Source organism: Cavia porcellus, unplaced genomic scaffold, assembly GCF_034190915.1.
Source record: "Cavia porcellus strain 051 isolate PalLab524CR breed Dunkin Hartley unplaced genomic scaffold, mCavPor4.1 scaffold_15, whole genome shotgun sequence".
In the NCBI taxonomy this organism is placed as follows: Eukaryota; Metazoa; Chordata; class Mammalia; order Rodentia; family Caviidae; genus Cavia; species Cavia porcellus.
This window is the reverse complement of record NW_026947498.1, coordinates 5724721-6281934: the sequence shown is the minus strand read 5'-3', so window position 1 is coordinate 6281934 and position 557214 is coordinate 5724721. Positions and strand designations below refer to the sequence as shown.

The 557214-nt window shown below is 46.1% G+C and overlaps 1 protein-coding gene and 1 non-coding gene across 2 annotated transcripts; both read left to right on the top strand.

Annotated features, from left to right (window-relative positions):
• Positions 1-216314: 216314 nt before the first annotated feature.
• LOC111755245 (U6 spliceosomal RNA) lies at positions 216315-216421 on the top strand. The gene has a single exon (XR_002789820.1). It is a non-coding gene; the product is annotated as a U6 spliceosomal RNA (small nuclear RNA).
• Positions 216422-297428: 81007 nt separating this feature from the next.
• Positions 297429-537464, top strand: Kcnj6 (potassium inwardly rectifying channel subfamily J member 6). Its single transcript, XM_003463932.5, has 4 exons — positions 297429-298013; positions 368449-368500; positions 472029-472949; positions 522241-537464. The coding sequence occupies exons 2-4, from the start codon at positions 368476-368478 to the stop codon at positions 522564-522566; spliced, it is 1272 nt and encodes a 423-aa protein (XP_003463980.4). The 5' UTR covers positions 297429-298013; positions 368449-368475; the 3' UTR covers positions 522567-537464.
• Positions 537465-557214: the final 19750 nt, after the last annotated feature.

Below are 557214 nucleotides of genomic sequence, written 5' to 3'. Positions count from 1 at the left end.
AGAAACATCTAAAAAAAGACTGCGTACCAAGACCAACTGGATAGCCTATGAATTTAAGGCTATTTAATATCCAAGAAAGGAATGAATTGATACCCAACATGGACAGACTGAAGAACAAAGGACTTGGGTTAGCTCAGGAGAGCAGCAAAGGCATGTGAAAAATCTAAAACCCACTCATGGTTACAAATAGTAAAGCAGGAGTAGAAGGAACCTTCTCTGACCTGATAAATGGCGTCAACCAAAGCTGGACCAAAATACAGTCAGCCAATGCAACACTGAGTGGTGAAAAGTGACACACTTTTCCCTGGATCAGCACCACGTGTACCTGCCCGTGTTTACCATTCCCACTTAATGTTACACTGCAAGTCCTCAGCTGGGAAATCTGGCGAGCCAGAGAAACTACTTTAAAACTACTGATTGGAAAGAAAAGGTCAATTCAATGTATTTACATATAATAGGATCTTAGATGAGAAAATCTCAAAGAACCTACTGAAAATTATCAAAATAAATGAATTTATCAATGGTGTGGGTACAAGATCAATATAAAAATGTTAATTGTGTTGCCATAGGCTACCAAAGACAAACTGAAAATGAAGTTAAGAGGCCAGCACTCAGGAGGCTGAGGCAGGAGGATCGCCGTGGGTTTGAGGCCAGCATGAGCTATTCGGTGAGCTCAAGGCCAGCTTGAATTACATAGCGAGGCCCTGTCTCAAAAAAGCAACATAAATTTTAAAAATTAAATTACATTCAAGATAAAATAAAATTAAGAAAACCATATCACTGACAATAGCATCCAAAAAGAGTGAAACATTTGAGGATAAATTTAACACAAAAAAGTGTAAGACTTTTACACTGAATTCTCCGTACTATCGGTCTACTAACAAAATATTGCTGGCAGGAATTAAAAGAGAGCGAGACAGATGGAGAGGCAGCCGTCCGTGCTCGCACAACTGAGGACGTGATATTGTCACAGTGGCAATCTTTCTTAATTTGTCTCTGGGCTCAGGACACCACCTACCAAAATACCAGCCAGAAACTGACAAGGGGATTCCACCGTTTATAAGAGAATTCAAAGGAACCAGAATAGCCAAGACAGTATTGAAAAAGAACAAGATTGAAGAGGTCATGCTTTCTGATTTCAAAAATTTTATAAAACTACAATAATCAAGACAGGAAGGACCTGGCATAAAGAGAAGCATATACAGAGTCCACCCAGGGGGGGAATGGATACACACTTCAGGAGAAGGAAACTGTGTATAAATAATTTAATACTAAATTTACCGGAACATCGTGCAATTCATCCAAGTTACCTTTGGCCTCCACAATTGCAAAAGTAGCTCACAGCGGTGCCCACTAGCTTCCAGACATTTATTAGCACGGACAGCTGCTGCCGGTAGCCTTGGTCACCACAATCACTGCACACACATTTTCAATCTCTGCCCTAAAGGCCTGCAGCAGAGGGGGCTTCCTGTGCCATACGACACCCCTACAGTTCCCCCTGTGGGGGCAGCAGCATCTGTACCTCAGGCTATTTTCTTTTCCTGAACTGTGCACACATTTTTTTCGGTGAACTCTAGTTCAAGAGGTTAAAATTGAGAGTGTAAAATTAATCCTTTACCTTCAGAGCCAGTTGCTTTCAACCAGTTCCTCAAGAGCTTGGTATAAATCCAAGATCCCTAAACATCAGAAGTCAGACTATGAAACTCCTGAGAGGAAGTGTGAAGGAGGTACCGTGGCCTGGAGTTGGCTACAGTCATAGACACACTGTTGGGAAACTGTAGGTGGCAAAAGAAAAAAAATGTAGATTAAGTTGGATGTTAGCAAAATTAAAAATTTGTGTGCTACAAGCAATATAATTTAGGGGTTAAAAATCCTCCCAGAAGGAGAGGAAATATTGGCAAATCATACACTTGATGAGGGAGTTTTACTCCTTAGATGAGTACAGTAGATAGTTTTTAACAGCCCAGTAATAAAACTAGGAAGAATTGAGTTGAAGTAGATAATAGACCTGCGTAGATATTGCCAAGCTGATCAATAAAATATAAGACGATGTTCGATATCATTAGCCATCGGGAAATGCTAATCAGACCCACAAGAAGCTGTTGGTGCAAAGCCACTGTCACAGTTACACTGAGGGAGCCGTGGAGACGGTACCACCTGCACGCGTTGCTGGCGGCGGTGTGAAGCGGAGGAGCCAGGGAGACTGCAGGTTTGAGCCTTGTGGTGTTTAGCAAGACCCTGCCTAAACAAACCAACTCCAAACCCAAGCAAACAAAAACCAAATTCCTATAAGTTAGTTGTGTAATCTGAATTATTAGGTTTCCTCTTATTTTTAAGAGATTACTCTAATATAGCAGTATTTATCAGTATCATCCCTGTAGATATTCTGAGCCAAATTATTAAATGTTGAGAAGCAGGGAATCCGTTCCATGTATTTTAGGGTGTTTAGCTGCATGCGTGATCTCCACCAACCAGATTCCAAATGGATTCTCCTTATTACAACCCATACCATCAGTGAGAAGTCTCAGCGTGTGACAACAGTGGTGGGACCACATTTGAGGTTTCTAGAAGCTTAGACGTTTGCTCTTATTTCTTAACAGTAAAGCTACAGGTGGACTGTCACTGCCTGCAGGCTGTGTCCTGAGGCTCGAGTGAAACCCAGTTAGGAGAGTGGTCTGGGGGAAGTTACACCCCGCATAGACTGCAGTCTCTTTTGTGAATGTCTAATAAAGAGTCTGTATCCCTGAGTTTCAGCTCCAAAGATTCAACCAGCTGTGTCTGGAACTATATTTTTAAAGCAGCATCTGACCTGAATATGCAGTGTCCTATTAGTTTCCTCTAAATCACACCAGATAACAACAACCTAAACAGCACTGACATTGTGTCAGGTAATACAAATCATCCAGGGTGACTGACAGTGTCCTGGAGAATATGTGTAGGTTCTACATAAACACAGCGCTGTTTTATAACAGAACTTGGGCATTTGCAGATTTTGGTGTCCAAAGGGAAGGGATGTTACATCAGTCCTCCGGAGACACCAAGGACAGCTACACTCACCACACACACGTAGCAGAGTCCATGTAAAGAGAAAAGATTTAGAGAACAAAATGCATTTATCTATTATGAATGTTGTTATGGTTTTAAAATGAATAACGCTAATGCCTAGGCCATTAAAAAAAAAAACCCAAACTAGATTTCATGAAAATTTAAACAAAAATGCTTCATGTGAATTTAGTTGTTTTTGGTAACTCAGCATTCAACATTTTCAATCCACACTCAAGATTAGCAAGAAGATCTCCTCCATTCACGGCAAGACCCAAAGGTTGATGGCCAGGGAAAACAAGGGGCCGTGATTATTCCACTGCTCTTTACCACAAAGGTCACCAAGAAACAGATGACAACAATTAACCACGGTGAGACCGCAGGGGAAGCCAGCACCAGGGTGGCGGGATGACTGAGTCAAGTGGCTGGGGAGGAAATGTTTCACTTTTCTTTTCAGATAATTGCAGCCACTGAGGAAAAAAGTGAAGGGGCAATGACCCAACCCCACAGGGAAACCCAGCGGCTGGCAGCGACACTCACAAACGGGTGCACAGGTCTGCTGTGGCTCCTTCCACTCTGTGGGTGCCACACGGGTGAACCTGCCCTCGGGCATCCTGCAGTCTTTCTGTGACAGAGCTTACACACCCACCCCACGTGCCAGGGTCCCCAGTAACATCTCTAGCGCTCACGGTGGGACACGCTTGGTGGTCTTGGAGTTTGCACCCTGCTTTTCCATGCTCAGCCTGCAGTTTTGAGTTCCGATGTATTCCATGTGCTTTCTGGTTGGTTTCTCTTCTCCAAACCCCAGACACGCGGAGATGCACCCCGTCGAAGTCATCACACCCTGTCTGAATCCTGTCCGTCACTTTCGGGTTTCTCTGCTGGTGCCTGGGTCCCATGTGGGCGCTACAGTTCAGATCCACAATGCCCCCCATCTCAGGTATTGAAGCGGGGAGACTTGCTGGAAGAGAAGTTTACTGGGACAAAACCTAGACAAGTGTGTACTTCTGCCCATGGCTCCTCCTTTCCCTGCTTCTTTTTTCTTGAATATCTGAATAGATTTAAAATTTTTTTAAAATCTGGTTAGTCCATGTTTGCAGACGAAATGCTTGCACTCACCATGGGAGCTGCCGTAAGTACCCCGCACAGCTTCGCTCCTCCCACTTCCCCTTCCGCTCTTTCCTGTCTCCCTCCAGCTCCTGGTGCCTGCTTCCTGCCTGCCCTGAGGTGAGCAGCTTTCTTCCTCCACGCCTCCCCTCCGTGCCGTTTCTGCCTGGAAGCCAGCCAGCCACGCACAGAATCCTCCAAGAACCGTGACCCAAAATGCACCGCTCCTCCTGTGAGTGGGGGTGTCCGGGGCAGGAAAACTGTTCCTGGTGGTGCATTCCCATCTTGAAGTTCTGCCTTTCTCTCACCTGGAGTTTCCAGCTCCAAAGTCTAACCCAGGTGACCTTGGCCACGTGAGAAGCGCAGGGGCCCCTAGCTGAGCGCTATCCATCGTGGAAAACCATTCTGGGCCCTTAGGTGCTCACATAGGTCGGTGCTGACTTCCTCTGGGAATCCTTGGAAGCCAGAGCTGAGGACAAGGCAGGGGGAGGAGGCTCCAGGGAGAGCCTGTGGGCGCCCAAGTGTTCTGCTGGGCCTGTGTGTCTCCATGTTGCTGTTTGCACAGCGTGAACCAGCATGAGAACCTTGACTCACCCAAGTTAGTGCTAGATTGTGGGGTTCCTTGTCTCACCAGAGATTCCTGTGAGTCCTGGGAAGCAACAGAAACCGGATGCTCTGTCTTGTCACAACCTAGAGTGCAGAGAGCTCAAAAGAGGGATTCTCCCTCCCTCAGAGTAGAGGCTACTGCTTAAGAACCGAAGCTCTTTCTATACAGAAAAGATACCAGGTAACTCCATGCAGTAGCAAAGCCAACTGCGTAAGGTTGTATTCTGTGTTTGTGTTTTCTTTTTTGAGAAATGTCATTTTTATTTTTCGAGACCAGGTCTCACTATGTAGTCCAGGCTGGCTTTGAACTCACAGCCATCCTCCTGACTCGGCCTCATGAGTGCTGGGATTGCAGGCATGCACCACCATGCCCAGCAAGCAGTGCCATTTTTCTATTACTGAGTAGTTCATTGTCATCCAGGAAAGATCACCTGATGAGAATGTTCCAGAACATGCTGACTTTTGGAAGTTCCTTCTCTTTGGAAGCTTTTGTCCTGCTGCTCTATCATTCTGAGAACTGCCTTATGCTTTTTTCTTTTAGGAAACTAAACAAAAATAGAGTTGTGTTAGCAGAAGGCATTTAGTGTTTTGGAGACAAATTTGACACAGCTCTAGAACGGAGCTCTCCTTTTAGTGACAGAGGACATGGTGACTGGTTCCCGCTGCGCCATCTACTGGTTATTTCTGGAACTACCTACATTCGCCTTGTAAGAGGCTTCTGCAGGAGAAAAAGAAAATTTCTTCCTCTAAGAAAGAAAAATTTCTTCTTCCAAGAAAACAAAACCCGGCGTGTTACCTGATGAACTGAAGAAACACAAACATAGAACTCACCGTTTAGAACACCTGACACGCTTAGCTTATGTTTTTGAAGTGCTATATTCTATATTTTAGCCTTCTTCTCTTCCTGCTAAGTGGAAGGGAACATTCATTGAGATTGCCTTCCATACCACCCTAGGTCAGGTGATAAACACACTGACCCTGACATATCAGAGCTTTTGCCCAGCATCTTGGCAGCTGGATAACCGGTAAAAGCCTCCTGCTGCAGATAGTTAGAAAGGTTGCATGGTACTTTTAAAAAGAAAATGCAGTGTGACCTAGCACTGAGGCAGGTGGCGGTGGGGTGCACTTTGGTTTTGACAGTTTAGGAGCCCAGCTTGCATGGTCCGCTCAGGGACACGTGTTGAGGTCTTGGGTTACAAAAGGCAAGAACAGGGACTGAGAGTCTCAGGTCTGAATGGAACTCTGAGCTCCGGACCTGGGAGGACACCACCTGTGCCTGATTACTACAGCAAAGCTGACCCCTGCCTGATTTCAGGGCTGAATGGCCATCTTCTTCAGCTTCTCTAAAAGGGAGATTAGAGTGCAAGCTTGTGCTCCCTACTTTGCCCAGGAATTCCCTAGCTGAGAAACCAGCACACCATTGTTCCAGACCAATGAGCTCCTTTAGTAACTTAGCAGGAGCAAGAAGTAGATAAAATTTCTCTTTGAGACCACATGGGTCAAAAGTGAAACCCAATATTAAAAATTAAAATATATCAAGACATAAAACACTCCACTCAACATGCATGAAATGAATAGCAGAATTTAGATCACTGTAGTCCAGGATGGTGAGACGGTCTGGAAGAAGTATAAAGTCAGTGTGTTTACAACAAATAAAGATCAAGGTAAAAAGGCATACTGGTATGAAGAAATTAATAGATGTCAAAAGGGCAAGCAAGATCTTTGAGAAGTAAACTACAGTCTTTGGAATTAATTACAAAGTGATTACTGTTGCAATTGGCAGATTAATAAAGAAGTGTTAAGGCTGGACAAAAGATTACTGAATTGGAAAATAGATACAAGGCATTGACCAGGAATGAAGCAAAGAGAGGGATAGAGAATATGAGAAGATAAATAACTTTAATATACATTTTATAGCTATTCCACAAAGAAAATAGGAAATAGGGAAAAGGTAGAATTCAAGGAAGCAATCACTGAGAATTTTCTAGGGTAGGACCTCATATCCAAGGGATGTCCTCCATCCTGGACAGGAAAATGCAGGTGTTTAAATCCGTACTTGGCACAGGTAACAAGTCCACAGACAAAGCGTTAGACACTTGCAAGGAAAAAAGCGGATAAACACAAAGAAAGGACAGTGTTTTACATTTTATATTTTAGCCTTGACCCTTAAAAATTTCATTACAGACTCGTCTCGATTTTGAACTTTAAAAAAATTTTTTTAAAGAAATGGTTGCATTGCTGTCCAGAAGCCTCCAACCTGACTTAAATAGATGAGAGCCCTTTGCTACCGTTGGCACGCATGGCTGAGACGCTTCCCGTGGAAGCACCAGGAGTCTGAGAAGCAGGAGGAAACCATTTGGCTCAACACCAGGGTGTCAGGAAAGCACTTCTGAGTGGACCCCGCTCTGCCCTCTGCCTGTCTGACACCTCTCACGGCCCCTGTAGCCCTGATAGCTAAGTGGCGCCTCTTTCTGGAGCTGCCAGTCTCCCAGGTTCATTTTGTAATATTTATAGTTTGCTAAAAATAAACTCATAAAACCCAGCATAGTATGAAGAGCGTTCAGCACACCACATCCTCATAGCGAGTAAGTGCGAGGCACATACCAAGCCCTCGCTTCGGAGCACCCTCAGGTGGGGTGCAGGGGGAGGGCTGACTGGTGTGACCCCTTACTCACTGGGAGCTGCTTTCCCAGTCAGGGCCCTCCTCTGTGCAGGCGAAATGACAGGATGGTCCTCGTGACTCACAGCTGAGAGGGGACGCAGAAGCATCAACTTCTCCTCACTTACAAATTAGTTACAGGTCTCACGTCTGTGGATGTAGTGGTATCAGTAACAGCACCAGGAAATGCAGAGTAAAACAGTACTGAAGAGAATAACCGCTGTTCTCATGCAGCAGTGTGTACTGGGAATCATGCCACACTACTCCTGTATGCTGTAGTTTGAATGACTTTTCCCCCAAAAGTAATGTGTTAAAGGCTTGGTCCTCTGTGCTCTGTATGTTAGGTGACAGGGACTTATGGGAGATCCTCAGCTTGAAACTGTACTTTTCCAGATGAGATCCAAAGCAATGAAGCCAGCAGATCTAGCACAGGAACTTTCAGAATTGTGAACCAAAATTTTCTCTGGTTAAGTAAATTGCCTTTGGTATTTTATTATAGAAACATGAAACTGACTAATACATCATGTACTAGCAAATTCACTCATTCATCCTCCAAAGAACCACTTTGCATAATTATTGCTCTCACTCCCATTTTGTAGATGGAGGAATGTGGGCATGAAAGGTTAAATTAGGGGCTGGCAAAATATAACCTCCTGGCCAAGTCAGTCCATGCCCACTTGCGTATACACCACCTGCTTCATGGAGCAGTAACAGAGTTCAGAATTGTGGCAGAGGTCTATGGGGAGCACAAAGCCAAAAGTGCCTACTTCCTGGTTGACTCCTTGGGAAAAACATGCAACTCCTGAGCTAGATAACTGTCCATCACCTCTTAGAGCTAACGATCAGTTTAAAATTGAGAGGCATCCTTCTGGGTCATGCTTTAATAGTTTTATCACACAGATGTGGTATCAGATTTTTCAGTGCTGTCTGCCTTGTGTGTTTCAGGTAGATGTTGCTGGCCTCTCTAACATGTAAGGCTAAGCCTCTCATGGCTTAGCACACTGAGTTTATGTCACAGTCTCTGGACAGGAGTGAACATGCAGCTGGAAGCACTCAGTTCTTTGCAGTCACTCTAGGACTGCGGCTGACAAAGATTAAAAGTCCCCTAAAGGTTAATCCCTATGACACTGCGGGTAGATAGAGGGTAGCATAGGAATATGTAGATGGAGTTCATTTCTTGCCTGTGGAATGTTCCATTGTACAGTATTATCATACTCAATTTGTTCCTTCTATGCCTCTGGATTATTACCAGCTTGGGGTTAATGCAAATACCCCGCAAAGAACACACTGTTGAACTGGTCTCCTTAGACCAATCGAAGGTCTCCGTGTTGGAAATACTGAGACTTGTGGGGCACCATGGTTCATTCATCTGTAGCTGATTGGATATTGCCAAATTGCTCTCCAAGGTACATGGATCAATTCACATGTTTAACAGAAGAGTTCAGAATTAGCCATTTCCCCTGCAGCAATTTTGCCCTTCTAAGGGTAAAGGAAACATTGTGGGTTTTTTTCTTTTTTCTGTTAAAGAGGATAAAACCAGTGAAATAAGACAGAATAAAACCAGTCAAAACAAACCAGTGTAAATGATACAGGACTTCAAAACAAGATAATAGGAAATCAACAGTGATTACCGTAATGCCACTTGCTTCTTCAAAATAGCTGCCCATAACTTCAGACATAAGAAAATGAGAAAAAAAAAACCCAACAGAACAGATCAGAGCCAATAAAAGCAAAACAGTGAACCCAATGGAAGACTTCAAAACAAGAGAATAGTAAATCCAAAATGGGTACCATAACATATCTTATCTTTGAAACAGCTGCCCATGCCATTGGATATAATAAAATCAAACAAGACATAACAGAATAAAACCCAACCTGACAAAACGATGAAAATGATACAGGACTTCAAAACAAGACAATAGGGGATTAACAGTGGCTACCACCCTCAGCAGGAGATTCCCCCATAGATGCTACAGTGAGTATTGTTATCCTCTGAACAGATGATCAGACTACTGGCTTTAGACCTGCAAAGCCAGTGAAACATTAAACACTACAAGCATTAAGTTGTATTTTACCTCATGTTATGGTTGATACACTGTGTCCACTTGAGAAGTTTAGGAGGTTTAACTAAGAGACTCAACAGGGAGCCAGGATTCTTACTTCATAAATATCCTCATCCTGTGCAAGAGGAGGGCACAGAGATTTTGTGGGTGCTACACTCACCCTGGAGGAGAGGTGGGCTGAGGGCAATATAAGGGAGGAGAAGAGGCTTATTTTCTCTCTTCTGCTCTGGTGCTACCTAGAAGTGTTGCCCCTGTCATGCCACTCTGCTTTGAAGCCAGCTGATTAAGGACTGAAACCTCCACAAACTGCAAGCTAAATAAACATTTCCTTTCTTCATTTTGGATGTCAGGTGTTTTGCCCCAGCAATGAGAGAAAAGTAACCAGGACACCTCAATAGCTATCAGCACATCCTGCATTTCTCGGGATCAGGTGGTTGTTCACAGTAGGGGAAGACAGAGGAGAGTGTTGGCTCCCAGCCCATGTTCTGGAAGGGGCTGGCATCTGGTTCTCCCTACTGCGGCCTGTGCATGGTGCAGATTCACAGGGAGGGCTTGCTTCTTGTTGACTGCTTGTTCTCTTCCCCCTCAGTCCACAAATGGCAGGATTATGATTTCAGTGGTTTTAGTAAATTTCAAAACAGTATAGTTGTATACAGATATATAAGTTATATAAGGATATATAAGTTAATAACTAACAACATAATATAATTTAAGTAATGGAGAAAATTTTGAATTGTTATTTCTCCTAAGAAGACCTATAAATGGACAGCAAACATATACAAGTCATTAGCTTTTAGGAAATTGCAAATCAAAACCCTAGTAGATACCACTTACCCTCCAAGACAACTACTATCAAAGGCAGATAGTGACAGTTGGTGGTGGAAGTCTGGGGAAACTTGAACTTTCATATATTTCAAATAGGAACATGAAATGTTGAATCTACCTTGGTAAGTTCTCAAAACATTATACTCAAAACATAGTATAACCAATTCTAGGTATAAACTCTAAGAAATAAAACATGGCTCATTGCAAAAATGTGTACATAGATGCTAACAGAAGAGTCATTCCCAACAATCAGCAACTAATTGGTGACTGAAAAAGTGTCATATGTATGCAGTGAAATATTACTCAGCCATCAAAAGGGATGAAGAACTGGTAAATGGCACAAAGCACACGAGCCTTGAAAACATCCTATGTGACAGAAGCCAGTCAAGAAAGGTCACATGTGCATGATTCCATTTTTATGCAATGTAAGAATAGGAAAAGTTTATAGAAACAGCAAGTAGACTAGGGCTTCTCAGGGGTGGGAGGGTGGAAGGAATGGATATGCAGATTATTGGAATGGTGACAATATTCTTAAGTAAATAAAATAATAGGTGATGTTTGCAGAACTCTGTGAATTTACCAAGTTGAATATTTTTAAAAAGTAAATTTTAAGGTAGGCAAATAAAATTCAATAAAGCTATTATTTGAAAAATCTAGAAGAGTGGGTAATATTTTCCTATTTGTCCTTAACTACTCTTTGACAGAGTTATTTGTCTGTTGATTGTGGCAGTTGGTGATACATTCGCGTTTCAGTCATTTCTCTATTGCTTGTTGCAAATCTTTCTTGTCAATAGTTTGGTCTTTTGATTTTTTTTTTTTTTTTTTTTTTTTTTTTTGTCTTTTTCCTTCTTATCGGTACCAGGGATCGAACTCACGACTGCCTGCTTGCAAGGAAGGCGCTTATGCCGCTGAGCTAAATCTCCAGCCCCAGTCTTTTGATTTTTATGGACTTGTGTCTTAGAAGCTTGTTCCATTTGTGTGTATGTTCACTCACATTTTTCTCACGATTCATAGGTTTTATTCTTGTCTTAAATTCATTTCTACCCTAATAACTTATAAATTATTCTGCATGTTCTTCCAAGGGTTCCAAATTTTCTTTTATATACTTAAGCCTTTAATCCATCTGGAATATATTTTTGTGTGGGGTATATGGCAGGAATTACATTTTAATTTTTTTCCATATGGAACCTAAATGTGTTAATACCACTTATTGAATAGTTTACCCTTTTCCTACTGACTTAGAACACTGCTACCTTTGTGGATTATCAAACTTGCAAATGCATACAGATTTCTGGGCTCTCCATCCTGCTTATCCTCATTGATTTAATCAGCCCTACAGAAGTACCACACTTTCCACACTGACGCAGCTTTGGGGTAGGTCTTAACACACAGTACGGGGAATACAATCCCTTCTTCTTCCTGTGTGACCTCTTCCACTTCTCCTTCTTCCTCTTTGAATTGTCTTGATTACTCCTAAACTTTTCTAATTCATGTAAAGATCAGTGCCTCATTTCCCACCAGAGAGTCACAGTAGGATTTTGCTTACAATTACAATAAATCCACATATAATCCAAGTTCCACCTTGAACTAGTGAAGTCCTATTCGTGAACATGACATATGTTTATCTAAGAATCCTTAGGGATGTCATTTGGTAAAGGTTGTTTGTTTGTTGCTGTTGTTACTTTTCCTATAAACACTTGTATACTGCAGCGTGTTTATCATGCACATATGTAATAGCAGATGTAGCTATGCTTGCATACATGATCTATCTTCATCAGATCTATCCTCACAGATTCTGTGCTTACCAATTTGTTTTGTGAAATTCATGAAAATTGGATGCACACATTTTCACAGTGGCTGGCAGACGCTGCATTGCGGGAAGGGGGCCTCCACCCGTGCCTTGCATCTTTGTGGGCTTTCTGTTTTCCAGAGGTTTAGTTTGAAATGTTGTCCTCCATCCATTGTAGCACAATGTGGCACAGAGGTGCTGGCCGACGCCCCCAGGGGAGGAGAGCTTGCTGTGTCTAACAGAGACGACGTGGGTATGAGGCTTACCCAGGTGTGACCTTTGCCACTGCGGGCTGGGCATTCAGAGTTGTGAAATTCTCTACATAAAACAAATACAAATAATATGTATCTAAAGAAAACTGGATGCAAAACAATACCCATGTGCCACGAAAATGTTAAATTGGCAGCTTGCAAGAATATAACCCTGTGCGTCCTGCAGGATAATGACCCTGTATCCAGTAATTAAGAGGCGAGCAGTGACATTACAGCACAGAACTCCTGCGAGCAGCTAGAATCAACAGTGTACGTACTGACAATCATTTATCTGTGTAATTATCTATTTAAATGTAATGAAAAGCATTTATATAGTTCTGAAGTCTTAGTATTGTGCAAAGGGGTTTTTTTTCAATTTTTAAAATTTTAAATGGGATTTTATTTGTTAGGATTGTTTGATTCACAGAGAGGAAGGCAATTGGCTTTCCTGGAGCAGTCTTCTTCCAGGTAATTTTGCTTAAAGCTTTGTTTTCTCTAAAATCTCCAGTGCAGTAATCAACAGGATGGGAGGGAAGCGCTCTCTGCTGTAGGGATGCTTAGGAACGGCTACTTTTCAGTACTGCACCTGCCTGAGGTCAGTATCAGATGCTGCTACATGCCTGGCACTCTTTCACCTTTGCTAAAATATTTTTCTTGAGTCGATTCTAGATTTTGGGTTAATTTGCTACATATATTATGGTGATCGAACAGGGTTAATGGGAAAATATGGCATATATTTAAGTCTTTAAAAATGTATTACAGTAAAAGACACACAGCCATTCATCCCCTCAAAATTCACCCCCTCACTTCACAGACTCTTTCTTGGCTTTCTGAAGCAGCCCCGAAGCTCTCTTTGCTAAGTGATGCTGCTGGGTGCCGTCCAGTGGGAAAGTGGGCTCCTTAAACATCATGGTGTGTCCGGTCCACCTTCCTCACCTGACCTGCAAAATCACCGTGAGAGGCGGGCATCTGAGTCAGCTTAGGACCTCAAGGCAGTCAGGGAGCACCCTGCAGATGCCCATGAAAGAGGGCTTGCAGAGCTGCTTCAGAAAGTGGGGTGAATGATGGGATGAGTGTGCTTGAAGCTGGGGGAGGGCTTTGAGAGGAATTAAGGGCAATGTGTCTTTTATGTCATAATCTTTAAAAATTTAAACATTCATTATGTTATGTGATTGTAGCATGTATATTTTCTCTCTTTCTGCCATTGCTCATGTAAGAAGTCACATAGTCAATTTTCAAATGTTAAACCATTGATTTATTCCTGTGATAAATCCTGCTTCTTCCTGGTAATAGCCATGTCAGGACGATTCAGTTTGCTAATGTTTTGTTTAGGATTTCACATCTGTGGATTTATAATCTTTGCTTCTCTGGTTGTACAATCAAGCTGGCCCCAGTCTTATACAGTAAACCATCCTGTAGTCTCTGTCCATTACTGTTCTGGAAAATGCTATGAAATAGATACATGTGTCTTGTGAAAATCTGGTAAAACCTTAGGTGGACCCATCTAATAATAAGCCTTTCTTTCATGTGGAGATAACTGAACTACTGATTGCATTTCGTTAGTTACTCCGGATTTATTTAAGTTTTTCTCTCCTTGTTGGAGTCAATTCTAACAATTTATTTGCAAAAATATTTGGAGTGTAACTTATAAGGACAAGTCCATAAAAACCTGGTGGCCTGTTCCTTAGTCAGTCTTGATCACATGTTCTGGGAGAGCCACTTGCCATGTTGTGGAGATGCTCCCACAGCCACAGAGAGAGTACTGTGTGGTGAGGACTGAAGCCTCCTGCCCACAGCCACATGAGCAGCCATCTTGAATGCCCCTCTTGGCCAAAGTCCCTTCTACAGATGGCCTCAGTCCCGACACTTCCTGAAACACCTGAGACACAGCAACCCACGTGCACTGCTCCTGAACCTCTCTGCCCCACATGGCTAAACAAAACGTATTTATAATTTCAAATCATTGTATTTTAACTTGTTTTGCAGCTAAAACAATTCCCCATAAAATAATCCTCATAGATAATAATATAATCAAAACCAAAAAATTTTAATGAGCCAAACAATTGTAACATGTTTGTAAAAAGAAACAAATACTTATTTCTTTTTCCAGGAATGGGCATTTCACATAAAGAGAGTTCTCTGAGAGAGAAGGCATCACCTGTCCGTTTGTTCCCTTGGGTATGTATCTGGTCCACAAGTCTGGGTAAACTTATGGTGACGTACTAGATTGTTCTGCCCTCTGTTTCTTAGCATCTTGTCACTCCAACTTGTTTTAGCAATGCTCTAGGTCAGAGAGACATTGAGAGGTGGCCCCACAATGTCCAAGGAGTTCTGTGATGCCATCAGTGCAGATATGGACTGGAATGAGTCCATGGCTTGGTACCTGGTTTCCTCTGGGGGAAGCTTTGAATGGAGGGCATTCTGTATCCTCAGACACAAAAGTAGCCATTCAGGAAGTAGATCGCCTCCTACTGAAGGCTAACGGTCAATGCCATTTTCATTTTCCTCAGACACTGCAAGTAGATAATTCTTTATTTTTTCAAAAACAAATAATTTTTAAATCATGGCTAAGAATGAGTGTGGTTATGACCACTAGCAGTATTCTGATAAGTGAAGACAGTTCTATGGGATGTGAACTCCGATCATTCAGTGTTTGAATTTTAACCGTTTGTTGAGCAACAAGGTCCAAAAGTATCTCTAGAGACATGGACATAATTTATTTTTAAGATCAGGTACAATCATGCAAATTTCTAAATAACATTAATAAAAGCCACATTAAGGAGAGATTTGATTCTCCAAAGCTACCTAGCATTTGCTGGTCAATGTCCTAGCTCATTGTGCACGTCTGAGTTGACCTTGAACTTCTTAATAACCCGCCCTTCCTAGATGCCCATAGGTCACTGAGGAGGTGCTAGGACCCCTCAAAAGGCTGGTGACGGGGGACTGACGAGAAGTCCTTGCTTGGCTTCTTAGAATGAAGTGGAGCAAGAGGTCCAGAACCAAGAGCATCAAGTCAGAGTGACCCAGCTGTGACAGATTCGGGGGAGGAGGGAGGTGGAGACGACAGGGGCTGAACTGTGTCCTCCAGCAGATGTAGAAGTCCTGACTCTCAGTAATGAGTGAGGTCTTACTGGGAACGGACTAGAAATGACCAAACTGAAATGAGGTCGTGAGAGCAGACCCTCATCCAGTATGGGCAGGCCCTGCGAGGAGGAGACGCCACAAGGTGAAGACATACAGACAGGACCAGTGGCAAGCCAGAGAGCATCCGGGATGACCAAGGACTGAGACAGAGGCTTGGAATAGCTTATTGCTGCGTCTCCCAGAGCCAGTCCTGCTGGCCCCTTGAACTCAGAGCCCTCCCACCACCCCACTTCCATAAAACTGTGACAAAGGTCTGTTGCTAGAGCCCCAGCATGGGGTGCTGTGTCACAGGAGGCAGGCACTCTCACCACTGTGACTCTGGGGCCTAGGAGGGGGACACCTGCTACCCTCTCTCTCTAGGGAAGCAGCTGAGCCAGGGCTGCTGTACTGGGGCTGGTGCGGGGGGAGAGAGGTTGACCCCGTAAACCCCTTCCTGGGGGGACCTCTTAGTAGTGTATTTAAGCAAAGTGCTTCATTATGACACGTGCTGTCTCCAAGAAAAATCAAATCGGCCACTGCTCCAGGAAGGACAGGATTTTCCATGCCCATGGAGTCCTGCAGTGATAGTTCCCAGAGTAGCTCAAGAGAAGTAGGCTTCTCCTCCATTCTTGTGGGCAGGTTCCTGTTTTACAGCAATCTCTTGGAACTGTTGTCAAAATGAAGACTGTAGGGGGCCTCAGGGGACATACAGAATCAAGGTTTCTGGAGGTGGGAATCTGGAAGCCTCCAACTCCACCTGTTTCTCCTCATGAGCACCCCAGGCTGCTATGACCGACAGCTCGGCCAGCCCTCTCGGTCAAGAGACAGCGGCCAACGGCTAATTACAAAGCCTCAAACATGAATAATTCTGTGTTCTCTGTGTTTGGGGAGAAAGGCAGTCTCTGGAGGCTAAAGTAAAGGAATGCAGATCTAAGCAGGGAACATGGGACTCTGTTGGATTAGGTGGTGTTGACACGGCCTACCCTGGCTGCTCATGCCTCCAGGAAGGACTCACAGATCTGAGGCTTGGCTCCCCCTTCTTCCAACCTTTGCTCTCTCTCATGCCCCAGGGCAGGGCATGATCCCCTGCAGTGGTGACCTTTGGGCCCCAGCATAAGGAGGAGCTGTGACACTCGGTGAAGTGTATCCTAAAATGTTGGTGTATTTAATTTCATCTAGAAAGCCATGTCAGGAGAAAGCCAGGAGAAAGCCCCGTGAGAAACCAGCTCCAGTGCCCATTTCTGAGCAGCTCTGTGGCTTGTCTGTGGACACACAGTGACTGGTGTTGTCACAGGCCACAAAGATGCCTCCCCTGGGCATGAAATTTAAGGGAGGCTGCTTTAAAAAATTGTGACCTGTGGGCTTTATTTTATCTTTCACCAATGGATAATTAGCAGTGAAGGGATGCCTTAGAGTGACTCCAGGCTTGGAAGGAAGATCGCTTTCCTGGTGTAAATCCACTTCCTTCAAGCCATGAAATTGTGCCCAAGGAGATCCTCCATTGACGCCATCCTCCGTGTGGGTGTCTAGCAAATCACCATGGAGATTTTCCCAGTCATAGCGAGTGTTTGGAGGGTGCTGTTTCAAATCGGGCAAGGAAATTCTTAGGCATGTGGTAAGAAGAAAGGTTTAAGTCGCATCAAAGTAAAATTCCAAAGAGGGCATGGCAATAGCAAATTTCATGTATGAGGAGCAAAGTGTATTTTATTAATTTTATTTTAATGTGTCATGCATATTAATTTTAAATTTCACATTTTATATTTGTGTGCATTGTATCTATATACCTATAATACCTTTTATATTTTTATGCTACAGTCTTATATTAAGACATATGACTGTGTTTGGGATAGATGGCAAAATTCAACGATCTGTTTTTATTGTTTTATTGTCGTTTCCAGTGCTTGCCATGGAACTGAGGGCCTTGTCTGTGTAGGCAAGTGCTCTGTCGCTGTGCCACTCCCCTAGCCAAAGTGTAAAATTCAAATGCATGTTCTAGATTCAAAGAAATGTTCCACTTGCAGCGGGTGCCCATTGGCTATATGTACACTTAAACCTAGATGCGTGATTGCAGACAGCACAAGACAGCTCGGCATAGGAAGTAAACACAGTTTTACAGAAAAAAATATATATCAGAGAAATCAGAGCTATGCAACCAAAGATATTTTCTTTGGTGATTTTTATTTTTTTCTGCATGCCATTTTTATTTTTCAAATTTTCCACAATGACCATGTGTATTACTTAGGTAATAAGAAAAAATCTAACTCTGAAAATTATTCCATGTGCTTTTAAAATTTACTTTGTTTAATTATATTTGTATAGTTTTCTACGTGATGGCAGAAGCTCCTGGTAAAACCATAAGCAGAGATTTTTGGGATCAGTGTTGCAAAGGAAAAACTGTTTCTTCTCATCAGGTGAGCTGCTGTGCTTTTGCTTAGGGTCCCAGGGTCACATTCTGTGTCACTGCCAGCAAATGCTCCTCTGGCCAGAAGAATAATCAAGGATGCATGGCTGTTTCATGGGTTAATGCTAATTCCAGGCATTTTGAGACAGTCTTGAAAATATTGGCTCTGTGTTTGGAAATAACAAAATAAGAGTGTTTGACATGTTTTTGGCCATCTGCATTGCAGGACAGGACTGCGGAGTTGGTCTCTCTTGGCAAAGTGTGACGTGTAAGTTCGCCCAAAGGGTCACGAGCACCCAGTGAAATGCAGCGCTAAGGTCCTGCCTCCCATGGGTCCTGCCAGGAGCAGGGTCTCCCACCCCTGCACCTAGAGAACTTTCTAGAACCAGTGGCAATGGTGATATTTGCCTTGACTACTGCAAGGAAGTTGCCTAGAGGCAGGCCCTCTATTTTAGGAAAGATCATTTAGAGAAATTGGAAAAGCAAATTCCTGCTTCCCTCCTCTCGGGACCTTCATTAGGTGTGTTTATTCCAGGATGAAGTGGGTTAGAGAGAAGGCTTTTCAGATGTTGGTTCATGGCCAGATGAGAGGCTGGTGGCCGGATCGTGATAAAACAGCTGTAAAATGTGCCCTTCACTCAGAGTTCTTTGGCTCCCTCGCTGAGGCGCTGGATAACTGAAAACAGACTTCTTTATCGATATTTTCCTGAGTACTGCTTTGGTAGCCTTTTCTTGGCATGTTTTGGGATTCTCTAGGGCGATTATTTTCAACAGACCTTTCCAGTGGGGACCTGGGAGAGCTGACGGGACTCCTCATTGGGGAGCGTAAATCAGGCCCCAAGAGGCAGCGCTGACAGCAGTGTGGCTGGTCTAACAGAGTACACTCAAGCTCTTGCCTTCCAGACAGCCAGCTCGGGGGCCATACTACCTTTGTTCCTGGCCTTGATCCTTTTCCAAAACCAGTGCCCCAAGAAAGTGGGCAGAGGGAGCCAGCTGCGCCTGAATCTTGAGAGACCCCTCCCAAGGGGCACCCAATACATTCAGCTCTTCAACTCTGCACCTTGACTTTGAGTGCTGTCACTGGTGAGTAAACTGAGGCTCAGAGAGGTGGAGGGAGGTACCCAGAGTCAGGATGCTGTTAGGTGGCAGGAGTGAAATCAACCTAGGCCTTACCCTATTCTGGCTTCAGGACTATTTTCTATGTACTATATTATGTTTTGTGGTACTGGGAATTGACCTCAGGTTCTTTGCACTAACCTTTGTCTACAGTGGGTTTGTTGCTGTTGTTCATTAGGTGGTTTTTTCTTTTTCTTTCTTTTTGGACAGGCTCTGGTCAAGTTGCCAAATTGCCCAAACTGAACCAGAACTGGCTGTCCCACTGCCTCAGCCTCCCAGAGTGGTGAGATTATCCGTGCTCCCTACCACACCCGTCTACAACCTCGGTGTTCACGGTTTCCCTTGTAGACAGAAACGGAAGGACATGAAGAGGGAAGAGGAGCACGATGGAGCTTTGCTGCTGTTTCCTGACATCCTGGGGTTTTCTTTCTGCCTTTTCAAACATGCAAATCTGTCTTGCCCAGACAATACACATGGGTGAGTCCAGCACGCACCATAACAGTGGGGTTTATTTCTGCATCCGTGCTGGGGGACACGGACTGACTTCCCAGCCTGTGCCTCATGGGTTATAGACCTCTTTGGAGACTGAGCACAGAACAGAGGTTTGTCCATTACCAAGAACCAAAGTTATTATTAATCATCATTATTGCTTTTATAAAGTCTGGGCTTTGCAGAGGTACAAGGAGAAAGCCAGCCAGAATTTCCTAGCAACTTGAAAGCCAAGGAAACCATTAATTTGGTTCTTTTAGACAAGGAGTCCTCATTGATCAGGACTCAAAATATACAGTCTGGATTTTTTCAGTTGATAAAATATGCAAGTAATTAGCTTGTCTTTCTCTTAGTGCCAAAATAACTGGAATGAAGTTAAACAGGAAAATTCAGTGGTTCTGAGCTACGTGACAAGCCGTAGTCCTCTTGGAGGACTGGGGAACCTGTGAGTAGACACCAGGACTGACCCTTCCTGACCTTAGCCTCGGCAAGCAGAGCCACACAGTGTGGCCCTTGGTCGGGGTCCTGTGTGGAAGCCACATCCGGGGCACACACTGCCTTTAACGTGCGTGGGTCCAGGGAGCAGGAATGGGCATGGAAGGAGAGTGCCTGCCTCCGTGGGATGTGGTATAAGGAAAAATGAAGTCCACAAGAGACAGAGGGAAGGGAAATGTAAGAGGTGCGTGGAGAGGAAAAGCCCTGTGCAGAGGTCAGAGGTGGACTCTGAGGGAGAGACCAGGCTAAGTTGGAGTTTTCCTGTCACCCAGGCCGCCTGTGGAGCTCGAAGCATTAGGGCTCATTTCCCCCTCTCCCCTGGAAGTGCATGCCCACCTGGACCTGGAGAATAAGACCTATTTGGAACTAGAACTTTGAGGGTGTATTTAGATAAGGTTCTAGATGAGATCACACTGGATTAGGACTGGCTCTCTATCTGATGACTGGTACCCGTAAGGGGAGAAAGCACAACAGAGAAAAGACACCATATGAAGATGGAGGCAGAGAGTGGAGGGATGAGGCCTGAAGCCAAGGAATGTGAGGATGCTCTAGAGCCTTTGGAAAGAGCATGGCTCTGCCCACACCTTTATTTTGCACTCTTGGCCCAGAGAACTATAAAAGAGTAAATGCCTGGTGTGTTAAAGTATCAAATGTACAGTATTATAGAGACAAAGCATTCCACAGAGGCTAGCAGGGGCCCAGGGTCAGAAGTTACTCAGGCTCTGAAACCATGCAGACATTATACCAGCCAGCAAGAAGCCGGAAGAGGGGTCAGGAAGACAAATTTAACTGGAGATGGATGTGCATGCCCTGGGTCAGTAGAGCGTGCTCCATAGTACCTGGCAGGCTGTGGAGAAACCATTCAGACAACAGGAGGTCCACTGCAGATTTAAACCTGAATAGGGTATCACTAAGATTTTACCTGCTGTGGTTTCTACCCAAGAATAGTACTGGCCAGTAAACGGGGAGACCTACTATGATCCATAGATTGGTTGTAACAGCAGACAGGGATTGTGCGTGAGGAATTTTTGGTAAATTTATTTTGACTCAAGTTGAAACCATTAAGTCCCCCTTACCTTTAAGTAGGTCAGTACTTTCTGGCCATAGCATGATTCCCAAAATTCAAACTTCACATTGACACAACACTCACTTGATCATCTATATTCAGATTTGGTCCAATTTTCCAGAGAGTTCCATCTATTCCATGACTTTTCCCAGGTCCAGGCTGTAAGCCAAAATCACTCGTGACATTTGGTTATCGCATCTCCTGATTCTTCTTTATCCAGAAGCAATTCTTCCATCTTTCCTGGTTGTCCTTGACCTTCAAAATTTGGAAAATTTTGGGGAAATTGGTTTGTAGTATGTGCTTTAATTCAGGTCTGTCTGCTCTTTCTTCAGGCCTGCATCCAGGCTACGTGTATTGACAAAATGCGATAGAAATAATGTTATATTCCTTTCAGTTTGTTGTATCTGGAGACCTGTGAGACTGGCCTGCCCCACTATTTTTTGTTTTAACTTTTATCATTGATTTTTCATTGATTAAGACAGTATCCACTATTTACGCCTTCATTAAATTGCTACATATCTCTTTGCTTAGAAATTGGGAAGAAACTTCACAATGGGTACAAACATGAACTGCACACCCCAGACTCCCAGCTCCCACAAGAAGACACCAGTGATGAGGAAGCTGTCTGCACCTGTGACACTTGAGGGGAAAGGCAACAAGATCAATAAGAAAAAGAAATACCAGCGACGTGCATCCCTGATTTCCCTGCCCTCAGTGGACAGCTGCCCCTGCTGAACTCACAGGATACTGAGTCCTAGAGGTATCAGGAGTGCCCCGCTCCACCAGCCCTCAGGAGGGCAGATGTTCACTCTAGGAGATCGGTGATCCTTCAGGTTTGGCTCACTTTCCCAACCCAGTTTTATCTTTCTTCGCTTTAAAAATACTTTGGATTTACTACATGAAGGCACACATTGCCATGAATCCTCTTAAGAGCCTCGCACACACTTACCTCGTCAGTCTCATCGCTTTCTGAAACGGCTCTGGAGAGGCTCTTTTTGGGTATCTTTGCAAGATGTGATCAAGAATACAATGAATTCTGCTGCCATCTAACAGAAAGGCAGGCTCCTGAAAACATCACAGTGTGTCCCGATTCACAGGTCTGGCGTCATGTGACTTCTGGCTCTTCCCCAAAGCCAAAACGACCTGGAAAGGGCAATATTTTGAATTGATTCAGGTCATGAGGTAACCAGAACAGAGCAACTAACTAGAGACCCTCAGGAAAGAGAACTCCAGGGCTGCTGCAGGAAGTGGCCAGCATGATGGGATGAGCGTGTGTGAAGCGAGGGGACGATTTTGATGGGGATTCATAGCCCTGTTTCTTTCACCCTAATAAATTTTTGAAATTTAAATATTAAGTCTTCTAACCCACCTTCATAAATGAGGCTGCAACTATTCTCTGACCAGTTTGGTAATGTAACCTCTGACATACCATTGTTGAAATGTATTATCTGTTTAATACAGGTTTTATAAAGCATTAAGTGAACAGATGGAATCAAATCCATAAGTATTGTATTTTCATTTAAATAGTCCATTATTACTGAAAACGCCATCAGTGTTTGACACAAATAGAAATACATCAAACAACAGACTTCATTTCTCTAAGCCATTAGCTCTCATTCAAAATCTATTTGTCATTTAGTATTTGGTAAGTCAGTTAGTATTTAGCTGAAATCAAGTCACTTAGTGTTTAGCTGAATTATTTTTTAAGTTTTTTAAATACAAAAGATCTCCGTTGAACAACAGCGTAGCATGCCATTAAAATTTCATAGTATGTTTGCTAGATAAATTTTATGTTTATGATTAATTTATAGGAGTTGAATATTTCACAACTATTTGTTTTCATTCTGAGATTTTTTTTAGCCTTTGTTCTTTTGTTAAGATACTGTTTTTCTTCAAGCATTTCTAAATTTTAGCAATCACTGTAAGTTTTCCTTTGATGGCAAAGACACCCACACAAACACACTTGCACACTTTCTCACATGCACACACATGCACAAACACACACTGGACTGGCTCAGGAGTGACCCGAAGTGAGCCAGGAAGCTTAGCTGTGTGCAGGAAGAGGACTCCGTCCGCTGAATAAGCAGAGGAAATGAGACCCGTCACTGGGTGAGCTAGAGGGCAGAGACTGCAGCCAGTACCCCGGTGTCTGTGTTTGGAGAGGAAGAAACAGGAAGGGGCAGGTCACAACAGGGGACAAAGGGAGACAGGTGGACAGGGAGAACCCTGCGCTGGTTGGTGTATTCTTTCAGAACTTGGGTGGGATCCCCTCTGAGCCATGAGTCAGTGTCTTGTTATTTCACCAGAACATTCCCTGGATGGCTTGTGGCTCCGTATCTGTAATGCTGTCACTTTTAGGGATGGTTTGGGATTCTGGAATTTGTTGCCATTTCTTCACTTCGCTTTGATGCTTTGATCTTTTCACCAGTGACAGCAACAGCAGCATCTACCATCCCTGGCAGTTGCAGAGTTGGGTCCAGCTGCCCCAAGAAGGATCTGACAGCTCTGAGAGGTCTGCTGCCCTGGCGCCCTCCCTCTATCCCACAGGGGTCTTGAGACTTGGTCCTCAGGACCATCATCGGATAGCTGTCTCCTTTCCCTCTCAAAGAGCATCTGGGATTGGTATCTCCTGGAAGAGTCCCAGGGCACATGGAGAAGGCGCTGAGCCAGAGGCTGCTGTACAGATACCAGGACAGCGGAGTGTGGCTGTGAAAGCAAAGGTAGCACATTAAACCAAAGGAGGGCCCAGCTGCCCACCAATGCCCACCTCAAGATGACCCAGGGGACTGGAGCCAGAGCCTCTTGGGAGTTGTGAGCTGGGGAAAGCAGGGCCACATAAAGGAAGGAAGCTGGGTCAGAATGTCGCCACCAGCTTGGTCATCCTCCTCCAGGAACACACAGATAGGTGGGACAAAGTCGCTCCACAGAAAGTCCATGAGCCTTTAGACTCACCAGTGTTGCTAGTGTCCAGTGAGCTCTTACAATTAAAACTACAGGTCACTTAGCTAATACCTCTGGGAAGAAATTCAGTCTGCCTGTTTGTTGACAGAGACAAAATAAGGCAGAGGATTCTAGGAGGAAGAGGGCCATACCCATACCCTCTGTGAGCAGGACCAAGCTTCCTGGGGAAGAAGGACATACGAAATCAGGAGATGAATATCAGCACACGTTACGTTTCCCTCTGAAATGTCCCCCAAAGCCTCGTGTATCCAGAAGTGCGGCTCATGAGAGGTGGTAAGGTCATGAGATCACAAACCAATGGACAGTAATGAGTTCATAGCTAAATCTGCTTTGAGGAGGCGAGGTCCAGTTGGAGGAGGCAGACCAGCGGGAATGTGACCTGGAAGGCTACTCGCCCTTTGCAGATCATCCTTGTTCTTCCTTCTACCTGGCCACCATGAGGTGAGCAGTGTTCTCTCACCAGATCCTTCCACCACCCTTCCTTCCTCGGAGCCTGCTGACTATGGACTGAATCCTCCAAAAACCTGAGCCAAAATAAACGTGGTCTACTTTAAACTGTGGGTCTACTAAGGCAGGAGGAATGTCACAGCAGAAGGAATAAGTACGTCCTGGCTGCTGGAGCTCAAGTTCCAGCCTTTTCTGTGGCCTTCTGTTCTTGCTACTCCTTGTGGGGCTCCCAGAGAACTGGAAGGACCCAGAGATTCCCTGGGTTATCAGGCCCCCAGGCAGAGGAAGGGGCTCAGAAATCCATCCCGGTCACCCGCACGTTCCACTCAACCTTCACAGCAGGCCCCGAAAACCACAAACCACAGCGGGACTCAATCTGGCGACCCATTAAAGTAGTGATTTACCTCTTTCAGTTTAGCTGCTCTTACTGAACTGTTGCCGTAATTCTCATATTTTAAAATGGAGCTTCATTAAGTTAATTCTACTGAATGGATTTCCCCAACGCTGGATACTTTATTTTACATTTTGGTGTAAATGGTATCTTCACTATCACTTATCATCTAAATTTGAGACCAACAGAAATGTGTTTCTGCATGCTGAAGCCAGTTTTACCAATCTACAGAACTAATGTTGATCGGGGTAATTGTAATTATATTTTAAAACAATGTTTAAAAAAGCTTAAACAAACATGTGTCATTAAACCTACATGATACATTCATGTAGTTTAGTCCTGAATTTATAGTTAATTTTAGAATGTTTGTTGAATAATTTGTTTTTCATTTTAAATTTTTTCTTAATTCTTGTTTTGTTTCTCTTAACTCTTATTTTGTTATTAACTCTTGAGTTAATATTTTTGTTTAAATATTTCTAAGTTTGATGAGGTCACAAAGAAATTTTCCTTGGATTGCAAATTGTCGATACATATAAGTATACACACACATAACCACAATATAAATATATGGCTGTTTTTGCTAAGCCATTATCTCCATTCATTGAAAAAGAAGTGTTGAAATTGTTGAAAAATTAAGTAAACGAATGAAAAGAAAAAATCATGTGCAGAACTTAAATATATAGTGTAAAACATGATCAAAATACACAATGAATGTTTACATTTTTTAAAAGACTCATTGCCAGGGATCCCTCAGAATCCCCTCACTTTGAGCATGTTTGTTCGTGCCATTGTGCTTGGCACTTTCTGAGGCCATTCTGGGAATGTTTGTTTTGTTTTGTTTTAAAGAGATTAAGACAAAAGAGGACAGAACAATGTAAGCATCACAGTATTTCACCACCAGACAACCCGATATTAACAGTAGCTACCATAATGTCTCTTTCTTTGAAATAGTTGAGCATAACTTCATACACAATAGTATCAAACATAACAAAATAGTATAAACCATTCAAGAGAATGAAAGTATTATAGGACATTCAGAACCAAATAATTGAAAATTAACAATGGCTACTATTACACTAGCCACACATAATAAAATCCAATAAAATACCACATGATAGAACCAATGGAAACAAAAGAACAAAAGCATGGTAGGACTTCAAAGCAAGATGATATTAAATCAGCACTAGCTATTACAAAGTCTTGCTTTCTTGAAAATAGCTGTTCATACCATCACAGATAATAAAATCAAACAACCCAGGATAAAACCAACTAATGAATGAAAACATTATAAGGCTTTAAAGCAATGAGGAATCATGATTACCATAAAATCTTATGTATTCTTACCATTTCTTATGCGAGGGAGACTATACAGTATTTATCCATGTGAGTTTGATTTATTTGGCTATGTGTATGGTCTCAAATTGTGTCCATTTACTTATAAATCATTCTTGGAATCTTTGTGAGCGTCCTCACACGATGTGAACAAACACACAATGAATTCAGCTGCCAAGTGCTATCTGACAGAAAGGCAAGCTTGTAAAAACGTTAGTGGGTCCTTGCCCACCTTATTTCCTGGGTCTGACGTGTGTGACCTCTGGATTTTCTCCAAGTCAAGATGACCATGAAGGGAAAACATTGGGAGTTGACTCAGGACCTCAGAGCAGCCACGACTGCACAACTAAAGACTCTCAAGAAAGGGGACTTAGATGCTTGGGCAAGTGGAAAAATTGGTGGACCAAGTGAGAGGTTGCATTTGAGGGTGATCAAAGGCAATGAGTCATTTACTGTAGCAATTTTAAAAATTTTAAATGTTCACCTTGTTTTATGTCTGCACCTTCTATTCATTCACCAGGAGGGCAGGAACCACAGGATCTCAGCAGGAAAACTCCATCGCGGAAGGTGCAGGTGCAGAGATAATGGTGAGTACAGTTCCCGAGCTGCCCAGACAGCAGCCATGGGAGAAGCTGCTCACACTCTTTGGACCCCAGGCAGGAGCAGGAAGTGGTATCCTCTAGGTCCAGTGAGAGGCTGCCAGGTAACAACGAGAGCTGCCCTGTACTCCATCCTCCCATTCCTCCTGCCACCAGCCAAAGGACTGGACAGTACTGACCAGAGCAGTCAGCCTCCTGGCACAAGCTATCCTACAAAGGGTGTGGAAGGAACCTGGAGAATGCCCAGCGAGTTGGGCTCATGTGACTGAGTGCATTTTCTTGTCTGCATGTTAGTAAATGCCCACTGAGCTTTCTTCATGCCTTGGGTACTGCAGGCTTGGGAGGCAGAGATAGTTAAAACAGCCCAAGGAAGCCTAAGGACATCTAAAGCTCATGTTCTGTTAGGACAAAGCCAAGTAGTAAAGGGCAAATAAGAAAATGGTGGTCGTAGATGCTCTGCAGACATTTCTAACAGGGTGATGGGATGAGGATGGGGAACGAACAAGGACCAACAAACCTAGGTAAGAAGCAGGCAGCCTGGCCAGGCAGAGGACAGGATATTACAGGTACAAAACCCTGAGAAACTGGCTTCCAGAGGCGGGGGAATTGGGAGGGGGGATGGTAGAGTGAGCCAAGCCCAGTGCATAGATGTGACCCAGAGTTCAGTGTGACCACCACAGGAGGGACACGAAGAGCTGTGTGTTGTCCACAGGTCTTTACAGCTGCGGGAAGAATGGAATGTGGAGTAAGGAAGGGGGTAAGATTTTGGTGAGGGGTCTTATGGGGCCAGACCATGGTGGGCATGATGAAAATGGAAAATCAAGGGCATGCTGGGGCTGTGTTGGGATGCTTGTGGGGGAGAGAGCTGAGCTAAGTTGTAGATACTGTTGTCACCTAGACACCCCCAAACAAGCAATCCCCTTTATCTTCCCCCTCACTGCTCCATGGTTCCACCAAGTATCACCCTCACAGGCTGTCATTTGGGCTTGTTCCCCTGGGGCTCTGTCCCTCAGCACACACTACAAGGGCCCACAGGCCCACTAAGGCATGTATTCCCTCTCCAAAGGCAAGAAGCCTGGGGATTCTATGCCCTCATTAGCTTCCCTCCCCGAGTTGCCTGAAGAACATTGCTGGTTCTCTGGCGAGGGATGAAGGAGCTCCCCAAGGGATGTCTTTGGGAATTCCAGAAATGTTTAGGAAAGTATCCAGGGCACCAATAGATTCCAGGATTCTGCCCTGATGATGTCGGGTAGAGGAATGATCCACAGGCCCAGTGACATCAGGGTCTACCTATCTCTGTTGGTCACTTGTCCACTCCAAGAGCAGGAACAGGGCCTGGTACATTTTGAATCCTTCCCAGAACCATACAGCCATTGCAGAACAGAGAGGACTTGGACTCCTGGGTCAGGGGTGGAGGCTCACAAGTGAGTGGGGTCCTCGGGGCTGCTTTGGCCCTGTCTGTCCCTGTGTGGGGACAGTGGAGTCCGCAGAGAAGCAAACCATGTCATCATCAAGCCTGCCCTCTGCTGTCCTGGCTCGGACCCCTGCTCCCTGCCTGCCCTTCAGAGATAAGCAAGAGTCACAAAGCACTTTAGTGTCAGGCAACCTCCACCCCATGGGCAGAAGCAGGTTCCTTCTTTAAACATTTTTATTTTTGTTGGTACATGTTTGCAGTACGCGACGACTGCATTCCTTGTGGGCCATCGGTGCATGCACATAACACAGCTTAATTCTTTTTACTGCCCTTCCTTTTTCCTCTCTCTCCCTTCCCTCATCTTCCCTTTTGCAAAACATCCATCTTCATTCTAATTTTCTGTCTTGTATTTTGGTCTTTATATTTTGGGTTCAGTCATATAAGAGAAGCCATGCATATTCAAGCTGGCATGTCTGATTTATTTTACTTAACATTATGGTCTCAAGGTGCATCCATTTTCCTAAGATGCTGAGTTTGTCCTTCTTTACAGCCAAGTAGTGCCTCACTGCATCTTCTGATAAGCACAGTCCTAAGGGGCCTTTGTGTGCAGACCTGATCCCTCTCAATGTTCAGGGCACAGCTGGTGTCCGCTCCCTGCAGGAACCCATGGGAGCTCCCACAAGCTCACAGGAAAGGCACTCAGCCTGACATAGGCCAGGGGACCCCATGTCTGCCATCCACCACCCATGGGAGGTGGGCTAAGTCATGATCCCTGAGCAAATAACATGTTGTCACTGAGACCAGAGACAGAGTTGTAATCTCACCAGCTGCCGCCACCTGGAATAAGGTGAGGCCATTTTTGCATCAGGCATAGTCACCAAAGGATGCTGGGAAGGGACTTGTCAGTCGCAGCTTTAAGCCACGGGAGAGAGGACCCTGGGGAGGGGTAGCAGGGATGGGCTGCGGGTGGGGATCATTTGTGGGTTTCTCTCCCACCCCATTAAGGACAGTGCCACCAGGGAAATGAGAATCCGAGTCCTTGTTTCTGGGACAGGGGTAGGGAAACAAGGGCAGAAATTCTGGGCTCTTCTATAACTTGGGACCCACTCTGCCTGCCAAAGCGGAGGACACATAGGGAATGAGGTGAGGAGACAGGGGCCCCTGTACGTACCGAGGGACCGGCCAACACACTGTGTCGAAGCTCCAGGGAAGGAGATGCAGGGCCCGGGATGGCTTCTTGGGTCCTCCCAGGGCCATCCCACAGGTCTCTGGTGCTGCGGCCCATCGGTGGTGGCCCTTGTGTCATCTGAGCCCGGAGGACTTCTGACCTCAGAGGGCAAAGCAATTGAAGATTGAGAGCAGCGTCCAGTAGCATCACACAAGACTTGGCTAAGACGCTGGACAGCTTCCATCCTCCAAGCCCAGGTGAGCAGCAGCAGCCCATGGTGACAGGGGACATCGGCCCCACACCACCTGCGTGTTCATTCACAACACCCCACTCCTCACCCCAGCCACGCTTGCTCTGTGCCCACAAGCCCGGGTGACAGTGCTCATGAGCATCCTCACTCCCATGCTCGGAGGTCCCCACGTGGTCCTCAGGCCACAGCTGAGAGACGAGAGAGTCTCCGAGCTGGGACAGGGCGTGGACCCAGGAGTGTGCAGAGCCGAGTCCATGGAACCTCTCTTCTCTAGTCTGTCAGTGTCCAGCCTCGGTCACAGTTCACCTCCCTCCTCCCAGTCTCCCTCCTGCTGGTCTCCATCTGTCCCCCTCCCTTGGACCTTTATTCCTCCTTTCTCTTCTGCTTTCTTCTTCTCAAACTGACCCCACTCTTCTGCCCATCATCCAACACTGTCGGGCACAGGCTGAACCCTTTGCTGATCCTGGGAATAGTGATGCCCAGCCCATGCCATAACCTGGATCTGGGAGGTTCTCTGTCTGTCTGTCTGTCTCTCTCTCTCTCTCTCTCTCTCTCTCTCTCTCTCTCTCTCCCTCACTAAGGTCCCAGAGAAAGGCTCCTGTGCCCCACTCTTCTCCAGAGATCCAGGCGGGGACCACTGTCTGCTCGTCTCCCTTGGGCTGGGTTGACCTCTGCGTAGTGCTCAGGGAGTTATTTCACGGGAACCCAGCTAATGCCCACCTCAGGGAGGAGCTTCCAAGGGAACAGGGGGTGGCAGAGGATTTGCAAGGGAGGCAGAGACAGGAAGGGGAGTGGGGGGAAGAAAGTTCAGCATTCCTCAGTTGGCCAAAGCCTTTCTTGGGGATTCCTATAATCTCTTAAGAAAGTAGAACCTTCTTCAGGGAGAACTCTATCCCAAAGTTTGGGGCCTATTTTGGGTTTCAAACTCCACATGTCACTATATATTTTTTCAGTTTCCGTAACCTTTAACTGTGAACTATGATTTTGCAGCTTAAAGAATGACGAGAGGGGATACCCCATGGTGGGTCAAGTTTCCCCCCATCAGCTTGGGAAGCAAGACCTCAGGGAAAGAGTGAAATAGCCCCTTTCTCACCAACCAGAAGTGAATGTACATAAGACATCGCACTTCCTTTTCACTGTTTGAAAACTTCTGATGACATCCTTGAAAAACATTTTGTCCAAAATCGGTTATCTAAAGGTAAACCAAGTCTTCATAATGTGATCACAGATAATAAAATTTGAGAACTCTTGTAAGGACTGCTGGGAGAAACCAAACCCTCCCAGTGCGGCAGCTGCAGACTTTACTTCTTGCAGGGGACCCTCTCCTCTACGGTGTGGCCTCCAGCTCCCTCAGTAGTGCTCGGGCGTCCGCTTAGGCCACCGTCCTCCCGTGGTCCTTAGGGACACACTGTGCCATGCTGGCGCCCGTCCCCTTTGGGCCATCCTGAGAGTTGAGCTCTCTAAGCAGAGTGGTCAGGAGACTCCCAGCCCAGTTCCCTAGATTTAGACTCTAGCTCTGCTTTTGTCCTGGGAGAATTTATCCACTCTGCAAGCCTCATTTTTCTTTCATTTGTTAAGCAGGGGAATTATTAATACCTACTTCTAGTGTTCCTATGCAAATTCACCATGTAATCCTTGTAAAATCGTAAAACAGTGCCCAGTATATAGAAAGTGCTTGAAAATACTGTCTCATTATTTGTTCAGCTCCGTGTGTGTGTGTGTGTGTGTGTGTGTGTGTGTGTGTGTGTGTGTAACTTTCAAGAAGAAAAAGCAAAATGGAACAGCACCAACACAAGATGCATAAAATAGAACTGGGGGCCCATGTTGGGGTCACTGTGGGGCATGCTCACAAGTACGCTGACCTTTGAACTGGGCACCAGGCAGCCCCCACCCCCAGGAAGGTGAGCTTTGACAAGGCCCAGCCAGTTTCCTGGAACACTCCCACTGAAGGGAGCAAAGGACCCTCCCTCCACACCTCACAGAGTCCCAGATGGCTCCAGGCCCTGTCCTGCATTCAGCTCATGATGCTTTTACTAGCTTTTACTAGCATAAAGCATACTGCTTCACTAAAATAAAAAAAAGTGACTTGTAAACACCTCACTGTTTTACGTTTGAAACGCAGTCTTCGTCATCTGCCTTCTCTGAGCACACCCAGGATGCTTCAGTTTGTGTCTCTCCCCATTGTCACGGCATTTGCTGTGCTTTTGACAGTGTCCTTCAGCCTCCCGTGTGACAACACACCTGGGAAAGTCAAGTGCCTATTTTGGCTCATGGCTTCAGAGGTTCCGTCTATGGTAGATTGGTGAAGAATGTGTGGAGAGCAGAACTGCTCACTTCATGGTGGCAGGGAGGCAAAAAGAGAATGGAGACAAGGGTCCAGGGCCCCCGCTTCCCTCAGGAGCACCCCCAGTGACACACCTTCCTTTCACTGGGCCCTGGCTCCCAAACTCAGTCACCAGCCAGCAAGTAACACCGGAGGCTGGCAGCAGCACCCTCCACGCAGGACTTTAGGGGACACTAAAGATCCAAACTATCACAACCAGGCCAGTTTTACTTTATTCCTGATGACACATCAAAAAGCCCTTGCCCTTTGGAACACCCCGGAACTGGAATGTTTCAAGTGCTTCTTCAAGATCATCTGCTATCCAACAGATCTTAGAAGGAGGTGACAGACTGTTCAGGGAACAGTGGTGAGGTGCGGCAGGTCATTCCCTCTTCTGAATCTACACCAATGAAGTGGTCCTATGCCAGCTGCTAGGGACCTCGCACCATCCCCAACTGAAGGCTTGAAGGACTTGATGTTCCCCACTTTGCACCCATTTGATATTATATGACCAAGGCTGTGTCAGGGGACACTTGACCTGGGAACTGGGGAGCTGTCCACAAAGGCAGAACCTAACAGGAGGCTGCCTCTTGCAGCTGGCCCTTGGCTGGGTTGAGTCCCTTTGCAGGTCGTGGGTGGGACAGGATGAGAAGGTTGCTTTCTTCATGAGCTTTGCTTGTTTTCTTCTTCAGTGCAGCAACTTTTCCAGGGGAGCTGGAGCCCTTCACCATCTCCAACTGTCTATGCCCAGGGTCCCTTTGAAAGTCTGGACTGATATTCCTTAAATAAGGCATCTTTTAAAAAAACATCTGGCTTGCTGCTTGGGGGATTTTCAAGGAGCACAGACAAGAGTGAGCATTTTCTGGCTGCACAGAAAACAATTTGGGTCACAGACACAGCATAACCATTTCTGTAGCTGTGATATGGAGATTAACCACGATCTGAGCAAGTTTTAATTGGAAAGCAGGGAGAAACAGAAATGAAGCAAACAGCCACCTTTTACTATTGCCCAGGGACGGTGCTAGAGCTGACCACACTCATATTCTTTGAGGTCAGGCAAAGGAGACCTATTGCAGTGGGTGAGGGTTCCTGTTCTCTAAGTTCCAGCAGGGAAGCATCACCAGCTATGAGCACCCAGAGCAACTTTGAGGATGTAAACTGGCCAACTCTACCACCTACCCTATCCTGCCTAGGCCCATATCACCTACAAGGAGACTATGCCCAGGTGAATGAAGTGGCCTGTCCACTGAGCGGCACCATGTCCTGAGCAAAATCCAGCAGCCTGGAAGCTCTCCGTGTCCATTGCTCCTCATGTGTCCTCTGAGTCTGAGTCTTGGCCAGCACTAACATTTAAGTCTCTTGGGAGGGGTCCCCACCATTTTTGACCCCCAAAGCAGATTACAGAAGCCTACAGATTCTGTCATGGGCTGAATTTATCCCCACAATATTCATACTGAAAGGTACTGATGTCCTAACCCCAGTAACTTAGAATGTGACTGTGTTTGGAGATATGATCTGAAAGATGACAGGATGTCATATGGGCGACCTCTAAACTGGTATGACTGGTGCCTTTACAAGAGGAGAAAACCTAGGCACAGAAACACAGGGTGGGATGAACAAGTAAAGGGACAGGCACAAGAAAGTGTCCTCAGGCTAAAGACAGAGGCCTCAAGAAATCAGCCCTGCTGGCACCTTGACCTTGGGCACAACACATAATAAGATCAGGTGGAAGGCCTCAACTATCATGCCCGCAAAGTTCAGATAGTGGTAAAATGTACATCTGTGATTTCCATCAGCCATACAGTATGTCACAGTTCCTGCTGATGCTGCCGTCATCTGTCACCTCCATTCAATAACCAAAGAAATTGCTTGATATCAGTTGGAAGTTAGGGAAATGCAAGCATTTTTTCTCTAGCAGTGTTCTGCCATGGGTTCTGCCATCATTTGAATGAAAAATAGCTCCCCAAAGAGCCACCAGAAGTAGGGCCTTTGGAAGGTGACTGACTCATTGGAGCCCCGGAGCTGAATTTGCTGTGGACGTGGGCTTTGGATGGAGGAGATGGTCACTGGGGGCACCACCTGCAGGGAGATATTTTTGTCTCCAGCCCCTTCCTTTCTCTCTGGCTCTTTCCAATCCTCTCTACTTCCTGGCTGTTGTGAGGTGAGCCTCATGGGAGCCAAACTTTTCTACCGTGATGCTTTTGCCCTAGAACCCACTCAACAAAGACTGAAACTCCAGAAGCCATGAACCATAATACACTTTCCCTCTTTTAAGTTGTGTGTGAGAAGCATTTTCCCCAGCAGCACAAAATCTGACAAATACAGACCTGGAACGATGTTTTCTGGTTAACACTCAGCTTGATGCAGAAGAATTCAGGGGATTGGGAAGAGCATGCACCTCGTTCTCTGTTGCAAACCACACGAGAGGCTTCAGCTGTCACAGGACAGTTTTAGGTTCCTCCTTACCATTCTTCTAAAAAGCAGGTGTTAAGTGACAAGCTTTTCAGAGTGGGTGATTTTCTTCCCAGAACTCTCTTTCTTTACCCAAATGCTAAGTTCAGAGATCACCTAATCTCTCCAAGGAAGCTGAGAAAGAACACTTTCTTTCGGAGAATATTTTTAAATCCCAGGTTCACACTGGACCTGCAGGCGCACCCTGGAGGAAGCTCTGTGTCCCTCATTCACAGGACTCACCAGCCCTCTGTTGCCTTTATTTGAGGAGCATCTGCAGTGGTTAAAGCTGTATGACTATCAGTACGGAGGGGTCATTGAAGACCTGGTGTCTTCCTGCTATCAAACTGATTCCCCTCCAGCCTATGCCAACCACTAGTGCCAGGCTCACTTCAGGTACCCACATTGCACATCCCTCTAGAAGCCTGATGTGGGTCACCTGCAGCTCAGCCCCCTTCTCTTGCCTCCTAGGACCCACCGTCTTCAACCTGGGACCCCTCTCCAAGCCCACAGGACAGGGATATCGTGCAACCCCAGCTGGGCCAGGCTCTCCTTCTGCGGTCATGGGCACCAAGAACTATTTTCCAAAGTGACTGCACTATTTTATATTCCCTTTCATAATAAACAAAAATTCAGATTTCACCATATCCTTAGCAACAATTGATATTGTTAAGCGAACCTAGTGGGTATGAAGTAGTATCTCACTGTGATTTGGATGTGTACTGTCTGAGATAATAAGGGCATTGCATATCTTTTTAGGTATTGATTGATCACCTTTGTATTTTTTTTGCAGAAATGTCTATTTAGATATTTCATCTGTTTTTAACTGGGATGTGTTTCTATAGCTGAGGTATGAGTGGTTTTCTGTATGTATTCTGGATACAAGTCCCTTCCATTATCAGATATATGATTTTCAAAAATTCCTTTCCATCCAGTGGGTGGTCTTTTTATTTTGTTAATAACAACTTTTTTTGGTTTTGAGGCACAAAAGTTATTAATCTTGATGAAGTCCAATTCATCTATTTTTCCTATTACCAATTGTAATTTTTGACATTATAGCTAAAAATCTGTATTACTTCCTCAAATTCACAAAGATACACTCCTGTATTTTCTTCTACGAGCTCTGTAAGTTTAACCCTTCCTTTTAGATCTAGAATATATTTTGAGTTCATTTTGAGATCTATAAAAACATAGGCTCACCTTCACTCTTTTGCTTGCAGGCACACCCGCTTGTTCCAGTACCGTTTGTCAAAGTAATGCATCATCTAATCAAAAGAAGTCTTCCAAACATATATAAGTGAGTGTCCTTCAAACTTCAGAAGATTGTAGACCATCACCAGCGGAATGCTTCTCACAGGCAGCTCTTCATGCACGCTTTTACACAGCAAGGCATTGCCCCGGGGCCGGTCTGCACCGTCTGACCCCACCCGTGCTCCCGCTCCCAGCACCAGCCAGGAAGGGTGCAGCTGCCTTTCCTCCACTGCAACGATCAGAGCGTCCTTCTCTTGCTATATTTCACTGAAAGACCGAAACTCAAAAAACAAAACAAAACTGGTGGATGTGGTGAGCTGTGTTGTTGAGAGCTCCATTTAAGAAATGAATCTCTGTTGAAGACAAGAGGAGCGGGAGAACCCTGGAGTCAGTGCACGAGGGACTCTAATGTCTTCAGAGCCTCCCTCGGTGCAGGGCCCGGAGACCCAGCGCTGAGTGGCAGCCGCACCCCTGCAGCAGGGCCACGTTAGTGGAGGCTTCCAGACCGGGGTGGTGGGCACCATGCTCGGTTCTGCTCCCTTTAAGTGAGGTCCGGTGGGGCCAAGAGCAGCACCCACCAGGCACAGCCAGGGTCTGGGGTGCAGATGAGATTCTGCCCAGCGGACACCACACGGGGCTAGCAGGGCTCAGCACCGAGAGGCCTGGAGGGCTTTGCCAGACAGGGGTCTGCAGCGGTTCTGCAAGTTTCTAAACTCTCGTGCCCTGGGCCTTGATGAAGTGCTGTGAACTTTGCAGTTGCATCACTTCAATCACTTTTCTTTTGTCTTTCAATTTTTATGATTTTATTTAGTGCTGCCTACTTAAAGTGTAGAAGGATTACTTTCCTCGTGGTGAGTTAGCGCGAACACAGAATACATGGAAATTCGTTTTTTAAATTCCCTGCCTCTCTCTCATTTTCCTTCAAATCAACCGGAAGGATGCTTTTTTTCCTGCTATGAACCTCAACAAACACAACCACAAATCTAACCAACAAAGGACCATCAGCAATTTTTCTGTAGGTCTTTGTCAATTCTAGGTAAATATTTGTTTTTATGAAGAGTACATCTAAAAGGAAAAAAATCAATATTATGCTGGTTGGAAGAAAAGTTCCCAAAAATTGAAAGAAAAAGTATCTCCAAAGATTCAGAGGAACATGAGGAGCTTTTTGAAAATGATTTACTAGAGAAACCAGAAATGAATTACTTTGGAAACAGTTTCCTGTTTTTACCAGAATACAAGAAGGTGACTCAGGCAAAGTCAGAAAACTAAAATCTGCCTATCTCTGTCGCTGCCTCTGTTTCTGTCTCTGTGTGTCTGTGTGTCTGTGTGTCTGTGTGTCTGTCTGTGTGTCTGTCTGTCTGTCTGTCTGTCTGCCCCTCTCTCTCTCTCTCTCTCTCTCTGTCTCTCTGTCTCTCTGTCTCTCTCTCTTTCCTCAGTGGACTGAACTGGCCAAACACTCTACAACTGAGCTACACGAAGATATTTAAAATTTTTTCTTTTGGGACATGGTCTCACTAAATTTCTCAGGCTGGCCCCAAACTTGTGAATTTCTAGATACCCAAAGAGCTAGGATTACAACAAGTGCCACTGCATTCAATGACTTTCACTTTTTAAATATTTACTCTAACCCATGTTATGGCCTTCCTTGTGTGATTAGATTTATATTTATAATTTTTTCATTTTTTGTCTCATCTATTTATTATTCTGGGCAGGGGGTTTAGCTCAGTGGCACAAGTGCCTGCTGGCAAGCGTGAGGTCACAAATTCAATCCTCAGTACCAAAAAAAAATTGTTATAATATTTATTATTCTATCTTCAATCTAATCTTAAGGTAAATTAATTTTTCTTCTCAGATAGTTTTAAAATTCTTTAGTTGTAGTTTTTTTCTTTACATGTGGGTTAGAAATCCATATGTAAAAACCATATATAAATATATAAAGTTTCTCTGTATGTATTTACCATGTATGATTTCCTTTTCTCCTACCAAGATTCAGAATTGACTCTCTCATTGTGACCATCTTTTCCTTTAATTCTTCGTACACAATTGTCATAGGCAATTTACATATCAGAGTTCCGCTCTGAACACCATTTCAATCACCTTGGAATTGGCTTCTAATATTGCTTTTTTGTTTATTATGAGCTCTAATTTCCCATTTCTACCAATGTCTTCTCTGATCACGGACTCTGAGGATGTTGTAGAGATGAGGTCAGCTGACCCTGGAGTGCGCCCTCTGCTGGCCCTCGGGGGTCCCGCTCTTGATGTTCCCTCCATCCTCCGCTGCCTCCACTGGCTTCCCAGATTCCCTGGGGGTTTCCACACAAAGCCAGCCCAGCGTCAGGGCAGAGTTTGCACATAAACTCAGTGCTTCTCCCTCCTGGACTTGCCCCTTCTTGGCCTCCCCATTCTCTTTCTCCAGCAATTTTCCAGCTATGCACTGTGTCCTATGACATCCCAATCAAGTAAGATGAGACTCCCGCTTGAGCTCTGGAGTCTCCTCTTGGGCAGACTGGAGAGTAGAGCCCATAAAACCCACTCACATCTGGCATAGCTCCCTTTATTGAGGACAAATCCACTGCAATTCTGTCTGCCTTGCTTCCATCTTTAGTGCATTGAAATAATATTTAAATTTTGTTTATAGTTTACAATTATTCCTCATAAGCATATGATGCTTCTTGATTGTATCCAGAACTAGGGCAAAACCGAAGTGACAGACAGCCGGGTTACACCACTGCATCCGGTCAGTGTGGAGTGGCCACATCTGAATTAGCCGTGTTACCCTCACTGCCACGCAGCTCCCAGCATCTCTGCTTAGGACCAGAGTTCCCCTGATCCTTGGGAATTCCCCAAACTGGTTTCTTTTCTGTGATCTACACTGTGAAAGATGAAAACAAGATGTATCGCTGTGCTCCCTGTACTCACACAGTTCCATCAGTATTTTTCCAAAGGAAGTTAGAATAAATGGCTTGACCATGTTGGGTCTTTTGGTGACACTGGAAATTAATTTCAGGCTGCATCCATAAACTAGAGAAGAAGCCAGACCAGCTATCATGGTCCACCTGACCGCAGAGAGCAGAGCAGAGTCAAAAGAACCCTGAGTCAGGAGCCCAAATTTTCGGCTCCACCTTTCACGTCCTGTTCAGCCTCCCTGGGCCCTTTTTCTCAGCTGTAAAACTGATTCACTCAACAAACGGCATCGCGGCCACACTGACTTCAGTAAGTCTTTAAGTAGACAGTTAAGTTACAGCAGTGCTTAACACAGAGTAAGAACTCCATAAATGCTTCTCCCTTTCTCAGTATCTCTCTCTCTCTCTGTCTCCATGTCTGTCTGTCTATGTCTCTCTCTGCCTCTCTCCCTGCTGGGAATTGAACCCAGCACCTCTCACTGAGCGCCATCACCAGCCCTATCTAGACTCTTTAGAAAGTTTTGAGATAGTCTTGCTCCCTTGCCCAGGCTGGCTTGGGACGAGTGCTCCTCCTGTCTCAGCCTCACAAACAGTTGAGACTGTACCAGCTTCAGCGACACCCAACCAGTTGGTTTTGTTATTGTTACAAATGCCACCTAGGTGAAGCATTGTGGTTCCCCACTTTCCCTGAGCCCAGGCTATTGTTCTATTTGTATTCCTGGAGGCTACTGACTATTGCTAGATCCCATGGCTCTTTTCTCTGCTCACAAGAAGGAAACACAGACCACTCTGATATTAATGCCCGGTGGACAGAATAAAACTTATAAGCCAACCAGCATTGGAATACCGTGTGTGACTCTGTTGACTTTGATTGTTTGTTTTTGTTGTCATGGTTTGTTTTGTTTTTCTACTTTGCTTTCTCTCTGTAAAATGGAGTGAGGAGTACACCTCGCCAGGATTTGGGGAGAATTAAATGAGATGAAATGAGTAAGTCCAAAATGCACGGATTTCCCAGCCCTTGGAACAAAGTCCTGGCATGAACCAAGAACTGGAGTCCTTGCCTGCGGGCTGGATGGCAGAACATCACTCATCACTGAAGCTCAGGGGCGCCTGCTTGACATGCGTCCCTTAGAAGCCACTAAAATTGGCAAGATCCTGGCCTCAGCTAATTAGGCCCTGAGGCTTCCTAGGCGGAACTCCTGGCTTCTGAGGACGTTGGTGATCTTTCCTGAGACATGGCGTTTTCTTTCCATTCATTCTTCTCTCTGGAAGGGAGCCTAGTTAGGGCTGCTGAAGCCGATGGATTGTGTGTTCTGGTCAGGTTACCCAGCGTCTGCTCCTGCCACCTGCCTGCTCCCCTGTCCCCCCCCCCCATCTCTGCTCCCCACAGTTCAGCCCAGGCCCAAATCATCACCCACTTGCACAACTGCCACAGCCTCTTCGGTGGCAGCCCCTGCCCAGCTCCTGGACCTTGGTTACGCTGCTTCCAGGGCACCCTTTCAGAGGCACATGGTTGGGACAGCCCTGGTGGCATCTCCCTGCAGGAAGACACAGCTGCCCCTTCCTGTCACTGGGTTTGTAAATGGCACTAATAATCCAAGGGAGAGGACTGGACAGCTGTGTCAAGAGCTCCCTTTTCCGGTCTTTCCCTATTTAATTTTCTTGGTATGCCCTTCACCGGGTGACCTGGCTTCTGCTGATTCTGCAACCCCAAGCTGTCCCACTCTCAAGTGCAATTCCACACTCCTGCGACCTTCAGTCACATGGGCCCTCTGAATCCACTCCGCTGTTTTCTGATTCTCAGTCTGCTGCCTGGTTCTCGGGTACCTGGCTTGCCCTTGCCTCTGGTCTTTATCGTGTAAGACTCACACATCCAACAGGCTCAGGACGTGGTGCCGTTTTCCTAAATGTCCCTCCCATGTTCTCATGCTGGCCCCTGCTTACCAGCCTACATTTTAGCTCCCCACCTTCCTGCGGGGCTGTAAACCTCCTGAGTGTCACAATGCACACGAGCCTTAGCCTTAGCGTAGGCCTCTGCTGGAGGCTGCTCTACTCAAGTCTGTGTGGGTCCCATGGCTGAGCCTCAGCCTTAGCACAGGAATTACCCAGGCAGAACAGAGATGTACTCAGGTACGGCTGGGCCCCAATCACCCCTCGATATGGAGTGAGTCCAGAGGCAGCAGCAGTAGGGATCCAGAATTTCCTGGAAGAGAACTCAAACCTCAGGACAGTCACTCGCTGGGAGAACTTCTTTACCTGTTGTGGTTGAACAAGTGGCCTGGTGTGAGAGAAGCAAGCGCATCTGCACTGGGGACAGCAGGGAGTGAAAAAGTACCCAGGATCTCTGGGGATGCAGGTTTTCCTGCTGAGTCAGGCTGTCTTTGCCACACCACACACAAACACACAGGCATGCACACACAGGCATGTACCATACACACGTGTGCACACATGCACATGCACGTACACTCATGCACACTCAGTATGCTCCCAGGCAGGCTCCCAGCCTCTGCATGCCCTGTTGTCTTCACTTGGAGTGACCAGCAAGGAGCCTGGCACACAGCCGCCATGAATGGCACGGCTGTTTTTATTATTACTGTGACCTCGCTTTGAGGAGCCGGAAACCCCAGTGCTCAATGGAGGGGAGAGCAGTGTGCAGCAAGGAAGGCAGGCGGCTCACAGAAGACACAGGTCCCCCTTCGTGCGGCTACCCAGCAGGCACCCCCGAGAGGGCACCAAGGGATGGACTGTGCCAGGCATGTGCCGCAGAGCAGCGCTGTTCTCCCTCCCTGGCTGGTGCTGCAGTGATGAAGGGTCTTCTTATTCAGATCAGCAGCAAACCTGTCCCCATCAATCTCTTGGTGACAGCCTGAAGAGGAAACCAGCGGTGGCTGTTATGGGAGGACAGGACTCTCCATCCTGGTCGTTTGGGATTACAAATAGAGCTCTCAGTCTGAGGGGCAGTCTTTGTGTCTCTCTGCAGCTAACAGTCGGTGAATGCTGAGGACAAGACAGCTATGGGAAAATGACAACGATGGCACTCTCCTGCCCACTCAAAGCCCCTGCTGGGCTTTGCAGTCACCAATTAGGAGGCGATTCTTGGCTGAAGGCTCAGTTCCTGTCATCACTTTTCAAACTGTAATCTGTTTTGCAGAAAGTCATCTTTAAAGTACCTTGAGGAATTTCATTATAAGAAATAAAAAAATTAAACTGCTTCAGGTGAAAATAACCTTATATACCCTTCAAACAATGTGAAGGAAGCCATGGCCTGCATCTCATTTTCTGATGGCATTTTGCTTTGTTATTTTATGATTGTTTGGGTCAGGAAAACTGTTCTTAAAATTTCAGGTGTGTTCTCTATTCATTCAGAAATACAGGGATGGATTTAGAACAAATTACTACCATTTCCCATGTGGTTACTTGAGGGTTCATTTGGTTCAACCATCAAATGGTCAAAAGGATTACAGTTTTTAATTATAGGGTCATATAGTTACATTAAAGTTTCATTTTGCTCAGGTTAACTTAAAAGCTATGAAAAACTGATGAATCTTTTTGCTGATTTATTAATGATATGCTAAATGATTATATTTCTGAAAAAATATTACATTATTTAAATGAATTCCTATCAATAATCTTTAAATAAAATTGAATGAAATCTTAAAAGTACATATCAGCTGAGCTCCTTTGAGAGAAAAAGCAATATTAATAGTTAATGTTTAAAGAACACTTCCTACTTCTGCATGGTGCCACATACTTTAGGTATATTTGCTTTTAATTTTTATCTCATAACCTTATCAGAAAGTCACATTTTATCATTATTACTGGTAAGAATAGCAAGGCATCAAAAGTTTAAGGAACTCCCTGAAAATAACAGATAGAAAACGAAGTATACCAGTGCTAATGTAACATGGTAGACGTGGTGTTAAACATTTAAACCTCTTTTGCCTACCCTGCTAGCTCTTCTGTCCCTCTTTCTTTCACCCGGTCTCCCTTCTTCCCTCCTTTCTCCTTCTCTCCTTCCTTCCTTTTCTTCCTTCCAACAAATGTCCATCTTGTAACTGCTATGTACCATGGAAATTTTCAGGCACTGAGCGTTAAAGCAGTGAATGAGAGAGACAAGGTCCCATGTATGACATTTGTCGTCTTACTCAGGGAATCAGCTATGTATCTCATTGAATGAATATGATCTAAGAAGATATGAATGAATGCTTGGAATCAGCGGTATAACAGCATCTTTGGGTGAACACTTCATGGTAACTGGTCAAGTCTTGTCTGCCTGCAGGAGTGACGTTAGAATGACAGGAAAAAACCAACGTGGGCTGGTCAAGGAACAAGAAATTTCAGGTGGGTGGAACCACTTTTATCCTTCTTGATAACTCTGAGATAAGAGTGATTATTTTCATCATGACAATAAACAGATGTCCAAACACTTTAAATTCTCGATGTCACAATCATGGAATCAGTGAGGTGCATTGTTGGTATCTATCTCAGGTATGACACATGTTAAAGTTTTGTCCTAATGTAAAGCTGCTGACCATTGAGTTGATTTGAAAGTTACACTGTTATGGTTTATATCTCGGTGTCCCTCTACAGCCTCATGCAATCACAGGCAGCATCTTTGGAAAACAAGTAGATTACAGGGGCTTATAACTGATTTGCTGTTAGGAGGCAGGGTCTGCTGAGAAGAGGTAATACTCAGAAAGTTCTGTCTCCCTTCCCTTTGCTCTCTGCTTCCTGTCCTCTATGCCTTGAGCAGATCTCCTCCTCCTCCAGACCCCGCTGCCATGTCATTCTGCCTTGGACCCAACTGACTATGGACTGAATCTCCCACAAACTGTGAGCCAAAATAAACTTCTCTGTTAAAATTGTGGATGTTGAGTATTGTGTTTCAGTGATGGGAAAACATCTAAGACACACGCTCAACACCAAAAAGCACACACCTGCACACCCCCCGTATGTATGACATGTTCAGGGAGAAGTGAGATAGATACATGAATGATTTCACATGAGTGTGTGTTTTCCAATTAATTTGTAGCTGATTTGGGCTTGTGACATCATTATAAGATTTATCACAGTTTTAAACATTTCCTTGAAAAAAATTATATCTGAATGCTTGACTGTCTTGTCCTCTGAAATCTGCCTCTTGGGAAAATATCCTGTATAGATTTAGCTTAAAATGCCAACATGGCTAGAGCTATAATAAAAAAGAACTATAGTACAAAGCACCAGCAGGATATCAATAAAAATAATTTCTTTGCAAATATTTAGCATGGCTTTCTTTAAATAATAACCATTTTATGTGACAAGCAAAAAATACTGCAGTGCTATATTATTTGCTTAAATAATCCTTTTCGCTGAGAAGAAAACGCTTAAAACATTACTGAGGAAGAAGTTCACTTTTCTCTGAGCACAAGATCACATGAGGTTCCTAGATGGTCACCCCAGTGTGAAAGCCTGGTTCTAGAGACTAGGCTGTGCAACAGGCCAACAGGAACACTCTGGAGAACCACTCTGGGATGGAGCCATCACAAAGATATTAGCCATCGTATTGGATGAGCACCATTATTCTGGTTGTATTTGTGAACTTCCATTGGAAGATGCTGGCCACCATGGACTCTACCTATGACTGCTTTGTCTAGCAAGATCTTTCCCATCCTTCCATTTCCCTTTTGGCTTATGCTAAAAATTGTAAGAAGGGACAGGACCCAAGACATCTGAGTTCTCCTTTCTGAAGTATTTTTTTTAATACTAAAAAACAAAAATGTTTTCCAAAAAAATTTCTGCTGAAATCTAACCAAGGCCAAGACCGAATTATCTGCTGTGAATATTTTTGCACATTTGATCTTTAGGAGGTCCAGCCGGGAGCTTATAGAGAGGAGGAAATAAGCCCTGTGGCCATAGCCACTTGTTTTAAAGTTCAGCTTCTTAATTATCAGGCATGGAGAGTGCAGCAGCCTGGAGACAATGGCCATTAGGAAGAGTCTGTTACTCCCAGTCCCCAAAATGGGGAATTTTCCGTGCCCTGGGGGCTACACGGGAAGGCGGCAGAGGGAGCCAGCGAAAGCAGAGACAGGAGGAAGGAAGGAGTGAGGCAGTGAACGGGCTGGACAGCTTTAGGACCCACTGTCTGGAATATCTTCAGGGGCCTCTGGGGCATGGGGATGCTGCCATTGTCTGGTACCTGGCCCTGGGCTCTGGCTTGGCTGGTTTGCAGGGACCTGGTGTGCTCCAGGGAACTCCTTTACTGCCTTGGAAACTGCTCCCCCACCCACCCAGAGAAGTCTCTCACCAGTCCGCAAGATCCAGATACCAGAGCAACAGGAACACAGATGAAGTTTAAAAGGGGCTGGGGATGTAGCTCAGTGCAAAGGCTTTGAGTTCAGTCCCCAGCATCCACTCCCCCAAATACAGACAGACAGTAAGAAAACACAGTGACCACAGTTCGGCCACAGTTCGGCGGTGGAGTAAAGTGAAGGCACGTTTGTTTTCCGTTGCCGCACCATTGATTGCCTTAGGCAAGAGGCTTAACATCAGCTGGTGACCTCAGCACGGCCCTGGGCAGGCGTCTGTGTACTGCAGAGCCTGGCACTGTGCCGCCTGCCTTCTCAGGGTTAACGGAGCCTGTGGGCCAGGCCTGTGACACCACTTGAGGCTCAGATGCCCTTCAACTCACAGGTTCCTGGCAGGATTCAGTGCCTTGTGGTTGTAGGACTGAGGTCCCGCTGGCTGCTGGGTTGAGGTTGCTCTCAACTCTCGGGCAACCCTGAGTTCCCGCTGCACAGCCTCTCTCTGGACTGCGCACACTTGACTACCTGCTTCTTTGAAGCCAGCAGGAGCATGTCTCTCTGACTCCAAGACAGGAAGCACTCATCTGGTCAGAACAACCCTCCGCCCCACCCTCCTACAATCTCCCTTTGCCTTAGTTCAACAATATAGGGACCTTTTTTGCATCTGTGTTTGCCTCACTCTAGGTCATGGCACAAGCATTGAAGTGCAATGACTTCCACAGTCATTGCCCACGCTAACCAGGAAAGACTTGTCCAAGGGCATGGCTCACACTGGAACTCTGCCTAACATGCAATTAAAAACAAGCTGTGTAAGTTTCTCCTTTCCATCTGGAATGTTTTCCATATTAAAATGTATTTGTCTATTGAAAATTAGCATCCAGTGACATATGATCTCCCAGCAGGGGTGGCTGGATGGTCCCTCTGAGAGTTGACAAACTCCCATGACTCCTCCTGGGGTCTTAGAACTACCAGTAAAGCAAATATGTAAGAGGGTTTGTGAGCCCTGCTGGAAAGTCTACTCAATGGCATTGGTGCTTCTGGGCACTGGTACTGTGAGTAACAGAAGAAATGTCCTCCTATGGGGGAGGGAAGCACATGAAAGATAAGGCCCTTTTCCCCTCTCTCCATGGCTCCCAGACATCATCCCTACATTGTGTGAATTATCCAAAGTTGGGGTCTTTCTGAATCAATCATCTTATGCTACAATACTTTAAAGAAAATATGGAGGGGATGAGGAGGTGTCCAGCTCCTACCTGCATTTATTGGGAAGAGGAGTTGAGGTTTTAATCTTTCTCAGCCTTGGGGTCTGGGGCCTCCCTGTTAACTAAGTGTGTGTGAGTGGTATGTCCTATAAAGATCCTTGAGTGAGAAACACTAAGGTTGCTTATGGGATGTGCCTGGGCTACCCTTCTCGAAGGGCATGGTCCTCTTCACGCCACCCATGAGCCAGTCTGGGAGGCCATTTTTTCCAAGACAGATCTCAAATAATCTGGGAAACTTAGGTCAATGCTAGGTTCGTTCCGGAGGCTGCACATCTTGTATAAAAGTGTTGAATTTAATTCCAACAGTTTTTATTGGTATAGGCAATTAGTTTATAAGAGTAAACCAGCCATTTTCAACAAGCAGTCCCTATCTAGGGACTTTTTTTTAGTTTCATAACAAGGGAGTTGCTGTTGGCATCTAACGGTGGAGGTCAGGGATGCTTCTACCATCCTGTGGTGCAGGCGTGGCCCCCACAACAACCCAGAAGGAGTCCTCCTCAAAGTCAACAGTGCTGAGATTGAGAAATCTTGGACTAAATCTTGATCTGGCCACTAAAGGCAAGGCTGGTCCCATGGTGGTGAGACAAAGGACAGCCTGAGTTCCCAGAGCCTCGGGCACTACTGCCCCTTCTTCTGCCTCTTCTCCAGACAGGATGAGTACTCCTGCTGCCCCTGGAGCTCAGCCCTATAGAAAACTCAGAGCTGGAGGTGTAGGAGCTCAGGCTCCCTCAGAAGTGGGTGCAAACAAGACTAAGAAGGGCCTTCTGGCCATTGCCGTCCTTCACCTGGGGGCTGCTAAGCTCTGGAGAGTGGAGAGTGGCCCAGGAGTTCCCACTAATCACCTTGCTCCCCCTTAGAGGCAAATCCCCATAAATCACGGTGTATGCCCCTGCTATCCACTTTCAGGACGAAAAGGCAAAGTTCAGTCCAAGGCACTGATATAAGGAGTTCAATAAAAAAGGGTGACTATACAGTTCTTAGTGGTTGCATGAAAGCCATTTAAACATGCTCTAACTGTGAATCCCCTGTGCCTGGGATCAGAGCAACCATATTTTGTGTATTTATGTTAAGTTCTAGAAAAAAGAGAAATGAAGAGACAATATTTTACTTTTTTTGGAAGACAAAGGACGGGAGGAAGTTGTGAACTGTGAACCAAGCACCTGCAGTGTTTTGGTCATTCACATTTCTGAGTGAGGGACACTGGCCCTGTTCTGCACCATAGGTGTGGCTTCCGGAGGCAGAGAGACTGGGTCTGATGACTTTGCAGCTGTGTGTCCTTGAGTGGGTCACCTAACTTCTGGCTTAGTTTTCTTATCTGTCCAGTGGAGATAACAATGGTGCCTGTGGATAGGATTGTTGTGAGAACCAAAGGAGCCAACACCCATAAGATGTGGAGTGATATTCAGGAGTGTGACCTCCCAGTGTGTGTGGCCTTCAGGTAAGGTTTCAGAGGAATCTGTGGATTTGTTCTAAGGTCTTTCTTTATCTGTGATCCAAGAGTCTCCTTCTGTTGCAAGTTACAATATTAAGTAATAAGATTTCAGACCCCAAATCTGAAAATGCTCATTAATTCAAGGAAAGTAGCACACAATTTTGCAGAATTTTCATCAACAAGGGCAAAACAGAGAGTTCTTTGATTAAGGTGAGTGTTAGAATATTCTGGCGCAATAGAGAAGCAAAAAGTACAAAATGAACAGGTTTACTGAGTTGAGGACGTGGAAAGGAGCACACAACCCATGGCGGCTGGGCCGTCTCCTTCCACCAGATGCAGAGAGGCAGCGGTTACATGACCTGTGATCGGAAGTGACGAATGGGGCAGATATTGATGATGTGTGAAGAACCGATTGGAATTCTCTGTGCATGCAAACAGGAAGGGAAGTTGCAATTAGGGCTGAAGAAGAAGCAGGGAGTGGTAGGCATTCCGCTTTGGCCTTCCGCCACGTTAGAGCAGCGCCATATCTGTACAGTAATTTATACTAGGGCAAGAGCCTTTCAGTAAGTTTTCCCAGAAATTCTATTTACCAGGCTATTTTACTATCATCACTTGGGTGAAACTGAGATTCTCCTCTAGGGCTCTTCCTGTTCCCACTAGGTGACTTGTCAGTTTCTCCCACTGTGTGTCTGATTTTCCCTGTTTTTCCTGGGTGCAGAGCCATGCTTTTGTTTGGTTTTGGGGCAGAAGGCCGGAGCTAAAGAAGGTTCTAGAATGAACATGAAGTCAATGAAATCCAATAGTCTTATTTAACCCCAGGGGACAGACTCAGGAAGGAAATGAGATATGAGAGCCAGTCAGCCTGGAGAGGTACAAGCGGGTCCCCTCACACCCCAAAACATTAAACCTCGACTGCACAGAAATGACAGACTGGGGATCAGGAGTCAGGGTCCTGCCACCCTCCAGGGCAACACTGGGAAGAAAGTGCTTCTTCCCATCTCCCATTGTGCTGGGCCAGGGGACAGGCTGCTGGCACTGGGGTTGCCCTGCCTGGGGCACCCCTCCTGACCACACAAAGTCTGTATCCAATCTGGCTCCCTCAGAAACACTCAGGGCTGGGCCACCTTTCCACTCTTCTGGCCCCACAGATTCCTCTGCTGGTGGGAGGGCACAGGAGTTGGTCAAATAGGAGGAGGAGGAGGCAGCCCAGTGCCACTTGTTACCCTGACAAAACCCTTAATCATGTTAAGAGTGCTCACACTCATCCATCCCTTTCCTGACTTTGAAGGTGACCTCTTGCACCAAGAATGGGCATGTGCAGGCAGGGCTGAGGCTTGGGCCAATAGTCTTATTTACCCACGTCAGCTGGCAGATCTGGGACCTACTCGGAGGACCCTGGTCAAGCCTGGTGTGGTGAGCACAGAGCTTGACACCCGCACCTTCCTTTCTCTGCCCAGAGCTGGGCTGCAATGTAGCTAAAGTGGGGCACACACAGTAGGTACAGTGGGTATCCCAGGAACTGGCAGTGTGGTGAGAGGTGGCAGGGGCAAACCAGCCCCAGGAACTGGAACCGAATGTCTTCCTCCATAGATAGGTATAATGACCCTCTGGCCTCAATTTTGTGGGTATATTTACTAAAGCCTGACCCCCACTATCCACAACCAGACCCCAGCTCCGAGGAAAAGGATGGCTGTCTCTTCACCTGCACCAGGCACAGGTGCTGCTACCAGGAAGATCCTGATGGGATCTGGCAACGGCCAGCAGGCCCTGCATGGTGCTGAGTAGCAGCACCTCTTTACCCAGTGCCCTTGGCGTGGGCATGACCTCCAGTAAGAAGGGCAGCAGTCAAGAAAAGAATCCAGAGGACCAGAGCCCTGGGTGAGCCCAAGCCAAGGGACTGGGTGGGCACGGTGAGTTACACTGGGCTGATGTCATGAATTATGTCTGAATGTCCCCCCAAAGTCTTATATAGTCATATAAGCAGGCTTGTAGAACTTGTTTGATTCATGGTCCTAATGCTGAGATTACGGGTGTGCGTGCTACACCTACCCGGGCATAGTAGTCTACATACATTACAAGTCTTCTCTCTGTGCTCCTCCCTTTTTTTTGCTCTTACTGTTTTTGCTGTCTTCCACCTCCATGAACTGTTACCCTCTGTCATGTGCTACCCTGCCTTGGAGCCAGCTGAGTATGGACTAAAACCTCCACAAACTGTGAGCTAAATAAACCTTTCTTCCTTAATTTTAAGTGTGAAATATCTTGACCTAGCAACAAGAGAAAAGTAACCAAGACAGGTGAAGAGGCTGGGGAGACTGCCAGGCAGCTGCAGGCCTGTGTGGGCTTCAGTAGGAGATGCCCTCTTGGGAATCATCATGTCTTTGTGGAACCAGGCTGTCCATACCAGGTGCAAGTGGTGCCAGAAGTGGAAGAAATCAGAAGGGGTGAAGTTTTCTCTAGTCATCAAGATGTGTGTCAATCTAATATGTGGTGTGTATTCCTGGAGCGTATAAAGGGAGAGTCTAGTACTATACAGCGAGTTATATCTGTGTTCAAGTAATATGTTACTATTGTGACATATTATTAATGTACCATATAATCATATAATTATGATAATATGCAATGATTATATGTAATATATGCAATGTATTAATGATACAATATGAAGGGTATTAATATAATATATCGTGTGTATCATTTTCAGATATGGTACATCAGCGCAATATTTAATGCATTATTAATGCAATATATTTGCCGATATATAACACATTATCAATATAATGTGCTATTAATGTAACATATAATGTGCATGAATGTGATAAGTAATGTGTTGATATACTATGGAAGCTTTTAATAGTATAGTACACAATGTATATCACTTGGATATATTGTGTGTATTATTAACGTATGTAATGTGTTATAGTAACACTTACTAAAATAATGTGTAATGTGTTGCCAATGTAGTATATACAGTAATGCATATTAATGCATATTAATGCAGTGTATAACATATGAACAGCAGAACACACAGTGGTGTTAATATAGCACCCAGGGGTGGAGACATAGTGGCGTGTGATATCTGCACAGTACAATGAGGGTGAGGGTGGCTTCCAGGCAGGGGCCTTGGCAGAGGCCTTTGCGCAGCAGAGGGGGGCGGCTATCGTGATCCAGGTCCAGGCTCCAAGGCTGTAGGGAGATAAAATCCACAGGCACAAGGTCTTAGGGAAAGACCTGGGCTTTCCACAGTCTGAGGGGAAACCCACAGGAACTGGGAAGCGAGCCTACCACCCCCATGTGCACGCACACACACACACACACACACACACACACACACACACACGCACACGCGCGCGCACACACACACACACCCCATGATGCATTTTTGAGGGGCAATGACATGTAACTCGTTTTGCTCTGTACCTCTTTTAAAAAGTGGTTTTTAAAAGTTTTTCAAGTGAGTGAATACTTTAAAATTCCTTTCTAAAGACTAGATATTCTGGCTCTTCTGGGAAGAGAGGGAAGTCGTTGCTGGGCAGACAATGATAGATTTGCGGTTAGGATCGATCGATTACGTGCGCACGTGTGTTTCATGTCTTCTCGCTCCCAGGATCTTCCCAGCTCAGCACTGTTGACATTTGTGTTCTGGGACGGACCAGAATGAGGGGCTGGGCTGACCTTGGCGGTGTTTAAACAGCATCTCTGGTCCTAACTGCTGGACACCAGACACACCTCTTTAACTGTGACAATCAAAACACAAGCTGTGACAGCGCAGCGCGAAGGGGTCCCCACCAGGGCCAAATCACCCACGGGGGAAAAACTGCCCTCTGTGCTCGGGGTACACAGCAGCACACCCACCCTGAGCTCCAGAGTCTGCTTCATATCTGACCTCTGACCTGATGGTGTCCTTATCTGTGAAGTGGGGGTGACAGTTACCGATCCAAGGACCAGAGTGGAAGAAGTGTGGAGGTTCCCTCTTGTTACCCGGCACCATGAAGTCCCAGACCGGAGGAAAGAGCGCTCCACACAAACACCCGAGAGGAAGGAAGATGAGAGGCAGCCACCAGGCAGCGCTGTCCTAGCCGCAGGGAGCATTCCAGGCTGCAGCGCGGCAGCCTGGGAAGGTCACACAGCACGCGGTGAATTACCGCTGGGCTCCCAAGATCACCAGGCATCCCTCGCAAAGGGGCGCTCCTCAGAGGACACATGGGCCGCGCTTGGCAGCTGGGCAAACAGCTCACTTAGTCTACAGCAACCTTTTCGGATTACTTTTGTTTTTGTATGCTGAGAACAGAACCCAGGGCCCTCACACTGAGCTATACTGCGCCGTTTTTGTTTGTTGGTTGGTTGGTTTTTAAATTTCAAGCAAATTCATCCTAAATTGCCCTGGTTGGTTTTGAACTTGGGGTCCCCCTGCATCAGCCTCCCAGAGTGCTGGGATTACAAGTATGCACCATCACTCTCGGCTCTTTTGACGGCATTCTATAATTAGTAAATGAGATTTACTCTAGATTCTCCCTTTGTGCAGAGCTTGCTTTCTTGCCACCTGGCCCTACTCCAGCCCCTGCTGGTGACTGTTAACAGAGTGGACAGGCCAGAGGCGCTGCCCTTTCATTTTCACTGGACAAATGGAAAACGCTGATACAGTCAGATGCGGGTTCAGGGGTTCAGAATCTCGGCAGCCTGCTATGGATCACTGTACCCTTACAGCTTTAGTGTACTTCCGAATTAGGGGTCCTGTTCAGGTTCCTGATGTCCTTAACAAAGAACCAAGCAGGACACCCAAGCAAGGGCCGCGGGGTGATTTATTTGGAAGAGGAGAGACAGGACCCACTTCCTCAGGGCAGGGCCGGGCATTGGGAGGAGCTCACGGCCCTGCAGGGGGTTGGTGTGGAGGGTTTTAAGCTTTGGAGTTCGGGGCAGGATTCCAGGGTTGGTCTGAGGTGAGAGTCCTGCAATGTGCAGCCTGACTCAGCTCCTCTGTGGGGCAGTGGCGTTTTGACCTAGTGTGGCCGTTGGAGGAGCTGCCATGGTATCTGCAGCCCACAGAGCTCAACCTTGCAGAGTCAGTGATGTGGTGATTAGGGCTGGGATCTGCCTGGATTGTAGACCATGGTGCACATGAGCGCAGACCTGATGTGTGTGAACTACCTGATTACCTGGTTACCTGGTTACCTGGTTACCTCTTCCCAGTCTGTTCAGACCTGGCCGTTCTGGGCCTGAGCTCATGTTTATTTTGGAAGGTGGTTCTAGTCCTGGAAAGTACCTCAAAGGCAACTCTTCCTTTTCTCCTGTTTCCTTGGTTACCATACACCTCAGAGCCAGTGCAGAAAGAATGCTCTAGGACAGGCCAACCCTCCTTTCTTTGTCTAGCCTTTGCCTATGCTACTTCCTGTCTCTAGAGGACAGCAGTATTTGGACAGGTCTGAGGAGCAAGGCATGGGTCCAGAAGCCAGCGAGGGTGACTGGAGAGCCCTGGGACAGGGACCTCAGCCAGGGGCTCCAAAGGTGCCCTGAGCGCTGGTACAGGTGAACCCGCCCAGACCCAGCCTTGTGGAGAAGGGGATGAGAGGTATCAGCCAAAAATCTCATCACTGTAATAAGAAAAAGCAGGGTGCTACAGGCTTGGTGGTGCGTGGGTATGCTGTGGTCCCTGTGTGTGTGCATGTTTATATTTAAAACAAAATTCACATTCCCAAGTCAAACCCAGAGGTCTGACTTTTCCTCGAATATACAGTTCCTGGGGAGAATTGGGAGCTTGGGCAAGGTCACTGTCACCATCTGGCAATTGGAGCACAAGGACATTGGTCTTTCTGACAGCTCATCCCCCCAGCATGCAAATAAAAAAATTAAAAGGAATCAAGTTGTATAAGTGTGTGGACGATCAGCGCGGGGACCTTCGCGGCTCCTTTCTCCCCATTTGTCACTATTTGTCATGTTCTGTGCCCAGGCTGGTGGAGTGAGGACCAGCTGGAAGGCAGGCTGGTGCTGTCTGGCAGGTGGGGAACAGATGGCCAGGGAAGAGAGAGCCTGGAAGGCCAGCGGGTGGTCGAGGAGTCTGAGCCTAAGGACCAGCCTGCTCATTCCAGGTGCCAGGACTCAGGCCAACCTCTGGGGAATGTCCCAAGGCCACAGAGCTTGAGCTTGTCCTCTGTGTCATCACTGGGCTCAGGGCACATGTTGCTTCTGGTTATCTGCTGGGCAATGTCCGACAGAGGGATGGTGAAGGGGCTGAGAAAGAGGCTGGGCCTTCTCATTCCAACGTGGGCTTGTGGGTGACAGGTGAGTAAAGACAGACCTGCCTGTCCTCAGATTGTAACCAGCGGCAGGAAGCCCTCCCCAGACTCTCATTTGCATTTATGATGTCCTCTCTCGCCTGCATTTTGCCACCTGCAGTCCGTTGGGGATCGATTTAGGAGCATATGCACCCCCATCACAAGGCCAAAGCTGAGTCTCAATTCACTGTCCAGTACCATCTGCTAATCCTGAGAGCGCTGGGATGGACGCCCAGTGCCCCAATGTCCTGCACTCTCTGGGGTTCCAAAGAAATCTACATTTTACGGTGCTGCTTCCTGACCACCCATCAGGAAGGGCTGCTTCTGCTAAAAAGCAGATGGGGGTTTTGTCTCTAAAGAAAATCAGAATGGAAATCCAGCTCTTCCCACGCAGCTCCTCCCTTCTTTATGAGGGCCCCACCCCTCCACCATGCTGTGGAGGCAGCAGCTCAGAGATGGTCGCGTCTGGCTTCCTTCATGGGAGGAGGAGGGGTTTTCCCTCAACAGGGATGCGACAAAAAGCAACAGAAGAAAAGATCACAACCCGAAAGGGAAGGGGGAAGTGGGGACAGTAGAAGCTGCTGTGAGCAGAATGGGGCTGTTCCTAAGCCTGTCCCTGTGTGCGGAACTGCCTCGGTGTCTGAAACCTGTCCAGGACCATCTCTGTGATCTCTGGTTATTTTTTTTTTTTTAATAGGGAATCAAACTCAGGACCTTGCTCTTGGCGAGTAGGCACCATGCTGATGAGCTAAACCCTCAGGCCACAGGCTTCTCCTTCTCTTCTTCTTCTTCCTCCTCCTTCTCCTCTTCCTCCTCCTCCTCTTCCTCCTCCTCCTCTTCTTCCTTCTCCTCCTCCTCTCCCTCCTTCTCCTTCTCTTCCTCCTCCTGCTCTTCCTCCTCCTCTTCTTCTTCCTCCTTCTCCTCTTCCTCCTCCTCCTTCTTTGTGACCTCTTGATTATGGGATCTTCGCTGAGTTAATCTCCCTAAGCTTTCCTGTTTGGCACATACACGAGGAGGAGGGTGTGTCTGAGGGTCCCAAGAATGTGTTGGCCAATAGCTTAATTCCAACTTTGCCATCGGCAGCCAGCATAGTGACCACATGGTGCTAGGAGATGCTACCAGCTGTCATTACTGCCATGTTCCAAACTGGTCCCATCCCAGGAAAGAAAGAACAAAATGTTAAAACTTAACATTGGCTAATATACTTTCTGGCATTGTACATTGATATATTGTAACTATGAACTGCCTTAGTTCCAGCAAGAGTAACTCAAGAAATACATATTTTGTTTTATTAAACTGTATATATCATAGAGCTCAAGAACAAGGTACAGTTTACTTAATTTAATTTTGCATTGACTTACTTGTTCCTGGGCCTCAGGAATCTTTACAGCCAACCTCCTGTAACAATTCTGCTTTTCAAAGGGGAGAACTTGGGCTAGGAAAGTATTTTTACTTGCCTAGGATGACAGTTATTAAGTGGGAGATCATAATCTGAGCCAGGTCTGCCTGATTTTAAGTCCAGAGCTCTTTATGTGTGACCACACAGTTATTCTACTAAGGTTTAAACATAATTTGTGGAGTGCAGTGCACAAGGAAATGCAGAACTCAAGGGCAAACAATATTAAGAATTTCAAAATAGAGACAGCAGAACGTTACACCAAATACAGAGTTCTCCTGAGGGTGGGGTCTGTGTGCAGTTGCACAGGTTGTGCACTGATAAAGATTACCCTGAATACTACTAATAAATACACGGAAAATGGGTTCATTCCTTAGTGAATGTGGGAATTACCTGTAAGAAAATTAATCAGGGCGTGTTCAGAAGACAGGCTCTCTAGTGATCATTCCCAACTTTGTCACATCTATGATTTCTTCTCAATAAGAACTAAATTGGCGTACTAGAAGGACAAGGTAAAAGAAATTTCCTCAAGGACCTAAGACAGCTCTCCAGTACGCCTGTTCTCAGGATGGTTTGCTATTCTGTTTTTGCCATGTAGGGGGTCTGGCTGGTGAGGTACCCCGGCTGCTTTCCTGCCTGGAAATCAGAATATGAGGCCAACAGCAGATGAGTAAAGCCCAAGGTTCATGTAAAGTGGTTTTCCAGAAGCAGAAGCGGACGCAGGATGTTTGGAATCAGATTTCCTCTGCAGCGCCTGCTCCTGACCCATTTCCCCCGGCCGGCCGACACTGGGAAGGCCTTGTCTCAGGGCTGGGCTCCCCCTGAGCTCCGTGGGGCTTCCTGGGGAGGCTGTGCACAGTAGAAGCAGTGTCAGCTGCACAAACAGTGGTGTCCTGCGTGCCCCTGGGCCTGTCACTGGCTGCTGCAAGAAGGTCTCACGGTGCCCTCTGCCACAGCTCCCTCCTGCCCGCTCTGCCCCTGCACCACCCTCTCAGTCCCAGTGCTTGCTTCTTGCTGAAAAAGCCATCATAGCCACAGCTTCTCCCCGCCAACCTACAGCTCTGAGCCACTCTGTTTGCAAACCAGGGGATGACAGATTCCCGTGTCAGACACAGAAAATGTCTGGAAGAAGGGTTCTGGGCTCTTGGGGCTTTTTTGTGTGGTTGGATTTTTCACAGCAATAACACTTTCAAAGATTGCTCTAGCAAGTAGTAACTTAGTGTGAAGGGACCCACACTTCAGGTGTCAGGACACGTCCACTTACCCTCCAGGGCAATGGTTATTAAAATGTTAAGGAGTGTGAAATCTCACAGCAGTCTCAGCCAAGGCCTGGACCACAGGGCTGGGATAATGTGCCTGGCCATTGTGACCCAGGGGACACCAGGTACATCATCCCTGGAGGGCTCACTGGTGTCTAATGAAGCCCACAGACTCCAGGACACACCACCATGCACAAGCGTACAATTTTCCTCTCTGTAGAGAAGCTTCACAACCACATTCTGTGTTCTAGGCAAAGCAAGTAAATCCCCACAGCTGGGCTGCTCTGCAGTCCTCTCCTACCCACCACAGAGTCTGGGATACCCAGGGGTCCACGCTTCCCAGGGCCTGGGGATCTTCAATGCAGCAATAGCTTAACTCCAACAAGCAGACACCCAGACCCTGGAAGTCTTAGCCCGTGACTCTCCTTGTGTCTGCATATGAGCCAGGTGGAAAAGGCGCCAGATGGGTATGAGCTGACTTGGCCAGTTTGGCTTAAAACAATCAGAACCATTGTACAGTTAGGATCCTTCTTCCTTCCACGCATCTCCTCCTGCCACTGAGAATTTCATTTTCTGGAAGTTAGAGTATAAATGGAGGAGAAAGAGGATTCAAAGTACAAGTACAAGTCGCTCACCATATACGGCGACTGTTTAACTTTTTAAAAATGTATCGCAGTATAAGACACCTGGCCGTTAGTCCCTCTCAGGGTCCTCCCCCTCACTTTACACACTTCTCCTGTGGTTCTTGCTACTTTCTGAAGCAGCTCTGGGAGTCCGCTTCCGTGAGGATCTTTAGCTGCCCTGCGTTTGCTGCCCCGATGTCCTGAAATGACGCAAAGCATTTCCCATTCATGGTCATTTTGGAGAGCCAGAAGGCACTCGGGGCCAGGTGCAGTGGAAGAGGACACAGGATCGTTTTTATTTCACAGAAATTGCAGTGAGAGTGATCAGCTGGAGCAATCATACAATAGACGAACGTTGAAATCAACAAATATATTACAATAAAAGACACACTCATTTATCCTGCTCAAAACACTTTCCCTCAGTTCAGACACATGCATCCTATTGTTCTTGGCAAGGTGCATTTTACTATAACAAAGTTTTAAAAATGTAAGTACCAGAGTGTTCAATCACCTCTTGTAAAGGGGGCTGAGATAAAGAGAAGCAAAAAGTGTGAGTGTAAAATAGCTGAGTCTCAGAGAGGGACCTGAAAAGGCTTCCTCAGGGACATGAACCTAGGATGCTCACCCCTGCAGACACAGCGGCGTCCACCTTCCCATCCCACACCAGGGAGCCAATCACTGATTTGATTTCCTCTGCAGGGGAACAGGCTGAGGCTGTCCAGTCACTCCTTTCTCTTCCGTGGAACTGGTGCCCCCTCGTGGCCGAGACGACTTTCCCTCACCTGGTCTCTAAGGGGATCCAAGCACTTTTGACTTTGCATTACCATTTCCCAGCTGCACCCCTAACGCATGTGAGAAAGGGGTCCTGATACCCAAGATTGGGAGTGGGAACGTCTCAGGGATGTGTGGTCATACTGTGTGCTAAGCACTTCCTGTGGGCTGTCTTATTAAATCCTTTGAAGGCTGCAAGACTTACCATTAGTACCCCACCGCACTATCTAGGACCTAAGTACACTAAGCTGAGTTACTTGCCCTAGTGATACAGGGACTGATTATAGAGAGCTCCACTGGTGATCGGCAAATCCAGCCTTCAGCAGGGTGACCTGCTCCGGAAGTCCACGCCCTCCCGGCATGCTGTGAAAGCCATGTGAAGGGATGGAGCCTGTCCCGTCCCCCTCTGTGGGCCTCTTTGCCAAGCCAGACTGGCTGTGGGGTGTTTCCCCTTGTCCAGCCTCTCTTGCTATGAGCTTTAGGTTGTATCGGAGCTCCGTGCCCAGGACAGAGGCTCTTGGCAGCTCACTTCTCAGCACCTGCTGGGTTGACTTAATCAGAATTGCTTTCTCCCTTTCCAAAACGTAACAGAAGTTCCAGCCAACAGAGGTTTCTTGTCACACTTTGCTTGTCACTGTGATCCCATTCCCCACTCTTCCTGTTGGCCCTTGACAGCCTCTGTCTGTGTGGAAATTGGTTTTTCACTCTGAAATGTGCTCCTCACCCTCCCTGTGGCGGCAGAGGCTGCCCTTGCTCTCAGAGCCAAAGGTGGGTTTATAATTCTGGCACCCTGGAAGTCACAAACAGACCACTGGGCTCAGATGAAAACTGGGACACTTTATCCAATAATACACAGTCCGAGGAAGCTGAGTCTGGGGGCTGAAACGGCAAGAACTAAACCCAGCAGATAGGCAGGTGGCCAAGGGTCTTACTAAATCTACTTCCAGGTGAAAAGCCAAGGAATCCACAGCCACGGGATGGAAAGCCCCACGTGAGGGGCCGGGGACAAATCACTCAGGCCTTGAGCCGCACCGGGCACAGCGGTGGGCAGAGCCAGGCACATGTAGAGGGGCACGGAGCCCCCGCAACCCAGAGCAATCTGCTTGGAAAGCCACACACTGGCCTCGGGGGAGGCTGGCACCAACTACAGGTTTAATTTTTAGGGGATGGCAAGAGCACAGGTGCGGTCCACTCCGTGTTTCAGAGCAGGCCAGTGGCTGCCAGGGCATTTGGAAGCAGCAGACCTCAAGCTGAACAGCACACATGGGACGAGGCCAGGAAGGGACGGGGTGACAGCTGGAAGCGGACACACAAGCCACGCTAGGAACACTGAACTGGAAGACTTCACTGACTGGACCAAGTGCCAAACCAGACAGCACGGAAGTGCATACTATTGAACCGCGAAAGAATCACTCTCAAAAAGCAATGTATCAACTAAACTCACCGCAGCTACTTGTACAATCACTAGGGAGGTGCTAAATTCAGACTCGGTATTTTCCGTACCACTAGGCACAGAATAACCCAGCCACACCGGCGCACTCCTAGCAGTGAGTGAAGGCCGAGACAGGTGACCTGCAGGTCTCGCTGCAGACCTCAAGCTCAGTCCCGCAGTGACGGCATGAGAGTGCAGGTCATCGGCCTCCTGCACTGCAGCGGCCTGCCCTCCCGTGACTTCCACCATCGCCCTTCCAGGACTCTGATCCCTAGGGTTTAAGGGCTTCCGGGTGCAATGCTTTCCACAGGAGTTGTGCATGTGACTTTTCTACAGGGCACCATCCTGCCGTCCTCTGAAGCAATTTTCATACATCCCTCCCCCCAGCCTGAACTGTAATTCTCTACATTTCCCAGCCCTAAACCATGCCTCCCAAATTTCAGATCCAAAAAAGCACCCGTCCCTGAGGAACCAATAGCATCAGGATTGTTTTGTGGTGCAAAATGACAGAGTGGGGCAGTCACCCTCCTCTGCTTCACACCGAGTAAGACAAGGACGCGCATGGAATACCTCCTCCTGGAACCCTTGGCCATGCAGAATGCCGGCCTTTCTCCGGAGCCATTGCTGGTCCCTAACGCCCCGGGCTGAGAACCCATCTATCCCAGATGTGCTCCCCGTACCCGGGAACGGGCTGATGAGCTAGGAACAAGAGTCTCCGGGGTTTCCCGGAGTGGCAGGATACAAACCTGCAGCCGAAGGGTCCCGTACCACACTGGTGAGGACTCCCCAGAAACATGGTCACTGTGGACAGTCCTGGTGGACGTGCTTCAGCCACTCCTTTAAGCAGACCTCAGGCCTTGGCTTCAATGTTCTTAATCCCAGAAGCATGTTCCAGTCAGTCACTGTCTCTCCCCTCCGTGTCTGTTTTTGGGAAAGCACATAGAGTAGAACTGTCTCTCTGGAAACCCAGAAGAAATCAATTGTTACCACATAGCTGCAAAGATGATCATAATCTGAGAAAGTGTGTTTGGCAGGCAGGATGACCAGAGCTCCCTTTATTTAAATTTAATGATGCAAATCAGATCCAGAATCGTTAAGCTTTTCCAGCACTATTTATTAAAGAGATTATCTTTCTTCTGGTAAACATGTTTGGCCCCTTTGTCAAAGATAAAGTGGTTGAATGTGTTTGTATTTGTGTCTGCATCTTCTAATCTGTCCCACTGATCTTCAGATCTGAGTTGGTTTTTTTTTTTTTGTTTTGTTTTGTTTGCCAGTACCATGCTGATTTTATCTAGTAACTTTGTAGTATAATTTCAAGTCAAGGACTGTAATGCCATCAGCCTTGCCTTTGTTTCTAGGACTGCCTTTACTATACTTGGCCTCTTCTGTTTCCAAATGAATTTTAGGAATGTTTTCTCTAGATCTATGAGGTAAGCTAATGGTATTTTGATTGAGATTGCATTAAATCTGTATCATAGTTTTGGGAGCATGGCCATTTTCACAATGTTGGTTTTTCCTATCTAAGAGCCAGGGATATCTTTCCATTTTCTTATGTGCTCTTCAATCTTCTTTTTCAGAGTACTGTAATTTTCAATACACAGATCTGTTACTTCCTTTATTAGACTGACTCTGAAGTATTTCATTTTTGGGGGTGCTATTGTGAAGGGTGTGGTTTCTCTTATTTCTCACTCAGTTTTTGATTGTATACAGGAATGCTACTGATTTTTGAGTGCTGAATTTCTATCCAACAATGCTGTTGAATTTACTTATTAATTCTAGTTGTCTTTTGGTGGAGTTTTGGGGGTTTTCTATGTAGAGTATCAGGTCAAATAATGCAAATAATGATAATTAAACTTCTTCTTTTCCTGTGTCTTTATTCTCTCTCTCTCTCTCTCTCTCTCTCTCTCTCTCTCTCTCTTTCTTGTCTTATTGCTTTGGCTAATATTTCCAGAATTATATCAAGTAACAGTGGTGATGGTAAATATCCTTGCCTTATTCCTGATTTTAGAGTGAACGTTTTCTGGTTTTGTTCATTTAGTATGATATTAGTTGTTGTTTGTCATAGATGGCTTTTATCAGATTGAGCTAGAGACTATCCAGATTTTTTGTCAGTTTGTTTTTCAATCATGAATGAGTGTTGGACTTTATAAAAAGCTTTTTCTGAATCTGTTGAAAAGATCTTATGATTTTTGTCTTTGCCTCTGTTGACGTAGTGTATTACATTTATTGATTTGCATATGTTGAACCATCCTTGAATTTTTGGGATGAATCTCACTTGGTCACAGTATATAGTCTTGATGATTTGCTGCATTCTGTTTGCTGATATTTTATCGCTAGTTATTGCTAGAACTTTTTCTGGAAACTCAGACTGTTATCACATAGCTGTAAAGATGATTGTAACTTGTCAAAGTGTGTCTTGGTAGTATGTTATTGAGAATTTTTGAATCTATATTCATTAGGGAGCTTGGTCTTTCCACATGCTAAAGACTAACACTAGATTGTGTCTATCACCATGCACTAAACTAAAGTCAAGTGGATCACAGATCAAAATATTAAAACAGAAACACTGAATCTGCTGTGCTGCCACCCTCTCCCCCGTCCAGCCACATCAATGTTCTGAACACATATCCCAAGTTAATTTCCACCTCTCTGTGTTTAATATTCCCTGTGCCTGGATTGCCTTTCCTCCATGTATTTCTCTGCACCCCAACCTTCATTTGGGAGTCAAAAATCTCCTCCAGAGATAACACTTTCAGCCCAGCACACTGAAAATTATTCCTTATGCCATTCCCACCCTGATCTTGTATCCCATTCTATTTTTCACCGTGATGCATATCACCATTTTAAACCTTATTACTTTTTATTTTAAAATGTTTTACTGTTTTAATATAAAATTCTAAGAATAAATATTTCTACATGTAAATTAATTTTTTCTAAAGAGCAAAGCCAGAGACATCACAATTCTGATTTCAAGTTCTGTTACAAAGCTACAGTAATAAAACAGCATGGTAGGGGCCCCAAATCAGACATGTAGATTAACAGGCACAGAAAAGAGGACAAAGAAACACCGCTGGGCATGTTCCAATCTTTGACAAAGATGACAAGCTGGAGGACAGATAGTCTCTTCAGCAAGTGGTGCTGGGAAAACTGCTATCCACAGACAAAAAATTGAAGCTTGACCTGCATCTCCCACCATGCACTAAACTGAAATCAGAATGGACCAAAGATCTAAATATTGAAACAGAACTATTTATCCCAACTTTGTGAACAGAACCCCGGTTACACATGCAGTTTTACTGCTGCCTGTGCAGCCTTGGGTTTGAGCCCTACCACAGGAAAAAGGCATCATGATCTATTAAATTTCTTTGAACTGCTCTCTGTTGCTGCTGGACCTGCTCAGCTGCTTCCTTCCCACTGAGCCCTGGGCCTGGAAACCACATGCCTCTAGCCTGTGGCTGACATTTGGCATAAAGAATGGTTCCCTGGTTTTCCCAGGGTATCCCCTCCCTCACCTATGAGATCCTGGAGAAATCCGAAAGAAAACTGGAGATTCCTTCAGGGATACCCATCAAGGATCTGGGCTGGCACTGACATCTCCAAAAATAGGACATGGCTGCCTGTTGCCCAGGTCAGTAACGGTACACCAGGTACTATGGAACCAAAGAAGAACCAAAACCCAGATTGGCCTTTTTCAAAGTGGTTTACTTGGGATTTTTGAAAGGTCAAGATAATTTTCAAGGCAGAGATGCCTCAGAATCGAAGCTGCATTCAGGTTGATGGGAATCTGAGGGACAAGGTGACTGCCGAGGGTACCTGTTCAAAAGGGAAATAAAATATCCGACAGCTTGGCTGGTTTATTCTTCTACAGGTAACCTGTAAGAGGGGCTGCTCCAAGCTAAGCTGGAGTTACACCGCACACATGGCTGAGTGGGAAAGTCCTGGAAAGGTCAATTGCTGGCCGAAGGCTTTCTGAATCATTCCCTCTCTCGCTGGCTTTCCCCTCTCAGCACGTACTCACCCTTCCTCCGTATTTCCCTTACTCATGAGCTCACTTCCTTTTCACTGGTTTCTTCCTTAGTCACTGACTTGCCTCCTTACACCTCCTCAGTTCCGGAACTCTGTTCCACATGCTGCCTCTGCGGTGTCATTTAATCCCCTCGTAAACCTTCGAGGCAGAGTCTCCCTTTTCCACAAGGCCACCCTGACCCCAGAGTGTCATCAGCTGTCGCCACACACAAGTGCCTTTTGCTCCTTCCCGCTCTGTGTCTCTCTTTGAGTCATCTTGTTCTGTTCACTCCTTTGTACTGATGGTCACTTCTTTCTTCTCCTCGAAGCCTTCTGTCAGCGACAACAAAATCAGAGTTGCAAAGCTTCAGATTCTCACCCACACAGGGCCCTAGAAACAGGGGCAGGGTGATGCCTTCATTTTCCAGTTGGAGGACAGGGATCTGGAGCTAGCAATTGCTTGTCCATGGGCAACGCAGGTAGGACCAAACTGGAACTCTGGGCTCAGTTTTCTTTTTTCTTATGATAATTATTGATTCGAGTACTGTCTTAATTACTTTTTACTCACTGCTGAGACAAAATACCTGAAGCCCAAAGTTGGGAAAGGAAAGATTTATTTCTTACAGTTTTTGGAGTTTTCAATCCATACTCACTTGGCTCCAAGGCAGGGTGGCATGGCTGGGCCGCAGTTCATGGCAGCTGCAAACAGCAAGGAGGAAATAGGCAAAAGAGAACAGAGACACACCTTCTTCCTGCCATTACATTACATCCTGGCTCCGCCCCTAGGCTGGTGTAGCACTCACACCCCCAATCCAAGTGGTAGACAATTAACCAATCACAAATGCACAATGCAAATGCATGAGGCCTGGGGGCTACCACATAAACCATGACAAGTACTTTTCCTTCAGTTAGGTGACTTCATAGTACATGCATATAAGAAATTATCTAGAATGGGAAATTAAGTTCTATTCCAAAGTCGAACTGACACATATAAAGGCTTTCCTCCTGCTCCTACCCATGATTACCCACACTTCAGCCATAGCTACTTGATCCTCTTTCATGGGCTCAAGAGACTGTATCAGGGAGCTGATAGGCATCAAGAACTGAGGCCCAGAATTCCATTAAGGGCTTCCCACTGAATTGCCTGGGCTTTCCCACATTCGTAGATGACAACAATGGAACGGCTCTGTCTCTTTCCCACAACTCACCTTTTCATCTGTGTTTTATGTCATTTGGTTTGAGACAGATCTGAATTATAGTAATGTGTATTGCGAAAATCATTGAGTCAGAACACATATGAATACATATGTGTACACATAGATATGTTTGTTGTAAAGAAGATATCTAAAGTAAATCTTAAGACTCCACTGACCTTTTTAAGTTATAATTATCTCAAAAGTTGAGATAATTATCTCAGTTATCACTACCAAGATATAAATTTATCTAATGGTATAATAAATGCTATATAAAGGCATAATAATAATTTACTAATAAGACTTCATCGCTGGAATTATTTAAAAAGGTTTCTAGAAAACTTTCCTAGAAAAATCGAGAAAGATTTCTCCAAGATCTACATTCCAAAGATAATAAGTCATGCTTCACTATGCTCTGGAGCTCACCATCAGTTTCAGCACAGGGAACACACAAACCACTCACCTACAGTGTACCTAAACTCTTCAGAGACATTCAGCTAAATTTGTTTTTTAAAAAAGAGAGAATTTAAACATCCCTAAGAAGCACTCTTCTCTGTGTCTAAGTTTTCAATTGTTATTTGTAATTCTCATCATGTGTCCCTCTGTAACATTCTTAAATTTATAGACACGACGCACCTATGTACCCAACAGTTTGGCCACTGAGAAGTGAAGACCGATGTCACCACTCCAGGTGAAGGGACTGGGCAATGGGAGGCCGGTGAAGAGCAGAAAGCCATGGAAATTCACAAGATGAGAAACACAGCGATCTGAAAGCCTGGGCAGCTTATTGACTGCCAATTTTCTGCCTTGCTCAAATTAATTCTGAAAAGCCAAAATCAGCAGGGCAGGTTTGAAAGGCATTGAGAAAGAAGTTTAGAAAGTAATGTACAAGGTGTGACCTCCAAGAACGAGTACCTACTGCTATATTTGCAATCGCCACTCTGAAAGGTGACTTGTTTTCACGGGAAGGCTCCTTAATAGCAGCTAAGATGCAAAACTTTGTCTGCTTGGCCCTGAAGATCTTCTAGTGTGGTGCTGTAACAGTCAGAGGAGTGGATCCGTGTTACTTCTCCAAGCGAGGTAGAGGAGGCGCCTGCTGGCAGAAACATCCACTCAGGGTTGGCAGAAGTCCTTTGCTATGAGCAAAAACCAAGGTGAAGTTGGCTGCGTGCTACATAATGTTTATAATGCTAATAACAAAAACTATTGAAGCGGTTAATTCTGTTCGCTAAGCATTTCACTGCTCGCCCTTCTTGGCATACAGTAAACTGTTTTCCTCTTTTCCCTAAGGCATCCAGCCACTTGACTCTTTCCAGCCAAGCTCTGCACAGAAGTGAGATGCACTCCTGATGTCTGACCAGGTTAATCCCGAGACAAGGGCTTACTGAGTACCAGACACTTCGGGAGCCACTTTGCTTGTGTCCTCTCAGTTCTCAGCAATCATCCGAGAAAGTAGGTATTATTATTATTATTATTGCCAACTTACAGATGAGGAAACTGAGGCCTATAACAACTGAATAGCTCACTTAGGTTCCCAAACCTAAGTGGGGTTTGAACCCGGGAAGCAGGATGTCTCGCTCCAACACCTGGGGTCTCAGTCACTCCAAAAATGAGAAGTGATTGCACCTGAGCAAGAAATCAGGATGTGGTCGCCCATTTGAGGCAAAATATGCTCACTCATGATGGCTAGGAGTCCCTGGCCACCTTTTACTTAAGAGTTGATAGGGACTTGATTATAATTGTTTCATTTCACTGCATGGAATTATGTGAGCTTTCTCAGAGAAATAAAACAAATTGTATGTGTGCTGGGGGAGCTTACTGAGTGCAGTCACATCTCACAGTGAGGAAGTTTGGCAAGTCTGAATCTGTGCTGTGTGACACAGCAGGTTGGAGCAGACAGTGCGGTTCCAGTCCAAAGCCTGGCGAGGCCAGAGACCCAGGATGGCTGATAGTACATAGGAAATCTGAAAAACAGTCAGCTAGAGGATTCCTTCTTGTATGGGGAGTGTGCTAGCTTTTTGTCACTATGATGTGACAAAAATACCTGAAAAATTCAGCTATAAGGAAGAACGATTTGGTTTGGCTCAGTGCTTCAGAGGTGTCAGCCCATCTATGGTGGGTGGCTCCTCTGCTGTGGGCCTGTGATGAGCTGGAACATCATGGGGAGGGGAGGACGTAACAGAGAAAAGCTTCATACAGTATGGTGGCAGAGAGAGAGAGAGAGAGAGAGAGAGAGAGAGAGAGAGAGAGGCAGAAACACAGAGACACAGAGAGGCTGAGAGACAGAGACTGGGAAAGGGAGAGAGAATGTTCCGGCAGGATTCTTCCATGCTCCACTTTGGTTCCATCCGGGCCTCTCTCTTACTGGATGAGGCCACCCTTGTGCAGGGCAGATCTTCCTCTTCAGCTTGCTGACCCACGTGACAGTCATCTCTGGAAAAATCTGCACAGACAAACTCCCAAGTGTGCTTCACTAATTTCCCACGTGTGTCCCAATCTGCTCAAACTGACCATCGAGATTAACTCGTCAGCTTCAAGCGCACACCCCACTTTTACCCACTCACCCCCACTCCCAAATGACTCTACCACCTCCCAATAGTGTCACACGATAGAGACCAAAGCTTTTCACACATGGCCCTTGGGGGACAACCAAGGTCCAAACTACAGCATCCCCCGTGGCTTGGAGGACAATGTGCTGTACTTGGTCTATGAACCTAAACATTAATCCCATCCAAGAGCCTTCAAGTTGACACACACAGTCAACCCCAGAACAGACGTGTAGTTTGAGGCATAGTTTGAGGTAACATGACAATGCCTTCAGCAGAGGTCAGATCTCTTGACCCCCAGTCAGCGCGACCAGGACACAGCTCCACGAAGCCACAGAAAAGCATCCGCCCCTCCAAAGATGGCTGTGAGGCTAAAACCAAGTCGGCTGTGCCAGCACCGCTCCAACACCTGGCAAGAGCACAAAGGGAGTTCAGTTCCTTTCTGTCAATTCTTTTGTAAGGTGCAGCTTCAAATAAAAATTTTTATAAATAGACATATTCTCTTATTTACTGTAGGGGAGGCTGGTAGCACAGGAAGCATGAAACTATCTGAAATTAGCTGAAAGATGTGATTTTCCCAAATGAGATCATTTTCATTTATGAAAACTAGAGTTTGACCCCTTCAATTAGAAAGGCTGGATCTAGCTCATGATAAACAGCAGGCAACAGGCTCCATTAGAGCTCATCCGAGGACTGCATTCTAATTGCTGCTTTTATCTCAGGACTCCTGGACTCCTTCCTGAATGATTCCTCTGGTCCTCCCTGTCACCTGCTACACTTCCTGACATGCAAGGCAGGTGATGCTGTGCGTGGTGTTTACTGAGAATGAAGTAATATGCTCAGAAATCTACCATGGTGGCCAAGCTCAAAGGCATAGTTTGGACAGGCAGGTCCTCAGGGCACAGATTTAATCTGGGCCACATCAGCAGAGCCAGGAATTGTGAGACCTGAGAAGCTCGAGAAGTTTACCCAGAGTGAACCAGCTTTCCTGTAGGAGTTCCCACCTTTTATACCGCATGCACACCAATGATTCCTATTTGGGTACCTGGTATGTGCAAGACATTGCTGTATACTTCCCAACCATCAGCTACCTTTCAAATGATGTACCACAGAGGTCAATATGAATATGTCAGGTTTGTAGATGTCACAGCCAAGGAGCAAACAGACTCAGTGACTGGCACAGAGTCACCTGCCTACAGAGTGCTGGAGCCAGAATATGACCCTCGCATTGCATCGCCTCGTCAACAGCAGGGGTTAGCCAGTGCTTCCTGCAGATAGGAAATATTTAAGATGATAAATACAATCCGCGTCACAATTAACCAACCCTGGTGCTGCTGAACAAAGTAAGCACAGAAAATATGTTTCCAAAGTCCACGTGTTAAAGACCTGGTCACCAGCCTGTGGCGCCACTGGGAGGCGGTTGAAACTTTAAACAGCAGGGCCTGGATGGTAGAAGTAGGCCAGAGAAGTGTGTCCCTGAGAGGGATACTGGCACCCTGGTCAGTCTCTCTCTGTCCCTGTCTCTGTCTCGTTCTCTCAGTTTGCTTCTTGGCTGCCTTGTGTTGAACAGCTTTTGCTCTACCCATGATTCCCCCTCCCCTGCCATGTCCAGTCTCACCACAGGCCCAGAAGCAACAGAGCCTAGTGGCCCTGGAGCAACACCTCTGAAACTATGAGCCAGAAGAACTCTTTCCTCCTTACTTTCTCAGATACATTGTCATGGCAGCGCAAAGCTGACTACTCGCTGTACGCAAACAAATGAACACGGCTGGGTTTCAATAAAGATTTATTGGGCGCTGGCAGGTCACACGGAGCCAACAGCTGACCACATCTGACCCACAGGCTTTAAGCAGCAAATGTTGATCCAGATCTTAAAAACTGTGGCTTGAGAAAGGACCGTAGCGTGACTCTAAGACTCAGCAGTGAAACTCACTTTCGCTCACGCACGACTCCTGCCCCCTTTCAGAGAGCTCCCATTAGCAGCTGAAGACTGAAAACAAAGATCATTTCTCCTGCAATGAATTTAAACATCAGGGAACAGGTGGCCAGATGGTGGAACACATGCGTGGAACAAAGTGACCCTTACCTCAGCCCTGAAGATCTATTCAAGGATATTTTCATGGGAATTAAAGGCAGAGCAGCAGAGAAGGTGACGGCACCACTGAGAACGCACACGTGGAGAGATGCCAAGGAAGAGCGAGTGTTCTGTCTTCCTTTCCTTTCTCTGTCCTGGCATTACACCGGGTTGTCCTTTCCTTTTCTTAAGAGAGTAAAATAGCTTTAAGACACTGGCAGGGCTCCCACAGAGTGTAGCTGCCTTTGAGTGGCGGGTGGGCCCTAGGCTTTGGTGGGGGGAGACCCCTCAGACTGGCTGAGTTTGGGGTTCTGGATCCTGGGTAGCAGGGAGGCGTCCACCTGAGAAGAAGGGTGAAGACAGACCTGTTGCCTCAGTAGCTGAGCCTCTGGGTCAGATCATGATGTCACCTTCAGTGAGCTGAATTCCAAGTGAGCATCATTGTCCAGCTTACACAAAGACAAGGGCTGGACAGAGGCCAGGGTCAACAAGCTGGAGGGGCAAGAGCCCAGCCCAAGCCATGTGGCGGTCAACACAGCCCGAGGCTGGCTCTCCCTAAACCCTGCTGGTTATCCGTGGGCCTGCTGGGACCACATCAGCCTTTCCAGCTTGTGGACCATTTGAGGAGGAGAGCATGCAAAGACGGAGAAAATTCTGTGATGGCCGTTAAAGGGTGGACTCATTTACAGCTGGAGACAAGTGAAAGAAATGAGCCATGTTTGTGCCCAAGTTTTCGTTTTTGACCTTCTTCAGTGTTTGTGAGGACTTAACAAGGTTGATCACAGGGCCTGAAATGTCCCAGAGACTGAAAACTGTTTTTCTCCAGTCTCCTCTCACCTCCTCCTACCTATCGAGCATTCTCCTGTCCCTGGAGAGCCAGAGGATCCTCCAGCTGGCTGATGGAGGCTTGGTTACTGCGAGCCTCTGGTCTGCCCCCTACTGTTAGGCCATTTGCAGCTGCAGATCTGACCGGGCTGATCACAAGTCCTCCCACCACTGCTCCTCTCTCCACAGCCATTTCTGAGCGTTCACCCTCCACATCCCTTCTCAGAATACTGAGCTCTTCCTCCTCCAACTCAGAGACCGAGCAGAAATAAGTCCGAAGTTGGAAGTCCAGCTTGAGATACACCCGAGGTCAGGTAGGTTGCGCGAGGACACTAGCAAGATGAGACCGTGTGTGGGGCCGCAGGAACCAAGCCCCCAGTGTGAGCACGGGAGAGGAAACTCCAGGCAGCCTCCTCTGGGCTCTCATTCGTGTGTTTGTTGCTCTAGGAAGAAGGGACTGGAATGGGATTCTCACTAGTCAGATTCTGCTTACTGGCGTTAGAAACTAACAAAATGAAGAAGGAAAAAAATCAAAGTAATATACATTTGAAACTGTTACACGTTGCTTATCTCTGCTTATCTCTGTCCAACAGCCAGGGAGCAAACTCATGACGACTTACAGTCAAGGAGTGTCATACTTACTTTCTGCTTCGAGCGGCATGTATTTGGCTCTGATGGATGGGCTGTCTCCCCCAGCAGTGCATGGGACTCTGCACCATCTCCTGGTGATCTTTCTTCAAGAACATTTCATCTCCGTTAGTGAGGAAGGCTCCGAGATGGCTCAGGGTAGCCCAGGTCTCCCAGGTCACTGTATTAGGCACGGTTTTTATGTCTAACACTTTAATGTCTGAAGCCTTGCTAACCTTCAAGGGACTGATTCTCCTGGAATCACCGACTTGCAGAGATAATAAATTACCAACCTCTAAGGGTGCCTTCCATGGACACAAACCCACTAATCCTGAAGCCAGGTCTCCAAGGGCCACTTTCTCCATCTTTCCTAATCACCCCAGCACTAAGAATTAGAGACAATCCCAACACCCCAGAGCCCACAGGTAGTATTCAAAGCAGCAAAGGCTAAATCTGCTTGCATCCCTCTCCTGTTCCTTCCCACAGAAACCATGATAAGGGCTCTTCCTCTCCTTTCTACTCCTTTTGCCTCCCAATCAACCCTGGTGCTTCTCGGTGCAGGCCCTGTGGCCTACCGTGCCCCTTCCTCCTGGGACAATGCGTAACCAGCCACCTTCCCCTGGCCACCATCCTTGGAGTTGGTGAACTCCAGATGCCCGGGCAATAATGAAAGCTGCCGTTTAAAGCAGTCCTGCCCTGAGGTATGCTGGTCTTCACACTCACGGGAGGGCTGAGAATATTGCACACCTGGGTGTGTTAGAGATTTTCTAGCACAGATGTGCAATGAAGTGAAACGGAAGGGGGGACCGTGGCATCTGTTTGCCTTAGTACTTGAAGCAGTGGTTCCCAAACTTGAGAGCTAGAGCACCCTAGGACACCTCTGTAGAACTCAGTTTGAGAATAATGCATTAAAATTTAAACCCTGCCCTCTGAGGTAATGGCTTTGTGCTGGCAGAATCTTAAACTCGGGCATAAAGTGGAGTCTTGAAATACCATGGTAATGAAAGAACTGTGGCCCAAATGATCCATAATACAGAATATAAAGATACATCATAGTAATCCATATTAGAATCTGGATTACATATATGTGTATAATCTAAATGAAGCCACAAAAGAAAAACCTTCTGGAGCATTACACTCCCAAGGAGTGTAATCATACAGCAACTTTTGTCATTGGTAGACTCCAAAAATGTAGGATTGCCTGCCTCTCCCAAGACTTTTCTCTTCTCAATCCACAGTTTTTGTTAAAGGTAGCTTTCTGGCTAAGGAGTTTATCTGGCCCCATATTGTGAACCTCCAGTCTCTGGCACAACAAGGAAGTCAATAGTGATATTGGATGTGCTTGGTTCCTCACTGAAGCCCCTGGGGCTCACTCTGTTTCGATTCTTTACCACTGCTTCCTTGAAAACCTTCATTTTTTAAAACTAGGTGCTGTGTGTTTTGTACTGAGCCCCCGATTTATGCATCCAGTCCTGGAGGCCCCTATTACTGCCAGTGGCTACGTGGTGTGAGCCAGGCCAGCGCCAGGCCAAGCAAGCTGCCTGGAGTACTGTTCAATGCCCTCTTGGCACCCTGGTCAGAGGCTGGCCATGCAGAGAACCATGTTCTGACAGAAACACAGCAAGCAAATTAAAACGCTTAAAAATTCAGCTTGATTTAGGTTAGAAAGTAGGAATCATCCTAATTCAGCTGGACATACAAGAACAAAAGGAAAATGGAAGGCTTGCATTTTCCCCCGAACCCTAATAACTGTTTTCTCTCTCTTGTTGGCCTTGGCATCCCATTCTTTGGTAGCAAATTAATCTAGGTAGTGATCCCCCTCACAAGTCCTTCTGAGTGGTTTAAAGAGCTGATTTCATTACAGGAAGCAAATTCTTTGATGCCCAGTGCCAGCTGGGTGGAGCTGGAGTGGACAGATAGCAGTGTCGCCACCCTGCATGGGTCAGTGGTCCAGAGACGCTAATGCCTGTATCCCAATAAATGATATAGGCCAGTCCCCGTCCAGAGCATCCCTCCTCTTTGGCACTGGGAAGTGCGGACTCCGTCACTCTGGCAATCATCCATCTGGCTAGGAATGGATACAGAAAGGAACAGTGTCCTCGGGCTGTTCATCCTTTCTATCAGGATCTTGCTTTCTTATAGTGAGTGGCCTATAATCCTCAATTCCCCCTCTGCTCAGGTAACACTTCCTCCCACTGTGCGAAGCCACCCTGCTTCCAACCCGCTGCTTGCCTGACACCATATCCTGTCACCTTAGGGCACTAATCAGACCGCTTGTCCCTGGGAAATATTTAGGCCAATCATACTGCTGAGGCTATCACTTTTGTATGCAAGGAGTGTTTGCATTTTATAAAACAAGTGATCCTTAGTGATGTGACACCCTACTCCGCAGGGAATGCTCCAGCACACAGACCTTTAGAAAACCGAAAAGTAACGAGGATGTGATTTGGGAGTAAGACCATAGGGGTGGGCTGGAAAAAATGTTTTTGGTTATATATTGCTTGGGAAACTTATTTAAGAAAAGGAGATGGGTTTCACAGCTGGAAGCTGCCCCACACATTTACTTGCAAGCATTTTGCTCAAAAAATTGAGGGAGATCCTCACATGAGCCAGAAGCCATCCACCCAGGTCACTCTCCATGTTTATTTTGTGGTTCATTATCTTGGAGTTCTTTTAAAATTCCACAACTTAGAGAGCACTGACTGTCATACAATTGAGCCTTATCCCCCAAATCTCAAGTAAGTTGTACCTAGGAGCAGTGCATTTGATTATTGCCGTAGGGTATCAATTCATTTTGCTTTTATTTGAGAATTTATTTCAGGATTTCTGCTTTCCTCTGTGTGTACTGGATTTCTCTTTGAATTAATTATAAGATCTTAGTAGTTTCATTAATTAATGAATAAAATAATGAGTGTATTTGCTTTAAAATTATATGAGACATTACTTCATCTTTTTAAAAACTTATCTTAACAAGATCCCTGCTCAGTTATCTGAGGTGACTGTGGCGGAAGCTCAGGATCCCCCAGGCTGGTACTGAACCACTGTTGCTCACTGGAGATTTTATATGTAAAGATCAAAGTCTCACCAAGGCGCAGGGCTCCCTGTAGTTTATTAGCTGACACGAACCCTGCCACTACTCAGCTCTAGCCAAACAGTGAGAATCGATGGCAGTTTTGGAGGTGCTTATTTATTTTCTGTTTGTCTTTGTGTTTTACTTTGCCACGCATCATTTATCAGAAGAAAAAGTTTCCATCTGCTTTTAGTTTAATTCCAGTTACATAAAGACTGAGTGAGGAATTTTCCTGCCTGGCTGGCAGTTTTGAAGTTATCCCTTCTCGTTTCTGCATTGCTCTGGTGACGCAGGGAATTGCATTAGTGGGTTTGTCTGAGACTGAAGCAGGGCTCCATTCCTGAATCATGCTATGTTTGATTTCTTAATATTCAATTTACTGATATATTATTTATAATTTTTCCTCTATGTTCATAAAGAGAGTCTGAACATCTTTGTTCTTGTCATTTCATCAGGCTTCCATATCTAGAATTATATTACAAAATGAGTTGAAGACTCTACAATTTTTGACTTAGAATGAATTTATATATATTTTAATAGCTAAGTTTTTTCACGCTGTTTTTTCTCGTGAGTTAGTTTTGTGAAATCGTAATCTGGAAAATTGTCTAAGATGGAATTTTATTGGAATCAGATTCTACAGTGATTCTGAAAGTCTTCACTACATCTTGTAGTTAGGTATCATTTTTCATTCTTCACGTTGCTTCTTTATGTTCTCTCAGTTTTTTTCTAAGATAATCTCACTGAAGGTTTGCACATTTTATTAACCTTAAAAAAAACTTTCACTTTTCCTGATGTTTTTGTCCTGTTTATTTTTCTTTATTTTCTTGCATTTATCTGAGTTTGTCTTTCATATCTCTTTCATGATTAGACTATAAGAAGAACTCTCTGTGCTTCTTAAAATATAATCCACTCAAACTTTATTATCCAAATATGACACGAACCCAAGGTCAACAAATATTTAGACGAGGATTCCTTTCATTTTGATTAATACTAAAGTACAGTTTGATGAAAATTACACATTTACCAACTGACGCTTTCAATAGGGCATGGATTGCATTGGAAATGTCATTGCACAAGATAAATAATAGAAGTAGGAGAATATTACATAAAACTCTGAACACATATTTGTCTTAATAATCTAAATATCCATTTCTTAACTCATGTTTTCAGCATTCATCCTGAAAGCTTTATCAGTGTACCAGAGATCCACTGGTAAACAAGATCAGAATTCTCTCCCCTCTTCAAATCTGCACTTCAGTAATGGTAATAGATAATAAATAACAAATGAAAAATATATAATTTCAGATAGCAATAGCCTGTTGAAGAAGATACACCAGGTCAAATATAGGGGATCAGTTGTTTTAGAGTCTCCTCTTATGTTGATGGAAATCTGGTAATAAATGTATTTTTACATGTTTTGTGGAATTTTCAAAGCATGCCTTGACAGGGTCAATCAATATAGTACAATATTAAAAGAGTATTGGGCTAACAATAAAATTTTATGCGTGTTTGCACACTTAGTTATCTACACAAGACTGGTACACTTCTCCATTTAATTCTAAGACAAGAAAACAAAGTACACATATTTATTAAACAGCAGCCTGCTTTATCTATTCTTCTGATTACTTTTCTCTTGTTGCTGGGACAAAATACTTGACACCCATAATGACGGAAGGAAAGTTTATTTAGCTCACAGTTTGTGGAGGTTTCAGTCCATAATCAGCTGGCTCCAAGGCAGGGTGGCAAACCACAGGGGCAACACTTCAAGGCAGCAAAAGCAGTCAGAGCAAAAGATGGGGCAGAGCGAGCCTTTTTTCCTCCCTTAAATTGGATGCAGGCTACCTACCCTCATCATCTCTGTGCCCTCCTCTCCCACAGGCTTGGCATGTTTACCAAGTGAGGATCCTGGCCCTCTGCTGAATCACTGATTTTAGCTTCTAACCTTCTCACTTCTCAAGTATCAACCATAATACCTACTTTGTGCAATATGTTAGGAGTTGCTGTTTAATACCTGAAGGCATTATGAGCCAAAAAGAAAACTGTGGAATTATAATTACCATGGAAATGTTGGCCATGTAATATTCTCATTTTGCTGCACCTGTGGAAAATTGCTTGCATTTCTCTCTCCCTTCCCCTGCAAGGAGCACGTTCTCCAAGGGGCTCATCCTGTCTTCCCAGCCACACTGTCCCAGAGACTGTCACTTCCCCATTTTACAAGAGGAAGCACAGAAACCGAGTGTGTGTGTGTGTGTGTGTGTGTGAGAGAGAGAGAGAGAGAGAGAGAGAGAGAAAGAGAGAGAGAGAGAGAGACAGAGAGAGAGAGTGTGTGTGTGTGTGTGAGAGAGAGAGAGAGAGAGAGAGAGAGAGAGAGAGCAGAGCCTCAGGCAGGGTTAGCAGCTAGCAGGTGGGGACAGGATCTGAGTCTACCCCAGCAGACTGACGCCAGCCTTCCAATTCCTATTATAATCCTGCACTTCCTCCATATTCTCTCCATTTCCACTTTACAAAAATAAAAAATCTGTTTTGGTGGAATTTCTTCCTGGCAATTTGCCTCAGGTATGAGCAGCAGCAGGAGAGCCTCTGAAGGTTTGCCAAGGACAGATGAAAAATTCTGGGAGATCTTGCCTGCCAGGAGCGCTGCAGATTGAGTAATGTTTAATTGCTCTGTTTACATGTTTGCGAGCGCTGGCTCAGGGTGCACTGCTTCTGCTCCCCTTAGTCCAAGAGGGCCCACTCCACGCTGATTAGAGAGCCCGCATGTACTCACCTGCCCTTCTCCTCCCCACCCTTGCAACCAGCTCTCCCTTTCTCTCTTGTGATTTTATTAAGATATTTTAAGGCAGTGGTTGGGATCTGTGCAGATGTTCATTAAAAAAATAAAAGACACAAAAAATCTACTCTCCTACTTTTAGTTTGGTCCTTTAAAAATCTTTCCACCTGAATTCTCCATGTGCTACACAATGATATTAAGCCAAATCTCAACTGATAAAACACAGCTGGAAATGTAAGCTATTACTGGTTATTTGATTAAGTAAATGAAACCAACCTTTCCAAAATTGTGTAATTGAAGAAAAGTCCTCCCCTGTTGTGACCCAATTATTCACTTATTTGCCTCAATTATTTTGCAAATTTTGATTGCAAAGGCCAGTCCCTGATGAGCTGTGTTTATCTCTTTGTGATCTCTACTCAAACTTAGAAGCAGGAAAGCCAAACTGAAATCCATATTAGACTTAAAAACAAGACATGTTTTCAGAAATCACACATTTTTACTAGAGTTGCCAAATTACCAACTACCCTCAGCTCAAAGCACAATAGTAATTTCTCCTTGCTAGCAGCTGATGGTAAAACATTCTTTTGTCTTCCACAAGTATTTAACCTCCTAGCTCACAGTGCTTGTTAAAAGAAGGGACACAGTAAATATTTACTACGTGAATTAGTAGATGAAAGGTTGTATCTGTATGGGGAAGGGAGGAAGGGAGGAAAAAAGGAACAGAGGAATGAAGGGAAGGAGGGAGGGAGAGAGAAGGAAGAAAGACAGGAAGAGGAAGGAAGGAGGGAAGGAGAGATGGCAGAATGGGTGGATGAGTGGATGAAAGCATAGATAGATGAACTAAAAACAAATAAACAGATAAACCTAATCACTTAGAATGAATGATTTAGATTTTTCAGGTTTTCTCAGTCCCCTATACCTATAAAATTCTGAATATTTTTTCTGCGTATCTACCTGAACCATGACTATGAACTTTAAGAAAAAGATATTATATTCTCTACCACCAGGAGTGGATAGTCTAAGAAGAGTCAAGTTAATTACATAAGCAAAATCACAAAAATGAGAATAAAATGCCAAACTGCTAGGAAATATATTTTGAATGATGTAGGCACCAAAGAAAGTAAATTCTGACCTCTCATTCAACACACTCGCCATTTCATCCATGATGTAGGAGAAAAAGGGGAGAGGGAACGAGATCAGAACCAGAGTGAGTGGCCTTGACCTCAAAACAGAAAGCAAGCCAATATTAGAATGGGCTTGGTGAGTATCTTAGTTAGTGTTCTTGTTACTGGGACAAAATACCCAATACCTGAAGTTAGAAGAGGAAAGGCTTATTTTAGCTCTCTGTTTGCAGAAGTTTCAGTCGTAATTGGTTGGCTCCAAAGCAGGCCAGGATAGCAGAGGGGCATGGGCTAGGACAGTGATGGTCAACCTTTTTGAGCTTTCAGTGATACACACAGCCAGCTACACCATGCATGCCATGGATTCACCTAAGGAATGCTGTCCAGGGCGGGGCAGGCAGGAAGCAGCAACACCAAACCTTCCTTTCCCTCTTATCCCATCCAGGCTATAAGCCTATTGGACGGTGCTGTCCACACCCAGGGCAACCCCTCCCATTAACCACATCCAGAGATATGCTAAACCAGTCTGTGGGCTAATTTAGTTATTACACACCCTTAATCCATATTCACACACCCTAAATCCAGCTACCTCCAAAAAACCCCATTTATGGGTGCGTGAGGTTTCTAGGGAACATCTAGACAAAAGCCATACACTGAAGTTCAAGATTTTGGATCTTCCTGGGTGTCATCAGACTAGGAATGCATTACTCCTCAGTGAAATTTGACAAACATTCAAGCTTGGTGTCTGTGATGTTAGTTTTACATGTCAGCTTGGCCAGGTGACAGCATCCAGTTACAGAATGAAACACTAACCTAGCTATTGCTATGACAAGTATTTTTTAAACAATCTTTAAAGGAGTTCACCCTTAGTGATAGAATAGTGTGTGTCTCATTCAGTCACTAAGAAACTTAAAGAACCAAACCTGAGGTTTCCTGAAGAAGAAATTCTGCTTTGAGACCTCAGCATTAACTCCCATCGGAGTTTCCTGCCTGCAGACCTGGTTTAGGGATGTTGGACTTGCTACATTCCACAATCAAAAGAGCCAATTCCACAAAATAAGTATCTCAGCAAATCTTAAATAAAATTTAAAGTATGCATCCATCATCTTTCTGTCTATATGAGCATATTGATTCCATTTTTCTGGCTGTCACAGGGTCTTATTTCAATATGAAAGCATTCCCCACAGGTGTGAGATCCAGGCCCCGCCCCCCGCCCCAGGTGTCTGTGGTGGCTGAATTTTTAGGCACATTTTTAGGAGGAGGTGGGAGGCTTTGTGATTATCTGCCTGAGCTCTGAAGTGAGGCTGAGCAGGTAAAATGACTGGAAGGGAGCCTGCCTGCATTTGCCCCGCGGCTTTTTTCCAGCCACTCACGAACAGGACATTGGCAAACATAACTGCACCGAGCTGCCGAGGCTTCCCTCGTGATTATGGGAGATATCGAGGTGCAGGCCCCTCCAGCTCTCCCCATGCTGCTCTTCCCACGCCGTAATTAATGCCTTCCAATATCAGGAATAAATATTTGGAGGATTTTCTTCAGAAAAAGCAAGGCTTGTAAAGCAGCTCAATTTTAATTAAAAGGTGGACCTCCTTACAAAGGTGAATGGGCTACAGTGCTGATAATTATCAATTCAGAACCACACACACAAAAAAGGTGATTTCTGTTTAGGAAAGATGTCTCTCCCCCACCACTCCTGCCACTGCCTTATTTAATCCATCAAATTTTAATTTCCTTCTTATTTCTGTAATTCAGGAAGAGCTACCAGGTTGGAGAATAGAGAACCACATCCTTCTGCTTTGAAGGAAGGGACCTCTGTTCTGTCACATAAGCAATTAAATCTCCTGCACTGGGCTCTCTCAGATAGAATGTGCTACTCACTGCTTACTCACTCTGCCAAAAATAAGGTTTGTTAACCTCACACAGCTCCTCACAGAGAAGGAGGCAACGTGTCCCTTCAGGTCTTGTGAACAGAGGACTGCTTTCCTAAGGGAAGCTGCCTTCCAGAAGCCATGGAATCCAATGCCATCGACTGTTTTCCACTTTATCATCCCTTGTGGCTCAGTTTCCCCCGCAGGGGAGGGGTGCTTAGAGATGCAGTGTAGAGCATCCCTAAAGCATGTTCTCTGCACAGCAAAGCAGTCTTGCCAAATTGTGGGACAACTTTTGGGTTCATTTGTCTGTGGTTTGGTATAAGAGGCATCAAGATTTCTTCCTGGAGTGGAATAGGAGGGCCCAGAAGGGGAGCAGTTGTGACATCAACTCATGTCTGCCTGATTTATTATACTGATGCACAAGAGAATTACCCTGAAGCATCATTTTCCTCGCATTCCATAATGTTTGATAGCTGCGTTTCTGACGTTGGCATTTGCTTCTCAGCTACTGAAATAATTAATGATAGCTCGCTGAAGGGCAACCAAGCTCTGAAGGCGTTTAAAATAAAGACAATGTTTTCTTGCTCTCCTCCTCTTTCCTCCCCCGTCCCTCCACTTCCAGATGGTAGTATCCTTCAGGGGAACATCTGCCCACCTTTGAAGGATTGTTAGTCGGCTATCAGTCTTGGCAAAATGTCAGATCATGAAGTATAAAATGTCAAACGACCTGCCACAGAATTCTCATGTCACAGATCACACTTACACTGGACACAGCTTCTCGGTGCTGCACTAATAAGGATGAGAAATTCTTCCGAGATAAATGTTCAGGTCAGGACATTTTGGCTCATCTGCACAAAGCCAGGCTCCAAGGTTATCAGAGGCTATCATCAGCGGGAGCTCTTTCGTTTCATTAAAGTGAGGCCTTGTGATCTCAGCACTCTGACACCTTGGGTTAGATTACTCTCTGCTGCGGGAGACTGTCCTGGGGGTTGTACAGTCCTGACGCCAGCCTTGCCTGTATCCATGTATGACAATCCCAAACTGTCCAAAGACATTGCCAAATGTCCCCTGGAGATATTGGTACATATAAAGTCATTCCTGTATTAGAATCACTGCTTTAAAATAATATGGTCTCAAATCAAATGCATGTCAAAGGCTAAAACCAGAGATCACATGTGGATTTTAAATACAACATGCAGTAGAAGTTGGACATACACTATTCAAATCTTCAAATGTTCCTTTGGGGCTCCATTTAAAAATATTGGCAATCAACATACACATCTGTATCATAAAAGTCATTCTGAAATGGTAATATTAACAGTATTTATTGCTGGAACGAAGATATAATGTTTCCGTGTCTTTTGTAAAGGTGAGTCTGTCCACATGTGGTTCTTAGGTAAGAAGGAATTAACCCCAGTAAAATGGGTATAAAATAAAATTGTTCTGCCATAAGAAGAAATGAACTATGTCATGTTGTCTGTTTTCTACATGATTAAACCTAGAGTTATGCATGATTGCCAATTAATGATTCCTCTTTAAATGTAAAATCTACATTGTTCTTCTCCTGATATTTTCTTGGCTGTACTATTTTATCCATTCTGCAAGATGTTGCTACCTATAGACAAAATAGAGAATTCTCTTCTCTCCTTGTCTGAGTAGCTTTCTCTGGACCCTACAGTTGGTTGTTGTTATTTTAATGAAATTCAACAAAGGGAGATGTGATACCCAGCAGAGAAACATACTCATTTCCCAAATTATCCCAAACCATCGACATCCAGCTATATGTAGTTATACTGCAAAATTCTTAAAAACGTTCTGCTAATGTGAAAAGTTCAGTTGTCCCTACCTGTGATCTGCAGAGCTTGAGGACTGGGAACCTGCACATTGTAGCCATCAGTAGCACTCTACTGGAGGGAGGACCAGTCAAATAAGAGAACGCAAAACACAGCTTCCAGTCTACTCTGCATTTCCAAACCAGCCTGCCTTTAGCACGTGCATGCACACACGCGCGCGCGCACACACACACACACACACACACACACACACACACTCACACACTTCACCGATTTTCTGAAAACCACTCTTCTTATTACCACCATTCAGAATATCATTTCCTTGACCCCCATAGACCACAGCTCCTGTGTGAATACGATGTTGCCCAAAATCTTTTTGGGCACATGTGAGACAGTATATCTGACCTGCAGAGGGCTGGCATCTCCCAACACGTATCCTAGACAGAGTGTTGGGAAGACACCTGAACCACACAGAGTCACCACCAGCATCACACCTGGCCTTCTCTCCTGTGAGGAACACCAAGGTCATGAGTGCAGCTCACCCATCTGGGGAACCTGGCAAGGTGAAGCTTGCTGGGACCCAAGGTGGCTGGAAATTGGGCCAGAGAAACACCACATCCTCTCTCCCTGGAATGGTTCTGGGCCAGGGATCTGTGCCTTTGCGAAGAGACCTGGAAGAATGAACACTAACAAATTCTTCATGTCAAAGGGAGAAAACTGAGCATGGAAGAGCTCGGGGATTTCAGCAGCATTCTGGAATGAATGGATCCTGGGCAGATACTTGCATCAACAGCCAAGACATCTGAGTTTATTGGCCATCTTCTGTGCTCACATTCTTAGACCTATTAGGGCATACAAAGAAATATAAATTATGGGCTCTGGCTAGGGAGCGTACTACAATAGCAAACACAAAAAATAAATAACAAGGCAGGAAATATGAAAACAGACCAAGACACAGTTAGAGGGATGATTCAAGAAGTGCTCAATTCGTGACAAATTAACTTTTGTGTGTAAGTTAATTTTCATATATTTGTATCTGTATGTGAGATCATTGTTTTGTTCAGTGGAGCTATTTCAGATCATTTGAGACCGAGATGGTTAGAGAATTTCACTTAGGGAAAATGAGATACAAACTGGAATTAAAGCATGAACAACTTTTGACCAACTACAGAGGGGAAGAGAAATTCAAAGAGGTAAACAGTAAGGCAGAGCCAGAAAAAAATAAGTAACCAAATTGGCTGATGTGGAAGTATGTGCTTGTCATCCTTATCTGTTCTGTGCTGCTATAAGAAAATGCCTGAGACTGCACAATTTACAAAGGACAAAGATTCATTTATTATAGCCCTGGAGGCTGGGAAGACCAAGGTCCAGAGATCTTCGTCTTGCTGCCTCTTAACATGACAAAAGTCATCACTTGGTGATAAAGAACAAGAGGGACCAACTCGGTTTTGCAACCAGCCCACTTCCTAGATAACAACAGTGAGCAGAACCCTCACAGCCTAGGCAGCTCTGAAAAGACCCACCTCTCCACACCTGTTGCATTAGAGACTGAGTTTCCTACACACGGACTTTAGGGGATGCGTTCAGGCACAGGGTGCTAAGAAAGAATCCTTGCCATGAAGCAGAAAGTCGTGTGAGTGAACTCCACCCCTGGGCTTTGTCTACTCATGGTTTCCTAAACAAGAGCCTCAACCCGAAATAGCCCCAGCTTCCTGACTGTAAGTGCAAGCAGTGACCCCAGTCCTGTGCAATAGAGAGGATTTGATGAGACGGGTCACATTGCCCAGAAGGCAACAGCAGTGTCTCTGTCCTTTGAGTCCTTCATTTCACATTGCAGGAAAAGTCAGCAGACTGCCACAATGTCCCGCAAGTGTCCAGGGGTGTAAATGTTCAGGGTCACTTCCCAGGTCAGCATCTCTCTCAGTTCTTGCTCTCCCTTCAGTCTCTGCTCCCATGCTTGAGTGCTCTTCCCTCTGTGCTGGGCTGGCCCCAGATGAAATCTTCAGCCTGCCATAGAGACCACCGATGGGGGACATGGATTGTCTGGATGCAAGGGGATTGATTTCAGAGTTATTGCTGTGACTGGCTAGATGAGCTCTCTCGGCAGCTTTCACAAATCACAGCACGTGTGGAGATTTGAAATGAGAGAAATTCAGTGTCATTAAACTCTGGATGTCTTCAGTCCTAAGTGAAGGTGGCCCCAGGGTTAGTTAGTTCATCTCGGAGGCTCTGAGGGAGAATCTGGTCCGTGTCTCTTTCTGTTTCTAGTGCTTGCTGGGAATAGCTGTCATTTCTTGTCTTAGAGAAGAATGTCTCCAATCTCCAGTTTAACTGCTGCATGACATTCTGCCTGTGTCTGTATCTCCAAATCTCTCTCTTCTTATACAGATGCCAGCCATCACAGCACGAGGGCCCCAGCAGTGTCTGCAAAGACTGAGTCTTAACTTGATTGCTTCTACAGAAATACTACCTCTAAATAATATCCCACTCACAACCAGAGAGGTTTGACTGGCACATACAGCTTTGGTAGCAGGGACAGGAAAATGATGACTGTAGGTTTTGAGGTTTGTTGCATTTACAGGGGGGAAAAATCCTGCATATTTCTTGGCACTTGCTCTTCCATCAGGTGCTAGACCAGAGCATTAATCATTTGCCAACTGCTCCATCCCAATATCCTAACAATGTGAATTGAGTTTCAACATGAATTCTGGACAGGACTCACACAAACCACAGCACCCCGTTGTCTTAGATATTTTTTTATTTGTCACTGAGACAAAATAACGATGACCAAAGTTGAGAAAAGAAATGTTTATTTTTTATAGTTTTTGGAGGTTTTAGTCTATACTTAGTTGGCTCTAAGGCAGGATGGCATGGCGGGGCCACAGCTCATGGCCACTGCAAATGGCAAGCCGAACGGACAAGAGAGTAAGACATGCCTTTTTTCTGCCATTGCATCACATCCTGGCTCCACCCCTATGTGGGTGTAGCACTGACACCATCAATCGAAGCACTAGACAGTAAACCAATCACAGATGCATAATACAAATGCATAAGGCCTGCAGGCCACAGACATAAACCGTGCCACCTGTCCTATTGGTTCTGTTTCTCCTGAAAATACTAACACAAAAGGGGAAAGCACTTTTGGAGAAAATGGAGAGGTTAGTGTCCATGATACATTATATATATGCTTGATTCTTGGAAATAATGTTTCTGGGCATCAGGCAGACATAGGTTTTGCAATCTGAATATAAATAAATGATATAAATAATCATACAGCTCAGAAACGGAGGCAGGAAGGTAGCACTGGGCTAGAAAATCACGTTGTCTCCCTTACTGCCTTGACCCCCTGAAAAGGAAGACTAAAATGAGCTCTCAGCACATAAAGATTCCCAGCACATTCCCACCTTAAAACCTCTCCGTCTGCTGTCTAGGGACACTGCTGACAGCTCAGGTAAGACGAACTTGAGCTGCAGGACGCAGCACCCTGGAGACTCCTTGCTCTAGAGAGACTGGCTTCTGCAGACTGCCTCCCCAGACCTGAGACCTAATAAGATCTCTGTGAGTTATTTATGTTTTATTGCCTCAGATGAAGTCAGACTGCAAATACAGAGATAGCAGATTTTAATTTTGACTAATTACATTCAGATTCATAAAACAGCAAAGCAACAAATTAGGGGGAGGTGGAGCCACATTTTGCAAAAGCAAATTTAACCACATTCACACTTTGTGTCTGCATATTACCTGATAGAGACAGAGGTGCATGTGCATGTGTTTGCACATGTGTGTGCATGCGTGTCAGGAGTCACAGCCTACTCTGCCAAAGGAGGAGAGAGTAGGCTCCTCTTCCAGCTCCTGAAGTGTTGCAAGGCAGCCAGACTTCACCTCACTCATTTTTCTTTGGAGAGATGGCGGGAAACAAAAGGGTAGACTTCGCAGAGAGAGGGACCCGGAGAACAGGAGGGAGGAGGGACAGGAAGGGGTAAAGGGATCAAAACTGATCAAGTTATGATATATGCATAAACTCATCCCCCTACACAAATGTACCTGTTATGTATTTCAAACCTGCAAAAACCATTTTTTAAAATAGCTAACTGAAGCAATGAGACCAGAGAGTTTATGTGCTGTGCTCACTTAGGAGATGCCAAAGTACGGGGCCACCACTCCCATTCACAAAGGAATCTTAGGTCAGGAGTGGGCACTTTGGATGATCTATTCTACAGTCATGCTAGAGAGCTGGAGTCACCAGTGTTCCTGGGAGCTGTCACTCTTCAAGAAAGTAGAAGAAATTACAGAGGCTTGGTCCGGTTTTTCCATATACAATGTACATATAACATTTCTGGTTTCCTCCTGGGGCAAGTCCATTCCTCAGAATAGCTGGGGCTCAGGTAGGAGCATGTCTTTGATGTGCAAATCAACTAATCCAGAATCACCTCCTCTATCTGGTCTCACACCCCAGGGGACATTGCAGTCAGCCTTCCATATCCGTGAGTGCACATGCAAGCATTCAACCAACCATAGATTGAAAATTTTTAATTGCACCTGTACTGAACATGTACAGAATTTTTTCTTGTCATAATGCCCTAAACCATATAGCGTGAAATCCTATTTGCATAGCATTTACATTGCGTTTGGTATCATAAGCAAACTAGAGGTGATTTAAAGTATGTGCAAAGATGTGCATAGGTTATATGCAAATGCTATGCCATTTTCTACAAAGCTTTGAGCATCTGTGGGGTTTGGTATCCATGGAGTCCTACAACCAGTCCCTCATGGATTGACTGGTGACTGTGTTTAACTGTATTAACCATCTCAGCTCAGGTACAATGAGGACCACTTCCATGGCGCAGAAGCCACCAGTGATTCAAACTGACTGGTCCCACGACATCCTCAGAAGCCCTGGTAGAGGTTCTGGCTGGATCCTTCCCGCCTGCTCCTATCCAGAGCTGGTGTTTGCCCATGTTGTCCTGCACAGCGTGGGGCACCTCTGGTTCTCCGTTCTGCTTTCCTGCTCCTGCTCCACCTCGTCTTAACCACCACACAGAGGACCGCAGAGCAGCCAGGTTCACTGATGCAGGGCAAATAAAGCAAGTGCCTTTTGAAGGTTTCTGTGCAAAATTCTGTGGGTAACGGTGTGTAATTAAATATTCATGAAATCTTTCCTCAAAAACTCAGTCTGGTAAAAATAAATATAGACACAAATAACACCATGCAAAGAGTTAAGCACCACAGATAAGTGCTTATATCCAGCAGAGTCTCAGCCAGAAACAGAAGGCGGCCTCCAGCCAGGTACCTGAGCATCGATGAACAAGGCTGAGTCACAGCTGCGTGGGCAGGGCTTCAGGAATGGGCTTCCCACAGTGGCCACTAGAGAGCCACTCCTCCCCCCAGGACTGCAGGGACTGTTGGAGGAGGGACAAGGGAGATCCAGAGAACCATTGAGAGCATGGTGGCCTTTACACAGGAGGTCATCCAGTACCCACACATGCTCAAGAGGGGCTAGCAATGCTTCAGCCTTGGTGAAGCCTCCCAAGCTCCTTCCGTGCTCCAATGGGCCAAATCCCCCGGGAGGGAGAAGGAGCCCAAGAGAGTGCTGGTCAGAGATGTGAGCATCCAGGGCTCAGAAGACCAAAGGGAGAGGGTGGTGGGACTGGAGGGGCCCGACATACTGTACTGTGCTTTTTATCCAGTGTATCCAACCTGGAATCATTTGTGCATTAAATTTTAAAATGCATTTTACAAAAGAAAAGCCTCTACATTATTTGACTGATTTGATTCTGTGATTGCTAATTTTATGTGTCACTTCAATGGGTCACAGGATGCTCCTGAGAGATAAGATGGGGGTTCTGGGAAGCGATCTGGCTGTGTTTCTGGGAAGGGTTAGCATGTGGATCAGCAGGCTGAGTAGGGGAAACCTACCTTGGCCAGAGTGGTAGGCGTCATTCAGTCCATTCTGGGTGGTCTAGAACAAAAAGGCAATGAAGGAAGGATTTTCTCTTGGCTGGCGGAGCTGGGACACTGACCTGCCCTCAGTTCCTCTGGTTCTCAGGCTTTTAGACCCTGATGAATGGTCACTGGGATGTTCAGTCTGTTCCCCGGGTCTCAGGCCTTGGGACAACACCACCAGCCGCCCTGGTCTCCCATCGTGGGACTTCTTCTCAGCGCCCGTAATCACATGGGCCAATCTCTCGTCATAAATGCCCTGATCAGCTCCGGTCCTCCGGAGAAAGCTGACTAATGCAGCATCAGTGCAGTCACCCTGGAGAAATCCATTAAGCATGAAAAGAGAGAACTGAGTTACTTGGAAGAATCACGGTACATTTGCCCATCATGTATCATAAAGGACAAAATACTCTCAATGGTTTATGAGTAAGAACTCTACAAAGAAAATGACAGAAACTATTTCATGGAAATTTTATTGCCATGTTATTTTTAAATTTCACCATCTTTGTGTTGGGCATTCACCATTGGGAGTTTTGTGGGTGTGTAGAATTCCCTGTCGGCAGCAAAACTCCTGTCTGGGAGAATGTATTAGCCAGCCAGTACTTTTTACAACGTCTCTTCATGTTCCCTCTCTCTTATCCTAACTCTATCTTCTCCCTTCCCTAGGTTATCGGTGCCAAGAGCAGCCTCTGATAAATCTCTGCCTGAGCGTAGGCTTCCAGGGAACCCAGCCTGCAACAACCCTGAGGTCATTAGCTTAATTTTGTTAACTGGTCTTTAATCCTATGTATCCATGTGCATTAAAATCATCAGGCTCTGGTATGTACTTACCTAACCAAATATTCATCTAGGTATTGCTTAGCACAGGCGTTAGATGACGTTAACATCTACAAGCAGGTAACTTTACATGATGTGATTATTCTTTTTTTTTTTTTTTTTTACCTTAAAGGGAGGGGAGAAGACACAGATAAGAAAAACAAAAAGCAAAAGAGACAAACAACAACAAAAAACCCCTACAAAACAATAACAATATAGGCTCTCAAAACAAGATGATAAGAATTTAACAATGATTGTTATATTGCATATTGTTATCTTGCAAAGAGTTGTTTAGATGACCAGATATAAACATGCAAAATTGACCTAACCTTATAACAAAATTGACGTAATCATGTAACTAACTGTTCTTCACTTGAAGAGGTGATTATTCTTGAGATGAGGTTTAGGGTCCTCCAAAAGGGTGAAGGCCTTCAGAGCCAAATCTGAGGTTTCCCGGGAAAAAAGAATCTGCCTAAAGCCTGCAGCAATGTTTGCTGCCTGAGTTTCTGCTTGCCTGTTTTCCAGGCCTCCGTGTGGCTTTCCAATCCCAGGATCAGGTGAGCCAATTCCTCAGAATACACAGAGAGAAACAGGAAAGGGAGAAGGAAGGAAAGAACATATTCATTTTTTTCTCTCGTGTCTAGAGAATCTTGACTTAGGTTAGGCACTCCCTGACTACTGTCATGTATTTCTTTCTCTTTTTAGATCTGTGAGTTTTTATTTTACCTGTTTGGACACTGTAGTACTGGGTGTCAACATTTTAATTTATTCTTAAAATTAAAATTTGTGTTATTCTGAAATCTACTTAGTCTGGATATGCAATTTTTGGTTCAGATATTTTTTCCTATCCTTTATTAACAACTTTTAGTACATTTAAGTTGTATTTCTTTTAAGGAATATGTTTAGCTTGGCCTCAGAATCTTTAGCTAGTCTCATAGTCTTTGTTTTCAAATGGAATATCTAGTCTATTTACACTTACTATAATTTTGGTTTAAATCTATTTTATTGTTTCTTATTTGGACTACCCTATGATTTTTTTGCTGTCCTTTCTTTGAATGTTTTTTTGGATTTATTTTAGTATTTTTAATTATATTTTTCTGGTGTTGGCTTGTTAGATACTTTTTCAAAACATCATGTGTTTTTTAATGATTATGCCATGAATTCTTAACCATGAAGTATTAATAGGGTCATGTATTTTTAAGTACACTGTTGTTATTATTTATGAGTAATATTGTAGATTTACCATCTGCACATTCCTTTGATTGCTCTTCATTATTTTCTGAAAGTTCACTCTTTGCTCTGCAATTTTCTGTGCTTAATGTGTAACATGTATTGCCTGAGTGTGGTGATTAGAGTGCAGTGTCAGCTGGATTCCCTGTGAGATGCACCTGGGAGGTTGGTGGTGGTTGGGCGGGTCACGGAGGCATGAGCGTAGGGTCTCTGTTTGCTCCTTGGCTTCTTCCTCTCTGATGTTGTTCCCTTTCTCGGTTTCCCAGCAGCCACGGATTGAAGAGCTTTGCTCTGCGGCACCCTTCCATCCTGAAGCTTTGCCTTAGAGCCAACCAATGGACTCACCCCCCTGAAATTGTAAGCCTAACAAACCTTTCTGGCTTTAGGTCAGGGATGTGTCTCAGAAGAAAAAAAGCTGACTGATGCCCTGCATCTCTCAAGATAAACTCGCAATGCATTCTCACTTACAGACAGGGAAACCACAGCTCAAAAACGTATCATGAAATACAAGACAGCCTGATAGCTAAAAGTATCAACTCTGGAATCCAGCACATTGGACCGCTTAGGGGTTGAGGAACTTATTTAGTACTATAATCTTCTCTTTATCTATAAAATGCTGAAGAAGATGCTTATTTCACTCTGGCGGAGACTTTAACGAATGAAGCAATGTGAAATGTGTAACACGGTGTCTGGGCCACTGTTAGAGCAGCACAAAGGCTCTCCCCAGATATTGGGATGCTTGGAATTGCTGTAGCACAGGTGCTGCCTGCTAATGTGCCTGGTCCACTCTGCTCATCTAAAGAAAACCCTGCCTTCAAAAACCGTGTTGCCGCCCTGAGCGATCCCAGAGTGAGGCCTGGGCCAGGTTTTGACCCAAGTAACGTCTGTCCCTGGGGAGCCTGCTTGTCAGATGCCCAGTTACCTTCTAAGCAGCCTGGTCTTCCCACCAAGTATCTGTTCAAAAGGGACTTTGGTGATTATCGTAAGACCATCAGACTCTCTCCCAGTAGGATCTGAACAGAAAAAAACAGAGAATGTGCCAGTCGGGGAGCTTCAGGAGAAACCAGAAGCTCTATTGAAAGGAAGAGAACAGTGATTTTAGGGCAGGGACAAGGTCTCCATCCTGGGTGAGTCCAGGAGCATTAGAAGGAGACCAGGTGACCTCATGGGACCAACCTCTGCAGTGCATCCAAGATCACACAGTCAAATCAAATCTTGACAGCTGGACGAGACTGCAAAGCCCCAAGGCTTTGCCCCAATTGTGGTGCCGGTGCCGCCCAGCCTTTCCATAACTTGCTATGCTTTTCGGGGCGTAGATTACGTATAAGGTGGGTCTGTGTGGCCTGAATGAACACATAAGACCGAACCCTCATGGGGGAAGGGACACAGTGGAGCAAGCAGTATGAAATGAAAGGTCAGAGTGTAGATGTTCAGGAAAAACTACTGAATGGAAGCCACGTCATGAGTCATGATTTGTTGTCTTTGGCTGTAATTTTTAGGCATTAATCACTAATATGCTTCTCGAAATATAGATGAAGCCACGTGAAGTAAAATTCAATTAACTATTTTATGTATGGTTGCAGCTTCTTAGAAACTAGGGGGAATGTTGTCCCCTTAGTCCTATGAATAAGAAACAGTAAAACCTCAGAGAAAATAAATGATGGTTCATGAAGGAGCACAGTATTCCTTCTCTGTAAAATGGGGATCCTTACATTTACTCGGACATCCCACTCCTGTCCAGTGTAAAACTCACATCCTCCTGAGTACTAAGGCCACTGTATTAAAGACACTAAACTCTTGTTGGATTACAGGTGGAGAAATGCAACCAATGACTTCGGGCATCAGTCCACCATGAAGTAGGGCTCAATTAACCGAAGTCGAATTCCAGGAAGAAATCATACAAGGAGCTCTCCAGGGGGTGACTCTTGTGACACAAGAGGGTTTCTAATCCTATCCCAATTCAAGGTAGGAACTGGGCACATAATCACCGAGCAGCAAGGAGAAATGAAAGGAGGCTGCCATCTGAAATGTGAAGGGCTTTCTTCATGCAGTCATGTCAATTTTGAGATGTGACTATTTTGCATTGCTTTTATTCCTACAGAGCCATTTTTTGTGAGATACACAAATATTCTGTTGCTTATTCCTCTAAGCTTTTCATGGTGACCCATTTTTAACACTCAAATTTTTAATCCACCTGGCAGTTATTTGGAGTAATGTGTCAGAAAGTATATCAATGTTCATTTTATTATTTTAATGTATTCATCCTCTTTCCAGAATTTCTATTTTCTTTCCTTATTCCAATAATCTATTCTAGTGTTAGACAACCTGCTTTGATTGTATTAACATTGAATTACACTGCTACAGTTAATAAGGCAGACTTCACTCATTTAGCCCTTTAATTTTTTCAGCTTAGCTATTCTCAGCCTAAAGAATGTATTCTTCTGGATAAGTTTTAGTCTTACTTGAAGACTTTCAAAATAAATCCACTGAGAATTTATATGCGACTATGTTAATCCTAAAAATGAGTTTTGAAAAAAATGGACACTTTTAGAATGCAAAAATAAATTTTTTTGTTTAATAATTCTCCCTTTTAAAGAAGCTATTTTTAATTATTTTCATATTGTTTGCAAAATTCTTCATAAACTGTTTAATACTCAATATTTTTGTTATCATTATAAAGGGAGCATTGTTTATTTAAATATTATGGTTAGCTTTATCCTGAGTTTTAGAACAACCATTTTATATATTCTTTAGTCACAATTTTTAAATGGGGGAGTGGTTTGCTAAACAGTGAACCTTTCATATAATCCAAACTTTGAAAGGTAAAGTTCTCTCTTTCACAGTGTTACAAATCTTAATGTGTTCCCTAAAACTTCTAGAATTTTAAGTGACAATGGCATAAGCAAAATTTTTATTTTTGGGCTTGGTTCTAGTGTGAAAATGCCAGTATTTCATTGCCAGGTATGACATCAGCTATTAATGGAGTTGCCTGTTAATTTAATGTAGTTTCTATTTTAGGTTGAGAAATGATTTCACATTCTTGGCTGTGCTGCCTGCTTCTTCTACTTTTTTCCCCTCTAATAATGACCAAGATGGCAGTAATAGCAATGGCAGTTAGTAATTATTGAACACTAATCAATACTTTTGATATTAAGCATCATCATCAGGATATCTCTGATTTCAGTAGGACTGCTATAGACAGAAAGAAACAGACTGAAAGACGCTAGCTAACCATAACTTGGTCATACAGCAGCTGTGTTTTGGAGCTCAGTTGGAACCTTAGCCTGTACTAGTTATTACACGCTGCTTTGCTGTGACCCACAGAGCCTGGAGTCGTTCCTCTGTGAACCTTCCCATGTATCTCTGCTCTGCCCTGTGCTCCAGGAAGGCATTCTGCAGACTTCAGTCCCCGGGCTCCCTTGTTGGCTGCCTTCGATTGGAGCTGACCAGCTGTGGTCACTGACTACGTCTGAGGATGAGGAGGAGATAAGGGTCTCTCTTTCTTGGTTCTTTCCCTATCTAGACAGAAAAACTTCCTGACTCCTGCCTTAAGTGTTAAGTGGTAGATTTTTTTCTCTGCGTGGTAGAAAAGCAAGAGCAAAGAAAGGAAAAAGGACTTTGTTGCGGGCGCAGGAGAGCTGCAGTAGAGTCCAAGACTGCCTTGGGACAAGCAAACAATCCTTCAGCTTTTATTCCGTTTGACAGAGGGTGGAGCTTGAAGGGGCGGGCATAGTGACGTTTTGACGTCTGATTGGAGGAGTGTTGGCACATGCGCAAAAGCCGGAAGTTCAATTTTCAAATTTGCAAGAAGATGGAAGTCAGTTGGGCAGGCGCCACGCTGAGCCTGGCAGCGCTTCACACAAGTGGAACCCATTGTTAAGTTCTAGCAGTCATCTCTCACCTTTCACCTGCCAGCCCAGGGAGTGGCAATGGCTTGGCACAGTCGCTAGCCTCCAAGTGCCCCACCACTCCCTGCACGGTTCTTTAAGCTTCCAAGCCTCTTATGAGTGATTCCTTCATTAAAACTTCTATTTAAATAATCTAATGGAGACTAAGACTCATTTTAACCCATATTTTAAAATTAAAAATATATCTTCTAAGACTCCAAGAAGATAACAGGAAAACATCTAGGTGATTGTGGGTTTACCAATACCTCTTTAGATCCCTAAAAGAAAATAAAATTAATAAGTTGAATTTATAAACTTGAGCTATGAAAATGGCATTGTAAAGAGCATGAAAAAATAGCAAACTCAGAAAGCTTTTTCAGAACACACATATCAGATAAAGAATTGGTATCCAACTTCATAAAGAACTCTAAAGTTCAACAAGAAAACAAACAACTCAACTTAAAAACAGGCAAACCATCTGAGCAGATACCTCACAAAGAAGATGCATAGATGGAGAATACACACACGAAAAGATGCTCAATGTCATATCATTAAGGAATTGCAAATTACAAAATCAGGTGCTGCAAACTATTAGAGTGACCAAAATTCAAAATACTGACACAAGAAAATGCTGGCAAAGATGTGGATCAGTAGAAACACTTGCTCATTGATGATGGGGAGCCAAGAGAGTACAGCTGCTTCAGAGGTAAGTTTTGTGGTTTCTTACAAAACTAAACATACTCTCACAGTAATACTCTCCTTGGTATTTCCACAAAGCAGTTGAAGACTTGCATTCACACAAAACCCTGCACACGGATGATTTCAGCATCTTTATGCATCATTATCAAAACGTCAACGACCCATCTGTCTTTCAGTTGGTGAATGCGTACTGTTCACAGCTGTATGATAGATACCATTCACTGACAGAAAGAAATGAGTCATTGCACCGTGGAGAGACAAGGAGTCACCTTCAGTTCCTACTGCTAATGAAAGAAGACAATCTGAAAGACTAAACGGTATGTGAATCCTACTGCAGAACATTCTGGAAAAGGTGAGATGGTGGAGACATTAGAGACAGCAGACAGGAGGGAGAGGGAACGCTAAGCACAACTTTAGGGTGGCAGAACTACTGCGGTGCAACGGACTGTAGAGATGGACACTTGTCATCACATCTGTCAGAAGTCACAGAATGTTCTCATTGAGTAAATTGTGATGTAAACTATGGATTTTAGATGATAATAATGTATCAATATTGGCTCAGCAATTTTAACGTATGTGTCACAGCACTGCAAGATGGTACTAATGGAGGATCAACAGAAGAGATGGTACATAAGAGCTCTGTCTTTTCCACTGAAGTCTTCTGTAAATCCAAAGCTACTTTAAAAATAAGAGTGTATTATTTTTTAATGTATCTTAATTTTAGTGTGTTTTTCACCTGCGTGGCAATCATTGTATAGGTTTTCCTTTGAATAGCAGCTATACCCATTAAATTGATATATTTCCTAGTTCAAAAAATGATTCTTGGAGAACTAGTAGTGTCTCCTGAGATCCATGCCATGTTGGAACTTAGGACTCTGGGAAACCAAGCCAGCACCTCCCCTCCCTGGTAAGCGGCGGTAGTGTGGCCCACTACAGCCCTTCCAGGGGGAGAACTAGCAGTGTCTCCTGAGATCCACGCCATGTTGGAACTGAGGACGTTGTGAAAACAAATGACTATTCTGCCTCCCTGCTTAGCAATAGTGAACCTACTGCTACATGGCCTAGAGTCAAATGTCCCACTTCCCCTATCCTCCTTCTCCCCCCCCCCCGCCCATTAGCAAATGGGAACCAGAAATCTGAGCATCACCTGGGAGGTTGACCATGGCAAATTAGGGGGACTTCCTTCTACCATTTCTTTGAAGGCAAATATTTTTATTACTGTTTTGCTCTTTTCTGATTAATGGTACTGCTCTATTCAATATTCTGTATTGATAAGTTCTATAGTGTTCTATATTTCATCTCATTTTGATATATGTGATTGAAAGAACAACCATTATAAAGATAACAAAATATACTGTGATACCTATTACTGTTATCCAGGTAACCTGCTGTGAAGTTCTGTACCAATTTCACTGTACGATCTTAGTTGGCTTTATTCTGACTTGTTCTGTTGTATACTTTCAAAATAAAATTTTTTTTTTAATTTTATTTAAGGAAAAAAGAAAAAAAAGCAGGGAAAGGGTACAAGTTATACAGATTTACAGAAAAAAAATGAACAGTAGGAAATCACTAGTTAATGGATTACATATTGTCATCTTAGAAATAATTGTTCAAGTCTCAAAATTAAAGCTTGTAAAGTGGACATTCCATCAATGATACTGCAAACAGTTCTGTTCATTGATCCAATAAAACTCTGTGATATCATTTTCTATCTTATACACTTAAATATACATGCAGTTATATAGTTTGGAGCACTTTCTTTTCCTCTCTTTTGTACCATGACTATTACACATTTTGGGTTTCATTGCTCCCACGGTTCTTATTACTTTTTTGGAAGAGAGTAAAACCAAATGTGACATAACAGAACAGAATCGGTCAAGTCAAAAGGGTGGACATAATAGATAATGTAAAAACATAATACAAGGTGATCAACAATGGTTACCATAATGCCTCCCGCTATCTCTAATAGAATTGCCTATATCGTTAGTTATAATACAATTGAACAAAACAGTAAAGAATAAAACCGACAAAACCAAAACATTGGAGACATTGTAGGTCTTCAAAAGTAGATAAAAGTCAACAAGAATGGGCGTCATAATGAATCTCATTATCTTCACAGCTGATGCCTAAACTTTCGAACCTGATACTATTCAGCAAAACAGAATAGGGGAACATCAGTTAAAAACCAGATGGTGAGAGTAATACAGGGCTTTAAATCAAGGTAATGAAAAGTCAAAGTGGGTTACTATAATATATCCTGCTACTTTTTCTCCTTTAATTAAAAGGATAAAGATAAAAAAGTAAATAATGGAGTGGAGATTGAGATAAAAGAGGGCATAACAACGAAACAGCACAGATCAAAACATAACCATTTAAGCAGAATAGTGTTTCACCACCAGATAATCCTAACCTAAAAGTAGTTACCATATTGTCTCTTTCTTTGAAATCCTTGAGTACAACTTCGTATACTGTAGCATTAAGTATATCAAAACAATGTAAAACCGTTTAAGAGAATGACAGCATTACAGAGTATTTAGAATCGACTAACAGAAAATGAACAATGGTTTCTGTATAATCTCCTTGTCTTTAAAAGGTTTTTGCTTATACTATCGTACATAATAAAATTCAATAAGATACAGCCTATTTAGACCATTGGAGACAGAAGGACAAAAGCTAGATGAGACTTCAAAACAAGATGATACTAAATCAGTATTACCTATTAAGATGTCATTTTCTCCAAAATAGCTGTTCCTATCATCCAATCTTCTCTGCCTCATTTCTGTTGAGCTCTTTTTCTGTCAGTAGCTGTCAGTTTGTCTTCTTCATTTTGTTCTCTGCTCCATTCGTTGTGGCCTCTCTGCCATTATTTCTGGATTCTTTGTATTTTTCTTTTTTTAGAATATTCTGCAATACTCTCTGTAGAGTTGAATTGGTGGTTGCAAATTCCCCCAGTTCCTCTTTATCCTGGAAGCACCTTGTTTTTCCATCAATTTCCAGGGACAGTTGTGCAGGATATCTCTATCTTGGCTGGAGATTATTATCTTTCAAAGCTTGAATTATTTCCCCCCACGCTCTTCGTGATTTGATGGTTTGTGCCGAGAAATCTGCTGTAATTCTGATGGGTGTTCCCTTGTAAGTGGTCTGTTTCTTGTCTCTTACAGCTTTTAATATTCTGTTCTTGTATTGAATTTCTGGAATTTTTATTATTATATGCCTGGGTGTTGCTCTGTTTGGATTGTAGGTAGCTGGGGTCCTGTATGCCTCATACATCTGAGTATCTTTACCTTTTGCTAAATTAGGAAAATTCTCCTGGATTATTTCTGTGAGTAGCTTTTGTAGTTCACTTGTTTGTGTCCCTACTTCTTCTTTTATGTTCTTAATCCTTAAGTTATGGATCCTCTTATCATCTTCTTGTCTTTGTATTATTGCTGTTTGTTCCTTTGTTATTTTTAAGAAGTTTTTCATTTCATTCTCCCATATTACAAGTCTGCCCTCCAGTTCAGATAGTCTGTCCTTAGTTTCTTTCAAGCTGTTATGCCAGTCTTCTATAGACTTCTTAGTATCTTGGTAGTCCCTTTGAACCTGCTTCACGTATTCTATGCTTTCTCTGTTTTCTCCATCAAACAATTCTCCCCTTTTTTTCTGTTCTTCCATTCCACCGCCTGTTTTTTCTTGGGTGGTACTTAGCATTTCTCTAACTATTCTGCATACTTCTAGCTTCAGGTCGTTGATAACTTCATTCCTGAATTGGTCTATGAGGCTCTCTATATGGTGCCTTATGTGTATTGGTGCGGTGTCTGCTATTGCCTGTTTCTCAGAATTGGGGTCCGAGGAGCCTTTCTTGTTGCTGCCTCTTCCCATGCTGCCTCTTCTTCTCTGTTCCTTATATATGCAAGCTTATATAAGAGGCCCAGCTTCTCTCCCAGTCAGCCACAGCCTGATCGAATTGCGCCAGTTAGGTGTTCCCGCTCACCGCTGCGCACCAGGGAGTTACGGACCAGGCAGCCTACGCGTCTCCCCTCCCGGCCACCGTCAGGCTCTGGGATCTGGGTTGGGACAGCCTACCAAGTCCGCCTGCAGCGTCTCGCAGGCCAGGCACTTTTCACCAATCCCGCCCGAGAGGGGGATGTGTGGCTGGAGTCGCCACCGCGCCCTGCTCCCGCAGGACTGCTCGGGCCCAGAAAGTCCTCCACTGGAGTCAAACTGTGGTAGAGTGTCAGTTTCTCTCACTCACCTCACCACAAGTCAGTGCACGTCTCCCTGCCGTTCGCAGATTGCCGTTCTCAGAGCTTCTGCTCATCTCTCTCCTTGCCGAGCCACTGTAGATGCAGCCAGCCGCCGCGCGGCGGGAAACCCAAATCACGGCTTACAATGGTGCGGGGTCCAGCCTCCACACCGAGGCTTTTCTGTTCCTGTTTTAGCACCAGGAATGCATTCCAAGTTGGTTTCTCTCAGCCCAGTTCGTTCCTGAGTCAGCAGAGCATATCTCCACCTGCTTATGTCTCCTTAGTCCGCACCATTCCTGGCTTCTGAGCCAAGTCTTTCAGAGAGCCTCCGGTAGTTGCTGTTATCTGTCCGCCATGTTCTCCCAAAAGTCAAAATAAAAATTTTTAAAAAAATGATTCTCTTATTCCTGGAATAATTCCACTGGGCATGGTCTGTTCTTATTTTTATTGAGCATCAAAATTGATTTGTTAGAATTTCACTTAGAAATTTTGCACCTATATTTGTAGTGCGAATTCTCGTAAGCTATTTTTACTTTTTTGGTTGCATGGTTTTGGTGCTCTCTCAAGCATTGATATCAAGATAATCTAGCTACATAAAAATACATTGAGATTTAAAATGTAAGTGCTTATCATGCATATGTGCTGTATTACATAAGGCGGAATGTAATTTTATATAAAACCATCTAAATTTGAAAAGTTTGGGAGAGAAATTTCAAGTGTTCTGAATAATCTTTTCAGTAATCTGTATGGAAATTGGCCTCTTCAAGTTTTTCACTTGTTTTAAATGAGGTTTTATAATTTATACTTTGCTAGAAAATACCCTTTTGATAAAAATAAAAATTTGATTACATTATGTGTATTTTAATTGTTCTTATTTTCCTAGTTTCCTCTGAAACTGACATTCATCATATTTTCAACCCTGTATTTGTGTATTTTATTTGAATAACATTTATTTAATTAAAATAATAAGCATTGAAGTGAATGACAATCTTTTTAAGATTTTATTTCTTAAATGATGAGATTTCAGATATATTAATCTGTTTATTGATTCAATTGTTTTTACCTCTGATAATTTAAATTTGGCTCTTATCTTTGATCTATCCATTCTCTTGGGAATTTTAGGTCTGGGCACTATTTTCCTAATTTCTTATAACAAATAAACAGTTTAAAATATTTTATATGTGTTGTTAAAATATATGAATTTCCTTCAGAGAAGAAATTCTAATATCATCTCCTAACTTGTAGCAGTTTAAAGTATCTTTATGTAATTTTCTTTTTTTCCCCTCTTCCTTTTATTTTTCTTCTCTTTGCTCTTTTCTCTTTATTTTTCTTTTTTTTATTTAAGGAGAAAAAGAAAAAAACAGAAAAAGGGTACAAGTAATCAAAATTTTAAAAATAAACAGTAAGAAATCACTAGTTAATAGATTACATATTCTCATCTTAAAAATAGTTGTTCAAGTTACAAAACTGAAGCATATAAAGTGGACCTTCAAACAAAGAGAGTGCAAACAGTTTTATTCAGTGATCCAAAAAAACTCAGTAATATGGTTATCTGTCTTATACACTTAAACATGTATGCAATTATAACCTTTAGAGCACTGTCTTTCCTTTTCTTTTGTACAATGACAACTACACATTTTGGGTTTTATTACTCCCACAGTTCTTATTACTTAAATGCAACATATCAGAACAGAGTCAGTCAAATCAAAAGGATAGACATAATAGATAATGTAAAAACAAAATATAAGGTGATCAACAATGGTTACCATACTGCCTCTTGCTATTTTAAGAAGAATTGGCAGTTATAATAAAATTGAACTAAACAGTAAAGAATAAAACCAAAGCATTGGAGACATTACAGGATTTAAAAGAAAATAATAGTCAACTGGAATGGGCGTCATAATGATTCTTATTGTCTTCACAGTTATGCCTATACTTTCAAACTTGGTACTATCAAGCAAAGCAGAATAGAGGAAAATCAGTCAAAACAAGATGGTGAGGGCAATACAGGATTTCAAATCAAGTTAATAGGAAATCAAAGTAGGTTACTATAATGTATCCTGATATTTTTTATTTATTTTTCCCTTAAAAAAAGAAAAAGAAAAAAGTAAATTAAAAAGGGGGGTTGAGATAAAAGAGGGAATAATAGAAGAACAGCGCAGGTCAAAACATAACCATTTAAGGAAAATAGTGTTTCACCACAAGATATCCTGACATAGAAATAGTTACCATAGTGTCTCTTTTCTTGAAATCTTTGAGTATAACTTCTTATACTGTAGCATCAAACATATCAAGACACTATAAAACCATTCAAGAGAATGACATTATTACAGGGTATTTAGAACCAATTAACAGAAAATGAACAATGATTTCTATATAAACTCCTTGTCTATAAAAATTTTTGCTTATATTATCATATATAATAAAATCCAATAAGATACAACCTTTTAAGACCAATGGAGACAGAAGAATACAAGTTTGAGGGGACTTCAAAACAAGAGGATACTAAATCAGCACTAGCTATTATGCTGTCTTGTTTTCTCCAAAATAGCTGTTCCTACCATCCAATCTTCTCTGCCTCATTTCTGTTGAGATCTTTTTCTGTCGTTTGTTGTCTGTTTGTCTTCTTCATTTCGTTTTCTGCTCCATTCATTGTGGCCTCTCTGCCACTATTTCTGAAATCTTGGTATTTTCCTTTTTTTAGACTATCCTGCAGTATTCTCTGTAGAGTTGAATTAGTGGTTGTAAATTCCTCTTTATCCTGGAAGCACCTTGTTTTTCCATCAATTTCTAGGGACAGTTGTGCAGGATATATCAATCTTGGCTGGAGGTTATTATCTTTCAAAACTTGAATTATTTCCCCCCAAGGTCTTCGTAATTTGATGGTTTGTACAGAGAAGTCTGCTGTAATTCTGATGGGTGTTCCCTTGTAAGTGATCTGTTTCTTGTCTCTGACAGCTTTTAATATTTTGTTCTTATATTGGGATTTCTGGAATTTTGATTATTATATGCCTGGGTGTAGCTCTGTTTGGGTTGTAGGTGACTGCAGTCCTGTATGTCTCATATATCTGAGTATCTTTACCATTTGCTAAATTAGGGAAATTCTCTTGGATTATTTCTGTGAATAGCTTTTGTAGTCCATTTGTTTGTGTCTCCACTTCTTCTCTTATATTTGTAATTCTTAAGTTATAGATCCTCTTATCATCTTCTAGCTTTTGTATTGTTGCTGGGGTTTTTTTTTTTTTGTTATTTTTAAGAAGTTTTTCATTTCATGTTCCCATATTACAAATCTGCCCTCCAGTTCAGATAATCTGTCCTTAGTTTCTTTCAAGCTGTTATGCCAGTTTTGATAGAGTTTTTAGTTTCCTGGTAATCTCTTTGAACCTGCTTTAAGTATTCTATGTTTTCTCTATCTTCTCCATCAAACAATTCTCCCCTTTTTTTCTGTTCTTCCATTCCACCATCTGTTTTTTCTTGGGTGGTGCTTAGCGTTTCTCTAACTATTCTGCTTATGTCTTGTTTCAGGTCATTAATAACTTCATTCCTGAACTCGTCTATGAGGCTCTGGAGATAGTGCATTATGTCCATTAGTGCCGTGTCTGCACAAACTTGGATTATTTCTGTGAATAGCTTTTGTAGTCCATTTGTTTGTGTCCCCACTTGTGTCCCCTGTTTCTCAAGATTGGGGGCCGAGGACCCTTTCTTGTTACTCCCTCTTCCCATATTCTTTGTTCCTTATATTTAAGTGTTTATAGGAGGCCCAGCTTCCTTCACTGTCAGCCACAGTCTGTTTGAGTTGCACTGGCTAGGTGTTCCCACCCACTGCAATGCACCAGGGAGACACAGACCTGGGCAGTCTATGCCAGGCCACCCCTCCAGGTCAACCTACCAAAGGCTTCGCTGCTAGGGTGCACTTCCAGGCGCTGGGACCTGAGTTGGGCTAGCCTATTGGGTCTCAGCCATTGGCGTCTCCCACAGGCCAGGCACTCCCCACCAATCCCGCTTGAGAGGGGGATATGTGACTGAAGTCACTGCAGCATCTTGTTCTGGGAAGTCTGCCCAGTCCGAGTATGTCCTCCGCTGAATCCTCCTTCTCTATGGAAGGATCCTGATTTGCTCATTCACCGCAGGTTGATGCAGGGTACCCGGCCAGTCCAGCTCCCAACTCCTTCCAATGATTCCCACTCTCCGAGCTTTCTCGCCTCTCTCTCCACTGTGCCGATAGGGATGCAACAGCGGCTGCAGGTAATTCAAATCGCAGTTTCCAGTAGCGCAGGGTCTAGCTTTCGTGCTGAGACCTTATCTGTTCCTGCTGTATCACCGGAATTGCATTTCCAGTTGGTTTCTCTTAATTTAGTTCATTCCTGAGTCGGCAAAGAATATCCCCCCTTGCCTAGGACTTCCTGCCCGGGACCATTCCTAGATTTCAAGTGCGGTTTCTCAGAGAGCCTCCGAGGCTGCTGCTATCTATCCGCCATGTTCTTCCAGACTCCTATTTTTTTTTAATCCTTTGGATTTACTGAAATACTTGAGATTTCCTAGATCTGTGGATTCATGTATTGCATCCATTCTGGCAAATCCTTGGCCATTGGGCTTTCAGTCTGGTCCTGGTCCATTATCTCTGGGGAAGCTCTCCCTGCCTCCTTTCCTCCCTCCCTCCCTCCCTCCTGCTCTCCTCCCTGTCTCCTAACTGTACACTTGCGTTTCTGATCAGACTCTCTCCCCTGAGGTGCCGTCCTGTTTCTCAGGATCTGGGTTGAGTGGTCATCTTCTTACTGTCTCCTCACCATGGAAGACTGGACAAATCCACTCTTACCTCTGAAAAATCCAGCTGGGTTTTAAGTAATTTTAAAATGTTACAAAATTCTTGAGGGGTCAGTGGACAGGCCCTGCCCCTTGGAGGAAACAAAATCTCCCAAATCTACCTCTGAGATGGAAGTAGTTTTTACAGTGTCATTTAGGGACCATAGGCAGCTCTTCATCCTCCCTGTTCAGGAGTAGAACCCGCCCAGGGGAGCGCTTGTGGAAACACTAGCCATGGTTGATGTTTCTCACATGATACAGTCTCTCATGCCAGCATCAGCCCTGGATGACAATGACATTTCTCTGGCTTCTCTACCCCCACTGTGCTATGTCCAGTCATTCATGCTCACTGAGAATTAGCAAGAGCCCTGCCCTTAAATCCTCCACCTATGAAATTCCATGTCATCTCATTTTTGCATGGCTCTACATAGCCTTAAAACATACTTTTTATCAAGCTTCCTTTTTTTCTAGTCATTAAGCTGGAAATATTGGGCCATTACAACACGCATATCACTGTAGGAAGTGGAGTCAGAGATCAAGTCTGTTTTTAGCAGATTTATTGTGATAGAATTCACATGTCATATAACTACCCTTTGAAATGGAGGATTCCTTGTCTTTTGTTATAGTCACAGAACTGTGCAATCACCACCACAATCTATTTTAAATATTTCCTTCACCACAGAGAAATCTACACAGCCCTTTGCCACCAATCACAATCACTCCATCTCCTGTAGTTGTAAATGAACTTTAATCTGTTTTGTTGTCTATATATTTCCCTATTTGAGATGTTTTATAGATACCAAATCACACAATATGTGACCCCTTTTGCTGTACTCTTTCATTTATCATTATGTTTTTACAGTTATTCCAAGTTGTACCATACACTGGCACCTGATTCTTTTCATGGCTGAGTAGTATTCTATCAACATTTCATTTGTCCACTCATCAGTTCATAACCATTTGATACCCTCCACTTTTTGCCATTATAAATAATTCTCCTAGGACCACTTATCTACAAGTTTCTGTGTAGATGTGGGCTTCCATTTCTTTTGGGTTGGACACCGAGGAGTGAAATTGCTGGGCCATGTGACAACTCTACACTAAGACACTTTAGTGAGAGCTGGAAGGCATTTTCCAAAGTTGCTGACCCATTGCACTTTCTGTTCAACAGCAGTGGAGGGCAGAGTCCTGGTCAGCACTTGCAAGACCTTGCCAACTTCTTGTTTGCCCTATGTTCACTATGGCCATCCCAGTGGGTGTAAGGTGGTAGCTCATGGAGATCTGACTTGCGTTTCCTTCCTGACTAGCCATGTTCAGTACTGTTCAGTAGGCTTTCCAGCCAGCTGTGTACACTCTTCCAGAGACCTGGCCACTGAGATCTTTGTCAGCTTCTAAAAGTGATTAATGAGTTGCAATAGTTCTTTATGGATTCTAGATAAAAGATCCTGGTAGGATACATGATTTAAAAAAATTTTCTCCTATTCTGTGTCTTCTTTTCACTTCTTTGATGATGTTCTTTAAGCCACACAACGTTTTTAATTTTGGTGATGTCTAGTTTTATTGGTTTCTTGATTTCCTTTTGGGTTCTTTGTGTTTTTTTCTTAATCTAAGATCACAGAACATTATACTTTTCTTCTAAGGGTTCTGTTGTTTTTGATCTTCCATTTTGGACTTATTGCAACTACCTTGGATGTGGTACACGATGGGCGTCCGGTTCATTCTTCTGTGTGTAGATTTCCAGTCATTCATTGGTAAACAGTGTACCATTTGTCTTCGATTTATTTGTTTAGTTAGTGTTTAAGGGGTTTGCTTTTTCTTCTCAGTTGAATATATTTCCGAAATGTTTACTGTCATACATGTTCATTTTTTTTACATTGCGATAATAGTGTCACATAAAAACAAAATATTTCTAAAATACATGTTATGTAATAGATAGGTTTTGTTAATGATCTTCAGAAAAATAAGTGTTTGTAGTATCTAATATCTCCTAATTAAATCTTATAATTATATTATTAAAATTTTCCACAACTTTGTTATCTAGAACTTTACGTATTTTTAGTTTTGATTTATAAATGTTGAGAATAAAGAATCCAAAAACAATTTTTGAGATAGGGTTTCTCTACAAACTCCAGGTCAACCCCAAACTCACTTTGTTGGCCAGGTTGGACTCAAATTCATGACAATCCCCTTGACTCAGCCTCCCAAATTCTAGGGTTAAAGGCATGTACCACCACACCTGGCATATTTCTTTGTTAATCTTACATTTTCAAAGATTTTAATTTGTTTAAAGGTATGCTTTTCAAGGCATTCAATTTCATGACAATTTTATTTCCACTGTGCTTTTTATTTGTTGACATAAGGTCCAAATTTTCTTTCTGTTTTGAATTCAACATTATTATATTTACTTTTGGTCTGTATTTGTTTGATGTATCTCTTCACAGACCTTAATTTTTAATTATTTTGGTTATTTTCATTAATCTTTTCCTTTTCCTTTTCCTTTTCATTAATCTTTTCTTAAGTAAGTTTAAAGTTTTTAACTGAAATTTCTATTATTTAAATATATTTTCATAACTGATTTTACTATCATACTTTATTGTACAAGCAATAAGCATCATTTGAGTTTTGATTTTACGTGAAACACTGCTAAATAATTTTTGAGGATTACATTATTATCCTAAAAATTCAGTGTGTGGGTTAGATTTATTTATAACTCACATTTTATAGATGAGGAAATAGCATTTATGGGGAGTTGATATTTTATATTTTTATTTTCCTGCCTGCCTGTGTTTTCTATTCTTTTTTTTTTTCATTTTTGTAAAATAATCATTTGCATTATTTTTTTGCCTCTCATAATTAGAAAGGAGTATCTTTTGGTTTCCAATGTCTGGTAATTTTCTTTATAGCTTAAAACACACATTTGAACCAGTATTTATGGAATTATAATTGACAAGATACGATAGGTTTTATTGTTTATTTACATAAAACTAGGAAATCAGAATCTTTTATTTTCCTGCCACTTTCCTCCATCCAACTTTTAACTTTGGCTACATGAGCTGGGATTTTAAATGTGTGTGAAAGCTTAACTACACATAAGTGAGAGGAAGTGTCAGACAGAGTGAAATAATAGAGACTGTTTTCACTTTCAGGCACTCTGAAAAATTTGGAGGTGTGATAAAAAAAAATAGGGACCAATGTGAATCTATAGACTTTATTACAGTAAAAGACACCTGGCCTCAAAATCCTCCCCCTCATTCTGAACTCACTCATCCCAGCGTCCTGGCCACTCCTGCAGCAGCTCTGGAGTCCTCTCTCCTGAGGGTCTTTCGTGGCACTGTCCTGACTGCCTCCAAGTCCTGAATGGATTCAAAACCCTGGCTTTGCATGGTCATTGTGACTTGGGGAGAAGCTGTAACTCTCAAGGTACCAGATCTGGGTGGATGAGGATGCACTGTAGTATTTTTTTTTTGACAGAAATTGCTGCAAATGGCTGATCAAGAAGGGGTCATCATAAAGTAGGGAAAGTGTTTAAACTTAAAATTTTTTATCAGGTAAAAAACATATGGCTACTAATCCCCCTCAAAGTATCTCACCCAATACATTTACCCCGTTGTTCTCAACAATGGTTCCTTATTATAATAAGTCTTTTAAAAACATTTACTTATCTTTTGGCCAAACCTTACATATGCCCTATAGTTTCAAATTATTTTCAGTAATTGTTATAACTTTAAAAAATGTATCTGAGTGTTTACTACCTTTTGGCAGTTTCCACACTTACTTTGATTTAGTGCAATTTATATTCAGCTTTTTGGCCTTTTTTCCTTCTGCAATGGAATGGAAGCAAACTGTTTTCTAAAGCCTTAGCTATTTACTTTTACCTTTTTAAGTGAGCAAGAATTTGCTTAGTCTAGACTCCTGGGTTACAACCTTTCCTCTTAAATCTCTGTAAATGCTACTTTGATTTATCTGATGTGCAGTCTTGTGGCAAAGTATGAGGAGAATATTATTTTTCTCAAGTTGTAGGTACATTGAAATTTCTGACTTAATATCTGGGGAGTGCACCTTTGTCTTGAGGTTTATAAATTTTACAAGGTCGTGTCTCAGTATTGATCTATGTTCTCACTTGCTTACAATAGGGAAAGATTTTAGTTTAAATTCTTCAGGCAAAAAAGTGTTCTTTTATTTTAGTTTGCTTGTTGTTCTGTTCTGTTTGCTATAATAAATCACATGTGCATGGAGAAATTTATCAAGACTTTGTTTTTGTTGTCTCTGGTTTAGATTTCTGTCCTGCTTTCAGAGGTTTTGCATATTTACATGGTTTCATTTTTAAAATTTCTATATTGCATTTTTTAGAGATTTCTCATGTACATAATTTGAAACACAGATCCAGTTACAACTCTGTGCTACTGAATCCAATTTTTTCCAACCTAATTTACAAGAAAGGCCATAATTTCCTTAATGATTAGTGAAACTTCATGGTTCCTGTAACAATTTTCCAAAGTTCATCAGCTTCTGAATGAATGTGTGTAACAAAAGATGCACACACAAACTTCCCATGCATCTGGGTCTATTTCAGATTTGTTACATCCTTAGATCTACTTTCTATTAAATCCCATTGGTTTGTCTAAACATGGAGCATTTCTATCCTGGTCTAATTTCAGAAACTTGAGAGTATATTTTAATACATAATAAATGGGGCCCACTACCCCTCATATGTGTTCCTCTTCAGAGTTTTCTAAGCTATTATTCCATACTTATATTCTATGTAAATCTTTTGAATGAAATGGTAGTGTTTTTGTTGTGATTATATTAAGCTGGTTTACTAAGTAAAAATGACACGTTTTCAATATTAAATTGTTCTATCCTTGATCATGGTTATTATTTTACATTCAAGTTTTTCACATCTTTCACGACTATTATTGGTTTTTGCCAATTCATTATAACACTGATTGTGATAGTTAACTGTTGTGTCAACTCAGGTGAGAAAAACCCCAACTGATTGGATTAACACAATTCTGTTTTACTGAAAACAGAAAACCCTGGGAGTGGGTGGCAACAACCAATAGGCTTGCAGCTGAATGGAATAAAAAGGGAAAGGAGCAGGAAGTCTGGCTTCAGTTTCCTCCAAGGAGCTGTAGCTTCTGCCATCATCTGCATTGAGCTCTAAGTCTTCTGCCTCTGACTGGATTGTGTAGCTCTCAGCACACTCTTCCACACTTGAGTGTGCAGGCAGTCACCGTAAGCCTACCTTGTAAGTCATATTCATAAAAATGTATTAACACTAAAAGACCCCTGCCTCAAAACACTCTCCCCAACACACTTTGTACATGCTTACCCTATTGCCCTTGCTGTTTTCTGAAGCAGTTCTGTAAGTCTTCTTTTGTGAGTGTCTTCACATGATGTGATTTACAAAATACGGTGAATGCTACTGCCAGGTACCATCTGGTGCAAAGGCAGGGTGCAAAACCATTACAGTGTGTTTTTGTCCACTGGATCAGGCACTGTGTGACTTCTGGCTCCTCCCCAAAGTCAAAACGATTAAGAAAGGTAAACAATTTGAATTGATACCAAGGATATCAATGCATACATGACTCGGGAAAAGGACTTCTAAAACCTGGCCTTGCAGAAAGTGGCAAGAATGATGGATTGAGGGTGTTTAAAGTAAGGAGGGAGGACCAATGGCAGTGTGCCTTTTACAGTTTTGAACACCTAAACAGCCACCGTAATTCTAGATCACACTGTGAATGTTTCTGCTGTCTTCTGATGTGAGGAGACCGCATGTCTTGTGACCCCCAGGGTTTTCCCTCTGCAACTGTGGCTGCTGTCGCTCCCTCTCCTGAGCCCCCTCGGTGTCCACTCTCCAAGGTGCCCACCCCTCCCAGGAGTCCTCAGCCACTGGCCCCACAGAACACAGAGCCCCTTCCCTTCAGTTCCGCTTAAGTACCCAGGCCCTCAGGACAGGCCCCTCTTCTGCTGGGTGGTGAGGACGCTTCCTCCTCCAAACCCACTGCAGTCTTCTCTCTTCTGGTCTCCCTCATCCCTCTCTGCAGCCTGGGCTCTGAATTCAGCTTTGCTGGTTTGGGATGTTTCCCCATGGCACATTTGACATTGTTCCTTACCCTGCTTTTGTTGTAGGTGAAGAAATAGGCAAGATTCTCTGCTATCCCCAAAAGTCTCTGTGCTTTTTGCAAGAGACAAGGAGAGATTTAGATTTAGATTATTGCTGTTGGAGTCAGATAGTGTTACCCTCTGTTTTGCAGTGGAAACAAACAAATCAGGGTATTTCATCTGCTTCCTGTTGGCAAGGTTTAGTAAGTGCTGTGGCAGCAGTGTAGCAGGAGGGACCAACATATCTTGAGTAATTTGGCCCACAACTAGGTTATAAATTAGAAATTCACTTTTCACAGATTTTTTAAAATTTAAATTCTCAACACGAGCTCAGATCTGGAGAAGGGAGAGGGGTACCTCCCAGAACCCTGGGGTTTTATCCATCCAAGAAACCTCAAAACTGATTGATATAAGTTTTGTGCTACCACTGAAGATCGACTAAGGAAAAAATTGCTAAGCCTCGGAATACATTTGTGAGTTAACTCACTGGGACAACTTTCACTGAGTTTTGTATGGTGCCTCGGTTGATCATCATCAGACTGTCATCTCAGCTGTGAGGACTGCGAAGACACCAAGTGACAGCTGTATGTATACAGGACAAAATTAATTATGCATCTAATGCTGTTGTAGTCAGGAGTTGTGCAGAGAACAATTAGAATCAGGACATGGAGTTTATAATACGATTTTATGAGGGTCACCCAGAGTTAACACAAGAAAATGCAGGAAATCTATCTGAAAAACCAAAGACATAGAATATTTAGTCAAGGGCCTAAATCCCACAGCAATGTCCCCCTTGAGTCCAGATGAAGACCCAGAGCTCACGACAATGTCATGAGGAGTCCAACTGGAGGTCCAGAGCCCACAAGAAGGACTCACACCAGTTTCTTTTATGGATCCATGCCGGAAAGGCCCAAAGGTCAGCAGTGGGAGTCAGAAAGTCTATGCTAGAGTGAAGGAGCTGTGCTGGTGGGATGAGAGTTCTATGCTGGAGCCAAGAAGTCACACTCACGACAAAGACCAGGGCTGTCCTGAAAAGCACCACAGCCATCCTCAGTGACACGGAGGCCCTGAGCTCCTCTGACAACAAGCACAGTTGGGTACGTGCCAGGAAGCAGCATGACGAGTTCATCCTGGAAACCAAGCAGCACGTGTCTTCCCCTCCGGAGCCCAATATGAGGACCAGAGCTTCTCCAGGAGAACCATCGGCTCAAACAGCAACACGTAGGAGAACCCACAACGCCTCAACACTTCAACGCCTCAACACCTCAACACAACCCCACGTGAATGCCTTCTGTCTCCTTCTCCACCTCTCTATTTATGCTGGCAACTTTCCTCAGGTGGAGCATCTATGTTCAGTGCCATGCTGATGTAATCCATCTGGCATTAATTGGACCACCAGTTCTTAATCATAACAAATGCCTTTCCCTAAATATATTGGAAATCAAGAAAGATTCTTTCCAGAGCTTTCTTTTCTATTTGCTCATGAAAGAGGTAAGTCACTTTTGAAAACTATAAGATGGGGGAATCTGATTTTAAAATTAGATGACTGGCAGAGGCCACAGAAGCAAACATAAAGAAGGGGGACCCTGTTAAACTAAAAAAGCAAAAGCACAGCAAAGTGAAAGTGAAAAAAATCAACAAGGTGAGAAGGCAGCCTGGGACTGGAGAGCAAATGTGTGTGAATCACCCACTCGGCAAGACCAAAGGATATAATGAAATACAACACAGGTGCAAAAAATGTGAGTAATAGTCTGAATAAATGTGGGACACATGACCTAAAGAGACATTTTGTTTTTAATAAAGACATACAAACTTTCAACAGAGTTGGGAAAGGGTACTTAGCATCCCTGATTATTGGGGCGATGCCAACCCTAATCACAATGATACATGGCCTTGCACTTGTTAGAAGGGTCTCATCAAAAACACAAGAGAAAAAATGTCTGCAAGTGTGTGTGGGAAAGAGCCCTCGCCGTCAGAGAAGGAACTATAAATTGGAGCAGCCTTATGGAAAGCGGTATGGAGCTTCCTCAGATAAATTAAAGTGGGATGAGCATATGGTCCATCAGCCTCTCTGTTGGGTGCATCCTCATGGGAAATGAGATTGGTCCCTCATGGAGTCACCTGGACACCTGGGGCCACAGCAGTATTATTCACAGTAGCCAAGATGGGAAGGTTAGCTAAGTCCCCACAAGAAAGCCACGGAAAGGGAAACTGTGGGGCAGGATGCTGTTCAGCTTTGAGCAACAGACCATGAACTTGCAATTCCTCCAGGCTTTTTTTTTTTTTTAGAGAAAGAGCCTGGCATTTGCAATGGATGAACCCAGAGGACACAGTGCTGAAAGAAATAAGCCCAGCACCAAAATAAAAATGCTACATGATCTTTCTTAGGCATGGAGTCCAAAATCAAAAGTCTGAGACTCAGGAACAGAGAACAAAAAGAACAGTGGTCAGCAGAGGGGCAGGGAGGGGCTGGGAGGAAAGGGAATGGAGTGGAGAGAGGTGGTCACAGGGACAGAGTCACAGTCAACTAGCACGGCTACCCCAGGGGGCTAACACAATGCCTGAGGACGCCAGCTAATGCTATCGCACTGCCCTAGCAACCTTCTAAGAGAAATATTTTAGGTACTTTTTCCCAAAAAAAAGCATCTCTACAAGATGATGGATAACTTAAATTGCTTGTCCATAGCAATTATTTTAGAATGTGTATCAAAACACCATGCTGCACACCTTAAACTTATATAAGGAAAACAATAAAGCATCTCGGTGGAATTCAGCTCGGTTTTGGTATAGTGTTCCTGCAGTATTCTCAAATGCTCCATTAGTAAAGCCAATAAATCAGTAAAATAAGACTGCTTTTTCTTTGTTCAATCAAAGATGAGTTTAGGAGAGTAAATGGGAGTCCATGAAGAAGTTTCCATGGCGATAGATTTTACAGGTGAATGGAACCTGTTTCCTCTCAGAGAGTAATTACTGTCTTCAGTCACATAATCATTATTTTCCTCAAATAGCACTTTTGAGGTTCACTTTGTGATAAATAATATCTTAAATTTGAATCATCATTAGGAAATCATCCCTCACACCACACTTATCTACTTAAGCAAAGAGACTCAACGTTTTTGTTTTAAAAATCACCAGACAGAAAGATTCAGAGCAAGCTGCCTTCATCCACCTCTGCGTTCCTTTGACTGATGCCGTCCTTTTGTCAAGCAACCTTCCTGGCTTCTTCTTGGTGCACATCAGTGTGTGATCTCTCGGCTGTGATCTGTGTTTGCATTCTGTACCTGCACACGCAGAGCCTGGGTGCTGCGATCGGAATGCACCCACGGGCTCTTCCTTCTGCTTTCCCTACTGCCACCGAGCCGGGAGCTCTCTTGCTGTCTCTGCTGCTCCCTACCTCATGGCCCCCGCTGGAGGAAGCCAGGAGCCTCTGTTCTGCTTCTCAGCACCATCTCCTCCTGGACCCTCGGCCCAGGCCTCCTCCCCACCTACCTCCTCTTGTTACCGTCTTGCTGCTTCACTGAAGCCAGAAGTCAGATGAGGTTTGAGCTAGCACCTGCCACAAATCCTTACCGGTACAAATAGTGACTCACACCGTTTACTCTCTCCAACTTTTCTAATTCAAGCTCCAGTGACTCTGAAAAAAAAGAGAGAACAGTCAGATAACTAATTTCAATCTCCTGCCACTCCTTAGGGAAATGCTTCCTGTCATGCTTAGGGCAATATGCTCTAGACATGCCATGGTTTCTCCTTTTGGACAGTGTTGCTTCCCATGGTTTTACTTACTCTCCCTCAACTGAAATTCATTTCAATTGGGCAATTTCAGAAATAAGCAATCCATAAGTTTTAAACTGCACACCATTCTGAGGAGCATGATAGCATCTTGTATTCTCCGGTCCTTCCAGCTCAGCCTGTGATTGTTTCCTGTGTCCAGTGTATCCATTCTGTATATGCTACTTAGTTTTCACATATGCTTCGTGATATCACAATGCTTCAAGTAGTCCTTAATTTATTTCATAGTAATCCCAAGTCACAGGAGCCATGACAGTGGCAATTCAGACCTGCCAATAAGAAGCTCTAAAATCATTTCACAAGAAGAATGGTAAGGTCAACACCATAAAACATTCTGAGAGAGAAACCACATTGACACAATTTTTATTACATGTATATTTATCATTGTTCTATTTGATTAGTTACTGTTGTCGCGCTCTTAATGTATCTCATTTATAAATTAAATTGTATCAGGTATGGGAATTATGGTTTGAGCCTAAAATGTACCCAAAAGTCATGTACTGGGCACTTGAGTCCTGGCTGATGAGCTTCTGGGAGGTGATGGATTCATAATATGCTGGCAGGATTGAGAAGGGACGGGAACTTTGGAAGTGGCGCCTAGATGAAGGGAGTAGATCATAAAGACATAAACTTGGACACCATGTCTTGTCTCTAACCCCCCATCTCTCTGTCTCTGTGTCTCTCCCCACCATGAAGTAAGCAGCTTTCATTCTGCCTCACCACAGGCTCAGAAGAGACCATGGACTGAAACTTTTGAAGCCATGAGCCCATGTAAATCTTTTCTTCTTTAAATTGTGATTCTTGGATATTTTGCACCTGCGCTGAGAAGGTGACTAACATAATTGGGGAGGGACATAATATTATATGGTGTGCACTATCTGGGGCTTTACAAATCCACTAGGACTCCCACCCAGTGGCCGGGAACAAGGACTGCTCTATACAGAACTGTGTATCTTCCTAGTTGGAACTGGAAATTCTCCCTTTAAAGTAATTCGCCATTTTTTCCAATTAGCATTCACTTATCACACTAAATGAGAAAGGGATGCTTAATCTCCACAAATTGAGGCAGATTCCAGCTCCAGGTTTCCTCAGGGACCTGTATTCATTCACTCCTTGGCTAGAAATCAAGACACTTCTAGCTACTCTGTTCCAAACTTCTTTCACCTCAGCTTTATTTATAGACAATTTACGAAACTCCTTAAATCACCAAGGCTAGTCATTTTAGTTCACTTTTTTTCAGAGTCATGAAAATAAATGAGTAGACTGTCAAATTTTATCCACGATTTCCTCACAGGAAAACTATATCCAACTAGTACAAAAATTTATACTTCAGTTAACCACGCACTTTCCAAGTATATTTATTGCACATAATAATTAAGAGCAATTCGTGGCTTTAAATGCGTAGCATTCAGTGCAGTAATGGAAGGAAGTTGCTAAGAACTAAAGTTCGGGAGCACAGTGAATCAATGGGCTGATTCCGGGGGCCCCGTGAGGTATGAGGGTGCAGCAGAGGCCAGCTGCTCTGAGAGCTCTGAGGACTCCAGGGCAGCGTGAGGAATGTAAGCCAGACAGACGGACTGTAAGCTCTCTTCCTCCTCCGACAGCTAAAACCTCACGGTGACCTGACCGAGTACACGATGAAGGCTGTGTAACTCTTCAGACAAGCAAAGCAGAGGCATCACTTTGAAGGGGTCGTCGGTGAGTCACAGGGAGGGAAGGGAGTCCCGCGTCCATGTGCTCTGGCTGCTCTCCGTTTGCTGCCCTGCCTGCCCCTCCGCTCTTGCTGTGTGTCTCAGCCAAGTCCTCGCACGGCTTAGACCTGGGAAGGAGGAGAGCACAAGGCCGCCCGGCTGCGCTTCCTAATGCTGTCTCGGTGGAGCACAAGCCTGCGAGGGTGACGGCAGATTTACTGCACACACGCTTTTATGATGTGCTCACAAAACGCCTCTGTGACGAGGTGGAAAGAAGCAAAGGTTGCCTGCTTTGTTTTTTCCTCATTTTTACTGTTGCTATGTTTTTCTCTGTTTTCCTTCTTTTTAGATGCTTTTCTCCTTTGCGTTAAGTAATAACATAAAGGAGAAATTTTCACCCTTTTTAAGAATTAGCTTACTAAGGAGGAAAAACCGAAAACGTGTGTGTGTGTGTGTGTGTGTGTGTGTGTGTGTGTGTGTGTGTGTGTTGGAAGAAATCTTAAGCTCCCGCTGGTAAAAAGAACACAAATACAAAAAAAAAAAAAAATCAATATAGAAGCAAACGGTGCTTTGCTCAAAATGTAGATGCTCCCCACCTGGTCCAGAACTAACCATGTGGCTTCAAAATGGTCCCCCTGGGGTTCACATTCCACATCTCTGAAAGGCCCTGAAAATCTCCCAGTTCCAGCATTCCATGATTCTGTAATTTTATGGGGTCTCAGGATTTTGTGGCTAGGAAGTATCACATGTTCAGAGGTTACCCAGTCTCTGGGGGTCATTCTTCAACATGCAATGTCTTTGACGGCTTGGGTCACACGGTCCCAGGCTGCAAGAAGTGATATCCCACCTCCGGGGCCAGAGCCGGAGCTCTCCTGCACTTTCCCCATGGCCTCCTTTCTCTTCGGCGCACGGCAGCAGTAGAAGACAGTGCCCTGGCGTCTCCTGCCTTTTCACTGAGGAGATGGTTTTAACCACCACCTGCAAGCAGGTGACAGGTGATTTGCAGGTTTTGCCTTTTTTTTTTCTCAGAACACAGTGGAAAGCCTTAGAAAAATGGAGTGATCTGGGACTTCTGCTCTCAGACCTGACTTGGGGAGCATTTGGACCTCAGCATTCCATCTAGGCAGCAAGAAAAGGCTGGACTTTCTTGAAAAATCACTGGCATTTGGTGGGTCCATATGAAAAGTGAGGTTTCCAGACAAATTGCTATCCCCAAATCTGGAGAGGCTCATCTGAGATCTGCTTATCTGAATCCATACACAGGTGGGGTCGCTCAAATGGGGCACATGGTCAACAGCCAGGGTAAGATACTGCCGGGGGCCACAGTGGGCTGTGTCACTGGCTTTGCCTCCAGAAACCTACAGGTCTCCAAAGGGAGGACTGATAGATCCCTCACGGCTTGGGGCAGAGGAGGGAGGAGAAATCCCTATTAAATGTAATAATGTCCACCCTGCACCGAAAGCCTCTGGTCCATGAGAAAGGTCTTCCAGAGCCTCATCTCAGTGGGGGAAAGACCTGTCTAAACTTACTGTCTGCTTGAATCAGGGCCAGAAGTCCACCCATGCTGAAGAATATGAGTCTAAGATAATAGGCCGAAAGGCTGCAGCCAGGGAAGCGGGAGGTGGGATGCTGGGGGTACCAGTGGGACACACCGAGGAGTCACAGCCCCCAAAGAGAGATCCACTAAAGGACTGAGACCTGTGCATGAGCTTATGGAGGACTTCACCTCCCATGCACTTCACTGCCAGCTCAGCAGGGACATGTCACAAGGCAGGAGAGGACAGCCGAACGGGCTGACCCAGGGGCTCTCTGAGGAGAAGTGAGGTGAAAGAAATTGAGACATCAGGGGAATCTGAACTCTGTGACACCTACGCTAGAGACGACTCCTACCCAGCTAGCTGAGTGTCAGTTCTCGCACAGAGGACTCCCTGCCTTCGGTCTCATTACTGAAAACAAGTCTGATTTTCCACAAAAATAACAGCACACACCGAAAGACAAGAGGAAAGACTAGTCTGAAAAAACAGAACAGGCGAGGGACATAGACTCAGACATGAGAGGCACACTGGATTGTTTGGGTAATTTAAAATACCCGTGATTACTGAGGAGGGAAACCAACAGGGAAATCAGACAGCGTGAAAGAGCAGAGGAGTGAGGTCCACAGGGACACAGAGACCCTAAGAAACAAATGAGAGGCGAGGCTAGAAATCAACACAGCAGACGCCTCCCACACCCAGAGAAAGTCATCCCTTAGAAGGCGGTGACAGAAAAGTTTTTAACCTAAAATGCAAACATAAGAGAAAATGATCAAAGTGCAACAGCACATGCAAATCTGTGGGATGATTTCAAAAGCTATAAAATAGCATAATACTGCCTGGAGAAGGGAAAGAATGGAGCAGAAGAAATACCTGGAGTCTGAGGACTGATTGAAGCAGTCCAAAGGTAACGAAAGGCAAGACACAGACCCAAGAAGCTCAGAGAACGTACAGCAGTGTGGGGCACAAATGAACAGCATTAGATTCAAACTTAATGATACCAAACACAAAGAAAACATCTTGAATAAAAAAGACAGGTTTAGCCTGATGTGGTAGTGCACACCTGTAATCCCAGCAGCTGGGAGGCTGAGGCAGGATTGAAGATTAGAGGCCAGCCTGGGCAACTTAATGGCTTAGTGAAACCCTGTCTCAGAACTAAAAACAAAATAAAACAGAGCTGAGGATGTAGCTCACTGCAAAAGACCCTGATTCAATTGCCAGTTCAGAAAAAAGAAAGAAAGAAAGAAAAGAAAAGAAGGAAGGAAAGAAAGAAAACAGGTAGATGTAGACTTTGGCTTGGCAGCCAAGAAATTAGAAAATATTAGGCTTTATTTCAAATAAACACTAATTGCTTTTTCTCATTGTACATAGGAGATGAATGATAGGTGTAAAAACCCTTTATTAGATGTATTAATTTCTGTACATAAATGGAGGGTGCATGGGGAAGCCCTTTCTAAAGAGTCACAATCACTGGAAACTGTGACTGCATCCCAGTCCTCGCTGGGGCCTGGGCAGCAGCTCGGGTGTTTGCTCTCAGGAATTTCCTAATGGATATAAAATGGGGTACTGCTTTTGGCTTGTATGAAAGTGGGCCTGGTGTTTCAAAGGCAAGGTTAGAGCAAAGGATGAAGACAGAGGAGACTGAGATGCAAACGCTGCTGAAATAAATGGTGGCGGGGTGGGAGTGAACCTGAGTTACTTTGCAGCCAGGCACCCAGTGCAGAGCCACGCGGAACAGGAGCTAACAGCCCCAGACAGCTACGCAAAGCCAGAATTTTTTCACTGACTGGACCAACAGTGTATTAGGTGTCAATAAGTTAAGAGATTTTCCAACTTTGCTTGACATTAGTTATGGCTGAATAATTAATTTCTCTGCTTCTGCCTTTTCAACTGTGAACCAGATAGCTCATGAAAATAGTTTTCTATAAGAACCGAAGCTAGTGGTAACAAGCAGAGAAAACTTCAAAATAGAGATATGTAAAATTTCAAGATCGTAGCCTGGAGAGTTCTTTTTATGGAATGGTTTTTAAAATGCTTTAGAATGATGGTGCTACTTTTGTCTTTATCCTTTAAATTTGCAGGGTAGTTGGGGGATTGTACTTTAGGGTTGGGGGCCAGAACAGCCCTGCAAACTGCAGGATCCACTGTCCCTCAGCTCCTGAGTGCCAGGGCCAGAACTCAGGCTGACTCAGAGCGCTAACTCCCTGCTGGTCTTAGTCATCTTGGGTTGTTGTAAGGCAGCACCACAGACGTGGAGGCCAAGAAGCAGCAAAATGTGTTTCTTACTGTGTTGAGGAGCAGCAAGATCCAAGTGTTGTAGCCTCTGGCTCTGGTTTCCACGCCTGTCGGCTTTGTAGACAGCAATCTTCTCACTGTATCCCCGCTGGTGGAAAGAGGCTGGGAGAACTCTGGGTGCCCTCTTTATAAATGTCTTCATGCCATTCATGAGGACCCCCTTTACGTCCTAGTCATTTCCTGAATACCCCTCTGATACCATCACATTGGTGTTGATTTCAACATTGGAATTGGGAGGGGCAGGAAAACATTCACCCCATTTCACAACCTCTTATTTTTGTTTCACTTTACTTGTTTTTATGTTTTTCCCTTTTTATAAAACCCTAAACCGGGGAGCTTTGCCTCTGCCACCACCACCACTGCCAGAGGAGGGGGCTGTGCTGTGGGGGTCGCACTGGTGACCTTCTCTCAGTCCAGGGACTTTCTACCCAAGGAGGTGGATTTCTGTGCACCATCCGAGCCCCGGGAGAGTTTGAGATCCTTGCTCTGGGTGATCGGGGACCTCACCACTTGCAGCCATGCTGGACTGGGCTTGGCAGGTTTCGGGCCTGCCTGGACTGTGCCTGGGGGTCTTCTTTTGGTCCAGGGAGCTTCGCTGGTGGAGGGGGGAGCTGTGTTGCGGAGGAGGCTTTGGGCCTGTCTGGGCCTTGCCTAGTGACCTTCTTTTAATCTAGGGGCTTCACTACCCAAGGAGGGAAGAGTGCTGCCAGAGGAGTCCCAGGAGCCCAGAACATAGGAGACCTTTTCAAACATGCCCAAGGGAAGCTTTGAAACAACACTTGAAACACAGAAATACAGGAAAATGACAAAATGAAAGAACAAAATGCAATCTCAAATATCCAGCCCATCACAAGAAAGCCTAGGAGCCAGGTACATAGAAGAAAATATATACCATACACCTAAAATACCTGGGATAATAGTATCTGAAATAAAGAAGCAACTCCAGGAAGCTTTAAAGGGATTCAAACTAGAAATTATCTCCCAGGTAAAAGAAGAAATGATAAAAGTAATGAAAGATATGCTGAACACATCTAAAGAAGACACAGTTAAAAAATTAGAGAAACAAAAAGATAGAATCCCTAGATGAACAATATAAGAAACAAACAGAATACATAAAGCAGATTCAAAGAGATATACAGAAAATCAAAAATTCCATTGAAAGTTGACAAAAACCGCCTCAACAAAAGTGAAGATAGAATTTCAGATCTCGAAGACAAGATTGCAGCTAGTGAACAGGAAAGGAAAGATCTCTTAAAAATAAAAAGGAATCAGGAAATAATTCAACAGCTGCAAGATGATTCAAAGAAAAACAACATAAGATGGGTAGGGATAAATGAAAAAGAAGGGGACAACACAAATGATATCAAGAGACTATTTACGGAAGTAATAGCTGAAAATTTCCCAAACACAAGAATGGAAACTGCCATTAGGATTAGTGAAGCATATAGAACTCCAAATAGCCATAACCAAAATAAAACTACACCCAGACATGTAATAATCATCATCAGTTTAGATACACATAGGAAAAAACCACTAAGCAAGGCACACAATTAAACAGAATGGAAAGATAAAGATGCAACAGCAGAAGGATAAGATGTCAACAATAAACCAATATATAACAGTAATAACCATTAGTGTAAATGGTCTCAATTCACCAATTAAAAGAAACAGGCTGGCAGAATGGATCAAGAAACAATATTCAACCATATGCTGTCTACAAGAAACCCATCTAACCCAAAAGGCAACTAACTGACTGAAACTTAAAGGATGGAAACAATACTACATGCAACAGGAACCCAAAAAAGCAGGGGTAGCTATTCTGTTGGCAGACAAGGTGAACTTCAAACCAAGAATGATCCTGACAGATAAAGAAGGTCACTACATACTTGTTAGGGGAAAACTTCAAGAGGAAGAGATAATAATCTTAAATGTATATGCACCAAATTTCAGAGCACCCAGTTATACAAAGAAAGTATTAATAGACATGAAAAATCAAATTAGCAATAACACAATAACAGGACACTTTAACAGACCATTGACACCAAGGGACAGATTATCTAGACAGAAAATCAGCAAAGAAATAACAGAACTGAATCACACCTGTGAACAAATGGACTTGATAGACATATACAGAGTGTTCCATCCAACAACATCAGAATATACATTCTTCTCAGCAGTACATGGGACATTTTGTAAAACAGACCATATACTAACCCACATAACATATGTAAATAAATGCAAAAGAGTTGAAATAGCCCCATGCATGTTATCAGATCATAGCACCATGAAACTAGAAATTAATAATAAAAGAAACTGCAAAATCCTCACAAACACATGGAAATTGAATAATACACTCTTGAGCAATCAGTGGGTCACAGGGAAAACTAAAGAAGAAATTAAACAATACCTACAAGCAAACAAAAATACAAATACAACTTGTGTGATGCAATTGAAAGCAGTCCTTAGAGGAAAATTTATTGCACTGAGTTCCCACATCAGGAAAACAGAACTAATACAAACAAACAACTGATGCTACACCTCAAACATCTAGAAAAAGAAGAGCAAGTCAAGCCCAAAGCCAAAAGAAGGGAGGAAATTATAAAAATCAGAGCAGAAATTAATGCAATAGAGACTAAGAAAACAATCCAAAGAATCAATGAATCAAAGAGTTGGTTCTTTGAAAGAATAAATAAAATTGATAAGGCCTTAGTCAACCTAATTTTAAAAAGGAAAGAAAAAGCTCAAATTCATGCAATAAGGAATGAAAAGGCAAAATCACTACAGACTCTGTGGATATATAGAAGATCATCTACACCTATTTCAAAAACCTGTACTGTCATAGGTTCAATAACACAGAAGAAATGGACAGATTCCTAGAAACATACGAAGTACCAAAGCTGGGTCAATAAGGTGTAAAACTGCTGAATAACCCAATTTCTATTAATTAAATTAAAAGTGTAATTATGCCCTTACCTACAAAGAAGAGCCTAGGCCCAGACAGATTCACTGCAGAATTCTACAAGAAATACAAAGAAGGTTTAATGCTGGCACTCCTCAAACTCTTCAGTGAAATCAAAAGGGAAGCAATTCTTTCTAAGTCATTCCTGGAAGCAAATATTACTCTAGTACCAAAACCTGAGAAAGACCCAACTAAAAAATAGAACTACAGGCCAATCTCCCTGATGAACACAGATGCAAAAATCCTCAATAAAATATTGGCAAACATCATCAAGAAGATTATATACCACAACCAAGTGGGATTCATCCCAGGCATGCAGGGACAGTTCAACATATGTAAATCAATAAATGTAATCCACCGTATCAACAAAGCCAAAAGTAAGAATCACATGATCATTTCTATAGATGCAGAAAAAGCTTTTGACAAGGTCCAACAATCATTCATGATAAGAACCTTACAGAAAATTGGAATAGATGGTATTCACCTCAATATGATAAAGGCCATCTATGACAAACCAACAGTCAGTATCATATTAAATGGCCAAAAACTGAAGGCTTTACCTTAAAATCAGGCACAAGAAAAGGATGTCCCTTATCACCACTCCTATTCAATATAGTACTGGAAATACTAGCCACAGCAATTAGACAAGAGAGAGAAATAAAAGGGGAAAAGATGGGAAAAGAGGAAGGTAAATTATCATTATTTGCAGATGACATGATGCTCTACACAGAAGACCCCCAAAACTCCATCCAAAGAGTCCTAGATATAATAAATAAATTCAGCAATGTAGCTGGATACAAAATCATTACTGAAAAATCAATAGCATTCCTCTACCCTAACAAGAAAATCACACAGAGAGAAATAAGAGAAGGCACACCCTTCACACTAGCATCCAAAAAAATGAAATACTTAGGAATTAATCTCATGAAAGAAGTAAAAGATCTATGCAGGGAAAATTATAATACCCTGAAAAAAACGCAAGATGATCTCAGAAAATAGAAAGATATCCCTTGCTCATGGATAGGAAGAATAAATATTGTGAAAATGACCGTTCTCCCAAAACTATTATACAGATTCAATGCAATCCCAATGAAAATACCATCAACATTCCTCATAGATCTAGAGAAATCACTCCTAAAATTCATCTCGAACCAGAAGAGACCTAGAGTAGCAAAGACAGTTCTAAGCAGCAAAGGCAAGTCAGGAGGCATCACAATTCCTGACTTGAAGTTATAATACAAAGCAACTGTAGTAAAATCAACATGGTACTGGAATCAAAACAGATCTGAAGATCAATGGAGTAGATTAGAAGATACAACCACAACTACAAACACACTCAACCACCTTACCATTGATAAAAGGGCCAAACATGTTTATTAGAAGAATGACAGTCTCTTTAATAAATGGTGCTGGAAAAACTGGTTATCTATATGCCAAAAACTAAAACTAGACCCATGCCTATCATCATATACTAAACTAAAATCTAAATGGATCAAAGATCTGAATATTAAAACAGAAACACTAAATCTGTTGGAAGACAAAGTAGGTAAAAATCTTGAAGACATAGAGGTAGATAAGGAATTCATGAACAGGAATCAAACCACATGGGAACTACTTCCCAGAATTAATAGCTGGGATCATGTCTTATTAAAAAGTTTCTGCATGTCAAAAGAAATCTCCAGCATAGTGAAAAGAAAGCCCACAAACTGGGAAAAAATCTTAGTGAACTGTCCCTCAGACAAAGGACTTCTGTCTAAAACATATAAAGAATTAAAATAATCAGACCCCCGAAATTCAAGGACCCAATCCAAAAATGGGCATCTGAGATGAATACACAGTTCTCAGATGAAGAAATACAAATGGCAAATAAATACATGGAAAAACGTTCATCATCATTAGTCATTAGAGAAATGCAAATTAAAACAACACTGAGATTCCATCTCACTCCAGAAAGAATGGCCAGGATCAAGAAAACCATCAACAACAAATGCTGGAGAGGCTGTGGGGAAAAAGGAACTCTCCTGCATTGTTGGTGGGAGTGTAGACTGGTGCAACCATTGTGGAGGTCAGTCTGGAAATTCTTTAAAAAGCTGGGATTGGAAGTCCCATTTGACCCAGCTATTTTACTTCTAGAAATATTCCCAGGAAAAATGAAAGCATCATACCACAGTGAGATATGTGCACCCATATTTATAGTAGCACAATTTGTAATAGCCAGATCTTGGAAATAACCTAAGTGTCCATCAACTGAGGAATGGATTAAAAAGTTGTGGTATTTTTATACAATGCAGTACTACTCAGCTATAAAGAATGATCACACTGAGATATTTATAAATAAATTGGTGCAACTTGAGACTTTACTCATAAGCAAAATAAATCAAACTCACATGTATAAATACCATTTAGTCTCCCTACTATAAGAAATGGTAAGAGTACATAAGAGTTTATGGTAATCATGATTCCCCATTACATTTCTTTGAAGCCTTATAATGATTGCATTCACTAGTTGGAATGGGTTTATCCTGGTTTGTTTGATTTTATTATCTGTGATGGTATGAACAGCTATTTTGAAGAAAACAAGTCATTATAATAGCCAGTGCTGATTTAATATCATCTTACTCTGAAGTCCTACCATGATTTTGCTCTTCTGTTTCCTTTGGTTCTATCATGTTTTATCTTACTCAATTGTATTATATGGGATACTATAAACAATTTTTCTATGGAAAATGAGATAATATAGTTGCCATTGTTCATTTTCTGTTGTTTGGTTCTGAATGCCCTGTAATACTTTCATTCTCTTTAATGGTTTTATACTATTTTGTTATGTTTGATACTATTATATATGAAGTTATGCTCAACTATTTCAAAGAAAGAATTATTATATTAGTCACTGTTAACTATGAGTTGTCTTGTGGTGAAATACTGTGTTGCTTACATTGTTCTATTCTGATCTGCTTTGTTATGTCCTGTTTTGTCTTAATCTCTTCAAAAGGAAAAAAAACGTACAGAAAACTGGAATAGATAGTCTTTATGGCCATCTGATAAAAACCATTTGACAAACCAACAGCTAACATCATAGTAAATGGTTAAAAACTGAAAACTTTCATTCTAAAATCAGGAACAAGATAAGGATGTCCACTACCACCACTCCTATTCAATGTAGTTCTAGAAATGTTACCCAGAATAATTAGACAAGAGAGGAATAAGGATAGGACAGGAAGAAGTGAATTATCGTTATTTGCAGATGATATGATATTCCACAAAGAAGACCCTCAAAATAGTCCCCAAAGACCTGTAGACTTAATAATCATATTCAGAAGTGTAGCTGGATACAAAATCAATACTCAAATATTGATAATATTCTATACACAAGCAACAAACTCACTGAGAGAGAAATTATGGAAATAACACCTTTCACAATAGCACCACCCCTAAAATACTTAGGAACCATTCTAACAAAAGAAGTAGACCTATACGTTGAAAATTACAGTACTCTGAAAAAAGAGCTCAAAGAGACTATCAGAAAATGGAAAGATATCCCCTGTTCATGGAAGGAAGAACCAACATAGTGAAAAGGATCGTGCTACCAAAACTGTTATACAAATTTAATGCAATTCCAATCAAAATACCATTAACATACCTCATAGAGCTAGAGAAAGCAATCCTAAAATTCAATTGGAAACAAGAAGAGACCTAGAATAGCAAAGGCCATACTGGGTAACAAAGGCAAAATCCTGATTTGAAATTATACTATACTACAAAGCTAATGTGATAAAAAGCAGTATGGTACTGGCATAAAACAGATCGGAGGATCAATAGAACAGATTAAATGATGTAGACACAACTACAAACACACTCAGCCACTTTATCTTTGATAAAGGGGCCAAACATGTTCATTGAAAAAAAGATAGCTATAAATGGTGCTGGGAAACTGGCTTACCACATGCTGAAGACTAAAACTAGACTCATGTCTATTGCCAGGCACTAAACTAAAATCAAAATGCATAAAGATGTAAATATTAAAATGGAAACACTAAATCTACTGGAAGAGAAAATAGGTAGAAATCTTTAAGACATAGATGTAGGCAGAGAGTTCATGAACAAAACCCAAATTACACAGGAAATACTACAAAGAATCAGTAAGTGGGATCTCAATTTATTAAAAAACCTTTTGTACAACAAAAGAAATCAACAGAATAGACAACCCACAGGATGGGTTCTCCTAATTGTTCTCCAGACAAAAGACTTATATCTAGAACATATAATGAATAGAAAAAAAATCCAACATCCCAAATTCAAAGACCCAAGATGAATACACACTTCTCAGATGAAGTAATATGAATGGCAAATAAGTAAATGAAAAATGTTCAACATCATTGGTCATTCGAGAGATGCAAGTTAAAACAACACTAAAATTCCATTCAGTAAAAAAAGAAAACCAGTAACAAATTCTGGAAGGGCTGTAGGGAAAAAGGAACCCTTCTGCACTGTTGGTGTGTGTGTAGGCTGGTTGAAACCATTGTGGAAATCAGTATGGAATTTCTCAAAAATCTAGGATTAAAGGTCCCATTCAACCCAGCTATTCCTCTTCTAAGTATCTTCCTGGAACAGTTAAAGACATCACACCACAGTGATACATGCATGCCCAAGTTTATAATTACACAATTTATAATAGCTAAACCTAGGAGCTGTGGTTTGTCTAAATGTCCCCACCAAACTTGGTGCCATGGTGACGAGGTGGACCTAACATTTGTGACTGGTTTGTTGAGTAGCACTGGGATTGGCAGTGTGAGTGCTGCACCTGCCCAGGGGTGGAGCCAGCCTACAGTACAGGGGAGAGAAGGAGCTGTGCTTCCTCTTTTGCCCTTTTGCCCTTGTCACTCTTAGTATCTGTCACAGCCATCATGTTGCCCCTCAGCCACACCACCCTGACTTGGAGTCAGCTGAGTATGGACTGGAACCTCTGCGAACTGTGAGCTAAATAAACTGTCATGGTTTATGTCAGTGGCCCCCAGGCCTCATGTCTTTGCATTATGCATTTATGACTGGTTCATTGTCTAGTGCTTGGACTGTGGTGTGAGTACTACACCCGGCCTAAGGGTGGAGCCAGGATGTGATGTAATGGCAGGAAGAAAGTGTGTCTCTCTCTCTTGCCAGTTTCCACCTTGCTGTTTGCAGCCACCATGAACTGTGGCCCCGCCATGCCAGCCTGCCTTGGAGCCAACTGAGATGGACTGAAACCTCCAAAAACTGTAAGAAATAAACCTTCCCTTTCCCAACTTTGGGCATCAGGTATTTTGTCTCAGCGACAAGTAAGAAGTAACTAAGACATAAACCTTTCCTTTCTTCCTTTTGGGGACAAGTATTTTGCCTCAGCAATGAGAGAAAAGTAATCAAGACACTTGAAAACAACCCAAGTGCCCATCAATAAGGCAATGGATTAAAATGCTATGGTGTCTTTATACAATGGAGTACCCCTTATCCATAAGGAAGCATAAACTTGAGAGATTTATAGGTACATGGGTGCAATTTGAGACCATATTTATAAGTGAAATAAATCAGACTCACATGTGTAACATTGTATTATCTCTCTGGTTTGAGGAACTAAACGAGTAAATAAGAACCAAAATGTACAAAAGGGACTGTAAAATGGGAAGTAATTGTTCAGAAGGAAAGAGGAAAAAGGGTGGGGGAGAAGGAAAAGAAGAAAGGAAGAAGGAAAAACCCAAGATAGTTATGCTACTAGTTTCTCCCACATCAGTGATAACAAAGGTTTGTACTAATATCACTTGGAGAGATTTTTATTTCCATATCTTTTACTCTGAGTAACTACGTTATCTTTGGTAAAGACAGCAACACACCATTATTGGAACTATTGATATTTTCCTATTATATTGTTATAAAATTTTGCCTTATTTTTCCATAAAGTAAAAATAATAAAAGCATCTCTTCCTTGATCTTCACAACAGAAAGGTGGTCATTTTACCATCATTCTTGCAATGTAATGTTTTAATTTCATCTGATCATTTGAATTCACTAATGACGTCCACTTTTTCCTTATGAGAGAAATTGTTTTAGTTTTAGTTTTTTTTTTCCCATCACATTCCTAAAAACTGCCCTTTAAAAAGTCTTCAATAATGGTAGGCACCTAATTTGCTTAAAGCTAACCCATCCCTGGGAACTTTGGACACCGTGAGCAGAGAGTGCTTTCTGAATCCTCGTCTTGGAAATCTAACTGCAATGAACCCTTCTCCATGCAGCTCCAGAACCTGCTGTCAATTTGGTTGCTCAAAACTTCATTGTTGAATCCAATCAGATTTTGTTTCTGGGCTATGATTCTGTACCCGTCCTTTTGAAACCAGTGACAAAAGTGACAGCTAATGTCACGTGCGCGTATGGAATTTGCTGGTCCTTTCTAGTTTTAAAGTGTGCTGGACAAACCCTCACAGATCACTGGTCAGGTCCCCTGGCTGGGGGTACACAGGCCTGCTCCCCAGCCACTCACCACAGGGACACCATCATGGCATCCTGGTCGCAGCGCTGGAGCTACGAGACCCCATAGGAACCCTTCGTTACCTGATTCCTATCACGGAGAGCAGGAAGACGAGGGATGGATTAGGGTGAAGGTGAAGACAGACAGAAAGGGGTACGGACAGCTCAGAAGGAACATGGGGACATGGACAGAGAGGCCAAGGGAGTGGGGATGAAGATTAAAGGAAGCCATCAGAAAAGAAACGGAAAGACAGACAGACGGACAGGGTCCCACTGCAGCTAAGTCAGCGTCATTTAAGACACACAGAGAAGCTGGGTGTTGTTTCTAACTGACAGCGTCACTCCATCATGTTCCCTATTCCACCTCGGCATCGGTCACCAGTCAGGTCAACGCAGCCTCAGGGGACGTCCTACCCAGCCCCAAACTAGGAGGAAGCCGCCTGCAGGCACTCATAGCAGACTGGAGTCGGCTAATTTTGTGTGCTAGCTTATCGGCAAACTATCAGTGAATCATAGTGTCAACAAGCATTCAGGATGTCTCAGGTGTTTTCAACAAGGAGGGAAAGGACAGATCAACATCCACCTGACAGTAGGTTGTGCTGTCCTGTCTCATTTCTTAAATGATTACTGAACACTTGATGAGCACTTCGGAGTTGGCAGGCTCCTTGTTTAGGCTATTTGCCTTTATTCCCCTAGCATTATGGTGAAGTGGACAGTGGGCCAAGCTCACTTCTGCAATGCTCGTGGGTGTATTCTGTGTTCCATTTCACTGTCTTCCACCTGTTGGGCTGTGCTCACCATCAGTCCTTGGGAGCTGTCATGGTTTATGTCTGTGGCCCTCAGGCCTCATGAGTTTGCATTGTGCATTTGTGATTGGTTCATTGTCTAGTGCTTGGATTGATGGTGTCAGTGCTCCACCCACAAAGGGGTGGAGCCAGGATGTGATGTGATGGCAGGAAGAAGTGTGTCTTGCTCTTTGCTGGTTCCTGCTTGCTGTTTGCAGCCACCATGAACTGCGGCCCAGCCATGCCCACCTGCCTTGGAGCCAACTGAGTTGGGATTGAAACCTCCAAAAACTGTAAGAAATAAACCTTTCCTTTCCCAACTTTGGATTTCAGGTATTTTGTTTCAGCAACGAGTGAAAAGTAACTAAGACAGGAGTTAAGAGCACACTGGAGAAACCCTGGAAAACCGTGGGCTCATTCCCTGAGAAGCTCACATGTGCAATCCCCCTTTTACATGTGAGTTCGGGGAATGCGGACTCCTGCAAATCCATCCTGGCTTCATTAGGACACAGCACAAACCCTGAGCTGTAGCTCAGTCCACTTCCTCACTTCCAAGCCCCAGACCCACACCTCCAGCCAGCTACCAAGCTGGTTCTTCTGACAAACTGAACAAATCGTCTTCGCCTGGCCCCTTGCTCCTCTTCCTCTTCCTCCTTTTCCTCTTTCTTTTCTCTCCCTTCCCCTTTCCCTTCCCCCTCACTCCTCCTCCTCCTTCTTTTCTCTTTTGATGGCTTCTTTTCTTCCGTATCCCAATTCTTTGTCTTCACATCAACCTTGAGCTATCCCTTAATCTCCCAGCCTGTCTCCACCTTTAACTCACTCTAACCCTGTCTCCTCCAGCCCACCATTGCAGTCTCTCCAAGACACGAATGGTGTGGTGACAGCCCCCAAACCCGTGCACTAGGAACTGTGTCAGATGCTTCACACAGAGGCCAGCCTGCCCTTTCAGCCTCACGTTTCCTAGTTACCTTCCTCCTCCCTCTCACGCCCTCCCTCCCTCCATCTCTCTCCTGCTCCCTCCCTCCTGTCCTTCCTTTGTTCCTTCTCATGCATGTAGCTTGGGTCCCAGTCGCAAAAAAGAAGTCTCTGCACTTCCTGTGTGAAGTGAGCCATTCTTTGCACCTTACAACATTCTTTGCACCTCACCAAGAGTGCTCTGTGGGTCTCGGTTCTCACTTCTCCGCACATTGAGCTCCTACCCATTCTTCCAGCCCCAATTCAAATGCCTCCTATTCTGTGTACCCTTTGCATCTCCTCCAGACAGACAGAGTGACTCCCTCTCCTGTGTTCCCATGGAATAAGCACAGGCATTGATCTTGGCACGGGGTGACCCTGGTTATTCATGTTGAGATTTCACCATCACAATCTGAGGTCCTCAAGGAGCTGGGGCAGGCATCCTCTCATCTGGTTTTTATTCCCGTACTCTCTACTTTCCTCAAAGGAAACTTCCAACACCAGGAGTACAGAGGAGCTTCAGACACCCCGGAGAGCTTGTGTGGTTGAACCCCCCAAGGAGCTGGGAACCAGGGAACTGATTCAGCCTTTCCATCTTACTTTGTGTCTTCTCTTGTCCCATCCTTCAGTGTCACAGACTCATTACTTTCAAGCCAGGGGTAGAGATGAAATCAAAGGAGCTCACTTCAACAGTGAGTTGTACTCAGTCCTTTACTGAAGCTCCGATTTCATTATCCTGAACACCTACATCCACAGCCTGTTCCCACACATGTAGAAATGCTATAAAGAGAAATCATAATGTCCCCCAAATCTATAGAGGAAATGAGAAACCTGATTTACTGCTCCAAGTTATCCAAGCAAGCCTAGTTGACGTGTCTGTTTGCCGGGTAATTTTCTTTTCTGTCTTTTTGCCTATACAGATGTAGCTGGTACATAAAATGTAGTCCTTGGGACATCTCCCTCCCAAGGGAGCATGGCACCTCAACACAGATGAGTAAATATGATACAAATTAAAGGTAAAAACATGATTAGTTTGCATGGCTTTCTTGTCTTCTAAGTGAATTGTATTTTCATACACAACAAAAAATTAATAAAGTGGCTCATGAATAGATTTGAAAAAGGAATATTAAAAGAAGTACAAACAGGGGCTGGGGATTTAGCTCAGCGGCATAAGCGCCTGCCTTGCAAGCAGGTAGTCATGAGTTCGATTCCTGGTACCGATAAAAAGGAAAAAGTCCAAAAAAAAAACCGTGTTTATGGAAAAGGTGGATTTTTAACTCAACATTCTGATCTCTCATCATCACATCTTTTTTTAAAAATTAACATGCAGTATCATTTGGAGTTTGTTAGCAAACAAGTATGGAAAAGAGAAAGACAGCAGGCCAGTGAGCTCACGGATGAACGAACAAGGGAGGTGGGTACATCGGATCAGCTTGCTCTTCCAAATCAGCCTGCAAATTCTGACCTTAAAATCTCTCGCCTCCTGGGAAGAATTTACAACTCTTCACGCTGACCAGGGAAGATTTCATCTCCACCCACCAAATATATAAATATGGGTAAAGCACCGCCCACCTTGTTTTGAACACATTTGGAAGCAGAAAGAATGACAAGATGCAAATAAATATGTATTTGGAAGTGCGCATGCGTGCGCACACTCGCTTCAGCTGTTCTGTTCAAGCTGGGCAGAGTGACAAAAATAAGCAATCGATCCTCTAGGCACATTTAATTTAGGTCCTTCCACTCTGAAAACTGCCTTCATGTTTCACATCGCATTTAGCAGGCAATCAGCTATCACCCAATAACACGGGTTCATTTTATAATTAGCCATAAAAGAGATCTATTTGCCAAGCCCAGAAATGAAGCTGGAGCTTCCGCGGTGTGCAGCATATGAACAGCCAGAAACGGCCTTTCCTTGGTGGCTCACAGTGTGCATTTTCTGTCGCCTTGACAACGGACTGGCTGGGGCTCCCTGGCTTAGACAATGAGGCTGCCTTTGCCTGACACAACCCCTCCGTGATGATACCAACGCGGAACAAACCGAGGCCCACAGCGGGAGCCGGGTCCCTGGATGTCAGAACCACCAAGGCACATCTGCCAGCCAGCCAGCAGGGAGGGCAGGAGGAGGGACAGAGGAAGGAAAGGCTCGACTGTAGTGAAAAATAAACAAACAGGGGCACAGGGCCGCCCTCTGCCCCCTGGGAGACAAGGGCTGATGAGGAGACTCGCTCAGCCTCCTGACAGCTTGGTCCAAATGTAATCAGCACATGTGGCTGCGATGCTTCACAGGACCAAAGCCAGGACACCGTACGAGAAAATAAGAAATGTCCCGTTGTGTATGGCCACACACATCCTTGGTTCAGCCTGTAACTGTTATTTAGGTTCCTCCCCATGCCTGTCCTCCAGCAGTGAACCTTTGTCGTTTCTGGCTGACTCCACGCCATCTGGCAGCTTGGGCCTGCTTCCACTGGAGCATCGTGACCATGATTTCATGCCGAGCTCACAGCACAGACCAGGCCGTGCACCTCTGAGGCGCTTCTGATGGCCTCGGGAATCACCATGCAGCTTTGGGTTTCCTTGACTTCTCACTGGAAGAACCTACCTGTTTATAGCCACAAGCACATCTAGATTTTAAAGTTCACCAACTTTCTTTGAATTTTAATTTAAAGTGCATGATGCCAAACCTATACATGTAGAATATTTGCCAGAGTTTGGATCTGGGATGTCCCCCAAAGACTTGTACATAAAAGCTTGGTCCCAGCTCCTGCTGCTTCTGGGACACAGTGGGACTTGTAGGAAGTGCAGTTGAGTGCAGGTTCTTTAGGTCGTTGGGAGCCCATCCTTGAAGGGATGGTGAGGTCTCAGGCACTCATCTTCTTCTTCACATCCTGGCCATAAGGTACCCAGCCATGCCCAACCAATGGGACCAATTGGCCCTGGGCTAGAATCTCCAAAATGGTTGCACAAATAAGCACTTTTTCTCTACAAGTTCACTTCTCTCAAGCATTTACCACAGTAACGACACTGAGTAACAATAACTTGTCAGAAAACACAGTCATTTTGCTCCACAATCCTTTCATAAATGGCATAACCAAAGCCGATTGCTCCTGCACCCTCATTTTAGAGGAATGAAAGGGATGCTGATCAGTACTTGGAGCTCTGTGAGCATCTGTTGGACTAACTTTCCCGCCCATGAAAAGGTTTCTTTCTGGGGACCCTCTGACCAGTGGAACTACCTCCTTAGGGTTATGTAGATGACAGGATGGCACTGTGAATTTAATGGGTCAGTTTGACCAGCCACAGCATCCAGATAGTTGATCAACCACCAGACTAAATGTTGCTGTAGAGGAGATGAACATTTAAACCAGTGGACTTTCCGTAAAGGAGATTAACTACCACAAAAGAGTTGGGCATTATCCAATCAGCTGGAGGTCTTAAATTAAAAAAAAAAAATGACAAACGTTTTAACAGGAAGAGGGAATCTTCCAGATCCCATCAGATTTGAGATGCAACCCTTGCTCTTCCTTAGGTCTCCAGCCTGCCCTACAGATTTTAGACTTACCAGGATCTATAATCATGAAAGCCACATTCTCTCAAGTTCTCTCTCTCTCTCTCTCTCTCTCTCTCTCTCTCTCTCTCTCTCTCTCTCACACACACACACACACACACACACACACGCACGCATGCACGCACATGCACACCTACTGGCTCTGTCCATCTGGAGACCCTGAGTTATCCAGCAGACTTGCTGCACCTACACACTTTGATCTGAAGAGAGCGAGCTGGCTCAGGCTAGCTCACAGCCTGTCATGGTGTCCTCACCGTCTGAATCTCAGGAAGGAGAGCTGAGGATAAAGGGCTGAGCGGGGAGTGCAGCAGCAGTAGCAGAAAGCCTGCAAACTGCCACCGCTGAGGTGCCAGGACTGTGCTGCCCTTTTGTTCTCCAACATGGTATATTTAAAGTTCTCTTCTTGACTAGACTCTCCAGAACCTTCCACCCAAAATTAGAAGCCCACAGTCTCGGGCTTTGTTCTCCCTCTGTTGCTTAAAGTTAGCCAGAGTTGCTTTCCCTGGTTTGCAGCCAGAGGAGCCCTGCTTCACCAGCCAGCATGCCTTAGTCTTCCATGATGCTGGGTTCTCCTCACCTCTGAGTTCCTTGGAGAAAGATTGTCTCTCTCATCTCTGTGTCTTCACCAAGAAATAGAAATCTTCACCACACATAGAAATCTTCAACAATATGTTTGCTCAGTGTAAGCCTTAGTTTTTCTTGCTGCTGTAATAAATCAGCACAGATTGAGCTGCTGAAAACAGCCTCCATATATCCTCTGGCTGTTCTGCTGACCGGAAGCCAGGGCACAGCAAAGCTCAGCTGGCTCTCTGCTCGCTCTGGATATCATGAGCCAAAGTCAAGGCAGCAGCATAGCTGTGCTCCTTTCTGGAGATTTGGGGGATACATCTGCTTCCAAACTCACTGAGGCTTCAGCAGGATCCAGTTCTGTGTGGTTGCAGGACTAAGGTCCCTGGTTCTCTGCCCACTGAGTATCACTCTCAACTAAATGTTAGAGGCCACTCACATTCGTTAGCTTGTGGCCCCTTCCTCCGTCTTCTGAAACCAGCGATACCAAATCACGTCCTTCTCATGCTGTTAATCTCAGCATCCCTCCAACTTCCTCTTTTGCTCTTTCAGGATGCTCTGATGATATGGGACGCACCTGTACAATCCAAGATAGTGACTATATTTCAAGGTTTTCTGATCAGTCTCCTCAGCTCCCTTTGCAAAGTCCATCTGCAGCAGCACCCGATGGATGTTTGATCAAACCCGGGAAACAGCATGTTAGGGAGATGAGATGGTAGGTGCATCCTGCCTACCATGGTCAAAGGATGAGGCCAGTTGAGGCCACAATTTTCCACATGTGCCCAGGCCAGACAAGAAAGGGAGGTAGCAGCCTCACTTCACTTCCACTGACCAAGGACTCAGTTTTCTGCTCCGTGTGGCTCCCAGGGAGGAGACAGTATGTGTGCAGAGTGCTCTGGCTCTTGTCTTGGTTTGTACTGGAATATGGAGACTCATCTCCCATGGTGAATCGATGCTACCAACTTATTTTTTACCAAAGTATTCAAAATAGGGAACATCATGTATGGCCAAGTGGGCTTTATTCTGATTTAAAATTAAAAACAAATTTACAGTGGCATCCAAAGTAAAACACTCAGATATATCTAAAAATATATGTAGGATCCATATGATGATAGCTATAAAACTATGATAAAAATGTAAAGTAATGTGAAGACATGTGCCACATGTAAGGATTAGGAAACTTAGTATTGTTAAGATATCAATTCCACTCAATCTGAGCTATATACTGAATACAGTCCCAGTCAAAATCCAAGAAGGCTTATTTGGTAATCTGATAACAAACTAACAAAGGAACTAGAACAGATTAAAAAAATGGAAAAGAGAAACAAAGTTGGAGGACTTGTACCACCTGACTTAAAACTTATTATGAACTACAATAGTATAATAATGACAAAAATCAAGACACACAGGTCAGTGAAATACATCTGAGAGCCCAGAAATAGATCCATGCAACAATCAATTGGTTTTAGACAAATGTGCAAAAGCAAATCAAAGAATGGTCTCCTTAACCAAGAGCACTGAAATTGCAGGGCATTCATATGAAAAAAAATGAAGAAAATATTGAACTATATCTGATAATTTTTATAAAAACCACTCACTGAAAGTGTATCATGGATTCATTTAAATTATAAAACTATATAACTTCTAAAGGAAAACGTAAGAGCCAATCTCATTGACCCTCAGCTAGGCATAATCCATAAAAAATGATAAATTGTAATTCCTCAAAGTTAAAAACTTTACTCAGAAATACAGAAAAATGCTAATTATAAACTGGGAGGAAAATATTTGCAAGTAACATTTCTAACAAAGAATCTGTATCTCAAACACTAAAGAACTATCAAAAATCAGAGAATGGAGCCAGGCGTGGTGGCTCACACCTATAATCCCAGCACTCAGGAGGCTGAGGCAGGAGGATTGTTGCAAGTTCGAGACCAGCCTGGGCTACAAAGTGAGCTCAAGGCCAGCCTGAACTGCATAGCGAGACCCTGTCTCAAAAAAAAAAAAAAAAAATCAGAGAATGACAGGCTGATATTTTGCATGGGTAGATGCTGGAAGCAGGCATATAATCAAAGACAGCAGGGATATATAGAAATGGTTATCACCACCATTCCTTAGGGAAGTCTAGGTAACACCTCTCTCAATCCCAACACCTGTTCCTAGAGAGTTAACCCCAAATACCAAGGACGTATTGTACATAGTGCTCTGGAATTCTCACACATTGTTAGTTTTCAGAGAAAAAGATGCAAAAGTGTTGGGAGCCGCAGCCCCGAGCCCGGTCGCCTCACTTGGCGGACGTGAGGCCTGTAGTAAAGAGTAAAGCCTGAGGTAGATTACCCCTCCCATCGAGCACGTTAGTTTCCTGCTTACCGCGTAAGCAACCCGCTCAACAATATAGTCTGCCTGGCAACTGATGATGTTAGCCAATCAGCTTGCCTTGCTTACTTTAACATGATTGGACACTGTATCCGTATATATATACTGGTGCCACCCCTGGGGGGGAAGAAGAAGCCCGGAAGTAGAAGCCCAGAAGGAGCCGCGGGGAGCGGACCAAAGGAGGCTTCGGCTGGGAGCGATCCCAGGGCAGGCTGTACGGAGAAGGAAAATAAAAGAAAAGGTTGTCCACTGCCAGACTTTGTCGTGTGTCCTTCCTGCCGGCCGGAAGCGACATCGACATTTGGGGGCCCGCACGGGGACTGATCACCCCCGAGACGTGACAGTGGACAACGCTCCAGTACAGAGCTGCGAGACAGGTGAGTTGGGGATAAGCCTGGGCTCTGGGTGGCGCGCACCTACAGGGCTTTTAGACTCCCCTCAGGCTCACGCGTAAGTGGCGGATTCCTTGGGCCTCACGCGGTGAGTAACATATTAAAAGAAGGGAAACATGCTAGGTAGCAACACTAAGAGCGAGGGTGGTTGTGGAGAAAGCTCTCAAGAGCTTACAAAAGTACGCCGGGTATTTGAGCAGGCCCAGTCAGGGAGCTCCCGAGAGGGGCCCGTCAAGGGGAACAAAGATGCTAAGGAGAAGGACGGGGCTCTAGCCTCGGAGTCGTCTGACTCCGAGGACGAGGGAAAGTTGAATGGCAAGGAGGCCAAAGAGACCAGCTGTCAGGAGCCTAAGTCGCTCGATAAGGAGTCGCAGGGTTCTTTCCCAGCGTTGCGCCGCGAATTGCGCTCCGCTCAACTTGGTCTGCGGAGGAGTAGAGAGCTCCTGAGCGCTCCCCGGCGCGAGAGGGAGGCGAAGCCTTCCGCCCCACCTTGGGGGCTGTTCCCGGAGGCGATCCCTCGCCACGGGGCGGCCGCCCGGGAGCTCCCTTCCCCTTCGCCAGAACAGGAAGTGATGCAAGGGCCCCCATTTTCCGCCCAATCATGGCCGCCGTCTTATGCTCCGCCGCCGGTGGGTCGGTATTTTTACAGGCGGCTTTGGCAGGGGGGACGTTTGTCTCATGAGGTACATCCACCACCTGGGATAGATAGTGGCCCCTACGGGATATTTCCTGTACAAGTAGCTATGGGCCAGGGACGTAATGCATGGGAGCCTTTTGAGATAAAGCAGATTAGAGAACTTAAAAATGCAGTTACAACCTTTGGGCCGACTGCGCCTTACACCATTGCCATGCTGGAGAACCTGTCTTCTGGGCCCCTCACCCCCGCGGACTGGATTCAGCTGGCAAAGGCGTGTCTGCCCTCGGGTAGTTACCTGGATTGGCGAGCCTGGTACGCAGAGTTCTCTGCAGAGCAGGCTGAGAGAAACGCCAGTCGGGGAAACCGGGGGTGGAACAAGGAAATGCTTATGGGAGAAGGTCGGCACGCTGATGATCAGACTCAGTTCCCCGGCGCTGTCTATGAACAAATCAATGCCATAGGGCTCCGCGCCTGGAAGCAGGTAAGTGGTGCCGGAACAGCCTCCTTGTGTCTTTCAAAAATAATTCAGGGTACCACAGAGCCATTTGTTGACTTTGTGGCCCGAATGCAAGATGCTGCCGATAAGATATTTTCTGATCCGGGAGTGGCTCGACCGCTGGTAAGGCAGCTGATTTTCGAGCAATGTACAAAGGAGTGCAAGGCAGCGATAGCTCCTCATAAGAACAAGGACCTCAACGCCTGGATTAGGATATGCAGAGAGATAGGGGGGCCGCTCTCCAACTCGGGAGTGGCTGCTCTCCTGGCCGCGGCTGTACAGCAGAGGGGACCTCGCGGGTTAGAAGGGGAATGTAAGGCTAAAGGGTGTTTTGCCTGCGGGGAGCCAGGACACATTAAACGTCATTGCCCAAACAATACAGATGCTAGGCCTCGCCCTAGGAATGAAGAACCATATGTTTGTGGGCGATGCAAGAGGGGATCACACAAAGCTGAGGAGTGTAGGTCGGTCTTTGATGCTCAGGGCAACCGTATTTGTGGACGAGATGCTAGAGGGCCAAAAAACGGCCAGAGGGGGCCCCCTTCACAGGCGGGCCCCCGCCCCAGAGACAGGACAGCTCAGGATGGCAGCCTTCAACAAGGGCCACCCCTGGGTCAGCAGGTGTGGACCTCAGTGTCGCCTCCAGACTTATATTAGTGCCTGATATGGGTGTTCGAGTGGTTGAAACCACCTTTAAGGGACCGTTACCTGAAAATTCCGTGGGTCTGGTGATCGGGAGATCCTCCACGGCCCTTCGGGGTCTCATAGTAGTCCCGGGGGTCATAGATTCAGACTACACAGGACACATTAAAATTATGGTTCAATCTCTTGTGGGTACTATGGTAATCAATAAAGGAGACAAGATAGCGCAGCTCTTGCTGCTCCCCAGTCTCCACAAGAGATTCCCCTCAAAGCAGAAAATTAGAGAAAGTCAAGGTTTCGGTTCCTCAGGGGAAGTCTTCGAGGGACTCCATATAATACTTGATAAAAGGCCCATGCTCTCACTTAAGGTCAATGGCAAGAATATAACAGGGCTCCTAGACACAGGAGCTGACCGTTCCATTATCTCTAGAAAGGATTGGCCCTCCAACTGGCCCACCAACACTGCAGATAACACACTGCAGGGCCTGGGGATGGTGTCAGCTCCTCAGGTTAGTGCTTCAACCCTGCTCTGGTGTGATGAGGAGGGTCATCAGGGCCATTTCCAACCATTTGTGTTGCAGTTGCCAGTGTCTCTATGGGGAAGGGACATCCTCACTCAGATGGATGTCACGCTTACGTCAAACTGCTCCCCCCAGGCTAAGGATATACTCAGGAACCAGGGATATACCCCCGGCAAAGGCTTGGGCAATGCCCTACAGGGTCGGACATCCCCAATACCAGTAGAGAACAAAAAAGGTAGGCAAGGGCTGGGTTTTTCTTAGGGGCCGCTGAAGAAGCTCTCCTACCCACTTCGATCAAAATCACCTGGAGGTCAAATGATCCGGTTTGGGTACCTCAGTGGCCCCTGCCTAAGGAGAAGCTATTAGCCTTCTCAGAAATAGTCAGTACACAACTTAGATTAGGACACATTAAGCCGTCAACCTCCCCATGGAACACCCCCATTTTTATAATTAAGAAAAAGTCTGGCAAATGGAGGCTGCTCCATGATCTAAGGGCGGTCAACGCGCAGATGCAGTCCCTGGGGGCGGTCCAGAGGGGGCTGCCAGCTCTCTCAGCCATCCCTCAGTCCTGGCCAGTTTATGTTATAGATCTTAGAGACTGTTTCTTCTCAATCCCCCTGCATCCAGAGGACACTCATAGGTTCGCCTTTACTTTACCCACCATTAACCAAGAAAGCCCTGATCTCAGATATGAGTGGATAACGCTGCCCCAAGGTATGGCCAACAGTCCCACTATGTGTCAGATTTACCTTGATTCCCTACTGGCCCCCCTACGGAAATCCTTTCCCAAGATAAGATGTGTGCATTACATGGACGACCTTTTACTCAGCGGCAGGGACCCAGACATGCTAAATAATATGCTCGGCCAGTTGGTCGAGGCCCTGAGACAAGCTAATCTGCATGTTGCCCCCGACAAGATTCAGGGAGGAGAAATGGTGACCTACTTAGGCGCGAGAATCTCCCCTATGCTAGTCTCTCCGCAAAAGGTCACCATTAGGACGGATGGCGTTAGGACCCTAAATGACATGCAAAAGCTATTGGGAGACATTAATTGGATTAGGCCATATTTACATATACCAAATTCAGATCTCAAACCCCTGTTCGACCTTCTGAAGGGAGACCCAGATATAGCCTCCCACAGGAGGCTCACTCCTGAGGCAAGAGCTGCCTTACAGAGAGTGGAAAAAGCCTTAGGTGGGGCTACCTTACACAGAATTGAACCAGGGCGACCCTTTGATGTCTGTTTGCTACAGACTAGTCTACAGCCCACAGCGGTGATTTGGCAGAAAGGACCATTACTGTGGATACACCCTAAGGTCTCACCTGCAAAAGTCATAGAGCATTACCCGGAGGCAGTCGCTTCATTGGCCCTTGAAGCGCATGATAGAGCTGTCCAACATTTTGGCTCAGGACCACAAGCCATCCGAGTACCCTATACCGCCAGCCAGATCAAGACCCTGGCTGCCTGCATAGATACGTGGGCCATTCTGAGATGTGTTTTCCATGGGGATATAAACAATCAATACCCTAAAGACCCTATCTTGTCATCTGTCACTCAGCACCCTATAATTTTTCCAAAGGTTACTGCCTCTGAGCCATTAGTCCCAGCAACTACAATATACACAGATGGCTCCAAGACGGGGATAGGCGCCTATGTGATCCTAGGCAAGCCCCCGGTTACCATACAATTTGAACCTGATCAGCCTCAGGTGGTGGAACTGCAGATCGTTAAAATGATTTTTGAACGGTTCTCAGAAGCCATTAATATTGTCTCCGATTCTAGGTATGTGGTCAATGCTATGCAAGTGCTTGAGACTGCCGGTTTAATTAGATCCACTTCCACAGTGGCTGGGCTGTTCCTGTCTATCCAGACATTGCTTCAGAACAGACACCATAAGGTCTTCACCACCCACATAAGAGCACATACATCCCTGCCAGGGCCCATGGCACAGGGGAATGCGGCTGCTGATACTGCCACTCGCCCGTTATGGATTTTTACCTTACTAACACCAATCGAGCGAGCCCGTGCCTTCCATGATAAGTTTCATGTCAATGCCAGGACACTAGCAAACCATTTCCATGTTTCCAGAGCAGATGCACGAGATATCGTGCGACTATGTGACTCCTGTGCCACATACAAACCTGCCATACCGATGGGAGTAAACCCTCGAGGTTTGATCCCTGGTGATGTTTGGCAGATGGACATCACACATATACAGGAGTTTGGGACTCTTAAATATGTTCATGTTTCCACAGACACCTGTTCTCACGTCATATTCGCAACAGCAGAAACAGGTGAAAAAGTGTCTAATGTGATCAATCATTGCCTGGCGGCTTGGGCCGCATGGGGCAAACCAAAAATATTAAAAACTGATAATGGACCAGCCTATATAGGCAAAGCCTTCAATGAGTTCTGCAAAATGATGGAGGTTCAATTACAACATGGTATCCCATACAATCCCCAAGGTCAAGGAATCATTGAGAGGGCTCATAGAAGCCTCAAAGAAATTTTACAAAAACAAAAAGGGGGAGTAGGCCAAGGCCTGGCCCCAAAGGCACGATTATCCATGGCACTATTCACACACAATTTTTTAAATTTAAATAATGATAATTGCTCCCCAGCCGTGGAGCACTGCAACCCTTCCCCCAACCATAAAGGGTGGGTGAAGTGGAAAGATGTCCTGACAGGACAATGGATGGGCCCGGATCCAGTGGTCAGCTGGAACCGAGGCGCGGTTTGTGTTTTCCCACAGGAATCGGGACGAGAACCACTGTGGGTACCGGAGAGACTGACACGGGCGACAAAGCCCTCGACTGAAGATCAGACCTGCCCTACCGGAGATCCATCACAGACCAACCAACAAGATGAATAGAGATAGCGGTAGCCCGAAATGGACAAGAAGATCCTCAGGCATATGCATGGCTCGCTCGCCTAGCCTACGACCGAGTCTAGGGACGGTGAGCTTCCCACACTCCTCCTCTAAAAAATTATGACATAGCTGGGTAGGAGAGTCAATGACGGGTAAGAGCGTACTCCCCCGGTGCGACTCAACCTAAGCCAGGCCCTACCCCATTCTGCACGTAAGCCGCTGGACTGTTAGACGCTGCCCAGGTCTAAATTTCTCTCCGAGGGGATTTCTTTACGGAGAGGAAATGAGTGCAAGCTTGTGTGCATCCAGGTTCCGTCCAGTTTGTGCCTGGCCCTAGAAAAAGGACGAGGGCCTCAGGGCCTTGGCGGACCATGGGACGGCCGACCAGGGTCTAAGCCAAGGACCTACGGTGGGCCTACACATAGGGCATAAGCCTCTGCACCCAGTCCAGGAAGGGCTACGATGCACACATTCATAAAAAATAAAAAAGGGGGAGATGTTGGGAGCCACAGCCCCGAGCCCGGTCGCCTCACTTGGCGGACGTGAGGCCTATAGTAAAGAGTAAAGCCTGAGGTAGATTACCCCTCCCATCGAGCACGTTAGTTTCCTGCTTACCGCGTAAGCAACCCGCTCAACAATATAGTCTGCCTGGCAACTGATGATGTTAGCCAATCAGCTTGCCTTGCTTACTTTAACATGATTGGACACTGTATCCGTATATATACTGGTGCCACCCCTGGGGGGGAAGAAGAAGCCCGGAAGTAGAAGCCCAGAAGGAGCCGCGGGGAGCGGACCAGAGGAGGCTTCGGCTGGGAGCGATCCCAGGGCAGGCTGTACGGAGAAGGAAAATAAAAGAAAAGGTTGTCCACTGCCAGACTTTGTCGTGTGTCCTTCCTGCCGGCCGGAAGCGACATCGACACAAAAGTAACCTGCCTGGCTAAGTATCTAGCATTTTCTTAGAGGAACTAATCCCTACTGTGTAACTCAGCAGCCCCACTTTTAACAACCCAAGAACTTATGTTCACATAAAGACATACAAGTGAATTTTCACAGAATTTCATTTGTAATTTCTAAACACTCAGAGAAACTCATGTGCCTTTCAAAGAAGAATACATGATGCATACAATGGAATATGACTCTGGAATAAATAGGAACCATATTGATTTGTACCATATGGATGAATCCTAAATGCATTTTGTGATACGAAAGAAGTCCAGCCCCAAAGGTGACATATTGTATGCTTCTCTATGCATGAACTTCTACAAGTGGCCAGGCCACAAAAGTGAAAGGAAATCTTGAATTTTTAGGACTCAGATGATGTTGCTAAGGGCTGATTACAGACAAAGATCCTGGGGAACAGCAATGGAATTATTCTCTGGGGAGTGACGGCGGTGAAGTTACCATTGGCCAAAATCCATGGAACTGTATGTCGCAAGGAGTGAGTTTGCTGTTTGTAAATTGAATTTTTAAAGTCTCCTCTCACGCTGGGTAGATGGAAGAGGACACAAGAGGAAATGCAGCCTTTGAGACATGAGCCTAACTGCTGAAATATGTTACCTAAGTTCACAGACAGGTTTTAAAAATAGTGGGAGGAGACAGTGGACCTACATAGCTTTGGAAGTACTAGGTAACAAAAGACTAAACTCAGTAAAAGCTATTTTAAAACATACTGTAACTTATATGGTAAATTTGCTGAGGGGTTCCACCCCCCGCCCCCGGGATATAGTTAGCAATTTTGAGTCCACCATGGCTAATTAAATAACAAATTTGTTTTAGATCATGAGAGTCAAGCTTTTCACAGTCAGAGAAATAAATTACAAATAAAGAGATAAAAAGGCTAGAGCCAGCCATGGGTTTTGGACCAGACTTGGAATTATCAGCATGGACTGAGGGTATAAACCAGATTGATGACTGCATAAATACCTATGGGTGTGTGCATGTGCATGGGTGGGTTAGTGTGATATACCCATTTCCCAGTTCCATCTATGAAGGGACTGTGCTATTCCAGCAGCCGCTATTGTCTCAGGTACCCGGATGTTGGTTTCTAAGTTCTGTTCTGCAATAAGGCAAACTAGAGGTTTAGAGTAGCGGTCGAGTCCAAGGCTGTGGTAAAGAGCGTACAAGATGCGTATGGAGGATTTTTGGTGCTAGAAAATAAAGAGGTGCCCTGGGAAAAGGAGGCAGTCACGTGGCAGGGTAGGGAGCTGACCCGAAGGAGCGTCCAGCAGCCAAAGCTCAAACAGTGTGAGCAGGAAAATGAGCCAGGGTACTGAACTCTTGTACTGTCACCCAAAGAGTAGGATGAGCAACTGGGTTTGTACTGGTGCAACTACATAACTGGATCAAGAAATACTAGGAGTAACCCTTCATCTTGGAGAAATTTCAAATGAAAATGGAGAAAGAATGAGGGAAATACAAAAGCACCCTTAGGATCCCAGAGGAACAGAAGTTTCTCCAGTCAAGAACCGCTGATGAATGCTAAAACGGGTAGGCAAAAAATCCTAAGAAATAGGCTTCAAAGCCCCGAAATCCACCTTAAACTATGCGTCTGCTCTTAGGTGGGGAATTCCAGCGAGCACCACGGTAGCCTACTGATCAAGTCAGCATCACCATCATAAAATACACAGGCCACACCTACCACACCCCGCCCCACCTAACCCCTGAGAAGGACCCATCGCCACTGTAGTGTCCAAGGCCCGGATGGCCCTGCTCCATTTAATCATGAGAAATAGCAAACCCAAACTGAGGTTCATCCCCCTAAATCACTCACTGCTGCTCTCCAAAGTGTCAGGGTCAAGACGAGGAAAGACAGAGGCATTGGGGTGAAACCTAAGTGACATGACAATACATGCAAGGCGGTTCCCCGGGTCTGATGTAAACCAGAGAAAAGCCAAGGGTGGGAAATCTGGGGGAATCTGCGGGCAGTGTCCAGCTAAGGTAACGGGCCCACACCGCTCTTGTCTCGGTTGGGAACTTGGTTTGTGCTGTGCACGTGGTAGCTGTTCATGTTAGGAGATGCTGAATTTGAGGACTGTGCAAACGCTATTATTTTTGCAACTCCTCTGCAAATCTAAAAGTACCTCAAAGTGAAAAAGGTTCTTTTTTTAAAAAAGGAAATAAGTTAATATTTCCTACATACGTCCTAATATTTGCAAGCAACTAATTTCTCCCCAGAAGCAGCTTTGGATTTTCCCCTGGCAGCCGGTAGCTCCCGACAGTGCCCCAGGCCAGCGCTGCCCACCCTGCCTCAGATCTGCTGCTCCCCAGCTCTGCCCACGCGGCTCCTGCTCATTACTGCAGGAGCGAGCACACGAAGCCTGCAGTCCGGCCGGGCTCCTATTTATAGCCCTCGCGCTTCAGACCGAGGAGCTGTTGATCCAATCCGTGTGATTACATCTCACAAAGGCAGACAGCTAGTTCAGGAGTCACATAATGAAAACTTTCAGATAAAATTACAATTCTATCGGTCGAGGAGGTTTGGAACCTGAGAGCGAAAGATCCACACAGAGTCTGGTTGTTTTCCTGATGGCTGAGGGTTAGGGGTCTGGAGCCTCATCCTCTGTGAGTGTAACCCAAGTGGGGTGACGCAGGCGTCGGCCAGCAGGGCCACGTCACTGGGAGTGAGTTCTGCAGCGGGCGGTGCTGCAGCCTGGCTGGCAGCACAGAACCTTGCCCTGCCCCTGCTCACAGCCCCGCATCTGCTCTTGGACCCTTGCAACACAATGTCATGTGGGGTTGGGTCAGGATTTCAGGATCTGGCCAGTCCCCTCCCCTTCGGATGGCCTCTACTTTGTCCTCGCTGACCTGGCTGGTCACCATCTTTCATCCATGTCTGTGGTGGGTTTCTAGGCAGAGTAAAGGACTAAACATTAGGAAATGAGAGAAGATGGAAATCTCTCAATAATTTAAGTTTACAAATAAGGGATGAAGAAGCCGTTACTGGATTTCCTCATTAGCACCAAGTTCAGACATTGAGACAAATCTGGGCAGCTGGACACTGGTGTTTGTGCTGAGACAGAGGGTCCAGCTGTCCCTCTAGGTCTTGGCCCTTGACACTGGGCTAGACTGGAGACAGGCGCCAGGGCCATGTGTGTGTGTCCATGGATTCTAACTGGAGGCACTGGAATATGTGCTAATCCATGGAGTTCTGCCTGTCCCGTGCCCTCTCATGCAGACCATGGAAGGATTCTCTGGCATCCTCCTTGCCCCTGTGCTGGTATTCACTGTGGTTCCAGCTAAGCTGCAGAACCTGAGAGAGCAGAGGGAACTGGAGGGGAAGGGGAACAGTGACACTTGGAGAGATGCCATTGGGTTGGAGTAAAATCTGACCGCGAAGAGAAACCAAGAGTCTGAAGTCCCTCCAGGGGCGACCGTGTTTCACTGTAGTTTGGTGCACTGCTCTTGCTGTTAAAAGATGGCTAGAAGCCCGCAAACAGTTACATGACTCATTTTGTTTTGCTTCTCCTTTTGTCCTGGCACACATCCACTCGGCACTCCGACCAAGAGATCACCTGGTCTGATGTCACCTGGGCTGCAGGAAGGCAGCACGTAGACCTCTCACTGTGAGATCGGAGGCTTCCTGAGACAGACTGTCTTCATTCTCTGCCAATTACTTAAAATTAAACTTATCTTCCAAGCTCTTCGAGGCCCGTCACCTTCCCAACAGCACTCCAAGGAGCAATGTCTGGCCCTTGGACACAGTGCTGGCCCGCCACAGCTCGGTGTGGAAGTGACACAATGTGTTTCCACAGGGACCTCAACTTCACTCAGGACCAGGGACCCCAGGTCTGAACAAATTAACAACAGTTGCGTGTGTTGGGGGCAGGGGGTTTGGTCCTGCTAGAGCCACAGTCCCAATCTTTTGGGCACCAGCAACCAGTTTCATGGAAGACAATTTTTCCACGGGCCCAGGATAGGGGTGGTTTGGAGATGACTGAGTACATTATATTTCTCGTGTACTTCATTTCTGTTATTTTTATACTGTGCGCTTTTTGTTGGTATGATGTTAGATTCTCACAAGGCACACATAAACTGCATCCTTCACTTGCTCAGTTCACGCCCAGCAAGGTTCGAACTCCTATGGGAATCCAGTCTCTGTCCTGATGGGAGACTGAGCTCAGGTGATCACGGAAGCCGTGGGGAGTGGCTCACCCCTGCTGGGCCCCTCATTTCTGACAAGCTATGTACCAGGATCACTGTGGGACTTCTATGCTAGAGGACAAGTGCAAAAGAAAAATCAAGCTCAAAGTTGTTTAAATGTTAAATGCCTGAAATAAAAACATGCAAATTTATCTCCTGGCTACACAGCACAATGATATCTGATATCTCCTGTTTGCCCACCCCCTCCCCGTATCTGTTACACACACACACACACACACACACACACACACACACAGAGTCTGTAGTGCATATCTCACTGGCAGTTTTGCACATTTTTATAGAACCAGAGTAAATAGCCTCCCCAGTCTTCTTGTCTCTTGGATAAGATGCCACATCTTCTTGCAAATGCCTGGCCAGAAAATCTACCGGAAGCTGATCCCCTGGGTCCATGGAGGGACTCTGAGAACAGGAAAGACTACATATGCAAGGCAGAATCAGCAGCACCAGAGCTGAACACACAAAGGGTGTAAAGCACTAATCTGGGTCCCCCCTGACACAAAGGCTTCTGTCCCTGAATGTGACTGTCTAACACAGAGTAGAGAGCACGCATGCAAACGTGCATGCGGTGTAAGTCCAGACACAGTTAGAAACCAAGGGCCACACAGTGAGAGCTTCCAGTAAGCTTTTCACTCCTTCTCGTTGGCAAGGAAGGACGCAGTGACTGGTGCAGGGCAGGCATGGTGAGGAGAGAGCCCCTGATTTGGTGTTTGAGAAATGAACACAGTTTCTGTAGATGAGAAGGCAAAGACATTCCTTCTCAGCAAGGAAGCGCAGGGAGGTCAGCCATCACTGACAGGGTGGCACCGCTGGTGCCCAGGACAAGGGTGCTGTGAGAAACGCGGCTCATAGGATGCCTGCGTCTCCGTGACCATAGCCTCTTCCTCTCTCCGTCACCCCTTAGCGTGGTTCCGGGGCCCTCAGACCCCATGGCTTGGTTAACAATGAGGGCGGCTGTGCACAGTGTCTCTCTGCTTCACACCCGTGCTGTAGGCTGTGGTCCCTTCAGTGGCCACTTCTACAGAATCATGCTGCCATGGACATAAATAAGAACGACTGTCATTGTCACCCACCACAGCTAAAGCTGCGGAACACGGCCCTTACGCCAAGAGTACTTTTTTCCAAACTTTAAATTAAATGTTCTCTAGATACTTCTATCTAAATTCAGATGCAAATCTTTGAGCATCTAAAGATATTAAATAAGATACAGCAATCTCTGACTTACATTTTTTACCACTGCTGTTCTCTTGGTTGAAGGAGACACGAGTGAAATGCTGCTGGGTTCCAACATGTGTGGGGCACTCGGATGGTTGCTTTTATCAGTGTTGGCTCTCTTATCTAGTTTCAGGGTTGAACCAAAATAATAACACATTCAGAGGACGCAACTGTTTTAAAAATGACATCGCTAGAGCACAGAGAAGTCACAGGAGGAAAGGGACAGGAATGTAACGCTTGGGTAGCACTATTGAGCTGTTTCCACTCTTGAGATTAAAAAGACAGTAGGCGTACAGCAGAACACTTTCTTCTGTTTTCATTAAAATTAGAGCTCTCTTAAAAATACTGGGGAGTCAAAAGGCTCGGATTGGAAGTCCCATTTGATCCAGCTATTCTGCTTCTAAACATATTCCCAAAAGAACTGAAAACAACATACCACAGTGATATATGTGAACCCGTTTACAGCAGCACAATTTTTAATAGCCAGATCTTGGAAATAACCTAAGTGTCCATCAACTGAGGAATGGATAAAAAAAATGTGGTGCTATTATACAATGGAGTACTACTCAGCTATAAAGAATGATCACATTGAGATATTTATAAATAAATGGATGCAACTTGAGAAATAAATCAAACTCAAATGTATAAATCAAACTAAATCAAACTCACATGTATAAATACCATATAGTCTCCCTAGTATAAGAAATGGTAAGGGTACGTGAAAGTTTATGGCAATCATGATTCCCTGTTACACTGCTTTGAAGCCTTATAATGTTTCTATTCATTAGTTGGAGTGGTTTTATCCTGGGTTGTTTGATTTTTATATCTGTGATGGTATGAACAGCTATTTTGAAGAAAACAAGACATTAGAATAGCTAGTGCTGATTTAATATCATCTTGTTTTGAAGTCTTACCATACTCTTATTCTCTGTTTCCATTAGTTCTATCATATAGTATCTTATTGGACTTTATCACATGTGGTAGTATAAACAAATTTTTTATGGACAATGGGATAATATAGTAACCATTGTTTATTCTCTGTTATTTGGGTTCTGAATGCCCTGTAATACTTTCACTCTCTTTAATGGTTTTATACTATTTTGTTATGTTTGATACTATTGTATATGAAGTTATGCTAAACTATTTCAAGGAAAGAGACATTATGGGAGCTACTGTTATATCAGGTTGTCTTGTGGTGAAATACTGTGTTGCTTAAATTGTTCTGTTCTGGTCTGCTTTGTTATGTCCTCTTTTATCTTAATCTCTTTAAACTAAAACAATTAAAAAATACTGGAGAGTTATGGATTCTTTGGACATTCAGTGCTGAAACCCTAAAAGTATTTCCCGGGAGAATGCCATAGAACTCTTACAACTCTCTGATGCATCTCTGTCTCTGTCTCTCTCTGTCTCTGAACAGAAGCCCCAGATCTTCCCTTCCTCAGTTTTTCTCTCTGTCACTCTGACTTGATGCTCTTATTGGCTTCTTGTTCTCAGCTCTGTCCCTACCACCTTGAGGTAAGCACATGTCATTGAAGTTCATAGGTGTTGGAGGAAGAGAAGGGGGAATACAGAAAAGTAACATTAAAAGCCAACTTTAAATCAAATGGCACATACAGCAGCTTTAAGACAGCCCTTTGTCCTGGGGAGACAGGGTTTCTGTCTGTGCCCTTGAGGGTGGACAACTGTGACTGCTTTGACACACAGAATATGGTGGAGGAGCTGCTGTGCCAGAGGCCAGGGCTGGTAGCTTCCTCTTGGTCATTTAAGATACTGGAATAATTTGCCTGAAAGACTCAAGACCCATGGGAGGGACAAAGGCTAAAATGTACCCAGTCTCCAACAGTTGAGTAAAACCTTCTGCCACCTTTGCAAGTTAACCTTCACTGTGAGAGACTCCTAGCGGGGCAATTGGGTCATGGGGTACTATGCTTACCCATAGGTTAATCCATTGATATTTATAGTTGAATGTGTTATTGGATCACTGGTGCTGCATCTTTGCAGGATATACCTCTCTTCCCCTATGCTCCCCATCCACCATGAAGCAATCAGCTTTGCCCTGCCAGGCCTTTCTGCCATGATGCTCCTGCCTTAGAGTCAGCTAGCCATGGACTGTACCTCTGAAATCGTGAGTCAAATAATACATTTCCTCCTCTAATTTATGTATGTTAGGCATTTTGCCCCACCACTCAGAAAACTGACTTCATTCTGGCCTCCAGCTCAGCCCAGTGACAGTGGACACTACAAGTGACCTAGCCAGTGCCACACAGGAGAACCTGCTAGTTTACAAATTGTGAACACAATAACACACTTGCTAATTTAAGCTACTGAGTTTGGGCTTTGTTAACCCAACAAGAGACAGTCGGCTTAGCAGGAGCCCTGGGACTTTCTTGTGGCCAGTTCTTACTCTCTTCATCTAGATTCAGCTTGTCTTTCAAGTGTCTGGCCCATCATGAAAAAATGCAAAATAGCTGCTGTTTCATTTACCTGTAATTGTCCTTGTTGGTACAAGGACCCAATTTTGCAAAAATACAAAGCTCCAATGGGAGTCTCCTAACACTGATGCTTATTAGGCTTGTGCTTCTAGAAGCTAAGAAATGGAAGTACTTCTTTATAATGTGTTTGTTATGGATTCAAAACTGGTGGTCAACTTAACACCAGCTGAATTAAATCAGCAGAGTGCTGAGCATGCATGCTCCACCTGAGGAAAGTTGCCAGCATAAACAGAGATGTGGAGGAGAAGCCAGGCATTAGATGCGTTGAGGCATTGAGATATTGTGGGTTCTCCTATGTGTTGCTGTTTGAGCTGTTGGTTCTCCTGGAGACACTCTGGTCCTCACATCGAGCATTGCTTCCTGGCTCCTGAGAGGAAGACATGTGCTGCTTGGTCTCCAAGATGAACTCACCACATTGGCTTCCTGGCATATACTCAATTGTGCTTATTGCTGGAGGAGCTCTGGGCCTCTGTGTCACTGAGGATGGCTGTGATGCTTTTCAGAACAGCCCTGGTCTTTGTTGTAAGTGTGACTTCTGGGCTCTAGCGTAGAACCTTCAACCTACCAGCCCAGCTCCTTCACCCCGCTGGCATAGACTTTCTGGCTTCCACTGCTAACCTTTGGGCCTTCCCAGCACGGATCTGTAGAAGAGACTGGTGTGAATCCTTCTTGTGGGCTCTAGACCTCCAGCTGAATTTGAGGGAGGCATTGTCATGAGCTCTGGGTCTTCATCTGGACACTCACATGGGACATTGCTGTGGGATTCAGGCCTTTGGCTAAATATTCTATGTCTTTAATGTTGTGGACATATTTCTTGCATTTTTGTGTTAACTCTCGGTGACCATCATAAAACAATATTATAAATTCCATATCCTCATTCTAATTGTTTTCCTCACAACCCCTGACTACAACAGTGTTCCATATCAAAGTCTCTAGAACAGATTATTTTTTCTAGCTCCTCAAATAAACATACAATCTGAGTAAACCCAGTATGCTTATTGTACAAATATGCTGCTATGGTTTATAACCAGTTGTTCCCCTAAAGCCTCATGCAATCACAGGTGGGACCTTTGGAAGGTGATTGGATTACAGAAGCTTAGAGCTGATTTGTTGTTAGGAGGTAGGACATGGTTGGAAGATGCAGGTTACTGCAGGAACATCCTGGAAGGATATATTTCCCTCACTCCTCTCTCTCTCTCTCTGTCTCTCTCTCTCTCTCTCTCTCTCTCTCTCTCTCTCTCTGTCTGTCTCTCTCTCTCTCTCTCTCTCTCTCTCTCTCTCTCTTTCTCTCTCTTTCTCTCTCTCCTCTCTCACTTTCTCTACTTTTCTCCACCAGGCTGTCCTGACTTGGAGCCAGCCAACTATGAACTGAAACATGAGCTTAAATAAACTTCCCCTTCTTTAAGTTTTGGGTACTGGGTATTTTGTCCCAGCAATGAGGAAATAACTAAGACATATAGGGTAAAGATAATTTCCCTAGAGAAACACAGCATGGTTGACTAGAGGAGATGTTGCAATAGAAATACTCAGAAAACAGTCATTGAGAGCACAGGTACTCTGAAACACAGAAGGTAATCACACCCAGATGTGGAAAATCAACCTCAAAGAGAACCCATATAGATCAAACTGAATATAAAAAGGGAATCAGTGCCCCATAGCTGGTCTGCACCACCCTAGCTGCTGCCCTCTGGGAGCAGCTGTTCTGGGGAGACCATAACAGCCTGAGGTGATGAGCTAGAGCCACACAGGCCAAACTCCTGGGATAGACTACACCAACCCTCTCCCCACCGTTCCTCCAAACATTAAGGAGCGCTGTGTCCCAACACCACCCTCTGCAGAGCTCACTGCAGACAAGGGAAGCCCCTAGGCAGACAGAGGCTAAACATGGCCCACAGCAGGATGGCACTGAGATCCCCAGCAAGAACACACATCCCTGGAGACACAGAGGGGGCAGCGAGACTGGATGGTCAACAGTTGGTCCAGAGGGAACTCTTCCTTGACATTTCCACAAAGACTGGAAAAATCCACATTAGCAGGGACTCTTGAGCAGTGATCACCAGCCCACGAGGAAAATAAGAATCCCTGAACTAAGCTCAGGGACCACAAGCGACTCCACTGGCTGGAAAGGGGAGCACTGGAGATAGAGCCATTTGGGGATCTGACCCCAAAGGAAAAGACAAGATAGGTTAGACTTGTGGTAACAAACTAGGCAGAAAAATCTCTGAAGTGAGAAGGCGGGGGTTCACACAGAAGCAAGGAGAGCAGGAGTCAGAGGATGAAGGCAGAAGATGAAGGGGAGTTCAGTGTCGGGAAAATTGCTGCATGTCCTCCTCTTGTCAAGTCCACTGTGGTGGCCGTATCATGGGCCAGAGATAGAAGACCGAGGTTAACCAGGCCCCAAGTACAACTTGTATTAAAGAGGTGGACACAAGAAAACTGTCACCCCGCTCCACTCCTAGGCAGACTGGCTAACAGCCCATGGCTCCCTGAAAACAGAGGCGACCAAAGCACACCAAGGCTGAATTTGTGGACACGTGGGTGCTGTGACAGAGTGGCCACACAGGCATTGTTGTTTGCTGTGTGTCTGCCCTGAATGTGCCTCGCTGGGTTTGTTTTTTGTTTCTTTGATTGTTGTTCTCTCTCTCTCTCTCTCTCTCTCTCTCTCTCTCTCTCTCTCTCTCTCTCTCTCTGTCTTTGTCTCTCTTATTCTTCAATTCTTGTCTCTGCATCAGTGTTTTCTCTACTTTTAACTGCTTCCTTCGTGAGTTTTCTCATGTATTCTTCTCTCTTGAGCTTTCTTCTCTTTTTCCATATTAACATCTGTGCTGCCTGTTCTATTCTCTTTGTCTTCCATATTTTATCTATTGCACATTTTTCTCCACCTTTTATGTAACATACAATGTTTCCCCCAAAGTAAGACCTAACCAGAAAAGAAATACAAGCACTGAGTAGGCTCCCTTTGTTTTTCCCGAGCAAGAGCACAGTGAGGTATAATTTCCTGCAGGATGTTGGCCATCACTATGGCAATGGTCAGCTAGGGCTGGTCCTGGTTGGGTCATTCCAGTAAGGCATCATTTTGGGGAAAAACACTGTGTATATAGCAAGCACCAGTATTTCTAAAAAAAAGAGGAGAGGAGCAGACTAGTGCTTTAACTTGAATAGTACCTTTCATGATCAGCTTGGGGTAAAACTCTAAAAGATCTGTGCATAGGAGATGCAAAAAAAGTTATTCACAAAGATATGAAAAGATTCAGACAAGCTCACTGCATTCTTCAACCCCTAATTACACCACTGGCCCAACAAATATCTTCCTAAAACCTCTCAATAGTAACCCTTCACCCCAACTATACAAGACCTCCAATGGAGTTGACCATGCTTTTCCAGCTGTGATTACTTTTCCTCCTCCTGACATATCTTCTTCTTTCTCCCTTACCTCCTCTCTCCCCTTCCCTTTCCTTCTTCCACATCATGGACTAAGTGCTAATGACAATACAATGTAAACTCTAATGGGTACTGAAGGAGATTGAAAGTATAAAAACCAGGTTTCATACATAGAAGTGACAGGTCTTGCTGTAACTGATAGCGACTGTCTCCTGGTGACAAAATAAAAAGGTTCAAGTTGAATGGCTGAAGGTTGAATACTGTATCTGACAAATGAAGCTGTGAACACATCACTGAAAAACAGAATCTAACTAAACAAATCCTCATATCAAAAATCCTCATAATGGAGCTACCATATAAATTCACCAATACAGAAATGGGAGACACAAATAAGGAATTGGAGGAGCTCAGCAAAATGGTGCAAAACATGAATGACAAATCTATCAAAGATATAGACTCCATAGCACTGTGTCAGAAGGAAATAGCAGGATGCAAGCAACTGTATACAATTCGCAAATTCCAGAAATAGCCAATGTGAAAACAGCTTTTGAAAACAAGAGCTAAATGGTAAATAACAATGGGTTACTCAAAGAAGCCCTACAAATGATAAGAGAGCACAAAAAAATTCATCCAAGAAGTACTAGACGTTGCTAAGAAAATTAACCTAAAGCAAATTTGAGTTACAAATTGGAAGACAATACATCTTGACAATGTAGAAAATTTCCCAAGGACGAGGAGGAAATATTCCAACATAAGTCAGCTAGTTGAAAAGACAAGTACTTTATGACCTACCTTAATCAAAATCCCAGGTGTCCAAAACAAAGACAATCTTTAAGTCTATCCGGCAAAAGCAAAAGCTGTGACATATAAAGGTAGACCTGCCAGGATCATAGCAGAGTTCTCAATGCAAACTCTAAAGGAGAACTTGGAATGAAGTGGTTTGAGCCCTACTGGCAAACATCTTCCAACCCATAGTAATAACATCCTGCAAAATTTTCCTTCAAAATTAATGGGGAAATAAGGACAGTCCACGACAAAGAACATTTTAAGAGATATGTGAACACTAAGCCAGCACTCAAAAATACTCAAGAATATCCTAAAAGACAACAAAACCACAAATCCAGATGGAATGGCTGCATCAAGCAAGACAAATATTTAAACAGAAGAGGGAAAAAGAAGGATTCAATAGAAAAAGAATGCAATGACAGGAATGAATTGATACTTTCAGAAATAACTCAACATATATGGCTTCACATTCCCTGTAAGAGGTACACATTGGCAGACTGGGTTCAAACAATCTGCTTCATTTAAGAAGCTTATCGAGTCAAAAAGAAATCCATAGAATAAAAAGCCAAATAATGCAAAACAGCATTTCATGCACTGATGGCAAGTAGAAGTATCAATGTTATTCTCAGACAAAGCCGACTTTAAACTAAAACTGATCGGAAGAGACAGAGAAGGTCACTACATATCAGTTAAGGGAACAACAATCCAACAGAAAGAAATGACCATTGTAAACACATCTACACCAAATACTGAAACATGTAATTTCCTAGAACAAATACTGCTGGACATAAAAGAGCAAATAAGCACTAACACATTCATAGAGAGTGATCTTAAGACCCCACATTTACAAAGAGATAGATCAACTAAACAAAATTCAAGAAAGAAATGTCAGAACTGAACCACAAAAGGACTTAATTGGTATCTACAGAGTATTCTACCCTACTCCAATAGAGTACACAATCTTATCAGCAGCACATGGAACTTTTTCCAAAATAGAACACATACTAGTCTACAAAGCCTACTTAAATAAACACAAAAAATCAAAATTTCCCCTTGTGTACTATCATAGCATTGTGTATTGAAACTGGAAATAAATCACAAAAGACATAACAGAAACTTAATAACACACTCCTGAACACTCAGTAGGACACAAAAGAAATCAAGGAAGAAGTTAAGCAACTTCTGGAATCAAATAAGTCCAGTACAGCACATCAGAACTTAAGAGACACAATGAAAACAGTCCTAAGAGGAAAGCTTCTTGTTAGTTGATGCTCACATTAATTAGAAAACAGACCAAGCTCAATATATAAGCCAGTGATGAACCTCAAGATACTTAAAAAGCAACAACAGTCCAAACTCAAACCTGGCTCAAGAAGGGAAACCATGATCGGAGTAGAAATTAATAAAATTGATACAAAATGGACCAGAGATATAGCTCAGTGGCACAGTGCCTGTTTGGCAAGCACAAGGTCCTGATTTCAACTCCTGGTACCAAAAATAAATACACAAAGAATCAACAAATCAAAGAGTTGGTTCTATGAAAGAATAAACAAACTAGATTAGTCAAATTAACCAAAAGAAAGAGAGGAAAGACTTCCATCAATGCAATTAGAAATGAAAAGGCAAAGTCACAATGAACACTGTCAAAATCCAGAACATCATTAGTAATGACTGTGAAAAACTGTACTCTGACACATTAGAAAACCCTGAAGAAAAGGAAGACTCCTAGCCACATGTGAATTGCCAAAAACAAACCAAAAAGGCATAAAAATACTGAGCAATCCAATAACAAGCAAAGAAATTAAGGAAAAACAAAACAAACAAAAAACTGTCAACTAAGAAAAGCCCTGGGACCTGATGGATTCATTGCTGAATTCTATGAGACCTTTAAGGAGGTTGTTATATTACTGTTTCTCAAATTCTAATGAAACTGAAAAGGAAGGAAAACTCCCCAACTGTCTCACCATGTACTAAACTAAAATCAAAGTCAAATTAAAAACCTTAATACTAAAACAGAAACACCCTGCTCCAGACAAAATAACTAATACTGTGGAAGTCAGAGCATAGGCCAGGACTTTCAGAACAGAACTCCAATTGCACAAGAAATAAGCTGTCAACACCTAGAATAATAGGAAACTTAAAAGTTTCCATGCAGCAAAGAATACAGGCAAGGAACAGACACCCTCCAGAATGGAGGAAAAAATTGCCAGCCACACCTAGGACAGAGGATTAATATCTACAATATACAAAACACAAAATATTAGGCCCCCCAAAAGACCAAATTAAAAATGGACATCTGAAATGAACAGACACTTCTCAAAAGGAGAAATACAAATGGCCAATAAATGGTGTACAGGAAAGATGTTTAACAGCACTGGGCATGAGAGAAATGCAAGTTAAAACAACACTGAGATTGTTGCTATAGTCATAGTTCACAAAGGAACTGCTTTGTGAACTACTTCAAAAAGGAAAGCAATCATGAAGAAATCAAATAACAACAAATTCCAGCTGAGGTGAGAATATTAACTAGAAGAACAGTTATGGAAATCAGTGGGAAGATTCCTCAAAAAACTCAAACTAGCAATTCTGTTTGACCCAGCTATTGCCCTGTGAGGCATCTTCCCGAAAGAGTTAAAGCTATTATATTACAGCAATGCATGCACACCAATATTTACTACAGCATAAAAACAGGAAAAATCAAGGTATGTGAAACACATATAAATAAATTTAAAAACTAAAAGACCAAGGCAGGAGCATTGGGAGTGGTGGCATACACTTGAGAAACTGAAGCAGAGTATCGAGTTGGAGGCCAGCCTGAGCCAGCCAGGGGAGGGAATGGCCCTCCCTGAGACCCCCGTCCTTTGCATCCCCCCAGAAGAGACGAGTCCCTTCTCCCTGTGGGGCCCCCAGTGTGCCCCAGTCCTCCAGCACCTGGCCTCTGATGGTGTATGAGGTGGGTGTCTCCAGTTTCCGGGGGAGGTCCTCACGATCCAAAGCCACCAGGAAATTCTCTTGGGGTACAGGGGAGTGCATTTGTTCATGCAGAGTTTCTGGAATGAAAAACTATACCTAAACCCTGCTTCAAAAAACTAAATAAATACCTGAGGCTCCCCCTTTCTAGGAAAAGCAGGCCTATCTCGGCTGCCAGTTCTGGAGGCACCGGTGAAGGGGCTTCATCCAGGGACTGTCTTCTTCCCAGAAGATTCCCGAAGTACCCCCAAGGGTCAGGCAACAGGCGATGAGGGTGGGTGCATGTGCCTCTTCTGTACTCTCTTCCTCTCCTTCTAAAAGCCACCAGGACTCAGTCACGAGGCTCCTTCCTGGTGACCTTATCTAAAGATCCCCCTGGTCCACTCCAGAGTTGGGGTAAATTTCCACCCTCTGAGTTTTAACTTGACCTCACAGTATGGATTACATCCTAACCCCCACACCCTTGGGAGACTCATATGGTACCCAGACAGTAGCCGAGCTGATTTATGTGGCCATAAATCGCATGCATGCATTATTGTGTTAATATTTTGTGTATGCTATAAAAGACTGCAGTTTTGAAAGAGTGAGGGGAAGGCAATAAGCATAAAAATCCTGGCATTTGCTTACTCCTTGTGGACTCCTAAAGATCAGCACAGTATCTCCAGATAGTGCCACCGACCCATCCCAGGGAAAGAGACAGCTCTCGGCATCTGAGCCAGGTCCGACTACAAGCACACTTGAAAGACGAGGGTTTTGACACCTTCAATGGCCTGCTCCCCGGACACCAGGTCCCTGGTCAGACTGGGACACAGGGTGACAAAAGGACCAGAGGGAGGCCAGGCCTGGGGAATAAGAGAAGCCAGCTGGGCGATCCCTGCTGCCAGTAAATACGTCAGTATCCTTTCCCAGTGCATCATTTTGCTCAGTGTTCTAGACGTCCTGCCTACGGATGTCAAGAGCGTATTTAGAACAATCATAAAAATGCCATTTAAATCAAAGCGATGCAAAATCTTTCTACATCAGGATTTTTAAACTATGACTCCCAAGGCGTTAGAAAGACCCAGCGACGGTGGAAAGGCCAGGCTGGCGTGCAGCCAGGGACATTTGTCCTCCCTCCTCCTCCCACCCACAAGTCTACAGGCCTGCGGCAACCCCATTTGCTCCCTGCTTTGCCTCACTCCGTGAAAGCCGAGCACAGACTCCTCCGCCACTCCTAGGCACTGCCTCCTAACCACCTGCCTACCACAGCTGCCCTCTGTGCCTGTGGGCTCCGTGTCTACAGTTCGGCTTCTGAGGCCCCCACCAGCTGAGATCAAAAGTATGTGAAGGTCACATCACTTCTGCTCAGAACAGGAGCACAGGTCTTCTCTTGTGAGTCCCTAAACAATGCAGTACTGTGACCACTGCTGTGTAGTTACTTTGTCTAGGGTTAGAAATCATCTAAAAATGATCTCAACTGCATGAGGGGATACAAAGAGATGCCACGCAAACACTGTTCCATCCTCTGTAAGGAACTTGCACCCAGGATTTTGGGATCCACAGGAGTCTTGGAAACAGCCCCCATGGGTACCAAAGGATGACTGCCCCCCGACCTGTCTCTCTCTCTCCCTACTAGATCACTTTCCTTCCTCACTAGATCATTCTCAACGCTGCATCTTGAGTCATCTCTGAAAGACACCTCAAGGGCACCTCCTTCCCCGCACCGGCTCTGCTCTCATGGCCAAGGCTGGTTACCTGAGTTCAGTCACCTTGCCCCGCCTCTTTGTCCTACTGCTATCTGGCATCCAGCCTCGCCATGCTGCCTGGGCTCACTAAGGATCTGGGCCACGTTGCCAAGTACAGTGACACCTTTCTGTCACCTCTCATTCAGCTCCCAACTCCTCCAGCTCAACGCACCCCCTGACCTTGCAAGACTTCCTTTCGGGGCCTCTCTGAACCTGCTTCCCTGAGTCCTCCTCCATCTTTTGTTTTGTTTTGTTTTGTTTTCCTAATGCATTTTGGATTCTTTTTTATTTTAAAAAGCAAAACAGAAAAAAAGAATAGAAATGATACAGAATTTTGAAAAAGAAAAAAGTAGGGAACAAACACCAGTTAATATATTGCACCTTGTTATCTGAGAACTATTCAGGTAACAAAATCTAGACACAAAAGTGATCAATCAAACCATGCCAGCACAAACTGTTCTTTCTGATGAGCTAAGAGAGCTCAGCAGTCTTACTGGGCTGTTTCTCCACCACGTTTGCCGTCTCCTCTTCTGCTCTCCCCGGCGTCTGAGTATCCTAGTGCCTGGGAGCTGGGCTCAGTCATGCTTCCCACAATACTCTTTCCATAGGCCTGATCCGCCCCATCCCTGTAAGTGTCACCTGTCTTCTTTCTAACCCTAAAGTTTATCACCAGTCCAGGCTCCTCCTGGGAATCCCAGACTCACAGCCAATCACCTGCTTGCACTTCCACCGAAATACCTGAAGGGCACTTCAAATTTAACACAGCAAATACTTCGTCCTCCACCATCTGTTCCTCCTGACTTTTCTGCTTCTTGGTAGATGTCATGATTGCTCGCTGTGGATCTAAAAGTCTTCCCTGTGGTCCTCACACCCTCCACGTCTAATCAACCCTCAGCCTTCACACAACCATTTCCTATGCTACTGCAACAAACTCCCACAAACTTGCTGCTTATGCAACACAAATTCTTTTTCCTCCTGCCGTGACTTGGTCAGGCAGGGAGAGACCGTTTCCTTGTGATCCACTTCTTCTTCCACCCATTTTTGGACAGAGCACCCCCTTCTCTGGCCTCACTGATTCGGTCGGTGGCTGTAATTTATTGCTCTTGCTTACATACTTCTCCGTCTCTATCTTCTGATGGTAAATAGAACACCGTACGTTGTATGTCTAACAAACAGCCCGGTGCCAAATCAGAGCTGGCACAATAATTATTTGTTGAGTTAAGTAATTGAATAAACATTTATTTTGCTCCAAACACCTCAACAAGTCTTGGCTCAGTCTAATTTTGTGACTGAAACATCAACCACTCTGGCTTCAAATCCGGTTTGCCACAATCCTTTTTTGTATCATGTGAAAGTTTTTCACTAGGGCTGGTGGAAATTTAAAAATAAGCAAGACATCAATAGCCCTTCTCCATGGAAATAAAAAGTTGTGCTAAAAAAAATCTATGTAAGCCAATTTTCTTCTTAAATTATGTTTTTTCTTCCAATTACATAGTTCATTTGAAGCCAATACCATAGATCTTTTAGAATTTTCTAACCATCAGGTAATTTGCAGTTTCCTACTCATTAATGCAAATCATTATTAGTTTTATAATCTACACATGAATTATGACCACTCATCAAAAGCATCCAGGGCTGTTAATGCTAATCTTGTGTATAAGCATGAAAGAGGACTCTGATTATTTATTCAAGTATTCTTTTATGTAGACATTTTGGTTAGTAATATCTGTATGTTACTCTATCAAAATGTAACTGATGCCTCAAATATGCAAAAGCTATCAACCTCCACTGTAAAGTATCTTATGCAGTAATGAGCATAACACCCCGTCAAGGGAGACTGATAAGCAGGTAGACAGTACGGTTTAAAGGGTGCAGCAGGAGGATAGATTAGTCAGTCTTCTTGGATCACAAACAAATGAGCCTAGGTCTGAAGTATAAACAAGGTAGATTCATCTGGAAAATGATGAGAGCTTCTGGTACCAGTGGAGGAGATCGAACCCTTGGGCTTGGAAATAGCTGGAAGGGTGGGCAGCTCTGGGAGATGGGAAGTGATGTCCAGCAGCAGGAAGGGGCAATCAGGGAGCCTCTGCCACTGGGAAACAAGTTCAACTCTTTCTGTGCCCTTTTCTCTGTTTTAAGATACATTACCAGAGATGATAAGTCCAAGTGGCCGGGGTGGTCCCCCCACACCAGCCTCTTGTATAGAGGGGAGCAATGCAAGGGGCTGCTTCTTAATGTAGCTCTGCATGGCAGAGGAAGTGTCTCTCTCTGTCTTCTGCTCCTTACATGGGCACTCACCCTACCACGAGAACATCACCTTCATGATCTCATTTAACCCTAGCTACTTCCCAAACTCTTCTCCAGACACTATCTCCCTTGAGGGCCAGGCTTCAAACAAACATTCAGCCCGCGGCATGGTTTCCCCTGGTCATAGGGAACTACTCACATCCAGAGGCAGTGGATGACCACACACAACCAACTCAGACAGAGCGTCAACTGAGGTCCACAGTCATGATGGAGACACCAAAGACCATGAAACACTGACACACTGAATCAAATTAAGTACAGGGACTCAGTGAAACTGGGAAATTTTAAATCAAACAAAACCACATTTATAAATAAACAAGCCTCTAAGAAGTGCAAGTTGTTGGTGTGAATATTATCATTTCCCTCTCCCTGAAAATTCTTCAGGTTTTTCCCCTTTTGTTTAATAATTCCCTAATAGAGAAAGAAGCAACAACCAAGCACCAAAACTAAAGAAAAATAAATGGGGCAGAGGAGTGAGCTGAATCTGAGGAAGTTTTACATTGAAAGTTGATGGGTTTGAGGATCTGCTGGAAACACAGTACAGGATTCCTTTCAGCAGCAGAAGGCCCGGGCTCTGAGCAAGCACAGTGGGAGCCAGGTAGTGAATGCTTCAGGCCGCCACTCTTGCAAGGTTTTGCAGGTATGAACCCACAGCAAGCGCTGAGGCTGAGTGCTGCTGATAGTACAGTAACACCTTGGTTCATAAATGCTGCTGCTCCCCAGCAATTTGGTTGGTGACCAGAATCAGGGAATGTTTTACGTCTGTGAACCAAGGCACCACTGTACCATTTTACAATTGCCTTTTCCCTGAAGCATCGGATGGTTCCCTCTAGAGAAGGCCACAGCATAGTAACAAGCCAGTGTATACTGAGGGTGAGATGCAAGGGGTGGCCCAGGACCATGTCATGTATGAGAGACATGGCAGTAAACAAACAGGACCCCCTGTCACATTGGAGCAGAATTTCTAGAGAGGGGGGCACATATAATCAGCAAGATTCATGGGAAGATGTAAGCGCATGTGAAAGAAATCACATCGAGGAAGAAGTCAACACGGAAGGGTCTGGAGACTCTGGGGGTGTGCAAAGGTGGAACACTGAGACAAGAAGGGGGATGTTAACATTGCTGTTGAGAAGTGGCTGTCATTATTCTACCAGGGCAGAAAAGGACCCAGGCAACCAGCTCCCACAAGGCTGTGGGCATGGACCTGGGGTTCCCTTGGGAAACAGCCTGGTGAGGGACATAACAAAGTCAGACCACATCTGTCACCTCCAAACCCCTGCTGCCACGCAGGACTTGGATCAGTAACTGACCCCTCATCCTGCTGGTCGTGGTTGCTTGATGACTTCCCTGCATGCAGAGAGGTCCCACTGTTCAGGCAGCACTCACACACCCAACTCAAGCTCCGGTTCCACCAACAGATCCCTGCCCAGGGGCTCCCGCGTGGCCGGCCACCTGAACTTCTGCTCCAGCATCTTTGCAGCAACCTCAGTGTCACAGCAGGGTGGAGACCAGGTGCTGGCACGCTGGCTGTATGTGAGGCAATCCCGGATCCTTTCTGCGCCTCTTCTCCCCCATCTCAGCCACTTCACCTATTTAAAAAGCTTTCTTGTCCAGTTGGTTTCCTTCCATGCTTAACTCCACCACCCCCCACTCTGTACCACCCCCAAGCCCCTCCCAGAGGACACCTCTAAAGTGTCACTCTCTTTTACCTCTAGAGCTCCCCAAAGGCTACTGTTCACAAGTAAATTACACAGCAAAATGATGGTGCTGCAAAGCAAGCTGGACAGCTCCCAGAGCTATCAAAGTAGAAGAGCTTTGTCCTCCAAAGTCCAGTCCCCTGCCGGGAGAACATGGCGGACAGATAACAGCAACTACCGGAGGCTCTCTGAAAGACTCGGCTCAGAAGCCAGGAATGGTGCGGACTAAGGAGACATAAGCAGGTGGAGATATGCTCTGCTGACTCAGGAACGAACTGGGCTGAGAGAAACCAACTTGGAATGCAGTCCTGGTGCTAAAACAGGAACAGAAAAGCCTCGGTGTGGAGCTGGACCCCGCGCCATTGTAAGCCGCGATTTGGGTTTCCCGCCGCGCGGCGGCTGGCTGCCTCTACAGTGGCTCATCAAGGAGAGAGACACGCAGAAGCTCTGAGAACAGCAATCTGCGAACGGCAGGGAGGCGTGCACTGACTTGTGGTGAGGTGAGTGAGAGAAACTGACACTCTACCACAGTTTGACTCCAGCGGAGGACTTTCTGGGCCCGAGCAGTCCTGCGGGAGCAGGGCGCGGTGGCGACTCCAGCCACACATCCCCCTCTTGGGCGGGATTGGTGAAAAGTGCCTGGCCTGCGTGACGCTGCCGGCGGACCTGGTAGGCTGTCCCAACCCAGATCCCAGAGCCTGACGGTGGCCCAGAGGGGCGACTCCTGCGTAGGCTGCCTGGTCCGTAACTCCCTGGTGCGCAGCGGTGAGCGGGAACACCTAACTGGCGCAATTCGATCAGGCTGTGGCTGACTGGGAGAGAAGCTGGGCCTCTTATATAAGCTTGCATATATAAGGAACAGAGAAGAAGAGGCAGCATGGGAAGAGGCAGCAACAAGAAAGGCTCCTCGGCCCCCAATTCTGAGAAACAGGCAATAGCAGACACCGCACCAATATACATAAGGCACCATATAGAGAGCCTCATAGACCAATTCAGGAATGAAGTTATCAACGACCTGAAGCTAGAAGTATGCAGAATAGTTAGAGAAATGCTAAGTACCACCCAAGAAAAAACAGGCGGTGGAATGGAAGAACAGAAAAAAAGGGGAGAATTGTTTGATGGAGAAAACAGAGAAACCATAGAATATGTGAAGCAGGTTCAAAGGGACTACCAAGATACCAAGAAGTCTATAGAAGACTGGCATAACAGCTTGAAAGAAACTAAGGACAGACTATCTGAACTGGAGGGCAGACTTGTAATATGGGAGAATGAAATGAAAAACTTCTTAAAAATAACAAAGAAACAAACAGCAATAATACAAAGACAAGAAGATGATAAGAGGATCCATAACTTAAGGATTAAGAACATAAAAGAAGAAGTAGGGACACAAACAAGTGAACTACAAAAGCTACTCACAGAAATAATCCAGGAGAATTTTCCTAATTTAGCAAAAGGTAAAGATACTCAGATGTATGAGGCATACAGGACCCCAGCTACCTACAACCCAAACAGACCAACACCCAGGCATATAATAATAAAAATTCCAGAAATTCAATACAAGAACAGAATATTAAAAGCTGTCAGAGACAAGAAACAGACCACTTACAAGGGAACACCCATCAGAATTACAGCAGATTTCTCGGCACAAACCATCAAATCACGAAGAGCATGGGGGGAAATAATTCAAGCTTTGAAAGATAATAATCTCCAGCCAAGATTGAGATATCCTGCACAACTGTCCCTGGAAATTGATGGAAAAACAAGGTGCTTCCAGGATAAAGAGGAACTGGGGGAATTTGCAACCACCAATTCAACTCTACAGAGAGTATTGCAGGATATTCTAAAAAAAGAAAAATACAAAGAATCCAGAAATAATGGCAGGGAGGCCACAACGAATGGAGCAGAGAACAAAATGAAGAAGACAAACTGACAGCTACTGACAGAAAAAGAGCTCAACAGAAATGAGGCAGAGAAGATTGGATGATAGGAATAGCTATTTTGGAGAAAATGACATCTTAATAGGTAATACTGATTTAGTATCATCTTGTTTTGAAGTCTCATCTAGCTTTTGTCCTTCTGTCTCCAATGGTCTAAATAGGTTGTATCTTACTGGATTTTATTATGTACGATAGTATAAGCAAAAACCTTGTAAAGACAAGGAGATTATACAGAAACCATTGTTCATTTTCTGTTAGTCGATTCTAAATACTCTGTAATGCTGTCATTCTCTTAAATGGTTTTACATTGTTTTGATATACTTAATGCTGCAGTATACGAAGTTGTACTCAAGGATTTCAAAGAAAGACAATATAGTAACTACTTTTAGGTTAGAATTATCTGGTGGTGAAACACTATTCTGCTTAAATAGTTATGTTTTGATCTGAGCTGTTTCGTTGTTATGCCCTCTTTTATCTCAATCTCCACTCCATTATTTACTTTTTTATCTTTATCCTTTTAATTAAAGGAAAAAAATAGCAGGATATATTATAGTAACCCACTTTGACTTTTCATTACTTTGATTTAAAGCCCTGTATTACTCTCACCATCTGGTTTTTAACTGATGTTCCCCTATTCTGTTTTGCTGGATAGTATCAGGTTCGAAAGTTTAGGCATCAGCTGTGAAGATAATGAGATTCATTATGACGCCCATTCTTGTTGACTTTTATCTACTTTTGAAGACCTACAATGTCTCCAATGTTTTGGTTTTGTTGGTTTTATTCTTTACTGTTTTGTTCAATTGTATTATAACTAACGATATAGGCAATTCTATTAGAGATAGCGGGAGGCATTATAGTAACCATTGTTGATCACCTTGTATTATGTTTTTACATTATCTATTATGTCCACCCTTTTGACTTGACCGATTCTGTTTTGTTATGTCACATTTGGTTTTACTCTCTTCCAAAAAAGTAATAAGAACCGTGGGAGCAATGAAACCCAAAATGTGTAATAGTCATGGTACAAAAGAGAGGAAAAGAAAGTGCTCCAAACTATATAACTGCATGTATATTTAAGTGTATAAGATAGAAAATGATATCACAGAGTTTTATTGGATCAATGAATAGAACTGTTTGCAGTATCGTTGATGGAATGTCCACTTTACAAGCTTTAATTTTGTGACTTGAACAATTATTTCTAAGATGACAATGTGTAATCCATTAACTAGTGATTTCCTACTGTTCATTTTTTTTCTGTAAATCTGTATAACTTGTACCCTTTCCCTGCTTTTTTTTTTCCTTTTCTCCTTAAATAAAATTAAAAAAAAAAAAAAAAAAAAACAAAGTCCAGTCCCCTGAGGACTCCTGACACTCAGATGCCCAGGGAATGTATTGCTCCCGGTTCCTGGTGCTGCCAAGAACCAGGAAGCAAATGCACAAGGCTAAGAAAGGCTGCTGGCTCCAACATCATGCTGCATGGGTACGGGACCACCCTGAGCACAAAGGAAAGGTGGACTCATTTAGCTGTCAGAGGGAAAATCAGGCACACAGGAAGAAGCGGTAGAAAGATCATGGAGAAAAAGGGAGAGAAGACAAACTCACTGTTGAAAATCAGGAAGCAGCCTGGGCACCATGCAATTGGCAACTTGACCCAGCAATGAAATTGCCAGCCAGAGACTGAATGGAGAGGGGCTGTAGGGAAAAGAATTCTGTGGTGTGCAAAGTGGCTCCTGTATTCGGTTAGGGGCTGATGGGGGTTGGACTTCTTTTTCTTTTTCTTTTTTTTTATCAGTACCAGGAATGGAACTCAGGACCACACACTTGCAAGGCAGGAGCAAGGGGGTTGGACTTCTTCACCCCAAAAATACATTCAAGTCCTGAGCTCTGATAGCTATGGATATGGCCATATTTGAAGTAGGGTGTTGATGGATGTCATCCAGGCGAGGTCAGACTGGGTCAGCATGAGTCCTCAGTCATGAGCAAGGGAGGTGTGGAGACACACAGGTGTTGAGAGTGAAGGGTCACATGACAGTGGAGACTGCAGTGACCATGCCCCAAGCCGGGAACACCAGGGATGGGTGACAACATCAGAGCCTGGGAAAGAGAAGGAAGGCTTCAGAGAAGGCGCATTCAGGAAGAGCATGTCCTCGGGTATTCTGATTTTGGACTTCTGGCTTCCAAAACTGTGCGAATACTTTTCTGTTTTATTAAGACACCCGGTGAGGTTAGTTTGTCACAGTGCTCCTGCGAATTTAGCATAGATACCTACCTGATACCTGAATGCAGTTGTCTGGTGTCTGATTGAAGGTGGTGTATTAGAGCTTACTAGAGAAACAGATTTAAAGCCAGATATACAAACGCATAAAAATTTATAAGATAGGCTGATGGTGGTCACCCACAGAGCCAGATGCAGAAGAATGCAAAAGGTCTGTCTGCAAACCAGAGAGCCACGGGGTCCAGGTGGAGGCCTGGCATCCACTGTAGTGTCCAGCCATGTGAGTCTGTATCAGGAGTCTGAAGGGTCTGTGATAGAAGCCGGGAGCTCATCTTCAAGGTAAAGGTGAAGGCTGGGGCTCCTCCAAAGAAAACAAAAGCAAATCTTCCCTTCTTCACTGGCTTCTTACACCTTCTGAGGACACTCCTCCCTGGGCTGGGTCTTCCACACCTAGAACTAGGCTGAGCTGATTGAGTTGTATGTTTCTTACTCAGCTTGTCACAAGCAGTTAACTGTCACCGCAGGGTTCACCTGCCACATGCAGAGTTAACACGGTGGGTTTTACTTTAAACCTTTCTTACCTTAAGTTCCTGCCTTTGCTAGAATCAACCTACAGAGTATGACTCCAGGCAGGCATTAAAGAACATACCGTGCCAGCAAGGCATTCTGTAGGAGCTTTAATATCAAAATGTAACATAACATGATAGAAATCGGGACTCCAAATTTCAGTGAAGCATGAGGCAAACCCAGAAGAGATTATAGCCTGGGGTCACATCTGCCAATCTGTCGTTCCCCTTAGAACAAGGTTTCATCTACTGTGGTGCTATTGACGTTTGGCTGGGGTGATTCTCTGTGGTGGGGAACATTGTGGGCATCGCAGGATGCTGAGCAGTAGCCCTGGCCTCTGCCCACTGGAGACCAGAGTGCCGTGCTCACTAGTCATGACTATCAAAAGTGTCTCCAGCACTGGGCAGCGTCCCCTGAGGAGAAGAACAAAGCCAAGCACAGTCATGCTGTTCGCTGACCTTGTGCAAATTAATGCAGAGAAAACATCCTCCTAGAGCTGGTGGAAAGAAAGAATCTGAAGGATGGGAAGGAAAGCAGACGCAGGCTGCTTTGCTGATGCAGATCAGGGAAGCAGATGTGAATGGCTCCGATAAATCAAAGGAAGCTTTGCTAACTGGAAGATGGGGGAGGTAAGGAGAGCATTTAATGAGAGACGGGCTCCAGGCTTGGCCCTAGCAGTGAGCACAAAGGCTCGGGCATGACCTTGACCAAGTGGCTCTTGCTTGCCCAATTCTGGCTAGATGAGGAGAAAATAATCAAAAACTAACATTAAGAGATCGTTGTGAAACCAAGTGCCATGAGCGTGTCTACCCGGCTGGAGTCTCAGACCTTCTAGAGGTAAGTGGAACGGAGCTGCCTTAAACTATATCAAAGATGTGACAGCACAAAGATGTGCACAGCAACTGTGGTAAGACATTAAGAAACGTAAGATTAAACTGTGGCTGACATCACTGGCTTTAAAGAAAAGAACACGGTTCTAGCAAAAACAAAATAAAATCGGAGTGCATCGTGGCGTTTAATGTTCTCGGGAATAAGAAGTTTATTTTGCAGCTGTCTGGCTCATTTTGTTACCCAGAGTCACTTACTTTCAGAAGACACCACAAATAGCTACATTCCACACCAAGTATCTAACAAATCCTCCCTCATAAACTATATTTCGAGATCAGTAAATGTCATAGCCTCTGAAGCCATAGAAAGAATATCAAAATACTTCTGTGGTCTAGTAGTGGCTTACATAATTCAGTCCAAACTCTGCCGTAGTCAAAAGTGACCCAAATTCTTCCTAGATCAGAGGCAGATGTGCGGTTAGAGCACAGGTAAATGACTAGGCGGCCTTATGAAAGAGCTGCTTCATCAAACTATTACCTGTCTCTGCATGGAGGATAGGTGGTTTCCTCTACTGTAAAACCCATGCCTGAGAGGTCCTAACTACAAATTTGAGAAAAACAGAGGCCTCACTGAGTCAAAGGTATCCCTCATTCGAAACCATAAGGACTGGCTCTTATGCCACCAGGTGCGTCTCCCTGCTTCCCTCCCCAAGGATCAGAGCACTCTCATTGGCCAACAGCTGTCATCTGATTATACCATGGTCAGAGCTCTTGGCCTCAGAGTGGGGATTTTAGACATGACTTTTTCCCAGAAGCTATTAAAAGGGACCTTAGCCAAGTATACTTTATCAAGTTTGTGTACTCCACATTCAGAGGAGCCTGAGGGCGATGTGCTCATGAACTTGCCCCAAAGCCTGTTCCAAAGCTTTGTCCCCCAGCTGCCAGCAGCCTTCCTTGGCTGGGTCCCCGTGTCACTTTGTCCCTGGTTCTGTCTCGGGACAGTAGGACAAACACTGTCTTTCTGAGGAAGTGGGTGTAGAGGTACATGAAGCCCGGGTAGGGGGACAGGAGGCAGGGAGATTGGAAGGTGCTTCCCAGGGATAAGGCTGTCCCTCTAAGTGGCAGCATTGGGCTCTATACAACGAGATGGAAACAAGGCAGGGGCCCCAGCGGAGTGAGGGGTTGGAATCCAGAGCTGAGAGAAGGATGCTTCTTAGGTGCCCAGAGTGGTCATGGGTGATGTGATGGGTTGTACCATGCTCCTCTTCTGTCAAAGTCCTAACCCTCAGGACCTCAGAAAGTAACCTCACATGGACATAGGAGTTATTAATTTAGATCAAAAATAATCCCAAAAGACTCGTGTGTTTAGAGGTTGGACTTTCAGCTTCCTCATTCCTTTTCTGTCTCTTAAAGATAAGGTCTCACTATGTAGCTCAGGCTGGTCTTGAATTTACAGATCCTCCTGCCTCGCAACCAGAGCGCTAGGATTACAGGCATGCACCATCATGCCTGGCTAACAGTTGGGCTTTTGGAATGTGATTGGATCGTGGATGAATAGCTGAGGGTGCTGTTAGCAGGTGGCGCCAGGTCAGAAGAGGCGGCCACCAGGCCCCTGACCAGGAAGGGGCCATCTCCCTTCTGTTCCTCCCTTCTCTCTCTGTCCCCTGGTTACCAGCATCTGAGCAAGCTTTTCTCTGCCGAACCCTCCACCCATTCCCCTCCTGCCGTGGAGACAGGTAACTATGGACTGAATTCTTTAAACCTCTGAATCAAAATTTAGCCTCTCTTCTTTTAAGCTGTAGGCACCAGTTTTTGTGCTCCAGTAGCAAGACGGTGCCTAAAACAAGAGTAATAGCAGATGTAGGTAGTTAAGGTGAGGCTGTGTTGGAGAAGGTTTGGCCTCTAGTCCTATAGGACTGGTGTGATGAATGTAAGAAAAGTGTGGGTACAGGCTGCCAAACAACCAGAGAGCACTAAACAACAGCAGAAGCTGAGACTGGAGCCAGATCGAACCCCCAGAGGTGGGGAGAAGCCTTCGAATGGGTCATTGTGATGATCAACTTGATTGGATCGAGAAACTCGTAGGAAGTCAGTAAAGCACGCTTCTGGGCGTTTTCAGAGATGATTAACATATGAGACAGCCAATGAAAGGGGTGGCACTAACCACTAAGGGTAAGGACCACAGGGTGGAAGCAGAAGGAAGAGGAAGCCGGTCTGCACACGCCTGCTCCCTCTGCTCTCTCTGCTCCCTGGCTGCCCTGAGGGAAGCAGGTTTCTCCATCCCCTTCTGCATCTTGCTTCTGCCTCAACAAAGGCAATGGACCCAGCTGGCCAAGGGCAGAAACTGCTAAAATCGTGAGTCAAAATAAACCTTTCCTAATTTCAGACAGGTTATCACAGGGATGAAAAGCTGAATAACCCGGAAATTCTCCTTCACAGCCTCAAAAAGAATCGGCCCCACGCACCCCTTGATCTCAGCCATCCTCCTTGCAATGTGTGAGATGCTAGATGCCCAGGCATGGGACTTGGTTAAAATGGATGTGAAACACTGACCCTGGAAGCTGCAGCCCTATGGTGGGTATCACCACTGCGTGCCTTTCGTGCCTTTCTGTGTGAGCAATGTCTCCTTGTGACCTTTGTCTTTCCTGGGACATCACCAAAAACAGGGCTTATCTAATTCCCAAAGAGAATCTTACTACTGTCAAGATGCCACTGAGCTAAATCTCCAGCCCCTTTTGCTTTGATTTTAAAAATTAAACTTTCAAACTCATTGTATGCAGTAGCTTAAAGAGCATGGCAGTAAATTCACATGTAAATTTTTTAAAGATTTTTTTTAAAGAATAAGGTTGTACAGCAAGAAATTAATTGTCCTGTTTTCACCTTTGAAATCAGCTTGAAAGATCACATTGGGACCACTCTTCATTCTACAAGTTTTTTTCCAATCTCTTTTAGGCCCAAACCAGTAGGACTTGACCTGAAAGGACCCAGTTATCTCTATGAGATAGGAAACTGGTTCTGCCTGACCTTCTGCCCTTTGATAGATTAACAGCGTGCGTCAGAACAAAACACTAAACAAAGCAACACCTGGCCAAGAACTTGAAGAAATTCGGATGGACTAAATTAAAGTACAATTTCCCTCACTGAAAGAGCTTACCCTGACAAGGCACATCATTTTAAAACTACGGCCTGTAAAGAACTAAATTTGTATTTCAAATAATGGCCCAAAAGCAAGGCCCGAGTGTATAGACGTTTCCAATTCACCACGTGAAGCCAATAATAATCATCTCTGGCTGCTCTTATTTAGGCCCTGAAATATATACATTTGGGTGGCAAAATGTCATTCTCTCGAGATGCTAATTATATGATGCTCCCACGGCCAGGCCTGTAAACCGTTATCTGGCAAGCGCCTCTCAGCTTCCCGTGTTGCCTGTAGAAGCTCAGACTTCCGGGTGGGACACACGCAGCGGCTCCCAGCTCCAACCCGAGCTGTTGGTCTCCCACATTTCCTAGTCCCCCCGTACTCGGAGCTTCCATTACCATCGATGGTACCCAACTAGCTTCATTTGTCCTGGAGTTGTTTATAATCCTTCTGATGACAGCTCAGAGGGTAAGTCACTTTCCCAGCGACAGTATAATTATATCCATTCAGAGCTAAGGGGTACTGCAGTTGTCTAACCTTATAGAGCATGAGGATAATGAGGAATTAAGAAGACTGAAAATGTATTTTTTAAAAGGTAGGTGGAGCTACAAAGATATATGCCCATAAATTGCTCTGACTTTTGTCTGTCACTGTTGGTTCCAAGAGTTTTTAGCAAAACCACAAATAAGTACACATGGCCATTAAATCCAGCTATGCAAATAACATTGTGCAAAGGCCCAAGCCTGGATCTACAGCTGTCTTCTTCACATGTTCATGCCTTCCCAATAGCTCTGTTTCTATTTACACACACCCGTCTTTCAGGCTTCATCTAACTCTCACACCTCTAAGTATCACACTTCACACTTGGGAGCTCCCAGCCAAGTGAGAAGCCAGAAACCAACCCCAGAGAACCACCATGAACCACAGCCTCAGGATGGACAGGAGCCCATGGGCCCACAGACCTGAGATGCCCTCATCCAGGTGGGGAGGCTGGCATGGACTCCTGTGGTCTCCCCCGCCTTCGGCTCGTGCCTCTCACTACTGACCAGAGATGTGGCACTTTATCTCCTAGGAATGCTTCGGGAGACACGCTTGGGTCTCAGTCCGTAGGAGAAGGCAGCTCCACTAGTGGATGCCCTTTAATCGCTCCTCCTCGTAGGTTGAAAAGTGAGTTCCATAAGAAATTAAGAAAGGCAATTCACAGAGAGGGTTTGCTTGTACTAGAACAATAGTGCCAGGAAAGGAGAGTTATTTTCAGTCTGGCTCATGATTGGCAATTCCAGGCACTCAGTAACTGCCTGTTAGGGGAGGAAGGAAGGAAGGAAGGGAGGGAGGGAGGGAGGAAGGGAGGGAGAAGAAAGGAGAGAGAAGAGAGAGGGAAGGGAAGGAAGTGCAGAGGAGGAGAGGGAGAAAGGGAAAATAAGTAAGTCTTTCTCCTCTCCCCCACGGCTAGTGTGAGTCTGTGATCCTGGCCATGCAGATCTATTTGGGAGACACAAACGAGGCCCAGAATGGCTATGCCAAAGGCTGGCAGCTGGGAAGGCTTGAGCTGAGGCGAGGCAGCGCATGCGCCAGCCCATGCACTATGCGTATCAATACATGGAGGCAGGGTAAGGTGTAGCGAGAATGGAGACAAATGATCTTCCTTCAAGCAGAGCCATCCCAGTGGTCCTTCACACACTACCGTTCTGTGCTCACTACCACCATCCCCACCATCTCTGCCACCGGCACATTCACTGCCTTTATCAGCACATCAGCACTGCCTCTTACCACTACCTCGGTCACCACCACCATCAGCATCGGCATTGCCACCACCTCCTCTAGCACTACCATTCCCATCACCATCCACCGCTCCCCCCCACTGAACCATCACCCTCTCCACCACTGTCACTGTCACCTGTCTGTCATCCCTCCACTATCACCATCATTATCAGCATCATCATTACTATTACCATCACTGCCATCATCAGCACCACCATCACTGCTACCATTTGAAAGGGTTGTTGACCCAGACCGGACACTGTAGCCAGAAAAAGCCTCAGCCAGAGTTAGGGAGCTCCTGTCTCCCCCACCCTTAGAGATTTACTTGTAACCCTATATCCCCCACCTGGGTTACAGGTAAATCTCTAGGGGTGGGGGAGACAGGAGCTCCCTAATTCTGGCTGAGGCTTTTTCTGGCTACAGAGTCTGGTCTGGGTCAACAACCCTTTCATATCCCGTCTTATGATTATTAGGAAAAGGGGCAAAGATTTTTCTCTTTAACTACTTCCTGCTGGCAGGGGGTGCTGTACTGGAGCCTAGGGGAGTCGACTGGATGACGGTTGATGCCCAGGTAGATGCTGACGCCAGGTGTTTTAGCCAGGACAAATTCACTGGTGAATGTACGTGTGTCAGACTAGAAAAACAAAGAGACATGATGTTATTAGGAGACATGGCATTGTCATATTTAAGGACCCAATGAGGTAGAGAGGAAGGTGCCTTTGATTTAGACATGGTATTTTATCAGGGTGACGTTGAGGTAGGATCATTATCATGGTGAGGTAGAATTCTGAAAAATAAGTATGAGGTTAGAAGGAGTGAAATTATGAGAGGTGATTACTCCCCTATCTGAAGGCATAAAAGTTAGGAGGGTAGGTGTGTAAAACTTGTCTCCGGTCCAGGAGTTGAGCTGGAAAAAATAGGGGGAGTAGGGGAGATGGTGGCTGTACCAATATAGGGAAGGTAAGGGCTTAGGCTTTCAGGGATGTCACGTTTAACCAGACAGCTGAGGGTAGAAAGAACCGTGACAGTTATCACATAGAACATTATAAAGATGATCTTACGCATGATGTGAGAGTCTCTAGGAAAGACTGTCAAGAGTCCTACTGTAAAAATGATCATTAATAGAGTGTAAGAGATTAGGAACCAAATTGTATAACAAAACATGACTTAGCCTGTTAACTGCGGCTGTGAGGCCTTCATGAAATGGAGACAGTGGGTGACAGGAGATGAGATGACCACTCAGAATGATCAGATTTAGGGCTGGGAGGGCACCTCTTAGCCTGAGTGATGTGAAACCAGGATGGGAGTCCAGCAACTTTGACCACTGTAGGGGTAGCCAAGTAGACCAGGTAAGGGCCACTCCACCTTGGTTGTAGTCCTGTGGATTTAGAACATTTGAGATAAATTAGATCTCCTGGGGATATGGGAGGATCTGGTTTGGCCTCTCCAGAGTGTTGTGGAAGGCAGAGATCAGCATGTTGTCGCAACAGGTGTCGGAGGAAGGAAGGAGAGGACTGGGACATAGTCAGCCAGGGGAGGGAGATTTTGGGGAGCAGGAAGATTGTGGAGTAAGAATGGCCTGCCATATATAATTTCAAAAGGACTTAGGAAAGTAAGAGCCCGGAAATGCCCTGAGCTTGGCTAAGGCTAAGGGCAAAAGTTGAGGCCAAGGTTGGTGTAGTTCTAAAGTGAGTTTTGTAAGGTGTGTCTTTATGAGGCCATTTGCCTTTTCCACTTTTCCTGAGGATTGTGGGTGGTATGGGATGTGTAGGTGCCAGGTGATGTGTAAGCTCGAGGATACCTGTTGAGTGATCTGAGAAATAAAGGTGGGACCATTATCTGACTGAATACTCTGAGGTAGACCAAACCTGAGTTATTTATATTTTATACTTCTTATCTTTTCAGCTGCCGCCGGTCCTTCTCCCCCCCCCCCCCCCCCCCACAGTTCTATCACCATTGTCATCCTCATCACTATGGTCACCAACTCCATCATCAGCACATTACCATTACTATCATGACTACCATCACCACTACCAACACAACTGCCGTTTCCAACATCACCTGCACCACCACCATCACCACCATGTTTATTTACCCGCCATCCCTACCACCAAGATTACTGTCACCCCATAACTACCATCCTGACAGCAGTGCAGAGTCCATCCTAACCCCTGTCACCAACTACATCACCGCCACTACTTCATCATCATTACCATCTCATTGCCAATTGGAAGTCTGAAGTCTAAAGTTCTTCTATAAATGCTAATCCTGAATTTAGATTAAGACTCAGACTAGATTTATTCATAGACATAGGATAGATCCAACGCATCAGATAAACAGAAATAAAGCCAGATTATTTTATAGCTAAACACAGACAACGAAAGTATATTTCATGTTACTATGAAAGGACGAACTATAGAAGAGTCTTATAAATAAGAAGAAGTCAGGCTGGTGAAACTGGAGGGCAGGACAATGGTTTCCCTGGGAAGAGAGCTCTGCCTTTCCAAAGAGAACAGGGCATAGAAAGAGTGAGCTGGGCAGATGTGAGCAGAGGACGGAACAGATGGCCAGAGAAAGGCGTTCAAGGTCCATCCATTCCAAGGAGGTCAATTCCAAGGAGGCCGTTTCTGAGCTTCCTGCTGGGCGTCAGGTAAGCCTGATGCTGCTGGTTTGTGCTGGTGCAAGACATTGAAAAGCAAACCAGGGCAGTGCACATCTGAAAGCCCAGGACGCTGGGAGGCTGAGGCAGAATCACAAGTTTGCATCCAACCTGGAAACGACTTGGCAAGACCCTGTGTCAAAATCAAATACAGACTTAAAGGGCTAGGATGTAGCTCAGTGTAAAGACCCTGAGTTTAGTTCCCAGTGCTGAAACAGAAAAGAAAAGCCAATCAGAAAAGAAAAGTTCTCAGAAGCACACCCAACTGTCAGAAACGCCACTGTGTTCCTGAAAGAAGCAGAGTCAGGGAGGGTGTTGACCCACAGAGGCAGCTTTTACTACTGAAAAGCAGACAAATAAACTCGAGGCAGACAGAAGTACTCCTAAAGGCTGGGGCACCAGAAGCCAGGAGAAGATGACACCCTTAGGTTCCTGTCCTCTTCACAGGAGGAGGCCCTGGGAACAGAGGTCTCTGCCTGTGGCACACTGGCGTCCTCAGGAGAGATTTAGGCCCAACACCAGGCCCCTGTGCAGAATGTGCTCCCTTAGCCACTCGGGCCCTCCACACTGGTTTAATCCCAAGGGTAAGAGGCAAAAGAACAAAGAGCTAGCGGGTCTCTGAGCACCCCCAGTCTTCTGTCTGGACACTAAGGAAATGCTGAGCCACTCTTGATCTCTGGTTCCCACCTTGCTGGCCCTGCACCGTGGAGGATCCATGTCCCCGCGGGTGGTGACTGCCCTTGTTTGTGTTCCATGATTGACTGTAAGTAGCCAGAATTAGATTTCGTTTCTTTCCCCTCCATTCAGGACCAGTGGGATGCAGTGCTCTTGGGTCACAATCCCAACTCCACTCTCACTGACTGTCTCAAATACCAAGAGGGTGAAGGGACAGGCAAGTGGTGACAATGCATAGGCCACGTCCCGTGACCTTGCTTTGATGTCTCCATCTACCTGGGCCTGTTATCTGATCCTCAGTGGGTTTGCAGCTCCTGGGGAAAGAGGAGTGTTATTTCCAGACCCTAAAATTTCCATCGAAATACCTCCCACGGAGTGGCCAAGTGCACCCATGTGAAAGTCCAGGTGCATGATGTAGCAGCTTAGCCCAACCTGTGCCTGGAGCATGGTCAGGTGGCTCCTGCGGGTTTCAGCTGCTCACTGACACAGAGAGAGCCCAAGGCAAAAGAGACAGTCGGGAATGTGCATGTCCACGTATGTGTGAGCATTGTGTATCTCTCTCTCTCTCTCTCTCTCTCTCTCTCTCTCTCTCTCTCTCTCACTCTCTCTCTCTCTCTCTCTCACTCTCTCTCTCTGTCTCTCTCTCTCTCTCTCTCTCTCTCTCTGTGTGTGTGTGTGTGTGTGTGTGTGTGTGTGTGTGTGTGTGTGTGTTTGGGGTGGGAGGTTGCTGCTAATCTGTGGAGACCCAGAAAATTGAAAAACAATTTTTTTGGTGTAAAAGAGACAGTAGAGAGAGAAAAAAAGCAAGTAACACTCAATCATTACAAACCAGGAGCAGAAACTGTGGAGAGGAAACCTCAGAGACATTGTATAAGCATCTTTTCTCAAGGAAATGCCTGTCATCTAACTTTTTTCTTGTAATATTTTTAAGGGAATTTACAAAGTGTTTGGCAATGTATTTAAATTTTTATATAGAATCCAGATGTGGGGGTATGCACATAATCCCAGTACTGTGGGAGTGTTATGGTTTGTATCAGGCGTCCCTCAAAGCCTTCCATAATTTGGAAGGTGCCTAGATTATGGATGGGAGCTGGCTGGTGTTAGGAGGTGCAGGCTGGTTGAAGAGACAGGTCACTTGGGGTGTGGCCTGCAGGAGTGCATCTCCTCCCTCGGCTCCATCCTTCTCTCTGCTTCTTGACCGCCATGACAGGAGCAGCTTTCTTATCCTCAGGTCTTTCCTCTATGCTGCCAACCATGCAAGAACTAAACGTTCTGAATCATGAGCCAAAATAAACATCTCTTCCATTAAGTAGCAGGTGTCGGGTATTTTGTCCAAAAGATGAAGAAAGTGACTAAGACAGGGAGGCTGGGGCAAGAGGACTAAAAGCTTGAGATGCAATTTAGCAAGAATCCATCTCAAAATAAAAAGTTAAAATTAAAAAAGTATAGCTTAGTGCAAAGCTGGATTAAAGGTCAAGTACTGCAGAAACAAATAAAAATTAGTGTGAAAGTTCATGAAGCCCTCAAGTGTCTCAGCCAGCCTTTTTCACTCTCACTGCTAACCCCCACTGGGGACTTTTTATTGCACATTCCTCTGGTCTAACTGAAGCAAGAAAGAACACAGAGAGAGAGAGAGAGAGAGAGACAAGGGAGGAAGGAACGGCCCTTCCTGCCTGCTTCTCCATCATGGGCCGCTTTGCCTGGAAAGAGAATGAGGGTCTGCAGAGCATAGGACAGAGTGGTTGTGGTCCTCAGCTAGGGCTCATGCCACTGCCACTTGCCACCCCAGCATTCTCCATGGGTCCCCAGCTGGGCAGCCCAGCCTGTAGCCTGCGAATGGTGACCAGGTGCAGAGGAATCCAGGAGCATATGAGGACACATCCTTTCCCTCAGAAGGTAGGAGACTGTTTCTCAAGGTCGGGCATCAAACAAAGAGAAAAAATGAGCCAGGACACTCATTTTTCACATAAATATTATCCTTTAAAAGCATTTCAGTCCTTTCTTTTATCTAACTACATAGGCAAGTATGAGAGGACTGCACAAGTTGCATGATGGAGGAGAGAATGAAGCCCCCAGTGAATGAGCCTGGGTCCCCCCTGGAGTGGCCAGCTCACCACGGTCTGCTCCACCATGGTCTGCTCCATGGTCTACCCTAGCACTGAACATCCTGCATCTCAGGGAACACTACAGTTCACGGCAAACCAAGATGATTGGCTGCCTTTTTTGCAGACCCTACAAAAGAGGAAGCCTCTGCTCCAGGGTGTTCAGCAAGAGAGGAGCTGCGACCTTTTGTTGGCTGAGGACAGAAAGAGAGAAGCCCTGTTAGGTGCCATGGATCAAATCTAAAAAGTCCCATAAAGTTCTCATTGGGGGGGGGGGGTTGCACCAAAGAGACATTTAGAACAAATGACCCAGAGACACCAAGAGACATCCAAGGACCATCTCAGTTGACTACACTAAGGCTGTTGCAATGAGTGGCGGGTGGGAAGTAGCCCTTTACATGTGGCTAAAAGAACAACTGGACCCCAAGATTCAAGGGTCATTTCAATGCACAGCAATTTCAACTATTTCAGGTAGGCACTGGATAGAAACATACATAACAGGCATAAGTTTGTCTTCTGCCTTCAAAACTCAATTTATTGTCACCATGGCAACTATATAATAGGCAATATCTTTAATAGCTAGTGAAAAATGACAAAGGTCTTTTTGAAGGTCAACTTGAAGTGTAGGGAGTGGCTCAGAATGGCTGCCGCTGTCCTGCCCCTCCCACCTGAGGGCATTTTGTGTGTCAGCCTACATTTCCCATGATCCTCCCCTTGCCTACAATGCACATGAGGTAAGCACCTTCCCACTTCAGCCTACGTCTCCCATGATCCCCTCTTGTTGATATCACTTCCGCTTACCTATGTGCCTATGTATGACTTTCTGCTAGTCTGATAGGCCCACGGCATATGAGGAGATCCAAGCTGGCCCATCCTGTAAAGCTACATCCCCTTTGACTCTATATAAGCCATGTACACTTCCTGAATAAACGGGACTTTATTGGAATTGGTCATCTTGTCCTCATCTCTCTTTTCTCTTGCCCAGCCCTCCATCCCTGTCCCCTCTCCAGGAGAGGCCTACGGACTGATCCACGGGCGAATCATTGAAGGACAAATGTATTCATCAGGCTTTACTAAAGAGACAGTCAAGAATACTTTGTGTCCTGACATCTGATCTACTTTTTCAACTGGAAGAAGTAATTCGTGCTTGTTGGAGCAAGTGAAATATTACACAGACGTCCAAAATGGAAACTGACTGTTCTCCCCCAGACTGCTACACCTAACGGCTCATATTTCTTTTACTGCCATCTTTCCTGTTCCCCTAAGTCATTTATAAGTATTTATTCACTTTGTTATGACTTTTGATTGTTTTTCCTAGTGTTTTATTTTCAGATAATATCACAAAAATCTCCCAATAACTAAGCAGATACCACTCTGTGTTTAACCCCCTTTATGACTCTGTGTGCACACAGGTAATGACTCCTGAAGGTAATCACACCACACATGCTTAACATTTTCTGTGGCTTCCTGTCAGTTCTTTGTTTACTCTCCTGCCCCATCACATCTCCTTCTGTGCTTATATTAACGTTCATTTGATCATGTGCAAATCTGCACACTGCTGTTCTGTGCTCTATGCTATAAATGCAATCATACTGTGTCCATACCCACACACTCTGCTTTCCTCATGCAGCAATGCTAGCTGGAGTTAGCCCTCTGCAAAGCAACTGCCCTGCTGGGATTTTTAGAACGAAAATGAAGCAACTCGGATTTCCACTAGCTAGATTAAGGGGATCTCTCTCCTCCACAGTATAAGGGCTTTTGTTTTCTAATGTTATTCATTTTAAAGTTGCATCTCATTGTTATTTTAATTGCTGGTGAATTAGAATGTCTTCCTCCTTATATCTGGTGTCCTTCGAACTGCCTGTATTGTGCGTTACCCATTCATATTAATTGTCTGGTTTTCCGCAAAACCATTCGTCTTTTCTTATTAAAATATATATATATATATATATTATATATATATATAAAATATTTTATATTTTTTCTAAATCTGTATTTTCTTAAAATGTTGCCTATGTGTGAGGCCTTCTAGATCCAGCCATCCCTATTCTAGCCACGTGAATGACTTCAGAGCCACCAGCTGACTATGAAGACAAACATGTACTTCACTGACTCCATTTGGAACCAAGAGAGCTATTTTAGGCTAAATCAAATTGTCAACCTATAGAACTGGAGGCAGACAAATAGTCATTGCTTGCCAACAGTTATTGCAGTGTGACTTGTTATGCAGCAAAACTAGCTGCACTGTTCTTGTGCAACAGAACCAATCTGACCTCCTTGGTTTTTAAACCAGGATATAAAATAGTTATAATTATCACTTTTATATAATATTCTTAACTTTGTAAATTATATGTAAGGTATTTTAATTCCTAAATATCATACCTCTGACTTTTCATTACTAATATAGTCATAGAGAAGGAAGCAATGGGAAAACATTCTTCCCATTTTTTTCTGAAGGTAAGAAGAGGCATCGCTCAGCCTTTATGTGCTGTGACTACCTTAGGGTCATGCAATATGACTGGGGAAACATTTCTAAATACTGCCCCAAACCTACCCCACTCCCAAAGGAAGCTTCACAACTTCACAGAGCTTCACTTCTAAACATTTTAAAGCTTATTTTATACTGTTTATTTTAGAAAAATGTATAAAAGAAAAAAAAAGATTTTTCCCAAATGTATAGCTCCTTAAAATGTTACTTATAATACACATCATCAACAAGTTTCCTTTTTACAAAGTCCAATAGGCATCAGATATATGCATAATGTCAGCATACATGCCACATCCACCCCACAAGAGCCGCAATGTTATTATTATGGTCCTGATGCGCAAGAACAAATAAATGATGAAGCGCTAATGACTGAGACGCAGCCAACCCATCCTCATCTCTTCTCATGCTGCTCTGTTCATTTCAATCCAATTACAGATGGAGCAGCGACTCCTGAACAAAAAGCAAGAATTGGACCCCATCAATCAGAATTAATTCTACCTAAATGGTCTTATGAGATGCACCAATATGGCTCAAGTCACTGAAATCAGACACCGAAGCTGACATCCTTCCTGCAGAGAATACTAATCCTGAGATTCTCCCTCCCCTCTTCCCCAGGGGCTCTCGGCCTCCTCACCACCCACAGCCCCACTGGCAGCCCAGGCCTTGAAGTTCCCTTTGGAAATCAGCTTGTCAGATGTCAGGAGCACTGTGGGGGCCCACATGGATCCATTTGGAGCTCTGTCTTCCGCTCATTCATATGCATCAGAGCTGGTGGGAGTTCACCAGTGATGGCCACAGCATACTTCTGTCAGTTCCTGATGCCTCTGGGAAATACTGGCGCTCTTAACGAGGGGCTGCCTGATGGCCAAGCAAACAGTCTGGGGTAAGCTCTCTGAAGAGAGAGCTCATTGTTAAACTGGGATCCGTCCAGGAGCACTCCCGCTGGTTGGTCCCCAGTCACTGCAGCACCATCCCAGCCTCAGGCAGACGTGTGGACTATTCCCACAGCTCTCTATTGTTTCTGACCCCATGGCTATATTTTATTTTTAGGTGGAAAATCATAATTATTTCTTCAACAAACAAAGAAAAATCCTCCTGCAGACAGGTTAAGCAAAGTAAAAGGGGATCAAGCCACCTTTCTCTCCATGGATAAGTGGCATGTTCCAGAGAGATTGTCGGAATGACACAGGGAATTCTGGTAAAGACAGCTATTCTTTCTGTGATTTGGCACCTACATCCAGCCTTGTGTAAAGTCGGGGTCCGCTCTCCCAGTTAGAATCACCACTTACAGGTTCCAAGACCATGAACAAGTTCTCAAACTCCTGTCCTCACTGTCCTCACTGTCCCCACCTTTAAAGTGGGATGAAGTAAATAGCACCAATTGCACAAACCCGAGGTGAGATTTAAATGGGCTTCTTCTCATCACAAAACTCCACACGAGGCCTGGCACGTCTTAGTCAATCTCTGAGACACAATGCCTGACAGCTCCAATTTAAATGAAGAGATGTTTATTTTGGCTCACAGTTTGTAGAGGTTTTAATCCATAGCCGGCTCCAAGGCAGAGTGGCACAGCAGAGGGGTGTGGTAGAGGAGAGCTGCTCAAAGCTTAGTGGATGGGAAGCAGAGAGAGTGGAAGGAGGAGTCGGAAAGGGAGATTAACCCTCCTGGCTACACCCTCTATGACCTGCCTCTTCAGAACAGACTGGACCTCCTAAAAGCAAGTCAACTGTAAGCTCCACGGTCCAGAAGCCCAGCCTATGAGTGCATGAGGGCCTTAGGGGATCTAAATATAAAACCTAACATGGCATATGATGAGCGTTCAAGAGATATTAAACTTTTGTTATTACTGTGATGGCTTATGTCTAGATGTCTCCCCAAAGTGTCAAGCGGTCATGGAGTTCAGACTTTCCAGAGATGGCTGAATCTAGTGTTTGTGGCCAATTCATGGTCCAGTGCTGGGATTAAAGGTGTGAGTGCTACATACCCACCTAGGATGTGTGGCCTGCATAGAATATAAGGGACAGAGACAATCTTGTCTCTCCCCTTGTTGCTTCTGCTTTCTGCAGTCATGAACTGTCCCTTCTATAGTGTTGCCTTGTCCTGGAGCCCCCACATACTGTGAGGGAAATAAACCTTTCTCCTTTCACTTTGAGTCTCAGATATTTTGTCTGAACCACAAGAAAAGTAACTAAGACAACTACTAATGCCATATTAAAGTATTTCACAGTAGAACAATTCACAGATCTTGTCTTTTTCTAGAACTGGACTCAACATGTTATATTTTAAACAAACAAATGTTTGCAAGATATTTTCCAAGACCTGAAGATACACTGTGTCTGTAAAGCAGATTTTTCTGCACATCCAACATGGACAAGCACACAGCCTTGATTACTCCACTTGTAATTACTGAGTTGATGGCTGGTGCACTCTAGGAACAAGAATACAGAGCTGATCAAATTACTAATCCAAAATATATTTACAGGCCTGAAGCCAAAGAGAACCTTTCTAGAATAAAATTCCTGCTTAATAATTTCATATCCCATGCTTTAGAGAACTTTTCTGCCATGATTCCTCTATTATTTACAATTCCTGGCACAAAGAAGCCACAAAATAAACATTTGTGAATTAAAAAATGAGTAGATAAGTGAAATCTTTCCAGAAAAATGAAACTCACTTAGGTAGCTTTTATTTTATTGGTTAGATGATTGAACAGAAGTTAATAATTCAGTCTCTCTTGTGCTCCCCATACATCAAAAGTGTAAAGCAATCCTAAGGACTTCCTAAGATTATAATACCTATAATGAAATGTATTTCATCAATGTTCACAAAGGTCAAGAATGAACTTTTGAATTTTAGGGTCCCTACATCTTCTGAGAAAAGCTCAGAAGCACTAATTAATATTTGCTTTCAGTAAGTCAAAGATTGTGTTTAACCCTTCACCATAATCACTAGGAATATACAACTCCTACAGTGAGGTGAGGGATTGCTTTTTAAAAGCTATGTTCACCTCCTAATTCCTGGATAATATCTGACAAAAGCTGTTTGTAAATTTAATTAATGTAAGGGTCTTGAGAGAAAATAATATTGGCTTACCAAGAAGGTCCAAAATCCAATGATGGGTGCTCTTACAAGAGACCAAAAAACAGGTGACGTTCTTAATCAGTAGAAAGCAGTGTGAGGAGATAGGAGGGGACTGGAGTGAGTGACAGCCACAAGGAGTGGCCTCAGCCAACCACAGCGGGAAGAGGCCAGGGGGGTGGTCCGCTGCCTTGGGCCTCAGCGTGGAGGAGGGGAGCACAGCTCTGCCTTGCCTTCCCAGTTTTGGCTTCCAGAACCAGAGGAGAATAAATTCCTGGTGTCTCAAGCTACCAGTTTTGTGATAATTCATAAAATTAATACAATTTCCAATTTCACAATGAAGCACAGAATCTAAACCCTTTGAAGACATAATTTATCTTTATCATCGTCACAGAGGTGATAAGTTTCATGCTGCAAAACCAACAATGGATTTCTTCTGACTACAGAAAGAGCTTCCACACATCAGTAAGATTAAAAGTACACAACAAAGCAGAAAAGGGGGCAAGAGATTTGAACAATGTGTCCCCACATGACAAGGACAGAAAGTAACATAAAGGAACACAAGGCAAAAATATATCGTGAACCCATCACACACTCAGGGGGAAAACAAAACTGAGTGAGATGAACCATTCCCAGGCTGCTGAGGGTACAGAGCTACAGGAGCATGCGCACCACTGGCGAGAGTGTAAACTGAGGCCAGGACTTCAGCAAAATGGTGTTACTCATTAATGCTAAACAGGAACATCTGTAATGAAGGTATTTCACTCTGAGGTACAGATCAGATGCAAATATGTGTCCAACCACTACAGGGAACAGAATGTTTGAGCAGCATTAATCCTAGACTACAAAACCAGAAGCAACCGTATCTCCATAACCTGTGAGGGTGATAAATAGATGGCAGAGTATTGCAGACAGTAATAGATACACCCAAGCAGTAAATAGTGAGCAGTCATAAAAATGCATGAGCTGTAGCTGTGATAACATGGAATCCTGGAATCCTAATGAGGGAGAAAAACCAGATACAAAGGAACACGCATTCTACATAATTCATTTACATGCAAATGTCAGAGCTAAATTACCACATTACGGGTTACATGTTTAGGAGGTAAAAGCGTGAATTGCAGTGTGGAAGTGAGGCAGTGCCTGCTAGGTGAGGAGGAAGAGCAGGGCCAGGAGGCTGGGGCGCCAGCCATGGCTGGTGTCCCAGCAGGTTCCCAGTCACTGTCACAAACGCCTAAGATAACAACTTGTAAAGATGTAAAGTGTCTGTTGGCTCAGAGTCAGAGCTTCACTCAGTGACGCATTATTCTCGCTGTTCAGGGCCCACAGTGAGGCAAGACAGCATGACCAGGGGCATGTGGAAGGGCAAGGCAAACCATATCCTTTGGTAAGAGAAAAGGGGAAGCTTACAGAGGTCCCACGGTGGCCAGTGACCCGAGACTTCCCCTAAGCCTATCCTTGAAAAGTTCTACTGCCTCTCAACAGTAACATGCTTTTAACATGAGAGTCCTTGGGGGAATATTCCACACCAGAACTGTAGTGGTTCGTCTTGGGCACTGTATAACATATTACTAGAGCACACATTTCTATCCTGTACACGTTTTTTCCTAGTGTGCTATATTCTGCAACTAAAATAGCTTAAACACTGAAAAAATTACAAGACAAGATGCATGTAAACTGAAAAAAGGTGAATGATTAAGTCTAGCTTGGACTGAATACTTTTCCCTCTTACTGGTAAAGCAATTCCCTGAAATCAAGACTAGGTAAACATGAGACAGTAGCATGGCATGAAGCTGGAGCCAAAGCTCTCTGTTATGTTGGCAGAGTGGTCCTCACTCAAGAGCAGAGCCATGGCTAAAAGGTTGCAAGAAAACCTGAGCTAACTCATCTCTGTCAAATGCTTCCCCAAGTTCACATCTATAGGGTGTGAATGCAAACTCCACCTTCACTCTGTGGACCATCCAAATATGGAGAATCAAAGTGATACGGGGCTTGCTCCGTGATGTCCTAAGATCACTCTAAAGCCAAAGCTGATTCCTGTTAGGATGGGGAGTTTCCAATTCAGGAATTGCAGCTGCAGTCAGAAAAAGGTCTTCCAGTCACCAAAGTATGTTTGTGTTCCAAGGACACATGACCTTGGAGTTTTCCATGGCTGACAGCGACCTCAGCATTTTTGACAGTCTGCATGTGCAAACTTTCATAGATCAAAAAGAATCAACTTGGCAGAGATAAAAGATTGGAATAACTTCTGTGTCCTGGGTATCTCACACTTAATGTGGCTGCTACTCTGGGGCGTATGTCCTCCTTGCTATGTCCTCTATCTCACAAAGGAGCTGAGTCCTTAGTGAGATCAAAAACCCTGAAAGGGATCTGCCAGGAAAAATCACAAGATCCCTTAACCTCACACCTGAACCATAAGCTCAAAACTTCATGGTATTGCATCACCTGCTGTGCCTTGAGTCAAGTGTCACAAGACCATCAACTTGTACCGCCCAGGACTTCCCTGGGTATGGACGTGGGAGAGCACTCATTTCCTCGGGGACAGCTATAAACCCACAACTACACATTTGTCACTGTCTCTGCCTCTGAATCCAGTTTTCTAACCTGAGCTCCCAAGAAAGTAGAGTGAGGAATATGCATCTCAGAATGTTCCCCAAAAGGATTCAGCATTTGTCACCTGCCATGGATTGAATGATGGCATCATTCCTCCCAACTCATGGTTAAACCTGAATCTACTAGCGTAGAATGAAGAAGTAGGGCCTTGTAGGATGTGGCTAGGTCAGGGGGGATCCTGTCTTGTGAGTGGGCTTAGGGCTCTTATGAGAGAGGCTTCACACACAGCCCTTCCTTTCTTGCTGTCCATCTATCCTGCCATGTGGGACAAAATAGAGGACATAGCAAAACACCATCTTGGAAATGGAGACCGGGTCCTCACCAGACACCAAGTCTCCACATCTGTCCAAACTAAATGTCTTCAGTTTATGTTACCCAGTCTGTTGAATTTTATGACAGAAGGAAAAGCTGAGGCAACAAGATCCCCTAAGATTCCGGAAGACAATTTAAGACTCCAAACGGTGTATATGGAGGGAAGTCCTGGGTGGCTGTCGCTGACGGCTCTCTTCTCTTCTGTTTTCATGTTCTTTTTGAAAAAAGTTTGGATGATCTATCAGGGAGGAGAAACAGGGAACTGATCATTCTTAAGGACAGGAGTTGGGTAGCTGGAGGAGGGACGAGGAACCAGCTTCTTGCTATGTTCTTTCTACTCCTCTTGCACTCTGTACCTTATTGGAACAATAACTGCTTTTACAAGGGAAAGAAAATATTTCAGAGAAAAAGTGGTATTGCTAATGTAAGAAAAAATTAAAGAACTAAAAGCTGTTATTGGGTAGAGATTTGAGGCTAAGTACTGACTACTGTTAATCAACTTCAGCTATAATTTTTCCCTCTTAGAATCATCTTCTCTGTTGTCCTAGTCACTGTCCTCACCATTGGGACAAAATAGGAAGCACTTATAGTTTAAAAGAGAAGTTTCTACGTACTCACAGTTTTTAAAGAATTCAGCCCAAGGTAGAAATGGCACAGTAGAAGGTTCTGGCAAAGGAGAGCAACCAATAAGCAGAGGGTGGAGGGAGGAGCCAGGGAGAGGGATGTACCCTTTCTGGCCACCTCCCCCACCCTTAACCAGCCGCTAACTCCTAAAAGCAGGTCAGATATAGCACCCCCAAGCACTTTCCAGAGCCCCATCTCTGCACACATAAAATCCTCGGGGGACACTAGATCTAAACCATAAAACAGTAAGCAGGCAGGCCCCAAGTGAAAGGAATAAGTCACCACACTTCTTATGAAACTTGGCTCATTATCATGAAAAAAATGCTTTTGATTAATACATCATTTTAATGAAGTTTTTTTTTCTATGTCTGGAAAACGTTTCCAAAGCAGCAATTTTATTTTTAAATCAAGACCATACAGTGTTTGACAGTGGGAAAATGTACTAGTAAGCCTTGGAATTCCTGCAAATTTGAATTCTGAATCTGGGGATCCCCATCTAAGACTTCAAGTCAGTACCTCAGCCTCTTTTTGTGGCAAAAAAAATGCTCTACGTTGCTCTCTGAGCAGACAGAAACAGAGAACGTGGTGGATTATCTGGGGGTGGGGGGGGGTGGCACTTGGAACCCCCAGCTGAGATGAATCAGTGGAAGGGGTGGGGAAGGCCCACCTGAGGATCGTTGCCAATAACATGAAAGGAGAACTGGAGGGGAAGAGGATGCTGTTGATTCTCCTGCAGGAGCTTGTCACACTGGTTTTCCTGATACGAACTCAAATGTTCTCATCACTGGAGGAGCTCAGGTCCTCCCTGTCGCTGAGGATGGCTGTGGGTCTTTTCAGGAGAGCTCTGGTCCTTACCTTGAGCATCATTTCCTGGCTCCAGTGCAGATCCCTCAGCTCCTTCACTCCCTGCTGCAGACTTTCCAGCTTGCACTGCTGGCCTTTGGGTCTTCCCAGCGCAGATCCTTGATAGACTTTTATGACACATTTTCATCAGCTGGACTTGTAAGGGACATTGCCATGGACTGTAGGTCTTCAGCTGGACTCATGCAAGACATTGCCATGTGATCCAGATCCTCAACTGGATTCTTTGGGTCTCTAGTGAGTGGACCAAACTCTTGTACCCTTCTGCATTTGGAATCTACTCCCTTGTAAGCCCTGACTATAACAGGGAACATTAATGTGGGCATAAATGAATCTCTGAAATGGAGACTTCTTTGTCTCTTCTCCTTTCTCACTTTTCTGGGCCTAACTTCATTCATTAACCCTATAAATACTTACAGAGCATTTTGCCAGTTATGCTGACATTTTTAATCATAGAGTATATCCAAAGCAAATAGTTTATTAAAAATAATTTACAAAATAATTGCTGTGGGCAATGACATGAAAGCTGATATTTATTTAAAATTTGACACCCTCATCCCCACTTTCTCTTAAATTCAGCTTCTTTTGTCCCATGAAGAATAAATTCCTGGCCTTATTGTTTTGAGAAAATCTGACTTCCAATTCTTGTATCTCTGGTGTCACTTAAAGCAGAGCTCTGAGACATTTGTGCTGTTTTTGAAAGAGGAGAGGAGGATACAGGGAGATGGGATAAACACTATCAAAATGCAGTTATATGGAAGGAAAAACGTTGTGGCCCTCTACAGCACAGGAGGGCAACTGCAGTTTACAACAATGTGTTAGATATCTTACAAAGAATGGGAAGAGTTCATGGGAGGAATGATAAATGCTTAAAGAGGTGAAAATTCCTTAACCCAATCTGTTCATTACACATCATGTGTACATGGACCGAGTTATCACACTGTGCACTACAAGTGTGTATAATTATAATGTTTCAGTTAGAAATAATTTTACAGTAAATGTAGACATTGAATAAAATTCATTTTTAGCTCACTAGAGATGATAGTTTCATTAATGCTTAAGATCCTCTCGAATTCTAAACATCAAACTCACCCTTCCACTCCTCCATGTCTAAATCAGTAATTGTAATCTCTGAGAGACCACAAATGTTCTTCCCTCTTGAGTCACTGTAATAATTCTGCTTCATACAATGCCTGTGCATTTTGTGGAATATACAAGACCAGTTTTGACATGAGAGGTTCCAGGGGTGTTTATAACCAGTATAACAAGTTCGTTTCTTCTAAAAATTGTTACATTTATGAACAGACTCTTCCCAGGCATTCTCTAGCTTCATCTCCAACCCCCAAACACGCAGACTCACCCTCCTCCATCCCAGTGTGCCTCCAGGATGGGCTTTTAGTTCCTCTAGCAGGCAGAGTAGGCCACCTGGAAATGGTGACAGCTGTGGACAGACACATGCTAGCTTAACACCTGGAAGGCAAGGGTCTGATGTGCCATTCCTCAATAAAAACAAGAAAAATGAGGACAGCACGTGCTCAGAATGTTAACTGATGTCTGTGGCTTTAGTAGACCCAGGAAAGAGAAGAAATACTTTTAAAAAATAAACATGGGCAGCATGTAAATAATTTTAAAATAAAGGGACTAAAAGGCAGCATGAGACGTTTTTAAAACTGATGATCTTAGATAACATTTGCAGAGTCTTCTGCATTTCACTGTGGATTTAGAAGTCTAACTCTTGCAACAGCTACACGGGGATAGGAAGGACTGGTTTTCACACCCACAAATACAGATGGGGAATGTTGGGTTTCAGATGCAGGAAGCACTTTTCCCAAGAACCTATGTGCTGTCATACCATGGCAGAAAGCAGAGAGGGCAAGAGAGCAAAAGAGAAAACCAGCAAAAAGGGGACAAATTCACTTTAGAATGCACCCACCCACCTAGCCCACGCCCACGTCAATGACATTAACCCATTTGGGAGGCCACAATTGTCGTGGCTCCATCCCCTTTCTTTAGACTCCACCACCCAGCACTCACAGTGGGGACAAAGTTCCTAACACATGAGCTTTGCAGAGACTGCAGTGTCAGGGTGGGCAGTTGTGAGGGGGCAGTAGACACCAAAACGCCATGCGGTGAGGCCATATCTCACTGGACTATGTGAAGATTTGTGATTCCCATCACCACCCATACCAGTATATCCCAAATGCAGCAAAGACAGAGTTGTGTGCGGCTCATATAATTCTAGAGATTTCTACTGATGTCACTGTGCATCTTGGCACTAAACATATGTGTCTCAAAGAAGCCTACTCTCCCGGGAGCAGAGGTAGAGAAATGTCCTCCCGTGAGTGTCATCCTTAGCACCTGGGTCCAGGACAACTCCCCTCCCTACAAATGGACCTGTGCTGAGCCGCTGAAACAGCCAGCCTCACTTGCAGAGAAAGCAGAGCTAAAGCAGACTTCTGGGTCTGAGTGCAGAAGGAAGCTGCCTGAACCCGAAGGTGTGGCCCAGTGTGGGGGAACCTGGTGACAGTGACACCTTCGTAGACCCTTCCTTAGGGGTGCTGTTTCCATTTCTCTGTCCTGCTTCTCTCACCTCTGGTGTTCTCTATTCATGCTCTCTTTCCAATGGGGCTGATGTTAACAGACTCTGGCCTCTGCTTAGCACATACTCAGCAGTGGCTTATGGCTTATTATCTTTCACTTCCCTGGAAGAAAGATGTTTTTAATTCCTCTTCTTTTGCCATTATTAGCTCAGATCTCCTGGGAGTTATTCTCATCTACGGTTTGCAAAATCGATCTGGAAATAGCGTAATCAATACAGAGATGTGGACAGGCCTTTTCTTCCTTCCTTTCATGTCAGTCTCCCTAAGTGTGTGCTGGACTTATGCTAGTGGCCAGCTTATGAAGACAGCCAACAAGCAAAGTCCTGGGTGGCTGTAGAATAGATCTTGTTATCTAGGAAAGTTCTTAAAAGGCCCAATTTCTACAGAAAGGGACCTGGGGAAGGAGGGACAGAGGATGGGGGTGTGACACGATGGGGGTGTGACACGATGGGGTTGCCATGTGTCTGTGTACCAATTCCCACGGTGAATGAAGTTACAGTGCTTCCCAAACAAATCCTGATAAAACAATTTTAAAAAGAAAATATCCTCCAGAAGTCAGCATACCCAGCTGGACATGTTTTTCTCTTTCATTTTAGGATAAAAAAGAAAATGGCAAAACAGGGTGAAATGTCGTATTTTAAATATATGTGAGTTTAACAGCATCAGTGTCTTAGCTGTGATCTCCAGAGCGTGGTACACACAGGATGCAGGAGGAAATAGGGTGACTCAGCTCGGGACAGGGGGCTGGTAAAGATGAAGGTGGCCTAAGGGACAGTGAGGACACTGGCTTTTACTGTGAGGAGAGGACAAGGCTCTGGGGAGCCTGCAGCTGAAGGTGACAGGCTCTCCCTTGACACTTCAGGTGAGAAGCCACAAAGTGAGAATGAAGGTAGAAACAGAGACTGTTTAGCAATTGCAGATGAAGTATAGAAAAAACCCACCTTCTCTGGATAGCCAAAGTCGGTTTGGGCATTCCATTGAGCCTTGAGCTGGTGATAACTCATATATTACTGTCACTGAAACACTAAAAATCTAAGGCATGTGAAAACTACAATCTAAAAGTCACTGTTTTTCCCTTAAGATTAAATTAGGATGAATACTCTACTCAACACTAAAAATTCCACTAAGGATAAAAATAATTACTTAGAAATTCCTCTGACATTTATTATTCAGTAGTATAATCCTCATTACAGGAAAAAGTGGCTAAATGATACACACAAAGCTATCTATCAACAAATTAAAGTGGTTTATTTTTTTGACAAATTTTGAAGATTATCAGAATAACCTTTTTGATGAAGAATATACAAATGTATATTTGCTAGATTCTCTTCCTCTAAAGAGATGCACAATGCATTATGTGTTTTATGAGGCTCCAAGTGGAAGATTTATTGGAGAAGACATTTTCATAAGAGTGATTTTTGAAATGAAAACAAGATTTGATAAGAAAAGTATGCAGCAGAACCCTGGTAGAGACACTGTTGCGACTAGAATTAAAAAAAAAAAATTGAGTGAAGACAACAGAAATTCATGCTTTCAAAAGTGATGTATTGCTGCAAAGATGAATTACGTTCATAAGGCAAAAATCTGTGTCTCAGTTATTGATTGCACCATACAAATTGCTATGCTTAGTGGCTTACAATGCCACACATTTATCATCTCAAAGTTCCTGGGATTACAAATCCAGGTGCAGCTTACCTGTATCTTATGCAGCAAAGCATTTCTAAAGGAAGCAATTGGATAGGAGTTACAGCTGGGGTCTCACCTAAGGCCTGGCTGGGCAAGATCTGCTTCCAAATTCATAGGGTTGGTGGCAGAACTTAGTTTTGCACTGGCTGTCAGGTTGAGGGCTCAGCCTCTTGCTAGAGGTGACCTTCCATTCCTGGCAATATGGGCTTCTCAATAGGCAGCAGGATCCATCAGCACCTGCAAGACAGATACAATCATAGGTGTGACATTTCATCACTTCTGCTACATTCCAAGTAAGTCACACACCCCACCCACAACCAAGCAGAGGACATTAATTAAATAGACCTGTGAATTCCAAGAGGTAGGCAGTTCCCGGGCACCTGAGAGTCTGTCATAACTCATAGGATGTGGCAGGAACTGATAATATTTTGTAATAATTCTGAAATGAGCAGGAAAATTTTGGGATAGATAAGAATGGAGTTTGGTAGGAGTTTTAATAGCTAATTTTATGAGAAATTACTTAAAAGAAGTAACAAAATGAAAAAGAAAATCAAGTGTTCCCCCTTTAGAAAATGACAAGTGTTCCAAAAAAATGAATGACAATCGTGTATTTCCCCAGAGATAATTTTGAAAAGTGAATGTTCTCTTTCAAAACCAACATAATGCCTTAATAAGCATTTAAAAATGACAAACGTCAGTTCAGTGTACCAAAGGGGAACACTGTAGATGGCTTCAGAAGCCATCTCAAGTTCTACAGTTCTGGAGGACAGAAAGACCAAGGCCCTAGCAGCCAGGGCAATGGCAGAACCACTTCCTGGATTTCAGACAGGAGTCTCCTGTATCATCATGAGAAAAATCTCTCCTGTCTCTTCTTAGAAGATCCCCAATTCCAACCACCTCCCAAAAATCCCTTCTCCTGAAGAAGTAGGATTGCAACATATGAACCTGAGGAGGATGCAAACATTTGAACCGTAATGTAAACACACATGGAGAAAATATTTGCGTTTCCATTTATTGCTTAATGTGATAGAAATGTGTCGCCTATAAAAACTCTAAAGTCTATAGGAAAAATAAACAAAGATATTTGTCAAGGACCATAAATTATAAATTGAGCCTAGAGGATGTCCAAGGCCATCCTCGTCCTGCCCTTTGAGCCAGACTGGACCGAGGAAACTGCCCGCTTTCTACTGGGCACAGATGAAGCCATGTGGCTAGTGATGCTGTGACCCTCGCAGGACAAGATAAGACCTGCTGAGGACACCAAGGAACCTTAAAGCAATGTCTTAGCAGTAGTCAAAAAGTTTCACCTGGGCAACTACAGTTCCCATGCTGCCCTTTGTCTTATCCTTGCAAGAATGCTTTGGGCTTGTTAGTCCACAGCAATGGCGACTGCGGTTCCCAGAATCACTCACTGCCCCTCCCCACGCACCAGCTGACAAAACAGTGGCCAGCTGGAGTGTCTGTGCCCATCCTGAGGCTCTGATCTACCAGTCCACGCCTTACTGTCTCTGTCTCTTGTTTCTTCCCTTTCACCATGCCTCTCTTGGCTAGAAGCCCAATAGATATTCAGTAAGTTTTGAATTCATTTATTAAGTGTGTGTTAAAACTTAGCTTTCAGGTATGATTTTTTAGAAGAACTGATGTCTCTCTCTCCTTTCTTTCTCTAAACAAACCCATAGCAAAAAAGACACACACACACATCTGTTCTCTAGTAAGTCACTGTTGACTGTTGAATTTGACCCATGGGTCCACAGTTGGCTGCTGAATTAGTACATCAAAGCCAAGGACAGAGCCAGATTTGGGGAGGCTGTCCTAAAATCTTCTCGGAGGGCCCCCCTGTTCATGATGCTGCCCTGCATTACCAAGTAAGCATGCCCATTTAGTCCCTGAAAGCTCAAGGGTCTTGCAACAGGAGGTGAGTTTGCTCTTGAGCTTAATTTCCATTCCTCTCAGCCTTAAGGCATTTTTCATGTTAAATTAGTTCTAGTTCGTGCTGCGGTGTGATTTGTCCTCTTCATAATGAAACAGTGAATTGGCTAAGGACCTGTGTAAGGAGCTTAACTGAGAGGGCAGAATGACCAGCACGCTCTTTCAGTGCATTTCCGCTTTCATGGAGGACCAACATAACCCATTAATCAGACATCAAGCAGCATTCTGGTACCCACAGCGGGATGAGCAAGTGCTTCAGTCCTGGGTCAGCCCGCCTTCCTGTCTGTTCCCCAGAGGCCTCAGTGTCACAGTGACGTAGGTTATAATGCAAGCAGCGCTCATTAGCTTGTCTATTGCTTCTTTTTTCTCAGTACTCAATGTTTGTGCTTTGTAAAGGAAAGATGTCTCTTGATCAAATGTTCAGTAACTGTGAGGTTAGAAAAAAAGGGAGTAGGGTTTCCTAGCTGTAAGGCTTCGAAGAGCATTTGATGGATAAATGCATATCGTGAATCTCTGGGGATGAACAGGAGACAGCCTGGCCGGCGCTGTTTGACAATGTACTGTCATGGAAATTAAAACACCTTTTCTTAATAGACCAATACCCAAGCATGGTCTCCTCTGATATTCCATGCAAGAGGCTTGTTTCAGAAATTATTGGAGAAAAAGTCAGTGAGGGATTGAGGAAGCCAGCCGGGGAAGGGAAGGGAAAATAAGGGGTGAGTCACCAAGCAAGTCACGCTGGGGTCCTAGTTGGGGAACAAAGAGCTGTGTGGAGCAGGGACCTCTGCCCACAAGAGGGGTGCATTTGTTCTTAACCCCTTTGTCCTTCTCCTCCAAAGCCAGGGCAGGGCCAGTGAGAAAGACAGATTGAAACTTAGCCGGCTCCTCACCCTACCATGGATCTTAGAGGCACAGTACCATGGGCGTTACCTTTGGTTATGTGTAGGGATAACCAGCCCAACCTCTTCGAACTGACACGTTCTTCCTTTTAACACATCTGCACTTCCAACAAAACTACTGTGGCCATTCTGTGCACTGGGGATTCACTGCTGGGATTTACTTATGGCTTATTTCATCAATTCTTCTTTGGGGCAAGGGCGAGTGAAAAGGATCTCACCAGCAGGAACCTCAAGCGCCCTGTGACCTCTTGCCTTTCCCTGGAGTAACTTGGCATCTGCCTGTGGCACAGAAGAAACAGGCCAACTGAGGCCATCTGAGGACACTGATGTGCCACCTAGCTGATTAAGTGCTATAAAAAAGATTAGGACAGAATTATTTCCCTTAATAAATAAAGATAAAGCAACAGTGACAGACCTAATTTGCTCCGCTCTGCTCGATGTTATCTTTCAAATCACTCCCTCCTCCTCGCCTAAGCAATTTTTGTTGCTAATGGTGAAAGATTTTTCCTGCCAGTGGGCACAGAATATTGTGGTTTGGGGAAGGAAGCCCTTACGGAGGGTATTACAGTGCTCTTGTTTCTGAAGCTATATGTGCTGCTTTCAGGCATTTGCACAGAAGTGCAAAAATTGGAGTACCTTGTAGGGCCGTGGAGTGTGTTTACATCAGTGGGAAAAAAGGCTATAATTTATAGTAAAAAGATTTACTCAACATTAAGTTTCTTACTTCATAAAATATAGCTCATATATATGTCCCGTTTATGCAAAATGATATCTTTCCATTCTTTGGAATCCAAAAAGGCAAGCCCTTAATCTAGGTTTCAGTGTCTAGGGCTATTTTTGAATTTCCTCTACGTGGTATCTAAAATCTGAGCACTATGTTGAAAAGCTAGAAAGGTAAACAGCTTGTTCCATCACCTTACATTTCATATGAACTTCAGACATCACAGGAGACAGAAGGTTTTTCAGTACATACTTGTTTGACTCGGTTCTTTTGCAGTGTCACACAACCAAAGAAGAGCACAACCCTGCAAGTGACTGTGGGTGTCGACACCAAGCTCTGAAAGAGATTAAACCCTATGTGAAACGCAAGGAGGAATCCTAGTAAATACAAAGAGGGAGTTGAAGTCGGTGATGTCCATTGCAAGTTTCAGAAGGAGTTTGACCATGGTATGGAGTTAAGAAGTTCTGTGTCCAGGCTGCCTGTCAACGCTCCGTCGGTGAGTCCCCAAAAGAAGCTACTGGCCCAAGGACAATGGCAGACAAACATAGAAAAGCATACTAATGGCTGATACAGCTTTTGCTAATATACAGTATAGGTCACGTTGGAGATTTAAGGAATGACAGTCCATATGCAAACCTGTGCATTTGATCGGACACCATCGACCCCAGAGGCAACAATACCTCCAGGGTCCTTTTTTGTCTTTTGCTTGTTGCTCTTGGAAGCCAGTCTGTCCTCTGTGGGAGCCTGTTACAGCTGTGTATCCCACCTGCTTAGCAACCATAAGAGGCCCAGTGGATGTCCCGAGAGTAGCTCTAATCTGGTCTGACTTGGACCACACACCATGTCCAGGCAGTCACTGGTGGGGAGGTGTGTGCTGGCTGGTCAGGCCTCACCCTTGTGTCCAGTAGGTCAAGTCACACTTTAAGGTTACATTAAGGGCCAGGAGTAGAGAAAGAATGAAACAAAGAATAGTAATGTGGTTCCTGCAAAAGGATGGCTAGAGTGGGGGAAGAAATACGGGAGATAACCAGCACACCCCAAAATTCAGAACTTAGGAACAGCAAACTTGGAAGTAGGGAAGGCAGGAGAGACAGAGACAGACACACACACACACACACACACACACACACACACACAGAGAGAGAGAGAGAGAGAGAGAGAGAGAGAGCAAGCACTCAAGAAACACCTAGTAGAATAATACTGCTATTTCTCAGCTCTCATGTCTAGCCTGTCCCGTGGCTTCGGTCACTCACAGTTCACTGGGCCTGTGGCGTCTCCTTTGCCTGACCTAGAGCTTCTGTGGCAGGGGTGTGCTTTCACCATCACTAAGCATTCACATGGACGGCGATTAGTACATGCTCTAAAGGAGCTTCAAAATGAATTTGCAAGGAGGAGTAAACTGTATCCGATACACCTTCAGGATACTTCCTTTGGAACTTAGAAACTGATCCTGAGAAGGTTAGCAAACCCAGCTGTCCCTCAGAGTAGAAAGAGCATGACAACGTTCATTGTCCTAGGCTTGTGTTACTAACTCAACTATTGAAGTCTGAATCAGTCCTGAAAAAATAATCTTATGTAGCAAAGATCACATGGCTTAGAGGGGAGATAACATCTTGGACAACAGAAAATCTCAAATACCAGTTTCACCACTTGGAGAAATTACTTTTATCATCTTTTGCTTTCTTGTCTGTAAGAATTTGTAGATTGCAAGTAGAGTGCCTGGAAGACAATAGCCACTATCACTTTCGGCCCTATTGGGCGACCATAGACAACTACTATGACCTGCCCACCCTCCCAAGCTGCTTCAGGATAAAAGATAGCAGCCAGGAGACCTTGGCCACTCGAATCACTCAGTGATGTGACCCTGGAAGGTACCTGTGGCAGTAGAAGACTGAGCAGGTTCCCTTGCTCCTCCTTCTCTGTCTGCTCTCTACTCCAATATTTTCTGTTCTTTGTGGAATCAAAAGTCTAGACAAGCAGCCTAACTCTCCCTTTCCCAAGTTGGAGGGCAGAACACACAGAAAATTCTAATGCTGGCAAAAGAGGGATTAGCCATTGGGCATCTTTCAACCTAAAGAGTGCCCTAATTCATCAGTTTACAAATGTGGTCCATGTGTTTCTTTTGTTCTCTTTTGCTTGCTAGTTATGCTACCAAAACACTCTCTGCCAATCTATCTTAGAGAATTCCATCACATTCCAGAAGTTTCTCTCCCCTGCACCAGTTTCTGAAGTCTCGTGTAGAGTGGGCAGTTTATGGGAACAAAGCAAGTAATGAGAAAGAGGAATTTGACAACTGTGAGTCAACGCAATGAGAAAAAACATCAGTAAAGACAATTGGTGGGTTAAACTGGCTGGCTGGACCTTTCATCTCACGAAACAAATGTTATTATTCATTTATGCGTGACTCATGCATCAGTGCTGGTCTCCCCCAGGTCTCTTACCCTCTGTGATTACTTCTTGGCTGCATTTTGCTCCGCTCAGCTGTTCTATTCATCCAGTCTCATCATCACAGCTACTTTATTTCTATTACCTTTGCATGATTTCACCTCCCTACTTTCTCATGCCTATTGTTTTTAATTTTTTCCAATTATTTCTGTGCTCTTTCTGTATGAGTCAAATTCCCAGTATAATTAACAGGAAAGGAAGCTCTGCTTATCAAGTCCTTGATTACTGAACATCCGGAGTGGCCCAGAACTTCAGTAGATAAGTATTCATTATCCTTTCATGGGCGGAAAAAGTGCCCCAGGTGCTGGGGAAGGGAACTCAGTGAAAATAGAAGCAGGGTGTTAATGGCTCCTGTTGCCCTAAGAGCAGTAAAATTACAGGATAGCCAAAGCCTTTATGGGGTGGGTTTTCAAGGAGATGAGGAACTGTCTGGAAGGGATGGACCCTCTGTTTTCGTTCTTTCCCATTCTTACTGGCCTTGACTGGATGCACAGGTGGGAATGTGGTTCTAATTCCAGTAATCATGGAATCATGTGTGTAAGGAAGAGAAGGCTCAGTTTTGGGGGCTGGGCTGTGCCAGAAGAGGTTAGTTCATTCCCTTAGCACCCAGGTTTGCTTCAGAGCCCCAGAAATGCCCCAGGTCATGGCCTGTTGGTTGGTTGGTTTGTTGGTTGGTTGGTTGGTTGGTTTTTCCAAACTTCCAGGCTCACTGTTTAACTTGTGCATCAACTAGATGGCTTACCTAAGCTGAGCTGAGGCTGTTACGGAGTTGTGAGGTGCTGGGGCTCCTTCTAGGTTCTTCTCATCCCAAACAAAGAAATGGACAAAATAAGTGCAAAAGATAGCAAGTTTTTACATGTATTAAAAGTAGGAACAGAAACATGCTCTGTAGCAGGAGAATGGGCCAATTAGAAATAGGAAACAAAGTGGACCCTGAGGGTGAGAGGGACCACTGTGAATGGAAGCACAGCGGCCAAGAGCTTCGTGGCAGCCATCTTTGCTGCCCCTCTCCTCAGGCCCATGTCAGATGTAGGCCATCTTGAGTTCACCAGAGAAGTGAAGACAGAACTTTCTGACTGACTCTAGGTCAGGACTTGGGCACATGTCCCCAAGACCTCTGTGACTGACAAGTCACACTCACTTGTCCAGCCAGCTGCCTTGCCATGATCTCCTACCTCAAGGCCGCTGCTGGTGTTCAGTAGGTGGAACGTACTGTGGTTACAGCCACCATTGTCTTATAAAGATGCAGGCAGCCTGCTGGTCCTGATCCATGTCTGGCTGCATGGAACAATTCCAGATAGGGCATATGTCAAGGTACCCACTGGTAGAGCATAGCTTTTCAGAGCTTAGAATTGGGAGGCCTCCCAACTTTTTTATTACCACTACCTTCCACCTTGTATTTGCAGAGTAAATAACAGGTCTGGTTGAAAAATACAATGAATGTTTAATTTTCTTAAACATTTCAGTAGAAGGCGTATTCCCATTAACCCCCCTCAAAATACTCCCTTTTGCTTTGAACACATATTCCATCATTCTTGCCATTTTATGAAGATGTTCAGGAAATCCTCTTGCATGAGTGTCTTCAGTTGCAACTAGTATGACTGCCTCTGTCTCCTGAATTGATTAAAAATGTTTACTTTTCACAGTCATTTTGTCTTTAGAGAAGAACCAGAAGTTATATGGTGCCAGATCCAGTGAGTAAAGTGGAAAAGGAGACAGCTCATATTTTTATGAGCCTGCCCTTCTGTCGGATGGTGCTATATATTTTTTATGACACATTGTAAAGACACTCTCAAACAAGGATATCCAAAGATGCTTCATAAAGTGGCAAGAATGATAAAATAAGGATGTCCAAATAGAGGGGGAATACATTATTCTGAGGGCAAGTAATGGCAATCTGTCTTTTACTGCATCCTTTTTTGAGATAGGGTCTCACTGTGTAGTTCAGGTTGGCCTTGAACTTGCTTATGTAGTCCAGGATGGCCTTGAACTCATGGTGATCCTCCTGTCTCAGCCTCTGGAGAGCTGGGAATGCAGGAGTGCACCACTATGCCTGGCAGCTACATCATTTTTTAAAATCTAATTGAACACACATTTTTAAAAATCATTCCTTATATTTATTCACCTCCACTTCTCTAATTTCCACTTCCATCAAGAAGTGAGTTCCAGGATGTACAGGAAGAACTAGACCTTAGATGACATAATTTTGTAGTTAAATGGAAACTACACTGGCATAGTGCATGCAAATTCCTGTATTATCCACTGCCCACAACAGGAACTGCTTGAGCTATATGACACCTCTGACCTGGTGATGGCTGGTGATGGACTCCGGTCAAACAGCTGCACAAAAACAGTGTGCAAAATGCATTTCTCCCATGGGACCAATGTGGGATGGACTGTGGATCCCTCCAGCAACTTCCCTGCAGAAGTTACTGTGGCTCCTGAACAGTGCTCTGGGGAAGATGCAACCCACTTCCCAAGAAGCAACAGTTTGGATCTAGGACCAGAGCCTGACCTGAAGCCAAAGGCTGCTTCCTGTAGGAGAGAGACTGATCACTCCTCAGAGGGCTAACAGTGATGTGCATAACTGAACCCAAGGTTTTCACACAGTGGTTGAGAACAAAATGGAATCTTGACTCTTCCAAGAACATCAGTCACTTCTGGTTGATGTCCTCTGGGCAAATGCTCAGACAATTCAAAGCTTCAAGACCCAACAGCTGCCCTTCAGCAGGCTTGTTTGATAAGGGAAGGCACTGCTTTCTAAAATAAAGCTAAACCCTCAGGCAAAGTCCTCTCATGCTTGTAAGCCCTCCAGCCAAAAAGAAGCAGGAAGTGGAAGGTCCTGGAATGGACTTGTTGAGGGGTCCTCTACCCCACCTGCCCGACTAAAAATGGGCAGGAGATAGTGGTTTACACTTATGTTACAGAAAACAGGACAAGCATGGGAAGAAATGGCACCTAGAAGATTTAGGAGTCAGTTTTTTACACCAGAGGGCCTGACTGGGATCTCTCCCAAAGAATCAGCACCCCACCCAGCAGGGTTTTTGATCCTTTATAGAGACAGCAAGGAGACATACAAAAGCAGATTGGCCCATTATGATTGGAGGGTTGGGTGACATCACAGATTGCCAAGGGAGCTTAAATGTTTCAAGTCACATTGCAAGGCCATCAGTCATACAACGGCAGGAAAGATGGGGGTTACACAAAGGAAGGAGCATCTCAAGCCACATGGCCACACTGCAAGGCCATCAGTTAGGTAAGCATGAGTTACACAATGGAAGAAATGTTCTGTTATCAGACTTGCCAGACACGGACATGTCCACCTGATATTGGCAGATATTCTAGGCAGGCTTCCTTGGCAACTTTTTATTTCAAATTTTAATTTCCCTTTCACTTAGAGTGGGTGTCCCCCCCCCCCAATTTACTGAAAAATAATTGCTAAATACTAAGGTTTTTAAAATAAGCTACAGTGTATTTTTTTAATCAACCAAATTTTCTTAAATGAGGAATGAGTGCACACGTTCCAGGAAAAAAAACATGAGAAAGTGATTGCATTCTGCAGCCTCTTGGTTCAAATGTATTGATCTTGAGACTTGGTAGACGCTAGAGCCTTCAAGTGAGGAGGACAAAGGTCACTCTCCCAGGGGCCTGTGGTCTCCTGAGTCTGCTCCTAGGTTCCTTCAGGGCTATTTTTATGGGAGGCACAGATACAGGACTTGAGCCCTCTGCTGCTTTCAGTCTGATGGGGAAGCCATGGAAAACGATGCCAGGGACAAAAGAATGGATTTGGAATTGTGAAATCTCATAACACAGTCCAAAAAAATGGCAAAATCTTTACTGCAGCTATAGTGAAGACCAGAGTAAATATTAAGCCTAAGCTCAAAAGAAAGGCAGTGTGAGCCCCAGAGAGTGACTCTAAGGAGCTGGGGCCCCGTGTGCAGAATCTCAGGGACCCCTCCTGTGTAAGATCCTAAGTGAGGAACTTGGCAATGAGACTGGAGAAGGAAGAAATGCTGGTAAGACACTTGCAGTGACTCACACAAATGGCTCACACTTCCGGTTAGCTGTGGGGAATGATGGGGGAGGGGGAGCAGGAGCAGCCCCACTTCCTTGGCTGGGCATGAGACAGATGCTTCAAACTAATATGGGGGCGCAGGATGCAGGGTGCACTGAGAGGGGCGGAGGTGGAGTTAGAGAGATGATGAGATCAGTACGCGACAGGCTGACGGTTGGACCAGCGAGCCATTTATACTCCAGAGAACCATCTATACCTCTCCCCATCATGTGCTCCTGGGAGGTAAAGGGAACACAAACACAACGATCTGGCCACCAGCGATTTCAGTAACTTCCTACTTTTAGCAGGCTCCTTCTTTCCAGGGAAGGGCTGGCGCAAACATGATACGTTACAGTGTCCTATTCCGTTAGTGGCTGTAGAGGCAGGCCTCTCCCTTCTCCTCCTCATCAGCCCAGCCTGCTTTCAGTTTGTCTGTCATCCCTGCTCATGCTCTGTTTCTGTTGCCTGTCTTTTGTTTCCAGTATTCTTATGATTAGCTGCCTTAAAACACTTACATCTCAACTCCTGAGCTGGGTGCCGGTGGAAGCCAGAAGTATGACATTAGGTTCTTCAGGCCATAATCTAGGTGCTGGCACGGCTGCGTTTCCTCCAGAGACTGGAGGGGAGACTCTCTCCTTGGTTCTTGTCACCTCTTTTTTTTTTTTTTTTTTTTCATTTTTAAATTTTATTTAAGGAGAAAAAGAAAAAAAAAAACAGAAAAAGGGTACAATAGTTGTTCAAGTCACTTCTTGTGGCTTCCCTCTTCCTCAAAGTGTGGCCATGTCTCTCAAATCTTTAAGGCTAACCTCCAAATCTCTGCATATCCTGTCTTGAAGTCACCGTCTCTTTTGCATGCTGTTGTATTTCCCTTTGCTCCTGAGATGAGAAAGCAGGATTCACCACTCCACAAAAGTTCTTTTTACTGTTTTTCTGCCGTGACTTCTGTAAACACCATGCAGCCAGCTGCAGTGACAACAGGGACCCAAAGGCCACTCCAAGAAACTTTGTTTTGGTGGCAGCAAGCTTAGATCATAGGCGCATCTCAGATGTCTCAACCATGCAACTCCTCTGGATGACTCTGCCCTTCTGCATCCCCCTGTAACCAAGTCTGTAAGGGGCCTCTCCCCTACCGGGACCACAAAGAAAGCCTGACACTTTGCATGCATGAGCTCAATGTTTGCCTTTACAAGCAGCATGCTCATGCTTTTAGTAGGCCAGTTCCTGCACTGTTTCCCTGATGCTCAGCATAGGTCCTGTTAAAGCCTCTTCTAGATGGCATGCTTTTGCCTATTTCTTATTCCTACTTCAGAGTATTCTGAGCGAGTACACTAAGAGTTGATATCCTCAAAGGCAGGTGGTACAAAAGCAGTCAACATCCAGGGCTGGCAACACTAAAGATGCCGAGCAATAGAGAATGACAGAGGGAAGCTGAGAATTGCTGGGAATCACCATCTCCAGTGGCCATCAGAGTTCCTGAGACCCAACTATAGCTGCTGGCTCTCAGCTATACTAACGTTACTAACTGCTGCTCACTACACTGACTGTAAGAACTGAGCATTATCAGGGTTTTTAATGATAAGAGAGTTGTACTTGGCCTGTATTTGCAGTTTCTATGTGAACTGAGCAGAAGAACCTTTATTCAACTGGTAACATCTTGGCAACAGGAGACATCAGTGTAACATCCTGCAGAGCCTTGGAACTAGCAGGTGACTGATGTCCATCTTACACTGCTATGATCCATGCTGACCAGAGACAGTTTCTTCTCTAAAGAACACAGTCTTTAGTATCCACCTGGGTAGCCCAGAAAAATCTTTCCATCTCAAGAGCCTCAATTTAAAGGTTTTTGCCCTACAAGGCTCCAGAGATTAGGGGGCCATTACCCTTGAGGATCCAGTTTTAGCCAGACCCCATTCCAAGCACAGGTCAAACCTGCGTCCCCACGAAGGCTTCCAGAAATCTTGCATTCGAATGAGCTGCAGGTATCTGACGATTAAAAAAATATTTTGACTTCTATTTTGGAAAGTGATCTTTGTGCACCAACTATGTTAAAAGAATCCTTGAGCTAGAGAAGAGCCTTCAGCCCAGAACTCTTTATAATTGATTTAAGATGACTGCGGAATTCCAGCAGAAAGATATAGAATGCATTGGTGTTTTCTTTGGGGGAAAGATTGCCAAGGAGTGCTTTCATTGGGGATGTGTCTCATGAGACCAGAGGATTCTGAGAACCAGAATCCAATCTGTGCCAGGGCCAATCACAATGACAAGTCTCTCCTTCTCCTCACCACCCCGAACCCTTGTGCAGCTGCCCTCCCTCATTCTGGGAGGTCTGAGGAAGGATATGTGTGGTCCACGTCTCCTTCATTGAACTGCAGAACTTTGATCTATGAGAAATGATAAAGGTTGTGGGTAGGATTGTTCCTAAGTACTTCCAGATGGTGGATAATTTAATCAGCTCCATCTACTCACCAGGTAACTTAGAGACCCCTTCCAGCATGTTTTCAAACTACAAATGAGTTCCTACTTTCATTCAACTGACCTAGAAATAAGTCTTCTTGGATTAGAAAGCTCTTTTGTCTTTTAAGGGCTGCATTTCTTCCAGAAACAAACCTGCCCCGTTACAGAGTAAAACAATTCTGACTACAAGCCATTATCATGGAGCCAAGTTAGTTTTAAGTTAGGAGGACTCTTTTAAGCTCTGTGAAAGCCAGGTGACAGACTAAGGCTGCTAGTTGCAAAGTCTTCACCAGGGAAATTCTCACATAGATCCTTCTCACTTGTGAAGTTGTTTGCTTGTCTCCTTGGCTTTCTAACTTCCCTGTGGCATCACAGTGTCTCAGTTTGGAATCAGAAGAACAAACATTTGCAAAATCTCCTATCTTCAGACTTCCTTGTCAAAGAACTCCAAGTCTTTGGAGTCCATGGCAGTGTTTGTTGTTCTTCTTTTGCTTGTTTGTCTGGAATTTTGAACTTTTATCTTATTAATTTATATATTTTTTAAAAATTCATAAAATTTCCCATCTTAACCATTTCCAAGTGTGTACCTCCACAGAAAATATCCACTTCCTTGTAAAATAGAACATGTTAAAACATTCCAGAACATTTTCTCCTTGAAAAACTGAAACTCAGTACCCATGAAACAGCTAGTCCTCATTCCTGCCCTGGCAGCCACCTTCCCACTTTGTTTCTTTATGAGTCTGATTCCTCTAGGTATCTCAGATAGATAGATAGATAGATAGATAGATAGATAGATAGATAGATAGATAGATAATCTCAGGCAGCATTTATCTGTTTCTGTCTGGCAATTTCACTTAGTATAATATTCTCAAGGTCCATCCATGCTGCCACCCATATGTGGCACCCATATGTGATCCACCCATCCTGTCACCCAGAATGCCCTTCCTTTTCAGAGTTGAGCTGGACTCCACAGTGTGCAGAGAAAACATTTGATTATCCATTGATGTCTCCCTGGGTTGCTTCCACTTCTTGTGAGTACAGTTGTCATGGAAATGGCATGCAGTTATCTTTTTGAGGGCTTGACTTCCATTCTTTCGGATACATACCCAGAAGTGGAATTGCTGATCATTTTTGTAGGTCTGGTTTTCATTTTTACAGGAGCTGCCACCCTGTTTTATACAACAGATACTTCTCATATTCTGCCCACTAGTACATGAGGGTTCCAGCTCCCTCACATCCCTGCCAACAGCTACCATTTTCTGCTTTCTTTTGTTTACATTCTAATTTTTGTGAGATGTCACATGATGGTTTTATTTGCGCTTTCGGAATGGTTAGTGATGTTAGCCATTTTTGCATGTTTGTTGACCATTTGTTTATATTCTTTAATAGATAATTATTAAAATCCTTTGCTCATTTTTAATTGGGTTACTTTCTTGTGTTGTTGAGTTGTAAGAATTATTTATATATTCTGGATATTAAACACTCATCATAAAAAATATTTTTCCCTCTAGGGATTGTGTCCTTGGATGCACAGAGATTTTAATTTTTATGGAATATAATTTATCTATTGTTATTACTATTGCTGCTGGCTTTTGATGCTGGACCAGCATTTTTACACTTTATTTTGCACACAACTCAGTGTAGGTCTTACCACAGGCATATTCCGATGATCAGGTCAACCAGAAGAGGCCTGATTGACCAGGGCCTCAGATTCAGCATCTTCAACAGCTTCCTGGATAACACTGATGCTTCTAAGCCACATGGGCCATCCTTTACACTGCAGGTGACAGGAAACACAGAACGACAGCTTAGCCATTTCACAGCATTAAATGCTAAGCGCATAACCCAAAATTTAATTGAATTTTTCAATTCTCTCAGGTAGACATTTATTTATCCAGGATTCTTTTTAGTTTTCATTGATGAAAACATGACCAAAAGTAATGCCAATACAAAAAAAAGGAAGTGTAAAGAATAACACTGCAAGAGAACCAGGGTGACATGGTCCTCCTGTAATTGATGATTAGAATAGAACTCTCCGGGTACCCCGGAGCTGGACCTGAGTCTCAGGCTGCCCATGCACAAGACAAGGAAAGAACACAGTGAGAGCAGCTCTCTTCCTTCAGTGTTCCGAGACCCATGCACTTCCCTACTGAACCCTGATGCTGCTCAACGGCTTGGATTTGCACACATTGCCTGTGTTTGTGTATGTCACTTCCTAAGCTGATATCACACTTTTCATGGGATTTTAGTTAGCCCTTTAACTCCTTTACCAGATGAAAAAATAAGAGAGGCAGCTCTCGGTTCTGTGCTTCCTACAAGCTGCTTCTAATCATAACATATCATTTAAGAGAGATCACTTGTCTGCAGAAATGCCTGCCCACTTTAAGACTTAATCAAGCCTTCAAGAAAAAATAAATGGAGGAGCTAAGAATGAAGATTAAAATCCACTCCAGTGAAATGTGAGTATAAAGAAACCTGGAGGAGTGGGAGGGAAAGGGTGTTTTTATTTGGGATTGGCAGGTAAGGGCTAAACAAAATAGGGCTTTTGATTATAACTCAATGGTCCATCCTAATCATACTCTGAGATTCCTCACCTTATTTCCGTCTTCAGAAGACCTTTTTTTCTGAACAAATAGTTCAGTCCATCTCCTATGGAAGGTTCTTCCTGAACCATCTATATAACTATACATAGTGTTTATATAAACTCCTATATGGCTCATCTTTCAGAACAGTGAATTGAGTTGCTTTGGCATCACTGAAACTGATTTAGAAAAAGCAGAGCAAAGCCAAGAAGCTTTGGGCAGTGTTAAATGCCTGTGTTTCCTGTAATCCAGCTCTGCAATGTGTTTTAAACCTGCTCATTTCATAACAGACTGTCAGTATTTAAGCCTTGGATGATGCCAGAAGGACCCCAACTTATCTTTTAGTCCCTAAACTTATTTTCAGAATTCTAGGTTTAAAAAGAAGAAAGCTTGATCCTTATGTATTTAGATGAGTTCCATTTTTGGAAGGGAGGGTTTGAACAAGTTGTGTATCAGAGGCACCAATGCAACTTTTATTTACCAACCAAATACTTTGATATTCTAGATCTGCCCCATATCTAGTAACAGAGAATGCTCGGGTGCATCCTGATACATCAGTCTAGAATAATCTGTTGATGATTCTGGAAAATATTTGACCGAAAATCACTTATTTTAATACATTAAGAAATATATTTTCTACGTAGATCATTTCTACTCTCTCGACACCTCAGAGAGCAGAGAGCATCCTGGAGAAGACCAGGAACAGCAGAGCTCATTTAGTGGGCCGTGGAGAGGCTTTAGAGAGCAAGGCCAGAGCAATAAGGTCTCTCACTGCTCTTGGAACCAACAGACTATGAATTTATACTGGCAGTCATTTCAGACCCTTTTGAGAAGCAACCAAAGGATAAGTTATGAAAAAGTAATAAGCAAACAGGCAATTCAGGAAGATATTAAAATGCACCACAAAGGACAACAGATCTGCAGCCCCAGTCTGAAATGCCAGACCAAGAAGCAGACACCGAAGGATTTAGCCCAATAACTGAATGTAGAAATAAAACTCTGGAGTCTTCAGCCCCCTGGGGGCAGCAGGATGGTGATGTGGAGTCCAGGGTGTCGGGGACACACATATAATCTTCTGAGAGGTCTCACATTCTACACCCTGGCTGGCTGCTTTCAGAGCATTCCAAGGTGAGGAGGCTCAACAGGGAAAGGCTGCATGGGGTCCCATGGGTGCACTGGGCAGCATGCTCTTCATTAACACCTGACTGCTGAGCGCTTTGGAGCCTCCTCCTGATCCTTCCCGCTTTGTGCCCACCCCTGGATGCACTGAGAAGACAGGCTGGGGCTGCCTCTGTTAGTGACATTGGAAGGGTTACACTGTGGCTGCTGCCTTCCTGAGGGAAGGGACTGTCTACCCAGCTCCCACCCTCTAACAGCTGATCTCCAAATATCCTCCTTGCCACTCCCAGACATCTCAGTTAGGTGAGTTACGATCTGTTTCATGCCAACTTGGAACATGGGCTATCATCTGTCTGAGCAATTGAAACAAACTTGGATGAGGGTCTCTGTACCTCTCCAGGGGAATCCTGACCCTATGTGATTAAGACACCAGAGTGACCTGGCCTTGGCTGAGAGAAGTCACAGGACCAAGGGGTCCTGCAGTCTTTAGAAAGTCAGAGATGAGCTGTAAGAATGGATATGTCCTCCCTCAACAGGGAGAAACTCACAGAGAGGAAAATCAGCCTCCTGCATTGTTCAGGCCACATGGGCACAATGCCAGCCTTGTGGCCCACCCAATCAGGAAGGCCTTTTCTTTCTTTCTTGTCACTGTTTTCTCCATGACCAAAAGTGCTTTGCCAAACATTTCAGAACAGATGGGGAAAGAGAATCCAATTGTCATGGTTTATGTCAGTGGCCCTTAAGCCTCGTGAATTATGGACTGGACCAAATCTAGCATTTATGATTGGTTCATTGTCTAGCGCTTGGATTGGTGATGTGATTGTTTCATCCGCCCAGGGGTGGAGCCAGGATCCAATGTATCAGAGAGAAGAGGTTGTGTCTCTCCCTCTCTTGCCGGTTTCCGCTTCACTGTTTGCAGCTGCCACGAACTGTGGCCCCACCATGCTACCCTGCTTTGGAGCCAACTGGGTACAGATTGAAACCTCCAAGAACTGTAAGAAATAAAGCTTTCCTTCCCTAACTTTGGGCATCAGGTATTTTATCACAGTGATAAGTAAAAAGTAACCAAGACACCAGTCAAACCCCTTGTGAAGAAAAATTGATTCCAATTCCCTCTCTTTGGTGTCTACACACAGCCACCACATACATGACACTGCATAGTAACTTAGGATTTACAATACATGTTCCATATGCCTTTACTAGCTCTTAAGGCAGAATTAGAGTCTATCAGTGCAACATGTATGCACACATGACATTTGTAAGTGTTTTATCAAGCACCTTCCCATGTGCTCCATGGCATCTATGACAGTCCAATCACACAATTGACTCAAAAATGCCAATAGCTATCCGGGTAGCTATTGCAGACCTATAATTCCAGCTACTCCAGAAGCTGAGGCAGGACAATTGCAATTTCAACACTAACCTGGGCTAATTAGTGAGGCCCTACCTCAAAATAAAAATAAATAAAGCTGGGGATGTAACTCAGTGGCAGAGCACCCCTGGGTTGGACCCCTGATACCACAACCAAACAAGCAAGTCAAATCAAATGCTGAGAATTAGAACCTCCAAAGGAGCTCTGTTTTGTTTTTGTTTTAGTTTTATAAATTTTGCTGCTTAAAAAATCCTCCCTTTCTGTATTTGCATGGAGAATTAGGTCCAGAGTACAACTGCATCAAGTAATCAATCCTGTTGCTTGTCACTTGGCAAGATTGCCATTAGGATTCTAACAGACCTCTCCACCCAACCCCAGCTTCAAACTCTGCAGAAATCCTATTGGCTGGAGGTGGCATAGTAGAGAAAGAGGTTGGCAATGGAGTCAGAAAAGGCCAGCCCAAAATGGGGCTCCAGCCATGTATAGGCACTGTGATCCAAAATGTCTTTGTCACCCGTGAACCTGTCAGTGAAGGCAGCAAGAAAGGACTCATTCTTCCTTCTGACCTCTCTTGAGTTTGGTTGGGATGATGATTCACACATCGCTGGTCATAATCTGCAGAAAGAGTTTCAGAAGTTATGGTGGGGCTGAGAAAGTTAGGGGAAACCTTATACATAAATTGGAATATGGTCAGGAACAGAGGGAAAATGAAGGGACATGGAACTGTTAATGGTCCCCTTAGAAGGGAACTGTTATGGTGTAGCTAGAAATGTCCCCTCAAAGTAGGTCTTTTGGAAGATGATTGAATTATGGTGCCCTACAGCTGACTTGGGCTCTTAGGCAGTAAGGCATGGTAGCAGGTGGGTGACTGGGGCACTGGTCTGGATGAGGATGTTCTTGTCTCTGCTCCTCCCTTCTCTGTTTCCTGGAGGCCATGAGTTGAGCACCTTTTCCTTTGCTAAGCCCATCCTCCATCTTGCTTCTGCTTTGGAATGGCCAACCATGGACTGAAACTGTGAGCCAAAATAAAACTCTTGTCCTGTAAAGGGTTGGGTATTATCCCAACAATGGGAAAGTGAGCCAGGAACCAATAACCCATCACATGACCAGAAAAAGGACAAAGCCCAGGCAAAAGCAAACTACAAGCGCTGGACTTACTAAGAAAACAGCATCACATAAGAAGGGTCTGTCCCTGTGTCACCCACACTATCAAGGAGGGCTAGCGTTCCTTCCCGCAAAGATGCTGGCTGTGCTCCCCTTGCCACATCCTCAAGCTCTGACCAGTGGGCACACTCAATTATAGTCAAGTTGCTTTGCAACTCTGCATCAGAACACTGGGCTGACTGCTGGCTTCTTGATTGCCCGGATGTGACCCTCAATATTTGCAATAACTGGTGCCCTGGCTCCTACAGCCCAAGGTCCTCCCAGACCCCACTCTGCTAGTGTCCCAGGCCAGCAGTGAACTAGCGTCTCCCCTCATTTGCTCATCACCTTATCAAGAGCTGCTGTTAAATGTTCCTGTCACCCCTCTGGAGTGAGTCATCTGTCTCTTACCAAAGCTCGGATCCAGCTTTCCTTTCTATTTCAAAAACATAGAAAGAGAAATAATAATAATTTTAAGGCATTACATTCTAAGGACTCGATTTAATTGGGAACTTCAATTGGTAGATTAACTCAATAAAATGACTCTAATCATCCTGAGCAGGGCCTGCTGTACTGTTGCTTACTCTGCCTACACTTGTGCATATAAAAGCACATATTTGATAATGATAGGTGGCATTCTTTCACAGTGACGATGAGGTGTAAAGCAGGTAATTATGTTGTATTCAAGAGCAAAAGAGATGTTTAGTGGCTGCTGTATTAGTCAGAGTTCTCCAGGAAAATGCACACAATGGGACAGGTGACAGAGAAGATACTAGGGGGGAATGGATCGCATCGTCACTGAGGCTAGGAAGTCCTAACACCGGCCAGTTGCAGACTGGAGACCCAGAGAAATGGATAGTGTGGCTCAGTCCTATCTGGAAGTCTCAGAACATGAGGTGTTGCCACTGCAGCCACCAGACTGCATACAAAGTCCAGAGAGCCCTGCAGTCGTTGGTGAAAGAACCCGGAGTTCTGAAGTCCAAGGGTAGCAGGTGACAAGTGTTCGTGGAGGGTGGAAGGAGACATGAGAGAGCATAAGTCCCCTTCTTCTTGTTCTTTGCTTTCCGTTGGGGCTCCAGTCCACTGCATAACCACCCACATCAAGGCTGTGTCTCCTGTACCTAGACCACTGACCAACATTGCCCTGGTGACACCATCAGAGACGCACCCCGAGGGGATACTCTAACGGTTCTCCAGGGATCCCTCAATCTGCTCAAGTTGACACAATATTTCATTAAACAGGGTTGGTTAATAAGTACTATGCAAGAGCCAGGGAGGAAAAACACATCACACTTGATCTGGGAAATGGATGAGGAAGACGTACTGCAGTTATCCCAAAGCACGCGTCCGTCCAAAGAAAGTCTGATTGGATCTGTTACTAGGAGCTCTGTAGCTTAAATCTTAAATGTCTCCAAAGGCCTGTGATCCTATATGCACTTAGAGGTCTGGTCCAGAGCCAATGAAAGGTTATGGAAACTTCTAAAAGTAGGGCCTGCTCAGAGCTCTTTGGGTCGTCGGGAAGGGTTCTCAAGGAAAATGGAACCCCCATTCAGTTCTCCTCCCATACTCTCTCTTGCTGTCTCCTCCACGAGCTAAATGTCTGTGCCACCTCTGTTACTTGACAAGTAGCACAGGATGGTAACGGCTGGGGAGTGGGAAGCCGAGAGGGATATTCAGAACTGTGTGAGTTTGTTGGACAACTCACGATCATTCCAAATTATACAAGTTTATTCAAAAAAAACCAAACCTAATGAAATACCAAACTTTCAAATTTTCTAATATAAATCATTTAGCCATTTACTCCCATTTCTGAAAGTCTAAGTAAGCAATATTCTGAACAAATTTAACTTTCAAAAGGGTTGTTCTTATAACTGTACCTGTTATAATCACCTACCAGTCTGCTTTTTCCCGCTTTCTTGCTTGGCTACTTTTGAGTCTTTATGTGACAACACAAATCATTCTGTATTGTATGATGAAAATATAGGTGACAGTTTATAGTTTAATGTATATTATATTGAATATATCATATATTTCAATATATAATAGTTCTTATCTTGAAGTGATATCATATTTTATGATTAAAAACCCATTTTAGTTTTGGTTTTTAAAAGGATTTCTGGGGATACATGGGAGGCCACGGCTGGAGCTACCCACAATCCACTTGCACTCCCTCCTCTGTCATCTGTTTCCAGAAAGAACCTTCTCCACAGAGACTGTTCTCAGCAGCTTCCCTTTGAGAGACGCAGTTGGTGGGGAACAGACTTCCCCCTTCCTTACCTGTACCTCAGTCCCTGCCGGTGTTCTCTGAGGCTTCTCCATCCCTCACTGAGCTGCTGAGAGGCCCCTACTTCAGAGAGACTGAGCACCCTTGAACCAGAAGTGATACTTAGTGGCCCTGAAAGTCAGTACAGACAGACCACTGAACTGTTTGGGTTCAGAGCTAACATTTTGGGAGTGTTTACGAATTGCTGGGAATGATTAGCAGTGCTGTACAAACGCCACCTCAATCCTCTGGGAACCCCACAGAGTGGGTCCAGCTATTACAATCATCTCCTCTTCACAAGCAGAGAGGCACAGAGAGCATTGGAATGGTCACACCGAACAGATTTGAATGGAGACACGAGCTGCTAACTTGAGGAAGATTATTTCCAGCACCTGAGGGTATGATGGAACGTTTCCCGAGAAATCTAAAGGCAATTAGTTCCAAATGTATTGAATACACATAATGAGTTTAATGTGGCTCCCCAGCAGGCTAGCAATAAATTAAAACATCTGGGGATGTGCACGTGGCCCTGCGGTAGAGCACTTCCCCAGCACACACGAGGCCCTGGGTTTGATCTGTAGCACCACAAAAACAAAACCATAAAATACCAGGTTTTTAAAATCCCCTGGCCATTTTATAATACAGTTTGCTCCATGTAATCAACAGCCCTCCCCTTTCCTCCTTTGACCCTTGTTACTGGGGCTCATTTTCCAGACAATCTGTCAGCTGCTTTGTTTATTATCCCATCACCAGAGAAAGCCAGTTGGTCTTTTAGTGTTTAATCCTGCACAAGAGGGCAATTGGTTTATGACCTGGAACAAAACGGTTTCCCTCATTCTTATAACGAGCCAAACGATGACAGGGTATTTTCCCTCCATACTGGGAGAGGAACCAGCCTCTCCTCCCTTGGCATTGGCAAGTGAAATTGTCTGGTGCCAAAGGGATCTATTTCCTGTGTCCCCAGGCAGCAGGGTTTCCCTGTGGCCCCCTGCTTCTCCTCTCCATGCCACCATCCTCTTCACCCAGCCCTCCACTGTGTATTAGGATCTCTATGGAAACCCCTAGCTCATGTTCCTGTGAGATCTCTTCTGGAGTACTTAGGGAATCACGCACTCATGTGACTTTTCCTGTGATGAAATCTACATTCAGATTTTAACCGTATTGAGGTGCAGAAGGCCCGTGCTCTGCACCCCCTTGCAGTCTCAGCCGTTGGTGAGGATTAGAGTTTTCCCATTTGCAGATTTGCTTCCTCTGCTGGTGCCTCAGTTTCAGGGACCTCCAGTTTTGACAGTGGAACCAAAACACAGCCGAGCCCCTCCCCACCCCACATCCAGCCAGCAGGGAAGACCCTGGCTCTAATGCATGCAGACTCCCCTATCCATCACGTTACCCCAGATTAATACAACAACCTCCTGGCTGAGCTTGCTTCCAGGCCACCAGCCTAACACAAGATTCTCATCTTGCAGCCGGCCTGGTCCTTTTGGGGTTTTAGTATTGCATTTTTAAAGAGATGTATGGAGATGCAATTCACACACCATGCAATTCACCAGTTTAAAGTCCCATGGATTTTTATTTTTAGTACATCCACAATTGTGCACCCCCATCACAATAAAGTTTAGAACACTCTCCAAAGATACCCTGGGGTCATCACCCACTAATTTTCCCTCCCCAGTTCCCTGTATCTGCTAATCTTCAGTCTGTCTCTGCATTTTCCTGTTCTTCTGTCTCATACACCATAAACAGAATCATCCGGTGTGTGGCTGCATGCCTCAGGTTTGCTGCACTTAGAATTGGGTCTTCAAGGTTCATTTGTGTTCCAGAATCCACACAATTCCTTGGTTCCCCTTATTCCCCTTTGTGTCCCACCATACAGACAGGACACATCTTATTTAGCCATTTGTGAGTGGATGGAAACGCGCTGTTCCCACACGTGGGCTGAGCTGAAGCACTGCTGGGAACTTCCCTGTGTAGCCTTTCACTTCTCTCGGGGAGGGACACGTGGGATCACGTGACAGTGTGTGAGTTATCTCCTGAGAAACTCCAGGACAAGCACTTGCTTTGGTAGTACATGTACTAAAATTGGAATGGTACAGATAAAAGTATCATGGCCCCTGAGCAAGGATGACATGCACATTCACAAAGTGTTCTGTATTTTAAAAAATGAAAATAAAAAAGAAACTTCTGCACTGTTTTCCCCAAACAGCTGCACCATTTCACACCCCCAGGCAATTTATGAGAGCTGGATTTCTCCACACCCTGGCCCATGCTTTCAAACAGGGTTGTTTCCATCCTGTTGGGTAGAGGTTACATCTTGTTTCCCTAATAATTAATGACTATGAGCATCATTTCACATCCCATGTCACCAGCGATTAGAGGAATGTGATTTGTATTGGCCACTTGTACATCTCTAGAGGATTGTCAGTGGAGATACTTTGCCTGTTTTAATTGGATTATTTATCATATCACTGACTTAGAAGAATTCTTTATATAGTCTACGCCCCATTAGATGTGATTTGTAAATATTTTCACCCATTCTGTCTTTTCTACAATCGTCTTAAAACACATCCTCTCGGTCCTCCTTAGAGAAGCCCACCGTGAGTACCACAACTTCCTGAGCCCCTGTGTGAGCTGCTCTGCTCCCCAGGACCTATTTGCCCTCATCTCATTCAACTCCTAGATCTCACACTCTGGTCCAGACACAGGGCTTCCTGAGTGGTCCTCACGCCCCAGGGCCTTTGTGTCTGTTATTCCTTCTCTCAGATATCTGCATGGCTTCTTCATCTTTTTAGCATCTTTACTGAAAGAGAGGTTCTCTGCAGACCCCTCCCTGCCCATCCCATGTAACCGGCAGCCAGCCCTCCACCCTGGCGATTACCACTCATCCCCGGCTCTCTCTGCTTTTTCTCTGCAGCGCTCCCCACTCCAACATGTCTTATATGCACTCACTTGCTTTTTATTTTTGTCTCCCCCAATGAGAGTAAGACTGCAAATTCAGGATTTACGTTTTGTTCCCTGTTGGAGCCTTATCATCTATAAGAGGATCATCAGGTTTGAAACTCTAATTATGCTCCAAAAACCTAGAAGGAAACAGAGTCACCAGCATTCAAACCCTATTTCAGGTTGGATTAAAGAACACATTTCCTTAAGTACAAATGTATACTGTGTTGTGTAGCAAAAATGGTTCTTCCAAATTTTCCCTGTTTTCTATGTTTCTCATCAAATTTTTTGGCTTTATTTTCAACAGACTACAATGGAGCAGTCCAAAAGAAACTATTATAACAATCAAAAATAGCAGAGAAAGAAAGAAAGAGCATAAAAGAGAGAAAAGGCAATCTTAAAATTCCCTTATGCTGTAAAAGGGAATGGTGATATTGTATTCATGGCCAACCCAGAAAATCAATCATGAAAGTGAACACTATTTATAGATCGTCTGCCTGGTGGTTCACCAGCCCCTCTGTGTGTTTGCTTTATGAATTGATGTAGTGTTTTTCTTTCCATAATTTGGAGACCAAACCAACAAAGCAATTTAATCTTCCCAATTTACTTCTGTTCTTTCTGCCATTATTTACAGGAAACCCAGCTTGTTCTGTAATCTCATGGTAGATTGACAGCCATGATCCTTTGACAAGGAGACCAGCCACTTACCTCTGCTGTATGTCAATACAGAGCAACCTACCCATGAGCCTATCAGATCTCTGCTTCTCTGCACCAAGAGCATGGGGCAGTACCCCTGGAATCTCCATCTCTACGGCTATGACAGTGCCCAACATGCCATGATTTCTGGCTGGATTAGTGCAGCTGTCCCTTAACTGGGTGTCCTTGCTGTGAGAAGTAACAGGGAAGCAACTCTCTTCCCCACAAAGTAGCCAGACTGATTCATCTAAGGTGCCCTTCTGCCTCCAACTCTCCAGGACTCCCCCATTGCATTCAGGGAAAAGTGACAGCCCTGACAGTAATGTGACCAGCCAACCTTCCAATCTCACACCGTCTCAGTTTCACAAGCCTTGGAGTAGACGATTCCCCACTGAGGACCACTGTACTTGATACTGCTCTGTCTAGAACATTCTCACAGGGCTCTGCCTGGCTCTCTCCCATGTATCCTTCAGATCTGCTTTTGAATTACACCGTTGCCAGTGAGGTCTTTCCCAGTTACCAGATTTAAAATTGCAATATCATCTGCAACTCAGGACCCCGTGGAACATGTTATGTGCTGTATTTAACATAGTTGGTGACGTGTTCCATCTCCCCATTGTACACCAAGGGACATGAAAACAAGGATTTTCTCTGTATTTTGTTCACTGTTTCCTAGTACCTGACATATTCAGGTGCTCAACACTTGTGAATGAATGAATGAATGAATGAATGAATGAATGAATGAATATTGGCTGCCCACGTGTCACAAGGCAGCAGCCATAATGGCTCCTGGATAGTATTTTAGCACCAGAGGCGGGGCTGTGTGCTTTCGTCTTCTGGCTGCATACCTAGGCGTGGAATCACTGGGTCATCAGGTAACCCCATGCTTCTCTCTTTGAGGAATTCCTACATTGTTTTCTCAGGCAGCTTCTCCATTTTCCATTCCTACCAGCCGTCTAGGAGGATCTTGATTTTTGCATTCTTCCCAACACCCATTGCCATCTGTCATTTTATTCTAGCCGCCCTTGTGGGTGTGAAGTGATGGCTCATTATGGTTCCAATTTGCATTTCTCTAGGGACAGACTTACTGGGCACACATTGAGGGGGCCAGGAGGACATAATCATAGCAGCCTCTAGCATCGAGGGCTCACCTCAAACTGACCCCCATCCAGAAGGGAGCATAAGGCAAAGTCTACCATGAAAGGAGCCAAATGCAACCCGTGGCTCCCCACCTTGATGTGATCAGAAAACATCAGTGGCAAATAAAGGTGATGCAGCTGGAGTGATGGCAGTCCCACACCCAGGGCAGCGGAGAGTCTCATGGGTGGAAAACACATTATTTAAGGTCTCCAGGGAACAGCCCCTATTTGCCTGGACGGAATGGAGAAGGTTTTATTAGAGATCTGAGTCTAACAAATACTTAGAAAACCTCTAAGTCCAAATTGGCCTCAGCATTCTTGTCATCTCAGGGGTTATCTTCAGCCAGAATTGAGGGGCCTGAACCAGACTTTTATAATCAACATGATGGGAATCAAAAATTCAAATGGCTGAGGTTAATGTCCCTATGAAGTACCAGAGCAGAAGTACAGTGCAGCCCAACCCTCCTCTTGCCCTGAAGTTGCTTGCTAACTAAGCCTTGACGAGAACCACCAGGGACGACTGATTGCTCTCTTAAAAAAGAAAGAAAGGAAAGAAAAAGAAAAAACCATTGCCTTTGCCTTCCTGGTTGATAATCCATATTTATGTTCTTCTGTTCTGTTAGGCCAGACTCTCAGGAGGGACCCTCCAGCCAGGATGACAAACTGACACCCCCAAAAATGGCACCGTCCGGGAAGTTAGAGGGAGAATCCCCTGGGTAGCCCCCACCATGATGCTTAGCGGTGACTCTTCACCTTTCACCTCTGGGAATAGGAACTGTTAGAATAAAGACCATTACTGTGGATTTTCTTGAAGGTCAGTATAGGGTCTAGGGCTCCAGGAGCCAGGCCAGCTTGAGGATACTACTGGCTCCTGGAGACACAGACTGCCTGATCCCCCAGAGACTAGCCACTGCCCCCTACACTGCTGCCTTCTCACTGTGCCTGGGCCAGGTCGTATCTCCCTAAGTAGGGGCAGAAAGCTCATCTTGTTCTCTGTTTTATCCTCCACAGTGCCCACCAAACCTATCAGCAGCTTCCCAAAGGCAGCTATGATGAACTGAACCCTCCTCTGTTACCTCCACAGTCTTCCACACTCAGGATATGCTGTGAAAATGTACAGGAATGTATGGAGGATTAAGGAAATGAAGCACATTAGTGAACTGGAAGCATGGGCAACCAAGTGTTCCATTTCAGGTGGGTCATAGCTTGCTTTTCACCAAGCTTGGAATCCTAGGCCAATCCCAGGTAGCTGTTTTCCAGACACCCCCAAGTATCCCTCCACTTCGAGACACCTTCATGGGGTGAGCTCCCTCTAACATGTGACTCCAAGATCTGCAGGAGTCAAGTTAGTGACTTAAAATCCTAAGATAACTGGGTTGTGAGGCTGCCTCTGATTTTCAACCTTCCCTTTCAAGCTCAGCTCCCTGAGGTACACTAATTTTTAAAAGAATTTTTGAAAAATAACTCTTTTTATCTCTTTTGAAAACCTGACTTGGTCTTCAAAGGCTGTCTCTTGTCTATGCACAAACACCCTTCCACCTTATGGTCTGCAGTCTGTTCCTCAGACCCATGGAGCGAACTCAGTATGCATGACAGACACATTAAATTGCTTCAAGGTGGTGGGACAGGAGTCCTGTGAGGATTCACAGATTATTCACGACAGGTAAGCGCAGCACCCCATGTGCCCATGCCAATAAGGGGGCGCCCCAGCAGATCAAAGGACACAGCTGTCCTCATGATTTGCTTTTCCTCTTCTGCATCCTTCAAATTTATTCTCCTTCCCTATTGGACATTCTTATTCATTTTCAAAATTTTGTTTCACGGCCACTAAATTGCACTTGAGTCTCTGAGTTGACCACCTGCTCAGTGACAAACATCTTTAATTTTTTCTGCCAGATTTAAGCATCACTGAGAGTCTAACAAAGCAGACATTTGCTTTTGGTCTGGCAAGAGGATGGTGATGGTTTCCATGGAGCAGACTGTGCTGTGGGGTCCCAAATCCAGGCTGGTAACCATGTTGCTCACCATTCCATCAAATCTCTCAGCAGAAACCCTGGAGGCCCCATGTCTTGTCACTAGGTCCCGAGGAAGTAAGCTCAAAGTTGAAGGAGCGATTCCCCAAATAGAAGTTCACACTCAGGTGGCCATAACCTTATCTCACAGAAAGCCCGCAATCCCCTGACTCAAGCCAACAAAGAGCAGCCAGCTAGGGAGTTAGGGGAGCTGTCAGTTTCCATCACCTCTTCAGGGAGATCTTGTGGCAAAAGCAAATCACAGCTGCATCCTTTGCAGCAGGTTAATGTAGCATTGTTGAGGAGGGCGAGGGCTTGCTGGTTTTAAGTGACATCTTGAGGACCAGCTCAACAGTGCACCAGCTTTCTCTTGAACCTCCAAAGTGCTCCCAGGCTGGCAGTTTGGCAGCCACAGCAGCCCCTTACAGCTAACCCAGTTCATGTGGCTAACAATGCTTCCTCCAGTTCACAAAGTGTCATTCTCGGTTTCTTTCTATCTATCTGCTCAGCCTGCAGATAAATTGCTTATTGCATTCAGCTTTGAGAGTGCTTGTCCGTGGTGTTAGAAGGTTCTCTCTACGACACGCTGAGCATCAAGACCCTGCACCAACAGCCGAGCCTCTGTCTGGCTGCTCAGGACGTGGCTCACTCATGCCCACAATGCCAGTGACCTCACTGTGCCTGAAACTCAGAACTTCCACAAAGGTGACAATCAGGGGAGGAAGGAATTTGTTGGTCTTATGAACAAATGGTGCTGGGACAGTCGGGTATCCACAGGGAAAGGAGGGTAAACCACAGGTCAACCTGTTACCTTAAACACTTGCCCTGGACCACAGATTTGAGGGTGAAACATAAAACTCTAAAACTGTTACAGGACGACAAACTGGAAAGCCTTCAGGGGGCAGACACAAATGTAACGTGATGTCAAAAACACAGCGAAGAAAATAACACATCTCTAAACTGGACTTTGTTTAAAGTCAAAATGCTTGCTCTGTGAAATGTCCCACTAAGGGGAGGTAAAGAAGAAAAGCAGTGTGGGAGAAAAAGACTTGCAAGCCACATATCCAACAAAAGATGTAACTTAGAGAGTGTAAGGATTTAGAACACACAAAGGACTCTCAAAACTTAATAGTGAAAAATATTTTCAAGTCAAAACAGGCAAAAGGTGAAAAGAGACATTTCACCAAGGTGATCTACAGATGGTGAGTACACATATGTCAAATCATTTAATATGATTAACCTTTAAAGAAACGCAAGGCAAAGCTATGATGATGATGTAACATCGCATGCCTGTCAGAACAGATAAAGGAAAAGGTGATCTCAACACCAAATGCTGGCAACGGTGCAGAGAAACTGCATCTTTCATACAATGCTGAGGAAATGTAAGGCTGCACAGTTTGGCAGATCTTAAACTTAAACATACTTACCATGCAATCCAGCAACAGCAATGGATAAATGACATTGTGGCCACATGAACACCTGTATGTGAACTGTCATAGAAACTTCCTTCATACCGGGTCCAAACTGAGAATAAAATGTCTCTCAAGAGGTGAATGGTTAAGGAAATTGTAGTGAATCCAAACCAGGGAGAACGGGGATACCCTAAGGCGACCTTCTGTGGATGGACCAACTCGGCCTGACATAAACTATGCACACACTCTGCAGCACTGTCAGCACCTGGTTTCGATACTGTCTTAGAGTTCACGGCATGTGACCATCAGGAGACCCAGGTGACAGATACACAGGCTTTTCAGAAGATCCATATTATTTAAAACTAAGAACTGCTGGGTATGGTGGCACACGCCCCTAATCCCAGCACTCTGGGAGGCTAAGATGACGAATTTGAGCCCATTTTAAGCAGTGTAACAACTTAGTGAGAACCCATCTCAAAATAAAAAATAAAAAGGACCAGAGATCAAGCTCAGTGCAAAGCCCTAGGTTCAATCCCCAGTACCAAAATCAATAGTGAATAAATAAATCACATATGAATTTTTTTTAAAAAATAAAGAATCTCAAATTTAGGCGTTAGCTAATTTGAAAGCATGAGGGGCCTTGAAAAAAGGATGCAAACACATTAGAAAGATGTTATTATTTCTCTTGCATCCTTCCAAAATCAGGGTGTCAAAATCCAGGAACTCTTCAGCTTGGAGTCATGCATATTCTGGAAACAGAAAACTGCCCCATTCTAAGAGTAAAGGAAGATGCAAAGCTTTGATTGCGGGAATGACTGCATCTAGCTTTCACTTCGGTCCCTGTGAGCTGCAGGCTTGGGCTGTGGGGCTGCCCTCTGGCACTGCCAGGGTCCCAGCACCCGTACGGCCTCTGAGGGGGCAGAGCCCAGCCAGGGAAAGCGGCATCCCCAGCAGGGCCCGAAGGATCCCAGCCATCCAGGAGCCAGGTCCTTGGAGGCGGGCCTCTCTGGAGAGTGGGGAAATGAAGAACACAGCACCTGTGGATCCTGTGGAGCACAGTGGAGAAGAGCGGCATCCATGGCAGTCCTGGACCAGGGTGCAGAGGGGAGAGCAAAGGTGACTATGATGTCCCAAGGGACCTGGCTCCCTGGGGCCTCAAGGATTCCATGTATGAATGGATTTCAGAGTGTTCAATCTGAGATAGAATCCCTCGAGGATGCTAAGGAGCTGAGGGCTTTCCTCTCCCTTCCTTTCTTCCTCCTTCTACCCTTTCCTTCCTCCCTCTTTCCTTCTTCCTTTCATCCTTTCCTTCTTCCCTCCTTCCTTTCTCCCTTCTTCCCTTCCTTCTTTTCTTCCTCCCCTCCATCTCCTTCCTCCCCTAACACTCCATGACTCTTCCCTGAAGACACCCCACTCATCAGAGATGTCTGACTTACAGGACACAGAGACGGGAGCCTAACACTGTCCTCTGAAGCTGCTGCTCCTACCGGGAGAGCGAGCAGAATCCTGAGGGACCAGGAGCATCCCAGGCTGGTTCTCTACATGGCTGACATGGCCGGGGTGGTGGGTGGCAACAACCCAGGGGAGGAGTGCTGGCACTAAAATCCAGTCAGCCTTCTCAGTCACTTACAGTCTCAGAACATGACTCCTCAGCTCCTGTCTTTCTCTTAAATACTCGACCTTTACATTGCTTTTGGAATGAAAATTTTGTCTATTAATTTGCAGTATGGTTTATATAGTCTATGCCTTCACACCTCCAAAGTAATCCTCTGAGTTAGCACCCACAGACTTGAGGCTGTGCTTCCTTTTGGGAAGCTCTCAGTGAGAATAAGTACCCATTTCCCTGCCTCTTCTAACTCCTAGGGACTCCTGTGGACTTTGTCCTGTAGTTGCCTACTTGAACTCCAAATCCAGAGATGTGACATCTCCCAATCTCCCTTTCTGTGTCCATGGTCACTTCACAACTTTTCTGGTGGTGACTGTAGCAGATTGGTAACTGGTGGTCTACTTGTAGCACCAGCTGAACTGAATCAGTGTGGTGCTGAGCGTGGATGGCCCACCGGAGGAAAGTAGCCAGCATAAAAAGGAGACCTGGAAAGTAGAGAGAAGCGTTGTAGGTTCTCCTAACTGTTGCTGTTTGGAGCTGTTGGTTCTCCTGGAGGAGCTTGTCATGAGGGCTCCCCTGATATGAACTTGGCTGCTCTCATCAGAGGAGCTCGGGGCCTTGCTGCTGAGAATGGCTGTGGTCCACTTTGGGGAACTTTGATTCTTACTTTGAGCATCGTTTCCTGCATCCAGAGGCAAAGGTATGTGCCGTTTTATCTCTAGGAGAAATTTGTCACACTGGGGGTCACCCTGATATGAACTCAGCTATTATCATCATCAGAGAAGCTTGGGATCTCATTGTCACTGAGGGTGCCTCTGGTACTTTTAGGGGTGCCCTGATCCTTATTTTGAGTGTCATTTCTTGGCACCAGTGCAGATCCCTCCATCTGCTGGCACATATCCTTCACCCCACTGGTATCAACTTTCTAGCTTCCAGTGCTGACCTTTGGGTCTTTACAGCACAGATCCATGAAACAGACTTGCACAAGTCATTGTGGTGGGCTCTTACATGTTTTCAGCTGAATTTATGCAGGTTATTGCCATGGGATCCAGGAACCTCAGCTGGTTTTTCCAAGTCTTTGGTGTATGGATAGATTCCCCCCACTTTCTTTTTATTTGATGAAGTAGTTCTGAATAACTGGTTAAATATTTAGAGAAAAAAAGTTTAGAACCCCAACTCCATACTATTCTTCAAAACTAATTCCTACTGGATTAAAAAAAGTATCAATAAACAACAGACCTGGAAAAAATGTATTTGATCTTAAGATGAAAAAGCAAACTTCTACATAATGAAAGAAGCCACAAGTGAAAAAGTCATAAAAATTTGAAATATCCAAAGATGAATAAAATGTTAAAGAATGACCTGAGGCAAGGCATATATCAGACATATTATGGATAAAATGTTAATAGTTTCAATATATAAAGTGGCTACCACCCATAGGAAAACAGACAAACAGAATCATAGAGGAGGAAACATAAGCATCTAAGTAGCATGAATCGTTCATCGCTCAGATCCAGATGGTATGTCTCATCCTTCAGATTAAAGTTCTTTCCAACAGTCTCCACTGTTTGTGAAATTCCTGCTAAAATGAACACTTCTGTTATATAGAATCATTCTTTTAACAACAAATGCACTGAACCTCTAGACTTTTTCAAGTTTTTTTCATAAACACTTAAAAAAAAAAAAAACATTATGACTTAATAACTACACCGTGCAGCCCGGGATGAAGTCACCTAGTTGGGGATGTCCACACAGAGCCCCCCGTGATAAAGCTGCCATGGCCCGACTCATGAGTTAGAGCTAGACTGTCCCCCCTAAGCCATGTGTTCAGAAGAAGAGCTTTCAGAGGCCAATGGGATCACGGAGGCTGTATTCATGGGTGGATTAATTCACCAGGAATTTGGAGCCGACTCCCTGTTAGGAGGTGGGTCCTGGTTAGAGGGGGGTCACTGGGAGTATGACCTTCAAGGATGCCTTTCCCTCCCCATTGCCTCCCTTTGTCCGTAGCCGGCGGCTATGACAAGAACACTTCTCCTCCACACCAGCCCTTTCTATCACATTATTTGAACCAACCACGAACTGAGACCTCTGAAACACTGAGCCAAAATGAGCCTCTGCTTTAAGTTGTATCAGGTATGGTGTCCCTGCAAGGAGAAAATTTACCAAGACACAGTGTTCCTGAGGAACTTGTGTGATTTTGTGAGTAACAGCATGAATAAGTTCACTGGAGGAGTTAGAGCAAGCCATCCCAAAATATTTCAAGTGTATTGATTATTTCAAGCTGAAGTTGCCTGAGGCACTACTGTATACAGTGCGAAAGGGCCATTTGGGCTGTCAGCCTGCGTGCCATAAAAATCCTTCCAGGAGGGCTGCTCTCAGGAGAAGGGCTGCTCTCAAGACAGAAGAATAGCTTTAATCACTAGGGACTGGTATGTGAAGCAATAAACCTGAACAAGCAAATCCATTGAGATCTTCCACAAGGTTTCACATGTCCCTCCAGTATATTGGTTCGTGTCATCCCTAGGGTTTATTACCTGAGGCTACTTGATACATCATCCCTTAAGTTTAATGACATTTGTCTAAGAAGAACAGCATCATGCATTGCCTATGTCTTTGGGCTTCACTCTCTTATAAAGATTCCTATGCACACACGAAATTATTAAAACGTGTGTGCTTTGTTTTTATTAATCAGCTTTGCATTGATTTGGTTCCCAGATCCAGCCAAAAAGTCCACATAAAAACTAAGGAATACTAGTTGTCTCTTCCCTACATTCACTATTTTGGGTTTAGTTACTAAAAATCTGGAAGTATCAATTAATCTAAGACAAGTCACATCCAAGGTATGCTGGGAAATAGCCTTGTATCCTTTAGATAAGCTTTAACCCCCAAAGAGTTATTAAAGTACAATAATAATAATAATAATTTAAAATTCAGAGCAAAGCTCCCCCACAGAGTTTGTTAGCAACTGTATAGAACAGCAATAGTCTTGTTCATCAAACCAATATTTGGTTTATAATCCATTTGCTAGGTTCAGTTCCATTTTTAGTACCTTAGGAGCATCTCTAATCTCAATATGTCTTATAAAAGCAAAAATGAGGATAAAATGTTATAATTCAGAGGCATAAGATTATTGTAGAGTAGTGGAACCAATTAAAATAGAAAAAGTAAAGAAAAAATGGCAAATTTTGTCTAGATAATATAGTAGGCATAATCCCCAACTGGACATCGGGCAGTGTCCCACCCTGCAGCCCAAAAACCATGTGACTACAATGATATCTCATTCCCATGATCAGGTACTGGGGAGTTCAACATGCCAAGATGGTCCTGGCTACCCAGGGGTCCCAGAGTAATCCCACAGCCCATAAAAGCACAGAGACTGCTCCAGCTGGTGGCAGAAGTCAATGAAATTCAATATGCAAAATGAATTCCACGTCTTGATGTTTTGAATAAGGAGTGAGGAACACTGTGAGCTTCTGGGAACCGTGAGAAGCCTCCTTCTCACGATGGGCAAGGTCTCAGACACCCCAATCCCAAGGAACTGAGTTCTGCCAACAATCTAAATGGGTTGGAACCCATTTCCTCTCAGAGCATTCACAAACCTCGTCCTGCCAATAACTTGAGTTTGATCCAAAGGACCCTGAGAAGAGAATCCAACCCTATGGGGGGTGACTCTGACCTTCAGAACCATAAACTAATAAAGGGATATCGCTTTAAACTGACAAATGTGGATAATCTGTTATGTGCAAAAGAAAACCAGCGCAGACTAGACAGACTCACCGCATTAGTGGAAGAAGGCCAGGGGCTGGCTAGAGGCTCTTGCTACTGCTGGAAGGGTTGGCAGTGCATGCATCCCTCATCAGACCCACTTAACAGCAAGCTTCAAATTCTTGATCTGCCAACTTCACGCCCAGAAAAATTTATGAGAAGATTTGTACGGAAGTTCATCAGTGTTATTTAAGTGTTTTTTTTATTTTCTGCATCTATAAATAAATGATGATTTGATATGTTAATTATTCCATGCATGAGCACTCAGTCAGATGAGTGCTGGTTGCAGAATCTCAGGCCACAGCCCAAACCCACCAACGTATTATTAATAAGACCCCTAGGACAACTATAGTCATAGTCAAGTGTACTGTTCTAAAAAAAGTGATGTCATGCTGTTTTTGAAAATACATCTTACATTATTTTATATGAAGGATGACCCGTTAGTGTAACAATTAATGTCCACTAATATAACTAGTTACATTAATAGGTTAGGAAAAACATGATCATCTCACCAAATGCAGAAAAACTTCTCATAAATTTGATATGTATCCACTATTGCAATTTCTAGTCTACATCTTCCTGCTGAGAATGTTTTCCTTGTCAAGTCGAGGTAAACAAAAAAGTTTAAAAATTATACAACAAGGGGAAACAACCCTCATTGGTCATAGATGACACACAGTGTAAGGCAGTTAGGGGAGAATGCTTCTGAGATTCACATGGGGGTCAATGGAGCACACTTCTGGGTGGATCGGGAGGTGTGGCCTTGAGGTCTTTGTCTGGTCCCTCGTGCCTTCCTCTCTGGTGTGCTCCTCTGCTACCTGGCCACCATGAACTAAGCAGCTCTCCTCTACCATGTCAGAGCCTGTGCACTGTGACCTGAACCTCCTGCAACTGTAAGCTAAATTGAATCTCTCCTCTTTTAAGTTGTGGGTGTGTGGCATTGTGTCCCAGCAATAAGAAACCTTACTAATACAATAGGTAACATGTAGAGCTTGTAATGTAAATGAAAGTTAAATATGACCAATAAAAAGAATTAAATCACATGTTTGAAACCAGGCTGTTTTCTGTTTGTTAGGTTCTTTGTACTGCATCTGATTGGTTGTTATGGATTAAAAACTGGTGGCCAAATTAATGCCAGCTGGATTATATCAGCATGGCACTGAGCATAGATGCTCCACCTGAGGAAAGTTGCCAGCATAAATAGAGAGGTGGAGAAAGAAAAGGAAGGCGTTAATGCGTTACTGCTTTGAGGGACTGTGGGTTCTCCTACATGTTGCTGTTTGAGCCGCTGGTTCTCCTGGAGAAGCCCTAGTCCTCACATCGAGCATTGCTTCTTGGCTCCGGAGGAGAAGACATGTGCTGCTTGGTCTCCAAGATGAATTCGTCATGCTGGCTTCCTGGCATGTACCCGACTGTGCTTGTTGTCGGAGGAGCTTGGGGCCTCCATGTCACTGAGGATGGCTGTCGTGCTTCTCAGGACAGCCTGGTCTATGTTGTGAGTATGACTTCTTGGCTCCAGCGTAGAACCCTCATCCCACCAGCACAGCTCCTTCCCCCCGCTGGCATGGACTTTCTGACTCCCACTGCTGACCCTTGGGCCTTTCCGGCATGGATCCATAAAAGAGACTGGCATGAGTCCTTCTTGTGGGCTCTGGACCTCCAGTTGGACTCGTGGAAGGCATTATCATGAACTCTGGGTCTTCATCTGGACTATGTAGGACATTGCTGTGGGATTTAGGCCTTGACTAAATATTCCATGTTTTTGATGTTGCAGATAGATTTTCTGTATTTTCTTGTGTTAATTCCCAGTGACCATCATAAAAATAATATTATGAACTCCATGTCCTGATTCTAATTGTTCTCTGTGTACAACCCCTGACTACATTGGTTTTGTTTAATCTCATTGTTACAAAAAGGTGTCTTCATTGGGAAGAAGACAGAGGCAAGGACTTCATTGCCTTACCCTATGTGATCCAAGGTGGCCTGTGCTGGACAGTGAAGGTGGCAAGGAGCATTAGCTGAGGCTGCTCACTCTTAGGAGACTCACCGGACCCACTGAGCCTGGCACGGGTCTTTCCATGATGGTGTTCGAGTAATGATTTGATGTTCTGTTATTCCTGAACCAAAACACTTCTGGAAGCCAAAAGCCCAAGGTCTGGCTGGTTCCTTACAAGCTTTGAGGAAGGACTCGCTCCGTGGCTGTCTCCCACTTTCCAGGAGTCACTGTGGTCCTTGGCTTGCACATGTGTCACCTGAGCCTCTGCCCTTTCACGTGACCTTCTGCCTGTGCTTCAAAGCTTGCTTATTTTGAAAGGTATTTAACAACAGGGAAAAATCCTCATAATGAAACACTCAGTTTAAAAGTTAGCACACACAATGGCCATGTGATCAAAAATGATGAATAGGCATGATGTTCTTACATTTTCTAAATTTTCTAGCAAAAGCAAGCATTTCTTTACATTGTGAAAAATGAGCAAATGTAATAAGCCAAAGAAGTGAGGGAGGGTAGACATCCTTTAAAGAGGGCTCTTGTACATGTGGGAATATAAAAAGATGTTCCACCTAGTAACAGTAACCACGACAATAAATATTTACCATGCACTAGTGAGGCAGGAGATTAGGGCACGGCAGACTGGCTGGGGAAGTGGGAATGCCTTGTTAACTGCAAACTTGCAGGACACTCATGCAGAACAATTCCAAACGCCCTGCACATGGAATCAGTCAGAGAATACTGTCTTCAGTTCTTCTCCTAACAACTCGAGCAGGTTTTTGACAGCACAGCCTCGACCTGATGCCAGCCTGAGGAGTGGAGATACAAAGAGGTCACCACTGAGCTACGGCTGCTATGTCCTCTCATAGTGACCCACTCTCATGCTATAGAGTGCTTATATTCCTACTTTAATTGGCCAAACTCTCTCTGCAGAGCATGTTTCTTTTCCTACCTCATTATTTTTTGCACTTGTCTTGATTAATTCTTTGCTCAGGACAGAAAGAACCTAGAAACTACCTCTAGGAGACTCTAGCACCCCAGCACCCAGTACACCAGTTCCACTAGTTTTGTGTGCTCATTCTACCCTCACAGAAGCCCCATGAGCAGCCTCTTCTCCTACATCATTTTCAACAGCAAAGAACAGGAAGTGTGGTCGGCAAACTTCCTGTCAGGCTCTGGTCATCCATCCGGGTGAATTCAGTTTTTCCAATGCATGTTTGTACATTAAACTCAGTTTGTTTGATGAGGAGCCAGGAAAGGAACTGGAAGACTGTTAAATTTATTTGCTTGCTTTTCACTTGTTTGATTTGTTTTAGTTATACAGCATCCAGTAAATACTTGAACAGTATCATTCACTTTCTAACTTCAAAAAACAAAACATTTTATTTAACACTGCCCAGCTACGGCTTAACCCAAAGAATCACAACGGGCATAACTAAGTGGAGTCTGGACCCCCAGCCCATCCAGCTCTCCCCCTGGAAGGAGACAGAGGGATGTAGCATGAGCCCCCCACCAGTCCCCAAACCAGCTCCTTCCCAGCAGCTGCTGGGATAGAATTGGGCTGACACCAGCTGCTAGGTGTCCAGCTCTAAATTACCCTGGAACCTAACATCCTCCTTCTGTGAAAGACAAGGCTTTTCTTGGGGAGCGGGCTTTCACCCCACTGGTTAAAATACTAAATGCACCTTTCTTTGTTTCCCTGAAAGCCTAACGTAGAGTCGCAGGTTAGGAGACTCTGCAGGTGACCACAGCAGCCATCTCTTCACCCACCTTTCTTCCTCTCCTTCCTTCTCCCCCATTTTCCCTTCCTCCTCTTCCCTGTCCTTCATCTTCCCTTCCTCCTCTTCCTTCTCCTCCATCTTCCCTTCCCATACCATCCTGACTATGAAGCTTACACCAAACCTTCCAAAGCAGAAGGCAAAAATCTCATTTAGAGACAGTACCCAAGGTTCGAAGTCTCCAGCCATCCAGCCTTTTCCAGGAGGACTTGGTCCTTTAGGCTCATTGGCCCTTGAGTCCCCCACTCTATAGCCATCCTTGCAGGCTTACTCAGGCAGCAGAGGGTGGGAGCACATCATTTCTCTCCAGCTTGAACAAGCTCGGGTGTGCTGACCCTACCGTCTGTCCCTTCTGTCAGAATGGTTAAGAGCTCTGGAACGTCTGGTTTTCCAGATCTCCTTTTAAATCACACATTGTACTGATATCCAGCACAACCCAAAATGTGTGATGATAAATTGAGATCATTTGGGAAATGTTTTGAAGAGCAGGAAAAATCATTTTGTTTTAGAATTTGTCATCGGAATCATTTTTAAAGTAGTCACAAAAAGAATAATACTCTTATTGTATAGAACGAGAAAGCTGAGAAGGGAAAGCAGGTAAATGTGGGAACTGGGTCATTTTTACCAGGCTAAATTTGTGTGGGGAAAGAGAAGAGGATGCTGATCAGCTTAGCAAGACCTTCTCACCTCCAGCGAAGGCAACAAGGGATGATATTCAAACACAGTTTCCAATCATGTTCTTCAAGACTGCTTCTCTCTGTTCTGGTCCCCAGTGAACAGGATTAAGATCAAAAACATTTCCATTTGAAAGGCATTTTTGTTGTGTGTTTTTCAGCATTGCTCCAGCGTTCATTGCAATGGTAATAAACCTTTGCTTTTCATCTAACTGGAAATAAAATTGAATGAATTGGGAACACTTGGCTCTTTCAGTGGAAAGAGCACTGTTTGTTTTGGGTGGAGAGATACAGATGCCAAAGACAATGGAGAGAGGTCATTGGTCATCTCACAAAAACTAGAAAATAGAGTGACTCTCATAAATATCGATTTCCATTCAAAACCCAAACATGAATTTTATCTAAACCAGGAGCTGGCAAAGATTTTCTGTAAAACCCAAGACAGTGTTTTAGGATTTGCAGACCTTTTGATCTCTACAGCAATAACTCCACTGTGCTGCTGCACCAGGGAAAAGAAAAAAACCATGGATGATCCAGAAATAGAGATTCGGCTCCAGGAGGAAGTGAAGCAAGAACTGCCGGAGTAAAATTGACCTGGCCGCAGAGCAGAAGGATTCAAAGAATAACTTGGTCAGGCGTGGGGAGTAATGTGGGCAGCCCCTAGGCACTGTCTTACCTAGGCAGACAGCGCTGTTACTCCACCCCCACAGAAATCATCTTTGATAGGCTGTGGTTTGAAAACAGCCCACAGATAAATAGGATGAGGAAATTTGGAAAGAAAAGCCAAAGAGTTTCTTTCCTTAATTTGTTTCTGAAACAATTTAGAGAGAAATTCTACATCTAATGATTTTTTAAAAGTTGCAAATGATCCCTTTGTTGCCCAAGCAGGAAGGCATAACAGATGATGAGATCACAGGGGATCACACCGTAATGTACTTCTTAATGTGGTGGTAATCAATCCAGAAAACATCAATGAAAGCATCTTTACTGATGAACCACGATCATAACTGAAAGAAGCTTAACTCTCTCAAGTTCTTATAGTTCATCGCTCTCATAGACAGCCGAAAATGGGAAGTGCAAGTCCAACATGATGGAGGAGATCCAAAACTAGACCAAAGAGACCATATTTGCCCAACTCCCATAGCAGAAATATTTTCATTTTTAAGGAAAATTATGCCCATTGATTAAACATCAAGATGCATTTAAATCATGAGACTTATCATAGGACAGATTATATTATATATTATTAATATACTATATCTCCTTAATAATGTTATACATCATAGGAATAAATCATATTACATAAAAATAAAAATTCAGTTAGGCTTAGCAATTAGGCTCAATAGAAAGCATTTTGTGTTATTTTGTTATATATCACAGGAATAAATCATATTACATAAATATTAAAAGCTTAGTTATATGTGATAGAACTGTGGGGTACTGGCGGCGGCTGAAAAGATAAGAAGTATGAAATATAAATGACTTTTATTTTGAGAATGCGGGGAGAGACACCCCCAATCCCCTGGGCATAGCATCTCCCCCCAGGGTCGGCAATCTCTCTGTGGAACATGTGGAGTGGAGGCATATAAGTAGCCTAGGTTTGGGGTGGAACCTAAGGGGCATTAGGGATGCACAGGAGGCCCATTGGTATTCTTTTGGCGCCATAGGTAAATTCCTAGGGGTGGGGGAGATGGAGCTCCTTGGTTCTGCTGAGGCTTTTCCAGCTACAGTGTCCGGTCTGGGCCAAAACTCTTTCAATATGAGCATTAGCAGTTAGGCTAAATCATTTTCATGTACAGTAATACATCGGTTATCAGTAGACTTTAAGCTTGAACTTTCCACTCTTCAAACAACAAACTTCAAAAAAATCTGCTTGATCTTTGTAACTTTGTTCGCTATCTAAATCAAAATCTGACTTGAACAAACCCTGCACAGTTGAGTGAATCATGTGTCACTTGTCACCACAGACCTAAAGGGCTACAAACAGTGCTTGTGTTAATGCATTAAAAGTCTTCATTGTGCTGTTTTCTGTGCTTTATTTCTTAAGATATCATAACCACAGCTCCAAAGAAAGTAATGCCAACAGTACGAAGAAAACTGAGAGCCACTATAGAGTTAAAACAAGAAATCACTGCAAAATTTGTAAAGTCCTGGAAAAATGAGTTTGTAAGTGTAATTTTAGGGCCTCAGAACCAATTATTTCGATTTACATTATTTCTTATGGGAAAAATATGTTCAGTTATCAAAGTTTCTGGTGTTCAAATGTGAGCTTGGAATGAATTGAGTTTGACAACCGAGGTCTCCATGCATTTCACTATTCCAACAATAAGCAAGGTCCTTTCTCACACGGGGAGCCGCTGGAGTAAGCTTCCGACCCACTCCCAGGACACAAGGCGCCCCAGTCACTGTGGGTTAGGGTTAGAGGAAGTGAGGGTCAGGCACCAGCTCTGGGTGGCCTCGGCCAGCCACACACACCCTCCCTGTCTCTGTGGGCTCATAGAGGAGACGCAGCCTGAGCCTGCAGACAGGCAAGTGAGAATTACATAGTGTAAGAGAAATGCAAATTAAAGCACTAGTGAGAGTCTACCTCACTCCAGGGGATGTCATCAACAAGGAATCAAATAATCACCAGTGCTGGCAAGGCCTCAGTGAAAAGGGAAACTTTCCATATGGTTGGCGGGAGAGTAAACTAATAGAACCATGATGGAAAACAATATGGTGATTCCTCAAAAAACTAAAACTAAAATTCCATTCAGCACAGCTATTCCCTTCTAGATATCTTCCCACAAGAGTTTTGCAAAAGAGAGTGGGTCTAAGAGATAGAGGGAAGTGGGCAGAGAAGAGGGGAAGGAAAAGAGAATGAAGAAGAATTCTGATGTATTATGTACATGGACCAATTCTCCACAAGGAATATAATCATTGTGTATTGCAAGCACGTACTACTAAAAAAGAAAAATAGAGAGAAAGATTGTATCCCACGGTGTTGCAGACACAAATTAAAAGTACAGAAGTTGTGAGCGTTCCAGGAGACTTTAGTCTGGACACAGGAGAGATCAATTGATCCATAAAAGGTCCACTCAAGGAAAGATAGAGAGGAGGATGGGGATGCCCGGCGCTGAAGTCCCCAGGCTCAAGACCTAGTGAGTTTCATTCAGGAGACCATGCAGACAAATTCAAGCCACCAAAGAACACACTTCTGAAGTTGGAGTATATATATATATATATATATATATATATATATATATATATATATATGTTTTTTTGAGACAGGTCTCACTGTGCAGTTCAGGCTGGACTTGAGCTCACTTTGTAGCCTAGGCTAGTCTCAAACTCACAACGATCCTCCTGCCTCAGCCTCCCAAGTGCTGGGATTACAGGCGTGAGCCAACACGTTGGGCCAGAATTGTACTTTAAACAAGAAGGAGATGATAGTCACATTCTCCTTTTATTTATCCAAATTACAGTTGGTAGCTTATATTCAGATCTCAATGTGATGGGGAAATAAGCTGGAGGAATCCAGCATAATCAGGCCACAGCAGCCCTTTCTCCTTTGCAGTGTGTGTGTGTGTGTGTGTGTGTGTGTGTGTGTGTGATCATATATGAGTGGAACACGCCCATGTGAGTGTGTGCATTTGAGAACACGCATGCTTGTGAGCGTGTGAGTGCATGTCTATGAGAAAGAATGTGTGTGAGATCACATGTATGAGAGAGGGTGTTTCAGCGCCAGGCTGTGAGGGTTTTTCCCAAGTTACCAACATGTTTGTCTCAGTGCTTAGAAAGCCAGAAAAGCCCTAGCGATTCCTAAATGGGAGCACATCCTGCGCCCTCGCTGGGACAAACGAATTATTTCAGTTTTTGAGAGCCGGACGTGGTGTCTCACTGACACAGCGATGACACTGTAGTGGCTAGAAGTTAATCTGGGGTTAATGAACGACCTCAGACACAGGCAGAGCTCAGCTCTCCCCAAAGAAAGTGCAGCTCCAGCCTGGCCTTGCAAAAGCAGAGCCCAGCACCATGCCACCCAGCCGGGAGTTTTGTTAGACAAATAATGGAGTCTCTAGCCTTTCTATCAATATTGTGTTCTTCCATCACAGTGACTTCCCCTTGTGTAATTGTCAATACAATAAAAATCAACCTGCAATGGGTAATAAAATGTAGTATTGTACAGCCACGGGCAAAGCACAGTAGATTTTGAAAACTCGACTGTGTAGCCGGTAATACTGACATCCCACACACAGCCACACCCCTGTCCTCCACCCACTCTGGCCCATTCTGCCTCCAATATGCAGACTAAAAATCCCAGACCCTCACATCCTTCCCCATGAATGGGTTTATGATCCAGTGGCTCCAGCCAGTGAGATCTAAAAGACTTTATAGAAGAGGCTTGTGGGAAAGATTTTCCTCCACGATGACAGAAAAATAAAGGAGTAGAGACTTCGTGTTACTGCTGGGTTCTTAACAGACATGAAGTATGACAGAAAAATAAAGCGACTGTTTAAACTTTGCAACGTTATGACCATAAAAGGCACATTGCCCTTAACTTCTCCCAGAAGACTCTTGCTTGCTCCAAACACACTTTTCCCATGGTTCTTCCACTTTCTGAAGTTCCAGAAGTCCTCTTTTATGACTATCTTTGTTGTGGCTGCTTCAATTCTTGAATCAATTTAAGATATTTATCATTCATGCTCATTCTGAGTTTGGAGAAGAGCCCGCCGTCGCATGATGCCAGGTTCAGGAGTGAGGTGGATAGGACACACTGTAGTGTTTTTATGAGCTGCCTTCCTGTTAGATGGCACTCAGAAGCGTTCACCTCCCTTTTAATCATACTGTATAAAGACATTCAGGAAAGGGAACTCCAGAACCATTTCAGAAAGCAGCGAGAACAATGGGATAAGTGTGCTCACCGCAAGGGGAGAATTCTGAAGATGATTAAGGGAAATGGGCTCTGTACTCTAATAGGCTTCTTAAAAAATTTAAATACCATATATTTCAATCACATCTCATACCTTTGTTCATTGGGCCCTAAATGTGCTTACAGGGTAACTTACTCCATTTCCTGTAGCAATCAAAAAATCTGTGAAGTGGAGTAATTTATAAAAATTAGAGATTTACTTAGCTTAAAGTTCTGAAAGCATGGTGCCAACATCTTCTCAGAAGATGGTGAGGACTGTCTCCCTACACCACAGCATGGCAGAGGGCATCACTTAGCAAGAAGGACCAAGCACACAAGCTTGGGTATCTCGTCATCTTCTTACAGAGTCACTGACTCCATCATGGGAGTCCATGTTCATGACCTTATCTGATCTTAATTATCCCCCCAAAATCCTATCTCCAAATACTGCCAATAGATATATGAATTTGGGGATGAAGTTGTGGCATGTATTTCAGAGGGAACATTCAAATCGTGGCATGAGTTTTCTGTGTCTGACACAAGTTTCTTATTAAGCAAATGCTTTATGGTAAAAAGTATGCCAGTTCCCCTGGCAGCAGTGTTTAGGCAAGTGGCAGCATGGTAAGGGCCACTGATAAATTCTCCTTCACAAGCAGCCTGACCATCCATAGGCATGGGACACAGAGGAATGGCTTTTTGCTGCTTAGAAACAGTAAGGAGGCAGCTTCCAGGATTACCCTGTCTACCTCTCACCTTCAAACCAACATAGCCCAGATGTGCCTCAGCTTTTAAGAGCTGAAGGTGTTCCTGACTACTTTCTTCCTTTAAATCAATCATGTGCTGTATAATGATGTGGTGTGAAAGGTGCACGTACAACAATTACCTTAGGACAGTGGTCCTATCAGTCTATAGCACCTAATGATAGCATAGCTACCTTAGTTTATGTAAGTGTACTCTGTTAGTCAGATTTTCACCACTGGGGCAAAATGTTTAAGCCCATTTAATTATCAACATGATTTACTTGGGAGTCACCTAGGGATTAGTAAATCACACTTCTAGGTAGGTCTGGGCAGATCATGGAGAGATGATCTCAGGTCTATATCTGGTTGCTAGCCCCTTTCTCTTTGGGACTGATCCTCTGCTACTGTGTTCCCCAATGTCTTTGTTAATTTTCTATGGTAGTTGAGACAAAATATTTGATACCCAAAATTAAGGAAGGAACGGTGTATTTAACTCATAGTTTGTAGAGGTTTCAGCCCATCATCAGCTGGCTGCAAGACAAGATAGTGTGGCAGAGGGATAACTATGCTGCAGAAGACAGCAAAAGCAACAAAAGCAAAATGTATTTCAGAGGGAACATTCAAACCATAGCATGATACAAGTTTCTCCATGTGTATGCAGGCTCCCTGCCATAGGGCATGTGCAACACTCACACTCCCAATCCCACCACTAAACAGGGAACCAATCACAAACTCTAGATTCTGCCACCTCTGAAAAGCCTACCCTCCATGACTACATGAGGCTTTGGGGGGACATCCAGACACAAACTGTAACATCCACCACCATGAGCAGCTTTGCTAAACCTTTCTGCCAAGATATTTCTGCTTTGGAGACAGCCGACCATGGACTGCATCCTCTGAAACCCTGAGCCAAATGAACCTCTCCTCTTTTAAATTTGTAGGTGTCAGGCATTGTGTCCATCATGAGTAAGCTGACTAATACAACGAGAACATCTATTTCAGCTTGCAGTTTCAGAGGTTTCAGTTCATGGCTGGGCAGCTCCCTTGTTTTAGATCTGTGACAAGGCAGAAATGTCATGGTAGAATGTCACGGAGGGGGAATGCTACTCATCTCACATTGGCTAATAAGGAAGGATGAGGAAAAAAGAGAAATCAAAGTAGAGACTGGGGTAAAACATACCCTTCCATGCCATTGCCATGCCTCAGTAACCTGCCTCTTCAAATTAAGCCTCTCTTCTTAGAAAGCCCCCTGATGTGTGAACTCATCAATGAATTAACCCCTTCTCACAATACACTCACTTCTCAGAAGCCCATCAGCCAGTTGCCGAGCCCTCAGCACATGGTTTTTGGAGTCCTGCCAGATCCAAAGAGAGGATGCACTCTGTGATATGTGCATGATGAGGCCCCTAACGCACCTCGCAAGACACATCCTTACCATTAAGCAACAGGCGCCCGCACCTAGCAAGACAATTTTCCAATATTCTGAGGCTCTTACTTGGGTTCTCACTCTGAACTGTCACCACTTGGTCCTTTGTAATAGAGAAGAGAACTTTATTCTCCTTTTGGATCATGTGGACAAAAGGCTGGAGACCTAATAGTCCTAAAAGAGAACAATTTTACAAGCCTGGGGCTTTTTACAGGAACACTGAGAAACCCACAGAAGACTTATTTCCTCATCCTCACTGTCCCACTCCCTGATGCTGTCATTTGAGGACATGATGTTCAAGCTGGAGCAGCCATCTGGCTCTCATGGGGACCAAGGGACCCATCACTCAAGGCTGAGAGCGGATAAAGATGGGAACCTTCATGCTTGTGAGGATTACTGATCTACCGAACTGCACTTCTTCCAGCCTCTGTTGAGATGGTAAGTGTCTGACTTATTTAAGTCAGTTCATGGGATCTACGCCATCCACTGTGTAAATCATGATACTTCATGCAAAGGAAGGAAAAGGCCTTTTACCTTTCTTCTCTTTCTTTTTATTTTGTGAATGAGCATGCAAAGAGTTGTTCATAAGTCATTATCTCTTTGAATTACAGTGCTAAAAGTGTGACTTAGAATACTCCAAGATTGCAGGGTGCCAAAGCTCAGAGGCAAGTGAGGCAAGTGTATGGAGGTCAGCAGAGTCACAGCCCCTCCGAGACCAGCAATGGAAGCCAACGCATGAGCTCCACACCAGAGGGTCAAAACTCAATACGACATCAGCTCTCAAGTGTTCCCAGTAAGTCACATCTCCTCTCAGCTACAGTCTCAAATTTTAATAAGTATGTGTTATCAGGTGCTTTAGCTCACCTGGTACTCTTGGCTTAGACACAAATGTCTCTCAGAGTTGAGAACAGGGTTTAAACACAGCCTAAGGAACCCCTGATAGCACCATCTGATTTTCTTTACCTTCTGAAAAGACAGGCCTGCATGCAGGAGAAAGACAAGTTGAGGGAAGAGAAGAGCTACCTGGAATTTCTAGTATTTCCTACAAGGCAGCTCCTAGCTTGAATTCAGGTTGGAAATAGAATAAGCAACAATCTAAGGCCTAAATTTTCCACTAGAAGCTGATGCTGAGGTGAGACAAGAGTTGACTCTCTAGAAAGACCACCAGAACAACCTGGTGACCAAAGTTTGGTTAATTACCAGTTGCAGTGAGCAAGACCTGCCTGGACCCCAGGAGCCTTGGGTGAGTCTCACCAGACAGCTATATGGCTAAATCTTCTCAGATTACAATGAAAAATGTCACAGCCCAGAGGTTTGAACAGTAGACATTTATTTTCTCACTGTTCTGAGGCCTAAATGTCCAGGATCAAAATACCAGCCAACTTGGTTCCTGTTATGGACGGGTTGCCTTTCTCACTTACAGATGGCCACCTTCTCACTTGGTCCTCATGTTCCCACAAGGCCTTTCTTCAGCATGCATGTGATGGGGCGGGGGGGGGGCTAGTATATCTTCTTAAAGGACATTAACCATTAATCCTATTGGATCAGGGCCCCCTGCTTGTGACCTCAACTACTCCTTAACTACTCCTTTAGAAGTTCCATGTATTAGTCTGCTTTTCTATCACTAAAACTGAATAGAATACCATAGACTTGATCATTTATGGAGAATAGAGACTTGTTTATCCCATCATTCCAGAGGCTGGAAAGTCCAAGACCATGGAGCCAGCCTGTGCGAGGGCCTTCTTGCAGGAAGATAACACGGAGGAGGGTATCACATGTCAACACAACAAGGGTGCTTCTCTCTCTCTCTCTCTCTCTCTCTCTCTCTTTATGTGTGTGTGTGTGTGTGTGTGTGTGTGTGTGTGTGTGTTTCAGTATTGTAAGTTGAACCCAGAGCCTTCGGAGTGCTGGGATGACAGGTGTGTGTACCACTACTACATCCAGTCCGTCTTCTTTATAAAGCCTCTAATGTCCTCATGGACCGTCCATGCTCTTCTTTCTTGACCTCATCTCTTTTTAATTAGTTCCCAAGTTCTCACCTTTGGAACCAGGAACATATCAGTACAATTATCATACGAATCTAAGGGTTCAGTTCCTAACCCAGGAACTGTCTCACATGGGGCCCACTCAAACAGCAGCACCCCAGTGCCTAGCCTCACTGCAGAGCTCACCAGATGAAGTATGGACACATCAGAGCATTGGTGTTCATTGCCTTTAAGTCACCTGTGTCCCCTGTGTGACTGTGTGCAAGTGCTGGAGAGTTCTGCCCTCATCTCGATTCTGTGTTCTGTTTGTGTACCCCTTTTATTAACCCCACTCCCACCACCAGAGCAGGAAGCTCCTCCTAGCAGCTTCTGGAAAGATCTCTCTGAAATACTCTGGAAAAAACTTGAATTCCAGGTTGCAGAATGTCTCCTCGGTCTTTGGGAAAATAGGCAACACTCTGTCTGCACTGATTTAACATCCAGGCAAGAGCGCTGCTCTCTCCTTGGCTCATTCTCCAAAGAGGATTTGAAGGGCCCAGAAGGGAATTTTGCAGCTGTCTTTTCAAGCATTTCTGGGATTCCCCTACCTCCAGGGTAGGATGCTGCCTTGGGTTGAATTATGTGTTTCTAATGTATAGACATCATAACCCCTAGAAGCCAAAATGGGACCATATGGAGACAGAGTCTAATTAAGATAGAACAAGGTCATCAGGGTGGGCTCAAATCCAGTGTGACTGGGATCCTCACGAGAAGAGGAGATTGGGGCAGGGCACACACAGAAAGAAGACCCAGTGAGGGCACCCGGAGGCCACAGCCACCTACAAAGCCAAGGAGAAAGAGAAAGACCCCAGGAAAAAACAACCCCTCATGCTAGCATGGTCTCAGGCTTCCACCTCCAGAACTGGGGGACACATTGTTGCTTTTTAGGTTGCAGTCTAGGGTGTTTTGCTGTGGATCCTGAGCAAGCTGATACAGATGCCAGGCTTCCTACAGGGAAGAGACTCAGCACAAACCTCATCACAAAGTACACTTTGGCCCACTCAGTATTTTACTGGAAGGCATCTTGCCTTAGCCCTTCTGCTGAAATGCCTGTCTTGAACAAGAGAAAGGGTGTGTTGTAGTCAGGGGTTGCACGGAAACAATTACATACAGGAGACATAGTTGATAGTATTAATTATAATGGTCACACAAGGAGTCAAATGCAAAGAAGGTGCAGGAAATCTGTCCACAACACTAAAGACCTAAAAACCCAGCCAAGGGCCTGGATCCCATGGCAATAGCCTGCATGAGTTCAGCTGAAAACCAGAGCCCACAACAATGACCCATGCAAGCCTATCTCACTGATCTGCTCTGGGGAGGCCCAAAGGTCAGCAGTGGAAGCTAGAAAGTCTATGCCAGCGGGGTGAAGGATCTGTGCCAGCAGGCTGAGGGTTCTATAGTGGAGCCAAGAAAGGATGCTCAAGATAAGGACCAGGGCTCCCCTGAGAAGTATCACAGCCATCCTCAGCAACAATGAGGTCCTGAGCTCCTCCAACATTGAGGACAGCCAAGAAAATATCCGGAAGCCAGCATGACAAACTTCTCCTGGAGATAAAATAGCACACATCTTCCCCTCCGGAGCTGGGAAGCAATGCTCTAAGTAAGGACCAGTGCTCCCCATACTGCTCCGTAGCATTTCTCAGTGACAAGGGCCTCTGTGATAACAGCCGAGTTCATATCAGGGAAGCCAGCATAACAAACTTCTCTAGGAGAACCAATGACTTCAAACAACTACACTTGGCGAACCCACAATGCTACCGTTCCTCACCAGCTCTCTTTTTTATGGAGGCAACAGTCAGTGGGCCATCCACGCTCGGAACCACGCTGATTTAGTTCAGCTGATGCTTAAGTTGACCACCAGTTACCAATCCACTACAGGGTGTGTATATAATCTTTAGTTGACAAAAGATGCTTTAAGACGTTTTCACACAGAATCTATTGACAGAGTACTGGGCAGAAGAATAAGAGGGCTGCCCTCACAAAGTATGCACAAATCTGAAAGATAAAGAGGTTACTATTTCCCCTAGACAGGTAGAGTCTTATAAATCTTAACCATGACTTATTCCAGAATACACACTCACTGCCTCAGGTGACCTGGAAGGCAGCCCCAGGCAAGCAATTCATCCCCTAAACAAGTGCCAGGGCTTGACTGCCCCAAGCCTTTGCCTGATGGGTGTGCTAGAGAAAAGACTGCATCTAAATAAAAAGCTGATTATATAGGGAGAAATGAGAGATAAGCCACCTAAACATGCAAAATGAGCCCTAATGACTTAGGCAAATATTACCAGCAAATGCTCCACTGCAGGGTTGTAAGTCCATGTTATGCTTGACATTTTGCCATATACCTGGAAATGTTTCTCATGAGTTGTGTTCTGATACAGATTTGAAAGCCTTGAAACTGGAATTGAAATAAAAAAAAAACCACCATCTTAGTACAGAGAGATAATGTTTGTGCTTCTGTGAACGGAAGAAGGAGGCTGGACTGTCCAGGCTGCCAGTCTCCCTGCAAATGGAGCACTTGGACATCAAAGGCCAACCTCACCACGTCCTGTACCTCCTGCAGAAAGTGAGATTCCAGGTGCCTTGGACTCGTGATCTTCCTGCCCCCATCTCCAGAGCGGCTGGGATTACAGGCGTGTGCCTCTGTTCCCGGCCCGATCCTTTTGTTAAATAGTAAGATCACTCCTTTAAATACACTCAGGTACTTCTCATCTTTATGTTCTTAAAGCAATTTGAGATGGTTGATTTCCACCCTCTACCCTGAGAGGATAAACCATCCCTTCACTCTGTATGACTGGTTACTACCTGGTCGGCTTCCACCCACTTCACAGTCCCCAGCACCAGGTACCCGTCAGCACACAGTTCCTGTGGGCTGGGATTTCAGGGCTGGCATAGCTCAGGGTCTCCTAGGCTGCGGTCCAGCTGCTGGCAGAGCTGTGTTCTCATCTGGAGGCTTGGCTGGGAAGAGTTCACTTCCAAGTTCACCCAGGTTATTGGCAAAATGTGTCTCATTCAAGCTGTGACTGGGTTCCCCCGATTTTTGCCGAAAGCTTATCTCAGCACCGCTGGGAGGGTGCCTTCCTGCGCCTGGCACTGTGCTTCTTCACAGCCACCAGGGTGCCCTGGGAGGGAGCTCTCCACTGGGTCCTCATTGATTAAATTCACAAATAACAATTTTATACTTAATTAACTCTTTATTCACTGAGTTAGGGCCTTAGTTAATCCACAAAATACCTTGACCCTGACCCCATTCCATTGGCCAATGGCAAGTTGGTCACCATTTGTTGAGGGAAGGGGACATAGAAGAGCCTGGACCCCAAAAGGGAAGTGAAAGAGATCAAATAGGGGTCGATCGGCATAGCACAGCTTGTAGTATTTATATACACTGGAATACTACTGTGCTATAAAGAAGGATATATTGGAGTCATTTGTAGAAAAATGGAAGCACCTTCCAAGTACAATGTTCAGTAAAATAAATCAGACACACAAGCTTAAATATTGCTTGGTTCCTCTTATATGAGTGACGTAAATTATATGTAAGTTAAAGAGAAAAATAAAAAATAGATTATGGTAAACAGGGAGATAGGTCTTTTGCAGATGGGAAGAGGACCAAGAGATGGATAGAAGGGAGAGGAAAGAGAGGGGAGTGAAACACGAAAAGCAGTAAGCTGTGTTACGTACACGTATAAAATTAAAACTAAAGAATTCAAATAGCACTAAGCGGGGGGGGGTGGTATTTCTAGCGAACAATGGTGGACATCAAATATAGCAACTCTGGCGCTTACATTCTGTGAGTGCCCCTGGCCCGTGGGCAGTGTGTTTGTGGCTTCTTCAGATCCTGAGGGGAAGCAGCAGAAGTGGAAGGGCATGGGGACATTTGGAGGTCTGATTCCAATTTTGGTGCAGCCTGATGGCAGCACTGGCTGGGCCTCTGCCTCCACCCCTTTCCTCCACATCTTGGCACACCCGGACAGCCCAGCGACACCCTCCTTTGGCATCAGGGCTCAGCTCAAACTCTGCCAGTGCTGGCCTCCGTATGCCCCCATCTAGAGGACAACTTGCCCAGCTTCACTCTCTGACACAGAATGAAGGCCAGGCCATCTCCAGCCATCATCAGATTGGCTAGGTCCCCACCCTAAGGATTTTCTCTAAAGTGAGAGACAAACAGACAGACAGACAGACAAAACACTAAGTCAAAGGCTAAGAATCACACAACTAAAAAATTCTACTTCAGCACCCCAGAGTGGAGACTTTTTAGTGCCCAAAATTGATTCCAGAATCAGAATTGCCTCTGGGCCCAAGGCTCTGCAGAAGAAGGTGCTTTTCCCACCTAGACTGAAATCCCAGTGGAAAGGATTCCTCTCAATTCTTAGAGAGCAAGGAGTTGGGGCGGAAGTGAAATCACGCTATTACTTAGGGAACAGGGCCTCAATGTCAGAGTGCTTGAGTCCGCGCTGTTGAATGTGACTTGTTCTCCTCTGTGGCCCGTTCTCAGATCAGGCAGAATCCAAGTCTGAGTTGCCAGTTTGGTTGTTGCTGGTACCACCCATGTGCTCGTCAAGGTTGGGAGCCTGCCCCCCACCTCGGCATTCAGCAGGCCCAGGCATAAACCACTGCACACGAGAGGGGGTGCAGGAACTCATGAAAGGCAGAATAAAATCCTGGCTTCTGGCTCCCTGGAAGCTGAAAAGAATCTTTTCTTGACTTTAGATTCCAATCAGCAAACATCCACGGGGACTCATTTGGCTTTCCACCAACATTGATCATTCCATTCATTCCATTATTAACTACAGCTACTTCCACGTGGCACTGGGAGTGGCTGTCACTCCAGGCCTGTGTCCCAAATAGGTTTCTTTTTTTCAAAACTCCCTATGTAGCTTTTTCCTGAACACAAAGCCTTCTGTGTGTTACATAAAACCCAAGAGTCATGGTAGCCACGATTCCTTCTGAGCACCTTCCATGTGCTTTATCGTTCTATTTCAGGTACGATTCCTCAGGTTCTCCTCGGAATTCACACATAGGGGTTATTCATTTATCCCAAATTTATAGATAGGAAAAACAGGGGCGTAGAGAAGCTCAGGTTTGGCTGTGACACCCAGACCACTAGAGTCAGAGTGAAACCCAGGCCCCATGATGCAGAAGAGGCACTGTCTGCATCCTGCCAGACGTCACAAACTGGGAAAGTGGGATGTGACAGTGCCCCGAGTGCCGCCCACCGTGCAGAGATGAGAGAGCTGTGGCTCTGAGAAGACTCGCTGTCTTCTACACATTCGTTATGACAAGGGTTGGTGTGTGCTGTTTTGCAGCTTGCTGTCTTCCCATCCAGCAGTGCCTCAAGCACATACGCCATTCTCTCTTGTTGTGTTCTTGTGGTCTCACTGGGGTGGCTTTTCTCCTGCACTGTCTTCTGTGTACACCTGCCCCGGAGGTGTAACCACCCTCAGGATGCGAGACCATCGTTCATCAGCTCATTTAGCTTTGCTTCTCACCTCATCAGACTTGGGTACTCACCCTGTGGGAGGGTTGGTGTAAGTGTTCCCCAAATTCCATATGCTACAGGCTTGGTAGCCAGTCCGAGGCGCACTTAGAAGCTGCCGGTGGGATCCCTAAAAGGCAGGATGTGGTGGGAGGAAGTCAGGTCACTCAGGCACAGCCTTGGGACAGGTCAGGCTGTAGTCCCTTCCCTGCTTGCTGTCTGTCTCTCCTTTCTTCCAGCCACCAGAAGGTGAGCAATCCTTGTCCACCATGCACTTCTGCCCTGATGTCCTCTGCCACCACAGGCTCAAAGTCACAGGGCCCACTGACTAGGGACTGAAACATCTGCAACCGTGAGCTAACATCAAACTTTCCTCTTCACACATTGATTGTCCTGGGTGCTTTGTTCCAGTCATGCAAAGCTAACACTCACTTGTCACCTTCAGTGACTGACTCCCGGTTCACTGTCACTCATTTCCAGGAGACTGAGCTTCCAGCTTCCCAACCCCACAAAGGGTAAGAACATTTCCACACCAAAAAGCTTTGTCCAGTCATTATTTTTGGTTTTACCCTATGGTACTTCCAAAATTTTTGACATAGAAAAATGGCGGTTGTATACGGCTTAGGGTAATCATTGCTGTCATGTATGAAGCACTGTGCTAAACGCTTGCTTGTATTATCCCATCCAATCCCCAAAACAGCCATACCAGTTCATAGTACTTTACCGCCAGTGCTTGTGAATATAAAACTGGGTTATAGCGAGCTTGAGTGATTCACCCCAAAGCACACAGCTAGCGGGTAGCACTCTGGCTCCAGCGGCCACACAGACTCTACTATCCCTCAAGAAGCATGGAGACCTGTCACTGGGCAAAGAAGGAGCCGGGGGACACTGGAATGCCACTGGCCAAAAAGCCCAAGGGCTGATGGGAATCCTCACTTTGAAAACACAGATGTTATCAAATGGGAAGAAAAGGCTCAGATGGGAAGGGGAGCTGGGCAGGAGGAGGGAAAAGGAAGAAAGGGAAAAGAAGGATAAAATGGGAATAAAGCTTTTGTAAATAAGGAGAAGAAAGGGGGGTTTCAGGGACAGATGGTATAAAAATGGGGCAAAATAGAAGAATTAAGATATATCATGTGTAGGAACGAATTCCCTACGAAGAATGTGATCATGATTTATATCTAAAATGCACCAACCAATTTAATTCATAAAGAAAGACACAGGGGAGTGAGAGTCAGTGCCCAGCTGCTACACATAACAGAAACCCCTGCTTGTACCTTGCTAAAGGAGGAGGACAGGGGCTGCAGATAGCCAGACAGGCTGTGCTCAGCCCCACACACCGTGGAGCACAGGACATACAAGACATGTGAGGTCTCACCCTGGTCAGACACTGTCCTTGCCAGGAAGCCTCCAGCTGCCCGTTTGTGTAAGGACAGAAGGACAGGCTTGGGCTTGCACTGCAGAGGACACAGCTTCATCTTGTCACTCTCCCTGGAAGTCCCTGGGGACTCAGGAAGGAGCTAATGTCCAGCACCAAGCAGGCATACAGTGACGGAATGCTCTCTGGTCTAAGGTGAAGAGATAGAAGCTCTAAGAAGTACACTGTGGCAGCCACCGGCACGTGCCCCATGGACTGTGCCTTGGGGAGGTGCCATCCACCCAGACTGGCAATGTTGTGTCCTGAAATCCATCAGTGCTGTGCTCACAAGAGCTCTCACTCCCTAGGCTGCTCCCAGCCAATGACCAAAGTGGCCAGTCACTAAGGTGGGCAAAGCGCCTCGTGAAGACTGCAGCACCGCAGCCCAGCGTGCGTCCTCCAGCTGGCCTCTCTCTGGCTTCACCCAGGGAACGATGGCACCGTGCCTCAGTGTCTCCTCCACCCTCCCCAGCTTCCTCATTCAGTCATTTCATGCACAAACCCGATGCGTGCTGAATCCGTCCTGCACTCATGTTTCATGGAGAACCCAGACTAATGCAGGAGTGGACTCAGGTGCCGGCCCTCAGCCAGATTCCCTGTGTGTCTCTGAAGCACCAATTGGTGATCACCATTAGATCAAAGGTATTAACTTTTACTATGAATTTTAACACTGGTAACTGTACTTTGATTTTTTTAAACATACACATCTGGAGACACACACAAACACAATGCTTCGAGCAAGATGGAAAAGACAAATTGACTTAAATGCAGATCTTGTTAATTTCTCAAATTCCAAAATCTAGCCCAAACTCAGTCTAGCCCTAAGTTTCTTCATCTCCTTTTCAGCCAGTCTGGTTTTTTTTAAGTCTTTTGCTACTAAAGAAAATGAAAGCATGCCCTTTACCATTAAAAAATATATATCAAAATCAGGGAGATTGAGATGGGGGGGCAGTGAGAGGCTTCCACTGCAGCCGAGCCTCCTTCCCCGGATCGCTCCCCACAGCCCCCTCCTGTTCCAGCTGAGTTGTTTACAGAGGTTCCTCCCTGCCCATGGAGGGCATCCTGGACCATCCTCCGATCTGCCTTGATGCTCAGGATCCCACGGGGATTCAGGGAAAGCAAGGTGCCCTAATAGATTGGTCACACAGATAAACTTTCATACAGCCTGGATTTCAGAACATAGAATATATCGTGGAACTGGAGTTAGATTGGTCCAGGTTCCAGACCTGTGTCTGCCTTGTATAGCAAAGCTCTACACGAACTCTTTCATTCTAAGCCTCAGTTTCCCCAGTCCTTAAGCAACACTAGTACTACCGTTAACCTGTAAATTTACCATGAAAAGCTGGAGAAATGGACACAACACATCTAGCAGAATGACTGGTGTGGGAAGTGCTGGTATTATAATGACACTGTAGTTTTATTCTGAGCCTTCTGTGTTTGATGCTAAAGTTATCATAGGAAGCTCCTCACTGGAATGCTACTGTCGGAGAAGCCACCATGTCAGAAAGGTCAGTGCCTCGCCACTCAAACCGTGTCATCATATTCTGTGGACCGGGAGGTGTAAGGAGTCTTTCATTATAGTCGTATTCAGGAGCTGCCCAGAGTTTTAGCTTGAGGAAGGGTCAGACTGAGTTGGGGTGATGGCACCATTTAGTCACACCGTGTAGGTGACAGTAAGAATAAAGGGTCTCGTGCTACATGTGTATCCTCCCTTCTTCCCTAGACAGTTCAGGAGTAACAAAGACACCCACATATGTATTTAAAAACTGACCAGTGAAGAGTTAGGTCATCATCATCAAATATATGGTGGCTGACGTAATTGTTAGAGGGGCAATGAAATCCTGGATAGTTGTCTCTGGCCAGTCTCTGAGCACGTGTGCATGACATTGGGAACCCTAGCAGCCCAGGAAGTGGGCTACCTGGCTGCTGATGTCATCTCCCGAACTTACATCAGCCAAGTACCCTGTAAGTCATCCCTTGCCAGGTGGTATAGCTGTTGTAACCTATATATTAAAAAAAAAAAAAAAAACAACCTCGTAAGTCTCCTCAGAGGCAGAGAAAGATCAAAGGTAACTCTAAGAGCAGAACAGGATGTCTTCCTGATCTAAACTTGCTTGTTTGCAGGGAAACTTGCTTGTTTGCAGGGTAACTTGCTTGTTTGCAGGATGTGCCTTCCCCAGAAGATGTTTGCCTAATCTAAACTTGCTTGTTAGCCCAACCCCTACCTGAACCTTGCTCTTCCCAAGAAATGTAACCACCATGTTCCTGTTCTGTAGTGCCCCAAAAAGCCATCCCATCCACCCCCACCCCCACCCCCGCATTGTGAGACCAGCAGATGTTTGCGGTTTTGCAGGATAAAAACCCTGCCCTTTAGCTGTTAGGCGCGCAGTCTTCCATATTGGCTACTGGAAGCTGTGTCGCCAGGCCTGTGCTTTAATAAATAATTTTTTTCTTTCCAAATTATTTTCTCTGGCTCCTTCATACCTCGGGAAGCAGACCACCACAGTAGCCATGGCAGCCGCGGAATCGGAGCTCACTGCGGCAGCCCCTTCTCTCCCTGATGCTTCTCCAGCACTCAGACTCATGAACTCCAGACTGGGGGAGTGCATGCTTCCCTTCTGCTGGGCTCCCCCAGGTACTGCCTGAGTCTCAGCCTTGTGTACTTTCTGACTCCCAAGTCTCTGGCTCACCTGAAATCTTATTAAAACAGAGCCTATTGTAGACTTTTTTTTTTTTTTTTTGAGTATGAAATAAGATGGAAAATGTAGAGAGCTTAGCACACAGTGATCACATTTGCTTCCAAATGAGGTAGTTAGATTGTAAATACAAGCTCAACTTTGCTGGATTCAATCCCAGCGCCCCCAGCACAAGCATCACCCGTGGTTAAGACAGTAGGATTTGGTGGGAGGCTCTGGGAGAGGAAGGATGTCCTCCTGACTCTTGGCTGTCAGTGACTTGGCTCCTCACCAGGCACAGCTGTAGGTTTAGCATCTGATCTGTCACCAGCACAGCAGGACCCTCAACATCCCTGGGCCAGTCAAAGCGTCCATCCATGAGAGCTGTGTCCATAGTACATGTGAGTCCGTTTCCAGGCAGGCACCCAGGAAACCAGATGCGATGAACAGCACTAGGGAAGGCAATGGAGGCAAACCCAGAACTCTCAAGCAAATGAGCCCCATCACTACCACAGACACATTCCAACGCGTAAGCGTTTGAGGTTAATATAACAGCACTGAATGTCACTGGACCTGAAACAACATTCATATAAAGACATTGAATGCATGCAGGACTTACATCCTGCAGAATAATTGGCTTTTTGGTGCAGTGCTCTGAATAATGGGCATCGCGCTTGGTTGTACAATGCGACGACAAGAATCACGAGTGCCCAAGTTATTATTTTGAACTAAACGTCACAGTCAGTCAACTCTAAAATTAATGCTTGAGCCCTGAATACAAACGGCAGCAATGGAATAAACAGGAAGGGAGATTTTTAAATGATTTTCATTTACTAGGTGATAATAAATTCCATCACATTTACCTCTTTGTCCTCAGAGTTTCAGAATTATAAAAGAATAGGAATAAAAATTAGAGAAGAAAAATAAGAGCTTGTTTTCTATCATTCATATGATGCGTGATCAGAATTCAAAGTGTCTCTCTACATTCACCTTTCTTTCTGAATTCCATCCTCATATTTATAGGGTTTTTTTAAAAATTAGGGATTGGAGTGTTTCTCCAAATAAATCCACAGATTTAGGAAAGTGTGTTTGATGTCAAATTTGTCATGAGGAAAACCAAAATGAAAAGCACGCTGGTCCTTTACAGCAGTTTGCAGCACCCAAAGCACCCTGCTGGAAGATTTGCAAACATCTACAAAAGGACTCCGCCCCTTTAGTTAGCACTGGCAAGCAGTGGGCTCATTTCTTAGCCTCTGTGAGCATGCTTGCCATAAATTTCTGTCTTAACCACTCTCCTACTTGCTGGGGCAAAGCACCCAACACCAGCAACATAAAGGAGGAGAGGATAATTTTATCTCATGTTTTCAGTCCATAGCTGGCCGGCTCCAAGGCAGGGAGACCTGGAGGAAAGGTCAGGGGATGACAATTGTTCACCTCACGGTACTCAGGAAGCAGAGAGAGTCCGGGGAGGTAGAACCTTCTGGGGCCATGCACACTGTGGTCTGCCTCTTCCAGCCAGATGCTGCCTCCTGACAGCAAGTCCACTACAACAACCCTGCCATCCAATCATCTTCCAAATACGTTAGACTTCAGGGGCTATTGCAGGTCTAAAGTGTAGCTCTTCCCATGCATGGAATCCTCTCTCTCATTAGAAACCTCCAGCACACCAAGGCAGGTTGGAGCCAGCTTCCATGAGCTGGACCTGAGTAGGAAGACCGCTCCACCTCCTGTGCTGGCTGTGAGGACCTGGCATCCAGGCTCATGAGCCACGTTGGTGGGCCTTCCATGGGCCATGCCAGGTCACCTCAGATGGAGGCCAGCAGCCCTGGCCTCTCTGCCTCACTGCCTGCTGCTTCAGCAGTTCATTGATGTGGAGACTCCCGGTATCAGCCTGGGGGGGGGGGGGCGGGGATTAGAAACTTCCGAGTCCTTCTGACTTTTACATCAGCCGTGTTGTGCAGTTATTTTTGAGCCAGGTTTGCTGGCTGTAAAGAACTTTTTGGATACACGTCACTTTTCTTCTTATCTTCTTTTAAACTTTTAAACTCTTCTTAACTTCTTTTAAACTCTCAGGTAAATAAATAAATCAAGGAGGAAGTAAGTAAACACCAGAAATGAACAAAGGTCAAAGGCAGAGTATGAGAAGAATGAACACAAAGAAGGTGAAAAAGAAGAAATGAGATAAGGAGAGATGGCTGCACAGGCGAGGGTACAGACAGCAGCCAGCCCTGCTCAGCTGCTGTGGGCTGGGGCAGGGGAGTGGTTTTATTATTGCCACTTAGAATCTCATAGGTTGTGTGTGTGCATGTGTGTGTGTGTGTGTGTGTGTGTGCATGTGTGTGTGTGTGTGTGTGTGTGTGTGCATGTGCATTCTATAACCACCTTCCATTTTCCACTTCCTCACATTAGGGAAATGTCAGATTCTGGGAAAGGGTCAATCACTGACTACCGTGAGGCAGCTTAACGTGGGCTCTCGGCTTCCCTGCTGAGCGTGTCTTTTGAGAAAGAAAAATAGCCCATGTCTACAGCTGAACAAAAGTCCATTTTCAACTCATAATTCCTCTGTGCATAGAGCAAATGCCTTCCTCTGCCAAACCTGAGCAAATGGCAAAATAGACTATTCTAGCCATTGATGCATTTGTACAGACTTCACCTACAAATGTACCTGTCTAAATTTATGTATGTCCGTTAAACCATTGGAATAAGTCAAATGGTGAGCTATATTTTTAATATAATGGCGAAGTCTAAATGCAGGCATATGCTATAATATACTACCTTTATTACATGTATGTACAAATACAATTTATATTTGAAATGTGAAGTGTCACCCAAAGACTTATGTATTGAGGGCTTGATTCCCTGTTTAGTGATGCTTGGGGGTGATACCTAACGAAGTCATTGGATCATGAAGGCATTGACTGCATCACTGGATTGATCCACTTAGCATTAATCCTAGGCAAATGGGCGACCGCAGGGAGGGCCCTGATGCTGATAGCAGGTTACTGGGAGCCTGGCTTTGGGAGGTGTGGCCTGGCCCCAGCCGTTTCTTTCGGGCCCTTTTCTTCTCCCTCTGCCTCCTGGCATTTCCACTGTGACATTTCTGTCTTGAAGTCAGCTGACCATGGACAGGTACCTCCAAAATCATGAGCCAAATCAACCCTTTTCCTCTAAGTTATGTATGTTGTTGGGTACTTTGTCCTGGCAATGGGAAGATGACAGTACAATAAGTATACTATTGTGTACAGTCACATATACACACTCGTATACACTAGTGCACACTGGGCATTCCAAGTAGGTCTCGTGTTGATAGAAGGCTCCCTGGGTGTGTACGCCTGTGTGTGTCTGCATAGGTAGGTATTACCAAGGGATGAGGAATGGAAGCTAGGGCTCTCACCCTGAGCTATATCCACAACCCTCTTGTAAATGTTGAGATAGGGGCTCAGGAAGTTCCCCAGGTGGAACTTGAACTTGTGATTCTCTTGCCTCCACCTCCCAGAGTGCTGGTGTTACTGGCATGACCCACCGTGCCTGCATAGGATTCTCTTTTAATGCAACCAACAATCCCAGGAGAGAAATGCTGGTAAAATCACCAAATATTGGGCAAGGAAGCCCTTCCTTTGCCTTGTCTGAGTTTCTAGCCTGCAGTTGCAAAGCTGCTGCGTGGCACTGACAGCCTTGAGCTAACCCAGGCTCTCGTCACCTTGTCCTTTAGTTGCTCAACATCTTTAACCACTCCCTACGGATGTGCTCCCTTCTCTGGAAAACAACAGGTGGACTCTCATTTTGGTGGCTCTTGCTCACAACCTTCATGACTTCTAAAAGCACATTCCCACCTTTCCCTCTCTGGACACCTGGGCCTCACCTCACTGGGAACTGCACTGTTCACCCGTGCACGCAGGGTTCTAACACGTAAGAGCAGGTGGTGGTCCTGGCTCCATGGGCTACAAATATTGGTGTAAAATGTCACACACAGGAGTCCGGAGAGGAAAAGCATAAAGCTAAAAGGCTGAAGGGTTACAGGGCACTGTGTAAGTTCATGATGCTTCCAAAGCAAGTAATGTCACTCTTAGGGCCAAGAAGATGTGGACCTGAGGATTCCAAGAGTGGACCGCAAGACCCCAGGTGGGTCCCTATGAGGAGAAAGCACAACTCACCACACTAGAAAGAGAGCCATTACAGGTTTTTCACTCAAAAATTACAAGGAGCCGTGGTCCAGACCAAAATCTTTTGTGTGGGATGTTTCAGGTTCAACCAGAGGACTGGTGAGGCTTTCCTCCTGCCATAGAGAGCTCATGGGTAGTGGTTCTGTCTGCACCAGACTTGATGAGCAGCCAACCAGGGCACTGCAGTTGTGTGGAAGGGGGCCAGCTTAGCACACACACACACACACACACACACACACACACACACACCCCTACATTCCAAAGCCTCCACCAAGACCTCCTGCTCACAGTCTTTGGCTAAAGAATTTTACTGCCTTTGACTAATTCTCTTCCACTCTTAACCTTACCTCCTCCTCCTCCTACCCCAGCTTCTGCAGCCATAACAAGGCAGCAGTCCCCTAGAGCTCCTCCTGCTCCACCTGCTCTGCATCCACAAATTTCAATGTGCTAAGGGGCTCAATTTCCCAAAAAACAGAATGCAGATTTAGGGGTGGATATATGGCTTAGTGAAGAAGTGTTCCCATGGCATGCACAAGACCCTGGGTTCAATCCTCAACCCTGTAAAGGAAGGAGGAAATGGAAGTGGTGGCAGATGTGGAGTGGGAGGAAAAAGAAGAGAAACATAGAAGGAAGAGGAGGAAGAGGGGAAAGAAGAGGAGGGGAAGACATTGCAAATGTATTGGCACTTTGCCACCTATATGCTTCTCTCCTCCCATGCCACCAATCTCAGCAAAGATACAAATCCCAATTACAGCAGGGTACTTCTCTACTTTCCATAGCTGGGGCAAAATATTTGATGCACATACGTTAAAGGAGGAGATAACTTTGGTTCAGTTTCAATAGTCCAATCTGTAGTCAGCTGGTCCTGGGACCAAAACGTCACAGTGGAAGAGCAGGGTGGAGGAAAGTAGGTGATAGAACAAATATGGCAAAATATTAAGAGTGGAGCCACTCTCCTTCAAAGACTGACCATGAATGACTCTATGTACAATTAGTCAAGTTTCTGCCACTACAACAAAATAGTAAAGGCAATCAATTTAAAAATAACCAGGGTTTACTTTGGCTCACAGTTTTGGAGGTCTCAGTTCTGGATTTGTTTGGCCCCACTGCTCCTGGGCCTGTGAGGGCACAGGGCCCTGTGGAGTGAATTTGTGGTGTAGAAAGCTGCTTACTTTGTAACAGCTGGAAAGCAGAGAGATGGGAAAAGGAGGAGGCTCATTTCCCATAATCCCCTCAAGGTCACTCCAGGCCCCACTTCAAGGGCTCCACAGCCTCCCAATAGCCCTGAAGACTGGGACTCAGCCTCTCACGTGGACTTTGGAGGAGCCTCTACTGCAGACTCTTAAGCATGCATGCAAGTACACACTCACGCTCATGCACACGCACGCATGCACACTACACAATTCGTTTTCTCTGAACTTTTCGAAAGTAGATTTTATACACCATGTCTTCTTATAGTTTCATATTTTGATTGCATTTCCTAAGAACAAAGTGATTTGTTTTTTTTTTTTAATCACAGTTTTCAATTCAGGAAATGTGTCCTTGGCAACATGTATATAATATTCCAACTAGTCCATTGTCAAAAGTGTGCCCCGCTGATTTTCCCTCCACTGCAAAGTCCAGTTTGGGATCAGGCATTGCATTTATTTGCCATGACCCTCGGCACTTGTGGTGTAGATTTCTTTTTCTGTACTGCATTATTGATATTTTTGAAGGATAGAGGCCAGTTATTTTCTAAAAAATTGCTCAGGGCAGGTCTCCTTGACATTCCCTAATTATTGCATTCAGATGATACATCCCTGGCTGGTATTTTACATGATGGTGATTTGTCCTGCTGGGCTATCACCTTGGAGGCACAGTGAGTCTACTAATGGTCATTTTGGTCACTTGGGCAAGGAATTTAATGGAATCGCCACTGTTCTGTTGCCAGTTTTTCCTTGTGATTAATAAGAGATTGATAGGAAGAAATTTTCAGACCATGAAAATGTTCTTACATAAGCCTACCATCAGCCGATGGTCTTGGTCCTAAATAGTCTTTACTAGAAATTCAAATGCAGAAGTTTCAAGGGTTTTAAAAACATCCTTAAATCAAAAGCTAAAGCAGAATACTTGATTTTTTTTAAACAACTAAAATGCATTCAATGAAGACTTCTTTAATTCCACAAAAGTACTCTCTGCACTTTTGGACACCAGACTTCACCTGGTTTCAAGGAAGAAACTCCTGAGAGGCACTAGTTTTTCAGTTTCCAGCTGAAAAACCTTTCTGGGAAGACAGGAAGTGGCTTCGTCCAAAGTCCAGAATGGGACTGTTCCCAGCCGTGGGAAAACAGTCATAATGACTGAGATCTTGCTTAATAAGTTGCCTTCAATTTTGAATCTTAAAGGCAAGACGTGTTCATATTTGCTCAAGGTTAAGATGTTGGATGTCTCACAAAGCTTCCTGAAGCACCACAGTATTTATTTTTAAGAGGTATTTGTGAATATTGGTTATCTGTCCTTTATATATAGATAAACAACTGCCTCTCTTTTCCCCAGACAGGCCTGGCTTATGCCATTTGTCATCTTGTAATTAGCAATAGCTTCCTCTTCCACCTAGGAAATCACCTCCTTAAAAGACAAATTATATAATCACTCCAACTTGAGACTTATTTTTCAAATAAATATTTAAGTATTTGTTCCAAGCCTATAGCATTTTTTTTACAGAAATGGAAATTACTTTTTCCTTGGCTATAAGGAGAAGGCACTTTGTTTATGAAAAAGAAATCAGAAAATCCAGAGGCATAAAGGAGAAAAAGGAAACCCACATAGGATCCCTTTCATTACCTTCTTTCCACTTGTGAGATTGCTGTAGATTATACACACTGCATATTTATTTTCACATTTGATTTTCATAGCCATACTGTCACACCGCCAAACTGAGACTATTCCATTTTACAGTTGGAGATGCTGAGGCTGAGGAACCTAAAGCCCAAGCAATCTGCCTTGAAATCTTGTCCTCTCTCCACTGTAACGCATTGCCCAAGAGATACGTGGTAATAATGGCTAATAATACTGACTTCTTGCTAGATGAATTCTGAGAGTCCTCGGCAGTCACAGGAGGTTAGCATAATGGAGCAAATAATGCCTCAGGACGGTCAGCAGTAATCAAATTCCAGTGTCACAGCTCCTAAGTGATGGATTTGTCATATTCAACCCCACACCTGCCAGGTTCCTGGGTCCGAGCTCATGGACACTATGATTTACCATTGATACTTTTCAAAACCACTGAGGTATAGTTCACGTACAATAAAATGCACTTGTTTTAAATGTGTAGTTCCATGAGTTTTGTGTAATGTAACCATCATTACTGCTACAGACTGAATGTTTTTGTCCATCGAGATTTGTATGATCCTAAACTCTAATGTGATGGTATTAGAAGCTAGGTCACGAGGGTGCAGCCCTCATGAATAGGATCAACAGCCTCATCAAAAGAGGCTCCAGAGAGCTCCCACCCCTTCACCATGGAAACACACAGCAGGAAGTCTCCAGCTGTGCACTGGAAGTGACCCAGACTTCCAGCCTCCAGAACCGTAAGGGCTAAGTTCCTGCAATTCATAAACTACCTGCTGTCCAGAACGTCGTAACAGAGTGCATAATGCTGAGTGACACAAATCAAACACAGAAAACTAAACGCCACATGGCTTCTCCTACTTTCTCCCAAAGTAGAAATAATTTGAAGAGCAAAGTGACAGGAAATGTGAAGGTGAACTTTGTGGGCATGGGAAAGCACTCTGTGGATGCGGAGAGACAGCAGAAGGGGGAAATAGAAAAGAGTGAGATGCACGTGTACACGTACGTATGCCCCGTGGTGCGCAGATTTAGCATCTGCCACAAGCACGTACCAATAAAAAAATTAAAGGAGCTGAATGGACCATGGCAAACACAGCCAGCGTGCAGAGCACTGCCATCACCCTAGAAGCTTCTCCGTGTCCCTGCACACCACAGCCCCCAGGCAGCCACTCAGCTTTCCATCACTCTTACTTGGTTCATCCTTTAAAGAATCTACATAAATAGAATCAAAGGGTCATATACACTTTAATATGACAAGGTTGGATTCTAACTGTACTCCAAGTCCTGGAACAACATCAGACGTTCAAGGAACGTCCCCTCCGTTCCTCACACACCCTTCCCTGTAGGATTTAGATAGGACTCATATTTGACCTCGGCCAGGACCAGCCCCAGACCCTCCCACTCCCATGCTGTGCCTGGTTGGCTGAATTCCTTTATCTCCACTGATCAAACAGAACAAAATTTATGGTAAGAACAGTGAAGACTTGTTATTCTCAGCTTGAGCTTACAGATGGCCCCTCGGAGAACAGTGTGGCCACAGTGCAAAGCAAAGCCTCTCTGCTGTCCAGGCAGTCCCCTCAGCCTGCCCTCCCCTGGTTGTCCCAGCTTTGCTAATTCCTCTCTAAAGGAAAAATCCTGTTTGCTGAACCCTCAAGACATACACCTTCTCAGGCCAGAGCATTCTCCCGATTACAAGCACTGCCTCCTCGCACCTTGCAGTAATCGTTTGTATAAAATCTCTGCTCAGGGTCCAGATGTCTTTTTTATTCCACATATGTCTAGCACCACTTGCTCAACATAATTTTTTTAGGATTGAACCATGTTTTCCCTTGTTCCAGCCATTTGCTTCTTTTACCAAGGAGTGATGGATATACGAATGTTTAAATTTTTTAAAATGTATTACAGTAAAAGACCCATTGCCATGAATCCCCCTCAGAGTATTCCCCGTGCTTTAGATACACCCATCCCATTCCTCTCGCCACTTTCTGAAGCAGTTCTGGAGTGCTCTTTCCTGAGGGTCTTTATGAGATGTGATAAAACACACACACACACAAATAAACAACAAAAAAAAAAAAAAAAAAAAAAAAAAAAAAAAAAACAAAACAGTAAATACGGCTGCTGGATACCAATCCAACAGAAAGGCAGTCTAGTGAAAACACCTCACCAGATTCACCATACAATTTCTGGCTCTTCCCCCAAAGTCAAAAGGACCATGAAAGGTAAATATTTTAATTGATTCAAGACATGGAGGCAACCATGACAGCGCAACGCAAGACACTCATGAAAATTCTTCCAGAACTGCTGCAGGAAATGGTAAGGATGATGGGATGAGAGTGTGAATTACAGTATCTTTAGGGGATTAGCAGCAATGTACGTTTTACTACAATAATTTATTTTTAATTTAAACAGTCACTATATTTTCTGATCACACCTTATATTGCTTTATAATATTCTGTGACATGAATAAACAAGTCATTTATCCATTCAGCAATCGATGACTATTTTTTAAGGGACACTGGCCGCATTGGTTGGTCTTGAGCAGGTCTATTTGCAGATATGTGCTTGTTCTCTTCTGGGTGAGTTCCTGGGAGTGGACTTGCATGGTGGCTCACACCGCCTGCTAAGTTAGAGGACGGAAGCCTCTGCACCTTCGGTGACAGTTTCGACCCTGAGACAGGTATGGAGCGCCACTTTCTCGTCACGAAGTTCCCAGGCTCCTCGCTAGCATATTACTGTGCACATATGACAGTTCTTAAAACCATAAGCTTTAGATCCAACTCTCCCAGTTCCAAGGAGCCTGACATTCAGAGCGAGCACAGAAGAGGCTGGAACACGTGCAGACGAGTGTGAGCAGTGTGTATGTCCCTTCTGCCGAGGCTCGGCTTTCATGTTTCACTCGCAGCATTATAAATATTATGTCTTTTTTTTTTTTTTTTTTTTTTTTTTTTGGTGCATCTGCTGCTCCTCTCTCCCCAGTAGAGCCTGGTTTATTGTGTTCATAAATAAGAAACGGCAAACATTGGTTCTTTTTACAAAAACAAAGGCACATTTCTTTCCATGCCGTCAAATTAAGTTCAGCTACTCCACCGGCTAGAATTGCACAAGACAATTCCAGAGAGGAGAAAGAAATCAGCATTGAAAACCACAAAACCCCCATCTGAATAGGGAGTAAAGAGTGAAGATGAAGTGTGGGGGGTCCCTTGTGGGTTCTCCTCTCCGCCTCCTCCAGCTTCTGCAGTGAGGCTGCCTGCTCACTGCTTCCCAGCCCAGCCTCCTTTCTCCCAGACCTGGGGCCGCTGACCAAGGTTGGGGCACAGCGTGGAACTGTGAGAGGAGAGGGAGAACTGGAACCCAGAGAGATGGGGAGGCTGGCAACGGCCCCCCTCCCTGACGGTCTCACAGCTCCGCAAAGAATTTAGCCATGACTATTTTCACGCTGAACATTGCCACCTACATGGATCGGATATTTTCCAACTTTCCAAACCCGGCTGCCCAACTTACTGCCTGTCAGAAGCTCTGACTGCCGCCATCAATAACTGAACGCCTTACAGTGTTGGAGCTGTTCTGCGCCTGCAGCCCGGGCTCACCTGGGAGGGGTGGCATTTTAACAGGAGCCAGAATCTCAGGTTAATTAAGGAGCATTCACTACTCTACTCTCCAATTAAGGCTATTTAGTTCCAAGTAATATAGTGCAATTGTCTAACCCTAGCAACACAAGTTATTGTAATTACAGATTTATAAAACAGAACATCCAGCCCCATATTAAGACATTTCTGAAGACTAAATAAACATGCTCCTGGTTCAGTGTGTCTGTGAGCTTGTTTTGCTGGTGATTCTGCGCCCCCCCCCGCCCCCCCAGAACAAAACAGCCTGTTTCATTGCTTTTGTTTCTCAGTTGCAGCCAGTCAAACCGTTGTCACTTTTCAACACATCCCTAACCCACCCTGTCCTCTATGCCTCTCCTGCTGTTTCTCTGATGTGGCTAAGAGTTGTGAAAGTGCAGGCAGGTGGGGTCGCTCTGCAGATCTCCAGCTGTGCAGAACCTTTCTAGGCAGCATAAAAACATTCTGAACTCACACCTCAAAAGCTAACAGATGGGACCTCGAGCAGGGGCAACAGCCCTTTCCCTGCCGTTCAGAGCCAGTTCCTTCACCTGCAAAGGTCATTGCTGCCCAACAGATTTACCAAGCATAATTACAGGGAGTCCACTTAAATTTAAATTTCAGACAGTAACAACGACAATAAAAATTTTGCATGAGAATATCATACATATTGCATGAAATACATTTGTACTAGAAGCAATTATTTATCAGACGTGTGAGTGTAACGGGGTGTCTGTGTTTTATGAAGCTCTTCCGCAAGGCAGCTATCCAATCCTCCATTGGGATTTACATGGAAAGCCTCCAACCAGGAGCTGGTCCTTGAGGTATATGCTCCATAAACTTAAATAATGATGACTCGAAATATACTTTAATTGCTTCTTTATTTTTATGGGCTGTATCCCACGCTAAGTACATTCCCTGGCTTGATTCCTTCATCCTCACAGCCCTTTTGGAGATGGACATTATTAGCATTGCTGTGCTACACAGGAAGAAATCTGATAGGGTTTTTGGCGTGGTTAGAAGAGAGAATGTAAAGTAGAAATGGCCTTTATTCTAAGGAGGCAGAGAGAAACTCCATGACCGCCAGGGGTCTGGCTTTCTCTGCCAGACCCGTGGTGAGGGGAGTATACATATGGCTTTGGTCTGAGGTGGTGCCTAAAGGGGCATTACAGAAAAGCCGGCAACCAATTGGAACTCATTTCACACCACAGGTAAATTGCCTAGGGGCGGAGAAAATGACCTCACGGTAAACGCCCCTCGGTCTCACCTCTCACTGCTGTAGTGTCCTACCGAGGGCAAAATCCTTTCAAAATTAAAGCTGCCAAGTGGTAAGGTCGCTTGCCCAAGGCTCTGACCAATCTCTCACTCAAGCCTTCACCCTTCGCACATGCAGCTCTCTGTATTCATGGCTCCTTCCCCTGAAGACACTGTCCTTGATCAGGACATTCAGCAAGAACCACTGAGTCAGGTATCTCCCAGTACAGGTCAGCCCTGCAACTGTACGTAGCTCCATGAGGGTTGAAACAGAGACAGGCGACCTTGGAAGCAGGGACTGCTGGGGTAATCCTGAGGAATTGGTCTACATCAGAATCTCCTGAAGGTAAGAACTTACATGTCTAACAAGCTCCCCAGAAGCTATGGATGGTACAAGGCCAAAGACCACACTTTGAAAACTGCTGGTTTAAGGGGAACACAAGCCTTTTCCATGAGCTACCCCAGAGCTGTTCCTCATTACTGCCTTATATACACTGCTTAAGTTCTGTGCCTCAGTTTCTTTGTCTATCACATGAACAGCACACCACTAATGCATCATATAAATTCATGTAAGTACACTAACTTTCCCATTGCTGGGACACCACATCTGGTTTAAAAGAGGAGAAGTTTAATTTGGCTCATGGTTCAGGGGAGTCAGTGCATGGTCAGCTAGTTCCAAAGTACAAACAGCATAGTGGAAAGGGGACGCTCATCTCATGGCAGCCAAGAAGTGGAGAGAAAAGGGAGGATCCAGGAAGGGAAACAGGCCCTTCACTTCCCAGTGGCCCACCTCCAACCAGGCCTAAACCTCCTAACAACATAGTCAGCTATGAATTCATCAGTGGATTAATTCACTAATAAGTACAGCACCCCCATCATCTGATCATCTTCCAAAAGTTCCACTTCTGAATACCTGAGAACTTGGGGGACCTTTAGATATAAACCATAACTGTAAGTTTGCATGAAATGATACATGGAAACTACTTAGTACCATGGCTGGCCCTCAAAAATAAAAAAGGCAGCTTGGTATTACTATCATTATTTGATTATTGCTACAGTTTTGAAAGCAAGGTGAGCTGAGTTCTAGATAATTTTCTATTGCACAGTAACTCCATGGACCCATTCCTCTCCTCTCTTCAGCTTCTGTTTACCTACTTGCAAAACAAGGCTCAACATTCTATTCTGCAGAGCACCTGGCACTGGTCTTGTGATGGTCAGCCCTCCCTCCTCCTGAGGCTTCAGTGTTTGCTTTAGTTGGATACCTAACACTATCTGACCTCAAGATCTATTATCAAACTAAGGAAATTAAAGCAGCATGATACAAAATATTAGTACCGAACAGAGTCCAGAATTAGATCCACCCAAAAATGGAGCATTGAATGTTGACAAAGATACAAAGGTCATTCCCAGAAGAAAGGATGATCTTGTCACCAAATGGTGCCACGACAACTGGATATCCACCTCTAAACCAAAAACTATAATCTGTGCCTTGCGTCACACACAGAAATGAACTCCAAATTGATCCCACACCCACGTGCATAACCAAGTCTTTGCGACTGTGACTAAACCAAAGACAGATAAGACAACAGAAAAGAACACATAGATTAATTCTAGCAAAGACTGGTTGATTCCTCCAATCTTGCCTCATCTATCACCACCTGAGATGAACGGAGTTCATCTGGAGGCTGCAAAAAGCATTTGCTGATGGGTGGGTGGGGTCCTGTGCCCTTTGAACCCCAGCTGGAACTGGGAAAAGGCTGGGCAAAGCAGCTCCCAGAGCTGGAGGCCGCAGCTCCATGGCTGCAGCGTCTGGCACCCACACTCCGGTGGGTTTTCCTCTGCTGAGGCTGTGAGCCCGGCTGGCTACAGCTGCCGTGAACCATCCCAGTGGAAAGGGGCTGTGTGGAAAGACCAACAGACTCACAGAAAGTGACAACATCACAGCAGCTGCCTCCTCCCTATCTCTTTCTTTCTTCTTTGGATGCCCTGGAGATTGAACCCAGACCCTTCACATGGAGTCACATCCTCATCCCTTTCTATTTGGAGACAGGGTTCCACTAAGTTGCTAAGTCGCCCAGACTGGGCTTGAACTTGTGATCATCACGCCTCATCCTCCCAGAGCACTGTGGTTACACGTAGACACCACCAGGGCTGGTTCCCCTCCTCCCTTCAAGCCTTCCCTGCCTCCCTCCTTGTGGTTGACGTTCAAATGTGCAGAACACATCGGCACCAAGGGCCTGCAGGTCAGACCCAGGTGTAGCACAGGCGTAGAAGAGGCCGCCGTGCTGTGCGCTTGCCTTGGCTCTGCTGAAGGTGGTGGACCGATTATGCTTGTTACGCTCCTAATCCCTGTGAGCTGGGAGCCTAAAGCGCGCTATCCACACACAGGGACCCGATCTGCATGAACACCACCTGCAGCACCACAGCCTGTCACTCTACACAAAGCGGTGATTTACAGCCTGCACCTTGATCACCCTGTTTTCTGGGAGAACGAGCTCTTTTTTCTGCACAGTGCAGCCCATCAGGGAGGTGAAAGAAAAACTGCTTTATGGATTTTTAGCACATTTATTTTCCTGCCAAAGCAGTGTGTTATTTTGGCCCAGAAGGGTGGGCCTTCTTTCCTCAACAGAGAAGTTTCACTCAGAAATAAACACATGCGTTTACCCCATTTGCTGAGCTCCTTGGGAGGAGTAAGTGTGAATGCCCCACTCACCAATTAGGAAAAAAAAGAGTATGAAGCCTAAATTAGATCCTAAACTCTCCTTCTCTGTACTGATAGAAATCATGTCCATTTCACAGGCACGGAAACTAAGGCCCAAAGGAGGGCAGTGGATTTTCCCGGACCTGATGATGAGTCTCTGGCTGCTATTCGCTGTGTCTCACAGTGTCCCCTGTTCTGGCCAGGACCCAACAAAGCCGCTAGGTGGCTAAGATAGCCTGATTCGGTGAATAAAAATACAGGGAATGCTAACTAAATTTAAATTTCAGATAAATACTAAATCATTATCCACTGTAAGTATATCTCGAGCATCGTGTGGGACACGTTTACACTAAACAGCTGATGGTTGAAAGCTGTTTTATCAACAGATGGGATCATTCAAAGCCTGTACTTATTTTCTATTATTCCCGCCATGTCTTTCCAAGAGGCGGTGTGTTGGCATCCTGGTTTGCACACAGGTTCTGATGGGCAACATCTAGATAAAATAAGTCATGGCCGTCACTGGAAGCAAGACAAAGGTCACTGGTATATAAGAAAGCTCCCCAGTGCACCACCCAGAAGCAGCCTCAGGAAGTGCAAAGTAATGGCTGGCCCCAGAGTGAAAGAGCAGGGAGCAGAGAAGCCCTGGGGAGCTGTATACCCCCAGCTTCTGCTAACAGAGGGGGACATTTGCAGGAAGTTGTGTCAATAGCTAGCTCAGAGCTTTGCCCTTTGGTGCTGGAGTCTGGTTTATGACTCACAGAGAGACACAAAGCTGTGACCTGGAGTAGAAACAGTCTGGTCTCCAAAGGAGCCTCACACGGCATCCCCCAGTCACTCTCCTGTTACCAGAGTTTCCCAGATCATCCCAACTGGAGTCACTGCAAGGTCCCTGTAGCAGCCAGCTCTGCATAGCAGCAGCAGAACGGGCAGGGACGCCAGCTGAACCAAATGCATACACGGCCCACCTCCACCCTTTACAGATTCAGTGTGGATTAGTCCTACACTGTAAAACGTGTTTGTGACCCCAAAATCAATACCAAGGCACAGCAGGGGTCATGGTGGGCATGCGCAGAGTGATAAAAAGCTGGGGTTACCCCCTATCAAATCTGCTGCAGCTCGGAAGCTGTAAGCAAGTGTGCTTCTCACAGTCTAATGAGCACCATGTGTGTCAAATTGCTGCGCTCTCTGTAGGTGGGGTCACTTGGAGCACTGTCACCGCAGTGCTCATGTGCTGCCTGAGTGCAGGAGGCTGTGGGGGCCTTCGGGAAAGGGTGTCATGTTAGACGGTCTCCATGCAGAGGAGAGCAGGATGGTTAGCACCAGTTCAGTGTCCATGAGTCAACCTTGTATCCGATAAGACATGAAGTACACACAGAGGAAAGGCAGGCGCCAAATGGTGTGCACCCACTGGCTCATGAAGATGTGCTGCCAGTCCAGCCCGTGCTTCCTCTGGAGCTGTATGTCAGCATGCATTTCATCAAGCATTTTCCATCTGGTTTGGGTTTTGGTAACACAGAACCTGACTCCACTGTTGGAATAACAAGTTGTGTCAGGAAAAACAGGTTCAGTTATCCTGTCCATGCAGGAAAGCAGAAAGCTAGAGGAAAAAAAAAACCTCCCATGGACATCGGCCGCAGCCCAGCTTCTCTTCCTCAGCCCTCCCACATGACATGCCCATGCCACGATGGCCGCATGCTTTATTGTTTACACAGACTTTATTTCGGGAGGAGTTTCACATTCACAGCAAAGCTGAGCAGAAGGTATAAAGAACATCCACAGATTCCTCCCCAGCACACACGCGCACACACACACACACACCAGAAATGTCCAGCTAGGACAGCTGCTGACCCACCCTTATCATCCCAAGTCCACAGTCCACAGCGGTGTTCACCCTTGGTGCTGATGACCCTGTGGGTTTGGAAAAATGTATAATGACCCGTACCCACCATTATGGCATCCTACAGAGCCACTGTACTACCCTGAAATCCACTATGTGTCCATCCCTCCTCATGCCTCAATCAAGCATCCCTTCTCTTTCTGCATCATTTTGCCTTCCCCAGTGCATCAAAGGGTTGGGATCCTACTGGGTACAGATTTTCATGATGGCATCTTTCATGATAGCACTATGTACCACTATATCCACTGACAACGCCCACATTTGAATTCCACACTTTTTGGTCAGTATCTGAAGAAACCGGGGTGACTGATTAGCTAGTTCAGCTGATCATAAACCAGTGTGGCAGAGAAGTCGTAGGAAGCCACAAATAAGCCCCTTGGGCCTCCTATTCTGATGGCCAAAGTGCAGCCTAAGCTCTTTTTCTCATTCAACCTGGGAGGGTCATTTCTACAGAAGAGCTAAAGATTAAACATAGGTTTCAGGGTTGTGGTTGTTGCTGTTGTTTAATAGTCTTAGGGAAGAGGTGGATATTGTTTAAATGCATTATTTTCTTGCTGGTGGAAGTTGAGCCTTCTCTGGTATTTCTCACCAAGGCTGTGTGGTCTTTGAAAACCATGTTCTCCTTCCTTCTCAAGACATGGTCTCCCCATGCTCACTCCCCAGGGTCCACTTAAGCAAAATCCTCTGTGCCGCAGAGAGAGCACTACCCAGTGCTGAACCTGGAGAAGATGCAAATCCACATCACTTCCGCCTGGAAAGCCGCGCCACGGTATTTCAGTTCCTCCTGCTCCTCACTCTCTGTGCGGCCTCACTATGCAGAATCATGTGCGAGGGGACACCACATCTCTCGTGTTTCTGAAGACAGTCTGGGCTCCTTTGTTCATAAAAGTCACAGCCACTATTCATTTCAGTTTTTATCTGCTTGGCATTTGGTTTCTGGATCTCCAAGCAAACACACTTTCTGATTCATAATTATTAGCCTCATTGCTTTCTAAGTGCCCAGGCTCAGGAATGGAGCTGCAGTGGAGAGTCCGAGTGACAGGGCTCCAGCCTTGCACACACTCTAGTCAGGCTCCACCACGCTCTCTTCCCAACTGCACCAAGTGTCTGTCCCTGCCAAGCCCAGAAGGCCATTTAGTGAGACTCCTCCACTCTTGACTGCCCTGCCCCTTCCTCTACCTCTAAGCCCCTGGCCTCCCTTTTGCAAGAATGCCCCACCCTAGATGCCTCCTTTTAGTAATTTCTCATCGACTCACCCCACACACTCATTGGCAATGAACTCCCAGCAGTGTTCTCTGTCTTTGGGTTTGAGTCGAAACTCTCTCTCCATTAGAGTAGTTTTGAATAAAGTGCTCCTTCCTGTATTAACGAGTGTCCAGATGATGCTTCTTTAACCATAGCCAAACTTCTGACTGGCTTCTCTCCTCGTCCCTTATCCTCAGTCCTCCTAAGTTACAGACTGGAAAGCAGCAGAAGACTCTATCGTGGGACCATGCCAACATCATAGACAGAGTATGCATCTACATATTGTTGGTAACTCAGATAGTTTTATTAATGCAAAATCCTCCTTATTGACCTTGAAAATGTGCTTTAAGGTAAAAAGGATGTTTTCTATCTGAAATTTTATAGAAGCCATATTTTCCTTTACTTTCTTTACTTTTGCATAAACCCAATTGGAAAAAATCAGTGCTTGAATATTTAGTAGTAGCAGAGGTGGAGCTGAGCAGCTATAATACAGTCAGCAAAGATATTAGTTCCCAGAGGAGCCTAAAAATGAAAGGTTTTTTCCATTAAAGCAACTACAATTAAATTTAAACAACCTAAAATTCTAGAAATATTCAAGAACTGTAGAAAGGGACTATGTACCAAGGTGGATACAGCTGGTGCCCCTTTGCCTGATAAATGCTTATGGCTAATAAATGGGCCTTCTTTGCAGTACTGGCCTTGGCCCTCAGGTTTCCCTCCCTTCAGGTCTTCCCATCTCCAGCCGGTAAAAGACCTAAGGGCCATTCCTTTTGCTAAAGGCAGGACCTGCTGTGTGATGTAAGCATCATCTAGTGCTCCCCATGGAGTCAGGCTGAAGCGTCTTCCAGGCTCTGCCCTGACTCCATGTCTATCTACCACGTGCCCTAAACCTACCCAAGGCACTACCTCTGCAAAAGGAGCCCACGGCCTGTTCAAGGCATACAATCTGGGTATCATCAAGTGGATCTTGGAAAATCACCTGAAACTCACCTGCTCAGCACCTGCTCAGGACCCTCCAGCGCCTGGCGCACCTACCTGGCACCTACCACCTCCTGCAGTTTCTTGCACTTGACCTTTCAGGAAGACAGAATTGCTCACATTCCCTTCCCTGGCCCTTCCTTTACTAATTCTACCATGGAAACACGCATGCACTCACACATACAAACACATGTGTGCATGCAAGCCCACACATCCCAACACCTATAAATGCACATGCTTGCATGTGTGCACATAGATCAGCACAGCTCCAAAGATGCATACATGCACATGTAGTGAGGCAGACACATAGGCACATATGTAAGCCACATATGGACAAACGCCACGCACATGTACACACACACACCCTGCTGTTTCTTGCCTTCGTGTTTTTTGTTTATACTTTTCCTCTTCCTGGAATATCGAGTCCCCATAAAAAAAGAGCCAGCCTATTAACACTTTGGGGCACCTCTTAGGCACTGCCTCCTCCAGCAAGCCTTTAGAGTTGACCCTGTCCTTCCAGGTCACCCTGACCCCACTCTGTCACGGTTCCTTGACATTATTAAACTTTCTAAGCATTTCTCTAGTTCAATTGTGAGCTCTCCGAGCAGCCTGAAGTCATGGAGCTTTTTATTGATTATCTAACCCAGTGCCCAGTAACCAAGGGACATTCACTAAGTGTTTCCAGAATTAAATGGGACAGAGCTGAAAACCTAAAAGGACTCAAGGAAATCGGGGACAGTGGCCCAGGCTGACTTTTGTTGTTGGAGGAATAGGAATTTTCTTTGAGTTATATATGGAATCTGTTCCTTCCTAGAATCAAAGCCCAGTACCTTCTTTGAGGCTTTTCAACATCTCCCGGGCAGAAGGGAAATGGGAGATTGGCAGCCACTTTGTCAAAGCAGGAACCTGCAGCACCTGTGCGGGCCAGGGCTTGGCGGAGTGAAGCATCACAGCGCAGGCGCGGGGGCGCAGGAAGCCACCCCACCCCACCTGGATCCGGTGTGGTGCTTCTCCTCAAGAACTTCCAGGCACGGAAAATCTCAGGCTGAGCCCAGCTGTGCACCTGCCTGCCTGCCCACCCAGGCAAGTTGTCCTGAGGCTCAAACCTGGCCACCCTAACCCTGGGAGTGGGTGTGGCCCTCACCAAACAAGGACTGGAAGTCACAGCAGAGGCAAAGCATCGCCACCTGGTTCTCTGAGGTCCCCCAGCTGGAAGAAAGGTTTCAATCACCTTCCAGTCTCTGAGCTGCCTGCCCTGAGGTAGTGACCGTGGGGTTATGAACCAGATGGGGGACAGCAGTGCGCAGGAGAAGTCATTCCCTGGCTATACCAGCCACCAAGTGGGCGCTGAGGCCAGAGACCCACACTAACCAAGGGGCATCAACCCTGAATTCGTCTCAAGACTTGATCCCTGCGTACCCAGCCTCTCTTTGGACGCCTGGAGGCGCCCAGGCCATCTGATTTACTGCACACTGTTGAGCATGAGGGCTTTCTCATTGTTCTTTCCTGGAGGGAGTCAGGAAGCCTATAGGAACCTAGGCAGGTTCACCCTTTGAAACTCGAGTTTAATCTTCGAATGTAATCTCAAAAGTGCCCAATCTTAAGAGCTGACGTTTCTGCAGCTTTCTCTTTCTTCCCTTCTAAGCCCGCACCCAGCACCTAATAAACTGACAACTCTGGGACTGAGCCCAGTAATCCAAGTTTTAAGAAGCCTTAAAAAGATTTAGGCCATTAAAATTTGAGAACTACTGGATTATGAGGCACCCAATCATAATAGTCCTGTCACTTGCTGACTGACGGAGGCTTGTCACACTGACCTGTGGTGACAGTCTTAGAGGGAAACTGCCAGTGGAAATGGTGAGGGCCTCCGTGGCAGGGGAAGCAAGGCCAGCCAGCATCTGCACACTGAGCAGACTGGACAACAGTTTTAGCCACTATTCGATTTTGCTATTTTACATTAATTAATACCCTTGATTGCCGGGGAGACCAGATTCCAACCTGCAGGAGCTCCAGTTTTCTCTCGAGCACTTAGGACTAGAAGGTAGATTTTTCATGAAGCATGTGAGATCTGTTAGAAAGTCTCAGAGACCCGAGAAAAGCCAGTCCGGACCAAATGCAAACCCTGCTGTGGATTAAGAAGAAAGGTCATGTGACACTGAGGGTTACTCGGGACACCTTAGAAAATAAACATGTGGGGCGCTTAGGTCAAAGAGAAATGGGGAGAATTGAAAAGCATGTGGAGCAGAGTAGCCCTATATCAATTAAAGAAATTGAATTTGTATCTTAAGCCCTGTTGAAAAAAACAATCAGGCCAAGATGACTTCACTAGTGAATGCTATCAGACACTTAAGGGGTAGAAAAAAAAAGGCCAGTTCTCCTCCAACTCCTCCAGAAAATTAGAGAGGAGGGAATACACTCCAAGTCACTCTTTGAATTTTGCACCACCCTGATACCAGCCATCCCTCATAGTCAAATACAAAAAGTTTCAAAAATCCATAACACTGATAATGCATTATAAGCAATTGGGGTTTCTTCAAGAATGCAGGATTACGTTTGCACAAAAATATAATTCACTGTATTTACAAACTAAAATAAGAAAAAACATGATCATCTCCATGGGCACAAAAAAATGCATTTGACACTCTCCAACGTCCATTCCTGATAACAGTCCTCAGCAAACAAGGGGTATAAGTGAATTTCCTCAACTTGATAAAGCAAACTGGCTGCAGCACCGTCCTGAAAGGTGACAGCCTGGAGGCCTTGTCCATGAGAGCAGGACCAAGCCCAGGATTCTTCTCACACTTCCACACAGAGGCACATATTCAGCTAGTTCTAGATCCACTTCCAGGGTGAGGGGGCAGAAAAAACAAGGGAGGAGCCGTCTTTGCCCGGACTCGGTCAGTTCGTTTCTGTGTGGTCTTACTGAACATCCAAAACAGCTGCAAGAACTAACGCACATTTACCAAAGTTTCAAAATATAACAAAAATATACAAAAATCAACCACACTTCTATACACTAGCAATGGGTGGTTAAAAATGCTGGGGAAATATGTTGAGAATTGTGAGTAACCTCTCCACTGAAAACTGGAAAACACTGCTGAGAGAACTTAGAGAAGTAGACAGATGAACCCCTCTATTTGGCTTCACGGATCACAAAACTCATTTTTAAAATGATAATTTTGGGGGCTGGGGGTTTAGCTCAGCAGCTGAAGTGCTTGCCTGATAAGGGCAAGGTCATGATTGGACCCCTGGTACAAATAAAGAAAGAAAGAAAAGAAAATCTTCCCCAAATTGATCTATAGAGGCAATGTGATTCCAATCCAAATCCCAGGAAGCTTTTTGTTATGGATTAAGAACTGGTGGTCAATTTAACACCAGCTGGATTACATCAACAAGGTATTGAGCGAAGATGCGCCACCTGAGGAAAGTTGCCAGGATAAATAGGTGGAGAAGAAGGGAGGTGTTGAGGCGTTAATGTATTATTGCATTGTTGCATTGAGGCACTGTGGGTTCTCCTATGTGTTGCTGTTTGAGCCGTTGGTTCTCCTAAAGAAGCTCTGCTCCTCACATCAGGCATTGCTTCCTGGCTCTGGAGAGGAAGACGTGTGCGGCTTCCTGGCAGGAACCTGACTGTGCTTGTAGGAGAAGTTCGGGGCCTTCATGTCACTGAGGATGGCTGTGGTGCCTTCAGGACAGCCCTGGTCTTTGTTGTGAGTGTGACTTCTCGGCTCCAGTGCAGAACCCTCATCCCACCAGCACAGCTCCTTCACCCCGCTGGCATGGACTTTCTGGCTTCCACCGCTGGCCTTTGGGCCTTCCCAGTGCAGATCCGTAAAAGTCTAGACTGGTATGAGTCCTTGTGGGCTCTGGCCCTCCAGTTGGACTCATGAGAGGCACTGTCATGAGCTCTGGATTTTCATCTGGACTCATGTGGAACACTGCTGTGGGATTTAGGCCCTTGACTAAATATTCTATGTCTGTGGTGTTGCAGATAGATTTCCTGCATTTTCTTGTGTTAACTCCTGGTGACCATTATAAAAATAATATCGTAAACTCCATGTCCTGATTCTAATTGTTCTCTGTGCACAACCCCTGACTACAACACTTTTTTTCTCCAATAATTGATAAATTGATCTTAATTTAATATAGAAATGTCAAGATCCTAGAATAATAAATCAGTTTTGAAAAAGAAGAACATATGTGTAAGACTAATATTACCTGAATTCTTGAGTAAAATAAAACCATAGTAATAAAATGGGTGTAGCAATGATATACAGGTAGACAAAGTGACGGAACAGAATAAAGTGTTCAGAACTAGACCCACACCTAAATACAGTTGATTTTACAGAGGTACAAAGTCGTTCAATAAAAGTCCAACAATGCTGGAACAATAAAATTGTTATAACACATGCAAAAAACAAATATATAAACAAACTACAATCCATACTTTTCAGCACAGACCAAGATCAGGTCAACATGAACCTTAGACCTACGCATAAAACATACAACTTAAAGCTTCTAAGAAAAGAACATAAAACCAAGTCTGTATGACTTTAAGGAAAATATATCCTAAATGAGACAGCAAAAGAACAAATGAACAAATTGATCAGCTGGACTTCATCAAATCAAAGTTTTCTGATTTTCCAAGAGACTAATAAAAGAATTTAAAAACTCACAAGAGAATCAAAATGGCCATTTTTGTTCGTTCAGTCCTTTCTCACAAAGCTAAACTTACTCTCAACACACAACCCAGCAACTGTCCTCCTTGATATTGACCCAGATGAGGAGAAAATTTATGTCCACACTAAAACCAGTGTACAAATATTTATAGCAACTCTATTCATAATTGTCAAAACTTGGAAACAAAATATTTTTTGAGCGGGTGAATGGATCAACTGCAGTACATTCATACAAGGAAATAGGCAGTAATAAAAGGAAATGACCTGTCAAGCCACCACAGGAACTTGAAATGCACATAGATGAGTGGAAGAAGCCGATCTGAAAATCCCACGTATATATGGTTTCGAGTGCATCACTGTCTCAAAAAAGGCAAAACCATGCAGGCGGTAAGACCAGTGGTTGTCAGGAGCTGGGGTGTAGGGAGAGGTGGATAGGTGGACTGCAGAGGGTTTCAGGGTAGTGCTGCTTCTCTGTGGGTACTTCAATGGGGGACACAGGTCATCATACATTTGTCCCAGTACATAGAATCCACAGCACCAAGGCTGAGCGTGGAGTTTAGTTAAATGTAAAATAAAATTTGTAAAATTTTGTAATATAAGGTAAAATAAAATTTTTAGTTATAACAAACATATTGCACTAATGCAAGTTGTTGGTAATGCAGGAAGACTGTAGAAGAGAGTTTAATATGTTATTTCCACTCAATTTTTCTTTAAACCTAAAATTGTGTTTAAACTACTGCATAGTGAACAACAATAACAACAACAAAAGACAAACTACTGACTGGGAGAAGATGTGTGCAGAGCACATATACGATAAAAGTCTTCTATCCAGAAAATATGCATAAAATTTAAAAATAAAATCAAAATTAAAAATAAAAAGCAAACTTTCAAAAAAGGCATTTCACCAAAAATGACACATGAGTGGGAAACAAGTAGATGAAAAATACTCCGCATCACTAGTAGTTAGCAAAACAATCAAAATCACAGTGTGACACATGCCCATGTGGATAACTAAAATCCACAAGGTTAACCACACCTCGTGTTGATAAGGATGTGAAGCACCTAGAACTCTGCCACTGCTGGAGGGAATGAACAATAGTAAAAAAAAAAAAAAAAAAAAAAAAAAAAAAACTTGAGAAAGAAGTTTGGCAATTTATTTAAAAATTAAATCTATTCCTAACATATGATCTAGGCATCTACTCCTAGGTATTTACCCAAGGTGGGGAGGGGAAGAAAACATGTGTCCACAAAAATGCTTGTACAGAAATGTTTATAGCAGCTTGATTTATAACCTAAAACCTGGAAACAACTCAGGTGTCCACCAAGGGATGAACGGATAATCAAATTTTTCTATAGCCATGTAATAGGATAATTCTGAGGGGAAAAAGAAAGAAACCATTGATCTGCAGAACAGCAAACCCCACAATATCTGTGCAGAATGAACAAAATCAGGGGGAATAAAAGGAATACCTACTAAAATTTCCAATCACATAAAACTCCAGAAAATGCAAGCTCCAGTAACATCACACAGTCAGTGGACAAAGGGCGGTGAGGACAGGAAGGAGCCATTTCTGGGCAGCAGTGGACACTAAAAGGTGACGGGTATGGTCACTACTTGATGCAGTGCTGGCTTGCGGGTGTGTAGCTCTACCAGCATTTACAACACTGAGCACTTTGAGTGTGAACAGAGTGTCGTAGGTCAGTTACACTTCCATAAAGTTATGCAAGAATAACATGGCAGCACCTTGAAAGTTTGTGTCACTGGAAACTAGACCCAGGTTCTTCACACTGAGCTACATCTCTGGCCCCTCTTAATATTTTTTAATTTTGAGACAAGGCTCACTATTGCTAAGTTGCCCAGGCTGGACTTGAACTTGCAATCGTCCTCCTGCCTCAGCCTCCCAGAGTGCTTTGATTGCAGGTATGTGCCATTACACCTGGCTCAGAGCTGTGTTTTTAATTTCTGATGGTCAACAGTTGATGACCAGCCCAGTAACTATAGCATAGCCCTTGTTTGATCAAGCCCCAGTCCACTCCTCAGTCCTATAATGTCAGAATCGTTTATACAGGGGATAGGCGTCAGCTATTCTGGAAAGGAATCTGTTTGTATCAAAATAAAAGAAATGCCAGAAATACAGCAGTGGCCGCAGATAAGAAGAATCAGCACTGTCGGGGCTTAGAGCCTCCCAGGGTAGCCCTTGGTGAGGCTGTTCTGCAGCAGGGCAGGCTGTCATCTTGGCCTGTCCTTAGAACGCAGGTCACCAGTGTCTCTCAAACCTGACCTCTGAGAGCACAGTGTCTAATTACATGGAGGCTGATTCCTCCAATTCACAGTTATTATTGTTCTGCTGGTTTTTTGAATGAAAGCTCTGCTCTGGTGGGGATTTTTGCAAGCAGGAACAATGAATAACATCTACGAACTCGCTGCTTTATAGAATCCCCATACTATCTGAGAGAGTTTTATGAAGAAACCCTCAAACACAGACTACTTTCTGTAAAAAAAACACTTCCCAGAAATTGGCTCCAAAGACAGAAATCCACTATACAAAGAAACTGAGCGATACAAATAAAATGTTTGCAGAGGAGAAAAGAAAACAAGATTTATACCCTATGTTAATGCCTTGGTCATTTTGCCTTATCAGCCACGGATATGTAATCAACCTTCCCCATAAAGCTTTGCAAAAACACCTTGACAGCAAGATAATCAATCTTACCTAGCATCAAAATTCATTTAAATAGCTGAACTATTGTTATGTTAATTATCTTACAAGGCACAGCATGGATCCTTTCTAAAAAAAGAACAATAAACGTAATTTAAAATTTTCCTGGCGAAATGTGGCTATTTAATACAGTACACGAAATAAATACAGTGCTTTTCAGTATTTTCCTAACAACTTCTTTGTTCTCATTTGCTGTAGACTGAAAGTCTAAGTGATCAGAAGTTGGTTTGAATTGTATGTTAAGAAAATCAGTAAGAGATAAGTAATCAAGTAAATGGCTTTAACAGCAAAGGTTTTGGAAAAATTATTTCTTAAGAGGTAAAGGCCATTTTTATTCCACATTTAGGGTAAGGTCCTAGCAACTTGGCTCATGGGGAAGGAATATGTAAGGAAGGTCAGTGTGAGACGGATGTGACCAAAGTATGTTATATGCATGTATGAAATGAAATAAAACAACTTTTAAATTACAAAGCAAGAAAGTTGATATGTATGAAAAGGATATCACCTCAAAATAAATGGAATACATTTGAGAATATAACATCAACAGTAGAACTCTCAAATAAATTATCCCCCCAGTGGCCATTTTTTTAATCTTAAAAATTGAGTCCAAAGCAAATAAGTCATACATTTATTATTGCACCGCAGAACCCTGACTCAAAGACTACATAGACACAAATAGGAAGCTAAAGCCTTATAAAAAATATTAGGTACTTGCCAAATAACCAGGTTTGCAGATTGCTCTATGCCCGGTGCTCACTTAGATCAGTTTCTATAGCTCTGTGTTTAGATCTGGTACAGTTGGCAATGAAAATTGGTATGGGGAAGAGATAAAGGTCACACATCTTATAAACAATCTGATAAATAATATCCCCTACGTGCAGTATAATTATGGTGAGATTACCATATTGCAATGTAATGCAGACCTTGTTTCCTAGTAATTTACTGAGTAACCAGATAATTGCTTAACACAACAGCCCTCTGGATAAATGTAACCTTATGTAGATGGGGGAAATTTATGGTCCATTACTTGTTCTTATAAAGTTTTATTAGAGCACAGACACGCCTGCTGATTTACATCTTACCTGCTGGTATGATTATTTTTGTACTACAATGACAGAATTGAGTAGACTGTGGGCCAATGATACAGACCAGGGACAGAAAACCTTTTAGAGATGAGCATCCAGACTGCAACGCAAAGCCCACTTATTTATCGCCAAGTGCCAACGCTGCAATTAAACCTGAATACTAAGGTCTTAGTTTAGAAAAACAATTTCTGCATTAACATCTTTTGTCTTAAAATAAAAAGAAATGTCATTTCTACCCAGGCTTCACCACCACTGTTGGCCCACAAAGCCAAAATATTCACTATATGATCCTTTAAGAAAAAGTTTGCTTAACTCTCTGCACCATGGTATAAATCAGGGACCACATTCTCCAAACCAGCATGAGGGACGTAAGGTCTGACAAACATCAACGTATTCCCCAGTAATGATTCATTCATTTGTTCAATTAATATTTACAGAGTGCTTGCTCCAGGCACCAAACAGGTAGCCGTGGGGAATGAAGAAGGTAAGAACTGGGTGCTTTAGTGCACACACAAGGGGAAAGGATCGAAGCAAAATGATAACTCTGAGAAGTCACGTGAGACACGAATGATAATGCATTGGAAACTTTTGCAAGAAATTGGCTGGTATGGTGGGGCTGGCTGGGCACCCCTGGAATCGTGGGAAACCGGCAGGTGGCGCGGGAACACTGCAGGGGCTGACGCTAGCATGGGGGGACCTCCTTCAAGGACGCTAGCTTTGCTTGTAAGGCCTCTCAGTTACTTAGCCAGGATCCACTCAGATTAGCCAGGAGAGTCTTCCTTCCTCATGACCAACTTCGTATGCACTTTCATCACATCTACAAATCCCACACGGCAGTCCCTGGATGAGTGTTCCGTGCAATCACTGGGGACTGTAACAAAGCCAAGCTGATCCATCAAAAGACTCAGAGTACTAGACTACTTCTTACTTTTTTTAGTGCTCTTTTGCTTTATTCCTTTAATATTATTATTACTAGAAATGTTTATGTTCTAACAGTCCAACTTTGAGGTACAACCTACATAGAATAAAATTCACCTATTTTAAAGTTCAGATTGATGAGATTTGGCAGAGATGCACACAGGTGCACAACTTCACCACAGCTGGATTTCAAGCATTGTCATTGCCCTCAGAAGTATTCTCTCTGCCCTCTGAAATCCACTCCCACCCTCACGCCCAGCTCCAAGTAACCACTATTCTACCTTCTAACACCCTAACTTAGCTTTTGTGGAATTTTGTATGAATGGGACCATGCAGTGTGAAATTTCATACATCTGGTTCTTAGCATGGTGTTCTTGAGAATCGTCCATATCTTTGTGTCAGTCAGACATTCCTTTTCATTGTTGAGTAGTATTCCATGTGTAGGTGTTCAGCTTTTTATCAATTTATCAGTCACTAGACACTGAGGTGGCTTTCACTTGAATGAATACTGATGAGCATCCACGTTCAACTGTTTGTATACACATATTTTAAAATCTCTTTTAAGTTGGTAGCTAGAGGTGAAATTGTTATGTGTGTATGTTTAACATTTAGGCTGCTAAAGTGTTTTCCCAATCAACCAAACCATATCCATCATGCCACCAGCTCCAGAAGAAAGTCTCAGCTGTCCCATGTCACCAACAGGTGGAAGTTTCATCCTTTTTATTTTAGCTATTACCCCTTTGGGATTTTAAGTTGCATTTCTTAATGGCCAATAATAATTATGTTTTCACGTGCTTGTAAAAGTCTCCATGTGTCTTTTTGTGAAATGGCTGCTCAGACCTTGTACCTGTTTCTTGTACGTGGATTGCATGTTTTATGCAGTAAACCCTAGGATTACAGGTAATGTGTTCTGCGAGATGACCAAACTTTTTTTTTTTTTTTTTTTTTTTTTTGGTAGCAGGAATCAAGTTCGGGACCTCGTGCTGGTCAGGCAGGCGCTATGCTGCTGAGTGATATCTTGGTCCCTGGATGAGCAAACACTTCTGATAAACTTTAACTGCTAAACCAGTGATGCCTTGCAACAAGGATAGCAAGAGTAATGAGTGACAAACACTGTCATGTGATCCAGCTGAGCCAGTGGTCTCTCTCTCTCTCTCTCTCTCTCTCTCTCTCTCTCTCTCTCTCTCTCTCTCTCTCTCTGTCTCAGATTGGGGTGGTCATCCCCACACAGAGAAATGTCATGGATGAGATCTCCTTTGTAGAGGAGGAAGAGAACAAGACAGGAGAACCAACCCCTCATTTCAGATGAGATTAGGGACATACGCAAAATGTAGGAAAGAGTGGAAAATTTTGTAAAGAAGAAAAAGCACCACCCTAAGAAGGCTGTAGCAGTGTGAGCCATGAATCTGTTAGTGACAATGCAATGTCACATTTCTTTGAAATCCTCAAAAGGAGGCCAAAGCGAGGGTCCTTGGATAGATCCCTGGTTAAAGTTGCATGAAGTGGGAAGGTTTCTACTGAGCCAATAGAAAGCAGTGACTCCCTCAGTGACAGTGGAGTCGTCCTACACTTAACCCTTCTCTTTGGTCTCCCTCACACCAGCACAAAGTTTCCTTGATCCTGGCCATTCTTTCAGGAGTGAGATGGAATCTCAGTGTTGTTTTAATTTGCATTTCTCTAATGACTAATGATGATGAACAGTTTTTCATGTATTTGACATTTGTATTTCTTCATCTGAGAACTGTGTATTCATCTCAGATGCCCATTTTTGGATTGGATCTTTGAATTTCGGGGGTCTGATTTTTTTTAATTCTTTATATGTTTTAGACAGAAGTCCTTTGTCTGAGGAACAGTTCACTAAGTTTTTTTCCCAGCTTGTGGGTTTTCTTTTCACTATGCTGGAGATTTCTTTTGACATGCAGAAACTTTTTAATAAGATGTAATCCCAGCTATTGATTCTGGGAAGTAGTTGCCATGCGATTTGATTCTTGTTCATGAAGTCTCTACCTGCCCCTATGTCTTCAACATTTTTACCAGTTTGTCTTCAAACAATTTAGTGTTTCTGTTTTAATATTCAGACCTTTGATCCACTTAGATTTTAGTTTAGTATATGGTGATAGGCATGGGTCTAGTTTTAGTTTTCAGCTTTGGAGAGCCAGTTTTTCCAGCACCATTTATTAAATAGAGTGTTGTTCTTCTAGTGAACATGTTTGGCCCCTTTATCAAAGATAAGGTGGTTGAGTGTGTTGGTAGTTGTGGTTGTATCTTCTACAGCACAAAGGTTTCCAAGGGTAAGTGCAGGGTAATTTGCTTGTTTTTCCTAACATTTTGTGTTTTCTTTATTATTTTGTATTACAGTACAGTATTATGCTGATTTTATATGACTATTTGAAGGTTTAAGAACAAATCACCTAAATTTCCATTATTTTTTATGGGAAAATTCACTTGCTTATATGTATGCTTTGGATTACAAGTACGTTTCTGGAAATAATTTTGTATAATTCTCCTGTCAGACAAGCATTTGAAGTTTTCTTTACATTTCCTAAATAGTATCAATCGGGAAGTGACAGTTTTAAATTCAATGAAGTCCGATTTTTCAATATTACCTTGCATAGCTTGTGTTCTTTGCACCCTAAGAAGTATGAAGCCAATTCAAAGTCACATGAATTGTCTCTTAAACTTTTTTATAGAAGTTCTAAAGTTTTAGGTCTTAGCATATAGTTCTGTAGTACATTAATGTTTGTGAAAGTATAAGTTAAGACTCAAGGTCTTTTTTGCTTCCTATAAATTTCCACTTCAGCACTGTTTATTGAAAAAGAATGTCATATATCTCTATACCTCCATCAAAAATCAATTAACTACGTAAGTGTGGTTTTATTTCTAGATTTTTCAATTCTGTTTTATTTATATGTCTGAGTATATAAAATATAATTTTACAGTAGGTTTCAAAATATGGTGTTTGTCTATAAAATCATTTTGGCTGTTATAGGTGATATATTTTGCCATATAGATTTTAGAATTGGTTTGCTGGTTTTTAAGAGTAGTTTCTGGAGTTTTCTTGAGATTAAATGAAAGCTGTAGATCATTTTGAGCAGAAATGTCATCTATAAGATAGTGTCTTCAAATCGATGAATGAGGTGTGTTCTCTATTTACTTTGGTCTTTTTAAGTTTCTTCCACAAATGTCTTATATTTCGCAGTGTGCTAGTCTTGTGCATATTTTGTTAAGATGAATTCAGTATATTTTTACACCATTGCCAATAGATTTCTTTTCAATTCTATGCTGAAAAGATGTATTTTATGTAAAAATATACAACTGATGTCTGTAGACTGGTCTGATGTCCAGCAGCCTTGCTAAATTGACAAAAGAGTTTAACACATTTGACAGTTTCCTTAGGATTTTCTACATACCAAATCAGGTCTTCTGCAAATATATCAGTTTAACTTCTTATTCAGACAGATAATCCTTTTATTTCCTCACTTTACCTCACTGCACCAGCCAGGACCCCCAGACGAGGAAGAGTAGCACCTTCACATCCTTGCCTTGCTATTGGTCTTGGATAGAAAATATTCTGTCCTTCGCAATAAATATGATGCTGACAAGTTCTGGAAAGTTGATGTTTATTACAGTTCAAGCCTTATGCTTTTTGCTAGGACTCTATCATTAAAGTATTAAATTTTATCAGTCTTTTTATCAGCCTACATCTCTCGAGTGAACATTTGTTTTTGGCCTCTGTCTTGATTATTTTTCTCTCTTGCTGAGACAAAATGCCCAGCTCCAAAGTTAGAGGAAAGGTTTATTTAGCTCACAGTTTGTGGAGGTTTCATCCATAATCAGTTGGCTCCAAAGCATGGGGGCATGGCTCAGGGGCGACAGCTCATCTCATGGTGCAGGAAACAGCAAAAGCAGCAAGAGCAAACAGAGGAGAGAACGCCTCCCTTCCTCCCTTATATATAAGCAGGCCAGGCCACTCCCACCCACCAGTGCTATACGTGCTCACACCACCTCCCTGGCTCTCCTCTTGCACAGGATGAGGAGTTTACAAAGTGAGGACCCTGGCTCGTGCTGAGTCACTTATTTAAACTTCTAAACGTCTCAAGATGACACAATGTGTCAACCGCTACAGCCTTTATTCCATCCATATGATATATTGCTCCTGTAATAAATTACCATGAATTTAGTGGCTTAAAACAAAATGAGTTTCTCATAGTTCTGTGGCTCAGCAATCTGAAATGGGTCTCCCTAGACAAATCAAACTCTTAACCAGGCTGCTAGCTTTCCTGGAGGCTCTAAGATAGAATGTTTTCATGCCTTTCTCAGCTCCGAAAATCTCCCACATTCTGGGTGTATGACCCTCTCCCTCTGTCTTAAAAACCCACAAAAGCGGAACAAGTCCTACACACAGAGTCCCTCTATCCTGCTCTTCTGTGATCCTGTCTCCCAATGCCATCTGCTGCCACCTCTGAGCACCTTAAGATGAAATTTGTAGGTCAGTGTGCACTTATAATGTCACTTATAATACTGTCCACAACACTCGTGTGTGATATCAATAGGTTTTGATTCTCCAAGATGTACTCTGTGATCAAGCACACACCTACCTTGTTGTGTGTTCTCTGTGCTTAGAGAATGTGTTTTGCTGGGACTTGGTGACACTCTGTAGCTGTCACTGAGCTCAAGCCGTTTGACAGCGTTGTACCAGGCTCCATTACTCTAACTGGCTTTCATTTATATGGTCTATTTTATCTACAGAGGAGGACTGAAATAGCCACTTGTTGATTTTTTTCAATTTCTATTTATACGTCCGTCAGTATTTTCTTCATATATTACAGCTCGTTGTCAGATGTACACGCATATATAGTTGTTTCATTTCCTCTGTTTTTAGGCTTCCATCATAACACAATGTCTCCCTCTTTCACACTACTGACCTTTCTAATAAAGTCAATTTTGCGTGATTTTAACACAGCAACTCAAGCCCTGTTCTATTTATTTGCATAGTATACTTTCTTTTATCCTTTTACTTTCCACCAGTGTATACCTTCGAATTTAAGTACATTTTTTAAAAACAGCACATAGTTAGAAATTGATTTTTTTATTTAGTCAGACAATGTCTGTCTTTTGGTTAGAGTGTTTGTTGTATTCAGATTCAATATAATTACCAATAGGATTGATTTAGGTCTATCATTTTTTATTTTCTCCTGCTTTTTGCCAGGACCTTGTGCTTGCCAGGTAGGTGCTGCGCTGCTGAGCTGTATCACTGGCCACTTATCCTATTTTTCTTTTGAGTTAATTATTTCTTAGCGCGCAGCTTTAATTTTTCCCATTGTCATCCTACTTACATTTGTTTGCCTTTTTTTCCTATAAGATGTTGATCTTCTGATCAAGATATGAATCTTTAACACATTATAATTCTCTTCAAGCTAATACTGACTTACTACAAATAAAATGTACAAACTTTGAGCCTCCCCCAGTCACCCCCACATGTCATTCGTCCATGCACACCCATATATATGTAGTGTAAGCCCCATACTTCAGTAATACAGCTTATAAATATCCTCACACACACACGTGGCTTCCAGCTTTATTATTCCTTCCTGCAAATCTGAATTACCATCTGCTGTCACTTGCATCCAGCCGGAGGGATTTCTTTAGCAGTGCAGCACAGGTGTGTTACCAATAATTTATCTCAACGTTCTTGCTTTATTTGGAAATGTCTTAATTCTGCCTTCATTTATTTTAAGTCAAATGTCCTGAGCTATCATTTAGGTATATTAAAAATAATGATTTTTCACCAGCGTGCCGTTCTGAGTTTTGAAAGACACAACTGATCCTGTAATCACAGCCACAGTCTATGGTTAGAACAGCTGCATTACCCCCAGATTCTCCCAGTAGCTGTGTGTAACAAACCTCTCCGCAGCCACAGGCCTCAGCAGTTACCAATCCCCTTCCTGACTCCATGGCATCCCCAAGTCTGAGAATGTCACACAAATGGAATTGTACAGCATGCAGCCATTCGAGACCTGCACCTCTCACTTCACATATGCATTTGAGATTTATTCATGACGTTCCAAGTATTACAGGTGATTTTGTTTTATGACCAAGTAGTATTCTGCATATGAATGGAAACAGTTGCCTGGTCTTCTACTGATGAGTTTGGGTTGTTTTCAACTTTTGGCTCTTACAAATAAAGCCACGCAAAGAATTCTGATTGCAGATTCCTACATGAGCATAAGTTCTCATATCCTTTTAGTAAGCAGTAGTAATGGGCTCACTGGGTCTTAGGATAAGTGGATTTTATTGTTAAATCTGTAATCCATTTTTATGGAATTTTTATGTACCATTCAAGGAATAAACAGATCAAGGCTCTTAGTTTTAACATCCAGATATTCACTTCGCCCCTGACCATCATTTGTTGACAGAACTGTGCCCCCTTCACTGCACATGATTCAGTGCCTTCTGCACATGATGGGAAACAAGAAGATAAATCCCAGGCGTGACTTTCCCTAGAATTCACAAGGAAAGACCTAAGCTTTCTCCCATGACATCTGTGTCACGGGAACCACTCCACAGAAAAATCTTTCACTCCAAAAGTCTCATCTAACTCTCCACTCATGAATTTCCTCCCAAACCCTTGAAGAATAGCATCCCTGCTAAGAGAGTCACCTAATAAGCATGCAAACTGTTCCCATCTAACCAATCACACCCCACCTTGGGTGCATTTTCTGGGCTTGAGTCATTCAGTATAAATTCAGTGATTCAACCTTAAGCCTGAAGCTCACACTGGCCCTCAGGCTCCAGGGATGTTATGTAGTTAAATGAAAGGAAATTGGTTATTGCAAGGTTATTCCAGAGGTCCATGTGGGGCTCTCTTAGGGTGGGGCTCTAGTGGTGCCAAAGTTCCAAACAGTCCTTCCTCTATCACTGACATCAGTTCATTAGAGCACACGTGTGCACACAAACACACACACACACACACACACACACACACACACACACACACTGCACACACCTTTTCTCTGAAGTAAATACTAACACTCAAGAGTAACGCCAGTTCCACACAAGGAAGCAGAGGGAGAAGGCTCAAGCAATTTGAAATATCTCCTGAAGTCATGAAGCTGGTTTCTACACGGGCTTTGCAGAGTAAGAATGACTGAACATCTGTCACGCACAGCTGCTCCCCTGTGTACGCAAAGACTTCATGAAAAGATCGTCTGATAACCACGCAATCGAGTTCTCATCCAAGGAGCTTTGTTTTCTGTAGTCATAATGGGAAAGATGGAAGGGGGTGGCCTTTTATCCCAGATTAAAATGTGGCATAATGATAACAGTTAAATTCCACCTGGAAACGTTGCTTGATAGATTGAAGTCAACGGCCTGAGGGAGGTGGGGAATTTTCTTACCCATCGGCATGTATGTGTGCTTTAATTGTGTGTTTTTTTTTTTTCAGTTCCCTGCTTAAACAATATCCTCCAAGAATATTTTCCTCTATAAAGCACAATGAACATCTCAACTACTCAAATAATAGCTCTAAGTCCTTTGCCATTCTCAGAATTTATAATTAAAAGGAAAGGAAAGGTATGATTTGGTTCATTTCAGCAAAAAGGCACAGCAAACTAGAATTTTCCATTCCTTTGTATTCACTGATTTATGGCTAAGGCTGTTTCAAATCAGATTACATAGCCCTGGCTGTGAAGTCAATGTCTGAAGGGAAAAAACATAAATCAGAAGAGAAGTAAATACATAGCAAGATCGTTTTATGCTTCCTCCAGGAGTTGGACAGCGTGTTTCAGTGTCTTCGTGACAGTCCGGAGTCTGAGGTTTCCACGGTGGCACCATTTAAGCACAGCACGCGCGGAGCCCAATCCTTGTTCCGGACCTTTATTGTCAGTAACAAGCAGAAGTCATTTAATGGTGTGAGCCACGGCTGCTGGGCCCTTCTGCTCAGTTGATTTATATCACTTTTTATTTGTCTTATCAACAGTTGCCCAAAAGAGTGAGATTGTTTTTCTTCCTCATTTTCTTTAAAATAAACATGCTCCAAAATTCTTTCAATTATTATAGTGAATTCATTTATCTCAGTGTATTAAGGGTGACTGTGGTTTGAATAACATTCCGTGTCTCTGAGCTGAAAACTGTGGCCATATAAAGAAGTAGGGAAGGAGCATCTCCCATTCCGCACTGTTCTCAGGTGTACAAGCGAACAAAACAAAAACACACAAATAAAGCCAGTTCTTGCTTCCAAGGACTACCCCTTTAAGAACAAATGTCTAGCTGCTTCTGCGGCTGCATGAAGCTGCCATTTCCCAAATATTCAGTGTTTCCAGTATTAGTATAATAGAATTCATTACCTAGTGTCTCCTGATATTTGTGATTCTCGTTGTTTACTGAGTCAGTTATTTCATAAATAAGGGTGGATTCTTCCAGGATTTCTTCTGTTCCTACTGAGTCAACCAGGTGGTCTGGAGTCTCCACCATCCATGAGCAGTAAAATGTCCAAATGAAATAAATAGATTATAAACCTACACTGAAATGGCAATGCTTTTGGAAGTCACAACTCCATTCCACAGAAACCTCAGGAGCAGAGTACTAATCAATGTTTTTATCTGAAGGGCCCTGATTGGTCATGGAATCTCTAGGAATGCGATAGATAGGTGTTTCTATTATTACTGCTCTGCCTATGAAACCAGAAAACCTAATAGGAGAAGTGTCCCAATCCTAACTTCCATTCCCTTCTTGGGATTCTTAGCCTTTTCTCATTTCCAGATCTTAGCCCATCCTACTCAAGCCCCTTGATGGAGGAGGAAAAGAAAGACCCCACAGAGAAATGGATGGAGACTCTGCCTGTAGCAAAATCACACAACAGACATAGGCTTTGGGGGTTAAGTCATGTTCTTTTCTGCTAACAGAAATTTTCTACTGGAAAGACAATCTCTTGACTGATTCAGTGCTCTGGAAATTATAGACTATCCACCATGCATCACTAAGTGACCGTGAAACTCAAAGCATTCTACATTTACCAGGTGTAATCTGAACAAAGAGCCATCCAACACTGATCTCTTGTGATGGCATTTCACTGGAAAGTGTAAATGATACCAAATCAGTTATCTATCATCTTAATATTCTTCTGGGTTTAGCTGGGCTCACAAGGGTGTGGTATGATTTTCTGGGAGTTGCTACACCAACATACCAAGAATGCAAATAAAATGGGTCTAGTCAGAGCTGCAATGTCTGAGAAATCTCCCTTAGCCAATCTAACTAACCCAGTGGCCAAGACCACCATGGAGTCCTCACCTCTTTCTGTACTGGTTCACATTTCCTAGGAAAATCCATACACTCAATCTTCCAGAGTCTGTCTTTTCAAGGACTCAAGAGCTTTGCATATGCAGAATACATTCATGTCCTTCCTGAATCTTACCCAACCATGATATCACCTTTGAATTCATGACCTCTTTATCTTTATTCAGAAATGGACAGATCTCCTGGCGACTGAAAACTCTGACTCACTGAAGCCAGGAGCTAAGGAGCTCAAGTTATCTGCCCCCATATCACTCAGTAGACAATGCCAAGAACTGGATCATCACAATTAATGTTCTCAATTTCTAAAGAAAGTGATGAGAGGTACACAGCGCACAGCAGCCATTGCTCCACATAATTCTGAAATATGTCAGTTCTGAGAGTAGAAAATGTTCGGTAGGTGAGGTTCAAGTCTTCGTGGTTCTCACCTTTGCTTTTGGAGAGATCTTTCCTTCCTGCAAGATACATCCTGTGTTTTCACATAAGTAGCTCTGGCCAGTTTCCTACCTACAGAAGCACAAGGGGTCCCCAGGGTCTTTCTATTTGGATTGACTCTGCCTCTTCTAGTCCAAGTTAGCAAGCCTGTTTTAAAAACAGTGATTGAGATACACCCGAAAGCCATAATTTCTTTTAAAAGTATTTACATTCTTGTTGGTTCCCCCAGTAGAAAGTCTGAAGGACAGTGCCCTTGAGATTCTTGAAAGCCTTGTAAGGAGGTAATCAGGGCCCATCTGAAACCTTACAGGGGTTCCCAAGGTCACATCCTTCATTTGACCTTATGTCTCTCTGAGACTATCTTCCATAAACACACTAGGGATAGGAAATGCTTGTTTTCTAACCAGAAGACTCTGTCTCTGGTTTCTGTGTTGTTTCATTTTGTTTTTTGCTTCTCCCAAGTTCTGCTTACAAGCAGGATCATTTGCTCTTTTCCAGTTTCTGATGATTTGCCACTAAAGAAGTCACTGTACCCTGTGAACATCCTACCCGAAAAAAATCTCCTTAGACAGATCCCTAAATTCAGGTGCATTTTCTATCTACCAGATTATTTCAAGTGACAAATCTGCAAATTGTTCAGCTACTGCAGGACACAGATGGCATCTTCTCCCCTTCCACTAGCCACTTTACTTCCTTTCCCAAGTCTGCTTGGTCTCAAAGACAATAACTCAAGCTTTAGATTTTTATTGTAGCTGCCCCCATACTTTAAGTACTAAGCTGAGATCTTATAATGGCTCTTCAGGATTCAATACACTTCTAAATCAACAGGCAAAAAAGCACCTCCTGGATGCTGTGATCAATCCTGATTACCAGAGAAAATTAAGTTACTATCTTCTAGCATGGGTAAGAAGGGCTATTTCTGAGTCCAGGAAATTTCCTGAGGCACCTCTTATTACTTCCTTGCTGCAAAGTCCTGAAAAACTGTGGCTACTTATTAGTGGGAAGACTGCCAAGGTCACCTATTCCAACCAGTGAGGGCTGAGCTTATTTGTCCGAGTAAGGAAGTCCACCCTGCCAGCGTGCTAGCACAGGCTAAGGGAACTCTAAAGATGGTGTTAAAGAAAAGCTGTTATTACTACGACCATCAGGCCAGGTCAAGAGGTGGACACTACAGCCATGGTGTGATGTGGTAGAAAGAGGCTAGAACCCAACACGATAAACAAGCCTTGTGTTGGCGCCCATGCCTCTGGCCTTGGAAGGGGTCGTGCAGAAGTCCTTCATCACACAGCTGAGCACACACACCTGACCAGGTAGCTCGGTAAGTAGCAGAAGGGTCAGGGGAAGGTGAGGAGTTGCAGGCCCATTGTTGCTTCACGCCGTGAGTGATTCAGCAGATTTGCAAAAACAGGTGCATACCTTGGGATGCCCATCAAAATGTCACACTGATACATTTTGTGCCCCTTACCTCACTTAATAAAACACTATGAAGTGGGTTTGTGATAAGCACAGACTTCTAAGATGTTGCCAGTCTTCCTGGGCATGGTATAAACACATCTCCCAATCATCCAATCAAACTTAGCTTGACGATACATGCTACAAATGGCTTGCTAGGCACAATCAAGTTTCGAAGTCAGTTGACCTGAAGACAGAAAAATGGTCTAAATGGGCCCTACTTAATCACAGAATAACAAGAACAGAAGAAGTTGTAGAATGGAAACCTGAGACGGAGATGATGTGCTGGCTGAACTTCGGGCCACTATAGGAGGAGAGAAATTCAGCTAGATTTTCAGAAGAAGGTCAGCCAGAAAGACAGGGTCGACCTCAGTCCTACAACTGCGAGAAACTGCATTCTGCCAAGAACCAGAATAAACTTTGGAAGTGAACTGTTCCCCCAAAACCCAGACAAGAACCAAGCCTGGCTGGTGGACTAATGTCAGCACTGGGGTATCCTGAACAGAGAATCCAGCCATGTCTTGCTGGACATAAGGCCCAGTTAGCCACAAATTACACAAGACAGTATTTTTTAAGCTGCTACATTTGTAGTAATTTTACTTCAGTTACACAGTGACGCAAGATATTAGTATTTTCCCTGTTTTAGAGGGCCTGAAAAGTTAATTTCTCATGATCACTTAAATTTCTGAAGATTCTCTTATTATTTTGTGACTTCCAGAAATGTTTGAGCAAAAATCCATCCTGGTGTTATCTCATTATTTTGTACCAATCTTTTCTCCTCAATTATATTTATTCGATAAAGATCACAGAACACCAAAGGAAATAGACATGCTCATTTCATTTCGGTGGCACTGTAAATAGCATTTCAATGCCCAAGATAGAATTGGGAAGACAACTGCAAGGAAAAGTAACAAGCAAATAAGGACCAAAAGTGAGAACCTGCAGATCTGAAGAGCAGGTCAAAAGTCAGACATAAGCTAAGGATCTGAAAGTTATCGGTGAAGCCTTGGGCATAGTCGGTAAGAGACAGATCTTCCAAGAATTTGGAGGTAAGGGAAATAGAAACAAATCAACATGGTCAGCAAGTAAAGGCAACCTAGGGGTGACAACCGGGGGTCAGAAAAGTGCCAATGGAGACTGAAAATGGCCATGAACTTCTATAAAGCGACTCCCAGGCCTGTAGCCTGTGGCTCTTTCATCTTAGAATTCCCTTTTAGCCAGAGTCCCCTTTCCTTCTCTTGGGTCTCGAGTCAGCTGATGAATTCAAGCAGTGACAGCCCAGGGACCCCAAGCCCCCAGTGAGATCAGATTGTTCAACATGGCAATCAATTCCATGAATCTCAGCATTGAACCACAGTACCACAGTTCCGTTCAGCCTGAGACTTGTTGTCCTCAAGGACCCTTGGGAAGTTTTACTGATTCCATATCTCATATCTTCCACTTTACCTCAAACTCAAGAGGAAGCCGGAGGAAAGAACGGTCTACACAAACCACTGAGTGCTTCCATAGCAAGAGGAAGTGAACCTGTTATCTGTGACTGCCCAGGTCTCCCCTGAGCTCACAGAAAGATAATTTCTACCAGTATCTGTTTTCGACAAAAATAGAGATAACCAAACTGCCTTGCGCTGCAAGAGAGAGTTATGTAACGTGTCTTGAACATTACCATTCTCTCATTACCCTTTCAGACTGAAGCAGCCGTTGACCAAGCCTTGAACTCCTTCTATTTTGGAGAGCGGCACAAGGGCGGCATCTGGCTCCCTACTCCTCCATCCTTATCTTAAGTCCCTTTCTGAACAGTAATTAAACTGCTGTGCTCCTGAGTCAGAGTACCGGAAGTGAGTGGAAATAGACGGTAGGTTCTAAAAGACCACAGCTGTCCTTCCAGCAGCAGTAACTGATTCAAGGATGGGGCTTCAGAGCTCATCAGAGACAACAAGAGGTGTTCTTGGAATTTTACTGGGACTTGGAAAGGGATGTGAAATCGGATTGAGGTCTCCGTGAACTTAAAACTAGATAGATACAAATATTAAGTCTTTCAAAAACATACACTCGGCAGTCTTGTTGACCAGAAAGATGACAAGATGATCGGAAAGATGTCATCATAAAAAAAGGAGCAGCCCAGATACAGCAGACCCACTTGCTTTGTTACTTATGTGGGTCATGGGAAGCACAGTTCTCCGGGTGGCCTTGGTCAACTGGGACCACTCTCCCTTCTTACTGGTGTTCCAAAGAATAGCTGTAGACTCTGCTGGAGGAATAGCACCCTGAAATAAAGAGGAACTCAATGGAAGAGCTCGGGCTTTCCTGATGGCCTCAGAAGTATAATGTCCTTCAATGTTTTGCCTTAGAAGTTTTGAAGTGGAGTTTTATATCCAGGGAAAGCTGCTTTCTATGGTGCATGTAGGGCACACAGAGACAAGATTTCCTCCTGCAGGACCGCTTTCCTGGACCTTTGGTGAGGAGTTCACCCGAACACCTCTTACTGCCCATCTGTAAGTAAAAAGGGCAGGTCTCACAACAGCTTGTACATGGTAGCGTTCTACTTCTACCTCACTGGAAATAGACAAAACTTCAGTCCAGGATTCAGTGGGCTGAAACGGTAGCCAGCCCCCAGGGGACCTGCTTTACAATTTTGTCACATAGTGGTCACAGTCAGCCTGGACAATAAATACTGCTGCTGCCAGAGTCATTTGTAGCGGACAAGGAGAAGCACCAGATAGCCCTTCAAAGAAGGTCTTGTTGGCCTGACTGCTGGAAGGCTGCTATAAATAGCACTTGGCTGTCAGGTGCAGAGAGGCACCTGGCACAACGCCATGCCTTTGCCAGGCTGACCCACATCCAGTGATCCAGCTGCCAGGGGCCATTTGGGCCCAAGAGCGAACAATGCTAATGGGCTACTTCAGCTTCAGAGCTCTCTAGAGGATCAGACAAGGTGGAGGACCAGTTCTAAATCTTTGCCCTTCCCTTCCATAGACGCTGATCCCACGGACATTCCATCACTTAGAAATGTCCCTAGTAAGCACCCAGCACACTAAACTCCAATTAAGTGCCTGCTTCCCAAAAATTCCATCTGCAACATTGTGTTATAGATAAAATGTCAAAGCAGGAGACGGAACCTATTGCCTGAGATGTCTTTCGGAGGCTGGGACTGCCAATGTAGCTGACTCTGACTTCCAATCATCCAGAGAGGACTGGAATTTAGAAGTGGGCTCCAGCACACTTGGAGGAGGAAAAATGGAGAACAATGGAATCTTGTGGTGCTATGCAAGTGCCATGGCTCCTGAAAGCACACAAAGTCCACAGCCAACCCCCCACCCCCACCAAGTGGATGCTTGATGTCAGTGTGACCATAGAGGCGACTCACAGACAGTCGCAATAGCACCTACGGAGGGGACCTCTACCTCTTTCGTTCTGACTCAGACTCAGAGTCTTTTTGCTAAGATTATAGTAAAAAAAGAAAGAATCTAGGCATTTTAGCCAATGAATAACCACTGGAAGAATATCTTACAAATGCAGTCTGCTTATTTTGACCTTGACTGTTTTTTGTGCAGATGTCATGTTAAAATTACTTCTCTGAACAGGTACAGGAAAACTAACCAACGTTTCCTTTTTGCAATTGTTTGTAATCATCACCTCCTGGTGGTCTTTTGAAATGCATTTAAAGGCACTGTGTTTTTTTAAATTGCAATTGAATGATGTTTTGGAGGAAAAGTGTGATTACAAAGAGTAGACTTGCTTAACAGTGTGCTAATAAAACATTATAAGGAGGAGCCAAGTGAGTGTTTGGTTTGCACTCATTTATCGTCATGGAATAAAAAATATGTAATGTAAAATACTTATAAGTATTTCTAATTTAAGATTAGCTAGAATCATAAGGATAGTTCCAAAGCAGGCAGATGTACAGGGGATGAAAGTGCATCAAAGGAAAATGGAAGAAGTAACTAAATAATTGGGAAGAAAGAGCCTAAAGTACCCCACATATTTTGAAGCCAAAAGTATCTGAAAGTCTTTTCTCAGCAAAAGTTTTAACCTTTCACACTTGGAAATATTTCTTAAGAATGTATCTCCAAATTTATAAACAGAGTCCAAAAGAAAAATAAATACAATAGCTGTATATGGATATTCCCTAAATAAAAAACAACAGTGAAATCCACTTAGCAGAGCTGAACTGGGGAACAGAATAATTTTGAAATTTCTTTCTTGATTCTCCTTAAGATTCAGAGGAGCTTTTGTTTGTTTATTCTTTTGTCTTGTTTTGTTTGCCTAAGTCATTCTTTAAAATTTATATACCCATCTTTGAACTTAAGGATATTGGTGTTTTGTGTTTCTTCTGGGGAAAAAAAGAGTAGAAAAAGGAAACCAGAGCAGAACTAGATCTCCAAACCAGCCGAAGGTCTTAAAACTGTAACAAAACTTAATCCAGAGATCAGGAACTGCCAGGCCCACTGGTTGTTTCAGTTTCTTTTCTCGTTACTAAGACAAAATATCTGACACCCAAAGTTAAAGGGCTAAACTCACAGTTTGTGGAGGTTTCAGTCCGTAATCAGTTGGCTCCAAGGCAGGGTGGCCTGGCAGAGAGTCAACACTTCAACATAGGAGAAAACAGCAAACGCAACGAAGAGTAGAAGAGTCTCCTTCTGTTCCTTAAACTGTATCCAGTCTACCAGAATTAGGATGATGCCAATCCAATCAGTGGGCTGATTTAGCAATCACTCACCCTAATCCCAGCACTCTTAATCCCTACATTGCACCACACACTCTAGATTCAACCACCTCTGAGAAAAGCCTCTGACTGCACGAGGCTTTGGGGGACATCTGGGCACAAACCGTAACCCAGGTCCAGGAGCCACCTGGTCAGGACAAGGCCAGATCTGTGCTTGGTCAGGGAGACAGATTGGGTTGTAAATGTGCCACCATCAATGGAGAAGAAAAATGAGTTTTCACAAAACACACAACATCTCATTAAGATAATTCAGCTTGTCAACTTGACTAGCTACTAACCTTTCACTACAGCTGGGTATCTGGGAAAGGAAACAGCTTCAGCTTAATAGAAGAATCAATCAGTTCTAAAATCTGCCCTCTGTGTCAGCTCTGGAGCACCTGCCTACCCACAAAGTACCCCTTCATGCCCTGCCTTGCTCTCACCTGGAATCACTGAACACACAGGCAACTGCAATTCCAGACACAGCCAGCATAACGTGCAGGAGTGTGAGAGCTCATAGGGCAGCATCTGCTTCTCTGAAGCAGAACTTGGCTGATTTTTAGATGCAGCTACAGATACATTCCTTTGAGTTCCCCCCACCCTACCCCCACTCTCACCTCCACCTTGATTGAGCTTGAAGAAATAAAGGAGCCCAGTTAAGCCAATTGCTCTGGTCTCTGGTCTTAATCAAATCCCATGCCACGCTTGTGTGACCCGACTCATTCAGCACAGGCTGCCACACCTCGAGTGCAGCTGGCAGCCCACACCACGCGGCAGCTGCTTCAAGTTCAGGAGGGGACACACAGGGCAGGGTACTGTCACCTCTTGACTCCCTCAATTAGCACAGTGTCTTGGAAAAGAAGACTGTGAAATCCTTCTGCTGGTGACATAGAGTTACAAATACAATTAACAGGCTTAACTGCAGCAGCTTTGCAGATTAAACAGAATGCTCTGCAGACAAATGCAGTGGAAGAGAGTTGCTCTTTTAATGTTCCAGGGCTGCTCCCACCTCATTCTCACCTCCTGTACTCTTACTCCAAGCCCCCAACGCAGGAATGCAGGAATGAGAAACCTTTAAGAGACTGGTGCCCAGACTGCAACCAGAAACTCACTTCCTATTGCAAAGTGCCCACATTGCAATTAAACAAACCTGAGTGCTGAGGTTTTAGTTTAGAAAAAAAAGAAAACCTCATGTACTAACACCTTTTCTCTAAAAAGAAAAGCAGACAACACTTGTGCCAGGAGTTCCCCATTGTTTTCCTAGGGACAGTGGAGCCCAGCCAGTTGTTCCTTGTTTAACTCTATCTCTGATTCAGCAGACCCCATGGAGCATAAAAATCACATATTACAGCCCTAATATCTTCCGTCTATGGGCTGTGTGACTCAGATGTAAGAAGGAGTGAGATGACAACCCTGCAGGGGAAATCAGCAATGAATACACGCTCCGAGGCTGGGGGTGGGGGTGAATGGTCTGTAACTGGAGCTACAAAGTGGGCATACACCCGGCCGCATTAAAGTCATTTTTAGAAAGCAGACATCGTCTTGCGGGACCGAATTTCTGTGTCATATCATGTTGGACTGTGGAATTTAAAAAAGCCTTGGCAATACAAGAGTTTCAATCAGCCCTGTCTTTAGGTAGGATCAGCGGGAGATCCTTGTGGGAGAAAAGCCACTTTATCAAGTGACACAGAATAGTGGGTTAGTGAGAGGGCCATTACAAAATTAACCAACAGTATCTGTCATTCTTACGATTGCTCCTCAAACGGTTTCTCCATAAGGAACAGATGGCATAAAAGAGAGGTATGTGGATAGACTGAAGGAAGTTGCAGGAAGGAGGTGCAGAGGGAAGCAGGGTGAGCTGTGCCTAAGAACAATAACGCAGATCGAGGCGTAGGCTGCTGTCCATGTCAGGTTTGTTCGGACCAATTTTGCAGGCCACCGCGATTACACTTGATAAAGACCACATCCTTTGTCTCCAATGCCCCTAAACAGAGCCACCAAAGTGGGCGTGATGGAGCAGCGGGACCACCCCACAGCCTGGATCACACTGCCAGGCGGCAGCGCCCAGGGTGGGGGTGGAGATGGGGTGGGGGAGGGGGTGGGGTACCCCTCTGACCCAGCTCGCCTACTGCGCCCCCTCGCGGCCGTGCGCTCCAGCGCCGCCCGCGCCTTGGCTGCCTCTCGGGGTTTCCACCCAGTGGGACCCAGTGACCAGACCCTCTTTACTCCGCTCTCCCCCCAGTACCTACAGAGTGTGTTCCCACAGCCGCTAGATAAACACTGACCCCTGAGTTCCAGCTCTTTGCTGCTTTCAGTGTTTCACCAGGAAGAACTTATTCAGGGACACCGGGGGAAATGTAGGGGCTTGGGGGAGTTAAACCCCAAAAGTTGCCCCAGCACCCAGCACCCGAATCTCCAGTTTGGCGTTGCATTAGAGGATTCGTCGGGCGATGACAGGAGGAGGGGCCCGGCGGACGGCTGGGGTGCGCTCCGACCTCCCGCCCTGCCCCCCCCCCCCGGCTGCGCCGCCCTCGCTCTCCAGAGCGCGGCGCTGCGCGCGCTTTCATCCCGGAGTCGCCGCTTCGTGCGCCTCCGGCGCGGCTCAGCCAGTCGGCTGGAATTGAGTAGCATACATTGAATCTGCGGATTTCATGACGTCTCCCTGCGTGGTCCACCACTTTTTTCCAAACCAAGGATTTTTTTTTTTCCTTGCCACTCGCCTTTCCCCCTTCCCTGCCACCGCGTCTCCCCTCCCGTCCCTGCCCGAACGTGCGCCCCTCCGCGCCCCCTGTGGCCCGGGCGCCCAGACCTCCTCTCCGGGCTCGGCGAAGGGAGCCAGTCCCGAGCCGGCCGCACCTGGCTGGAGAGGCTGAGTGGGCTCAGGGCTGGCATTCGCGGGGACCTGCGAGCTGGGGCCGGAGCTGCATGGACCAAGAGGAGAATGGAGTCTCCTAACAGCCTCCCGGGGCCGCTGTGAAATGTGACCATCTGCTTCCAGCTTTTCTTTTCCTTCTCTCTTTTATTTTTATTTTTATTTTCCATCTCCTTCCTTCGCCATCCATCGGGCCGTGCATTATTAAATCTTGCTCCGTTCCAAGAGGAGAGACCATGATTGAGTGAGACCCCCCTAGTCCGAAGCCAGGTAAGAGGTGCGCGCGGAGTTGCTGAGGGCGAGGCGCTGGCATCCGTCTGGGCGAGTCATACGGTGCCCTCGGGTCCCAGGTCCCCTCCCCAGCCCCGCGATCCCTGCGGGCTCCTCCGCTCCCATGGGGAGCACGATGCCCACGTCCACCCAAAGGCGAGGGAGACGCCGGTTACATAACAGGAGGGAAATCTCTTTCGTTCGATTTTCATTAGCAACTGAAAACTCGCGCGGGGTGGGGGCGCGGGGTGGGAGGAGGGGTCTGCATGCCCTGGGCTCCGGGCGGCTCTCGGCCTCGGCTGGCGAAGACAAAACGCACTGCCGGACTGGCAGGGGCGGCTTGCTGTGTAGCCCTTTACAGTTGGGAAAAGCCCATTGTCTTCCGGAAAGCTGAGCCTCTTCTGTCTTCGCCTAAAGAGGCGAGGAGGGGAGAGAGGGAAGGGGAGGCGGGAAGACAGGAAAAGCAGGAAAAGTGAGAACTAAGAGGGTGAGAGAAGGGGAAAGTCCTCCTGACTGTTCTCCGCCGGAGATGTGATGCGGTTCCGCGGCTAGGAGCAGGGAAGGAAGCCCTCCCTGAAGTCAGTGGAATTATTCTGTAATTGGAAGGAAAAACACCTTTCTGATAAAATGGGATGTTTATGGCTTGGGTAGAGGGAGGATGGGGCGAATCTGCTGACTTAGATTCCTCCTGGGTATATTTTCATTTGCATCAAGACATTAAACTTGGATTAGTTTTTAACTGAAATAGCATTAGTGTTCCCCAAACCCAATAAAACCCCGGGTGGATCCACAGGTATATCTCGTGTGGTAGGTTCAATGTGGACTCATAGGGAGGAACATAGCTTAAGAGAAAACGATGGTGTGAGGTTTGTGGAAAAGCAAAATACCAGAATTTTCCAAAGAATCCCGCCTCCATCCCCAAAAATGGAAAAGAGGGGGAAACCTCCTGCGCTGGGGAGTTTATTCAGTTTATGTCTGAAGTGGCTCTGGACCGAGTGTCCTGGGGAGCGCACGGCCCATCATCCCCGCCAGCACGGTGCCCTCTGCCTGTCTTTCTTCTGCCGCGAGTCGGGGAAAGGGGCTATGCCCAGGAGCCGCTTAGAAAAAGCCGGCGACTCGCTCGCTGTATAACCAGAGCTGAGCTAACTAAGCTTCGCCCATTTTGCCTGGAGAGGAGAGAGCTGGAGTCTCCATGGCGACCCAGGTGGGAGGGGAAACAGCAGCTCCAGTTACAGCGACAAAAAAATAGTGGACAAAACTTTCCTGGCTCTAGGCAAAGCAGTAATTCAGCTGCCTGCCTTTTGGAGGGTCCCGGGGTACCAGCTGTCCCCACCTCTCCGTTGGCGACCCGCATGAAGGAGTCTAACCTGGCCGGGGTGCCCTGAGCCCTGGCTGAAGTTTCCCTGGGGCCGCCGAGGTAGCTCCGGGTTCAGCACCATGGCCAGCGCGAGGCGCCTGTCCGCCTCCGGGGGGTCTGCAATCCCAGCGCACAAAACTGAGGATTCCCGGGAGGCAAGAGTGTTGGCGGGGTGGGAGTCGAGGTGCTCCTCACTTTCTGGAACCCCAGGATCCCTTGTCCATGTTGAATCTGGGTATCAGATTATCCGCGGACTTATGTGCCGCTCCAGAGCTTGCCAATTAGTATTTCATGTATGGTGGCGCATTAGAGTAACTATCAAAACCATGGAAAAGCAGCACACACGCGCGCTCACACTCAGGATCAGCGCCCCCCCCCCCAACCCCGACCAGGGTGGTCCTCCTCTCTTTGATTTCCCATTAGACATAAATGTAGCAAGGTGCTGTGGCAGGCTGTTCAGTGAGGCACCAGGCACCCAAGTCCTGACTCAGGGGCCTCTGATCCAAGTGGTCAGAGAAGAATGACTGTCAGTCCAGACTTGGCAGCTTCTCAGCAGAGTTGGTGAGCTTGGGAGAGAGGGCAGGGTGTGTAAAGCAATCAGAGCCTGGGATCATCGGATCTTCACGCTAGCGCAGGAGCCAGGTAGCTGCATTTCCAAGAGACGCTGTGCGCGGAAGGGAAGGGGAAGACTTGGTTCATTGGGGAAGAACAGGTAGGTCCACTGAGCCCTCTTGCTTTCACCTTCGCAGAAGTTGGGCTGGATCCTCATCTTTTCTCCATCTTTGAAAGTAGGTTCCACTGATCTTGATGGAGAACCAAGGATGGTAGCAACCACTTTTAGAGTAGAAAACATTTCAGTGTGGTACCCAGGCGTTACAGAAGGCAGCTTAACTGCAGTCAAGGTTTGGCAACTGTTAGGAAACACTCATAAAGCTTGCACAGTGTCTCTGGCTGCTTCTTTCTTTCGAGAAGGTATTTGTGCATGAGATATGGGGTTGATTCTGGATTGTTATTGATAAGAATAAACAAAATATCCTAGTTTTCTTTGCCGTGTTTTTCAAGAGTGGGCAAGTGTTCTTGGTTTTTATTTCTAAAGATAGTATTGTAGAATACTGACAGTATGGCTAAAGCAGTGTGTTTATGCTCTTCAGTATCTTTTTAAATGATCAGTAGCTAGGGGAAGCATATCAGGTTATCTCAAACCTGGGGGAAAGGATGAGATAAAAGCCAAAGCAATACTATTGCTTGAACTTTGTTCTCTGATGAGTGCTGAGAAGTTCATACATGATTTAATCTGCCAAAGAGTTGTTATCTAAACTAGAAGAAGTGATGCATGCAGTACTGCTGGGACTTGAACAAGCAGTTGTACCTTGGCTTGGCTCCATCTGACATTATCAGCAGAAAGGAAGTCAAGAGAAAGCCACACAAGAATAGAAGCTGTTAGATAAGTAAAACAACGCATAGGTGAATTCTAAAGTTGAGTGTCTATCATGAAATTTAAAAGAGAGAGGGATGTAAATAAACTAAGTATAAGAAATTGTTCAGTCTCTCTGGTATGTTCCATGTTTGTTTAAGCAAATTAAGAAAATTGGTCAACCAATAATGTTCAGTTCTGGAGATTCCATGCTCCTGAATTCACTGCTAAGTTCCCAAACTATGACTTGCTTTCTTCCTGGGTGTCTAATTAGCAAATGAAGTGTTATCATATCTCTGTGCAATCAATAGCACACTGTAAAATAATCGATGTTATACATTTCAAATAGATATGTTAAGGAGATCAACTTAGTAAAAAGCACCTCTGTGTACTTGCTTCCTCTGTGCAATGTTTAAAAAATTATTTTGATACCTCACCTTGGTATTTCTGCAATAACAGTGTTTGTTGTGACTCAAGTCTTTATTTAATATATAGGACAATATAGACCAACTCCTTCACAATAGTAAAATATTTTAGCTCACTCCCATAATTCTCTTTATCCTCTGACAAAGCTTCTCTACTTTACATAATTTTTTAAAAATATGAAAAATGGCCACATAACTGGCAAAGGAAAAATTCTCTGGAGATTAAAAATAAATCAATATACCTTTAAGAAATCTTATGCCTATTCAGTGATTTTCACAGGCAGAAAATGTTTCTGCCATCAGGGGTTCGATATTGCTGTGAACCTTCAGGGAAACAAACTGGGCTCTCTTTACTGCAAGTAGGCAGGTGAAGTAGAGTGCTTTTTTTTTTTTTTTTTTTTTGCTAACACTTTATTAATCAAATTATAAGTAAATAATGTGCAGATTTGGAAAAAAATAAGTCAGAGACAATAAGGAAAAAGAAGGAAGTTTGGGGAGAAGGCAGTTCAGTTACTTTTTATCATCTCTGATAATGCTTTTCAGACTACATTTTAAAAACTCATCCTATTAAAACTTCAAGCTTGATAGAATTGGGATGCTTGAATTTAATGAATTTGGATTTATAGCTTATTGAAATGACATCAATTGTTTCTTTGTAATAATTGCCACTTAAGTACCAAAAAGAATTGATTCACTCCAGAGTTTTATGAGATTATTAAATTTGTTAAGAGCAATAAAAACAGAATTGGTAGTTAAACTGAAAAATTATCAAAACACTTTTGTTGAATTAGGGGCTTCTTTTTAGTTGCAATTAAAGTGTTTGGAGATAATAGAAAAAATAGCATGCAATCACTTGGGATAAGAATCTATTTTAAGTAATTATGAATGATTATTTCTAGAAATAATTAAGACCCAATCCAGAGAAGAGAGCATCATAATTGCAGCTAATACTCTAATGGTATTCTAAGTTTCCTCTGACTATCCTATAGAATATATATATACTTGACATCATGTTAGTAGCATTAATTAATAACAAAACTATTTGCTTCAAAGAAAGGACAGTGTCATCTTTTAAAAATAACATTGTCTCCGTGCTGTAGCTTTGATGTAGCAATATCTCTAATCAGTAATGTTTGTTCATTTGTTTATAACGAGTTGGATAGTTACTTAAACAAAACCTCAGGGACTGATTTGGAGCATCTGAATTTCCAGTGGCCAAAGTCTCAAATGGTCACTGAAATCTCTCTTTGGTCTAGAATGTAAAGACCATCAGGCTGTTTTCCTAGTTGCATTATGAGAGTTATCCTAAATTTTAAACAAATAGGTATTTAATTCATGTCTCGATAGATGTACCCAAGTCACATGAAGCTCCTTCGCCCCTTCTGTTTCATGTTTCATATGTCTCTGTGACTTGGCTTAGAACTAAGTGGTTCTAACTAAGTGGTTAGAACCAAGTGGGTTACTGGGTAGATTTGTGCTAATGTGTACAACTTGTCTATTTCCCAGCCCAAGATGTAACTTCCAGTTTGAAATCTTTGGGGTTTTTTTTGGTTTTTTTTTTTTTTTTTTTTTTTGGTCTTTTTCGTTTTTATTGGTACCAGGGATCGAACTCATGACTGCCTGCTTGCAAGGCAGGCACTTACACCACTGAGCTAAACCCCCAGCCCCCCAGTTTGAAATCTTAAAGAAAGGAACTGGCGAGTACATCTGACCTTGCTGACAATGGTGACATGAGACAATCTGAATGTATTGTGTGCAGTATGAAAAATAAATCCACATGTGAAGTTTAAGTCTTGCTGGTGGATAGTTTCCTTTTCAAACTCATAAGCGTCCACTTTTTCCTATCCAAGATGACAACTGATATTTTCATGATGCTTTAAATGCCCTTCCTATCATCCGTCCAGAATCCATGTGTCAGTGAAAACCGTGCGCAGCGGGTGGTGTTGCTCGGTGACTGAGAACACAGGGCTGGCGTCTCACCGTCTGCCTCTGTATCAATATATGAGCATGTGTCAGTTTTTGCTAGGCTCAGTTATGCTACCAACAACCATGACATCAAGAGGGCTCTTAAATGCTTATTTATTATTCCTTCCCACAACATATCTTTGCTGCCCAGCTGAAACGCTACTCCCTGTGTCTGCATCATGCAAGAATCCAGTCTGATCTGGAACATTCCCACTCAGATGTGACTCTGACTGAAACACACCCAGGCCATGCCACTGCCACTGGTCAGTGGGGCAGAGATGCCATTTCTGGCCACAGTGAGACACCCTTGGTTATACAGCGATAGGTGGAGTCACAGAACCTTCTTACAGAGCTGGAAGTGAGTGATGGGGACAATTATAATTCACTACACTAACTATGTGACCTTGATCAACCTTATACCTTGGTTTCCCCATCTGTGAAATAAGGATGATAGTACAAACATTACTCCACAGATGCTGTGAGGACCAATGTGACAATGTAAGGGTCTTTGCAGAGCCCAGCACTGTAGACAGTAGATGCTGCTGTTTTTGCTATAGGGAGGCATCAAGGCCAGTCCTGGGGAGGCCGTCTGTCCTGTGTTGCCACGGTCCCCAGTTCCTGGTGGTTTAGTCTTCTGTGTTTCCAATCATGTACAGTCAGTCTCAGCCTAAAAATCTTAACATTTGCCTCAACTTTTGGGAGAGTAAAAAAGACCACCACATATACGTGACTTTACTATATTGTTATGATTATTCTATTTCATTATTGCTGTTAATTTTTACTGTGCCTAATTTATAAATTAAATGTTATCACAGGGCCACATGTACAGGGATAATACATAGCGTATATTTTAGTTACACTGCCATTACCAGGACACACTCCCCAACACCCACACTTTAAAGGAGAGATTTCATTTGGCTCCTACTTTCAGCCCACGATCAGCTGGCTCCAAGGCAGAAATGACGTCGCAGAGGGGTCTGGAAGATAAAACCTGCTTACATCAGGGCAGCGAGGACATAGAGAAGCAAAGAGCCAGGGAGGGTCACACCCCCAGTGCCCCACCTCTTCTGATTTACCTCCTAACAACCTTTTAGCTCTGGAATTAATCAGTCATCGATGCATGATGAGTACACTGCCCCCATGATGCAGTCACCACCCAGCACCACCTCTGAACACACAAACCCTTTACAGAACATTCTAGATCTATACCATGGCATTACACTTAGGATTTTGTACTCTTGGTGATTTCAGACATCCACTGGGGGTCTTGAAACGTATTCCCCACTAATAAAGGGGCTTGTTGCTATGATAGCTGTTGCAACAGAAAATTCATAAATCTCAACAACTGAGAAAAATAGAAGATATTTTCTGATTCTCATAACTCGAATTGGCTGACGCTATACGGGCACCCAGGCTGATGCTTTGACCTCTGTGTGCCTGGCTTCTGCCATCTCCTGAATGGTAATATCCAGCTAGCAGGAGGAAAGAGCAGGACGAGTGATTATGTAGGAAATTTTAATGAACCAAGCTTGAAGTAATGGATGTCACTTCCGCCCATCTTCTGTGGCCACATCTAACTGCAAGAGTAGCTGGAAATTTAGCTCTGTGCCCAGGAGAAGAGAGACTGGTAATGTGTGCTCACTTTGGCTGTCGTCAAGGAAATATAGCTAATTCGGATCAAGAATAGGATGAGGCAAAGCAATCTATTGGCCCCAAAGATGAAAAGATTCCTGATAGAAAAAATATTTGTGGTGATCTTGGGTCATTGGTATATTTTTTAATAAATTAATTGGAATCATTTGGCTTTGGAGTGGCTATAGATAATGCTTAATAACAGAGATGCAAATCCATATATTGTTCGACTTCTGTTGCTGCTGTTAAAGCAGACAGCAAAGAGGCACCAACTCCATGATCCATAGTTAGGAGTAACTTTCCGCTCCTGACAATTACACCCACACTGTGTCTGAGACTACTGAGGAATTAGATGCTGTTGACTAGCAATTTGCATTTTGTTTTGGATCACAGAAATGTCTATCAGTTAGACACTTGTAAATTGAAGTTGAATCAATACAACAGTAGTCCATGTTCTTCTGAAAATAGACGATGTAACTTGTAAAGCAGTCTTGGAGAACCTCTGCCTTCTGCACGGAGAGCTGGTACTCTCGAGATCCCGACCTCTACCGATGCAACAGGTGGACCTCCTGCTACACTTACACCCTAGAAAAGAGAAATGCCAAGGGCAAGTGTTGAAAAGTCTATGAGAGGAAATGCTGGAAGAAGCAGGGTAGTGATCTGTACAATATTCCCTCTCTCCTAGCTCATATGCTAAAGCCATGGTGCAACCCCAGGCAGGGAATACATTAATCCTTCCAGGAGGCAGTGATACTGGGTTAAAGAACTCTCGAGCACTTCAATCAGCTTGCTACTCCAAAATAAATAATATTTTGCCATGGAACCTCTATTTAATGGAGAGTGTTTTTAAAGAGAGAGTTGATTTCTCTGCCACCTCTGATTTTAATCTAGAGATGTGACCCTGACTCAGTCCTGTGCTGAAGACAGAGTTGGGAAGGTAGGTCAGTCCAAACCAGGTACCCAAAGGAACACATAGAAGTAGAGTGCCATCCAAGGAGATCGTTGGCGGGCAGCAGCACTGTAAAACGCTTTAATTGTTCTCAGTCGTCTTGGTGTTTGTAGATGGAGACATTAGACTTGTCTTGCTGGGCAGAAAGTGTGGCACTGGGACCTAGTAGCGAAAGCTAGGAAGGTTCATATTTTGGCTCAGTATGAGAAACAGGTGTTTGTATTCAGAGATGCATAGAGATGCTATGTTCTGTCCTTCCCACCTGCATACCTCTGCGTGTTCCATTGTTAGGAGACATAAAGAAGCTCAGAAAGCTAAAATATAGGTTGAAACATAGGTATTTTAATATCTGTCAAAATTGGGGCTCACTTCTAATCTCCCCGTGTGGGTGGTGACATCCTCAGCAAGGCAGGGCTCAGCCCTCACCGGACCATTCTTTTACAACTTGAAGGACTGTCCTTCCTCTGTAAAATGAACAGATCACAGATGACCAGAATGACATCTCTGTCTCTTGTGCTATCAGAGCTGGAGGAGGACACAGTGATCAAATGACAAATCCACAGGGCTACAAGGCTTACCACTTGCAGGCCAGATTCATCCTGGTCATTGGCCATCTACACCACTCTGCCACTAATCAGAAGATAGAAATGAAGTCTCTCCTTGGGGACTTTGCGGAAGTCTTCTGTGCTTCTCAGAAGTGGGATACCTGACACGTAGGCTAGGATATGCCTTGGATTTATAGGCCTCTCTTATATGCAGAATATGTTAAATCTTAGTGTCTTTTCTGTTTGAATAAGAGAATACCTGAGAGTGAGTGATTTCTGATGAGCAGAAATTTATGTGGCTCGCAATTTTGGAGATTAGGAAGTCCACGAGCATGGTGCCAGCATCTTGAGTCAGCCAGCATCTTGCCTTACCCCATAGTGCAATGCAGAAGGGAAATAAAACACAGAGCAAGGACAAGGAGGGGCAAAACCTGCTGCTAGAGAGCCCGCTCTCATGATTACTAACCTGCTTTTGCAATCATAGCACTAACCCATGCATGAGGACAGAGGCTGTCATGACCAGAGCACCTTGTAGGGACCCTGCCTTTCAACACTGTTCTCTTGGGAATTAAGTTTGTAACAACAGATTTTGAGGGACATGCTCAAACCACAGCATGGTGCTATTAAGACATGACTCCTACTTTCATGGGGCTCCGGGTAGCAGTGGCAAGGTGTGGGGGACCACAAATTCACAGTGACTGGTTTTGAGTATAATCCTGTGATGACTCAAGAAAGCATAGATGATGCCATGCTTGGAAGAGTCCATGAGAAATCCCAGGTGGGTGGGACCAACAATCCCAGTCCTTCCTCTCATCCCACAGGGGAATACACAAAACCAGTCACTGGACCTGTGGGCCCCAGCAGCAGGGAAGGGCTGGATCCACTGCTGTTCAGCCGTCTCTTTAAGACCCACCAGTGAATTTCCTAAATGCGCACTCATCCTGCCAGGCCCCATCCAGGGAAGTGTGTGAAGAAAGGGGACCCAGAGAGGAGGGCAAATAAAGAAACTGCTATTATATGTGTTTTCATAGCACAGTTCCTCCATTGGAAAGAGTCACTTGACTCCTATTGTTACAGCACTTGAGGGACGGATGGAGGGTTCCATGTCAGCACTCCCCTGTGTCCGTTTGACTGGCCATGGGTGTGTCCTGGGGCAGAGCTGACAAAAGTCACTTGGGGCTGCTACTTTCTGGAGCGTGGCCCTGACTCAGCAGAAGCAGCATCATTCAAGACCTGGTTGCCAATGCAAATTTTTAAGCCCATCCTAATGCTAGGATTTAGAAGCGCTGGGGTGGCCATCTGCATCTGCTCTCCAGGGATTCTGTGCACAGCTTGAGCATTCCTAGCTTCGGCTCTGCTCACATCTGCTTTAAGGAGGAGTCTGAGACACGCCGCCACTTCCTGTAGCCTTCTTCCCACAGGCAAAGCCTCCAAGCTTGTGCTTACTGCGAGCTGTGCAAAGTCGCAGCTCAAGATGGGACCACAGCCATCTTCCACTGTGTGGGCAGATCTCACCAGGGCCCAGGGCCTTGGGGAAAAGGCTTTGAGTGCAGCAAATAAAATATGCATGCTCGCAAAGATTATGGGCACAAGCCAAGGCTCCTCTGTGAGTCTCACTGTAGAAATAACCAGCTTAGTCTGTGGGAATTGTACTTAATCCATCCAAAAGCCTTTTTGTTCTTTTTAAAATTAATAACACTATTTATTATTCTTTAAATAAAAGACGTATCCGCAAATAAGAATGGTGTACCCTTGAGAGAAGCCATATGAAGCAAATTGAATGGAGGGCTTATCGTGGCAAACCTTCCTGCAGTCAAGTGAGGAATAATTGCAGTTATATAATATTTGCATTCATTTAAAAGATCTCTTGACCAACTTCATATTTGCACAAATTGGCCTTTAATAGCTATGTCTTGTATCATCATTGTTTCTTGGATTAGTCAGTCAACAAATCTCTCATGAGTACTGCCTTAGTCACTTTCTCCTGGCTGGGATACAGCACCCAACACCCACTGCTTAAAGGAGAAGATGCTTATTTGCTTCAGTTTGGGCCCCTAGTTCACTTGCTCCAAGGCACAAATGGTGTGGTGGAAGGATCTGGAGGAAGAAGAAGCTCAGGTCATGGTGGCCGGGAAAGAGAGAGAGGAGCCAGGGCAGGAGATACACCCTTCCGGGTCACACCTCAGAGACACAGATCCTCTGCCTAGGCCCACATTCTGCTACAGATTGGCCAGTGGATTAAGGTGCTGATGAGTATAGCATCCCCCATGATCTGCTCAATGCCCAAAATCCCAACATCTGAACATAGGAGGATGTGGGGACATTGTAGACTGAAACTATACAAAGCACCTGGTATGTACAGAAGGCAGAGAGGAAAAAGAGAATTCAGTTAAAACCTGCCAACTAGGTGCAAAGAAACCCCAATATCACTGAGGTAACAGTTTTGCACAATCGTTAAACTTTTTACCGGCCCTTTTTCCATGACCCTTGACTAGCATAAGGTCGATTGTCTTTTTATTGCAAAAGAAAGATTAGATGGCCACTAGAACTGAGGACGCTCTGTAGGCATCCAGGGGCATGTGACAACCCTCGGTGACTGCAGGAGCCTGTGCCACACACAAGAACCAGCCTGGTGAGTTCATCCCTTTCTTCACGAACAAAATCTGCACAGAATCTTTTCTTCTTTAACCTCCCAAGTGAGCTGTGGGATAGTGCCAGGGTAAGGCGTCCTGGGCAGCACATGGTCTGAAAATGGAGCCACAGCCCTGGGCACCCACCCTGCTACCTTTGATTCTGTCTCAGACATGTGTGACCTGCCCTTACATTCAACCACAAAACAGATCTGATCTCTCTGACTTTTATAAGGTCCTTTACAGGACCCCAAGACTGCATGATCAAAAGCTCAATTATATAAGAAACACAGGAGGAATCTTACGGAGTTGGGAAAGCAAGGAGAAACTGCAGAGACCCTGGAAGCGCTCAGCTCCGGAGAGAGAAGCTCTCAGGATGGGACCAGGGAGAGCCCTCCCATAAAGAGAGAAAGAAAACAAGCTGGGGAGCCTCGCCGGCATCAGAGGTGCTGATACCTGGAGCGGCCATACAAGGAACTTGTAACTTGTTTGTGTGTCACCACAGAAGCATGGAGACAATAAACTAGGCTGCTTATTATGTTATATGCCCAAGTCACTGAACCAGAGAGGTCAGTGGAAGTATATTTGAAAATGTCACCAAAATGCTAAGTCATGTCCCCAGGCTTTCCTCCTCACTGGTGGGCGTGGCCTGGGACAGCCACTTCTGGGCTGATTCTGAACACTTATTGATAAAGGCAAGGAGGTGTCGTCCACCCCTTCCACAGTTCTCAGAAAGTATCCTGCAAGAGCACTTTCTGGATCTACCCTAGGGAAACGCTCTAAGGGTGTCTGGATGTATCTACAATGCCTAATGCGCTCTGATTCCACCTGAACCCACTGGACACCGTTGAAACCACTCAGCACAGTTTTCTTTGGAAGATGAAAACAGACTATATTTTCCTTGTAGTAAAATTGTAGTCTTTTCTGTGAGTTCAGCAAGGATACAGTGCCCACAGATGGAGGTCTCCGGGGAGCTGTGACATAAGAAAGAGCCTTTTCTTCTCTGAGTCACTTGCGCTGATGAAAACCACTATTCCGAATGCCACTGGGGTTCAAGATTTGAATAATGCAGGAAGATGAATATATTTGCGTTTCAGATGGCGGACAGCATGAGTGACATTCGCTTCTCTGAGCTGTGTAAAAATTGGAGCGGAGTCCAGGGTGCCGGTTTCTGACATTTCCTCACTGATATTGTCCTTCCTGATTGCTTTGAAAAGCTTCAGAGCGCAAGTCTTCATGCCATTAGCCATAATCGTGCAGCTTTTCAAGAAGCCTGGGACAGGGGAGGAACTTTGAGCCCCACAGCTCTTTGGAAGGAGCTCTGACAGAAACTGAGCTCTCTTCCATGAGTTATTTAACTTCTGTATCAGGTTTTCCAGCTACAAAACAGAGATTCAGGGAGAGATAAACACTCATGAGCTATTTGTCTTGCCCTCAGCTTCTAAGAGGGTATGATATATTCTAATCAACAAGCCAGCGGTTTGATCGATTTTTTAAATGCAAGGATGTATGTCACTGTAGGAAGCAGATATGCTGCTTCCAGTGACATTGGTGATATTTTAAAGCTGAAACTGATAAATTTCAGACTAGAAACTCAGCTACATCACAGTCACCTATATCATCAAAGATGGCCCTGGGTCCCACAAGGCCTGATCCTTCCCCATATAGGGAAGTAAGCCGTGCTTTAGAGAGATTTTTAACAACTGAATTTGAAATCCTCATTTGAGCATCTGTCCAAGGTTGGCTGAATAAATAACCCAGTTAATTTAATTAAACCAGAACTCTCCCTTCCTGAAAACCTGTCAATCCCAGTTTTACAGTGAGGCTGTTACTGTTCAGATGTGTCCAAAGCCCCATGCATTCACAGCTGGGCTTTCAAAAAGTGAATAGCAGACTTGCTATTGGGAGGCAGGGTCTGGTGGGAGGAGGTAGATCACTGGGGGCGTGGCCCAGAAGGCTTCATGTTCCTCCCCTGCGACTCTCCTCACGCTGCTTCTTGTCCTCCATGACCTGAGCAGTTCCCCACCAGGCCCTTCTGCCATGCTGCCCTGCCTTGGAGCTGAGCATGGACTGAAACCTCCACAAACTGTGAACTAAAGTAAACTTCTCATCCTTTAAGTTATGGGTGTCCAGTGTAGTGTCTCAGTGATAGGAAAGCTAAGACAAAGCTCAGAGTCCACAAGGTGACAACTGGTGGGTAGATGCCTGTGTGGGATGGGAGGAGCATCCCACAGCTATATCTACGTGGCCACATAGTTACAGGCAACGTTTAATGAGGGGAACTTTTCGAGGGCATCCTAGGGAAACTCCTACCCACAGGAAATGTAGAGCGAGCACTTTGGGTGTGGCCTGACTGGTGGAACCTATCCTGCTCTTTCTCTGAGTGACATTTGTCTTGCAAGAAGCGTCCCAGTTCTGACTTTCCCATTGTCTTAACATTGCCACAAAGCAAGGGACGTATATTGCTGATTCAGAAATGCAAACCACTGTGCTCCCGCAGCCTGACAAATGACACCAGTGCATTTGACCAGAGCACCTCTCACCTCTGTGTTGCATACGTAAGCTACAGTGAAGGAAATAAAAAAGGAAAGGCAAAGCAGAAGAAAGGGAGAAAAAGAAGGGCGAGAAAGCAGAAAAGAAATACTATGTAGAGTAAAGGTGTGGGCTTCTTTATGACTTGTAAGTAAAATTGGATTATTATAGACACTCTTCTGTTGCCTGCTTTTCCCACCTGATACATGAACCACACATTTCTTTCCCAGGCAGTATCTGCAGGTGGGTGGATTGTGGGTTTCCCCGTGGGCCCGGCCCCCCACACTGCAGCCACCTTGCTGGAGTGAGGCCGAGCTGCCTAGCTCACTACTCCTGCATCCAACGTGTTCTTTCCTGCCCCCTCCTGCTTTTTCTTTCTTTCTTTTTTTGGGCTGGTGATTGAACTAAGAACCTTCACCCTGAGCTATATTCTCAGACCGTTTTTATTATGTGTTTTGAGACAGGATATTGCTAAGTTGTTGTGTTGCCCAGGCTGAATTTCAATGTGTGCTCCTCCTGCTTCAGCCTCCCCGAGCTGTTGCGTGACCAGCAAGGGCCTCCTTCACCCTGCATTAGCCCGTGACCCCTTCCTGCACCCTGTGCTGTGTGCTTCCTGACTTAGCTCCCCCCCGGTGCCCTCTACTCTCTAAGACCACATAAACCAAAGGCTGGCTCTGCTTTCTTTACCCACACTGGACAGTTAGGTCCCCGGGGTCCAATTGTAGTCACTGGTGTGTTGAAAACGTCCCCAGCATATAGCAGGTGATCAATACTGTGAAATAATCAGAGAAAGCACTGTGGAGCCTGCATGAGAAGTGCACTCCCAACAGCTTCACGGCGCATGTATTGTGTCTTTCATTCTGGACACTTGGGATTTTCCCACTTGTTATAAACAATGCCATTAAAAACCTCCGGGACACACTGTACCTCTGTAGCAACCATATTAAGACGCGTTTTCCGTGTGAAGTACTACAAATGTAACACTTCCACATTTGTAGGCCTTTCTACAAGCTCTTACTACAGTCTGCCAAACTGCCATCGGACACTGTTTTTACTCTGCCAAGGCCTAATCCAAAGGCCATCTCTGATTGCAGATCTGCTGGCCCCAGAAGCAATCTGAGTGTTTGTATTTGGTGCCAGGGCACGGAGGGACTGGACTGGGCTGTCCTCAGTGGCCAGACCCCGGCCCACTCTAGCTGTTCAGCTGCTCTGATGGGGCCCAGTTAATGGCAGACACTGGGTAGAAGCTGTGCTGTATGCTCGGAAATGACCTCCCGTTCATTCAGCCACCTGGGTCTCACCATGAGCAAGAGTGCCCGCTATTACACTGTGTCACAGGGGCCAACCAAAAACAAAGTGCGTGAGTAGCTTGTGTGAGGACTGAGGATCTATAACCACAGTCAGGAGACTCGGCCTTTGAGCTGCTCCTCCCTCTCCTGCTTCCCATTCTCCTGGGCCTCACTGAGACCCGCTGTCTTCACTTAATGCTCACGGACTTCAGGCATCCAGGATGTGGATACTGTGTTAATGAAAGGGAAAGAAAGTACCCAGGATGTGTTCTTGAAGAGAATCAGCAGTGAAACTGTGTCATGCACTCCTTCTAGAAACAATGCTGCATTTTTAGATTTGAAGGAGGCTGAGAAAGGAGAGTTGGAGGTGGAGAGAGAGGAACAATCCAGCAAAGCCCCTGTCTTTAACAACAGGTTTTGCAGTCTACCTTGGTCACATTTCAGGGCAAAACCGGCTTTTCCTTTGGGTTCACAAACTATTATTGGTTTTACATGTGTGAGGATATCATTAAAGCAGTGTTGTGATTTCTGCCAAGATTATACCCAGAAGATGAGAATTGTTTCTTGTCTGTACCTTCCCTCAGCCCTCCCCAGAGAGGTCCAGCATCATGGCAGTTACACATCAGGGGGCCGAAATCTTTGACTTCTTCCTGGGGGAAAGGAGTCCTTTTGTATTATGTAGACATTTAGCTCTCTTGTTTTAAAACTGAAAAGCATTTTCTTATTAAAGAGAATACCTAAAAGTGTGTCTGCATTCAAAGCTTCAATGAAGAAATAGTGAAGAGACGGTAATGACTGTGGACCACTATAAATTATATACAAAACCAATGGAGAACAAAATCTCCCTGCTTGGCTCTGCCTTCAGTCTAAAGTAGGGCCACAGATATTAAAACGGTTTCCTTCTTCCAGTACCTCCGATACCCACTGCCTTTGCATGACCTGCCCTTTACAGACGGGAATACTAAGCCTTACAAGGGGAAATCCTTGTGGCATTGCATACCTATAATCCCAGTATTTTGGGAGGCTGAGGCAAGAGGATCACAAGCTCAAGCCCAGCCTGGGCAATTAGGAAACCCTGATTCAAATAAAACTGAAAATAAAATGACTGGGGTTATAGTTTGGTGTGAAGTCCCTGGATTCAATTCCCAGAAGTGCAAAAAGTGAGGAAAGGGGCATCTTTTGTTCCCTAGCAATGTACGCAGTATGTGGTCTGCAGTCTTGGTCTGTCCTTCTGTCCACCACCTATAGGCTTTCTGGGGGCAATAACAGAACAGGAAACCATGTTGGCATTTTTTAATTTAAAAGACATGAAAGTCAATGGAAACAACTGTCAAATGGTTCTGCACGGGGCAGGCCTGGGGGATTTCCCGTGAGCAGTAAAGACTCCAGGGGCCACTGAGCCACAACAGAAATGGAAACAGCAGCCAGAGATGCTCAGGGAAAGCGCGGACAGCCTGGCCCCCCTCGGATGCTGATGCACTGTGTCTCCTGCCCACCCACCTCCCTCTCCTCCTCCTAGTGCCTCCCGTAGGAGCACTAGGCCCGTGGCCGTGGAGGCTTACAGCCCACTGTGAGCCCTGCCATGCAACAGCACTGGGATCTCCCTGCCTGCTCCAGTCCAGGAAGTGCTTTATTTGTTCTCCTCCTAATCTTTACACCTCAGAGAATAGCAACAGGGTCCCACTGGGTCCCCCACACTGTGGCAACTCTTAGGAAGCAGATTCTAAGCCCTTTTCATTCTGATAGATGGCACAGATTACAGTGCAGTCACCCCTGCTTACCAGATGGGTTCTCCACTTACAGGCTGAGCCAACTGCAGATCGAAATGCTTGGGGGGAAAAGCTGAGCTTGTACGAAACACGTCCTTACTATTGTCACCATGCCCTAAGGAATAACCACCCAATGTAACCACTGCATTGCATGATGCTATGAGTAATGTAAGATGATTTGAAGTGTCCAGGAGGGTGTGCGTAGGCGCTGTGCAAACAGCGTGCCATTCTATATGCAGGCCTGAGATCTGCAGATGTGGGTATCTGGGGGGTAGGGTGGTCCTGAAACCAAGCACCCCACCCCCATGCTGAGGGAAGACTGTGGCTGTCACGACATAGCTGTGGCAGACTCTGGTTGAGCCAGGCCTCAGGGGCACAGGTACCTGGTGGCAGTGGCATTCCCAGATAGCCAGCGGGATGGGGACTCAATGGAATGAGTGAGCAGATGGAGGACACTGTGGCAACAGTGTGCAAGCCCAGGGATGGAGTGTGAGGAAGGGTCCATGCCTGGAACAGACATGGGACAGGTCATAAGGCTCCCAGTGACCCAGTATCAGGCTCTTAGGTGTCTTTCCAGAGGCAGTGGGGAGCCAAGCAGGAGTCTAGAGTAGAGAGTGGGAAAGACAACTTTGCTTACAGAAAATAATTCGATGTGTGATTTTGTGGCTCTACCTTCCAGCCAGGTGGAGGCCACCTCTTACCCCCCTGCTGGGCCACACTTTGGATGGAGCTGGCCCATGGGAGGAGCAGGGCCCTGCGAGGTAACAGCAGAGGGGTCTTTGCAGAGGTGCCAGGAAGAGATGTTGGAATATAGCCATTATCCCAGCACTCCAGGAGGCAGAGGCAGGAAGATCTCAAATTTGAACCCAGCCTGGCTTAGCAAGACCCTGTCTCAAAAAAAGAAAAAGAAAAAGAAAAGAAATGGGTGGAAGATGTAGCTCAGTGCAAAGAAACTGGGTTCAACCAAGGAAAGAAAGAGAGAGAGAGGAGAGAGAGAGAGAGAGAGAGAGAGAGAGAGAGAGAGAGAGAGAGAGAGAGAGAGAGAGAAAGAGAAGATAAAAAAGATTGTGGAACCCCAAGAGGCCTCCTATATTGTAGAAAACCAGATTCTTCCCACAACTGCCAGTCCAGTCCGAGATGGAGGTGCTGGGTCCCTCTGCAGGAAGAATGTGTTGTGCATTATCGACAGAAGCAAGGCTGGGTCCCTGCCCTGACTCCTGCAGCGCTGCCAGCGCCTCTCTGGGAAGGGCCCCAGAGACCAGGCGGCAGATGTGCAGCATCTCAGCTCCCGTTGAAGCACCAGAAGGTGGGGATGACAGTCCTACCCTCCTGGACTCTGTGACGTCCAAGTCACAGAGGCATCTGCGAAAGGTCACTTTTGTGCCTTCAAGGCCCAAAGGAAAGTGCACGCCCCACAGCAGGGACATCTTGGCTGCTTCCCCTCCATCTCCAACTTTTCAGAACATGGAATGGGACACAAGTGTGTGACAGGTCCTGGGCATGGGAAGGGGTGGTCTCTGAATCCCTTTGTCCCCATTGCTCAGCCCTTCTGTCCCTAGGGCCTTTCCTTCCTTTTTTTCTTCCTCTTTTTTTTTTCCTCCTTTATTCCTTCTAATGTGCCTCCAGGGTTCAGCTACCAGAAGGGCAAGTCCTGGGCCCCAGCCACAGCTCTAAGGATGGAAGGGATGGAGGAGGAGAGGGAGGCACTGGCCAGTGAGCAGCCTCTAAGGGTCAGCGCAGGGAGTAGGGGTGTAGGCGGGGCGGGAGTGCTGCTAGTCAAGGTGGGAGACTTTGCTAAAGCAGAGACATCATCTCGTACTAGGAGCATGCCAGATCTGTTCAGAAGTCCCGAGCAGACACCCCAGCACTGTACTGAGTTCTATCAAAAGCCCTCTCTGCCACACTGATTCCAAGCCTATCCCCAAGCAGCTGGGGAGGAAAGGTCATCTTGCTCGCTGGAATCTTTGAAGATAAAACCATGTTGCTTCCTGACCCCAGGAGAGCTCTCCTGCTCATTCCTAAGCACCAGAGCCTCTTTATCCAGGTTTTAAAAAATAAGCTGATGTGCCCTGATTTGGAAATTGCACATATTCCTCTCCCTTGCCTAGCTGGCTTCCTATTTTAGACAGAAAATAGAAAAATATGACACTGTGAACATAATTTCAAACTTACGTGGCAATCTCTAGATTTCTTTGAAAACTGGTGAGATCGTCATCCTCATGCTTATGCCATCAAAGGAATCTGGAGGAAGTGTTAGTATTTTGATGCTTTTTTTTTTTTCCTGAAAGAACCTTCCCTGGGTGGGGATGTAGCAACAGTGGTCTTAAATGTTATGAGCAACATTTTCCAGGCAGGAGGGGGAGAGGGACAGACACAAGTGTTGATGTCAGACTGTGAGTTAATGCCTCCCACATCTGAGTCACCCACCACTGGGGCTCTTGCAAAAATACAGGTATGAACTCAGGAGAGCAGAACAGGACCCAGGACCTGCTTCTCCGATATGGCCCCTGGGGACACCAAAGCCATATGGTCACAGTCACAGTGACTCCACATATCTGCTGAGTCTCTTCTGCTCCTTTGAGGGGGTTGAACAGACACCAAGGAAAATGACAGGCACTGAGCTTCTAGACCATCCACTTGGTGACTTTGTTTTGCTTGTTTTCTTGAGCTTACAAAGTCATGGAGTTGTTATTGCACCACAGTTTAGCACCTCACAGTGGGATTGCAGGGGCCTGGAAGCCGAGGCCCTCCCTCACACCAGACACTCCCCGCTCCCCCCCTCCCTCCACCACTCTCAGAACCGAAGCAAGGATGGCACCATCGGCTTCTGTCCTTGGATAGGCAAAGTTTTAAATTTTAATTGTTTTCTCTTTTATATGTTTTGTGATACAGAAAATGCATTCATCATGAGGTACTTGGATGTAGACACATGACAACAGGTTCTCTTTTCTTCTCCTTCCCCACCCCTCCGTCTCATCTTTACGGAGTCTCTCTCCCTGTTTTGCATTATCTACTCTTTTGCTCCTTAAACTATGTATACCTTTAGTTTCTCCTATAAGAGAAGCCATGTGATTAAGCGTTCTGTGTCTGATATATATTGCACTTAACATTATGGTCTAAAGGCAAACTCATTTTCCTAAAAATGACCAAAGTTTATCCTGTGTGGAAGGGTAGTACTGCACGGTGTGTAATACCACATCTTCTTTATCCATTCGTCTATTGATGGACATCTAGACCACTTCCAGGATTGAGCTATTCTAACTTGTATTGTTATAGACAAGGGTGTGCATGTACCACTATAATATGGTGTCTTTTATTTTTTGGGGAGAATACCCTGAAAAGATACAGCTGGGTCAAATGAAGCTTGTATTTTTAGTGTTTGGGGGAACCTCCATACTGATTTCCACAGCGGTTGTGTTGGTTTATTTTCCCACCAGAAATGTATACGGTTTCAATTTTCCCCACACTGTGTCAGCACTGTTGTTTTTGAGTCTTTGGCAATAGCCTTCCTTACTGGAGCAAGAGGAATTTGTGTTGTGAGTTGGATTCCTCTAGCGGTCAAAGACACTGACCAGCTTTTCATGCATGTCTTACCACCTGTACATCTTCTCCTGAGAAGTGTCTGTTCATTTCATTGCCCATAGTTCAACTAGGTCTGCTCTTTGGGAGTTGTAACTTTTGGAGTTCATCTGGATGTTAGTCCTTTGTCCAGGGGGAGCTGACAAGACATTTTCTCCCCCTCTGCAGATCATCTCTTCACTCTGCAGGCAGCTTCCTTCCCTGTGCAGAAGTGTTGACATTGACATAATCCCATTTGCTAACTGTGGGAGTTATTTCTTATCGGGGTTCTGTTCAGAAAGCCCTTGTCTGTGCTTCTGTCTTCAAGGGTAGGGAATGGGGAGGGCTCAGTACATAACTGGGGTCACAGGGTTGCAGCCTCTGCCCCCCAGGATATTTCTAGATTTATTTGAGTGGAAGAAACCTTGGAAATATTCCCCCTTATCCAAACAACCTCTGGGTAATCCATCCATCAGTTCCTTTTATGTGAGTTAATGTACAGACTGTACTTTTATTATGTAGCTTTTAGGGGCACAGTGCATAATCCTTGGTCTTCCAGATAGCGTGAAGCCTCCACAGGTGTAAGGCTCAGCTGTCAGCAGTGTGTTGGAGGCTTTCACTACAACAAAAATGCCCTGTCATGAAAGGCAGAGTGAGAGGACGTGTGTTATCTTTCTGTGTGGTAGTGTGGAACTGTGCCTGTGTGCGTAGGTGTCTATGTTTGTGTGCACCTGTGTCTCTGTGTGTGTTCACAGTATGCCCGTGTCTGTTTATCCAGCTCTGGGTATGTGGGCCTGTGTTTGTGTGTGTGAGCCTGTCTCTGTCCTTGTGTACCTGTGTACAGGTGTCTGTGTGTACATGCTTGTGTGTATCCCTTGCATCTGTGCACATCCACTGTGTACTCTCAAAGCCTCACTCACATTGCCACCCTTCAGAGGCTGCTGGGACCTCAGGGTGGGGGTGGAGTCTACAGAAGCTGAGAGGAGACCCCCCACCCTGGCTTGGGCCTTGATTCCTCTCCCCCCTCTCTCCATCTGCACCCACCTTTCTGTGAAAATGGAGCATTACTGACCTGGGTTCACGGAGGCGAGTTGTACCCTCAGAATTCCCTGTGCATGACTTCAGGGTGAAACATCCAGTGTTTACCAACAGACGGTCAGGAAACACTTGTTGGGGCTGCCCTGCCAGCCACCTCACTGCACTTGGTTGTGTTGAGCTTTTTGGAAAAGGATGCAGTAGGGCACAGCTTCACATGGGTGTTGTGTACCTGGCCCACTTGCTGGGACAGGGCAGTGGGCAGAGTGAGTGTCTCCTCTCCAACTGACCCTGTCATCACCACAGTGCATTCCCCATCTGCAGAAGGCACCACCAGAAAGACATGTGACCCCCAGAGCTGCCATGCCTTCTTCCTGCCCATAGTTTATATTTCCATGGCTGTTTCCAACCCTCAGGCATCAGAAGTCTCAGGATGCATTTCTAGAAGACTGACTTAGGCAGTGACTGTGGTGATGTCCAGATCACACGCTGTTCTCCATGGTCAGACAGGTCAGGTTCTTAAAAGTGCAGAGCAGGAGGAGTGTGTGTTACCAATCAAAACAAACCCAAGTCCTTTGCTATAGCAAAGTGAGCAGACTATGAAACACTCTTGAGAGATTCATAAAGTTTCAGTTTGGTTTCCCTGAGCTGAACATCCAGATCCAGGAAGCAAACAAAACAAAGGAACTTATGCAAGTGAGCTCACTGTTGTGAGCTGAACTGTGTCACCTCTAAGCACAGGCTCAAGTTGCAGCCTACGTATGAATGCTGTCTTATTTCAAAATAGAGTTTTTGCAGCTGTCACCAAGTTCCAGTTGGGTCATGAGCACAGCCCTGTTGCAGGGAGATCAGTGTCCACGTATGAGGTGGGGAGAGAATGGGGTGTGGGAAAAGAAGGCCATGAAGGTGGAGGCTGGGACTGGACTGAGGTGTCCGTACTCATCAGGAAGCACCAAGGATTGCCCACAGTGTTAGAGGCCAAGACAGCAGAACATATTCTCCTTGTCTGAGTTTGCTTTCTGTTGCTGTAACATACTTGTGACCAGCTGTGCTTGTCAACTTTCTGTCACTAGATCAGAATCCTGAGATGATGAACTGATACAGAGGAAGGCTAGTTTCAGCTCGTGATATTAGAAGTACCAGTCTGGGTTTGGATGGACCCACTGGCTTTAGGCCCACCTGATGGCTAGGAACCAAAAGAAAAAGAGGAAGTTGTCAGTGTCTCACAGTGACCTTCAAGGGACACTGCTAATGACCTTCAGACCTCCCATGATCAGTCACCTTCATAGATTCTACCACCTCCCAGTAATGCTGGTAAAGGTCAAGCCTGTAACACCAGAGCTTTGGGAAACTCTCCCCATCTGTACTGAAGCACAGGGTCATTTATTTTTGAAAATGAGGATTCACTTGGCCCATGATTCCAAAGGCTGGAAGTCCAAAGTCAAGTGTGGGACTCAAAGTGCCTTGTGACATGTGGCAGATCAGAAGGGCCATGTGTAGGAGAGAGAAACACAAGGAGAGCCTCCCTTCATTGAAACCTGGTGGTAACTCTCCCAGGCCAGTGGGCAGCTCTGCTCCCTGGGGAGTTGCATGCTGCCTGGGAGACTTTCCCTGGGCCAGTGGCCTTGAGCTCCATCCTCTGCAGGAGCCACCTGCCACATGCGATATTCTTGAGTGCTCCCAGCAGCTCACACACTGCACCTTGCTTCTTATGTGAAGAATCTGCCTGGTGAACTCACCTGGCTGAGTTTTCTCCAGACCTTCCCATCCCAAATCCGCAGAAGTGGTCTTATCTCCTATTTGTTTGAGCAAAACTCAGTCACACGGTGTCTTCTTTCTAAACCAGGACTGCATAAGCTTTGTGCTTCATATCTGAAGCCAACTTCAGAAGACCTCCTGGCTCCAGCATTGCAAAGCCCTGGCACAAGGCTGTTTGCAATGTCAGTGCCAAGAGTGTGACCATTCATTCTGGTTGTGTTCTCTTCCCTGAGCTGAGAAGCTCAGCTTGGGGCTCAGTGGTTGGAAAGGCTGAAAGGCATGAAGGAAGGATCCAGAATGCCAAGCCAGCCTGGGAAAAAGAGAGAGGGAGGTTGTGGTGGGAGTCGCCCTAGTGGTTCATCTTCTCTCCAGAATTGCACTCATAGGAACTCTGCTTGTGCCACCCACATTATCCCTTCCCCAGAAACTCAGCTGAGCCCAGGAGAGACACATTCGTCTTTCATGAGCCTGTCATGGAGGCTGCCTGTTTCACAATGACCAGGCATCCCATACTGTCACGTTTCTAGCTTGGTGACACTGTCCCTGCATAGTCAGCAGCAGCAGCAGCAGCAGCAGCAAAAAGATGACCACTCAGTGGAGTTGGTTAGGTGGACTGCCTCAGCCCACCTGCTTCGTAGCACCATTGCCCATTGGCTGTCTTACAGTCACACAGGTGGAGGGTTCCGGTGCTCTCTGTTCTTATCTCCCTTTGCTTTATTCCAGCTCCCCCAGCTGCCCTTTTACATTCTGGAGAGAAGAAAAAAGAAGTGGCATGCAAATCATCAAAAATTTTCCACAGTAAAGGGCTTGTGGTTAAGCTGGTTCTAAACACAGAACTTGGCCCTTGCAGTTACCTCCAACAAAATCCCTCATTTCCCAGGAAATTCACAAAGTCTGTTCCTCCCCACCCATCCTATGTCTTCTCAAAAGCATCTCAACATAGAGGTGACCCCAGCAAATTCAAAATAGCCAGAACTCATTGCTGTTTATTTCTTGCCCTCATTTCATGAAATGTACATTATAACTATTACAACTATAGCATACAGCTGTTATTGAACCCTAATATCCCACTAATATGTAAGGTGGGGGGACAAGGCCTTGGTCTCCTTCACTACTAGCTTTCGAGAATTTGGAAATAGAATAGGCTTATGGTAGATGCTTAATGAAGATTTGTTGAATTAGTGAAGGACAGCAAGCACTGGATATTACATCCCATTCTGAATGGGGCTCAGTATTACAACAATCTAACTCTGCTTAGTAACCAGCCATCAGGTTATTGGGGGGGGGGCTTGTCATGTAGGGCCCTGTGCTGCCCCTGGAGTAAAGCATGGTTATGAAACAGAACAGCCCCACTATCCTCCTACAAGGATCATGGGAGTTATTTCATATGAGTGACCTCAGCAAGGCCCTGGCAGTGGAGGACTAGGTAAAGGAAGCTCCATGATACAGAGGCACTATGGCTGAGCTCCACAAGCCAGTGTGGGTCCATTAGGGCCTGGGAGAGGGAGGAGGGAAGAAAAGGAGGGCTTTAGGATGAGAGTGGTGAAGGTGACAGCACTGTCCACCCCTTGAACAGAATGACAGGGCAGTATAGGAAAATAGAGAATCCCATGGCTGGATCATACAGGAAAATAATGAATGAATTCTAACTAATGAACGCAGCATTCCCCAAGAACTTGCTGGGTTCTGGCATGCTGCTATAGCATGGGGGAAAGACACCAGAGACTCCTTATTCCAACACTCAAGAAGTCCATGTAGAGGTTGTAGAAATGGCTATGGACCAGCATGGGGATGGAAGGAAGAAGTAGTGTAGCCCCTGGGAATTAGCCCTCATTTCCAGCTTCCCACAGTGGTCCATTCAGAGACTTAATCATAGATTGTGTTTAAAAGTAGCCTGCATATGTGCCACCTTATTAAATGTGCTTTTTCTAAGTCTATTTTTGGAGGATTTTAATCACATTACCATTGGATTTGAAATTGGAACAGGTGAACTCTAATTATGTGAAATTCTTTAAGGAACCTGAAAAGACTAGGGATGATCCAGCCCAAACTCACATGACTGTTCACCCACTGCTCTCACAGCCAGGGAAGTGCTACTGGGCTGGGGCAGAGGAGGGGCACTGAAAATGGTGCCTGGGTGTCTGTTGTCCCCAAAGAAGACTTTAGAATCAAAGACACTGTGGTAAGAGGATGAGCAGCAGCATTCTCTATCCACCATCAAAAATGACCCAGTCCCAGGCAGAGTTGAGTTAACTTGAAGCTCTACTAAGAAAAAAGAATGAGATTTTTCACTGGAGGGTACAGCCAACAGGTGAGAAACTTTGGTAGCAGGTTGCAAAGTTAATCTTTATAATTGGCTTGGGATCCTCCTACTCACTCTGCTTATTCTGGGACAATGTCTGATCCATAATTAACCTATTTCTCATGTCACTTCACCCACTGGGAGATAAAAGTCCTGCCAAGACTGCTTAGTGTAATTCATAGGCCTGGAAATGGATGAATATTAGTAAATCATAGAGGAGGCAGAGGCTGGTTTGGAGAGAAGAGTGCATGCAACAGTCAGCTCTTGCTGTGTAACAAATTACCAAAAACCAGACATCTTTCATCATTACCCATTCATCACCTCAAAGCTTCTGGCAAGGGTCAAGCTTGGCTGGGAGTTTTTCAAGGTTAAAATCCAGGTGTTTACCAGCCTGCCTGCCTTTCTGGATCCTTTTGCAAATGTATGTTGTTGGTGAAAGAATTTAGTTCCTTGAGGTCTGAAATTTCAGTTCTCTTGCCTGCCAGCCAGGGAGGGGTACTCTGCTCATGAGGGTGCCCCATTGCCTTGCCATGTGAGTCCCTCCATATGTCCTTGCACATTTAGACTCCCGCTTATGCTGTAAATGCCCCTTGTGAGTAGCATACTGGGGCTGTATTATACACTCAACTAATTAGGTCTGGTCCACTCAAATTCACCCTCCAGTCTTTTTTTTTTTCTCTTAACCAAAAACAACTGGAGTTTTTAATCTTTGCTAAATAGATAGCTGAATGAAAACATTAAGGTAGTTAGTAAATCTTTCCACATATATGGAATCTGAAAATGATTTTATAAGTTCATGTAAATTGCTCAGAATAGTGGATTACACTTTGGTGTACTGCAACTTGCATATAATATACATTGATTTTTATGGGAGTTACATTTATTATTTTTTTTCAGGGAGGGGGAGGAGAAGGAGGATAGGGGAAGTAGGATATTTGACTCTAGGCCATGTAGCAGTAGGTTCACTATTGCTAGGCAGGGAGGCAGAATGGTCATTTGTTTTCACAGCGTCCTCAGTTCCAACATGGCGTGAATTTCAGGAGACACTGCTAGTTCTCCCCCTGGAAGGGCTGCAGTCTGCCACCCTGCCTCCGCTTACTAGGGAGGGGAGGTGCTGGCTTGGCTTCCCAGAGACCTAAGTTCCAACATGGCATGGATCTCAGGAGACACTGCTAGTTCTCCCCCTGGAAGGGCTGCAGGACCCTCCAGTCTTAAAGTCAGATGTTTTAGAACTTTAATTATGTCTTCAAAATCTTTTCACAGAATGCTCTAGTTTCATATTTGACTGGATAACTGGGAAAGAGCATGTGTCCCCCAAGCAACAAGAATCTGAGAACAAGATTGGAATTTTTCCCATCCCAAGACACACAAACCTGTAACTGTGCCCTCTAGGCTCCAGAGGGTACTAGCCATGGGTAGCTCTTCCAGAATCTTCCCTTGAGTTGCATCTTGAATGTCAGACCTTGTGAGCCCTGCTGTGTGTTGAAGGTGTCTTTTCCAGAAGACAGTTCCCAACTCCAAATGAATGCCAATCTATCCCTTTGCCAAGCACTCAAGGTGCATCAAACCAAGGATGGGATGTACAAAATCAGATGGACAGACTAAACAGGTAGATTCTAGCATGAGACCTGACTACTAGGCTCAAGAAGCTTGGATGAGGAAATAAGGGTCATCAGCAACAAGATGACACAAGGTCTTTGATATCAAGACAGGTGTATCAGTTAGAGCCCACTAGAAGACCAAATTTATTATGATATATATTAATATATGATACATAATATGTATAGAATGTACTGCATAGGCTTACAGTGGCTACCTGTGGAGTCAGGTGTGGAAGAATACAAAATGATCATCTACACACTAGAGTCAGAAGAAACCAGTTGAAAGCAGAGGTTTACAGCTTGCTGAAAAGTCCAGTGCAAGTCTACATTTGAAACTGGAAGGGCCAGTGTTGTAAGGTTGAAGGATCTGTGCCGGGAGCATGAAGACCAAAGGCCAGGAGCTTGAAGCCCATAGCAAAGATCAGAGCTCCTCTGAAGAAGTGAAAGGACCGGCCTTCTTTCCCTTTTTATTCCACCCAGGCTGTAAACCTATTGGTTGATGCCCCCACATCTGGGGTGGAAATTTTTTGTCAGTTTAGAGCCTACATGTCAATCATCCAGACATACCCAGAACTGTGCTCCATTAGTCCACTGAGCATTTTTTTTTTTTCGGTCCTTTTCATTTTTATCGGTACCAGGGATCGAACTCACAACTGCCTGCTTGCAAGGCAGGTGTTTAACGCCACTGAGCTAAACCCCCAGCCCCACACTGGGCATTTCTTAACCCACTCAAGTTGATATCATGATTAGCTACCATAATGGGCGTAGAAGAAGGAAATTAGCATGAGGAAAAATGCAGAAAACTATGCAACAAAATGCCGGGAAACAGGAGGGCAGGTAGTGATTTAAATTCTCAGCTTTTGTTGTCATGTCCTGACTCTGGAAGTAAAGCTTGCTTTCTTTTAACAACAAGGTCCAAGGACCAGAAAGCAGTATGGTATGAACTCAGGGCTCTGACAAGCCGTGCTCACAGCTGTCAGCCTCTGTCCAGACCCCGTTCCTATCCAATGGAGCCCGAGTCCCTGGGAAGGACCCTGCGGCTAGATCTGATATTCTGTCTTTACACTAGTTCTCTTCGCTGCATACACTTTCAATAGAATCTTTGGATACCTCTTTGAGTCTTTTTTGTGGATTCCATTGCTTTCCCATGTTTGGCATTTATGGTTTCCAGCATTTTCCTAAACTCCTCTTTTTTTTCCTTTTGGCACCAGAAATCTCGTGTTTTTTTGTTTTTTTTTTAATCTGTGTCTACTGTAGATTCACTGAGCAAACCTTCCATTGTGATTGTCATCTCTTTTTTCACCTGAGAGATCATTTCTGACGATTTTCAGTATAGCCTCATTCATCTGTTTTTTCCCCTTTGTGTCTGTGTCTTGAAACTTTCTGAGTTTTTTAATTTTAATTTGTTTTCTGTGTTGATGCTTGTAAATTTCTTATCGTAGGTAGCTATTTCAGTGCTATTGAAACTCCCTAGGAAATGTCTATTCCTCAGAGATATCTTATAAATGTAGCTAGCTCTTGACCTTTGTGTCTGCCTCAAGATCCTACCTTCCTAATTTATTAGGGGTGAGAAATTGCTATCTATTTGACCCAGCACCCAGTCCTTTGGGCCTGGGCTACGGTGATGATTATGACCCCAGCCAATCACAGTGTTGTCATACAGGGGAGAAAGCTGATTACAAGTGGTATGGCACCCTGGCTGACATGGTTCAATTAGCAATAGCAATAGCATCCAGCACAGTCTAGAGACTGACAAACTATAGTAAATACTAATTTGGTTCTTTAACCATAGGATCAAGATCTACAGTTACTTAACAAAATCCAGTATAAACCAGCAACTTGGATGCAATGAGTTTCCCCTTAGTAACGTGATTTACCCTGAGGCTGGATTTAAAAAGGGTAAGGGGGAAAATAGAGAAGTAAATGAGAAATATAGTAGAAGCAAACCTGAAGGCTAAAGGAAGATCACCCAAGATTTGAGAAACTGGAGAATACAGGATAGAAAGACTAAAGGAGAAAGCAAAAGAATATCAAAGTATACAAGAAAGACTAAAGATAATGTTCACTCACACCAAAAAAATCAAAAAGGGCAGTTGAAGAAAGAAAAAAAGAAAAGACAAATGAAACAAACTAAAAGTAAAAACCCACACACACTAAAGTAGAAAAAAGAAAAGCAACAAAAAAACCAAAATAGTGAAATTCCCCTCGCGTCCGCAGTCCTATGGTAGTGTCCAAGTCAGAGCCCAAATTTGCTCTGGGTGACCCACCGAGGCTGCAGTAGGACTGGTGCTGGCCGCAGGACTGACCGTGGCCTCCAGATGGAGAGGCTAGGGACAGTGTCTGTCCTCAGCAGCCCACCCACATCTCCTTACCCTCCGCATCTCCCTGTGGCTCACCCAGTTTCTGGGGTGCCCTCAGACAGAGACAGCCCAAGGCAGCCCCCAGTCCTGCATTCGCTTGGCCCCTCCTGGCCCTTGCACAGCCCTCTGTGTCCCACTCTGCTCACGCCACCAGGAGCAGGACAGGGAGCGTGGTGCTGTACGACTCCCCACCCTCACCGTAGCCGCTGTGGGGCCTTTCCTAGTTGTCACTAGAGGTTCCAGTAACCTATGGTGCATGAAAGAAAAAAACAAAACTCACTGGTGGCCATCAGGGAGGGAGCAGCTTCCTGGTCTCTTTCCCCTGTGATGTGTGGCCAGCGAAATTTGCTATTGGGCTGCAGTGTCCTGTGCTCAGAGGAAGGCACAAGAGGCGAGGGATGATGTGCCCCAGATCTACATGGCTTGAGTTTGCCACACTACTGCAGTTCATCGGCTTCTGGGGAACTTCCCAGAATGGCGGTTCCTGAGCAACGCACCAGCAGAAGTCCCAAGCAGCCCTGAGGGCTCCTTCACCATCTCATTCAGTCCTAGGCCTGTGTTTTGTTTGATGTGCAAGTCTCTCACTTCAGGTCGATTTTGGCATCGTGATGTATGCCCTTCCCTTTCTTTCAGTTTCCTGTGTTTTCAGTTGATTTTCCCTGAGTAACTGGGGCACAGCTCCTCCCCCAGGCAGCCGTGTTGAATCTCCCAGTCAGAGCCATGTGTCAGTAGAGAAACAAGGGCAGGTGGGGGCCAGGTAGGGTTCTGACATCCTCATTTAGTGAAGTGTGGGTGTTACCGGGCCCAGGGCTATTGTGAATGTTTTCTGAATACGGGATACCTGAACAGGCAGGGGCAAGGCACCCCTTAGGGAGGCTAATCTGGTAAAAGGTACACAGTGCAGTGGAGATTCTTAAAAACACAGGGATTAAAGACCAGGCCAGAGACAGGCTGCTCCTTGGAGAACTCATGGAAACAAGGAAAACAGGAAGTTAGAGCCACAGAGAGGTGCTTGGGCGAAGAGCAGAGATGGGAGAGGAAATGTATTTGACATGAGCCTTTCCCTGGGAATGGGGCAAAGACGGTGCCAGCCTCTGGCCTCAGAGTGGGAACCAGGACCCACCACGCATGGTACTGTGTGGCCAAGCATGACCTTCAGAGGACAACTGACCCATGGTGTAAAACAGCTCCTGAGTGACAGTGAACTCACCAGGCAGAGGCTGAGTCATCAGCCAGGGTCTGCAGACTATGCCAGAACTGCACTGCCACCTGGATTGGTAGGGCTTCATGTACAAATGGCTTTGACATTTTTAAAAGTTTAAGGAGAAAAAACAAATATTCAAGAGACTACACATGACCTGAGAAATACTTGATGGCTGGCCCTTTACAGAACAGGATCTCTGTCCCCTGGATTTGGGTTTACCATTTCTGGAGAACAAATAACCAAAGGCTGAGGGAGATGAGGAGGTTCCCAGAAGGTCATGGACTGCAGACACCGTGAGACCTGGGGTCCCATTTCTACCATGTGGAGTGAGAGCTGACACCAGCCTAAAACCATTCCAACAACATGCACACAATCACATGTGTGTACACACTTGTGCATGTGCATGTGTGCACAAGCACGCTGGCACACACAGCACACGCCTGTGTCAGCAGTGACCCTGTGATGGTGGAACCGTGGCCTGAGCTCTCTTTGGTCTGTGAAGCAGACCATGCAGGAAGGCAGCTTGCAAACTCAAAGAGCTTTCAAGGCAAAGACTTTTCCTTATACTCAGATCACAGTCAATTTAGTCCCCGCAAAGAGCTAGCTGTGGCTCTGGGTGCTCCCTGACTTCCCGCCACTTCTCCATGACAGCTGGCCTCACCTCTTGCTGTCTCCTCCAGACCAGAGCAACACAGCCGGGCAGGTTGTGGGCTTCCCAGGAGAGGCTGGGGGAAAAGACCAGCGTTCTCTGAGCAACCTGACCAGGAAGGGAGCTGGGGCGAGTGCAGAAGCCCCTGCCAGGCATGTGGCACTCTCAGACACTGCTTACTTGGGCACTGTGGCCTGCTTTGCCCTCTGAGGACAACATTTATTCAGCTGAAGTTGGATAAAACAGCCCTGCTTCCCAGCGTACCTGTGACCAAGAAACTGCAATCCACCATGCAGATTCCAAGTCCATCCATCTGCCCAGAGACATAGAGCAGAGAAGCTATTCTGTGCACACACTAAAGAACATAGAGGGAGAGATTTATGGGGAAACCCAGGCAATACTGCAGAGGTAGGGGCCAGCAGTTTCTGCAGAATTTTCACTCTGCAGTGACAACAAGGGGAAATCTCCTCTCTTTGTTCAGATGTTTGCTAGGTCAAGTAAAGGAAGCCCATTATTTGTAAGTAGTTGTGTGAAGCCCAACCGTTGGGCGGACCTCCCTCTGCTTGTTAGCATAGCACTGCCTGAGTCACCTCAAGGGCACTCCTAGGGTCCAGCTGTCCTCCTACTCACAGACTGCTGTAGGCTTCATATGCTGAAGCTTTGCCCCCAGTGATGGGATTCAGAGGTGTGGCATTTGGGAGGGACTTCGTTTCAGATGGGGCTCTCCTGATGGGACGGGTGATTTCATGAGAAGCCGCCAGTCCTCAGAGTCAGCTGTGGCTGTACCTCAACTTCTGTAGAGCTAGACAGTGAGCAATTTCTGAGAGACACCATGTCTGGCTCCTGCTCACATTCCCTGCTTGGTGCTTAGCTCTTTCCCATCACAGGTGTTAAACTAACACACTGCGAAGGTTGGGGATTAATGCAGGACCCAGGCTGTGCATGCCATAAGGCAGCATAATCTGCTATCAGAAGTGGGGTTGCTGGGAATATTGCAGAAGACATGTTTCTATCAGGGTCACGTGAGGAGGACAGACCTTGGAGGTGAGGGGTGGAGATGGTCCTCCATCCCTTTCCCTCCTCCCAGCTGCCACTCCAGCATCCTTCCCTCGCCTACGCTTCCACACCATCCTACCTACTTCACAGTCTGCTTTGGGACTCAGTGGTAGACATAGTTCAGGAGACACACGAACTGCTTTGTAAGAATTTCATCTAAGTACCAAGACACATGACTGAGACAAACCAGGCACCTAGTGTGACTCTGGGCACGTGTCCCCGGCAAAGACCTGATGCAGAGACCTCTGGGGCCCAGTCAGCCCTGGCTTCTTTCCATGGCCTGGGCCAGGCTGGGGGACAAGGGTGTTGAATGACTAACAAGCTCACTGAAAGAGCCACTTGGCTGTCACAGGGTCGACTGGGAAGCTGTTGCTTCTCTGGACTTGTTTCTGTACTCGCTTGACTGAGAACACATCTCTAAGCTGTTTTCTGGAGAAGTCACTTCATGGCTTAAAGAAAGAGATTGACTGCAAGCACACTTATAAGGAATCAGTGCTGTTCCTCTCTAAAGGAAGCAATTGTTTTCTTAAAAAGAAATTCCACAAATGGAGCAGTAGTCACAATGGAATATGACATTGTAACTCTAAGCCCAGAATAATTCAATTATCCTTGAAGGTCGCAGTGTTTTTCCCCCCTCGTGCTGTGACTATTCAAAACCAAATGCGTCTTGTTCTCACAGTGCAGACTGACAGCAGGCAGAAGTTTATAAAAAGATCCTGGCCCCTAAGTGAGACCATTTGGCCACCCTTCCCACGAAGTCTACTTTCAGACTTCAGTCACTTTTACCCATTAAGAAAATCCGTGCTCCTTTCCCCTTTTTTAAATTTTCTCTTCTCTAACTTGTGTTTTATCTTGCAAAATGTCAGACAAATTAAGCCCATGAATTTGTGGTAGGCAGAGAGAAAGAGACAGACAATATACACCCACTGCTATTCTCCAACCTCGAATTATATTCAGTTCAAAGGAAAACAAGGGTCCAAACCCACATCCCGGGGCAATGAGGTCACTGTGGAGAGAAAGCAAGGGAGGCACAGTCTCGGCAGGCTGGTGGCCAGGCAGACTGCGGTGGCTGCCAGCCGCGGGGCCAAACTCAGCCTGGAGGTTTAAATCTCAGCGGCCTGAGTTAGTGTCAGGAGTTAGTGTCACTCAACTCACATTAGATTTGATGAGTCGACAAAACATTCCAACTCCTTCCTCTGTTATCTCCTGTGACACAATTCCCAGCGCCCACAGCTTAAAAGAGGGGGGGTGAGGGTTAGAGTTGTAACAGTTTCAAAGTTTCAGGCTTTCTACTTGGTGGTTGATCCACTATGAATCAATTTTCAGTCTTCTACATTTGGACGCTGTATTAGTTTTGCCATTGCTGGGAGCAGAGCATTCACTTGGCTACAGTTCAGGGGATCTGGTCTGCAGTTAGCTGGTTCCAAAGCAGAAGCATCATGGTGGAAAGGTGCAGTGGAGCCAAGCTGTTTAGGGCAGGAATCAGAATAAGGAACAATATCAGAGAGGGAGGAGGAGGGACCCGATGGAAACCCTAATGTCACCCCTTTGGGACCCACCCAGATACATCTGGAAATACTTTACCAATCCCCTGGGCAGCCCCCAAGCCGATCAAGTTGGCAATCCAGTTTAACTGTCACACTCATGTACCTGAAAAGCAAATTACTCATTTGCTTTTTTGTATTAAACCTACAGTTTCATGTTTAGGGGAAGGGAAGAATCATCTCACAAGTCAGTACCTCCCCCGGGGAGCGCTGTCCTGTCAACCCCTGACTGGTGTATTTTGTGGTGGAAGCTGCAGATAATGCCAGTGGGAGGGAAGGTGTCACACACACACACCCCCACCCCACCCCACCCCGATTACACTGGAGCTAGTGGAACACAGCCAGGAGATAAAACGGCCCAGGGTGAGGTGGGGCTCACAGTGTACAGTTTTAGCATCCTAAGGGGTCAGTGGTGGATGTTTCTCTATCAGAAACATTTTGTCTTATTATTGACCTGCTTCTTTAGCACCCACACAATGGGTTACTCTGTGTATTGTATGCAGTTAGCACTCGGGTACAAAGAAAGGTTTTCTAAAACCCTTCCATCCTCCCTCAAGGACTATGCCCTTTGGAACAGGACTTGTGGTCATTAAAATGCTTGCTTTCCTATGACTTGGGCCACACAAGCTCAGCTGGACAGTGGGGCTGTTGGTATTTACATTGGACAGTTTTGTGGGTGCTTGGTCTCAGCTTGCCTCACTTTTGACCTTGGTTCTACTCCAAGTATGTGATGTCATCCAGGGCCATGCGGCTCAGCCAACTGCCCAATTGCTGCTGGTCTGTCTAATCTGGGGTAGGAGTGTCCACGTACCTGTATTTTATAGTGCAAGTGTATTTGTCCATTGTCAACCCAGTAAATGCATCTATTTATCTGTAATTTATGTTTTGTATGTGCGGTGATCAAAAAGTGAGTACATTTTTTAAAACATTACAGTAAAAAATGCATTGCACTGAATCCCCTCAAAACACCGACATGCACACACGTCAACGCACTTTCCCTCCTGTTCTTGCCCCTGCCTGCAGCAGCTCTGGAGTCCTCTTTCATGAGGGTCTTTAACAACACTGTCCTGGCTGCCTCCATGTCCTGAATGGTTTCCAAACATTTCCCTTTCATGGTCATCTTGACTTTAGGTAAGACCCAGAGGTCTCATGGTGCCAGATTCAGTGACAAGCTGGATGAGGACACGGTGTTGTGCCATTACGAGCCTGCCTTTGCATGGGAAGGCAGTTGGCAGCATAATTCCTATTTTTTTTTTTAATCACACTTTGTAAAGACATTAAGGAAAGAGACTTCTAGCACTGCTTGGGAAAGTGGCAAGAATGATGGGACAGTGTTAAAAGCAAAGGGGAGTATTTTGAGGGGATTCGTGGCAATGTCTTTTGACATAAACAAATCGCTCCATGCACTACTAAAATACTATGCTTATAATCTTCTTCTGTCTACATTATTGTACAAACATCTCCAGGAAAGTGATACTGCCTTTATGATGATACAAATCTCAGTGCTAACAAAAGTCCTAAAAGAGGTGGCTCTTTTGAGGATGCCTCCTGTGGGGTCACAATGCCTGCATTTGGATCCTGGTGCCACCCCTTTGTCCTCATTGGTGATGCTGGGTAAGTTCCTTCACCTCCAAAACCTCAGTTTGCTCATCTGTAAAATGGAAATAGTAAGACTGTCTATCGGGAGGGGTTTGGACGAAGTTTAGATGAGACCTTGTGTGCGTGACACTTCATAGGCCACAACCAGCACAGCCCCACACACCTGGCCCAACTCCACCCTCTGCCGCACTGTCCTGAGATTCTTAGCACTGGGCACAGTGTGCTTTCATTTGTTCCCGGGAGAGGACTGGGGTTTGCTTTGGAAGGAGTGACCGTGTTCCAGGGAGAGCTTTGCAGCTCCACAAATTCTTAGCTGGTTCTGTGCCCAGCCAGTGTTTGCTAATATTATCGATCATCCCTGTTGGTTATTCATTATTTCAAGGCTCGATACACAGCCAGAGCTTATTAATTACCTTTAGCGCATAAACCACCCAGCAACACTATCAAGGCTCTGAATTATTTAGTAATTATAAAGCTAAGTGAGGGACTGAGAGGCTGGCCGGAGCAAGCCCAAGAGTGTGGTCCCCTGAGGCTGGAGACAGGGCACTGTGAGTTGTGGCCCTGCTGGCTGCAGGGAAAGAGGTCAGCATTGTCCTGCAACCCCCAGAACCTGGATCAAAGGGGAAGTTGCTCTCCTGTAACTTTCACAGTGGCACCAAAGTGGCACCAAAATGAGGGGAAATCAAACATTCCTGCCAGCAGCAGCTTCAGAAGCAGCCATTCCTGAGGAGGAAGCTGGCCGCCTCCTGTGGCCCGGTCCCCAGGAAGAGGAACGCCATGGCCGCCCACTCTGCCTTCACCTCCCCACCTCCGGGCTACTCAGGTTCAGCTGGGGACAAAAGCACCGGGAGATAGGGAGAGGAGGAAACAAGCTGAGGGCCTGGTGTCTGAGCTCACAGGAAGAGGGACAGCTCCCCGCTGGGGTTGGGGGAGGAGGAGAATAAGGCAGGCTGCAGTTCTGGTTTTTGGAAGGCTTCTGCTCACAGAATCTTTTTTCCTGTTTGCTTAAAATATTTTTAATAAAATAAAAAGAATGCCTGTTTGGGGGACAGAGTTGGGATTCACTTTGAAAGGAGCAAGCCTATTATGCTCATTCTAGAAGCAGCAATGGCTGGGGCAGCGGTAGGACAGGGCTCTGAGCAGAGGGCTGCCAGGATCCAGCTGAGCTTCATCTTTTCTATTCTGTTGTTGTTGTTGTTGTTGTTGTTGTTAGTGGTGGTACTGGGAACAGAACCCAGGGCTTTGCATAGAGCTGCATCCCAGCCTTTTTTGTTTTTATTTTGAGACAAAGTCTTGCTCAATTGCACCAGACTAGACTCAAACATGCAATCTTCCTGCCTCAGCCTCCCAGAGTATTGAAATTATGGTCACCCAGCATCGTTCCGGGCTCCAGCTGATGTTTCAAAAGGGGCTCTGTGTATGTTCAGAGTATGTTTTCAGGGGTCACAGGGTGGCAAGTTGGGAGCAACTGGAAAGGAGGGAGCCTGGATGAAGAAGAGGTAGTAGGAGCAGTTGCTGGATTCTGAAAGAGTTGAAAGAACTACTGATGGAAAGAGGACAGACATGGTGACCCCAAGCCTGGAGCCTAAGTGAAGGGGAGAAAGGCCTGGCCATGACCCAGGCTGGGGCCCCTGAGGATGGGATGGCAGCATGTGTGGGGCCAGCTGGGACAGAAGCTAATTGGCTCTTCTCTCTCTCTCTCTCTCTCTTTCTCTCTCTCTCTCTCTCTCTCTCTGTGTGTGTATGTGTGTGTGTGTGTGTGTGTGTGTGTGTGTGTGTGTGTCTGCAGAGTGGACCCATAATGAAGGCGTTAGAATGCACAAGTGCTTACAAATTAGAGTTGATGAAGTGACATCAGGTCTAGACTTGCATCAGAGTGCAGCAGGGTCAGGTTGGGTTTGAAATATTGATTGCACACTCAAGTAGAGAAGGCCCTCTTGCATTCTGATACATGAGCCAGGAATTCAGGGGCTACAGAGATAAATTTGCCACTGGATATTATAAAATGAGTGAGAAAAAGGGAAAGACCAAGCCCAGCCAGGCAGTGGGAAATCACAGACTCTGAGGCACCAGCAAAGATGGGAAAAAGCAAGAGACAGCCAGGGAGAGGCCACACAGACATTGGTCAAGGGGGTGGGAGACGTCATTGTATGAGCTCCCACCCATGGGGCAGGGTGATACTCTTGATAGCTACTTTACCTGGAATAAGAGACCCCTGGAGAGGTGATGGGATTGGGGGGTGCTAACCTCCTCCCTGGGTTACCTCCTCGGTGACCAAGCATTAGGAGGTGGAGTCCACCTGCAGGAAGTGGGTCCTGGGGCCATGACTTTAAGTCTATCGGTGGGCCTTGTCCCCTTCCTCTCTGTGGCTTCTCCTGGTCTCTGTTGCCTGGCCACTGTAAGGTGAGCAGCTCCACTCCACCACACTCTTCTACCACCATGTTCCTGCCTGGGAGCCAGCCAATCATGGATTGAATCCTCTGAAATCATGAGCGAAATCGAACCTCCTTCCTTCAGGCTATATTATTAGACTATATGTCAGATACTTTGTGCCAGCAATGGAGAGCTGATGATTACAATCAGCAAGGTAGGGTGCAGGAGTAACTTTCACTGGAGGATCTGGATGTGGTATAGGGCAGGGAGAGGGTGGAGTTCTGGTCAGGATGAGTAGGAGAGAGGCAGAGGGAGGATGTGGGAGAGGCAGATAGGGTTGGGTCTAAGAGGGAGTTTTGCTGTCAAGGGAGAAGGGAAATGGCAGGAGAGGCCATTGGAAACAAGCAAAGAGTTTCATTTTAGGATGGAGTAATGGCAGCCAGTGGGGAAGAACTGAAGAAGGCTGTAGAAGGAGAGAGATGAGTTGGGAGCTCCTTGCAGCAGAGCAGGAGGAACCAGGGCAGGGATAGGCTACAGATGGGACCTGCCAGCTGTGGGTATTTCCTGTTGAAGATCACCACATCCCAGGGAGAGAAGAAGCAGGGCCTTGGGCTTCCAGTGAGAGGAGAAGGCTCTGGAGATGTAAGGAGAGTGCAGGAAAGAGTGGACTGTTGGCTCGTGCTCCATCTCCAGTCCCTCTGCAGTGGATTCTTGAAGAATTTTGAGCACACAAACACTTATAGATTGAGACCTATGACTGCCACCCAACCCACACTGGCAAGTAACAGTGCCGGCCTAGCTGGACTCAGCTGGACTCATTGGCGGGTGCAGGAAGCTGATGGGAGGTGAGGCCAGAGTGGCCAGCTCTCTGCACTGGTCTCCTTGGGCTCAATCTGGGCACGCCTTTGACCACCAGAAAGGGAATTGGCCTGAGTTAGTCTTAGTTTTCTTATCTTCAACTAAGCCTAAAAGCAGTACCTATCCACAGAGCCACTGTCATGGCTGACTGGAAGAATGTATGTAAGTGCTTAGCCCACGGTAAGCCAAGACTGAACAGTAGCTCTCAGCATTACTGTGAGTATTCTCATATCAGTAAGGCACCGTACGTTCCTGGTAAGTGGTGACAGGAGTCACCACTGAGTTCCAAGGTCTCACCTTAGAGCAATAGAAATAAATAGGTTTCATCAAGGGCTTATAGAAATGATTAAATTCTGAGACCCAAACTCGCAGGAACTAAACTCACAGAAGACTGATGTTTAAGCCAGAAAACCAACTTAGGAAAGGATATATTGAGGGAACCAAGCTCCGATGAGAAGCTTGGTAAAGCAGCTGAGATCTGAGCTCCAGCACAGAGTGGGGTAAAGTGAAGGAGTATAATCTGTCATGTATCCTTACCATAGGCTGCATCTCCTGGTTAGACTGAAACCTTCCTTTGGTGGCCAGGCAAACCTATTTTTTAACATAAAAGATGACTTGCATTTTGACTTATGGGACCAAACTCCAGGTAGCCAACCTTCCTAGATAAACTATTATAGCATTTTGGAAGCCATTAAAGCTGGAAATTGACCACACATGCAAGGCTGGGGCATGGCTGTCCCAAGAACAAACAGCATGTAGGGAAGACCACACAAAGAAGCTGCTTCAGCCCAGAGAACACCTAGCCCCATGATAATCCAAACAGTGGGTTGTTAGGACAAGGTGTCCTATGACATTAAGTCGCTAAAAGTATAAATAAATGCACCTACAGGGAAGCGCAGTTCCTTTCCTCCCATCAGGAGAGGAACATCTCTGCCTGACCCCAGCTTTCATCTGTTCTTTATTTTCTCATCCTTTCGCAGTTCTTCACACCAAGAACCTAAGGAGCCAAGCAGGTTGCGGCAATAGCGTTTTTAGCCTGCAGGCAGCGTGACTAGGGTCTAGGTCTGGGCTGTCTCCGGCTTGGAAGATGCGCTTTTTCTCATGACTTCTGCAGATGTTGCTTCACATGCTGGTTAATGAGTTACCAGTTTAGCTCTCAAAGGGCAGCCCCAGCTCTCTGCTCTATATTGATTGCCCTACACATCTCTTTTAATTTATGTGTTTACATTTCTTTGTTTAATAATTAACCTCCTCTTCCCCTCAAAAGAGCTAAACTGTAGTTTCACAGGGAACTTGCCATTTATTTCACAATCCACACATTAAATTTAAGAAAAACAAAATCCATATGTTCCTGACTTACTTACTTTGAACCCATCAAAACATTTCAACAGCTGCCTAATGCCTAAGGATCATTTTGATGTTTCTTAATAAGCCTTTTAAAAGCTTTTCTTCCTCAAGAAAATAAAAAGATATAGGTGATTGTACTTTATGAATGGGAAATAAACCAAACCATCAAACTTCTGATGCTTTGGACAGATTTGGGACTAAGTTCACTTCTCCTTTCCCTGTTTATCTTGCAGTTCACCCATCTGCCTAATAGTTGCCTCATCTGCCTACAAAACCATGCTGTTATTGGGGCCACTCCTTCCAGATCTGAGGATAAAGCCATGAATCACAGGGAAGTGTCTCCAAGGTTGTAGATCGTACTGTTGTTACTCAGGGCAAGGCTTAGAGCCCAGGGCGGGAGGTGCCCAGGCTCCTCCTACAGATTCCCCATCCCCCAAAACACTGTCTCCAAGTCAGGATGGAGCACTGGGGTCAGTCTGCGGTCACCACCAAGGAGAAACAGAATGACACCTCCAGGCGACCTTCATAGTTTCCACCTTGTTCAGGATGAAAAATGTGCTCTGGTCCACCATCCTCTCAATAGCCACAACTACTCCCAACAACTCAAGACTGTCCCCTCTCTATCAGGAAATTCAGGTGTCAGTGGGCAGTAAGAGACAGTCACTTAGTGTCAGGGTAAGAAATGAGACTTGAGAAGGCAGCGCATGGGAAAGGTTTCAGGAAATAGGAAGAAACATGACTACGAGCAGGACATCTAGGGAGACCAAGAGAATTGTGTCCCTCTCCAGACATGGGATGGACACCCGAGTCAGTGAGATGGACAAGGGAGTCTCCAGATCACTCTGTGAGCCACATTCAGAGCCAGAAGCAGAGCCCATTAGGAGGATGTAGGGACAGAAAGACCCCTGAGGGACACTGGCATGGTGAGATCACCCTCTGATTTAGTGAGATGGCACCCTTGAGAAGGTCCTCCAAAAGTTACAAGCTTTTTCTCATATAAATGTCTGATAATGACAGAGCCAGAACATCCCAGCCTGCATTTCAGCATGCATAAATTCTCTTTGAAATGACTTACAGCTGCTTTTAATGCCTTCCTAAGAGCTGCTTTTGGAAATAAAAGGTTACTGGAGTGTTTCAAATGTATATATTTTAACACACTACCTGGAATGTCTCAAAATTATTCTGACAGAGCCCGGAAAGCAAGCTGGAGGGATGGTTTTCCATCCCAGCAGTCTAGATTTTCTGGGGCCCGAGAGACAGCTCCAAGGAAGGCTTTGGGTTTCTGCCAGGTAGGTGCTTGGGTCTACGCCAAAGAGATAAATACTGGGCTTCAAATAAAACAGATGCTAACAGGTCTTTTCTGCTCCTGAGATCTCTGTTTAGTGGTAGCTATTGCTGGCATTATTGTTTTGGATCTTCCCTTTATCTAAGCAAATGACAGGGCCATACCCATCTAGAGCAGGGTACTCAGTAGATCGCATGTCCCCATGGCTGCTGCAATGGACATGAGCAACAGAAAAGAGATCACTCGTCGTGTTTGTCAGGTTTATGTTGCTGTAGGGAAAACGACTTAAAGGAAGAGAGGTTTATTTTGGCTGATGGTTTCAGAGGCTTCAGCCATGATCGGCCAGCTCCAAGGCCAAAATATCATGCTGGAAGGGCGTAGTGGAGGAAAGCTTCTCACCTTGTGGCAGCCAGAAAGAATGAGAAGGAGAGAACCAGAGGGAAAGGGGCCCGGGCTGTGGTCCCCAAGCTCACATCCTCATGATACTGTCTGCCGTTAGACTCACCTCTTCCCATCACCTTCCTGTAATGCCATAAAATTACAGTCTTGTCAAGGATTAATCCACTTGGTGAAGTCAGAAACCTCATGACTCAGGCATTTTCCCGAAAGCTCAACAGCTGGCAACCAAATCATTAGTTTTGTGACATTTCGAACTCAAACCATAATCCCGTCATGTAGCTAAGGGTTAGCGCTTCCGGAAATGAGGCGTTTCTTACAAACCCCTCCCCATCTTCCCTGGGACCTAGGTCATTCCCCGGAGTATATGTCAAGTGTCCTAGCTCTTTGCTTTTGCCTTTCACTCATACTGTCCTTACCATCTCACTCTCAAGCCTACCCTGGGGGTCACTCAGTCCCTCTTTTAACTGTCATATCCCACAGACCTACTTCAGTTTTATGTCCACTAAATGAATCACAGACGTCTGGTCAACCAAGATGTCCTTGACCAAAGATGAGTAGATTCCCAAGGGCTGCCCATGATAGGAGCTAAAACAGCACTTTGCTGCCTAATTCAGAAGTGTTGCTGAAACAGTGGATACATCCCAAGTATAAATTCCAAGTGTTTGTAGTCACTTCCTCCTCACCTGGACAAAACATCTGACACCCACAACTTTAAAAAGGAGAGGATTATTTGAGGTCTCATTTTCAGGCCACGGTGTGCTGGCTCCGAGGCAGAAATGGCATAATATAAGGGTCTGGCGGAGGAAACCCACTCACGGCATGGCAGCCAGGAAGCAGAGACAGGAAGGAGGAGCTGGGGAAAGAAACACACCCTTCCGGGGCACACACCCAGCGATGCATCTTCTGACCATCATTCCCCACCTCCAGCAGCAGGCACTGCCACTGGATCTCTTCATAGATGAATCCACTTATGAGTATAGTGCCCCCATGAGCCAATCACCTTCCCCAAGCCCTGCCTCTGAGCCCCAGGGAGCTGGGGGTTTAGCTCAGCCACATTAAGTGCCTGCTTGGCAAACATGAAATCGTGAGTTCAATCCCCGGTACCAAAAAAAGAATGAATACATGAGCCTCTTGGGTGTTCTAGACCTAAGCCATACCAACAAGGCTAAAGATGCAGCTCCTGAAAAGGTGGGATAAGCCACAAGTGGATAGGAAGCTTTTTAATCCCACCAAATCACTCCAAGTCCTTAACTACTTACATCATATGCATAAATTTCTCCAGCTCCTGACAGGGTTTGAAACAAGCAGATGAGTGGAACACAAATTACACAAACATGGGAAAGCCTGAGGCCAATGTTCCTATCAGGCTCCAGCTTCCCCTGATCCGAGAATGATCAAAAGTGACACCTAGGAACATGCTGATTCATAGACATTGCAAACTAGCAATTTACCTGAGACAGACAAGTTTCTCCACTCAAGCCCACCAAAGCACCTCGGATGATCTCTGTGAACTTATATCCAGGAAGCAATGTCTGAGATATAGTAAGTGTTCAATAAAGCTGGCCACTAGCAGAATTAGAAGCAGGGTCACTGATATGAGGATACAATGGAGACATGGTCCCCACACACCTTATCCACCACATGTGCCACAATTAGGGAATCCTATTCCTATGTCCCAGAGTGTGGGGCTCATTGGTGAAGCCAGGTGTCATCCTCTAGGTGACACTCGCAGTCTGGTTGGATGATGCCACGAAACAACTGACTGCCTACAGCACAGCTCAGGGACCCCAAACGAGGTCCTTCCCCCCAGATCCACTGTAAATTTCTTGCCCAACATACAAGATTGTCTCATCCTTCTCTACTGTCCTCCTCCCTCTTCTAAATCGCAAGTGAGACCCAGGCAGCTTGAGCACTGTGTTGTAAAACCATCACCCACTCACAGAGCTCCTGACAATTTTGTGTACTGTGGGATTCAATAAAACACTTTTCCTTTATTTTATAACCATCCATGCCCCTGCCCTTCATACTGAGTCTGTGCCTGCCCTGCCACTGTGGGGCACGTTGCAATCCCACCTAGAATATCCCACAAGTCTGTGCATTCCCACAGTGACGGTGCCCTGGCTGGTCACCTGCATTTTCTGAACAGCCTGGGTTCAGCCTCTTATTCCCCACACAGACACAGCTTCACAGCTGCCACCAAGCTGTTCGGTTCCACTGGTCTCCCCCACAACCTCAGAGAGACGTGCTTCTGCTTCTTGTCTGAAGTACAGCTCCTGTCTGGCTCTTTCTCTGAGCATCAGTCCTTGGGCAGCATGAGAATTACTATGTTATCTTAATCTGGTCAATATTTTTCTTGCCAAAACACAGTGATACTTTGGTACTTATTATTAATTGGTTCCAGGAGAAGTTGACAAAATGACAAGCACCAAACCAACTGCATGGGCTGGAAAGGGCAGTGAGCCCATTGACAAGACCGAATAATGGTACCAGAGACAATAGTTCATCAGAATGCTTCAAGTACCAAGTTTGATGAGATTCAAAGCAGTCAAGTACCAAGATTGGACTTATAATTGACTAATCAAAGGCACACTATTTTTTATAGCATACAGACACATTCGATTTAACTCTATGATGTTTTTCTTTAAGCAGGTCTTTTGGAATTTTTTTAAATTTTACTCTGCATAGCAGTCCCAGTCTTTGGAATCCCAGATCTCCTATGACTCACACCAACATTTGCAGTGGTTGTCTCACTAGTTCCGGGCATGTACTTAAGGAAAGCAGCAGAATGATCCCACCTCTGTCCCAAGGTTCCCACCTGACAAGCCCCAAGTCCCACACTAGTGTGTCCCCACCTCCTGGAATAGGAAGACCAAGATCCAAGAAAGGGAAGCTGCATTTGGCTCTTTGGAGAGTGTTGACAGATAAAGACAAGTGCAAGGCTCTGGTAATGTCTCAGAGCCAGAGACCCTGGGCGCCCCACCTCTCAGCCCTCCTGCTGCTCCTCAGCCTCCTCAGCCACCTGGCGGTGGTTGTGACATGTTTACCTTCTAGCTGTCTGTTGCTTTCATCATATGGCTTTTCACCATCTGTTGTGTGCTTCCATGGGTGACGTTGCTCTTTGCAAGGTAAGGGCCAGCTGGCTACATGTTAGTATTTTTTCTCCATGGACCACCAGGTCCACGTCACCATGGTTTTTGATGGCAGGCAGGATACAAATTAGAAAAGCATCAGCAGATGTCTATTAAAGATGAGACAGAGTGTATTATAACTCTTTGTTCAAAAAAACTACTAATTTATATTATCCACATCAAAAGGCAAGATAAAAGATCTGTATTTTGTCCTACGTTTAAAAATTAAAGTCAAACACTTTTATTCAGATTGTTCCTGCTTCAAATGTGGCTGTATGGAATTTCCAGTGGTAGTGACCAAGACTGATTCACCAGACAGACTTTTGTCCCCATCTCTAAAGGCGAGATTACCTGGGACAGTCCCCCATATGTGTCCAGTGCACCTTAGTTGTTGTTAAAGGCTAACTCTTTTTTTTTGTCTTTTTGAGATATAGTCTTGCCATGCAGTTTGAACTTTGTAGTAGCCCAGGCTGGCCTCAAATTCCAGCGATCCCCCTGCCTCGGCCTCGAGAGTCATGGGATTATAGGCATACACCACCACGCCCAGCGAAGGCTAGTATTCTTCAAAGAGTAAAATCATGACTCTGATGCAGTATAAAATGAACGTGTGTCAGATATTTTAATTAATTCATGAATTAAATAGCAAGAAAAGGACACAGATTCTACAACAGATTCGAAGAAATCAAAGGAAGATAAATTGGTATGGGTTGGAGGAATGTTTGGGAGGCGTTTTCTACAAAGAGAGAGCTTATTGGATCATTGACCTAATGGAATTTATTGGCAGATCTCTTGCAAGAGAGAACTATTTCTCATTGCTAATTATACTTGCATTGATATTAATTCTGTACAATGAACTAGTAGAATGAGAAACATAGACAGGTGTTGTATCGGTTAGCTTTCTATCTGGATATATATGATGAAAGAGAGAAAGATTTACTGTAGCACAGGTTTCAGAGAATTCAGTCCATGGTCTGCTGGTTTCAAGGCAGAATCATCCTGACAGAAGGGCCTGGCAGGTGTGGCTTATCTCATGGAAGCCAGGAAGGAGAGAGAAAAAAATGCTCAAAGAAGGAGGGGTTGTGAATCAGAAATGGTCCCCAAGATCACACCCCAGTGCACTCCCTCCACCCCCTGCTTCCATCACCACCCAGTAATGCCATCAAATTAGGATCTCATCAGTGGAGGACCCGAGAGCCACGCACCTTTCAAAATCCCCACCTCTGAACACATGAACCTCCTGGGAGATGTTTTAGACGAAAATCATAATAGAATGCTCTAAACAGAACACAAGTTTTCCAGGAAAGACACCTAGTGACCTGCTCTGCTTATCTAGTTTCTCTTCCTGGCCGGCAGCCACCAGCTGTCTCGGGCCATTGTGTGCCTTGTAGGTCTTCAATTGCATGGCCTCTCTTGACCACAGTTTGGTAGCAGCTGAAGTTCTGATTTCCAAGAAGTTGGCCACGATCCTGCTTGACTCCTTTCTATACAGAGTTTTGGATCCACACCACTCTCACTCATCCTCCCTTCCACCTGGTCGCTGGCACAAAGTGAGCCAGCATCCAACTGGTCACTGTTTGAAGGCAACTTTGGCCTCAGCCTCTAGAAAGGGCCAAGCCTAGTCTTTTGGCAAAAGCTGCACAAAGATGTATGGAGGTAAGACTCCTACTCTGGGGAAGAAAGAATCAGTGATCTGGGCCCTCAAGGTACTGTTTCTTCTTTCCATCCATCTGTGCAAACCTAACGATAGACACACCCCCAGTCCACTCGTCTACTTGGCAATAGCTTCCCATGCAGTGGTCAGGCTCGCTCCAGTCAAAGAAGCAGAAGCAATAGTCTTGGTGTATTTGGAGACTTATAGCAAGGAACTGTTGTACACAATGGTTGCAAGGAACTGCTAACTGTCAGAAGAGCTGCCAGGAACTCTCCAGCCTGAGCCGATCTACCATGCATGGTCAGAATTTCTCCTTCTCTTAAGGAAGCTCTCACCTAGCATTCAAGGAATCTCAGCTGACTGAATCAGGACATCCAGGTTCTTTACCATCATCTCCCTTGATTTCAAGCCACATAATTATAGTCATATCTGCAAAATAACTTCACAGTAACACCTAAATCCGTTAAAGTGGATAACAGGGGACAATAGCCAAGTCACATTGATGTGACGCTTGAGGAATGAGTGGATGAGTTGATGTTACAAGTCAGGTTATCACAAAGCCTGGGCTTCAGAGTCTGCTATCTCAGTGAAGCCACTGGGCCTTAGTGTGTCTGCACGTCTGCATTGTAAACTGGGTATATTTGAACTACGTGGGACATTCAGTGTACCCCCTAATTAGAGTGTGATGCTGTGTGTATGCAAAAGGAGATGTCACTGATCTTTGTATTGGAAACTAACTGCAAATGTGATATGCATCCTCCAGTTTTCTTTCAATAACACATCTTCAAATTTTAACAAATAACTTTGACATTACCTCCCACTTAGTAGAAGTAGATGAGCAAAAAGTTCGGCTGCAGGAACGATTCATTTTTTATTCTTTGGATCTCCAGGGTAAGAACAGTGCTGGCAAGCATTAGGAAGGAAACTCTCCACCCCAGCTGATGGTAACTTGACCCATTCCATGATATGCAAATACCATTGATGAGAGAGAAGCTGCTTCCCCGATTCCTGAAATCTGAAGTTCAAAACCTATGGGAATCTCCCCCAAGGAAAGGGACTGGGGATTGTCACCAAGGTGCTTCGAGGAAGACACAATGCTTCGAGGAAGAACTCTCACTTTGGAGACGGCATGCTTAGCTTTAGTGCATTTGGGTTGAAGGCTTTATACATTCCTTTCTGTTCCTTTATTCATGAAAAATTATGCCGCATGTTTCCAGTGGAGGTTCCCCTAATCTCATCAAGATACAATAAGGAGAGGCTGGAGCCCACACTAACTGGAGAATGAACCTTTGTATACCCCTACAGTGCTGAGAGGATACACTGTCAAAATGCAGTAAGCCCTGGCTTGATGAAATTCACTTCCCCACCTTATAAAAAGCGTTGTTCGACAGGCCCTTGGCTTTCAGCTCAGGCACAGCATACAAATCACAGCCCGGGACCAAGTTCCATAGGGGTTATCATATGTCCAGCATCAGCAAGAGCTCCTCACACCCAGCCCTTTCCAGAAATTTCCATCCACCTCTCAGTAAGATAATGTGAGCAAGTTCTTTCCAAGTTGGCTGCCTCGTTTATGGAAAGATTAATTAGATAAGCTACGAGAGATGGTGAAAGTCCACTGATTCTGCCGCTGCTTTGCAACAGAGAAGCTACCCTGTGCGCCGCAGTAGGAGGAGGCAGTTTAAGGCCAGGAAGGTCAGCCCACTGCCCTCCTGCAGCCGTGCTGTCTCTGTCCCCTTCTCTAGTTGCCCCTGAAAACTGGTAAACAACTGGAGGGACACATGCATGAGGGAGGTAGCAAAGAATAATGAGTGACCACAACCTGAAAGTGTCTGTGTGATGCCAGCTTTTGCTTCTTTTCTGTGTGATGCTGACCTGCTCTTCATGTCAGCTGAAGCTTTCTTAGCAAGCTGAGTGATCACACTGTGGGCCTCTCTCACCTGAACCACACCTACAAGAGCTCAGCTTTGCATTTACACTCAAATATTCACATGAAGAGTAGGTCCCTTGATTTATGGTGACTCCAACTCTTCTGTCACCTGACAAAACTCTTTGCACAAGGGGGCACAGCAGGGTTAGGGTTCTCTTCAGGAGGGGCCTGGGGCCCCATTCCAAGCAGTGGAGATGAGGAAATGGCCTTGTAGCCCCATGAGCCGTCTTTTCTTGGGGCCTCTTTCGTGTGTGCATTTGGAGGAGTCCGCGGTTGATGGGCCCAGGCAGGAAGCGCACCTTGATACCCACACTTCAGGAAAGTACCTAAAGCAGAGTGATGTTTTCCATATGCTTTGAGGGCCTTGGGAAGGTGTTTCCTGTGACGGATGCCCTTAGAGAGTCCTCCTGTGTGGGCCCTAGGAAAACCGTTCAAGTCCTGGCCCCACGGGGAGGGCCTGTCTTCCTCCCTCCCTGGAACTCCTGCGCATCTTCTAATCTTTGCATTTGAAGCCACTCCTTACAAAAAGAGCTTAGGAGTCTGAATAAGTCATTGCTCAGCTCCGTTTAGGTTTCACCTCTTCCCTGACTTATTTTTGTAATTTTGTATTGAAGAAAGGTGTACAAATATTTGAAACAAATGTCAGTGCTTTTCAGAAGAAAGATTACTAAAGAATTAGATGTCGTGTTCTTGCATCTTTGTCAGAAGTCACTAGGGGCTGATGCACATGCCCTTCCAATCCAGCTCCAGCCCACAGCACAGCTCACGGACCCTGGAAATCTCCTAGTGTCAGATTGGTCTCTCCTGGGGTCCCCTCTTCCCGAGCATTTAAACTCACCCTCCCAACTGCTCATACAGCGGAGGCTCACCCTCCTACCTCACTCTCCTGCTCCCAAACAACCAGGTAGCTAGCTCTGCACTTTTAAACTGCCTAAAGAGATAGCACAAAGCTCTAAGATGTTGGCGAACCAGTGAACAATTTGTTTCTCACACCCACAATGCCTGCAAGAATCACTGATCATTATTTTAGAAGTGGAACCTTTATGTTCTAAATCCATTCGCTCTTAACTCGGGCTAATTACCCATTTTGTCAGGGGTTTCAAAGTACCCGTGGAAGCCTATTTTAATAATATTTTAATAATATTGTTTCCTAATGTACAAAACCCAATTTTATATGTCAACCACACACTGTGAATAAAGCAAAATTCAGTCCCAGGCATTAAAAAATATGAGTGCCTGGCACCAGGTGTATTTATGGAAGAACACTCTCCCAAGGACCCCACAGTCAATACACACAGCCTCTTGGGGTCTCTCACACACTGGGAACCAGAGGCAAAGTAAGTGTCAGTTGGTGATGACCTACTCATCACTTTAGGGCACAGAAGACCCTGCGTGGGGCTAATGAGCCACGTGGTCTCCTGGATGGTTGCTGGAGGCTTCTCTCTTGGTACTTTTAGAGGCACAACAAATAGTCCTGCAATGATTGATTGATGCATTTGGGTTTTTGACAGGGTCTCTTTAAGTAGTTAAGGCTAGCCTTGAACTCCTAAACTTACCGTGAAGCCCAGGCTGGCTTTGAACTCACAATAATCCTTCTGCCTCCACCTCCTGAATGCTGGGGTTACAGGTATACCTCACCAAGCCAAGCTCAAGTCCTAAATTTCTAAAACCAAGAACCAAAATTTCTATTACTGCATGTTCATACTCATTCAAACAAATATGAATAAATAAAAAATTTATCATCTCAAATATTAATAATTTAAATGATCTCCAAAGACCAAAATTTCTAGAGAAAGAAAAAAGCGCACACCCCGTGTTTGTGCCTCTCCCTGTTTCATGGGGTAAATCTTCAGCCCCTCCCCCATCCCACTGCCTTCCGGAAGTCCAAGCCCTCCCTGCTCATGTGCGCCTTCCCTGTCTTGAATCCCCCGCGGGTCAGAGCCTTTCCGCCTCTCTCTGCGCCTCTTTGGCCCCTGTAAAACCTCCCAGCAGTGGTTCTTCTCGCCCAAGTCTGACTCCTCGACTTTGATTCGCCTCTGCTTTCTAACAGCGGTGACAGAGATGTCACAGGGCAGTGGAGGCGTCTGCCGGCCTCTGTCCCGTGAAGGCCCCAGGTTGTGCAGGGATGACTTACATCTTACAAGTATAAGGTGTTACACACTCCTAAAAACGCTCCAGCCTGTGTGCAATGAGCCCACCTGCCACAGGATGCAGATAAAGGAGGGGGACACCTCAGCTTCACTGCTTCTGTGCAACCCAGCCAGGACGGGGGCCTCTGCGGTGACCCACAGAGGGGGGCTGCTTGGGTCCCTAATGCAGTCAGACAGTGTCCAGGCATTTCATAATACTTTAGCTTCAGGTGAAATCATCATTTCCTTCATGGTTTTAGCAATTTCCCTTTTAGAGTTTAAATCAGAGTTAAGACATCTGGTCCTTACAGGGGCAACGGTAAAAGGGAGAGTATGAGGGTGTGTGCATAGAATACAACTTGTGTATAAAGCTCATATTTATATATAAACAGAAAAGGCAAATTAGAAAACTTCCCTGTTTGCCGAAAGACGCATGCTGAATATCAAAAAGCAGCTTCTGTAACGGGTGTGGTGGTGCACATCTGTGACCCCAGCAGTCTGAGAGGCTGAGACAGGAGGATTACAAGATCCAGCTCGGCCTGGCCATCTCTTAGTGACTAAGCAAGACCCTGTCTCACAAAAAGTACCCCTTCTATTCCCGTCTTTGTAAGACAGATTTCAATGTAAAACTTCAGGTTGGTTTAGACTTCAGATTCATGCACATCTTTTGAGGAATTTAATGATTACCCTCGGTCCTCCCTTCTCCTTGCTTTCCTCAGCAAGAGTTGTTGGTTTTGCTGTGTGGTGGCAGTAGTGGTGGTGATAACCAGGACCCTCATGCTGAGCTACGTGCTCAGCTGTTTTTTATTTTGAGCTAGAATCTCACTCTGTTGCCTAGTTTGGGCTTAAACTTTCAGTCCTCCTGCCTCATCCTCCCAGGACGCTGGGCTTGCGGGTGTGCACCAGCATACCGGGCTCTGAGGTTTTGGTTACTGACAGTCAATGGAGATCTGACCACAATAAATAAAAAGTTCCAGAAATAAACAATTGACAAGTGTTAAATAAATTTTATCATAACATATTGTTATAAATGTTCTAGTTCAATATTAATCATTGCTGTTACTCTGTTAGTAAGTTTAATAGTACCTTAGTATCTGCAGGGCTCAGTACTGCCCATGGTTTCAGGCTTCATCTGGGGGTCTTGGGTTGTATCTCCCAGATAAAGAATCAGGAGTGAAACCTCCCCACCACAGCACAGCACTGGAGAAAACCCAGCCACTGGTGATTCTGACATCTTATGCAAGATTGTAAGCTGGTCCTGGTCTACAATGTGAGCTGAGGCTCAGTTAGGGTGTTGGGGAGCAGGGTCAAACTAGGGCCCTGGGCTCGTCAACGTCATCAGGATGCATGTAGGTCCAAAGCAGGTCCTGGCCAGCAGCTATATGCTGACTTCTAGCCCCACGGGTCCTGGATTCTTGGAGTGATGTACACCCCTCTTTCTTTAGCCTTAGGACATCACCAAGGGCCCAGCATCAGCACCTCCATGAGGCTGGTGGTCCCTGACCTGCCACTGGTTTGCAAAGGAATTATTTAAATTTTAGGGGGCACAATGGATGGACCCTGTATTCCCGTTTGGTGCTTCTCAAAGACATCCCTGGGGGCTTCAGGATCCAGCACTCAGTTGCTGGAGACAGAATAAGTCCCTTGGTGGGAGGTCTCTCTTGCATCTTGGAACTGGAATATTCTGGAAAACCCATTTCTAGCTGCCAAGATGCATAGTCAAGCAAGTTGTAATCCTAGCCATCCAGATGTGGGCTGGGATGTGTCCTCCAAATTCACTTGTTGGAATCCTAACCCTCAGTACTGCAGGCAGTGACTGGATTTGGAGGCAGAGTCTCTGAAGAGGTCATGAGGGCTAAATGAAGTCGTAAGAGTGAGCCTTGATCTGAAGGGACCAGTGCCCTCCTAAGAGGAGACTAGCTCAAGACACACAGGGAGGTGGCAGCCATCTGCAAACCGAAGAGAGGGAACTTAGGAGGGATCAGCACTACCTACACCTCGATCTTGACTTTCTGGCCTCAGTACTATCACGAGGGTCACCCAGCCCACAGTTCCTGGTTAACTAATGTACCAAGCAGTGGTCTAGAATGGGGCACCAGGCAATCATGCTGAAATAAATACTGATTTAATAACAATGCCAAAAACTTAGGTGATAACCATGAAGAGGGTGGATGGTGGTCAGACTTTGGATCTATTTAGAGCATGGAACCCCATGGTTTTCCCCCTGAAGGAGCTTGAACACAAGCTGCAGAAAAATTACCACTGGTAAGGTTATTAGAGAACAATCACAGGCTGTATTAGGAGAGAAAAGAACCAGTGTGGGACTAGATGTGGTTTTAGGATAATCTCTGACTGGGGAGGCAAAGCACCCATAAAAGAAATGAGTATCAGGCACATGGCAACGTGGCTACGTGGAATGGTGCATGCTGGGAACATGTGAATGCTGAAGCAGTGCATGCTGGGAACATGTGCATGCTAGAGCAGTGCCTGCGGGGAACATGCTACCCCTGTGTCCAAAGTAGAATGCTTGATTGGGGCAGGAGGGAGCACACAAGCACCACGGTACACGGGATCACGGGAAAGGAGAGAGAACTGAAGGACAAGAGGACATGGTCTGGGAAGTCATCTGTGTAGCCATTCTGTTAATTCAGGAAAGCTAGGATAGAGCACTGATATTAAAGTATAAATGTTAACAAGGGGAGCCCAGCGTCCCAGTGCACTGCAACTTCATCATAGAAATTTCATTTTTACCTTTTCTTTCAACTGTAACCTTGTTTTGAAACAGGAAATTTCAGACACAAATAAATCAATAGGAGCAGTTTCTAGTCTGCCAAAGCCCCACATGGAATAGAGAGACAGCAATCATCATCTTTACCCCCGCTGCTGAGACACAGTAAAGTCGCTGCTGGGCTGTAGAAGCCCTGCAATGAAAACCCAGGGATGCCTCACCCCTGGCATTCGTCTGAGTCACCTGTGAAGTTTCAAAGTGTCAGCCATATTTTGAAAAGTAACGTGAAGCTGTTGCTAAACTTAGTACCAAATGATGGACTGGGAACGCCGTCTCTAGCCTTCTGTCCCTGAGATCTTGGGTGTCTTTTCAGAGTCTATGCATCTGGTCGTGTGTGTGTGTGTGTGTGTGTGTGTGTGTGTGTGTGTGTGTGTGTGTTTTCATTCCCTTAGTTATAACCCTATAAAATTTCAGAGCTACATATTTTTCTTAAATACATCTTTTAAGATACACAAAATTACCAAACACTTTTTATAAACAGCTTTTTCACTTAACAATATATCTTAGGGCTTTTATAATAATTGCCTAGAGCTATATTGTGGGCTTTTATTTGTTAGAACTAGTTTCCATTAAACTTCCAAGTCTTAAAAATATTTTTCTTGTTCTTTATCTTTCATCTTATGCTTCGTCTTTGCTTTCCTTTGTTGTTTTCTTCAGTAGTTTGTAAACGTGGTAAGCTGGGGGGTGTTTATCTGTTCTGTTTTGTTGTTGTTTTTCTTCTAGCACATCTCCTATGCTTACATCTCTGCTATTTAGGCAGACCCTGTTATTTTTTCCATCATGCATTACATTTCGACCCAGGTTCTTTGATTTTCTCATCCGTCCTGCCTTCCCTCCTTGTTATACTTTGTGTCTGGATGTTCCCCTAAAGTCTCATGCCTTCATGGAGGCAGGCTTCCAGAGCTTGTGGGTGATTCATGGTGGAATCCTGGGATTATGGGTGTGAGTGCTACATTCACACTGGGGCAGGCAGCCTGCATACTATATAAGGAAAGGAAAGAGGCTTACCTTTGCACTCTTCCCGTTTTCCTCTTGTTGCTTTTGCTGTCTTCCGCCCCCATGAACTGTTGTTTCTGTGTCATGCAACCCTGCCTTGGAGTCAGCTGAGTGCGGACTGAAACCTCCACAAATTGTGACCTAAATAACTTTTCCTCCTTTAACCTTGGGTGTCAGCTATTTTGTCTCAGCAACAAGAGAAAAGTAACTAAGACAGTCCTCCCTCATTGCCAGGCTTTGACTGACTCTGATGTTACTCCCACTCCTTCTGGGATGCAGCCTTGCTTCCCTGCCTGGCAGTCCCCTTACTAGATTTCTCTTCCTGTGGTTGGTTCCTCTGTTCTGTGAGGTGAGGAACTCCACTGTCTCATAGGAAGTCCCAGCTACTCTTCTTTCCTCCACTCACGTTTCGTTAGTTACATTACTGTCTGAGCATGGCCCATGGTTTTCACCTCACTCCTCTTTACCATGGTCACAATTCCCATGGCTGCTTTGTCCTTGGGTCTACGCAAAAAACGGATTCATCACTCATGCAATGTTCACTGCCCTTTCTCTGCTCTCTTAGGCAGCTGTATTTATGATGTCTGCAAAAAAGGACTCATGGGAATTTATCCCTCGAGTGCTCATGTCTTCAAAAACCATCCCTCTGGGCTCTTCTTGCTTAAACCCCAGCAGGGCTGGGTGTAAAAATCACTGTGTCTTACTTCCTGCTCCTAAGGACTTCAGATCATGTTCCACAGTCTTCTACCATCAAGTGTTTCTGGAAAGAAATCCAAAAAATTGTTTGTTATTTCCTCTTTAGGGGTATTCTTCATAGCTTTATTGTTTTCCCTTTTTGGTGTATTCTTATACTTTGATGCTCGCAGAATTTATTTCTTTGAAGTGTAGTAACTACATCAGGATATGGATCAATGTCCATGAATTTCCTTCCTCATCTAGTATCTCCTGTGTCCTATCCATGAAAAGATTTGAGCTTTATCTGAAAATGTTCTTAAATGATATATAAGCTCATGTCCCCCACTGACTTCTGTTTTCTTCTCTGTGTTTTGTTCTACCCCTCTCTGTGTCTCTCTGTCTCTGTCTCCCTGTGTCTCCCTCTCTGTCTCTATCTCTCTCTCCCTCTCTCTCTGTCTCTCTCCCTAACCTGTCTTACATTCTCTAACTCCTTCCTCTGCTTTCTCCCTCTGTCTCTCTCTGCTGTCTCTTTCTCCCTGCCTGACTTGAGGGTTAGCTCTAGATGGCAGGAAACATTTCCCCTAAGGATCGCAGTGTGCATCTCCTGAGAATGAGGACCCCCATTCTCCTTGCTGACCTGAAGCCTGCTTGGTCCCCAGGCCTGAACGGCTTGTCTAGCTGGAGACAGACTGGAAAAAGAGCCGCTGGCTCTGCCCCAGAGCCTAGAACACAACATCACAAGTTCAGGCCAGAGAGAAAGGGCAAGGAGAGGCCAAAATCAAGGAGAGCAGGGTGTCCACAGGGAGAAAACGCAAGCTGGCTGCCAACTTAGGCACAGCGGTCCTCCTCTGCAGCAGCCCAAGAGAACATTTCCCTGTGACCACTGTGCATGGTCCAATTGCCTCAGCTTCCGTGGTATTCAGAGAACAGGATTATGTGGCTTCCAAATGCTAGAACCTGAAGCGCTTCCAGAATCGATGTTCCAGCCTCTTCCTCCCCTGCCACCCCCAGGCTCTGGCCACGGCTGCTGCTGAGTGTTGGGAAAGCAAACACCATCTGCCCAGCACCCAGACCCAGGGAGGCACGAGCCCTAGGAGACAGGCTGCCTGAGCTCCCTGCATCCTGCTCCACCCCCTCTCCCTCGCCTTCTGCCTTCCTGGAGCTGAGCAGCTGTCGCCTGTCAGAGTGAGGCCTCGGCCCTGCCTGGCCAAGGGCCCACCTCATAGGCATGGTGGGTGGGAGTCATTTTTCCCTTCCTCAGGCCAGATATGGAGATACGCAGGCCCCTGGCAGTGTTGGTGAAAAGCCCATTCTCCAGAGCAAATGGCTTGGAGAAATGCTTGCTGCATCTGAGCAGGGCCACATTGCCCGGATGAGCAGTGCTGAGGGTCACGTGCGCCCACTGCGAGGTTATGCAATGGCTAGTCTCCAAGGCCTGAGTCTCTCTGACGCCTGCCTTTTCAATTGGAAGTTTGCTACTGCATTTTTGGTCTCCTAAGGAAGGTTATTTTTCTGCTCCATTTAATTGTTTTTTGTCACAGTATTGTTTCAACTGAGCACACGATACAGAAGATCTTTAGTGACACATCTTTAGTGACCAATTTAACCACCTTCCCCCTCTCCTCTGGCTTTCCATGGAAAGGTTCCAGGGACAGTCACAGGCCAGCAAGGCGAGGGTCACAGGATCCTCGAGGAGTAGAGAGAAGATCTCTCAGTAGAGAGATCTCAGTCTCAGTAGAGACTGACAGGCATAGAAGTTACTCTTCTCTTCCCTTCAAGTTGCTGAGCTGAGAGAGCTGCACCCCACTCCAAAGACTCCCCAGGATTGTAGTATCCTAGAGTAGAGACAAGCTGGCAGTCCAGGGGCTACCTCAGCTTCCGTGGTATTCAGAGAACAGGATTATGTGGCTTCCAAATGCTAGAACCTGAAGCGCTTCCAGAATCAATGTTCCCCAGGGGCTGGAGAATGGGAATGAGGGAGCCGTAAAGTGAGAAAGACAAAGAGAAGAAACCACAGAAAGAAAAGAGGAAAACACATTTTTTGTTTGTTTGTTTTATTTGATTATGGTCGGTGAGCACACTTGGAATGATTTCAAGTGTTTTGCGTTTGTTGAGGTTTGTTACCTGTCCCTGAATATGGGGAATCTTGTTATATATATCATCTGCCCTCACTTGAAAGAAAAGTGCATTCTGCTCTCCCTGGGTGGAGTGCACTGTAACCACTCCCTGAATAAGTTTCCTACACCCTCTTTGATTTTCTTTCTAGTTGCTCTATGGGTTGGATAACACAGGTGCTGTCATCTTCAACTATATTTGAGAATTTTTCGATTTCTCTGTTCAGCTCCATGGGCTTTTGTTCACATCATTTTGTTCAATTGTGGTCTGATGCACACACATTCAGTATTTCTCTGCATTCTTTGTTGATTGAGTCTGCAACCTTATGTCATGTTTCTCTCCATCTCTCATATGTTCTTTGTTTCAGAGTCTGTTTTGTGTAATGCTGATTGCTTTATGCTGATTATAGGGTTTATCTTTTTCCATCCTTTTACTTTCCACTTACTGAGTTTCTTTGAAACTCAGTTCTCTTCAAACTGAGTTGTTTCCAACATATAGTTAGATTTGCTCTTTATACACACTGCCAATTTTTTAATTGCTGTATTTAAGCCATTTATATTTAGTATAATTATTAGCGGGTTAAAACCTGGATTTGTTGTTTGATTTTTTAAATTTTCTATTTGCTCTTTATGTGTTGTGATTCTCTGTTTTCCTTTTCCTGAATTTTTCTGGATAACTTGAAAGATCTTTTTAGAATTCAGTTTTTAATGCATCTTCAGTGTTTTTGAATATATCTCTTATTTTCTCTTTCATAGTTATTGCTAAATATTTCTTCCACATGCACTGGGAGTTGCATTCAACCATGATAAAATTTATTCTTCAATCATCAAATATAATCTAGAAAACTCACCAAGAGAAGGAAGCTCTTTATATTTGCTTATTTATTTGCTCTTTCTGTGACCTTTCTACCTGCATGAAAACTAGGTATTACCTATCATTTCTTTTTTGTTTAGATAACTTTTCTTTTCTTAGGTGACAAATTGTATTTTCCTCCATCTGAGAATGCCGTGTTTCTCTTTAATTTCTGGAGGATATTTTTGCTGGTAAAGATTTCTAAGTTTGAAGCTCTATTTGTTTTATTTGTTTCATTCAATAGTTTTAAAATGTGCTACTTCCTTCTGACTTTTGTGTTTTTTATGAGACATTCATTCTCGTTTGAATTGTGTTTCCCTATTCTTTGGCTGATTTAAGAATTGTTTCTTTGTCTGCACTTTTCAGAGTTTTTTGATGTGTCCTTGTGTGAATTTCTTGGAAGTTGTCTTTCTTGAAATCCACGCAGCTTCTTCAATCTTAAAATTTGGAGAGTTCACATCCATTATTTTTTTTCAGAATTTTTTTCCTGTCCCAGCCTCTTTCTCCACTCATTCCTGATTCTTTGTGTTACAAATGTTAAATATTTTGTTTGTTTGTTGATGTTTGGTTTTTGGTCCTGGGTCCTGGGAATTGATTATAGCACTGAGCTATATCTCTACCCACTCAGTGGTTATTTTCAGAGTTTTTTGTTTTGTTTTGTTTTTGGATATTTGTTTGTTTGTTTGTCTGTTTTAGAAACATAGTCTCACTAAATTGGGCTTGAACTTGCAGCCTCCCTGCCTGGGCTGATAACACAAGTGTGCATCACCACACACATCATCTGGGTTTTTTGCTTATTTGTGTTTTCTGAGTTTGTTTTGCCTACTTGCTCTGTGTTTTCCAGATCAGAGAAATTGTACTATTCTATCTCCAGGTTCCTGCTTTTTCTACCCTTTCCACCCTGTGGTTGAGACCATTTGTTCCTTGTTGTAATTTTTAGCTCTGACAGTTCTACCTGGTTTTGCTCTGTATTGTCCCATTTTTCTCTCCCGAGCCTATTTCTTTGAGAATTTTACATTGCTTCAGCTGTGTTTGGGGTCACTGTTGAAGCATTTCCCAGCATTGCTTGCTATAATATACTCACATGATTCTTAAATCTGTGTTCTCTCAGGACTGATGTCTGTCTTTCCTCTTTCCATTTGCACTCTTTCTGTTCCTTGGTGTAGTGAGTGGTTTTTAAAGTTGAGACCTAGACATTTTGGGTGTTACATTATAAAACATCCATAACTCATGTAAAGCTTGTGTCACAGCAGCGTCTTCCGAAACCACTCTGGTGGCTGGGGCAGCACCGCATCATGGCTCAGGTGGGGGCAGCCTCGACCAACATCAAGATGGGTTGGGAATGGGAGGCCAGGCACCCCATGATGCGGCTGCCTGGGGACCACCGTGGCCTTCTCCCGTGAGGTCTCCACAGACCCTTTGGAGCGTGGCTATGGCTGGGTGATGGTGACTGCCCTGACACCACACCAGGATGGAAGAACAACCTCACCACTGTCAGTTCTGGGTAGAATCCAGGCTCCCCACTGGCCATAGGGCGGGGGTTCACTGTGCCTCTGCAGAGAGAAAAGCCCAGACTCCACACTCTGTCGTCTCTGACACAGAGCCTGGCAGTGCCCTTCATCTGCTCATTCCAGCCTGTCCGGGAGGAGTCTAACTTCCCCACCCCACCTTGCTTTCAGAGTGGGCTCGCCATGTTCCTTCTTGTTTGACTGGAGTAGAGACACCACTGTTAAAAGAAACTGTACATTTTCCGGCTGTCAAGTGGCCCCTTTCTTGATCCTCTGTCTCGAAGGTCAAGCTTGTCAGGATCCACATTGCCAAGTCACTGACTTCTCCAAGATCCAGTCTGGGATCCACAGCCCCGAGAGAAAACCCAGAAAACTCTCTCCCCTGCTGTTCCCTGGACCCCAGGACCCTGGTCCATCTTCTTTTCTTCACCTTTCAGAGTCTCCCTATGTCTACTTAAGGCTCAGAGTGGGAGAATGAAGGAAAAGTGCATCTGCCCTGTCTTCTCCAAAGCTGCATTCAAGAAATCAAATAGAGATAAAACAGAAGAGTGGCAAAAGTACAACACACAAGCACGACAAAAAGATCAGAATGATAGTTGTTTCCTGTTTTCCTCCTGGAGAGTCCCCTCTGCTGAGGGCCCATTATTAGCAGTTAAGAAAGAGGTTACTTTCCTTGACTCCCTCCTCCACCCAGAGAGGAGGGCAAGCGCCCATAGAAATGGGTGCAAGAAAATGATACGGTTTCTACAAATAAATTTCCCTCGGTCTGTAGCCCCAGAAATGGCCCATTTGGTTATGAAGAATTTTTCAAAATATCATTTTAAAAGTATCTCCTGACTTACTATCTTGATAACTGTCAGCAGAGAGGCTGAAAACTCATGCCTTCCCCGCTACAGCTGCTCGCGTGCGTGCACAATAGGGGGCTCCCTGCAGACTCCAGTAAGAGGCTCTTAGCTGCCCTGTGGGCTTCCTTGTGAGAGTCCTGACCTGGGAACGAGCACCCAGGCCACTTCCCTGGATGCCACCAGTGTCCCCAACTTGGGGAGGAGTTACTATTGCTCTCCACTTCTAGGTCCCACTGGGGAGGCACCACATGGCTTAGCTTTGGCTTAAATTTCAGCATCAGACCAATCTCTTGTTGAAAATCATAATCATGGCCTTCCCAGAGGCTATGTCTTTACTGCCTCATGCAAGCTGAGCTGCAAATGGATGGATGGATGGATAGATGGATGGATGAAATCATTGCTTAGCACATCAACCCAACCAGTTCTCTCTGTCTCTCTGTCTCTCTCTGTCTCTCTCTCTGTCTCTCTCTCTCTCTGTCTCTCTTTGTGTGTGTGTGTGTGTCCCTCTCTCTGTCTTTTTGATACAGTCTACAATTCAGACTGGCCTTGAACTTGCAGTGATACTTCTGCCTCAGCCTCCCAAATGCTGGAATTTCAAGTGTCTGCCAATGCAACCAGTTCTTTAAGGGAAACAGGCCACCATCTCACCAGGGCACCTCACAGCCCTTTGGGAGCTCATTCCTGCCCATTTAAAAAGTATTAGCAGAAGTTAAAAGGAGGAAAGGATTGTGCATTTAGCTAACCTAACTGAATGTTACATCACTGGGCAAAGCAATCCAATGACCACATTTGCCTCACCTTTGGTCTGCAGTGACTTTTGTGAGTGACCCTTGCATGTCTGTATCATAAGCTATTCTGATTATCTTTTGGTAGGGGGGATTAGTACTAAGCTATATCTTCAACACTGTTTCATTTTGATACATTATCTCACTAAGTTGCCTAAGCTGGATTCCAACTTGAGACGCTGCTGCTGTATCTGACATTTTGTCCCCTGTCTGTGTCATGGCCCCCCGTTGGTCCCTATCACTCTACTGTCTACCTCAGATCAAGTAAAAGAATCAATGCCGCCTAAACAAAAACAGAAGGGGTCAGCTATTTCTTTTCCCTTGTGCTGTTGTTGCATCTCTGAAACATTCTGGAAGAGCAACTGAGGGTCATTTTACCTGAATCGCATTTTATATTTTCTGGGGCAGAAAACCTGGGACATTGTAGACAAACAATCAGCTAGCATTACGTGTCAGGAAATTCACAGATGTTCAATGAAGCCACGTCACACTATTCATTCTTTGGTTTTGTTTGGGGACCTTGCTTTCTCTTCTTTAGAAACAAAGGAAATCATCTTTTAAGTTTGTCAGTTGTTACTAAAGCTGTCAAGATGATTTTCTCTGACTGTCTGCCACCACATAAGCTATGACTCAAGAATGACAAGACCTTTGGCAGAAGTATGCACAGATTCTGGGCTGGGGTGGCAGGGTGGGCACCAGGAGTGGGACATCCAGGGAAAATACTGAACAAGAGGTCATACTGGGCAAACGGGTTCTCTTTGCACATGAAGAGCAGGAGCGGAGGGAGGAAGCATAGAAACGTGTTTAGGAAATGCAGAGTCGGCTGGGCTGGAGCACAGTGCAGAAGGGAAGGTGTCTTGGTCACTTCCTACATCACTGGGACAAAATATCCAATACCTGTGACTTAAAGGAGGAGAGGTTTACTTGGGTTCATGATTTTTAGAAGATTCAATCCATAACTGGCTGGCTCCAAGGAAGGAAGGGCTTGAGGGAAGGCTCTGGCGGAGGAGAGCTGCTCACACCATGGCAGCCAGGAAGCAGGGAGAAAAGGGAGGAGCTGGGGAGGGAGATGCACCCTTCCAGGCAATGCCCACAGTGACCTGCTCTAACCAGCCACACCTCCCAACAGCACCCTCAGCCCCTGAACTCCTTAGTGGATAAATCCATGGGTGAGTATGGAGCCAACATGATCCAGTCACCTTCCAAAAGCCTCTCCTCTAAATGCCTGAGAATTTGGGGGAATATTGTAGATCCAAACCATAGCAGATGGGAAAAAGACAGGGAGGTACAGGACAGTGCTACAGGGAAGATCCTGACTCACTATGGAGCAGGACGGAGCTAGGACTGCTCTGAGTACCTGCGGGAAGCCCCAGGGAAAGAGGAACAGCTTGATTCTGTTCCCTCCTCTTCGTAAACACAAGGGTTCAGCAGAACACGTGTCCTACATGAAGGCAGGTGGAAGGGGTGCTGGGCACAGCAAGGTTTAGGGTTCCTGATTGATGGCTCTGGAAGGAAGACACCCCCCAGAGACATGATGGCCCAGAAGAGAAGCCATAGACTGAGCAGAATGCGACCCAAGGAAATTACGGCTGCTGTCAAAATGGAGCACTTGCAGCTGAATCCTGGGAATCTGGAGCCAAACTGAGACCAGGTGCATCATGGGAACAGAAGGAGCTGCCTGGGGACAGGACAGCTGATGCTGGCTAACAGCACAAGCAGGATCAGGTGTTCTGGTTGTCCAGACTTCCTTGGGGTCTCTGCAGTAGAGCTCAGTGTTTGTATGAAGGGAGAGCTGTTGGTAGGGTTTTGGTGATTGTACCCAGCCCATGTTGAACATTTCCAGGAGCTCTACAGAAGGAGAAATGAGTCACTCATCAATATTCCAAGAAACTAGCTACACTGGGGAATTCATGAAACGTTGCCCGGATACGGAGGCTGGGAGTTGAGCATGTGGCCCCCAAGGCTTCACACTGGGGCCAACGCATACACAGTTGGCTGTAGGAGAATCTGGCAGTCACGTGGTCTGGCATTTTTCTAAGTCTTTCCCCACAGCTGTCCCTCTGAGCAGACATCTCACAAGCTCAACACCCTGCCAAGGCCCCAAACCCACCTACAAGTTCACGCCAACACTTGAGGGTGAAGGTGACATTAGCGCCAGGGTCACCTGAAATCTGAGTTTGCTGTGGGAAGACACCCTATTCCCTCAGTGGACTAGGACCTTCCCTAACCTGGGCACCAAGGCCACCACGGTGATGAGTTAAGGACACCAAGCAAGGTGACGCTACATGAGACCACGAATGGATTATCTGTGATCGGGGATTTGGAGCCTTTTTGTAAGAAAAGCCATGTCACCAGAAGTACCTTGTAACCAGTAAGGTTTTCACCTCTTCTCTTGAATACCCTCCACCGAACATTTTTTATGCACATCATAAAAATATCAGATCATCTTGGGAATCTTTTTTTAATTCTTAAATTTATTTTAACTCATATAGAAAAATACAAAAGTCATACATATTAATGGAGCATCATGGGATGTTCCAGTACCCGTATACATTGGGTAATGTTTGAATCAGGGTAAAGATATCTCTCCTCAAAAACATTTATTACTGCTTCACAGTAAGAAAAAAAATTCAAAATCCTCCCTCCTGGATTTCTGAAATGTGCAGTGCAGGATCACTATTTACAGTCACCCCACTGTGTAACAGGATCCCACAATTTGCCCCCAGGTAAGTGTAATTCAGTAGGCATTGGAGTCCTTAATTGAGCATATACTTTACTCTGCACCCCATTCTCATGGGAAAGTTCTTAATTCTTCAAATCCGTATGTCCCCTAACTTAAGAGAGGGTACTCTATGGGTTCCCCCATGTCTCTAGCCACCTTCCCTGTCACCCAGATTACCAAGAGGCTCACTCAGGTTCTGGCCTTGATCTTCTACTTCCTCTCAAGGCTCCAACCATCCACCTCCCTCTTGAGCACCCCACTAGACCTCATGGTCCCTTTCCTAAGCCTACTCCCTCTGTTTTCTCAAAATCATCTCTGCCACCTGCTACCTGCTGTTCCTCACACACCAAGATTCTCCATCTTTAGTCATCATGTTTCACCTTCTAGACTATTCTGGAATGTTCTTTGCCTCCCCCTCTTCTGTCACTCTTGCCCTTCATGTCACATTGGAGCAGCTCACTCTGTGAATCTCGAGTGACAGTCTTGTTCTTTGTATCATCTCTTTCTTTGCCTTTGTTTTGTTTCTCTCTAACCCCCACTTCTCTTCCTCTGCCCCTTCTTCCCCCTTGCTTTCCTGTGGAACTCATGGGTAGCTTCCTGTCAGCACCATCAGGACAGTTATTGATGGACACCCCCCCCCCTTGGCTCAACTGGAAGCTCCCACAGGCAGATGTTCAGTCACCTTTCCCTGTGTCTCAGACCTGCTATGTCAGTTAACAGCTTGTGCCAATCAATAAAAGCTAAGTGGAGATGATTCCAAGAAGGACCCAAGGCTTCAGCTCTAATAGCCTGAGTGTCCCAGACCCTGTCCAGTCCTCAGGGCAAGGGTGGCACCACCATGAAGAATACAGATGCTGAAGGGGATCTCCCTGGGTTTGCCTCCCAGCTCTATTCCTTACCAGCTGTGTGACCTGAGGCAATTGCTAAACTACTCTGTGCCTCGATCTGTCCACCTTCATAGTGGGGGTGGTTGCACCTATTTCCTAAGGCTCTCGTGAAAACTCAGTGAAACAGCCTAGTAATTCAGGAATCCAGTGCCAGGCTCTACTCAGTGGGAAAAAACGTCAGCAGTTATACTTCTATATGCTTTGTATATATTTATGTGAAACATATATTTACTTTTCATGTATTTTAAATCATTTATCAATCCATGTTCGTAGTGCACAGTGATCAATGCTCCTTGGGTCCCCTTTCTCTTTTTTTAGGTCCCCTTTCTCTTCCCTCCATCACCTGGTCCCATTCTCATTTGCAAAAGATCTGTGTTTCTGTTTCCTTTTATCAATTTTTATTTTGTTCTTTAATTTATTTACACTTTGGGTCTCTCAGATAAGCAAAACTGAGTGATAGATACCTAAGCCTGTGCGACTGATCCATTGCACTCAGCAGTATGGTGTCAAGATGCATCCACTGTTCTTACAAACAACTCAAGTTTTCCCTTTCCGGCATTGTCCCAAACCATGCTTGCATGCTGGCTGCCCGTTTCCACTGGCTTAGCATCAGGCAGAAATTTAATTAGTGGTTCAGAAAGCCTCTGGTATTTTTTAGCCACGACTCCAGGCCACATAAATGTTGCCACACTCGGAGGATACCTGTTTGGCTGCCTCTGAGGGGATGGCATTTTCTGCTTCAGACAGTGCTTGGGGGACCTGCCATGTTGTCCCCGGGAAGCAGGGAGAGAGGAAAGGTGGCCAGGAAGGCACGGCTGAGCACACAGAGAGCCCAGGATAGGATGAGAGGTCGGAGGACCCTGGCCCAGCCCAGAGGCAAGGTCCTCGGGAGCAGCAGTCCCTGAAACAGTGCTGCCAGTCTTTGCTTTGCATAAGGGTCCTCAACAGGCTTATAACTGAGGGCAAAAATCACAGTTCTTCGGAGTCTGCTTCACCCCACACAGAGGTTTCCAGAGAGCAGCAGGTGAGAGGACACAGCAGGACAGCAGCCCCTGGGGTCCGCCAGCCCCTGGGGGACACACCTTCTGCCAGGAATACGCCACTCTTCTGAATCCATCTCAGTCTCTCTCCCCTCTCCTCCTCTCCCTGTCTCCCTGTCTCCCTCTCCCTCTTTCTCTTTCTCTCTAAATAATGTTACCCAAATGGGACACCAACACAGGAAATAAGAATAATATATTTTCAAGCCAATATAAACTCTGTCTCTGGAAAGTAAGATTCCCAGCTTCCTGGTTTGCTTTGCTACTTAAAAGGAGAACATGAAGCATATACCTCCAATTCAAAACCCTCGCTCCCCCAGGGAAACACACGTGGTGTGAAGGTTGCTGAAGCCCGTGGACTTGGGGTTCTCTCCGCCTTAAAAGATCACAGTGCTGGCACTGGCTCTGACACACACCTGTTCAGAACCCCTCTCTGTGTGGCTGGCCCTGGGGTGGGGGTGGCCAGGGTGGGGTGGGGGTGGCTCAGCAATCCATTTCTTTTGCGTTTGGATGTATGTGGTTTTTTTATTTATTCTATTTTTTGAATGTAACTGACAGATACAAAAATAAAAGTCACTCGTATTTGCAGGATATCGTGTGATGTTTGATAGCATAAATCATGTGGCAGTATAGTGAGTTTAAGCCTCTCTGTGTCCTCAAGCATTGGTCATTTCCTCAAGGCTACAGGTGGGACTCCTTTCCTCTGGGTTTTTGAAAGGCACAGTGCATTGCTATCTGTGGCCACCTACCATGCAATAGTGCCCCCCCAACTTCTTTGAGTGGACCCTGAAGCCAGGACCAAAAGAGAAAGCCCTATGTCCCAGCTCCAGAGACGTGAGGTATCACTCCCAGTCCAGACAAGGCTCTTCAGAGGTGACTCTAGAATTTTCCAGAGGCTCACAAAGTCCCCTGCCTGAGTTGCAGATCTAACACTGGGACATTGGTGCATCTGTGCATGAATGTGGTATTTAAAAACAAAACCCTGAGGTTTTCAGAAAGGGGGGTGGGGCACACTGGAGATGGGGAGGAGTCCAGTGGAGCTCTGAGGGATGTGTTTGGAAAGGAGAGAAGGAGAGGGAGTTTGGGGCATCGCGGCAGAGGATTCGTGCTTGCGAGGTGGAAAGGTAGCTTAAAAGGCCTAGGCTAGGCCATGAATGGAGAAGGCAGGTAGCTGGAAGACCAGCCCTGGCTAAAGATGATGCGTGCTTTCTCTGTGGCCAGGAAAAAGAATTTGAGGCAAGGGCTGCCTAAGTCTGTGGGGTGTTCAAGGTAGATCGTGGGGGTGGGGGTTAAAGACAAAGCATAGGAGCTCACAGCCCCAGGCAAAGGGAGGCGATGCTAACCAGAGCAGCAGCTGGGGCTCGGCATCAGGACTCAGGGTGAGAGGGAACGGAGGCTCCACGGAACCCCTCCTGGGAGTGCCACGCTCTGCCCTGGGCTCACGTGCCCACAGTCTCACTGAGGGTTGGATGTGATCCTGGCTTACAGAATCTGTTCCATTTCACCATGCTGTAGCCCTGAACCCCGTCCAGCAGTGTCATTCAGCAACCAAGAAGCTTACTACAAAGGAAACGCTGAGAGTCAGGATAGAGAAGCCAATTAGTTCACGACCGGGAATGGCGTGTAAATGCCTCCCCAGTGTCCACACTGTGAATGGCCCCTTCCTGACAATGAAGGAAGGACAGATGGTGTTCAAAGACATTCAATAGGAAGGAGGAGCGGCTACTTACCTGAGAACACATGCCATGATTTCCTCCGTAAATTATGATATGGACCGTTCAGGGAGAGAGCTAAATTTAGGGGTTTCAAGGGACCTTCCCCCACCCCTCGATGTCAGGGGTTTCCATTTAACTCCAGGGAGGAGTAAAATGCTTGCAGGCGGGTCTCCATGTTGCTAGGACTGAGCTATCCTGGCACACCAAGGTGAAAATGACCACGAGGGTCACCCACCAGCAACACAGGTCAAATGTCTCAGGGTCCAGGGGTCACAAAGCGGGGCTCTTTGAGGACAGAAAGCCTGGAGTCTGGCTGGCGTCTATGGTATTGGAAGGGGCCTCACCCCTGGAGTCATCAGAGGAGGACCAAGCTGTGGAGGTTCATGTCCTGAATGAGGACAGAGGAGTAAGTCACAGGCTAGAACCAGGACCAGGACACCACTCCAGGGGCCAGAACAGCAGAGCAGGTGAAAAGGTGAAGCCCAGAGTCAATAATGGAGCAAAGCAGGCAGACCAGGCTCTTACGGGTCAAGGGCAAGTTCTTGCTCTCAGGCCTGAATTGTCACAAGCCCCCACGGCCCGCTGGCCTCATGCGCAGGTTTGTGTGTCCAGTGTCCCTGTCACAGTTCCTGTCTGCCAACCCATTTGTCTCTGTGACATGACAGCAGGCCATTCTGTTTCTCAGCATCGCGGCATACACGGTGTGAAGCTAAGTAAATATCATGGCTAAAGGTCCCAGCAGGCAGCTCGGTGAACGGCGGTTCCTTTGCTGCGTCTCTTCTCAGGGGCAGTCACTAGTTGAAATCCCAGGCAGTGTCTTGATCTCACCTCTGTGAATATCAGCTTGAGAAAATCCTGAAGACAGGAGGCTCAGTGGTGGGGACAGTGCCGCGCTGAGGATGGATAAAGATTTCACCAACTGTCTGCCGTGACCCCCAACTCAGGTGCGAGTGTGCTCAGCAGTTTTCTGGGGGCCACAGGAAATATAAATGCCACCCTGAGCTTCTCAGAATGCAAACCCTGAGAGGCTGAGGCAGGAGGATGGCAAGTCCAAGCTCAGCCTGGACAACTTAGTGACTTCACAAAACCTTGTGTCAGAATAAAACATTTTTAAAAGGCTAGGGATATTGTTTAGTGCAAGAGCCTCGGGTCCAATCCCCAGTATTAATAATTAATTAGTTAATTAGATGTTTACCTCAAGGCAACAAGAAACTAAGAGTTAAAATAGAAGGATCAAGAATACTATACTTGTTAATAAGTAAATGATCAGAAAGAGAGAAAAATCAATATAAATAACCAGGTGCCAACCCGTGCGTATCAACTTGTCAAACACTGGCATGGGGATGAGGGGCTTGAATTGATAGGTAAGTTAGCAAGAATCTAAGGAAAAGAACAGTGTCATATACTGCACCTGCCACCTTCCACTGCTAAGACGGACACCTAAAAGACACAGTTTAAAAGAGGAAGAATTTGTTTTTGCTTACAGTCAGAAGTTCAGTCGTGGTTGGCTCCACAGTAGGAACAGCATGGCAGAAAGGCCTGGCAGAGGAAAACTGCTTACCCCATGGCAACCAAGAAGCAGAGAAAGAAAGAGGAAGGGGCAGGGGACAAGAATACACCCTTCCAGGCCAGACCCCCAGTGAGGCACACCTCCGTCCAGGCCCCACCCAGCTCTGAACCCATCCATGGGACCAAACTCCTGGTGAGTTTAGTATCCCCATGATCCACTCATCTTTGAAAATCTCCACTTCTGAACGCATGAGACCTGTAGTGGACATTTTCACCCAAATGATAACACACACTGTTATTTACATGGGGTAATATGTCTCACAAGTTTCAATATTCATGCTTTTGACCAAGTCATAACAAACTTTAGGATTTATCTTCAGTACCTAACAGGATGAGGAAGGGCACAAGGCTGTGAGTTGGAGGATGTTCATTATAATGTGTTACAAGAGTAAATAATGTAAGTGAAGTAAGTGGGAAGGGAATAAAGTATTGTAAATAAATTAAATGGGAATGTTCTGGCGAGGAGACTGTGCTAGAACCATGGTGAATGCCAAAGTGATCATTGCTCTACCTTTCCTGGCACGGAAAGGTACATGTTTGCTGTTAAACACAAAAGCGATCGGCTTACAGCATCAAGTATGCATAGGAAAGATATTTACATGTATGAAAAAGGAATTGTATTTCCATATCTTAAAGTAGCCACACGTATAGAAAACCATTGTGAGAAAACTGTGTAAGTAGACACAATTTTTCAGTGTTTTCCGAGATTTTGTTTTGTTTTGGTGTTTGTTTGTTGTGTGGTTTGCTTTGCAATATGAGGAAGTGAACTCAGGGGCTTGTGCATGCTGGCAGGTGCTCTACCTCTGAGCTACATCCCCAGCCCTCTTTATGTTTTGTTTAGAGACAAGGTCTTGCTAAAGGGACCAGGCCGGCCTCGAGTTCATCGTCATTTCCCTCAGCCTCGTGCACAAGTTTTTAGCTAATGAGCAGGTATTTATTTCACCATCAGAAAAAAAGGTTGTAAAAGAAGTAAAATAATAACAGTATTTAGTTGCTATTCATGTTAAGAACTCAAAGAAATTAAGGAAACTCAGGGAACTTTGAAGAAATTAAAGGGAGCTTTTCAGTAAAGATCACCATGAGCTTCAAAGTCAGTTTTAATTAGGACAGATTCTCTCAAACTCAGTGGGATTATTACCTGTATCCTGTATGAAATAAGATGGCTTCAGCCCAAAATAGATAAGGTTATCATTCCATCAAAAGTGATGATCTTCAAAGAACTCCAAAAGGACCCAAAAATGTAAGACAAAGAAAGATATGTGAAACCTGTTCAGTTTTTTGGAAACCAAAATGAGTACAAAAATATCAGCCCCAAAAATACCCCCCAAAAAACTTCTATAGGGAAAACACAAAGTAGAAATTTGGCATATGGATGTCAAAAATCCAGTGTCAAAGAAACCCGTCGTGCGTCACCAATTATATATATATCCAAGATCAGAGTGAGAGGAGCTCACTGCCAAAGCAATGGGACATTTTTTAATGCCCTAAAAATCTCTTTCCAGTGACTGCCTGATCCTTTAGCTTTGATGTGAATACTTTTATTCATCCAACCATTGGTGACCAAATTCTGACCTGTGAAAAGAAGAGAGCCATAGCCATCAACCCATTCCACCAAATCATGCCTAAGACAGGTCTTACATTTTTAAAAATGCCTTTTCTTCTCACTTCTAGGAAAAGCACAAAGAAGAACCAACAACAATGGCCAAGTTGACGGAATCTATGAGTGAGTAACCTGGCATTTGTTAGTTATGTTTGGTTTTCAATAGAAAAATAACAGCACTGTACAAAAATGATGTCCCTATGCAAAGACAAATGTGCTAAAATTGTTACTCAAATTTAAGAGCTAATGAATGAAATAGGTTGTATTTTAATGCTGCATGGGGGCTCGGGAACCACAATAATTTGCACCCAAACTTTAGGAAGTTTAGCCCAAGTTGTTAAACTTTATGTATGTTATTCCATGGACTTTGTGATCTAAAGACAGAAAAGTATGGTGAAAAATTGTTAAAACCATCCAGGTGGTGTTTCAGAACTTTCAAACAGAATTATTAAAAAATGGAGCGCTCCAGATGTGAGGGCTTATAATGATTTAGGTTTTCAGTATATCAGTGTTACAATGCCCTAAGCTCTTAAGCTAACTATACAGGATACACAAAGCATTTTAAGAAGAAAGGGGAATTAATTGTAATAAGTCATACAGCAAATGAGAAATGTAATTTCCTCCATTGAAGTTTAAACATTAGAGACTGTGCAGATATGGAAAAGCCAACAATTCAGATCCTTTCCTTTGAAAACGCACATTGCACCTGGTGATGGATTTCACGTGGAAAGTTATGAGGGATTCATAAACTCCCCTGCAGCATCTCTGGGCTATGAGTACCTTTGCTCAATCTGGCTCTTAGAACTAACCATTAATCTTGCCCACATTTAATGGTGCACCTGCCTTCTCCCATTACTCCCCAAGTCATAGGGTTATTAAATATGAGACTTTCTATGGTCCATGAATCTTCATCCCCAAATCCTGCCTCTCCCCCAGGTAAGGGAATTGTAAATTTTCTTTACGTTGCATTCCTCTAATCCCTGACCCCAAGCCTCTAAATTCACATAAGTCCTGACTGCATGCTAATTTCACCATGTAAACAATGACACAGAAAGACAAGGCAAGGAACACCCCATATTCGGTACTGAGAAACACCCCACAGTAGTTACTGAAACGCCTGTCTTCTACCTTTACCATTCTATCATCTCCTCTCTCTCTCTCTCTCTCTCTCTCTCTCTTTCTCTCTCTCTCTCTCTCCTCTCTCTCTCTCTCTCTCTCTCTCTCTCTCTCTCTCTCTCTCTCTCTCTCTCTCTCTCTCCTTCTCCCTCTTCTACCTCTCGTCTTATAGACTGAGATATTTCAAAAGGATTTACTACTAGGTTTGAAGAGCTCCAAGCCAGGAGCCACTGTGGCCCAGTGTAAAACTGGGTCATTGTGTGTGAAAAAAGAAATCTCAAAGTCACATACCGTGCACTCTTGTCAAACATGGCCTGGAATAATAAGGTTCCCAGGAAAACCACAAATCTTGAAAGTCTGTATTGTCACAATAGAGAGCAGAGCCACGGACAGTGCCCACTCATTCACAATCCATGGCACGAGGACGGATTTCATTCTATTCTCTGAGTCTGAATGACCAGCACAAAGGGTTCTCTGAATGCTGAAAAGATCAATGGTTTAGAGCCTGGCGTCACTGTCTGTGAGTGTAGTCTCGAATGTAGGGGTGAATGAAACCAGGTGATGTTGCACACAGGTTGTGAGATTAAAAATTACAGAGCTTCTGTTAGTGGTTGATATTCTACTGCAGGGAACACTATTTCTGGACTCACCTAGCTGAACTGTAAGACCTTACAGGCACTGTACTGGCCAATATTTCTGAAAAACGCATTTTAATTTTTTGACCTATACTGAAATTTGGATTCCAGATGCACTTTCATAAGAGCTCCTCACTTCAGGACCGCTTTGTTGGTTTTAGATTTGGCTTTGTCTCTAATCATTCTAATGATTTTGGTCTCTGAACCCACTTTCTTAGGAGAACTTGGTCAAAATTTAATTCCAAATCTCTGAGTAGGTGAAAAGGTACAGCTATTCTTCTGAATTGCTTTGCTTTTGAGGGAAATACCACATAGATATATCCAGTGTGTAAGGAAATATAAAGCTTAAGAACAGACCTTGGGTTCATACTCAAAATACCTGTTCAGTGATTCTCATGAAGGTGCAGGACATCATGAAACATACTACATGTGCAATGGTTCTTCTAGGTGCTATGAAACACAAACCTTGTGGTCAGCACTAATAAACATGTTGTTAAAATTTAATTCATGAGTAATGAAACATGGGATTACATAGTTAGTATTTAGTCCACCTAGGAAATCTTTCTGGAAATAAGTACATAATTATGTAAGGAGCTTCTATCAGTAAGCTGAGCAAAGACTGAACATAAAATTACCACCCCATAAAACTGATGGGAACATCAAATCCGCAGGCACCACAGAAAAAGGACATAAAAAGAACCACAGAGACCCAGGACAGAGTGCTCTGAATAGGTTTCCAGAGCCAGTAAACACTTTGCCTGAGAAACTGCCAAGCAGAAGCCATCTGGTTTCCAGAACATCTCCAGAACTGGTAGTGATTCTTCTGATGCCACCATGTTTGTCTAAAAGCTATCAACAGCTAAGCAAATACCACGGCTTTGTTTTCTAGAGCAGGGACGAGAAGTATCCTTGTCCTGTGCGTTAATCAACCACACCAAGAAAACAAAAATGAACGGCCATTCATTTTCGTACAGGGAAAGCAGGAGACGTAAAAATAATAACCTATTTTTAAATGTCTGATTGCAAGCAACTTTCTTTATAAAAATAATCCTTTAAAACAGTTTATCCCCATTATTCAAATGAAGAGGGGCTTGATAAAGAGGAAAAAATAGGAAGATATGGAGGAAGATGGAAACAAAAGACACATAAGAAAAAATGTATATGTAAAAAACCTACAAAAGAATCTTTTAAGGAGAGCAAAGAATCACAAGAGGCAAAGCAGGGAAGCAAAAAGGAGAGAAAGCACGGGGCCGTTATCCAGTGTGAAGCCAGCACCTTGCTTTCATGCTGGCTGCGCTTTGACAGTTCAGTCCTTCTGCATCTTTGAAACGGATATTCTCTATTCGGACCACCAGAGGCCCTGTTCAGAGGGGGCACCAGAAGACCCTCACTGGGGTGATCACTCTGAGCTTGCCCTGGGGTAAACCCATGCTTTGCCACCCCACCCTCCTGCTGCAACCCCAGGGAGAGCCGGTGCCCCGGGGAGGCTGCAGCCCTGCCTCTAAGCAGGCATGCAGGGACCTGGCCTCTGCCATCATCAGGGTGGGATGGGTGTCCTGAGCCCTGGAATCAAAGCCAAATAGCAACAAACCAGAGTTGTTCAGAGACATGCAAGAGGCCAGAGGCTCTGGAAGCACGGTCGGTAGGCTTTGCAGGCTTTTTTTTGTTTTGTTTTGTTTTGTTTTGTTTTGTTTTGTTTTGTTTTGTTTTTTGAGTACTGAGGATTGAACCCAGCCATTCTTTAATTTTTCAAAGCCTTGCCAAGTGACTAACTTGCCCAGGTTAGGCTCAACCTGTGATCTTCTTGCCTCGCTCCTGGGTACTGGGATTACATACGCCATCACGCCAGGCGTGGAAATTCCTCATGTGATCCGCTCCCTGGCCGCTCCCTGCTGGTGCCCTAGGAGCTCCTGGAAATGCATAGACAGAGCCCCATGGTTTCTCCACAGTCTGGACTTCTTCACAGCCACCTATCCAGTCCTGTGGGTGAGGACTGAGCTACAGCGGGGATAGGTAGGGAAGTTGGCGCCAGTCCCTTCTCCAGGCAGCAGGGCCCCTTCTCCTGGCCTAGACTCTCTCACCTTCGGCGAGTCAGTTGCCTGTAGGTAGCAGACTGCTGCATCGCTAGGGACACCCTACTTTCTTGGGCGCCCTTTGATTCTGCGGGCAGGAGGAGCTGACTTCCTGCTGCCATCTGCCTCTGCCCTGCCAGACTATCCTGGGCACGTGTGCCCCAGTCTTGTGCTCTTCCTGCCTGAACATCCCTGGACCACATACATGACTCATTCCACCCCGGCCACCCCCTCCAGCCTGGCCGCCTGGATGCCACAACTGTAACACGTCACCTGGGAAAGAGCAGAGCTACTCAGCATGGTTTCTGGGTAAACAGCAGAGTGGCAGCCTTATTCTGGGCAACTCGAGGCACTGAATCCTTACCCAGCCTCTGAGAGGAGGAGACAGAGGCTCCTCACCTCCCACAGTCCCAGAGCTGCTCTGTGAGGTGTTGCGCGGTCCTGACTCTCTGCTTTAAAGTAGAGGGAATTCCTCCGGTGATTAAAGAAGCAGCTCAAATTTAGCACAGATCTGAACTTTTCTTGAGTCAAATGAAATGAAGAGAGGGAACCAATTACAATCATCACACATTAAATTAGCTCTATTACAGCAAAATGGTTTTTAATCATTTACTCCCTCTCTTATGGAGCCGCTGGTCTAACTCTGGCCTTGTGTTAAGGCTTTGCAAAAATGGGGCTCCTTCATGCATGGGGGCAGATGTGGGCTTAAAGAGGCAGGGGACTAAAGCCCAAGGATACGCTGCACAGGCCACCTGACTTCTTCCTGCAGCTGGCAGGTACGGGCCTGCAAGGCCTTCCTTTCTCAGACCCCTGCTTACTCCTGCACCCAAACACACCAAGAGACAAGCAGTTCCACAGGCAGCCACAGGAGTGTGAGTGCCAGGACCTCACACATGAAGGAAGAGGAAAATGGAAACAGGGCTTCCCAGGGAAGGCAAAGCACACACTGCCGGAGACTGGCAGACAGGAAGGGCGGATCGTAAAAGGCCTGTGTGCAGCTGGGGTTTTCAGTGGAGCTGTACTTTACAGTGATTCCATTTGTGCCTCACGTAGTTGAGTGTAGGGAGGGCAAACACGGAGAGACGCAGCCAGGAGGTGGTGAAGCAGCGAGCTAAGTGGCTCTGCAGGCTACACGAGGGTGGACCTAAAATGCACTAGAGCCGTGATGACCAGCAGAAGGTGGCAGAGGAAAAGAAAGGACCATGCCTTGGACCTAGAGGAGAGGCCAAGGCATCCAGGCCTAGAAATGCAGGACTTTGGGGAAAGAATCCACACTCCAGTACAAGGGGGCGGGCGTGAGTCTGCAGGCTACATGAGGCACACAGACAAGCGGTCACAGGGCACCATATGGTGGTTTCTTCCTTGCAGTGCAACTTTAAATACTGAAATGCTCCCCCAGGCTCATGTCACCCAGGGACTCGTAGCCTCATCTCAGAGGTCACAACCCAAAGTCAAGCTTATTCCTCTCAACCACTCAGTTCCTGCCACTACACGCCGTCAGTCATCACTTCTGTGTGGTCACTTACGGTCAGTGTCCACATGAGCTCTGCCATGATAGCAGCCTGGGCCGCACTGCTGCGGCTACCTGTCAGGGCTGAGTGTCCCTTAGGAACAGTTTCAGTCCCCTTCCAGCCCCAGGGGCCCATCCACCTCAGCTCTGGGGCAGTGGGCCTTCCACTGTGTGTCCTCATTGTCACAACACCCGACAGCCACAGTGAAGGGACAAAAGGTTTCTTTTGGCTGATACTTTGTAGAGGTTTCGGTCCACGATCTGCTGGCTCCAAAGCAGGGCATCCTGGTGGCTCTGAGGCTCCACCTCCCAACACCTAACTTAGCTATGAGCTCATGAGTGGACTAACCCATCTGTAAGTATTATGCACCCATGATCCAGCCCTCCCACCCAAAGCCCCACCTACAAGCGCATGAGGCTATGGGGGGTGGGGCATTGAGACATAAACCCTGACTCTTGCCCTCCTGTCCTCTTCTCCTTTGCCTTCCCTCCCGTATTGGACATGTGTCACTGTGCTTGACTCAGTGTCTTTCCAAGGCTCCCTTTGGACAGGTCCCCAATTCTGATACCTCATGGCTAGGGTCCAGTGTGGGTGCAGCTGCCGTAATGGGCCTGTCCTACAGGTGAGCCCCCCGGCAGGTATGGTCTGGTTTTGGACTTGCCAGCACAGCTACCTGCAGCCGTGGCCCTTCCCTTCCAAGCAGTTCCATAGTGCATGCATCTGGAACTCAGTCCTGGAGCCCAGCATGCAGTCTGGTTCTCATCCTCCCGTGATCCAGAGCTGGATAATACGCCTCCACACGCCCCATCTGCTCACACTCGCCAGATGGGATCCACTGTCCTCACTAGGAGCTCCAAGGATCCTAACTAGCTCTTTTCCGTGTATTCATTCCTGTGTCACTTGCAGGATCCAGAGGGACAGAGTGCATGCTGGGAGAGACCAGGTCAGACGGAGGCAGAATCTTATTTATGCTTTCCAATCCCAGGAATTCAGTCTTCATGCAATACCTCATGTTAGCCCCACTTGCAGAGAGAAAAGAATTCTTTGAGCAAAAGCAAATTGAACTAGCAGCTTCTTCCTTGCCTTTACTCCTCTGAAAAGGTATTTTTTTATTCCATTATGATCATGATTTTCTCTACCAAAAAACATTTCAAATTCAAGGATAAAGTGCTTCCTGGTCAAGATCACAGGCGTTTTGTCCAGAATGAGACACCGGGCTGAAATGGACTCCCACCCTTGTTCAGGCCGGCATCTGAGCTGTCCCCCTCTGGGTGGCTTCCCACCCAGCATCCACCCTTCCCCTCCCACCAAGGAGGGGCTTCAGTGCTCCCGTGCTTCCTGTCTCCTGCTGGTCCTCCACCACAGAGCCAGTTCTCCACCCCAGCAGTTTCCCCTCTCGATAGCTGCCGAGTCGACCAGTGGCTAAAGAGCCTCATGGTAGAATACACAGGCTTGCTAAACAGCAAAGCAAATGGGCTGATTGCTGGTCTCCATGCAAAGGAAAAGGGGCTTCCCCTCTGTTCTCAAACTCATTTCCGCTCCTCCTGTGACTTGGTGGCTGTGCTGACCCCCTGTTTCTGATGTCAGCAACGCAAGTCTTTGATGCCCCCATCTCTCGTGGGCACTCAGAAAATTCAGGCGTGGGAAATGCTTACTGTTGGTCTCATGGGGTGGCGATGGGTTGTTGTGTGTATACCAGTGCTCTTGACCTCAACTCCTGAAGTGCCAGGAGCACCCTCCTTCCCCCAGGTGTGACAACCAAAACTCTTCAGCCACTACTAAATTTCAAAGGCTGAGAATCATTGCTGTGGATGAAAATGGGAGGAAGCAAGATGACTATGCAGACACAGATCTTTCTTCTTCCACAGTAATGGAGGCGACCTGCCTGCCCTCCTGGGGCTGTGGTCTCTGTTAGCATCTTGCCCCAGTATTCCATGCTCTAGTGGCTCCAGGGGGAATTCTGGAAGGGTCAACCCAAACCACTCCCAGCAGCCCCCAGGAAAGTCCCTCTGCTCGCCCACCTGAGCTGGAGAGACAGCAAAGCCATCGGCATTTCTATTTTATGGATGACACAGTTGAGACTCTGCAAGATTAAGGAATTTTTCCAATGTGATCACATTCAAGAACAGCACTGGAAATACCACCAGCGCCTCTGGGCTGGCAGATTCGGAGAGTGGAAGTGTGGGTGGTAGAGGAGGCTGGTTCCAAAACAGTTGTCATTTTCTCCTGGAAGCTGGAATGACTATCATTTTTTCCAAAGCAGCGGTTTTTAGGACCTGGCCAATTACTTCCTTGATAATAAAAGTCCTCACTCATGTCACCATTCAGAGCCATTGTGTTTGCAAAACCCAGCTTCCCCGGGGGCAGCCACATCCTGTCCACGTCCTCACCCGCTCCAGGGGCGGGGGAGCCCTGGCATCATGAGCAAAGCCTCCCTGTAGTACTTCACCCCAGTGCCCCCTCTCCCCTTCAGCATGGCTGGGACTTTGCTGGGTCTTGCATCCCTCAGGAAGGTGATCACAGATGAAACTGCTGCTCAGGGCCTGAGTCACAGTGCTGCCTGCCTAGCTTGGCAAATAAGAGGGACCCTGGCTGCCACCACCATCTGTTGGGGCCACCAGCTCCAGAAATCTGCCCCTCTGGCCTCCTGCCTGCCCTGGTCCCTCAACGGTGGCTGTCCTTCCAGCTTGGCGGATCTCTTATCAACCAACGGGGCTGCCCAGGTGTCACCAGCAGCTCCAGCTCCCATTCCAAACCCAAGCCTGCATCACCTCTCAAAGCTGGGTCCCAGCGCCCAAAGGGATGGGACACGCCCTGCCCCACCTGCCTTTGCTTCAGCCCAAAGGAAAAACAACAAATGCATCTGAAACTCCCTCTCACACTCTCCCCTAACCCTCCCGCCTCCCACCCACCACCGCCCAGGGCTGTCTGTCTCTCTCCTTCCCTCCCCCCTCCCACAAGCTGCCGCCTGGCCCAGAGCAGCTCCACCCTCCACCACCTACCACCCCCTCCCATCCTCCCTCTGGGCCTCCACATCAGCATCTGGGAACAACAGGTTTGAAGGCCAGAAGGCAACTGGAGAGCCAAACTTTCCTCAGAGCAGAGGCAGGATCTGCAAACAAATATCCATAGGAAAGAGACTTCCGGAGCTGTGGGTGGCCTGGAGAAAGACCTAGGCAAGAGCCACATGGCCACTGCCCCAGGAGCAGGGCACACTTAGCAGGCCAGCACCTGAGATACCACACCGAGACTGGACAGACCAGCCAGATGGCCAGGCCACAGCCAGATGGCCAGGCCACAGCCAGCACTGCCTTCCACACACTCCAGCTCCCCAGAGCACAGCAGAGGGGAAGGAGGCGCTGGCTGTGGCCAGGGGCCCCAGCACCACCCAGCCCTGGCACACCTGGCCGCATACCTGGCCACATACCTGGCCAAGAGTTGTTCTTTTACTGTCTTTCCCTCATTCTGTTCCCAGTGAAGGGGATTCTCATCTCACCCACTTACACCTCGTGTGGGGCTGCTGTGCTCCTCCAACATGGATCTTCCTCCTGGTGACAGAGGCCTGGTCTCTGGGAACTCATCTAAGGGAGAGCAGGCAGGGAAGCACCAGCTCTCCAGCTGTGCGAGGGGAAACATGCTACCTGCATTTAGGGTGTACTCTCCTGCGGTGCTTTGATTTAGTCATTGGCACAGGAGACTGAATTCCAGGCTCAAAGGTATTGGGCAAGGAGCATCTGATGTTTAAGTACTGGCTCGGGGAGTTGTTCTGTGACACAGGACAACACTCATCCCCGCTTCTGTGTCATCAGCAGAGCACTACTGACCCTGTGGAGGGTAAAGTCCTCCTGGGGGAGGCGCACTGTCCCGGTGACCTCAGGGCCATGCACCACTGGCTCAGCACCTCTGATCCTGCAGGGGCGGGAGAATCACCTAGCCTTTTGCCTCTGAGTTTCTGTAACTAAATATTTAAGCTCCCGGCAGGGTTTTGATAATGCACATAAAGCTAATAGGTGTGCCTGAGCAAGCTAATGTCTGTATTTATGTCTATAGCTAAGTATGAATAATTGCATTAAACACATACATATGGGTATAAGCTAATAGGTGCATTGAAAGCTAGTATAGACTCATTGAAATGTGTATTCATCTACGGAAAGCTAATGTACATTACATATAAAATTAGGGTGGCCCTTGTGCCCTATTAGGCACTTGACACAAAAATAAAACATTATTATTTTCCCTCCATCACATCTTTCTTACTGTCCTCATCTCCTTTGTAAGGATATTTGCATTGTGGAATTCCATCATTTTATATACTATAGTGGGTGCTCTTAAATATTGAAGGGTTATGGCATGGTTCTATAATTTTATAACTTGCTACTGAAAAATTATTGTTATTTAGGCTCAGTGGCACACACCCGTATTCCCAGCTACTCAGGAGGCCGAGGCAGGAGGATTGCAGCAAGTTGAAGGCCCGCATGGGAAATTTTGTCTCAGAAAATTTAGGGAATGTAGCTGAGTGTGAAGAGCTTGCCTATCCTGTGGCTCACTCCTCAGTGTATCAATGTGATTTCCACTGTGGTTGGGGTTTGCATCTGTGGTGCTTGTTACCTTCTGTACCTTCCTTCTGAGGGATAGCACAGCAGCTCACCCTTGCCCTTCACCATGGCCAAGGACTCTGCCTCTAACCCCAGAGCTCCTTTAGCTTGCTGCATGGACACCTCCTTCCCAGTGCCATCCGAGGCCTCCCAGAAGGAAAGGCATTCATTCCCCAGTGCATTCCTGGCGGCTCCCAGGATTAAGGAAAAGAAACCACACTTCTGACTTCCAGACACAAAACCCAAGCCCAGAATGCTCTCTGCTTGACACTGAGGAGTTTTTTCCTTAAGTGATAGGTGCTTACTTCACATCCTCAGCTAGGAGCATCTGATGACATCAAACAAAGGGTCCAGTGGAGCCAGGCGTGCTGATTTTAAAAGCTGTCTGTCCTCCACCATGTTTTTGGCTCATTTGTTAAGAAGCAGATGGCTCTGTGTAGATTTGTGGATTTTTTTAATGTACTCTGTTCTGTCCCATTGATCCACATGTATATTTTTGTGCCAATACCATGCTGTTTTTGTTACTATGACTTTGTAGTATAACTTAAATCAAGTATTGTGATGCTTCCTGTGCTGCTCTTTAGCAAAAGGGTTGCTTCAGCTGTTCTGGGTCTTTTGTGTTTCCACATGAATTTTAGGGTTAATTTTCCTAGTTCCATGAAGAATGTCATTCTAGTTCTGTGAAGAATGTCAATTTTGGCAGAGATTGCATTGAACCTGTACCTTGCTTTTTGTAGCCATTTGCACCATATTAGTTCTGCCAATCCATGAACATGGTGGGTCTTTCCATCTTTGGGTGTCTTCTTTAATTTCTTTCTTCAGTATTCTATAATTTTCATTGTAAACATCTTTTATGCCCTTGTTTGTATTCATTCCTAAAGGTTCTTCTTTTGTTATTATACATGGAATTGCTTTCCAGACTCCTTTTTGACCTAGTGCATTCTTCGTGTAATGAAAAGATACTGATTTTTAATGTTGACATTGTACCCTGGCTGTTGTTTTTAATAGCTGTTCTCATGGGTATAAATCAATAGCTTACCGTGATTTTCTGTTTCCCTGACTGCTAATGATGATGGACTTTTTTCCATACACCTATTAGTTGTTTCTATGTCTTCTCTTGAGAAATGTCTATTCAGATCTTTTGCTCATTTTTAAGTTAGGTTGTTTCTTTTCTTGCCATTGAGTTATTTAGGATCCCTGTATATTTTGAATATTAAACTGTGAGTAAATGGAGTAGTTGGAGAAGAAATTACATTAATTATTCCTACAATATTGGATAGAATTCACCAATGAAGATGGGTCCTGGGTTTTTCTTTGCTGAGAGGGGTTCAATTATTGACTGGCTCACTCTCCCTAGTTTCTTATTTCTTCATAACTCATTCTTAGTGGGCTGTGTGCTTCTAGAGATGTTGCCATTTTCTCTAGGTTCCCAGCATCAGTTGTAACATCTCCTTTTTCATTTCTGGTTTTGTTTGAGTCTTCCTTCTTCTTGACATAGATAAAGGCTTGTCAGTTTTGTTTATCTTTTCATGAAACTAACTCTTGGTTTTATTGATCTTTTCTGTTGTTTCCTAGTCTTCATTTCATTTCTTCTGCTCTGCTTTATTGTCCTTCCTTGTCCTGAGTTTGTGCTTGATTTGTTCTTCTTTTCCTGCTTCTCTGAAGTATGAGTCAGGTTGTTGGAGATCCTATTTTTTGATTGACATTGTTATTTATTGCTATAAACTTCCCTCCTAGCACCGATTTGGCTATATCCCATAATTTTTAATAGGTTGTGTTTCCATTTTCAAGGAAGACGTCTTGTCTTGAGATATTTTTATATTTCTTTTTTATTTCCTCTTTGACACATTGCTTGCTCAGGAAGGTGTTAGTTGATTTCCACATATTTGTGAGTTTTCCAATTTTCTTCTTGTTATCCACTTCTAGTTTTCTAGAAGTGGTTGCTGTGGTTGAAAAAGATATCCTTTATGATTTCTGTCCTAGAAATTCGTTAAAACTTACTTTGTGACTAACATAGGATAGATCCTAGTGAATGCTCTATTTACCCTTAGGAAAAATCTGGGTCACATTGCTGCTAAGTGGATATTCCTATGTGTGTCTCAGGTCTACTTGGTCTGTAGTGTTGTTCAAGTCTGTTATGGCCTTATTGTTTTGCTATGTGGATGGTTTACCTATTGCTGCATGTGAGATATTGAAGTCTTCTGTAATAATATTTTTGTCTATTTCTCTCAAATTCTGTTCCCGTTTACTTTATATGTTTAGGTTCCTGGATGTTAGATTAGGTAGACAGACACACAGATATATCATTGATGATTTGGCACTCTTTTTCATCATACAAACATTCTTTGTCTAATGCCACAGCTGCTGACTTAAAATCGATCTTGTCTGACCCAAGTCCAGCCACTCCTCTCCCGTGATAGGATCTTTTCTTGTACCGAGCTCCTCTGGTTGCCTTAGCTCCCTCAAAGCCATCTTCATGCATGGGTGGCTGCTCAAAGCAGTGTCTCTGTGAAAGAACAAGAGCTAGAAAAGTCTTATTCTGCTATCTTGCTACCATCTTCCTTAGGAACTCCTTCGCATGTTGATTCCACGCCGACACTTTGCGCTGCCGTGGAAGTCACATGCTGAATGTCCCGATTCTCTGGCTCTTCGAGCACTATTGCTCAGAGAGCGGAAGTAGGTCTCACACCTTCATAAAAGAGGCTAGAACTGACAGAAGCTCCGGGGCTGGCCTGGGGAGGCTGGCACAGTGTGGTGCTGGGGGGACACCAGCAGTCACTCAGGCACAGCCCCAGTCACACCCCACCTCCTCATCTGTAAAGAGGGGCGCCCGTCACCCACGACACACTTTATATTGTGAAATGCTGTCTGAAGACCACTCTTTATCTCCTAGACTTTCACAATGAGGACTTGTCATCCGCCACGAGCATCTAGGTGGCTGTGACAATTGTCTCCAAAAAGAGAAAGCTCCATGCAAAGATTCCTGTGGGAATCGTGAGTTCAAGTCACAGCTCGGGTCCACATGTCTCTCTTGGAACAGTGTCACATGCATTTTAACAAACAGGTGTGACAGTTCCTGTGTGTCGACTCTCTGCCTGTGAATCCTCACATCGCCTGAGACAGGAAATCACATCTGTGGTTACTGAAAACTAGCGCCTGCCTGAAGAACTCTTTTCAGTGGTACAGTTGTTAGGCGACATAAAATCCCTTCCTGTTACAGTCAAATTCGATCGCTCCGCATTGACTGTGTGTCTGCTCTGTGTCTGCAATTTTGCTGGATAAAATAGAGAAGACAGACTAGACATGGGGTAGAATTCACCATGTGATGAAAATTTTTCTGGATGAAAAGAGGAGCAAATGAGCCCTAATATACAGTAGGCACAAATGCCTGGTTAAGTGGATGATGGATGGAGATTTCAGTTAAAAATAATCACCTTCTTATGTATCAGGAATGTACAGTAGTGGTAAAATTAAGTAACATTAATTACCTTCTGATGGGTAATGACCATCTCAAGGGCTTTCCTTCAGGGGTAGTGAAATAGTGGGGCATCCCAAACAGATACGGGTTTACATGGTCTTAAAAGTGTACTAAATGCCACCAAATTGTTACTCTGAATCATTGTCATCCAGGAGTCTCTGTGCTGCTGGAATATTCAGTAAAACAAAGATGCTTTAGAAAATTCCACTTATCTAATTTCTGACAGTTTTTTCCACTTAGCAAGATTCAGGACGCTCTTGGTTCCTGTCTGATATGTAAAAAGATTGAATGTACATTGTGTAGAGCCTGAGTATCCTTCGCTACCAAACACAAGGTAGAAGAGGGTGAAAGATGGGAAGGAACAACGAAAAACCAAAACTCTCAGGAATATTTCCCTTGAGATCACTTCCATTTTCTCAGTGAAGTAAAAAAACGCCATTGTGACCAAACAACAAGAAACAAATGCATGACAACGAAAGGAAGTGAAGGGGCAGGGAGTTGGAGGGGTATCCATCCTCCGGGAGAAACCATTTGAAACCAGCCCAATTTTGGGTTCCTACAGAGACCTACAGTTAGTGACACAGGGTGGGGTGGATGGGTGGGAATGGGGGTGAGCTCCTCAAAAGTTGCACACAATCAAAGCTGGAGCACAGTGAAGCCTCCAGGGCATGAAATATGAGATTTCTTTTTCATCTGGATGCCAGGAGCTAATTAGGAATCCGAGGAATGGGCATTGTGTTCCAAAATGTCACATCGTGTGTTCCATTAAGTTGCCTCATTAAGCCCTGCCCGCCTGGCAGATTATGTGTTGGACGCTGTGGAGCCTGATGGATTGAGAGCTCGTTACCATGGAGATGTTCCGCAGCTTTGCTGGTACTCCTCACAGCAAGGGAAAGAATTGCCCCGGCCTGGGAGCTCGCTCATGTGCACACACACACACACACACACACACACACACACACGCACGCACTCACATGTTCCCGTGGAAGCAATCAGCTATATATAGCAACAAATGTGAGGTTGTTGAAAGGGGCTACCAGGGATCGAGGAATCGGGATGTCACTGGGGAACATCCAGTGCAGGGGAAAGGCCTCTTTCTAACCCTTGCATTGTGTGGTTTGCTGAGGAGGAAAGAGAATGCCACTGGCGTCTAGAAGGACAGCTGGACAGGGTCGACAAGACTTCCTTCTGATGGAGGAAGGGCCCAACCATAGGCATAGCTAAGAGTGGAAACCACAGTGCCATCATGTCCCAGAGCGTTTGCTGATGGGCATCAGCTAATGCCACCCAGCCACCCTGAATTGGTGGTTTCTGCACTGAGACCAGGGGCTGATTTGGTAGAGGCTGTCACAGCCTGAGGGGGATTTCAGGCTTGTGGTAGAATTCTCTCTCCTTCTCATCACAAGGAAAATACAGTAGAGAAATGTGGGCACTCCTCCCCTTTCACCAGGAGATCTGATCTCCCTAACACTCTGCACCTCTGTTTATTAGCTGTTTGGCTTCTGTGCAGCTTCGGGGAGGTTACTTAACCCCTCTGTTTCCTTGTTGCAAAATAAATTAGTAAATTGCTTTTTGTGCAGCACTTAGTGTGGGTCAGGAGCCTTCCAGACCATTTTATTTTCTCAATAATTCCTCACCACAACCCTCTGGGATGACACAATTATTATCTCTGTGTTATGATGAGAGCCAGAAGCACAGAAAGCTTAAGAAATCAGTTCAAGACTGCCCACTGCTGTGAAGCTGGCCTTGATAGATTTTCAGATAGGGAAATTGAGGCATAAAGAAAGATCACTTGTCCAGAGCTACACAGCCAGGATGTGATGCATTTGGAATTTCAGTTTACCCATTCTTCTTGATCTGAAGAAATCAGGATCAAGGACCTAAAAAGAAGGATCAAAGAAGTCCCCCAGCAAGGGGGCATCTGTGGCCCGGGACCTGGACAGACCGAAACCACCAACTCACTGCAGTTGAGGGAAGGGCTCCTAGAGGGACCAGTCCCAGTTCCCCAGTGGGATGACAGGCAGCCTCTCCCAGCCTCGCCAGCACCTGGCCCTGCCCCAGGCCTCCCACTCCATAACTCCCACCCCTGGGAACATCTGTCACATCCTTTCTTCCCCCGAGACCCATCACAAGCAACGTCCACTGCTCTAGCCACAGAGGTGCCCCACTCCTGCCCCCATGGCCCTGCCCAGCAAAACTCAATGTCACCCCACCTTCCACCCCCACCATCTTTGTCCCACCCCACAGTCCAGGGATCCTGCAAGCAACTAGCAGAGCTGAGAAAATCCAGCATGACCATAGGTCACAGTTTGGTCCTTTAGCATGGCTTGCTATCACAGCAGCCTACACTGACATGGAATCACAGCCTCACAGATGGCACCGGACTGTGAGTTGTTTCCTTCAGCTACCTACAGTGTCCAAGCCTTCCTGGTCCTTGGTAACTTCTCCCTGAATGACCCCTGCAGATGTTCAAATTGAAAGTCAAGAACCAAACCCACGATCCCCAAACATGAGGGCCTCTTCTATCCTTGGTCCCCTAGCACAAGCCAGGGTCATTCTCCCCAAAAGGTTGGCCTTGGGTCCCTGGCCCTGGGTGCTCCGTGATCATGGTTAGCAGGGTGGGAAGCTGGTGCCACTCTGGGCCTGCCCTCGACACTGGAGCTGTGTCCCTCCAGAGGCCAGCAAGGCTCTCCAGGGTCGCTGTATGTGGGGCTGGAGGCAGGAACCTGTGTCCCAAGACAGCCTCCTTTGCTGTACTACAGGGCTGCTGGGCCCCTCACAGCCTCCCATGCCATGGTCACCCCCACATGATACCTGCTGAAATATGTGTGCTCATGTGACTTCCCACATGGCCCCAAAGCTTTTTTACCCTCTCCAAAGAATGAAATTGCCACTTGCAGGACTGCGCCTTCCCATGACTCATCGCACATGGCCAAAGGGCTTCCCTCTGCCCCCCAGAACTGTCTTCTAGAGCTCATCATCAGAGGCAAAGTGGGTGACATGAGCTGATCTCTGTAGGGCCCGCTGCCAATGACTTCCCTGGAGGGTCGAGTCCTAGCAACTCCAGCTTGGAGACTCAGCCCAGCACTGTACCCTAAATGCTCAATGTGGTTGATGACAACCACACTGTACTACAGTGAGTACTACACTGTACAGCACCAATCTGTCTGGCACCCACTCCCATTTCTGGTTTTGTTGGGGTTGACCCATGGTGATGCTACACGTTTATGGAGTGTGTTGTGATATTCTGATCCTTGTAGACAATGTATAATGATCCAATTAACCTAGTTAGGGTACTAAGCACATCTATCAGTTCAAGCATTATTTCCTGAGTTGGGAACATTCATAATTCTTTCTTGCAGCCACTGTGAAATATGTAAGAAATTATGGTTAGCTAGAGCCACGCCCTTCCCGGTGCGATAGAACAGTAGAACTCTTTTCTTCTCTGCATATATCTTATATCCACTACCCCCTCTCTGCCTCGGGAACCACCACTGTATTCTCTGTTTCTATTAGAGCAACTTCTTTAGCTTCTAAATCTGAGCAAGAACATAAGGTGCTTGTCTCTGTGTCTCAGTTGCTTCATTTACCACGAGGTTCTCCATCCAAGTTGCTACAAACAGGATTCCACTTTTCTTAACTTCTGAGTAATTCCCCTTGTATATGTGCTTCACTTCCTTTATCCATCCATGCATCAATGGAAAATTAGACTTATTCCATGCCATGGCCATTGGGAATAGTGCTACAAGGATCCGGAGTGTGCCACACCGTTCTCCATGACAAAATGAGACGGTTCTTCTCAGCTCCGGGGCCAGGTTCAGTGGGCACCTTTGGTTTTCCTTTCCAGCCAGCCATCTGCTAGAATATGGGCTCTCTAGGACCACACAGACCCCCCTCACTTAGCACTCCCAGCTCTGAGAGGAAGTGGGGGGGACTGTCCACATTACAGGAAACAAGGCTGGAGGAGGAATTTTGGTCAGGAAGATCTATCTCTTAAGTGCTAAAGAGAGGGGCCATGGTGTGATTTCATCAGTGAGAGTGGCATAGCTTGGGCATTTTTTATTATAATCCATAAGGTTACCTTACATTGTTTCTAGTTTTGCAGGGAGAAGAAAGACCCCATAATAGCTGAGTTCAGCTCTTCCAGGACACGTGACAAGGACCTTCTCCTCCACCTCAGGGATACTAACAGTCCTGCTGCTTAATGGTGTTATTGCAGGATTGCATCTTACCCTTTTGAGATGTCTGTCTACGTTTTTCAGTGTTTTGCTCATGCCATCTCCCTGGGCATTTCCCTGGGCTCCCCTTTTCTGGCTTAACCACCTCCCCATAATCATCTTCCTGAGGTGTGTGTTGTTATAGCATTCACAAAATTGCTCAAGACTTCTTGATTTATGACATGACTGATATCACAACAGACTCTGTAAATATGGAGCATTATCATGTGTCAACCCAAACTAACCCAGAGCCCGCCAAGGATTATTTATAGTCTAGCAATTGGTAATTATATGCCAGTACATGCCAATGTGATTGGTACAATGGTTGGTAGTTATGTCAGCCTCCATTCCAGAACATTCCAGTGATTGCTACAGTGGTTGTAAGTTAGGTCACCCTCCCTCCCAGAACTTTCTAGTAATTGGTACACTAGTCAGTAATTATATCAGCATCCATTCCAGAACATTCCACTGGTTGATATGGTAGTTGGTAGTTGTCAGTTTCCATTCCAGAATGTTCTGACAAAAAGCATTAATATCAAGAGCAGGGGACAAGCTCTTGCAAATGAGTAAGAACAAGAAATATTCCCAGTGGCAAAGCCACTCACCGAACACTTTCTCACCAGATGTGCGAGTTTCTCCTTAAGCTCACCAATTTTCCAATCCATGAGGTGCCCCGAAATTCTGCTCCATTCAGTTCTGACCCTGTCAGCCTGGAGTTAGCTTCAGCTCTCACAAGTCAAGGGCTCAGTTCCACAAAACCCCATTTACAATGCCAAGCAAAAGTCTTTGCCTCCTGTACTTCTAATCAGCCAGCTTTCAATTAGAGGTGCCCTCAACCCCCTTTTGAAGCTGGATAATTTGATATAATAGCTCACAAACTCAGGAAGAGTTCTCACTTGCACCAGTGCATTATAGAGAATACTGGAAAGGACACAGATAAACACCAGAGGAGGTGCAATGGCAAATTCTAGAAGGGCTCCACGTGCAGAGCTTCTGAGCCCGTGGCACTGGGTACAGCATCTCCTAATATGTTCATGTCACCCACCCGGAAGCCCAAGCCCACAGTCAGAGTTGCATGAAAGTCTTACAGCCATGGTGGGTGGGCGGGCCTGAGAGTTCCAAGCTTCACAGTGTTCCGTGGTCCCTGTAGAGACCAGCTCCCCTCCAGGTATCTGCCAGTCTCCTCATTCGAACAAAAGGAAATTCCAAAGATCAGAAGCTCTGTGACACAAAGTGGACTCAAAAACCAATATGGGGCAAAAGACTCATCCTAGATGCTCAAAAAATTACAAAGGACTTAGCAGTTCTGTGCCAGGAGCAGAGACGAAGACCAAACATTTTATTATAAGTCACAAACCACAACATTACCTATGTAAAACAGGTGATAGATGCTAACATCATTCTCAAAAGAAGACCTGCAAATGACCAGCAGCCACCAGATATGTGAAAAGAAAGCCAGTATCAAAAGTAGCAGACAAAATACAAATGAAATTATATTTTTAAGTTACATTTTTAACACAAAGAAAAGTCAGTTGCATTATTAACGAGTGAGCTGCTGATGGTTCCCGGGCACCGTGTGTTCCCAAAATGAAGTTGTGAGATGCTTATAAAAGTTTTCCATTCAGGTTTTCGGCAGGCCTTTTTCACTCTTGCGTGTGACTTTTCTTTAAGGCAGATCGTGGTCCTTCATCTCCATCTTCAGAGAGATACGGCAAAGCTAACTTAGTAGCCAATGGCCAAACTGACCAGCCCCTCCGTGCAATGCTCTGATGACCACTTTTAACACATTCCTCCCGCCGTGAGAAGGTGGATTCGTGGATTTCCGTAGGGGCTCTGTTCAATTACCTTCAAAAGTCACCTCCCTGGGGATTGCTGTCCATTATTCGATTTGTGGAAGAAATCATGTGATTAGGCCAAGGTTACCGCATAGCACGTGGTCGCAAACTGAACTCTGCAGAGGAAAGATTTTTCCAGAAGACAGAGTCCCACGTGGCTGTCAGTGACAAGCCATAGCCTCGACAGCTTCCCATGAGTCGCACAGGGTGCTCTCACTCGTGTCTCACACCCTGTGTCCCTGGGTGGCTCTCTGCCATTCCCCGGATGGTCCTGCACCAGCCTGTTGCCTCAGGTGCCCAGGGTCACTGTCATGTCACACCTATTTGCCAGCTGTGAAGGAGGTTCCAAGATGCAGCCAGTTCTCCTGCCTGGGCTCTGGGTACTGCAGTAGAGTCTGTCAAATGGGTGCAGTCTGAAGTCGCATGACCCCAAGGAAATGCCTGTTAAGTCTGAATACCTCATCCAGGGCTGGCCTGTGGCCTTTCTGCTTTTAATCGATTTTATTAGTACACTTTAGATACATATAATGATCACATCCATCATGGAAATCTGTGCCTAATCTGTACATAGTGTATCTTTATTCCTCCTCTCCCCCCGCCCAATCTCCCTTTCCCTCCTTGGTTACAAAAGCTTTGTTTCAATTTTTTCCTTCTATTCCCCTTTTTTCTTTTCCCTTTTTTCCTTTTTTTCCTCCCTCCTCCTTTGTTCCCTTATCCCATTCAAACGTTTTCTTCTCATTTCCCAGTATCTATTATATATTTTGGTCCTTATTCACCATTTCAGGTTCGCACACCAGAGAAATAATATTTAAGCATGTGTGTCTGATTTATTTCACTTACAAATATGGGCTCAAGGTGCATCAGTTTACCTAGAAATGTCTCAGGTTTATCCTTCTTTATGGCAGGGTAGTACTCCATTGTATTTTCTTAAAACCCCACATCTTCTTTACTTATTTATCTGTTGATGGGAATGTGGACAATTTAAAATCTACCTATAATAAACTGTGCTGCTAAAACACGGGTGTGCATGTGTTGCTGTGGTGTGATGCGTTTAATTCTTTCAAGAAGATACCAAGAAGCAGAATAGCTGGGTTAAGTGGAACTTCTAATCCTACTTTTCTGAGGAATCTCCACACTGATTTCCAGAGTGGCTGCACTCCCACCAAGAGTAGAAAAGTGTTCCTTTACCCCAAATCCCCGCCAGCACTTGTTATTGGTAGATTTCTTGATAATAGTCATTCTTTCTGGAGTGAGGTGGAATCTCAGTGTTGTTTAACTTGCATCCCTTGAATGACCAGTGACGTTGAGCATTTTTTTTTCCTGTATTCATTTGCTGTTTGTACTTCTTCATCTGAGAAGTGGCTGTTCACTTCAGATGCCCAGTTTTGGATTGAGTCTTTAAACTTGAGATTCTGAGTTGTTTGAGTTCAGTATGTATTCTAAATATTAATCTGAGGAGCAGCTGCAAAAACTTTTTCCCACTCTGTGGGTTGTCTCTTCACTTGATTGGTGGTTTCTTTTGCTGTGTAGAGTGTCATGTCACCTGCAAATAATGATAATTTAGCTTTCTTTTATTTCTTTCTCTTGTCTAGTTGATCTAGCTAATGTTGAATTATATTGAATAGAAGTGAGGATAGTGGACATCCTTATCTTGTTCCTGATATTAGAGTGAAAGCTTTCTGATTTTGACCATTTATATGATGTTAGCTGTTGGTCTGTCATAGATGGCTTTTATCAGATTGAGATAAAGACCATCTATTCTAATTTTCTATAGAGTTTCATCATGAATGAATGTTGGAATTTATCAAAGGCTTTTTCTGCATCTACTGAGATGATCATGTGGATTTTGTCCCTCATTATGTTAACATGGTATTATAGATTAAAAACTGGTGATCAACTTAATGCCAACAGAATTAAACCACCATGGCGCTGAGTGTAGATGTTCCACCTGAAGAAATTTGCTAGCACAAATACAGGCATTGTGGATGCTCCTACGTGTTGCTGTGTGAGCCATTAGGTTCTTCCAGAGGACCTCTGGTCCTCACATCAAGCATTGTTTTCTGGCTCCAAGGAGGAAGACGTGTGCCGTTTGTTCTCCAGGATGAACTTGTCACGCTAGCTTCTTGGCATGTACTCGACTGTGCTTGTCGGAAGAGAAGCTTGGGGCCTCCTTGTCACTGAGGATGGCTGTGGTGCTTTTCAGAACAGCCCTGGTCTTTGTTGTGGTCTTCTCGGCTCCAGCATAGAACCCTCATCCTACCAGCACAGCTCCTTCACTCCGCTGGCATGGACTTTCTGGCTTCCACCACTGACCTTTGGGCCTTCCCGGAACAGATCCATAAAAGAGACTGGTGTGAGTCCTTGTGGGCTCTAGACCTCTGGCTGGACTTGTGGGAGGCATTGCCATGAGCTCTGGGTCTTCACCTGGACTCATGCAGGACATTGCTGTGGGATTTAGGCCCTTGGTTGAACATTCTCATCTTTGGTGTTGTGGATAGATTTCCTGCAGTTTTTTGTGTTAAGTCTGGGTGACCATCATAAAAATAATATTATAAATTCCATATCCTGATTTTAACTGTTCTCACAAGCCCTGACTACCACACATGATATATTGCTTTTATTAATTTATAAAAAATTCCCTCCATCCCTGGGAAGAAGCCTAGTTGGTCATGGTGTATAATCTTTTTGATGATTCGATACATTCTGCATACCAGCATCTTACTGAGGATCTTTGCATCAGTGTTCAAAAGGGAGATTGGCCAATAGTTCTCTTTTTTGTCTGGCTCCTTCCCTGATTTTGGTATCAGAGTAATGCTTGCTTCTAGGGATGAGTTTAGGAACATTGCAGTCAGGAGAACTAGCATTAAATCTTCTCTAAATTTCTTGTATAATGTAGCAGTGAATCTACCAGGACCTCTTCTTTGTTGGTAGGTTTGGGGGTTTGGGGGGTTTTTTGTTTTGTTTAGTTTGGTTTGGTTTTTTAGTACCAGGGATCAAACTCATGACCTTGCACTTGCCTGGCAGGTGTTTATGCCACTGAACTAAATCTCTGGCCAGGTAGGTTTTTGTTTGTTTGTTTGTTTGTTTGTTTGTTTGTTTTTAACGGTACCGGGGATCAAACTCACAACTGCCTGCTTGCAAGGCAGGTGCTTATGCTGCTGAGCTAAATCCCCAGCCCCTCCAGGTAGGTTTTTAATTACATCTTCTTCATTGACTGCTACTGGGTTATTTAGAATTTTTATATCTTGCTTTGATAGTTCATATATATCTAAGACTCTGTGTCTTCTATGTTTTCCATCTGATTAGAATACATGTTCTTGAAGTAGGTATTGACAGTCTGGATTTCTTCAGGATCTGCTGTTACTTCATCTTTTCCTAATTGCATGGATTTGAGTCTTCTCTTTCCTTTTTTTTATAAGGTTGGCTAAGGGTTTGCCGATTTTGTTTAATCTTTCAAAGAACCAACTCTTTGATTCATTGGTTGTTTGCTTAGCCACTGTGCATTAATATCTGCTCTTATCCTTATAATTTGCTCCCTTGTACAACATTTGCACTTGACTTACTCTTCTTTTTTTAGGAGCTTGAGGTTCAACATTGAGTTGTTTATTGGAGGTGTTTTTCCAATATGGAAATCCACCACTATAAATTTCCCTCATAGTACGGCTTTCATTGTGTCCCATAAGTTCCAGTATGCTGCATTTAATTAGAAACAGTCTAATTTCTTTTTTAATTTCATATGCAACCAAGAGTGTTATTTGATGTCCATGTCTTTATGCAGTTTTTGTGGTTCTTTTGACACTGATTTCCAATTTCATTGCACTAAGCTCTGATAATAATCTTAGAATGCTTTAAATTCCTTTGCATTTACCTGAGCATGTTCTATGAGCTACCACAAGGTATATTGTAGAGAATATCCCATGTGCAGCTGAGAAAAAGGTGTATTCTGATGCTGTGGGGTAGAACACTCTGTAGACGTTTGCTAAGTCCATTTGTTTAGTTCTTTAGGTTTGGTTCAGTTCTGATGTTTCTTTGTTGATTTATTTGGGGGGAGTCTGATTGATCTGTCTGTGGCAGTGGGGTATTGAGGTCACCCATTATAACTGTATTAGTGGTTATCTAATTTGTCATGTCTATTAATATTGGTTTTATATAGCTAAGTATGCTGGTATTTGGTGCATATATATGTATGATTGCTATCTATTCCTCTTGGATTATTCTCTTAATGAGTAGGTAGCAACCTTGTCTCTTAATCAGTTTTGACTTGAAGTTCATTTTTTCTGCAAATAGAATAACTATCCTTGCTTTTCTTCTGCATTTCTGCTGCATGGAAGTATTGATTTCCATCCTTTGACTTTCAGTCTATGAATATCTTTTTTAGTTAAATACATTTCATGTATATAGTATATTGTTGGTTCTTGTTTCTTGATTCACTCTACTAGTGTATTTCTTTTGATTGGTGAATTGAGACCATTTATATGGATGGTTTATAACTGAGAGTATTGACTTACCCTTGTCACATAATTTTCCTGATGGTTCTCTTCGTTTGCTCTCTATTTAATTGTCTTGTTTAGTAGATTCATTATATTGGGGTTCGTGGAATTTTAGTCTTTGTTATCCTTTTTAGAACATCCTTCATAACATTTTGGAGCAGTGGTTTGGTGATCATGATTTTCTTCAGTTGTTCCTTGTTATGGAAGTGTCTTATTTCTCCATCAATTTTGAAAGATAGTTTTGTGAGCTACATCAATCTGGGTTGGAGGTTGTTTTCTTTTAGGACATAAAATACATCACCCCAGGCTCTCCTGGACTTCATGGTTTGTGTTGAGAATTCTGCTGTGATTTGTTGCCTTTCTTTTTAATGATTTTGCTTCATTGTGGTATATCATCTTCTGTGCCTATTTCTCAAGGCCATGAGAAAAGAGAATAAATCATCCTCAATTACATCAACAATGTTCTAATGAAAATAATTTTTCCCAAAGATAATACCATTAAATTAACTACACATAATGTTCCTTACACACAGGGTAAGTGGAGGACATTAGATGCTGAAAGCTGTCCTTAAATGCCCAAATGGGTCAGCAACTTCAACATAAGCAATTCTCATTAGAGTTTCTTGAGAAAATGAAGAACTTTTAAAACAATCTCTCCAAATTGTTGCAAAATATTTTAAGGACAATTATACAGAGAAAGAAAATATCTTGAATATCCTATTGAAAGTTATTTCCATTTGTCACTCCAAAAATAATGAAACAATATTATCTATAAATATTTTATAGGCGTCTCTATAAATATTTGTCAGTAACATCAGCTGGCAGAAAATCAGAATATAAAAACTTAGTTAAGTTGGAGACTTAGTGGGTCATGTTTCACTGACTGGTTAAATTATTCATCTTAGAAATGTATTATCTTCCAAAAGACAAAAAGTATACTATAAATATTAAAATGTTATCCTTATTCTATAGAATAAATATAAATAAAACTTTTAATTCATACATTTTTATATTCACAAATCTAGATCAAAATTATTAGCTGATGACTATGAAATGGAGGTATTGAACTTTTCATTCACAAATTCAGTTTTCAAGGTGAACAGGTCCTGATTATTTACTAAACCTCCCCTGACCATCAAACTGTCCTGAAATTTGAAAACTGTCTCACCCTCAGTCCCTCCGCAAGACTAGGAAAAGTGAGATAGGGAAGTCTTTAGACCCAGTGGAGATTCTGGTTTTGTCATTTACTAAGTGTCTTCATTTCTTTTCTCCTTGCTGAGACAAAATACCTCGTACCAAAGTTAAAGGGGAAAAGGTTTGTTTGGCTTACAGTTTATAGAGGTTTCAGTCCATAATCCGCTGGCTCCACCGCAAGTGGCATGAACGAAGGCCCACAGAAGAGCAAGTGGCACAGCAGCAGGGAAGACCACAGCCCTTCCATCCCTTTCATCTTATCCAGGCTACGCAGGGCGGGCAGCACCCACACCCTTCATCCTAGCGCCCTTGATCCTAGCATGGCACCGGGAATCAAACCCAACATCATGCATTCCAGATCCAGCCTCCTCTGAAAAAGCTCCACCACTGACTACATGAGGCTTTAGGGGACATCTAGATACAAGCCCTAAGTGACCTAGAGCATGCACCTCCATCTCCGTTTTCATCTCAGTGGCTTAATTGGGAGAAATGTGGATAGCAGCGCTCCTCACCCAGAGACAGTGAGAGAATTACAGCAGACCCAGGCCTGGTGCCTGACCCCCAGCAGAGTCTTGATGAGGGCCATTCCTCTTTCCTCTCCGCATTCACTGACTAAGGATTGAAAGATCTGCCATAAGCTCTCGGTCCTAGACTGCTACCTCCTTGGCTAACCCTCCCACCCCTCTCTGGGTTCCTCCCCTGGAGAAAGAGGGTCCGACATTTCCGTTTTCGTCAGTGTGTTGCTGAGTCTTCCTTCCGTCTCAGCCGTGACACATCCCACATAAACAGAAGGTGCGTGTGCCAGGTTCCACTCCAGAGAGGTTGATCTGTGTCCTGGGGCCACCGCAACAAATGAGTGCAAAGAGGGTAGCAAACAACAAAAACGTATTGGCTCTCTGTTCTGGTAGTGGAGTGTCAACAAGAATGATGGGCCTGACCCTGCCCCCTCTGCCAGCTTCCGGTGACCGATGCTAACCCTTGGCCTGGCTTGATGTGGATGTAGCCCACCAATCTCTGTCTCCATCAGCACGTGGCCAGGGTCCCTGCATGTGTGTCTTCCTGTGGGTGTGTTCTCAGGGCTTGTTCCTTATTATAACCTGGTGGACATATCGTATTGTATATATTCATTCATCAATCAATGGGCATTTGGTTGGTTCCACTTTTGGAACATCATGAATAATATTTTATAAATATCCATGTAGCAATCTTATGTCAACAAATGAAAGTTAATTATTTTGGATTATGTTCCTAGGAAGGGGGTTGCTAACTCACACAATAACTTTGTGTCTAAGGTTTGAGGAAGTACCAACCTATTTTCCATATTACCTGTGCCATTTTACAATTCCACAAAGAGTAAGGATTCCACAGTATGACCCCTGTATTTAAAATTGTACCTTATCAGGCATGGTGATACACATGTGTAATTCCAGCTCTCAGGAGAGTCTCTGTGAGTTCAGGGTCAGCCTGGATTACGGAGCAAGACCCTGTCTCAAAAACAAAAACAAAAAACAAAATTGTACCTTCATATGGTATCATTGTTCTATCTATTTTATATGTTTTTTAAGATCCATTGGTTTGCCTATTAATCTGTTTATGATAATTAACTTGAAAAAGGCTTTCAAAATACATAAATAAATCTGAAAAAAAAAACAAAGAGTAAACATTCCAGTTTCCTTCCCCACCGACTTCCTTCCTGCTCGTTGATTGCAGTCTTCCCAGCGGGTTTGACAGCAGGACCTCGTCAGGGTTTGGACTTGTATTTCCCCAGTGATTAATATCGAGCATCTTCCCAAGAAACCCAGGCTTCTCACACCTGCTTTGAGGAAATGTCTATTCTAATCCTTTGCTCATTTTTGAATCGGAGGCAGAGATTATAGAAAGGCCACATTTGCAAGAGTGTTCCCCAAATGTCTCCCACTTTCCGAGGCTACTCCACTGTGCTAAGCCAGGACTAGTCTGTGAGGACACAGCCAGTTTCAGTGCCATCACACTCTGAGGGAGACAGATGTGGGGAGAACCCTGCTGTTACCTCAAATGGAAACCAAGCGTATTCTGTTTGCTCTAACTTGAAGCAAACAGGGACCCCTGCCTTGGTGATCGGCCTCCTCATCTGTCGTCTGCAAGGACAAGGTGGAGAAGGGGCAGCTCTTTCCAGCAGCCTGAGACAGATCATCAGCGGTGGTGAGGTCTGCTACAAAATCACCTTGGAAAGCCAGTGTCCTCATCATGAAATACTGTCCACCCTGTCCTGAGAAGACTCTGTCAAGCCAATTAGAGTGGCAGTATTGTGACAAATGCCCTAATTACAGCCCTGGCAGGATGACTGCACCCATAAATCTCCTGCCCCTGCGCTACCCCCTGCACTATCACAGACTGGGTTTTTTTCCAAGAACCGGAGCTCAGTGCCAACTATCACCAGCGTTCTGCTCTGTGTGAAACAGTAAGAACTATTTTCAGGGGCTTTGTTTCAGGAAAAAGCACTAACAACCAAAAGTGGTTTTTTATTTTTATTTTCAACTTTTTACTCTTCTGCGTGAAGGGCTGGGCAGCCTGGTACTTAGGTGGCATCCCTGGTGGGTTTCTTTCAACATCACAAACCCTCCCGGTGCCACGTCTCACTTCTGCCTGCCCACCGTCCAGTACGCGTAAGTGGGTGCCTTGGTCGGAAGCCAGCGCACACTGCGCACCGCTACTGCCGCTGTGGAAGTCTCTTCTCCAGGGAAATGGCTCCCGCAAAGGCTGCCTTTGGTCCTTGGTAAACGCTCCATTTCCAGATTCTTCCAGGCCCTTAGCTGAGATCTGTCCCTGAGCTGCTCCTTACAGATGCCCAGGATAAGTATTATCCATGGCTCTTGATGCAATCAGGAGGGTGAGGAGTCAAAGGCCTGGCGGTGAAGCCTCCTGGGTGTCTCTTGCAACACAAACCACATTTTCACAGGAGGTCTGGAGGGGAAATAATAGAACGGCAACTTTAAAATAGAAGCCAGTGGAAAACAACGGTGGGCCCAATCTGTTAGAAAAGCACTCGCTTGAAACAAGACTTCTGAGGCCTTCAAACCAAAGCGTGTTTGTGTACATGTAAGTCAGAGTTAACCACAATGCTGCTGAACGCCATCTAAGACGTTTCGTGGATGCCCCAGAAAAATCAAGCAAGTTATTTTGAGAGGACTTGCAGCAAATGTTTGAGTAGATATTTTCTGGATGTTTACTCTTCTCTACAAGGTGGAAATATTTGATTCCATCACCCAGAGGTCTGTGATCTAAAATGCAGACGCTGTTTCTTCCATCCCAGGCAAAGAGCTTGCTGCGGGTCCTAATTACTGTCGAAAAGACCTGCCTTCTCAGGTGAGGGAAAGAGGGAAGAAGGCCATCCCCCTCCCCCACCCCACCCTCCCCCACACTTTCCCTTCCCCCACCCTCCTACTCTCCCTCCTCCTCCTTATACTCCTATTCTTTCTTCTTTTTCCTGGGTTACACCCAACGTCTCCCTCTTTTCTAGGGTCCCTCTGATCCCAGGTTCCCCTGGGCCCTCTCTTCTCTTCTTCCCCACAAAGCATTCGGAGCTTAAGCCTACATATGTTGGGGCACTGTTAGGTTTAGATCTCAGGGGTTTGGAAGGTGACAGAATCCTGGGGGTGCTGGATTCATCACTGAACCAATGTGGCACTGAATCTGCTGGGAGGAGGCGGGGCCTGGCTGGGGGCGGGGCGTGGCGGGGGTGTGGCCTCGCCCTGGCCCCTCCCTCTCCCTCCCGGCTTCCTGTCCTGCTACAGATCCTTCTGCAGTGCCATTCTGCCTTGGAGCCCGCTGACCGTGGGCCGAAGCTGTGAGCCGCCCCTTTACGTGGTGGACAATGGGTATTTTGTTCGGCCAAAGGAAACTGGCGGAGACAGGGCCGGCTAAGTTATCTCCCCTCCTGGGCAGCGCCGTGACTTTTCCAAGCATCTTTATGGAGCGATGGTCTGTTCCATGCAACTCACCATTTAAAGTGTGCGGCTCAGCAGCTGTCATCACAGACAGGAGCGGCCACCAGAGTGGATTTTATCACCTGCAATAGAGATGCGTGCTCCTCAGCCCCACGACCCCCAGGCCTCCCCACCCGCCTAAGCAGCACGAATCTGCTCTTGGTCTCAGCAGCTCCCTGATTCTGAATGCACCGTGCACTCCACGGCCTTTGGGGCCTGGCTTCCTCAGTTAGACGCGTTTCCAAGTTCATCCCTACAGTTTGGTACACTGGTTCTTCCTTCCTTGCAAGGCTGCGCGATGTCCCCCCTCCACTGAGGAGCCTGTGGGCCTGCCTCCACCTTTTCGCGCCTTTAGGGAAAGTGACTGTAGACGTGCCCCAGGGACTTTCCTGCGCTGCGCCGTGGGTTCGTGTGAGCCTCAGCTTTGTTTAAGGGCAGCGCTGAGATAACCACATCAGGTACACAGAGATCACCACTGCACACCTGTGATCCTAACACGGCGGGAGGGTAAGGCAGGAGATTGTAAGTTTCAGGCCCTTCTGGGGGTGCAAAGCTCAGTGCAAAGGCCATGGGTTCAATGCCCAGTGTGGAGAAAAAAAGTCCCAAAAGTCAAGACTCATGGCACGCAGGGCAGGCAGGGAGGAGGGACCCAGGCAGAGGCAGGGCCTCCTTTGGGCCTTTCCAGCCTCTGCTGTAAGTGAAGGGAGGCTTGCAAAGTGCGGGCCCTAACCTTCCTCCATCAGTTGCCGACTGCATGGTCAGTGACCAATACCTCCGGTCTCTAGGCTTCCATTTCTTCAGCTGTAAAGCAGGACCGGGTGCACTCGTACTTCCTGAGATTGTTGTATTATTACAGTGCTGAAACAGTGATCTCCCAGGACCAGGCCCAGTACAGAACAGTTTCTTCAGAAATTTGCTATAGGTTATTAAGTAGGAAGCTCCACCCTGCAACTAAGACCATGTCTGACTAGTGTGACTTGAATATTCCAAGGCTATCACTTGCTAGAAGTTCAAAGGTAATTCATCCAGTTCCACAGCTCTAGAAATGCAGGGCTGTCAGGGTATATACCCTGCAGTGTCTTCTCTTGACTTTACCCTCTTAGAGATAATAAGGCTGCCAGAGCACCACCCATCATATCCTGCTCCAACCAGGTAAGACAGAACAGGAAGAGTCTCCTCTCTCATGCCACATCTACTCGGGGTATCTGCTGACTTCCTCTCAAGGTGCAAAAACAAGGCCAACCCTTGTTGGCCTCGGAAAGTCTGTATCTGTTGCTCACTATCTCTGTTGTAGGCCAGGGTTTGGTGGGGAAGCAAACCCAAGTCGCCATGTCTGTTGGTGGGGAGTCCATGGGGCGCCAACTTGCCTTTAGCAAGCTGTGATTCCATCACAGAAGTGCAGCCTTGTGAGTGGCAGACTCTAAAGGCAAATCTCTGTCTTCCATTCACTCCGGGGAGTCTGTTACAAGGATCATCGCAGCTCCGTGGGAAGGAAGCACCCCAAACCCTGGGGCGCCTGGATGGTAGGGTCCCCTGGCCTGAGTCACCCTGATTGTGCAGCATGGAGTCCTGTGTGCAGGTACCCAGGTGTCTGCCCTTGGGATGGGCCTCTCTTTAGGAAGGACCAGGGGACTTCCCCATCCAAGCCCTGGAGTAAGTCAGATCATGCCTGTAATACGAGCATGATCTCACAGGGCTTGAAACAGAAAAGTAACAAAATGATTAGGTCTAGAATTGTCTCTTGGAGGTGGTGCTATTTCTTCATGTCCATTTTACAGATGAGTACACTGAGGCATGGCATGCACAGGGATCTCCTTTATGCATAATCCCGGTCACTGGGCCCAGGGAATTCTGCTGGCTTTGATGTAATGTGATGCAGTCTCATCCTCCCCTTGCCTGGACGATGCAGAGAAATAACAGGTTCCGTTTGACACTGTGAGGGGGCAGCCTTTCCAGACAGGGCAGGAGGAGCTGGAGTGTGCTGCCAGGGGCCCTGGGAGAAAGGGTCTCGGTTGGTCTTGACCTCAGGTGCCTCTTGCTCTGGCCCTGCAGGGAGGTGAGGAGGCCAGACCCCTGCCAAGACAGATGGGCAACCCTGATGTCCCCTGCGCTGCGGGTCAGTGGCCTCCACTCTGCCTCTTCTTAGGAGCACAGTGTGTTGGAAACAAAGAAAAATTAGAGTGACAGTAAAACGGGTGGCTCCCTTAAAACGAATTAAGCCTGTGACTCCCCAAAAAAGCTGGAATGCAGTTTGGAAGGGGCAGAGTAGTGGCTATTTTGGTGGCCAAAATAGTAGGTGGCAGGTTCTAGGCCAGTAGCTTGACCTGAAGGGTCCCTCAGGCAGGAGCAGGTCTGCTGTGATTGGCAGCATTTAGGTCACATTTCCTTTCCAGCCTTGTTTTGCTCCATGAGGAACAGTTTTTATGTGCGACCATCCCAGGTCCCTCCGGGTCCTCAGCCTGAGATCCAAGGGGTCAGGACAACCCTCCTGCCGTGGCTCCTCTGAGGCCCAGATGTACAGACTTGGCTTCATTTGTTGATAGAAATGGTGCAGCTGCCCTCTCGGGGCTCCGCGGTGACTTGCAGTTGCTACCTCTAGGCACCTGGGGGTGACAGCCAAGGAGGTAAGTCTCCAGAAAACAACACAAATTCCTCCTTGTTGCCTTGGTGGAAATTCTTTTTTTTTTTTTTTTTTTTTTTGTCTTTTTCGTTTTTATCGGTACCAGGGATCGAACTCACGACTGCCTGCTTGCAAGGCAGGTGCTTATGCCGCTGAGCTAAATTCTTATAACACATGCCACGTGCTTCCCCAACTTTTATTGTGTTTGTTTTTATTCTAAGACTATGGTTTGTTTGTATGGTAGCTCCTTAAAGAATGTAAAACAGGGGCTGGGGATTTAGCTCAGCGGCTTAAGCGCCTGCCTTGAAAACAGGCAGTCATGAGTTCGATCCCTGGTACCGATAAAAACAAAAAAGAAAAAAAAAAAGAATGTAAAACAGAGTAGTGACCTAACTCAGCGATTTCACTCCAGGCATATGCTTAAAGGACTAAAAGACTGACGCAGGGAACGGGTACTTACACACTCGTGTTCCTGGCAGCGTTACTTTCAATAGCCCGAAAGGGGAAGCCACTCAAGCGTCCTACAACAGACTCATGAATTAAGAAAAGCAGAACATACTGGAATGTTACTCCGCCTTGAAAAGGAAGGAAATTCTAACACAAGAATGGACCTCAAAGACACCATGTTAAGTGAAGTAAGGACAAGCACTGTGGTTCTGTTTATACCAGGAACATGGAACAGTCAGATTTGTGGAACAGAGTATGGAAAGAGTGCTGAGACAGGACTCAACTGAAACACCCAGCAGGCCAGAGAAAGTGCCCCAAGAACACCCGGATCGAGGGCCTCTCACGGAAACACTGCTGAGCGGAGAACCCGCTGGCTTTTACTGCATGAAAACGCAGGGAAAAAGCAGCGTGGGTGTCAAGGAACAAGAAGATCTGCCGTGAAACATTTTTAGGTTAATCCAAGCAATTTTTTGGGCCGGAAGAAAGACAAAAGATGAAGCTTATAGCTTCTCTAATCTTTACTCATGTGCTCAGAGCACCAGTGCTCCCCACCGCAGGCGTATTGATGGCTTTAAAGTAGTTCTGGGAACCAGGGATATAGCTCATTGGTGCAGTGCCCACCCTGCAAGTACAAGGCCTGAGGCCTTTGAGAGAGAGAGAGGGCTGGGGATATAGCTCAGTGCCACAAGCACCTGCTTAGCAAGCACAAGGTCCTGAGTTCAATTTCTGGTACCAAAAATAAATTCTAAATAAAAACCAATAAAGTAGTTGCTCATGGTACAAGATATAGGCATGGGGCTGGGGATTTAGCTCAGCGGCATAAGCGCCTTCCTTGGAAGCAGGCAGTCGTGAGTTCGATCCCTGGTACTGATAAAAACGAAAAAGACCAAAAAAAAAAAAAAAAAAAAAAGATATAGGCATGAAAATTTCTCCAATCGATATTAGCACAAACCTTCCTTTTCAATGATCTGAGAGACCCAAATAGTGTAACTGACTTGCATTTTTCCCTTTGCCTTTCTGTCTTGGCCCCTTTCACTCATCCTAGTTCCTTTTTCATTTTGAACAATTTCTTCCCATTACACAATATATTATAAATTTTAGATCTTGGTTGCTCTTTCAGTTTCTCACCCAAGAGAGACAATATGATGTTTACACGTGTGCGTCTGATTTATTTCACTTATGAGTGTGGTCTCAAGTTGCACCCATTTACCTATAAAAGTCTCAAGTTTATCTTTCTTTATGGCTGAGTAGTATTCCATTGTATAAAAATACTACCTCTTTTTAATCCATTCCTTAGTTGATGGGCATTTGGGTTGTTTCAAAGAATCAAGGGTGCACATATATCACCAAGATATGATGTTTTAAATTCTTCTGAGAAAATATCTAGAATGAATGTAGTTGGGTTGAATGGGATTGTAATTCTAGTTTTTTGTGGAATCTCCACACTGATTTCCACAGTGGCTACCAGTCTGCACTCCCACCTACAGTAGAGAAGGGTTCCTTTTCCCCACAGCCCCTCCAGCATTTGTTATTGGTTGATTTCTTGATAACAGCCATTCTTTCTGAGGTGAGATGGAATCTCATACTGTTTTAATTTGCATTTCTTGAATGATCGGTGATGCTGAATAGTTTTTCATGTATTTATTTGCCATTTTTATTTCTTCATCTGAGAATTGTGTATTCATCTCGGATGCCCATATTTAGCTCAAGTAGTTAAATATTAAACAGAAACACTAGATTTACTGGAAGGGAAAATAGGTAAAAATCTTAAAGACATAGATGTAGGAGTTCATGAATAAAACCTAGACTGCATGGGAAATACCTCAAAGAATCAACCACTGGGATCTCATCTTATTAAAAAATTTTTGCATAGCAAAAGAAATCAACAAGATGAAAAGACAACCCAGAAAATGGAGAAAAAAATTTAGCCAATTTTCCCTCAGACAAAGGACTTCTATCTAGACCATATAAAAAACTGAAAAAAATCAGACTCCCCCCAAATTAGAAAAGTAAGATTTTGTGTGATCTTTACCCACAGAATGAGTCTGGGTGTAGAAATAACGTTCTTCCCATGGATACTTATGGATACTTTGCCCAAATTTTTTTAAATTTTATACTTTTTATGAAGCAGAAGTGGGCACCTTGTTTAACACAATAAATACATTGTTTAAAAATCATTGACAATAATAATAAAAAGGTGACAGCTACCATTATGAAGGTATTTGCTGTTGCTAGTTTTCAGTTTAAGAACTTCACAAACATTATTTTACCTTATTGATACAACTCTGAGAGCTGATATTATCTCAGTGTGCCCATTTTATGGAGGAAGAAACTGAGAGAAGAGGGCTAAGGAACTGTCCCAAGGTCAAACAGCTAAGAGGTAGGAGGCTCATCTTCCACCTCCACCCAAACTGGCCAGTGCTTGTGAAGTCAAATAAATTTAGCCAGTACTTTGAACACTGAAATGGGGAAAAGTGGAAGAGCAAATCCTTCAGTGCAGAGCACGTGGTAAGGAAGACATTTCCCGTAACACTTCTGGTTAAGTCACTCAGTGATACACACCCACACTCGTGTACACACACACACACACACACACACACACACACACGAGAATGCCTCTATGGAAGATGTACTCCTTACCGTGAGGTGCTGTTAACAAGGAAAACTGTGCACTAACCCACGAGCCTCTTCCTAAGTGAATGACTGTGATGCCCCGCCTCCCCTCCTGGTGGAAGAGGAGGGGGCATTGATTTGTCCCTACAAACTCCCTCTTGCAATGGCGAGCGAGGTCTCCACTGCCCAGCAAGGTGACTGAAAGTCAGACTCACTGGAGTTCAGTCTCCAGCCTTGACGTTCAAGTTCTCGCTCTTTGACCTTGGGTAAAGTAGGCGTGGGGCTCCCACAAAACCAGCTGCTCTCCGGAGTGGTTCTTACCAGGACCCAAGGCAACCACGCAGACCACAGGCTTGATGGGGAGCCTGGCTTGTCCAGTGCTGGAGCCCCAGGAGCTCTTGTTCTTTAACCTCGACGTTACCTCTGGGGCTTTGGATTATGTTGTCTGTCATTGCCTGTGAAGCCCAAGACTGAAGGCTGGAGAGGGGGTCAAGAAGGGACTCATGTGGCACAGGTCTGGTCATCTTCATGGGGGCGGCCCCTCTGCTTTCATTAACCTACCACACTGTTGGATAAGGAACATTCTAGAAGCAGCACTTAAACCACAAATGTTTTCTAGTCTTAAAATCTTCGAGCTTTGTCCAGATTAAGTCATCCTATCCTGCTGAATGGAGAGAGAAACCTGACCCAGGTCCTAATGAGATGTAGACAAGGAGTTGATCAGCCTTCACATGTAGGGCTCCCCAGGTCCCGGAGAGGGATGCACAGGTCACAGTTAACCAGGGAACTTGCACCCTTGTGCACTGTCGGAGAAGTGGCCTCCTGTCTTCATGACCCTGACTTGGAGCCCAGCCCCGCAACCACAGGACCTTGGTTGGTCTCCTTTGCAGAGGTCACAGAGCCCCCAGGAAGCTGAGAATTTCCATGCTGAAATCCACAGTGGCTGGGCCGTGTTATCCAGCCTTGACAGATGTGACTGCATACCAGCAATCACTCTCTCTTTTAAATGTTACTGGAAAATTCCCTTTGGCTGAAGAGGACTGGTGTCATCAGTGATCAAAAAGAAGAAGCAGAACCTGGGAACAATAAAGTAGGCATTTTGATCATCTCACTTCTGCTTACACAAGTGTGATTTGGGGCTAGCAATTGAGTCTCTCTGGAGTTCAGACCCCCTCAGCCTATGGTGTGGGTAAATAAGAGGAAGAAAGCCCTTTGCGGGGAATGTGGTAGGTACCCAATAAGCCCCAGCTATGCTCCCCCTGCCCTTGGAGACTCCAGAACCAGAGCTCTTCCTGCAATATTCCACCAAGTCTTGCTTTGCTGCTTGCAAATTTCCAACAATCTGTTCTTCAAAGATGAGCAAAGAGAGCTGGGGATTTAGCTTAGTGGCTTAAGCGCTTCCCTGGTAAGTGCAAGGTCATGAGTTCGATCCCCAGTACCAAAAACAAAAATAAAAAAGACTCAAAGAGAAGCATGACTGTGCTTCTCACATCAGCACGGCGTTAGATACAGAGCAGGGAACTGAGTTCAAAGGAAACAGAACTGATTAACTTAGTGATTGACCTGGATCCCTAGAAGCTCAGCCAGGATCTGAGCTGAGACCTCAGGCCCCAGACACCCTCTGGAGGGAGCAGGGTTTCTGAAAATCTGAGGTCCACTTGAAAGGATGATTAACTGACCACTCAGCTACAAAGAAGCGGGTAGCAGTGGAGGCACAGGCATCCATAGCCCGTGGACAGGAGTGCTCTGTCGTGTGCTTTGTCTTATTTTGTCTCCCATGGATCCAGGAGAAGGTGCCCCTCTGGGTATTCAGTGGCAATTAGACCACATCACTCCTCAGCCTCCAGTAAAACCATAATGCCAACGTCAATAAAGAACTCTGCTCAGTTCTCCAGAAAGGAAAGTAGGGGTACTTACAAGCATTCTTAAAGCAGTGCTATGGCTTGTGTCTAGATGTCCCCCCAAAGCCTCAAGCAGTCATAGGTGGAGCCTTTTCAGTGGTAGCTGGGTCTAAGTGTGTGACTCAAGGTACAATGCCAGGATCAAATCACTAGGGTCAAGGGTGCGACTGCCACCTGCCCTAAGTAGCCTGCGTAAGATATAGGGACAGAAAAAGCTGTAGTTGCTTGTTTCCTTGCAAACTACCTTCTGTTTGCCATCATCCGTTTCTTCTCTGTGAATGCCTGTGTGCTATCCACTCTGCCTGAGCCAGCTGACTATGGACTGTTTTTGAAACTTCTGTAAACTGTGAGCCAAGAAACCTTCCCACCCTTTACTTTGGGCTTCAAGTGTTTTGTCTCAACAACAAGAAGAAAAGTGACTAAGACAAGTGGGACTTTAAAAAATTTTAAAAAGCAAACTAAGCAAAACATTACACCAGTGTTTGCCAACAGATTAGAGAAGCAAGGCTGGAGGGAATATTTCATTTGCCTGCTGCCGTGGGGAACTATAAGCAAGGAAGAGAGGTGGGCAATAAAATCTCCCAGCAAGAAAAACCTCCTTAAGTATTAGACAGCTATGATAAGAACCATTCTGGAACGATGCTTTCTTTTATGTACTCTGGTTCCTCCTTTTATTAGAAGTAAGATTGTGTCACTGGAAATACTGTCAGCCCAGACTGCTGAATGGTCTCTAGAGATATTTCTCTCCTCTTGTCAAAGGACAATGTGCTTGTTCCAAGAGTCTGGTGAACCTGGCCTCCGGCTCAATGCCAGGTCACCTCTGCATGAACCAAGAGAGCTGAGGCAGAGGACAGACAGGTGATGAAAGCACTTGTCTCTCCTGAGGGTGAATCTGGGTTTCCAAACCCCAGATCGCAGGCACCAAAGAATAACACAATTGTTTTCTTCCCTTTAGAATGCATGAGGGAATCTGATTTTTATAGGTCCCAGGTGTAAGGTTAACCCAGAACTTCCCTAGAGGAGAGAGAGGGAGCTCCAGCATACTCAGGGATGAAAGTCCTCCGATGACCTCATGCTTGGTCAACATGGCTCCACGAGCCTGGAGGACAAGGTCCCTCTCAAGGCCGATGTTCCAGCAGCATCATGGAGCCAATGACTTGTGATGAGATGCCTGACTGGATTTTGAGACAAATTTAAAAATAGATGGCAAGGATCTAGCAGAGGAGAAATCACAACATAAATTGGCTTTTGTGATCCTACTGAGATAAGCAGTGGGAAGTAATGGAATTGTAATTGTGGAGCTTTGGATGAGGCATTAAACTTTGAACAGGAAAGATTCTCATTAGCAGGCACCAGTGTGATCCTTTGGGGTGGAGGGGAGTGGCTTTGATTTGATGAGCTTTACCTTTTCAGTCCTGTTTACCGAGATTTCTTCAGATGCTTGCCAAGCAGGGGAGAGAATAAAGAAGTTGCCCAGTGTTTTGCATTTTGGAGACGCTCTAGCCCTACTACCTTAGTGGTGTGCAGATCCTCTACAGCAGGAAGAAGTGACTCCACTTCAAAAGTGAGGGGCTCTGTCACACAAACCCATATGCAGCAGCGGTACAGACCTCTTAACCCTGACTCTGTTACCGCCTTGCTTCTAATGGTGCTCCCCTGAAGTTCCTAACCTATGAAAGGGGAGTCATCACGATCCCGGGAATAAAGGGTGCGCTGAGATCTAACTGAGACGCTGTCTGACAGAGAGCACACCAATAAATGTGAGTTCTTGTGCTCTAGTGTTACAAGGCATTGAGTGGCAAGCGGGCACCATTCTTTCCTGGCTCCTTCCCTTTGCCCTTCATCTCCCGTGGAAAGAGTATCCAAGGACTTTGTAGCTCCCTTGGAGCTGGCCAGAGCTGAAGACTTAACCCCTAACAGGCAATCCAAGAAGCCTGACAAGATGCAGAGACGTGCTAATTTGAAAGGTGGCAGCGTCCTTAGACTTGGGACAACATGTCTAGTCTTGGAGGGGACCAGGCCCTGGACCACCCGAGCCTGACCATCAGGGGCAGAAAGGCCAGGCTGGTCACAATTGGGACTAAACCTCCCTCCATCCCACAGTCAGTGCCAGCCCATATCGCTGACCCTCTCCGCCACCCTCCTGGCTATGCAGTGGAGAAAACAGGTGTGTGGGGCCATAGGTCCTCCCTCCACTCAGACCACAGGCACCCACGACACTCACGGTTCCCATGTGAGGAGAGTCGAAGCTTACTAGAGGACTTTGGTCACAACTCACAGCCACACCTCGAGGCAGTACCTCCACCTCAGGCTCATCACCTCACCCGTGACGACACACCCGGTCCAGCAGCTGAGGTAGAGATGTGTATCCTGATCTTCTCCAGAGCAGTAAGAAGGTAAAGCTCCAGGAGAGAAAGGTCCAATTTTTGATGATTCAGTCTCACTGTTGAACACAAGGGTCATCTTTTCTTAATGGGATCCTGGGCAGATGAAGAGAAGAAGCTCTGTAAAACACTGGACCCCTTAATTAACCACCCCACAAATTAGTAGATCCGTGCGTAGCAATTTGAATGGGCTTCTTTGGGTTTCTTCTTCTGGTCTTGGTGCAGCTCCCATGTGCCTCCAGGCCAGCAGTCTAGTTCTCTGGGGTTGCAGGGGGCCAGCAGTCTCTGCCACCCGTGGGGTCATCCTCCCATGCCCAACCTGGGTGCCCGCACAGTACTGGCCTGAGCACTGAGAGAAAAATCAACAGCACTTCGGCTAGCCGCATTCTCAGATCCAAGGGGTGGGGAGGCCAAATGACCTCCTGTCAAACAAATTTCTTTTTTTTTTTTTTTTTTTTTTTTTTGGTCTTTTTCACTTTTATGGGTACCGGGGATCGAACTCACGACCGCCTGCTTGCAAGGCAGGTGCTTATGCCACTGAGCTAAATCCCCAGCCCCTGTCAAACAAATTTCTGAAGTCATACTGCAAAGGTTAAATTGGGGGGAATGGAAGAATATTGGGGCCATTTTTCCATCTATGATGGTCACTGATCAGATTACTGGTCAGATTATAGGAATCATGCAATACAAATGCAAGGGTAAGTACAAGAAAGGTGTTCTAGTCCAGTATTCTGCTGAAAGATACTGATAACCAGTCCCAAAGCAGATTACAGGGAATACTCTATGCTCCTATCAAAAAGATAAAAAAGAAGCTGTGTGATTGGTGGTGAGTTACGGGAACTAGTCACAAACTCTATTAAATCTTTATACATTCATCCACCTTTCATCAAAGCAAGAATGACAAGCACTTTGATGAATATTATTTGTCTAAAAATCAATGCAGAATTTCAGAAGAAAGCCAGAAATCCATGAACAGCTCCCTTAAGTGATCAGTAATCACTGAATGACATTAAAACTGCAGGAATAGATGCCTCGAGGCAAGAACGAATCTTGCTTCTCCCTTCTGGTGTTTGCAGATGCTTGGTGCTGGAGAACTCTGAAAGCCAGGCCGTGATCGAGAATGAGGGCAGAGGTTCCCTAACCCCATTATTCTTAATTAAAGTCGCTGCTGGTGGAACTGTGACCTGAAGGAGAGCATTTCTGACCTTTCCGTGACTGGGCTCAAATTTGTAACTTTAATTAATACTCCTGCCAGTTCTTTCTCACTCCATTTCAGACTCGTATCTGATTGTTTTTGCAGGCCAATTACCTTAGACTTTCAAGAATCATCAAAGTTAGAGTCCCATGGGCATTAGGCACCGCTTCTCTGGTTTTTTCCTTAGCGTGACTGTGTCCATTAAAATTCACTGCCAGTTCCCAAACAAATACACTTGTGTACTTGGCAAGACCAGCACAGAACTGCAGACTCATGCTCTCCAGGCACCATGTAGAATCTCCCCGAATGTGGCTCAGAATGGAAAGGCTGCTAGGTGGAATCTCATTTTGGGGGAAGAAAACGAAGTTTCTTGATATTCTTTGGTATTCTCCAATACAGGAAGTCAGCAAGCTTTAGCAAGACCCCTTCCAGGAAGGGTAAGCACCCTCTGGCTCTGCTCCCAGAAGGCCTTGCGTGGGAGCCTCTGTGTCCGGGGTTGTAGTGACCCATGCAGAATGGGAAGATGCTGTCCTTTTTGACCACCTGCACCGGGTTCCCTCTGAGCTCACATTTTCCTAACCTGGTTGTGGGTGCTTCACAATCCATTTCATACGGGGACCGTGGGAGCTACTGAAAGTTCTAACCCTTCTCCCACTTACTTGTTTTATGAGATGGATTAAAAAGAGAAGTCAAAAGATAGAACCAGGTCATCTGAGATCAGAATTCAAAAACTAGTAGCAACCATCCTGACTCCAGGAATGCATGGATTGGGTCCTCCTATGAGCAAAACAAGCTGTGGAAGGTGCTGCAGGGGACTCCCTGCTTCTAAGGATTTTACAGTTTGCTCAGAGTAGTGAAATGCAGACGCAGGAAGGGTCTGTCAACTATCCTGGCCGAAACCTTCACCCGTCCTTACTGAGTCATGCATCTGACAAAGCCGGTGATAGGAACTTGCCATGTATGTCACATCTGCTCTGCACAACAGCCCCGTTTAGGATGAAGACACCACAACTTAGGACACTAGGAGCACAGCACTAGGAAATAGTAGATCCCAGAACCCAACTCTTCTTGACCCTGGACTAAGGTTCAGTGACTTTCCTCCACTCTGGAACAGCAGGTGGCATTAGCCAGGTGGCAATGAGGGTGGACATGTAGAACCGAATTGTGCAGGTGACTTCTGAGGCCACCACAGTTGGGACAACTGAACTTGGAGTGCACAGCCGTTGGCCTGTTGTTCAGCTGGATTGTTGGGAGGGAGCGGTGACCAGAGTCTCACACTTCAGGAATGGAGCATGTGACGTCCATGGTCTAAGTCCTCCACTTGGTCCTCCTGTCCTAGCTCTTTCTCCCTGTACTCCTGGACTCCGCAGACAATGGGGCAGCCTCATAGGTGCAAGATGAGAGGCACCACATCACCAGGAGGGGAAGGAGGTGACATCTTCCATGGCAGCATCACATCCACTGATTAAACCACCGGCTCAGAGGCCCAGGCCGCTCAGAGTGGCAGGACCACATCCAGGCTCACCATGTCTTAGCCATTCAGGGTGCCACACTGAAACACCTCTGAGAGGGACTGATAAATCACGGTTCTAGAGCCTTGGCATTCCAAGCTGATGGTGGATTCACTGTCTGGCTCTGTGGATCTTTTCACCACGTCCTCACACGGTAGAAGGGACAAAAAAGGTCCCTGAGATCAGTCTTATAGAATGGCTCGTCCCATTCCTGAAGGCTCCACCCCCATGACCTAACAAATCCTAATGCCACTGCCTTGGGGACAGAGACTTCAACATTTGAATTTGGTAGGAGCCACACATACTGAAACCATAGCACTAAATTTTGTGACCCCCTAGTTTCTTCACTAGTAAATTGGACAAATCTTCCCCTGTGATTCACTTCAGAAATTAATTAAAAGAAGAGATGTTTATGAGGCACTTTCGAAAACAGCCTCTTGGAGAGTACACACTTAACAAAAGACAGGTGTGGTCTTCACCTGCTGCTGGGCATCTGGCCACTGCACTTGTCGTCCTGTTTGTACACCACAGGTAGCAGTGACGAAAAACCCAGTCCACTGAGTTTCTGGAAACTCCCCAAGCCGCTATTTCCAGATACCAAGCTCTAGGTGCCTGATAATGCTGAGACTTTACTGCATGAGCCTTTGAAAACTATCATGTGTTTACTTACAAACAGTGGTTTGCCCTTCACTAACACAAGGCTCATCTAGAATCGTTTCCTGACTTTATTTATTTATCTATTTTTGAACCAAGAATTAAACTCATGACCTCGCACTTGCCAGCCAGGCACTGTGCCCCCCGAGCTAGATCCCCAGCTCCTCATCTGGAATCTTTTAAATAAGTTTGAACATTTCCTATAATACTTGAACTCCCTTGCATTGGAAATTTTCCTGGCAATCCCTGCTTTTGGGGATACAGGCAGAGTCTGTACTGTGAGCAGTGATGACCTGAATCCCTGGTCCTCAGTCTCCACCAAGGTCCCGTAAACTCTCAGAAGATAATCAACGACCTCTAGAGAGAACGCTCACAAATGAATCTCCCCCTGCCAGCTGCTGTACCGTCCCTAGGTCTTGGTGGTCACCTGAGTTGCCTCCTCCTCCTCTTTCTCCTCTCCAGGTCTGCTTGAAACCTCTGCTCTGGTGAGCAGACAGATGAGTCTGGGGGCTTTGGGGAGACAGGACAGTTCCCAAACTGAGCTCAGAATCACCCATCCCCTGGATGACTGAGGCTTAGAAAAGTTAAGAAACATACAGCAAGTTTCTGAAAGAAAAGGTTAAACTCACCTGAAGAACCACTTTATGAGAACCCAGCCGCATTTCTAAGAAACATAGCACAGCGAGCAGATGCAGAGGCTGGGTGCTGGTTGGGAATGTTAGCATCCAGTTCTGCCAACGGTTCTCACCTCGTGGAAGCCAGGCAGGCACACACCATGGCTGTGCCACCCATACTCAACTTCGAGGTCCAGAGTGGCGGGACTGGCAAGGGAGTGGCCTGAGACAGCCACTTTGGCTTAGTGCTATGCAATGTTTTGCAAGCTTTCTGGGTGCAGGAGCTAGGAGAGATGCTGTGCAAACCAAGAAGGGGAACTGTCCTGAGGGACAAGTAAGGGACACATCCAAATACCTGGATGTGTGGATATTGGCTTCCTCCGGCCACCATAAGAAATGACCTCAAACTTGGTAGTTTAAAACAATAGAACTACATTTATGCACAGTCCTAGTTGCTAGAAGCCCCAGATCAAGATGCAAACAGAGATACACATTCTAAAGACCCTCTAGGAGAATCTTCCCTGCCTTTCATGGCTCTTGTGACTCCTGGCATTCCTTGGTTTATGATTGGACCACTCCAGTCTCTGACCACCCTCACATGCCTCTCTTTCCTCTGTCTCTCTGTCCTTTCTTATAACATTGGACTCAATCCGGACTCAAATTCACCCTTATTCAGAATGACTGCACCTCAAGATCCTTAGTTGAATTATATCTGCAGAAGACCTACTTCAAAATAAGGTCCCCTTCTGGGGTGCTAGATTGACATGCATGGAGTGGGTACAACCCATCACCCATGGCTGTTATGAAGCCCTCACTTACTCCAGCATCGTGGCAGAGAATCTCTCTGGTCATGAAAGGTCCCAGAACAAAGCAGACTCCTAGCTGGCCTCAGCTGGTACAGAACTTTATTTGTGGAACTGGGAGCAGAGGCTCAGTGGTAGAAGTCATGGAATCTGCAAAAACAGGGCAGGTCAGGAGTGTGGTGTAGAAGAATCAGTGCTGTGTTGAGTGATTGGTGAGCAGTTTATGTTTGGAAACAGAACTGCATGGGTGGGAGGATGGCAGGTGAGATTGCTTTCAAAGAGAGGGCTTATGTGGCTTCTCTGACTGTATCAGTCAGCTCATACTGCTGTAACAAAATGCCACAGACCAAGTGGTTGATGCAACATAAATTTATTTTTCCATGGTTTTGGATGCTGGAAAATTGATGGCCCAGATGATAGCCAATCATCTGCCAGCAAGAGCTCCCCACCATCTCATATACAGCCACCTGCCTACTGTGTCTTCATCTCTTCTTAGTGTATTCACACAAGAACAGAAAAGAGCAAAAGAGCTCTCTAGAGTCTCTTCTGAAACAACACTAATCCTATGGGATGAGGGCCCCAACCTTATGACTCCATGTAATCTTAACTACCCCCATAAAGTCCCCATCTCCAAATACAGTCACACTGGAAGGAAAGTTTCAGAATATGGGCTTCAGAAGCAAACAAACATCCAACCATAACAATAGTAGAGTTTGCTGAACAGAGAAGAGGTGCCCTCAGACAAGACACTCCATTCCAAGCATTCCAGGCTCTGGCCTGGCAGCATACATGCACGTCTTGGTGATGTGTGACCTCCTGCATGGTTAGGTTCTGTTGGGCCAGCAGTCCCAACAGCCCACACTCAATAGAGCAGGTTCTTCTCTCGAGGAAGCGTCACCAGATGAAGTCAGGACTCCTGAGCCCCAGGACCACTTCTGGCACTGTCATCTGGTGATCTTAACTTCTGTGGACCTCAGGTTCCTTCTCTATAAAATTAAAGGGACAGGGGTAACAATCTTTGGGACAACCCCATGATTCACAGAGGTGACAGGAAGAAGCTAGCCTGGAACTAAAAGTGTTCAGGGGCAAAGTCTCATCCAGGCAACAGGGAGTTGAGGTCAGATGGAGCCTCCCTGTCATTTATCATCCAAATCATCCATGTTCCAGACAGAAAGGGGGAGTGTGTGTATTTATAGCAGGGAGCAGATTTCACCCAGACTGTTCCCTGAGCAGCCCCAATGATAGATAAACACCCAACTCACAAGGAAAGGCTGGAGTCAGCAAGCAGAGTCCTAAAGGAGCAAACGTACACCTAAACGTACGGGGATATGCATGTGTGTGGGGAGGGGGTGTTACAAATACACACTACACTTGTGTGTTAGAGTCCCAGGGGTACTGTAAACAGATTCCTACCAACTTAGCAGCTTAAATTACCTTGGTCCTTTTTCGGTTGCCATAACAAAATACCCAAGACCAGGTAGCTCATAAAGAATAAAAGCTTATTTGACATGTGGCTCTGGAGGCTGGGCAGACCAGAGCAGGGTCCTGAGGATGCACGCACGAATTCCAGTCCCTCTTCCTCTCCCTATAAAGCTGCTCTTGTCATCCTAGGGCCGCACCTTCAGGACCTCATCTAACCCTAATCCTCTCCTGAAACCTAAGCACCATTAGCATGAGATTGGGATCAAGTTTCCAATGTGTGGACTTTCTGGAAGGCCTATGCAAACTGTCACAAAAAGTGACACAGATTTCCTCTCTTCCAGTTCTCAAGGTCAGACAGAGATCCTAAACTCAAGATGCCGACTGGGCTGGGTTCCTTCTGGAGGCTCTCAGGGAAAATCCTTTCCTTTATGCCTTCCTTGGCTTGTGGAGCTGTCTGTCCTGCCTGGTTCTTGTAACAACCCTTGTGACTACACAGGGCTCTCCCAGATAATCAGGGTGATCTCTCCACCTCAAGGTTCTTAGCTTAGCCACATCTACCCATCTACTAAACCCCTTTCACCATGCACAGTAATGTGTTCCCAGGTTCTGGGAATTAGGGCGTGGACGTCTTTGGGGGGACAGTAGAACTTTACATGCACCTTCCACAGTGTAGGCATGAGTGTTCCATACACAGATATCTCCAGGGATCCGCAGCAGCCTGCTCTCCACCCCTGGAGCGGGGAACTGGTGGCTTGAAACTGTCCCTAGAGGCCATATGGTTGGGGAAGTGCTGCAGAATCTAGAGCTAGGAGGCTGGATTTCACTTCGGTTCTGCTTCTGGGTGATTCTGCAATCTTACCCAAATCATCTCACCTGAGGTTCTCTCCTATAGCTAGAATGGGAAAACACAGACCCCAATTCTGTGATACACACGCACGGGGCTGACCTGAGGTCCCCTCGCTATCCCTGTCCTTGTCCTCACTGTTGTCACCAGTGCCTTGGGTGGTGTTTGTGTCATCAGCAGTAAATCCCAGCCCTGCCAGGTACAGGAAGTGTCACCTCCCAGGGCTTCCTTGTAGAGAATGTTCCAGGCTTCCCTGCTTTCTAAACCCAACACTGCCAGGCTGAGAACACTTCCCTGTCACCGAGTCCTCACCCCAACCTCTGCCAAGGCTCGGATTATGCTTGTGCAAAAAAATATTTGTCACACAACTGCAGCAGCTCATATGTTCCGCAAAAGAGAGGGATCCGAAGTGACGTCCAGGGGAACATGCGCCTGTCCAGAAGCTTCCCTCACGATCCACTCTGCTGAAGGCCCCAGGTGACGGGGTGGGGGAGAGAGGTGGGGTGGAGGAGGCAGGCTGCAGCCCTGAGCTGGGGGTGGCGGCAGCACAGCAGCCGCTGTGACAGGCTCCACACACCCTGTCCCAGCCGGCCTGGTCCCTCGCTCAGTTCCTAAAGCCAAGGTTCTGTGCTGGAAGATGAGACTGACAGGCCACATTCCTTCCTTCTTTTTCTCTCTCCTTTTCTTTTCTCCCTCCTTTCTTCCTTCTGTTTTTTGGGACAGAAGCACACTGGGGATGGGACCCAAGGTCTTGTGGATATGAGGCAATCACGTCACCACTGAGCTACAACCCAGATCTCTTTCTTACTCTCTTTTTCTTCTTCTTCTTTCCTTCCTTTGTTTTTTGTTTTTTTTTTTATCGGTACCCGGGATTGAACTCACGACCGCCTGCTTGCAAGGCAGGTGCTTATGCCGCTGAGCTAAATCCCCGGCCCCCTTCCTTTGTTTTAAAATTCATTTGCTCTTCCTTATTACTCGACTTTATTCTTTACATTGCAGTTTATGGAAAATTGCTCTACCCTCCCCCCATCACCGTGTCCCCTGTGTTAATCATGGCACTACTGGTGGGTGAGCCAGGACTGCTGTCTAACTGCCAGCTAAAGGCCACCTGCGGGGGCTCTGACATGCCTAATGTCCCATACCCTCCATGACAGTGGCCTACAGATCTTCTGGCTCCTTCCTTTCATCTCTTCCTCCATCCCCCAAAGCCCTGGCAACTCTGATCATTTCACTGTCCTGGTAGTTTTGCCTTTTCCCCATGTCACTGGAGTCCTACACTGCATAGCCTTCCAGCCTGGCCTCTGTCACTTAGATTCCACCACAAGTTTGTAGTTTAATAACAAATGTCTCTTTCCTGCTGAATAAGGGCCACATTCCTGCTTTATCTTATCCTCTCAAGGATTCTCAGTAATTCTGTCTCATGCTCTGTGTCTTAGCTACTCCCTTCTTCCTGGGGATAAAATGCCCAACACCCACAACCTAAGAAAGGTGCGATTCAATTTGGCTCCTGTTTCAGGCCATAGTTGGCCAGCTCAAGGCAGGACAGCCTGGCAGAGGAGCCTGGCAGAGGACAACTGCTTATAGCGTGGTGCACAGGAAGCAGAAAGTGAAAGGAGGAACTGAGGAGGGTGATGCACCCTTCCAGGCACCCAGTGGCCACCTCCTCCAGCCAGATCCCACCTCTAACTGCAAGTCAGCCATGAGCCCCAAGAATCCAGTCCCTTCCCAAAGATCCCACCATGAGCATACAAGGCTTTGTGGGGACATCTAGATACAAACCATGGCACTCTTCTGCTAATGTCAGCAGGCAGAATAACAGTGGGCACCCGAGGAAAGGAGGCAGCCAGAAATCCCTCAGTGACAGCACAGAGGACCTCCCTGACCTATGAGAAGTGCCCGCCGCTATGGGCAGACCTGTCACACTCACTCAAAAGGTACCGTGTTCAAAGAAAAACACTGTGACACTTTGATTCAAGATAGATTTTAGGTGCTCATGGTTTCTTTCAGGACTCTGGAGAAAGCTCACCTCGGTGCCCCAATCTGAAAGTCATGGTCATCACAGAATCCACACAGGAATTCTCTCTGATATATGGTCTCTCCTCACCTGAAGTGGAAGCTCCTGGGTGATCTCTGAACTTCTACAAGACCCTAAGACATTTGTTTCAGTCCAACTCTTAGCCTGATAGTGAGTGCTGACTGTATCCCAAGGAAACAAATTCACTCCGAGGATGGACCACGTGTCCACAGGCAGACAGGCCCAGACAGGTCACAATGCCTGGGCTTCTCCCAAGTGCTTGGGCCCCACGCTGGCTAACAGGCTCCCCTCCCATTGCTACACCCTGAAGTGGGAAACTAGCAGGTGGGTCCTGGAAGGCTGGAAGAGTGTGGCCTTCAGAGGTCATGGTCCTGGGGTGGGGTCCAGCATTGCTGTGGTGACCTGAGGCACCTCTGCACTGTTAATTAAAGGGCTCAATGAAGCAGGTCCGCATTGGTGCAAAATTTAATAAGGCACCAAAAAGCCAAAGAATCAAGGCTTAATCAAGACAAACACTGTATTTAACATCAAAATGAATGCCCAAAAAAGCATAAGGAATAAAATAGCCAACCTTTTTCAAAGGCAGGGGCTGCCTCAGTGCTTGCAGGCCTCTGAGTGTGAGTACTTCTCTCCTTACCCTAACTGCGACCCTAAAATGAACCCACAGATACAAACATGCTCTGAAAAGTGCAGACAGTGCTTCCGGTGCAGGCTCAAGTGTGTTCTGAGTCCGGTCACTTCAGAGGAGAGGAGCAATCGCAATTCCAGGAGCACAGAGCTGGGCCCCTGGGGCTTGCAAAGGAGCAGAACTGGAGAGATGTGTCCGGTTTATAGACACAGGGAGGCAGGAGGCTCCGGGTGAGAGAGCCAGGGTCAGCAAGGGCTCGCCCAGGACAAGGGCGCTGGACAAGGGGAAGATGGGAGGTGAGATGTGTGTCTTGACTCAAGCAGAGGGCAGGCGTGAGGCCCAGAAGGAAATATGGCTCCCAGGGTGCTGAAAGTTTCCCCAAAAAGTGAGAGCATTTTCCCAAGCAGTTCTACCATGGTTCAAAAGCAAGAATTAACAGACAAAGGCAATGCTGCTGCTGCTGCTGCTGCTTTGTAAATATGTAACTTATTTTTCTGTTGCAAAAGTAACACAGGCTCTTTTTGGTTTGGTTTGGTTTGGTTTGGTCTGGTTTGGTTTGGTCTGGTCTGGTCTAATGTGGTCTGGTTTGGTTTGGTTTGGTTTGGTCTGGTCTGGTCTGGTCTGGTCTGGCTTGGTGAGGGTGGGGGTGGCACTGCGGTTGAACCCAGGACCTTTGCACTAAATTCTATCCCTAGCACTTCTCTTTCTTTTTTTCTTTCTTTCTTTCTCTCTTTCTTTCTTTCTTTCTTTCTTTCTTTCTTTCTTTCTTTGAGACAAGGTCTTGCTAGTCATTAAGTAAACCTGTGCTCCTCCTGCTTTCGGCCTCCCAAAGTGCTGGAATGACAGGCGTGCACCACTCTGCCTGGCTTAGGCTCGTTTATTAAATTGGAAAATTACAAAAAGTGCAGGCGAGGCATTTCCAGAACTGTGATCCGTTCTGTTCCCAAGTCCTCCAGGAAGACACTGTTCCCTATGAGAAGCCAGTCACATTTGGAGGACTGGTGTGACAGTCTAAAAATAGAGGGCACTCAAAGTCAGGTTTGTGGAAACAGTGAGTTGGAGAACACAAAATGGCCCTGAGAGAGAGGAGAGGGCTTCCTTTGAGAGCTCTCACACACGGCAAGCACCGGCTGCGGACGGAACCTTCCCAGTCAGCCTCGCCTGTCCACAGACACCTACAAGGCTATGGCTTGGATAAAAAGCCCCCACTGCAGTTAAAGCTCACCCTCAGATGTGACAGCCCTCAAAACCCTGCAGCTGCCCCGAGGTCCCTTCTCCAACTCCTGCTGCGGCTGGATGGATGAAGAACATAGGATCACTTCCAGGTTCTTCCAGATGGGCGTCATCCTGGACCTGTAGGCCAGGTGTGCGGGCAACAGCAGGGATGGTGCATGGTCCTGGCTCCGTGGTCGCCTCCCTTCTGAAAAGCATCAGGCTCTTTCCTGGGCACCCATGAAGCTTCTCTATTAACAGCTACTGGGAACCCTGGGGGTCAAGCCAGACTGAAATGTCTGCAGCAGGTGCCTAATTTCCTTCAGGCATTCTGCTAGGCAAGGTTTGTACTACGAAGCTCCCCGGTGTGAGAGCTGATAAAATGGCCATTAACTCTACTTATATCAATCTTTAGAAATGCACGTCAATTTGTCAAAAAAGACGTCAATTCTCTGCCTTTAATCAGCTAAGGGTAACAATCAGTACCTCACTCCCCATAAAAACACTAACCATGAACTTCATGCTGGAGAGGACAGGTCTAACCCTTCCAAACGAAAAAATACAGGGTGACACAGGACCTTGGAGACAAAAATCGAGAGCTAGAACCTGGTGAGTAGGATCCGTCAGAGGGGGAAGGAACACTGCCCAGTGGAGAGAGGACACCAGAATCAGGTCCAGGCAGATGTGGGCCTGGAACATTTGTCTGTTCGGAGAGCAAATGTCTTGCTAAGAATTCCCCTAAAGCAAATTTAAAGTGTGAGCTGTCAATATCTCCTCAGATTCTCCCCATCTTTCATTAGCATCTTAAACAATCTTCTAAGGCAAATGCACTCTTGTGTTTTACAGACAAAAATAAATAAATAAATAAAACTAAGGCCCAGACAGACTAAGTAATTTGTCTGAGGTGACACAGTTACCATGGGCAGTCTCGGAAACCCTTGTCGTGACCTCTGACATTGTAAATATTAAGTGCAAATAGAGAATCAAAAAGGCTGCATACGAACGTGAAACCTAAATTTTCAGTGTCAGGCACTGAGACAAAAGGTGCTCGTTAAGTAATGGGGAGCTGTCATACGTTCTCAAGGGAATGAGGAAATGATACGATTCTGAAAAATAATTCTTTGGCCCAAGTTGACTTGGAGAAAAGCAGAGGGTAAGACACACCGACGACAAACATGAGCTCCAGGAGACATGGCCCAGGAGAAGACATTTACCTGGAAGGGACGTTTGAGACTGCGTTTAGGGAAGGGGTCTCCAGAAGCTGCTGACCACTTTGGAGAGCTCACAAGGGACAGAGTACCAGTGACCCCAGTGCAAACTATTGTCCCTAATAGTTCCCAGCCCTGTCTGCCCCAGTGCAGGCTTTGGACAGGGACACATTTGGTGCCCACTTAGGGGCAGCTTAGAAAAATGGAGATGAAGGATTTGAAATACAACTTGTTAAATTCCAGCTTCCTTGTTAAGAAAGAAGCTTCAAAAAAATGTCAACAAATCCATCTTCTCCTCCCAAAAGCCTGGGTGTACATGGGTACATGGCAACCTGTTGTCTTCAGAGGGGGCTGTAAGGGTGGAAAGAGGGTGCCCTTCCTCCCTCTCTGCTCCTAGGAAGGGACAAGAAGCAGCTGCATGTTCAATGACAAAGACTTCCTTGGTGCTGAACAGATGAGGATAAATAAGACACTGTATCTACCATTGGACTTAGGACAGAAGGCAGAGGACGTGCCTCGGACACACAGTCAGGAGACAGAGCTGAGGCTGGAGCCTAGCGTACTCCAGAAATGACCAGTGAGCCGCTGGGAGAGCCGAAAAGTCACTGAACTCCAGCTACCTGGCAGCCTGTCACAGCTCATGGCAGGAAGGGGACCCAGCTGGACAGCAGGAACTAAAGACACAGTGATCAGGTTTGTCATCCGTGATCCTTTAGGGCCTACTGTGTTCAGTCACTGTAGGAAGCACAATCAAAGGATGCCTGGAACTTTAAATTACAAAGAATTACTGCAGTGAAAGGCCTGTGGCCATGAGTTCCTCTCAAAACACTCCCTCACCTCGGCCTCACTCACCCTGTCCTGGCCACTTCCTGAGCAGCCCCAGAGGTCTTCTTGTGTGAGTGTCTTTAGCTGTGATGTTGTGGTTGCCTCGGTTGATGCAAAATATTTCCCTTTCACACTCATTTTGACTTCGGCGAAGAGCGAGAAGCCCCACGGAGCCAGGTCCAGTGAATCAGGTGGCTGAGGACGTGCCTTCCCTGCCTTTCTGTCAGCAGCAGCAGTCACTGTATTTTTTATCGAACTTCATGAAGATCCTCAGGAAAGAGCACTCCAGAACTGCTCAGGAAGTAGCCAGAAGGATGGGATAAGTGTGCTCTAAGCACGGGTGGGATTTTGCAGGGGATTCATGGCAGTGGATCGTTCATTGCAGTATTTTTATTTAAATCTTTGCTGTCTACTTAGATTACACCTTGAACACGACAGACAACCCAGAGGCCCCAGCCCACCCTAGAGAGGCTATTTTCTTAGCACAGGTGAAAACCATGGTTTTCTCACGAGGAACCCTCTGACATATGACGAATTTTAAAAACATCTCTCAAGTGAGCGCCTCCTGCTCCCTGAAGGGGTGCAGAAATTTCACGGTGCCCTGGCAAGACCAATGCCACAGTGCTTGATCCTATAAAAACAGATAAAAAGCCTATTTATATTATTTAAACATACTTCCTCATATTTAGTAAAAGTAAAAATTTTTAGTAAAAATTTTCAGAAGTAATGTAAAAGATGAAAAGAAAGCCAGATAAGCTCTTATTCCCCCGCCCCCAGCTTTTGGCTGGAATAGATTAAAGAGCAAAAAAATAAAAATACCAAAAAACATATGCTGTACAGATAAAAATTGGAAAATCCCAAGGTGGCAGCATAATCATAAGACATTCTACCCAAGACTCTTGAGCTTTGTAATTTTGCCTTTTAAAATTAAACCCATTTAGAATATTTAATGTCACAGCATTGCTTTAGTTCCTTTTTTCACCACTGGAAAAAAATCATAGAGTAGAATTTAAGAGTATAATGATTCCAAAATAAATATTAAGTGCCTGATAAAATCAGGTCATTGCCATCTGCTACAGTCTGTAAATGGGTTGAAATTTCTACTACAAAGTGTGTGTGTGTGTGTGTGTGTGTGTGTATACACACGCATGCTTCTTTCAAGGAACTCTAAATGTGCAAACCAGAAGATTTTCACATCCCCTACTGGGTATAAACATAATAATATTTTAAACTAATAATAAATTCTATTGGCATACTCTATTTCTGCCAGGGATCCTTCTGGGATTAAGATATGAAAATGCTTTCAGATATAATTTTGGAGTATATGTTAATTTTTAGTTCTTTATTTTTATTATAAGACATCCTAAGAAGTAGGACCGTCTTCTAATTATAATTTACCATGGGTGAAGCGAAGGCAAGCTAATGAGATAAGATTTAAACAAGATCATTTCATCCGTGGACCAAAGGCGTGTAGAGAAGTGTTTCCTAAAATACCTCTTGTGAAACTCTCATGTCACAGTCCCCAGAGGAGAAAATGATGCCGTCTTCAGCTAAGACAGAAGACACTGCTCAGGATATGCCAATGTCTTTCAGGCCTCTCACGCCCAGGAGCCTTGTAAAGCCAACAAAAAATCCTAAAGTGGAGAATTCCTTGTGACATCCTTTCTCAGGTTTATGTATCCTATGAAACCTCTACCCACCTTTTTCAAAAAATATTCATAGCTGAGAATTTCAAAAGGAAGCGCACAAACCTGTACCAACCTCCAGTGAAGCACATCCATTGTAAACGAGGTGTGTTCTATCCATCAGCGCTGGCTGGAGCCGGCAACCTCCCTCTAAGACCCCTGCAGGGTCTCAGAGCAGATCTCTCTCCCACACACCCACCAGGAGGTGGGATAAGGATGGGGGTCGGGGAGTCCGTCAGGGGCACCAGAGAGGCAGAGGTGGCAGAGCCACAGCAAAAGCCTATGGTACAGATCTGGTTTTTGTCACTGTGGGGCCCAGCCAGGCCAGTCCAAAATGCACATGGTGGGACAGCAAAGAAAACAGTCTGTATAGCCCAACTTGAAGCTTCTGTCCACGGGCAGCATTTCTCCTTCCTCAGAGAAACTTCGGTTCAATTTTAACAACTAGAACCATCCGGGGGGCATAAAGTAACCTCTTGTAGTCAGCACGGGCTTGATGATGGACCACAATCACATCTACAGGATGCCCCGCCCAGCCTCCAGATTCGGGCTTGAATGAATGAACAATCTCTGGGAACTGTAGCTACAGCACAGCGCTGTCCTCACCTGCTCAGCTTGGCAACTAGGTTTTCTAAATAAGACGCAGTCCCCAGATAAGACAAGAGAGGGATAGAAAGTGGTCATTTTTGTCAACAGCTAATTCATCGTAACAGTCAGTGGAGCCACTGTTTCTTCCATCCCTGTAAATCTTGGATAAGAGAGAAGGGGCACCACAGCTCGGATGCTGATTTAGAACATGAACTGCAACCCAGTGGACCAAGTCTTGCAAGCATTTCCTACTGTCCCATGCATGAGTCTTTAAAAGGCTGTTCTGCTGTTCCATCCACCCATCGCTACAGGGCACCAAGAGGCAGGGGAAAGCCACGTATTCCTTCTAGCACGGGCTGTGGCTGTACCTCACTTCCTGCGTGGCAAATCCTTTAAGCTGAGCGATGCTGTGGTGTGTTGCCATGACAGTGGACGCGGCACTCCGTAAATCCCCGGGGTAGAGTTTTAGCAGGAGCTCTGCATGCAAAGAAGCATCTATTTGTGTAAAAATCAAAGTGCCACCCCTTCCCTGATGGAAGCATATCCAGGGTATCAGTTATCCCTGTAAAATGGTGCCATACTGGGTGATGGGCTTGCAGATTGAACGTGAATGGTAGCTGTAAGGGCAGACTGGCCTTGCAGAGTGGAAGTCCATATTTCAGCCCATGCGTAACCTTGTTTCCCACCGCCACAGCCACATTGTCCATGAGCCCACTGGGCAGGGGTAAGAATAGCTGGGGAAGGAGGCTGGCTGGTCTCCTCAGCACAGGCCGTCCCATCCACTTGATTTGTAAATCCTCCTCTGCCAAGTTCCTCTTGGACACAAATATCACTGCATTTTTTCTCCTTCAAAGAGATCTCACCGCGTATCTTTCCATCCCACCTTGTCACTCATCTTCCAATCACATTGCTTCCAAGTCCCTATTGGTCGAGCAAAATATTAGCCAAAGCCCATGAGTTTGGAGAGCTTCAAACCTCCAATCATTTCCCCTTCTCCCCAAAATAAATGACAAGTTCACCGCTTACAGTTTATCCCACCATGTGCACCTCTCTGGTGGAGACCACTTCTGTTCAGTCATGGAATTCTGCTGCTCACACCCAACTCCACGGCTCTGTGGACGAAATAACACCTAGATCACAATGCAGAGCTGAGTGTGTATGGTAGTGTCACAGTCATGGTTAAGCACTCAGTCTGTTAAAGACCTAGTAGCAGACCAAAAGCTTTTTCTTTTAAGTTACTCTTTTGCTTATTTTTCTTTACTTTGTTTTTAATTGTGATATAATCATTATGGGATACAGTGTGATGTTTCATATGTGTATGCTTTGTGTGATGATTAAATAAGAGTAACAGGCATATTCATCATCTCAAATGCGTATCATTTCTTTTTATTGAAGTATTCAAAATCTTCATTCCTAACCATTTTTGAAACATGCAGCCTATTGACTATATCATCCAACTGTGCAGTATAGCACTGGAACTCATCTCTCCTATCTGTAACTTGGTACCATTGACCAACCCCTGGTAACCACAATTTGCCCTCAACTTCTACAAAACTGATCCTTTTAGGTTCTATGCACAGGTGAGATCATGAGGTATTGTCTTTCTGTGCCTCACTTATTTCACTTAACATAATGTCCTCCAGGACTATTTATATAGTCAGAAACAGTAGAGTTTCATCTTTTTAAGGGTGAATAGCCAGGCATGAAAAGATATTGGTATATGGTTGTGATCCCAGTGCTCAGGAGGTTGAGGCAGGAAGATCACCATGGATTCAAGGCCAGCCTGGGCTACATAGAAAGACCCTGTCTAAAAAAAAACAGGTAATATTCCACTGTGTATACTGACCACATTTTCTATCCATTCGTCAGTTGATAAAAAGGTTGATTGCATGCCTTGGTTTTTGTGGTGGGTATGCAGTAAATATATGTAGAGTGTCACGCATGGAACAATGAAACTGGACCCCTACCTCCCAACACCCAAAGCTCAACTCAAATTGGATTAGAGAGTTAGAGAGTTAAATGTAAGACCTAAAACCATGGAACTATGGGAGAGAGCATAGGGAAGTTGCTTCACAGTCTTGGATCAGGCAGGCTTTTCTGGATAAGACCACAAAACACAAGCAACTAAAGCAAAACTGGGGATTGCACTGACCTAGAAAGCTTCTCCATAGCAAAGGAAATGATCAACAGAGTGAAGAAACAACCTTATCCCAAGACACAATATTTGCAGACTATAGATCTGAAAATACTCCAAAGGAGCTCAACAGTCAACAGCAACAGTAAACCAGATAATCTGATTTGAAAAGGGCAAAAGCCTAAATAGATATTTCTTAAAAAAAAAAAAAAAGGCACACAAGCGGCCAACAGCAGTGTGAAAAGAGGCTCAGTATCCCAGCAAAATTACCATCAGCATTACCAGAAAAATACAAATCAAAACCGCAGTAAGATAGCATCTCCTCCTACTCAGGATGGCTAATATCAAAAGAGACCAAAGATAGCAAGTGCTAGAAAAGATATTGGGGAAAAGAGGGACTCACACACTGCTGGGGGAATGTAAATTAGAACAGCTATTATGGAAAACAGTATGGAATTTCCTCCAAACGTTAAAAATAGAGCCATCGTGTGAGTCACTAATCCTACTACAAGGGGTACACCCAAAGAGCTTTCTTTTTTGCCAAGAGGAGAGCAGTTATCCAGAGCTGATGGCAGGAAATGGTGAGGGTCCGCTCTGCGATCCAACTCTATAAGCTGCTGGTGGCTTCTCCTAGCATAGCTGCCACTGACGCTTCCAGCATGGGGACCTCTGCCAGATCTAATGGCAGAGAAGCCTGTGACAGCTTCACAGACTTCGCTGGTCCTGGGCCCCACTCAAGCCCCAGCCTTACAGTCAATGGAGCAGAGTAGCAGAGTCAAGTGAGCAGTTGTGTCTCTAAACTACAGAGGCCAGGAAGCACCTCGATTCTTTTTGGACTTAAGGTATGGTCATTGCAACAACTTGTCCTTCCTTTCAGGAGGGTGGACATGACACCTCCTACCCCACTGAACCACTGGGTGGATATAAATCCTCTGAACTCGTGGAGTGTGTCTCCACCCCGGTCACGAGAAGCCTAGACAGTTGCTACTTCTTGCTCATCGAGTCTGGTCAGCCTAGTATCAATTTAATGAAGCAGATGATGCCCTGTAGCAGGAAGGATGCATGAAATCCGTCCCACTGTCTTATGGCATTGGACTGGAGAGTTTATTCCCTCCCGAGATAGGACAGAAAGGCTTTATCGCTGGCCTTTGTTGCTCATTCTTTATTAAACGGTGTGATAAGGTGGGAAGTGTTTTCAGGATGAGTACCAGCTTAACAGGTACAAGAAGATGTGTTCATTTGCTCAAGCAATGAAATCACATCTGGAACGGCAGCTGCAATTGGGGTCACTGCCTGAATGAGGTTACGGCAGCTCGGTATCACATTCTGGGCATCATGCTTTTTCTCTTCAGGGCAAATAGACAAGTTGAACAGGTGATGGGAATCATGACCCCTGCATCCCTCAGTGCTTGACACTGGAATAAGACTCTCTGTCCCTCCAGGAACCTGACTGTTTTTATAGGCAGCAGCAGTCCTAGAGCCTTCTGCTTTGCCCTGACCACCATAGTGACCCTGACTCTACAGGTCAATGTAGAGACTTCGGCAATCACTGGGTACACACGTTTCCAAGTACATGTAACATAAATGAAGAAACAAACACAGGATGGGTCCAGTGACAGCTGGGCCCACGGAGAGATGGTCCTGTGTCACACCCATGACCACTTCATCTTCAGAAGCCCTTCCCTGACTGTTGTCCACCAAAACCTCTGAGTCACCTGGAATAGTGGCAGTTCAGAGCCAGTGTCTAATAATCCTCAAAACATCTTGATTAATTCCATTCCCTGGGGCATAATAGCCTTGAAAAGTGGCTAGGGGTCTCCTTGAGGGATCCTGATAGAAAAAGCTAATAGTGTACAATTTATCAACGCAGCAGAGTCCTTCCCGCAAGGAGACCTGTTCTCTCCTTTGTTCAAAGCTTCTCGGTCTGTAAACTTGCTCAAGTGGGGAATTATCTGAGAAGCCATGATTCTCCACTGGCTGAGTCAAGTTACAGTTCCAATCCTTAGATCTACAGCTCCATTGATGCTGACCAAGTAACAATAAAGTGGACTGTCCATCTGCTTCTTTCTAAGAGATCAATGACTTAGTACCAGAGCTCTCTGCATGTCAGCATGCAACTGCCTTGGCTCCCGTCTTCTCTTAGTTACCTTCCTGTCACAGCACCCAACACCTACAAGTTAAAGAAAGGTTTATTTTGGCTCACGGTTTGTAAGGTTTCAGTGCACAGTTGGCTGGTTGTAAGGCAGGGTGGCATGGCAGAGGGTATGGGCCTAGCAGAGGAAAAGCCACTCATGTGTGGCAGGCAGGAATATACAGAGATGGTCTCTGGGCCACACCCACCGTGACTCATCTCTCCCACCAAGCTTCACCTTCCAGTGTGACACTCACACACAAACCAATCGTGGACTAATCCGGTCTCACACATGTAATCTTATGTCACATGCACATTCAATCTCAGCATCACACAGTCTGGATCCAGCCCACTCTGAGAAGCCCCACCTATGACCGTATGAGGTTTTATGGGGACATCTAGACACAGGCCAGAGCAGTTAATTAGCACTACTCTGACCTTGGAATAAACTCACCACCGTACCTACTCCCTGTCTGATGGTTTCAGGTTCTAAGGGGAAGTAACTCTGGTAGGGAAGCCAGAGTCTGTGTAGAAGACAACAATCTGGTCAGTCTTTAACCACAGTGAGGTTAAGTCAGCTACCATGTATGCAAAGTAAGCCATCACTTCTTATGTGGGGTTCCCTGGCCAGCTCAGCAGGGCTGATATTCCTTCCTGAACCCTACACCTGCAGACAGGTGAACTTGTGTCTGACCTGTGCACTCACCTTCAAATATGTGAGCTCTCCAAACACAAGGCTCCACACTAACTCAAAAGAGAAGCAACCCCTCCATTCAGTTCTGTGTCACCATCTCCTTGTGTTATCCATCTGGTGCTGAGAGACAGGTGAGCAGAGTAGGAACTGCAGGCCCATCATCCTGCAAGGCACATCCTGCAGGCACAGTTCCCTCTGGATGCTTGTGCAGTGGAAGTAGTGATCCCTACGTCTAAGTGTGGATATGCTTGGAACAACCCAGTGCCACCAGACTCATCACAGAGCCTCTGGCACGTCAAAAAGATCTGCGCTCAGCTTTTACAAAACAGCAAGAGAGCTAGGAGGGTTCACAATTGTATGCATGATGTAGCCCCAGTGTCCCTCTTCACCTCCTGTCAGCTCAAAAGTTTCATTTTGGTTGCTCAGTTTTTCACTTTTCTTCTTTGCTGCTTTAACTGGATCACTGCATTATAGAAGGGCCTGCTAGAAGGCCTTAAGATGCACGCGCAGTGATGCCTGAGCTAGCTTGAATGCCATTCCAGCTTCTTGCTATCAGTGTGAAAACTTGGAAGTCAAGATAAATACGTGTGCACCCTCAGAGGGCTCCGTGAATGTCCTGAAGTCCCCGCACTTTCATGACACACTTGATGCAGTTGTTCCTGATTGCCCTGTCACACTGACCTGGAGGGGTGGCCACAAAGGATCAACTCTGTAAACCACACCCTCAGGAAGGCTGACATGTGGCCAAAAGGAAAAATCAGACAACTCAAGATGACTCACACAGATGTTCAAAATTTTTTAAAATCCACACACAGCCACCCACGGTATTTTAATTTAAAATTTTTTGCCCAAGTCCTTTGGAAATAGAATTTGCATAAAAGCCCACATGTCTCAAAAAATTTTCATTTCCCACATACGATTTCCCAGATCTACAAACTTCTGTGTCTCCTTCTAAGTATGGATCATTTTCCAAGCTTTGGTACATAAAATACAAACACTGGTTTCAACTGAAATCTCATCAATCCACTCTTCTAGTAGAAACACGAAAATCGATTTCTCAGTTCAGAATTTCTTAATAGACAACGGTAGCATTTTTGAAAAGAGAGAGAAATTAGCTCTTTCTTCTGGGGCTCCTAGTATTCCTGCCTTCTCCCCACCACTACGCTCGCTGGTGGCTCCCATGGTGGCTGGTGGGGGTGAGAGTTCAGGGTTAATGGTCAGGATGCTTGTGTGTGCCCAGATGGCCCTCCAGCTTGTCACTGCACTGCTGTCCTGGTGTCCTTCCTCCAGGAGGGTGGGATTTGAGGTTCTAAGATGTTACATATCATGCCATAACCCTACAGCTTTGGTGACCCACCTGTCCCAAACTACATTATTATCACTCACGGGCTTGAAAGCCAATCTGTTGACACAAATGATGGCCCATTTAAGGTTCCTTGAGGTGAGAACAAGGGTGCTCAAACCTCTCATCTCCCATCTTTCTCCTCTCGATAAAGTTACACGCTCCCTGACTCCTAAAGGAACCAGATGTGAGACACAGAGGATTCTGACCTCATCCACTGAGTTCCCAGCACCAAGGTGGGCCTGTCAGGGGCCCAGACTCTCAGGCGGTCCCCTTTGGCTTCTTAAGAGCTCTGTGCCTTTTGTCTGCATCCAGCTTTCATTTCCTGGGGTGCAGCGGGAAAGGAAGCCATGCTGGCCTCTTCCCCTCCTTTAGGCCTCAGCTGGTTCCCTGGGTCACACCTTCCTGTGATGACCGCCCCTGTCATCAGTGCTCTGCCTGCCGGCATACAGCCCGGGATCCTCCCATCCTATGCCTTGCCATCGAAATTTACCAGGCCTGTTAGACACGTCTTCTGACGTCAAGGAGAGGGAGGGGGAGCCACAGTGGGAACTAATAGACGGAAGGCACGCTCAAAACTCCTGCCAACACTCCAGCAGCTCCTCTTACCCACCCCCTTGCCTTCTGTCCCTGCTTCCATTCCTTTTTAGCCTCCTGACAGCCCACCTGTCTCCAAAGAGGTCCACGGTTGCATCCTGCAGACAGGTCCCCAGTGGATTCCTAGGTGGGGCACCTTCCGAGGAGCCCAAATCACTTGGCAAGGAGGCATCCCAGCCGCCCACCGCGGAACCCGTCCACGCACACATTTGCATCCTCCCTAGCCCTGGCCCAATCCTCCTGGAAAATAGTTGCCCAGAACCTCACTGCGCTCTCTGGAAATGTAAAATTCATGAACATATTGCGGGGGATGCGGAATGAGGGCGTCACATTTAAAATCAGGCAACTCTGCAGCTTTAGCTCACGGGGCACTGCTACACATTCCGCAGGAAAAGTAACACACACGCACCAATCGTCCTGCGCTCGGGGGTGCGTAGCACACAGCTCAGGACAGGTCGCCTACCGGATAACCCCCCTGGGAAGTCCGCACGGCGCCTTGGTTCGGCTGGCTTGGCCTGAATCCTTCCTTCTGCAGCCAGCGTGGACGTCAGCTAATGAGCGAGCGCAGTTCCGCGGTGGATGTTGGTGGACAGTTCCTTTTGGTCAGGCAGACCCAGCAAGGATGCATGCCCCAGCATCACACAGTCATCAACAACCTGAACAGGTTCTGCACTGAGTCAAATAATAGTTTGGAATAGAATATTTCCCTGCGTTTTACATGGTGCTCAGTGTAGCAGTGATACCAGGGAACAAAACTCCCGACCTGCTAGATTTCCAGACAAGTTCGCGTTCTCTAAATCAAAGCATGAATTTTAGGAAAAACGGAAGTTAAGGGCAGAATGTGTTTATTGAGAGAAAGAAAGCTTCTGTCTGCGAGGCAGAAAGGGTCCCGAGTGGGTTGCCAAAGACTCTGTCTTTTCTAGGTATTTTATAGAGCAAAACCACGAGGTGAGGTGGGTCCAAGGTGGGAAAAAAGGGAATTCGAAAGGCAGATGGGCAAGAGGTGGGACAGACTATGGTCAGCCAATAAGATTAATTGTTCAGGTAAAATTGACCAAATCAGGGACAAATGGGGGAAGCGAGTCATGCAGCAAGCAGGCAGTGACTCTTCCTGTAGGGGGTGAGATGGCGGCTCCTGGCTTCCTCAAGGTGACCCATGCCTGTTCACAATATCAGTCCCCAAGGTTTATCCTTAGGGTGTGGCTGCATTTGTTTTGCCTTTTGTCTTGAGGTCGTCCCGCAGCAGAGGTGTCTGTCTCCTCCAGTGTTGCAAGGTATCTGGGCTTCTGCCCTGGCTCTTTCAAGGGCCCTGCCTTTCCTGACTGCCTAGAACATTCCTAACTAACTCAGCTGCCGGTAGCCACAGGTACACACATGAGATGTTCTTAGGCTTATTCTACTCTATTAACTATAGAGAGCCCTTTCCCATCCTTGTCATAGTCCAGGAAGATTCATATTTGTAATTCCTTGAAAAAGTTACTGGAATTCTAGTGAGTTAATTCCAATCTAGTACTTCCAGTGCAACCCACGGTGAGAATAAAGACCCTGAGACATTACTATACACAGGTGTGGGAGCCAAGGGGTCCTAAGTCCAGCCAAGATATGGAATAAAGGTCTCACCCAGAGCCCAACCTGGATTTTATTAATTCTCCATGAGGGGAGGGATTTGGGGATGAGTGACCGTGAGACTGGCGGGAAATACGTGAGAGCCATGACTACCATGAGCTGGGCTCGGTAGGAGGCCTGAGGGCACCTCTGGGATAAGCAGAGGGCGAGAAATTTGGAAATGCAATCTGCATAACACAGCCGAGGCGGTGTCTAATGACCTGGGGTCAGTGCTTCAGCTCTGCTGTACAATCCTGTCTGCCCTGGGAGGTCACAGGCTCTTTCTCGAGGCCCAGTCCCAGGCGACAGCATGGAGCACAGCCCTTCATCCCACTGGACTCACCCACATATTTGGGGAGTCACTGGGTAGAGGGACACTGACCTGCCACCTTGCTTCAGAGATCACACATCAGCTCCCCAGCCAGCCCAGCTCACATTGCTTAGTCAGTTGAAAGGGCAAAGAAATGGCCCAGGCAGCTCAGTACATGGAGACAGGGCCAGGATACATGGAGATGCATCCTCGATACATGGAGACAGGGCCAGGTTTGTCCAGAATGCAGATGCTTGCACTCAAGGAGTGTCGTCTAGGTGGTTCCCCACAATTAAAAATTCTCCAACAAAAAAAAAATTTTTTTTGAGACAGGATTTCACTGTGTAGCTCAGTATGGCCTGAGCTCTCTGTGTAGCTCAAGTTGGTCCCATCTGCATGGTGATGTTCCTGTCTCAGTCTCCCAAGTTCTGGGATAACAGGCATGTACCCCACACCTGACACCAACGCTTAAGCCCAGGCCAGTATCTGTCAGTTTTAGCATTCGTGACATTTGAGATAATTAGGTAGTTCCCTGTCTGGGGATGGCAGAGGGTGTGGAGCTGTCCAGTGCACTCAGGGATATTTACCAGCATCCCTGGCTTCTATGCCCTAGATGCCAAGGGCCTCCACATCCCTGCCTTCAGTGACCACCACCAGTGTCTCCAGACACTGTGGGCAAAAGCTCCAGTTTACCTGGACAGTCAATAGCTGAGCCTTGATTGGCTATGTTGACCATTCCCCTGATATGTGTCCTCTCATGGTGGCAATTTCTGGCCTTCAAAAGTGATATCACAAGCACACCCTTGGGAGAGACAGACATCACAGGCAAGTATGTGGCCTTCTCACTGCACAGACAGGCGCAGCCTTAGAGCACGGACACAGCCAAGGAAGCAGCCAGGTGACAAATTGGGAGTGTTGTGGGGCCCCGTGCTTCACAGATTATCAGTGTCATTGTGAGTTTACGTGATTTACTCTTGACCGTGGCTGTGTTTAGCTCAATTTCTAAGACTTGTGAAATGCTAGCCATCAGCTCTGGGAAGTGCAGTGACCCCAGCTCTCTCCACCCTTCCTTCCCCACAGGGTGTCTGGCTGGGCTCAAAGCTCTCCTGGCACCTTGGAGAGCAGGTTCTGGTTTGCTTTGATGATTGCTTCTCCCCCTCCACCACCATGAACTTAACCCCCCCGGGGAGGTGTGTTCTGAGGGCTCTTTCAAAGCTCTAGAAAAGCCGAAAGGTAGCTCACTTCGGAAGGGCGGAAGGGTGGCAGGGGCAGGTCTGACCTGAAACGAAGGAGGTGGCCCACCTGAGTCACAGAGAGGCCGAGGCCCCCAGCCAGGAAGCACTCACAGACTTAGCACAATGGCACTCACAGTGCCCAGGCCCTTGGCACCCAGTCCCCCGGGATACCTGGGTCAGGGGCTCCCCAAGCCTGGTTCAGGAGCTGCCCAGCCTCTCAAGCTGTGCATCCCCCTCCCAAGTCCGATGGGGTGCGGGGAGGCAGGGGGAGGGACCCTGTCCTTCCTTTCCCAGGACTGGGCCCAGCAAGACCTCGTGACACACAGAGCCACCCACCCTGCCCTGCTGGTGAAAGAGTACATGAAGACCGGCTCCCTGAGGCCTCTAGGGTTAGCAGTGGGAGGTGGGGCAGGAGAAGCCAGAGGAGGCAACGCTCCCAGCTGTTCAGGGAGTCACCTCCTGTCACACCCAGACTGTGAGATCACAGCCCGCCCCCAGAATTCCACCCTCATCTTCAAGTCCCAAGAGGCAAGGAGCAAGCTCTGTGGGCCCCTCTGCAGGAAGGGCACCCAGCCAGGTCAGAAAGTAGGGGTCCTAGGGGGTCATGGGGACAGCACCCAGCTAGGGGTGGGTAACACCCTGCCTCGAACTCTTCCGGCACCCAAGTTCAGATCCATCATCAGTGGTTCTTGATGGCTGTTTCCTCCCTCCTCCGAGCTCACTCCTGGTAGTCCCCCTTTGAAGGGAGTACTGCCCTTCTGAGTGAAGTCCAAATGTCATTTTTCCAGGAGCTGGCTCTCTACTGCCGATGGGAATTTCAGGGTGCCTCAGACAGGCACATGTGCCACCAACACACAGGGCTTTCGGTGGCTGCACTGGGGCTGGTATTTTTTTTCAAAGCTCCCCTGACCCACGGGATCCTAGGGTGCAAGAGGGTCTGGGAGCCACAATGACCAGCACTGATAGTAAGACACAGCGAGATGGGTGCTGCATTGTCAGCCTTCCCAGGGGACCAACACCATCCCCATGAGAACGAGCGTGAGAGGGTCCAAAGTGAGCAGCTGGAGGAAGAGCCCAAGTCTCCAGCAAGTAGCTGCCACCCCCAGCCCCCGGCTTAGGCTAGGATCCTGGGTCAAGATGGTTCTTAGAGTGTTAATATCTGGCTGGTTCCACAGGAAGCTTCTCCGCTTGTCCTCAGCCTCCAGTCTGTCAGGGCTATCACTTTGCTAGTGACTGCAGTCCCAGGCCAGGTGTCTGTCCCACCCCTGCAAAGCTTTCAGGCCTGGTTTTGGGAGGGGAGCCCCCCAGGATCCCACAGCAGAGCTGGGACTTCCAAGAAAGCAGGGAAGCCACCCTGGAAGAGGCTGCTCCCTGTTTCAGGCTTCCTGGGGTCATTAGTGCTTTCCATGGGGACCCTGGAGGCTATGGTTGGAGGAGAGTGGCTCAGGGCCCTTTCGTGAATGGTGACACCTGTGATGCAGTCCGGGTTATGCAGCTATGACAGTCAGGGTTCTGAAGAGTCCTATCTGGAGAAAGGGATGAGTGGGTGCTGTGTCCCCTGGCTCAGAGGGGCCGTGGTGTGTGATTTACAGCAGGTTTGGGGGCCACTGTCTGCGTGGTGAGGGAGACCGAGTTCAGATGGAGCCAGCAGATCTGTGATGGGAAGGAAGAGGGCGCATGACATTCTCACTGGCTAAGGGCCTCAGCATCACGAGCCTCAGACAACGGCTCAAATCCTGCATGGGAGTCTGAGGGGGGAAAAAGAACAGGGAATGTCATCGGGTCTCTCTCTTGCCCTGGGGGAGCGGAGTGGCTTCCAATTGGTCCCAAACCACCTGAGCTGCTCCCTCCTTTCCCTGTGAAGTCCTGCCTGTGGTCCTCACCTCCTGGGACTGCAGGCACCATGCATAAAAAGTGGCATGCTCTGTAGTCCTTATCTGTTGTGAGAACACCCAACTGAGTTGGCTCTGGGTGTCCCCTCGCCATCGCAGGGGAATTGTCCCCAGAGAGGCGGAAGAGGGGAATGAAGGCGAGCTCATTCCTGCCTTCTCCGGGGGAGCCCTCATCTTTGCTTTCAGCTTGGCCACAAGCTTCTGAGTGTCCCAAGGGTTACACAGGGATGAGATTCCAGCCAGACGGCATTGGCCTGAAGCTCAGGGTGCACCCCGCCCCGGGGAAGGGTCCGGGCATGTGATAGCTGGAGCCTGGGGGCCAAGGATTGGCACAGACGCCGTGAGCCGAACCCAGACTTCCCCTCCTGGGGAGAGAAGCCCTATACCTCCCACTGCCCGCTGTCTCTGTCCAGATTCAGACCTGGGTAGCCTCACATGAACCACTCAGCCTCTCTGTGTTCAGGAACCTCACCATAAAACAAGGGCAGTGACAGTGCTGTACCCTGTCTATTAATTCTGTATCACTCTGTGACAGATACCCCAAAACTTAGGGCTAAAGTTAGCAGGAAGCGGAGTGTGGCACTCCTGGGGAGCAGGAATTTGGGCCGTCTTAGGACATAGCCCCTGATGCTGGCCAGGCAGGAGGACCTGGTGGCAAGCTGGTGCTGACCACGGGTGCACACATAAGGTTCCTGACCCGGGGCTTCTGGAACATCCTAATGCCCTGGCACCTGGCTGCCCCCGGGAGAGTCCCAAAGGCAGCAGTGAGCAGGCAGCAGCTGCTCTCTGGTTGACCCAGCCTCAGGAGCTGGATGCCTTCCATCTGCCAAGTTTTGTCCATCAGAGCAGAGTGGTGAAGCCTGGTCTGTGTGGGAAGGAGGGGGAATCGGGCCTCGTCTTTGGGAGTTAGGACACATCTCAAAGCCATCGTCACACACCAGAGGGGAAGCACAGATCAAATCGGTCTGTAGATCCCTGGAAGGAGAGGAAGATTCTTGAGAGGCCAAGGAAGGTCCCAACAGTGGGAATCTGAGACGCTTCTGATGGGGAGACGCAGAGGATGGGGGAGCCAGCAGCAGACGCAGTAAAGTGCAGGGCAGGGGTGACTGACACCCAGTGGGCGGGACAGGCAAGCTTCAGCTCTCTTCCAGGGACTTGATTCCTCCCACCGGCTGCGTTTCCAAATCCTCCACTAATCTGCCATTGGGAGCAGCACCATTATCTGTCCTAGAATGGCAGGTGAGAGGAAGCTGGGCACGGAGGCACACACCTGCAATCCTAGCTCTTGGGAGGCTGAGTCAAGAGGCTCACAGCAGGTTGGAGGCCAGCCTGGGCTGCACGGTCAGGTCAAGGGCAGCCTGAGCCACATATTGAGACCCTGTCCTAGAATAACAACAAAAATAAATAAATAAACAATGAGAGACTGTAAAGGACCCCAGGTGCCGTCCAAGCCCTGAGACACTGACAGGTTGGGGACAGAGTTAGTAGGGAAGAGGGGATGCAAGGCAGGGAGCCAAGACGTGTCCAGTGCGGAGCAGGCAGACCGAGCCACTGAGCTGGGCGGGGCCCAGGAAGGGACCTAGGAGCTGACTTCCGCTTCCCTTCCCGGGGAAGAGGCCCTGGGTGGGCAGGCGTCACAGAGGGCTTCACACCAGAGCCCAGGGTGCAGACTGGAACTCCATTCCTGGGCCAGTGCCAGCCAGCCTCTGCAGTGTGGGGCACCTCTCAGCTTCAGCCTGCTCCCCTAGAGACTCTGTTACCTTCCCAGGTCCCTGGGAAACCCTCACCTGCCCCACATGCACTGGGGCAGGCCTGTCCTGCTCTGGACAGCTGACCCCTAAAGACGGCTGCTGGCTTAAGGATGTTTCAACTTACAGTGGTGATTTATGATGGTGGACAACAACATGCAATCACTTGAAATGGCACTTCGAATTCCAAGCTTTGACTTTGGCTGTTTTCTTGAGCCAGAAACACAGCTTTATCCTCCCTTGTGATACCAGGCAGTGGGTACAAGTGCAGCTCTCCAGCAGCCACAAAATCACCAGAGGAAACAAATAGTGCTCTACCGTATGTGCTGACGCAGCTTGCAGTGGGTTTCTCTGGATGTAGCCTTACTGTAAGTGGAGGAGAATCTGTATTCAGGAATTTCAGCATCTGCATGGGGAAGGGTTGATAAGCTTGCCCCTAGCACTGGTAGGGCTGTTTACCATGAAAGAATTTGGCACAGACTACAAGCCAAAGAATTCTTTTTCCTCTAGGGAGGTGTTTGACAAACAGCTGCTGTTACTCTGCACCGTTCTCACCAATGCAGACGCAGTGATCTCAGGACACCTCCTGAGTCAAAAGATAGCAGCAAGGTCACGAGCGCTCGCCCTGCATCAGCCTGGCAGACGTCTGCGGACCCCACACCTGCAGGGCCTCCACTCCGTCCCCCCACGCTCCCTGTCTCTCCAGGGCCCACACCCAGGTGTGCACTCCCTCCATCCCACCAGCGCTCCCTCCATCTCCCTCCAAACCCAGCCCAGGGTCAAATTCAGGGACATCTGATCAAAACCTGACCCGGTTCTAAGCTCTGAGAGCCTTGGGCCTCATTGTGATCCCTGTTTAATTAGGAATCACTTGCCAGGGAAGCATTTGTGCAGATTGGGTGAGAGCCAGGCTGCTGGGACTGAGCCAGCGCCTGCAGGGCGTGTGACCCCGTAGCAGCCCTTTTTCTCTCTTCTGTAACGTGCCCTGCTTGTTTGACAACATACAAGGTCCTCAGGCTGTGATTATGGGGTGCTCAGTGCCACCCCCTGATTCTCACGGCGGCACAGCAGCACAAATCAGCACCCTTATTATGGGGTGACTGTGCCCCCAAGCAGCGATGCAGAAGGTGGGGGCCCTGCTTCCGTGCACACCGGCCGTCTTCTCCCAGCACCCTCTCTGTCATGAAGTCGGGGCCCCACCGTCTCTCACAGGATGGGTTCCCTGACTTCCTGTGCCCTCCAGGTTTATGAAGAGAGTGCTCAGGCTCCCGTTTCTGATGCTGAATGAACTCGTGAGGTTATTTATTTCTCATGAGGCAGTTCTCTTACTTTTGTGCTTTTTTTTTTCCGGCACTGGGGTTGGAGCCCAGGAGCAACACTTGCAGCCCTTTTATTTTATTTTGAGACATAGTCTAGCTAATTGCCCAGCCTGGCCTCAACTTGCGATCTTCCTGCCTCAGCCTCCCTAGTAGCTGGGATTACTAGCATTTACAACCTCGTCCGGCTCTTTGTGCACTGTAACACTCAGTTCTTTCTTCATTTATATAATGTGGTTCTGCTCAGGCCGTAGAGCCCACCCGTGGGTACATCCCGCCTGAAGCGTGCACCCCATGGGTGCCTGGCGCCTGCATATCATCCTCTTCAGTCTCCTCTCTCCCAGCCTGGCCCCTGGAGACCTTAGTCACCATGGCAACTTCTTCATTGAGGCCCTGAAGCCCTGCAGCTCAGCTGTCCCAGGTCAGGGAAGCTCAGAACAGCCTCGCTGCTGGACCTCAGTAAGAAACATCTAGATCCTGAGGGATTCCCTGCCCTCGTCCCTCTGGTTGCCCCTCACACCGGCGGCAAAGAGGGTCACTCCCCTAAAGCCAGTCTGTCTGTTTGCAAGACACCTTGGCATCTCCCTGCTTTCTTTCCTGGCTTTTCTTTTTTTATTTTTTTAAGACTTTCAACTCCAGATGAAAAGCCCAGGTACCATTTGAAGATCTGCAGGAACAAGGATAACAAAGAGTCTGGAAGGAGAGTGCTCCACCCCAGGACACGGCTTCTTCTCGACTTCTTTGAAAGCCTTCGCGTGTGTGTGTTTGTGTATTTTTTTCCCATTGTGCCACCGAACATAGGTATTCCAGAAATAGAGAACCAGAGGCCAGAAAAGTCAGCCACACTCTTTTGATGCTATTTCTTCTTTGTTATAATTTCTGTTCCTTCCATGGCATTAGAGAATCTGGTCTCTCTTCTCTCTTAACCATAGCCGGTCACAAACTTCCTTTCTTAGATGAAGTAATGGATCTCACCAGGAACCTCGCAGCGCTGAGACTTCATTCTCAGGCCGGCTTTCCGGGGAGGTGTTTTATCAATGAACGAACCTTCACTGGTGCATCATTTCCTGATGAGATCTCTTGTCACTCGGGCCCTGGAAGCCCTGAGACACTCAGCCACTCACTGTGCCCGGCTGTGCCTGCACATGTCCAGCTTGGAGGTCACTGACCCTCAGACCCACTGCAGCCCCAGGAGAGGGAAACCAGCTGCTGTCATTCTGCAGGAAAAGACCCAACCCTTCCCTCCACCATTCCAAGCACCCTAGGCATCACAGAGGTTTAGAAAAAAACATCTGACCAGAACCTCTCGTCCCCACAGCAACACGAGCCTCCCCACATACCCTGCCTGATTCTCATTTGCAAAGCTCTTTGATGTGCGTGATCATCGGCATCCCGTGCACCCATTTTATAAGATGGTAAACAGAGGCTTGCAATGGCCCTGAGCCCACCATCCTGTCTGCTGAAACACAGTCCTAAACAGAAAAACCAGAGCACAGGAGACAAAGATACAGCGTTTCTTCTTTCACTTCAGACCCTCATTTATTCAACAAAGGGACATGTGTAGAGTTTCTGCTAAGGGTCTGTCACTGGATAGACACAGCCGTCCATACCACAGGTTTTGTGCTGCACGGGTGCCGTCTGTTTTGCTGCCACACTGTGAGGCTAGGAAGTCCCTTGCAAAAGGCCTTTTGCTTAATTCAGAAATCTTTTGGCTTCTTCCATCCCAGTCTCGTTTTGCTGAAGCCAGGCACCCTTGAGGGGTGAATGCCTTGTCCCTTGGGAGTTCAGAAGCTCTCCATCTGGGGAAGCCTTGGTGCTTCCAGAACGGGGAGACGGCAGCCCATGGCCCGGCAGGGCTTTCCTCCTCTTGTGGGGTCCGCCTGATGTGCAGAATCTAGAGAACGGGCTTGCGGTTACATCTGAGTCCTTGTCTCAGCTCCTGCAGTATCTTACGTGTCCCCCGGGCCCCCGATGTTCTCCATCATACATAAACATTATCTGCGGACTCTCCACCTCCGATGCCAGGAAGGAGCTGCTTGGACATCCAAGAGTTCCTCGGAATATACTCAGGAGACCCCGACAGGGAGGAAGAGTGCACCCTGTGCCGATGGGGTGGGTCCAGTGCTCAGGGCACAGGGCGTGGGATGGCTTGTGCTCCCTAGACAGTCAGGAGGGCCCTGGGGGCTTGTGTCATGAGGTCACAGTGAGGCCCAGGAGCAGGGCTGGCCCAGCAGGGTGACTGTTTTGCAGCTTCCTGGCCTCTGGCACCTCTAGATTCAGCCTGTTTGTTTATAAAGTAGGAAGTGTCCTCACCGCATTACAGCCCACTGTCACCCTTGCAGTTCACGCCTGGCTGAAGTTTCTCACATCCAGGTGATCACCATCAGGGCTCTGCGGTTCCCAAGAGGAGCTCCAGATGAGCCTTCGAATGTTCCAGCCCAGGCCCCCAGGGAGAAGATCACAGCTGTCCTCAAAGCCAGGAAAGGCCAGCTGGCACTAACTGCTCACCTGGGGGGTTGGAAAGTTCAGTGCCACATTCTGGCCACCTCCACCCCGCTACACCTCTCATGTGCATCTTTCCATGCGGAGTCTCTCACCCACACCAGCACTCAGCCCCCGCCGCTTGGGGGTGCCCTCCTCGGAGTCCTCCCCATATCCGCAGCCTCCGTGCCGCTCTCTTGCCTTCTGCTCCTGGCAGCCCTTATCTTTCCTCTGCCTCTGACAATGTCACACACGAGGTGCGATGAATATACACGGTGAATTTTAAATTACTAATGTCAAAGACATGGTGCCCCAATCCTCCCCTCTCTCAGACACACTTATCCCGTTGCTCGGGCCATCTCCTGAAGTAGCTCTGGAATTCCTGCTTCATAAGTGTCTTTTCCAGATGTGATCAAAAATAAGGTGAACGCTACTGCCGGGTACCACCAAACAGAAAGTCAGGCTTGTAAAACATGACCCTGCGTGTGTCTTCATCTGCCTTATTCACCAGATCTGGCGCCAGGTGCCTTCCAGCTCTTCCCCAAGGTCAGGATGACCAGGAAAGGGAAACGTTTTGAATCAATTCAGGACAGCGAGGCAGCCAGGACAGTGCAACCAAAGACCCTCAGGAAAGAGGACTCCAGAGCCCCTGCAGGAGGTGGCAAGACGGATGGACAGTGTTTGAAGTGGAGTGTTTCTAATTTAAATGTTCACTGGATGTTTTCCCCCACACCTCATGTATGCCACCGGAGGCCACTCTGTACCCCTTCAGGACAGGGCAGGACCTTTCAGGTCCCTGCAGACCCCTCAGGGCCCTGGAGCACACAGAATCCTCCAGTCACAGCTCTCAGGGCTGCACTGTCAAAACCAGCCTGGCTGTAGGTCTCCAGGTAGGGACCTTGGGACTGGAGCTCTTGGAGGTTGCAGGAAGCCCTACACGGGGCTCTGGCCTCAGGTTCTTGTAGGTTCATGCATGGCCACACATCCAGAGCTCCTGATAACTGAATCCTTACTGCCACCGGGAGTTACAAACATGTTCACTTATGGCTCCAGTGAGGTGCCTGTGGGTACCCAGTAGCAGTACAATCACCAGGTTGGGGGTCGGCACCTCTTGTCTCTCTTCTTCTACCTGCCTGCACTGCTGGGGCGATTTCTCCTCTCCTTCCTCTCCCTCAGAGCGTCTCCTGCTGCCTTCTCTGAACCTTCAGCTCCTGTGCTGCTGCTGTGACTTCTCTATCTGGATCCTATTCAGGCTCCCAGGGACTAAGGGTGTGGCCGCTCCAGCTGCCATCCACTCAGACATCCCCTACGGGACAGAACTCCACATCTGGCTGCCTCCTAGGACGCTGCACAGCCTATCACAGCAACAGCTGGACCACCAAGATCAAAGTAGCAGGACGACTTGGAGTGAATCTGGCCCCTGTATTTTGGAAAATCCTCCTAACAGAGGCTGCAGGTGATAGGGGTACTGGAGTCCAGGATCCCCAGCAGATACCAAACACAAACAGATTCAACCCTTAAATTACTAGAATAGAAGCCAACGAGGGTTCTAGGAAACCCAGGTTTCCCAGTTCCTCACTGTGATTCTCGACTGCAACTGGATGAGAGGTTTAAACATGAGCCCTCTTCCCACTCCAGGATAAACCCCCTTGGAAAACAGCCGCCACCACCCTGATGCTGCCCTGACATCTCTGTCTCTATAACAAGGTCACAGCTGGGTTCCGAGCTGGTCCAAGAGTTTCTATCTTACGGTCTCGTGACAAATCTGAGCCACGTGCAGGCATTGAGCAGCCCTGCAGGGTCCTGTCAGAATGTTGTAAGTGGGGAGGGGTAGTACATTCCTGTAATCCCAGCACTCAAGAGGCTGAGGCAGGAGGATTGCCATGAGTCTGAGGCCAGCCTGGGCTCCGTAGTGGGTTCAAAGCCAACCTAAACTTCGTAGTGAGATCCTGTCTCAAAATTTAAAATAATAAGATGTAATGTCTGTACACAATCTGCCCATATCCTCCTACATTCTTAAATCAGTTCTGGATCACTTCTAACACCTAAGACATGAAAATGCTGTGTGTCTGTCATTCTGCACTGTTCTGGAAATAAGGGTGGAGAAAAAATTGTGCTCATGCTCAGCATGGATGCAACTTTTAAAAAAAATTCTTGATCTCTGATTGAATCCATAGATACAAAGGGTTACTTGTAAATACACATGCACACACACACACATACACACACACACTCACAGGATATAGTTCGGTGTGTATAGCTGTGTAATGTATATTTTTAAACACTGAAAGCTGTGGAAATGTGTTGTATATAAATAATTTGCTACTGAAGTATCCTTGGCCGACTCAAAATCGATCTCCCTTCACATTTGAAAGCAATGCCATGCACAGACTGCCTTGTGTTCACTCCAGGGTTTTAATCTCTGTCCTGTCCCTGGGTCAGTACCTCTGTAATAGAGCACAGATCCGCGAGCTTGCAGAGCCGAGTGTGAATCAGTGTCAAGGGAGCAAAAAAGTGTATTAAACTGCACAGTCCCCGGGCAGCTGTCAAACCTCAGTACAGCTCGCTGGGGATTTGGAGCCGCAGCAAAAGAGAAGGCCCAGCTCACACCCGGAGAACCGGCTCCTGGAAGCATCCTAAGGAAACCCAGCCCTTCACTTTACGAGCATTGCCGTTTTCTATCACCAATATACTTAATTTGGTGATGTTCCCACCAGCACGAAACCGAGTCTGAGTGAATATAAAACACAGTCCAGCCAGGGGTGGTGATGCACGCATATAATCCCAGCACTTTAGGAGGCTGAGGCGGGAGGATTTTGAGTTTGAGGCCAACCAAGGCAACTTGGGGACAAATGGAGACCCTGTGTCAGAATTGTATAAACAATCACAACAACATAGTTGAGATTTCCAGCAATGAATTGCTAATCTCATTTCTGAAAGTCTTCTCTCCTTCCATTGGGAAGCTCCCACCCTGTTGAAAACACAACTGGAAACAGCTCTTTCCTGAGTGTGCTCCAGCAGGGGCAATGCTGCAGGGTATTTGTTTAGGAAAAGCGCCGAGATCCATTGTAGCACCTGGGAATCTGTTCCCCACCCCAAGGTGCAACATGCATCACAATCCTTCCTTTTCCTAGATCCACAGCTGAGCATCTGCTGTCTGGAGCAGGGTCTGGGGTAGGGGACTGTCCTGTATCAGTTGTCAGTGACACACACTGTCTCTTCCTGTGTAAACGACCCATGAGGCTATATAGTTGCAAGGAAAATAGTTCAATACAGGACACATAATTTGTACAATTATTTTATTATCAAAGTCACCCAAAGAGTCAAACACACACAAAAAAAAGTGCAGGAAATTTGTCCACATACTGAAGACCCAAAGAATCCAGCCAAAAGACTAAATCCCATGGCAACGTCCTACATGAGTCCAGCTGAAGACCTATAGCCCATGACAGTGCCCCCAAGGAGTCCAATTGGAGGCCTAGAACCCACGACAATGACTCATGGATCTGCCCTGGGAAGGCCCAAAGGTCAGTAGTGGAAGCTAGAAATCTGTGCCAGTGGGGTGAAGGAGCTGTGGCATCAGGCCAAGGGTTCCGCACTTCAGTCAGAAGTGACACTCAAAGTGAGGACCAGGGCTCCCCTGAAGTATCACGGCCATCCTCGGTAACAGTGAGTCCCGAGGTCCTCCTAGGGTGAGAAGAGCTGAGTTCATATCAGGAAGCCAGCGTGACGAGCTTCTCCAGGAGACTGAACAGCCCACATCTTCCCCTCCAGAGCCATGAAGCGATGCTCAAAGTACAGACCAGAGCTTCCCCAAAGTGAACCGCAGCCACTCTCAGTGACAACGAGGTCCCCAGCTTTTCTGATGATAACAGCCAAGATCCTATCAGGAAAGAAGCTTGACAAGCTCCCCAGGAGAACCCACAGCAACAGGAGAAACAATAACCCCATGAAGAACCAACAACACCACACAACAGATCTTCCTCCCTAGTTCTCTGTTTTATGCTGTTGGCAACAATCCTCAGGCGGGCCCTCCACACCCAGCACCACGCCAGTTCAGTTCAGCCACTGTTCCAAGCTGACCACCAGTTGTCAGTCCACCACAATGTCCATAAAACGTATGGTGTTGGTCTTGCTTCCTAAATCTGCATATGCCATGTGAAGACACCAGACCATGTGGGGCTGACTTTGACTCCTGTACACCCCAGGGAGCCACTAAGATTTCTACTATGTTCCTGGGGTCTCAGCCTTCAGGGCCTAGTCTCCAGGAACCCCCACATTCCTTCCCTAATGCTGTCGGAATAAGCTATCATAACCTTGGGTTGGGCCAGATGTATTACCTGGCAATTCTGAGGGTTTGAAGTCTAACACAGGATCCTGCTGGGCTAAAATCAAGTTTTCAGCAGGGCCGTGGTTCCTCTGCACTCTAGGGAGTCCACTTCCTTGTGGACACTTCCTTCCTTTCCCATCTTCAGAGGTGCCCACATACCCTGTCTCCTGGCCTCCTCCTCCATCCTCCAAGCCAGCAATGCAGGCTCGTGGCATGGCCTCTTCTTCCTTCCCCTGTATTGCTAAGTACCCTTCTGATGACTTCAGGCCACCCAGATGGCCCATAGTGATCTTGCTTATTGGAATCCTTAACTTTGCACACAACTTCAGCTCCCCTGAGGGCAGCATCTCCCATCACAGGTGCAGGGATTAGGACAAGGGGCGTGGAGCACCAGCTGGGAGTCTGGAAAGCTAGGGGGTCTTTCCCGTGAAGGACCCTCCATCTTTCTGGGTCCTTGCCTTCACTCCGGAGAGGGATGCAGGAGTAGGGTGAGGCTTTGCTTTTCACATACCTCTAGAGGTAAGCTGGGCTGCGGGCTGCGTGCGGTGTGTGTGGGGTTGTGGGGTCTTGGCTGATTGGTGTACTATAGGCCAATCAGGTCTTAGCCTTTGCTGTTGGGATGAGCTATTGGGGTGAACTGTGGCTAGGGTGAGGTGTTGCTAGGGTTAACTAAGATCTAGAGGCAGAGAGCAAATGTATGTGGGCAGGTCCCTAAAAAAAATTGTTTTACACCTGCACACGCTTCACAAAGGCAATTTCCAGTAAGGACATGGCCATTTTTATGACCGTCTGTCGCATCAGCCATTTATGTGCTACGTCCCTGTCTCCCCCTCACCCGTCCCCATAGCATGCTTACTGTCATTCCGCCTCCCACACTAGCGACCCTGCTGCTCCCCTATGCCGCTTCCCAAGCTCAGCCCCCACCGCTCCACACCAGACTCCCTTCTACAGATCTTGGGGGTCCTTTCTCCTGTTCATGCACAACCCCTGCCAGCTTTTCCTAATTAAACCCCATAGCTCTACCCCTTTAGAACACCGAGGTCCCAGCCTTCCATAGCCAGCGTTGTGAAACAAAAAGCTTCTAATCTCAAGACACAAATGCCTTCTGACAGAAGGAAGACAAAAAAGAAAAAGGAAAGGAAAGGAAATAAGAAAAGGACTGTCCTTTTCAGGGAGCAAGAAAGACAATTTCTCAGTTATCTTGCCTGCATTTCCCTTCCTTCAGTCTGTTGAATTCTTAGCATTCCATCTTTTCCTCGGCTTCACTTCCGCTTCCTCTTCTTAGTGGGTCTTGGACCACATTCCATGCTTCTGGAAGCTTCTATAGGACTCATGCATTGCTTTGTACAAACGTCCAAATGTTCCGTGGATTTCACACTTTACAAACACATGAACCAGCAGAGATTCTAGTTCCACCCAGGCAAGGCTCCAAAAGTCAGCAAAAAATAGAAGAATATAGGATTCAGCCACCAATCCCAATAGCCAACAAGATTTAGAGTTGGAACTCAGCAGACTTCTGTTTGGAGCCTGTTTGGACATAGTGATAGAACTTTTTCTAAAAAGGCATCTAGCTATTAAAGAAGATAAAAGACGGTCTGGGAACATCTAAAATTTATAGACTCTCCGTCAACTTTTTAAAGATTTTTCTTTTTAAAAATGTTTTATTGGTGTATGTCTGCAATACGTGATGAATATATTCATTGTGGGATATTGGTACATTTACATGTCACATCTTGATCCTTTGTACCTCCCCTTTCAATCTCTCCCTTCCACCTCCCTCTCATTCTCAGGTCTGTTCATCATTCTAAGTGATGTCCTAAGTGAAAGGTTTTGTTCATTGATTCTAGAAATCTTTCTTGAATTCCTGTTGTACAGCAGGCACTGTCTTGGGAGCTGTCTTTAGAGACACAGAAACCTTGTGCTCTCTGTTGCTTTTCTAGGGTTTAATAGGGGGATTACAGAGTGAGCAAGTATCCTGGAAGTAGGCTTTGGAAATACAGACACTCTGGGCAAGTTATGGAACGTTCCAGAACCTCCTCCACTTCACCTCTTCCCAACCTTGATGAGTAAAATCTTCCCCCATCCTTTTGAAGAAGATAGAATTACTCAAGAGACCACTCAATAAACACGCTCTCCTCAGAGGACACACCCAAATTACCCCAGATTGAGGGACAGCTGCACAGAACCAGGGCAGTGGCTCCCTTGCATCCTCTGTTTGTTGTACCAATCCCCGGCCTGGCACATTCCCCAGCTGCCAACTCTGCACCTCATTCTTGCTTTCTCACCTCTACGCCAAATAATCAGCCACCGTCTTTCCTTCCCATGCTCTGTGGGCTGAATCGTGTCTCAGAATTTGCATGTCAAGTATATCGAGCCCCTGCTCCTAACGGGATGGTGTTCAAGGTGGGCATTCAAGTGGCAGTTAGGTCATGAGCGTGGAGCCCTGGAGATGGGATCAGGATCTTATCCAAGAGGCCACAGTGTGTTGTCCCTCTCTCTCCTGGCCACATGAGACACAGTGACAAAGTGGACACCTGTCAGCCAAAACAGAAGGCCTTGCCAGGAGCTGAAACAGCCAGCATGTTGGCCTTGGACTTCCAGCTTCCTGAACCATGAGAAGCAAATGTCTCAGTCCATGGTATTTTGTTATAGAAGCACATAAAGGCTGACACCCATTAGTCCTGCAATCCCTTTGCTACCCTAGTGGACCAGGTGCACCTGTATTTTCTTCCAAGGTCGGAGTCCTTGGTGTGGGGGCTGTGTCTTTTCTCACCATGGGACCCCAGCACTAGGTGCTGTCTGGCAAGAAGCACAGGTGCTCAATGTCTGCCAGCTGAATTAAACTGAATCTTTCTATTGCCGTCATAACCAATTATCCAAAATTACCTGGGCTAGTATCACCAACACAGTTTTACAATTCTGGGGGTCAGGAGTCCAAGATGACTCACTAGCATAAACCAGGGTGCAGCAGGGCTGGGTTCTGGGAGTCGTGGGGAAGAACCTAGTCCCTTTCCATCTTCAGCTTCTAGGGGTACCCACATTCCCTGAGCAGGGACCCTGCTGACATGTTCAAAACCAGCAGCTTTGCATGGAGTCTTTCTTATGGGACTCTCTCTCTCTCTCTCCCTCTCCCTCTCTCTCTCTCTCTCTCTCTCTCTCTTTCCCTCCCTCCCTCCCTCCCTCTTTCTCTCCTGTCTCTCTCCCATGTTCAGGACGACCTGGGATAATCTCCCAGCTAAACAGCAGCCCAGCAACCTCCTGCAGCCTCGGCTATAGCCTTGCCATGCTACACACACGTCTGTGGCTTCGGGGACCAGGGTGTGGACATCACTGAGGCTGTTATTCTGCCTCCTGCACACCACATAAGCAGGTTTAGTGCACAATGTCTGTAGCTCAGGGCACTGCCTACACTCCACAGGCTGCTACCCCTGAAGACAAATTCCCAGCTAGGCAGGCTTGGTCTCCATCTGACCACCTCAGGAGAATTTGCAAAGCACCACCCAGGAGGGCAGTCACAGTCCTGCCTGGCCCTGACTCTTTCTTGCTGGTCCTTGTTCAGCAAGCGCGTGACCCCTGCTCCTCTCACTTGAAGTTTTCCCATGAGTGGCCCTGGGAATGGCTGTGGGATGGGGGTCCAGCCTGCCACTCTCACGCCCCACCCCTGCCAGGAGAGACATAAAGTCCCAGCTGAATGGCACCTAAACTGTGCTATTTTCTCTTTTAGTCTCTAGTCTGTCTCCAGTGCATCCTAGATCACCTGCATTGTTCCCCGACCGTCTCTCCTGCTCTCTCCTCTGAAGAAAATAGATATCCATGCTCACCTTTATTTATGGTGCACTGCGGCTGCCTTATTGACTGGGAGAGAAATAAATTTTCCTGCCAGAAGTTCAAAGCATTTTCATTAATATAACATTTTACTCCTCACAAAGGAGTCTGTGTCTGTGTGGGCACTGGAAAGAAATAACTGAGGTTTCTCAACACTGCATGGGACTCAATCCAATGGAAGTTTGCTTCGTTTTCGTTTTCTTTCTGGCCCCTGTTAGTTTGGTTTGTGCTGTTGCGCTCCAGGCTGGGCCATTTATAGACACGCCTCATTGAACAACCTACCTGTTTACTGACTGTTCAGACCTACGGCTGAGATGCTGTCCAGGCTTATGACCCATCTTTTCCTTCATACAGTTCGGTGCCTTTGCACGGTACACCTTGTTCACACAGTCCTGTAATTTTTGCTAGTTGTACATAGTACCACACCACAGCTTTATGTTCCATTACACAGTCCTGCATGTCAGAGTTCTGCAAAAACAACAGCAAAGCCATCCAACTGGTGTTTCCTTTAACTGTTTCTTTTTTCTGAATTTTGTCACGTGCATACTATGTATAATTCCTCAACCAACCTAGTGGCAGAGCCGAAACTTGATGGTCAAATGCTGAAACAGAAATTTACATCTCCCAGTTCCGAAAGCTTGAAAGCCCAAGACAGAATGGCTAGCTTCTGGCAAAAAAAAAAAAAAAAAAGACAGTGAAAGATAAGGGGGCAAACTGACCGTTTTATAAGGAGCCCACTCCCCAGATAACTGCACTGATTTATTGATTAGGGCACAATCTTTATGTCCCCATCCCTCTTCAAAGTTCCACTGGCCAATATACCTCAAGGACAAGCGGATTCCAACCTGAGTGGGGAGAGAGAAAACACTCAAGCCGTAGCAGAAGCCTAAAATTCAAGCTCAGTCCACCTACAGATATACACGTGGCTCACACACACACACACTGGCACATACACACTCACATAATTTCAACTCATCCATTCAGGTGGTGTCTGCTGGGTTTCCACCATGTACTGGACACCATCACAGACACTGTGCTGTGGGGAAAACAAGCAGGACACAGTCCAAGGCAGAGAGGCGGGGCAGCCAGTCAGCATCCCACACCGCGCTGACAGCTGTCCTTGGACGCTCACACACAGGCTGGTGAGGATGGAACCCAACCATTCTGGGATCCTGGGAGCTATTTGGTAGGCTTCAAGGAGAGGCAAAGACTGGGCTGAGTCCCCGGATGTAGGTGTGTGGTGCAGAGACAAAGGTCCTGGAAGGCAACAGAGGTGACCTGTGGGCAAGGAGGTACAGTGTCCTCAGGGCATCCTGCATTTTTGGAGTCAGGAGAAGAGACGGAAGGTTTGATGGAGAGAGCATTGGGCCACATCTCTGAGCATAGGCAGCCTTGCTAAGGAGCCTGGACCCATGAATGTGGCCACCAAACTGTACAGTAGGGCAGGAAGATGCTGGGGCCTGAATAGGAGAGGGCCCCTGGGAAACTTGGTGAGAAAGAAGTGGATGTGGCCTGGCCTGGGGCAGGGGGGAGGTCTGGAGAGACTGCAGTGATCCAATAAAACCCAAGAAGTCACAAAATGCCACCCCAGGCTGACACTTACACAGAACTATTGATTCACAGAAACACCTGGAAGACTGTTCATTAAAATGCTGACTGTGGTGGCCTCGGCAGAAGGACATGGGTGACTTCTCTTCTTTTGTATTTTCCCAGGTTGCTTAAAATTTTCAACATGAGGCTGTATTATTTTCATGATTGAAAACAACCAAAACACTCTATTGATTATTATGAAAAGCTGACAATGACCCTGGCTGAAAGAATGGACCGTGGCCAGGTGGTAGACAAAACTACAACTGGGGTCCACAGCCTGCAGCCTCTTTCCTTGGGCAGCAATCATTTGGCTACAAAAGACCACCTAGGAGGCCAGCCTGCTAGAAGTCACACTTGGAAGAAACCAGATTGCTATCCCCAGTGACAATCCAGGACATGATTAATAAATGACAACTTCCGTAGTATTTGTCACTACTTCCAATTTAGGACCAATAGAGAAAGGCAAGTATTCCTCCAGCCAGTCACACAGGGTGCCTCACACAGGAAGCACTCCTGCAGCTTCTCCATGGCAACAGCTTCCAGCAGGGGCCACCTGATGCTTCTTCCCCTTTCCTCCACCTGTGAGGGTCAAACCCAGAGACATGGCCCCCACCTTGCTACAGCAAACTCTGAAGAAGCCACCTTGGCTTTGCTCCTTTGGTTGGGCCTGTGATTTGAGTATGATTCAAGTCTGTCCCCACATGTGTTGGGAGTATGAGCAGGTGGCAGCACCTTTAAGAGGTGGAGTCCAGTGGGAAGATGATTAGGTCACAGGACTGTGTCCTTAGAAGGACTCACTGTCCTTCTTGAGCAACTCTCCTTCGTTCCTCCCAGACAGTCATTATGAAGTGAGCCTAGCTCCTGTCCTTGCTATAGCTTCCTGTCTGGGTCACGTGATCTCTTCTCTTGCTCACTTCTACCATGATGCTATCTGCTATGAGGTCCTCATCAGAGCTGGGTCAGTGCCAGTGGTATGTCCGTGAGTTTCAGAATCATGGGCTAAATAACCCCCTTTTCTTTATACAGTGTTCGGACTCAGGTATTTCACTATACTAACAAAGTGAACAAATATAGTTGCTTTTCAATAATCTGAAACTCAAATAGTTCTGGGCCCATGGGGAGAGTCAAAAGGATGGGGGAAAGCTTTAGGAAAAAGAAACAGAACTTCGTGATGAGGAGTAGGGAAGTGAAGATGCCTCTCGCTTCTGACTTGTGGTTTTGAGTTGGTGCCGGTGCCACCAATGGGGGTAGAGAGGAAGGGAAGCCCTGGAAGAGGTCTGATGCCAGGACCTCCAGACAGATGGCACACTCATTGTGGGGAGTTGAGGGTGGCGAGAGCAAGGCTGGGGGAACCAACAAGGATGGAGATGCATCCGAGGGCCAGCAACAAGCCAGAGCCACCACAAGCTTGAGCCTCAAGAGACTCGGGAGCAAAAAGACTGTAGGACAGGGACCAGTGGATGGGACTGTGGTCATAGAAAGAGCACCTCAGTCCATTTCAACTCACCCCAAACTTGACTGGAAGGCTTCATTCTCCTGCCTTTGGGTCTCCTGCCAGTGTCTTTGATGAGCCAAACCCAACAGGATGCCAGTGAGCACAAGACGTCAGGTACACCCATAAAGGGCCCCCAGAGGATCAAGAGGGTACAGGGAGGCTCTGCAGCACAAATGGCAAGGGAAAAACGAGTGCCATCCTGAAATGTCCGCTGGGCTCCCTCTGGGAATCCAGGAAGACGTGTCTGGCAAGTAAGTCAATTCTGCAGTGACGCAATTGGAGCAAAGATCTGAGCTGAAGAGCCGCAGATGGGAGTTATCCACATATAGGAGTTTCAAACACAGGTGACTGCTCCCCAAGAAAGAGTGAGAGATGAGGAGGTGGCCCAGGACCAACTCCAAGGGACCCAGCATTCAGTGGGGCGAGCAAAAGAGAAAGTCAAGGAAAGCCACTGGGAAGGAACATTGGTCAGAGACCTAGAGGCAACAACTGACATCCTACCAGGTTTTCAGTCTGCTATAGTTTGGATCTAGATTGGCCCCCAAAGGCTAGTGTGGTCAAGGCCTGGTCCCCCAGCTTGGTACTTGGTACTATGAAGAGGTGATAAATCCTTTCATTGGAGGTCTTAGGTCATTGCAGGCATGACTTCATTAGTTCTCTTTCACAGTGGGGCCACAGGCGAGCAGATCTCCTCTGTCACTCACTCCCACCATGTTCTGGGCCATCACTGCCCCAAACCAACAGGGCCAAGAGGTCATGGACAGACTCCTCCAGAACTGTAAGCCAAAATAAACGTTTCTTCTTTTTAAGTTGATGCACCTTGGGTTATAGTGTTACAGTGACAGGACACTGACGGCAATCAGGCTTCATGGCAGTGAGGTCTACCAGCAGACCAGGCCACAGTTCCAACTGAAAGGTACAGCCTCAAACCAAGTCCAGGATCTTTAGCCTCTCAGGATGGAAGAATGAGAGAAGAGCATCTGCTTAGTAAGAGTGCTGACCACAGCATTCACGCTTTATTGAGCCAACTGTTAGTGTCACCCCAACAAGCATCCTCCACAAACCATGGACTGAAAATTTAAAGTACAAGAATAAAACTTCTATTTACCCTAACAAAAACATACATGGCCTTCTCTCCATGTGCCTCTTCCATTCGCATGAATCCACTTTTCCAGGAGCAACTTCCCACCTCGTGGTGCCCAGCACCAGCCCAAGACACCAGCCAGCGCTGCTCCACTGCCAGGCGTCCACGGGACTCTTGGCGACAGCGGCGTGGGGAAAGCTGGCACATGCTCCCTTCGCACTTGGAAAAAAATGGAAAAGGGAGCCAGCTGGCTACCGCGGTCACAGCTTCCAAAGGAAGAAGGAAAATGTTTACTCGCACATGTCAGCGAGCCCCCGGCCCTCTTCAGTTTCCTGCGCTCAGTTCCAAAGCCTTGTTAGTGTTTTTTGGTTTCCGAGCCCCTGCTGAGTCTCTCTGTGCTGAAAGGCAGATCCTCCCAGTGATGGCTCTTTGCTTCTGAGGAGCTGGCGGTGGGAGGTGTACTCCTCCCGGTCTGTCCCAGGTCCAGTGGGCTGAGCCCCAGGAGCTCAGGACCGCCGCCCCCACAGAGGCTGAAATTCTGCAGCGTGCGCATCTGTAAGCGAAGGACGAACGGATGACTTCACACAATGATATGGTATGTGACTCTGGATCCGGACCTTATCATTCCAACAGGAAATCAGTGTAGAAACCATTAGTGGTGCGTTGTCCGTTATTACTTCTCCCGTTACACCTTGGCCCCATGTGCTTTATTGGTGCGTATTAGTTATACAGATCAATGGTTTTCATTTTGGCAAATCTGTACGTGCACGTAATGTACTTTAAAGGTTTCTCGTCACCCCAACCTGCGCCCCACTCTCCCTCCTCCTTAACTTCACTGGATTTTTTTTTTTTTTTATTTAAGAGGAAAAAGAGAAAAACACAAAACAAAACAAAGCGGTGTAAGGGTACACGTAATACAGAACTACAAAAAAAAAAAAAACATAACAGTAAGAAATCACCTGTTAGTAGATTACATATTATCATCTTGAAAATAGTTGCTCAAATCACAGTATCAAAGAATACAAGGTGGACATTCAAACAGGGAGACTGCAAACAGCTGTGTTCAATGATCCAAAAACATTGATATAGTCAGCTATTTAACACCCCTAAACACACTTGCTGTTATATCCGTTAGAGCTCTTTTTCTTTTTTTTTTTTTCTTTGCGGGGAGGGTTTTGATCAGTCACACCCCCCGCTCCCCACCGTTACAGCTCTCTATCCTCCTGCCTCTGCCCTTCCTCTGGTCTAACCAGAGCCTCCCTTCTACTTTCTAGTTATCTTTTTTAGATTCCACATAGCAGGGAGAACTCGCAGTGTGTGTCTTTCTGAGCCTGGCTTCTTTTGCTCAAAATGGTGGTCTCCAGCTCGATGCATTGTTCTGCAAATGACAGAGTTTCATTTTCATGACTGAATCGTACTCTGTTGGGCATCCATCTCTCTTCTTTGCGGGCCTTGGGGTTGAATCCAGGGCCTCCCACACACTGGGCAAGCACTGTAGTACTGGGCTACACCCGTGTCTTCAAAAGCCCTCACGCGGTTTACGCTGACTGCCCATCTCGGGCCAGGCTGGGCTCACTGCAGAGGGTGAGCAGCCTCCCAAGGCCAGCAGCTGCCCGGTAGGACACAGTGGGTCCCTTAGAGCCTGAGACACAGAGAAGCTTCCTCTCCCCTCTTCCAGCAGCTGCCCAGGTTGCCCACCAGCAAAAGTTATTCGTTCATTCCATAAAACCTTAGCCTTCAGCTCACCCAAGGAAGAACTCACGGGTTACAGAGGGTTCCCTTGTTTCGGTTTGCTTGTAATAAGAAGCTACGGGCGAGCTTCGGTGCCGGAAGCAGCGCTGGTCAGCACATCACCCCACACTGCTGTACCTTCAACAGCAGCACCCACGTCTCTGTGGTCCAGCGGAGAACATTCCTCGGGCTTCATCCCAGGTTTCTACACTGGGAGCGCCCACACCTCTGCATTTACAACACAAGCCGAGAGCGTGCCCAGCCGGATCAGCCAAGACCCTAGGGCAAACCTCAGGTGCGTGTGGAGTTGCCCAGGCTACTCAAGATAAGAGCGCAGACTGCCACACATCCTTTCAAAAGGGCAGGTGAAATCATTTCTGCATCTGTGCCTGTGCTGAGAATCCAATCAAGTGACTTTCAAGAGATCAAAGAAACTTTTCTTGGACTCCTGAGACTGAGAGCAATTCAGCAAGAGGCTAAGTGCAGCACACACCTAACAGTGTGACTGCAGGTGAGCCAAGGGGGACAGGAAAGCCCAGGCCCTTGTCATCTATGGGCTGTTAATCAGCCCCCCACGGAGGGGGGTGCTCAGCGCACCAAGTGGGTGACAGGTTACCCCCAGACCACCTGTCTCTGTGGAGAGGCAGCTACCTCTTTCTGGGTGAGCCGCCTAGCTGTTCCATGTGAAAACAGGACAGATGCGCCCTCGGGAGCCCCGCAGGCCTCTTTCCTGGAGCTCACCCTTCCTTCCAGGTCTCCCCAACGGCTGAGCAGGTGCAGGGCCTGGCTGACCTCACCCGGGGCCTCACGATGATGCCGGGGCTTCCTGCTCCTGTCTTCAGCACATCTCGGCTTCAGATCTCGGCCCACAGCCGCTGGAGGTCAGCTTAAAATGGAAACATCACAAAATCAGGAGCAGATAGGCCTTGGGGCCCGAGATAGGGAGTGCCAAGCTCCACTCAAGGTCACCAGGCACAAATGGGCTCCTTTCTGTGCAAACGCAGCCTGGAGCCAAGGTGCATGGCTTGGTGCACAGAGAACTGGGGACAGCAGGGAACCTTAGGGTGTGCTCAGACCCTGCCCGCAGCTCACCGTCAGGAGAGTCCAAATGAACAGATGGCTTTCCCTTGAAGGCAGAAGACGCAGGGAGGTGATTTGTGACCAGAGTCGCCTAAACGTGTGTGTCTGCAAGGATATGGCTATGACGAGAGATTCTTCCTGGTAGCGAGATGATCCTGGAGGAAACAGACAACTCTGGCCCAGCACTGCAGAGAACACACCCTCCCGGCTTCCCTTCCATTTTGCTTTGCTAATAACTTAATTTTGCAAGAGAAACTCTGCTGCCTAAGTTGGGAGGAAAAGAAAGGTTTCCAGGGCCTGATGAAAATTTACCAAGTATCTCAGATTAAAGTAGGCACTGCGTCCCAAATCTGTTTACCTCAGGCCTTCCTAACACCACAAGAGACTTCTTCCTCTAGCAAAGAGGAGGCAAAATGAGACGGCCTGCACCTGGCACACAGCTCTGACACACGGTGGGGACCACAGAAAAAGAACAGGCCGTGCTTTCTAAGGAACCTGACAGATCAGTGCAACACAGGAAAAGAACGCTGGGCGGTAAAAGGGAAAGCCAGCCTCACAAAGGGACACCGCAGCAGTCCCAAAGTAATTTGATAGGAAACTCATCTCAGAAGAAAGGCGCAATGTCACCCACGTGGCACTGGCCCCGGGCTAGACGGGTGACCACAAAATACTGCAGCCCACTGCAGCTCAGAAGCAGGCATCAGACTGCCCGGGTGGGAATGGTTTGCCCGGAATCTTCTGGCCTGGCTCACATGCAGTGGTTGGTGCTGTAGCTGCAAAGGGCAGTGGTACATTGCCCAGGCTGCCGGCGTGGACACACCTGCCTGGCCCGACCCTGTCTCCCCGTGGAGACAGTGGCCCTGTGTGGTGTCTCAGCAAGCTTCACATCTCCCAGCTGTCTGTGCATGCAGCCCTGGTCCTCAGGCCCACACAGATGGTGACCTCTGGTGACAGTGGATTGCCAGACTTCACCCTCCAAAGCAACCTTTGTTAGGTACAGTTCACAGGCACATGTATATTGTAATGGTATTTCTGCACTGCTGGTGTACAGCCTCCACCTCGATCAAGTGACTGAGCACTCTCATTTCCCAAAAAAGAAGCCTCACACCCATGAAGCATCGCTCCCTATTTCAAAACGACTTTTAAAAGAACGCCTGATTTCTTTCCAAAATGTGTCTTCTGACCCTAACCCAGCCCCCACCCATCTTCAGGCCAGCTTCCGGCCACAAAGGAACTTGGAATTTGAGGATCTGAGTCTGAATTGCGAACAAACGCCTCTGGCAAGGCCTTGTGCCTTATTAGTATTTGTACGTCCAGGGCCAGTCACAGGCTTGCCATAGAGTGGACGCTGGTGGAAGTTACGGGAAAAAACTGGAAGAGACGAGATGCACCAGAGTTGCTAGACACACATTTTCTAGCTCATGCTGTGCTTTGATACAGATTCCACCTGAACTTGGCCAGGGTCTAAGCTACTGAGGGAGTCAGGAAGAGAGACGCCTGCTTCCCACAGAGCCCTGACCCCAGGTGCTTGCAGGATGGCTCACACATCGACCGAAGGCCATGAAACATTCCTTCCCTGCTTCCTTGGGAAACCCAGACAGGAAAGATTCATGGGTCATTGTAACAGAGCAGGGTCATAGTCCATTGGTATTGCTGTAACAAAATGCCCAAGGCTGGAACTTTATAAAGAACAAAAATGCTATTTTCTCACAGTTCTGGAAGCTTCAAGTTCCAGATCAAGTAGCAGCAGGGTGAGTGTCTGGTGAGAGGCAAGTTGGCGACCTCCTGCTGCTTGCTGGGTGGGGGACATCATCCTGGGGGCCCAGGGTCAGAAGGGTGAGAAAGGGAAAGGCAGGAGAAGCAAACTCCTTCATGAAGCGCCATCACTGTGCCTTTATTCCATTCGGGAGCTGAAGCCCTTGTGACCTCAACATTTTCTAAAAGACCCACCTCTCAACAGCATGGCACAAGGTGGACTTTGGGAGGACACATTCAGAGCACAGGGTGTCGCCGTGGGGGACACTGGTGCTCCCCATGCCCCTCACACATTGCTTTCAGTGGAGGGTGGCAGACTGGCACTGAGCCTTCCAGGTGGGGTGCAGGCCGGCCCTGGTACCTCCATCTCTTCTTAAGGAGTCTTCCTTCCTCCAAGCTTAGGGGAGAAAGGCTGGAGGGGGATAAATCCCTATCGTGCTCCAGCCTGCAGTGCTGAGGTTTGGGAACTCCCAGCCATCCCGAGGGGCAGCGCCGGGTCCCCAGACAGGGTGGTGCCACTGCGCTTTGGGAGGCCATGGGTGACCCCAGCCTTGCTCTGTCTGCATTTGTGAGTTTGCCGGTCTGTTTTAGAGTCTTCACTTTCATCCTCCCTTGGAGTCTAGCAAGGGAGGAGCCGGCCTCCCATTTGTGTCGGACAATCCGCCTCTATTGGAACAACATTCACTCTCCTGTCTGAGTCGCGTCTCTCTTTACTAAGGAGAGGCAGGGGAGGGAGGAGATGTCGGTGAGGGCCCGGGATGGGAGAGGACACTGACAGTGCCGCACAGGCTGGCAGCTTTGGGCTGAGTCAGAAAGAAACGAGGGCACACTGGGCCCAGTGTGAGAGAATCACAAAGGGCGGAAAACCGGGGTGCTGGCCCCCCATGACGTCCCTGCCAACCGCTCTGGTGACACTCAAACCCCATGTACTTCAGAGGCAGGTCTCACAGAACCAGAATGTGCATAGATTACCCTAAGCTCCAAGAAGCTCGGGGAAAACTGGGACAAATAAATACAAGCATCCAGGCTAGCGTGTCACATACATGCTGACTGTGTCAGTTTAAATTTTTATTGTGGTGACAACTCGCTTTTAATCCCCTCTAAACTATTCCCCATGGCTTTGAAAATACTCATCCCATCATTCTAACCTCTTCCTGAGCAGTTCCGGACTTGCTCCTGCATGGGTATCAATAGAGTGCGTGATGCTGCTGAGCGCCACCCGGTGGAGAGGCTGTGTCCTCATCCACTTTATCACGGATCCACACCCTGTGACTTCTGGTTGTCCCCCAAAGTCAAAATGACCACAAAAGATAAACATTTTGAGTCAGTCCAGAACATGGAGGCAGCCATGACAGCGCAACTAAAGACCCTCAGGAAAGAGGACTCCAGAGCTGGCTCAGGAAGTGGCAAGCGTGACGGGATGAGTGGGTGTAGGAGGAGGACAACATCGCGTCCCTTCAACCAAAACCTGCTAAGGCCTGGTGAAAAGTTTGTTGGCTAGCAAAAACAAAAGACAATTACTCATGGGTACAGACTGGGAAATGCATCAAGATTTGGTTTGGTTTGGTTTGGTTTGAAACAGGGTCTGAAAGTTGCTAAATTTCCAGGCTAAACTCAAGTTCATGGCCCTCCTGCCTCAGCCTCCCAGAAAGCTGGGATTACAGGCATGTGCTGCCACAGAGGAGAAACCAGCTGAGAATTCTGCCCATGCACAGAGCTTTGGAGAGCACTACAATGTAGCGAGGTCAGATACCAAGTCACTGATAATCTGAGGAGCTGAGTCCTCAGCCGCCAAACCCAATCTGTGCTTTTCGCCTCCACAGACCCAGGCTGAGGAACCACCCATTTCTAAGAGCCTTCACACCACACCCTTGAGTGATTGCAGGACCAGGCTTTTCTTCCACAGACCCTGAAATACCAGCTGCAGACTTCACCAAAACAACAAGGATTGACGACAGCAAAACATATGCATTTTGCATTTCAAGCAAGTAAGACCAGGAACTGAGTCACACCTAAGTAGAAGTAATTCTGTTTTATCGAGGTGGGAATTACAGCACCATCGCTGAGATACAATTGAAGGAGACAGCCTTGATGCAAGAGGAAATCAGTGTTAGCCTGTTTGAAATGCAGATCCTTCAAGGAGTGCCAGGGGAAAGTTAAACAAGCCAGAGCATTGGAAGTAAAGGGGGGGGGGGGCAGGCAAGCAACAGTTTTGGGGCAGAATGAAACATACCTTGTTGGAACAGAGAAAGTTGCCTGAAGGTATGCAGGGCACCCCTTCTTTTTGCTGGTACCAGGTGCCCAGGTGTGGGGTCAATTTATCCAGAACCCTCAGTTACGTGGTCACTGCTCCAAGCAAATTGCCCAGGACCCTCTCTTGCCTTTGAGAATCCAGTTCCTCTGGTCCCGGGAGAGGGCTCCGAGGAAATGAAATTCAAGTTTCCACTGAAAAGGGTCTGGGGAACCAGGCGGGAGCACTGGCTTGGAACTGGAACTCAGGAGTCTCTCCCCGTATCTGCCCCACCTCCACCCTGGCACATCCAGTTCAAATCCCGCGCTCCACGCTTCCCACTCCTGCTCCTCTGGGGTAGGAAGTCCACGCCGCTCACACACACAGGAGACCAGGTTCCCCTTCGTGTTCCTCGGTATTCATCACGACGTGCGTGCACACACACACACTCACACACGCTCCCTCTCTTCTGTCCTTGATGGTGACGCAAAAGGACACGAGCTTCAGAATCAGGCTGCCTGCCCGAATCCTCGTCCTTTCCCTGCCGTGTTAGGTGGGTCAGCTCTCATGAGGTCTGAGTCCCATGCCCCTCCCCACCTCAGCTGTAGACAGTCAGCTCTCCCCTGCAGGCTGTGGTGCCCCTCCAGTCCTGAGCATAGAGCAAGTGTCCCGTAGAAGTCGGCCTCCCGCCCTTTACACCCCCAGGTAGTCTCTCCCCGTGTCCTTTGTGAGGCTTCTGCCCACCCTCCAGCTTTGCTAACCTCAGTCCCCAGGGCTCTGGGATATGCTTGCTCTCTGATCACAGCATACACGGAAACCACACATGGATCTGGGACAGCTCGCAGATTCTACGTCACCAGGCAGCCTGTGCTTCCAGACGGGCAGACCCATCTGCGTCCTGGGCTGTTTCTGGATTTCACAGTTTCTAGGACAATACTGAACTTATAAAAAGAGTGTTATTATACTTACAAATGGTGCCCCACCTGTGACCCAGGCAGCGCTGCACCTTCGGCTGCGTGTCACACACCCAGCTGGTACCAGGGACCACACTCACGTGACTGGGGGCTCCCTGGAGGTCGGCCTTCAGAGAAGAGAGACGGAGATTCCAAGGCAAACATGGCCTGAATAAAGGCCCCCAGACTGGAGCTGGAGGCGCAGGACCCCGACCAGGCTGCCAGCTCCTCTGTCCACCCGTCGCCAGGCTGGGCCTCTCCACTGCTGTACATCACTTAACCCTCCCAGCAGCCCACACGTGGGCATCTCACCCCTGTGGAAGAAAGGGCCCAAGGTTCCAGGCCCCGTGACCCATGAGCCACAGAACCGGGGCCCCCAGGTCTGGGCTCTGCACTCAGAGCAGCAGGAACAGCCAAGAACCCTTGCTCTTGGGAGGAAACCACTTAGCCCAAGATCAGTAAGAGAGAAAAGAGGCTGCCACAGTCAGCCATCAGAGAGGCACAAGCCACGGGCTGCAACCCCAGGGTCCTGGGGCGATCTCCGCTCTGCGTCCAGGAAGTCAGCGTTGGGCCCTTCTCAGAAAGCATGGCACATGTCTGTAATCCTGCACTTTAGGAGACTGAGGCAGGAGTGCCAAGTTTGAATCCATCCTGGGCAGCTTCCAACTTAGCAAGACCCTGTTTCAAAATAAAAGTAAGAAAAGGGCTGGGAGGCAGCTCAGCGTGAAAGTCCCAGATTCAATCCCCAATACTGAGTGGGAAAAAGGAGACAGTGGAGGAGATGAGCCATATCCACAGCAATGGAGCTGCTGCCCCCCCCCATACTGAGTCTGGAGAAATTACACAATTATAGTGTGTGCCTGACCCCTGAGCAGACTTGGACCTGAAAACGAGCACATTTCGTGGTAGACAAGCACACATTAGAGTTCAGCCTTCCAAGGATCACTATCCAGACCTCTTGTGTAGCAGGCAACCTGAACAACTGGTCATGGTGGGCCTGCCAGGTTCTTAATGCTTCTAAATGTCTACGGTTCTGGTTCTTGAAATCCCTTTAAAAGAGAAAGCAGAGTGTTTGTCAGCCAAAAATGACTGGCTGTTTACCTCCTTTACGGATGAAATTGCACTTTTTACCAAGCACTGGGTCATGGGCCTGGAGGAAAGTACTGATCCAGTGCCCGGGTCAGGAGTGGGCTTCTCTCTAGTGCCCTGCAACTGCTGCGCTGCTCGGTCCTCCAACAAGTACCATGCCTGGGCCTCAGGAGCCCCCTGCCTGCTTGGCTGGCTTTTTATAACCTTGCCTGAGGCAAGACAGGAAGGTTCTTCACCAGCAGATCTCTCTTTAAATACAATGTGTGAGCTCTTCTGTGTTAGAGCCATTGTCTGTTTCTTGTGGGGAAACACATGTAAGTAAAACCTAACATATGAACCGCTTTTCAGGGCCACGGGAAGTGGGATCACGTGGCTGTGCAGTGATCACACATCTCCGGGGCGCTTCCCTTCCCCCCAAAGAAATTCTACCCCCTTTAAAGACAGTGACTCCCCAGGCTCTTACCCTAGCCCCTGGCAAGCAGCAGTCTATTGTCTCCTGGGAATTTGACTACTCCCCAGACCCCATGAAAGTGGGTTGTGTGACAGTTGGGACTTTGCAACTGGTTGATTTCACTCAGCACAGCTCCCAGAGGCTCACTCCTTTGGTAGCATAGGTCAGCACTGTTTCCTTTTTGAAGGCTGAGTAGTACTCCACCGTGCATCTGAGCTGCATTTCATTTCTGTGCATCTACAGGTGCCCACGTGGGTTGCTCTCACCTTTTGCCCACAGGAATAATGCTACGGGAACATGGGTGAGCAAGCAGCATTCTTGCATGCTTCCCTTGACCTCTGAAGTGGGAAGCGCTGCCTGGCCTGCAGTAGCACTGAGCTCAGTAATTCTCACTGCTGATGCAGGACCAATGCAATGAATCTCAAAAATGAACCAGTCGGAAAGCCCCTTCACAACACAAAGCCCGAAAGAAATGTCCCGGCGTCCCTTCCCCTCCCTGCCACGCGCTCCTGCCTCTCCCCTTCACTGCCAGGATCCGTCCTTCCCATGTTGTCAGCCCCATTTCCTCCAGACTTCAATCCTACCCCACCTCACTCCACGACCGTCCCTTCCTCGTATCATCAGGTCTGCCCTCTGGCTCCCTCTGGGCAGGGAACTAGGCTTGAAACTCTCCAAGTTCACATGCACAGCACAGGCACACACACGTGCACACGCACACACAAACACAACACACATGTGCACACGCCGCACAGGTGAGTCCCTGCTCCAACCAGCTCCACTCCAGCTCGATCTGCCTCTAAATCTGTCATTCACGTGTGCTGTCCCTCGATCTGCCACAGGCTAATCATACATCAGCCTGCAGCCACCCACCCTGAGACTGTAGACACCACCGCCCTCAGGTCAGCCATGAGTCGGTTTCACAAGCAGCCATGGCAATTCCTGATGAGTCGGGAGGGAACAGAATTGCACTCCCTCACAGTTGCAGGCATCAGAGCCAACATCAGGCATCAGCAGCAGGACCACACTCCTCCTGGGAGCTCCTTCCCTGCCCCTCCAGCTCTGGGCGGTGGTCTCCCCAGGACAGTCCTGCCTCTGTCCTCACACGGTCTTCTCTGTGTCTTAGGAGGGCGTCTACTCTGACTTGGGGTCCAACCCCACCTGGTATAGTCTCAGCTTGGCACTAACCCCAATTACATCTGCACAGACCCTGCTCCCAAGTGAGCTCACCATGGCAGCTGCGGGTGGCCAGGGATGCCAGAGGACATCCCTCACCCCAGTGCAGGGCGGCTCCCATCCCCAGGTGCCCCCTTCTATAGCTCTCTGCATTGGGCAGGGTTTTTCAAAACAGAAATAACTTTTTGTTTCCTACTGTTTTTTTAGATAAGAGTATATTAAGGGGAAATTTAAATATAGAAAAATTGAAAAAGAAAGCAAAAACACCCACACAAACTTACAGCCCAGAGATGGATCAAAATTCATATTTCGGAGAATATTCTTACACACTGACAAGCATATCCACAGTACTGTAAGAAATTGATACATGTGAAGTAGACCATGTGTTTCTAATTCTACTTTTCCCCTTAACCCTATGGTGTGATGATTCCCCAAGTCACTAAACACACACACTCAGGCACACATATGCTCCGACGTAAAGCCTGACTGTGTGTAACAGGTCTCATTCCCGGTCTGGGCACCATCAGTGACTAAACAGGCAGAGATACAGCTGGGAATTCACCATCTGACAGGGACAAAGAGATAAAAGACAACCACCGTAAATAATTCCTCCACTTTGGAGACCCAAAGGGAAGCCAACAGCAGTGTGAAGAAAGGTGGTCACACAGGCAGGGGAAGTGATGCTGTATCAGCCTCCTGGGGCAGGTGGTCTTTGCAGAGAGTGGAAGAGGTCAGATGACTAAAAAATGGCTTTTAACGACCACAGCGTACCCCTCGGACGGCGTCCACAGCGCTGTATTCATCCGGGCTCTGCGTGAGGACACTGCAGTGCATGCTGTAGGAGCCTGCAGCGGTCCCCTACCTCCAATAGGTCATCTGCAATTGTGAAATTTTCCGCAGAAGAATTGGCGAGACCCTGAATTACCAACCCAGGCATCCACTCTCTGCTAAGTGATGAACCCGCTGTTTCCCTCGCTTCTTAGAAGAATGTTATTTAATGCACGGTTAAGCCTGCGCCTTCACACCCACCCCCGCCGGCTGCAGTTGATCTCGGTCTTTAATGTTGTTGATCTTGGGGTGAAACACCGTCTTGTCTGCATCGCTTTTACTTGTCTCCTCTTCCTTTTCTGCTCTGTGCATTTCTTCCTGCAGAAACTGCTTACTCATTTTCTCTGTCATTTTCCATCAGGCTTCTTAGTACTTTTGTGAATGGAGAACATATATGTCACATTTTGCAAATGTGTTTTTCCTGGTTTGACTTCTTACTTTCTTTTTCCATGTATTTAAATTTTATAGATTGTCAAAAAAATATCAGTCTTTTTAAATAGTTTCTGGATTCTTGTCGTGTCTTTAAAAAAAGGCTTTCTCAACCCAGGATTACTTTTAAAAATACATCTTCTACTTCTGTGATTTTATTTTTTGCTCTCAAACTTCTGCTTGGAATTTACTGTGACATAAGGGATAAAGAAGGGACGCGTCACATCATTTTTCTTCCAAGTGGGCCACCAGCTGTCCCAGGCACATGGGGATGACGACCCTGCTGGTGCCCCCTGGGACACCTGGGGCTCGCGGACTCCCAGCCCCGCCCATGCAGCTCCTAAGCCCCGCCCACACTACAACTGAGCCCCACCCATGCCGCGTGCCTGACTCCAAGCCCCGCCCACAGAATACCTAGACCCGCCCCTCAGCTCCGCCCACTCGGCTCCGAGCCCCACCCACATTGGTTCTCCTGGCTTCCTGCCTGGGTCTCTGCGTCACCTTCCCCTATCCAGACACCTTTCTCCACCCCTCCTCTGGCCTTGCCTTGACTTCTGGCATCTCAATGTGAATGTTTTCCAGGCCCTAGATGCTCTCTTCTCTATTTTATTCTCTCCTCGCTGTGCGCACACACACACACACACACACACACACACACACACATACAGGGGGACTCACATCCATTCCCCTATTACTGTTGTGACCTGGTAACTTCCCCGCCCCGGGTCCCAGCCAGCCAGCCCTTAGCCCCAGCTCCACGCACCTAATGCCCACAGGAGCGCGCACTCGGAATCTGCAGACTGGAAACCGGCTGGCCCACACCAGCATGGTCTCCACAGCGAGCCAGTTCCTGACTTTTCCCAACGCACGGCCTCCTCTTCCTCTTCCTCTTCCTCTTCCTACCCCAAGCTGCCCCCGAGCCCAGCCCAGCCCAGCTGCCTGCAGACCCTTTCCAGATCAGGGCAGTTTTGCCTCTGGAAAGGCTTCCGAAAAGGTTTTTAAGCCAGCTGGGGGAAGGCTATGCAGCCAGACCCACATCGCCTGAAATGCCTAAAATGTTTACAGTCCTGCCCCTTCACAGCGAGGCTGCCAGCCTTGGCTGTGAGTCTGTGCTCTAGCTTCCCCAAACAGGTAAAATACTCAAGGATGTCACTGCTCAGCCTGGCTCAGGGGCCCTGGGGACCCAGCCCAGCCTTTGTCCTCTTCTCCAGAACCATCTGTCCCCGTTCCCTCCACGAGCTGTGTCTTCCAGCAGCACAGAGTCGCTGCTGTCACAACCAAAGCTGTATCACGCCTTCAAGGCGTCCCCCTGTGCTGTCCTCACCTGTCGCCCATCTCCACTCCCCCAGGCTTTGTCCAACATGAACTTCGAACATACTCATTCTACCCTTGAGCAAACCCATCCTGCCCTCCACCCCAGACAGACCTAGATGTAATCTTGCTGATAAACGGCCCAGGGTGCTTTCCTTGCCTCAGTTGGTTGTTTGGTGTTGGGGGGGGGAGGGTTGTTTTGGTTTGTTTGAGTATGGTCTCCCTGCACAATTTAGGCTGATCTTGAACTATGTATAACAGCTGAGGCTGGCTTTGAACTAACAGTAATCCTCCTGCTTCAGCCTCCTGAGTGCTAGAATTACCACCCAGGAATCTGGGCTCTGTTTTCACTTTGTGTTTTAACTCAGTGTGTACTTCTGACCACAAGAAATGGCTTCCCAAGGAGACCTTCCTGGAACTTAGCAATCAATTGCAATAGCAAGAAGTCCCTCGATTTACATGTCCCCCTCTGATGAGAGGTAGAACAAAGAGGGAAAGGGAGAAGAAGAAACAGTAACAGAAAAGCAAACCATGAATGGCCCAGGGACTCAGCAGCATAAGGACTGTCTGAGTAGGTCGGTTGTGGTGGAACGTACATAAAGTACACCAGGTTAACTATTTTAAGTGTGCAATGCAAGGCATTGCGTATACTCACAATATTGTGGAATCTTCCAGAACTTTTTATGATCCTAAACTAGCAACCGTCCATTTCGCTTTGCTCCCAGCTGCTGGTGGACTATTCCACTTCCAATTCTCAGCGCATTCCCTTCCAGGTTCCTCGTAAGGAGAACCATATTCTTGCTCCTTCTGATCTTAGCATATGAAGTCTTCAAGGCTCATCCATGTCAGCACATGTGTCATAATTTCTTCCTTGTCAAGGCTGAGTAATATTCCAATGTTAGGTATAAACTACATTTTATTAATCTGTTTGCTGATGAGAAGTATAATTACCCTTTCACAAGTGTGAATAATATTTTATGAATATCTACTTGAGGCTCTGTTTTTACTTCTTTGGGGTATACACTTGGAAGTGGTGATTCTAAGCTTCTTGTGTGTGTGTGTGTGTGCTAGGGATTGAACTCGTGACCACATGTTTGCCAAGCAGGCACTTACACCACTGAGCTAAACCCCCGGCCCCTATTCTAAGCTTCTTGATATTCCGTCTTCTGTCATGGCTTACCATGTTTAACAGCCATTCCTTTGGGAATGAATTGGTTTCTCACAAGCTTTTTGACTTGCTTTTACTAGTGATATAGAATACCCTTTCCTGGATGGGCTCATTGGTCATTTGCATGCCTTCTTTGGAGAAATATCTACTTAGACTTCTGCCCATTTCTGCCTAGGTTATGTTTTGTTAATTCACAGGAGTTCTTTATATATGTTACCTATTAATCCCCATCAGATGTATGATTGGAAAATCCTGTGTCCTGTTCTGTGGGTTTCTTCCCACGGGTGGGTGGCTCATCTTTGATGAGGAAGAAGCCATGCTTTGTTGTCCCAAGGGTGCCCAGGGGCTCTGTCAGGACCAAGGAAACTGAACTCAGCGCCACAGGGAGGGCGCGTCTGTCCCCTTCCCGTAGTTCCCTGTGCAGCCCCTTGCGCCCCGGGCTGCCTGACTCCCTCTGTATCCAGGTCCAGCCAGCCTGTCACAGGGCCAGCACCTCACAGTGTCCTGTGGGCGCTGCCCTCAGCGGCCACACACGGGTGCTGTTTCCACCTCTCCTTGGTCACACTCTAGACAAGGACCCTGCAGGTTTATTAACGACTTTCCTGGACTCAGGGCAAGCAAGCATCTGTTTTTAACCTGCCAGGCCTACGGATGAGACGCCTTCAGGTCATCATGTACTTTACTTAGCTTTTGGTGTGACTTTAAATCAGACATCAGAAGGTGTGTCGCCTGAAAATCTCTCTCTGGTTTTGTTTTGCTTTTCCTCCCCCTCCTCTCCTCCTCCTTCTGATTAGAGACCAATCATCAATGACTCAGAAAACTTGGGAAACTGAGGATGTGTGGCAGAGCAGCTGAAGCCCGCCCCTCCACTTAGCCCGCCCCTCCACTTAGCCCTCCCCGCTCCCATCCGGTCCCCTTCCTGCCTCCAAGCACCTACATTCCCTTACCTTTACAGTCTGTCACACTTCTCTCAGTTCTTCCACTTGATGCGAAAACATCTATAAGTATTACCTGAGCCTCTCTGGGCTTCCAGATGTTTCTCCCGAGGAATCCAAGGAATCCATACACAAACAGGTTGGGTGTCGGGCTTTTTGGGGAGGAGAACTCGACATGCCCAGGGGTTCTGAGATGCTGTCCCTGCAACAAGCCCTCACCTCAAAGGTGACCGTGTCACAGTTCCACTGATCTGGGGAACCAGGCCCGTTGCGGCCCGGGGCTGTGGCACTGTTGGTTCCTTCGGGTCAGATTTCCACACTAGGCTGTCTAAATACATCAGCCTCCTAACAGAGAGATGGAATCAAAAAAGAGAAAAGCCCAAGAGAGGGACGGGAAGAAATTTAAAATCTTGGCCTTCTTCGTAGGCCTCCACTGACTCCGAGCCAAAATCTAGAGCAGCAACTCACAAGTCCAATCAGTCACCCCAACTCGGGGCCCCGTTCCTCTCGGCCCTCTGCACACCCACCCAGCAATTCCCGTTAGCAGAGCGCGTCCCCTCTTCTCCTTTCTCTGTCATCAGACTCCCTGCAGGATGCTGAAGACACCTGTAACCAGCTGACAGTGGCCATGTGGCCAGTGCACGTGGCAGCTGAGGGTCAGGCAAGTGGTAAGAAATAGTCCCCAGTTGGCCAGGCAAGGTGGTGCTGAAGTCCCAGTGCTCAGGAGGCTGAGGCAGGAGAATCACTGTGAGTTCAAAGCCAGCCTGGGTTATCAGTGAGTTCAAGACCAGTCTGAACTACCCAGCTAGACATTGTCTCAAAAAGGCAAAATAAAAGGAACTGTCCTCAGCTGTGGCCCACGTAGGGCTGTTTGGGGAAATGTCTGCCTTCCCTTTCCAGTCGCAGTCGGCCAAGGCACTGCTCCAGTCCACACCTGGGCTCCAAGAAAACAAGAACTATGGACAAGAAAGCACCCCCTTGCCTACCCCGCCCCCACACATTTCTGCGTGTGGACAGGTGGGCAGTGGAGGCTGCTCCTGCCTGGGACCTGCCGTGGCCCTTTCTCCTGGCCCCTGCTCCTGCTGATACCCGGCCCAGCCAGGAGGCACTGCACCCATTCCGCCATGGCCGCACCCCAGCCCTCGCACCCAGCCGCCTCTGCGCATCTCCAGCGCCAGCCTCCTCCGCTCCGCCATTCCCTCCTCTCCTGTGCTTTCTCCCCAGTCTCTGCCTGGCCCTCCTCAGCCAGCCCTGGCTGCTAGACAGAGCAGGTCTCCAGCTCTGACTGAGGATCCAGGTTCTTCACCTCTGGATCCCAGCATCCTCCACAGCAAGCAACAGAGAAGACAGAGGAGGCACAGTCAGAGCAGAGCAGAAAGGCCTGTCCCTCTCCAGGGGGGCCAGGAGTCAGGCAGAGCGCAGAGGATAGGACACGGTCAACACACATGTGCACACACATGCATGCACAGAATAGTGCTGGGCCACCTGCAGACAGTGCCCCCAGGCTGCCCAGTGAGTGACCACCCCTCATCTCCTCCAGTCCAGCCAGACGCCTACAGCTCCAAGTTTGCAGCTGAACCAGAGGAGAGAAAAGCACCTCAACACCGTGGGTAGAGGGGAAACAGAGGCAAGATCTCTTCCCTAACATCTTTAAAACAGGAAATAGCAGTGAAGCTGTTAAGCAGCAGTTAATCTAATAAACATTCTGAAGGAATCAGAGAAGACAGAGCTCAGGGTGGCTTTGTTCCTGTAGGCCAGGAACGCTTCCGGCCTGTAGGGCCCCTCGGGCTCTGCAGAGGAGGCCTCCCCAGTCTCACAGAGCTGGGCCCCAGTAGTCCCTGCACAAGGACAATTGTTTAGAAACCATTTAGGGGGCTGGGGATTTAGCTCAGCGATGTAAGCACCTGCCTTGCAAGTGTGTGGTCGTAAGTTTGATCCCCAGTACCGATAAAAAAAAAAAAGAAAGAAACCATTTAGCACAGAATTAGGAGTGAGAGTGTGGATGTGGCGATGCAGGATCAAAAAAATCTCTCCACATAGAGGTGCTGGTGGTGGGCAGGAATAGTGACATAGGGGGAGGAAACTCCCTATCTGCTGGATGTCCGGTACGAGTTCATGTTCTCTAAAATTGAAGGATGAATTTTAAGAACAATGGAGGTTAAGAGCAGAATATATTTATTGAGAGAAAGAAAGTTTCCATCTGAGAGACAGACAGAAGGGGTCCAAAGAAGGTTACCAAAGATTCTGGGGGTTTGTTTTGTTTTGTTTTGTGTGTGTGTGGTACTGGGGATCGAACTCATGACCTCACACTTGCCAGGCCCTAAGGATTCTGTCTTTTCTAGGAACTTTTATAGAGCAAAACCACAAGCTGAGATGGGTCCAAGATGGGGAAAACAGAAACTCACAAGGCAGGTCTGAGGTGGGACAGAACTATGGTCAATCAATAAGATTAATGATTCAGGGACAGATTAATGACCAAATCAGGGACACAGTGGACACCAAGTCACATAGCAAGTGGGCATACTTAAAGACCATGCCTGTAGGGGTTGGGATGGTGACTCCTGGCTTCCTCAAGGTGATTCGTACCTGTCTGGAATATCAGTCCCTGAGGTTTATCCTTAGGGTGTGGTTGCATTTGTTTTGCCTTTTGTCTTGAGATCTGGCCCCACAGCAGAGGTGTCTGTCTCCTCCGAGGTTGCCAGGTATCTGGTCTTCTGCACTGGCTCCTTTGAGGGCACAGCCCTGTCTGCTCTGCCTGGAACATTTCTAACTCAGCTGCCTGTAACCACGGGACCCTCCATCTGCACACCCCACCTGCCTCTAGCCCTCCCCGCTCTCTCCCACTCCTGCCTGGACATGGCTTCTAAGGATGTGTCCATTTATATATGTTGAAGGCGATGATCTAAAAGTCAAGGCAATCGAACCACACCACAGACCCTGCAGCCCAGATGCCTTCTGACTCTTGGGTGCAAACAAACAAACAAACAAAAACCAGGCCTATGCCAATGATCTGCAAGGTGACTAACCGCCCTAGTCCCATTCCTGGCCATTTGTCTGCACTGTGCCTTCTCTCCAGACCTCCCTACCCCTTTATCCAAGAAAAAACACAGTCACTGCAGAGGTAACGCAGAGCCCAGGCAGAGAAGCTGGAGTGAGAGCGTGGGGGAAGGAGCTGCTTATGAAACTTTTAGAAGCCCTAAAATTACTGGCTAAACAAGTCATTTCATACACTGGCTTATGCACATTTAGTAGCACAGTCCCAAAATTCCCTTTGTTCTCGATGCTAAGAGAGATTTCCTAATGCCCTGCTAACGATTATGGGGAAGCATTTATCTCAGTGACCATCAGAAAGAAAATGCACCAAATTGCAGGCGCTAAATGCTGAGGCAGAAACCAAACCAAGGGTGTGAACATACAAAGCAAGAAGCACATTTCTCCATTTCTTTACCCGTTTTTTTAACTTGGCATTGAATCAACCGTTAAGTACAGTGCATGCATGCGTATTTCCCAGCAAAAACTAGAAAATGTCCAAGCCCTAACCAATGATGGAAAAAGCTGGCTCAAAGTGCTTACCCTAAAAATGAAAATAAAGGGACAATTTCTTTCCAAAGGTATTTATTGCATATCTGTTTAACACAAGCACATCTCATATGTGCGGTTCGTCTAACCTCACAACAGCCTTGGGAGTGGGCTCATGAGCCTTTGGTAAATGACTTCCATGCACTGGGTGGCTTACGTAGCAGACATTTATTTTTTTGGTTCAGTTCTGGAGGCTAAAGTCCCAGAGGACTGGCTTCTAGTCTTTCCTCTTGACTTGGCTGTCGTCTCATGGTGTCTCACATGACCTCAAGTACCTGTGTCTCTTTTTCCTCTTATAAGTACACGCATCCTCTAGATTAGGGGCCCACGCTTCCAACCTGCAGCTATCTCCCTAGAAGTTTGCATCTCCAAACACAATCACATTGGAGGCTGTATCTCTAACCTGTGGGTGAGGGATGTGGGTCAGCTCAAGGCAGCAGGTCCAAGAGCCAAGCCCACTGGAACCCCAAGAGATCTTCTTTGAGACACTGGCTGCCTCTCCTATGACCCAGATCTCAGAGAGGGGACAGACATCCGCCAGCAGAGCTGAATCAGTGGAAGCTGCTGTCAGGGGGGAAAGATTGTCACAGCAGAGAGCCCCATCCTGTGGCACTGGGTGGGAAGGACCCGCACAAGCTAGATCATGGTGCAGGACCCTGCAAGTCAGCCCAGGGCCCATCCAGATGGCAGCCAGTCAACATGCCTCTGTTCACCTGTTCACAACCGTACACATGGTATTGAGTTTCCCTGTTATTTACAGAGTGTACGGTTTGGTTGTTCCCCAAGAACCAGCCTTTCATCCTGTTTTTCTTCTCTTCTCTCCAAACCACCAGCTAATGTCCTGGAGGGTGACTCCATGGATCAGGACGTGGAGAGCCCCGTGGCCATTCACCAGCCAAAGTTGCCTAAGCAGGCCAGGGACGACCTGCCAAGACACATCAGCCGGGACCGAACCAAAAGGAAAATCCAGAGGTACGTGAGGAAAGACGGGAAGTGCAACGTGCACCACGGCAACGTGCGCGAGACCTACCGCTACCTGACCGACATCTTCACCACCCTGGTGGACCTCAAGTGGAGGTTCAACCTGCTCATCTTCGTCATGGTTTACACAGTGACGTGGCTATTTTTCGGAATGATCTGGTGGCTCATCGCCTACATCCGAGGAGACATGGACCACATAGAGGACTCCTCGTGGACTCCTTGCGTCACCAACCTCAATGGGTTCGTCTCTGCTTTTTTATTCTCCATAGAGACGGAAACCACCATTGGTTACGGCTACCGAGTGATCACGGATAAGTGCCCCGAGGGAATTATCCTTCTCTTAATCCAGTCTGTGCTGGGATCCATTGTCAATGCATTCATGGTGGGATGCATGTTTGTAAAAATATCACAACCCAAGAAGAGGGCAGAGACCCTGGTCTTCTCCACACATGCAGTGATCTCCATGCGGGATGGGAAACTCTGTCTCATGTTCCGGGTGGGGGACCTGAGGAACTCCCACATCGTGGAGGCCTCCATCCGAGCCAAGCTGATCAAATCCAAACAGACTTCAGAAGGGGAGTTCATCCCTCTGAACCAGACAGACATCAACGTGGGCTACTACACGGGGGACGACCGTCTGTTTCTGGTGTCTCCGCTGATCATCAGTCACGAAATCAACCAACAGAGTCCCTTCTGGGAAATCTCCAAAGCCCAGCTGCCCAAAGAGGAACTGGAAATTGTGGTCATCTTAGAAGGAATGGTGGAAGCCACAGGTAAGGCAGGGTCGTCCTGGGTTATCTGTGGGGTAAATGCTCATTTTAAACTGTTGGGTGCACCTACTCCATGATACGAAATTGGTGCGTCTGTGTGTCTTACAACCTGAAGTCCATTCACCAAGAAGTCTAGCCGTGGAGCTTTTAGGATGCCTTCAGAAAAGGAATGAATGAACAATAGGAAAGAGCTCTTTAAATGTTTTGAATTTCCAAATATTTGCTTAAATTAGAATGCAGGCGAGGGATTTAGTTCAGTGGCATAAGTGCCTGCCTGGAAAATGCAAGGTCATGAGTTCAATCCCTAGAACAACAACAACAGTTTCAATCTGTCCTTAAAGCACTTGTTAAAACACTACTAATTTAAGTACTTGTGGTTATCCACCACCAAGCCAAGATAAAGAAGTTATACCTTTCCTTACAGCCTGACAGACTGCTTTTAATAAAAATGCAACTTTGAGAGCCATTTGTAAGACATATAGCATTGGTTCTTCTTTATACTGGGTACCCCAGTCTCTCTGTGCACACTATTTGCAGACTCATTTTTTTAAGAATACATCCAGGTGTGATGGCATATGCCTGTAATGCCAGCACTTGCGGCAGGAGGATCACCACAAGTTCAAGGCCAGCCTGGTCTACATAGTGAGTTCAAGGCCAGCCTGAATTACATAGGGAGACCCTGGCTTGAAATGAAATTCCAGCAGAAAAGAAAAATATTAAAGGTCGCATGTTGACCGCTCTGTTGTTAACGGCACAGTATGGGTGTGCTGGGAGGGTCCTGACCTGCTCCAGCACGCAGGAAACAGTCTGCTTTTGTTGAGGTCTTCCCTCATATCTGAACCTTACACGTGTCCCACATTCCAAGAGCAAAGAAAGTTCTGCCCATATTTATCTGTAAGACCCTGCACAACAGAGCCAACAGTGTGACTCAGGCTAACTCAGGCTTTCCTCCCAGGAAAGCACAACCAGAACTCCAGCTCACTCATGCCTTTACTGCACTTCTGAATTACCATCAGGCATCACCTTTTTACACAATCTTTCCCGTGTTTTTAAGACTTCAACCTGAGGCTCTGAGTTGACTTACAGCCCCCGAAAATCCATGCTTCCAAGGCCGACCCAGAGGCCGACGCTGCGTCTTGGTCCTTGGTCCCATGCTTCTGTCTCCCCATAGCAAAAGGCAAAGCCACAACCTCTACCTCTAACTTCTCTCATGGCACTGTACATTTTTGTAATAAGTTTTTTAAATGTAGCAAATTCTGAAAAATGAGAATAAAGGGTGGCAAGGAGCTCACGATGGGAGTTCTTTGCTTTCCACAGAATGAAAGCAACTTGGACCTAACCTGGTCTTCTCTGGTCACAACACACAGTCAGCCCTCTGGAACCATGGGAGGGTACCCGTGGATTCCACATCTTCAGGTTCCACCAACCACGAGTGGGCAGCCGCCAACTGCTCCCCACATGGCTCGTAAATCAGAGCCTCCCTGGAAGAACGCCCATAGGCCGCAGGAAGGCCAGTGTGCAGACCTTGGCCCCGTGGCCGAGCTCAGGCAGAACCAGGAGGAGCAGGCTGTGGTGGGATCTCCGCTTCAAAGTCCATGCCCCCAGCTTTCTGTGCTCCCTCCAGCCAAAGCCCTCACCCACAGACCCAAATATTTCTTAAATATGTCTGTGTGGAACATTTGCTGGCTTTTTTCCTTGTCATTGTTCCTTAAGCAATGCAAAACAACTGTTTACATAATATTTGCATTGTATTAGGCTTTCTAAGGAACCTATCTTAAATATACAGGAGAGGATGTGTTGGTCTCAGGTGCGTGCTGGGTTATTTTGCACCAGGGACTCAGGCATTTTAGGTTTGGGTATGTCAGGGAGTTCCAGACTCTACCCACTGTGGCTACTGGGGGCCAGTGCATGTTTATTTTACACCCACTGAGACCCAGCACTGTGGCGAGTGCTCGGGGTGTAAAACTGTGTAAGAGAAGCTGACTAGAGCAATAGCTCCCTTCTGTGTTAGCGAGTAAGACCGTGGCTCAGTGGGCCCCGTTTTTAAAAGGCTTCTTTCTGCATGTCAAACCATAACTATTATAAAATACTAAGTAAGTTCCGCTGGTGTTATCAGGGTGGCTTGGACCTTGATCTTGGGTTGCAGTTGTGTAGAGGAGAGAAAGCAGGGAGAGGGAGGCTTCCTTTCTATAGGAGGCCGTCATGAGCTCACAGCCCTGAAACTTCTCCAGCCTGGGCTGAGCACAAGGGACTCTGGGTCCCCCTAGTGGTGTCCATGGAGACGCAGCCTCCGGCAGTGTTCACAAACCATTCCCCATGAGACTCTCAAGTCAGAGCCACCCTGCAAAGCCCCAGTAGGACCCAGAGAGGCCAGTGTGGAGCTCTCGACCCTGTGCCCAGACTGGGAAGATCCTGGAGGAGCAGGCTCCGGTAGGATTGCAGCTGCAAATCTCACACCCAGAGCTTTCGGCGCTCCCTCCAGCCAAAGCCCTGTCTCCAAAAATCAGTGTATCTGGGGTTAGCAAAGCACCTTGGGGACGCCCCCAGTCGGAACTCTCCCTAGAGTGGCCCCGTCTCCCCCATGACAGCGTGGAATGAGCGAATTGTGCAGAGTGGGAAGCAATGTTTCCTTGGTAATGAGCAGGGATTCTTGTCTCCAAGCATTTGCCGACTTTTCCTCAGCTTCTTTAGAGGAAACTGGTCCTTGATCAGCAAAAAGCATCAAAGCTCTGACCCCAGCCCCGTGGAATAGGCCACCACTATTGATTTTATTTAGGGAGAGGAATCAAAAAGCTTTCTAATTCCTAAATGGAAGTGCATGTTCCAGGGACCATATTCCCTGGGGCCTGGGGCCTGGGACCCCAGGGTGTCTGGGGCCAGCTGTTCCTTCCCCCTGAGATTCCTGAAGTTCAGGGCCTCTAGCAGAGCTGATCTCTTAAACTGCAACTGACTCTTTTTCTTTGTGAATGAAACTAGGATTCCATTCTATACTACTAGGATTTATGGGCCTTACTTGGGCTCTTAGGAAAGGGGAAGAAAAAAAGCTTAATGTATCAAAACTGGAGGGAAAACCATGCGAACCAAACGCACATGGCAGGGAAACAAATTCACAAAGACGTAGCCCTTCAGTGCTGGACTGGAAATCAGAACCTTGAGACCGGCAAACTGACACTGAAACAGCTTCCACCACCCTGGTCTTCTTCCCCAAATGTCTCGGTTGACCTTAAATGGCTTGTGGGGTGCTCTAGAGATCAGAGGGCCTCTTCCGCCCTGAGCCCCTGCTGCATCCCGGGCTCCATACACTCACCCTGTAGGCACAAGACGGGCTCAGTGTGGGGTCTCCTGGAGACCCGGGCTGTCCTGCAGTGGGATGACCTTGTGGGTGGGGTGCAGTACCAGCCGGCAGATGCTCTGTGGGTGCCTTGTATTCCCATGCCAGCAGCATCTCAGTAAGATAAGCCAGCGCTTACCCACCCCCTTGCCATCCTAAGGAATCTCGTAGAAGACAGACTGACACCCTTCTAGGACAGATCACACGCTAGAGATGGCTTCATCCCGGCCCTGCCTAAGGTCAGAGGATTGTTTGCGGCGACCTCCCAAAAACCTTCCTGTCATGTGATTCTATTTTTGAAAATGAATCAAACCCTGGAAAATTCTGACACCCGCCACCAAGGCACCCAGGAGCCGGCCGAGTCTCATCTGCAAATATATTTTTGCAGGGGGCCCGCGCCTGACACATGGGCAATTTTGAGATAGTGCTGTTTACAGAAGGTTTCGTAGCTACGTAAACAGACAACTTGGGCAGCTGCCGCAAGCGTGCGCTAAAATAGTGAAGCATTCATATAGATGGTTATTTATAGAGGACAAACGGGCCCAGGGCGGGCTGGCAGCCACACAGCGCCGGGCCCACTGCCAGGCTGCCCTCGCCACAGCCTTTCTGCTTGATGAGCCTCCATATTTACCCCCAGCTACGACAGCAGCCCTGCCCTGCACCCTGGCAAAGGCACCTCATTAAGATGAGCCCCCAACCACCCGGGGAGCCTTGTAGGATCTTCACACTTGTTTAGTACAGAGCCTGTGAACGCAGAGATGAGCCAAATAAAATCATTAACTCCCAGATACTCATCACTGTTCGGAGCACTGACCACTCAGGGTCGCAAATGTCTGTACCCTCCCTGGTGAGCTTCCTCAAGCGTGTCATGCTATCTGCAGATATTTCAGTGTGTTTCTCTAAGAGCAAGGACTCTTTGAAACCACAACTATGATACTTTCATGACAGCTAAAATAATTACCAGTGGTTTCTTTCTTACACTCCAATGTCTGTTAAGTGTTCAAACATCCAACCGTTTCATAAATGGCTTAAGTTTGAGGCTTTGGGTTGTTGCTGTTGTTTTTGCTGTTATTTGCAGGCTGCTTGTGTGGAACAGGACCAAAGTAAGGCGAACACACTGTAAATGGGTGAGATCGCTTTTAAGCTTCTCAGTCTGTGAGTTCCCCTTCCAACACTCATTTCTTTTTTCTTGATAAGCATTTTGCTGAAACAGAACTTGTGAGAGATTAAATACTGCATAGAAAATGCAGAAAGTAGAGGACGGGCTGGAACCGACGTAAGAACACATACCAGATAACACTGGATATAATGGGTCCTGATTTGTGGATTTAACCAACCAAGGGCTGACAATATTGGAGGAAAAAAAGTGCATCTGTACTGAACATATAGACTTTTTTCTTGCCATTGTTCCCTAAATAATACAGTAAAACAACTACTTACAGAACATTGCATTGCATTTGGCATTATCAGCAAGGTCAAGATGATGTAAAGCATACAGGGAGATATGCATAGGTTTTGTGCAAAGTCCAAGCTGTTTTATTTAAGGGACTTGAGCATTGATGGATTTCTGCATCCACAGGAGTCCTAGGGTCAATCCCCTGTGACTTTCAAGGGGCAAGGACATAGACAAGGAAGCAGACGAGTGACCACCAGAGGGCACTGTGGGTGGGCCCCCAGGAGAGGACTGGTAGAAGCTGGAAATGGAAGGCCAGCAGCCCTTCACTGCGGGACAGCTCGGTTCTGTCTCTAGCATGGTATTAGTCACATGCAGGGGATTCCACCACCTAAACCCCGTCACAGATCACAGGACTCCTCCACGGGGTGAACCCTTCCCTCAACCCTTGTTCTAGGCATGAGGAGATGGGGCTCCCAAGTCCAAGGCCACTGACTCAGCTGAGGTCAGATAGCCACTAGCAGCAGAGCAGGAACTTGAAGGTCGAGGACTCTGATGGTGTCCAGGGCTCTGGGTCCAGGCACTGTGGGTGCTGTTGGCCCATGAAGATCTTATAGAAAACAGTACCCAGAGAAGACAGCCTGTCTGTGCGGGCCACTGGCTGGCATTCCAGTGTCCCCTCTCTTCTTCTTCTTGTAGCTCTTCCTCTTTTTCTTTATGGTTCTTCTGTTGGTTTTCAAATGTTACCAAGCATCTTGAAAATTCTTTGGGATTCTGTGTGAATTTTTAACAACCACCTAGTAAAAAGGGATGTGCCACTCGATAGTTCTGAAATCAAAATTAAGCTCTCTCTATGAAACACCCCAGAGAGAATACGACGCTGGTGGGTCATTTTCAGGCACATTTTCCCAGTTGGAATCAAAGTGCCGCCCTGCTGCAAAGAGACATACGAGACTGAAGAGACTGAAAGACCAGATGTTTGCCTCCCCTCACGCTGTTTCTAGTAACCGTGGCCTGTGACCGGGCAGCTCTCAAAGCTTTTCCCACTTTGAGAAGCTGCTGCTAACCTCTCCCTTGGCAAGCCACCATCTCCGGATCTACCATTTTCTGTAAGAGCAATAAACTCAACTCTCTAGTCTAGGGGAAGAGTTCGTGGATAATACCTGAAATCCTAAGAACTTGGTTGGAAAAGCTTCACTGAAGAATTCTTTTGCTAAGTCTCTCTAGGAATCGTTATAATTAATTTTTTAAAATATGAGTATCTGTTCTCTCGATCAAAATCTACCTTTCATTAATATCAAGAATTCTAAATAGCCTTTGTTTCTTGAGCATTATGTCAACTCATCTATTCAGGGCTTCCTTTCAGAATACATTAAAAACTGATGACAGTCACTCCCCCACACGGTAAACTGTCATCAGGAGTGAGGACAGGATGTTCTACCTCACCGAATGGCCAGAAATCTAATCTCAGCTCTGCCATAGAGTGTGCACACGTAAGTTTTAAATTTTTCCAGGAGGGAAAATACTATAGGAGCCTTAACACTGTGATTCAGGCGTGAGAATGTATGGTGACCTTGATACCTCGATTTCTAAATTGCAGGACTCTAAATGCCTTCTGGGTTCTGAGAAATGCTTAATGGAATGGCCGCCTCCCCCCCGAGGGCCAGGCTGGATGCGTCCTGTGGTAGGGGAGCTTCCGCTGGGTTCAGGGACCGGGAGCAAAGCCTGCATCTTCTCAGGACAGAGCTTCCCGGCAGGGAGTTGAGAGTCAAATCGATTCTTCCCTTTTAGTGCTGAAGTTCAGTTTTTCCTCCCCCCAGGGCTTGTCAGCAGGCCACTCGTGCTTTGAGCTGGGTTGTTTTGGATGGGGTTGGCCAGAGCTGTCCCTGGTCGTGTTGCATGATGACACTGAACTGGGAGGAGTTGACAGGCAGGAGCCAGAGGCTGCTATCCACCCAAAATTAAAATGGGTTCACCACAGCTCGCTCAGCTAAAGGAGGAATAAAGGAGCTAGACCTTTGCTAGCTTAGGATACTCAGTAATAGGAACCCTCGGTTGCAAGAGGCGTGTCACCTGCAGGGGAGGAAAATGCTGCCGGGCTGTGCCTCTTAGAGAAGCTAGAACACACGAGGCCCAATATGGGGTGAGGACGGTTTCCAAACAGCCTTCGGGTGCTTCCAGCCTGATTCCTTTGTGTCCACCAAGGGACCTGAGTGTATGCACCCTGGTCTACCCACCTTGTCATCACAAGTCCCTGAGCGAAGCAGGAGATGACTGTCGTTGTATATGAGGAGGACAGAAGCTTGACCGGCCACCAGCAAACCAGGCCACAGCAGGCAAGGGCAAGAGTGGTTCCAGCAGTGGTCCCAGCCCCACTGCCACAGCCAGGACACACAGCCACCCCTTGAGTTTGGTGAGTCAGCAAAAACGCCCATCCCTTGGTACTGCATGTTAGCCAAGCAAGATGCCTCAACTGCCCCCTGAAAGGCAGAGTGACACCGGGGGGCTTCCTTCCTTCCGGGAGCACAGTCTGACCCATGCTGGACCAGGCACAAGGGATATCATGACAAGGACCATCCATAGGCTAGGATACTGGTGACCCACTAAAGGACAGGTGGGGTGCTGAGTGCTCTGCACACATGCCTCTGGGGCATCACATGCCTCACCCTCGGGTCCCTGCCTAGCATGAAACGAACCCACAGTGGGACCCGAGGAGCAGGCACCGAAGGCTCAGCGCAAATCTGCTCTCTTCCTCCCTCTAAACTCACCATCCCCGCTTGCTTCTCTCCCTGCGGCCTCACGGCCCCACCTCCCCTTGATGCCAAGCTGGTGCTCATCTGAGATCACAGAGCCAAGCAGACTCAATCACCTTCCAAAGCCACCTCCACTCGGGTCTAAACCACTCTCTCCTCTTCCCTCTGGTTCCGCTGAGGGCCGACTCTGGGTCCAAAGCCTCTCCAAGGTCCGCCTCGCTAACCCCTGGGACTGCACCCCGTCTGCCTTCTCCTCCACCTCCCTAACGGCCCCTTTTTGTCTTCCCTCCAGAGTTCCAGCCTTCATTTTCTCGCCCAGCCCTTTGGCTTTCATCACCATCTTTTTGCATGTGACACCCAATTTCCATCTCTGGCCTGCCTTCTCCCTTGAGCTCTGCACTCAAAGATTCTACTGCATGCTTGGTATCCTTATTTAGATGCCCCAAAAGGCTTATGCAACTGATGTAACCAAAGCAGAAATGAGAGATTTCCCGACTGCAGCCTGATGGCTTCTTTTTCTCCCCCATGTTGGTAAAACGTCCTCATCAACCACATGGTGACACACCCAGCACCCGCAGTGGCACACTGGTTCCTTCTCCTCCTGTCCCTGGAAGTCTACGGGTATTACTTCCAAAATACAGTCACTACCCCTGCACTGGTCATGAATCCCTTCTGGAATTTGCAATGAGCCCCAAAACCAACAAGTGCTGAATGAATGTCTTCCATAAGAAATGATGTGATTAGAAATAAAGTGTGAGGGCCCCCAGAAAGCTCCCATTTTACTGGGCTACTATGAGCCTTTTCTTGGGCTGAGAGAAGCTATCTAGGCCCACTGGGATGCTGCCTGTGATTAGCACTTAAAACGCACAAATCTACAAGAGGGGAGCCGTGAATATCTGCATCACCCACCAGCAACCCTGAGACCCACACGATCGCTCAGGGATGAAACGTTTCACCTCCTCAAAGCCAAGTTTCGAGAACGTCGAGTCCCGAGGTATGACCGTCTGTCTCTAGAGCCGGCAGCCCACATAAAGTGATCACCAGGTCTCTGTGCTAATGAGCACACCCCTAGACATCCACATGGAATCTGAGAAGCAGCAGGACTCACTTAATAAACTGTAAGCCAGAGCAAGTCTCTGCCTCTGCCTAATGGTTCAGAAACAGGTTGAAAAGCCCAGATTCCTTGTTGTGACCTCCAAAGCCCTTCTGGCCTGGCCCCACCTGTGCCTCTGCTTCCAAGGCCACTTTGCAGCCACCCCCATCCCCACCTCCCAGCCCACGCTGTAGCCCCAAGGTTCCTGGTTCTGAGCAGAGATCCTACTGCAGGGGGCGGGTGTTACTCCCTGACCTCACCATACGGGCAGCTTCCGGATCCTTGCGCTGTCTTCTGGTACCCAGAATGCATGCTGGGCCATGGCAGGCATCAGATAAATTCCTAGGCTGGTGATAAACAAGTGGATGCTGGCGGGAGGGGGTCACTCCGATAGTCCCAGCACCCTGGAGACTGAGGCAGGAGGATCACCAAGTTCGAGCCCAGCCTGGACAACTTATCTGCTCAATGAAAAATGACATCTCCTATGTGTGCCACCCACATGTCACCTGTCCAAGGTCCTCTGCCCTGCTCTGCTTCCCATAGTCTACTCAGTGTCCTGAGCCCACCACGGGCTCCCCCACCCACGCGTGCCCTCTGCCCCTGACAGACTCTGCCATTTTGAGGATAAAGATTATGTCTTGTTCTCTTCCTGTCCCCACTTAGTAGCACTTATGATTAACAGGCAGTAAGAAGAAAAAAATGACCATGTAGATGACTTTCTAGATACAAGGTGTGGCTGTTTTGCTTTGTTTTGTTTTGTTTTGTTTTGTTGAGACAGGGCTTCAAATGCAGTTTAGGCTGGCTTGAACTTACTATATAGCCCATATTGGCCTTGAACTTGCAGCAATCCTCCTGCCTCAGCCTCCCAAATCCTGGGATTACAGGTGTGCACCACCATGCTCACTTGTTTCTTTTTAAGTGTGGCCTTTTGAATGTGCCTCAGGCCCTTGCAGAGTTCCCTTCCTGCCTGTGCTGTCTTTCCTGGCCCTCCTGGGAGCCAGGAGCAGCCTCTGGCTTCTCCACAAAGGCCTAACCTCTTAATTTAACAATGAGAGTCATGTTTTATCTGGTACTCACCACGCATTTTATAAGCCCCATCTGACATAAATAGAGTGCTCAGAGTCAAAAGTGTAAATCCTGAAGGTGCACACGTCCCCAGACTCCAGGCTCCGGGTCACACAGAAGGTTCTGCTGGGGAGCGCTTTCTGAAGAGGGTGGCACCCAGTGGAGGCGGGTGGGGTCGGGAGATCATGCTTGTGCCTGTGCATTAATTCCGCCTCATTGGATGTGGGTGCTGTCCCTGGCGGGAACTTGCTTTGCTCCCACATCACAAACGAGGTGGCAGAAGAGCAATGAACAGGGAAGGGAGATCTGTGCACCCGAGTTTCTCATCCCAAAATAACAATAAGTCAGTCCATGGCTGCGTCCCCTTCTGGTGACAGAGGTTCTGGGGTGCTGAGGGTGGATTGGGATGCTGAGTCCCCCACCTGAGTTCCGAGAGCCCTTGTACATCAGCAGGTGACAAGTCCTAGGCAGGGGTGCTCGATCTGCAGGGAAGGATGACCCAGAACCTTCCGTGTGCCTGGCAACACAGCTCTGCCCCTGAGGAACCGGCATTTAAAGCAGGGTCTTGGTAAATTCTCTGTAGTATTTTCTAGTAAAGGCCAGTAAATACTTTAGGCTTTGTGGACATTCTCTGTCACATACCCTGAAAGTAGCCATAGGCATTAAATTTAAAAAAATAAAGGAGCACGGCTGTGCCTCAATAAAATTTTATTTATGGACACATTATCATTTTCATGTGTCATGAAATATTATTCCTTCTGGAATTTTTTTCAACCACTGAAAATATCAGAACCCTTCTTAGGTCTCTCCCTGTTCTAAAGGTTGAATCTGACATCAAAACAAATTATAATACAACACAAAACAGAAGATTCTACGGAAAGGGGGTATTTTCTCCTTGCAGAACCAGCGTTACCTGCATTTGCACCCACATTTGCGTTCTCCCAGAATGAGAGTCTAATGGGGACCAGAGGTTTCCTGACCTTTCGGGGACGTGAAATTGCACTTCTCTTCAGAATCAGAATTCCATCAGTCACAGTGCTGTTATTAACATTGTATTTTCCAAAAAAAAAAAAAGGATAAGAGAATGTGAAATTTTTTAACAGAGTTTGCAACAATTGCTTCATTTCCCTTTCTGCTTGTGATGTTTTCTTCCTTCGGATGAAAAGTGTTCCCAGACTACTAAAAGTTCTCCAGCTCTTCTCGCAAGGGTGACCGCTCAGCATCAACTCATTTGGAGGCTCCAGGATCTAAACACCAGTCCACCCTCCCCCGCAAAAAAGCCCTTCTCTGCCCAGACTCTCCTCTGCCTGCACCCAGTTTGCCAAGCAGGGGCCAAAATTACAGGAAGTGGCCATCCACGAAGACACCCCATCTCGCTCTGAGGCCACACCCATGCAGCAAACCTCCTCCTCCACCGGATAACTAAGGGACACGGTTTATGCAGGAAGCTAGACTCAGAAACCCCACTGGAAATAAGTCTGATCATTCAGGGTGGCTGTGGTCAGCGTGGCCCCCAAGTGGCACAGTCTGAACTTTCACCAACCCAACCAAGTATGGCAGGTGGGAAGCTCCTGGCAACCCCGGGAGGTGCCTTAGCTACCTGGGACAACTGGGGTACGCTTCAGCTTTTCCAGCCAGGGATTTAGCTCAAGTGCTCGCCCAGTAAGCATGAGGTTGTGAGTTTGACCCCAGGTATAAGGAAAAAAAACCTCATTTTCCCTAAAGTGAATTCAGCTGGAAAACACACCTCGGCAGCCCTTGGGCTCCCTCCTGGTTGGCTTTGGTTCTCTGTCTTTTCCACACTGCCTTCTCTCTAACCAATCCTGATTCTCTCATTGTGTGGGTCCCAGCAAGCGCCACCTCCTCCCTGGGCCTTGTGTGATCCAGCCAGTCCTGAAATCAACTGACGCCAGCCAGAGAGAGTCCTCTGGTCAGTCCTGTCCTGTGCTGCCCCCCACTTCTCCATGCTAGGTATATGGCCACTCCTGTAAGTGCGCAGGGCAGGCCTGGTATATCTTCTCTCTCTTTCTCCCTGTGAACCTTTACTGAGCACATAAAGACCACAGTGCTCACCTTTGACGGCTTAGAAAGCCTTCAAGGTCCTCCAGGCCTGCCCCTGTGAATCCAAACCACACCAAGTTCCCAGACGACCACTTGACAGTGAGTCCAGCCACAGGACCATAACCCAGCTGACCCACGTGAGGTGGTCAGATGGACCCTGTTCACCATGCCACACCTGCAGGCAGAGTCGGTCTTCCACATTTCTCCACACCGGCTTTGCGTCCTGTCTGGATACAGACACAGATGTCCACGCACGCGTGGATGCCTGCTACGCAGTTGAGATCTTTTTAAAAATCACTTGAAAGTAAGCTTCAAGTGTGGTGCCATTTCATCCCTAAATATTTTGGCGTGCATCATGGAAAAGGGAAGACAGGCTTAGAAAAATCTCCATGCAGTCATCGAAATCAGAAAAACACTGATGCAGGGCTACTATCTAATCTACGGACGTGATTCAGATTTGGCCAGTTTTCCCAATAGTAACTATTTAAGAGAAGGAATCCTAACCGCACATTAAGATCGCATCTGTTAGTCTCCTGTAATCTACAGAACTCCTGTATTTCTTTTCATCTTTCACCAGATTGACTTTTTGGAGTGTGCATAGGTCATTTGTTTTGTCCCCAACATGGATTTTTCTAGAGATCCTTTTTTTTCTACATACCAAACTTTTATACCAGCATAAACAGATTGGTTCCTATTTTTCTGTCCGCGTTATAATCTTCTACTCCATTACTTACTTGTGATGACCCAGTTGTCCCAGATGTAGCCAGGGGTGGCTCCTTCAAGAGGCTCCTTGTCCCTGAGACCTTTTCCCACATCAACTTTGGGCTCTTTCCTTACTGTTTTCCACAAAACAATTCTGCTATCATCCTGAGCTTTCCAGCCCCGGCTCTGGGGTCAGACAAAGTGACTTCTTGTTTCTTTCCGTGGCAAACGGTCTTTAGAAGCCGAGATCTGAGTGCAAGTTGTGCTGAGCAGAATTCCCACCGGGCTCTCAGCTTACACAAGAACGGGCACTTCTGGCTCGGTCAGCTGGCTGCTGTGCGTCCATACCTGAGCTAAGCCCGTAAGCTCGTCATCACCAGTAATCATCGAAACGCTGGTCTGGCAGGAAGACGTGGGCTAGGTGCTGCCTCTGGCCCCAGTCCAGCCCTGACACCGATCAGAGGAACAAACAGAGACCCTGTCCTGGGAAGCCCTGGCAGAAGGTTCATGCTGAGTGGCCCTGATGTAAGAACCAGCCCTGTGAGACTCCTCCTGTGTTTCTTAGAAGATATATGTGTACTTGAGATATTTTTTTTAAATGTCTTGAAAGCAAGCTTTAGGCATGGTGCCATTTTATCCCTAAACTCTTCAGAGTTTGTTATGGGAAAGTAAAAACCTCCATGCAGTTAGCAAAATCAGAAAATTAATATTGACACAGCACAATTATCCAGTCTGCAGGCTTGATTCAGATTTTGCCAAGGAATTTCCCCATGTCACAGCCCTAAAAACAGCTAGACCTCTGCTTTGTGACCGATTCGCTTTCATGGGACAGGCACCGTGCGTCCACCAGGTCTCCTTGAAGCAGTGGCACTGTCTAGATTCAGAGTGTGGCGTGGTTGACCAGGAAGCCTGCGTACTTTCCGGCTGCTGTGCTCCTGGTGCCTTGTAGGCGCTCACCCTGGGAGATTTTTCTCTCCCTGGCATCGCCCCCATCGTGATGTTCACTGTTTCACATCTTTGGTGTCCTTGTTGGCTCAGGCAACCATCACGAAATATCACAGACCTGGCAGCTTCAGCGACAGATCTTTCGTGCTCACAGTCTGGGGGTGGAAGTCTCACATCAAGGTGCCACCGACTCGGCTCCTGCTGAGAGCTCTTCCTTGCTTGTGGATGGCACCTTCTCGCTGTGTCCTCACACGGCCCTTCCTCTGTGTGGGCACAGAGCGAGGGCCAGCTCTCCGAAGCCCTCCTGTTCTCACAGGGACACCAGTCCCATGACACCCTCCCCCCCACCCCGTCACCCCAGTAACCTCCTTAGAAGCCCTCTGCCAAATAGTCGTGCTGGGAGCTGGGACATTAGCATACGGGTACTGTGGGAACACGGTGCTGTCCGTAATTCGTTGCTAACCATCGACAGCCCTTCTGGATCTCCAGCCTCCATAGCAACAACACCCTGTGCTCCACCGGCCCTCAGAACAGAGAGGCTGCCATGTTGCAGGCTCGGTCAGGACCAAATGATCTTCAACTCAATGAACTTGCTCAAGCAAAATTCACGAATGGAAAATTTGGCTCATTTGTCTATAATATGAAAATGGCCCCCCGTTCTTTTTCCAAAGCAACCTTAGCGGAACGTGAGAACTCATCGCTGCTGCAAGAGCCACCCAGGGTCTGAGTCCAGGTGACGGTGCCTGCACTGGTGAGAAGCACCACGGGGGTCATGCAGGAGCAGCCTGGCCCAATCACCATCTCCGTCATCTTGCACAGAAAGCACCTTCAGGGAAACCGAGGGCTGGGGTCTAGGGAACACCACGGTGTCCCCAGCCGGCACCTCTCTCCATCCAGAACATTCTCAGCATTCACCTGTACTGCCCTCTGTCGGGAAAGACCCTTTGCCCAGTGGCTAGCACAGCACACGACGTCAGAGTCCAGGGGACTGGAGGGCACTGTCCTAATTCAGACATGGCATTTGCACTTTTATCCCAGAAGCACAGAGGAATCGTTCTGAATGGTCCACCATCCACTGTTCCCATAATTCTGCCGTCTACTGTTGTCCAAAGGGCTCCAGATTTCCTAGGGAACACCCCATCTGCTAGAGGGACCCCCAGGGGCTAGAGGGACCCCTGCCCTTCTCCTGGCACCCCCAAATCCCTGAAGACCATCTTGCCCATTTGGACTGTGATTTTGATTTTCCAGTCTTCCTCCTGGATTCTGCCTGAGGACTTATCTGTCTTAGCCCAATTCCACACATTCTGTCTTTCCTCAGCTCAGGCCAACCTCTGGCCCACTCTGAGTGAAAGAGGGAGTTGACCCCAACCTCCAAACAGTGATGTTAATAACAGTCAAGAGCACTGATGGTTCTACTCATGTGAAATTGATCTTGCCTCTGCATGGGTAGCACCTTGGGCTAGTCAACTTTCTGTCACTGTAATGAAATACGTGAGATAATCAGTTCATAAAAAGACAAGGTTTATATCAGCTCACGGTTTAGAGGGTTGAGCCCATGGCCAGTTGGCCCCATTGTTTAAGGACAGATATCCCACGGTGGCAGGATCCTATGGCAAAGCAAAACCTTTTATTTCACCAGCCAGGAACCAAAGCAAGGAGAGGAAGGGGCCAGGGTCCACCCGTCACCTTCAAGGACATGTCCCCAAAGGACCTCCCCTAAGACCCTACCTCCCAAAGACAGCACCTCCTAGTCACATCACCCAAGTGGCCAAGACTTTAGCCCACATGCTCTAGGGGTACACTTAACATCTAAACCACAGCACAGCAAAAACAGCTATATGCAACACAGCTCTCCATACCATCTATCTCAGGAAGCATAGTAACACCGAAATAGGTCATCTGATAGGTTTACAGATGGAATTCATGTTATTAATTTTCTGATTTCAAAATAGAAAGCATCACAAGAATGTTTCTCCCTACCCATTAGCCTGCTCTTAAAAGCCAGAGAATAAAGTGGAATGTCAGGGGTATAGCTCTTCACTGAAGAGACTGCTTAGAGAAGCCTGCTCACAAAACTAGTTTCCCTGTGGTTATTTACAGCCTCAATAAAGATTTACCATAGATCACCATAGATACTGCTTGCTCTCAAAATCTGCGGAAGGAGTAAGGCTTAGCATATCTAATTCGGCTCTTTTATTCTAACTTTAAAGTACCATTTCTTTAAAGAAAGTGACTTTAGAAACCGGGCTCAGGGGCACAGTGCCTGCCTTGCAAGAGGAAGGTCATGAGTTTGATTCCCAGTACCAAATAGAAAGATGAAAGAAAGAGAGAGAGAGAAAGAGAGAAAGGAAGGAAGGAAGGAAGGAAGGAAGGAAGAAGAAAGAAAGAAAGAAAGAAAGAAAGAAAGAAAGAAAGAAAGAAAGAAAGAAAGAAAGAAAGAAAGAAAAAAGAAAGAAAGAAAGACTGTATAGATGACCCCTTGGCATTTCACTGAACAATTGATGGCTTTCAGGGAAACATTTTGTCCCTTGGAGAATGTGAAATTACTAATTCTTTTCAGTGGTTCCCACCCCCATTCCATGATTTTCCTTCCCAAGGTTATAGTTAACAGTCTGAAAATATAAAATGGAAAATTCCACAAATTAGCAATTTGTAAGTTTTAAATTGCACATTATTCCATAGTATGCTGAAATCTCACACTCCATCCTGATAAGACACAAGTCACCTTTCTGTCCCATATATCCACACAGTATATGCTACCCCACCTGTGAGTCACTTAGTCGCTACCTTGGTTAGAAGGTTGACTGTTGTGGTCCTGGTTAGTAGGTTGACTACCACAGTGTTGTAGGACTTGTGTTCAAGTAATGCTTGTTTTACTGATAATGGCTCCAAAGTACAAGAATAGTAACGCTAGTAATCCTATCACAATGTATCATTATAACTAGTAGCTGTTGTTCATATCTTACTGTGCTCATGTTTAAATTAAACATTATCACAGGTACGTATGCATAAGATAAACCTAACACTGATGAGGTTCCATACGGAGCCTAGATTCAGCATCTCCGGGGGTTTTAAGACTTACCCACCAGTAGAGGGAACCTCCATCCTTCTGTCTGTCTCTCTGATAATGAACTTTCAGAGCTCTCCTATGTTCTTAATTCACTCCAAAATGAGGGTTTAACCTCTGTGTTTCAAAAAGAAAGAGGAGCTGACCACTGGGCCAAAAAGTCCCGGTGGAACTGAGAAGGTGAACTATGTCAGGCCGGGACGTGGTCCGAGCTGGGGCCACGGCTCAGTGGCAGAGTGCCTGCCCGGGTGCCCAAGGCCCTGGCTCAGTCCTCAGCACTGAGGAACAAAAATGGTCATATTAGCTCCAACAGTCTGCTCCAGATTTTCCTCTCTCCATCTCTTGGTCTCCTCCCCTTTTGCAAAAGATCTAGCTCCTTCTTTCTTTTTTTAATCTCTTTTTTTCCTGTTATCTTTTAGTTTGCTCTTTAATTTACTTATACTTTGATTCCTCACATAAGAGAACTGTGCAATACTTAAGCTTATGTCTCTGATTTATTTCACTAAACATTATGGCACCAAGGGGCATCTATTTTCCTACAAACGACTCAGGTTTATCCTTCTTTATGGCAGAGTGGTCCTCCATGGTGCATAAAAACCACATATTCTGTCTACTTTAAGTGGCAAGCTTTACAGGCAATTTACACCCCTTAGGCTGCTCAAATTATTCCGAAAAAAATAAAATCCACGGGATTTTGTTTCTCAGAGATAAAGGGGGAGGCAGTTGAAAGGTACGTGAGAAATAGGCATTAGAGGATCACTCTTATTTTTAATTATGGAAGGACACACACACACACACACACACACACACACACACACACACATATCAAACTCCACTACAACAGACCCCAGCAGCCACCACAGTGTGCTGGAATCCAGCTTGAAATAAATGGACAGATCAGTTCACGTCGCCCTACTGTTGAACATGTTGAAATTAGTGGGGCCCAGAGCATCTGGTGTTCCCTTGACCACGTTCTCTGTAAGCACCGGTGTGATGGCTACTCGCAGATTCCACCCCTGCCTGTGGCTGGAGCCAGGCCCTGCGTGCCCAGGACCATGCTGAATTTCAGCTCACACCAAAAACGCAGCAAAGTAGAGTCAGGGGCCAGAAGTCCCCAGCAGCAGCTACAGCCATCCCTGGGGACAGGGGCCCCACAAGGCCAAATGGTGAGTCAGGAGGAACCAGCCACCCACCCTGGAGGTCAGCACCGTGGGCGCCCGCACCTCCCACCCTGACAGCTGCACAGAAGCCAGGTCCAGCCCAGCTCCTGGACCACAGGGAAGGTCCAACATCAGAAAGGGGAGAAGAGAGAGAGGGCTTGGAGCCACCATCAACCCTGCGGCAGGGCAGGGGTGCAAAGCCTGCGGAAGACGCCCGCAAGGACTCTTCAGAAGCCCGGACCCGGGTCCCCTGGGGGACCAAATAACCATGATCTGACCCATCCCCAGCCAGAACCCCTACAGTGGTCACCACACAATATCCCATCCGCCTCCTCCCTCCTCAAAGGTGTGGCTTAAGCTCCCTTAAGCCATGAGTGTGGGGCTTTGACTCCCACCTGCACGTCCTCCCCTGCAGGGAAGGGCTGCATGGTGTTTTCTAGTTCACATTTGTGTCCCTGCCACACCTGCGTGAGAGCCAGGTGTCTTCTTGGCTGCTATGGTTCAGTGCCCAAGTTCCAGCAAAACCCTCACAGGCACTGGGAAAATTCACAAGCCTGAGTTTTGCAGAGAATCACACTGCCGGCCTTTTACCCTAAGGGTCCCGGTCGATCCCTGAAGACCAAAAGTATCCTCACAGATTGCCCGGGGTTTCAACGCAGTCTGCTGGCCTCTGATGGGAAGTCTTGGGGTAGATGCATTTTGAGCTTTTACAAACTTAAATACAGAATCCAGAGGAACATAGTCATCCTGCATAATCCAGGGGTTCCACAGCTATCAACTCACCCACACGCAGATGGAAAACATTCGGAAACAACACGCTTGCCCTAAAGATTTGTAGACTGCCTTCCTGTCATAACTCCTACAGCAATACAGCAGCTACTCAACAGAACTGGCTTTGCGGTATCTATCGTAGGTCCTCCAGGGCTGATTCAAAGCACATGCATGAAAAAGGGTGGGCACGGGTTCGAGGCCAATGCTACACACTCAGGTCCAGCACTTGGATGACCTTGAGGGGTCCTGAAACCAAACCTCCCTGCACCAGGGCTCAGCTCAGTCGGCGTCAGGTTCTCGTTATAGAATGGAAAGACTTCCGTGTAACCGAATGAGTAGATGGGACATGCTGAATCTCACAACACCAAATAGTTTGTGACACCATAAAGAATCGTAGCAGCAGGTCACTGATTGAATAGGTGGGCATTTCAAAACAATTACATACTAATTAGACTCAATTTGCTTCAACCTTAAGTTTATCGCTGCATTTTAGATATCTGTAATGATCACAGGGAATTTGCACCTGTACGTGATAAATTTTGATCCCTCTTTTTACTACCAATCCTCCCTCCTCCCTCCAGCCCCTCCCCCTCCCTAGTCACAAAGCTTTGTTTCCATTTTACCCATTTCTAATCATTTTTTTCTTTTCCCCTTCTCCCTCCCCAGCTCCTCTTTCCTCTGAGTATTTTCTTTCCATTTCACAATATCTATGATACATGTTAGGCCTTATTTACTCTTTCAGTTTCTCATACCATAGAGACAATGCAGAATTTACATGGGAGTCCAATTTATTTCACTTGAGACTATGATCTCAAATTACATCCATTTACCCAGAAATGTCTAAATTTATCCTTTTTATGGCTGAGTAGTACAAAAGTACCTTTTTGTTCATTTCCTTGGTTGATGGGCATTTGGGTTGTTTCCAAGATTTAGCTATTACAAATTGTGCCGCTATAAACATAGGTGTGCATATATTGCTGTGGTATGATGTTTTAATTTTGGGAAGATGCAAAGAAATGGAATAACTAAATCAAATGAGACCCTTAACCCTAGTTTTCTGAGGAGCCTCCTCACTGATTTCCACAGTGGTCGCACCAGTCTGCACTCCCACCCACAGTGGAGAAGGGTTCCCTTTTCCCACAACACCTCCAGTGTTTGTTATTGGTTGATTTCTTGATAATAGCCATTCTTTCTGGAGTGAAGTGTTGTTTTAATTCGCATCTCTCCAATGACCAAATGATGGTCAAATGATGTTGAACATTTTTATTTGCCATTTGTATTTCTTCATCTGAAAAGTGTGCATTTACCTCAGGTGCTCATTTTTTGATTCGGTCTTTAAATTTAGGGTTCTGAATTTTTTCATTCTTTATATGTTCTAGGTATGTTCTTTGTCGGAAGACAACTGGTTAAAATTCACGAGTTGTCACTCTGTTGATGATTTCTTTCACTGTGCAAAAAAGCTTTTTAATAGGATGAGATCTACTTGTTGATTCTTCATATTATTTCCCACACAATTGGAATTTTGCTCATGATATCTCTGCCTACACTTTTATCTTCAAGAGTTCTCCTTCCAGGCATGGGGGCATATGCCTGTAATCCCTGAAGGCTGAGGCAGGAGGGTCGCTGTGAGTTCAAGGTCAGCCTGGCTACAAGGTAAGTTCAGGGCCAGCCTGAAGTACAGAGTGGTACTCTGCATCAATAAATGAATTCTACCCAGTCTCTCTTCCAGCAGATTTAGTGTTTCTGTTTTAATATTTAGATCTTTGATCCATCTAGATTTTTGTTTAGTACATGATTATAGATATGATTTTCATTTAGTGTTCGGGATGTGGAAAGCCAGTTTTTCCAGCACTATTTATCGAAGGGGCTGTCTTTCTCCCAGTGAATGTGTTTGGCCCCTTTGTCAAAGGCAAGGTGGCTGAGTGTGTCTGAAGTTGTTTCTGCATCTTCTAATCTATTCCCCTGATTCTCAGACATATTTTGTTTTTTGATTTTTGTTTGTTTGGTTTGTTTGTTGTTGTTTTGTTTTGTTTTTTGCCAGTACCATGCTGATTTATCACAGTGGTTTTGTAGTATAATTTCAAGTCAGGGATTGTGATGCCTCCTGCCTTCCTTTCTTGCCCAGAATTGTTTTTGCTATTTTAGATCTCTTCTGGTTCCAGATGAATTTTAAGAATGTTTTCTCTTGTTCAGTGGGGTATGCTAATGGTACTTTGATTGGGATTGCATTAAATCTGTATGACAATTTTGGGAGTATGGCCACTTTCTCTATGCTGGTTCTTGCTACCCACGAGCAGAGGACATCTTTCCATTTTCTGATATTCTCTTCAATCTCCTTTGTCCAAGTACTATAATTTTCAATATAGATCTTTGACTTCCTTTGTTAGATTGATTCCTAAATATTTCATCTTTATGCTATTATGAAAGGTGTGGTTTCCCTAATTTCTCTCTGTGTGTTGTTTGTGTACAGGAATGCTATTGATTAGTAGGTATTGATTTTGTATCCTGCTACACTACGAATTTAGTTATTAAATCTAGGAATCTTTCAGTGGAGTTTTTGGGGTCTTCTATGTGGAGTATCATGTCATCTGCAAACAATAATTTTTTTCTTTCTTATCCTTGTACCTTTTGTTTCATTTTCTTGTCTAATTGTTCTAATGTTTCTAGAACTATACTGAATGCAAGTGTCAGTTTTAATTATAATAAGAAAGAAAAATTTTGTGGAATGTAAACTAGTACAGCCACTATGGGAATCAGTGTGGCGAGTCCTCAAAAAACAAAAGCTAGAGATTCCATTTGATTCGGCTATCGCTCTGCTAGGGTCTTCTTGGGAGAGTCAGACTTTGTATTACAGAGATCCCTGCATATCCATGTTTACAGCAGCATAATTCACAACTACTAAATTACAGAAGTGGCCTATATGCCCACCAACAGATGAATGGATGGAGAAAGTGTGAGAGAGAAGAAATATATGTAGATAGAGATACAGATACAGAGATATCACTCAGCCATAAAGAAGGGGAAATCTGAGTCATTTGTAGGGAAGTTTATATCTTGGGACTATAACGCTAAGTGAAATAAATCAGACACAGAAGATTAAACTTTGTACAGTCTCTCTAATATGCAAACCCCAAAACATAAATAATTTAAACAGCAAATAAAAGAAATGGGAAGAAAGAGGGAGGTAGACTCCATGGCGATAGATCAGGGACCTGAGGAAAGAGAAGAGGGACCAGCGGTGATTGTGACACAGAAGGTGTAGGTGCCAGTTCCCCAAGATGAATGTAAGTACTGCTTATCACAAACTGACATCGCAGCTTACGTGCTCTGAGGATGCTTCAGCCGAGCTATTGTAAAGGACCCGTGTCACTGAGGAGGGAGGGGCAGCCATCCCCTGAGTGCCTACTGGGTATTAAGAACCAGGGGCCATGGTTGGAGAGAGGGGCAGATAAATCATACCCTGAAAAAGTTCAGCCACGTTGTCAATGTTTCCTTCTGGGGAGGCTTTGCTGGGGAGGAAATAATATGAGACCCCTCTGAAAGAAGAAAGCAAGGAGAAGAGGAGAGAGTGTGTGTGTGAGTCACAGTCTCCAGTCACGCTCTGTGACCCGTCAGGCCACCTAACATGAAGCTGATGTGGCCCTGGACTAGACAGCTAACGGAGACCCCGACTCAGAAAGGCTGACCGGACGGAAGTGGGAGGACCGTTTCCACACTGCATCTGACCTCCGTCCTGGCCCTGGATCATATTCTTCCTAGCATGTCTCTGTGTCTGTGAAATAACTTTCCCCAAATATTAAGACTGTGAAACTTCTCGCTGAGCGACCGAACCTGGGCTGTGGGCCAGCGTCTTTGCAGACAGGCCCATCAGGAAAGAGCCTCAATGCTTCCTGGAACCCAGGTTCCTTTCCCAACTCTGGGTCCACCAGAGCCCAATGTCACAGAGAAGCTAGGCCAGCTGTGGTCAGGTCACACCTTCCACTGGGCTGGTTAGGAGAAGCCCTGGACTCTCCGTCACGCGTTCTCTTGCTCTTGGCCCTCCTGTGAGTTAATTGTGTCCTTAAGCACTCAGCTGACCTCCGGGGACCACAGGTCTTGTATCCAGTTCGACACACGCCATCTCCATCTCCGTGACCTTTAAATGACGAGATTTAAAAGAGTCTAGCATGGAATCAGAAATGAAAGAGGCAATCGAAACACAGACGTTGCTTTTAAAAACCTGGCCCATCTCTATGCTGGGCAGCATTTCTACTCACCTGCGAGAGAACGGATGCTTCCAATGTCTGAACTGTATAGAGAGGGAGGGGAAGGGAGGGGAGGGGAGGGGAGGGGAGGGGAGGGGAGGGGAGGGGAGGGGAGGAGAGGGGAGGGGAGGGAAGACAGAGAGAAAAACCCGTCTGCCAAGGCCCTTCAAAAAACCCCAGCTGCCCAAGAGACTGGCACCGTTTCTATTTCTCATTCTTGTGCTTTAAGTCATCCAGAATAACTGAACACATTATAAAGAAAAAAAGACAGAAACCTCACAGTCGCCTGGCACTTGTTTATCTAGTGACTTTACCCATGTTGATTCTGGGGTGCAAATAAGAACCCGAGGAAGGGAGAGTCACAGCCACAGAACACCCAACGCCCACCGACCACCACAGTGGGGCTCGCGCAGCATCCAGGGCCGCATGGAGGGGAGCAGAGCCTGTGCCTGCCTCTTTGCTTCTTATTAAGAAGCCTTAGCAGGTGACCGCATCCCAGACCAGGCGGGCTGCACACTGCAAACCAAGGGGAGGCTGCGGGGAGCCCGGCTGAAAGCAGGGAGAAGGGCAGAACAGTCCAGGGCTGCAGCTCAGAGCAAACAGCCCAACTCCGGCTGTCTGGAAGCCTTTGTTCAGGAGGCCAGCTTCCCACCGCCTTCCGGCCTCCTGGGGCCAGATCTGTGATGAAGGCCAGAGGATGGTGGAGGTTCCTGTCCAGACGAAGAAAAGCTTCCATTACATTTGTGAAAACAGCCGCACACCTAGGAGAGGTGTCAGGCTTCCCTTGCCAGGCGCTGTTATTTGTGTTACAACGCAAGGGAACAAACCTGGAACATTTGCCCCAAGGCACACAGAGTGTAATCAAAACACAGCTCTGCAGAAGCTGCCCTCTGTCCCTCTGTCCACTCTGGGACCAGGTCCTTCCCCTGGGACACATCAAAAAAGAGCAGGGACCAAGCCCAGACCCTGGCGTTCCATGCCCGTCGCCCTTCCGGCCTGAGCCTGGCTCCTGCACCTGCCCCAGCCCTGTCTTCCTTTCTCCAATCTTTAATCTCTCCCCCTTTGTTTTCCTGCAAACCACGGTGACCTTTAAAGAGACTGCGATCCTAAGGCTCCAGCTGACAAGGCTCTCTGCAGTGTGTGCAAACAGAATCTGCAAAGAAGCCAGAGGCCCAGTGGAGGAGAGAGGGAAGGAAGAGGAGGAGGAAGAGGGCTTCAGGGAACCCTGAGGACAGAGTGCATCAAAGCTGCCCTCTCTTCATGCTGCTTTTTAAAATTAGCAGTAAACTCTGAAAATCCCTCCGGTGAGGGAAACTTCTCCGTGCCACCCGCTGCGGGTAACCATCAGCCCTTCCTGTCACCCTGGAAGCCGCACTGGCAACACTGGCATCTTCCTTCTCTGGAAAATCTGACTTTCCTCCCAGACTGGCTGTGTCCTCAATGTGTGAATTTCTGGTGATGTCCCACAGCCAGTCTCCAACCCAAGGCCGAAGCAGTGGAATGTAAACCAGAAGCTGGACTCATGCAGAGGACGAGTTTTTCCAGGAACTCTTCCCTCACCTGAGGCCAGCCCCTGGGAAGCAAGGCACGAAAACAGGCTGCACAAATGTCCAGGCTCTGATTTGGCCTCAGTGCATGGCTGAGTCTTTTGCAGGACTGAGAAGCTGCCCCTAGGCAGCCCAGCCTGTTCCCTGTGCTCCGGAGCTGAGGGGAACTTCGTCTGGCAGCCCCTTTGCTGTAGGCTGCAGGGACAGGTGGCTCCAGGACCAGCGGCAGGGCCAGCACTGGCCCCATACAAAGGTGCATACTCAGTTGTTGCTGGGGAGACAGACAGAGGGTGGCTATGGTCACTGTGTAGACACCAGCTCGACTGTAGCAGACTGACTGGTGGTCACTGAAAAACTGTGTCCCCTCCTGGGCTCCCCTAGAACTATTGAGAAAAGGGTCCTTGCAGATGCAGTTAGGGTAAGGAGCTCACAGTGAGCACAACCTGGATTCCCCAAGGAGTCCCTAAAGCCCATGTGTCCCTTAAGTCACACAAAGACTCAGGAGACAGTTTCCTGTTGTGCGAAGCCGCAGCGGCCTGGTACTCGGTTACTGCAGCCACAGGGAAATTAAGACTGCGGCCACTAGGCAGACCAAGGTCATCCCCGGGAGAGCAGGGGTGAGATGCCTCCCCCTGAGGGCAGAATGGGGCAGCCTGATCCCAGCCCAGCCAACAGTTTCCTAAGAACTATGGCCAGCCAGCGATCAGCCCAGCGTGGAAAGGCGGTCCACAGGGGTAGGGGGTCCCCGAAGGTCGCGGTTGCTCCCGAGAGTTCTGACTTTCTAGAGAAAGTGGTTTGTGTCACTCCCCACCCACCTCTCCCTCCTCCTCATCTTCTTTTCTCTGTTCCTACATCGCTCTTTCCTGCAAGCTGAGTCTCCAGCAAAATTCACCAGCTACACTGCACTCACAGATGGAAAGTCTAGTGAACATCAAAATAATTAAAAATCGTATGTTTTCCTTTTGGCCTTTTAGGGTAAGGAAAAATTAAAACTCTGAGCAGAAATCCCCAAGGAAGCACCCTCTCCAGCCAAATGCCATGGGCACCGCCAGGTCAGATCAAATCATAGCTGAGGCAGGATCCAGTGTTAAATTCCCCAGATGGGCACCCGTCATCCTCTGCATAGACTAAGAACAGGATAAGAACTAGCCACAGACGGAGAGAAGGCGCCCATCAGAGGAGCCACCCAAGCTCTCGGATCACCATCCAGCGACTGCCGGATCATCTCTCCTTGTCTCTGAAATTGAGAATTTCTAGTTGTCAGCACCAACTGGCAATTTCAGGGAAGCTCAAGAACTCTCAGCCTCCGCAGAGAATCAGAGACAACAGAAACCTTGTGTCTCAGTGCTGTGATTCTCCGCCAGGGTCACAGAAAGCAGAGCTTTGCACACCCAGAGATCTAAGAAACAGACAGTGCTGTGGGATTAGCCAGAAATCCTGCAGTTAGCGCTACATCCACAAGCAGTGTGACCCTCAGTCCCGCGACTCTCGAAGGGAATCCCTGCAGAAATCACGTTGGCTGGGAGCCATGCACGCTGCCTGGGGAGAGGGGACGCTCTGGGTGAGCACGAGGTCCTGTGCGCAGGGTCAAGGATGCTCCGTGAAGTGGTCGTGGCCGTGGCGGCTGCAGTACTCTCCCCAGAGCATATATTTGCGGGAGTTCCCCAGGGAAATACAGGATGCCAATGAGACGTAAACATGCACCTCCAGGTGCAAACATACCAAACGGGCACCTGCCAAAATACATGCATGCATGCCATGCCTCGGTCACTTCCCTCCTTGCTATTTGAGTCCACAGTCAGCTGGCTCCAAGGCAGGACAGGATGGCAAAGGGGCCTGGCGGAGGAGGCCGCTCGAGGTAGGCTGCACCAGAAGCAGAGAGCCAGGAAGGCAGGGAGATGAACCCTTCCAGGCCACGCCAGGAAGAGGCCAGGGGCCGCCTCTTCCAACCAACCCCACCTCCTAAGACCAAGCATGCTATGAGCCCCAGAATCCAATCACCTTCCCCCAAGCCCCACCCAGGAATGCAGGAGGCTTTGGGGACACATTAGATATAAACTCTACCACACATGCATACACTTCTGTCTTTAGATAGATGATACACACACGCATGTATATGTCTAGAGCAGAGGCAGGCGCGTAGGTGCTTCGTTTTAAGGGTCAGCTCACACATTAGCGGGGGCCAAGGAGTCCTGAGATCTGTGACCGGGAAGCTGGAACACCAAGAAAGGCAGCGATGCAGTTTCGATCCAAGTCTAAGCCCAAAAGCAAAGGAAGACCAATTCCCCAGCTCAAAGGCCATCAGGAGGGCAGAGCAATTCTCTTCCTCTCTGCCGGGGCCTTCAGAGGGAAGGATGGGGACCACCCACACTTTATTCCGTCCACCAACCCAAATGCCAGTCACACTCTGAAACACTCCCTGGAGCACCTGAAATAACTTTAAGCAACCCTCTGGCACCCGGTGGCCAGGCGTGACAACGTAAACCCGATCCTCCTGGGATGGATCCTCGGGGATGGTGGCCATCTCCGCATGAGCGCAGGGGCCAGAAGCCTGAGAGACTGGCTCAGTGTCACACATTCTGTCGGGGCAAAGGGCTGGGTGACACACAACATACAGCTACGGGGAGCACAAAGTCTGGAAGCCACACCCTCCACAGCCCTTGGTGTCTTGGAAGCCGGTACTGCATTGTCCTGGGTGCGGCCAGCACCGCCCTGGGCCCCGATTCATCAGCCCTGGGTCCAGCTGTGGAGGACAGCTACGTCACTCTGCGTCCCCCTTGGCCTCCGCCATGCCTGTCACTCTGAATGTTTCCAAGAGGCTGCTGCTTTGGAATTTCCTGACCAAGTCAGAACTTCATAACCTTCCTCCACCCTAAAAAGGAATAAAAAAAAAGAAGAAAAAGAAATATAAATACCGGGAAAAGGATTGAAAATGAGCTACACTTTGCTGCTGGCCAGTAGCAAAGCCAGCTAAGGGAGAAGAAAGCAAATTATGAATCTAATTCTGCATCAGAGAAAGACAGAGCACGGTGTGGCCGGTTATCTATGCAAGCGCAGAGCTGCAGCTACAGTCAAGGAAGGCCGAGCCTCCCTGCCCCATGTCTGTGGACGCCCCCAGCTGCTTCAAAAACACTATGAGGATGCATCACAAAGCTCCTCCAGGTGGGCACCTAGGGTTCTGGAACCAGGTCTAGAAGAGCAAATGTGGTGCTCGAGTCACTTCCTGAGATGATGGGGTGCTGGGCTTTGTCGGGTACCAGCCACATCGAACTTTCCCTTCCTGGAGTGCCAGGCCCCCGAAACCCCTCTTGTCGGGGTTCACCCTACCCCTCACTCACCAGCAGCACTTGCCAGGGAGTTGAGTGTTGATGTCGTGTCTCTGTCCATTCACGGGGAGCCCTATGTCTCCCCCACTCCTCCTCCTCGGCTTCAGGCCCTGCGCTTGTGGCTTGCCGGTCACCGTAGTTACACCTCACATTTGCTGAGCACATAGTGCACCCTGATTCTGAACCCTCCCTGTGCGCTGCCCGCTGTGGTACAGATTCCGTCACCATCACCTTCATTACATGAGTGAGTACACAGAAGCCCCAGAGCCATCACTGGTGTGTCCAAGGATGTGTAGCTTATGTGCATTATCTTCTTAAAAACTGTTCCAATTTTTAGCAGCCCGTGTTGGAGGCCCATCGTGATGGCACCCATTGTGAGCAGGTGCTGCACGCACATAACACATCTCAGTTCTACTTCCCTTCTCTCTCTCCCATCTCCCGGTCCCTCTCCTTTTGCAAAAGATTCATCTCCCTCTTTCCTATTTTCTATCCTGCACTTGGCTCTTTATTTAGACTGTGGGTTCCTCATAGACGAGAAGCCATGTGACCTTTAAGCTTGGGTGTCCAGTTTATCTCACTTAACATCCCTCCATCACAGTGACAACTTGTCACAAAACTTAGTGAGTGGCTAAAGACAGCCAGCATTTACTGTCTCATGGCTTCTAGAAATGAAGACTTTAGAGTCGCTGGGCTCGGTGGCCTTGGCTCAGGGTCTCCTGTGAAGCTGTGATCCTGATGTCGGCTGGGACAGCCCTCACCGGAAGGCTGAGCTGGAAGCAGAGGATTCCCCTCCACGATGGTCTCACATGGCTGCTGCTTTAGGCCGCAGCTCCCTGCCACACCAGGCTCTCCCTCTTTAGGTCACCCCAGCATGGCAAACCAAGAAATTCAAGGGGCACAGGAGAAGGTCGCAGTGCTTTTTATGACCTAATCTCTGAAGTTACCCATTGCCTTTTGAACTTCAGAAAATGAGTAACCAAGTCCAGCCCACACGAGTGGGGAGGCCAGTGGGGCCCCACTGGCCCTTAAGGAGGACCATCAGAGAACTTGCAGGTGTCACCACAGCACACAGGAGCTGGGGCCGGGCTCAGCTCCCTGGCCACACGCTTCTGCCCTGCATTCCGTGGGTCACACGGAATCTCGGCCACATGTACAAAACTGTCACTTCTGAGGCTGTAACCCTACCTAAATACAGAGGCGCATGTGTGTATTATGGGCTGGCTGTGGGACCAGGTGCCACTGCTGCCCCAGAGGCCCGATGTGGCTGGGAATTGAAGAACAAACCTGTGACCCCAGAGCAGAGGCCTCTGCACAACGTGGAGGCACTGAAGAGTGCATCCCCACCTCTCTGCAGTTCTGCCTGGAAATTAGTTCCAGGCTGTGCTCGCTTCTCCCAGAGGCGTGGATCTGACGGTTCTGACCATGCGTTCACCAAAGCTTCCTCTTGCCTGCAGGCTTCCGTACAAGGTCCTCTGATGCCTTTCCCTAGCCTTCCCTACCCAGCATCCCCCGCAGGCCTGTGTACACTGCAGTGAGCCAAGCCTCCGGCCTGAGGAGCTGCCCACTGGATGTGGATATGGGCTGTGTCCACCTTACACTGTCTCCTGAGAAGCCTTCTTCTTTTGGGACCCTCCCCAACTCTTCCCCAAGTAGTCAGTTCTTGCTCGTTGGTTCCATAGAACTTTTACACACCAAATTGCATTTAATTCTTTATACTGTGAATTTCTACCCTCCACTGGGAAGATTGTGTGAGATCTGCTGTCAGTGGGGTTGGAAGCCAGCACCCCAAATGCTTGTCAATAGCAGGACAAATGGATGGATGGATGGATGGATGGATGGATGAATACATGGGTGGATGGACTGTTCATTTAATGGATAAATGATTGAATGGGTGAGTGAATGAATGGAGTGGTGGACAAGTTGATGAATGAGTGGGTGGATGGATGTTTGGATGGATGGATGGATGGATGGATGGATGGATGGATGGATGGATTCACGGCTGGGTGGATAAATTGATTCACGTATGGTTAGATGAGTGAGTTTATGGATAAGTGGTTAGGTAAGTAGACAGGTAATAGGAACAGAGCTTCTGATCCCCTGGAGCTTGCAATAGTCAAGTAAAAATATTTTCACTGCATATTCTGGAGAAATTTATGAAGAAAAATGTCATGGGAAATAACCTAATCAGGACAAACTCATATGAAGGACTAATTCTAAAAATTAATACAAATAACAAAAAGGAAGAAAAGAAAGGACAAATAAAACAATATTTTGCAAGCAAAATGATTTGTTCTCTAGAGCAAAGTGGGGTGATTTGGGGGTTTTTGCTTTTCTCCAAATAAGTACAAATAAATCCTTTTGGCTACCTTGACTCTAAATGGAAGACAGGGGGCCACACCTGCCCAGTTGGGGGCGGGGACTGAGCCATTGTCAGGGCAAAGCCCCTGTCTCAGGGATGAGTTTACCCCAGAGTCCGGTCCTCCCTCACCCCCAGGCTTCCCAGCTGTCCTACAGCCACTGGCAGTGTTCCAAGCCAGCGGGGTGGTGGGCACTGCTGGCATTCGGGCATCCGGAGAGAGAAACGTGCAGATTTCTGTCCCTGGAGTTACCTTCCCAAGCAGAAAGAACGGCAGCCTAGCCGAGGCCCACCCAACAGTCAGGTGGGGACAGAACTTCAGTCACCACCACTAAGGTCTGGGGTCCCTGCCCTGGGGACCAGCAGAAGTCACGAAGGGGCTGGGGAGCTGCTGGGCTACAAGTTTCTCTCTTGGCCCAGCACTACGGACATGGGCGGGGCTCCTTTCTGCCGGGCCCCTCCTCTGTGTTGTGGGCTGCTTGCTGTACCCCCAACCCACTCTTTAGAGCCAGTACAGGTAGCAACCCTGCCCCAGTGACAAGCCAAAATGTCTCCAGACATGGCCAAGCTCCCCAGGTGGGCGAGGTCCCCCATAGAGAAGGCCTGCTCTGCCTGCACTGCGGCCTCCTTGCTTCCCTGAGGTTTTCTTATTACCCTTTAGGTGCGGGACAGCCAGGGCCTCCTGCATGCCAGGCAAGCACTGACCCACTGCACTACACTCAGGCCTCTCTCTCCCTTGGCTCTGCTCCTCCACTTTGCCCCTTCTGGACAGTGGCCCCAAGTGCAGCACAGAGGTACAGAAGGGAGGTGCCGGCCCCCTGCAGCAGCCCCCAGCTGCCCAGCACCCCACACACACACGCCTGCAGTCCCCTGCTTGCCCCATGGCCTCTCCACTGGTGTCGCTTCCCTGTCCACTTCCATGCTGGATGCAGCGACATTTATGAGGTGCCCCGCATCCCCTGGCTGTGGGGTCAGCGCCAGGCAAGGTAGACGCGCTCCCCGTGGGCTTGGTGCAACCCTGAGGATGTGGGCACACAGGGTGCTGGTCACAAGAGGATCATTCTAGCAATGAGAACGTCGGAGTCAGGGTAACAGGTGATGGGCAAGTCAGAGGGGACCTCCTTTTCATCTGCTTGTTTGCTTGTTTGTTGAGACAGGGTCTCACTATGCAGTTCAGGCTGGCCTGGAACTCACTCTGTAGCCCAGGCTGGCCTGGAACTCATGGTGATCCTCCTGCCTCAGCTTCCCGAGTGCTGGGATTACACCTGTGTGCCGCCAGGCTGGCAGGACCTCCTGATTCTCCTCCGGGAGAACAGGGATATCGATGATTCGGCATCTCTTCTGTAACAACCTCGGGGTCGGAGCCCAGGGGACAGATCCCCGAGAGAGACCGCACACAGGCAGCATGGCGAGCTGAAACCCACCCGGCGCTGGGGACGCGCGCGAGCGCCACCTGGCGGGGAAGCGGCCGCGCAGCCGCTCGGAGTCCTGACCTCCCCTCCCTCTCGCTAGGGTCTGATTTGTGGGTCAACAAGGGTCAGTGCCAGGAAGAAGGGGCTGTAGGTTCTGCAACGATGCTTATTTCACACCAGGGAGCTGCAGCTGCGGCCGCCGGGAGCAAGAAAAGCAGCCGTCCCCGCCGCCCGCAGGGCTCGCTCTGCTGCTAGGGAGGGAAAGGAGGCAGGGCCGGCAGCTGGCCGCCGGAGGGCAGCTGTGTGTGCAGACCAGGGACAGCCCCGGGCGTCCAGGGGTCACGTCCGCGCGGCAACCCCCGCCCACAGCCAGGCCTGAGGGCCTGAGCCTCCCTGCTGGCCTGCGCTGGCCCCTGTCCTGGGGACACCAGTGTCCACCTGTAACCATGCGGGTCCAGGTCCGGCCAGCAGTTCCGATGGGTCCTCTGCAGACTTCCTGACTGAATCTCCAGAGGGGCCATTCCACCTCCCGGAAGTGTCCTGGTCACCGTCTTTTTATCTCTGCCTAACACCACGCACACACACATGCACACACACACACGCACACACATGCACACACACACGCGACTTCACAGGGAGGGGAAGCCTCCTAGGGCTCCCGCGCGGTGCCCCTGACCTCTGTCTGTGTGGTGTCCGCCATGACGGTGGGAACAACCCTGCTTCCAGTCTTTAGTGACATTTTGAGAACTGAGAATTCAGAAGCTTTGGGGCAGAAGAGAAAGCGACAGCCCCCCAGCTGCCCCTAGCTCCCAGGTTCCAGCTCAGGTCAGACTGCGCCCCTCAGGGTGCGTCCCCCTCTCGCCCTCTCCTCTCTCTCCGACCCCACTCTGGCAGAAAGAAAGCGACAGGGCCCCCTGTCCCCAAACCCTCTTCCCACAGTGCCTTCTCCACATCCTGTTCTTCCCATGAAAGGGGGGCCCAGGGAGCCACTGAACCCCGGACTGAAGGAAGGAAGCACTAGCTGTGAGCCGACCAACCCTGGGCGCATGCTCCTGCCCCCACCTGTCCACAGGGTGACTCTGTGACTCCCCTTCCCCTGCTTCCACCACAGGCCATCGAGTGGGGAGGGACCCTGCTTCGCTGCAGGAAACCCACAGTGGTTTGGGTGCTGGAGTTTCTGGGGACGCAGGTGTCCCCGGAGGACTCTGTTGTGCAGAGATGCACGGTATATGGAAGCCCCTGTACCTGGCCGCAGTTCCCCCAGCACAGCAGAGTCACCTGAGGTCCAGACAGTGGGTTTCCTCCCAGGGAAGGGTTCACTCGAGCCAAGATCAGGATCATTGTGGGCTTCCGATGGTCCTTGAGTAGCACCCCAAACTCCACCTTCCGAGCCGCCTGACTGACCCTTCCTGCTGGCCCTTACCCTGCCCAGTGCAGGGCAGCTCATCCCTGTTAGGTCCTGTGGGCACCTGGCCTGCTCCATCACTTCTAGTGGAAGGCGGGTCCTCAGTGAGCCCCCACTTTGCAGCACCTGAGGGGCTCAGGCCTAGGGAGCGTGAAGCTAGCACAGAGGATCCCCCAAATCTCCAACATCTTGTCCAGTGTTCCTGGTGGCCTCTCTATGACATCCTCTAGATGGACACATCAGTTTTTTCAAAAAGGAACTCAAGCTACAAGAGGAAATGCTGGGACTGTTGTCTCTTAGGAAGAGGAGATGAAAGGGGAGGGGAGGGGAGGACAGGGAGGGGAGCAGAGACCCAGACCCCAGACCCCAGACTCAGCCAGGAGGACACAGACAGGGACCATGCTCAGGGGTGAACTATCTTCAGTTTCCTGTGGCTGCCATAACCCCGGGCACAGCCTTGGTGGCTTCCCCAACAGGCTGCATCCTCCACCAAGCAACACAGAGCACAGGCTGCTGCTTACTGGGCAACCCTGTCCCTGCTCTAGTGCGGTTTCCAGGGTCACCTCTGTCCTGTGGCTTGCGGCTGCCTTCTTCTTATCTCTGAGTCCCTCACCTCGTCACCCTCTGTCTCTCCTGAGACACCCTCTGTCTTACCCCCGCCCTTACAGGAGGGCCTGTAATATTTAAGACCATGCAATACTGAAGTATGTGTCTGATTTATTTCACGTACTCTCATGGCCTCAAGGGGCACCGTTTCCTACCAAGGATGCAGTGCAGCCTTCTCTGGGCAGTGTAGTGCTCCACGGGTGTAAGCACCACGTTCCTCATCCATTCATCTTCGGATGGACAGGCAGGCTGCTCCCGAGATGTAGGAATTGTGCTGTTATAAACATGGGTGTGCGTGGGTCACTGTAATACAGTGCCTTTAACTCTTTGGGGAAGATTCCTGGAAGGGGAATAGCTCGAATTTCTAGTACCACTTTTTGAGGTCTCTCCATACTGATTTCCATAGTGTTTGTATTAGTTTACACACCCATCAACAAGGGTTCCTTTCCCCACATCCTCACCAGCATCTGTTGTTATTTGATTTCTTGATGATGGCCAATCTTTCTGGGCTCAGATGGAATCTCAATGTTGTTTTAATTTGCATTTCTGTAATGGCCAGAGATGGTGCATATTTTTCATGTGTTTATTGGCCATGTGTACTTTTTCTTCTGAGAAGTATCTGTCCATTTCAGCTGCCCATTTTTTGACTGTGTCTTTTTGGGAGGGGAGGGGTACCAGGAATCAAACTCATGTGCTTGCCAGGCAGTATCTCATGCCGCTGAGCAATGTTCCTGGCCCTGGACCATGTCTTTTAAACCTCATTTAAGAGCAATGAATCTGTGAGGTACAGGGAGCTCCCAGTCACACTGCTAATAAAAACCTTAGAATCATATTTGAGAGACTCTCAGCCAAAATGTGGATTCCATCACTATGTTTCAAGATCATGTGACACTGCTCAATTAAATATTTAAATACAGAAAGGAAGGCGAAGCTTTACCCTAAACATCTGCCCAAGGAATAGCACTATAAAATGGCCAGGTAGGTAACCAAAAGTCTTCTTGGCCTCTTCAGCGAAGGGTGGGGCTGGAAAAATGCAAGAGAAGGCAGAGGGGAGAATCGGGTCCCATGTGAGACGCAGTCCTGGAGAATTTCACAGACGGCAGCCGTCCATGGGGCAGAGAAAAGGCAAACTCAAGCCTGAGCAGATGCACCATGCAGGGCAGGGGCGTGCAGGGCACAGGACTTAGTACTTGTCATTCACGGTCCCCAAGAGGAGAGGGCACTGGTCCAGGGACAGAGGGAGCCAGGGAAACTGGTCTTTGGGAGGGTTCCCCTCAGTAGGGAAGGGAAGGGAAGGGAAGGGAAGGGAAGGGAAGGGAAGGGAAGGGAAGGGAAGGGAAGGGAAGGGAAGGGCCAGCTGGATAGCAGGCTCAGCTTTAGCTAGCTTTAGCCATCCTAACAAGTTTGGGGACATTGGGGCTGTCGCTGTGGTTTTATGCCTGGCTCTGGGCTGACGAGGATGTATGGAAAGTGAAATCCCACAAAAGAGGTGGCTGGGAGTGCAGGCTGTGGGCTGGTGGCTGGCATTTGAAGGCTGACCTGATGAGTAAGTTGTCTGTAATTGCTTGCATTTGGGTCACGAGCCCAGATGTCAGAGGGTTAGAACACAGGAAATAGAAGTTCCCTTCAGCGCCCTAACCCAGCACAAAGCTATCGGTGAAACAGCACAATGGATGGCTCCCCTTCCCCGCCCCAGTCTTACACACTTGCAGGCACATGCACAAACACACACACCTTGATCAGGAGACATTCTCAGAAAGACCCCCCCAAAAAAAAAAGAAAGAAAGAAAGAAACTTTTAGGATCCAAAGAAACAAGCTAAAAAGAGCCATGCCCATGTAAATAAGAACCCAGCTCTAATAAGGGTAATGATATCTGTGCTGAATAGATGGTGTTATTAGGAACATGCTAAGTGCCCTGTGCTGAATAGATACTTGTGTGTCATCTCATCTGCACTATGACCTGCCGTCCTCAGACTGGCACAGATGAAAGGGACCATCCTTCCCTCCAATCTTACCCACACACTCCACGTCTGTGCAAGCACAGCTTTTAAAATGAAACTCACTGTAAAACACGCCGTGGCCCAGAACCCTGGTACCTGCTGTTCCTTCTCTCTCAAGAACTCCAAGTGTCCTGGAACATGCTGGACCTTCCTCCTGGGAGGGACAGCGAGATGAGAGGACAGAGATTAGCCAACAAGGAACACAGTGCTGCTATTCAGCTCCTCCTTGTCTTTCTAAGGCAGAACCCAATGGATGATTCAGCTCGTGATGACCAGCACATCTCCCCGGGGCACTGAGAGGCTAGAAGTATGATAGAAATTGACGGGACACTCCTGTTGTTACAGGGCCTCCAGGTCCGGACAGCACTTGGATGCCTCATGGTGGCGATGGGTGAGGCATGGCAGGGGTGATGTTGTCACACCAAGTTTTCATTTGTGTTTGAAAATGTCTCATTTCCCACGCAATATCCAAAACTCATCTATGAAATGCCAAACTCTCCTTGGTTACATTTTTCACCATAAATGTTTTGGCATGAGGCAGGAAGAGATTAGCTAACGTGTGTGCTTTAAATCAATACCTCAAAACTGGATTTAGACTAAAGGAGACTCCCAAGAAGGCAACACATACGCTTACAAGGAGGTAGTAATTCAGAAGGCTGGCCTCGGAGTCTACAAACAAAACCAAATGCTTGACAAGACAGGAAAAGTCCAAGCTTGAAGAAAGATGCAGGTTCCTTAACAGATTCAGAAGGAGACTTTCCTCGATTTCCTCCCTTGTCCAGTAGTAAAGAACCATAAATGCCCAGCGTGTCGTAAGACAGACTGTATACTTGGCTAAATTCATGGATATCTTGGGACATTCCCCAAAAAAAGAGCATTTGAATTTGTGACAAAGTTCCAGAAAAGGCTGTCGTGTGCCTCTATGCGTGGTTTCCTAGTCCTGTAACTGCCATCGAAGGAGCAGGGCTGCCCTGGGTATAGTTGTGCCCACCTTCTCTGGGGCTACTACAGCTCCAGCACAGCCTGGACAAAAGCTTGCTTACTGACCATGGGTCAGCCAGTGCACTGTCACCAAGGTGCAAACACACAGATTGCAAACACTGATTTTCCAAAGTGTGCTTAATGTTGCCACTTAAGATTGCATTTTTTTAGGTGCTTCTGGAACATCAGACAGATTCATAGCCCTGAAGGGAAGTCAGGGGGCGAGGTTGGCACGTTCTGTTCCCTTCCACAAGTAAATTATCCAGTTTCTAAATCGAGCATTGGACACATGCGTCTTAAACGGCAAAGACCCAGCTCAGTTCAGGGAGAACTAAAAAGATGTTATTGCTTTTATAAATTTGTCTCTTCTACTTCCTTCCTGGTTGCTATGGCTTGAATGCAGCCCCCTAAAATTTATAGGTTGGAACTTTAATTCCCTGATGTGGCAGTGTTCAGGGTTCAAAGTTGCCAGAAGGGTTGGTTGGGTTCATGAGAGCAGAACCTTTGTGCAGGGGTTAACGCGTTTCTTAGGGAAATGGCTCAGCGGGAACACGGTCCCCTTTCCTCTGTTCCCTACCTGTCTGCTCACCATTGTGCCTTCCACCGTGAGCTAAAGTAGCACCAGGCCCTCACTGGCAAAGCAGCAGACCCCAGCACTGTGCTCTGGGACTTCCACCCTCCAGCAGCCTGAGCCCAAAGAAACCTCTTTTCATTGTAAATTATCTACTCTCCACCATTCTGTTAAAGCAACAGAAAAAGGATTAAGACATTTGCACTGCCTTTGTGAATCAGTCAACCAAAGCCACTGCTTTTGGCTAAAAGTCCTCTGAAGCCTGTTTTTGCAAAGGTCAGCACAGGTGTTCTTGCCACAGTGGTCACTCCCGAGCTGCTGCTTCCCTGGTCCACCAGCCCTGTTCCCCAGCAGGAAGGGCACTCCCGATCTTCCTGAAAATGATTTTGAGGTGAGGACAAAGGAGAGTAAACTTGGCTATTGTTTTGCCCCCTATTAGCCATAAGAATCTAAAACATGTCCAAGGCTTTGCTTTTTGACAGGCTGTTAACAAGGCAGAGGACAAATGGGTCCTGGGAGAACAGGAAAGTTTATCACTCTGCAGATTGATCAAAAGTGGCTCCCAAGGTGCAGAATGAATGAAAACATAAACAATTATGAAAAGGCAATAAACCTGAAGAATGGCAGGGCCAGGCCTAAGTTCTGCTTAATTTTTAGCGACTGTTCTCTAGTTCCTCTCTGCTCCTGGAAAATCAGACGGATTCATAGCCCTAAAGGGAAGTCAGGGGGCGAGGTTGGCACGTTCTGTTCCCTTCCACAAGTAAATTATCCACTTACTAAATCGAGCGTTGGACACATGCATCTTACACAGCAAAGTCCCAGCTCAGTTCGGGGAGAACTAAATGTTGTTTTAATAAGCGTTAACGGCTTTATAGCCTTACGCAAATTAAATGCCAATCTGCACAAGTTCTCGCTGTCTGGTAGCCTCCTGTCTTTAGGAGACCCTTCTCCTTATTTTCACTTTTCAAGATAATTCCCCAGCATCTAGTTTGCAGCAGTAGGTGAGCCACAGAAGAGGTCCCGGGGGAAGGAGAGAGGGTGCCAGCAGCTTCCACAGGATGCCAAGTTTAGCTGTCCTTAAAGTGCCCTGCTCGATGTCGCCTTAGCTCAGAGCTGCAAATGGTAGATGGAGACTGAGACAGTGTGGGTTCTGCTAGCCTGCACCCCTCTCCCAGCCCCCTGCACCCACCCATCCCTTGCCTGTTTCCTACTCTAGCGCCTTCCCAGCCCTTGAGAGCACCAAATCCTGACAGTGAGACCACCAGGGATTCCCAGGCCTCGAAACCCACAGTGAAACCCACAGCCCTAAAACTCATAAATTCTCACATTAGCTTTGGTTGAATGCAGCTTCCCTTGACCCACTGTGTTATCTCTGATGTTAGCATTGTCTCCCTACCTGGGTTTGTGTCACTGTGAGCATTTGTTTGTGTAAGAAATGCTGCTTACACTCCTGCACATTGCTTTAATGCCCTAATGTTTTATTAAGCATTTACCATGCCCTACTCTGGATACTCTTCCACAATACAGATGCCGTCCCAGCTCTGAGTTTACGCCCATCAAAGAGCATGGGAGTTGGATAAAGAACTACAAATGTGAGCCAGGCATAGTGGTGCATGCCTGAACCTCAGCCCTCAGGAGGATGAAGCGGGAGGATCGTCACGAGTTTGAGGCCAGCCAGGGCTATGTAAGACTGTGTTTAAAAAAAAAAGTTACAAATGTGATGAGTGCCAGGAAGGATTAGCCATGTGAAAGGAGAGAGGTGGGGGAGGAGACCATGCCAGCCAGGGGAGCAGGACCCCAGGAAAATCCTATCAGAAGATTGGATTTCATTCTGTGAGCAAAGGATGATGCGGAAAGGCTCTCAGAGGGGCACAGAGCAACCCAGACTGCTTGCTTCCAAATGCTTTGAGTAGCATTTGGAGGCTGAAATCAGAAGCATCAGCCCTGGAAGTCAGAGCTAAGGGAGCACAGGCTGGGTAGTGGCAGTGGTGGGCAGACATAGAGGTTCCAGATGTATTCCCAGCCAGGTGCAGTGGTACACAGCCCCAAACCCAGCACTTTGGGGGCTGAGGCCAGAGGATCACAAGTTTGAGCCTGACTTAGGCAACTTAGCAACTTAGAGGGACTCAAAATAAAAGGGTCTCAAAATAAAAGGGGCTGAGGTGTAGCTCAGTGCAAAGGCCCTGGTTCAATACACACACACATACACACACACACACTGTTCTAGATTTTAAATTGACTGTGGGTACTAAAGGATTGGACAAGAGGCCAGGGAGGTAATTCTGTCCAGGCAGTGGTCCCACTGGCTGGGATCAGTCGGGACGTCAGGGTAAGGAACAGGATAGGAGGGAAAAGCATTTTGGGTTACCCACATTCCCCAAGCCATCAAGAGAAGCAGCCAAGTGGACGGGGGTCTAGAGATGAGAGGTGGCTTCAGGACTGGAGATGTAGTTTAAAAGTCAACACATTACAGTCATATGTTTATAACTTTATATGCTAGCACAGAAGAAACTCAAGTCGCTAGCACCTTCTGACAACTGCCAGCTACACTGTTACGGACTAACGGACTCACGGGGTTTCAGCTGCCCAATGCAGGGACTTAAAATCCTGGGACTGCCCGGACAGGGAAAATGCTCCTCCAGAGTTCTGCAAACACAGCTCCTCCGGCTTCAGGGGCCCACTCCTGCTGTGCTACAATAAAACAGAAAAGAAGGGTGTGTGGGGAGCCCTGGAAGCTAAAGCTGGAGACTGATCGCAGGTGAGGGACCAAAGCAAGGCCAGCCCTGAAAACACAGAAAGCCCAGGACAAGCCACCTACACCAGCTGCTCGGGCTCCAAGAAGCCGAGAGTCCAGCCAGCCGGGCAGACAGGTTGCTAGGCTGGGGGCTAAAACTGTCATCGTCCTTGTGAGTGTATAAATAATCACACTATAGTAGGGTGAGCAGTTCCTTCTCTGCCATCAGGGGAGAGGGCTCCTCCTGATCGCAAAACAAAAGGCGTGAATGAGGCCACGCAGGATAGGAAGAGTGCAGGAGAGAGAGGAGGCCTGGACCTGAGAGGAGAGCCTGCGGGCCAAGAGGACGCCAGCAGGGGGGCAGGAACCAAGGCAGGCGCTCGGGAGCTACTGAACTTGTTCCACCACAGCACCTTTGCCTGAAGACTTTGCTGTGATGGCCAGTCTATTGCCTGGCCGGAACAGTGGCTCCCCAAAGTGTTGGTCCGTGAGGAACTTGATTAGCAGGACCAGAACACTGAGAGTTCGCCTCTACTATGGCTGGCTCTGGGTTGCTATGGAAACAGTGCAATCTCTCAGAAGCATAATTCCTGTCTTTAACTCCCATAAATTCACGAGTAACCTGCTAGGATAAGCCATGAGCCCACCAGGAAGACCCTGCCTCTGGCTGGAACTGCTCCCCAATATTTAATTATTGTTCTAATTTTCAAATCCAGAAGTTGGAGTCCAGTTTCACTTTTTTACAGACACCCTCAGCCCATCGAAATGAGAAATCTGTGAGCACCTACACTGAGAGCCCCGGGGTCCCAGCGTTCCCCAAGCTTTATAAATACGCCAGATTTTGGCATTCTCAGGATCTCCAATGCCACCTCCCTCCAAGAGGAAGGTATTTGAGCTATAAATATCCTTTTCCATCATGTCAGAGGAGAGTCTTAAGACTTTTAAGCCAAATTGCAAAAAGTGTGTTTTAAGAGTATTTATAAGCTCTTAGATAAGTAGATGGAACTCACTTTATTTCTCTGCAACAGAAATTAAGTTTCTTAAACTTCCTGTTTCCCAGGAGGAAACCAAAAAATGATTAAATTTGCTGATTAAAGGTAACTCAGACACTTTCTGTTTAAATGGGGTTAATCCTGATTGATGCTCATTCCACAGGCCCCCTCTCCATCCCAGAGGGACTTGAGGTGAGGTGGCTTGATGGCATTTTGCTGGGGAGTCTGGCCTGGGGACGCCCAGTCTCTGTTGTTCCCTGAAGCACTGGGGCACCCTGAAGAGGTGCCATCCCTGCAGGTCCCCGCCACAGTCTGAATGAAACTTGTTCTGTCCTCTGTCTATTGGTCCCAGCAGAAGGCTCTGGAAGCTCCTAGCCTCTACACTCACGGAGCACTGGTACATGTAAAATATGATCAACAAACACAATGAATGTCTAAGTTTCTAAAACTGCACTACAGTAAAGGACACACACCGCTAATTCCCCACCCAGAATCCCCCCTCTCACCCCAGCACACTCATCCCTTCATTCTTGCCGTGTCCTGCAGCAGCTCTGGAGTCCTCTTTTCTGAGGGTCTTCTGTTGTGCTATCCTGTCCTAGATGTCCTGAATCCGTTCAAAACGTTTCCCTTTCATGGTCATCTTGACTTTGGGGATGAGCCAGAGTCCCACAGTGTCAGATCTGGTGACCCACGTGGGAGAGAACATAGGGTCACGGTTTCCACACCAGCCTTTCTGGTGGATGGCGCTCAGCAGCGGCATTCACCGTGATTCCGATCACATTTCTTTTTTTTTTTTTTTTTTTTTCAATTTTTTTTTAAATTTTATTTAAGGAGAAAAGAAAAAAAAAGCAGGGAAAGGGTACAAGTTATACAGATTTACAGAAAAAAAATGAACAGTAGGAAATCACTAGTTAATGGATTACATATTGTCATCTTAGAAATAATTGTTCAAGTCACTAAATTAAAGCTTGTAAAGTGGACATTCCATCAATGATACTGCAAACAGTTCTGTTCATTGATCCAATAAAACTCTGTGATATCATTTTCTATCTTATACACTTAAATATACATGCAGTTATATAGTTTGGAGCACTTTCTTTTCCTCTCTTTTGTACCATGACTATTACACATTTTGGGTTTCATTGCTCCCACAGTTCTTATTACTTTTTAGAAGAGAGTAAAACCAAATGTGACATAACAGAACATCATGAAGACAGTCAGGCAAGGGTCTTGGAGAACGGCTCAGGAAAGTGGTGACAGCTGTGGGAAGAGTGAGGGGCTGCGTCCGAGCGCTCTGGTGGCGCAGTCTCTTACCGTACCTATGCTTTTAATGTCACCCTTTGCTGCCGCCATGTGCTCATGCTCACCTGCAGCTCCTGGGCTGCTGCTGGGCACCCAGTAACCGGGGCTGCTCTGCAACCCTGAAATCCTCCAGAACTCCAGAAATAACCCTCAAGTGCCTGGCTTCTCCAGCTCCTGCTCAGAGTCTCTGGGATCTTTCCATCTTGGCCTTCTTCACACAGAAAGGTTAGGCCCAGGGCAGGAGTTCTGGGCCCCTTCTCGAAATGCTGGGTGGCACCCAGACCCTGTCACACACCTCCCTCCCGCACACCCTGACCCTCTCCCCGGTGCATCTCACGTGCATCTGCTCTCTTTGTGGGACAGGAATCCTTCAGGTCCCCACATGTGGCTTCTGGACTCCCAAAGCCTGGGCTGTGCTTTGTTTTGCTGTGTTGTATTTTGTTTTTCTCAGCAAAGCTTTGCCCCTATCAGTGAAAGCCTGGCTTCCAGGTCACTGTGGATTTCAAAAGTGTCACTCACAGTGTGTCACAGCTGATGGGTCCCTTTTGTCCCAGGCTCTCTCCACCGACCCTGTGAAGTGTCCGTGTGGAGGTGCCACCAGCACCAGCTCAGGAATCATGGGTCTGTCACATTCCCAGCGATTTCCCCCCACATGTTCATTTGTCCCGCTGGGAAAACTCAGGCTGCAGGAATAATCTAGAAAGTTGGGTTTCCTTGGCCAACAGCCAGAGCAGGGAACCCTAACGGTTCCCTCTGTGCTCTGGACCTCAGCACCCCACTCTGTACCCCAGCTGTGTGAGTCATCTCTAGGTCATCTACACGGGAGACCGACTGGTCTCGCATCTCCTACCCACCATCCCTTTCAGAACACAAAAAGAAGTAGATTCAATCAGCACCCGCTTAAGCAATCCCTCTCCTCGGTGTCAAACAGGGTCGGGCATCTACGAAGATCACGCTGGCCCCATCCTTCGCCACCCTTGCCTTCTCTCCTCATCTTCAGGTCACCTCATGAAAACTTTCTTAGTACTCACCCCCACCCTCCTGCTCCCCCAGGCCCCTCTGTACCACTTGCTAGGTGACCTCCATGTCCGAATCTTGGTGTTTTTCAGTTTGGGGCAACTGTGTCTGTCTTCAGCCATTGACACTGCTAACACTCAGCCTTTCCTGGCACTCTCTCCCCCTTGGTTTCTGTCAACCTCTGCCCTCGGGACATTCCTCCTGCATCTCAGTACTTGGGGAAGCTCCTCCTCCTCCTCCTGCTCTCCCCTCTCCTTCCTCTCCCCCCCCCTCCCATTACCCCTTCCCCTCCTCCTCCCTCAATGGTAAATGCTCTCAGCCTTCCTCTCTTCCTGAGCACCCTTCCCCAGACGATCTCCTGGGCCTCCTCCACTCCCACCTCCATGCTGTGGACACCCCACTGCATATGTCTTCTCGACTGCTTCTATGGTTTGGGACCAGCTTATCCCAGAGGACTCTTCCACATTTTTCCATGTCTCAAACTCACAACAAACTTAGCCTCCCCAGGCCAAAGTCCTAATCTTCTCCCACTCGTGATTCTCCGTGGCCCTGAGCCTCGCTCTTGGCTCCTTCCCTAACTCGGCCTCACCTTGATCCATCCCAGGGGACTGTCCACCTGTCCCCTCATGTCCACAGCTTCCGTTCCAGTCCCAGTGCTGTCATTTCCCTCTCGGCTCCAGAAGTCACTTCCTGTATATTCCTGTACTCCCATAACCCTCCTCTAAGGCACCTTCCAGAACAATATTCTCATTCTATGCCCAGCTCCCTACTCACACCCACACACTAATCCTCTTTAAGGGTCTTGAATGCCCCAGGAACCCTCTGCCACAGGTCCTGCTTCAGGCCACGGCCCTCTGCCCGTAGGGGACTTACTCTTACCCCATCCACCCACCTCTGGGCTCATCCTGCAAGTCACAGGGCAAAAAGTCCCATCCCCAGGGACATTCCCATTAATTTCCTTTCCATTGTCTCCCGGACGAAGCTGCCACGGCATTGCTCCTGTCACAGCTGTAATTTTGCATTGATCCAAATGTCTATTCATTCCCAGCGGACTGTCAGTAAGTCTGATGAACCCAACAACCATGACCATCCTAGCCCGGGGTCCTGAAAGTGCCTGGCACATGACAGGTCCTCGACAGACAGGTGATGAATAAATACGTGAATTTCAATTTCCTGCTTCTTTTGTCGATTTAGTTATTAATAAATGCTTACTGTCTCTATTGCCAAACATGGGATGGAAATGAAGTGACGGCCAAGGTTCCTGCCCAGGGGAACCCCCGATTCCAGACCCAAGAAGAACACAAAAACTGACCACTGCAACTCCAGACACGGGGAAGCCACGCAGGGCACCTGTTATCCAGCCGCAGTTTGAGGTCACCCTCACTTCCTCTCCTCCTCTCCTTCCTGTAGCCTCTACACTCATTTTCCCTACACCACCCTCGTTTTTGCTTCTTTCTGTCTCGTCTGAACCTGAACTCCATGGGCTTCAGTGAGGTGTTGAGCTCCTGACCTTGGCAAACTCCTGCCTGGACATTTAGCTTAAGAGATGGGCATCCAGGAGTCTCCCCAGATTCCCCCAAAGCATCCCTGATCCGATTTAAGAGCCACTGCCTGAAAAGTGCAGAATAAAGAGGTCCATCGCTGAGAGGAGCTTCGTGTAAGAGTAGTTTGAAATGTTCACTGAAGAGCCGTGGAGGCCAAGGCCTGCTGGTCTCACCACAGCCCACCCTGCAGGCCCTTTATTCCTCACTGGAGTCAACAAACAACACAACTCTGCTGCAAGAGGCAACCTACTGGATGCCACTGCTGATTCCACAAGGAAGGCTACGTTGCTTTTCCGTTGCACCCAGGAAGGAGGAGACTCCCTAGTGGCCCCCCAGCCAGAGCCCAGCCATGAGCACCTCGGGGTCCGGAGTCTGGTCACCACTCCTCCGCCAAGACAGTCAGACAGACCACGAGGGTAACAGCGTGCCCTGGTCACACTGCCACGCCAGGCACTCGGACTGAGCCTCAGCCTGTCAGGCTGCAGCCCCTGCAGCTTGATCTCCAGGGCATAGAGATCCAGTTTGCTGACAAGGAAACGAGCAGGCACAGTGATGTCCTTTCCGCATCCTGAAGTGCTGGCTCCGTGTGAAGAGGACTGAGAGGGAGAACACCCATGTGTGCGTGTTTGCGTGTTTTTACTAGAGAAATGCAGGAAGGACAAAGCAGGTGGGCAGAAGTGGGGGAGAAGCCTTCGCGGGGGTGGAAATGGGGCTTTTCCGAAAAAATCTTTTCAGCCTGAGGAAATTTTTTGAACCATTCAAGTAGTCTATACATTACAGAAAAAATAAAAGGATCACAAAAGCTAATCCTAAAAGGAAATACAAAATAGACACTAAGGATCCCAGCTAGTTATCCACTGGACAACACAACCACATACAAAATGAATGAATTCAAGTGACTTTGGAGCACAGTTCCCCCAGTACCTCAGTGAGAACAGCCTAGGATGACAAAGACCTTTTCCATTCTGCCTCCCAGGAGCGTGACTGATAGCGTGGAAAGAACAAAAAGCAGCTGTAAATTCAAGAAAGGTCACTTATTCAGCTCGTGCAAGGAAACCCACTACCACCAAAGGCTGCTCCTTTGAAAGGACTGTGGGCTGATGGAGGAACGGAAAGAAGTTGTAGCGTAGTCTTTGATGAGTGTTCTTTAGGGTGGAATTTTTTGGAAGCAAGGTAGCTTTCCGACTGGTTTTCAGATGCATGTGGCAGTCTCTGACTGGTCCTCAAAGTCCTGATGTGTGCCGTGCGGTTTTTGAGGATGCATATGTAGGGAACATAGATTTTCCTGTCTCAACAGGAAACATGTCTGGTCATAGGCTTCAAGGTCTGAGGCTTGTACAGCTCGTGTAAATGCCAAACCAACTGCATGTGTTTCGTTGAGTAGTCAGTGGTGAGTGCACGGTTTTCTGGGGAACGCAGTTTTTACTGTTAGACAAAGAGATAGAAATATACAAATAGAAGAAAATTCCATTTGAGGTTGATGAGAGGGCTGTCATGATTTCTTAAAAATAATGAGCATTGATCAGCATCTCCAAGCAATTTTCCAAAGACAGGAGCCCGGGCCTCCCTGCTTGGGAGAGAACAAACAGCACTTGTGTGCAGGACAAGGCGGGCGAGGGTGAAAGGAGAGCCCACAGGGAACACAGGCAGGCAGGAGGGAGGGAGTTTAACAGCAGATGGGGTTGTTGGCGGCAGTCGCCTTGGGCTGTGATGCCGCCTCTGTGCTCCATTTTATTTCATGTCCTGTGCATCACTGTGGTCATTATGAGTCACCAACCCTTAAGTGCAGCGCACAACAAGGGTTACAAAGATGCAAATTACCACACAATCTCTGCCTTTAAATGTAGAAATGAATGTGATGGAGAGACCAGAGCTCCCAAGCCTGACGCACCCTCCCCGCACCTACTCACCTGCTGGGCACCACAGCCAAGCCATGCAGGCTGCGGATTTAATTAAACAACAGACTTTCTGTTTTCTCCGCAGAGCACTGCACCGAGGGCCCGCTCTTGGTGAGGGTGCCTTCCTACTGCTGAAGCTACGGCCTTCTTGCTCTGCACCTGAGACCGTGCTCTGGTGGCTCCTCCACTTCCCATGAGGATACCAGTCTTACAGGCTCAGGTCCAACCTGAAGATCAGGAGCCTTAACTGTCTCCCAGGCTCCAAAGAGAGTCACACTGGGGCCAGGACTTAAGGCTAGGGATTTGAGGGGCAGACTCTTTATAGCCCAGGGAAGTTACTGGACTCTTTGCTGTAGTTTGCTCACCTGTACAACAGGGACCACAATGTCTTCTATCCCAGAAAACTGTTGGAAGGGTGAAATGGCAGATTCACATAACACCCAGTGCCTGGCACACAATAAACACTCAATAACATTGATTACTTACTCTAATAATTTATAAATGCATCAAGGATTCAGTAAGAGTGGAATTAAGTGTAAAGGTGTAGGCTGGGCACGGTGGTACTGAAAGGGTTTTGGCCCAGACAGGACACTGTAGCCTGTGAAGCCTTAGAGGCAACCAAGGAGCTCCTATCTCCCCACCCCTAGGAATTTACCTGTGACCACATCTTCCCCGCCCCTAGGAATTTACCTATGGCACCAAACAAAGACCAAGGTGACACAGGTAGCCTTCTAACGTTAAACCACTCTCACGTTGCTAAGGTAAACCTGATCTGTTCATGCCATATCTTTTCCTTATAAACTGTTAGGTTTGGGTATTTTCTCTAGGACTTTTTTCCCCGCACATCCAATTGATACTGGTTTAACATTTCTTTATCTTTTTGTCTTTTCTTTTTCTTCCTATTGCTATACTTACAACTTTCCTATTATTATTATTATTATTACTTGCCTTATAAAATCAGTGAAAAATGATCCTTTTCTATTTCTTGGTCACCATGGTTGTTGTCATTATCCCAAAATGTTTCCTTCAACTATTCTTCAAAATTGACTGAAATTCTAATTTCTTTATGGGAATCTTTTAATGGCTGGGTCTGTGTCATAGTTACTTAAAAGACTCCTGGGCTTTTTACTGCTAAGTGTCCGCAGGTTATGGTTTTAGGACACTGTCCACCACCTCAGTGTGCCCCGGGCTCCGCAGCGTCCCCCTGTGTGTCCAGACTCTGTGCTTTTTTGTCCCCTTAGCGCCCCCCATTCCATCCCTTTTCACCAATTGTCTTTTTTACTGTCAGACCTGATACCCCAGTTGCCTCTTCCAGTCCCACAGAGCAAACTCGGTAACTGTGACCCCCAGTGCCCTCTTGACATAGGGGAAAGAGACTCTCAGCCTACTAGATGTCTGGTATGAGTTTGTGTTCTCTAAAATCGAAGAATGAATTTTAGGAACAACAAAGGTTAAGAGCAGAATATATTTATTGAGAGAAAGAAAGCTTCTATCTGAAGAGAGACAGAAGGGGGTCCTGAGCAGGTTGCCAAGGACTCTGTCTTTTCTAAGGACTTTTATGGAGCAAAACCAGGAGGTGAGGTGGGTCCAAGGTGGGGGAAACCTGGGAACTCGCAAGGTGAGCGCGAGATGGGACAGAACTGTGGTCAACTAGTAAGATTACTTGCTCAGGTAAAGTTGATTAAATCGGGAACAAATGAGAAAGTGAGCCAAGTAGCAAGTGGGCTAAGGAGCAGTGACTCTTCCCATAGTGGCTTGGGGTGGTGACTCCTGGCTTCTTCAGGGTGACAGAGTACTGTTTAGACTATCAATCTGTAGCATGTGTTTGATCCCTTGTCTTGAGACCTGGCCCTCAGCAGAGGTGTCCATCTCCCCCGCTCCCCTCACAGTGGCAAGGTATCTGGGCTTCTGCACTGGCTCCTTCCGGGACCCAGCCCTGTCTGACAGCCTAGAATACTTCTATGTAACCAGCTGCCTGTGACACTCTGATCCCAGCTCACCTGCTTCTGGCCCCGGGCAGTTGCCTGACACGTGTCACTGGCTGACGGATGTCACCCAACTGCTTGCCTGGCTTCCAAGGATGATCACAAGGTCACAGCATGACCTTCAGGAGACCTTGGTACCCTTGCCCTGGTGGGCTCCTCGCTCTATTAAAAAGAAGTTTCTTAATTATATTTTATGAATGCATTCGTGAGTAGATTAACATTTTTCTTCTACCAGAAAGTTCATTTTAACCCAGATTTTAAAGGACATTAATGTCTCATAAGCCGCAGATGCCATGCCTACTTTTCTCAAGGAGAAGTCGGCCCTGAATGAGTGATTGGGTGTTTGTGTCCTCGCAGTTTCATCACAGAGATCTCTGACTCGGTGGAAAATGCACCGGTGGTTCTCTGGCTGTCCCGTGTCTGACAGCAAGTCTGTTGTGTAGCTGTCACTGTCGTTGCTAAGGAGACACTAGAGTCCCTTCCTTCTGCTGCTTCACACAGTATTCTGTGCAAACTTGAAAAACATTTCTCATCTTTACGAAGGAGAGAAAGACCGTCAGGTTGTCAGAGCCATGCCTGGGTGTCACAGCAGGGGTGGGCGGTGACACTGACCCATGGCCCCCAGCTTCAAGGCAGCCCAAGGGTGGCCCCGGCAGCCAGACTTAATGCTAGGCCTGTGACCAAAGACCGGGGCCTTTTAGGACTCAAGGCACTGCATGCAGAGGACCTGGGGTCCCCAAAGCATAGCCACAGGCAGGTGCGCCCCTGGGTGCATGGGCACCCTCGCTTTTCTGGGCAAGCGCTTGGGGGTATAGACCAGGGTGCTCTTCTATTGCTCCCCAGATTCCACCAGGGGTCTGAAGAGCTCCAGGCAGACGAGTGTGAGTGCACATGTGGGATGCCCTCCCCGGCACCCTCTCTGTGGGCCACAGTCTGCACAGTTGCAGGTGTAACACCCCCACCACCACTCAGCTGGGTCCCCCCCAGGAAGTCCAGCCTCACACTTACCCGATTCTCCTCCCCTACCCGCAGGGATGACCTGCCAGGCTCGGAGCTCCTACATCACGAGCGAGATCCTCTGGGGGTACCGTTTCACCCCGGTCCTGACGCTGGAGGACGGGTTCTACGAAGTCGACTACAACAGCTTCCACGAGACCTACGAGACCAGCACCCCGGCCCTCAGTGCCAAGGAGCTGGCCGAGCTGGCCAGCAGGGCGGAGCTGCCCCTCAGCTGGTCTGTGTCCAGCAAACTCAATCAGCATGCAGAACTGGAGACGGAGGAGGAAGACAAGAGCCCCGAGGAGCAGACAGAGCGGAACGGCGATGTGACGAACCTGGAGAGCGAATCCAAAGTGTAGAACCCGTGAGGCGCCGCCCTCCCAGCCCTACCCGTCTCTCCTCTCCTTTCCTGTCTGTCTCTCGTGCTTCTCGCTTTATTTCCTTACCTTTGATTTTGACATTGCTGGAAATCAAATCTTCAAGGTGTAAAAATACCTACCTGCCCTCTCTCAGTTGTTCAGATTGACAAGGTAGAGAGAACGCCCTGTGCCCTCTTCAGTGGCTCCAGCCTGGTCTCCTCCCCCAAAACACCGCCTTTTAACTTTTAGGGACAGCAGCTACTTTTACCTGCATGTTGTTTGTACGATCTGAGATCCCCCAAAGAGTGTGTCGAAGATTTCACTGGGGGTGCGGGGATGACAAGGGAGGCTCCGGTGCCTGTTTATCAGGAAGTCAGCAGTAGTGCCACCTCGGTTCTACAGATCCCAGCCCATTTTCTCAGCCGCAGAGTGAGGTGCTCTTCACCGCCCGGCGGCAGGCGTCACAGCCAGGAGTGCGCAGGAGAGGCCACTGTACATAGCTATGCTTCTGTAATTATTTTCTTTTGGCAATTAGAAATAAAACCCAGCATGTACAAAAGTACTGTAGAACAGGATTCTAAATAATGTACATAGATGTGTCATTCATGTAATTTTAGAGATACAACTTTAGACATAAGAAGAAGAAGAAGAAGAAGAAGAAGAAGAAGAAGAAGAAGAAGAAGAAGAAGAAGAAGAAGAAGAAGAAGAAAGATTCCCAGCATACAATAGGCATTTCTGTTTGGAGGTCTGTGTTTTTCCACATTTTTTAAGGCCTGGCCTTTGTTCTGGGTCCCTGCCCAGTAGCCCTTAGGGTACCTCTGTGTCCTCGCTGACCCTTTTGTTAAATCTAATAAGCCATAGGTCTGGTGGCAGTTGAGAGGTCTAGCAGATGGCAAGACCCACCACCAACACGCTGACATACTGTGCTGTGTTTACAAAACGGGCGTTTAAAAAAAAAAAAGATAACAAGGGTCTGGCTGACTTGCCTGGGGAGAATGCCAGGAACCGGACACTCTCTGGGATGTCACCAATGTCGCCCTGACGCTCTACCTGTGAGCTTTTGCCCTTTAGAATATGGGCATCTAGGAGAATTTTCTGCAAAACCACTAATTCTCCAGCTGTTCCACCCCTATAAGCATGAGGAACCACGGGCTTTAAAAGAAGACGCAGTGAGGTAGCAGGAGAGGTCTGGGTCTACAGCCTCGAAATTCAGAAACGCATGTCCCCCCACTGACCTTTCAAACGTGTGCTCCGCCTGGCGCTCTGAGAATGAGGTCTGGCCCGAACCTGGGGACCTATTCATCAGCATTTTTTGAATTGGGGCTTTTTTTTCTTGTTCTTCTTCTTTTCTTCTCCTTCTCCTTCTCCTTCTCCTTCTTCTAAGTTTTAAATTGCCAGAGTTCAGTGTTTGAAGATTAGATCAACCATCTTGGTGACTGTCTAAGCATCTCTTTAAAGCGTGCCACTATCTAAAAATCAAATCCAAAGTGTCTCTTGATCAAAAGAGAACAAACAAAAAATGGTAGCCTTAATTTATTTTAATGTGCAAAGAGGAAGGTAGGAAAGAAGGAAGGAAGAGGAAAGGGAAGAAGAGTACTTTGTACTGAAAATCTAAACTTCAGAAAGAAAGATGGCTAAGAAAAGAAAGAGAATCTTAGACAAAAAAAAACCTCAGGGCAGGTGGAGATTTTGCACTGTGACAGATCTTTCATATTAAGTTTTTGCATTTATAAACTGTTTGTTCCTTAACACAGTGGCCCATCATGAATATTCATTGAACGGATTCAAGTCTATTTTCAGCTCCTACAGCTGTACTCAGCTGAAGTCTTGAGCCCCGGAGGTGGAAGAGGTCAGAGCTGTCTGTCCTCAGCATCGCCCTCGCCTTCTCTGAGCAGGCTGCATGGGCCTTGGCTGTGGTCAGGGACCCTTTCACTGGAAAGGACGGCCCAGAGCTAAAGAGAGCGGCTCCTCTGCTGAGCATCGGGGTCTCTCCCGCGGCAGAGACCTGGCATCTCGGTACCCACTTCTTGGCTCTGGTTCTTTGGAAACTCAAGCTGGTGGCTATAGCCCTTCCCTGTTTTTGGCAGTTCACTCTTTGGCACCGGTTGTCTGTCTGTTGAGTCATGTTCGTCCATCCTGTGCACTCTTAGGAGGAAGTAGTCCAGGAGGAGAGAGCCCGAGACGCCTGCCACAGCCTGGCCTCATGGCAGCCTTACGAAGGGCACCCTGTCCTGTGGCACCAAGCGAGACAGAGTAGGGCCATGAAATGCCTACTTCACACTCTCTTGAAGATCCACTGGGCCTTTTAAAACCCCATTGCTAAGGCTCAAAGGACAAACACTTGCCGTGGCTGTGTTGGAATTGCAGCTTGGGGCCTGATGGTTTCTTCCCTGCCCTTGAGCTCCGAGACCCAAGACCTTGATGAGATCTGCACCGTGCCTGTTCTGGGTCTGTGACAGGGCACCCGCTGTCCCCCTGCCAATGTCGCTGGAGACAGAACTGGAACCAAATCTCTCACTTTTGTAATGCGAGCTCTGAATCTTCAAAGGAGGATGCTCGTGAAGGACCTTTTATTAGAATGTCCCTCTCACACATGTCTATTTTTCTACAGTTATCGAGAACACGGTTTAACAGTGTATTTTGTGTCAACTGTTAAAATTTGGACCTGAGAGAAGTTCGTTTCAGACTGCGTTTTCTAAGCAGTAAGTAGGGGCTGGGGTTTTTTGCATTAAGACAGCTCAACAAAACTGACCCCACAATTTCTACCCTTTCTACTCGACCTTATTCCTGCGCGTACTCTATTATCGAAACAAGCACTATGAAAATAAACACGTTGACTGGAACGGGACAATGCCCGTAACTGCCGGGGTCACTGTCGAGGAGGCGTTTCAGTCTGTTCGGTTGGTAGAGTTGGCAATTTTCCTTAAAGCCTGGCAGGATCTGTGACTTAGGTAAGAACCTTGAACTGCAGGTCCATTTGTCCCATAGGACACCAGGGTGATGGAGCAAAGTATTTCTAGAGCCAAGGGCAGGTAGAGCTGGAAGGGTGACCTGCCTGGGACCGAGCGGTCCTCAGAGTTTCCCACTTCTGCCCACCCAACACACTATCCAGTGGAAAGAGCCCCTGAAATCAGCTTCACGCGATTAAGTCGCTGCGTGATTGGCTGTCCCCCAGGGCAAGCATCTCTTTTGCACTAACCCACTTGGGATGGCTGTAAAGGCAGCCCAGCCCTTTTACATTTGTTCCACACACGGCGTTCCAGCGTGGCTGTCCCCGCCACCACTACATCCACCCAGCCATACACGCTCATCCCCTGCTGCCTCCGCCCCGTCCCTCTCTTCTCTTTCCCTTGCTGTCTGGTTCCAAACCTACCAATCCAGTTCAGTATCATTGTTTCCCTAACAGAAATCCAGCCGTTGTCCCTGAAAATGTCAACGTATTTCTAAGCACAAGTCCGTCTTACAGGGATAACCATACCAGGGCCCTAACACGGTAGTCCTGACTTCATTTAAAAGTCTCAATTTTTAAGTCTCCAAATGCTTTCCTCTCCTATATTTCTTAACAGTTCTAGTTTTTTGCTTTCCCCCATCCCTGTTTCTTGGTTTTGTTTTTGTTTTTTTGAGTTTAGATTTAAACCAGTATCACTGGGCTATTCAGACACTCTTGGCAGAAGGCGGCAAAGGTAGAGAACAAGGCATAAGAACGTGGTGGGAATTCCGTGACCACACTGGGAGGAGCCTCAATAGGTAGCGGCCTCTAAACAGCCTGCTGACCCCCAGTCTTTCTGTCCTTGAACTGGGTGATTCTCTGTGTGATGCTACAGAGGCAGGAGGATGACTGTCAGTGAAACACACTACACACACGGCAGAGGTTACCGGCTAGATGATTTCCTTCCAGTGGGTGGCTGAGAAACTGAAAAACAAAGGCTATGATATTATGTTACAGTACGGCCACGTAATACTGTCTTGTTTCTAGACTTAATGGCCAACATATATTTAAGAAAATGTTATCCTTTGATTTATAATTGAACGAAATGCATTTCTTTCCAAAATTTCTGCCCTTAATGTCTTGAAGGGCTTTTGGACAGAGTGTACACCGAGAAGCCAAAATTCTATCAGGGATTGCACAATAATAACAGAACAATATTGCACCTGACATTGTGTGGGAAATTTCAAGCACCCAGGCAAATCATCTCATTGAATTCTAACCCCCATGGGAGGCTGAATATTATAATGTACGTTGTTATAGATGGAAAACTACGGTAAAATAAGTAATTTCCCCAAGGTTACAAGACCAGAAAATCATTGCTTGTGGTATCAAATCCATGTCACAAACTTATAAGCCAGGGGCTCTTTTTACTACCAGAAAAAGAAGAAAAAAAAACAAGTTTGGTAAACCCGAAACTGGCCTGCTGCCTGTTGTGACCTAAGATAGATGTTTCCATTTATAAATGGTTAGGGGAACAAAGACTATTTTGTGACATACAAAAATCACATGAAATTTAAATTCCAGCGTCCACAAATGGAGCCCAGCCAGACCATTTATTTATGCTTTGCCTGTGGCTGCTTACAACCTCCCCGCGCAGAGCTGAGTAATTGCAGCAGGGAGCATATGGCCGGCAAAGACTGAAATATTTACTAGCTAGCTCTTTGCAGAGAAAGCTCATCCCCAGCCCCTGCACTGTATTATTTAGTAGTATTAATCATTGAGTGCTTAAGAGTACTAATAGTACTCCTGGGACTTGTACTGTACCCTAAGACACTCCTAAGAAGCATGGAAGAATGGACTGGTTTCCGGTATAAATCTATTGGAGTCACCCCAGTCTGTCCTGGGGAAACAGAAGGCATCTCTGGATGAAGGGGTGCCTGCTCTGCAGGCCTCGCAAAGCCAACGCTCTGGTGCAGCTCACAGGAAGGAGGCTTCCTTTTCTTGCTGTCCTGCTCCAGGGGCCCAGTGGCCTTGTCACACACCAACCGGCCTCCTCCCTCCCCGCCGTGGCCGCTGTCTTTCCCTCTCTTGGAGAAGATCTAACAAGGCCTTTGAGATGTCTATTTCCTTGCTAGTTCCGTCCAGCCTACAGCTCAGCACTGTTGGATGTGGGAAAGGTGGCCCTTGGACGACCACATCTGTGCGATGGCTCAGCCTCTGTGGCCACTCAGAGGTCTAACGTGCGAATCAGAAACTGAACACTTCCCTTGGAAACCCAGGAGGTTCACTCCTCGGGCAGAGAAGGGCTGCAGAGGGCTGGTGGATGAAGCACAGGTAACGATCGGGAACCGCGGAAACACTGGATGGATGAGATCCATACGGTGAGGTTTGGGCTTTAGTGTCACTGACTTGAACTCACTTACATTCTAAGAAAGCATCCTGATGCCAGACATAGTCGGCCAAGTTGAGTTCTTGATTAGTTCGATCAAAAGCATATCAAGTTCTCTTATGGGCATTTTCCTGGAAATTAGACAGGAAAGAAAATATTTTGTCATGAATCCTTGTGTGTTGTTGCAGATAAACGGGGATTTGGTCTCATGTCTAAAAGTAAATCGACCGTGGTGTCTTCAAAACAGACTCTACAAACGCTTGGGACCCCTCACCCTCACGGAAGAGCAATAAACCAGAGTGGGGGGAAGAAATCTCCAAGTGCAACACCATAAAACTTAAGTAAAATGTAAAAGGAGCCAAACTTTTACCTGGCCACTTTGCCTTGGCAGAAGAAAGCTTCCTGTATCCACCTAGTTGAAATAGAGTGCTAGAGAAGGAAGGCAAAATACTTTTAAACCCCACAAGAATAGTTCATTGGGGTGACCGTGTGATCAGTATGGAGGTTTATCACTAAGGAAATGTGTCTGTAAAGACACCCCATCCTAGACATAATCCTAACGTGCACTATGGTTGGGCGGAGAATCCAGATTACGTGGCTCTCACTTTCAAATGAAATGTACTCTCTGTCAAAGCGTAATTGGCCATCTCGAGATTAAGGCTCAGTACCCGTTGTATTAACAATGGTCATAAATGCTGTGAATCGCCTTGGCCAATCTTTATAAAAAACAAGAAGGGCTGTTCTTCTCAGGCAATGTAAATACCCACTACCAACAAACACTAGTGAACTAACCACGTGATTTATCATCATTTCTAAAATTTTAATAGAAACCTTACAATGCTCATACAAGGAGCAAGATATCCCAGGAGCATAAGATCAGACTCCTGGTGACGCAGAGCCCCGGGCTGGGCTGAGTGTCTGCGTGTATCTGTGTTAGGTCTGTGACCCCCAAACACCAGCAGGACAAATGGTCAGCATGAGTTACAGAGCTGGAGTCCAGCCAGCTGTACATGAGCTGAGCCTCTGGTCTTCAGACATTGTCCTCAAAGGAGGGAAGGACCACGGTCCTCAGATCTGGTCAAGGCAGGATCCACCCTGGCATCATCTCTCAGCATCACTGACTCTGGAAGTGGGTACAGGCAAAGCCCTCTCTCCCCCAGCCTCAGTCAGGATTGGTAGCCAAGCCCACCTGCTGAGGTCACTCTGCATGAGCAGGAGACGATGAACTTGTGACATGGCTGCTGGGGACCCTACATCTAAGCTCACCTTAGCCAGGTCCCTGACCCTGCAGAATACCCGCAGAGTCTGCAGTGGTGGCTTCTCAAAACCCTCAGTGTCCACTAACCATCAGAGTGACCCACCCCTGTAAAAACCCTAGTAAAATAATATACAGCAAAAATGGAGCATAAACAACTGACTTTCCCAGTGCAGTCACCAAAGTATTTTTGTGGAGTTTTTCTCTTCAAATACCTAATTCTTCACTCTCTAGAAATTCTCCCTTTGGGCTATCATGGTGACAGACTCAGCCTGTCACCAACACCACCTTCCTGTTCCCATTTTTTAAGAAAGTCTGGTGATTTGATCTGTTTAAACCCACTCCACCATGGACAAAAACTCTGTCCTGGTTTCCCCCTGCGGGTCACCAAGTGAGAACAGCAGGTCAAGGGTCCCACCCTCACCCACAAGGCTCTCCCCTGGACTGCGACACAAGAGGCTGTCCCCAGGGGCCCCCACCCAGCTTTCTCCTGACCTCAGAGGTCCATCCAAGCGCCCTGCCCTGCTGCTCTTCCTTGGGGTCTCTCCTCATTTCACTGCCAAAATGTGACCTGCCTGGCCCCTTCTGTCTGAGGGGTGATTTCATCCTGGATCAGTACCCCCCTGTAAAAAGATAGCCACACGGGCAATGCACAGAGGGCTTTGCCATGATCCAGATAGCTGCCTGCTGGCACAGTGATCCTTCCCCTCCTGCAGTCTGCACATACCGTGCTCTGGGGAGAACACCGGGCACTCATGGGGAAACCCAGGAGATGCAGATGGCTGCTGCCATGGCAACCCCCAGCCTATCTGCAGGGACCTCTCTGGTGCAGACTGGAGGCAGCTGGCGGCCAGGGACTGAGGCTCCTGGGTGCTCCACCTACACACAGCCTTGGGGGGCACCAGGGAGACAGGCAGGACCCCCACAAACATTCCTCTTCCTGCTCACCATTGCTCGCATTTAATAATGACTACACTGCTTCTAAAAAGCTATTCTTTAATTTTTTTAAGCTACTCTTTAAACAGTCCTTCCCACACCACACACACACACACCTTGCACACAAACTGCAGGAAATTCCAGCTCAGGGACACTTTAGAGGAACAGAGTGAGCAGAGGGTCTGCTTGCAGGAGAGTGATGGATCTCTGATTCTGCCCACAGTAGGGGGCGCCTCTATAGATTCCAGAGTGTGAAGCTGGCCTGGTGGGCTTGTTGGGTCTGCACTGGGCATAGAGCACAGATGAGAATTTTCTACAACCTAGATGGTAACAGCGGGCACCTCCTTTCTAGCTCTGTCACAGCAGGCATCAACAGCACACATGGCATTTCCAGATCTGTCCCCTGGTACACAGCACGATGACGGCGTTCTCAGACCTCTGTAACTAACGCATTAGCTCACAAATCTAACACTGCCTCCCCGTGCACAGGTATACACACACACACACACACACACACACACCTGAATACACACATTTACACACATACACGCACACGTACTCAAACACACACATTCCCATACATACTTCTTTTCAGCCACGGGTGAGCTGGTTCTTATAAGTAAATTTTTAGGAAGCCCAAGCCTTAAGAGTGACAATCACATTTCCCCCACTGTCGCTGTGGTTCCTTTTTTTAACTTCCCTCAACTCACAGGCCATGGTCATAAAACAGCCTTTCTTTCTCAGCTTTCTGGACACCTTGGACTCACATTAGGAGAACAGAATTCTGGTCCTGCCCCCAGATGAGCTGTGAGTTCCTGCATAACTCACTGGACTGCTCTGAAAACATTTTTCTCCTCTTATTCTTCTAGTAATCGATAAATTATCTTTTTGAGAGCACCTTTAGGTTCGTAACAAAATTAAGCAGAAAGTAATTCTGATTTGCCCCCTGAGCCCCATCACAGCACACCAGAGTGGTGTGTCCGTTCCAGGTGATAAATGCACTCACTTTCGGGGCAGTGCATTCCATGGTTTGGGCACATGTATAATGACGTGGATCCACCAATACAGTTTCTCACAGAGTAGTTTTGCTGTCCGGAAGATGCTCTGTGCTCTCTTTATCTCTGTCCAGCCCCAGTGGTAGCAACTTCCGTAGTCTCTACAATTTTGTCTTTTGCAGAATGTCAGGTAGTTGACACTGCACGATCCATAGCCTTTTCAGATCAGACGCTCTCACTTGATGATGTGCATTAGGTTTCTCCATGTATGGGCAGATCTTTTATTTTTAGCACTAAGCAACATTTCATTTGCACTGAACCACGGTTTGTCCATTCACTACTTAAGGAGATCTCGGTTGCCTCCAAGTTCGGGCAGTTATGGGTAAATCTCCTCTGTACATCTGTGTAGGTTTCTGCATGGATAAGTTTCCAGTTTATCTGGAAGGAACACGTTTGTGCTACTGTAATGCCATGACTACACTTAGTTTAGAAGAAGCTAGCAAACTGCCTCTCAGAGGGGCTCTACCCTTTTGGACTCTGAACTACAATTCCTGATGCCCCACACCCTCATCAGCATTTGACGTTATCAAAGTTTTGAGTTTTAGCCGTTCCGATAAGTGTGCAGTCTATTTCACTGCAGTCTCAATCTGCAATTGCTACTGACACACAAGGATAAACACCCTTTTCTCAGCTTCCTTTCCATTTCTATATCCCTTCCCATGAAGATGTCTGCCTTGGTCTTTTGTCTGTTTCATAATTAGCTGTTCGTTGTCTCACTGTTGAGTTTTGAAAGCTCTTTGTATATTTTGAATAATAGCTCTTTACCAGAGGTATCTTTTGCAAATATTTTCTCCCAATCTTGTGACTTACCTTGTCATTCTCTGACATTGTTTCTGCAGGACAGAAGCTTATCCACCTAATTAAATCTAGTTTATCATTCACGGATCATACTCAAGATTCTCTAAATTTTCTCCTCTGTTATCTTCTAGAGGCTTTATGATTTTGCATTTTACATTAGATCTGTAGTCAGTTTTCATGAAGCGTGTGCGTGCAGGCTATTTTTCCTAACATGGATGTTCAATTGTTCCAACACCTTTTACTGAAAAGACTATCTTTTCCCCTTTGTCGAAAATAAGCCTTTGCTTCTTTGTTGAAGATTAGTTACCTGTATTTATGCAAATCTATTTACGGAATCTCAATCCCTTTCTTTTGGCTTATATGCCCATTCTTTTGCCAAAACTAAATTGTCTTAATTATCATAAATTTACATGAAGTCTTGAGGTCTAGTGCTATCAGTCTTCTGGTTTGGTGTTGCTTCTCCAGTAACGCGTTGTCTACTCTAGATCTTTTCATTTCTACATGAAAACTTTAGAATTGGTTTGTATTCATAAAGCACCCGGTGGGGTATTTGATTGGCAATTGATGAATCTGTAGATCAAGCTGGAGGAGCAGACTCCTTGACACACTGAGACTTCCTTTTCAGGTACACAGAACGCATCGCCACTTCTTTACATTTTCTTAATGACTTTCATCAGAGTTTTATAATTTTCCTCACACAGATCTTGCATATGTTTCATTAGATTTATACCTAAGCATTTCACTTGAAGGTTACTAATTTAAAAGATAATGTACTTTTAATCTTGAATTCCACTGTTCATAGATGGTATACAAGAAAGCAATTATTTTTGCATGTTAATTTTCCATCATGTAACCTTGCTATAATGGATTATTTCAAAAATAGGAGAGTTTCATCAATTCTTTTAGATTTTCTACATAGGGAATCACATCATCTGCAAACAAGGCTTTGTGGACTCTTTCCCAGTCAGGATACCTATTAGTTCCTTTTCTCATCTTATTTTATTAAACAAGGTTTTCAGGGCCATGCTGAAAAGCGGTGCTGAACCAGGCACAGTGGCACAGCCTGCAAGTCCAGCCCCTCGGGAGGCTGAGACGGCAGGATTGGGAGTTCAAGGTCGGTCAAGCAAAGGTGGAGAGAACCCGCCTCAAAAAAGCAAGCAAGGTATCCAGGCATGGCAGCACACACCTATAATCCCAGCACTCGGCAGGCTGAGGCAGGAGGACTGCTGCGTGTTTGAGGTTAGCCTGGGCTACATAATGAGTTCAAGGCCAGCCTAAACTTCATAGCAAAATTCTGCATCAAAAAGACAGAAAGAAAGAAAGAAAGAAAGAAAGAAAGAAAGAAAGAAAGAAAGAAGGAAAGAAGGAAGGAAGGAAGGAAGGAAGGAAGGAAAGAAAGAAAGAAAGAAAGAAAGAAAGAAAGAAAGAAAGAAAGAAAGAACAATGAGAAGAGACCTCTGCTTTGTTCCTGATCTTATTTTAGTGAGAAAGTTCCAAGTTTCTCACCTTTGAATAGATGACACCTAAAAAGTTTTCTTGAATACACTTATCAGGTAGTGGAATTGTTCCATTATTCCTAATTTGTGGAGGCTTTTTACCATGAATCATTATTTAGATTTATTAAGTGATTTTTCTGCATCTATTGATATGATCATACAATTTTGTTTATTAGTCTGTTAATGTGGGTTGTACTAATTGGTTTTTGAATGTTAAACCAGCCATATTTACCTGGAATAAATTCCTTTTGATTATGCCACATAATTCTTTTACCACTTTGTTGGATTCAGTTTGCAAACATGTTACTGAACATTTCTGTCTCTACATTCATGAGAGGTTGATCTGAAGTTTTCTCTTCTTATAGTATCTTGGTTTGGTTTTGGTACTAGGTAACAGTAGATTTCCAGAATGAGTTCAAAAGTGTTCCCTCTATTTCTGTCTTATAAAAGAGATTATAAAGATTAGGTATAATTTCTTCCTCAACTGTTTGGTAGAATTCATTAGTGAACTTATCTGGGCCTAGTGCTTTTTGTTTGGGAAAGTTATTAATCATTTACTCCAATTTTTAATAAATATAGGCCTATTCAGATTATTTCTTCTGGTATTAGTTTTGGCGTTTCACCTAGGTTATCAATTTGGTAGGCAAAGGATTGTTCATAACTTTCCTTCGTTAGCCTATCAACGTCTATGAGGTCTGTAGTGATGCCTCTTGTTTTGTTTCTGATATTAGTAATTCCCAGTCTCTCTCTCTCTCTGTCTCTCATTGATTTTTTTAAAAGAACCCATTTTGAGTTCCCCCCACTGATTTTTAATGGAGTTCCTGCCTTTAACTTCATCCATCACTGCTCTAATTTTTATTTATTTCCATCTGCTCACTTTGAATTTAATTTGCTCTTTTCCTGAGATGCAAGCTTAGATGATTGCTTTCTGATCATCTTTTCTAATAGTCATTCAATACTATCAATTTCTAAGGACTGCTTTCACTGTATAAATTGTATTAATATCTCCATGTAGTTCACAATATTTTTAATCTCTCTAGAGATTTCTTTATTAAAATTATGCCACTTAATCTTAAAGAGTGCGAAGATTTTTCATCTGTCTTTCTGTTTTTAATTTCTACCTTAACTCCTTTATGATCTAAGGACAGATGCTGTAGGATTTCTGAACTGTAAATGTGTTAAAGTGTGTTTTGTGGTCCAGACTGCAGTGTTTCTTGATGAACACTCCCTGACCTTGAGAAGGACATGCAGCCTGCTGCTAGTTTCCCTGTCTTGCTCAGCAGGCATCTGCACTCCACAGGCTCCACTTCTGAGACTTTAATATCAGTTCCAACCCACACTCAGCAGCTCAGGTCTACACCGCTAAACGGGCCCGTATGAGTTTTTAAGTCTTATCCTTTTTATGATTTCCCTGGTTCCTTTGCTAATAGCAGTGAAATTCAACTACCAACCACACACTTATTTCCAGCAGCCCCTTGCAAACCACATCTCCCTCCCTCCTCTGCTACACTAACCCTGGCAGCAGGTGGACGAGATGGGAGGTAGTAACCTCCTAGGTAAGCACTGTGGGCTCCTCTGTGCAGAAAATGCCCCAGTGAAGACTAGCATCACTGATAGAAATTAACTGCACAATCGCACAGCCGCCGCTTGAGGCTCATTCGTGACGTTCCAACAGGTCATTGGCAACTTGTTTTTCACTTTGTTTTGTTTAATGGTTGAGTCTGTCTGTTTGTTTGTTTGTTTGTTTGTTGAGACTCCTGTTACACAGCCCAGGTTGCCTTGCACTTGCTATGTGGCACAGGCTGGCCTCAGACTCACAATCCTCCTGTCTCTTCCTCCTAAGTACTGAGGTTACAGGCGTGCGACACTACCCCGGCGTTTCCTGGCCTTGTTTTTGACCTGAATCTAACGCTCTTCTCCCTGAAACATGCATCTAGGACCTCAGGCAAAAACACACATGAAAGCAAATAGAAGATAATTAAGGAAGCAAAAACCTTAAACCATAATGATATTGTAATTCCGCTACTCTATTCTAGCCATCTTCCCTTCTTATATGTATCACTGTGCTCTGCTTCATTTTAATCATATAGAAATAGTGAGATTTAGTAGCTGTTTTCTTCCTGTCAAGTGAACAAGAATTGAAAGAAATTAATTCTGTCTTTCCTAATAAAATAGCATAATATAATACTAAGGCCCAAAATATTCTCTCTGGCCTAATACAATGTAAGAGCCAATTCCTAACATAGAAAAAAAAATATTCCAGGAGGTTCTGCCATGCAAAAGTCTACAGTGGTGCCCAAGTTTCAATAGTTGCTTTAATTGTAAATCTGTGAAACTTTAGAGTGAGATGAACTGGTTTGGAGGTTGCATGGTTGTGAACTTTTGTGTTTCCTTTGACCAGAATTTCTCTCTCACCCGCACACAGAACTTGTCAGAACAAAATGATCTTAAAAATTAATTAATTAATGGCTAGATGCAGATACACAAGCTTTCTTTTTATCCCCAGCCACTTTCCTAAGAACTTAAGTTTTTGATCAAACGCTTACATCCTGCAGAGAAATAGTGTTTGGTTGCCACGGTGCAGGGAAGCCCATCAATGCTGGGAGCTGGAACACATTACCATGTTTGTTCTCCAGGGATCCAGCACCCACCTTAACCTAGACCAGGATGAAATCAGAAAGCCGTCTGATGGCCCCGCATCAGTGCTCCAAATACACATTCACCTGACTGAAAGTTGGCCACAAATCCTTAGAGAACCCTTCTGATGCAGCCAGTGATGCCTATGCGAGAGTGTGGACTCTGGGGCAGTAATACCCATCCACAGTCCCCAGCAGGCCCACCGCTTACCATGCGACACCACTATGCTGCCTGCGTGGAAGCCTGTGAACAAATGCTGGTTCCACTTCACACTTGGAGAAACTGAGTCTAGCGTTAGGAAGGAGACAACGCAGTCCACAGTAGTAGGTATGACAAATGTGCTGGGATGCACCAGAAGCAGAGGAGCTTCTGTGTAAGCAGTAGGAGATGGTTCAGAGGGAAGGGAGGGTTGTATTCTGACGTCACTTCGAGCCGGGCGGGCTTTGGAGGAGACAGATCCAAGGGGGGAGGCACTTCGGTGTCAGGACCCAGCATAGGAGGGGCCCAGAGACCAGAGACTTCTGCCCCGGGGAGAATGCTTAGGCCAGCTGACACAGGGTGGGTGGCTCACCGTGAGGTCTGATAAAACGTGCATTTGGAAACTGGTGCTGAACCGTAGGAGACGTGGAACTCCAGGCTACAGAACATGACTGAGGAAGGGGTGTCATCAGAGAAGCTATTCATAAACATGCCATAATGCTGAAAAGGGATCTCCAGTCTTTAGGATGGGACGAAAATAACACTTTTCACTGAAAAAAAGCAAACCATCCTTGGACGTAACCGGGAAGCCCTCTAAAGGGATTCAGTGAATCCTTGAAAAACAGAAAGAAACTAAGGAAACTCCAGCCGTGTGTAGTTAGTTACATGCTTACTACATGTCTAGCAAAATCATAACCAGATTTGCTGAAGGAGGGAAGTGCAGATGCTGAAACAAACAGTATACAAAACACAGTTTTCCCTGACCCTTTAGAGTTAAATAGAAATTTTAAAAAATAAGGAATTTCATCTTTCAAAAAATCCTGCCAAGGCTTCTGACTTTTCTTCATGATCAAGTAACTAAGATTTGTTTCTGAGGTCAAATTGTCACTACGCTTCTTCAAAAGCAAAGCCAGGTCGAGTTCTAGTACTAGTTTGGCTCCTGCCCCTCCTTCTGGTCCTCCTGTGAGTCCCTCGCCTCCACTCCAAGTAACGTCTGTGCACGGACGAGACAAAAGCATGCTCACTGCGAAAGCACAAATTATGTATTGAGAAATCACTACAATGCCAAAATTTTTTAGAATAAAAATGAATACAAATATATAATATATATATCTTTAAGAACTCGCTGTGTTAGGGAAACTGTTTACATATTGAGGAGTTCCTCTTTTTTTTGACTGGAACAAATAAAAACAAATTTGATATGGCCTCGGTTTCTTCTTCTCCGTGTGTGTACTGAGAAGCTGACAATTTTGCCGCAGGTGGGAGAATGAGCTATTTTGAGTGTGCCGCCCCTGCTCTGCACACTCAGGATGTCAGCCCCTCCACCCAGGGTCCAAGGACAGCATCTTTGAGTTGAGTTGTGTCTTAGTTGTTTTCCTTGTCACCGAGACACAATACCTGACCCCAGCTTACAAGAAGGTTTACTTTGGCTCATGGTTGTGGAGGGTTCAGTCCATAGTCTGCCAGCTCCCCCAGGCAGCAGGGTGGACGGGCTACGTGGAACAGGGCTGCTCAGGGCTGAGGGCCAGGAAGCAGAGGGAGATCAAGGAAGGAGCTGGAGAAAGAGTGACCCTTCCAGGCCACACCCCCAGCAACCTTGCTAAGGACACCCCCTGGCTACAATCAAATCTTCAGACAAAAAGAGTTTAATAACTCATGATAAAGCCAGGGTCGGACACAGCTAGTGGCCGTAAGCATTCTCAGTGTCCTGGGTTCCCTTTTGCATGGTATTTCCAGACTCCACTGTCTTAGCTCTGGTCCTAATCCTGGAGAAACCCCAAAGCCAAGAAGAGCTTAGAATGCTGGCCCCATCGACGCAGGCACAAAGGATCTAGACTTTAAAACAATGTGTAAGTCACCTCAGGCTGTATCATGATCTAAAAGGGACCATGGAAAGCACAGCCAGGTTGAATTCTTCCCCAGAAGCCGACAATGGCTGAGACCACCTCTAGGGCATCACAGCCACCCACCCCCTGGACCCGTGTGAGTCCACCCAGGAACTCCACTGTGCCTGTCATCTGCGTCCTTTGGTCCCGCATGTCTGTCCCACTCAGCCCTCATTGCCCTGGACAAAAGGTTGTGGAGACCCATGAAAGGGAGTTTCCGCAGCCCTGCATTGCGCTGCCTAGGGCTCCCCGGACCACCCCACAGGGACTGTCTCCCACAACTCTGGTCAAAACTGTACTGCGAGTCAGGTAATCCCATGGCTCAGATGGGAGGCAGAAGCAGGCGGATCACACGTTTAGCATCCCCTAGGCAACTCAGCAATTTAGCAAGGCCCTGTTTTAAAATAGGAAATTAACAAAGGGCTGGGATATAGCTCAGTGAAAAGCCCTTGGTTCAATCCCCAGGGCAGGGGAAAAACAGGGCTGCACCCTCTCCTCCTGGCAGTGGTTTCCACATTCATCTGCAGAAGATTCCCAAAGAGAAGCTCATCGCCCTGGGCTGCCAGGGTAGAGGCTCAGAGTTGCCCTCCGTGCCAAGCACCCCCGCCTGGCCTTGGAGAACAGGTGAGAGCAGCTAACATGCAGCACTGAGCCCAAACCCGTGAGACCTCAGGCTCTGGGCTCTGAGCTCCTCTGCAGACCCCTGTCCACATCACCTGCCCTCCCCACCCACTGGCTCCATTTCTAGACAGGCACACCTGCCCGGCTGAGCTGGGGAAGAGGGAGCTTTCCTCCTGAAACGTGAATCCAGAGCCATCCAAGGAGCTCAGATACCCTCCCTGACCCCAGCATCAGTGGGCTCCCCTGCAGGAAAGGGTGAACGAACACTGCTCTGTGTGTCTGCTTCTGAGTGTCTTGCCCATCTCTGCGTCTGCACCTTGTAGTGCTGGGCACTTGACTCAGTACTTACATGTTGGATGGGTTGGTGGGCAGGGCTAATGGCTGAGCTGCTGGGTGGACAGAGGGATAGACTGGTGAGTGGAAGGATGGGTGGGCAAGTGTGTGGACAGGTGAGTGGGTGCATAGGCGTTGGGTGAATGGTTGGGTGGATAGTTGACCAGTGAGTGAACGGGTGGGTGGGTGGGGATGGATGGACCCGTGGGTAGGTGGTGAACGGGTGAATGAGTGGGTGGATGGAATATTAAGAGTTTGCCATTCAGACAACTACAGAAGCCACAGAAACTCCTACTGTTGCTCTCAGAATTGCATTATATTATGAAAAGCTCACTCTTTACCAGGCAGGAATTATTATTCGGTGCTGCCTTTCATCTACAACACAGCTGTTTATTCTACCAAAGTGTCTGACAATTTGACAAAACACACCACACTGAGTGCACGGTGGCTTGCCCTTAGGGGAATTTCTGGGAGATTTGCCAGATCACATTATTTAGAGAAATCCTCCTGTCTCATCACTGCTCATGACTACGGCCCTGGACCTATAACCAGGAGGACGTGATTCAGCCCCAAAGGCAGGACATGCCCACTGACGGCAAATACTGGACTTCCACGCTCACACCTGGCGGTGCCCATCGGGCGGGGGGACACCAGTAGACTGAACTCTGGAGACGGACTCTGAGCAGTGACACCTGCCACTGCTGCAACCTCCTGGAGCCTTGCTTTCTGTTATCCTAACCCAACTCAAATGCACACACCCTTTTGCAAGTTTGCTCACACGGTGTGACCATCCCACCCTTTGCGTGGCTTGCAAATCCCAGCTTCCTGGGACATTTTTTTTCTTTTTCCTTTCCATAAAGGCTTGAAATCATCCTCAAAGAGAGAACTGGAAGACTAACTTCCACCCCAGAGGAGGCTTTGGGCACACACAGGGAGGCTCTGTCTCCCTGTGGTCTAGCATCACAGGAATCCATCCTAGAGACAAGACAGGAAAAGACAGGCTCAGACCACAAACTGTCCCCACCACCTCCAGGTAAACTGAGGACAGACCAAACTCACCAATGGCCACAGTCAAGACTTTTTAGGTCTCATTTCTAACTTCTTCCCCTTCAGGTCAGTTTCAAAGAGCATGATTTTTCCACCGCTGTAGACTCACAGTGAATAACTCCTTCTCTATGGACCATGGCCTTATAATGGCTCAAATACCACAACTACCACAACCATTCATTAGCTCACTGGATCTAGGTGCAGGGCATTGTCTAATCTTGATCTAAAGGATCAATAACACTAGTCTTATTTTCTAGCTAACAAAACATAGACTCATTGCAAAGTGCAATTGTGACCACACAATTCTGATAATGCGTTGAAAGCGATGCTGTTGGTTACAAAGTACAGTCTGAGATGTACTAAAGAACCAGCACCAGCACCTACCAGCATGCCACCCTGGGTAACAGGGCAACTGGGCTCCTGCCAGGAGAGGACAGGGAAATGCCAGCCAAGGAGCCAAAGCCAGGAAGAGCAGGGCACTGGCTCAGGATGGGTACCAGCCAGCTCCTCAGCGGGGCCCCTCCACTAACACAAGGTGCTGGTGCCCGGTCTTCCAGCCAGCTGTCAGATAGAAGAGGGCGCGGCCCTGCATCTGCATGAGATCGCACACACAGCCCATGCTGGAGCACAGTAAGCTCTAGAGCAGGGCCCAGGCTACTGTTGTCCATCCCTAAGGCCCTTACAAGTCCTCCTGCAGAGCTCCAATGAGTGATCCCAGGAGGAGAGAAGCCCTGAGCCCCGCCCGCAGGGAGCCCTGCATTGCATCCCAGCCCTGACCAGCAGCTAAAAACCATGAGGCTCAGCCACCGGGAGCAGCAGCGAGCTTGGACTCATTCTCCAGAGCCAACTGCTAAACCTCCAGGAGCATTCCAGGCTCAGTGCAAAATGTAGCCGCTATATAAAACAAAATGTTACAAGCTTACCATTAAACCTATGAAAAACAAGTTTGAAAAGTACTCTAAATCCATTCCTTCCTGTTTTTCTGTATTTCAATGTTATGTACTGTGTTCTTGGGATCCCCAACGCCTGCGGTACCTGCTTGGCAGAATTGTCGCACAGTGGATGCCACCACATGTTCCTTCCCGGCTCCACATCCAGTGACCGTGAGGTGGGAGCTTAAAATCAGCCCTACTGGGGGTGTTTACACCACAGGAAATAGCACACACTATAATGGCCTCTATTTTTCCAGAGTCCATTTTAAACATTTGTCAGAACCGACAAGAAATGATTCAGAAAGACAGGGAAGAAGGTAAATGTTTTTAGTAGACCTCACTCCGAAGTCCATGTGGCATAAAAGAGGAAATGACCAGAGCACATCGTGGGCAGGGGATTTAGAAGGACAGAAGCATCACGAGGAGCACACTGGAAAAGAAGATTCTGGGAAAGCACTGAGTGCCTGAACGTGTGAGTCCCGTGGAAACGCTCACCAACAGTCTTTGTAGGGGAGGGGACCATGGGTCCCCTGGAAGACAAGAAGACTCAGCGCACAGGAAGAATCCCAGGGCACTTCTTCCCTCACAGTGGGGCATGAGTTGCTGCGGAAAGGTGGGACCATCTGTGAGGCCCCAACACTCCTCATCCAGAAAGAAAAATCCGTGTCAGTGGGTCAGGAGGGCTCAGGGCTCATGGGCCGATCACGGAGATGGAGGGGAAGGCTGAGCCCCTTGAGGGGTGGCTCAAGGTCCCAAGGAAATCTCACCTCGATGCGGCCACTTGGATTCAGGTAGACGTTATCTCGCAACACAACTGTGATGCCTCTTGGGTACTACAATCTCACTCTGCTGAGAGGGGCACAGCCACTCTCTCTTGGTGGCACAGCCGGGGTCCAGGCTGTGAACCCCACTCTGAGTGCCCCTGGGAAACTTGCTTGCCCTCCCCAGGTCACATGGAGATCTCTCGGGACCAGTCGTGATACCGTGAGCCACTCGATGCTCGGTCGCCTGTGTTGGTCCCCACTGATCACAGCGCACGCTGTAGGCACAGGCTTGGGACGACTGTTCGGGCAGTGTCAGAATGTTGGGTTTCTGTCCTGGACTGAAAGAGACCTGAGAGCTCAACCATGCTCTCCAGGGAGCAGCCACCTGCACCATTCCCCACCAGATGCCCCTCCTTGCCCCTTTACCTGGGAGAGTTCCTGAAACTGCCATCCACCCTTTTATGGGGCACGACTTCTCACTGCCATGCCCAGCCCAGTGGACCACAGTCCCCACAGAAAGTCACGGGGATGCTTGCTCCATAGAATTCTACACCGAACATAGAGGCTTCAAACCGTTATTTTACTCACAATTTCGTGGGTCAGAATTTGGAATTTGGGGGTGGCAGGGCAGGATAGTGTGTCACAGGCCCATCCTGTCGAGTGCCTCAGTTTCCTGGGTTTGCTCTCTGTCTGCACAGCCCCCAGGAATCCCAAGAGACCAGGCTCTCCACAGCATGGAAGTCCCTGCATGACTCCCTTGAGTAGGACAGCAGCTACCATGAAGGCAAGAAGCCCAACCTGCTCAGTGGGGAGTGACACCAGAGACTCACTCGGTCAGACTCAAAGGTGGGACCCTGCCACAGGCATGCCACATCCGCACACAGAAAGGGCATGTCCAATGGGAAACTTCGTGCCATGGCCCTGGAAGACCGCAACCTGCCACAGTGAGCCTTCCACATCCCACTGAGGCAAAGCTAGAAAAGGCCCTGACAAGAAGTGTCAGCTGTCCAGCCCAGCGTCTGCTTGGTCACCACCTGCTCCACACCCCTAGGCCTCCTCTGCTCCCTTTTCCATAACCCATGTGTCACTCCTGCTGCAGTGAGTCACAGTAAAAAAGCCAGTATTTGGAGCAGCCCGGTTGGAGGGGTCTCTTGGCTCCCTGATGGAAACATGGGGATCACGATCTGTTCATGTCCTCCTGAGTTCTCAGCTGTCCTGGCCTGCGGGTAAGTCCACGGAGACCCTAGAGGGGCAGTGGGGATGAAAAGGAAGCAAGAGACACAAAGGACAGAGACAAGATAAAGAAGTCCGATCAAGTCTCGTTTATTCAAGGAAGGAGTATCAAATCTATAGGATATTGGGGAGGAAGGAGTTGGGTTCTGAGACGTCAGCAGGTAACTTAGCAACAGTGGCAAGACTGAGGGTCATAGGTTAATTCAAATTTTCAAATTTCCCATGTGCCTGCTCATAAAGCGGGCTGATTAGCATAATCCCTGAATAGGCCAGGCCAAACAAGCTAGGTAGGCAAGGTGCTGCGTAACTACCAAACTTAACTCCTCGAGGGAGTTAGGGTGGTGCGGCCTGCAGATATAAGGTGGCAGCCAATTACAGGGCTTCCCACGCTCAGCAGTGCCGAAGCCTGAAGAGATGTCCTTTGAAACTGCTCAGGGCCAGCAACAGCTCTCACTGCTACTAAATGAGGACCCAGCTAATGGACTTCATGAGCCCAGGAAGTGAGAAACCAGCGGTGAAAAATGCAGGCAGGCTGCTACACAGCAGGACCCAGGTACATAACAATGCCAAGTGGAATCCAGGTCAATGTCCCCAGGGTGGTATCCAGGCTGCTGGGGAAATGCCAGGGGCAGAGGCCCAGGAGAAACCAACCAGGTGGAGATCCAGCCCTCCACCCACACCAGCTGCAGGGCCAGCCTTGATGAACCAACACCAGGGGCCGTGCCTCCACCCACCACAGCCCAGCCCACAGTGGATGCCCGCTTGCCCATCTGTCCCCAGCTGACATCTCTGTGCACAGAGCAACGGCCTATAACAAAGCCCCTCCTCACCGGGGGCCCTGATGTCAGTGCCTGCCGCAGCCACATCCTCCAGGACCGCTGAGAAGCTAGAGTCTGCACCCAGACACAAAGCAGGTGGGATGAAGTCTCTGAGAGGCCCCCAGGGATGCAGGACCAAAAGACCTTGATCTGAACTTTTTGCAGCCCGCACCAAATATAAATAAAGGATGACCAAAAAATACAGTATGTGTTTAGCTTTGTTAATAAAAGACTCATTCCATGAACATCCCTTAAAACACCCCCCTCTCTTGTAGCACACGGACCACGTTGTTCTTGAGGGTCTTTAGCTGTGCTGTCCTGGCTGCCTCAGTGTCCTGAATGGATTCAAAACCTTTCCCTTTCCTGGTCACTTGACTCTGAGGAGGAGCCGGAAGTTGCAGGGTGCCAGATCCGGTGACTGGGGTGGGGGAGGACGCAGTGTCCTGTCTTTACGAGCTGCCTTTCCCCAGCTGCTGCTTGGCAGCCAAGTTTGCTGTAATTTTTATCACATCTCATGGATGCAGTACTGGTGTCCTCGCAAACCAAAACTGCTTATGATGATGGGCTTCTTTGGATCTATGTTTATGTGTTACCAGAGTCATAGTGATAATCAAAAGCATTGGATATCTAAGGGATATTGAAAGGAAAGTCCATTGGTCCTAATATAATGTTGTTGGTCACAATTTTTTTTCTGGTACCAGGGATTGGACCCACAACCTCACACTCGCCTGGCAGGCACCTTGCCTCTGAGCCATATCCCCGGCCCTCACAATTATTATCTTAACATGTGATATAAAATAAATGTCTCATCTATTACTAAACTCATCAAAATTCTAACTGCCTCTTCTGTCTTTTGTCATTCACAGTTCTATTCTTCTCTGAGATATTTACAATCAGATTGATGGGAAAAGAACTCTAACAAGTGCTACTAAAACCTCATTTGATTATTTTGATAAAATTGATACAACAAAAAATATTTCCTAATTCAAAACTGCCATAAAAGTCGAATGCTTTGGTTGAATTTGCTTTATATTTTCTTTCCTTTTTTTAGCATCATAACTATTGTCTTAAAATTCTACAAAAGTACAACTCCCAGCAAAGAGATCCAACCCAAAGTTCTGAGATGGTTTTGTCTTTGTTTCTGTTTGGGTTCTTTGAGACAGGGACTCACTGTGTAGCCCAGGCTGGGCTTGATTGTAGCAAACCTCTTGTCTCAGCCTCCTGAGTGCTGGTATTACAGGGATGAGCCACCACACCTGCTCATAACGTTCTGAGATGTTCACCCTGACCCACAAAAGCTAACAATAGAATCCAGGTACACTTAGCCTAACAGCTACTCCTTTCAAGCCACAGTGTTCCTCAAATGTGGTAAGGAAAAAAAAAAAGTCTATGACACGGACTCTAAATTGTCAGATACTCCCCTCCCACATGGGACAGGATGAGACCAAAGCCAGAACAGCGTTCCAGCCAGAGGATGGTGACAAGGGTGATTAACCAGCAAGGCCTTCAGAAGACTCCCCATGATGACAGAGGAGGGATAAAAATAAAAACGTGAGCGCTATCAAAATCAGCGTCAGCCCCACCAAAACAGAAAGCAGCTATAACAGAAAGTTTGAAGCATAAATGCCTGGTGAATGATCACAGGAGACTGCCAAAACCCTCAGTTTAGCCTGAACAGATGTAACCGCACTCGAGCTTCAGGTCTCTCCTTGAGCTCTCTGAAGGCCTTGCCCAGGTCTCCACCACCTTACAGACTGATTCCTGGGCCCCAGGGGTGCGCCAAAGTCACAGGTGGTCTAGACACGCTAACTGCAGCAGGGTCTCTGCCTGGCTTTGGGAGAGCAGGGCTGTTACTATGCCAGCCAAACAGGTACTGGATGACAAGCTGTAAATACGCCCAAAGATCAGGCATCCAGATGAACGGAGCTGACAGCTGGCCTTCTTGGAACGTGCCTGGGGATGGCTCTCCTGGTTACTACTCTGTCTTGGCCCAAGGAAACAACTGGGAAAGGAGGGGAGCCCACCTTGGGGTCAATTTCAGGAACTGCATCCGCCGTCTGAGTTAAACGTTAGCCCAGGACCAGGACACCAGGGTCTAAACACAAGGGCAGAGAGTACCATGGCTTTGGTGGTGCACAGTAAGGCTCTGAAAAGGAGCACAGCGCTCTTCTCCAGCACCTGGCAGAACCTGAGCCTTATCACCACGTCACTGACTATGCAGAGGTGAGCCCTATGGGCTGGGGATGCCATTACAGCGCCTCCCAGGGTCAAAAACTCCCTGGCCCCTCAGAGGGGCCGAGTCGGGCTCACCCCTGCAGCAGTCACACCTCAGACCACACCCTCAATCCCACCCGAACCCTAAGGCTAGAGACCCTCAGCAGCAAGCCCCCTCAGCTCCGTGAGCTTTTCCCACTGGCTGGCTCCCACCCTGTGGAGCGGGTGTTGTCTTTTCTCTTTCCAACTATCATTTATTTCTGAAGAGAACCCCAGGCGCACAGGAAATAATACCAAGAAGCAAAAAATGAGATCAAATCAAATTAAAACACGTAAAGGAAACCACCAAAAAGTGAAGAGATAGCATACAGGATGGGAGAGAAAAATTGCCAGCCACTCCTCAGACAAAGGCCTAATAACTAGAATATATACGGAACTCAAAATATTAGACTCACCAGATTTAAAGACCCAACTTAAAATATGGGTATCTGAAATGAACGGACACTTCTCAGATGAAGACAGACAAACAGCCAATGAACACAGTACATGAAAAAGTGTTAAGTCTCTAACCATTGGAGAAATACAAATTAAAACAACACTGAGGCTCATCTCACTCCAGAAAGAATAGCTAGCATCAAGAAATCAACCAATAACAAATGCTTGGAGAGGCTGTGGGGAAAGAGGAACCCTTCTCCATTGTGACTGGGAGGGTAAACTGGTAAAACCACTATGGAAATCAGTATGGAGATTCCTGAAAACAGCAAAAATAGAAATTCCATTTGACGCAGCTAAATTTTGAAAGCAGCCTATATGTCCATCAGCAGACAAACAGATAAAGAAAAAGTGGTGTGTATCCCCAGTGGAGTACTACTCTACCATAAAGAAGGATAAACTCCAGCCATCTGCAGGAAACCTGATGCTCCAGGAAGTAAATCAGAGCCGCACACTTACATACTGCGTGATTCTCTTACATGAGACACTCAGTATATGAATAAAATGCAAAATAAAACAGAGTGAGGGGAAAAACAAGTGGGAAAAAGTTATAATCCAGCATGGACAACGTATCTAAAAGAGTACTTTGATTTAAAATAATTGTCTTACGTGTTTTATATAATTTTTGGCCTGTTATTGTGGCTGTTAATCTGTATGTATAATAAATAACTTACAAGGACTTATAAGATAAGTCCTTGAATGAATCTGATATTGGAAAAAAAAAAGGGAAAGGTGGTGTGGGGAGAAGTGAGATGGGTCACGCACGTGTACCGGTTCCCCACAATGGATGCACACATTGTGTACTGCAAGCGCACATGCACCGATCAAAATTTAAAATACAACAGATAAACCCCTGGTCCGGCTGCTCCTCTTGGGTGTCCTGCTCAGTTCTTTGTTCTGGACATCAAGAAGCTGGGTGAGACCCTGATCCAGAGACAGGAGGAGGGCTCCACCCAAGGCCCTCAGAGGGCTCACCCAGGGAAGGACCAGAGCAGAAGAGGCTGCAGGCGGCATCTCCTCAGTTTACAGACGAAGCTCCTGGGGTGCAGGAGGAGAGAACCCCGGAAGGGAGCAGGCTGCCCATCAGTACCTTCCCCAGCTAGGGCTTAAAAAGAGGCAGGTTCCTCTCCACCAGGCTCTGCCTCTTGCCCCTCAGCATGTCTCTGAGCGCACGCCAACCTCCCTGAGCCTCAGTGGCCCTCAGAGGTCCTCCATGCAGAACCTCCTCTGAGATGATGGGGAATGGCGAGCCACAGTGAGCTCAAGCTCTGCCAAGAGCCTGGACTGGAACCCTGGGCCCTGGGTGCATGTTATCACCCACTGCATTCCAGCTCAGTACCCTGGAAAACCATGTGGCTCGCTGAACGGGTACCCAGAGGACCCAAGCAGAGAGCTGGGGAAAAGACGGACAGTGACTTGACGGCCACAGTCTTGTCTCCAGGGCTCGCCTATGACCCTCTGTTCTCTACTTGTCACCCACATGACCCCCACTCATGCCATCCTCCAGCAGGCACCGCAGGCCACAAGCTCCCTGCTGCTGCCCAGAATGAGGACCCAGCAGCCCAGCCCCACCGGTCACCTCCCAGTGCAGAGGCAGATTCACCTTGTTGTTTCTTTGTTTGACTGTTTGTTTGTTTGTTTGTTTGGGGTTTGTTGCTGCTTTGTTTTTGTTTTTATTTTTGCTGACCTTAAAAATTTGAGGCTCTAGGAATGTAAGAAAGAGAAAGCCAACGTAACACCAAGCTCTGTCTTTTCCCAGCTTTAACATCATCCTCTGCTGTGCTTGGAACAAGCAAACTCCCCTACCCTAGAGTCTCTACTCCTTTGGGGTTTGTTTTTTGTTTTTGTTTGGTATTGGGGATTGAACTCACGACCTCACATCTACCAAGCAGGCACTTACGCTGCTGAGCTAAACCTCCAGCCAGAGTCTCTACTCCTTTTCCCACCATCTTGCAAAGGGAACAAAGGTAGGCTGGTCACATGATCCTCGTTAGTGCAGGGAATTCTGCTGGAAGGTGTCAGGTGCCCTGAGGGAAAAGGCAGGCACTGCACCCCCAGATGCCAGCCACTGTGCTAAGTCTTTGCCTCCTCAACCCGTGGGGTCCTCCACAACACCACGGAGCTGGGTTTAATGACTCCCCATCTCAAAGATGAGGAAACTGAGACTCAGGAAATACCAGGCACCTGACTAACTCTCGGAGCCAAGAAGCCTCCACCCAGGGTCTGCTCTGGCAGCCATCTGCAGCCACCTGAAGTGTCCTCACCAGGTAACCTCAGGCCCCTCAGACATCTAAAGCTAAGATTCTCATGGAAGCTTTGAATGCCTGCAGGCATCAACTTACGTATAAAATATCCAGGTTGGGAACATGCTTCTAGTAAAGTTGACTGTCAAAAAGCCCGTGGATCTCGTCTGTCACCCTACATTCAGAATGGCAGCCTTTTCTAAGGCTGAAGGGACACTGAATAGCCATTTCCAATTATCCCATTAGCAACCCCAGGATGCCTAGCACTACCCCTGAGTTGGCTCTTTCAGGTGTGATCAAAAGTTATCATTTCTACCCTAAAGGTGATATCATGTTAGCCAGTTCAGACCCAAAAAGATTATGCATGATAAGTTAGAAAAGATAGAGAATCTACAGAAATAAGAAGCAGCTTCCGATCCCTGAGGATTCTCCTCTGAAGGAGATGGACAGTCTGTTCTACAGAGTCTGCACAGGGGGTGCATGGTCAAGACCCCCAAGGATTCCACACTGCACCATGAGGTCCAGGCCAGATGGTCCCAGACCCTCAAGCAACAGCAACGCTGCGCCACTGCGGAATGGGTTACATTCTGAAAACCCAGAAGTGGAAGGAGATGCCCCGGGGCCAAGACCAGCTGAGGGCTCTGCAGGAGGCTGGAGCAGAGTCAGGCCACACAAGCCCCTGCAGCCAGGGGAGACTCCAGCAGCACTAAGTGCAGGGCAGTCTGCCTCCACTCACCCCAAGACCGGTGGGAGCTGGCCTTCTTCTCAGGGACAGCTGGTGACCGCATGCTGCACTCTGAGACTCCTCTAAGAGCTGAGGAAGCAGAGAGGCCAATAAGGACTGGTGTTGACATGGAGAAGTGGCCCTGCCACAACCCTGCAGGACCGGCAACCAGTGCGGGAAGAAGCCAGGACTTAGTGCCAGCTCTGTTCTCTCCATTGTCTTTCCTTTTCTCTTCTCCTCTTTTCTTCTTCTTCTTCTTCTTCTTCTTCTTCTTCTTCTTCTTCTTCTTCTTCTTCTTCTTCTTCCTCTTCCTCTTCCTCTTCCTCTTTCTCTTCTTCTTCTTCTCTCTCCTATGTCTTTTTCTTCTTTTTCTTTTTCTGTTCTTTCTTTCTTTCTCTCTTTTCTAAATGGCTGGGGATAACTCCAGTCACAGAAAATGAATCCCATCCTGAGACTGAGCTCCAATAATCCCTTGAATACTCCATTTTTTTCTTTTCTCCCCTTGCCTTTACTGATGGATTCATGGATAAATTCTGCAAGAAACTTAGAGAAGTTTTAATACCAGTACTTCACAAACTCTTTAGTGAAATTCAAAGAAAATCAATTCTCCCTAACTCATTCCTTGAAGCAAGTATTACCCTGATACCAACACCAGAGAAAGACTCAACAACAACAAAAAAAGAGAACTATAGACCAGTCTCCCTAATGAACATGGATGCAAAAATCCTCAACAAAATACCTGCAAATAGAATTCAGCAAATCAAGATTACACACCATGACCAAATGGGATTCATCTCAGGAATGCAGAAATGGTTCAATATTTACAAATGAACAAACGAATTACACCATACCAACAGAGCCAAGAGCAAAAAAATCACATGATCATCTCAATAGATACAGAAAAAGATTTTGATGAAGCCCAACACTCAGTCATGATAAAAATCCTACAGAAATTAGAAATAGATCATCTTTACCTCAATCTGATAAAAGCCATACATGACAAACCAAGAGCCAAAATTGAAAGGTTTAGCTCTAAAATCAGGAACAAGACAAGGATGTCCACTATCACCACTGCTGCTCAATACAGTTCTGGAAACATCAGCCAGAGCAATTAGACAAGAGGGTGAAATAGAAGAGATAAGGGCAGGAAAGGAAGACATTAAAGCATCACTATTCTCAAATGACATGATATTCTATATAGAAGATCCCAAAAACTCCACCTAAAGACTTGCAGAATTAATAACCAAATTCAGTATCATAGCTGTATACAAAATCAATAGTCAAAAATTAATAAAATTCCTGTACACAAACAATAAGCTCACTGGGAGATAAATGAGAGAAGCCACACCCTTTACAATAGCATCCAAAAAATGAAATACTGAAGAATCAATCTAACAAAATAAATGATATATACATTGAAAATTACAGGGCTCTGAAAAAAGGGATTGAAGAGAATGTCAGAAAATGGAAAGAGATCCCTCACTCACAGATAGGAAGAACCAACACTGTGAAAATGTCCATACACCCAAAACTGATATGCAGATTTAATGTAGTCTCAGTCAAAATACCATTAGCACACCTCACAGATGTAAAGAAAACATTCTTAAAATTCATTTGGAAACAGCAGAGATCTACAAGAGCAAAAATAATCCTGGGCAACAAAAGCAAGGCAAGAGGCATCACAATTCATAACTTGAAATTATACCACAAAGCTACTGTGATAAATCAGCATGGTACAGGCAAAAAAAAAAAAAACCAGACCTGAGGATCAGTGGAACAGATTAGAAGATTTACACAACCACAAAGACTCTCAGCCACCTTATCTCTGACAAAGGGGCCAAACATGTTCACTGGAAGAAAGACAGCCTCTTTAATAAACGGTGCTGGGAAAACTGGCTTTGTACATGCTAAAAACTAAAACTAGACCCATGCCTATCAGCATGCACTAAATGGATCAAAGATCTAAATATTAAAGTAGAAACAGTAACTCTACTGGAAGAGAAAGTAGTAGGAAGAGAAATCTCAAAGACATAGGGGGAGACAGAGAATTCATCAACAAAAACCAACTGCACGGGAAGCATTTCAAAGAGTCAGCAACTGGGTTCTCATCTTATTAAAAAGGTCTTACACATCAAAATAAATCACCAAAAGAGTGAAAAGACAACCCAGAGAGTGGAAGAAAACTTAAGCCAACTGCCCCTCAAAGAGGGACATATATATTATATATATATATATATATATTCTCTTTATATGTTCAATTCTTTATATGTTATATATATAAAACATATAAAGAATTGAAAAAACAGCACCCCCAAATTCAAAGACCCAATCCAAAAATGAGCATCTGAGCTAAATACACATTTCTCAGATGAAGAAATGCAAATGGAAAATAAATATATGAAAAAATATTCAACATCATTAGTCATTCAAAAAATGCAAATTAAAAAACACTGAGATCTCATCTCACTCCAGAAAGAATGGCCAAGATGAAGAAATCAACCAATAACAAATGCTGGAGGGGCTGTGGGGAGAAGGAACTCTTCTCCACCGTTGGTGGGAGCATAGGCTGATGCACTTGCTGTGGAACTCAGTGTAGAGATTCCTCAGAAAACTAGGATTAGAGGTCCCATTCGTCCCAGCTATCCCGCTTCTGTGTATTTTCTCAAAAGAATTAAAAACATTATACTTTAGCAACATATGTGCACTCAGGTTTACAGCAGCACAACCTATAATAGCTAAATCTTGGAAATAACACAAATACCTATCAACCACAGAATGGATAAAAAAGATGTGGTATTTTTACACAATGGAGTACTAAACTATAAAGAAGGATAAACTCAATGCTTTTATAGGTAAATGGATCCAACTAGAGACCATACTCATAAGTGAAATAAATTAGACTCACATGTGTAAACCTTGTATTGGCTCCCTAGTGCAAGAAACTAAAGAGTAAATAAGATCCAAGATCTACAATAGATATTGTAAAAGGGGAAGAAACTGCTCAAAAGGAAAGAAAAACTGGGATGGGGAAAGAAGGAAGGGAAAGGGGAAATATATACATATATATACACACACACACAAGCTGGCTAAGAGAATTATACTACCAATTTCTTTTAGCTCACTGAAAAGAACAGCTTATGGTTACATGGCTTAATCAGTTTTGCATGCCTCTATCGTGTCATCTGAGCAACTACTTTGACGTTAACAATAGGCAACATATTAACCATTGTTAATTTCCTATTATCTTGCTATGAAATCTCTATCATTGTTTCTATTGGCTTTTTTCTCTTTAAAATAAAAATAATCATTGAGAAATGGGTACAAATGGGGTCGTGGGTGGGGCATGGTAAGGAACAAGGACATAGGTCATCATGCGGAAGGACTCTCCCACTGGGATACGGGAGGAAAGAAGGGATAGAGTTCCATCCCCAAGCCGGGCGTCCCATGGTGATGGTACTGGACCGGGGATCTTGTCTCGGTTCTTGATGTCTGGAATACAGAACTGACCAGGACACCCAAAAGGAGCAGCGAGACCATGCCACAGCACCGGGAGTGCTTGTGTTGGGGGTTTTAGGGTCAGGTGGCACTGAGGGCTGCCCTGGGGTACTGGGGCAGGGTTCCCACTGCAGAGCGGCCAGGTTCAGCATCTCTGTCCCACAGCATCATCTGCGACAAGAAGAACCCCAAGCTCTCAGCTGCTTCCTCCACCTCCAATGGGCCAGGAATCAACTGTTAGAAGTTAAATATTTAACTAATATGCTTTTGCTAATGTCACCAGAAGATAAATAAATACCTAGGCATGAATCTAACAAAAATATTACAAGGTAGGTATCCAGAAAACCTGCAGAACACTGACCAAAAAATCAATGTTCTCAATAAAGAAAGAAACATTGCTATAAATCTTCAGATACTGAAAACCTGATACTGAAAACCTGATTCTAAAAGCTTATGTGGGAAGCAAAAGACCCAGAATGACCGATATTGCTTGATGAAAATAAGACCCACACCCCTTCACTTCGAGATCGATCGTCTATAAAACTGCAGTGGCCAAGGCAGTACAGTGTCAGAAAACAGGTGGACACACAAACGAGTGAAACCAAAGAAAGCTCAGAAATAGTCACATATAAATAGACAGATACAGGGCCGGGGATGCAGCTCAGTGGCACAGCACCTGCCTGGTAAGCCCATAGTCCTGAGTTCACTTCCTGGTACCAAAACAAAGAAAAAAATAGATAGATAGATAGATAGATAGATAGACAGACAGATAGATAGATATAACAAAATTCATGGCATTCGTACATGTACAGGATGAAATTCCAAATAGCAATGGGAAATAAACAGTGACTTCTACATGCAATATTATAAATGAATCTCATAAACCTGACATTGACTAAAAGCAACCAGAAACACAGTACAACCCCACTGTCCAAAGTTCAGAACAAGACAAAACTACCGAGGAGTCCACCTCGAGCTTACCGCCAGGGGGACAATCACAGTCTAACGCTCCTTACAGGATGCTTTCACCCAGCAAAAATTCACAAAGCTCTACATTTATGATCTGTGCATCCTTGTGTATGCATCATAGAATTCCATTTTAAATTTTTTCTTAAAAAAAATAAGATAACCCACAGAATAGGAGATGATAATTTGCAGAGTATAAAACTGAAAAAATGGAGTTCTTATTTGAAATGTATAAAAAACTACTGAGAATGAACTAGGAAAAGTCCAGTAGAAAAATAAGGGACAAATGATATCAACCAACCATCCACTAGAGAGGAAAATACAAGGCCAGGAAACATAAAAAAGATCCCGCATGTAACCGTTAACTGGAAACTGTAAATTCCCACACTGAGCAATGTCAGCTTGCAAAATATTTAAAAGTGTGATCAGCTCTTTGTGGTGAAGACGAGAACCTCTTCTTCATGGATATTTGAAGAGAAATTCGATTGCATCTCACTATAGAAAAGTGCCTGCTCTTTCACCCAGCAGTTCTAGGAAACAGTAAACTTGTAGAAGTCCATACAGCATGACAGTAATGAGACAGAACTGAAAACCATGCGGCTGTCAGGACTCACCACGGGCAGTAAGAGAACGTGTAAATGCCATCAGAGGTAAAGTCACTGATGTGGCTGGTGGGTACCTAGGAGTGGGAGGCAGGTAGACAGAGGGACCAGGCGAGGCTCCACAGGGGATGCTACAGCACGCATGCTGTTTTGCTTGCTAAAGAAACAAGAAGCAGCCGGGTGGGGGCGCACACCTATAATCTCAGCACTTGGGAGGCTGAGGCAGGAGGATCACTGCAAGTTCACGGCCAGCCTGGGCTACACAGTGAGTTCAAAGCCAGCCTGAACTGCATAGTGAGACCTTGTATCAAAGAAAAGAAAGAAAGACAGAGAAGAGCAATGATACATTAGAACTCAGAGAAGCTGCTGGCACATGCTAGTTCGGCATGAACTACTCCACTTACAGTTGTCTCCCTTTATCCGCGGGGAATACATGCTAAGGTCTCCATGCATCCCTGAAGCTGCAAAAAGCACCAAACCCCACACACACTGCTGTTTCCCGTGTGTGAATGCCTATGAAAGCTTACAATTCTGGCACAGCAAGAGATCAACAAAAATAACTAGTGACTTTAATGGAACAGTTGTAACTGTCTACTGTGATCAAAGCGATGGCCCTGGGTCTCTCAAGTTATTTTACTGAGCTCTCACCTCCCCTTATGGAAGCACACAGTGCCCACAGTGCCAGCGTCACTGCTCCTGCACACAGGGCCAATCTTCAGTTGTGCACGAGTTCCTGAAACACAAGCGCCACGAGACAGCAGCAGCTGATCCGAGCACAGAAACAGCTTCCGTCTCACTCGTGGGAGGTGCTGGACTCCAGCCGGATGAGCTGTGAGATTCCATCCAGCGACTCGGAATGGTGCGCAGTTTGTGTCTTTCTCTTCCTGGAGTTTTCCATTTACTACTCCTGGACCCAGTGGGCCAGAGGCAAGGAGGCCTCATATTTGGAATCGGTCAGAGTGGAGGAGCTCTGCTCAGAGGTCTGTCTCTTGGGCTGATAGTCGTTACTGCCTGCACCACGGCCAGGCTGGCCACACACACCCTGCTCGCCCTGTGCTTGCCACATCCCAGGACTGCAGGGGGAAGGACAAGGAACACCGCTCACAGGCTTCGGCTCAGACCACGTGACCCATCTTCCCGTCCCTGTTTGCAGTGGGCCACCTCTCACTGACCACCAGGTGGGCCCCCCCGCTCGCCAGCTGCTGAGCAAAGACAATCCGAACATTGCTGCTGGCACAGCCCCTTCCTGCCCAGGGGACCCTGCTTGGAAGCTGTCTGTGCCCTGCACCCCAACTTCCCTGGACTCCTCCTGATGCCATTGATCTTGAAATCAGCAAGCGAAGTGTTTCTAATTTGCCACATATAAATAGGTATCCAGTTAGCTGGAATTCTCTTTGGCATATTATTGTTTGTTGCCAGCTAACGATAGGTTGGGAAAAGAAAAGGAAAGCAGTATTTATTTCATGTCCTTTTGGTGCTGGGAAGCAAATGACAGCCCTGTCTCCTGTCTCCGTCATGACCGTCCTTTAACAAGGGCATTGGGTGTCACTGCTGAAGCCACAAAGCCTCAGAGATGCCAGGTCTTTGCCCAGCATGGAGAGGGAACAGAGGCTGCAGAGAGCCAGATCCGCCTGGAACATTTGGTTCCTTTCTTCCCTGCACCCCCTTTCCAGGAATAGAGAGGGGCCAGGAGCACAACATGGGCTCAGGATCATTTCACTTCTCACTATGAGCGTAATAAGAACTGGAGACAAAATGCTCAACTCCCAAAGTTAAAGGGGGAAAGGTTTATTTAGCTCCCAGTTTATGGAGGTTTCAGTCCATAATTGGCCTTGGCAGGGCACAACAATTCAAGGCGAGAAGAGACAGCAAAAGCAACAATAGAGACAGACAAGCCCCTTTCTGTTCCTTCTATTGTATCCAGTTTACCCGGATTAGGATGGTGCTAGTCCAACCAGTGGACTGATCCAGCAATCCCCACCTTTAATCCCAGCACCCTTAACCCCAGCACTGCACTCTGGATTTCAGGCACCTCTGAACAAACTCTATGACTGCATGAAGTTTGGGGGGACATCTAGACACAAACCATAACCGGAGTCAGTAATAAAGAAACAGGCAAAAGGTTGGTCATTTCTCGGTGATCCCTGTGCCAAGACAGCATAAGTAAAATAAAAATGATTGTATCTTATCCTTTGCTCAAAGCAGGTATCTGGAGGGTTAGGGGTCTAGGGAGATACTCTTGGATAGCAACAGTGACATACAGACCCTGCGTGTGGTCTTCCCACTCAGGTTTACGGAGCTAGGAATAAACCCTGGGTCTCACGAGCACCGTGTGTTGGTGTGTGTGTGTGTGTGTGTGTGTGTGTGTGTCTGACAGACAGACAGATGTGACACAGAGACCAAGAGACAGAGATTTGCTGGCCACAGTTGTCTTAACAAAACACAGCATACAGGTGGTTTAAACAGCACAGTTGCTTCCTCTCAGTTCCAGAAGTGGTCATCAATCTGGGCTTCACTCTGCAGCATCTTGCCTTGGCTTACGGAAAGCTGCCCCCTCCCCACATCCTCACAGGGCTTTCCCTCTG

Excerpts from the sequence above, each read along its gene's own strand:
- Kcnj6 (XM_003463932.5), top strand. The coding sequence starts at position 368,476 with ATGGCCAAGTTGACGGAATCTATGA. Across the intron at positions 368,501-472,028 it reads CAAGTTGACGGAATCTATGA|CTAATGTCCTGGAGGGTGAC; the intron begins GTGAGTAACCTG and ends CCAAACCACCAG. Across the intron at positions 472,950-522,240 it reads AGGAATGGTGGAAGCCACAG|GGATGACCTGCCAGGCTCGG; the intron begins GTAAGGCAGGGT and ends CCCTACCCGCAG.